Consider the following 529842-nt stretch of genomic DNA (forward strand, 5'->3'; position numbering starts at 1 on the left):
AATCTTTGCTTAAGCCAAAGTCATGAAGATATTCTCTTATTCTCTTTTGTTTTCTCCTGGAAGCAGTAGGGTTCTAACTTTACATTGAGTTTTATTTATCTCAGTTTTTTTGTGTATGTAATGAGGTAAAGAACAAAGTTATTTTTTTCCCATATGGATATCCAGTTGTTACAACACCTTGGGTTAAAAAGATTAGCCTTGGGCAGCTGGCAAGATGGCCAAATAAGAACAGCTCCAGTCTGCAGCTCCCAGTGAGATCAACGCAACAGGAGGGTGATTTCTGCATTTCTAAATGAGGTACCCGGCTCATCTCATTGTGACTGGTTAGACAGTGGGTGCAGCCCATGGAGGGTGAGCAGAAGCAGGGTGGGGCGTCGCCTCTCCTGGAAAGCACGAAGGGTCAGGGAACTCCCTCCCGTAGCCAAGGGAAGCCGTGAGGGACTGTGCCTTGAGGGATGGTGCTATTCAGCCCAGATACTACTTTTTTCCCACAGTCTTTGCAACCTACAGACAGGAGATACCCTTGGGTGCCTATACCACCAGGGCTCTGGGTTTCAAGCACAAAACTGGGCAGCCATTTGGGCAGACACTGAGCTAGCTGCAGGAGTGTTTTTTCATACTCCAGTGGCACCTGGAATGCCAGCGAGACAGAACCGTTCACTCCCCTTGAAAGGGAGCTGAAGCCAGGGAGCCAAGTGGTCTGTCTCAGCGGAGCCCACCCCATGGAACCCAGCAAGCTAAGATCCACTGGCTTGAAATTCTCACTGCCAGCACAACAGTCTGAAGTTGACCTGAAATGCTCCAGCTTAGTGAGGGGAGGGGCATCTGCCATTACTGAGGCTGGAGGAGGAGTTTTCCCCATGCAGTGTAAGTTCAAACTGGGCAGAACCCATCCAGCTTGGCAAAGCCTCTGTAGCCAGACTGCTCTCTAGATCCCCACTCTGTGGGCAGGGCGTCTCTGAAAAAAAAGGCAGCAGCCCCAGTCAGGAGCTTATAGATAAAACTCCCATCTCCCTGGGACAGAGCACCTGGAAAAAGGGGTGGCTGTAGGCGCAGCTTCAGCAGACTTTAATGTTCCTGCCTGCCGGCTCTGAAGAGAGCAGCAAATCTCCCAGCACAGCAATCAAGCTCTGCTAAGGGACAGACTGCCTCCTCAAGTGGGTCCCTGACTCCCCTGCCTCCTGACTGGGAGACACCTCCCAACAGGGGTTGACAGACACCTCATACAGGAGAGCTCCGACTGGCATCTGGCAGGTGCCCGTCTGGGACAAAGCTTCCAGAGGAAGGAGCAGGCAGCAATCTTTGCTGTTCTGCAACCTCTGCTGGTGATACCCAGACAAACAGGGTCTGGAGTGGACCTCCAGCAAACTCCAGCAGACCTGCAGCAGAGGGGTCTGACTGTTAGAAGGAAAGCTAACAAACAGGAATAGCATCAACATCAACAAAAAGGATGGCTATACAAAAACCCCATCCAAAGGTCACCAACATCAAAGATCAAAGGTAGATAAATCCACAAAGATGAGGAAAAACCAGTGCAAAAATGCTGAAAATTCCAAAATCAGAATACCTCTTCTCCTCCAAATGATCACAACTCCTCGCCAGCAAGGGAACAAAACTGGATGGAGAATGAGTTTGATGAATTGACAGAAGCAGGCTTCAGAAGGTGGGTAATAACAAATTCCTCTGAGCTAAAGGACTATGTTCTAACTCAATGCAAGGAAGCTAAGGACCTTGATAAAAGGATATAGGAACTGCTAATGAGAATAACCACTTTAGAGAAAACCATAAATGACCTGATGGAGCTGAAAAACACAGCACGAGAACTTTGTGAAGTATACACAAGTATCAATAGCCACATCAATCAAGTGGAAAAAGGATATCAGAGGTTGAAGATCAACTTAATGAAATAAAGCATGAAGACAAGATTAGAAAAAAAGAATGAAAAGGAATGAACAAAGCCTCCAAGAAATATGGGACTATGTGAAAAGACCAAACCTATGTTTGATTGGTGTGCCTGAAAGTGACGGGGAGAATGGAACCAAGTTGGAAAACACACTTCAGGATATTATCCAGGAGATCTACCCCAACCGAGCAAGACAGGCCAACATTCAAATTCAGGAAATACAGAGAACACCACAAAGATATTCCTCAAGAAGAGCAACTCAAAGATACATAATCATTGGATTCACCAGGTTGAAATGACAGGAAAAATTTTATGGGCAGCCAGAGAGAAAGGTCAGGTTACCAGCAAAGGGAAGCCTATCAGACTAATAGCAGATCTCTCTGCAGAAACCCTACAAGCCAGAAGAGAGTGGAAACCAATATTTGACATTCTTTTTTTTTTTAATTTTATTATTATTATACTTTAAGTTTTAGGGAACATGTGCACAACATGCAGGCTTGTTACATATGTATACATGTGCCGTGTTGGTGTGCTGCACCCATTACCTCGTCATTTAACATTAGGTATATCTCCAAATGCTACCCCTCCCCTCTCCCCCCACCCCACAACAGTCCCCAGTGTGTGATGTTCCCCTTCCTGTGTCCATGTGTTCTCATTGTTCAATTCCCACCTATGAGTGAGAACATGCGGTGTTTGGTTTTTTGCCCTTGCGATAGTTTGCTGAGAATGATGGTTTCCAGTTTCATCCATGTCCCTACAAAGGACATGAACTCATCATTTTTTATGGCTGCATAGTATCCATGGTGTATATGTGCCACATTTTCTTAATCCAGTCTATCGTTGTTGGACATTTAAGTTGGTTCCAAGTCTTTGCTATTGTGAATAGTGCCACAATAAATATACATGTGCATGTGTCTTTATAGCAGCATGATTTATAATCCTTTGGGTATATACCCAGTAACGGGATGGCTGGGTCAAATGGTATTTCTAGTTCTAGATCGCTGAGAAATCGCCACACTGACTTCCACAATGGTTGAACTAGTTTACAGTCCCACCAACAGTGTAAAGGTGTTCCTATTTCTCCACATCCTCTCCAGCACCTGTTGCTTCCTGACTTTTTAATGATTGCCATTCTAACTGGTGTGAGATGGTATCTCACTGTGGTTTCGATTTTCATTTCTCTGATGGCCAGTGATGGTGAGCATTTTTTCATGTGTTTTTTGGCTGCATAAATGTCTTCTTTTGAGAAGTGTCTGTTCATATCCTTTGCCCACTTTTTGATGGGGTTGTTTTTTTTCTTGTAAATTTGTTTGAGTTCATTGTAGATTCTGGATATTAGCCCTTTGTCAGATGAGTAGGTTGCAAAAATTTTCTCCCATTCTGTAGGTTGCCTGTTCACTCCGTTGGTAGTTTCTTTTCCTGTGCAGAAGCTCTTTAGTTTAATTAGATCCCATTTGTCTATTTTGGCTTTTGTTGCCATTGCTTTTGGTGTTTTAGACATGAAGTCCTTGCCCATGCCCAAGTCCTGAATGGTATTGCCTAGGTTTTCTTCTAGGGTTTTTATGGTTTTAGGTCTAACATGTAAGTCTTTAATCCATCTTGAATTATTTTTTGTATAAGGTGTAAGGAAGGGATCCAGTTTCAGCTTTCTACATATGGCTAGCCAGTTTTCCCAGCACCATTTATTAAATAGGGAATCCTTTCCCCATTGCTTGTTTTTGTCTGGTTTGTCAAAGATCAGATAGTTGTAGATATGCGGCATTATTTCTGAGGGCTCTGTTCTGTTCCATTGCTCTATATCTCTGTTTTGGTACCAATACCATGCTGTTTTGGTTACTGTAGCCTTGTAGCATAGTTTGAAGTCAGGTAGCGTGATGCCTCCAGCTTTGTTCTTTTGGCTTAGGATTGACTTGGCGATGCAGGCTCTTTTTTGGTTCCATATGAACTTTCAAGTAGTTTTTTCCAATTCTGTGAAGAAAGTCATTGGTAGCTTGATGGGGATGGCATTGAATCTGTAAATTACCTTGGGCAGTATGGCCATTTTCATGATATGGATTCTTCCTACCCATGAGCATGGAATGTTCTTCCATTTGTTTGTATCCTCTTTTATTTCATTGAGCAGTGGTTTGTAGCTCTCCTTGAAGACGTCCTTCACATCCCTTGTAAGTTGGATTCCTAGCTATTTTATTCTCTTTGAAGCTATTGTGAATGGGAGTTCACTCATGATTTGGCTCTCTGTTTGTCTGTTATTGGTGTATAAGAATGCTTGTGATTTTTGTACATTGATTTTGTATCCTGAGACTTTGCTGAAGTTGCTTATCAGCTTGAGGAGATTTTGGGCTGAGACAATGGGGTTTTCTAGATATACAATCATGTCATCTGAAAACAGGGACAATTTGACTTCTTCTTTTCCTAATTCAATACACTTTATTTCTTTCTCCTGCCGGATTGCCCTGGCCAGAACTTCCAACACTATGTTGAATAGGAGTGGTGAGAGAGGGCATCCCTGTCTTGTGCCAGTTTTCAAAGGGAATGCTTCCAGTTTTTGTCCATTCAGTATGTTATTGGCTGTGGGTTTGTCATAGATAGGTCTTATTATTTTGAGATATGTCCCATCAATACCTAATTTATTGAGAGTTTTTAGCATGAAGGTTGTTGAATTTTGTCAAAGGCCTTTTCTGCATCTATAGAGACAATCATGTGGTTTTTGTCTTTGGTTCTGTTTATATGACAGATTACATTTATTGATTTGCATATGTTGAACCAGCCTTGCATCCCAGGGATGAAGCCCACTTGATCATCTTGCATAAGCTTTTTGATGTGCTGCTGGATTTGGTTTGCCAGTATTTTATTGAGGATTTTTGCATCAATGTTCATCAAGGATATTGGTCTAAAATTCTCTTTTTTGGTTGTGTCTCTGCCTGGCTTTGGTATCAGGATGATGCTGGCCTCATAAAATGAGTTAGGGGGGATTCCCTCTTTTTCTATTGATTGGAATAGTTTCAGAAAGAATGGTACCAGCTCCTCTTTGTTCCTCTGGTAGAATTCGGCTGTGAATCCATCTGGTCCTGGACCTTTTTTGGTTGGTAGGTCATTGATTATTGCCTCAATTTCAGAGCCTGTTATTGGTCTTTTCAGAGATTCAACTTCTTCCTGGTTTAGTCTTGGGAGGGTGTATGTGTCGAGGAATTTATCCATTTCCTCTAGATTTTCTAGTTTATTTGCGTAGAAGTGTTTATAGTATTCTCTGATGGTAGTTTGTATTTCTGTGGGATTGGTGGTGATATCCCCTTTATCATTTTTTATTGCATTTATTTGATTCTTCTCTCTTTTCTTCTTTATTAGTTTTGCTAGCAGTCTATCAATTTTGTTGATCTTTTCAAAAAAACCAGCTCCTGGATTCATTAATTTTTTGAAGGATTTTTTGTGTCTCTATTTCCTTCAGTTCTGCTCTGATCTTAGTTATTTCTTGCCTTCTGCTAGCTTTTGAATGTGTTTGCTCTTCCTTTTCTAGTTCTTTTAATTGTGATGTTTGGGTGTCAATTTTAGATCTTTCCTGCTTTCTTTTGTGGGCATTTAGTGCTATAAATTTCCCTCTACACACTACTTTGAATGTGTCCCAGAGATTCTGGTATGTTGTGTCTTTGTTCTCATTGGTTTCAAAGAACATCTTTATTTCTGCCTTCATTTCATTATTTACCCAGTAGTCATTCAGGAGCAGGTTGTTCAGTTTCCATGTAGTTGAGCGGTTTTGAGTGAGTTTCTTAATCCTGAGTTCTAGTTTGATTGCACTGTGGTCTGAGAGACAGTTTGTTATAATTTCCGTTCTTTTACATCTGCTGAGGAGTGCTTTACTTCCAAGTATGTGGTCAATTTTGGAGTAGGTGTGGTGTGGTGCTGAAAAGAATGTACATTCTGTTGATTTGGGGTGGAGAGTTCTGTAGATGTCTATTAGGTCTGCTTGGTGCAGAGCTGAGTTCAATTCCTGGGTATCCTTGTTAACTTTCTGTCTCATTGATCTTTCTAATGTTGACAGTGGGGTGTTAAAGTCTCCCATTATTATTGTGTGGGAGTCTAAGTCTCTTTTTAGGTCACTAAGGAGTTGCTTTATGAATTTGGGTGCTCCTGTATTGGGTGCATATATATTTAGCATAGTTAGCTCTTCTTGTTGAATTGATCCCTTTACCATTATGTAATGGCCTTCTTTGTCTCTTTTGGTCTTTGTTGGTTTAAAGTCTGTTTTATCAGAGACTAGGATTGCAACCCCTGCCTTTTTTTGTTTTCCATTTGCTTGGTAGATCTTCCTCCATCCCTCTATTTTGAGCCTATGTGTGTCTCCGCACGTGAGATGGGTTTCCTGAATACAGCACACTGATGGGTCTTGACTCTTTATCCAATTTGCCAGTCTGTGTCTTTTAATTGGAGCATTTAGCCCATTTACATTTAAAATTAATATTGTTATGTGTGAATTTGATCCTGTCATTATGATGTTAGCTGGTGATTTTGCTCGTTAGTTGATGCAGTTTCTTCTTAGCCTTGATGGTCTTTACAGTTTGGCATGTTTTTGCAGTGGGTGGTACCGGTTGTTCCTTTCCATATTTAGTGCTTCCTTCAGGAGCTCTTTTAAGGCAGGCCTGGTGGTGACAAAATCTCTCAGCATTTGCTTGTCTGTAAAGTATTTTATTTCTCCTTCACTCATGAAGCTTAGTTTGGCTGGATATGAAATTCTGGGTTGAAAATTCTTTTCTTTAAGAATGTTGAATATTGGTACCCACTCTCTTCTGGCTTGTAGAGTTTCTGCTGAGAGATCAGCTGTTAGTCTGATGGGCTTCCCTCTGTGGGTAACCCAACCTTTCTCTGTGGCTGCCCTTAACATTTTTTCATTCATTTCACCTTTGGTGAATCTGACAATGATGTGTCTTGGAGTTGCTCTTCTCGAGAAGTATCTTTGTGGCGTTCTCTGTATTTCCTGAATTTGAATGTTGGCCTGCCTTGCTAGATTGGGGAAGTTCTCCTAGATAATATCCTGCAGAGTATTTTCCAACTTGGTTCCATTCTCCCCGTCACTTTCAGGTACACCAATCAGACGTAGATTTGGTCTTTTCACATAGTCCCATATTTCTTGGAGGCTTTCTTCGTTTCTTTTTATTCTTTTTTCTCTAAACTTCTCTTCTCGCTTCATTTCATTCATTTCATCTTCCATCACTGATACCCTTTCTTCCAATTGATTGCATCAGCTACTGAGGCTTCTGCCTTCATCACATAGCTCTCGTGCCTTGTTTTTCAGCTCCATCAGGTCCTTTAAGGACTTCTCTGCATTGGTTATTCTAGTTATCCATTCATCTAATTTTTTTCAAAGTTTTTAACTTCTTTGCCATTGGTTCGAATTTCCTCCGATAACTCAGAGTAGTTTGATTGTCTGAAGCCTTCTTCTCTCAACTCGTCAAAGTCATTCTCCATCCAGTTTTGTTCCATTGCTGGTGAGGAGCTGCGTTCCTTTGGAGGAGGAGAGGTGCTCTGATTTTTAGAGTTTCCAGTTTTTCTGCTCTGTTTTTTTCCCATCTTTGTGGTTTTATCTACCTTTGGTCTTTGATGATGGTGATGTACAGATGGGTTTTTGGTGTGGATGTCCTTTCTGTTTATTAGTTTTCCTTCTAACAGACAGGACCCTCAGCTGCAGGTCTGTTGGAGTTTGCTAGAGGTTCACTCCAGACCCTGTTTGCCTGGGTATCAGCAGCGGTGGCTGCAGAACACGGATATTGGTGAACCGTAAATGCTGCTGCCTGATCATTCCTCTGGAAGTTTTGTCTCAGAGGAGTACCTGGCCATGTGAGGTGTCAGTCCGCCCCTACTGGGGGGTGCCTCCCAGTTAGGCTACTTGGGAGTCAGGGACCCACTTGAGGAGGCAGTCTGCCCATTCTCAGATCTCCAGCTGCGTGCTGGGAGAACCACTATTCTCTTCAAAGCTGTCAGAGAGGGACATTTAAATCTGCAGAGGTTACTGCTGCCTTTTTGTTTGTCTGTGCCCTGCCCCCATAGGTGGAGCCTACAGAGGCAGGCAGGCTTCCTTGAGCTGTGGTGGGCTCCACCGAGTTCGAGCTTCCCAGCCAGTTTGTTTACCTAATCAAACAACTAACTCAGCAATGGCGGGCGCCCTTCCCCCAGCCTTGCTGCCACCTTGCAGTTTGATCTCAAACTGCTGTGCTAGCAATGGGTGAGACTCTGTGGGCGTATGATCCTCTGATCCAGGTGCAGGATGTAATCTCCTGGTGTGCCGTTTTTTAAGCCGTTGGAAAAGCGCAGTATTAGGGTGGGAGTGACCTGATTTTCCAGGTGCCGTCTGTCACCACTTTCTTTGACTAGGAAAGGGAATTCCCTGACCCCTTGTGCTTCCTGGGTGAGGCAATGCCTCGCCCTGCTTCGGCTCGCACACGGTGCGCTGCACCCACTGTCCTTCACCTACTGTCTGGCACTCCCCAGTGATATGAACCCAGTACCTCAGTTGAAAATGCAGAAATCACCCATCTTCTCTGTTGCTCACGCTGGGAGCTGTAGATCAGAGCTATTCCTATTCGGCCATCTTGGCTCTTCTTCGACATTCTTAAAGAAAAGAATTTTCAACCCAGAATTTCATATCCAGCCAAACTAACCTTCATAAGCAAAGGAGAAATAAAATCCTTTACAGACAAGCAAAGCTGAGGGATTTTGTGGTGGTAACCAGGCCTGCCTTACAAGAGCCCCTGAAGGAAGCATTAAATATGGAAAGGAAAAACCAGTACCAGCCACTGCAAAAACATAGCAAAATGTAAAGACCATTGACACGACGAAGAAACTGCATTAACTAATGTGCAAAATAACCAGCTAGCATCATAATGACAGGATCAAATTCACACATAACAATATTAACCCTAAATGTAAAAGGGATATATGCCCCAATTAAGACACTGACTGGCAAATTGGATAAAGGGTAAAGACCCATTGGTGTGCTGTATTCAGGAGATCCATATGAGTGCAAAGACACACATAGGCTCAAAATAAAGGGATGGAGCAATATTTACCAAGCAAATGGAAAGAAAAAAAAAAAGCAGGGGGTGCAATCCTAGTCTCTGAAAAAAAAAACAGACTTTAAACCAACAAAGATCAAAAAAGACAAAGAAGGACATTACATAATGGTAAAGGGATTAGTGCAAAAAGAAGAGCTAACTATCCTAAATATATATGCACCCATTACAGGAGCACCCAGATTCATAAAGCAAGTTCTTAAAGACCTACAGATAGACTTAGACTCCCACACAATAACAGTGGGAGACTTTAACACCCCACTATCAATATTAGACAGATCAATGAGACAGAAAATTATCAAGGATATTCAGGACTTGAACTCAGCTCTGGACCAAGCAGACCTAATGACATCTACAGAACTCTCCACCTCAAATCAACAGAAGATACATTCTTCTTAACACCACATTGCACTTATTCTAAAATTAACCACATAATTGGAAGTAAAACACTCCTCAGCAAATGCAAAAGAATGGAACTCATAACAAACAGTCTCTCAGACTGAGGTGCAATCAAATTAGAACTCAGGATTAAGAAACTCACTCAAAACCACACACCTATATGGAATCTGAACAACCTGCTCCTGAATGACTACTGGGTAAATAACAAAATTAAGGCAGAAATAAATAAGTTCTTTGAAACCAATGAGAACAAAGACACAATGTACCAGAGTCTCTGGGACACAGCTAAAGCAGTGTTTAGAGGGAAATTTATAGTGCTAAGTGCCCACAGGAGAAAGTGGAAAAGGTCTAAAACCAACACCCTAACATCACAGTTAAAAGAACTAGAGAAGCAAGAGCAAACAAATTCAAAGGCTAGCAGAAGACAAGAAATAACTAAGATCAGAAAAGAACTGAAGGAGATAGAGACAGGAAAAACACTCCAAAAAATTAATGAATCCAGGAGCTGGTTTTTTGAAAAGATTAACAAAATATTAAACATTAAAATAGATAGACCACTAGCCAGACTAATAAAGAAGAAAAGAGAGAAGAATCAAATAGACACAACAAAAAATGTTAAAGGGGATATCACCACTGATCCCACAGAAATACAAACTACCATCAGTGAATACTATAAACACTTCTACACAAATAAACTACAAAATCTAGAAGAAATGGATAAATTCCTGGACACATACACCCTCCCAAGACTAAATCAGGAAGAAGTTGAATCCCTGAATAGACCAACAACAAGTTCTAAAATTGAGGCAGTAATTAATAGCCTACCAACCAAAAAAAGCCCAGGACCAGACAGATTCACAGCTGAATTCTACCAGAGATACAAAGAGAAGGTGGTACCATTACTTCTGAAACTATTCCAAACAATAGAAAAAGAGGGACTCCTCCCTAACTCATTGTATAAGGCCAGCATCATCCTGATACCAAAAGCTGGCAGAGACACAACAAAAAAAGAAAATTTCAGGTCAATATCCCTGATGAAGATCGATGTGAAAATCCTCAGTAAAATACTGTCAAACCGAATCCATCAGCACATCAGAAATCTTATCCACCACGATCAAGTTGGCTTCATCCCTGGGATGCAAGGCAGGTTCAACATACACAAATCAATAAACGTAATTCATCACATAAACAGAAACAATGACAAAAATCACATGATTATCTCAATAGATGCAGAAAGGCCTCCGATAAAATTCAACAGCCTTCATGCTAAAAACTCTCAATAAACTAGGTATTGATGGAGTGTATCTCAAAATAATAAGAGCTATTTATGACAAACCCACAGCCAATATCATACTGAATGGGCAAAAGCTGGAAGCATTCCCTTTGAAAACCAGCACGAGACAAGGATGCCCTCTCTCACCACTCATATTCAACATAGTATTGGAAGTTCTGGCCAGGGCAATCAGGCAAGATAAAGAAATAAAGAGTATTCAAATAGGAAGGGAAGAAGCCAAACTTTCTCTGTTTGCAGATGACAAGATTGTATATTTTGAAAACCCCATCTTCTCATCCCAAAAACTCCTTAAGCTGATAAGCAACTTCAGCAAAGTCACAGGATAGAAAATTAATGTGCAAAACATCACAAGCATTTCTATACACCAATGATAGACAAACAGAGAGCCAAATCATGAGTAAATTGCCATTCACAATTGCTACAAAGAGAATAAAATACCTAGGAATACAGCTTACAAGGGACATGAAGGACCTCTTCAAGGAGAACTACAAACCACTGCTCAAGGAAATAAGAGAAGACATAAATAAAAGGAAAAACATTCCGTGCTCATGGATAGGAAGAATCAATATCATGAAAATGGCCATACTGCCCAAAGTAATTTATAGATTCAATGCTATTCCCATCAAGTTACCATTGACTTTCTCTACAGAATTAGAAAAAACTACTTTAAATTTCTTATGCAACCAAAAAAGAGCTAGTATAGCCAAGACAATCCTAAGCAAAAAGAACAAAGCTGGAGGCATCACACTGCCTGACTTCAAACTATGCTACAAGGCTACAGTAACCAAAACAGCATGATACTGGTACCAAAACAGATATATAGACCAGTGGAACAGAACAGAGGCCTCAGAAATAATGCCACACATGTACAACTATCTGATCTTTGACAAACCTGACAAATACAAGCAATGGGGAAAGGAGCCCCTATTTAATAAATGGAGTTGGGAAAACTGGCTGGCCATATGCAGAAAACTGAAACTGGACCCCTTCCTTACACCTTATGCAAAAATTAACTCAAGATGGATTAAAGACTTAAATGTAAGACCTAAAAACCATAAAACCCAGAAGAAAACCTAGGCAATACCATTCAGGGCATAGGCATGGGCAAAGACTTCATGACTACAACACTAAAAGCAATTGCAACAAAAGCCAAAATTCACAAATGGAATCTGATTAAACTAAAGAGCTTCTGCACAGCAAAAAAACTATTATCAGAGTGAACTGAAAACCTACAGAATGGGAGAAAACTTTTGCAATCTATCCATCTGACAAAGGGCTAATATCCAGAATCAAGAAAGAACTTAAACAAATTTACAAGAAAAAAACAAACAACCCCATCAAAAAGTGGGCAAAGTATATGAACAGACACTTCTCAAAAGAAGGCATTTATGCAGCCAACAAACATATTTAAAAAAGCTCATCATCACTGGTCATTAGAGAAATGCAAATCAAAACCACAATGAGATACCATCTCACGCCAGTTAGAATGGCGATCATTAAAAAGTCAGGAAACAACAGATGCTGGAGAGGATGTAGAGAAATAGGAATGCTTTTACACTGTTGGTGGGAGTGTAAATTAGTTCAACCATTGTGGAAGACAGTGTGGTGATTCCTCAAGGATCTAGAACCAGAAATACCATTTGACCCAGCTATCCCATTACTGGGTATATACCCAAAGGATTATAAATTATTCTACTATAAAGACACATGTACATGTATGTTTATTGCAGCACTGTTCACAATAGCAAAGACCTGGAACAACCCAAATGCCCATCAATGATAGAGTAGATAGAGAAAATGTGGCACATAGACACCATGGAATACTATGCAGCCATAAAAAAAAGTTGAGTTTACGTCCTTTGCAGGGACATGGATGAAGCTGGAAACCATCATTCTCAGCAAACTAACAGAGGAACAGAAAACCAAACACCGCATGTTCTCACTCATAAGTGGGAGTTGAACAATGAGAACACATGGACACAGGGAGCGGAACATCACACACCGGCACCTGTTGGGGGGTTGGGGGCTAGGGGAAAGGATAGCATTAGGAGAAATGCCTAATGTAGAAGACAGGTTGATGGGTGCAGCAAACCACCATGGCACATGTATACCTATGTAACAAACTTGCATTTTCTGCACATATATCCCAGAACTTAAAGTATTAAAAAAAAAATTAGCCTTTCCTCATTTAATTGACTTAATGCCTCCACTTACTTTAAAAACAATTACGCATGTTTCCTGATGGATGACAGCTGTCAGAGTTAATTATTGATAAAATATAATTAGACTATATTGTGGATGTCAGTCTCATCTCATATCATCTGCATTAGGAAAAAATGTGAATGTGTGTTCTTTAGTTTAAAACATCACGTGGTAGAAAATGATTATGAAAGCGGAGATGTGGCTCAGTCAAGGAAAGCATTAAACAAGATGAGGGAAGATTGAAGGAGTAGTTTTCTAGACAGAGAAGAGAGAAAGGCCACGCTAGGTATAAAGATTAACCACCATGGCACAGGCACTGAATGACATAAAACCAAAGCTAGCTCAACATTTGGAAGTGCATCCTAGCAAAGAGAAGAAGAATGTGATTTCTTTATGGCAGTTCAAAGTTGAGTCCTAGTTAATCATTATACAAGCAGCGAAGCAGTAGTCAGCCAATGCTGTCTGCAGTAACTGAGGTGGGTTATGCACAGGCAATGCAATCACAGCTAACATAAGCCCAAGTAGAGTGGGCATTATTTTGTTTTGTCTCCTTTCTCCTTCAACATTCTTTTTTTTCTTTTCTTTTTTTATTTTTTAAACAGAATCTCACTCTGTGGCCCAGGCTGGAGTGCAGTGGCACAATCTCAGCTCACTGCAACCTCTGCCTCCTGGGTTCAAGTGATTCTCCTGCCTTAGCCTCCCAAGTAGCTGGGATTACAGGCATGCACCACCACTCCCAGCTAATTTTTGTATTTTTAGTATAGACAGAGTTTCACCATGTTGGCCGGGCTGTTCTTGAACTCCTGACCTCAAGTGATCCGCCTTCCTCGGCCTCCCAAAGTGCTGGGATTACAGCTGTGGGCCACCGGGCCCGGCCATCAACCTACGTTTTACCTTGTCTTTCTTTCTTACTGCCCTCCTCCAACTGTCAACCTTTTACATGGTTCTCTAATATAATGTCTATATTGTTGAATGAAGGACTAACTCACTCTCCTTCAAGTAGGGCTCTCAGAGAACTGAGACTGCTAAAACTTATTCTACATATTATTTCTTCTTTCCTGGTTCTTCTCCTTTTAGCTAATCACAAAGTCTGACCCTTCTAGTATTGGAGTATGGGGAGGACAGAAAGATGGAGAGAGGAGGCAGAAAAGTTCTTACTAGAGTAGTGTCAGTTGTATACTGGAACCAGCTCCTACTAGCTGATAAGAACTAATTGCTAAACTTTCAGGAATTTGCAATTCAATTATTACATATAGCCATTAATGTATATAAAATTATAATTAAATAACTTGTATTTAAAATAAATGCAATAAATACTAAAAACTCATCACTTCCTAATTATTTTGCTACATTTTACTCTGGGGTCAGAAGAGGAGGAGAGCCAGGAAAGAAACAAATAATACTGTAAGGAAAGAATTTTAGAATATTTACACCACAAAAATCTTACAAATCAGGGTTTTCCTCCTAACAAAGATTCTTTGCTTAGCCAAAGTTTAGTCAGGCTCCTGAGCTTTCCCCTAGGTCCATCTTAGAGAGACATCGTAAAATCCAGTTTTAGCAAAGAGCCCTGCTAAGTCAGTTTAGCAAGAACTTTTCAGTCTTAATATCTGATCACCCTTGATATCTGATGAGGTTCCTCATCCTCCACTATCCCCCAGGTGAGGTATGATCACACTGGCCTGTCTTTAGCAAAAATATTGTTAGGTTGGCTTGGCCAGAATCTTACCCTTGATGTTTTACCTCTTAGCAATTTTCAATCCACTGACCCCACCCTGCTCCTTGGCTATAAATGCCCACTTGCCTATGCTGTGTTCTGGGGTTGAGCCCAATCTCTGCCCCCACTACGAGACCTTATTGCAGTGGTCCTGAACAAAGTCTTCCTTACTGTGCTATAACACGTGTCACCGAATAATTTTTTTGTTTAACAACTTCCCCTGGTTGTTAAACATTTACCAGCACACAGCTGAGTAGTATTGTTCTAAGGCAGTTTTGCACCCTCTGAGTCTGGCATTGGTTTAAAGCTGACTCTATCATAAGGAATTCTGTAATGCCTTTAGAGACCTGATCCACCACTGGTAGGTAATCCTTCACATTCAGTTCACCTGATGTGGGAGAATGTAAATTCATCTTTTTTTTCCTTTGAGACATAGTTTCACTCTTGTTGCCCAGGCTGGAGTGAAATGGCACAATCTCAGCTCACCACAACCTCCGCCTCCTGGATTCATGTGAATCTCCTGCCTCAGCCTCCCGAGTAGCTGGGATTACAGGCACGAGCCACCACGCCCGGCTAATTTTTGTATTTTTAGTAGAGACGGGGTTTCACCATGTTGGCCAGGCTGGTCTCGAACTCCTGGCCTCAAGCGATCCGCCCACCTCACCCTCCCAAAGTGCTGGGATTACAGGCATGAGCCGCCTTGCCCGGCCTCAAAGATTCTTTATTTCATCCTTGGAATACAGAACACAAAGTCCATCTCCATCTTCCCTACTGAGAGCTATTCACCCTTTAAACTGCCCTATGAACAGGATTTAACCAGGCTGGTTCTCACTTGAGCATATCTCCTATGTAACTTGTAAGGAATACTTGTTGACTGAATAAATTCTGGTAGTGCACACTGATCATTCTCTTTGCTCTACCATCCTGCCATTTATGATCAGAGCCAGGCGGGATGGCTCATGCCTGTAATCCCAGCACTTTGTGAGGCCAAGGCAGGTGGACTGCTTGCGCCCAGGAGTTCCAGACCAGCCTGAGCAACACAGTAAGATCCCGTCTCTACAAAAATTACAAAAAATTAGCTGGGGATAGTGGTGCATACCTGTAGTCCCAGCTATTTGGGAGGCTAAGGTGGGAGGATCGCATGAGCCAGGAAGGTTGAGGCTGCAGTGAGCCATGATTTTGCCACTACACTCCAGCTTGAGTGAGAGTGAGACGCTGCCTAAAAAAAAAAAAAAAAAAGAATATCTGTACATCAACATCAGTAAGAAAAAGATGAACAACCCAGTAAAAATTGGGCAAAAGCCTTAAATAGGCATTTCAAAGAAAAAAAGACACATATGACTAATACCATATTAAAAGGTGAAATCGGCTGGGTGCAGTGGCTCACACCTATAATCCCAGCACTTTGGGAGGCTGAGGCAGATGGATCACCTGAGGTCGGGGGTTCGGGACCAGCCTGGTCAACATAGCAAAACCCCATCTCTACTAAAAATACAAAAATTAGCCAGGCATAGTGGTGCATGCCTGTAATCCCACCTACTCGGGAGGCTGAGGCACAACAATCGCTTGAACTCAGGAGGCGGAGGATGCGATGAGCAGAGATTGTGCCACTGCACTCCAACCTGGGCGACAGAGTGAGACTCCATCTCAAAAATAAACAAATAAAAGATGAAATCATAGAAATGCAAATTAACACCATAATAAGATGCAATTTCATAATTAGCAGATTGACAATAATTTAAAAGTCCAAGAACACAAAGTGCTGGTTGGGTCACAGAGCAACAGGAACTCTTACATACCACTAGCAGGAATATAAAGAGATACGAGCACTGTGGAAGCAGTTAGGCAGCATTTCCTAAATTGAACATGCATCCTACAACCTAGTAATTCCACTCCTAGAAAAATCCCTACAGGACACCAGGACACATGCCTAACATTTTTTATAATAGCCAAGAAGTAGACACAGCCCAATTGTCATTACATGGAGGGAATAGATCTAAATATTCATCAAGAAGAGAATGGACAGATAAATTGCAGTACTTTACATGACAGGGTATCTTATGACTGAGAAAATGAGTGAAGATATCAACATGAATGAATTTTAGAAACCATTCTTACAAAGTTTAAAAATGAAAAACTAAATAATATGTTATTTAGGACCCAATTATTTGTAGTAAAACTTGAAATAAAAGGAATAAATTATAAACAAAATTTAGAGTAGCAATTACTTCTTGGGAGAGGCAGATAAATGGTATGGGGAAGAAGTCTCAGGGGACTCAAAAACATTAGTAATGCCCCCTGTCTTGAGTTGTTTTGTGCATCACAGATGGATTTTTTTGTTATTATTCTTCATTGCTTCCACAGGATGAAGATATACATATAATATATAATTAATATGTTATTATGTATGTCAATTGTAAAGTATATAACTGTATGTAATATATGACATAATTAATACTAATACACAATATGTTAATTTATATAGTATACACTAATTATATACAGTATATTAGTATTAATTATGTAGTATATTATATAGTCACCCTGAGTGGTGGGGTTCTACATTGTAATTTTCTACATTTCCCATGAGCCGGGCATGGTGGCTCACACTTGTAATCCTAGCACTTTGGGAGGCTGAAGTGGCCAGATCACTTGAGGTCAGGAGTTTGAGACCAGCATGGCCAACATGGCAAAACCCCAACTCTACTAAAAATACAAAAAATTAGCTGGGCATGGTGATGCACACCTGTAATCCCAGCTACTCAGGAGGCCGAAGCAGCAGAATTGCTTGAACCTGGGAGGCAAAGTTGCAGTGAGCCGAGATCGAGCCACTGCACTCCAGCCTGCATGACAGAGCACAACTCTGTCTCAAAATAATAATAATAATAAAATTATTACCTACGTTTCCCTAATTGCTTTAATATTAATGCAGTACTTTCATGATCAAAAGATGGTGATTTTTTATAATGTCTAGAATGTTTGCACAGTTTTTTGAAATTTGATCTGAACCTTCTGTCTAGTTTCGTGCTGTGGGAGGGCTAATCTCTAAAGATATGACATTGCTATCTAGTTGACAAGTAGGTGTCAAAACGCTAATGCACAAATTTCAACTATGCCAACATTGCTTTTATTTATTTATTTATTTAATTTCTTTAGTCAGAGTCTCGCTCTGTGGCCCAGGCTGGAGTGCAGCGGCACAATCTCAGCTCACCGCAACCTCCACCTCCTGTGTTCAAGCGATTCCCCCTGCCTCAGCCTCCCGAATAGCTGGGATTACAGGCATGTGCCACCATGCCCGGCTAATTTTTGTATTTTTGGTAGAGACAGGGTTTCACCATGTTGTCCTGGCTGCTCCCGAACTCCTGACCTCATGTGATCCACCTGCTTCGGCCTCCCAAAGTGCTGGGATTACAGGCATGAGCTACCATGCCCAGCCACTAACATTGCCTTTAAACATTCAGTATTCCTTAGTCAGTATTACTTCCTTCCTATCTTTTGAAGATATACTTCCCATGTTTATCCTTAACATTTCCCACGTCTCTAAGGGTCCCTTGAACTCTGAAATTCAGTAACTCAGAAGTCTTGAATGAAAACTAAGATTCTTTTTTCCCCCCAGCCCTTTAGCAACATCTAGTGGGTATTTAGAGACAGGACAAGACAAACTTTTTCCTACATAAGGATCAACCATATAGATGGCAAATTTGACTTAGCAAAAAAAAAGCCATAAGTCTTCAAACAAAATCTCTCCTGTGATTAATTTGTTACATGCATGGGTGTGTATGTAGACACTTAAGATAAAGTACAGCCAGCATTTCCTCATTTAGCCTGCTATAAACATAGACAAGAGTTGTTACTACATTACATAATGGGCATTATCACGAAGAACCTCAGGAAAGATCTGAAGCAAGAGTACCAGCACAGTGTGAAAACCTCCAAAAGCAAAAAGGAAGAATTTGCGTAGAATGGCATCTTTCAGAAACAGAAGTCTCTAGGCATAGAAGCAGAGAGTAACAGAGGAGAGAGAGCAGGAGTGGTGGGCTAGGGAGGGAGCAAAAGAAGAAAAGAATAAAGCAAAATCATTGGGACAGATAGATTTATAGAATCCAGAGTTCTTATCCTAAGATAACTGCAGCTCAGTCATTGCTCGCCTAACCAAAAGTAGGTTTCCCTTCATCATTCAAGCCTGCTCCCCCAAAGATCTTTGCCATCTTTCCCTTTGACTTGCTGCATTACCTATCTCATCTCACTTTCACTGGAGGTTCTGATCCTAGGTAGATGATGGCTGATAGCTGATGACTGAGAGAAAGAAGCTCCTAACTTCTGTCTGTAGAAGTAGATAAAGAAACTATGACTGCAACCTCTCTTATTCCCACCAAAACTTGAGTCCTAACAAAAGCAGCCCTTTTCCTAGAAAGCTGGTAACACATTCCTAAAATTAGTTAGCATTCTGACCTTTACAACATAGGTGGAGACTCTCTCAACATTATCCAGTTATAAGAAGGGGATGGCCTGAGAGTCAGGCATCCTGGGCTCTTTAGCCTCATTACTTTTTAACCCTATTAGCATAGACACTTTAATCTCTCTGTGCCTCAATTTCTCTATCTACAAATTAGATATGATTAATCATTTCCTTGCAATTTTCATGGGCAGTTCTCCATGATCAATTAACATTTATGAAAATGTTTTCCCCATAGAAGAAAATCCAGGAAACCTAGGTAATAGTATTAGCATTCCCATGCACACCTATGAAACAAATACCTGTTTATGGCTATCAACATGTGGTGCTGGGCTGAGATCCACACAAGTTAGGTAAACCCAGTCTTGCAATCTAGGACTATGTTGTTCCAATTTGGCTTATGACAGGAGAACATAGAACATTACTGAGGAATTTTTGAGGCAGTATGTTGGGGAGTCAGCAAATGTGAGTTAGGGGAAGGGAGGACTTGTCCTATCAGATATTAAAATATATTTTAAAGCTCTGTTGGTTAAAATATCATGATATACTGGATCAGTGGTAGACAGATAGCTCACTGAAAGGTAATGGGGACCCCGTAAACAGATCTATGCATGTATGAAAATGCTTGGCAATGTAGATCAATAGGGAAAGTAGGAAATATTTAAGACACAATGTTGGAACCATTAGTTATTTGTGTATGAAAAATTGATTCTGGATCCATACCTCAAACTGACACAAACTCAATTCCAGATGGGTCAATGAAAAAGCCAAATTTTTAAAAATTTGGAAGAAAATACAAAATATCTTTATATAATCGCAAGATAGAGAAGGTTCATAAACAAGACACAAAAAACAAAATTCATGAAGAAATGATTGATAAACTTTGCTCCATAGAAATTAAGAATTGTGTTATTTGTTATTGTTGTTGTTGTTTGAGATGGAGTCTCTCTCTGTCACCTAGGCTGGAGTGCAATGGCATGATCTCACTGCAGCCTGTGTCCACTGAGTTCCAGCAATTCTCGTGCCTCAGCCTCCCAAGTAGCTGGGATTACAGGCGTGTGCCACCACACCCAGCTAATTTTTGTATTTTTAGTAGAGACAGGGTTTTGCCATGTTGACCAGGCTGGTTTCAAACTCCTGACCTCAAGTGATCCGCCCACCTCCGTCTCCCAAATTTCTGGGATTACAGGAGTGAGCCACCACGCCCAGCAAGAATTGTGTTCTTTGAAAAGGCAAGGAGAGAGTAAAAAGGGCAATGCATAAACCGGCAGAAAATATTGCAGGACATATGACCAGGAAATTAATATTTAGGTTATATAAAGAACTCTTCTAAATCAGTAAGAAATCAAACAATCCAATAAAAAAATGGGCAAAGATTATGAACAGGCATTTCTCACAAGAGGAAGTATGAATAGTGGGTAAATACACGAGAGGGTGTTCAACTTTATTTTCAATGAGTAAAATGTAAATTGAAATTAAAAGTAACATCATTCCACATTTACATATACCTAGATATATTCCCTTGGAAGCTTTTACACAGGCACATTAGGAGACAAGTTCAGTATATTCACCAGAGCCTTTTTTATTAAAAAAAAAGTGGAAAAAAGTGTATTAACAGAAGAATAAATAATAAATTGTGATATGTTAATATAATACAACAGCTAAAATAAATGAACTACAGTTGTATCAATATAAGTGACTTGAAAACATAAAGTTCAGCCAAAAGGAAGGTATGGAAGAACATACCCATTTATATAACCTTCAGAAAAAAAAAAGACAGAGCTACTCAAAATATATTGCCTAGGCTGGGAGCCACCGGTGGCTCACACCTATAATCCCAGCACTTTGGGAGGCCAAGGCAGGCAGATCACCTGAGGTCAGGAGTTCGAGACCAGCCTGGCCAACATAGTGAAACCCCATCTCTACTAAAAATACAAAAATTAGCCAGGCACAGTGGTGCACACCTGTAATCCCAGCTACTTGGGAGACTGAGGCATGAGAACACTTGAACCCGGGAGGCAGAGGTTGTAGTGAGCCAAGATTGCACTGGTGCACCCCAGCCCAGGCGACAGAGTGAGATCTTGTCTCAAAAAAAAAAAAAATTATACACATATATAGGCTAAAAAATACATAGATTGTGGTAATATAATAGAGAAAAACAAGGTGATAGCAGTGACAGTAGCACAGTTTTTCAGTCTCTACATAAAAACAGAGAAAGTAGATGTTAAAACCAAAAACTCATTGGCAACATTTGCAACACAGCCAGGTGACAAGGTCTCTCTACAAACCTCAAAACACAAGTTGGTGAAGATAGGCACAACCACAGACCTGTCTGGTCTCAGGGTGTATGTAGGGGGAAAAAGAGGAAAACAATGGAATTTCTAGTAGCCCTGAGAACAGGAAAGCTATAAAATAGCCAAGAAATATTCACTGGACAGAATGGTGGGCCAATTTCAGAACAGCTGCTAAACTAAGATGAGTATTGTCCAATTCAATAAAAGTTAAATATAAAGGTCCTTGGTAAAGTCTGATAAAAGCTCAAGTAGTCTGGGTCACATGAACTTGTAAAGACATCAAGCAAAACTGCCTTACAAGACAAAGTTCCATATGGTGGAGCAACTGCTGAAAATAGAAAAGAATAGAAATGGCCCTCTCCCTCTCCCTCTCCCCAAGGTCTCCCTCTCCCCACGGTCTCCGTCTCCGTCTCCGTCTCCCTCTCCGTCTCCCTCTCCCTCTCCCTCTCCCTCTCCCCACGGTCTCCCTCTCCCCCTCCCCACGGTCTCCCTCTCCCCACGGTCTCCCTCTCCCCACGGTCTCCCTCTCCCCCTCCCCACGGTCTCCCTCTCCCCACGGTCTCCCTCTCCCCACGGTCTCCCTCTCCCTCTCCCTCTCTTTCCACGGTCTCCCTCTGATGCCAAGCCGAAGCTGGACTGTACTGCTGCCATCTCCGCTCACTGCAACCTCCCTGCCTGAATCTCCTGCCTCAGCCTGCCGAGTGCCTGCGATTGCAGGCGCGTGCCGCCACGCCTGACTGGTTTTCGTATTTTTTTGGTGGAGACGGGGTTTCACCGTGTTGGCCGGGCTGGTCCCCAGCTCCTAACCGCGAGCGATCCACCAGCCTCGGCCTTCCGAGGTGCCGGGATTGCAGACGGTGTCTGGTTCACTCAGTGCTCAATGGTGCCCAGGTTGGAGTGCAGTGGCGTGATCTCGGCTGGCTACAACCTCCACCTCCCAGCCGCCTGCCTTGGCCTCCCAAAGTGCCCAGAGTGCAGCCTCTGCCCGGCCGCCACCCCGTCTAGGAAGTGAGGAGCGTCTCTGCCTGGCCGCCCATCGTCTGGGATGTGAGGAGCCCCTCTGCCTGGCTGCCCAGTCTGGAAAGTGAGGAGAGTCTCTGCCCAGCCACCATCCCATCTAGGAAGTGAGGAGCGCCTCTTCCCGGCCGCCATCCCATCTAGGAAGTGAGGAGCATCTCTGCCCGGCCGCCCATCGTCTGAGATGTGGGGAGCGCCTTTGCCCCGCCGCCCCGTCTGGGATGTGAGGAGCGCCTCTGCCCGGCCGTGACCTCGTCTGGGAGGTGAGGAGCGTCTCTGCCCAGCCGCCCCATCTGAGAAGGGAGGAGACCCTCTGCCCGGCAACCGCCCCGTCTGAGAAGTGAGGAGCCCCTCCGCCCGGCAGCTGCCCCGTCTGAGAAGTGAGGAGCCCCTCCGCCCGGCAGCCACCCCGTCTGGGAAGTGAGGACCGTCTCCGCCCGGCAGCCGCCCCGTCCGGAAGGGAGGTGGGGGTCAGCCCCCGCCAGGCCAGCCGCCCCGTCCGGGAGGGAGGTGGGGGGGTCAGCCCCCCGCCCGGCCAGCCGCCTCGTCCGGGAGGGAGGTGGGGGGGTCAGCCCCCCGCCCGGCCAGCCGCCTCGTCCGGGAGGGAGGTGGGGGGTCAGCCCCCCGCCCGGCCAGCCGCCCCGTCCGGGAGGGAGGTGGGGGGTCAGCCCTCCGCCCGGCCAGCCGCCCCATCCGGGAGGTGAGGGGCGCCTCTGCCCGGCCGCCCCTACTGGGAAGTGAGGAGCCCCTCTGCCTGGCCAGCCGCCCCATCTGGGAGGGAGGTGGGGGGGTCAGCCCCCCGCCCGGCCAGCATCCCCGTCCGGGAGAGAGGTTGGGGGGTCAGCCCCCTGCCCGGCCAGCCGCCTCGTCTGGGAGGTGAGGGGCGCCTCTGCCCGGCCGCCCCTACTGGGAAGTGAGGAGCCCCTCTGCCCGGCCAGCCGCCCCGTCTGGGAGGGAGGTGGTGGGGTCAGCCCCCCGCCCGGCCAGCCGCCTCGTCCGGGAGGGAGGTGGGGGGGTCAGCCCCCCGCCTGGCCAGCCGCCTCGTCCGGGAGGTGAGGGGCGCCTCTGCCTGGCCGCCCCTGCCTGGCCGCCCCTACTGGGAAGTGAGGAGCCCCTCTGCCCGGCCAGCCGCCCCGTCCGGGAGGGAGGTAGGGGGGGCCAGCCCCCCGCCCGGCCAGCCGCCCGTCCGGGAGGTGAGGGGCGCCTCTGCCCGGCCGCCCCTACTGGGAAGTGAGGAGCCCCTCTGCCCGGCCAGCCGCCCCATCCGGGAGGGAGGTGGGGGGTCAGCCCCCCGCCCAGCCAGCCGCCCCGTCCGGGAGGGAGGTGGGGGGGTCAGCCCCCCGCCCGGCCAGCCGCCCCGTCCGGGAGGTGAGGGGCGCCTCTGCCCGGCCGCCCCTACTGGGAAGTGAGGAGCCCCTCTGCCCGGCCAGCCACCCTGTCCGGGAGGGAGGTGGGGTGGTCAGCCCCCCACCCGGCCAGCCGCCCCATCCGGGAGGGAGGTGGGGGGGTCAGCCCCCCGCCCGGCCAGCCGCCCCGTCCTGGAGGGAGGTGGGGGGGTCAGCCCCTCGCCCGGCCAGCCGCCCCGTCCCGGAGGTGAGGGGCGCCTCTGCCCGGCCGCCCCTACTGGGAAGTGAGGAGCCCCTCTGCCCGGCCACCACCCCGTCTGGGAGGTGTGCCCAACAGCTCACTGAGAACGGGCCATGATGACAATGGTGGTTTTGTGGAATAGAAAGCGGGGAAAGGTGGGGAAAAGATTGAGAAATCGGATGGTTGCCGTGTCTGTGTGGAAAGAAGTAGACATGGGAGACTTTTCATTTTGTTCTGTACTAAGAAAAATTCTTCTGCCTTGGGATCCTGTTGATCTGTGACCTTACCCCCCAACCCTGTGCTCTGTGAAACATGTGCTGTGTCCACTCAGGGTTAAATGGATTAAGGGCGGTGCAAGATGTGCTTTGTTAAACAGATGCTTGAAGGCAGCATGCTCGTTAAGAGTCATCACCACTCCCTAATCTCAAGTACCCAGGGACACAAACACTGCGGTAGGCCGCAGGGTCCTCTGCCTAGGAAAACCAGAGACCTTTGTTCACTTGTTTATCTGCTGACCTTCCCTCCACTATTGTCCTATGACCCTACCAAATCCCCCTCTGTGAGAAACACCCAAGAATGATCAATAAAAATAAAAATGAAAATTAAAAAAAGAAAAAGGAAAGAATAGAAATGCAGAATGCATCTAATAATATAAAAATGCTGTTTGAGAAAGCTTATTGCTTCAGTTTTTATGTGTGTGTATTACTAAAATATAAAGTATACTTTCTTACAGTTGGTCGTGAGCAAAAGTTTGAAACCATACTGCAATGGCTTTCCAAAGTCATCATCTTCTTCATCTTGTTTTTTTGAGACAGGGTCTTGCTCTTTTGCCCAGGCTGGGGTGCAATGGTGTGAACATGGCTCACTGCAGCCTCAACCTCCTGGGCTCAAGTGATCCTCCTGCCCCAGCCTCCCATGTAGTTGAGACCACAGGCACTCACCACCACACTGGCTGACTTTTTCATTTTTTGTAGAGATGGGATCTAACTCTGTTGCCTTGATCTCTCTTTGTTGCCTTGGCTGGTCTCAAACTCCTGGACTCAAGCAATCCTCCTGTCTCAGCCTCCCAAAGTGTTGGGCTTACAGGTATGAGCCATGGTGCCAGGCCCCAAAGTCTTCTTTTTTGTTGTTGTTGTTTTTTGTTTGTTTGTTTTTTGAGACAGAATCTTGCTCTGTCCCCCAAGTTGGAGTGCAGTGGCACGATCTCAGCCCACCTGCACCCTCCACTTCCCAGGTTTAAGTGATTCTCTTGCCTCAGCCTCCCGAGTAGCTGGGACTACAGGCACCTGCCACCACGCCTGACTAATTTTTATATTTTTAGTAGAGGCGGGGTTTCACCATGTTGGCCAGGCTGGTCTCGAACCCCTGACCTCAAATGATCCACCTACCTCAGACTCCTAAAATGTTGGGATTACAGGTATGAGCCACACCAGCCCCAAAGTCTTCTCAATTCCAATCTTTCTCACTCTGCATTCAGAATTATGTTCCTAAAACTCTCATGTGGTCTTTTGCTTATCTCCTGTCATGGTCTGAGTGTGTCCCCAGAGTGTTCATGCATTGGAAACTTAATTCTTCAATGTGGCAGTGTTGGAAGTTGTAGCCTCATGGGAGGTGTTTGAGGGTTCCGCTCTCATAAAGGGATTCATGAAGTTCTCACAGGACAGGGTTAGGTCTTAAGAGTGAGTTTTCATAAAGCAGGTCACATTGCCTGCTTTGACTCTCCTCTTTCCCATATGCTTGCCTGCTCTTCTGCTTTTCTACCATGTTATGATGCAGTATGAAAGCCCTTGCCAGAAGCTGCTGCCATGCCCTTGGACTTCTCAGCCTCCAGAATTGCAAACCAAATTAACTTCTCTTCTTTATAAATTACCTGGTCTCAGCCATTCTGTTATAAAGACAGAAAATGAACTAAGCCATCTACCTACAGATTTGCATGCCACTATTTCTCTAAGTGAGATCCTACGCACAAAAATCACTGGGGACGCTCTGTTACAAATTCAAATAACTCAGGCCTCTTCCTAGACCTACTAAATCAACATCTGGGGTGTGATGCAGGAATCTACATATTAAACAATTCTCCCCACATATTCTTGGGCACAACTAAAGTTAGAGAACATTTAAGTCCTGTTAACTTAAGCATGACCCAAATAGGCCCCTACCTCTACTCACCAGGGATACAGACACCATTAGATACAGGACAAAGATTTTTCTGTAGGAGATGGTAGGGTAAAGATAGGAAGAATTGGGGTTTATTTGTTGGTCTTCTCAACCAAGTTTTGGGTACCACTGCTTTAAAATGGATCTTGGTCAAATTAAATACATCAGGAACTTTTTGGTTTGAGCAATAGATCCTGATGATAATGCAGATTCAGTTTCTATTTGTTCTGGCTTAAATCTACTCATAGACACCATAATATATATCCCTCTATTTAAGGAGAGGTGCTGTGACAATCAAGTGTCCGGAGTTTGAAAGAAATGGGAATTTAAGGAACCAATGCAGAAATGCCAAGTAGCTTTTTGATACATTAGCCAAGAAAAGATGTAGAAAATAGTGAACAATCCTGTCGTGAGACAAAGAAGGGTGAGAGACATTCCCTCTCCCCATCTTTCCATGTTAAGATTTCACACAAGTGAAGGTAATTTTGAGTCTTTGAGAGAGGGAGGTAGAGAGAAATGGTATTTTTCTTGAGTCCTTTCAGTGGGTTCCTGGTGCCTTCTATCAGTGCAGCTTGCATGACCCACCCCAGTTAAGGCACCAACTTTCGTATTTTGGTAAAGCACTTAAAAATGTATAATTAGTTCTGATATGTCAACTAACAAGAACTAATCACTCAGGAGAAATGCTCAACAATTTGAATTTTTAGCAAGCATTCCATAATGATTTTACCATCATGGAAAAATCATCATTTTATTAATTTTTATCATCAATTTAGGAGACTGTGGCCTAAAAATGGAAAAGCTGATTAAGAGAATAAGCAATGTATATTTTTTAATTTCAACATTTTCCAGATCAAAATGAAGGCAGGTGTCCAAGTTGCCATTGCACCATAGATTTGTACAGTTTGTGTGAAGTTCACAGGTCAGATTTATTGCATGATAAAGGAAGTGGCAGTGATGTGCTTATTTGTACTTGTATGTTTATCTGGTGCCTGCTAATGGTGGAACTCACCTTCTCCAAGTCACACCAGCTAGGAGCACAGCCAAGCAGGAGTCTTCCACTTAGCTCCTTCTGGCAAATTGTGTGAACGATACCCCCTCACCATCAGTTAAAATCCCTTTGAAATAATAAAGGAAGTCATTGGTATCCTTTGACACAGTGCCACAGACGGTGGCTTAACAACAGACATTTACTCTCCCCGAGTTCTGGAGGCACCAGAAGTCCAGAATCAGGGGTTGTGAGGACAATGCAGGCTCTGGGACTCTGGGCAGGACCTTCCTGGCATCTTCACACTTCTGGCGGCCGGCAATCCTTGCAAACCTCACTGTTCTCTTTATCTGTCTCTGCTGTTGGCTGAAGGATCCTAGGCCACTGTTTGACGTTGCCTGTCACTGCGTGGGCTCCACGCTAGATTTCTGAGGCCTTCTCAGGCTCTTGGTGTTGACTGCATAGATCTCCCCCAACCACAGTTTGGCATATCCTCTGTCTTTGACAACCCCCAACTGTCACTTCACCCTTGTTATATTTCATAGATTTGAGAGTGGTATTGAAGGTAAAGTAGCACACTTTTTTTTTCTTCACCAGTTTTCTGCAAATGCTTAGAAAAAGTAAGGTCAGCACATTTCCTGCTGATGTGGAAATTGCTGATCAATCCAGCAGGCTCAATCTTTTCAGACGAAGCTCAGGTGCCCTAATCCCTTAGGTTGAAGATGAGTTATTTTCCAAGAACTTCAATTTCTCAAGGTCCTCTGCCCCACCACAGTAGGATTTGCTTGAACCTGCAAGATAAACACAGCTTATACTCACACTCTGGGGCTCCCACTGTGTGGAAAGTCTTGAAGAAGTTGAAGCAGAGGAGAGGTGTCATTTGTTGAAAGCTGTCAAACAGCCAGATTATATAAAATTATGAAGATATTTAGCAGGAATATTCTAAGATACTGCTACAAACAACACTATTTATTGACCACAAATATGCCAGTTGCTTTACATATACTCAACCTTACAATAATCCTGCTAGGTAAATCATCTGATTTTACAGATGAGGAAAGAGGTTCAGAGAAGTTAAGCAGCTTGCCCCAAGTCATAGAAATAGAATTCCAAATACAGAATTCAAGAATTAAAAGAACTTTCCAGTCAGCACTGGAATACTGTAGCGCCCTTCCCCCTCAACCCCTCCACATTTACCCCACCCTCCAATCAACATATGAATGGAGGAAAAGGGAAGGGCAGAATTTATGCTTCTAATGGACAGCTTCCTTTCAAGAGGCAGAGGGTGTTGCTGAGCTGATCATGGCCAGTTTTTGCTTCCCAATCCTGCCAATCTATTAGGTCATCCCTTCTTTTGTGGAAAAGAGCAAAGGAGGGACAGAAAGAGTCGGGAGCATTATACTAGCAAAGCCATCTACACGGGGAAGGACATATCAGGAATAAAGAAAAGTACTTATCTCACCTCCCCAACAGATCTATTTCATCTAATATATATGCACACAAGTTACATTCATATGCAAAAGCTTTTAAAATAATACTGTAAATATGTTAGAAGAAAATATAGAAAAAATTTTTATAAACTAATCATGGGAGAGGTTTCCTAGAGCATAAATAAAAACAGAAGCCATAGAAGACTAATCCAAATTTCTGATTTTCTCCTTATAAGGAAATGGAAATCAGAATTTTACTGGGTATACCTTCTGGGATAATAATTATCCAATTATTTATTTATTTGGATAGGCTGTTGGACATTGTGAAGAACTACAGTGAGAGAGAACTTTTTGAATGTTAAAAGAAATGTGGCTTTATGTTATACAGCAAATTAGATAAGCAGAGCCTTACAATTCTAGAAACGGTCTCATTATTGACATCCACAGATATGGTGGCAATAAAATAACACCTATAATGAAAGTATTTGTCACATCTAAATTATAATTACACTCATTTTTAGGCATCTTCATAATTAGGCATCAATGGGAGTAATTCACATAAGTTCTAGGGATCAATATTATTTTTGTGAGATGCAACCTGATATTTAGATTTCCTTTTCTTACTCCATCAGTTCATTATTATCTATAATCAGTAAAAATTTCTATCAGTTACCACTGACACATGACAAAAAGCATCATTAACAACTGCAATTCCCTGGGCTCCTCCCTACTCATTAATGGCCTCTTCTTTGTGCTCTTCCTCCACACCCACTGTGGCAGGCAGACTTTTAAGATGACCCTCAACAGCCAGACATGGTGACTCATGCCTGTAATCCCAGCACTTTGGGAGGCCGAGGCAGGAGGGTTGCTTGAGCCCAGGAGTTTGAGAACAGTCCTAGCGATATAGTGAGAACTTCTCTCTACAAAAAATTAAAATAGTAGCTAGGCATGGTGGCACATGCCTGTAGTCGGAGCTATTTGGGAGGCTGAGGTGGGAGAATCACTTGAGCCTGGGGGGTTCAGGCTGCAGTGAGCTGTGATCATGCCACTACACTCCAGCCTGAGCAACAGAGCAAGACCTTGTCTCAAAAAAAAAAAAGATGACCCTCAATAATCCCCAACTCCTGGTACTCATAAATGTCCTCCCTTTGAGTATGGGCTGAACCTCCTTGAGTGTGACTTGTTTCTATGGATAAGATATGGCAAAAGCAAAGGTATGTCATTTTCATGATTAGACTTCTATCCTGCCAGCACTATCTCTTGCTCTCTTGGTTGGCTCACTTTGATAACATCAGTGTCACATTGTGAAATGCTCTATGGAGACGCCCATATGACAAGGAATTGAGGGAAGCCTCCTGCCAACAGTTCTGGGAAACTGAGGCCTCAAACCAACAGTTGGAGATAACTCAAATCTCACCAACAACCACAAGTGTGCTTGGAAGTAGCTGCTCCCAGCCAAGCGTCGGAATGACTAAACCCAGCTGACACCTTGACTGCAGCATTGAGAAAGAACCTGAAGCAGAGGTCACAATATAATTGTAGTGGCGTCATCAGAGTAGCTACCAGCTGCCCTGCCTGCCTCACCTAAGACATTGTTTGCAAAGCCATTTTGCTAATTTCCAAAGAGCTGTAATTCATATGAGAAGTGACAGTCTGTAGTTATAACAGGTGAATGTGCAATAATCTGTCTTGGAAAATTACAGGCAGGAATACAAATAGTCTAAGTAAGTGAAAACCCAGCTTAGAGTTAACACACCTGTGAATGAAGGAAAATTGTGCAACTCTAAAAATATCCAGGGGCCCATATCATCTAGTATAAACCCAGAGTCACACATTTAAAAAGCCACTTAAGTACCCAAACATAATTAATAAGAGATTCCATTATTTGCTCCAGATGCTTGAAGAAAATTATAGGACCCAATGCATAATGCATATTGACTGTTAACTCTCTCCTCTCTGGAATTTCTTGCCTCGTGAGAAAGTTCAGAACTTCCCACACACTTAATATCCAAACACTTTCTTCACGCTTAGCTCTGAATACATTTTATTTTCCCTCTTTCCATGGCACTACTGCTTTCTTTCCTTTATTATTTAGATAGCATTAGCTTTTTTACCAACAAACAAGAATCCTTTTTTGTTTGTTTTGTTGAGAAAGAAGGTAAATAAGAGGAAGAAAACTAAAGAATAGTAGGTTCTCCTGAGCTGCATGTTAACAATAAAAATGTCAAAAAATTTTGTCTTTTGGAAGCAACATGGACACTGTCCTGCTTCCATCATGGAAAAGTGTGGACAGAATGTTTTACATTCAGGGAAAGAGTTTGCACCCTAGGATAAACCAAAACAAACAACAACAAAAAAAAAATAGGAATACCCTGTCTGGTTCTTGAAACCTTGAGCCATTCTGGTAAGTTACTGACTCACTACTAAAACCTTATTGGCCTGGGCACTGTGGATCACACGAGAGGATCGCTTGAGTCTAGGAGTTCGAGACCAGCTTGAACAACATAGCAAGATCCCATCTCTACAAAAAAATGTAAAAATTAGTCCAGCATGGTTGTGCATGCCTGTAGTCCTAGCTACTTAGGAGGCTGTGGTGGGAGGATCGCTTGAGCCCAGAAGGTCAAGGCTGCAGTAAGCTATGATAAACCACTGCACTCTAGTCTGGGGAACAAAGCAAGATCCTGTCTCTTAAAAAGTTAAGTAAAATAAAAATAACTTTATTCTTGGCTTTTTCAGTTCTGATATATGAAATTATACAACTATTATTAATCCACAGCCTCTCAGCTTGCTGTCCTTTGAGTAGACGTTCATTTCCTTGCTTGAATAACCTGTAATAATAATTCTATCTGAAGCAGTTGCCTGGCAAGAGATGTCCATTCTCCTCAAGATCTGCTCCCACTACTTGTTGCCACAAGACCCACCCTGGCGTTAGATTTCAGATTGTATCGGGAAGACAAATTGAAAGCTTGACACAAGAAGAAACAGCTCACTCTCCAAAGTAATTGCAAAATTTTACTGTTTTATGTTGGCAGAAACCCAGTGAATATGTATGTGAATGAGTTCTAAGAGCATTTGACAAGAACAAAATGTAACACTGGGTAAGGCTAACTATATTGATATTGGTGTACTGACCATTGATTCTGGATTTAATAAATTAGCTCATACTACTACAAGTTGCTTTAACAGTTCACTGGATTTGTTGACTAAAATTTCAACTCAAGTCTGGCCTACATTTAATGAGGTTGAGATGCTGGAACTTCCCTGAGATAATGTAAGTGAAAGCATTCAAAGGATTGGAGAAATTTGTTGAAGTAAATTATCATGTGCAAAATTAATCCCTGCCTTTTCCCTCTTCATCCACTGAGAGGACCCAGAGGATATGCAATTTAATAAGGCACTGAGAAGTAGATTAGTGAAGGGAGCACAAGCATCACAGAAAAGGAGGTGTTATCCTTTGTAGGTCAGTTAGAAAGATAGAAGATGGTACTGTTGAGATTGGTTTCTTGATTCAATGAGGATAATGGATCCCAGAGTAGCACAGGTCACGTGGCAGCACTTAATAGTCACACACAGGTGTTCACTATCTGTGCATCAGGGAGGAAGTGGTATCAAAATGTTCTGACCTACAAGAACCTTTGATGATGGTTAGTTGATCCCAGTAGGTAGGAACAAAATAACCTATGAACATAGTCCTTATTCCATGTAACATGAAAAACTTCAGGTCTGGTGACTGGAGACCTGATCTGAGAGGGAAGTAAAGCACTAGGAACAGACAGAGGATAAACTATGAACGGCAGAATTCTGAGATGATCCCAATGTTTCTGCCCTCTAACATACATGATTTGTATAAAGCTTTAAGTGCAAGAAGAATCTGTGAATATTATGGGATACTCCATGACAATGTGATCATAATATGTCACAATTAATTTTTCCAATGTAATTAAGATTCCTAAGCAGTTGACTTTGAGTTCATCAAGATGGAAATCACCTTGCATGAATCTGAGTAGATCAGACAAGACCTTTTTGAAAGAAGGTCCAACAGAGCTGGAAGAAAGCAGAGAGATCTTAAGCTGCAGCAAACACCCCTGCTAGTCTTAAAGAAGCAAAGTCCATGTTATATAAAGAGCCACATGGCAGGGAATGGCAGGCAGGCCTTAGAAGCTGAGAATGGCCTCAGTTGACAGCCAGAAGGAAAGCCAGAACCCCATTCCTACAACCCCAAGGGATTGAATTCTTCCACATTGAACGAGCTTGGAATAGTACTATACACTACAGATAAGAGTACGACCATGGTTAATTGTTTGATTTTAGACTTGTGAGACCCCAAAGGGAGAATGCAGTTGAGCCTAATGCAGACTTCTGACCTATAGAATGTGAGATGATAAATAAGCTTCAAAGCTTAGTGGCAGCTCAGCTTTGGGTCTATTAAAAAAAAATCAGTTATTATAGAAAATATTACTTAGAAAGTGAGAGCCTCTCATAATTCAATTCAATCACAGACAAATGCCGATAACAGTTGTGTATACATAAATTAGATACATACCATTTTTAAATTTAGAAATGGGAGCATACTATATTATACTGTTCTGAAACTTAGCCAGGCATGATAGCACATGCCTATAGTCCTAGCTACTCGGGAGGCAGGGGCAAGAGGATCACTTGAACCTGGGAGTTCAAGACCAGCTTGGGCAACATAGCGCAACCCATCTCTACTAAAAATAATTTTTACAAAATAGCCAGGTGCAGTGGTGTACACCTGTAATCCCAGCTACTCAGGAGGCTGAGATGGGAGGATTTCTTGAGCCCAGGAGTTAAAAGTTACAGTGAGATCTGATTGTGCCACTGTACTCCAGCCTGGGCAACAGAGTGAGACCTTGTCCCAACCCCGCAAAAAAAAAAAGAGTTGGCCAGACGCGGTGGCTCACACCTGTAATCCCAGCACTTTGGGAGGCCGAAGCAGGCAGATCACCTGAAGTCAGGAGTTCGAGACCAGCCTGGCCAACATGGTGAAACCCTGTCTCTATTAAAAATACAAAAATTAGCTGGGTGCGGTGGTGGACACCTGTAGTCCCAGCTACTCAAGAGGCTGAGGCACAGAATTTCTTGAACTGGGGAGATGGAGGCTGCAGTGAGCCGAGATTGTGCCACTGCACTCCAGCCTGGGCAACAGAGTGAGACTCTGACTCAAAAAAAAAAAAGAGTATACCACATTAGAAAAGCAAATGAAGCCCTTTCATGAGCTTTGTCTATGAAAGGGAGGAAGGAGGGTAGTGTAGGAAAGAAATGTAGGGTTAAGGAAGGATATTATATCCACATACGTAAATTTTAGAATGGTATCATGCTATATATATGTTTTATATGTTTGCATATGTATATCTATATAAAAAATTGTCTTCCTCTCACCACCCCCCAATATGCCCAGTTCCCCACAAAAATGAATTATAACAGCTAATGATTTATGTATCTTTCCAAAGTTTCTTCATGCATATACAAGGTAATATGTATTATATATCTCCCTATTTTACACAATATATACTATATAAATTTTCTGGATTTTTTTCAAATAATATATCTTGGAGCTTTTTTTATACCAGCCCATAGAGGACTTGCCCACCTTTTAAAGTTGCACAGTATTCCACTGCATGGATGGACCACATCTATTTAACTAGTCACCTATTGATGACCACCTTTTGCTATTGTGAATGACACTGTGATGTATCATTTTGCCCACATGAAAGCAAGGCCACTGCTAGTCCCTCAGTGCTGTGTTGAGTAATCCTTCACTCCACTTCCTGCCCTGCAGACACTGAAACAAGGACTTAAGTACAGTTAGTTTATTGAGAGGTGATTCCAGGAAACAGGAGTGAAGGAGTAGGGACAGTGAGAAAGCAAGGAAGGAGAAGCCAAGAAGAAGGTGGGTTTTAGAAGTTGTCTGGAACCCCCAAGAACTATATACAACACCCCAAAATTGTTCAGCGAAGGACAAAAGACTGAAGCATTTATCCAGGTTGCTCCTAGATGCATTAGTTCTCCCACACTTCCACACTGAATTTCACCCTAGGGAAAGCTCAAGAAAGACTACTGTCAGCTGATGTGAGCCTGAGCAACCGTGAAACTGTCCACCGCAATGTGGCTGAGATCCAAGGTGGGCTGAAATATGTGATAGGGTGACCAGTCTTTGTGAAAATTGGAGAAAGGTGCCCGATCTGAGCAGAAGTAATCTTGTATTCTCACAGTTTGGTGGGTAGATAGCATCTTTGTGTGAATTTTAGAAAGGTTACTTTCTCTAAGCTCTTTACATCCCTGCCTCAGGGACAGGATATGCAGCTAGAAAAGAGAGCCCAGACTGGATTTCAGCTCCTTGGCCAAAGGCACTCAAGCGATGAGCACAACCATACTGTGTGCCCCTGGATGCACATGCATCAGAGGACACATTTCTAAAATGATCATGATTCTTTCCTCTACTCAGGACTTCCTCACATGTTTGCACTGATCAGGACTCAGTTAAACTTGGGAATCCGCTGCAAATCTCTAGGCTGTCTCTCTCTCTACTTCCTTCTCTCTGGTACCTGGCCTGCAAATTCTACCTACTTTTGCCTCCACAAATTCCAACATTCCTCAACTCAAGGAGACCACTGGGCTCTGTCTGGGTTTCTCCTTCCTGTGTCAAGCACGTACTCTGTTTTCATGCAGTGAGCTGGGACACTCAAAGGATTTACCTTTCTTGTTTCCTGTGTCTTCCAGATCACTGTTCTTTGCTGCCTGATGGTCAGTGCCTTGAAAATTATTGTTTTATATATTTGATTCAGATTTATAGCTAAGATGTGAAGGTAAATAGAGTACCAGATATTCCTTCTTGACCTGAAGTAGAAATCTTTACATGTGCATTTTTTTTATTTTAATAAGTACTCCCCAGAAAACTTTGCACACAGGCTATACCAATTTTCACTTCAGTTAGCAATGTGTAAGTGCTCACGTCTTCACATGCCAGGCACAAGGCAAAATGTCATCAAAATTTGTTCATACCCTGGGCCAGAAGGGAACCCTCTGCCTTGAAGGGAAGGACCCAGTTCTGCAGGATTCATCACCTGCTGATTAAAGTGGGCCTTGAATAAACATCAGCGGTAACCAGGCAGTACCTGCCTCCGGCCTTGGGTAAGACTGTGCCATGCCGACTTCAGGTGTGACCCATCACCTCTCCAGCTGTGGTGGCCACCGGGAGAAACTCCTTCTGCTTGAGGAAAGGGGAGGGAAGAGTAAAGGGGGCTTTGTTTTGCTGCTTGGGTACCAGCTTGGTCACAGTGAGGTGGAGAACCAAGCAGGTTCCTGGGGTTCTCGATTTCTGGATGGCATTTCCACACCCACCCTATGCCAGAGGGTAGTCCACAGCCCTGAAGGGAGAGACCCAGGCCTGGTAGCATTTACCACAAGCTGATTGAAGAGCTCTTGAGCCTTTTGTGCAGCCAGGCAGTGCTTGCCACAGCTTGGCATGGTGGTGGCCATGAAGAGAGACTCCTCTGCTTGAAGAAAGGAGAGGGAAGAGTGGGAAGGACTTTCTCCTGTGGCTTTGGTGCCAGCTCAGCTGCAGGAGAATAGATAGAGCAGCAAGGAGATTCCTAAGGATCCTGACTGCAGGCCCTGGCCCCTGGACAGCATTTCTGGACCCACCCCGGGCCAAGGGAGTGCTCACCACCCTGAAGGGAAGGACATAAGCCTGGCCGGATTTGCCACCTGATGAATGAACTTTGAGTGAACATTGGCAGTAGCTAGGCAGTGTTTATTGCGGACCTTGGGCAAGACCCAGTGCTGTGCTGACACTGGGTCTGACCAAGCACAGTCCCAGTGGTGGTGGCCACAGGAGTGCTTGTGTCACCCCTCCCCCAGCTACGGGCAACTCAGCATGGAGCGAGGGATCCATTTGTTTGGGGGAAAGTAAAGGATAAGAATAAGAGTCTCTGACTACTAATCCAGGGAATTCTTTTGAATCTTACCTAAGACCAGCAAGGTGGTACTTCTATGAGTCTGCAAGAACCACAGTGTTACTAGGTTTGGGGTGCCCCCTAATGCAGATATTGCTGCAGTGACCAGACAATTAGATCACAATACTTAATTTCCTTTGAACACTTGGAAAGCCTTCCCAAGAAAGACAGGTACAAACAAACCCAGACTGCAAAGACTACAATAAATACCAAAGTCTTCAATGCCCAGATATTGAAAAACATCCACAGAATCAAGACCATCCAGGAAAACATGGTCTCACCAAACCAACTAAATTAGGCACCCATGACCAATCCTGGAGAGACAGAGACATGTGACCTTTCAGGCAGAATTTAATATAGCTGTTTTGAGAAAGCTCAGTGACATTCAAGATAGCATAGAGAAGGAATTCAGAATCATATTATATAAATTTAACAAAGAGATTGAAATAATTTAAAAATTCAAGCAGAAATTCTGGAGCTGAAAAGGTCAGTTGTAATGCTGAAGAATGCATCGGTCTCTCAACAGCAGAACTGATCAAGCAGAAGAAAGAATTAGCAAGCTTAGAGACAGACTATTTGAAAATACACAGTCAGAGGAGACAAAAAAAAAATTATAAAAATTTGAAGCACACATACAAGATCTAGAAAACAGCCTCCAAAGGGCAAATCTACGACTCACTGGCCTTAAAGAGGAGACAGATCAGGGTAAAAAGTTTATTCAAAGGGTTAATAACAGAGAGCTTAATTACTTACAAACCTACAAAAATATATCAATATTCAAGTATAAGAAGGTTATAGAACACAAAGCAGATTTAAACCAAATAAGACTAACTCAAGACACATAATAATCAAATTCTCAAAGTCCAAGGGTAAAGAAAGGATCCCAAAAGCAGGAAGACAAAAGAAACAACATGCAAAGGAGCTCCAATACACGTGGCTGCAAACTTCTTAGTTGAAACCTTACAGGCCAGGAGAGAGTGGTATGACATATTTAAAGTGCTGAAGGAAAAAAAAACTTTTACCCTAGAATAGTATGTCTGGTGAAAATATCTTTCAAACATGAAGGAAATGTGAAAGAAAAATATCTTGTGCCCCTACAATCACTAAGCTAAAGTGAAAAGTCAAGCTGGGAAACGCTTAGGGCAAACCTGCCTCCCATTCTATTCAAAGTCACCCCTCTACTTACTGAGATAAATGCATATCTGGGCAGGGGGCGGTGGCTCACGCCTGTAATCCCAGCACTTTGGGAGGCCGAGGCAGGCAGATCACAAGGTCAGGAGATCGAGACTATCCTGGCTAACACGGTGAAACCCCGTCTCTACTAAAAATATAAAAAATTAGCCAGGCGTAGTGGCGGCCACCTGTAATCCCAGCTACTCGGGAGGCTGAGGGAGGAGAATGGCATGAACCCAGGAGGTGGAGCTTGCAGTGAGCCAAGATCGCTCCACTGCACCCAGCCTCCAGACTCCGTCTCAAAAAAAAAAGCATATCTGATTGCCTCCTTTGGAGAGGCTAATTAGAAACTCAAAAGAATGCAAACATTTGTCTCTTATCTACCTATGACCTGGTAGCCCCCTTCCAGCTTTCAGTTGTCCTGCCTTTCCAGACCGAACCAATGTTCATCTCATATATGTTGATTGATGTCTCATGTGTCCCTAAAATGTATAAAACCAGACTATGCTCTGACCAGTTTGGGCGCATGTTGTCAGGACCTCCTGAGGCTGTGTCATGGGCACGTCATCAACCTCGGCAAAATTAACTTTCTAAATTAACTGAGACTTGTCTTGACTTTTTAGAGTTTGCATTTTGGTAACCATGAAGGGATTCTGAGTGGAGGTTCCCCTGACTATTGACAAATCCCCTACTGGTGCTTGGTACCAACATGAGCTAACTTTATGGCTCAAACCAATAGGATAATTTGCTGAGGTCTGAGAGCACCTGCTCCAGAGAATTCCTGATCTCCCAAAATTTGGTTGAAATCTAAAGTTTATTTTGCTGTACAATTCTTTTTTTTTTTTCTCTTCCATGGTCATGGAAGGCAGGTAACTCCTTTATGAAGTTTGAGCTCACTTCCAAAGGGGAGATGAGGTTTTCTTTTGGTTTTTTTGTTTGTTTGTTTGTTTGTTTTTCCTGCTTCTAGGATGGTAGAGAGAGTCTTCAGCCTGAAATCCATCCCTCGGTAAGTAACCGAATTGAGGTTTGTCTTGGATAAAGCTAAGATTAACAACCAGCTGGTCTTAATTTCTCCTTACCATTAGAACACTCAGTAATCATGTAAGTTGTGCAATCATTTGTTTTGCTTAACATTTTTTCTTATTGTTGTTTGTTTCTGTTTCTGTTGTTGTTTCGGTCTTTTTCCCATTGGGTTTGATCAACTCTATCCAACCAGATCAAACCCAAAGGAAGTTCCAAATTATGAGGAAAGAGGCCTCTGAGGTGGCTAAATTCCCAAACACACACAAAAAAGGATAGTGTGGTGGGAGTAGAAAAATGGCCAGCAAAAGGATAAAAAGAGAGGAAAAAAATTTTTATTTTGACTGCTAAGGGGCTTTATTTACATAACAAGGCCATCTGTTTGCTAGCCAGGCCAAACTGAAGAGCAATGGCTGTACATCTGACATAGCAGCAATTTGTTCTAGCTGAAATATGGTAATGAGATTAAAAAACATCTTTTCGAAGGAGCTCAATGGTTAAAAGCTTAATTAAAAGCAAACATCCAAGGTGTGTGTGTGTGTGTGTGCACATATTTGTGTGTTTGTATTTAAAAGGCCTTCATGTTTTGTTTTTGTTTTTCTCCTAGGACCTCATCTTTTTTTTTTTTTTTTTTTTTTTTTTTTTTTTTTTAAGCAAAAGTTTTTCTTTCTCAGTTGACTGGACTTTTTTTGTTGTTGTTGTTGAGACAGAGTCTCTCTCTTGTTGCCTAGGTTGTAGTGCAATGGCGCGATCTCAGCTCACTGCAATCTCCATCTCCCGGGTTCAAGTGATTCTCCTGCCTCAGCCTCCCAAGTGGCTGGAACTACAGGTGCATGCCACCACACCCAGCTAATTTTTGGTATTTTTAGTAGAGACGGGGTTTCATTTTGTTAGCTAGGATGGTCTTGAGCTCCTGACCTGGTGATCCGCCGTCCTGACCTGGAGATCCACCCTGACCTGGTGATCCACCTGCCTGACCTGGAGCGCCTGACCTGGTGATCCGCTTTTGCTGTGCAGAAGCTCTTTACTTTAATCAGATTCCATTTGTCAATTTTGGCTTTTGTTGCAATTGCTTTTGGTGTTGTAGTCATGAAGTCTTTGCCCATGCCTGTGTCCTGAATGGTATTGCCTAGGTTTTCTTCTAGGGTTTTTATGGTTTTTAGGTCTTACATTTAAGTCTTTAATCCATCTTGAGTTAATTTTTGTATAAGGTGTAAGGAAGGGGTCCAGTTTCAGTTTTCTGCATATGGCTAGCCAGTTTTCCCAACACCACTTATTAAACAGGGAATCCTTTCCCCATTGCTTGTTTTTCTCAGGTTTGTCAAAGATCAGATGGTTGTACATGTGTGGCATTATTTCTGAGGCCTCTGTTCTGTTCCATTGGTCTATATATCTGTTTTGGTACCAGTACCATGCTGTTTTGGTTACTGTAGCCTTGTAGTATAGTTTGAAGTCAGGCAGCGTGATGCCTCCAGCTTTGTTCTTTTGGCTTAGGATTGTCTTGGCTATGCGTGCTCTTTTTTGGTTCCATATGAAATTTAAAGTAGTTTTTTCTAATTCTTTTTTTTTTTTTGAGACAGAGTCTCACACTGTCACCCGGGCTGGAGTGAGCTGGCATGATCTCAGCTCACTGCAACCTCCACCTCCCAGGTTCATGAGATTCTCTTGCCTCAGCCTCCCAAGTAGCTGGCATTACAGGTGCACACCACCATATCCGGCTAATTTTTTTGTATTTTTAGTAGAGACACAGTTTCACTATGTTGGCCAGACTGATCTTGAACCCCTGACCTCATAATCTGCCCGCCTTGGCCTCCCAAAGTGCTGGGATTACAGGGGTGAGCCACCGCACCCAGCCGTTTTTTGTAAATCTGTGAAGAAAGTCAATGGTAGTTTGATGGGGATAGCATTGAATCTATACATTACTTTGGGCAGTATGGCCACTTTCATGATATTGATTCTTCCTATCCATGAGCATGGAATGTTTTTCCATTTGTTTATATCCTCTCTTATTTCCTTGAGCAGTGATTTGTAGTTCTCCTTTAAGAGGTCCTTTACAACCATGGTAAGTTGTATTCCTAGGTATTTTATTCTCTTTGTAGCAATTGTGAATGGAAATTTACTCATGATTCGGCTCTCTATTATTGGTGTATAGGAATGCTTGTAATTTTTGCACATGGATTTTGTATCCTGAGACTTTGCCAAACTTGCTTACAGCTTAATAAGTTTTCGGGCTGAGACAATGGGGTTTTCTAAATATACAATTATGTCAGCTGCAAACAGAGATAATTTGACTTCCTCTCTTCCTACTTGAAAACTCTTTATTTCTTTCTCTTGCCTGATTGCCCTGGCCAGAACTCCCAATATTATGTTGAATATGAGTGGCAAGAGAGGGCATCTTTATCTTGTGCTGGTTTTCAAAGGGAATGCTTCCAGCTTTTGCCCATTCAGTATGATATTGGCTGTGGGTTTGTCAAATAGCTCTTATTATTTTGAGATATGTTCCATCAATACCTAGTTTATTGAGAGTTTTTATCATAAAGGGGAGTTGAATTTTATCAAAGGCCTTTTCTGCATCTATTGAGACAATCATGTGGTTTTTGTCATTGGTTCTGTTTATGTGATGGATTATGTTTATTGATTTGCATATGTTGAACCAGCCTTGCATCCCAGGGATGAAGCTGATTTGGTCATGGTAGATAAGCTTTTTCAAGTGCTGCTGGAATCAATTTGCCAGTATTTTATTGAGGATTTTTGCATTGATGTTCATCAGGGATATTGACCTGAAATTTTCTTTTTTTGTTGTGTCTCTGCCAAGTTTTTGTATCAGGATGATGCTGGCCTCATAAAATGAGTTATGAGGAATCCCTCTTTTTCCATTGTTTGGAATAGTTTCAGAAGGAATGGTACCAGCTCCTCTATGTACCTCTGGTAGAATTCGGCTGTGAATCCACCTGGCCCTGGGCTTTTTTGGTTGGTAGGATATTAATTACTTCCTCAATTTCAGAACTTGTTATTTGTCCATTCAGGGATTCAATTTATTCCTGGTTTAGTCTTGGGAGGGTGTATGTGTCCAGGAATTTATCCATTTCTTCTAGATTTTCTACTTTATTTGCATAGAAGTGTTTATATTATTCTTTAATGGTAGTTTGTATTTCTGTGGGATCAGTGGTGATATCCCCTTTAACATTTTTTATTGTGTCTGTTTGATTCTTCTCTCTTTCCTTCTTTATTAGTCTGGCTAGTGGTCTATCAATTTTGTTGATCTTTTCAAAAACCAGCTCCTGGATTCATTGATTTTTTGAAGCGTTTTTTGTGTCTCTATCTTCTTCAGTTCTGCTCTGCTCTTAGTTATTTCTTGTCTTCTGCTAGCTTTTGAATTTGTTTGCTCTTGCTTCTCTAGTTCTTTTAATTGTGATGTTAGGGTGTCAATTTTAGATCTTTCCCACTTTCTGATGTGGGCATTTAGTGGTATAAATTTCCCTCTAAACACTGCTTTAGCTGTGTCCCAGAGATTCTGTATGTAGTGTCTTTGTTCTCATTGGTTTCAAAGAATTAATTTTTTCTGCCTTAATTTTGTTATTTACCCAGTAGTCATTCAGCAGCAGGTTGTTCAGTTTCCATGTAATTGTGCAGTTTTGAGTGAGTTTCTTAATCCTGAGTTCTAATTTGATTGCACTGTTGTCTGAGAGGCTGTTTGTTATAATTTCCATTCTTTTGCATTTGCTGAGGAGTGTTTTGCTTCCAATTATGTGGTCAATCTTAGAATAAGTGCCATGTGGTTCTGAGAAGAATGTATATTCTGTTGATTTGGGGTGGAGAGTTCTGTAGAAGTCTATTAGGTCTGCTTGGTCCAGAGCTGAGTTCAAGTCCTGAATATCCTTGTTAATTTTCTGTCTCATTGATCTGTCTAATATTGGTAGTAGGGTGTTAAAGTCTCCCATTATTATTGTGTGAGAGTCTAAGTCTCTTTGTAGGTCTCTAAGAACTTGCTTTATGAATCTGGGTGCTCCTGTATCGGGTGCATATATATTTAGAACGGTTAGCTCTTCTTGTTGAATTGATCCCTTTACCATGATGTAATGGCCTTTGTCTTTTTTGATCTTTGTTGGTTTAAATTCTGTTTTATCAATGACTAGTATTGTAACCTCTGCTTTTTTTTTTTTTTTTTTTTTGCTTTCCATTTGCTTGGTAAATATTGTTCCATCCCTTTATTTTTAGCCTAAGTGTGTCTTTGTACGTGAGATGCATCTCCTGAATGCAGCATACCAATGGATCTTGACTCTTTTTCCAATTTGCCAGTCTGTGCCTTTTAATTGGGGCATATATCCCTTTTACATTTAAGGTTAATATTGTTATGTGTGAATTTGATCCTGTCACTATGCTAGCTGGTTATTTTGCCCATTAGTTGATGCAGTTTCTTCATAGTTTTGATGGTCTTTACATTTTGCTATGTTTTTGCAGTGGCTGGTACTGGTTTTTCCTTTCCATATTTGGTGCTTCCTTCAGGAGCTCTTGTAAGGCAGGCCTGGTGGTAACAAAATCCCTCAGCATTTGCTTGTCTGTAAAGGATTTCATTTCTCCTTCACTTATGAAGCTTAGTTTGGCTGGATATGAAATTCTGGGTTGAAAATTCTTTTCTTTAAGAATGTTGAATATTGGTCCCCACTTTCTTCTGGCTAGTAGGGTTTCTGCAAAGAAATTTGCTACTAGTCTGATGGGCTTCCCTTTTATGGGTAACCTGACCTTTCTCTCTGGCTGCCCTTAACATTTTTTCCATCATTTCAACCTTGGTGAATTTGATGATTATGTGTCTTTGGGTTGCTCTTCTTGAGAATTATTTTTGTGGTGTTCTCTATGTTTCCTGAATTTGAATGTTGGCCTGTCTTGCAATCCTGAAGATTGTTTTCCAACTTGGTTCCATTCTCCCCGTCACTTTCAGGTACACCAAACAAATGTAGGTTTGGTTTTCTTCACATAGTCCCATATTTCTTGGAGGCTTTGTTCATTCTTTTTCATTTTTTTTCTCTAATCTTGTCTTCATGCTATATTTCATTAAGTTGATCTTCAATCTCTGATATCTTTTCCTCCACTTGATCAATGTGGCTACTGATACTTGTGTATGCTTCACAAAGTTCTCATGCTGTGTTTTTCAGCTCTATTTGGTCATTTCTGTTTTTCTCTAAACTGGTTATTATCATTAGTGTTGGGGTGATCAGACCCAACACCAGGCCGTGGGGGCTACAAAATCCAGCAGAGTCAAGGGAATAAGACAAGACAAGTTAAGAGTACATAAAGTGTGTTCAGGGGGCCAATGCTAGTATGGAGGCTGCAAAGGCCCCGAGCTCTGGAAGCCCACACTATTTATTGGTGACCAAATAAAGAAGCAGGTGGTAAGTACGTGCAGATGTGGGGGTAAACAGGTGAGAATGTGAGGACTTGGGGGTAGAAAGGTAGCAGTGCATCAAGTGTAGCTGTTATGGTTTAGCATTTTCATTGATGCATATGTAATATGCTCTGCTACCTGAGATAATGGAGAACATGTTTACAAGCCTGGGGGAGCAAGAAGCAAGGAACCAACAAGTCTTTGCACATTCCAGAGGCCACAAGGGGTTTTATGCCCTGAGCCTTGGATTCCATCCACGCCACAAGGGGTTGTATTCCCTGTGCTTAGATTGTGGTGCAGCAGGGCAGCCTTCCACCCTTTGGCACAGAGCTTGGTGTTCCAAAGGCCACGAGGGGGTTTAGACCCTGGACCCAGGACATGTTCCAAGACTCTTTTACATAATGACAGACAAGCCCGTCTTGCATCAGCTCTTCTACCAACAGTTAGCAATTCCTCTAACCTTTTTTAAGGTTCTTAGCTTCCTTGCATTGGGTTAGAACATGCTCCTTTAGCTTGGAGGAGTCTGTTATTACCCATCTTCTGAAGCCTACTTCTGTCAATTCATCAAATCCATTCTCTGTCCAGTTTTGTTGCCTTGCTGGTAAGGAGTTGTGATCCTTTGGAGGAGAAGAGGCATTCTGGTTTTTGGAACTTTCAGCATTTTTGCGCTGGTTTTTCCTCATCTTCATGGATTTATCTACCTTTGGTCTTCGATGTGGTTTCTGAGTGGACGTCCCTTTTTGTTGATGTTGATGCTATTCCTTTCTGTTTGTTAGTTTTCCTTCTAACAGTCATGCCCCTCTGCTGTAGGTCTGCTGGCACTTGCTGGAGGTCCACTCCAGACCCTGTTTGCTTGGGTATCACCAGCAGAGGCTGCAGAACGGCAATGATTGCTGCCTATTCCTTCCTCTGGAAGCTTCATCCCAGACGGGCACCTGCCCAATGCCAGCTGGAACTCTCCTGTATGAGGTGTCTGTCGACCCCTGCTAGGAGGAGTCTCCCAGTCAGGAGGCAGGGGGGTCAGGGGCCCACTTGAGGTGGCAGTCTGTCCCTTAGCAGAGCTTGAGCTCTGTGCTGGGAGATCCGTTGCTCTCTTCAGAGCTGGCAGGCAAGAATGGTTGAGTCTGCTGAAGCTGTGCCCACAGCCACCCCTTCCACCAGGTGCTCTGTCCTAGGGAGATGGCAGTTTTATCTATAAGCCCCTGACTGTGGCTGCTGCCTTTCTTTCACAGATGCCCTTCCCAGAACAGAGGAATCTAGAGAGGCAGACTGGCTACAGCAGCTTTGCCAAGCTGCAGTGGGCTCCAAGTAGTTTGAACTTCCCAGCGGCTTTCTTTACACTGTGAGGTAAAAACCACCTACTCAAGCCTTAGTAATGGCGGACACCCCTCTCTCCACCAAGCTCAAGTGTCCAAGGTCGACTTCAGACTGCTGTGCTGGCAGTGAGAATTTCAAGCCGATGGATCTTAGCTTGCTGGACTCCGTAGTGGTGGGATCTGCTGAGCTAGACTACTTGGCTCCCTGGTTTCAGCCCTCTTTCCAGGGGATGAACAGTTCTGTCTTGCTGGCATTTCAGGTGCCACTGTGGCATGAAAAAAAAAAAAAACTTCTACAGCTAGCTTGGTGTCTGCCCAAACAGCCACCCAGTTTTGTGCTTGAAACCCAGGGCCCTGGTGGCGTAGGTCCCCAAAGGAATTTCCTGGTCTGCAGGCTGTGAAGACTATGGGAAAAGTGTAGTGTCTGGGCCAGAGTGCACCATTCCTCAAGGCCCAGTCCCTCACAGCTTCCCTTGGCTAGGGGAGGGAGTTCCCTGACCCCTTGTGCTTCCCGGGTGAGGTGACGCCCCACTCTTCTTCAGCTCGCCCTCTGTGGGCTGCACACACTGTCTAACCAGTCCCATTGAGATGAGCTGGGTACCTCAGTTGGAAATCCAGAAATCACCCACCTTCTGCATTGATTTCACTGGGAGCTACAGACTGGAGGTGTTTCTATTTGGTCATCTTGCCCGCAAACCCCTGCTTACTTTTGTATTGTGTTACTTACTTTTTTGTTTGTTCTTGCTAAAATAGTTATTGCAACAGGGGTTACTCTTGGATTTTTAAGAAAAGGTGTAGTTTATAGTTTAGACACTTAGAAATGACTTCGTTTTTAAAAAAACTTTTTTAAGTGCACTGTAAAAGCATCGTGTGGTCTAACCTCAAAATTATTCTCCCTTTTTGGTGACCCAGGATTCAGTGTGGGCTCTGCCCAGAGCTCAGAGACACAGTTAAAATATAAGTAGTCCCTATCTAAATAAAATTGGTCTTTTTATACAATCCTATGATAGATTTGTATATTTTATATTTGATTTGGCATCCATCTTTAATCCCTCTCTAGCACCACTAGACTTTTTCTCCTTATGATGTAAATGTTACCATTTGATTTTCACTTGAGTTGTTTCCTTTAATATGGAAATTTAAGGCTATTTAGCTGACAACTGCCTAGGATTGGGAAACAGCTTATCAAGAATCTGAAATATAGGGAAAAAAAGAATTTTATAAATGTATAGGATGTAGTTCTATTGGCATGCCAAATACATCTATGTATTTATGCATTGTGTACACAATGTTTTACTACTGAAAATGTGTAAAAGAGCTCTAATTAATTGGCTTAAAATAAAAGCACTTGAATGAAATGCTTTATCGGGAAAAAAGACTAATCAAATGCTTTTTCACATTTACGTAACTTAAGTAAAATTTGTAATAAATAAGCTTAGGAAAATAAAAGCACTTGAATCAAATGCTTTATCAGAAAAGAAAAAGACTAGTCAAATGCTTTTACACATTTACGTAACTTAAGTAAAATTTGTAATAAATAATCTAGCTTTAAAATTATTGGTGGCAGGACACGGTGGCTCACACCTGTAATCCTAGCACTTTGAGAGGCTGAGGTGGGTGGATCACCTGAGGTTGGGAGTTCGAGACCAGCCTGACCAACATGGAGGAACCCCATCTCTACTAAAAATACAAAAGTAGACGGGCATGGTGGTGCATGCCTGTAATCCCAGCTACTTGGGAGGCTGATGCAGGAGAATCGTTTGAACTCAGGAGGCAGAGGTTGTGGTGAGCCGAGATTACACCATTGCACTCCAGCCTGGGAAACAAGAGTGAAACTCTGCCTCAAAAAAAAAAAATTATTGGTAAAGGAATATTGGAAACATCTTAAGAATGGCCAGCATACATTTTTGTTTGCATTTATTAATCAAGCAATTTCATACTTATTCCTGCCAATTACTATAAGGTGTCAAAATTTGGCATAGGGGTTACAAAACTATAAACCCAGCCCAAGACAGAATGATCTTTGCTTGTGTAATCTTTAATAAATAAGACATTGATATCAGTTTAATAAAAACAGCTACATCTGGAATTTAGTAAGATTACCATAACTTCTAATCCTGTGGCTTTAGGTGGTCTAGTCCATCAGCAGTAAGGGTTGTTTTGGGAAAGGACTGTTATCATCTTTGTTTCAAAGCTAAATTATAAACTAAGTTCCTGCCATAGTTAGTTTGGCCTATGCCCAGGAATGAACAAGGACAGCTTGGAGGTTAGAAGCAAGATGGAGTCAGTTAGGTCAAATCTTTTTCACTGTCTCATTTATAATTTTTGCAATGGTGGTTCGATAATTTTAAATAATGACAATCACAGTTTTTATAAACAATCTAGGTAAATGATTAAAATAAAATAATTAGGTAAAGGTAATAAAATAAATACTTGTAGACAAACTCATCATAATTTAGACTCTGAAAATTATATTAAATTAAATAATAGATAGTTCCTTATATGGGTATTTTCCAATACAAATATATTTGTAGGAAAACATTCTTTCTAAAAAAAAAAAAAAAGGTGTGTCCTATTAAAAAAGGTAAACAATTTTTTTCTAATTCAAAGCTTATTTAAAGGTCATATATAAAACAAGGTAAAAGGAACCAGGTAATAAAAGAGATGTAAAGAAAGTTATAAAAATTAAGAGGTTTTTTTTTGGTAAGAGAGCTTAAAGAGAAATAATTTCACATGAGAAAGAATATTATATGGTAAATTTAGTCCTAGCATAAAATAACTAGTTGTTTTAGAATGAGGGATGGTCAGGACAAACCAGAATGTCCTATCATGTTGTGAATAGTCTGTGTAAGTCACAATAAGAGGATTAATTTTTAAAAACCAAAAACTTTCACATGATCAAGTTGTCTATGATTAAAGGGAAATTATAATGGTCTTTCTAGAGATTGGGTTTGATGTAAAGAAAAACACTAAGGAATTGGTTAGAACAATGACATTTTCTTAAGGGGTTGATTTACTGTTAATGAATTATAAGAGATTCTAATTTTTTTTATTTTAACCCAAAGTTCAACTTTTATTGCATCTCACCAGTTTTGGTTTTCTCTCCCCTTTTGAAAGGTGTGAAATAGTAACTCTCCCCTTCAACTTATTTTCAGCTTAGATAAGTTTTTTTTCCTCCTTGGGTTCTGTTTTTGTGGCCTGATGCTAACAATGCTTTCTTAAAGGTCTAAAGCAATGTTTTCTTCCAACATAATATTCTGTGCACTGCAGAAAGTCTTTTCTTTTGCCTGTTTGTAACTGGTCAAACAGATTTTATGTTTTATCAAAATAATTTCTATGCCATTATTACTAAGGTTGGTTTGCTCAGGAAAAACTGAGATTATTATTATTATATTTTTGGGCTGGGCATGGGGTTCATGCCTCTAATCCCAGCACTTTGGGAGGCTGAGGTGGGCAGATCACTTGAGGTCAGGATATCGAGACCAGCCTGGCAAACATGGTGAAGCACTGTCTCTATAAAAATACAAAAATTAGCCTGGCATGATAGCAGTTGCCTGCAATCCCAGCTACTTGGCAGGTTGAGACAGGAGAATCGCTTGACCCAGGAGGCGGAGGTTACAGTGAGCCATGCCATTGCCATGCATGCCATTGCACTCCAGCCTGGGTGACAGAGTGAGATACTGTCTCAAATAAATTAATTAATTAATTAAATTTTAAAATTAAGGCTGTATCTTCCTGTATGTGATTTTAAAGTGCTTGTGACATTGAGTTACAGGGCTTTGACCCCTGGGTTTAAAAAGAACACCAAGTCCTGCTAAATTTTAAACATTGACAATTAAAGCCTCAACTTCAGGCCCAGTAGAAGATGTCAATCAAGATAAACTGCATTCCTGAGACATAGGGCCAGAAACTAAAGCTATTCGACTCCTCAAGGCCCAGGGACTATTGTGGAAGAGGTGGGCATATGAGATTGTAAGGGTCAATTTTGAGAGATAAAGTTCAGTTTCTCTATAAATTAGTAATTAATGTCAAAGGCACACTGATGCAAGACCAGCATATGGGACCCTGTGTCAGATTAACAAGGTTTTCTTGAAGCATTAACCAACTCCTTAATAAAGGTTATAAGGACTTATAAAACTTATAATCAAGAGGAAAATTTTACAGATTGTTTATAAAATTTTGGAAAACAAATTTAATTGGCTTCATGCTGTTTCTATTAGGCCTTATTGTTTGGAAAATTAAGTCTCCTCTCTCAATGAATGAAGGTTTTTGCTTTTTTTAAAAAAAAAAAAATCCTTATCATTTTGGTTAAATGAATGACTTATTTTACAATGACCTGTGATCCTATTTTGTAATATCAAGTGTCTAAACCTTTCATATTTGACAAACTTTTCAAAATCAACTTATAAATTATGTCTTTTTCTAACCTATTTAATCCTTTAAGATATTATTAATAGGTTTCCTAAAGTCAAAAAATGACATATTTGGCTACTTTGCTATAAAAATTATACAGGAAGCATTGTCAAATATAAAATGATGTTTAGTTTTCTTTGGGCTATATTTGTATAAATATGTTACTGGTATATGTTCCAAAATTATGGGAAACTCGTATAATTCTGATATGACAATGTATGTTATCAGTAATAATTATAATTGTTATGTAAAATTATTGTGTGCCACAGAGGTAACAAATTTCCTTGTCAATTGTGTCTTTGACTATAGCTGTCATAAAACTTTTGTCATCCACGAGCAATTGTTGTCTCGTTTTGGTCCTTTTTAGAAGGTAGTTTTATAATCTGCTACAAAACTCTAACAGGTTTCCTAATGTAGGTTTCTGATAACTTTGGAAACTGTCACATCAGAATAGAGAAAAAACTCTCAGGACTCATGGAGAGCTGAAATGTTCATGACTTATCAAGCAGAATAGGAAGTAACTGTATGGACTAAACTAATAGAAGTCTGAAGTAATCTTTTTAACTTTTTGCTTAAAATGTTACTGATCCTCTGTTTTGTTTTTCAGAGTCAAGAAAATTTTTCTTTTAAGCTATTTATAGCTTTGAACAATTGAGTAAATTACACTCCTATGAACAAAATTTGGAACATTTTTGTTTCTCTCTACCTGACTTCCCCAGAATTTGGAAACTAGTTGTAAGTATTCTTAACTTATGACAATACAGTTATTTGCATAAGTGTAATAAAAATCTGTTTTCATTTATAACAGGACACAATTAGAGAAACTGGTTATTTTACTAAGGCTTTAACTGGAATGCTTTTCTTTAAGCAATCAAACTTAACTTACGGAGCCAAGAAAAGCCCCTTGGAAAAAATGGCTTCATACCTTTGTCTACACAGTCCCTGTACAGGGTTCCTGATCTGTGGCAAGTAAAAATGTCAGTTTCTGGCAGGTCCAGGAGCCCCAAGTTTATCTTGGAATCTCAAGGGGAGAGGATCACCCAACTCATAGGTATTTGATGACACAAATCCATAGCTGGGCTCAGCTCTTAAAAGTCTTATCTGGGATACAAATAATTAGGCCAAGCATAATAAAACAAACCAGTCCTACCAGAATTTGTCTTTAGTAAAAATGGGGAATTGGGGAGAGAAAAACTATCTTTCAAAAATTATAGTACACCTATTGTTAGATTCTAGTCTTGCCTAATGTTTTTCAATTTTTATTATTTTCCACAATTTGGACCAAATTCTAATTTTTCTTGGCTACAAGTCTTCAAAATAATGTTTTCCATTTTTTCTTCTTTTTTTCCTCATTTTTCCTAATTTGGAGTCACTGAAAACTAAGCTGTGCTTTCATAAAGCCCTGCAAACTGAAGCTAGACAACTTAAACCTCAGAAGAAAATAACAGCAACCTATTTACATACATAAGCCACTTTCATACCTACCTAATGATGTATGTACTTCAGAATAATGTGGCCTAATAGATTTTCTAGGGTTGTTCTTTGTTTGTTGTTGTTTTTCTCCCTTCCTCACCCTATTTTCTCTTCACAGGACATGAAACTTCACAAACTTCTAAAAATGAGCTTTCCTAATAACTCAGAACTGACCTGTCTATGAATAAGCCATCCTAGCTATGAGAGATCAGAGAAAACTTGAGGCCAGAGACTCAATTTCTTCTCAAATGCTTTCTCCAAAAGAGTTTAAAAAAGAAAAGGGGGAGAAATGTGAAAGGAAAATACATTGGGCCCCAAAATCAATAAGCTAAAGTGAAAAGTCAAGCTGGGAATTGCTTAGGGCAAACCTGCCTCCCATTCTATTCAAAGTCACCCCTCTGCTCATTGAGATAAATGCATAACTGATTGCCTCCTTTGGAGAGGCTAATCAGAAACTCAAAAGAATGAAACCATTTGTATCTTATCTACCTATGACCTGGAAGCCCCCTCCCACTTCAAGTTGTCTCACCTTTCCAGAATGAACCAATGTTCATCTTACATATATTGATTGATGTCTCATGTGTCCCTAAAATGTTTAAAACCAAACTATGCTCTGACCACCTTGGGCACATGTCATTGGGACCTCCTCAGACTGTCATGGGTGCATGTCCTCAACCTTGCCAAAATAAACTTTCTAAATTAACTGGGACCTGTCTCTGATTTTCAGGGTTCACAGCGAAATAAAGACTTTCCAAGACAAAAGCTGAGAGATATTATCCATGCTAGACCTGGCCTACAAGAAATGCTAAAGGGAGTTCTTCAACCTGAAAGAAAAGGTGTCAACTAGGAATAAGAAACCATCCAAAGTTATAAAACTCACTGGTAATAGTATATGCACAGAGAATATTATAACACTGTCATTGTAATGTGTAAACGGCTCGTATCTTGAATAGAAAGGCTAAAAGGAAAAACTACTAAAAGTGATAACTACAACAACTTTACATGACAAAAATAGAAAACTATTATGTAAATAGAAACAGTTAAAAAGAAGTTAAAGTGTAGAGTTATTAGTTTTCTCTTTGCTTGTTTCATAGTGTGGTTGTTTTTGAAATCAATGTTAAGTCATCATCAGTTTAAAATAATGGGTTATAAGATGTTATTTGCAAGTCTCATGATAACCTCAAAAAGCCTACAATGGACACAGAAAAAAAAAGCAAGAAAGTAAAACACTGCCAGAGAAAATCATCTTCACAAAAAGGAAGACAGGAAGGAAGGAAGGCAGAGAAGACCACAAAACAACTAGAAAACAAATAACAAAATGGCAGGAGTAAGTTCTTACTTATCTATAATAACATTGAATATAAATGGACTAAATTCTCCAATCAAAAGACAAAATGGCTGAATGGATGAAAAACAAAAACCAAGACCTAACAACATGTTGGCTACAAGAAACACATTTCACTCTTCATACTATCAAAAGTCCTATCATTTTCAATGCTTTGTCCTATTTAAGTATACTTTTTAGCTAGCTAAGGTTGTAACTATTATTAGAGGCAAAAAGAAAATTAAAATAGTGAGTATATTATGCCTCAGAAATGTCTAATAGAAAAGCTTTAGCAGCTGAACAAAGTCTCTCTGAAAGTTTTTTTTATTGACCTGTGTTAGAATAATAGCATCAATATTCATTTTTCTGGGTGTAGTATAGAGTGATAGTTAAGAGCAGGGTTTTTGGAATCAGACAACACTTTATTATAATATTGAAAAAATTATTTAAACTGTCTAATAAACTTTCAGAATCTCAAATTCCTTCTTTGAAAAATGCACAATTATAGATTTTTAATGAGGATTAAATGAGGCAACATATGTAAAGCACATAACAGTATTCCACACATAATAAATAATAAATGAGAGTAAGTTTTTTTTTAATAAATTCTATGGCCTAATACACTGAGAATTTTTTTCGTGGATTTGGATCTATGAATTTTTAAAAATGTGCCTTCCTTTCATCACTTTGGTTGGCCAACGCTATGTGGACTCCTTGCTCTTACTTGCCCACTGGAACTAATAAAGAAAATGGTGTTACTTTGAATAGACAGGGACGAAAATTGCCTTTGCCAGCCTGATAAGTGAAAATTGTATCTTATAGTAGTTTTAATTTGTATTTGTACTCTGAGTGATATTGAGATTGTTTTAAGACATTAAGAACCATTTGCATTTTCTTTCTTGTGAACTTTTTATTTATATCTTTTGTCCATTTTTGCTGGGTTGTTAGCATTTTCCTTAATGATTTGTAGGAATATTTATATATTGACCTCCATTATTTCCAAGGTCACATTACAAGTTTAAGTTCATGTCAAGTCAGAGGACAATGCTGACATTGTGGTGCATTCCACAATTGGTGTTATATTTATGACATATATGACATAAACATTTTAGGCTTTATCTTAGTATTTCTCAAGCAAAATATGAAACTACAAAAAACCTTCCTGATAGCCGTAGTAATGATCTCAATACATGAGAACACACATGTTTGAAACACATTTTCAAATAGGTACTTCAAATACAGGCCAGGCACAGTGGCTCATGACTGCAATCCCAGCACTTTGAGAGGCTGAAGTGGGCAGATCACTTGAGGCAAAGAATTCAAGACCAGCCTGGCCAACATGGTGAAACCCCATCTCTACTAAAAATACAAAAAATTAGCCAGGTGTGGTGGCACACACCTGCAATCCCAGCTACTCAGGAGACTGAGGCAGGAGAATCGCTTGAACCTGGGAGGTGGAGGTTGCAGTGAGCCAAGATGGCGCCACTGCACTCCATCCTGGGCAAAAGAGAAAGACTGTTAAAAAAACAAAACAAAACAAAAAGCAAGTATAAATACATGTATTACTATCTGTAAGCACCTTGAGAGTAGGGACTAGATCTTATTTTTATAGTGGTAGTTCCTTGAATTTTTTAGGATCTCAATATATGTATTTATAAATATAAACTAAATGTATGCTTTCTTTTAAGAGAGTTTTCTCCGCTATGTCACTCTGTAACTGAAATCCCAGGTTGTTCTTTTATTTTTATAACTTTGTCTTCTGTTCTTTGTTTTATTTCTTATTTATTTATTAAATTTCATCTTTTATTTTCAATTCGGGGGTACATGTGGAGGTTTGATACATGGTGTACAGTGTGATGCTGAGGTTTGGGGTATGATTGAACCCATCACCCAGGTAGTGAGCAATGTTCAATTTGATGGATGCTCATAGTTGCATCTGTGATCTCAATATGGACCCATAAAGGCCAGAGGGTGAGCAGGTTTAACTTCCTTGCTTGGAAGGGAGGAAGGCCCTCTCCTATCCTTTCTGGCAAAAAAGTCCCCAGTCCTTCTCTGTGTTGCAACTGGCACACAAGTTTGGGGAACCCAGACCTCCTCTTTCTCACTCTAATTTCTCCTGTAAAGACAGCCAGACCTCCTTCTCCAGATGTTCCCAAATCAGGTGATTTCAAGTGGCCTCACAACAGTGAGTCTTCCCTTACCCACCTGCTCTCCTAGGCTGGCACCAGGCTGAGTTCTTTCTTTACCCTTTTTCCTCATACCTGGGCTGATCACTCAGTGTAACTGCTTACATGGACTGGCCATTCAGCATACGGCCCCAGAATCAAGAGGTCTTTTCTTTTTCTTTTTCTTTTTCTTTTTTTTCTTTTTTGTTTTTTTGAGACGGAGTCTCGCTCTGTCACCCAGTTTGGAGTGCAGTGGCGCCCCAGAATCAAGAGGTCTTTTCTTTTTCTTTTTTTTTCTTTTTTGTTTTTTTGAGACGGAGTCTCGCTCTGTCACCCAGTTTGGAGTGCAGTGGCGCGATCTCGGCTCACTGCAAGCTCTGCCTCCTGGGTTCACACCATTCTCCTGCCTCAGCTTCCCGAGTAGCTAGGACTACAGGCGCCCGCCACTGCGCCTGGCTAATTTTTTGTATTTTTAGTAGAGACGGGGTTTCACCGTGTTAGCCAGGATGGTCTCGATCTCCTGACCTCGTGATCCGCCCGCCTCGGCCTCCCAAAGTGCTGGGATTACAGGCATGAGCCACCGCACCCGGCCCAAGAGGTCTTTTCTAATGAGAACCATGGGACGCCCCTTTAGAAAGTGCACTCAAGTGCCTCAGTGAACATGAATGGAACCTTCTTCCTTAGCACTATGCCCCGAGAGAAAATGTGGTTTGTGTCCCCAGTGGAAATTAGTCCCCAGCAGCTCATCATTTTCCAGTCCTACCATGAGACAAACCCTGTCTATTCCTTCAGATTCACCTCTGGGTTGCATTTGAAAGCATTGGGATAAATTCTCAGGCTCTCGAAAGGAAACATAATTTTCTTGTAAAATATAGCACGACCCCTATGCAGAAAAATCCTCAAATTAGCCTCCTCAGTCTTTTATAACTAAGAGCAGAATAAAGAGGACAGGGCTAAGGAGAAAGAAAAACACAAGGACGAGAGGCAGGCTCTAACACTGGCTGCTTCACAAGCCCTCAGTCCCCTCCAGATTGCTCTAAGGACACTCCTCCAGGTAACTGCTACTGGTGCAGAAGGCCAGGCCACTGAAAGGTAAACTGCCTTAATGAAATAAATGGGAAAAAGCCCCACACGGTATCCCCCCGACTCTGCCACAAGCTTGGCCACTGGAAACGGGACTGCCCTGAGGGCTAAAGGGTCTCTGGGACAGAATCCCAACCCCTGATGGTCTTGAGCTGAAGAGGCTCTCTGCTCCAGCTGGCTTTCAAATCAGACACTGTCATCAACAGGACAAAGCCAAAGGCACTCTGGAGAGGACAAATGAAATTATAAATTTCCGTTTTGAGTTCAAACAATGCCTACTCTGTACCAATCTTCCCTGAGCAACTCTCCTCCAAATCCTGTTGGGTAATGAAGGCAAATGGCATCACCTCCCTCCAAAAGAAAAAATTCACATCCCTTTATATTACTTAAGGGACCAATGACCATTCTCCCACCAGTTTCTGATAACTAAATACCTCAAACCCTGCTAGGGCAAAAATATGCTTTCCAAGATAGGTGCCTGCTTAATATTTACCCAACCTCTGAATTCATCTCTCCCTCTAATAGCCCTGTTTCTCCTGGGAAAACTACCTAAATTTTTAACGAATAATTTCAACCTAAACAGCCCTACTTCAAGGGTTTAAAATAGCCCACACTTATTCAGACAAGCCCTAGTAAAAATCTAACTGAATAATCTCTTGTGGGAGAATAACTTCTACAGTATGCAGAAAACCTCCTCATTTGCTTCCCCTTCACAGAACTCGCTCAGCAACATGCAGTACAAATCTTAACTTCCTAACAAAAGGAAAATAGTTTTTGTCTAATTCAAAGGTTATTTAAAGGTTATATATAAAACAAGGTAAAAGGAACCAGGAAATAAGGGAGACATAAATAAGGTTATAAAGGCAAAGAGGTATTTTTCGTAAGGAAGGTTATAAAGAAAAGAAATTTTATATGAGAAAATATATCGTGTGGCAAATTCTTGTCCAAAAATAAAATAACTTTTTTTTTTAAGAAAGAGGGGGCAACCCCCTTTGGGTCTCCTCCCATTTTATGGGAGTTCTGTTTTCACTTTATTAAATCTTGCAACTGCACACTCTTCTGGTCCGTGTTTGTTACGGCTCGAGCTGAGCTTTTGCTTGCCATCCACCACTGCTGTTTGCCGCCATCGCAGACCCTGACTTCCACCCCTCTGGATCTGGCAGGGTGTCCGCTGCACTCCTGATCCAGCGAGGCACCCATTGCTGCCCCCTATTGGGCTAAAGGCTCGCCATTGTTCCTGCATGGCTAAGTGCCTGGGTTCATCCTAATCGAGCTGAACACTAGTCGCTGGGTTCCACGGTTCTCTTCCATGACCCATGGCTTCTAAGAGAGCTATAACACTCACCACATGGCCCAAGATTCCATTCCTTGGAATCTGTGAGGCCAAGAACCCCAGGTCAGAGAACAAGAGGCTTGCTGCCATATTGAGAGCAGCACCACCATCTTGGGAGCTCTAAGAACAAGGACCCCCACACCCCGTAACATTTTGGCGACCACAAAGGGACTTCCAAAGCAGTGAATAATATTGGACCACTTTTGCTTGCTATCCTGTCCTATCCTTCCTTAGAATTGGAGGAAAATACCAGGCACCTGTCTGCCAGTTAAAAATGATTAGCGTGGCTGCTGGACTTAAGACTCAGGTGTGAGGCTGTCTGGGAGAGGGCTTTCTAACAACCCCCAACCCTTCTGGGTTGGAAGCCTGATCTGCCTAGAACCAGCTTCCACTTTCAATTTTCTTGGGGAAGCTAAGGGCCGATTAGAAGCAGAAAGCTGTTGTCCTGAACTCCCGGCATTAGCCAGTTGAGATTATGGCGCAGCCAGAAGTCTCTACTCAACAGTTGCCCATGCGTGCACCCCTACCTTTCCTTCTGACCCATACCTCCTGGGTCCTGACCATGAATTTCTTGAAAGTGTAGCCTCAAAATTCTCCTTACCTCTGAATCTATTTCCTCTGATCCCTGCCTCCTAGATACTAATGCTTCAGGCTTTCACTTCCTCTCCCAAGTATTAGAGCAGGTTACATCTCCAAAGGGATATAAGGAAGCTCTACACTGCGTCCTTAGGCCCTTAAACTATGAACCCAGGGAGTCCTGTCCCTGGTGTCCCTCCCAATTTAAGCATAGAGCTCTCGACATGGGCAGTTATGTGGGACCTGTTCCCCAGCACCCTTGCCAGGGCCTTAGAACTGATAACCCAGTACTTTAACAACTGGAACTGGGTCTACAACAACATAATAAATCAGGATGAAAGCAAATAGAGTAAATAAAAGGGAGGCACATATTCCTGTAGTGGCAAATGGGGGCAACGAGTGAACGTCCTTCCACTGTGTTTCCAAAAATCCATCTACAAAGACAGAAAGGAGAAAGTAAGAGAGAAAGAGAAAGATAGAAGGAGTAAAGAAAAACAGTGTAACCTATTTCTTTAAAAGCCAGGGTAAATTTAAACCTATAATTGATAACTGAAGGTTTTCTCCCTGGCCCTATAACACTCCAATACCACTTTGTTGTCAGTGTAAATAAGGGCGTAGCCCGAAAGCTCTGAGGCCACTGACAACCAGTAGCCTTCGTATCAAAAATCCTTAACCCAGGAACCTGCAGTTGGCCCAAATGCATTCAATCTGTAGTGGCAACTGCTTTGCTAACAGAAGAAAGTAGAAAATTAGCCTTTAGAGGAAACCTCATTGTGAGCAAACCTCACCAGTTCAGAACTATCCTAAGTCAAAAAAGCAAAAAGGTAGCTTACTAACTCAAAAATCTTAAAGTATGGGGCTATTCTGTTAGAGAAAGGTAATTTAACATTAACCACTGAAAATTCCATTAACCCAGCAGATTTCCCAACAAGGGATTTCAATCTTAATTACCATACAAAGATCCAACCAGACCTAGGAGGAACTCCCTTCAGGACAGGACAATAGATGGTTCCTCCCAGGTGATTGAGAAAAAAACACAATGGGTATTCTCTAAAAAATATGCCTTTCTTTACCTACAACTGCCTTGGTAAATCCCTTTACTGCCCATGAAGCAGGCCCTCAGCCAGTTGCACCCATGACAGTCCCCTCCACTGTAGCAAGAAAAGCAATAATCTTGATGAATGTTTATAAAATACTAAATAAATAAATAAATAAAACTTATACTATCAGCCCACCATGGAAAAAATATGCAACACCAAAAATTCCCATATTTTTCTTTTAAAACTGGCAAATGAGGAAATAGCTGGGTGGAGTTTAGAATTACATAAGAAGATATGATGGTATTCTATATGGAACAAAGGAGAAATAGACCATTTAGCTGAAAGCTCCATCTTGCTTTGGAGCATTATTGTTTCTCTTCATTTTACCATTTTACCTTTTTTAAAATCCAAAATAAATTGGTGTGTGTGTCTCCTTAATGATTTGGTTTTGCAATTGTTATTATTCAGACTTATACTTCTGTAAGGTCATCTACCCAGCAACTGCCTGTCCAACCTTGGACTGATGCCACTCTTATTACTGCTCCTTGTAGCCAAGGATAATTGTATCAAAACAATTGTGTAATCCTCCTCATTTTTTTCTTTAAAAACTTTTGTCTTCCTTTGACAACCACCCTCCTGAATACACTCACTATATTTCCATTGCAACGCTTACTCCCAAATAAATATCATTTTCTTTCAGAGAACCTCTTTCTGTGTCTGTTATTTAGGTTCACAACAGACAGATAGATGGATGGCATCAAAGTCTTAAATGATTGCTTTTTTCAATACCTAACCCTAGATCCCCAATCATTTATTTAATAATTTATTTTTTTCCTGTTGAGTTATAGTGTATATTAAATCATTGTTGTATCTTATAATAATTATTTATGCAAAGGTCTATTTGGCGGTTTTTTTCTGTTCCATTAATTTTTATATTCTTGCATTATCTATAAACCTTTTATTATTGTGGTTTATTTTGATACGTGGGAGTCCTAGTCTTCCTAGCTATTCTTTGTAAAATTTTCCTTGCCATTCTTACAACTTTTTCCATATTAATTTTAGGATAATTTTGTTAAGCACTGTCCTCTCCAAACAATTCCTGTTGGGAATTTAATAGGGGTCACATTAAATCCACATACTACTTTGGGCTGAATTTGACATGTTTATATCCCTAAGTCTCCTCATCCAAGGATATCAATAGGATTTGTTTACAAGAAATGAAGATCTCCTCGCATTATCTTGGAAAATTAGGCCTATCATACTCATAGTTCCTACTCACTCATGGCTCTGTACACTGTCTCTTGACTTTCTTTTGGATTCTGCTCCTGCCAACTGCTTGACTCTTTCCTCAGATCTACAGTTTAAGTTTCCTAGAAAGAGAATTGGCCTAGTCAAACATTGTCCTTATTGGAATAGAGTTTTCTTTTTACTGTCATAAGAAGTAACAAAGACATTTATTTGAATTCTGCGTGTATTTCTAAAGTTTGCTGTTTTCTTCATATTCTTGTTGACACATTTCTGTTTTTCTTTCCTTCTTTTTTTTTTTTTTTTTCTTTTTGAGACAAGACCTTGCTCTGTTGCCCATACTGGAGTGCAGTGGTTTGATCTCAGCTCACTGCAACCTCTGTCTCCCAGGCTCAAGCAATCCTCCCACCTCAGCCTCCCAAGTAGCTGGGACTATAGGCACATGCCACTGCACCTGGCTACCTTTTTTATTTTTTGTAGAGACGGGGATTTGCCATATTGGCCATGCTGGCCTTGAACTCCTGAGCTCAAGCGATCCACCACTGCGCCTGACCACATTTCTCTTTTAAAAATAATCGCCGGGCACGATGGCTCACGCCTATAATCCCAGCACTTTGGGAGGCTGAGGCAGGCGGATCACGAGGTCAGGAGTTCAAGATCATCCTGGCTAACATGGTGAAACCCCATCTCTACTAAAAATATTTTTTAAAAAAATCAGCTGGGCATGGTGGCGGGCACCTGTAGTCTCAGCTACTCGGGAGGCTGAGGTGGGAGAATCAGGTTACAGTGAGCCAAGATTGTGTCACTGCACTCCAGCTGGGGTGACGGAGTAAGACTTTGTCTCAAAAAAAATAAAGATAAAGTTACATATGATATTTCAGATATGTTGGCTGCTCATGAATAGGATTATGTTTCCTTTATGGTTTCTATAAAGAAAAGCTATTTTTTAAAAAGATGTTTTATTATATTCAACCACTTTACAATGTGCTATTATTTCTAAGTTTTTCCATTGATTCTCTTAAGGTTTCTATGTAAAAAAGAAATATTTTTTTCAAATAATGCCTATGTCAAATCCTTTCATAAATTTACTTTTTAAAATTGCAGGATAGATAATAAGAGTTGAAAGGAGAGGGTGTATTGAAGAGAAATTCCAAAAGGTAGAATGTGCAGGACTCCACGATGGGGGGCAAGGGACTGGGAGGAATAAAGGACGACTTCCAAGCTTCAGCTTTGCATGACTATGTAGAGAGATAATTCATTAAGCAATTTTCGTGGAAGACAATAGTCATCAGATTACAACTAAGAGATTAGCAGACTATTGTATTCACAAGTAAAAATAAGGACACCAGCATTGCTGGGCTATAAGAGTAAGCATAGCTTAGAGACTTAAATCAGCTAAGGCTCCAAAGCATAAACCAACTGTCCTTGTTTTTGTGGCAGCTCCATGGGCCCTTGTGTTTATGGTGACAGCATCTCTCTGTCCCCATCTCATTACCACCCATCAACCACTTCACCCTTTTCCTCAAGTCTATCATACGAATAGTTTCTGCTCACTCATGGCTCTGTACGCTGTCTTCTGAGTGTCTTTTGGATTCTGCTCCTGCCAACTGCTTGACTCTTTCCTCAGACCTACAGTTCAAATTTCCTAGGAAGAGAGTTGGCCTAACCAAATGCTGTCCCTATTGGAATAGAGTTTTCTTATCAGGGCACTTAGCCAGCAGCGGGTCGGTTTCTGGAATGGCTGTCTTTAGGCAGGTGTTCACTCTGTATCCAGTTGTGTGGGACAACCAACAGATTAGGGTAACACCTAGTGCCTCTGCAGTCAGCACAGTCTTTAGGGGAGGGGACTCACTGTCACAATTTAGAAGCCTACGGACATAGCCACAAGCTGTGCTTGTTCTGGCTGGTACTACAAGAAGAAGGAAGGGCAGGTTGTGGGAGTGGGAGGCAAGGGGATGCAAGTTAAGTTTTGGTCATGTTTCGTTAGAGTTGCTTGTAGTATGTCCCCAAAGATATGTCCTGCAGGTGGTGGGAAATTCTGGCCCAAGTTTGGGAGCCTCCGTAGCATTTTTCAGCTCCCTCTTGTAGTACCTACTCTATTATAATCTAAATTTACTTGTTTCAAAACACCAGATCATTAGCTCCTTGAAGCCAAGGCTTTGGTCCAATTCACCTTTGTGTCCTCAGTGCCTGACACACAGTAAATGCTTAGTAAATATCTGCTGAATGAATGAATGGATGAATGACTGTGGTTTGTAGACAGTTAAATTGGTAGAGATAATAATAAGCTATTTTCTCCATTTCGTACTTGAAAAGTATGCATCCAGTAGCTGTCACTTCATTAAGGAGTCTATTTCCTGAACCAGTCATAGTATTCGCAGGTCCTGAGTCCTCAGAGTGAACCTCTCAGGTTAGAGAAAGAATGCCTGAAGCCGGGATCTGCTCTGAGTTTAGAAGATCTTGTTATGTGATTGCTTGTACTTATTTTATTATTTTATTTTATTTTATCTTTTAGAGACAAGGTCTTGCTCTGTCACCCTGGCTAGACTGCAGTGGTGTGATCATAGCTCACTGTAACTTCGAACTCCTGGCCTCAAGTGATCCTCCTTCCTTGGCCTCCTGAAGTGCTGGGATTACAGACATGAGCCACTACACCTGGCCTGCTTTCTTACAAATGTGGTTTGGCAGAATTTGTTTTATGATTTCCCTTTATCGTAACCTTGCTTACCACCTGGAAACAAGATTGTGAGGGAGAGGCACATAGACACTCCGCCTAACCTTAATTGCCAGGTTACTGACTTTTACCTGACAATTATAGAACAAATTGGCTTATGTTGGTTCAAAATAAACTGCTTGCAAATGTTTCCTGTCATAAACAGTTGACTAAAATGAGATTTTTTTTGAGACAGGCTCTCACTCAGGCTGGAGTGCAGTAACACAGTCACAGCTCACTGAAGCCTCAACCTCCCAGGCTCAAGCCATCCTCCTACCTCGGCCTCCTAAGTAGGTGGGACTCCAGGCGTGCACTACCATGCTCAGCTAATTTTTTTATTGTTTGAAGAGACAGGTTTTACCATGTTTCCCAGGATGATCTCAAACGCCTGGGCTCAAATGATCCTACTGCCTCAGCCTCTAAAAGTGCTGGGATTACAGGAGTGAGCCACCACCCTTGGCCTCAAATGACATTTTTTGGTAGGAAAGCACAATACTGAGATTAAAGCACAATACTGAGATTAAAGTACAATCTATACCTATAAGTAAACTGAGGTCTCTAAAGTTAAGTGATTTGTTCAAGACTTACACAACTTGTTAGGGCAGGGCTGAGACTAAACCACAGAGTCTCATAGCCTGAAACAGTGAAAACACATATCTCCTTCCATCTTTCCAGGGTCAGCCACGTTTTTTCAACAATGGGCTATGTGGTGATTCTGAAGGCTACATGAAGGTTTAGTTGGTTAAAATCTGTGTCAAGAAGTTCCAAAGTTGGCATATGAGGGTCTGAGTTATCTGAAGTCTATGTGTATAATTTGGAGGTTTTATAAATGCTTATTTTTCTTCTCAAGTTAATTAACCTGCATAATTTCAATTTCATGGTCTAATTTTAACACTAAATTAGAACAGGATAAAGTCATATAATTATGTTCAACTTCAATTATCATTACTAATCAGTCCAGACTGCTACCATGATTACTGGCTGTAATCAGTTACACAGCAGTTAATGCCCCCAGTGACCTAAACTATTCATATGAGTTACTTTACTGGACAGTTCTGAAGGTCTAAAATACTTCAGATAAGCCACACATTAGATACCCAGACACTATACAATGCTCATTTTTATAGTATGTCCACTAACTACATCCCAGCTGAATCCTTGCATGAGACGTGTTTTTAGTTTGGCTCCTGTCATTAATCTGGCTGACCTTGTTTGAGTCATTTAACCTCTCCGGATCTTCTATTGAGAGAATGCAGGTAAACAATCTCTAAGAGCAATTCTGGCTTCAAAACTGCCCTTCACTTTTCACAACTTGGGAACCCTTACATTCACATTTACTTCCAAAAGGGTGCTCTAAATCCCTGCCTTCTTTCCAACTTGGCTTGAGTCTTCTGGAAGGAAACCTGAACATCTCCCTCACCGTTTCCTTTGATTCTAGCGTCAGCCCTCAAAAGCCCCAAACTCTTTAAAGCCAAAGGCACAACTAAGGAAAAGAAAACCCTCCCCTTTCCCATCCAATGTCTAAACCACTACTCTAGTCAAGTTACTTCTTCCCTCCAGTTTCTCTGGGATTGTAATTTTTTTTTACACTTCTGAAACAAAACACATTTCTCTGTAAATGTTTTCTACTTCTAAGAAAAGCAGAAATCAGCTACCATCTCTGCCCCAAAGGGCAGGTGTATTCCAAACTTTAACCAATTTTTACATCTTTCTTACCAGTTTGCACTCTTTCATTCCTGTTCTATTTAATTAAATTTATTTTATTTTGTCTCATTATAAAAATAATCAACAATCATGATAGAAAATATAAAAATTATGGAATACTACAAAGAAGGAGATTTTTTTAAAAAGTGATAATCTAACTACCCAGAGGCAACTGCTGGCAACGTTTTGACACATTTCCTTTAGTCTCTTTTGCTTCTCTGCATTGACTTTTCCACCTTGTCTCCTCACTTGTTCTTCCCTGCATGCCTTCAATGTCTGAGAACTTTCCAACTACCTAAGTAAGTAGATTAAAAGATTCAAGAACTTGGAGAGAAACTGTGTTCTGGAATATGCAGAACAATTCCTTCTTTTTCAGACCATGCTTCCTCCCCAGTTTTTTTATTATAGACATTTCTGAACACACAAAAAAGTTGAAATGGTGATAAAATGAACATCTGGGCCAGGCGCGGTGGCTCATGCCTGCAATCGCAGCACTTTGGGAGGCCGAGGCGGGCGGATCACCTGAGGTCAGGAGTTCAAGACCAGCCTGGCCTACATGGCAAAACCCCATTTCTACTAAAAATACAAAAAATTAGCCAGGTGTGGTGGCATGTGCCTGTAATTCCAGCTACTCTGGAGACTGAGGTAGAGAGAATCCCTTGAACCCAGGAGGCGGAGGTTGCAGTGAGCCTAGATCATGCCATTGCACTCCAGCCTGGGCGACAGAGCGAGACTCTGTCTCAAAAAAAAAAAAAAAATCATAAGGACTCCCACTATGATTATGAATTTATCTGTTTCTCCACTTAGTTCTTTCCAGTGTTTCTTCCTGTATCCGGTTGGAGCTATATTATGGCATGCACAAAGATTTAGGGTTCTGTTATCATCCTATTTGTATTGACTACTCTATCCTTATGAGATGCCCCTCTTTTATCTGGCAATCCTTAATTTGTTAATGTAATGCATTGTATCTAGTAATGCTTCTGGAAGCGTAAAACATTATATTTAGTAACGCTTTTGTTCTGATATAACTATAGTCGTATCTACGTGCTTTTGAAAAGCGTTTACTTGATACAACTTCTTTCATTCTTTTACTTACTTTTAACCTTTTTTGTCCTTATATTTAAAGTAGGTCTATTATAAACAGCATATACTTGGGCTTTTAAATCCAGTCCGACATTCCCAGTCTTTTACTTGCATTTCTATGTAATATAGCTAGTGATATGATTTAATTTATATCTTCCATCTCACTATTTTTGTTTTTAATCAACCCATTTTATGTTCCTTTTTAATTCTCTTTTGCCTTCTTCTGAATGAATCAATTAGTTTTATTATTCCATTTTCCCTCTACAAACTATTTATTTATTTATTTTTTGAGACAAGGTCTTGCTCTGTCATCCAGGCTGGAGTGCAGTAGCATGATCGCAGCTCACTGCAGCCTCCATCTCCCTGGTTCAAGTGATTCTCATGACTCAGATTACAGGCGCTCACCACTGCCACTGGCTAACTTTTGTATTTTTAGTAGAGATGGGGTTCCACCATGTTGCCCGGGCTGGTCTTGAACTCCCAGCTTCAAGTGATCTGCCCGCCTTGGCCTCTCAAAGTGCTGGGATTACAGATGTGAACCACCATGCCTGGTCACCTCTATTAACTTTTCAGTTATACACTTTTTTTTTGAGACGGCGTTTTGCTCTTATTGCCCAGGCTGGAGTGCAGTGGTGCGATCTCGGCTCACTGCAACCTCCGCCTCCTGGGTTCAAGTGATTCTTCTGCCTCAGCCTCCCGACTAGCTGGGATTACAGGCAAGCGCTACCATGCCCAGCTTATTTTGTATTTTCAGTAGAGACAGGGTTTCACCCTGTTGGTCAGGCTGGTCTTGAACTCCTGACCTCAAATGATCCATCCACCTCAGCCTCCCAAAGTGCCGGGAACATAGGTGTGAGCCACTGCGCTGGGCCCAGTTATACACTCGTTTATTACAGATTACCACATGCCTCTTTGACTTATTATGGTCTAACACAAATTATTACTTTTAGTTCTTAGTTGATAATGCAGAACCCTAGAACATATTAACTCTGTTTACATCCTCCTGCTTTTTGCCTTATTGATGTCAGGCATTTTCATTTTACATATATTTTAAATTCCACACACACTACTACTATTATTTTGTACACTCAATTTTAATTTATATTAGCCACATACTTACCATTTCTGTTGCTCTTCATGCTTTCCCACAGCTCCATGCATACATCTGGGATTACTTTCCTTATGCCTATAGAACTTTTTTTGGTATTTATTCTGATGCAGCCCTGCTGATGATGAAGTTTTTCAGCCTTCAATTTGTATATGTCTCAAAACATCCTTATTTGGCCAGGCACAGTGGCTCATGCCTTTAATCCCAGCACTTTGGGAGGCTGAGGCGAGTGGATCACCTGAGGTCAGGAGTTTGAGAACAGCCAGGCCAACATGGCAAAACCCCATTTCTACTAAAAATACAAATATTAGCTGGGCATGGTGGTGGGTGCCTGTAATCCCAGCTACTCAGGAGGCTGAGGCAGGAGAATCTCTTGAACTCCGGAGGCGGAGGTTTCAGTGAGCCGGGATTGCGCCACTGCACTCCAGCCTGGATGACCAGAGTGAAACTCTGTCTCAAAAAAAAAAAAAAAAAAAAAATCCTTATTCAATCTTCAGTTTTGAAGAATATTGTGCTTGGCATAGAAATCTAAATTGGTAGTTGTTTTCTTTCAGCCATTTGATTATGTCATTTCATTTTTTTCTGTCTTCTATCATTTTTGTTGAAAAGTCAACTGTCAGGCACATATAGTCAAACAGGTGAAAACCAAAGACAAAATAAAATCCTAAAAGGACCCAGAATACAAATGACTGAATTCCTCCAAAGGAGCAACTGTAAGGCTAAGTCTGTTTTTCTGATTATTTATCTTTATTGGTAGTAAGTGTTCTTGGGGCTCACTGCTGGGGTTCACTGAGCTTCTAAATCTGTGGATTGGTGGTGTTTGTTTGTCTGTTTTGAGACAAAGTCTCACTCTGTCGCCAGGCTGGAGTTCAGTGGCGTGATCTCAGCTCACTGCAACCTCTGCCTCCTGGGTTCAAGCGATTCTTCTGCCTCAGCCTCCCGAGTAGCTGGACTACAGGCGTGTGTCACCACACCCTGTTAATTTTTGTATTTTTAGTAGAGACGAGGTCTTATCATGTTGGCCAGGATGGTCTCGATCTCTTGACCTCATGATCCGCCCACCTTGGCCTCCCAAAGTGCTGGGATTACAGGTGTGAGCCACTAAGCCCAGCCTGGTGTTTTTTTTTTTGTTGTTTTTTTTTTTTTAATCAGGATTGAAAATTCTTGACCAAAAGATTTTCAAATATTATTTCAAACTCATTCTCTTTTTTTACTTCTGAGTCTCTAATTTGCATGTATGTTAGACCTTTAGACTGTATCTGAATTTATCTTAATGTATTTTTTTCCATGTGATTTAGTGTGGAATATTTCTATAGATTCATCTTCCAGTTCAGTAAACCTGTCTTCAGCTATAATCAAAACACTGTTAACACATCTATCGAGTTCTTAATTTCAGATAGTATATTTTTCATCTGTAGAATGCTCATTTGATTTTTAATAGGTTCCTTTAATTATCCATTTTTTATTAAAATTGTTTTCATTTATTTTCTTGACTATATTAATCATAGATACTTTAGAGCCTTTATCTGCTGACTCTAAGGGTGATATGGATCACCTATGTGTCTATTTATTGCTACTTTTTCTCTTGGTTATCTGTCACATGATTTTCAAATGAGTAATGATTTGTATTGAATTCTGGACATGTACATAAAAATTGTAGTGGCTTCTAAAGATGCCATTTACCAACAAAGAATTCCACCTTTTCCTTTACTAGACAGAGTAGGGGCCAATTCCATTAATCTAATAATGAATGAGCTGTATTAAGCTAGTGTCACATTTTTAGTAAGACTTAATTTACCATGAATTTTCTCTTATTCCTGGGATGTGACTCCTGAAGGCCTTCAATGGAAGCCCCGGAGGGTTTCATATCTCACCATGGAGAGACAGTGGAAAATTTCACTCTACTTTTCAGAGGATTTTGCCTTAGTTCCCAGATAGTAAACCATGACCAACTCTCATTTTGTTGGATGTATATTCTTAATAAATTATTTTATAATGAGAAAGAGATGGGGAAGAATTTTCTTCTTTGAGTTATATTTTTCTTTTAGAGTAGATTTATTATCATCTCTAGTTTGCCAGCTTCCTTTCTTTAATTCCTTTATTTTCTGAATGTAGTACTTTTATCAAGTTGCCATACTGTTTATTTCTTTGTACCTCATAGAAGCAGTGGGCTGTTGTGTCTAGATTCTAGAACAGTGGTTCTCAACTTAGGGTAATTTTGTCCCTAGACAACATTTGGTAATGTCTGAAGACATTTTTGGTGTCTCAACTGTGGTGGTGGGGGTGTTGCTACTGGCATCTAGTAGGTACAGATTAGGGATACTACTAAATATTCTACAAGTCATAGGACACCCCCTTCCTTCCCCACATAAATATACACTCAAAAGAATTATCTGGCCCCAAATGTCAAGTGCTCAATTTGAGAAACCCTGTTCTAGGGCCTTCTGTTTATATGATGTATTACATGGAGAAATTGTTCTTATTACTATTCCCATATTAGACACCTATTTGCCTTCCTCTAAGAACAAACACTTTAAAGCTGAATGCTGAGTTCTATTCAATATTGAGGACACTGAAATGGAGAGTTCTTTTGTCACTACATTCACCTGTTACCAAGTCATCTGGGCTTTGCTCTATTTTCTGAGATTTCTTATACCCAGGAAGCCTCCACCTGATTGAAGCAGGCTTCAGATCACCTCCATAATTCAGGTCACTTCCCTAATTCAGCATGGACATAGAAAATGGTGACCCCTGGCAGTTCTTTCTGCCTTTGCTGACATACTGTGGGTGCTGTTGGCCTCTCTCCTGGGTTTCTTTGACTTTTCCCTGGGCTGTCTACTGGCTACCTCAGTTTATTTCTCTCCTAAGTGGGAGTTATTAAGGAATACTGGATCAAATTCCCTAATTTCTCTGTCTTGCTTAATGGGAAAAGGCAGGGGTAGGTTTAAGAGGTTAGAGGTAAAGTCTCCTGTTAGGTTCCTTGAGCAATGCTTTTTTTTCTTTTTTTTTGAGACGGAGTCTCGCTCTGTTGCCCAGGCTGGAGTGCAGTGGCGCGATCTCGGCTCACTGCAAGCTCCGCCTCCCGGGCTCACGCCATTCTCCTGCCTCAGCCTCCGGAGTAGCTGGGACTACAGGCGCCCACCACCACGCCCGGAGAATTTTTTTTGTTTTTTTAGTGGAGACGGGGTTTCACCGTGTTAGCCAGGATGGTCTCGATCTCCTGACCTCGTGATCCACCCGCCTCGGCCTCCCAAAGTGCTGGGATTACAGGCGTGAGCCACTGCGCCCGGCCGAGCAATGCTTTTTAAGGCTTATGACACAACGTTGTACTTCTTCCCTTGCTTTGTGGCTACAAGTGAAATTTTTGCCTCTTTCTCACTGTCTTTTGAAGATTTTGTCAGATAGTGAGGAAAGGAAACTTTTGTGTCCAGCCTGTCATTTTTATCCCAAATATTTTTACCATAGTAGTAGGTATTAAAATATTCCAGACCCAGCATTTTATTACACTAATATTACCTTATTGTTGATCTTAGATGGCTCTAAAATTAGGCCGACCAGGAAGCACTAGGTCTGGGAATTTACCCATGGATAACAGTGACAGGAGGCTATAAGCAAGGAACCATGATCACGTGGAAAGTTTATGTTTGTTTATTTGAGACAGGGTCTCACTCTGTCACCCAATCTGAAGTGCAGTGGCACAATCATAGCTTACTGCAGGTTTGAATTCCTGGGTTCAAGTGATCTTCCCACCTTAGCCTCTCAAGTAGCTAGGACTACAGACGCGCACCACGATGCCTGGTTGTTTGTTTGTTTGTTTCTTTCTTTCTTTCTTTCTTTCTTTCCTTCCTTCCTTCCTTCCTTCCTTCCTTCCTTCCTTCCTTCCTTCTTTCTTTCTTTCTTTCTTTCTTTCTTTCTTTCTTTCTTTCTTTCCTTCTTTCCTTCTTTCCTTCTTTTCTTTCTTTCTTTTGAGACGTGGTCTCACTATGTTGCCCAGGCTGGTCTTGAACCCCTGGGCTCAAGTGATCCTCCTGCCTCAGCCTCCAAAATTATTGGGATTACAGGCATGAACCACCGTGCCTGGCCTAATATTTTTTTTACTTTTTGTGGAGGTGAGAACTCACTATGTTGCTGTGGAGGAAAAGTTAAATATTAAATTTGAATTCAATTGAACATGGACACAAACAATGGTCACCAAGTCCCAGAATAGGTTGTGTGAGCCCCTTGAGGCATTCATCCAGCACTGTTTCGGAGAAATCTCTACTTCAATCTATTCCGATACATTAGTTATTGAAAAACAATAGACAATCACAAAAACAGGTTGACCTTTTTGTGTTCCTTGAGCCCAGTCATGAAGAACCCTCGTGACGGGGCCTCATGCCAACAACTTGTTACAAAAAGAGTTAGGGTCCCAGACTGCGCCGAAGCTTCATGAGACCTCTCATCATCTGTACATGGACGAGTGGCCGACTTTGGAGCCCAGGCTATTGCTTCCCAGTCTGGTGGTGAATCCTCCATAGTCTGGTGAATGTAAATATCTTTTCCCTTCTCCTCTTCCTATTGCGATTTGCTAATTATATCAATCTGCTTATTATATCATTTGCTTATTATATCTGCATTGCCATTTACATGGGATAAAGGTTGTTTACCCTTAAAGGTATTGTGCGTGTGTCTTTTCTTCTCCCCTTGCGCGTTTCCTACACAGAACAGTTGCCTAGGCTGAACTTGAACTTCTGGCCTCAAGCAGTCTTCCTGCCTTGGCCTCTTAAAGTGCTGGGATTACAAATGCGAGCCACCATGCCTGGCTGGAAGTTTTTTAGAAGAGGCTTGTAAATACCACCTAACTAGGAAGAAATGGGAGAACTCAACCTAGAAATAGACAAGTCAGATGGGATTCTGCCCAATAAGTCAGGCAAATCAGGGCGAGAAATAGGGTCTTGAGGGTTTGACCCTCAGATCATAGTTGCTCGGGAGATTGCTCTCCTCACATACCTGTAATCAGTTTTCCTTCCTTTGGAGCACATGACACCTCTTCCTCTAATCCAGTTTACTTCCTCTTTTTTTTTTTTTTTTTTTTTGAGATGGAGTCTTGCTCTGTCACCCAGGCTGGAGTGCAGTGGTGCAATCTCTGCTCACTGCAACTTCTGTCACCGAGGTTCAAGTGATTCTCCTGCCTCAGCCTCCCCAGTAAGCTGGGATTACAGGTGCCTGCCACCACACCCGGCTAATTTTTGTATTTTTAGTAGAGACTATGTTTCACCATGTTGGCCAGGTTGGTTTCGAACTCATGGCCTCAAGTGATCCACCTGCCTCAGCCTCCCAAAGTGCTGGGATTACAGGTGTAAGCCACCACGCCCAGCCCTAGTTTACTTCTCAGCCCATTCCAGTCTAATTCTACCTAGCTTTCTTAGCTATTTATAGAACAAGAACACTGGCTTAGAGGAAGGGGAGAGATGTCTAAGTTTTCTTGCAAGTCCAGCTTTCCTACTCTGCTCCTAATTAGGTTTTCTGTTTCTATGGCTGTGACTTCTCTATCTCCAGCTTGCTGTGTTTACTTCTCCCAAGCAACAGCTCGGTATACTTACTTCTCAAATATAGGTTTCAAAACACATGGAGGAATCCACAAACCTCTGTGCATCAGAGTCCAATTTTCCTGCCCTCAGAAAGGCACACAGCTGTATACACAGCATGTTTTGATCACTGGCAAGAGCTTTCTACCTGCCAAACACTTAAATTCATTAACAGTCATTTACTGAGAAGGGCAGGATGTACAGCACCGTTTGTCAATAGCCACAGTCTTCCCATCTTCTCACCACCCTAGGAAAGAAGCCTGAGGAGGGAGATTTCTCACACAGACGACCCCTGTCAAGAGCCAAAATACCTTGGCAAGAAGAAGCCAAAAAAACACTCCACTCCCTATAAGTTCTGCATTTGGAGCTTCTCTGCAGTTTGCTAGACTGAGTAAATAGAGCTAGCAGCCAAAAATAAATATCTATTTTTCACAGCCAGAAGAGGGACAACTCCACAAGTGTTCATCTGTATCTGCCTTTGGCTCACTGGTTTTATTCCATAGCTTTGGTTCATGAGCGAACATCGCGCTGGCCTAATGCAGGTGGAAACACTTCTGGAGGTGCGGGCCTAGGGAGGAGAGGTGAAGAGCAGGAAACGCATCAGCACTTTTTCTTCTAAGCGCTCATGTCCCCAGAAGGCTCTGAAAATTTCAAGAAATTCTGTGAATTTCTCAATCTGTGGTCATCGCTATATAAGCGGCCACAAATTAAAGGGGAAGTAATTTTGCAATTAGATGTTTCTTGAAGTTCAAGTGACTAACCCACTTAAGGTAGGCTGAGGAGATTTGGCCATATCAGATGGTCAGACCCAAAATATCCACGATCTGGTTTCTAAAATTAGGAAACTGACCCTGACACTCCCGCAGATTTGTTTAAGGTGTTTGAATGTTTTTCAGCAAATTGGTCAATTTGGCAAACTGGCTTTTGAAGAAATTACTTTCAGAGATATGACAGAGCCCACTTTTCTCCTTGACACTGGATCCTTATTACCTACTCGGACCCTTAGTATGACCCCATCCTGGGGTCTGACTCAGCCAAACCACACCAACTCTTAGTCTACTTCTCAGGCGTCTGACCTCAGCCGTACAGCTGGCCAAAGACACCTACCTTAGAGCCATTTATTAACTTGCTTGCCATGCCTTAAGCCCTTGTAACTCTTTATCCATAGCTGTCATTCTTGGTCTCTCTGAAGCATGCTCTCTTTCTTAAAGCTCACCGTTGTTCTGAATTCCATTACCACTTTCTCTGACTCACTCTTCCAAATCAAGGCTCCTATCCTCTGGCTGAGTAAGCTGGGAGGAGGCCTCTGCTGTCGCAGTGGGAGGCCTCCAGGGTCATCCTGACTCATCCTCTCCTTATTTTGCTTTGTTGGTATCTATCTCTGTGCTGCTTTCACTCACAAAACTTATGACATCAAATGCGTGCTATCTTTTCCAACATCACTTCACCAAATTTCCAACACCAGCTGGGTATTCTACAATTCAATTCAATTCTAATACTATTTACCTGGAATTAGCTTCAGATCCCAAAAGTTAATGAAGTGTAACCAAATGCAGTTTCGGCCACTTGCCGCTTGCAAAGTCAAATAACAAGGGCAAGGAGTGGTGGAAGGAAAGTGACTTTATTCCAGAGCTAGCAGTGGGAAAATGGCCAAGCTTTGTGCCTTAAAGAAACCATTTCAGGTAGGGCTTAGTGACTCACGCCTGTAATCCCAGCACTTTGGAAGGCCAAGGCAGGCGGATTGCTTTAGCCCAGGAGTTTGAGACAAGCCTGGGCAACATGGTGAAATTCCATCTCTACAAAAAATACAAAAATTAGCCAGGTGTGGTGGCATGAGCCTGTAGGCCCAGCTACTTGGGAGGCTGAGGGAGAAAGATCGCTTGAACCTGGGAGGTTGAGGCTTCATCAGAGAGAGGCCCTATCTCAAAAAAAGAAAAAAATCAAATTTTGAACAGAATGCAACGGGTTAAAAAGCGAAGCTTGCTATGGGTGGAGTGGGGGGCGGGGGACAGGCATGCTGAAGGGGCTAGAAGGTATGAGTCTGGTATTTTTTAGTCTTTTTTTTTTTTTTTTTTGAGACGGAGTCTCGCTCTGTTGCCCAGGCTGGAGTGCAATGGCTTGATCCCAGCTCACCACAACCTCCACCTCCCGGGTTCAAGCGATTCTCTAGCCTCAGCCTCCCCGGTAGCTGGGATTACAGGCACCCACCACCATGCCCGGCTAATTTTTCTATTTTTAGTAAAGATAGGGTTTCACCATGTTGGCCAAGCTGGTTTCGAACTCCTGACCTCAAGTGATCTGCCTGCCTCAGCCTCCCAAAGTGCTAAGATTACAGGCGTGAACCACCATACCCGGCCGGCCGAAAGTGTGAGTCTGTTACAGGACTTGCTCTGATGACTTATCTTGGATTATTGCCCCCTATTGTGGTGGAATGGGCTTGTGCCATTTCCACCACAATAGGGTTGTAAATTCACTGCAACCTTGAGGTAATCTCCTGGTGGGGGAGAATTCAGTAGGTGACTGGATTGTTTTAAGATTCAGTTCCTGGAATTTATAAGCAAGCATATCATTTGATAAGGGGGACACTGTGCTTGGTGGAAAGAAAGAGGGCAAAGGTTACCATTTTATTCTTAAGAAATTAAACACTGGCCGGGTGCAGTGGCTCATGCCTATAATCCCAGCACTTTGGGAGGCCAAGGGGGCGTGGATCACTTGAGGTTGGGAGTTTGAGACCAGCCTGGCCAACGTGGTGAAACCCTGTCTCTACTAAAAATACAAAAATTAGCCCGGCGTGATGGCACGCATTTGTAATCTCAGCTACTTGGGAGGCTAAGGCAGGAGAATAGCTTGAACCCGGGAGGTGGGGGTTGCAGTGAGCCGAGATCGTGCCACTGCACTCCAGCCTGGGTGACAGGGCAAGGCTCTGTCTCAAAAAAAAAAAAAAAAAAAGTTAAACATACAGTAAGCAAGGAGGGAAATGGAAATAAAAAGAGAGAAAGAAAAAAAATTTAAATAGGATAATTTGGTGGCAGGATCAGTCCAACAAGACTACTACCACTTCAGATGCCAGCCACAAATTCCAGATTGTCACTGGTACTTCTCTCCATCTGGCTACAAATTTGTGGGTTTCCACAGCCTCCTCCTGAGCTTTGATAATCTGCTAGAACAACTCACAGAACTCAGGAAAGTGCTTTACTTGCCATTACTTATTTATTATGAGGGATACAACAAGTAAACAGAGGAGATGCAGAGGACAAGGTAGGGATTTGGAGCTTCCATGCGCTCTAGGCACACCATTCTCCCAGCACCTCATGGTATTCACCAACCCAGAACTTTTCTAAACCCTAATGTTTAGTGGTTTTAATGAAGGTTTCATTAAGTAGGCACAATGGATTAAATAATTGGTCATTAGTGACTAACCCAGTCTCCACCTTCTCCTTCCTGCCTGGAGGTTGGAGTGCTGGCCTAAAAATTCCAACCATCTAACATGCCTAATCATGGTCTTTCTGGTGACCAGCTCCCACCCTAACACTATCTAGGTGCCCCCAGTTGCCAGTCATCTCATTAGCACATAAAATATGCTAGTAGGCTGGGGGCAGTGGCTCATGCCTATAATCTTAGCACAGGGGGAGGCCAAGGTGGGAGGATTGCTTGAGCCTGGAAGATCAAGACCAGCCTCCTCAACATAGTGAGAACCTCACCTCTAAAATCTTTTTTTTTTTAGACAGAGTCTTGCTCTGTCATCCAGGCTGGAGTACAGTGGCATGATCTCGGCTCACTACAACCTCTGCCTCCTGGGTTCAAGCGATTCTCTTGCCTCACCCTCCCAAGTAGCTGGGACTACAGGTGCGTACCACCACACCTGGCTAATTTTTGTATCTTTTTTTTTTTTAGTAGAGAACAGGTTTCACTGTGTTTGCCAGGATGGTCTCAATCTCCTGACCTCAAGTGATCCACCTGCCTTGGCCTCCCAAAGAGCTGGGATTACAGGCATGAGCCACCACGCCTGGCCATTTTTTTTTTTTTAATTAGCTGAGCGTGGTGGTGCGCACCTATAGTCCCAGCTACTTGGGCGGCTGAGGTGGGAGAATTGCTTGAGCCTGTAAGGTTGAGGCTGCAGTGAGCTCTGGTTGTGCTACTGTACTCCAGCATGGGCAACAGAGCAAGACCCTGTTTCAAAAAAAAAAAAAAAGCTAGTATCATTCCAAGGGATTCCAAAGGTTTTAGTTTAGGAGCTGTGTACCAGGAACAAAGACTAAATTTTCTTTTTAGTATATCATAGTATCCTGCAAAAACTAACAAACTCATCACCTGCTAAATTTCTGAAACTGGGGATATATACACAACACTCTATTTAAAAGGGCAGTTGTCTTCTCTGGGTTTCTGGATCTGATAACATACAACCAGTTATCGCATATCAACATACCAAATTGCTTAAAATTGTATGTTATTTAGTTTTACATAAACTAAAATGTGCCATCCCTTTGCTCCAGCATCTCCAGGGATAATCCCTATGCCACCCTCAGGCTGGCACTCCATGACCTGATCCCTCCTGTGCCCTGACTAGGAGTGGGCAGCTAACCCACACTGACCCACTTGACCTCTCACACATGCATTTGAATTGAGGGACACAGAGACCAGGAACTGGAAGCTGCATGCTATTAACAGCAGAGCTCTAACGAGAAGATCCCCAAACTCATGCATCAAGGTCCCTTTCCTCCCTGAATCCTGCTTATTTAACTTTTGCTTAGACTTCATAAGATCTGGTGCTCCATTTCAGACTTGTACTACTCTAGGCGTTGTTTGCAGCAAACATAAAAGAGATATGTACTTCAATGTGGCAGATTCATTGGTTATCTCTTCCTTGCTGTTTTTCCCAACAGAGGTTAGAAAACATCAATATTCTATTTCTCTGCTTCTCTTGCCTTTAAGGGTGCCAGAGTTCTGGTCAAGGACACATACATAGAAGTCTTTGGAAGAAGTTTAGGGAAAGGATTTTTATGATAAATGAGTCAGGTGCAGCTGGTATGCCTTTTCACCTTATTCTTGATTTGAACTAAGATGTAATAGTAGGAGCCTCAGCACCCACCTTGAAGCTATGTGGGAAAGGCCAGCAGAATGGTAGAGGTGCTGTCCCTGACACTGTGGAGCTGCTGAACCAATGCCAGTAACCACCCACCTCCAGATTTCTTGATATGAGAGGGAAAAAATGTTTGAGCCACTGTGAGTTAGGTTCTCCATTCTCCATTGCCTGCTGCTGAAATGAAGAGTTCAAAAGCAATTCCTCCATTAAGACTGATTGCCCTCGTGCAAAGAAATACTTCCTGCTATGTAAGCAGTAACTCAAAAAGTAAAATTCACTAATTCTATGCTGCCTGCAATTATTTCTTAATCACTCCACATGCACTTCCACAAATTGAACTTCTTAATCATGGGAACTAAATCATCTACCTTATTTAAAATTTCCACAATCCCTGAGCAGGCTGGACAATTGGAAAAATGCTTTTAAAATTCTTTCCATAGCCACTAGGGCTCCAAATAAAGTACATCCCCAGAGTCAGTAAACAGTTTTAGAAAGTAGTACCTTTGGAACTAAACAAACCAAAAAAAAACCCCTGTGATTCACTACAGGCAGAAGAGTTTCACGCTGAGAGAGACCTTATAAATGTGTGGTTGCAGATAATAGTGTTTCATGTATAAAAGCAAGGATAAAGCCACTTGGCAAAAGATAAAATTGTATTTACACCTCATACCACAAGAATAGACTACAAAGGGATCAGAAATGTTAATGTAAAGAATGAAATCAAACAAGAACTAAAAGAAAACACAGATAAATTTTGTATAACTTAGGTGTGGTGAAAGGCTAAGTATAACTCAAAATGTAGATGCAATAAAGGAAATACTGCATTTTTTTTTTTTTGAGACGAAATCTGTCTCTGTCACCCAGGCTGGAGTGCAGTGGCACGATCTTGGCTCACCACAAGGTCCACCTCCTGGGTTCACACCATTCTCCTGCCTCAGCCTCCCGAGTAGCTGGGACTACAGGCGCCCGCCACCACGGCTGGCTAATTTTTTGTATTTTTAGTAGAGACAGGGTTTCACCGTGTTACCCAAGATGGTCTCGATCTCCTGACCTTGTGATCCGCCCGCCTCAGCCTACTAAAGTGCTGGGATTACAGGCGTGAGCCACCACGCCTGGCCAAGGAAATACTACATTTTTTTAAAACCACAAGTTTTTGCATGGCAAACACCACCATAAATAAGCAAAGTCAAAAAACAACTGACAAACTGGAAGAAATATTTGCAAAATACATCACAACAACAAGCAAATCTCAAATGTAATAGCATATAGCAAGTAACAGTGACACAGATTAGAGCAACTCTGTAGGCAAGTAAGAATGTATATTAACACTTACCCAGCTCTCATTCATTTTAGTATTTATTTTATTTATTTTAATTTTAATTTTAATTTTAATTTTTTGAGATGGAGTCTTGCTCTGTGCTCACTGCAACTTCCGCTTTCCTGGTTCAAGTAATTCTTGTGCCTCAGCCTCCTGAGTGGCTAGGATTACAGGCACCCGCCACCATACGTGGCTAATTTTTATATTTTTAGTAGAGATGGAGGTTTCACCACGTTGGCCAGGCTGGTCTTGAACTCCTGACCTCAAGTGATCTGCCCGGTTTGACCTCCCAAAGTACTGGGATTACAGGTATGAGCCACCATGCCTGGCCACCACTTTAGGATTTAATAGTGAAATATTAAAGGCAGAAATATTGGAATACTTAACTATTTACGATAGACTCCTTCCAATAGTCAGGGAGTTTCCAACTTAGTGTGTATAAGAATTTTTGTCAAAGCTGTAAAAACAAAATTTGCATACTGTATTTTAAGAAATATAAAGGGATTTCAATGGTATTTTTGACTCTGACATTTTTCCTCCTCATTTTTTTTTAAAGACCTTGAGATCCTATTGGAGTTAATTTTTCTTTTTGCACTGATTTTAGAATGAACCTAACTCTCACAAATAATATGCCTCCTCTGTCTGACAAAATAAGATATTAGATATTGGAAACATAGTAACCACCTATCTGTCAAAACTTCAAAAATTCCTACTTAACTACCCATTAACTCTCTTGTTCTTTCTTTGAAATACTTACTGAAAGAAATATTTGTTGGTTTCACTTGGCTAGAGAAATTCCTGCTTAATAGTATTTATAGAAAGAGTCAGAATTTCACTAATGTTAGGACCATCAACAAACATACATATTGGTCACTTTCCATGCATTATAATCCAGGCTTACTTGCAAGCCTAAAAATGTTGAAGGCTACCAGGTATGGAGACCAGGCCTATTCAGAGGCCAAGGACAACCAGAGTGAGAAGAGAGGCCTTTAGAATGTGGTCTGTGAATGAAATACTATTGTCCAAGCTTTAGGAAGGAATTACAAAAATCTCAGGGGGAACAGGTCTTCTAAAACAACTTAGGGCTTGCCATCAAAAGAGGCCAAATGGGAAAGTAAAAGGAATGAAAGTCTGGTATAGCAGCCCATAATGCATTCCTTATAGCAGACACAGTACTCTGCTACGTTTCCTGGCCATACCTCCTCTTCAGCTGCAGGTGTGGTAGAGTCTACCAGGTAGACAGTTCCTGGCAAGCTGAAGGCTTCCCTGCTCAAGTGCCCATCATCGTGTCTTTCACCTTTCCTGCCTCAAGGCTTTTCTAAAGCCTAAGTATTTCAGCCCTTGCACACACAAAGCTGGCAATGTTTCTTAGAGGGCATTTCTCAGCCAAAGAGGGTCTGGAGTTGATGGATAAATGTCTCACCTCACCTCCACCCCCATCCTTCAGGGGTGCATTCTGCAGTTTTTTTTAGAGGGTCCCCAGCAGTATTAAGCCCAGTTGCCCACAATGGTAACTAGCTAAATAATACTTCCGATGATGGCCTTTCCTTCTTCCCTGTTAACCTTTCTTTTTATCCTTATTCTGACTTCCTGGGATCATTCCCCAAAGATACTATTATACTCCAGTTTTTTACTCAGTCTTTGTTCTGGGGTTCCCAAACCAAGACAGTCCTACTCATGGTAGAGGAGGAATAACATCGACTGAAAAGGCTGGGCACAGTGGCTCATGCTTGTAATCCCAGCACTTTGGGAGGCCGAGGCGGGCGGATCATGAGGTCAGCAATTCGAGACCAGCCAGGCCAACATAGTGAAACTCCGTCTCTACTAAAAATACAAAAATTACCTGGCGTGGTGGTGCACGCCTGTAATCCCAGCTACTCGGGAGGTTGAGGCAGAAGAATTGCTTGAACCTGGGAGGTGGAGTTTGCAGTGAGCCAAGATAGTGCCACTGCACTCCAGCCTGGGTGACAGAGTGAGACTGTCTCAAAAAAAAAAAAAGATCAACTGAAGAAACAGGGTGAAGTTTCAGACTCAGTTTGCCCTTCTTGAAAAGAAGAATGAAACCAAGAGAAGTAGGTGTATCTACCTATGCAGAGAAGGAGTGGAAAGGAGTGATTCTGCTACATTTAAGGCCTGCCTTAAGGCAGGATGCCTTCCTTCTCTGTGCCAAACTATATTTCTTTTTCTTTTTATTTCTAGAGGCAGAGATCAGTCAAACTCTTTCACTGTTTCTTCATGCCGTATTAAATACACTGTTAAGCAATGGACAGATATTGCCATCTGTGCTTTGAGCTCTTTACCAAAATTGGGATTATCTGGTGATCTAAGCAGTCTTAGATTCCAAAAGTTAGTTGGTTTCCTTGGTAAGGGCTAGGGTAGAGACAGAAGATTTTGTTCATAGCCTATGGCCAAGTTCCTGTAGGATTTCCAAAGCAACTGTTTAAATAAATGGCTGGGCAAGAAGAGAGGCTGTCCTGGCTGCTTTCATTATCTTCTTTGGGGCAAAAATTATTGGCCCTTCGTGACATCACTTATAAATTTTTAAGTTTCCGTGGTGTACATGGGTCAATTCCTTCCTAAATTATTTATAGTGATATATATATGTGCATGTGTGTATATATCAGTATCTATATATCTATATCTCAAAAGAACAAGCAAGCAAGAGTTCTCAACAGACAAGCATTGAGCAGAGTCTTTGCAGACATTTGGTGTTCTTTTCCTTTGGGGAAGACATGAAGCCTATCTTTCTGGAAGAAGCACAGAGACCTTGGTAATATCTTGCTTGAGAAAGGTGGATAGTTTGTTAATCCGTTTCCTTTCTATGAGAAGGGAAAAACTAGCTTCAGGAGTGCTGAGACCTAACTAGGGAGATTTTACCAAGAATGTCTCATAACATGCTGTCATTGAAGTAGCACGAGTTACCCAAAGTCTGGAAAGTACAAAGTAAGGGGGAAAAGTAAGATTTTAGGGATAAATCCAGCCAGAAAACTCATCAGGGCTCATTGTGCCCCCAAATCCATGGGCTTTGGAAGCACAAATAACTGCAGCTTCGGTTCAGTGCAGCTGGGACAAATATGGAAAGAACTGGAAGCCTTCTCTGGGAGGCAGGTCTCACAGGCCTAAGAAATTTCAGAGTGGGAGGCAGCCTGTGGTACAGGGTCAAAGCAGCACTGAGAACTTGCTGGGTATTAAAAACATGCAAAAGAAAAAGCAAGGAATCTGGATCAGAGGGAAATCAAGATCACAAATTGCTTGGAAAGTTGCTGTAATTCATTCATTCATTGACTGTTAATAGGTACTGGAGGTATAGCAACGAATAAGACCAGTGATGCCTTTTTTTTTTTCTATTTTAAGATACAGAATACTTTGTTAGTTCCCTAGATTATTTCTTAATGGTGGACCATTTGTAACATTATACCTTGAAACACTTAGCTAAAAGTCAAGTCTAGGTGTTATTAAGAATTCCATTGACATTTCAAGCTAATGTTTATAAAATAATACATCTTTGATATTAGACTTATGTCCTTTCCTATTCCCCCAAAATCTTGATAGTAAAATTGTTTCCTGTTTTTGAGTTAGGTGATCAACAAATGTATCGTGTACTTATTATGTGCTCACCCAGTATGTGGATAGCATGGAAGATGCTTTTTTCAGTTTTGAGCTGGGCATATTGTTGTGAAAAATAAAGATTACATTTCCAGCTTCCTTGTACTTAGGTATGACCTTGTAGTTCTGGCCACTGAGATATAAAATGTGAGATATAAAAAAACAGCTAACAAGGGCTGGGTTTTTTTGTTTGTTTGTTAGTTTGTTTGTTTGTTTTTGCCCTTTTGTCTTGAACCTGTTCCTTCCAGAGGGACCGAAATGCAGATATGAAGGTTGGCACTCCAGTTGCCATCTTGGACCACAAGTGACACTGGGGATGGAAGCTGCATGCTGAGCATGGTGGAGCAGGGAGACAGGAGGGTCCCGGAAAGCATCATGGGCTGCCATGCTAGTCCTGGATTATCTATTTCCAGTTTCCTTTACCCAAGAAATAAATAAATGCTTATCTTTTTAAGCTTCTTTTGAGTTATCTGTTACTTGTAGCCAAATTTGTTGCAATTTGCAGCAGATATAGTTAGAGTTCTGTAGCTTATTTGGGCCATTTTTACTTATAAGTGACAGTAACTTTGCATTAAAAGATTGCCTAGCTAGGTATTGCCTTGAGCAATTGCTGTTAGGCTTCTCTTTCAATGGGGTTGCTCAGAAAAGCTGAGGCAGGTCCCCTTAGACCATTATCCTTCCGTCTTTTTTTCACACTTGCCTGGTAGGATCTTATCCAGCTCTTTTCCGAGCTCTTCCTTATCTCCTCCCTCCATTTTCATTTCCTTCTGGTCTCTGTCAACTGATTTTGCTATCTGGGAGCTTATATAAAGCTAGGAATGAGCCGGGCGTGGTGGCTCACATCTGTAATCCCAGCACTTTGGGAGGCCAAGGCGGGTGGATCACCTGAGGTCAAGAGTTCGAGAGCCTGGCCAACATGGCGAAACCCCATCTCTACTAAAAAAAATACAAAAATTAGCTGGGCTTGGTGGTGGGCTCCTGTAATCCCAGCTACACGGGAGGCTGAGGCAGGAGAATTGCTTGAACCTGGGAGGCAGAGGTTGTAATCCTCCTGCCTCAGACTCCCATAGTGCTGGGATTACAGGCATGAGCCACTGTGCCTGGCCCAGAGTTTGCTCTTGAGGGAGAAGTGGTGCTCATACTTGGGTCACAATTAGTTCTAATTTGTTCCACTCCTTTTTTTTTTTTTTTTTTTTTTTTGAGAGAGTCTCGCTCTGTGGCCCAGGCTAGAGTACAGTGGCACGATCTCAGCTCACTACAACCTCTGCCTCCCAGGCTCCAGGGATTCTCCTGCCTCAGCCTACCTAGTAGCTGGGACTACAGGTGTGCACCACCACACCCAACTAATGTTTGTATTTTTAGTAGACATGGGGTTTCTCTATGTTGGCCAGGCTGGTCTTGAACTCCTGGCCTCAGGTGATCCACCCACCTTGGCCTACCAAAGTGTTGGGATTACAGACAGGCGTGAGCCACCACACCCTGTCTGTTTCATTCTTTCTTGATCTTTCATTGACTTCTGTGTGAACCAAATCCCTAAGAATCTCAGACATGGACACTTACGCATCATCATAGTTATACTGTTTCTACATTATGCAGGTTTCCCAGAAGAAAATAAATTCCTTTAAAAGAAAAAAAAATTATTCTAATACAATTTGTTACTACTACCCAACTTATTCTACAAAGCTAGGGCAAGGTCTAAAGAGAGGAATGGAGAAAACAAACAAGACCAGTTAAACAGTGAAAGCAGGCTCAGTGAACAGCAGAAATCTTTGTGTGTACTCAGTCTTGTAGAGACGTTTCTTCCTAAGGTCAAGAGAGGCTTCATCTATTCATTTCCTTTTGGGAAGTTTTAGGAACAAAGAAGCAGTATCTTTAGTTTTGTTATTGAGGAGCAGCAGCTGAGACTTTCGTGCATGTAAAATGTCACCACTAGGGACTTTGAGATCTTCTGCCAAGCTGCTCATGACTTCCTACCTTTTAAATGTCTTGTATTCTATAGTACTTTAAGATTTCTAACCAATTAAATTTTCTTCTATATCTGCATCACCTCCATTCTCATGCTCACAATACTAGCCTTTGTGCCTAGAATAGACTTCAGACCATTTGCTCCTCTTGTTCAAAACACAACCCAAACTTTTCTCACTGGACCCTGTGTATACCTCACTCAGAACACTGACCATGTTATCTAGGAAGGGTTTGTTTGTATATATTTTCCTATTTAACTCTCTGCCTTGAGGGCCTAACCCTTTGCCTATCATAGAGTAAGGCCCTCAGTGGATATCTACTGACCTTTGGCAGGAGTGATAGTCAGTCATCATATCTGCCAACAGCTATGTGTGGTCAATTATCATTTGCAATAAGCTAGTCTAAAAAAATTATCCTGAAATTTAAAATTACATAACAAAACAAAAAAACACTGTGCAGGACAAAGAGAAAGAAAACTGCCCAAGGCTGGAAAATACAAATTTGAACACAGCTGGGAGCTGTAAAGGGAAACAAGTACAACTCTTCACTGATATTATGAAAAGTCTTTTGTAATGAAGCATCAGAAAATTAAACAATCATACGATATGTACTAATACAAAATAGTGCACATTATGCTAATACAAAAGATAAGACAGTGGAGTGGTTTAGGGCATATGCTTGGGAGCCACATTTCAAAGTTTATATTCTGGCTCTGCTACTTCCAAGCTATGTGGAATTAGGCAAATTACCTAACATCTCTGTTTCTGTAGCTTCATCCTTTGTAAAATGCAGATTCTACTATTGTTCTCCTCAGTGGACTTTTAATAAAAGGAGTTAATATATCAAAAGCACTTAGACAAGTGGCTGACATATAGAAGCAGCAATATAAATATTTTAGTATTATTGTTTTTGTTATAATTCCCCATCTTTAAGCATGACTCATGACAACAAAAACCAGAAATGTTAAGGTTGGAAGCCTAACACATTTATATATGTAAATAGTAAAGAGGATGGATTAAGATGGCAATGTGGGTCATTCATTACTTTTAAAGGGGGTCTTAACATTATACTTTTAGGCGGGTGCGGTAGTTCACGCTTGTAATCCCAGCACTTTGGGAAGCTGAGGCGGGCGGGTTGCTTGAGGTCAGGAGCTCGAGACCAGCCTGGCCAATATGGCGAAACCCCGTCTCTATTAAAAATACAAAAATTGGGCCAGGCGCGGTGGCTCACGCCTGTAATCCCAGCACTTTGGGGGGCCGAGGCGGGCGGATCACGAGGTCAGGAGATTGAGACCATCCTGGCTAACACGGTGAAACCCCGTCTCTACTAAAAATACAAAAAAATTAGCCGGGCGTGGTGGCTGACACCTGCAGTCCCAGCTACTTGGGAAGCTAGCTGAGTCAGGAGAATGGCGTGAACCCAGGAGGCGGAGCTTGCAGTGAGCCAAGATCGCCCCACTGCACTCCAGTATGGGCGACCGAACGAGACTCCGTCTCAAAAAGAAAAACAAAGTGTATGTATACATATACACACACACACACACACACACACACACACACACACACACACACAAATTAGCCGGGCATGGTGGTGCACCCCTGTAATCCCAGCTACCCAGGAGACTGAGGCAAGAGAATCGCTGAACCCAGAAGGCAGAGGTTTCAGTGAGCTAAGATCGTGTTACTGAGAGGTGACAGCGTGCTGGCAGTCCTCAGAGCCCTCGCTTGCTCTTGGCACCTCCTCTGCCTGGGCTCCCACTTTGGCAGCATTTGAGGAGCCCTTCAGCCCCCCCCTCCACTGCACTGTGGGAGCCCTTTTCTGGGCTGGCCAAGGCTGGAGCCCACTCCCTCAGCTTGCAGGGAGGTGTGGAGGGAGAGGCGTGAGCGGGAACCGGGGCTGCGTGCGGCGCTTGCGGGCCAGCTGGAGTTCCGGGTGGGCGTGGGCTTGGCGGGCCCCACACTCGGAGCAGCCAGCCAGCCCTGCTGGCCCCGGGCAATGAGGGACTTAGCACCCAGGCCAGTGGCTGCGGAGGATGTACTGGGTCCCCTAGCAGTGCCAGCCCACCGGCGCTGCGCTCGATTTCTCACGGAGCCTTAGCTGCCTTCCCGCAGGGCAGGGTTCGGGACCTGCCGCCCGCCATGCCTGAGCCTCCCACCCACTCCGTGGGTTCCTGTGCAGCCCCAGCCTCTCCGACGAGCACCACCCCCTGCTCCACGGCGCCCAGTCCCATCGACCACCCAAGGGCTGAGGAGTGTGAGCGCACGGCGCGGGACTGGCAGGCAGCTCCACCTGCAGCCCTGGTGCAGGATCCACTGGGTGAAGCCATCTGGGCTCCTGAGTCTGGTGGGGACGTGGAGAGTCTTTATATCTAGCTCAGGGATTGTAAATACACCATTCAGCACCCTGTGTTTAGCTCAAGGTTTGTGAGTGCACCAATCGACACTCTGTATCTAGCTGCTCTGGTGGGGCCTTGGAGAACCTTTATGTCTAGCTCAGGGATTGTAAACACACCAATCAGCACCCTGTGTTTAGCTCAAGGTTTGTGAGTGCACCAATCGACACTCTGTATCTAGATGCTCTGGTGGGGCCTTGGAGAACCTGTGTGTGGAAACTGTATCTAACTAATCTGATGGGGACGTGGAGAACCTTTGTATCTAGCTCAGGGATTGTAAACGCACCAATCAGTGCCCTGACAAAACAGGCCACTCGGCTCTACCAATCAGCAGGATGTGGGTGGGGCCAGATAAGAGAATAAAAGCAGGCTGCCTGAGCCAGCATTGGCAACCAGCTCGGGTTCCCTTCCACACTGTGGAAGCTTGGTTTTTTTGCTCTTTGCAATAAATCTTGCTACTGCTCACTCTTTGGGTCCACGCTGCTTTTATGAGCTGTAACACTCACCACGAAGGTCTGCAGCTTCACTCCTGAGCCCAGCAAGACTAAGAGCCCACTGGGAGGAACGAAAAACTCCGGACGCGCTGCCTTAAGAGCTATAACACTCACCGCGAAGGTCTGCAGCTTCACTCCTGAGCCAGCGAGACCACGAACCCACCAGAAGAAAGAAACTCCGAACACATCTGAACATCACAAGGGACAGACTCCAGACGCGCCACCTTAAGAGCTGTTAACACTCACCGCGAGAGTCCACGGCTTCATTCTTGAAGTCAGTGAGACCAAGAACCCTCCAATTCCGGACCCATTACTGCACGCCCGCCTGGGCTCTGTCTCTAAAAATAAAAAAATTATACTTTTATAAACTCTTTCCTTGAAGGGTTAAATGCATATGAGGAAGCGGCACATGGACTTCCTTGGCGCTTCCCCCACCCTCCCTTTCTACCTTGTGTCCATACCAAATTTTGTGATTTATCACTAAGTACAAATTATTAGTTAAGTGCTATAAAGATTCTTTTGAAATACCTTTTGGGAAGGATATAGAATTTATTTTAAGAGCATAAAACTAGACAACTGGTGTTTCTTTATTGCTTGCTTTGGAACTCATATTCCTATTGGAGTTCCCAATTAGGCAGTTTGCGAATGAAAATTTCTAAATCTTGGGCTAAAGCCTGTTTTGGTAACAACTTTAGTCCTTATTTGAATTACATTAGTAGGCATGTGTACAACCTGTAACTTCTGAGATATTTGGTCCTTGAGACTTCTAGCGGCATTAAAAATATGACAGGTTCTAGGCTCTCGGTACTTACACACTTTTCTCTCTTTTTTTTTTTTTTTTTTGACAAGGCTGCTAAGAGAACACTGCAATCTTTGGGTAGTTCACCCGTTTTCTTTACTGTGCAAGGTTCATAAAGGCAGGCACTATGTCTGTCATGTTTGTCACTATATCTCCCATGCCAACCACAGTGTGTACTTCACATAATGAGCATTTCAAAGGCAACATTTGGTAAAGAGATATGAATGAAGGTCTTACACTGAAGCAGTGGGGAACAGTAGAACCAGCCTAAGCATTAGATCTGGGTTCAAATTCCAGTTTTGCTCATTATCTATGTGATCTACAGCAAGTTGCTTGACAAACTTTAATTTTTACTTTTTTGTAAAATGGGAATAATACCTATTATATAAGGATTATAAGAATCTATAATCATTTATTAAAACTAAGGAGTGTTTAGTGTTTTCTTCGTAATGTGTTTCAAAATATGGGCTTTAAAAATTGAGTGAAATACAATTCCTGTCCTTAATAAATTTCCACATACGATAGTAAGACAAATAAAAAAATACTACGGAAATTTTATGGGTTTTCAAGGTCGGGAGTGATGATGTGTTTGAGGGAATTAGGAAAGGAGGTGGCATATGAAAAAGTCCTTAAGGGATATTTAGGATCTCAGCAGTTAAAATGGGTAGGCATATCCAAGGTAAACAAAGAGAACATAAGCAGGGAGGTAAAAAGGTACTGAGTGTGACTGAAGAAGGGCCAGTTACTCCTGGCTGAACTGTAAGGTTCGCACAGGAAAGTAGAGATACGTCAGAAATGTGTGGTGGGGCCATATTAGTGGTGACAGGTTCTTTCTTTAATCCAGTAGACAATGAGAAACGCTGATTTGGGTCTATGGCATAATAGGAAGTAGTATGCCACATACTGCATGTGGGAGTTCTGCAGGACAGATTGGGAAGTGCATGCGTGTAAGACTGGGAAGACCAGTTAGGAGAGGCTATTGCACTGTTTTAAGTAAGACATAATAAAGCCCTGCACCAGGCGGAGAGCAGAAGGAACGCACAGAAGACGCAGGAGAGGCACATTTCAGAGAGAATCCAGTATGCAATGGATGTCGCACACAAGAGAGAGAGACGCAGGTGACCGGAGCCATTTACACTAATGGGTAAATCTCGGGAAAGCGCTGGTTTCGGCTACCGGCCAGTTACAGGTTTGAGGTGCCCGTCGCCGCCACCTTCCCTTTTTTTATATTCCTCTTTTTCTCATGGCCGCCTCCGCTTCCCTCCATCTCTCCCGCGCTAGTAACTGAGCTTTCAGTCATCGACCTGACCCTGCGTTTTCCCTCACGCTCCGATTCTGCTTCCTATCACTGCCTCCTACTGTACTATCACAGCCAGGACGAGCACGGGTCAGGCACTGAGGCTGTGGGACACTCCACCCGCCTGGTCCCCTATCGCCTCCGCCTAGGCAGCTGCCATGCGTGCGCCCCCACAGCTCTAGGACCAATAGGCAGGCCCTAGTGCTGGGACTCGAACGGCTATTGGTTGGCCGAGCCGTGGTGAGAGATGGTGCGGTGCCTGTTCTTGGCCCTGCAGAGAGCTGTGGGCGGTTGTTAAGGCGACCGTTCGTGACGTAGCGCCGTCAGGCCGAGCAGCCCCCAGGCGATTGGCTAGACAATCGAACGATCCTCTCTTATTGGTCGAAGGCTCGTCCAGCTCCGAGCGTGCGTAAGGTGAGGGCTCCTTCCGCTCCGCGACTGCGTTAACTGGAGCCAGGCTGAGCGTCGGCGCCGGGGTTCGGTGGCCTCTAGTGAGATCTGGAGGTGAGGCGGGCGGTGACCGAGAAGAGGGGCAGGGGCGGCGGGGAGCGGGGCGGAGATGGGTGGGAGCGGGGTTTGGGCTGTGTTGGTGGCAATTCTGGAGCTTCCCTCGGCCCTGGGAAGTGGCTACCGGCAGCTCCTGCGGACCTGGAGGGGGCTGCGGTTGCGCTTTGTCGGTGTGGCAGCTCGGACCCGCGGGGACTGCAAGGAATGTCCTTGAGGCCCGGCAGGCCGAGCGGCGGCCGGCATCAGTGCCGGAGTAACCCGGGGTCCCGGGGTGGGCTTGAGAGGCGGGCGGCGGTCTGGCCTCTTCGTGACTGCGGTCATCATCGGTGGACCCGCGGGGCGTAGCTGCGTTCATCGTCCCTGTTCAGTCAGAGTAGGCAGTGCTGGCTGCACGGTCACGAAAATCGGGGCGGAAAGGGTGTCAGGCAGGGTGACCTCGGAGGCCCCTGGATTCGAGAAATGCTAGGGGTCTATGGGGCTGTCGGGCCGGCAGCTCGCAGGGCAGACGGGAGAAGCGCCTGCATCCCGGGATCCGGGCATTCACGCCCAGGAACTGCTGTTCGTTAGCACCTTTCTTTTAGGTGACGGGAAAGATCTCTGTAAATACTGCTGACTAACTTAGAACCATGAAAGAACCGTGGATTGGTGTAGATGTGTCTGGTTATTTACAGGAGAACGGCTTGAGAGGATGCGGAGCCCAACGTGGGGATTCGCACAATGACTCAAAAGATTCTTCTCCCTCTTTTTTTTTTTTTTTTTTTGGTAAGGGGTGTAGTCTCCTTGGTGCTGATATTCTTTTAGGAAAAATGTACCTTGGAGATACAAATATAGAACAGTTAATTTCTGCAGTAGGAGGAGGTCGATGTACTCCATTCTTAAGTAGTCGTTTGAAATATTTCAGGATTTGAGGATATTCCTTCTTAGACATGGTCCTGCAGAGTCGTAGGAAGCATTTGTTTCTGGGCTATACTAAATGTGCATGATTTCGGCGTCCCACAAGGTAGAGAATGTACTTTTTGTTTACTTATGAATTTATTTTCCTCTCCATGCAGTGAAAGGCATTTTGCAATTTAGAGATAATCTAGCAAAGACCTGGACAGTACTTTGGGGATAGGCTGGATTTTGCAGGCCTGCTTTGTTGTAGTGTTCTTCCAGAACTTATGATAAACTTGGTGGCCAAAACAAATGGGAATTAGTAACATGAAGGTTAAACAAAATTGCACATAGGTTACAGCATTAACATGAAAATTGTCGGGTATGTGGGATAACCATTTCAAGATAAGAGTGTGAGTATGCGTGCATGCACACACTCTTTGTATTCCTTTATGGTCTAGTTTCTAGACTATAGATAGCCACATTATGGAATTACATGGTCTACTTAGGTTGACCCATGTGAAATTGCCAGTATTTAAAATTCAACTAACCTACAAAAATAGCAGTTTCATATGATTCCATTTAACACTTATCTTTGTCAGAGAACTTTGGAGCTCTAGCTTCATAAGTGAATGAAGAGAATAGATATGACTTAAAAAACAACATGTAATAGAATGTGAGCTAATTGGGTATAGAATCCAGATTTCCTGATTGCCAGTGCAAGATTCGTTTTTTTTTTTTTTTTTTTCCTTCTTTCTGGAATACCAGCTTGAGCAGCAGAATGCTAGATCTTGTTGGGATTGAAAATGACTGCCATATAAGACGCAGTTCTTGGCTTCAAAGAGACAAAATGTACACATTTATTAATTTGAGAACACTGTGAGATAGTATATAATCAAATACTGGAATGTGTAATGCAGGCGGAGTGCTGAGTAGGAGGAAGTAAGATGCCAAAACATCCTTTTCTGCAGTTGGCCATGGTAGGTGGCTTCTGTAGCAGATTGGATTGACATTTAAGAATTATCCATTCTTTTAAAGAATCTGTAAAAGTTTGCAGCATACTTTTTAGTCTGAATAAGTAAGGCATACCTTGCCTATTTGTTTCTTTAAGTAAAATTAATTTTTGGCCGGGCGCGGTGGCTCACGCCTGTAATCCCAGCACTTTGGGAGGCCGAGGCGGGCGGATCACGAGGTCAGGAGATCGAGACCATCCCGGCTAAAACGGTGAAACCCCGTCTCTACTAAAAATACAAAAAATTAGCCGGGCGTAGTGGCGGGCGCCTGTAGTCCCAGCTACTTGGGAGGCTGAGGCAGGAGAATGGCGTGAACCCGGGAGGCGGAGCTTGCAGTGAGCCGAGATCCCGCCACTGCACTCCAGCCTGGGCGACAGAGCGAGACTCCGTCTCAAAAAAAAAAAAAAAAAAAAATTAATTTTTATTGCAGCATTGCATAAATACTGTCAACTTAATTTGCAGGAGCTATCCTGTAGCCTGCTTGTGACATTTGCAACTGCTGATGAAGGTGGACGATTGAATTCTATGGCATGTAAATGCTTTGCGTAATCACAGGGCAACGGGGAGGATGTTCCTGAGAAATGAGATTGTTTATAATTATGGTTACTTTTGACACACCCTCATAAGATTGCTCAGTTTGTTTCCAAATAGGTGGAGTTCTCTGTGTTTAGGGGCGGCTGACAGAATCATGTGTAATTTTTTTCCTTGAATATTGCAAAGATGACTTTACACCTAGGAAAAAAAGTCCCAGAATTACAATGCCACCATAAAATCTTTTGAGGGAAAACATAATGTGTCTAATGTATAATTATGGGTTTATGATGTTAAACCAATTTGTTCACAAGTTAGTGTTCCTTCTGGGTTGCAGCTAAGATTTTAACTCAAATGAATTAACTTTTTAAAACAATGAATCTGATTGACATAATGAGGAATAATCTGAGCTGAAGAGTTTTTTTTTCAGGGAAAGAGGGTTAGAAATAATTTTGACCTAATTTTGAAACATGTAGTTAATTTACTTTCTGGAACTTTGATGCTAATTGATCCTTTAGAACAGTTGGTAGAGTTGTGTTTTAAATGTAGGAAAGAAATTATGTGATAGAATACCATGATGAAAATCTAGCCTTTTAGTGAGTGAGTCTTTTGTTTATAATTAAGTAGAGTTCAAATCTAAGATTTGATTAAAGATTTCCAATACTTAAAAGTCCAAGTACCTGCTAATTTAATAGAAAGTATTTTGTTGCTGTTGTTCATTTTCCAGGATAGTTCCAAGTTGACTGTCTCTAATCTGAAGATCTGAAATCCGAAATGCTCCAAAATCTGAAATTTCTTGAGCACCAACCTGACACTCAAAGAAAATGCTCATTGCAGCATTTGGAGTTTGGATTTTGGATTAGGGATGCTAAGCTAATAAATGTAATGCAGATATTACAAAATTCAAAAACATCCAAAATCTGAAACGCTTCTGGTCCCAAGCATTTTGGATAAAGGATACTCAGCCTGTATGTAAAATGTTTCTCCTTCCCGTACCCCATTAATAAGTTCCCTGAATGCTCTGCATTTAGCCTTAAACTAGAGGGCATGGGTTACATCCATATCTAGGTGCCTTAAAAAAAAGTCGTCTTTAGGTCTGTTTCAAGATGTGTCATAAAATACATGCTACTATAGCTTAAGAATTTAAGCCAGCATTTGTTGAGCAATGCTGTATATGAGTGCAAGGTGCTGGAGGGTAAATTGATGAATAAGACTCAGGGTGGAAGGTTGAAAAAGCATGAGTAAACACAGGCAGGTACATGCCACATTTATATTCCTTTAGGTACTGCCAGCTTTTTAAAACTGTGACCCACAGTAGGAAATACACGTTAATTTAAAAGCCAGACACACACTTATATAGGTATAGTTTCTTGAAACATAGTTTTAAGAAATAATACCTACCCATACTACCTGGCTTACCCAACAGCTATTTTTTATAATATTGTTTTCTATTTTATTTTATTTAAAAATGTTTGTTCTTAACGACAAAATTGATGTCATGATGTAATTGATGCAGTTGTTGTGGATCAACAGTTTGAAAACTGTTTAGCTAGTGGTGTGGTATGTCTGAAATGTAGAGAACATGGAGTGATGCAGTGAGAGATGACACTTGGTATTTGCTTTGGTTCCTTAAAGCTGCTCTTTTTTTTTTTTTTTGGTCTTTCCCCTAACCCTTTATAAATAGATTAATGCTTTCTTTCACTTACTTGATTGCCTTTTTATAGTCTGTCTTCAACAGATGAATCACTTTTATTTATTACTAAATGTGAGATTCATTTGAATTCTTGCTAGAGTGGCAGTTAATGAGCTTTTTAAATCTTTTTGGTTGATTTTTGCAGGTTACTAATATGCCTTATCACAGGCATTGATTTTAGTGAAAGAAGTAAGACTTGCAGGTTTATTTGTGGAGACCAATGGTAATAGAAGATTTGTTTTCAAAATCAGAATGTCATAATTATTATTTAGCAAACAGGAAATTTAGTCATGGTAGTCAGTAAATCAAAATCTTCTATATGTTCTTTTGGGAATTTTTTTGAATGCTATATACAGATACTTCAGCCAGTCATCCTCTTCTAGTACTGTTCCAGCTTTTGATTAGTTGTGAAAGTTTGGAGCTTTTCACATCTAATGCTTTTCCATTGGTCTTCTAGCACTATTGTTGATGAATCTGCTAGAAGAAAAGCAGCCACCACAGCAAAATTCTTAACCCTGTTTTATTAATGTAGAAACATCTATCAGAAAAGACTTTTTTTCTGTTGACAGCAATGTTAGGAAGGTTTATTAAACATCCTTTTGCTAGTGACATTATGCCATATGTTCTATGGAATGAAAAAGTACAAGAGGTCCCTGCCCTTGAGGATCTTATCAACTAACATGATTTATAGCAGGACACTCAATAAGTGGATTCTTGGGTGTTTACCTTTTGTGTAATCAGAATGTAGATGATGAAGAAGATACTTAACATGCATTTTATATCTAGGTAATTAGAAAATGTGAATAGCTGTTTCTCACTTGTGTTTTCTGCTTGATTGCTCTTCTACTTGCAAGGCTTAGGTAATAAGGTCGAGATACTTATCTGGTTTGATCTTAAATGTTTGAATTCATATAATTTTTAAGAAATGGCTGCTTTAAAGTTGGTTGCCAGTAAGTAATAAAGGATTTATTGTTTGAGTGAAGAAGAAATAACATAGTTCTCTTAATTTTATAATTATTTTCCAGAATTATAAGGAACAGTATCAAATAGTCATATGTATGGGACACTGTGCATACAAAGCAGGGTTTATAGCACACTTTTCCTTAAAATCTTTTCCTAAAAATACAATGAGCTGTATACTAAGTGTTCACCCTTGATATTCCTTCCAGGATCCAAGGATTCTGTAGCTACAATGTTGTCAAGACTTTTTCGAATGCATGGCCTCTTTGTGGCCTCCCATCCCTGGGAAGTCATAGTGGGGACAGTGACACTGACCATCTGCATGATGTCCATGAACATGTTTACTGGTAACAATAAGATCTGTGGTTGGAATTATGAATGTCCAAAGTTTGAAGAGGTTAGTGAAGTTAATTTGATACTGACTAAAGTAAATTACATTTTCAATTTTTGAAGAGCCCTTAAGCCCCTATAGGGAGCACATAATTTTTAAAAGTTAGAGTAAAATATTTATTTTAGTATTTTGGAACTTACCTCAAATTTCTGCTTACATGGAATGCACTGGAAATGCTCTTATTTTGCTTTGTCTTTACAAATGAATGTAATTGACTTTATTTGAGAAATACATCTTTTATAAGTGACTAATAGTCAAAAATGATTGTGGGCCGGGTATAGTGACTCATGCCTGTAATCCCAGCACTTTGGGAGGCCAAAGCAGGAGAATTGTTTGAGCCTAGGAGTTCAAGACCAGCCTGGGCAACCTGGACAACATAGTAAGACCCAGTCTTTAAAAAAAAATTAAAGGCCGGGCACGGTGGCTCATGTCTGTAATCCCAGCACTTTGGGAGGCCAAGGCGGGTGGATCACGAGGTCGGGAGATCGAGACCATCCTGGCTAACATGGTGAAACCCGTGTCTCTACTAAAAAATACAAAAAAATTAGCCAGGCATGGTGGCGGGCTCCTGTAGTCCCAGCTACTCGGAAGGCTGAGGCAGGAGAATGGCGTGAACCCAGGAGGCAGAGCTTGCAGCGAGCCGAGATCGCGCCACTGCACTCCAGCCTGTGTGACAGAGCGAGATTCCATCTCAAAAAAAATTAAAAAATTAGCTGGGTGTGGTAGCATGTACCTGTAGTCCTGCTACTCGGGAGGCCATGGCAGGAGGATCCCTTGAACCTGGAGGTTGAGGCTGCAGTGAACTGTGATTGCACCACTGTACTCTAGCCTGGGTAACAGCATGTTACCCTGTCTCAAAAAAAAAAAAATTGTGGTGATGTATTGGCTTACCACAGTGGTTTGATTAAAAGTTGGATTTAATTTTTGATTTGTAGGTTTGATATTTTTATTGGACTTGTATTGTGCTTACATTTATGTTCTCATGACTATATAAATGAATTACACATGCAAAATAAAAATTCTTAGTTTTGATTACTTATTTTAAAAGTCAAAGCTAATGGAATTTCCTTTTCTTTCTCTCCTATTAGGATGTTTTGAGCAGTGACATTATAATTCTGACAATAACACGATGCATAGCCATCCTGTATATTTACTTCCAGTTCCAGAATTTACGTCAACTTGGATCAAAATATATTTTGGGTAATAGTTTTACATATTTAACTTCTGGTGTCATCAGATTTTTGATTTGCTGTGGAAATAAACCTGTTCATTCAAATCATGTATTTGGAAATATGTGTATTGCTGAAAGTGTGCTGCATGCATTGAATAGTTTCCTTATTATTGGCAATTAGACATTCTGAAATTTGAGACCTTAATAATTTGGAGTAAACTAGTATTATCTCAGAATGCTGTGTGACACTGTTATTATTTGTGTAGTAAAGGATAAAGTTTTTTTAGTATTGAACTTTTGTCATTTTAGGTATTGCTGGCCTTTTCACAATTTTCTCAAGTTTTGTATTCAGTACAGTTGTCATTCACTTCTTAGACAAAGAATTGACAGGCTTGAAGTAAGTATTTAAAACCTAAATATACTTTCTGTCAAAATACATTTTAAAAAACTTTTCTTCCCCATGCTGTAAAGGTACATTTTCAAAAGTTAAGAAAATAAGGGGAAATTTTTTTGTATAATTTTACTATTAGCTAATTTTAATAACTATTAACATTTTGGCATATATCCTTTTCTACTGTTTTTATACTTAAAGAAAATATCTGATATCATATATATTGTTTTATAATTTCTTTATGCTTAATAATAGTTTATCAACATCTTTCCATGTCCCTTTTTTTTTTTTTTGAGATGGAGTTTCGCTCTTGTCACCCAGGCTGGAGTGTAATGGCACGATCCTGGCTCACTGCAACCTCCACTTCCCGGGTTCAAGCAGTTCTCCTGCCTCAGCCTCCTGAGTAGCTGGGATTACAGGCACCTGCCACCATGCCCATTTAATTTGTGTATTTTTGGTAGAGACTGTGTTTCGCCATGTTGGTCAGGCTGGTGTCAAACTCCTGACCTCAAGTGATCCGCCTGCCTTGGCCTCCCAAAGTGCTGGGATTATAGGCGTGAGCCACTGTGCCCGGCCTCCATGTCCTTAATGTTAAACTAAATTGTTTGTAATGGCTATATGTATTCTCTTCTGTCTAAACGTCTTGTAGTTTATTAATCATCTAATGTTGGACTGTTAGGTTATGTAATTTTTTTTATTAATAACAACACTGTGATGAATGTCTTTGTAACGAAATTTTTGTTCATATTTGTAATCATTTTCTTAAGATACATTCCTAGAAGTGAGACAGTGGTTTTGCTTTTTTTAGAGCTTTGCTTTTTTTTTTTTAAGAGCTTTTTAGTGCTATTATTGCCAATTTAGTTTACAGAAAGTTTGTTTAGTTTATCCTTCCACAGGTAGTGATCAATGAAAATTTTTATATATTCCACTTTTTTTCCCTAATGGTAATCCAAGGAGATATTTTTTACTAAGGATGATACTTTGATACAAAATTATCAAAAGGTGTTTAAATGTAAATATACTTACATTTTAACATTAAAAATATTTTTAACAAATATTTTGAGCAACTACTATGTTTAGCTTTGAGGATGCCAAAGAAATATAGGGTATACTTTTTTGTCTGCAGAAAGGTACACATACTACAGGATCATACAGTATGGAGGGGGAAAGGTTTTGTTCTAAAAAGAATTTTTTTAAAATCATACTTTTTCCCGTTAAATTTATCTGATCATTTTGTTCTTTTCCAGTGAAGCTTTGCCCTTTTTCCTACTTTTGATTGACCTTTCCAGAGCAAGCACATTAGCAAAGTTTGCCCTCAGTTCCAACTCACAGGTAAGTATTATTTATAAGATAGGAATGTGAATAGTATTCCTTTTTTCAGTTTACATTAATAGGAAGGATTAATAGCGTTTCTTCATAGCACAAGATTTAAGAATTGCCCAAAGTTTTAAGTTTAATTCTCAAGTCCCAAGACTGGTCTCCATAAGTGCCCCAGGAACAGTCCCCTGTATCTAACAACTCAATTATGATTCTGTAGCTACTGGAATTTGGAATTGCCCCCATTTTTCTTTTTGAAAGTTTTCAGAACTTATGGTAATAATAATTTTTGGGTAAATAAGAGTATTTTCCTAGTGAAACACATCAGAGAGCAGAACAAGATCTAATGGAAGAGAAACCCAGGGTAGATTGATTGATTGATTGATTTGAGATGTAGTCTCACTCTGTCACCCAGGCTGGAGTGCAGTGGCGAGATCTTGGCTCACCACAACCTTCGCCTCCTGGTTTCGAGGGATTCTTCTGCCTCAGCCACCTGAGTAGCTGGGATTACACATGTGCACCACCATCCCCGGCTAATTTTTGTGTTTTCAGTAGAGACGGAGTTTTGCCATGTTGGCCAGACTGGTCTTTAATTTCTGACCTCAAGTGATCCACCCGCCTCAGCCTCCCAAAGTGGTGGGATTATAGGTGTGAGCCACTGCACCTGGCCAGATTTATTTTTAAACCCCTTAAATTAACACTGGCATTATTTCCTATTTTAAGTTTCATCTTAATGTTCATTAGTCACTTTGAAGAACCTAACCATTTTAACAATATTATATCAGAGTATCTTGAGTATAAAATAGCACACAATTCTGCCCTGATTATTTGTTGATGAAAGTGTGTGATCATTTGAACATATTAACAAGGAAATAAGTTTGGTTTTATTAATACTAATATGATCTCATAAAATTTGCAACTAAGCTTCTGTCATGGTAGGTAAAAATATAGAATGTTGTAGGATTTAATTATGTGTGATTTAAATGACAGAGTTAATGCACTACCTCAAAGGAATATTCCTAACAAATATCTTATTCAGTGGAAAGGGAATCAGGGCACTATATGTTCTTTTTTAAAAATTTGGCTGGGCGCAGTGGCTCACACCTGTAATTCCAGCACTTCGGGAGGCCGAGGTGGGCAGATCACCTGAGGTCAGGAGCTCCAGACCAGCCTGGCCAACCTGGTGAAACCCAGTCTCTACTAAAAATACAAAAATTAGCTGGGCATGGTGGCGGGTGCCTGTAATCCCAGCTACTCGGGAGGCTGAGGCAGGAGAATTGCTTGAACCCAGGAGGCAGAGGTTGCAGTGAACCAAGATCACACCATTGCACATTGCACTCCAGCCTGGGAAACAAAGTGAGACTACATCTCAAAAAAAAATTTTTTAAAATCCTTTATATTACAATCATACTTTGTATCTTGAATACCTGTTAGTTTTATCATATTGTATATTTTACTCTTTGAATAGTAATTTGATATTAATATAAGCCATAGGATGCTCTAACATTTAAAAAAGTTGTTCTGTCCCTTGCCTTCATTGATATGTTTGATCTGTTTTAGGATGAAGTAAGGGAAAATATTGCTCGTGGAATGGCAATTTTAGGTCCTACGTTTACCCTCGATGCTCTTGTTGAATGTCTTGTGATTGGAGTTGGTACCATGTCAGGTTTGTAAGCAATTTTTGCCATATTTTAAAATAGGTATGTCGCTAAAGAGGAAAAAGAACATCTTGGATTTGTATTATTTATTGTTAAATTCTGACTTTTAAATTACTCTTAAAATTTTTTATTATATTAGTGTGTGGGTATATCTGGCCTGTTTGCTTTGGTGGAAACTTAGCAGCAGGTTACTGATTTATTTTTCACTCCTGCCATCCTCTCTTTGTGTTCCACTTTGTGATATTTTTATTCATTTGATTTCTTTTGTTTGTTTTTTTAACCAACATTGCATTCCAAGGTTGGTCTGGAAAACACTTTCCAGCCCCTGCTGTTACTTAGACTCAATTGGTGACTTGGTTCTTTGTGTTTTAATTATCATGTAGGGAGAAAAGAGTCAGGAATTGGACAGATCTGAGTAAGATTCACCTAATAAGGTGATTGGAAATATTTAATCCGATAGTAAGCAGTACATCTCAGCAAGTACCCAGCATTAGCTTCAACACATGTTTCTTCATTCTTAATTGGATAGTAGAGAATTAGATATTAATATCAAACATAGGACTTCATTATGTAGAATAAAAATTACAGACTGGCATGGAAATTTGCCAGAAGGAATATATTACGCTGTGTGAAGGTCTCCTAATCATTAGGATTATATTTTATGGCTTTCTTATAAAGACCATACTTGGTTAACTACTGTGTATTTCCTGGTACCTTAGAGCCCTCAATGAGATGCCTCATTCTTTCAGAAGTAAATTATCTAACTTTTAAGGGGGTAAATTATTGTCATTAGTTTAGGCCTCTTCAGTAGATAGTATATTAAAAATGTAATATTGCTTCTAACTTTCTGAGAGCAAATTATTATTTATTTATTTTATTCAACAAAGATTTTATTTAGCAAATAAAATATTTTTTAATTTTAAAAATTTACTTACTTTAAAATTTACTTTTGGGAGTACAATTTTATGAGTTTTGACAATGACATAGTCTTGTAACCACCACTACACTCAAGAAAAAATGTTGATCAGGTGAAAATGTACTTGTTTGATTTTATTCAAGCAAAAGAATATATGAGAAGGGGATTCGCCAGGAAGTAATAGTTGGGCCATGAAACCATGGGATTATTCATTGAAATAATAATGATGTGGAAAGCAGCTGGGCGATGAGTTTTGTCATGATATGGTCAGAGAAGTAGACAAAGGAAGTGATTAGATTTGTGGTTGGAGAAGACAGTGAGACATTTACAGCTATACAGAAATGGTATAATTAGAGATTTGGGTTACGGTAAAAAAGGACAGATTTAACACATATTAACTTGGAAGTAACCCTTTGAAAAAGCCAGTACAAAAAGAAGAAAGTCTTAGCTTCTTGGATGTCTGTGGATTGGTGCTGTTTCTTTGTGTGTAGAGAGACTTATCTGGGGACACAGTAAGGAAGAATGCCTGGAGAGCATATGGCAACAACATGAGTGAATATTGTGCAGAGAGAAATAGTAGATAGTCAAGTCATGAAAGCATTGGTCAAGTATGGTTTTAATGGCCTCAAGTTTGAAAAGATTATATTCAGCTACTATTTAAAATGTAGTTTGATTTATAATGCTTTTGTTATTGTGATTTTGTAGTCTCTTGAATTTCCACATTTGAGGGTAATCGTGGAATTAAAAAAATACAATATATGCTTGTTCTAGTCAGTCAAATGATATCTTAAAATTTAGGTAATAAAATACAACTTTGAGTTTTTGTGAGCAGTTTTTATAGGACAATTTAAATTTATGTTTCAAAGCATTGGGAATTAAAAAAATACAATATATGCTTGTTCTAGTCAGTCAAATTATATCTTAAAATGTAGGTAATAAAATAAAACTTTGAGTTTTTGTGAGCAGTTTTTATAGGACAATTCAAATTTGTGTTTCAAAGCATTGTTATGTTTGAGCGACATCAGAAATATGTTTTATATTATACTCAAGTTTATTTGTAAAGTGAGGGAGAAGGATTTGGTGGTCATCTAAGGTCTCTTCTAGCCTCTATAATTCTGTTTTCTATTTGAGATCACCAAATGATACCTTAAACAGTTGTAGTACAATATGTTTGTTAATTTTTAGTCTTAAGTTGGCATTTTGTATTATATCATTTTCCAAACAGATCAATGAAATAACCAAAATTATAAGAACTTCAGTAGGCATCATAGAGGTTATATTGAAATTAGAGTTTGTTGGTACACAAAAAATATTATTTTGACCTTATATCAGGACTGGCATAACTGGCAGGATATTCTACTTATATAAAAAATCCTTGGTTAATTGGCAAATTGCTTTTCTCCTAACAAGTGGGATTAGATCAATAGTGTCACTGGGGTTTTGCTCTGTTAGAGTAGCCTGTCCTCTCCTTATTTAATAATAAGGCACTACTGCTTGACAAAAAGGAATTGGAAACACATATGTTTTATCAATTGTGTATTAAACACTACCATTCTGCCTGGCATTGTGATATGGGGACATGAGAGAAGGCAAGAGCTTTGCTCTTGAGGGACTTAGAGTTCTGTTGTTATTCCTGCTGTTTCCTAAGGCTTGGCATCACCTCTAAGTTGCTAATTCTATTTCCAGTAAGTGGCAAGGAGCTTAATGTACTAATATTTTCATGTTTTGTCCACCTGCAGGAAGACAAATATATCCTTGTGATATATGCAGCATAAAAAATAACGTAGACTTTACTAGTTGTATCTTTAATTTTTCTCTAACCAGGGGTACGTCAGCTTGAAATTATGTGCTGCTTTGGCTGCATGTCAGTTCTTGCCAACTACTTCGTGTTCATGACTTTCTTCCCAGCTTGTGTGTCCTTGGTATTAGAGGTAAGACCAATTCTTACATATGGCACTAGTAGAAGAGTAAGATTTCTGCTTACACAGTTTACCTAAACAGAATCAATACCTTCTAATGTCACACTGACTTAATTTGTAGCTTTCTCGGGAAAGCCGCGAGGGTCGTCCAATTTGGCAGCTCAGCCATTTTGCCCGAGTTTTAGAAGAAGAAGAAAATAAGCCGAATCCTGTAACTCAGAGGGTCAAGATGATTATGGTAATGACATGGTTTTCTTCTTCTTTTAGTATCCTCAGTTCCAATCTCATTATTTTTAAGATTTCTTTTTTTCTACAATTTTGGCCCATTCAATGATATTGCACCCCCTTCTTCCTTTTTTTCTTAATGTGTTCATTTCTTTGAGGCTCCTGGTCTTTATTAGCCCCTCTCTCCTAAACAGACTTTTTAAGTTCCCCCACCTTATCTCTCGTTGAAAGCCTGTTCTTTGGGGTGTTTTCAGTAGTTCAGTGGGGTCACTACTTTAGTTAGTTGCATAGCAAGCTTGGGGCTTTTTTTTTTTCATGGTAAGGGGAAGCTATGAGAGATAATGTCTGGCTGTCCAGTTGCTAGGGATAAGAAATTTAAGTTCTATTGATATGCAGAGGATACATTACTTTAAAAATTTTATTTCAGTCTCTAGGCTTGGTTCTTGTTCATGCTCACAGTCGCTGGATAGCTGATCCTTCTCCTCAAAACAGTACAGCAGATACTTCTAAGGTTTCATTAGGACTGGATGAAAATGTGTCCAAGAGAATTGAACCAAGTGTTTCCCTCTGGCAGTTTTATCTCTCTAAGTAAGTTAATTGAAATCTACTTTGTGATATATTAATCATAACACTCTATGCTAATGTAAGTTTAGATTGTGTCCTTTACATTTCTGAATAAGATTTTAATTTGCTTTCTTTTATTTAGAATGATCAGCATGGATATTGAACAAGTTATTACCCTAAGTTTAGCTCTCCTTCTGGCTGTCAAGTACATCTTCTTTGAACAAACAGAGACAGAATCTACACTCTCATTAAAAAACCCTATCACATCTCCTGTAGTGACACAAAAGAAAGTCCCAGACAATTGTTGTAGACGTGAACCTATGCTGGTCAGAAATAACCAGAAATGTGATTCAGTAGAGGAAGAGACAGGGATAAACCGAGAAAGAAAAGGTAACTTGTTATTCTCTTCGCTTTCAATCCTTCATTGCTTTGTCAAAAAGTAGTCTGTTTTCAAAATTATGTGCCGTGTTGTGAGATTTCTTTTGATTTCTTGAACAGTTGAGGTTATAAAACCCTTAGTGGCTGAAACAGATACCCCAAACAGAGCTACATTTGTGGTTGGTAACTCCTCCTTACTCGATACTTCATCAGTACTGGTGACACAGGAACCTGAAATTGAACTTCCCAGGGAACCTCGGCCTAATGAAGAATGTCTACAGATACTTGGGAATGCAGAGGTGAGGATGATAACATAAACTCCAATGTGGCATTTTTCATTACAAAGGAGCTTTTTCAAGGAAGAAAAATCTAGTATCTGCTGAACACTACAGCTAAGTTCTGGGCACGGTGTAACATGACTAACAGATACTATCTTCTTTCTTTATTTCACACAACCTTGAGAGGTAGGTACAATTATCTATTTTTCAGATGAGAACATTGAGGCTCCAATATGTTTAATTTCCCAAAGTAGTACCTCTAGGAAATGATAAAGCTGATAGCAGGGTCCAAGATTTTCTGACTCCAGAGTCAAAACTCTTTCTAGTTTATTACTGTTTATCATAGAGATGAGTGACTACTGTATTCTCATAGGTGTGTTGAGGCCTAGAAAGAGTTTAACACAGAGACAAGTTTCAAAGATAGAAGAAAGTTTGTTTTTGTTTTGTTTTGTAAGCTTGATACCCATGAGGAAGTTTGCTTTTCTTTCTGACATTTGAACAGGACCTTCTGCCTACATGACCATATGAATCTACTCATGCTTTCATGCAAATAATCATGTTCCATCCATGTCTGCTTAATATGGTTCTTTCTTTTAAATATATGTTAATACGTTTATTGGTAAAATGCAATTTTTTGCCAGCTTTATTGAGGTATACTTGACAAAATTTTATTTTATTATTATTATTATTATTATTATTATTATTGTTTTGGAGACAGAGTGTCACTCTGTCACCCAGGCTGGAGTACAGTGGCACCATCTTGGCTCACAGCAACCTCCACCTCCCAGGTTCAAGCGATTCTTGTGTATCAGCCTCCCGAGTAGCTGGGATTACAGGCATGCGCCACCATGTCTGGCTAATTTTTGTGTTTTTAGCAGAGATGGGATTTCACTATGTTGGCCAGGCTGGTCTCAAACTCCTGGCCTCAAGTGGTCTGCCTGCCTTGGCCTCCCAAAGTGCTGGGATTACAGGTATGAGCCACTGCATGCCCGGCCTGCATTCTTCAATCATATGCTTTTTAGCTAAACTTAGTCATTGTTCTTTAAATACAGTTCCCAACTCTGGGTTCCTATTCTTGTCATCTGACATGTCTCCCCCTCTCCAGGTGTTCACACCTTTAGGGCAAATGCTAGCATCTCTATGAAACCTACCTCAATTCCGCCAAACAGAAGTAACCTTTCTTTTCTGAAGCATCCATTATATAGAGACTGTGCATTTTTAATGGCAGTCGTACCTTGTTGCTTATATCACATTTACATGAATATCTCCATTATTAGACATCGGGCTCTTAGATGGCTAAGTCCATGTCTTGAGAGGGCCTTGGATTTCATAGGTGCTCAGTAAACTTACTAAGAGAATGAATGAATTTGCATTGATAATACATAAACCAGCTAATGTTTATCTTACTATTCTTTTGAAAAATTAGGCTAATATTAGTGTTTGCAAAGAAGATCCTTGAATAAACCCACAAAATGGAATTACTGGTACCAGTTTTGTGGAGGGTGGTGATTGTGAGTGTGTGTGTGTGTATGTGTATGTATGTATATCACCACCACAAGCAGAGTCAAGAGACAGCTAATAAACCAAGAGAAAATATTGGCAATTTATATTTAAGGCTAAAGGGCTAATCTCTAATATATAAAGAGCTCCTACAAATTGATGAGACTAAATTTTTATCTAATTTTTAAAAAGAGCAGATAATCAGTCTATTGTCAGGAAAAAAGTACATATGGCTCTTAAAAATGTGAAAAGGTGATTAACTTCATCCTAAGAGAAATGCAAATTAAAATTGTACTTGAGATATTTTCACTCATCAGATTGGCAATAATCCCAAAGTTTAATAACATACTCTATTGAGGTTGTAGGGAAAGGTCTTTTCTTGTTTTTTTGGGTTTTTTTTTGGTTTGGTTTTTTTTTTTTTGAGAAGGAGTTTTGCTATTGTTGCCCAGGCTGGAGTGCAATGGCATGATCTTGGCTCACCGCAACCTCTGCCTCCTGGGTTCAATTGATTCTCCTGCCTCAGCCTCCCAAGTAGCTGGGATTACAGGCATGCGCCACCATTCCTGGCTAATTTTGTATTTTTAGTAGAGACGGGGTTTCTCCATGTTTGTCAGGCTGGTCTCAAACTCCGGACCTCAGGTGATCCGCCCGCCTTGGCCTCCCAAAGTGCTGGGATTATAGGCGTGAGCCACTGCCCCCAGGCTGGAAAGGTCTTTTCTTACATTGGTGGTGAGAAGGCAATTGGACCGTGTTTATTCAAATTAATAAATTTGTAAAAATTATAAAAATTTATAAGATTGTAAATGTTCATACCCTTTGGCCCAACACTTGTGTGAATATATACCCATATGTGTGCGTGTATATATATATATATGCATATTTATAATCATGCCTAAAAACATCTCTGGATGGATACACAGTGAAACAGTGGTACCTATTTATGTGTAGGTAGCAAAGAACTGGGCAGATGGTAGACAGGGATGGGATGAAGACTTTTTGTTATATCTCTTTTAATATTTAGTTTTTAAACCATGTGAATATATTGCCTGTTCAGGATATCAAAAATAGCAAGTTTACTAGAGTTTAAACAATAGCTGTTATATCTGACACACACTTGAAACCTTGCTAAATTCACATTTATTTTTCTTTTTATGGTGTATTAGTGCAAGCCTGTCTTTGTATTGTAAAATCTAATGATACGGTATTTATATTATTTTTGTTTGGCATTTTTTGCATTAAATGAATTATTTTGCAGAGGTATCTTTTAATTAAAAACTACAGTGATTTAATTTAAAAATTACATTATTTTAGCTTAGCATTGTTTGTATTAAATGGTTTATAACATGAAATACAGTCCTTCAAGTCTTCTGTTTCATCTCTCTCTCTGACCACAATTTCATTTTTTTTCTCCATTTCTTTAGAAAGGTGCAAAATTCCTTAGTGATGCTGAGATCATCCAGTTAGTCAATGCTAAGCATATCCCAGCCTACAAGTTGGAAACTCTGATGGAAACTCATGAGCGTGGTGTATCTATTCGCCGACAGTTACTTTCCAAGAAGCTTTCAGAACCTTCTTCTCTCCAGTACCTACCTTACAGGGATTATAATTACTCCTTGGTATGTTATTTTCTCGATTAAGAGAGATTTGCTTTGTATGTTTTTAATCTTTTTTCTTGATTAGTTTCATATATGTACATAGTTTTATAAAACATTTTCCTTTTAAATCATTTTATCCTAATTTTTTATTCTGCTTATGATGTAGGTCATAGAAATTAAAAATATATTTCCTGCTTTTATAGTCATTACTCAAAGATTTTAGTATTTTAAACACTTTTTAAAGGTGAATTAAACATTTTGTTTAAAAAGAATACATACTAAAGGATTAAGTTTGAAGATAGTTATACTGACAAGCTGAGATAAAATTTTGTGCATTTACTATATAGATTTTCATTTGGTGCCTGACTTTACCTTTTAGGTGATGGGAGCTTGTTGTGAGAATGTTATTGGATATATGCCCATCCCTGTTGGAGTGGCAGGACCCCTTTGCTTAGATGAAAAAGAATTTCAGGTTCCAATGGCAACAACAGAAGGTTGTCTTGTGGCCAGCACCAATAGAGGCTGCAGAGCAATAGGTGTAAGTTGGCATTTATATATTTGCCAGTTTAAAAATACATCATAAGTAAGGCAATGAGAAGAGTTTTAAGGACAATTAGTGATACCTTTTGGGTCAAGCATGAGCATTTTTGGGTAACATGTGCTTGCTTCTCTAACATATACTGTGTAGCTTGGTGGAGGTGCCAGCAGCCGAGTCCTTGCAGATGGGATGACTCGTGGCCCAGTTGTGCGTCTTCCACGTGCTTGTGACTCTGCAGAAGTGAAAGCCTGGCTCGAAACATCTGAAGGGTTCGCAGTGATAAAGGAGGCATTTGACAGCACTAGCAGGTGTGTGAGTGGATTTGTATGTACAGTTATATCTATTTGTTTATTTTAGAACCAGTGTCATTTTCTGTGATTACCAAACATAATTGTTAACATATTACCTGCTAAAGAGCACATAACAGAATATCAACTTTAAAGCCATTCATTTAAAATGAGTAATATTTATGCTTGGTTGGGGGGAAAAAAAGAATGTTGATTCAAATGAATAGCTCCACAGAGGTAAATTAGTAAGAAAAAAAAAAAAGTGTGAGCTAGTAATTTTGATTAGATGTTACTTTGCCTAGGAGAGAACTGTCTTAGAAAAAAAGATTTTTCAAATAGGAGAGAAATATTAGTATAATAAGACTTACTTCAAATAAAGAAAATTAATAAAGTAGCATAATCAACACAAATGATAACCATAGTATAGTTCAAGCTAACACATTTGTTTTTATGTGAACTGTGTAAGTTTATTAAGAAATAATTGTGACTGGGCGCAGTGGCTCACGCCTGTAATCCCAACACTTTGGGGAGGCCAACGCGGGCAGATCACTTGAGGCCAGGAGTTCGAGACCAGCCTGGCCAGCATGGCGAAACCCTGTCTCTACTCAAAATACAAAAATTGGCTGGGCATGGTGGCCCGCGCCTGTAATCCCAGCTACTCGGGAGGCTGAGGCTGGAGAATTTCTTGAACCCGGGAGGTGGATGTTGCAGTGAGCCAAGATCAAGCCACTGCACTCCAGCCTGGGCCACAGAGTGAGACTCCGTCTCAAAAAAAAACAAAAAACAAAGAAATAATAATAATAAAAGAATAAAACACAGTCTTTGCATCTTTTATTTATAGATTTGCACGTCTACAGAAACTTCATACAAGTATAGCTGGACGCAACCTTTATATCCGTTTCCAGTCCAGGTCAGGGGATGCCATGGGGATGAACATGATTTCAAAGGTAAGTGTAGGCAGAGTATCTGAAAGTACTTTTATTAAAATGAAAGTACTTTTATAAAAAACAAATCAGGCATTTGTTGATTGGTATTCCTTACATTTGATAGATTTAATTTAGACTTGGCATTACACATATCCTGAGTTTACTTAGGACTGGGAACAATCTTAGTATTGACATTTCAAAACTTTATCCAGTCAAGAGACCACCTTTGAAGCTGACCTCTTCAAGATTTGTCTTTAAGAACACCAATATAATTTCAGTACTTTGGGAGGCCAAGGCAAGAAGATTGCTTGGGGTCTGGAGTTTAAGACCAGCCTGGGCAACACAGTGAGATGCTATCTCTACAAACAATAAAAAAAAATAGTTGTGCATAGTGGCACACACCTGTGGTCCTCGCTACACGGTAGGCTGGGGCAGGAAGTTAGCTTGAGCCTAGGAGCTTGAGGCCAGCTTCGGCAATGTAGCAAGACCCTGACTCCATTCATCCATCCGTCTGTCCGTCCGTCCGTCTGTCTGTTTTCAATTTAGGATATTTTCTGCTTATGTGGGGTTTACAGCCTAATAAACCTATCAAAAGTCAAGGAGCATCTGTATAAGCTTTAAAATTGCCAATAAACAGTATGGCAGTTCAACAACTTAAACATGAAATTACCATATGATCCAGCAGTTGCACTTCCGGGCATATACCCAAAAGAACTGAAAGCAGTTCTCAGAGAGATATTTGTACAGCTATGTTTGTAGCAGCATTTTTCATAATAGCCATGAATTGGAATCAACCTTAGTGTTCGTTGTTGGATGAATGGACAACAAATTAGATGTATTTGTATGTGTGTGTATGTATATGTCTATATAAAATGGAATATTATTCAGCATTAAAAAGGAAGGAAATTATAGCACATGATACAGCATGGATAAACATTGATGACATTATGCTAAATGAAATAAACCAGTCACAAAAAGACAAATACTGTATCATTCCACTTGAATGAGGTGTCTAGAATAGTCAAATTCATAGAGACAGAAAGTAGAATGGTGGTTATCATGGGTTTGGGGAAGGGGAAAATGGGTGGTTGTTATTTAGTAAGTACAGAGTTTTTGTTTTGTGAGATGAAAAGAGTTCTGGGAGCAAAGACATGGAACCAACCCAAATGCCCATCAATGATAGACCGGATAAAGAAAATGTGGCACATATACAGCATGCAATACTGTGCAGCCATAAAAAAGGAATGAGATCATGTCCTTTGTAGGGACATGGATGAGCCTGGAAATATCATTCTCAGCAAACTAACACAGGAACAGAAAACCAAACACCACACCTTTTCACTTGTAAGTGGGAATTGAACAATGAGAACACATGGACACAGGGAGGGGAACAACACACACCGAGGCATGTCGGGGGGTTGGGGGCAAGGGGAAGAGCATTAGGGCAAATACCTAATGCATGTGGAGCTTAAAACCTAGATGACAGGTTGATAGGTGCAGCAGACCACCATGGCACATGTATACCTATGTAACAAACCTGCATGTTCTGTACATATATCCCAGAACTTAAAAAAGAGTTCTGGGGATTTGTTGCATGGCAGTGTGAATATACTTACCACTGTACACCTAAAAATGGGTAGGATGGTAAATTTTATGTGTTTCACCACAATAAAATTATGTTTTTAATTGCCAATAAATATGTTTTGGATTATTGAGGTATGAGTTGTTAATTGAATTAATGCCATTTAATTGGAAGTCATTGGGAAGCTTATTTGTATTTTATGTAATATAAAGCTCAACGACATAAGAGTCGAATCACAAGATCAACTCTTATGACCCACTTCTCTTTACAGACTTCATTACTTGGGGTTTTAGGTAACAGCTGAATAACTAGAAGATGGAATTTATTACTCATTCCCCAGTGACATATAAATATGAGTATTTTTATTGAATATTTTTAACATTATCATCTTTTATCTACATCTTTTTCAACAATGACTACAAAGAACTTGGTTTTCATACCGAGAAAGAAACACATTAGGAATTTATACCTGACCAAGAAAGTAATTGTGATGGTTAACAAAACAGCTGTTACTTTTGTGCTCAGTTTCTTTGAAGTATAGTTATTATACTTAGAAATATATCATAGATACAAATTCTTCTCATAAGGATGAAGGATGAATATTTCATGCAGTTTAATATGTGTGTGTTTTGGGTTCTTGTTAACAGGGTACAGAGAAAGCACTTTCAAAACTTCACGAGTATTTCCCTGAAATGCAGATTCTAGCCGTTAGTGGTAACTATTGTACTGACAAGAAACCTGCTGCTATAAATTGGATAGAGGGAAGAGGAAAATCTGTTGTTTGTGAAGCTGTCATTCCAGCCAAGGTTGTCAGAGAAGTGAGTGACTGGATGGATAATTTATCTTTTTTATTTTGTAATCTTTAATTGTATTTAAAAATGGGGGAAAGGAGTATTAACATTTTAAATAAAGTTAAATATATGGGACAGTGTTTTCCATCAAAGATGACTGTTGTACCTTGCCCATCTGTCTGTGTGTATCATCCATAGGAACAAACTTTACTGATTTTTTTTAATTTTTTTTATTTTTTAATGGAGGACAGGGCTTAAATGGGGCCACATCTAAACTTTGTTTTCTGGAGGTTCAGAAAGATAGATTTGGGTAACATTCCCCTGAACCTTCTGGAGGAACATCTAAATGTACACAGCTCTGTTTTGTAGGTATTAAAGACTACCACAGAGGCTATGATTGAGGTCAACATTAACAAGAATTTAGTGGGCTCTGCCATGGCTGGGAGCATAGGAGGCTACAACGCCCATGCAGCAAACATTGTCACCGCCATCTACATTGCCTGTGGACAGGTGAGCTCTCCAGCCTCCACTTCTCTTGTGTTACGTCTTTCTAAGTGAAAGAAGTATATTGTATATTTTTTCTTTTCTTGTTTCCAGGATGCAGCACAGAATGTTGGTAGTTCAAACTGTATTACTTTAATGGAAGCAAGTGGTCCCACAAATGAAGATTTATATATCAGCTGCACCATGCCATCTATAGAGATAGGAACGGTGGGTGGTGGGACCAACCTACTACCTCAGCAAGCCTGTTTGCAGGTATGATGTATCAGGCATAGAGTCCACAAGCCTAGTTCTGACTCTCTGGGTTTCTCTTTCTATCTGAGACTATGTATCACTCACCTCTATTTTAATTGGTCTTTTCCAAACTCTTTTGTCATATCAGCCTAATCCATTGTGTCCAAATAAGCATGTTTAAGCTTATGCTTAGATAAGAAAGTAGATGAAGAGAGCAAATGAATGTTCATCTACTGAGTTAAGGGTACTGCCAGTCAGGCTGTGAATATTATGTTAGCTATGGTATTATGCACTGTCAGGTGTGGCTGTCAAGTCTTGGAAAGTTAGTGCTTCCAGTGGAGTCTAGTTCTATTCTGATGCCATTACAGTTGCCCTGTTTTTAGTTGATTTAGTAAGAAATTGGTCATGATTTTAAGGGTGAATCTTGTTGTGTCTCTCCCTGGCTACAGATGCTAGGTGTTCAAGGAGCATGCAAAGATAATCCTGGGGAAAATGCCCGGCAGCTTGCCCGAATTGTGTGTGGGACCGTAATGGCTGGGGAATTGTCACTTATGGCAGCATTGGCAGCAGGACATCTTGTCAAAAGTCACATGATTCACAACAGGTAAGACTCAAAGATATATTTAACATGTTCCCCCTATACTTCAAAAAATATGCAGTGTAAAAACTTACTATTCATCTACTGTAGTTCCAAGTTAAAATTCTACACTCCTGATATTTATATATTGCTACTTTGTCATTTTCTACCATAGGTCGAAGATCAATTTACAAGACCTCCAAGGAGCTTGCACCAAGAAGACAGCCTGAATAGCCCGACAGTTCTGAACTGGAACATGGGCATTGGGTTCTAAAGGACTAACATAAAATCTGTGAATTAAAAAAGCTCAATGCATTGTCTTGTGGAGGATGAATAGATGTGATCACTGAGACAGCCACTTGGTTTTTGGCTCTTTCAGAGAGGTCTCAGGTTCTTTCCATGCAGACTCCTCAGATCTGAACACAGTTTAGTGCTTTACATGCTGTGCTCTTTGAAGAGATTTCAACAAGAATATTGTATGTTAAAGCATCAGAGATGGTAATCTACAGCTCACCTCTGAAGGCAAATATAAGCTGGGAAAAAAGTTTTGATGAAATTCTTGAAGTTCATGGTGATCAGTGCAATTGACCTTCTCCCTCACTCCTGCCAGTTGAAAATGGATTTTTAAATTATACTGTAGCTGATGAAACTCCTGATTTTGTAGTTAATTTATTAAGTCTGGGATGTAGAACTTCAAGAAGTAAGAGCTAAGTTCTAAGTTCATGTTTGTAAATTAATACTTCATTTGGTGCTGGTCTATTTTGATTTTGGGGGGTAATCAGCATTATTCTTCAGAAGGGGACCTGTTTTCTTCAAGGGAAGAAACACTCTTATTCCCAAACTACAGAATAATGTGTTAAACATGCTAAATAGTTCTATCAGGAAAACAAATCACTGTATTTATCTCCGCAGGCTATTTGTTCAGAGAGGCCTTTTGTTTAAATATAAATGTTTAAATATAAATGTTTGTCTGGATTGGCTATAACATGTCTTTCAGCATTAGGCTTTTAAGAAACACAGGGTTTTGTATTCTTTACTAAAGATATCAGAGCTCTTAATGTTGCTTAGATGAGGGTGACTGTCAAGTACAAGCAAGACTGGGACCTTAGAAATCATTGTAGAAACACAGTTTTGAAAGAAAAATACCATGTCTCTAAGCCAACTTTAATTGCTTAAAAGACATTTTTATTTAGTTGAAAAATCTAGTTTTTTTTGTAAACTGTATCAAATCTGTATATGTTGTAATAAAACTTATGCTAGTTTATTGGAAGTGTTCAAGAAATAAAAATCAACTTGTGTACTGATAAAATACTCTAGCCTGGGCCAGAGAAGATAATGTTCTTTAATGTTGTCCAGGAAACCCTGGCTTGCTTGCCGAGCCTAATGAAAGGGAAAGTCAGCTTTCAGAGCCAGTGAAGGAGCCACGTGAATGGCCCTAGAACTGTGCCTAGTTCCTGTGGCCAGGAGGTTGGTGACTGAAACATTCACACAGGGCTCTTTGATGGACCCACGAACGCTCTTAGCTTTCTCAGGGGGTCAGCAGAGTTATTGAATCTTAATTTTTTTTAATGTACAAGTTTTGTATAAATAATAAAGAACTCCTTATTTTGTATTACATCTAATGCTTCAAGTGTTGCTCTTGGAAAGCTGATGATGTCTCTTGTAGAAGATGGACTCTGAAAAACATTCCAGGAAACCATGGCAGCATGGAGAGCCTCTTAGTGATTGTGTCTGCATTGTTATTGTGGAAGATTTACCTTTTCTGTTGTACGTAAAGCTTAAATTGCTTTTGTTGTGACTTTTTAGCCAGTGACTTTTTCTGAGCTTTTCATGGAAGTGGCAGTGAAAAATATGTTGAGTGTTCATTTTAGTGACTGTAATTAATATCTTGCTGGATTAATGTTTTGTACAATTACTAAATTGTATACATTTTGTTATAGAATACTTTTTTCTAGTTTCAGTAAATAATGAAAAGGAAGTTAATACCAATAAGTGTAAGCAGTAACCTTTTTTCTTTGGATTAACCCTAGCCCTGAGGTCTGGAAGCTTGTAAAGTCTGGTCATAGTAGTAACCTGTAATTCATGCTAGGACTCACATGACCATTTATTCTCAAATTCTACAACATTGATTGATAGCAGTATTCTATTACATTAAAATGAGCTCTCTTAGAGGGTTTGATTAGTTCAGATTTATCATCTCAACTAGACATCTTTTGGATAGTGAGAGTGGGAGGGCTAGTTAAGGAGAAGAGGGGCAGCCACAACCAAACAGCCATTGCAAGCATTTAAGCTGTGTGAGCTGAATTGGAGAGGGGAATTTGTACAGCTTGGTATAGCTGAGGATGGCCTCTTTAGAAATTACTGTGAGTCAGTAATTTACAGAAAATTATTGACTACACTTTTGCTGTAATTAGAGGTAAAAAGGTATGTGTGAGCACTAAGAAAGAACCAAGGCCCAGATACTAGAGAATCAGTTTGAGTTTTTCTCTGAAATGACCTGTGGTCACCTGTATGCTCAGCCCTCTCCAGGGTGGAACAGGCTGGACAGAAGAGAGTGAAGGATCTTTAAGCCTGCTCTCTGCCTGGGTGATCTGCTGAGCAATGAGATGCATGTGGCAGGACAGGATGTTTGATTTCAGGAGACGATACAGGATTAAATCTAAGGGGCACATCTCACACTGAAGAGCAAAACACATCAATACCAATCTCCTGAGCATTATGTTCATTGTGGAGATTTTTTCATGACCAGTGTTTCTCGAAGTATGCTCCTACGCTAGGTAAGTCTTGAATTTATTAATTACTTTGCCAGTTAGCAAAAATAATGGGTAACCTCTACACTGGAAGCCGAGAGAAGATGGCAGATGATTTAGTTTACAATTATATATTTAAAGCTTAACGGATTGCTTTTTTCATTTTGGTGTGCTTGGAACACAGCCCTCCTACCCCTATCCCTGCCGCTTGTTTTCCATCCTGAGCAAGTTTGAGAGCTGCAGAGGGAGGTATGGGCACTCTTGCATCAGGATGTGAGTTTTCTAACAGCTGCTCCCTAAGGCCAAAAGAAGAGCCTCACACTAACAGCTGGAGTTAGGAGGCTGAATGCAAAAGATGGCTTTAATACTGCGGCTCTCAAATGAGTGTGCATTTACCCAGAGGACCTGCTTAAACAGACTGCTGGGCCCTGCCCCAGCGATTTCTGATTCTCTTGTTCTGGGGTGGGGCCGGAACGTGGCAGTTAACAGTTGCTGCTGCTGCTGCACTAATAGGTTGGAATTTCAGTATGAGGTGCCTGGTGGGGCTTGAATGAATGGTTTTACAAAACTGTTTATTCAGTAGCACAAGGTTGGGAAACACCTGGGGAGAGACCGAGTGTTGGCTAATAAAAATTTAATTGGAATTAACCCGAGAGATGTAATAACTAACTAGAAAATGTTATTTGAATTTGGTGCTCCTCACACGCCCCCCTCCTGTCCCAGAACAACACTGAAGGTCTTCTCCATCTCTTCAACCTGTGGAGTGACTGCCCCAGAGAGAGGCATTTGCCATCACCTATTCCGTTTACCCTCCTGTTTGTTCCCTGCACTCTGCTGCAAAGGGCCAAATAGGGGGAAAAATTGAGCTCCTGTTAAGGGTATGTATCACTGTCCACTCCCCATCCTCACCCCACCTGCCCTATGAAGTTTGACTCCTTTGAACTTTAATGTCCCAGGATTGTAGTGCTGGAGCAGGATTAGACCCAGGCAACAGCATTCCAGTTGGCTAATTCTGAAGCCAGTTGGCAGGGAGCATAAAAGTAGGAGGGCCTTGTGCCAGCTGCTAAGCATACAAGGTGTGTATGTGTGTGCGCGCCAGCTAACTAAGCATACGGGGTGTGTGTGTGTGTGTGTGTGTGTGTGTCTGTGTGTGTGTGTGTTGGAAGGAAAGCATCGGGAAGTAATCCAAACTAGAAGGGCTATGGTCATCTACCCTGTGTTGATTATGGAAGTCCTTTGCTTTCATGTCACTTGCAAATTTGAAGTGGGCTGGAGTGGAGGTGGGGGGGTTGCAGTTGGGGCAATTCTGTCTCCACTCTAAAATCAGCTGGGATTGTACTCAGTAGAATCCTTGGACACAATAAAGCAAATAGAGTATTAGCCCTGCGTGATGTGTGATGTTCTCCTGTAGCCCTGAAGCTCACGAAGGAATTAACAGAGGAGCCTCTACCTTCCTGCCCATTTCACTGTCTAGACTTGGGCTATAACCTCAAAGGGCTCTTACAATGAAATCAAGCTTTGGTGCACTTCCTCAGTCCTTTCTGATCTAAGACATAACCTGTGAGCTCTCGTTCTTAAAACTCCATCCTCTAATAACAAAAGGTACTCAGATCTGTATGGAGAGCTCGCCTACCTCAGGCCAATCCTCTTTCAACACACCTGGATGCTTTTACCCAGTGGTCCCAAACCTTTTTTTGGCACTAGTGATCGGTTTCATGGAAGACAATTTTTCTACAGATGGGGTGGGGTTGGGAGGATGATTTTGGGATGAAACAGTTCCACCTCAGGTCAGGCATTAGATTCTCATGAGTGCAACTAAATCCCTCACATGCGCAGTTCACAATATGGTTCTTGCTCCTATGAGAATTTAATGCTGCTGCTGATCTGACAGGAGGCAGAGCTCAGCCTAATGCTCGCTCTCCTGCTGCTCACCTCCTGCTGTGCAGCCTGCTTCCTAACAGGACATGGACCAGTACCTTATTCAACTGTACAACAGTTAAATAACTGAAGCTTGCTGGTATAGCCAAGAGAATGGTAATTTTAAATGGAAAGTTATTGGGGGAAAAGCCATCTTTAACTTGCTCAGGACAGCATTTAACTATGCCAGTAGAACTCAAACCTTGAACACCCCATCAGAAAAAGTTCTGGACACGCACCTCCAATAATTTTGTTTTTTGAGACAGTCTCACTCTGTTGCCCAGGCTGGAGTGCAGTGACGCAATCTTAGCTCACTGCAACCTCCGTCTCCCAGGTTCAAGTGATTCTCCTACCTCAAGCCTCCCAAGTAGCTGGGATTACAGACATGCACCACCGTGCATGGCTAATTTTTATATTTTTAGTAGAGACAGGGTCTCACCATGTTGGCCAGGCTGTTAATATTTCTTGATAAATTATATTGAATTATATACATTATCAAACAAAAAATTAAATGATAAAAAATATATAAAAATAAAAGCCAAAGATTTTTTATTCTGTACTGCAGAGATAAATCTTGCCCCCATTTTTTCCAGACTGAGGTCTCTGGAAGGCAGGGACTATGTCTTTTCTTGTTACCTTAAACAAGTGCCTTACATTAAAGGTCTAAGTTTGTTGAATGGCCGAGGCAATAAATTAATATACTCCACACTTATGCCAAACAGAAAACAGTCACAACAGAGGAAGGCAGTGTTGAGGGAGCTGGAAATCCAGAGACTTCCATTCCAGTCCTTGCTATGGCACTGACTAGCTGTGAGACCTTACGCTATTCACTTCCTATCTCGTCTTCAGTTTCCTTGTGAAATGACAGTTGGATTCGCTGGCTTCTAAGGAGGTATCTAGCTCTACGTAGTCTATGAAATGCTGTATTTATTGTGTCCTCATATAAACACAGAATCAGTTTATCATCCAAAGATGGAAACATGTATATTTTTGTAGTGGATGATATGAATCTCATGTGTATTGATACTTTAGAGAACAGCCTAGTACCTTCCACAGAGCACCACAGGGATTGTCAGCAGAGGTGACTCAGTCAATCTTTGTTTTCATCGTCTCTCCTCAGCAGTTGCAGCTAACTAGCCATAACCCTTTGCAGCCCAGACCTACTGTGGGCTGCCCTGCATTTCTTTTGACCCCTTGCTTATCTGCCACTATCTCTGGCTGGGAGAGCTGGCATCTCTTTATAAAGCTTAAGTCCTAGGGGAAAAGAAGATAATGGTGTTCCTTTTCCTGGATCTCATCCTTGCACCTTCTCATTGAAGTTAAAAACTCTTCTGCCCCTCCAGGTTCATTTACTGCTATTCACAACCTATCCATATTTTTTTTTTCACTTTTTTGCCACCTTAAACATACACTCCATTGAAACTGCTCTCTGACTTTAGGTGGGGCCTTGTGTTCTACTGGTCAGTTGAGCTGATAAGCTACAGCCTAGCTTATTAGTAGAGCTTCTAGACTAATACAACAAGCAATATCATAGTAGTTATATAATCCAAATACAAAGGAAAAGGACATATTATAGAACTGAATAACAGTTGAGGGGGTGCAGTGGCTCACGCCTGTAATCCCAGCACTTTGGAAGGCCGAGGTGGGCAGATCATCTGAGGTTGGGAGTTCGAGATGAGCCTGACCAACATGGTGAAACCCCATCTCTACTAAAAATACAAAATTAGACAGGCGCGGTGGCACATGCCTGTAATCCCAGCTACTCGGGAGGCTAAGGCAGGAGAATCGCTTGAACCCAGGAGGCAGACGTTGCAGTGAGCCGAGATTGCGCCATTGCACTCCAGCCTGGACAAGAGCAGAACTCCATCTCAAAACAAAAAAAAACCCAACAAAACACCACCACCACCACCATCAGGCTTATGGCGTAATCCCAGGATTTTGGGAGGCTGAGGTGGGCAGATCACTTGAGGCCAGGAGTTCAAGACCAGCCTGGTCAACATGGAGAAACCCCCATCTCTACTAAAAACATAAAAATTAGTCTGGCGTGGTGGTGCATGCCTTTAATCCCAGCTACTCGGGAGGCTGAGGCATGAGAACCACTTGAACCCGGGAGGCGGAGGTTGCAGTGAGCTATCGCACCACTGCACTCCAGCCTGGATGACACAGCGAGACTCTGTATCAAAAAACAAAACCAAAACCATTTGACTTATTCCCTATTCAAACGAAACCAGGTGGCAAGACCCACAGATATTTCTAAAACGTGTACAATAATAATGCTCCAAAAAGTCCCTCGGTGTCTCCCATTGCTGGCAGAACAAAGATCAAACTTTACACACTTCAAGGTTTTCTACCAACTGCCTGTGCCTCTCCCCCTAGTCTTCTCCCTTACTGGTTATGTCCTGGAGGTAGACTAAACCCCAGACAAGCCAAGTAACTTACAGTTCTGCTCAAAGCCTCCAAATGTTTGCAACTTGTCATTATTCCTGTCTCTTGCTCATCTTCCTATCTCTACCATTCAAAACCCAGCACCTAGCACATATTTGTAGTTGCCTTAGTATTCCTTAGTATTTGCATAGTACTTTAAAGTTTTTAAAGCACTAAAATACATTATCTTGCTCTTCCCCAAACCACCCTGTGATGTAGCCATAGTAGGTGGCTTTGTATAATTTTATAGATTAAAATAGACTTAGACACATTAAAATGATTTGCCCAAGATAAAAGCTGTTCAAGTGAGAGAGCAAGAGAACCTCTGGTCTTCTGACTTCTAAGTCTCATTCTTTCTCAGTATGTTTAACACATGGTAACCAGGAACTTGGAAATTTACTTAGAAATAACAACAACAAAAACCTACTGGATGCTGGGAATGAAAAGTGAGTCACAGACTATAAATTGTAGTTTTAAATTAAAATGAATACCATTAATGTGGTGCTATCAATGTACAGAGGTTGGTAAACTTAAAACACAGCAACAACCTATTTCCTATCTATCTTTTGAGAACTGAGAACCAAGAATTAAAAACACTTTTGTACATCTCAAATGTGGCTAAATCTATTGTTCAATGTACCTTATTCAAATGCTTCTGATCTCAAATCCTTTTTTTTTTTTTTTTTTTTTTTAAGATGGAGTCTTGCCCTGTCGCCCAGGCTGGAGTACAATGGTGCAATCTTGGCTCATTGTAACCTCTGCCTCCCGGGTTCAAATGATTCTCCTGCCTCAGCCTCCCGAGTAGCTGGGATTACAGGTGCCCGCCACCACACCCAGCTAATTTTTGTATTTTTAGTAGAGACGGGGTTTCACAATGTTGGCCAGGCTGGTCTCGAACTCCTGACCTCGTGATCCACCTGCCTCGGCCTACCAAAGTGCTGGGATTACAGGTGTGAGCCACCGCGCCCGGGCCAGCCTATTTCCTTTAACTTTGGATACATTTCTTAAAAGCCTGGTTATGACAACAATGAAGGCTATATGCTGGTTATCGTTTATCTCCAATCCTTCATGGCATGTAGTAGGAGCTCAATAAATACTTGCTCTGGGAACTGTTTTAGGGTGCTGGGGAATTACTGATATCCAATTTGCTAAAGTGTTTTGGACATTGACTAAACCTTGATTTAGCTGCTGCACGCAGATTCCCTGCTGCTGGACCCAGTTACCACTTAAACCTCCCAATCCTAACAACGGTAATACAGAAAAGAACCACAGTAAACCAAGCTGCAGTGAATCCAAAGCTCGCTTTATTTCCTCAGTGGTCATTCTGTGGCAGGCAGCCAACAAAACAGTGATAGTTATATTGCAGCTCATCCTTGGGTTGAAAATCTGGGATAAAATCCTTGGGCTTGTTTGTAGTAGTGTTTTATGACTCAGTTTCCTGTTTCATCCTCTGAGCTGGAGGACAGGAAGAAAGTTTAAGCACCTAATTGTGATCAAATTTCATCTTTACTGCCCTCCTTTCTGTATCTGGTGGGATTTTGTAAGACACATCGTTATAAAAGCCCCTTGACTTATGATGGGGCTACATACTGATAAGCCCCACTGTAAGTTGAAAATAAAACAATAATGTACTTTTGACAGAAGCACCTCCATTTATGATGTGGCTATGTGCTGATAAGCCCACTGCAAGTTGAAAATAACGTAAGTTGAAAACTTTTTTTTTTTTGGAGACAGAGTCTTGCTGTATCACCCAGGCTGGAGTGCAGTGGTGTAATCTCAGCTCACTGCAACTTCCACCTCCCGGGATCAAGCAATTCTCCTGACTCAGCCTCCTGAGTAGCTGGGGATTACAGGTGCATGCCACCACACCCAGCTAACTTTTTTATTTTTAGTAGAGACAAGGGGTTTCACCATGTTAGACAGGCTGGTCTTCAACTCCTGACCTCAGGCAATCCACCCGCCTCAGTCTTCCAAAGTGCTGGGATTACAGGTGTGAGCCGCTGCCCCCGGCTGAAAATGTACTTTTGACTTACGGTATTTTCCATATATGACTGGTTTATCGGAACGCAGCCCCATGGTAAGTTGGAGTGTACTGTATTTGTAGTGCTTTGCATAAAGTCGAACAATCATAAATCGAACCATTGTTAAGGAACCATGTGTATTTGGAATTTTGTGAAGCCAATATTGAAGTGTGGGACTAAGACCCATACACCAAAATTGCTAGTCTTCAAGCATGTTAGCTCTTTCTAGTCCATCAAACACTATATTCTAGATATTACACATAGGCATTAAAAAGTAGAGTCTAATGGGAAAAAAAAAAACTTAAGAGTCAGGGAATCAGTAGGTTTGTAACCCCAACCTGTTCCCTCATCTGTAAAACAGGGGTGGTACCACCAATCACCGCTACCACCTCCACAGGACTGTTGAGTGGGGAGGAGTCAGAAAAGGCATAGTGCCGGTACAGACACGGCGGAGATACCCTCACACACCACCTCATCAACCACAGAGCCTGGGTGACAGGAAAATCCTGGTTTGGCATCTTCTAATAACTTCAGAGATCTTAAAGATTTGTTCTAGTACTAACCTCACAGAATTCTATAGGAAGAGAGAATGAAGAGGCCAAATAAAGTAGCTTCACTTATGGTATTTGTGCAAGGCTATTCAAAGTATACAGATGTGGAACGTTCACAGAAAATGTGTCTTAAAAGGTAGACAATATAAATGATAGTATGAACTCTGTTGTAACCAAGTTCGAATAATGGCAAGAAAATCTGGAAGATCCTATAAAAGCAACCTCATTTGAAACTGCTAGTTAGAACTACACCTTATTTGCAGGTTATATGCCAAAGTCAAGTCTAAAGAAAAACTGCACAGTTAAAAGTGCCCTAGAAAATCCCTCTAGGAATGAGGACCACATAATATTTCTCTGTCATCAAATTCAACACAAGTCAGATTTTCCCTCCAGCATCCCACCAGATTAAGTAGTTGGCTTTTGTTTACAGATCACATTGTTTGGATGGCATGTATCTTTGAACACTAGGAGAGAAATATGCTCAGTGCCTTTCAATATGAATCCACTGACTGAGTGAAATGGAAGTCCACACTTCCCATTTCATGGTTGTTCTAGGGCATAAATTACCTGAGTGCAACAAGTGGAGCTGAGATTAAACGAGATTTAAATAAATGAGATTATTTATTTATGATTAAATGCATACAGCTCAATTACAAAATAAGTGTGTATCATTCACCAGCACTGTGCTTCCATTTTAGAAACACCCAAGTGAATATGGCTTCTCTACCAATCTTTTAAAACTTCTGGATGTGATCCACAGTAAGAAATTCATTGTAAACTGTAACCCATTACACACGTATGTGTAATACATATGACAAAAGATACACAAAATATTTATTACATGTCATGTACTTGATATATTCCTCCTGTTATATTTTGTTAAAAAAAAAACTGAGCTGGGCGCGATGGCTGAGGCCTGTAATCCCAGCACTTTGGGAGGCCCAGGTGGGTGGATCATCTGAGGTCAGGAGTTTGAGACCAACCTGGCCAACATGGCGAAACCCTGTCTCTACTAAAAATACAAAAATTAGCCGGGCATAGTGCCTCATGCCTGTAATCCCAGCCACTCAGGAGGCTGAGGCACAAGAATCACTTGAACCTGGGAAGTGGAGGTTGCAGTGAGCCAAGATCCCACCACTGCACTCCAGCCTGGGTGACAAAGCAAGACTCTGTCTCCAAAAAAAAAAAAAAAAAAAAAAATTTAGGCTGCAACTCAGTAGTTTTCTTGATCCCTAACTGGGTTACGGGAAGAACACTGAATTTCAAGCTCTTAACTATTCAGAGTAGGGCAATATCTCAGGGTTAAGGAAAACAAATCAAGCCAGCATATTTGTCCATAATATTTTAATACTTTTCCACTTTAAATACTGGTTTTAATTCTGTGATTGTAACATGGAAGATCCAACTTTATTGTGTTTAAAAAACATCATCAGGATCATAAAGCTATTATAGAAGTTACTCTACACACTCCCAAGGTACTTTAAAATGATTATGTTTTGAGTCTGTAGATGAACCATGACAAAATCCAAATACATCGTCTGTACAACTCGGACTAAATACTGGTGAAAAGTGTTTAATTGGACAAATAACTGATAAGCTTAAAGATAACCAGCACAATTTCACAAGAGAACCAGCTCAGCCCAACTAAAAATTTCTTAATAGCAATTGACACTGAAGTTGTATTAAGTGTATAAATTAGTTGATGAAACTGAACAAATAGAAAACCCATTCCTCCTTTTCCTTATTTTGCCTTCTTACACCTCCCTTGCAGATATAACCCTCCTTTGGTTTAGCTACCCCTGTGGCAATTCCAAACCAAGTACTGCAGTGATCATCCTCTACCTCAAAACCAGGAGTCCTGAATTCCAACTGAAACACTGTACTCTCTTGTCCTGTACAGTGGGCAGTCAGGGACAAAATCCCCACATCACCAATATATTTCAAGTTTCTAACATAGCACAAAAGAGTAACTGAGTAGAAAAGAGAGTAAAGGGTAGTTTTTTTTCTTTTAGTTTGGGGGAAGACAAATATCTGTAGATGAGAAAACATGAATATTCAGGATGTAGGAATCAGCTTAATGAAAATAATTGTAGAGGGTCTAAATGTTGTCCAGAAGGCCAGTACCTCTCCAAATTCTGACCTCTTTTGGACTCTTTCCACATTCCCCAATTTATTTCTCAATCTGATTGGGTGGGATTAACTCTAGTGAGGTACAAGTGCAGTTATCTAAAGGTAAAATGTTATCTTTTCTTCTTTTAATACAAATATTTTAGTGTAATCCTTTTATTTACAGAATCAATTGCAAAAGTATATCATCACATTTAGTCCAAATGCAACTAATGATAATTAGATTTAGATATTGCTTTGTAAACTTGCCATACTTCTGTAAAATAAAGCTATCCAATTCAGTTATGAAAGAGTTAACTGTCTGTGTTCATGATAGTTACCAGAAATGGCAAACAGAGAAACATTTATAGTGCGCATATAGAATTTTTTTGAAGATTCTTATCAGCGGCTATGGTGAATAAACCTGCCCTCCCCAACCCCCCCATTCTCCCATCCCAACCCCATACCCCACAGCTGATTGTAAAATAAAATACACATTTGAGGTATAAATTTTTCTTTTTTAAACATCACAATATAAAATGTTAACTGGTGATGTAGTAAACCAACATGATAATTTGTCTTATTTGCCTTACTAGCATTACCACCATATAGGCACTTTTCCACGTAGTCAAATTATGAACAGCATTTTTCTATAAGGCATATTCCATGCACATCATTTACAGAAAGGTAAATTAAAAAATAGAAAAGATTATGGAGCATGAAATCCGCGTGCATGTAATGTAAGCATATGTTTTATATGTATTTTTCTCTCTGTACAGAATAATAAATATCACTATATCTGATGCAAGTAATTCACTTCCAGGATTGTGCATATTAAGCGATCAGACTAATCCCATCATTAAATTATTATCTTGCACTTATCATTAAGACTCCATTACCATGTATGTGATATATACAGGACATGTTCCATGTAACATGATTTTCCGCTTTACAAAATGGGTCTGATTTCTGTGTTTTTACAGAGCTGAACAAGTCAGCAAAGCATCTACAAAATGCCTCTGATTTGTATAAATACACTGGTGTGTAAACACAATGAAGATTTTGAAGTGGGCAGTCATTTCAACTTCAGTGAGTACTATTCCTTGCCTCATCTCCATGCTTCAATGTTGTTTACAGGACTTAAACTGAAAAAGGTATTTTACATTTTAAGTTCTTACAGCAACAAAGAAAAGCATTTCAGTTTAAATCATGTGGAATCCTTACCGCTCTGCTGAAGTTTCTGATCAAAAGGCAAAGAGAGGCATTGCTCACATTTTCTATGTATACTTTGCAACATATCTTTTAAACTGACCCAAACTGGAAGAACAAACATATATACCCGTTACTGAATACCAGAAATATTGAATTAAATGTCAAACTCAGTCTGATTTGCTTTAAACAAGTGATACCATATACTATCTTAGAAATTTCAAGAAAACATGAACTTATCTTGACCATTTTCCAGAAAGTAGTCTATACCAACAAGATTTGTACAGATGTTTCTGTTTGGAGACAGGCAGAACCAATTTAGGGCTTACCAAATTGTGTTCATAACAAACTGAAAAAAATCTCTAGTACACAGTACACAACTAAAAAATATAATAGAAATATAAAGATATCTAGGGGAAGAAATAAAGCTTTTCACTTTCTCCATCAGAACCAAGGTTCTTCATGGGAGTAAGACTATAGAAAAGGCAAAATCACAGGTTACTGACAGCCCTCAGTTATTAAGAGACACATGACAACATGAATCATTATAGAAATCAGCAGCAATGAATTCTATGATTATACAAAGCAAAAAAGTCAAAAAATTCTGGACACAGATTTGACTGTAGGCCTGAAAAAAGAACCTCATCCAGATATTTGGTGCACAGAAAGCACATGCCCCATGTGCATTCAACTTTTGTGCTTTTCTTTTGTGCACAAAACCTGATACAACAGAGGATCTTAGGCCGGACCATAGTAAATTAAAAATTCTGAAAAAGTATCCAAAAATTAAAGCATCAATTCCTAGTTGTGATTCAAAGTTGATTTTTTTTTCTCTTCTAGGAGCAAGCAAATAAAAATATAGCCATATACATGTAATTTTACATGTATTTATAGTTATATGCTGAGCAAGGAGATCTAGCAAGAGATAGCTAGTGTTAGATGTTCAGCTTTGCTATTGCAATATTTTGTCATTTTTGTACACAAGGCCAAGGTCTTGGGCCACAGACAAGGCTATAGATCCTACGTTCCAGCTTAGAGCATTCAGCTTTTTTTTTTCTTTTTTTCTCCAACATGGAATGTCACACAGCCTTGCTTCAGTCACTGAAGGAAAAAAAAAAAAAAAAAAGACAAGTAAAAAACTCAGCAGTATGTTTGCTACGAACAGCTGCAAGACTACCAGAACAGAGTTCTCCCACCCTCCATATTCATGGAATGCATGGAATCTCTATTAAAATTTATCATTATGAATGCAAAATTATTAACCTTACAAATTTGAACTTATTCCATCAGCAAGGAATCAAAGGTATATGGAATTTTTCAAAAGTTAGAAAAAAAAACGGGAACAGTCCTCTCTACAGTCCAGGCCTCCAAGATGACAAAGAAAAGAAGGAACAATGGTTGTGCCAAAAAGGGCCACAGCCACGTGCAGCCTGTTTGCTGCACGAACCGTGCCTGATGCGTGCCCAAGGACAAGGCCATTAAGAAATTCGTCATTTGAAACACAGTGAAGGTCGCAGCAGTCAGGGACATTTCCGAAGCGAGTGTCTTTGATGTCTATGTGCTTCCCAAGCTGTTATGTGAAGCTATATTACTGTGTGAGTTGTGCAACTCACAACAAAGTAGTCAGGAATCGATCTCATGAAGGAGAAGGATCGAACACCTCCACCCCAATTTAGACCTGCGGGTGCTGCCCCATGACCCCCACCAAAGCCCATGTAAGGAGCTGAGTCCTTAAAGACTGAAGATGGACTATTCTCTGGAGAAAAATAAAATGGAAATTGTACTTAATATTGCATGCTGAGTGTATCTGTGCCACCTAGGGTGAGAATTTTGTGTGTGTGTTAGACCAAGTGTGAAGTGACACAGTGTATTTTCATGGAGAAGAAAGCTTATTCATGTAAATCAAATCTTAATTGTTTGCAGTCACATCCTTGGCCTCACAATTTGCATAGTTGTGTAAAATAAAGGGGGCACAGGCACCTGAAAAAAAAAGGGCAATATAGGTGAGCAGAGGTAATCAGTGAAAGGTCTCTGGATTTTTACTCCACAACATGGCATTTCTTTCCTCTTAGCCTGCAATAAAAATTATGACATACAATACTACTTACCAAGAATTTAAAAAATGTATTCAAGCTATGAGAGAGAGGCCTGCCTTATTTAATCAACAAACATGCTCAGACCTCTTTGTCAAATGAGTTTAAAAGTTTTTACTGGCGGGGCTAGGTGGCTCGCACCTGTAATCCCAGCACTTTGGGAGGTTGAGGCAGGCGGATTGCTTGAACTCAGGAGTTTGAGACCAGCTTGGGAAACATGGTGAAACCCCAACTCTACTAAAAGTATAAAAAATTAGCCGGGCATGGTGGTGTGTGCCTATAGTCCCAGCTACCCAGGGAGGTAGGAGGAACACCTGAGCTTGAGAAGTTGAGGCTGCAGTGAGCTGAGATCGCTCCAGTGTACTCCAACCTGGGCGACAGGAGTGAGATGCTGTCTCAAAATAAATAAATAAATAAATAAATAAATAAATAAATAAATAAATAAATAAAATAAATAAAAATATATATTATATATAATATATATATAAAGTTTTTACTGTTAAACAACTTTGGATCTTATTAACTCTTTACAGAACTTTCTCTAAAGATGATACACACATTATTGAATGTTACTATTTTTTTCCATCACCAAAATTAAGAATGTTCGCTTTCCTAGGGTTTCAATGCTGGGTTCGACTTCATACATTTATCTTCCATAATTATTGTAAAAAAAAAAAAAAAGTTACGTTACAGTAACAAAGATTTTACCATGTTAAGGTTTGAATTTGGATCTTTGTTAGAAAGAAGCTCAATCTGGACTCAAAAAGCCAAATCTGAGTTTGGGCCAATGAATCTTTTCAGCTGTATCTTTGCACACATATACATGTACCCACAAACAATAGACCTCTCTTCCCCAGAGATGAATTTTTTCAGATTCCAAGCTCCTCCCTCCCAGGTCCACAAATGAAAAATCTGTGAACATACACATGCACACACACAGAGAGTCAATGAAACACCGCTCTAAATCCAAGTCTAGAAGCAAATGCTGCTAATATCCTACCATTTATCTTTCAACTGTTTAAAAAATTATTCTTCTCAAATATAATTGAGAGCATGTTTTACACACAACTGCATTCAGATTTCTCTTGCTTTAATACAAAGTTGTATTTCTGCCTTGCTTGGTTGAATATCTGAGAACCTTTGGTAAGGAAGTCATCATAAAGCATCAAGAGGGAGGCCGTTTCAGTGAGGTCATAGTGAAGAAGAGAGAAGGCAGATATAGTTAGAGTGAAACAAAATCTGGTCTTGGATAGAGTGAAACAGCACCACTTTAAAAACCCTAGAGGCCATGGCAAAGAGACACACAGCGAAGCAGGGTGATAAGCCTGTTGCTGTCACGTGCCATCAGTTTTCTGGTTTATTTGATAAATATGGCACAGACTCAGAATCGATAAGAAGTAATGTGTCCAGATCTAGCTATAACAATTCTAAAGTACAAGATATAAAAATTGTCAGCACACTGAATGCAGTGCACTTGTGCTTGAAGAGAGAATCCCTAAAGGGTAAGGCTATATTCCAAAACACCAATCATTCAGGTAACTAAGACTGGAACCTATTTAATATTTTCAAATACCCTTTTTCCTGGGATAAAGCTAAACAACTGAGACATCAATGCAATATCCCTTATGTTAGTATGGGATATTAGTTAGTATCGGACAATAAATTTAGCTTTTGCATTTTTTAAAAGAAAGACATACTATAAACATCATTAGAAATCAGACTTGTTTAAAATTATTTCATTATATAATTGACTATTATTTTTAGCTAAAGAAAAGGACTCAAGAATATACATTTCTCAGTCAATTATTTAACATCCAGTGTAGGTGAGAATGAGAGAATATTCATGTTATTGCTTACCATTTGTGTATCACAATTGGCAATATCTACTAATATTTTAAATGTTATTACAAAATAGAATTTATAGAAATAGTACTATACAAAAGATTCTCAATGGACTAAAGCAGGCTTAAACTCAGTCATAAGAAGAGGAATACAATTAAAACTACACTGAGAGAGTATTTTTCACCTAATGAGTTGGGAAAGTTATAAAGTTTTGTTTTACACGTTGTATGAAAAACTGTGGGACACAGGGACTCCAATTCATTATTGCTGTTGAGATGGTCAATTACTATAACCTCTATGAAAAGTAGTATCTAAATTATGCACAAACCCCTAGCAGGGCCAGTAGTACCACATCTATTAATTTTCCCACATATAAACTTGCAAGTACAAAATGACATATGGATACAATTATGACACTGCTCTGGCAGAAATTGGAAACTGTAATATTCGCCAATGCAGAACTGATTAAATAAATTATGTACATCTATACAATGGGATACTGTATAACCATCAAAATGAGGAAGCTCCTTACAAATATGTGAGACCTTCAAGATAAAATAAATGCAAATATAAGATGTTGAACAGTGTTTATAGTATGCTGCTGCTTCTTTAACAACAAAAAAAGTGTATCTGTGTAGAAAATACACTTGTATTTGTTCATTCAAGCATTAAAAACTTTCTAGAAGAAACTAGTAATAGCATATGTTAATACTATATGGTGAATGCAAGACAGGGTAAATTTTACTGTATAACTTTTTCATACTTTTGACTTTATTTATTTATTTTTTGACAGACATTACCTGTCCAGGCTGGAGTGCAGTCGTGTAATCACAGCTCACTGCAGCCTCAAACTCCCAGACAAAGCGATCTTCCTGCTTCAGCCTCCCAAGTACCTAGGACTATACATGTATACCACCACGCCTAATTGTTTTTTGTCAAGATGGAATCTTGCTATGTTATCCAGGCTAGACTTGAACTCCTGGCCTCAAGCCATTCTCCCACCTCAGTCTCCCAAAAAGTGTTGGGATTACAGGTGTGACCCACTGCACCTGGCCACTTTTGGCTTTTAATCATGTTAACGTATCACTTACTTTAAAAAGTTAAAGATTTTGGGCTGAGTGCAGTGGCTCACGCCTGTAAACCCAGCATTTTGGGAGGCCCAGGAGAGCAGGTCACCTGAGGTAAGGAGTTCGAGACCAGCCTGGCCAACATGGTGAAACCCTGCCTCTACTAAAAATACAAAAATAGGCTGGGCGTGGTGATGGACGCCTGTAATCCCAGCTACTCGGGAGGCTGAGGCAGGAGAATCGCTTGAACCTGGGAGGCAGAGGTTGCAGTGAGCCAAGATTGCACCACTGCACTCCAGCCTGGGCAGCAAGAGAGAAACTTTGTCTCAACAACACCAAAATAAAGTTAAAGATTCTACCTCTTTGCATAAAGGTGTTCAGTGCTGTACTGGTTGACAGTAAAAATATGGAACCAACTCAGACATTAACATGGGACTAGTTAATAAATTCTGCAACATGCATGTAACAGATGTTAAAAGAATGAGATGTTTTACACATCTCATGTCTTATAAAGAAAGATAGTCAAGATACATTGTTAAGTGAAAAAAAGGTTATAAAACAAGAATTTTGTATAATAGTAAGTATAAACATTTTAACATTCAAAAATATGTCAGTACATACACAGAAAAATCTGGAGGAATATACAACAAAAATAACAGTTTCTGGGAAAGGAAAGAATACAGGAAGTTTGCACTTCTACAATTCTACAGTTCTATAATATCAAAATTTCTTTACATAAGCATTAGAAGAAAAAGGAAACAATAAAAGAATTAAGTTTTAAAGGCTATAAACTACAATTTTCAAGGCCAGGCACGGTGGCTCATGTCTGTAATCCCAGCACTTTGGGAGGCTGAGGCAGGAGGATTGTCTGAGGCCAGGAGTTCAAGACCAGCTTGGGTAACATAGCAAGACCCCTATCTCTACAAAAAATAAAAAATTAGCTGAGCATGGTGGCACATGCCTGTGGGGACTCCCAGCTACTGGGAAGGCTGAGATGAGAGGATTGTTTGAGGCCAGAGGTTGAGGTTGCAGTGAGCCGTGATGGTGTCATTGCACTTCAGCTTAGGAAACAGAGCAAGACCCTGTTTAAAACAACAACAACGACAACAACAAAAACCAACGAAACAATACTCTATAGGGGAACATCAAAAAACATAGTAAATACTTTCAACAACTAAATTTTAGTATTGACAGTCATATTAGTCAAATAAAGTTAAAAAAAGATAAAACATATCTTCTAGTACCTGTTAATACTAGAACAAAATAGGCTTTCCTGCAGTTTTTTCTTGGACGTAAGAAGTAAAACGTTTTAGAAATTTAGGATACTCTCGCTTTGCCACTGCCCTTAACACTGAGGCTGGTGCCCATCCTCCAGGGTTCACTGCAAGATAAAGGAAAATTAAAATGTATTAAGATACAATTCTCCAAACATATGTGAAGCACTTAATTTGTTCCCTTGTTTTTAAAATATTCCTCACATTGGACCAATTAGCATCTTTTTTTTTTCTTTTTGAGACGGAGTCTTGCTCTGTTGCCAGGGTGCAGTGCAGTGGCGCGATCTTGGCTCACTGCAACTTCCGCCTCCGGGGTTCAAGTGATTCTCCTGCCTCAGCCTCCGGAGTAGCTGGGATTACAGGTGCACGCCACCATGCCCAGCTAATTTTGTATTTTTAGTAGAGATGGGTTTTCACCATGTTGGCTAGGATGGTCTCGAACTCTTGACCTCATGATCCGCCCGCCTCAGCCTCCCAAGGTGCTGGGATTACAGGCTGAGTCACTGTACCCAGCTGGACCAATTATGATCTTTTAAGTCCCAACCCTTCATTCCTTAACACTATCCATCAGACATAATCAGACAGCAAATAAGAAAGCATCTATAACCTTTCTACAATGTTCTTAGTTCCCGAAATTACCTGCAAAAATTAGTATAGCACCACTTAAGGTTATTTAGGGCAGATTATTCACAAATCTGTACTATAATGAAATAGTAACTTACTCAGGTACAACTGTTTCTTTGAACATACTAGCAGTTATGGCCCTGTATAAAGAAGGTATGACTTTTGATGAGAGAGGTTGCAATGATTACTCCAGGTGCAAAGCAGGTGAAGTAAGGACCCAAAGCAAGCAATGAAAAGACCTATCCAAAGTGAAACAAATATATGTAACTAGCAACTAATAAGGACTAGGGAAACGCTGACTCAGAAAACAAAAAGCCTGACAATGAATGTCAAAGAGAAATAAATATGTAACTAGCAACTAATAAGGACTAGGGGAACATTGATTCAGAAAGCTAAAAAGGCTGACAATGAGTAAAAGAACTCTTAATTTCCTTCCCCACTGTTGCTTATATTCCTAATAATAAATCTGTTCTATGAGGCAAATATCTAAGAAAATGGTGCTTAATATGAAGGCTAGGTCGAGCGCAGTGGCTCACGCCTGTAATCCCAGCACTTTGGGAGGCCGAGGTGGGTGGATCACGAGGTCAGGAGTTCAAGACCAGCCTGGCCAAGATGGTGAAACCCCGTCTCTACTAAAAATACAAAAAACTAGCCAGGCGTGGTTGTGGGCACCTGTAATCCCAGCTACAGAGGCAGAGAATCGCTTGAACCCAGGAGGCGGAGGCTGCAGTGAGCTGAGACTGCACCACTGCACTCCAGCCTGGGCAACAGAACGAGACTCCATCTCAAAAAAAAAAAAAAAAAAAAAAGAAGGGTATATACAGTGACCTAGGGATAAAGTTTTAAAATTTTCCTATCCAGCTCTAGCTTCAGAAATACTCATATAGTAGTAGTTCCAGGGTGAAATTCAGACATCTGTACTTTCAAAGATTCTCTAGTAATTCTGATATACCTTTCTCCAAATTAAAAATTAGTAATCTAATGGATAAGAACTAAAAAGGCATTTGTCCAAATTGTTGTCATATAGGTCATGATCAAGAACAGCCACATTATCAAAGAGCAAAAACAATAAAATACATACCATTAGCTACATATGTAATCTTGCATAGAATGTTGTCCCTGCTAATTTCCTGGTTTCCCTCTGGTGGGCTTACCAAGGTTTGACAAATCATAGCAACATTTATTTTGGCACGGACACATCGGTTGTTTAGCTGCCAAAACAAAAAACAAAGCATCAGTAGATACCCAGTATTTTGTAAACTCTGCTGGTCTAATATTATATTAGGTTAACCAAAATCGTAACTCTTAAAAGTATCTCCAGTGAAATCTTATAAGCACCAAGCTGATATGACACCAGGATTCCTCCCCACCCACTTTTTCTGGGGACAAGGTCTTGCTCTGTTGCCCACTCTGGAGTGCAGTGGTGCCATCATAGTTCACTGCAGCTTCAAACTCCTGGGCTCAAAGCAATCCTCCCGCCTCAACCTCCAGAGTAGCTGGGACCACAGGTGCACATCACCAGGCCTGGCTAATTAAAAAAAAAAAAAAAATTTTTTTTAATAGAGATGGGGTCTAACCATGTTGCCCAGGATCCCTTCCTCTTAAGTAGTAAATGGAGCTAAATTGTGGTAAACCACAGAGGTTTGGCTGGCAGTTGATAACGGCTTAAGAGATAACTGTGGGAAGTAGCCTACTGCCCAGTGTATGTACTGCCCTTTTGGCTGTTTCACGAAACATTAGAAGGAAAGGTAAACGGCCCTGGTGGAATGTTCATAGGCATGACTGTTGCCCTCAGACAACACATGGGCTATACTGTTCCTAGCAGTCAATCCAACATAAAATCTAAGAACCATTATCAAATCAAGTATAGTGTATGGGCTGTGTTTATCATTTTTGTCCCGCATTGTGTATTTAGCTTTATATTGTTTAATTATACACATTTATATACATGTACTTACAGGAGCACTGTCATGATCCACAGAAAAATTACAAACTATCCAAGTTTCAGGGTCATTTTCAGTCAAGGCTGGTATCTTTCGAATGACAGAAAGATATAATACGTCTCGCTGAGAAGCAGGCCACACCCTCTGTGGAGAAGTAAAAATCTTTTGAAAAACAGATCTAACATGGAACTAACAAGAGAAACGTAATGCCAATAAATGTCTTAATTGAAGGTAAAATCTCTCAAATTTTAAATGGAAAGCATCTGAGGATATCTACCAAATGATTAATTATGAACAGAGTTAATAGCTTTGCAGAACAATATAATAAAAGGAATAATGTTCTATTTTTTTAATTGCAGTAAAATATATACACGTATAATTTGTCATTTTAACTAACTTTTAGGGTACAATTCAGGGACATTAATTACATTCACAGTGTTATGTAACCATATTGCTATCTCTGAAATTTATCATCATCCCAAACAGAAACTCTGTACCCAGTAAGCAACAACTTTCCATTCCTCTCTCCTCATACTCCATGATTATGTTCTACTTAGATTCAAAGATTTAATGAAAAAAGACTTATTTGAATCAAATCACATTAGAAAGAATTCTAAGTCACTTAGATTAAATATTTCAATATTAAGGTATGCAAGGGGAAACATATACTATGGGAATGACATGGAGCCTAGGTCTTCAATAAATGGGACTACCTACTTTAAATGAGAAAAAAAACCTTTTATCCTATTTAAGTTACTTTTATTTTGGTTATCTCGTATATGTATCTGGACTAGTCCTTGTTATGCAGCGTCATTCCTGATTACTGAGAGTAATAAATAGCATACAATACAAATCATTTGCAAGATGAAATGATTCATTTTTTAAAGATACAAAATTTCATGTAGTTGATAAATATAGTGTTGGGTAAATTGTGTGGAGACAGTAAGTAATACATGAAGATTTGGCAAATTTAGACCTAATGAATACAAATCCACAGGATGATAAGATAGAAATTTAAAGAATGAGAATGACTTAAATATCAAGAGACCAGTAGCCCTCTTTTAAGACCATACTGCAAAAGATGTCAAATTTAAAGGGAAAAATATTGTAGTGTAAATAACACTATAGACTTTGAGTCTAAGCAGAACATTATTATGGAATGGGAGGAGAGGGAATGGGGAGTTGTTGCTTAATGAGTACGGAGTTTCTGTTTGGGGTGATGATAAATTTCAGATATAGTGTGAGTGGTATAGTTACATACACTGCGAATGTAATGTGATTTTCTTGAAAAAATGATTCCAGGACAATTTGTTTATTCCAAGAATTGGCAAATAATTATAACTGTAACAAATTTTGTTACATATAAGATTATTTTAATAATTTTTAGTTTTATTTTTCAATCCTGATACAACTTATATGACCCTCCCTCCATCTACTATTTATCTAGCAGAATACCTTCAGCAGATTGTTTTCCATGATGGATTATTTTCAGATAATAAGGTTCTTTTGGTTCTAAATTATTGGTCATTTATCTTCATTCCAAATTATAGGGTGATTAATTAATATTCTGACATTTACTAAATTTTAGATTTCAAATTAGACTTCAAAATTTGTATGCTGAAACAGAATCTTAATTGTTATGCATTTCTGAGCAGCTACCGTGTAAAATTAAGTATGGCTCCTAATTATTAGATATAAGATGTCTCAGATGACAAGACTGAGTTTAAGAAATACATAACAGACTTATAATGTTTTCATATACTGCACTCAAAAACCATTTAAAAAGAAAAATGAAGCACTCACTGAATTGGAAAAACAAAGTACCTATTAAATCATTACATTTCTTTTATAATGTTTAATACTGTTTTTGGTGGATCTCTCCAAAATTTTAATTCCTTTTATTATGCTATACACATTATGTTATTGGGCAGTTTTCAGAAGAGAAAGAGCAGAATAAGGCAAGAGAACTATTGATTCTATAATTTTAAATATCAAGAATAGCAGAAGAAATAAGGTGAAAGGGAGCTAACTTAAATTATGTTTCTGTATGCTCTGGTGTATGACTAACCTCTCAAGTCACGCTCTGTGATTTTTCTTTGCTTTCAGATAATCCATTTACTTTTATATCTATTAGTCTTAACATAGGCTAATACCATGCTAGCCATTACCCTTATTGTTGTTGTCACAGGAAGCTATAATTCACTTTCATATTTGGTAACTATCATTTACCTCTTATAGAAACTAGATACTAGAAAGGTATTTAAATGGATTTCAGTATTTCAGAAGGCTCTTTTCTAGACTTAAACTGTGTATAAAGAAAGCTAAGAGTGTGGCATACACCAGTAGTTCCAATTACTTGAGAGGCTGAGGCAGGAGGATCACTTGAGCTCAGGAGTTTGAGACTAGCCTGGGAAATACAGCAAGACCCTGTCTCTTTAAAAATAAAAAGTGCACAAAGGGAACTAACCGTTGATCTTTATCAAGCACTCTATTTCTAGATTGTATCTCTCAGATTCTTGCCTGCACATATTTCTGTTCTGAACAAGTTGATATACCTTTTAAATACATGACATTCATGAATCATTATTTAATAAAGTCTTTGGATTTTTGTGGCTTTTAATAACCTCCCCAATTTTACTTTAGAGAATCTATATGTCTGAGTTTGAACTACATTGAAATCCTTTTAGGATGAATGAAGAGATCTTTACCTTGTGTGTTTGATAAATGATGATTGCATTATCAGCTAATGTTTCCACCACATGAAAGTTTTCTATAGTTGCTGAAATGAAGAGAATAATAAAAAGATATATTATCTTTTCCTAGAATGTGATCAATTCACTTATGTTGAAAGTCAAGTACGAATGGACAGTATGGTAAATTGAACAGGATCCTGCCCTATCTAGGTTACATCCAAATGGAAGGTAGCTAATACTTAGTATTATGGTTACAGATTAGGGATGTGAGGTCTGATCACCAGGAAGCCTCATTTTCTTTGGCCCAATTATCTATCTTCCACAGCAAGAAAGCAATTCTAATCACCACTGCATCACTCAGGCACAAATAATTCCCTAACACTAAAACCCTTCCCTTTTCCCCAATTTATTGATGTTAAATAAATTGTTATATCTAATCTTAGGTGGCTATTTCTGTGAAAAAGAGATGTCAAACTGCCAATGATAAACATCTGATGATGTTGAGAAGTATCTATACTTAGGAAATTTTGTGTCTAAGGGGAATACACACTAAGAATAACTCTAGGCTGGGTGCAGTGGCTCACATCTGTAATCCCAGCACTTTGGGAGGCCAAGGCAGGTGGAACACCTGAGGTCAGGAGTTCGAGACCAGCCTGACCAACACGGCAAAACCCCGTCTCTACTAAAAATACAAAAATTAGCTGGGCGTGATGGTGTGCGCCTGTAATCCCAGTTACTTGGGAGGCTGAGGCAGAAGAATCACTTGAACTGGGGAGGTAAAGGTTGCAGCGAGCTGAGATCATACCACTGCACTCCAGCCTGTGTGACAAGAGCGAAACTCTGTCTAAAAAAATAAAATAATTCTAAAGTAATCACAAAAGGATTCACCTAGGATTTACCACGGAAACAGTTTAGGAAAGAGTAGATGATGAAACAGAAATCTTCAATTTCAGTCTTGGCTTCTCCACCATATAGCTCTTGTTGCCTTTGACAAGTCACTTTGCCTATCTGAATTTTACTTTATTTGTATGTAAAATAAGCAATAATACCTACCTATCACTGTAGGATTACTGAGGTTATTGGATCAAATTACATACTAGGAAGCATTTCATACACTGAAAAGCTCTACATAAATGTATTGCTAGTCCTCTATATGATTTTCCAAATACTTTCTACGTTGACTTTGTAAACTATGTAGGAGATGCAGAAAACTAGGTTGGATTTGATATTAAATTCAAAATAATAGATTAAAATATATTAATAATGACAGCTTACTTTCCCAGTCATTGCGAACGTCAACATTCCAGAAATAATTGCAGACTTCATGTCCTGTGACGCCTTTAACTGCATGGGTAGCTTTTAAAGGATCCAGAACAATCCCATTTTCTTCTACTTCTCTTCTGTATACCTAAAGAGAACATAATTCCAAAACTGTTTGAAAATTAAAAATCAAGCCCATAAAAGCAGGAAAGCATGCTTTTAATACAGCTGCTCTTTAGATTTTTATGAAAGTCTATTTATAGAACATATTCTGCTAAAAGAAAATTAAAAATTTCAAATTAACAGACAAAAAAGTACTTAAAATTATAAATCCAAGGTAAACCTCAGATAAAAACATGCATATGTGATAAATGACTTATTGTGAGTTGTTTAAAAATAAATGTATCAATTTGAATTAGGCATTATTTACCATTCTCAAAAGACTGTTTAACATGGCTAAGAAAACCAAATAAACCTGGCTAGAATATATTCTCCTTAAAGATACTAAATTAAGTCTGCTTTGTTCAATGCTGTATCCCCAACAGCTAGAATAGTATATGAAACACAATAGGCACTCAGTTATTTGTTAAATCAATGGCTGAAAGCTAAGATGGCAAAAACGTAAATACAGATCTATCTTGCTTTAAATACTGAGGTTACATACCTTAAATGCTAAGTAAAATTAATTATTTTAAAATTATAGAGTTTGCTACTTTAGATAATTATGTGATAAATACTCTTGAGAAATGAAACATGTCATCATGGGGGAGAACCAAGTGCCAATTTATGAAGGACCTATGGGGCTGGACACTGTTAGGCATTTCACATAGATTTTCTTAGAGTATCTCTCAACAGACTACCTTCCCCTACCTATTTATTACTCATATTATTGGGACCACCGTTTTCCCAGCTACCCAAACTAGAAACTCTAGACTTTTGATTCCTCCCTTTACAGTTCACACAGCTAGTAAGCTCTTTACTATTCTTTTTTGTTTTTTGAGACAGAGTTTCGCTATTGTTGCCCAGGCTGGAGTGCAATGGCGCCGTCTCGGCTCACTGCAACCTCCGCCTCCCAGGTTCAAGCGATTCTCCTGTCTCGGCTTCCTGAGTAGCTGGGATTACAGGCGCCTGCCACTACGCCCAGCTAATTTTTGGTATTTTTAGTAGAGACAGGGTTTCACCATGTTGGCCAAGCTGGTCTCAAACTTCTGACCTCAGATGATCTGCCCGCCTTGGCCTCCCAAAGTGCTGGGATTACAGGTATGAGCCACTGCCACCAGTCAAAAACTGTTCTTAATAAAGCATAGAAGAGATGATTAGGGGTGAGGCAGGAATCTATTGACACCATGGCACTGGCAGTTCCTAGATGTGGTGCCAAAGGTGCAGAGCAGGGAGGCCTCTAGCTCACATTATTATTTTTTGTCTAAAATGTCTTCGCTAAGACATCCAACAGTTTGACTTTTCTACTGTTCTAGGTAGGCTTTCATCACTTTGTGCCTGACTCTTTTAAGTAGTCTGCTTGTTCTCCAGTTTCTTCCCTATCAGCTTGATCTTCTTAAAATTACACTTTTCAGGCCAGGCGCAGTGGCTCACACCTGTTATCCCAGCACTTTGGGAGGCCGAGGCGGGCGGATCACCTGAGGTCAGGAGTTCAAGACCAGCCTAGCCAACAAGGTGAAACCCCATTTCTACTAAAAATACAAAAATTAACCCAGCGTAGTGGCGGGTGCCTGTAATCCCAGCTACCTGGGAGGCTGAGGCAGGAGAATCACTTGAACCCAGGAGGCGGAGGCTGCGATAAGCCAAGATCATGCCATTGCACTCCAGCCTGGGTGACAAGAGCAAAACTCTGTCTCAAAAAAAAGAAAAAAAAAAAAAGATACTTTTCATACAGTGGCTAGTCTACTGTTGTAGACAATTGTTATAGACAACGATTGTTCTCTTTAGAGAGTAACTTTATGCTTCCCATTATCTAGGCCCAATTTCTCTCTAACACTGTGGGCTGTAGGAGTAGTTATTTTCTATTCCTCATTCCAGGTAGAGGGACGTCATCCAGACCATCACTCCTGGCTTCTCTTTAGTACTTCACTTCCTCCTCCCCAGAGGGAGGTGACTCTACGGTGACTGAACGATGACTACAGAAGAAGAAATAAGGCAGGTCTGGCTCAACCCTTTCTTCCGCGAAGAGCATACATCCTGGCCTGCTTCTGTAGTGAAGGTTTGTGATTATCCAGCAATGCCAGGAACATGCTTAATTCTGGAGTAACAAGACCCTGTAGCAGCTGATCTCAAACTATTTTCTACAATCACCTTATCAGAATTATAGCTAACATTCTGGTATCTCATTTATCTGTCTGTTTTATCTTATGTCTTACTTTGTTCCTTATTCAAGGGGAGAGGAAATCCCAGCATCTAATATTATATCTTATTTGCTAGAATAATTCTGGTCAACATAGATTATGCAAAAAATCCTGACTAAAAAGTTTGCTTTCAAGTTTTTGCTCACATTATAATTTTTTTCCTAAAATGCCCTCACCTCACCCTTGTCACAACTTTCTTTTTAATTCCAGATGTAGTTCAAATGCTTCTCTGCATTGTAAAACAATCTAATTGTTTCAAATCACAGAGATCTTTCTTTTCTGATTTTCTCCACCACTCATCTGTACTCTTCACTCAGTACATTATCAGATGGAGCCAAGTATAGCATGCATGCATATATATATATATATATATATATATATATATATATATATATCTCACACAGGGTCTCACTTTGTGACCCAGGCTAGAGTGCAGTGGCACAAACGCGGCTCATTGCAGCCTTGACCTCCCTGGCTCAAGGAATCTTTTGCCTCAGCCTCCTGGGTAGCTGGGACTACAAGTGTGTGGTACTGCACCCAGCTAATTTTTGTATTTTTGGTAGAGACGGGGTTTCACCGTGTTGCCCAGGTTTGACTTGAACTCCTGAGCTCAAGTAATCCGCCTGCCATGTCCTCCTAAAAGTGCTGGGATTACAGGCATAGCCACTGTGCCTGGCCAATAGTATCTTTTAAATGTCAATATTCTTTTTCCTTAACTAAAGCTTTAGCTTGGAGAGTGTCTTATTATCTTTGTATCTTTATTTAGCATAGTTCCTTAGGAATGAGAAAATCCAAAATTCAATGTTGCTTTTGCTTTTCAATCCATCTCTGTATCTCTCAGTCCCTGCTCTTATTTTCTGTCCTTGTGTTTAGGGATGTAAACAAGATTAACTGACCAATGTCCAAATATCAAATAAAGGTGCAGTAAGAGAAGGGAAAAGAAGGAGGGTATAGACCAAAAAGGGAGAGAAACAAAGTGTCATCTAGGCACAACATTCAGTATGTTAAAAAAACAAAACAAAAGGAAATATCCAAATACAGGACCATCAGCTAATTGTGACCTGGTCATATCTAATTCTCTAAATTTTATTTTCTTCATGGCCTAGTCAAAACAGAAAGGTTTAATCATATATTTATATTATAATCATAAAAACCTTTAGTAAAGGCAAAGCCAGAAAAGCAAAAAGACATTTTATTGCTCAATATATGGTACTGCTTTGATCACATGTAATAATTTGTTTTAAAGGTAAGTTGAAAGTGCTATCCTTATTCATATCAATAGTAATGATAATATGACTGAAACAGAGACGCCTTTGGCAATCTATAACATTTCAGGGGGAATTACCTTCATTTCTCCTTCTTCTACAACCAACTGCCAATTGGCATCTCCGCCTACATCCTGTAATGAGTAAGTCATGTGGTTCTGCACCATCTCTTCAACCTTGAGAAGGGAGGAAAAAGGCATGAGAATCCAAAAGGTATGTCATAATCTCTAAAACAGAATGGTCTTCAGTTAACTTCAGTTCAGAAATGGTGCTCTTAGTAGCTGAGCAACCAAATGCACAAAGGTTAGTAGGTTTTACATAGTGTTTGAAGAGTTTAGTCCACATTCCAGATATCCAGGTTAATGACAGGAGACAGAAATGAAAAGAAGGAAGATGGGTCACTCAAGTAACACATATTGGCCTAATGTGTATCAAGTGACCAAAATAAGCATTTTCAGGAAAAAAGAAATATTCCATTCTATATCATAAAACAGAGATGATGTGTTAAAGTATAAAATAATGGAAGAGTAGAGATAAAGGGGGCACAGAGATCATCCAGTCTAATGTTCCTATATTTAAGATTATGTGGAGATATCAGGAAGGTCTGGTATGAACAAAGACATAGAGAGAGAGAGCATATCTTTGCCTATATCTTTGCTCTCATACGAGCAAAGATACACAAAGATGAGCAAAGATATATATGTATATGTCAAAGATTTCAATACAAAAAAGGTGAAAAACCTTTCTTATGCCACTGATAAACCTCTCTTTTATCATGGAATATAAGCCAATTTAAAAATAATCAAACCTTTATTTATTTGATTCCAATTTCTTTGTTCTAAATTATTTTGGGGACAATGCTAATATTCATATATGCAAGCATTTACATATAATCACCTTTTAGTTCATTCTTTTAAAATTTCTAATAATTTCCTTTTAAAATTTTTTAATTTAAATTTATAACTTTTTCCTGATATTTAAATGTAACTCTTAATTATCACAAATTGTCCTTATACATTTTATGTAAATAAGCAAAGAAAGCTGAATATTTCACACTACCAGAATTCTCAGATTTATTGGAGAACTGAAGTGATACAAAGATTGCGGAAACAAAGTAATTTCATTTTCTGTAATAAATACATTAGAAGACAGAAGAGCTGGAAGATATATATATTATACTTCCATTAAAATTTTATCCTTAAGTTTAACTATTTGTTTTATATAAAGTCTATTCTGTTCATTAGGAATATAGAACAGGAATCAGTTTTGAACATATTTCAAAGTAAATAATCAACTTCCCCCCTACCCGCCAGAGACAGGGTTATTTTGTCACCCAGGTTGGAGTGCAGCGGCACAATCATAACTCACTGTAATCTTGAACTTCTGGGCTCAAGTGATCCTCCTGCCTCAGCCTCCTAAGTAGCTAAAACTATATGCCTGTGCCACCATGCCTAACATTTTTTTTTTTTTAAGAGACACGGTCTCACTTCGTGGCCCAGACTGCAGTACAGTAGTATGATCATAGCTCACTGCCACTACAATTTCCTGGGCTCAAGGGATCCTCCTGCCTCAGCCTCTGAGTAGGTGGGACTACAGGAGTGCACCACCACATCCAGTTAATTTTTTGTAGAGACAGGGTCTCGCCATCTGGCCCAGGCTGGTCTTGAACTCCTGGTCCCAAGTGATCTTCCCACCTTGGCCTCATTAATGGTTTTAAAAAAGAAACTCACTCTGGGAATATAATTTTCTATACCAAAGGATATGTTATATGTGATAGTGATGTTCTGCTACCTCAAGTTTCTGGATCTTAAATGCATTTTTGATTACTGAAAGCAGGTATGGCCTTAAGTGTCTCCTGATCTGTCAATCATCAAAAAGAAATTTTTTGACAAAAATGCTGAGATTCTATAATCTACTTTTGTACTAAATAAACACTAACAATATTTTATTCCTTTATTCATAATTCTCAAAACAGTGTGAGTTACTGATTTGACAGAAATTTAACAGGACATTCTACAATTTTACAAAGCCTTGGAAAATATAACTTTTGGTGTTGCATGGAGAACCTGTGCACCTTTATAATTTCAGAATCTGCTTTGGGAGGGCGAGGATAACCAATGCAGGATTCCAAATTACTAATACATACAAAATGTATCTGATTTCCAAAAAGAAAAGTTCCAGTTAGTATGCATAAATAAAAGTAGCATTGGCTTGATTCATTTGTCTCTGTCACATTGTGATTAGGAGAAATGTTTACTCTTCAGATCCCAAAATCTTAAACATCTTTAGATTTGAGTATATCTTTGAGGTAGGAAACTAGTAGTTAAGCACACCTGTATTTATTATGAGATAAGAGACAGAAAGAAATGCTTCCCCCAAATAAACCCTACTTTCAATAGGTTACCTATGAAAGAAGAATGTGAAGAACAGAAGAATTTTATTCTGTTAAAAAACAGAATTGGGTTTAAAATAATTTTCTAATGCTACTTAGCTCTTTTGTCAAAAAGAATGCAGGTAGTTGTGTTTCTGTTTGGGAGATTATTCTGAATTAGGGATTTCAAATGCCTAAGAAATGAGGTGTTTTTGATTTGTGGTTTTGTCCAAAAGAAAACAGATTCCACAAATATAAACGCGTAGTAGGTAGCACAAGTTAAAAAATATATAGATAGCACATTTAACATTGTCTTTCTAGATAGGCAAAAAATGCTGTTCCTTCAATGGTAGGCCACGAGGGAGGCCCAGGTTCAATTTTCAGCCATGCTGTATAAAAACGTTTTAAAAATGATATTCCTGTAACAGCTACACTGCATCAATGGAAAACCGGTTTTCAAAAGGTCCAACAAAGAAACAAACATTCAGTACTGTGCTCCTAAAAAACTAAAGATTCTAATGAAGTACTAAATTACTGCAATAAACTCTGCAAAACTTTCATCATGGAATCTTCATTCATGATAATATCTTCCTTGAGGTAATAACATTAAAGTTAAGAGAGGTATACAGGTAAAAATCTCACTATAACAAATTTTATGTTTGCTGTAGGAAAATACAAAGTAACCAATATTACCATAGGGGCAGTAACTTGGGCACTGGTGACCAGACTGACACTTCAGATTTAACCTGATAATCTGCTCACTTTACTGTTCAGTTATGACACGACATATTAAAAAGAAGTGGGAGGCCAGGTGCGGTGGCTCACGCCTGTAATCCCAGCACTTTGGGAGGCTGAGGCGGGCAGATCACAAGGTCAGGAGTTCGAGACCATCCTGCCTAACATGGTAAAACCCCGTCTCTACTAAAAATACAAAAAAATTGGCCGGGCGTGGTGGTGGGTGCCTGTAGTCCCAGCTACTCAGGAGGCTGTGAAAGGAGAATAGCGTGAACCTGCGAGGCGGAGGTGGCAGTGAGCCAAGATCACGCCATTGCACTCCAGCCTGGATGACAGAGAGAGACTCCGTCTCAAAAAAAAAAAAAAAAAAAAAAAAAAAAGAAGTGGGAAACAAGGAAATACTAAGTTTCATTAAAAAAAAAACAAAAACAAAAAACAACAAATATAGCCAAATTTACCATGCTATTAGGCTCAAAATTTGACATTCTAGGAAATAATGTTATAGTAACACCTCCTGTCACTTATAAATGAAAAAGACTCAGTCAAAAACATTGAAGAAGGTGAACAGTGTTTCTAAGTTTTAATTAGGCTAAGTGTAATTTCAGAAATCATGCCCTTGATTTTTCTGGACCTAGAGTTGAAAATGATTAGGTGACATTCAAAGCATCTTCAAACTAATAAACTATGAAACAAAATGGAGATAAAATACATTTGAGATAAGAGGGGACGTTCACTCCAATTCTAACCTTTTCTTCCATCTCACATTTGAATCACTCAGTATGATGCCATTTCTGGATGTTACCAAGTAGGATTTTTCTAACACTATTACCCAGAAATTTGAAAAGAAAATTGCCTTTTGATAGTACAATAAAAGTCTAAGTTGGGCATGGTGGTTCATGCCTGTAGTCCCAGCAGCTTGGGAGGATTGCTTGGGCCTAGGAGTTTGAGGTTAAGTCTCGGCAACATAGCAAGACCTCATCTACTTAAAAAAAAAAAAAAAAAAAAAGAAAGTCTAGAAGGGCTCAAAAACAGCTCAGATCTCTTTTATGCATGTAAAAGAAATGTTGGCCAGGCAGGGTGGCTCATGCCTGTAATCACAGCATTTTGGGAGGCTGAGGCACGCGGACCACGAGGTCAAGAGATAGAGACCATCCCGGCTAACACGGTGAACTCCCCTCTCTACTAAAAATATAAAAAATTAGCTGGGCGTGGTGGTGCATGCCTGTAGTCCCAGATACTCAGGAGTCTGAGGCAGGAGAATCACTTGAACCCGGGAGGCGGAGGGTGCAGTGAGCCGAGATCGCGCCACTGCACTCCAGCCTGGGCAACATAGCAAGACTCCACCTCAAAAAAGGAAATACAACTATGCTTACTACAAAGCCACAAAACCATAGAGGGGGCTTGTTAGATAGAATAATTATTAATAACAAAATAGTGCACTGTTAACCCAAAAGAGAGATGGCTAAGAACATAGCACTTTTAGCCTACCGTATTGACAAAAGTTAACTGAATTATAATATTCAGTGCTACTATATCAATAGAAAACTGGCCTGGGAATGTAAGCTGGTTCAACTTTTCTAATGAAGAGTTTGGCAGTAAAAATTTTTAAAACTTGGCTGAGGCCTGTGGCCTGTAATCCTAGCACTTTGGGAGGCTGAGGTGGGAAGATCACTTTAGGCTAGGGGTTCAAGACCAGCCTAGGCAACACAGTGAGACCCCCATATCTACAAAAAATAAAAAATTGAAAAAAAAATTAGCTGAGAGTGGTGGCCCATGCCTGTAGTCCCAGCTACTCAGGCTGAGGCAAAGATCGCTTGAGGTTGCAGTGAGCTATGATTGTGCCACTGCATTCTAGCCTGGAAGACAGAATGAGACCCTATCTCTTAAAAAATAAATAAAATAGCAGCCTGGGCAACACAGTGAGACCTCGTCTCTGCTACAAATAAAAAAATTAGCTGGGCATGATGGCATGTGCCTGTAGTCCTTAGCCCCCGCTACTGAGGAGACTGAGGCAGGTGGATCGCTTGAGTCCAGGAGGTCAAGGTGCAGTGAGTGGTGATCTCACCACTGCACTCCAGTCTGGGGAACAAAGCAAAACCCTGTATCAAAATTAATAAAAATAAAATAAAATAATAAAATAAACACTTGAAAATGTTCATGGCCTTTGTTCCCACAATTATGCTTCTAGGAATATATTCTAAGGAAATAATTAGATAAGGGTGCAAAGATGCATATACAAGGATTTTAAAAAATCAGGCACATATGGATAAGTACATACACCTTAATATTTATCTCATATATATGAGAGAAGATAAATGGAATATTAGTAAACTATTATTTTAATTTTATTCTACTTTCAAGTTCTGTTAAAATTAGCATGTATCACTTGTACACTGAAAAAGGGAGAGGGGTGAAATAATTACTACAACAATAATGTGCTCCTATGGACAAAGGGTGGGAAAGAGCCTCACACAGAACCATTTTTTGCAATGATGCTCCCCATAGATTAAGCTGCAAATTCACTGTACATCCTTTGATTTCTTTCTTTTTCAATAGAGGATGATGTTCTTCCCCTTTGATTTCTAAGGTGACACCTTTAAATGTGAACTGTGTTATGCAAATAACTGTGAACAAAATGATCAATTTATGAATCTAAATTCTTTCTATTCTCTGTACACCTGAAAATTATTTTCTAGTTTGTGGCCACAGCCATTATTTCAAGAACTTGCCAGCCTGGGCAACATAGCAAGGCCCTGTCTCTACAAAAAATAAAAACAATTAGTTGGGTGTGGTGGAATGCCTGTAGTCCCAGCTACTTGGGAGGCTGAGAGACAGGAGGATCACTTGTGTCCAGGAAGTCAGAGGTCAGAGGTCAGGTTACAGAGCTATGATCATGCCACTGCACTTGGCCTGGACAAGTGAAACCTTGTCTCTTTACAAAAAAAAAAAAAAAAAAAAAAAATGCTGGGCATGGTGTCTCAGGCCTGTAATCCCAGCACTTTGGGAGGCCGAGACGGGCAGATCACTTGAGGTCAGGAGTTCGAGACCAGCCTGGCTAACATGGTGAAACCCTGTCTCTACTAAAAATACAAAAATTAGCTGGGTGTGATAGCGTGTGCCTGTAATCCCAGCTGAGACAGGAGAATCGCTTGAACCTGGGAGACGGAGGTTGCAGTGAGTTGAGATCGTGCCACTGCACTACAGCCTGGGTGACAGAATGAGACTCTGTCTCAAAAAAACCCAAAAAACAAAAATGAAAAAACAAACAACAACAACAACAACAACAACAACAAAAACACAGAACTTGCAGTCCTTTACAACTTTAATTTCTCAGATCTGGAGTGACTTCATTCCTAATATCTGCCCATCAGACAGATTCATGTGTTGGTACTAATTTCCTAGTAGATGTACATATTTTATTTTAAGCTGTTTTCAGGGCATCTCTCAATTGTACACTTGATTATTTCAGCCAATTCAAGGCTATAAAACATCATTTCAAGAAGAACAAGGTAGTCATGAGCCAACACTTATATAAACAGCAAAGTGAAATTACCAGAGATTTAGAAGGCTTCTGTATGGGAGCTGATATAAATGATCAAGAAACTAGATATGGTATCTGTATCTGGACTTTTAAAATTTGTTGGAGTAAGTAAGAATTGATTATATTATGCTTATATAATATTTTGGCAAATTATTAAAGGTGATTAAAAATGTCGACTTAGTTTTTTAATTAATTATGAAGATATTATAAAACAAAGAATTTGGTTACCTCCCATATCAAGCGCTGTGGAGTAACTGATGTATATTTGTGTATTAAGAACGATGTAGGCCAGGTGTGGCGGCTCATGCCTGTAATCCCAGCACTTTGGGAGGCCGAGGCGGGCAGATCACCTGAGGTCAGGAGTTCGAGACCAGCCTGGCCAACATGGTGAAACCCCATCTCTACTAAAAATGAAAAAAAATTAGCTGGGTGTGGTGGCAGGTGCCTGTAATCCCAGCTACTCAGGTGGCTGAGGCAAGAGAATCGCTTGAATCCAGGGGGCAGAGGGTGCAGTGAGCCAAGATCGTACCATTGCACTCCAGCCTGGGCAACAAAAGCGAAACTCCGTCTCAAAAAAAAAAAAAAAACAAAAAACAGAAAAGACCGATGCAATGTAATATAACATAAGTGTTTCTAATGTTAATGAATAACCTTTGAGCCTCTTATTTTGCTTAATACAAAAGTCTCTATAGGGTGTGAGAACTGTAAAATGTAACACTACTGTATAGTCACTACTATAATTTTACACTGTGTTGAACTGGAAGAGTTTTCCAGATAACACAATGTTTCTCAACTAATATTAACTCCAGATCTACATCCAATGCTATATTCTCAAGTGTGACTATACAGAATCAACTTGCTAGATCCTTTGATAATGGCTGATAAGGCAGTGTAACATCCTCTGAAACAAAAAATCTTATCAATTGGGAATTAGTCATCTATTATAAAGGAACTGCTGAACATAAGGCACACAATTTAATTACAACAGTGAATTGCTAGAGTCCACGTCTGCTAATGACAACTAATGCTTTAGCAAGGACAACAAATACTTGAAGACCTTAATGTTATTTTCTTCATTTTTACCTCTTCTGGCATATAAAACAGTACATAATCAAAGGCTAAAACAGGATCTGATCAATCATGAGCACCATATATTAGAGAAAAAAATCCAGCAAGATTTCTCTCAAGTTACATACATGAGTTTTACAAAAGGTTATTAATATTACGAAGAAGTAAGCTGTCAGCAAAATTTTGTAAAAATATAGGCACCTGCTTCTCAGTGATATAGTTACCTGGACTTAAAAGCAATTCAGCTGTTCTACAGCACTACAGTGAGGGCCCTGGTTTGGGTTCTGAACCCCTAATTCTTAGGCATTCTTTATTACTGGCTTACATTCTTTCTTTGCTGTCATTATATTTTCTTTCATTTATAGCCTATGTATTCCTGCATTTTTGATTAGTCTGTGATATGATTTTAATGCAATGTGGAGCTTAGCACAATAAACCAAAGTCTCCCAGTATTATGTAGTTTTGTCACAGATTCATTATGAATATGAGTCTCTTTTTAAAAACATACGCAGGGCCGGGCATGGTGGCTCACACCTGTAATCCCAGCACTTTGGGAGGCCGAGGTGGGCAGATCACGAGGTCAGGAGTGCTAGACCAGCCTGGCCAACATGGTGAAAACCCGTCTTTACTAAGAATACAAAAATTAGCTGGGCATAGTGGTGCGTGCCTGTAATCCCAGCTACTTGGGAGGCTGAGGCAGGAGAATTGCTTGAACCTGGGAGATGGAGGTTGCAGTGAGCCCAGATCGTGCCACTGCACTCCAGCCTGGGCAACAGAGCAAGACCCTGTCTCGAAAATAAATAAGTAAAATTAAAAAAAAATGCATAAATGGACAAGCAAAAGGTAAAATATACTGTGGTATATTTGGTTATGGATGATTTCTGATCCAGAATTGCTAAATCTTTTTCTTAAGAGTATTCAAGGAGAAAAACGCTGTACAAGTCAGAAAAATTAAAGTCTTAATATTCTTCTCTATTGCAGGTTAAAAACTAATGTAAACTTTATTTATAAACATAAAAATAATAGAAATCTCTTTAAACTATGACTTTTAAAAACTTTTATAGCAATACTCTCACAGAGGAAAAAATAATGATGTAGATAACTTTTATTAGCTCAAAGAAATTATGTTATAATAGCAATACAAGGTAACATTTATTGAGCACTTATTATGTGTCAGGTTCTAGCTAAATCATAAAAATGAAGCACAAAAAAGTTAGAAAACTTACTGGGATCATACACCTAACCAGGGTTTAAACTGAGTCATTCTGACCAGAGTGCTCAGGTCTTTAATATAAGATTAACATAATATAATCTAGTCCAATAAAATGCAATCACCAGAAAGATAAAAAGTTGAATGGCAAAGATGTGAAGATTAAGAAAATTAAAAAAAGAACTAACGCTGACACTAAAAAAAACTTCTTCCAATGGTAATCTGATTTTATTTTGAGGGTACAGACTTTAGAGACCGCAAGCATCCAGCTTCCTGTCTTAAATTCCTAAACCCTTACCAATGCTAAAAATTAAAACAAATTTCCATAGATTTAGCATATGAACAGAAATATTCATTTATAATATCCAAAGGTAATTTGCATAAGGAAAACACAATCTGCTCAATAGAGCTTAGTATTATAATGGAAATGAAACATATTATTAAAAAGTGATTTCCTTGTTGAATATAATTTGGAGATACTTTAGCTTAAAAGTGAGACTGTTAAAATCTGCTTTTCTGCTATAACATATCATATAGACCACGTCCATCAAAACTGCTAAATCCTGACTGAAGAAACAGATATTACATGATATACAAAACCCAGTATCTTCTATTTGTTTCAATTCAGTTTGAAAATCTTTCTGGAGTACCTCCTATATGACAAAATTCCAAGCTGTGAATAGTAAAGGACACATGCAAACCTGACAGAGGAACTATTTAGTAGACAAGGAAGACCTTTTTAATGCTTAATGTTACTATTTAAAATTCAAAACTAAAATCAGTGGCCTAACCAAAAGATTTCTAGGAACTGGGAAAGCAGGCTGAAATATAGCACAGAAAGACTCAAGTCCACTCTATACATTCATACAGTACCTGGGAGCTGAATCTGTGAACATCATCAGAGGCACTGACTAGATCAATGGAAGACATGGAGGAAGAGCGACTATAGGGCTACCAGAGACAGACAAAGAAAAAACCAAGTAATCAGAACAAAGGCACAACAGAGCATTCAGTACCAACTTCCAAACACAAGATAAAGGGAAGAGAAAACAAAGCACTATATGAAACAAGCACAGCAGCAACTGCTGACTTCATGCACCTATTATGTATTATGTTCCAAAATCATTCCAAAAAAGAATGTAGTGCTTCCAATAATACAAAGTAATACCATTTAACCCCAAAGAAGAGAGAGATTTAGTATAACTGGATATACTTCTGGTTAACTATTTTGGACTAGCCACTCCTTATTTGCCCACCCCCAACTTTCCCCTTAAATAAAAATGAAAGAACTTTATTTTCAGAACAAAATTTCTAACTGTTTTGGAGGATGTATATGGAATACAATATATAAAACCAAAAACAGTCTCATTACTTAAATTAATGAAAAGGGGAGAAAACTTATATACTACAAGATATTTCCGGCTGGGCATGGTGGCTCACGCCTGTAATCCCAGCACTCTGGGAGGCTGAGGTGGGTGGATCACAAGGTCAGGAGATCAAGACCATCCTGGCCATGGTGAAACTGTCTCCATTAAAAATACAAAAATTAGCTGGGTGTGGTGGTACATGCCTGTAATCCCAGCTACCAGGGAGGCTGAGGCACGAGAATCTCTTGAACCCGGGAGGTGGAGACTGTAGTGAGCCGAGATCGCGCCACTGCACTCCACTCTGGTGACAGAGTGAGACTCCGTCTCAAATAAAAGATATTTCCACCAACAATGAAGAACAATACAAGGTGTACTTTTAGTAAACTCTGACATTAGCTTACCTTTTGGACAAATCTATGTGTCCCCACAGAAGAAAAGGCATCTCCAGAGGGCAAGGATGTAGGCCAATGTAATCTCACCTTTTCACTCTGTGACTAAAAAAACATATAATATTAAGATGGGAAGGTTTTAAAGTGTATTTTGTAACTCAAGAATGGATAATATAACCTGGAACTACCAACATTCACTTAGTGAACGCCTTAGTGCTTATAACCATTAGAATTATGAAACTACTCCGCAGACATGGCAAATCCTGATACTTGCCTCAGATATCCCAATTTAACCTCTTCTTTCTGACTCCACAGATACTATGTTAGGCAAGGGATAAGTTCGTTGATTTTGCTCCTAGTCAGACTCCCTGCTACCTGCATAGCATTATTTATCATGGGTCAATCTTAACGCTGCTGCCAATTCTCTCCTATCCAAACCCTGGCCAAATCATTCCAATGATTCTACCTTAGCAGGCCGCCCCTGGAAGGCTGACTCACAGGTTTATATATAATTAGAAATAATATCATTGTTTGCTTCAGTTATGTTCCTAAGAACATATCATGTATATCTCTTTGCCTCCTCTCCATGAAGGTATTCTGCCCTTCATCTCATCATCTTACTCCTGTTAAGCTGCCACTTGCCCTTCTTCCTCTTTAGTTTGCCTCAGTTGTTCTCATTTATTTCAACCAACTGCTAAGATCTCATTTCTCATGCACCAGTTTATCCCATGTATCTTTCTTTCCCTATGTTTGCAAGTAACGTAAACTCAAACATGTGTGATGTAAGTGTCACTTGGAGAATATCTATTTAATGGCTGTGTTGTTGAGAGATCTGTGCAATATACACTGAATATGAAGAGGGAAATGATCTAAATCTATGGAACTGATTTTATGGATTACTGAAGCTCTCACTACTCTATAGAGTATTACCACACTGTATCTCTGTCATATCAACATGCCTGGCTCTTAGGCAAGAAAAACAATGCTCTGTTCAATGACTATTTTGCAGAGCATCTAGTACAGTGTCAAGAATAGAATGAAGTTGATTGGATGGCCCCATGAATATTTCTTTTTCTAAAGCTTACGGAAGGGTTCATCAATTCTCTCAAACCCAACTCAATCACCATACTGATATTCAGTAGAGTAGCATTTTAGAGAGAAGAGATGTTTTGAATCATCTTGTCTCCTTTGTTTCACAGATTAGAAAACCAAGGCCCAGAGAATTCAGTGATAAGTTCATAGCTACAAAGTTAGTTAGAGGTAAAACTAAGAGTAAGACTGAGGTGTCTTGACTCATTCACTACTTTTTCCCAAAACAGCACATCCTAGACAAAAAACTAAGGGAAACAAATAAATAATGCTACTTCAGGTAGTACTTTAGGTTTCCAAAAGTAGAGCCCATTTAGGAACTAAAAGTTCCCACTCTTCTTGAGTGGTACATAGCATCTTTTGGGTATAAAAAAAATGAGCAATAAGCTTTACAAATTAATGTGACATGAACTTTTTATCAGTAATTTTTAAAAAAATAACGAAAGATACACATGAGAAGCAGTTACTACTGCAGGTGATTTACCCTTAGGTAGACCAATAAGAGCATAATAGCCATGACTGTCTTAGCAATGATAAGAAACGAACAAGCCAACTTTTCTATGCAAATTCATTTGTAGTATAAAACTGACACATACATGATTATTTGGCAAGATACTCTGTAGCCACAGTTTATTAATACTTGCCCCCCAAAAAGGTTAAGCTTCCACCATAACTAGCATAGCTTAAACAAGGGGAGGAAATAACAAAATTCATCCTTAAGTACCATCTAGTTGTAACGTATGGTAACTGTACTGTTGCCAAATTAAAGAAGACAAAGTATCAAATTAATCTTGAAGCTAGTTAATGGGTTTAAGAAATACTTTTCTTCAATTTCCACAGCAGCTGGGTGTAACTGCTATACACTCAATAATGATGACAAAACACTGAACAAAGCAAAAGTGAGAAAGAAACTGAAGGTGAAGTAGTGAAGGTAATAAAGGGGTTAATAAAAACAATACTAATATAGATGAAAAACCTTAAGTTTTTGGTCATCTTCCTTTTCATATCATACTTGGTGAAGAAAAATTCAAAGAAGCTTTTTACTTAGACTAAATATATGCTTTATATTAAAAGAATGTTTTAAGCTGGACACTTAAAGGGAAATAAGCAAAAAGAGCATTTCTATTTAAGTTCATGTTAATTACGCATGGTTCCTTTTAACAATTATTGGTTTTCTTTCTATTGCTTGGAAATTCACATATAAAGGAACTGACTTATAAAGATTATTTTACGGCCAGTACCATGGCTCATGCCTGTAATCAATCCCAGCACTTTGGGAGGCTGAGGCGGGTGGATCATGAGCTCTGGAGTTCGAGACCAGCCTGGCCAATATGGTAAAACCCCGTCTCTACTAAAAACACAAAAAAATTTAGTCAGGCACGGTGGCGCGCACCTGTAGTCCCAGCTACTCGGGAGGCTGAGGCAGAAGAATCGCTTGAACCCAGGAGGTGGAAGTTGCAGTAAGCCGAGATCGCGCCACTGCATTCTAGCCTGGGCAACAGAGCGAGACTCTGTCTCAAAAAAAAAAAAAAAGATTATTTTACATTTGTGACTCAATGTATTCACAGTTAAGCTTCTAGGTTATTAAGTTCACAATGTTCAAATTCTATTTACATGAAATAATATACACCAAGGAATGCCTATAGTGTTAAAATAAATTTCAGCTTAGAATTTTCAATAATAGATATACCTGTTCTTCTATTTTATCTTGTCTGTCAAGAGCAGCTTCAACAGCATCAAAGAACTCTTCTTCATTAATCAGACTGTTAGGGCCTTCCTATTCCAACACACAGTGGAGAAAAAAGCAGTTTATTTAAAGAAACAGAAAACTCTGATAACTCTGGTATTAACTTGAGTTTGAAAATTGACCTAATAAACATTTATTGAACACATATTTACAAAGCAGTCAGTATACTAGATCATATGCATGCTCTGTGTAAAATCACGAGTGTTACAATTAATTCACTCAGTACTCATATATTTACTTACTGTATATTGACCAATATTGTGTTGGGATAATAGTCTAGAGCAGAGATTGGCAAAAACTATGGCCCAAGGGCCAAATCCAGTCTGCTGCCTACTTTTGTACAGCCTGTGAGCTAAGAATTTCATTTTTAAATGGCTGGAAAAAATAAAAGTAATAATATGACATGTGTGAATTACTTGAAATTAAAAGTTTGGTGTCCATAAAGTTTTACTGGAAAACAGTGATGCTCATTCAGCTATATATTATCTAGGGCTTCTTTAGTAGCAGAGTTGAGACTTATGACAGAGACAACAGAGATATAAAATTGCAATGAGGTAAGTAAAAATTTGCACAAGAACTATAGCTAATAAGTACGGCTAGGCATTCAGAGGCGGATCTTCCTAAGCACAGGTAATTGTTTCATGGGGAAATAAAAGTTGAGTTGATGCTTGATAGTCTGGCTAGATGGCAGAATAATGGCCATCAATCACTTGGGGAATTGTGTGGGAGACTTCTTACAATGAAAATTCCCAGGCCTCCATGGCCAAAAATTATTTCTTAGTAGGTCTTCAGTGGAACCTTGGAATATACATGTTTAATAATTCCCTCAAGTGATTCCCATGCAAGTGGAACCTCAGCTGCATCAGAAGATAAACATACAAAGAACAATAACAAAATGTAAACAATCAACATATGTTCCTGCTGTGATGAACCAAGTAAGTGGAACAACAGCTTTGTATTATGATAAAAGTAGAGACTAAAAGGTAGGCTTGGGTTTAGCATTTCTTAAATGTTAAAATATATAAAATAAGACACATGAACAATTGGTGAAATCTTCCCAGTTAAACTCATAACCCCAAGTCATCATTAGTCCATTAAAAAGTATCTAGCAACATCGTCCTATCCCCACCATAACCTGGAACTACACTGGAAGGGTGGGAGGTATGGGGTCACGTTCTTGTCATTTGGCATATAAGAAATGTTGACTTAATGGAGTTCTTCTTTTAGGGTTATGAGGACTCAGTCCCCTACAACCTACTTCATAAAAAAAAAAAAAAAAAAAAAAACAACTTTCTATTCAGATACAACAAACATACAGAACAGTGCATATCTTAGTGAAGCATCACAAAGTGAATATACCATCTAATGACCATCTGGGACAAGAGGGTCATGAAAAAATAGTAACAACACCCTAGAGGCCTTCCTCCTGCAGGATTCTCTTTACAAAATCAAAACATTTCAAAGACAGTAAAATGACAGCAGGACAACTTTGCTCTCTGTTGATCAGAGAAAACACAAAATATCCAAACTCAAGCATATTTTCTAATGATTTTAAATACTATTTAACCACATCTACATTTAAAAAATATTAATATTCATTCAATCTACAGTGATTTAGTACATGTGGATTTCTAGTCCTTAAGCAATCATGTCAGAGCCTCAGGAGTCTAATTGAAAACTACAGCATTTAAAAATTCTGGCCAAGTATGGTGGCTCATGCCTATAAACCCAGCACTCTGGGAGACCAAGGAGGGGAGATCACATGAGGCCAGGAGCTCTGGACTAGCCAGGCCAACATGACGAAAACCTGTCTCTATCAAAAATACAAAAATCAGTGGGTGTGGTGGAGCACGTCTATAAACCTAGTACTCAGGAGGAGGAGGCACAATAATTGCTTGAACCTGGGAGGCGGAAGTTGCAGAGGTTGCAGTGAGCCAAGATCGCACCACTGCACTCCAGCCTGGGTGGTAGAGCAAGACTCAGTCTCAAACAACAACAACAACAACAACAACAAAAATTCTATTTTGCCAAATGAAATGGTTTTTCCTTTAATGGTAAACCTTTGGGAGAGGAACTAAAGGAATTGGCATAAAATTTTCTTTATTAAAAGGGACTTTAAAAAAAACCCTTTTATCTCATCATGCTTACTAAGGGCAGGAGCTACTTATCTGCCCCCTTAGAATAGCATTTCTTATGTTAACAACTCTCCTTGAAGAGTTCTCTACCCTTAGATTCCTAAATTCCCCTCTCCCTCTCTAAGCACTCTTATGGGGCTCCTTTGTAGGTTTCCCCTTCTCTGCCTATCCTTTAAATGTTGGTGTTCCTCAGGGTTCCATACTTGCTCTACCCACAGCATTCTTACTTATATCCAACGCTTCAGTCATCCTTTGATGACTCCTAAATTCACAGCCAGACCATCTCTCTTCTAAGGGTCAGATCTTTGTATCTAATATAGAAGACTTCCTCATATGACTCACCTCAATTGCAACGTGTCTGAAACCTCCTCTTCTATCTCCACACGTATCTGCAGAAACCTGGGCCTAATCTTGGATTCCTTCCTTTTCCCTCATTCAATCATCACACCCTTCAATTCTACTTTCCAAATACAATAGTCTCCCCCATCTGTGGTTTTGATTTATGTGGTTTATATACAATAAGATATTTTGAGAGAGAAAGAGACTACATTCATATAACTTTTTACTATAATACAGTACTATAATTGTTCTATTTTATTATTGTTAAAATAAAAATTAAACTTTATCACAGGTACATACATATAGGAAAAAACATAGCACATATAGGAAAAAACAGTGTATATAGGGTTCAGTACTATCTGCAGTTACTGGGGGGGGGGGGGGTCTTGTAATGTATCCCCCCCAACCACTGATACAATGGGATTACTGTATCTAATTTGTCAGTGCCTCTCTATTCCTCCTGCTTTGACTCTAATTTAGGCCACCTTCAACTCTCATCTATATTATACAAAAAGTGTCCAAGTGCCCAGTCACAATTGTTACTTTCAATCCATTCTTCCTACTGCAGGGAGAATGACTTTTCTGAACTGCAAATGTGAAAATGTCATTTTCTTGATTAAAACCTATTGTCTCAGGATCTGAACTAATTCTTGTTGATCTTTCCAGTCAGTCTCTTAACCATTCTTTCCTCTCAATTTGTGGAGGCTCTACCTTCCAAAGAGAATTACTTTCAGTTCCCCTGAGGAAAAATATTATTTTGCTTCTGACTACTGGAAAACACTCTTTACTCAATTTACTCATTCTTAAGGTTTCTGCTAAGAGGTTCTTTCCTCCTAAGAGGTTCTTTCCCTCCGGGAAGACATCTCTGATTCAACACCTTCCCTGCATTAAAAGTGTTTCATGACATACATTATGATAACTGTCTATTAGCCTTTGTTCCCATTATGCATTCAGGTAGGGCCCTTAGGCAGGATCCTTATAAGCCTTGTTTCTTGTTGTATTCTCCAAGCCTAGTGTAGTGCCCTACATTATGGTAAGTCTTTTTTTTTTTTTTTTGAGATGGAGTCTCAGTTGGTTGCCCAGGCTGGAGTGCAGTAGCGAGGTCTTGGCTCACTGCAGCTTCCGCCTGCCGGTTCAAGCAATTCTCCTGCCTCAGACTCCCGAGTAGATGGGACTACAGGTGCACACCACCATGCCTAATACAGCTAATTTTTGTATTTTTAGTAGAGAGGGCGTTTCACCATGTTGGCCAGGCTGCTCTTGAACTCCTGACCTCAGGTGATCTGCCCGCCTCGGCCTCCCAAAGTGTTGGTATTACAGATGTGAGCCACCACACCCAGCCACATTATGGTAAGTCTTAAGGAATAAATTTAAGATTATAAAGTAATTTCTGAGGCTACAGAAGTCAGAAACACTTAGAACTTTTTTATAATTAGAACATCATGAATGTCTGATTATAACCAAAAAGAGTCATAGTTTGAATTAAGTGTCTAAAACCCATACGACTATAATATTGTTACAAGAAAAGATAGATGGTTCAAAACTCCAAAAGAAGGGGAAGTGTAAAAACAGTTCCCAGTTTATCTAAAGAATTGTATATTTAATTTAACTTAGTGAGAAAAAAAATAATTAGAGTACCCTTAACCAGTTTCTTCACTAAGAAAGAGTAAAGTGCATTTCAAATAGGTGAATAAAGGATGTTTATTCAACAAATGCTAGTGGAATAAAATAGGTTTCTATATTGTATCATTATTTTAAAAACTCCAGATGTATTAATATATTTAGAAGAGACCATTGGAAAATAAAAAATTAGAAAATATGATTATTTAAAATAGAAAATGCCCTTCTAAGCATGATACCAAATGTGGAGAAAAGTGGATCAAAGGACTGAGGAGTTAATTACACGAAGGTTTAAAACTTTTATATGTCAAAATCTACCAAACTTTTTTAAGGTACGAAGGAAAAAAATTAAAAAAAAAAAAAGGCAAATTCTATACATCTTCTAAATCAATAGGGAAAAAAAACCCAAACAAACAAACAAACAAAAAAAACGAATAAGAAAACAACCAAAGGACATGGCCAAGTTAATCGTAAAAAAGAAACGTGGCAGCCATAAAAAAGAATGAAATCATATTCTTTGCAGCAACATGGATGGAGCTGGAGGCCATTATCCAAAGTGAACTTGTCACAGGCCAGGTCTCACTAAACAACCATTTCAGTACTGACTGAATGTTTAAGTTAAATATTAAAAGCCAGTGCCCTTATACAAAGGCTGGGATGTAACAAAAGCCCATCAAGAGTTTTGCCTAGGCCTTTCCTGGGCCTTAAAGCGTGATAAAATAATGAAGGAATTCTTTTTTTTTTTTTTTTGGCACAATTGTTTTTTTTTTATTATGGTAAAAAAAAAAAACATAAAATTGACCATCTTAACAATTTTTAAGTGTATAGTACAATAGTGTTAATTACTGTATATGCACATTGCAATGTAAAAGATCTCTAGAACTTTTTCATCTTACAAAACTGAAACTCTGTTCCCATTGAACAACTCCTTGTTTCTTCAATAATGAAGGAATTCTTAATAGGAGCCATTTAGGATTAAACAAGTTTTACTGGGGGTCTGAAGAAACTCCCCAGTCCTCCACAAACAAGTGTATTAGGGGTCTGAAGGAACTCCTCAAACCTATGTGATATAGTAGGAGACACGATAAGGGTAATCACTCTAGCACTTTACTGAGGCTCCAAAGGAAGGTCTTCAGGACTCAGACCTTAGTTATAGATTAAAAGAAGTTAGTAACTTATGTCTTTAGGTGAATGCACACTTACAGGTAGACATATAGCTTAGAAGGTATATAAGCTCTGGAAAACTTTGTAATTTGGAGTTGGTCTGGTGATGATGTTCAGACCTTCTCCCTGTAACCAGTTACAGAAATAACTCTCTTCCTCCCCAGTTCATCTGCATCTCGTTATTGGGCCGTGAGAAATAGCAGCCCGAACCTCAGTTTGGTCCCAGAACAAATTAACTCACAAACAGAAAGTCAAATACTGCATGTTCTCATTTATGAGTGGGAGCTAAATAATAGGTACACACAGACATAAAGATGGAAATGTAGGGACTCTAAAAGGAGGAAGGTTGGGAGGGAGGGGTGAGAGTTAAAAAATTAGCTATTTGGTATAATGTTCACTATTTGGGTAAGGGGCACACTAGAAGCCCAATCTCTGCCAGTACACAATATACTCATGTAACAAACATGCATGTGTACTTCCAATGTAAAATAAAATAAAAAAAAAAGAAACATGAATATCTGATAAACATAATTTTTAAAATGCTCAATTACATACATAAAGCAATTTTTTGGCTTTGAAACTAGTAAATGCATGTACCTAGCACAAGGCCCCTCTTCCCTCCACCCCTGTCCTCTACCCCTAGGAAAAAAAAAACAAAACCTGTGTTGATGGAAGCAGAGATAAATATGTACACAAATTATACTTACATACTGCTGGTAGATGATAAACTGTACCATATATTGTTAAATTTAAAACATGGGCTTTATTGGCTTATTTGAATTTTTGTACAATCTTCCTATAATGAATATACATTTTATTTATAATATTAAAAAATAAGGTACTTTAAAAAGTTGGTATTTCTTCCAAAATAATAATTCTAAAATAGCAAAATAATTTGTTTAGTTTCAAAACAAAAATCATCATTATAATACCTCATATTAAAACCTCAGAGGATAGCTAATTATGTAATTTTAATACATTTTAGAAGGGATAAATTGAGAATAATTTAAAAATATTACAATTTAAGTCTCATCAGAATGCACTCTCACAGTTGGAAATTGATTCCAATGCAAAAAAATTCAGCAACAGCAGAGCAGCTGTTTAGTTTTCCTTTCTAGAGCAAAAGTAGCAAGAAAAAATTCTTCTGTTTTCATAAATATAACTACAACTATTTTATTCTTCTGTTCCACCTCAGTGGTACTCCTTGATACCCCATTTTTAAACTGCTCATTTCAGAAATATCAACACTTTTTTTTTTGAGACGGAGTCTCGCTCTGTTGCCCAGGCTGGAGCGCAGTGGCACGATCTCAGCTCACTGCAACCTCTGCCTCCCGGGTTCAAGTGATTCTCCTGCCTCAGCCTCCCGAGTAGCTGGGACAACAGGCACTCACAACCACGCCCGGCTAATTTTTGCATTTTTTTAGTAGAGACGGGGTTTCACCATATTGGCCAGGCTGGTCTCGAGCTCTTGACCTTGTGATCCCCCCGCCTCAGCCTCCCAAAGTGCTGAGATTACAGGTGTGAACCACCGTGCTGGCCAACACGTTTTTTTTTTTTTTTTAAAGAGACAAAGTCTCGCTCTGTCACCCAGCCTGGAGTGGAGTGGTGCAATCGTAGCTCACTGCAGTCTTGGGCTCCTCAGTAGCTGGGACTACAGGCATGTGCCACTATACCCAGATAATTTTTGTTATTTTATTTTATAGAGATGAAGTCTTGCTATGCTGTCCAGGTTGGTCTTGAACTCCTGGCCTCAAGCAATCCTCCTGCCTTGGCCTCTCAAAGTGCTGGGATTACAGATGTGAGCCAGTGCGCTAGCCTCAACATTGTTTAATGGCAATTACCAAATATATTTCTTACACATTTTTTTCTCTTAATATAGAAAGCTTATAAGATTTTAATGTATGTGTGTATATACATGTGAAGGAGATTTTATTACCTGCTTAACAAATAAACACAAGGAGAAAAAAGCTGGTTTCAGACATTTTCAAACAAAGACAATTAGAACAGTTTTATGTTCAGCTATGGATAAGATCTCACAGTAGGCCGGGCGGGGTGGCTCACGCCTGTAATGCCAGCACTTTGGGAGGCTGAGGCGGGCGGATCACGAGGTCAGGAGATCGAGACCATCCTGGCTAACATGGTGAAACCCCGTCTCTACTAAAAATACAAAAAAATTAGCCAGGCGTGGTGGCGGGTGCCTGTAGTCCCAGCTACTAGGGCAGCTGAGGCAGGAGAATGGCGTGAACCCGGGAGGCGGAGCTTGCAGTGAGCCGAGATCGCGCCACTGCACTCCAGCCTGGGTGACACAGCGAGACTCGGTCTCAAAAAAAAAAAAAAGATCTCACAGTATAGTACAGACTAAAATCTTTTTGTCTGCAAAGTACTCAGATTTTTCCTTTATAGTTTGCTTTTATGTTAAAAAAAAAAAAAAAGTAGATAACATTAAAAATGATCATCTTTACAGGGGAGATAAAAATTTGTCCTATCAAGTGAACAGGCCTAATACTAAGCCTTTTGAAGCCTAAACTTTGTAGGCAATAAGAAATATATATTTGAGCATGCCTGGCATTTATATATCATGAAATATACACTGAATTAACATAAACACTGAGGAAAAAATTATATATTTAGAATATTTAAAGGTTACAAGAGTATTATTAAAAAATCACTTTTGTGATAGACATGATCTATGTGTTTCTCTAAGATCAAAATATAAATTCATACTTCATAATCTGGTCCTCCAAAGTGGGATTTTTTCTTAAGTTCTGTCATTGCATTTTTATATGCTTCCTCTGTTCTTCTTTTCTTCTCAGTTTCCTATTAAAAAGAAGTGAAAAATCTGTAATTTGAGGCAGGCATTTTAATTACAATGAAGTCTTTTAGGTGGAATTCCTCTACATTTCACTGAAATTTTACAATTTGACACAAAAAAATTCCACTCCTGTGAAAAATAAGAGTATTATTCTGCCCAAGAAAACACTTTTCTCTAGGCTATAAATTACTTACAACCTACTATTTATGTATGTATGTATGTATGTATTTTTTGAGACGGAGTCTTGCTCTGTCACCCAGGCTGGAGTGCAATGGCATGGTCTCGGCTCACTGCAACCTCCGCCTCCTGGGTTCAAGCAATTCTCCTGCCTCAGCCTCCCAAGTAGCTGGGATTACAGGCTTGTGCCATCACACCCAGCTAATTTTGGTATTTTTAGTAGAGATGGGGTTTCACTATGTTTGTCAGGCTTTTCTCGAACTCCTCACCTCGTGATCCACCCTCCTCAGCCTCCCAAAGTGCTGGGATTACAGGTGTGAGCCACTGCACCCGGCCACAACCTACGATTTAAATCACCACTAAAATCACCTTAAAAGTAGGTTATGTGTTTAAATGGTTAAGTAACTGCATGTATACTTAAAAAGAAAAGAAAAGAAAAAAACCCAGGTAAATTAGCACCTGAAAAATACCTACTATACATTCTTATACTTCCCCTTCCCACCAACCCCAGTTAAGAGATACATTTATTTTGGTATGAAGAAAAACAGCAAGTAATACCAGAAAAGAACTCAGTAGGTGGGATCAATGAATGCTAAAAAGATATTCTAAGAAAGAAAACCTTCTTATACTTTCTCACTGCTGCTTAAGACTGTATTTTAGCGTTGAAAAAGACTTTAGTTATGTATTTTAACACTCTCCTTTTAATGATAGGGCCTATAGCTCTAAAAGGTTAAAAGACCCAGGGTCAACACTTAAAATAACAAAGGTTGGTCCCATATAAAACTTATTTCCACAACAATGGGGTTCACTGGGTCAAAACTGATACTGGAGTCCAGTATGTTTGTAAATAATCTAATGCTTTTATTTCCTCATTTCAAATAGTCATACATGGCTTTTTTCTTTTCTTTCTTTTTTTTACCTTGTCCAAATTCCATTTTCTAAAAGACTGATTTGCTTGGTCCCCCTATTGGGTAATGTAAGCACCACACTTTTGAAAGCGAAAGGGAATGTTAGTAATAATCTTGCTGAATTAAGAACTGCCTTGGTCAAACCAGGATTCATGGTCACTCTGGCTACAGGAAATGTAAACAGCTCTTCCTATTTCCCCTTATTCCCAAAAAAACACTACTCTGAAGAGCGTGATCATCAAAAATCATAAGAGAACAGATTATGCTTGTGATCTAAAGAAGGCTAGTGAAAGCCACATGTATTTACTGTCACATGTTAGTTCACCATGGGGATACAGTCTGAGAAATGTGTCACTGACGACTTAATTCTTGTATAAACATCATAGAGTGTACTTATATAAACCTAGATGGTATAGCCTACTACACATCTAGGCTATAAACATTTACAACATATGACTGCACTGAATACTGAAGGCAATTTTAACATGATGGTTAAGTATTTGTGAATCTAAACATAGAAAAGGGACAGGAAAAATATGATATAAAAGATAAAAAACAGTATACTTGCACAGGGCACTTATGAATGGAGCTTGCAGGATTTGAAGTTCCTCAGGGTGAGTGAGTGAGTGAGTAGTCAATGAATGTGAAGGCGTAGGACATTACTGCACACCACTGTAAACTTTTAACACTGCATACTTAGGCTACACTACATTTATTTAAAAATGTTCTTCCTTCAATAACAACCTTAGCTTACTGTAACTTTTACTTTATAAACTTTTTAATTTTTTAAACTTTTTGAGTCTTTTGTAATAAGATATCTTAAAACATAAACATTGTACAGCAGCACAAAAATATTTTCTTTATACTGTATTCTACAAACATTTTTCTATTTTTTAAAAAATTTATTTTTTTTAACTTTTTAAACTTTTTTGTTATAAACTAAGAGACAACACACACATTAGCCTAGGCCTACACAGGGTCAGGATCATCAAGATGTCACTAGGCAAAAGGAATTATTCAGCTCCATTATCATGTTATGGGACCACAGTTGTATATGTGGTCCATCACTGACGGAAATGTCGTTATGCAGTGTATCACTGAACTTAATGGCTAAAGTCTAAACTGAACTCACACAAAGCAAACTACTTCTAAATACCACATCAGCGTTAAAGACAGTGGAAATCAATGAATCAATGGGTTCATTAGACCCAAAGATTTCATTAATTGATTTTTGTGTACTAAAGAGAAAATGGGACTACAGATCCACCAGAATGACTAAGCCAGGTGCAGTGGCATGTGCCTGTAGTCCTGGTCATTCAGGAGGCTGAGGCAGGAGGATCACCCGAGCCCTGGAGTTCAAGGCTGTAGTATACTAATGGCTGTGTCTGTGAATAGTCATTGCACTTCAGCCTGGACAACACAGTGAGACCCTGTCTCTCAAAAAAAGAAAGACTGTCCCCAAAATCAAACAACACCAACACCTATACACACACACACACACAGACGCACACACACACAATACCAAGTACAGTCAAGAGTGAACAACATCAACAACACCCACACACCCACACATCCCTAACAATACCAAAATGCTGTCAAGAATTAAAAATAATTGGAATCCTCACCCATTGCTGGTAGAAATAATCACTTTGGAAAATCATCAGTATCCACTAAAGTTAAGCATATACCCCTATGAATCAAGAAGTCTACTCCAAGGTATGAGAAATATACCTAAAGATATGCCCCAAGAACTCTCATAGCAGTTTCATTCATGATAGCCAAAAAATGAAAAAAATCTAAATGTCCACCAACAGGAAAATAGATAAGCAAATTGAAGTCATACAATAAAAAGTTATACAATAAAATAGTGTATAGCAATAAAAAAGAATAAACTACTATTAAATATAACAACATGAATGAATCTCACAGTCAAATGTTGAAGGAAAGAGAAGGCCTGACTCAAAAGTATACTGTATGATTCCATTTGTATGTTGTTCCAGAACAGGCAAAACTAATCTATAATGACATAGGTTAAAACCATATGATCACCTCTTGGGGTGGTGGTATGATATGGAATAGGAAGGAGCATGAAGGAACCTTCTAGGGTGCTAGAAAAGTTATATATCTTGATCTGTCTATGGTTAAGGGGTGTATACAAACGTTAAAAAAAATCAGGTAGTATACTTAAGATTGGTACACTTCATTGTATGTATGTTATGTATTAATTTTAAATGAATAAAACAAAAATGCACAGCACAGCAATAATATTAAAGACTTACAGGAAAGTGAAAATGTATGTAAAAGTACACACCTGTGAATCTAATAATGTAAGAAAATGTATCTTCAATGAACAGGTTATCTCTTATTAACACTGTTAACCATAATTGCCTAATTTTAGAATTTTTGGTTTTCCTGGACATGACTGGCTAACAATTAAGTACACTTCTTCTACAGTGGAAAGGATCATTATTATTATAGGTAACCAATAAAAATCATCACTACAAAATAGTATTTTCAATTAGCTGAAAGAATCCTGGAACTGACATTATAAATCTACATAAAAGTATAATATAGACAATTCTATTATTAAATAGCTGTTATTATCACCTATTTAATTGCTCTCATTAGATTTTAAGCCCCTTGAGAGACTATTTCCTGCTCATCACTGTTTTCCCATTCCTAGCTTAGAGTCAAGCACACAGCAGGCACACACCTGAATGAAACAATTTCAGTGAAACCATATTGTTATCATTGTACTTTCTTTCTCAATTCTAAGAATTACCTGAAAGACGTATTTGTTGATAAACAACTTTCTCTATTTAAGAACTTTCTAGTCTTTAGTGTGTATATATACACACACACACACACACACACTCTACATACAAAAGATTAGAAAGTTCTTGAATAGAGTTGCTTACCAATAAATACACACATACCCTGCATATATTATGTATATATATATGAACACACACATACTGTGTGTACACACATGTGCAAATACACACACACTTACATTCCATGTAAAATGTAACTGGGATCCAGTTATTTCAACCTTGAGAAAAAATTACAGTGGAAAAGGTTAATAAAATTTGACATCAGATAGATCTGTAAGAAGACTATAAAACACAGTAGTGTCCAGATTTTAACCAATACTGCCTGCCATCTTTTCTGGCTGTTCTTTGGTGGAGAGTGTTGCATGGAGAAGCAACAAAAGTGGTTTTTTTCCCGCAGATCTTTGGTTTGCTCTGCTCATTGCTACCCAATAAAGAAAGAGAACTGGTAAGATTAACAATGCTGAAAGCAATCAAAAATCTATCTCCCCTTTTCAACATGGCAAATAAACTTGAATGCTAAAATAATCAGGAAGTGGTATATAATGTGCAAAGGTTTAAAAAAAATTATTTTAGGCAATGTGGTTAGAGTATATGACCAAAGAATATGATCCCTTAGTGAAGGAAAAAGAGACTAAAGAGAGAGAAAGTTGCCAAAAAGTTGGAAATAAGCTAGTCTGGACTAGCTGAATGATAATCTTGAACCATTAGTCTAATGTATTTAGGGAGTTGTCCTGTTTTTCAATACATTGTTTTTTTTTTGTGAACAGGGACTCTTCTAATAATTCAATTTGATCCACACTGAGTATAGAGTTGAAATCTTTGAAGATAATAATAGTTTGGCTCCAGAATGATAATAAATTTTCTATACCTTAAAAGGATGTTTTCATTACCTATTTTAAAAGAAGACATATTCCTAATCAAAATGGCTTACTCTCACCTGCACTTGTGCATTCTGAACAGCTCTCTTTTCTTCTAAAACATGGGAACCTTCCTAAACACATAGTGCTATCATTGCTTTCCTTAGTGTCCCGCTCAAATTCAAAGGCCTTCAAACTCTGCAAGCAATATAACTCAGAATGAATATGATTCTGGCTGATGTCTAATCTGGCATCCAGAGCTGATATATAAAAGAATAGAGAAAAATGCCTCTAACTCTATTACTTTTCACCTTTTGACAAGCCTCTGGGCCTCAATTCCTTCTTCTATAAAATGATGGCATTGGACTAGAACTTTAAGGTATGTTTCAACTCTAACATTTTACTATTATTCTAAAGCTGAATTATAAATAGAAGTTTTCCTACTTAACAAATCCACTGAGCCATGCTTCACACTAGAAACTAAAGAGTCATACTATAATATTATCAGTGCTGCAGTTTAAACAAAGGTGGGAAAATGTGAACATAGGGCAAATGCTCAAACAACATAATGTATGTTAAATGGTATCACTGACCATGGAAAAAATACATGAGTATTACTATAATAAGTAAATGTTTAACTTTGTAAATTGGCATATAAGTTAGTTCATATGCCTTAAATGCAGTTTCATACATCATGCACCTAAAGGTGTGTAATGTTAAATGGCTCAACACTTCTATTCCAAAGCATTACTAACATCATCACAAAAACTTTTATATTAAATCTTTCAAGAAAGCATACTGTATAGTAACTAAACAAGTAATTGGTGAATCTTGTTAGGCAAATGAGTTTAGGATGCCCATAAAGCTTCAGAGTAGTAGTATCATCTGCTATTTCTATCAACCCAAGATTCTTCCCTAAGAAGTTAGCTTGTTTTAAATATTCAAACAATACGTAAAACTTAAATGTGATTATTTTTAAAAGGAAAAAAACCTAGTCTTACCTTATCCAGTCTCTTCTGCCAGCTGTCCTCACGTTTAACCATTAGTTCAATACAATGAGAAAGTGTTGCAAGGATTCCAGCAGTAGTTGCTTTAAAAGTTATCGCTTCCCCTTTAAAGTCTATACCATTAATTCCTTTTGGTGTCACATGTGGAAATACTGAAAATGAAAATTATTCACTGAAAATATCTCTAATGAGGAAATAATTCATCACAATTTAAGATTAGAAAATGTTTAGAAAATTAGCAAGTCAGAGCAGGTTTTGGGATTTTAATTTTCCTCCTGTAGGCCAACATTTAAAAATCTCCTATCCAAGCTCTATAAGCAAAGAAGCTTCGTGGCAGCATATGTACTTTCAAGTCCTTTTTTTCTAGATTCTGTTTCCTGAAATTTATTTGCTGTGCTGCACCCAATTAATCAAATGGTAGGAGGAGCAATACTTTAACAATAACATTCTGACAGCTTAGAGTAGGACCTAATTATGGCAAGAACTACCTTATTATTTTGAAAAGCCTAGAATTAAAAAAAATCTGAAGATAAACTAAAGAATCTAATAAAATAATATACAATTTAAAAATAAACATACAAATTTAAATCCAGGACCAATGCACTTAAACTCAATGCCTTTTACGTTTCAATTTTATCATTTTAATTCATGGTTAGCTTTTGAATTAAACAAAAAATCTTAAAACTCAAAGATGCAAACAAGAAATCATAATATTCTATAGTTAAGAAATCATTCTAGTAGAATAATTATAAATGAAATAATGTCAATTTTGACTTTAAAAACGATTAGAGATATGACAGTAAAGGTATAATCCATCAAAGAACAAATTGTGAAACTTAAATCAAAATGTAAAATTTCTGCTCTTGAAAACACTGTTAAGAGGATAAAGAGATAAGCCACAAACTGGGAGAAAATCTTGTGTGGCATATATTTAATAAAGACTTCTATCCAGAATATATGAAGTAACCTCAAAGCTCATTAATAATAAACACTGGCTGGGCGCGGTGGCTCACGCCTGTAATCCCAGCACTTTGGGAGGCCAAGGCGGGCGGATCACCTGAAGCTGGGAGTTCGAGACCAGCCTGACAAACATGGAGAAACCCCGTCTCCACTAAAAATACAAAATTAGCTGGGTGTGGTGGCGCATGCCTGTAATCCCAGCTACTCAGGAGGCTGAAGCAGGACAATCACTTGAAACCGGGAGGTGGAGGTTGCGGTGAGCTGAGATCACCACACTGCACTCCAGCCTGGGTAACAAGAGGGAAACTCTGTCTCAAAATAATAATAATAATAATCACCAAGCCCAACATGAGTAAAAAATGTGAACACACACTTCACCAAAGAGCAGATATAAATGGCAAATAAAAACATGAAAAGGTGCTTAATATCACTAGTTAATATGGAAATGCAAATTAAAACCACAATGACATATCCCTACACACCTATTAGAATGACTGAAATTTGAAGACTGACCATATTAAGTGTTGGTGGGGATATGGAGGAACTGGGACTCTCATATGTGGCTGGTAAAAAACAGTTTGGCAGTTTCTTTAAAAATTAAACACACCCACACCCGCCATATGATTAGAACATTCTACTCCTAGGTATTTACCCAAAATAAATACAATAAATTTCCATGAATAGAATTGTATATGAATGCTCATAGCAGTTTTATTTGTAATAGTCAAAACTGTAACCGACCCAAATGTCCACCAATGAATGACTAGATACACAAACTATGGTATATCTATACAATAAAATACTACTGAGCTATGAGAAGAACTGAACTACTGATATATGCAACAATAATGATGAATCTCAAACTAAGAAAAAAGCCAGGCAAAAAAAGAATACATACTGTATGACTCCATTTATATTAGATTATAGAAAATGCAAACTAATCTATAGTGTCAGAAAATAGATCAGTGGCTATTCAGGAATGGGGGAGAGAGGAATGACAAAGGGGATGGAGAAAACTTTTGAAGGTGATATAAATGTTAACTATCTTGATTGTGTTGATAGTTTCACGAAAATATCCAAATTTATCAAATTATACACTTTAAATGGTATGTCAATTGTATCTCAATAAAGCTTTTTTAAAGCTTATATTTTCTTAATAAGAATACGCACGTACATCAACTCAACAGAACTGAGAATCCAGAAATAAACCCTCGCATTTACAGTCTATCAGATTTTCACGAAGGTGCCAAGACAAGGGAAAAAAATTGTCTTTTCAGCAAATGATGCTGGGACAGCTGGACATCCTTATGTAAAAGTTACCATTATTACATAATGTCAGAATGTGATTTTTACCTGCATGCCTTGGAAGATATTTTCACTTGGATTCCACCAGTTCTACTGCTTTTTAAAAAATTAATCAGGTAATTATTTCTTGTGAGTTGTTACATAACTTCTGAAAGTATATTTTATCCAGCTGAGGGGAAAAATGTATTACTTACACTTTTCTTTATTGCCGTTGGTACTATGCAAGAAGTCACCATCAGAACGCGTTGTAGGAAAGTCATCTTCATCATCTTCTACCACTAAATAAAATATATTTAAGGAAATTAGGATGAAAAGAAATAGAAATTAATGTCTATTCTTATGTTCAACTGAGTCATTTTACTCTGGATTCTGATTCTGAGTATGAAGTCTTACTCATCTTTGTATTTTCACTGGTAATCAAGGTATGCTCAATAAATATCTACCTATCAAGGAACTTTTAAAGAACAAAATCTTAATCTCTCTCTCTCCCCTCAACCCCTGAATATTCTCATTTAGTGAGACTATGGAGAAGGGTATGATACAATTATTTCTTTTTAAAGCTCCCCGAGATGATTACAGTATCAGCCATCTATTTATTTTTGCCACCCAAATATGTGGAATGTCTTTAGATACATTATTTTTAAACCATATTCACTCTCATTTGTGTAAGGGAAGGTTACTGAGTTATGAATTATTTCACCCTGTAGTCTTCCTATCTCTTGCTCCCTTCCGTGGGGCCATTTCCACTCTGTAAGAGGACCAGAAGGGCTGAACAGGACTATAAGGGTGCCTTCTATGCAGAAGACACCTTAGCTTGCCTCTAAGAGTTGTTCTTTTTTTTTTTTTTGTAGATGGAGTCTCACTCTGTCACCCAGGCTGGAGTGCAATGGCATGGTCTCGGCTCACTGCAACCTCTGCCTCCTAGGTTCAAGCAATTCTTCCACCTCAGCCTCCCAAGTAGCTGGGACTACAGGTGCGTGCCACCACAGCCAGCTAATATTTTTGTATTTTTAGTAGAGAAGGGGTTTCACTATGTTGGCCAGGCTGGTTTCGAAACTCCTGGCCTCATGATCCGCCCACCTCGGCCTCCCAATGTGCTGGGATTACAGGTGTGAGTGACCACACCCAGGCGAGAGTTCTTATATATACTATTTCTGATGTGCAAGGAAAATATAATGACTTGCAGATATGATATCGACTGTTTTTTTTTTTTTTGAGGCGGAGTCTTGCTCTGTCGCCCAGGCTGGAGTGCAGTGGCGCGATCTCGGCTCACTGCAAGCTCCACCTCCCGGGTTCACACCATTCTCCTGCCTCAGCCTCCCGAGTAGCTGGGACTACAGGCGCCTGCCACCATGCCTGGCTAATTTTTTGTATTTTTAGTAGAGACGGGGTTTGACCATGTTAGCCAGGAATCCGGTCTCAATCTCCTGACCATGATATCAATTTTCATTCATCCCAGGCTGTATCTGTATCCAGGCATCCCTTTTCTCTAATTCCAGACAAAAACAGAATCTCTCTTGTTCTACTTTAACATACCTCTTTCTTCTATGTGCTATCCCTTTTTCTACTACGCCACATGCTTTAATTCTCTGTACTACGCATTCCACTCATAATGCAAATTCCTGCATCTTAGTTCCCAACATTATTTGCTGCTTTTATCAAGCTTTTTGTGGCTTCTTCTTCTTCTTGTTTGTGAGACAGGGTCTGGCTCTGTTGCCCAGCCTGGAGTGCAGTGGCACAATCTCAGCTCACTGCAACCTCCACCTCCCAGGCTCAAGCAATCCTACTCAGCCCCTTGAGCAGCTGGGAACACAGGTGCACACCACCAGCCCAGCTAATTTTTGTAGAGATGAGGTTTTGCCATGTTGCCCAGGCCGGTTTCAAACTCCTGAGCTCAAGCAATCTGCCCACCTCTGCCTCTCAAAATGCTGGGATTACAGGTGTAAGCCACTGCACCCAGCCTACATGGCTCCTTTATCTTTTCAGGAACTCCCTTTATAAAGAAGGAATCTACATTTTAAACTAATGTCTTACTTACTGCATGTATCTTTTTACATCAGGAGCACCGTGGCTCTATAAGGAACATCTCATCTATCTTAGCTGTCTTTTTTATGGATGCAGAGCCCAATTCGATACCTTATTTCCCTTCTTTGATTAAATGGTAGGAATCACCATGGAAAATCTTCTGTACTGCCATTTTCTAATTACTGGACTATTTCATTTTTTTATAACCACTTGAAAATGTTGTCAATCATCTATAACAACTCTTACAAATCATAAACTATTATCTATTAATACCCTGTATTCATTTCTACCTGGCTGTGATCTCAATATTCAATTCTTTTTCTTTTCCACTTCCATCATTCCTACAGACTTCAATATGAGCATATCTTGATTACCAGTGAAAATACAAAGATGAGTAAGATCTCATATGCTCAATAAATATGCTGTGCAATGTCTTTAGATACATTATTTTTAAACCATACTCAGATAAAAAATCATGCTGACCATCAGTTGAAGTTATAATACGACTATTCCTAAATTAGTCCCCTGGCATAATCCCATAAAGATGACCTTCAAGTACCTTTTGAGATCCTTACTTCCCGGGGCCTTTTCAAATTTCCCTACTTTTTTGCATCATATCAATGAAAAGTTAAAACAGTTTGTTACTCACTCTTCAACTCTACCTTCATGCATTCTTTTCTACAGAAGCAGGAGATATTTCATTTGCTCTAGATTTGACCTATTCTCACAATTTAAAGGAGTTGTTTTCTTGGAAAACTCAAAAGCCTTCTGTACAATATTTGTTTTCCCCTTTCTGCTGTGCTTTCCTTCTGCCTTCAGAAGGCTTGTTTATAATGCTAGCTCATACTTCTACTAGAGAGGGTATCCACATATCAAGGAACTTTTGATTATCTACCTATCAAGGAACTTTTAAAGAACAAAACGTTAATCTCTCTCTCTCCCCTCAACCCCTGAATATTCTGGTTTAGTGAGACTATGGTGAAGGGTATGATACAATTATTTCTTTTTTAAAGCTCCCCGAGATGATTACAGTATCAGCCAGACATCTATTTATTTTTGCCACCCAAATATTTCTCAGCCACCAGCACATTAAATCTTCCTCTCAAACTACCCCTTTACCATAACCTTCCACCTCCAAAACAGACACAAAATAGCTTTTTCAGGCTGGGCGTGGTGGCTTATGCCTGTAATCCCAGCACTTTGGGAGGCAGAGGCAAGCAGACTGCTTGAGCTCAGGAGTTTGAGACAAGCCTGGGCAACATGGCAAAACCCTGTCTCTACAAAAAATACAACAATTAGCTGGGCATGGTGGTGCACATCTGTAGTCCCAACTACTTGGGAAGGCTGAGGTGGGAGGACTGCTTGGGCCTGGGGGGCGGAGGTTGCAGTGAGCCAAGATTGTGCCACTGCACTCCAGCCTGGGTGACAGAGGGAGACCCAGTATCAAATAAAAATCAAAGGATCAATCAATCAGTCAGTATCTCACAAATAACATTTGTAGGGAAATCAGTTGTTATGGGCTGAATTGTGTCTCAGAAATTCATATGTTGAAGTCCTTAATCTCCAGTACCTTAGAATATGGCTGTTATTTGGAGACAAGGTTTGTAAAGCAGTAATTAAGTTAACATGGGGTCATTAGGATGGGCACTAATCCACTATGACTGTACAATATGCAGAAGAAATTTGGACACAGACACATACAAAGGGAAAGATGATGATGTGAAGATATAGGGAGGCTACCTATAAGCCAAGGAGAGAGGCGTGGAACAGGTTTTTCCTTCATGGCCTTCAGAAGAAACCAACCCTGCCAATACCTTTATCTCAGAACTGTGAGAAAATAAATCTGTTGTTTAAGCCACCCAGTCTGTGGTACTTTGATATGGCAGCCCTAGCAAACTAATACATCAGTCTTCAATTTGCTATTTATTTAAACATGTAGCAGAAAAGATTCCGTGTAATGTCTATTATTATTTTTCAAATCATCTACACAACCTGGTTATCACTGCATTCCAACTTCCACTTTTTCCACCATCACTTTTGTCCTTCTAATACTATACGCTATTGGTATGGACCATTAAGATAAACAAGGCATCATATTCTATATGTATCCTGTTTTTGTTTAAAGCTAATCTGTAACATTTAAATTGATTAAAAGGTATACTTTTTTAATGAAGGAGAAACAGAAGTTCAGGTGTTTTCTATTTTTAGAGGGGAAAAAAAAAAAATCACACATTAACGAACCAAAACCTTTAATAAAAGTTTTTATATTAACAAATAGAACTTCAAGGCCAGGCACAATGGCTCAAGCCTGTAATTCTAGTACTTTGGGCAGTTGAGGTGGGAGAATCCCTTGAGGCCAGGAGTTTAAAGACCAGCCTGGGCCACATAGCGAGACCTCATCTCTACAAAAAATTTAAAAATTAACCAGATATGACGGTGTATGCCTGTAGTCCTAGCCAGTTCGGAAGTTGAGGCAGGAGGATCACTTGAGCCCAGGAGTTTAAGGTCACAGGGAGCTATGAACATTCTACTACATTATTGGAAGGTTCTGATACTACACATAAAGTGGTATATTACTTGAAGGCAGACTGTGGTAAGTTAAATATGCAAACTATAAACCTTAAAGTAGCCACTAAAATAACAAAACCACGAGTTATACCTAAGAAGCTAACAAAGGAGATAAAGTGGAATTATATATATATGAAAAAAATTTCATCCAAAGAAGGCAGAAAAAGGGAATATAGAATAGACAAAAAGAACTTGGATCCAGATCAAACACATTTAATAAAAAAGAGAAATGAAACCATGTCAAGCCACCTAGTTATATTGGGGATGAACTTAGTCCTGTTTGGTAATAATGGTAGAGTAGTTAATTTTTGCCATCACAATAAATTAAGTGAAAAAGCTGAAGAACAATGTTGACATCAGCAGTATTTTTGGGACTAACAAAGGAAAGTTAAACTATAAACCTAACACTAAAAGTTAATTGAAGATATCTTGTTTCTTTTAAATAAGAACTCAATAAAATTATTTTTAAATGTACATACAATTATTACTTCCATTTCTATTACTGATTCTTCTTCTATGAGAAAAAGGGTAGAGAAAGGGAGAGACTGAGAGAGAGAGGGGGCCGAGCGCGGTGGCTCAGGCCTGTAATCCCAGCACTTTGGAAGGCCGAGGCGGGCAGATCATGAGGTCAGGAGATTAAGACCATCCTGGCCAAAACCCCGTCTCTACTAAAAATACAAAAATTAGCTGGGCATGGTGGCACGTGCCTGTAATCCCAGCTACTTGGGAGGCTGAGGCAGGACAATCACTTGAACCAGGGAGCCGGAGGTTGCAGCGAGCCGAGATCACGCGACTGCACTCCAGCCTGGTGACAGAGCGAGACTCTGTCTCAAAAAAAAAAAGAAAGAAAAAGAGAGAGAGAGGAAAAGGCAAAAAGAAAAGAGAAGGGGAGAAAAAGAGAAATGAGAGGGAGAAAGAGAAAGAGATCAACTGGTTGATTTCAGATCTGAAGGATTTAACATATACTTATCTCCTCTAAGACTCATCATGGGCTAAATTTATCAGACATAATAATAATGTGAAATGATCCATAATACCAAGATAATAGATATCATTTTTTAATGGAATAAAGAGTATCATTTGAAAGTCTTTGCCTGGTGTGGTGGCTCACACCTATAATCTCAACACTTTGGTAGGCCGAAGTGGGAAGATTGCTTGAGGCCAGGAGTTCAAGACCAACCTGACCAACATAGTGAGACCCCCGTCTCTATAAAAAATAGAAAAATAAATTAGCTGGGTGTGGTGATGCACACCTGTAGTCCTAGCAACCTGGGTGGCTGAGATGGGAGAATTGCTTGAGGCCAGAAGTTTGAGGCTGCAGTGAGCTATGATCGCGCCACTGCACTCCAGCCTGGGCGATAGAATGAAACCATGTCTCAACAAAAAAGTAAATAAATAAAATAAAGGTCTTCAATGGCATCTGGTATGGATGATCAAAATGAATTAGTATGTGTAACTGAAGTACCCAAGTTACAAGGACACTGAAATCTGTTTCACTGGGGGTTTGCAGCAAAAAATGACTATAAACACCTTTATCACTTAAAGACATTACCCTTTGAGATCAAGAGGCTTTTAATCCATTCATTCTCCAAGTAAAAATAGTGGTAATAGCCTAATTAACCTTTATCCCTTTGAAGTTCATCCTTAGAGACAGCATCAGCACAGGCATCAAAGTACTTCTGTAGCGTGTCAACTTGTCTACATAAGATGTCTCTAAATGTTTCCATTTCAGCCAACTTCTCACGTAAACTGTGGCCTTTCTGCAAAACATAAAATAGGGGGATGTAATTCAAGTAAAACAAAACTGGATTTCATGTGGTCCTATGGTATTTCATCAACTTTTAAGGTCTGCACCTTATAACTGAGGGCATGGGATAAGGAGAGCTGTCTAGTTCAATATAATACTTCTAGGAATAGGCTTGAAACTGATGAATCTATTGGCTTGATAGCGATAAGCCACTTATGAATGATGATAACCTCGTGATATCACTTATAAATAAGCCCTATTTTTTATAGAAAACAAGAAAGCAGTAATACCTGACAGTTTGCAAATATAACATTTGGTATTTTCAAATTAAACAAAATTGTGTGGAACAACTGTGAAAGACTTTGAAATGGGAAAAAATATTACTTGTGTCCTTTCAAAGTAATGGTGAGCTGTCATTTATGGTACCCTTGGGAGAGTACTATTTGATCATATAGACACTTTTGCCTTTCACTGCATTTGAGCTATTTTACAACTCTTTTAGTAAAAAACTGAGTAGTATAAATAATTCTTGTTCATAGAGATGCAAATGAATTTTGTCTGGTGCAGAAGCACTGATTATTAATCTGTGGATACTGACCAGTTTTTCCCATATTCACAAATCATTTCAGTATTCTTCAGATTTTCCTTTGAACCAGTTTTTTTATATTTTACCTCATTAATGAATGAATGAAATAAAATCAGTGACATGTGTTCATCTATATGAGTTATTATTTTATACCTTAAAAAGTACTTCTCTAATAACTTCAAATAAATTATACTATAAAAAAGTTTGTTCAAAAAATTATCACATATGTTCTGTTCACAACATCCAATACTAAACTCAATTTATGTTGTTTAACTTAAGGCATCCATTAACTACACACCTTGAATGAAGAGGTGGATGTTGCAGAGTAGCCACTTGCTCCAGACACCAGGGACACCATTGAGCCATGTCGACGCAAGCTGGATTCAGATCCATATCCAGATTCAGTCTAAAAAAAAAAGTAAACTATGTGAAAAGAATTTAAATAAAAAATACTTGAGAAAACAAAAGGTTTCCTATGAATTAACAAGGTTATTATAACAATTGGCAGTCTGGGTGCACATAAGATATATAGTCAATCCACTGACATAAGCAATGCCTTTCAATTCCTAAATGCCATTTAATTTAGAAATTTATTGAATACCTACTATGTGCTGGGCTAGTGGTCACAAAGACTGTTTAATAATAGGAAAACTAAAGTAGTCAAATTCATAGACAGAAAGCAGAATAGTTGTTACCAGGGGCAGGGAAAAGAAGAATGGGTAGTTATTATTTAATGGACACAGAGTTTCAGCTGGGGAAGATAAAAAAGCTCTGAAGATGGATGATGGTGACGGTTGAACAATAGTGTGAATGTACTTAATACCACAGAACTGTACACTTAACAGTGGTCAAAATGGTAATTTTATGTATTCTCACCCATTCTTAACACATCACAATTACAGCATTTACCATTCACAATAGTTTGTGTTTTGTTATTACTACTGGACTTGGATCTTTCTGGAAGCAGCTTGTATCTTTTAAATTTTTGTAACCACCTCGACAGTTCATGGCACGAAGTTTCCAATTTTGCTAGTCTGTTAAGTCAGCATCCCATGGAAGATAACTGATGGGGATGATACTCTTCAGAGCATAAATTTTATATCTTACCTTCTCTAATACAAATGCAATATAACAATATAGACAAAGAAATTAAAACATTTGAACTTCCAAGTAACTAAAACCAGGTATTTTGGATCTCTGATTATTTTCTACTGTTACTTTTTAAAAGTACGGTGAATTAGGCCAGGCGCGGTGGCTCAGGCATGCCTGTAATCCCAGAACTTTGGGAGGCCAAGGTGGGTGGATCACTTGAGGTAAGGAGTCTGAGACCAGCCTGGCCAATATGGTGAAACCCTGTCTCTACTAAAAATACAAAAATTAGCCGGGCATGGTGGCGGGCACCTGTAATCCCGGCTACTCAGAAGGCTGAGGCAGGAGAATCGCCTGAACCTGGGAAGCAGAGGTTGCAGTGAGCCGAGATTACGCCACTGCACTCACTCCAGCCTGGGTGACACAGTAAAACTCAAGTCTCAAAAAAGTACAGTGAATTAATATGCTTGTGTGGAAAAACCAAGGCATCTGTATTATATCCTTTGACAATATATCATATCTATCATGGTTTGACTGATTTCAATCCTGCTCCTCTGTACTATTATGGTTCTAGGTAAGTATTTATATTGAACAGCTTTTCTTCATTTGAATGGTGAAAACAAACCTGTAGGTTTAGTAAACATCAATTTTTTTTTAATACTTAGAGATCAACAGTGAAAACAAAGGAACAAAAAGCTACATTGTATTTAATTTTAATTCTACTCAATAAACAAGTGGTAAAATAATATCTAATTATTTTTAGTATCAAACCTATGGTTACAATGAAAAATTATTTAAAGTTACAAACATTTCAAGATTAATATTAGGAAACAAAATTATATACAATGTGTTATAGAAAATATATCCATTGACATTTTATAGCCTCTGTGGTCTAATTCCTGAAAATCTATTACATTTCTATATAGCTATTGGTTTACCCATGATATTATTCTAATTGGAAAATATTCTTTTTAGCTATAAGAATACTAAGCTTCTATGGTTTAATTAATAAATAAAAGTTTTATGTTTATTTTTATGTAAATGATATTAGCACTAGTTTAAAACATTTTCCAGTTAGTATCACTTCATTTACCTTAACTTTAATATTCTAGGATCTCGGAGCTCCTGGAATGGTGGCACCCAATCAAAAAAAACGTGCAATTTGCAATAAAATGGAAGCAAATTTACAAAGAAAAGAGGAGACTCTGAACACACATTAATTTTAAAAAATAGTTGGCCGGGTGCGGTGGCTCACGCCTGTAATCCCAGCACTTTGGTAGGCCAAGGCGGGCGGATCATGAGGTCAAAAGATTGAGACCATCCTGGCTAACACGGTGAAACCCTGTCTCTACTAAAAATACACAAAATTAGCAGGGCGCAGTGGCGGGCGCCTGTAGTCCCAGCTACTCGGGAGGCTGAGGCAGGAGAATGGCATGAACCTGGGAGGCGGAGCTTGCAGTGAGCTGAGATTGCGCCACTGCAGTCTGACATGGGTGAAAGAGCGAGACTCTGTCTCAAAAAAAAAAAAAAAATATTTACAAGAGGCAAAGATTATAATCAACACAAAGAAAGAAACAAGCTGTCATTAACCTAGATTGGGTTTTAAAACCAAACTGTTAATTCATTAACCTTAAATTCATTTAAAGTTGCAAAAGAACTGATGGTACCTAAACTTAAAGAACAAAGCACATTCCAAAAATCTTCCCTTGTGTCCTATTATCTCTTCAAGGTAGATTGGCTTTACATTTGTATGATAATTACATTTTGTTTCTTATCAAATAATCCCCCATCTTTATTATCTTTATCCATAAATGTTTCTAAATCCTACTTTACACTAAGTGACAGAAATTCAATGTTTTAGCCATCTAGGATCTTATAGTAATCTCTGGATTTTCCGCTTCTCAGATTAATGGTCTTTTTGTCAAAAAACATCCCTACCCCTACTTCCACCTCCAGCCTACAGTACATAAAATTCAGGTTATCTGGGATTTTGAAAACCTCTAAATAGAAACTGAATAATAATAATAATAATAATAATTATTATTATTATTATTTTGAGACAGAGTCTCACTGTCTCTTGCCCAGGCTGGAGTGCAGTGGCACAATCTCGGCTCACTGCCACCTCTGTCTCCTGGGTTCAAATGATTCTCCTGCCTCAGCCTCCCTGGTAGCTGGGATCACAGGCGTGTGCCACCATGTCCAGATAATTTTTGTATTTTTAGTAGAGACGGGGTTTCATTATGTTGGCCAGGCTAGTCTTCAAACTCCTAACGTCAGGTGATCCACCTGCCTCGGCTTCCCAAAGTGCTGGGCTTATAGGCGTGAGCCACCCTGCCTGCCCAAAATATCCTGGAATTCTTTAAACCTCCTGCCCTGGACCAGTGTGGTGGCTTGTGCCTCTAGTCCCAGCTACTTGAGAGACTGAGGCAGAAGAATCACTTGAGGCGAGGAGTTTATGGCTGCAGTAAGCTCTAAACGCACCCCTATACTGAAGCCTAGGTGACAGAGCAAGAAGACCCTGTCTCTTAAACAAGCAAGTAAATCAAAAATAGCCTGCCGTCCTCTATATTACCTTGAAACAGTTAAGAGCCCATGGTCACCATAAAGTTTGGTTCCTGGCAGTGTTAAGTGCTGAAAAGCTATCAGAAACTAGATAAGTTCATCCAAATATAAGAAAAAATGAAAAAAAAAAAAAAAGCAAGGGTAAAAAGAATAGTAGAGATTAGAAGTGGTAGTAACAATGGCAAGGAACAGCAACAAAGAGGGACAATTCTCTGAAGGTACAACAGTAACAATCTCAAAGGAGGAGGAAACTTGTCCCCACCCCCAACATCAATAATCAGATGATGGATCTGGTCAAAATGGAAAAAAAAAAGAAAGAGGATGACGAGAGGAGGAAAGGAATCTGTAACCAAAGTAACAGTTCATGAAAAAAGAAATGGACATTTTCAGGCAGACACTAGGAATTTATCCATATGAAAACAAGTAGCCTCTTAAATTTCAAACTTCTAACACCTACCAGTTGCCAAAGTAAAATGGTCACACTTTTTAATAATGCTTGCTTATAAAACATTCTATCTATAAAAAGTACTTCAATATGTTCTCAACTCTTAATTGGCTAACAAATTACACATAATTTTAAGACAAGGTGGAATCAAAGCTCTTCTCCGAGACTTACATGAATCCACATCTCAAAGCAATGTCTTAGTGATGAAGGAATATAAACATTCTGGAGCCAGGAAAATGATTAATGAAAAGGTAATCAAAAGCATGTACTTCATGGTATGCAAATTATGCCTCAAGAAAACTGATTTTTAAAAAAGACAAAACTAATCTATGACAAACAAGAGCAGGCCAGAGTACAATGGGGGCACTGAATACAAAGAGGTAGAAGAAAATGTGGGAAGTGTAGACTACATCTGTCAAAACTGAAACTGTACAATTAAAATGGGTACTTTTTAAGAATGTAAATGTAAATTGTACCCCAATAAAGTTGATAAAGAAAAAAATGTAAGCTTGTTTCAACATAACAGAATCACAGCAAAATGGAATTCTAATTACAGCAATCAGTTCACAAAAAAAAAAAGAGTTCTTGATTAGGTGCAGTGGCTCACACCTGTAATCCCAGCACTCTGGAGGCCAAGGCAGGAGAACTGCTTAATCCCAGGAGTTCAAGACCAGCCTGAGCAATAAAGCGAGACACCATCTCTACAAAAAAAGTTTTTAAAAGTTAGTGGGGCATTGTGGTGTGCTCCTGTAGTCTCAGTTACTTGGAAGGCCGAGGCAGGAGGATCCCTTGCATCCAGAAGTTCGAGATAGCACTGAGCTAGGATTGTGCCACTGTACTCCAGTCTGGGTGACACAGACAGACTATCTCAAACAAACAAAAGACTTACTGTTTTTCAATTTTAATTTTAGGTTCAGGCAATACATGTGGAGGTTTATTACATGGGTAAATTGCATGCTGCTGGAGTTTGGTATAAAATAATTTCATCACCTAGGACGTGAGCTTAGTGCCTGACAGGTATTTTTTTGTCCCTAGCCCTCCTCCCATCCTCCACCCTCAAGTAGGGCCCAGTGTCTATTGTTTCCCTCTTTGTGTCCATATGTACTGAATGTTTACCTCCCACTTTTAAGTAAGAACATGTGGTATTTGGTTTTCTGTTCCTGTGTTAATTCACTTAGGATAATGGCCTCTAACTGCATCCATTTCATGAAGAAGGGAATTAGCACCCATTCCAGACTTACTACACTGAAGAGGTGGTCCAGCAGGCAGAGGGAGCTCAGGAAACACTTTGGATGAACAATGCTTCTGTGGCCCTGCTATGTGAGCTCTGTCATGGCAGGAACTGTTGGCATCACCCACCTGATCCCTTCTCTGTGTTATGGGGTTGGAAATGAACTAATTAGAGCTAATGTTGGACATAAATTATTAGATAAGCTCCATGATTTGGCCCATGTGTTCTCATTATTTCGCTCTCACTTATAAATGAAAACATGCAGTATTTGTTTTTCTGATCCTGCATTAGTTTACTAAGGATAATGGCCACCAGTTCCATCCATGTGGCTGCAAAGGACATGATCTCACTCCTTTTTATGGCTGTGTAGTATTCCATGGGGTATATATGCCACATTTTATTTATCCAGTCTACTGTTGATGGGCATTTAGGTTCATTCCATGTTTTTGCTATTGTGAAAAATGTTGTGATGAACATACACATGCATGTGGTCTTTATGGAGGAATGATTTATATTCCTATGGGTATATACACAGTAATGAGATTGCTGGTCAAATGGTAGTTCTGTTTTAAGTTGTTTGAGAAATCACCAAACTACATTCCACAGTGGCTGAACTAATTTACGTTCCCACCAGCAGTGTATAAACATTCCCCCCCCCTTTTTTTTTTTTGAGATGAAGACTTGCTCTGTCACCCAGGCTGCAATGCAGTGGCGCGATCTCAACTCACTGCAAGCTCCACCTCCAGGGTTCATGCCATTCTCTCGCCTCAGCCTCCTGAATAGCTGGGACTACAGGCGCTAGCCACCACACCCGGCTAATTTTGTTTTTGTATTTTTAGTAGAGACAGGGTTTTGCCATGTTAGCCAGGATGGTCTCGATCTCTGACGTCGTAATCCGCCTGCCTTGGCCTCCCAAAGTACTGGGATTACAGGCATGAGCCACCACGCCCGGCCAAGCATTCCCTTTTCTCTGCAACCTCACCAACATCTGTTATTTTCTGAATTTGTTGTAACAGACATTCTGATTGGTGAGATGGTTCTGATTTACATTTATCTAACAAACAGTGATGTTGAACACTTTTTCACATGCTTGATGGCAGCATGGATGTCTTTTGAGAAGTGTCTGTTCATGTCCTTTGCCCATCGTTTAATGGGGTTGTTTAGGTTTTGCTTGATTTAAGTTCCTTATATTCTGGATATCAGACCTTTGTTGTATGCATAGTTGGCAAATACTTTCTCTCTTTCTGTATGTTGTCTGTTTACTCTGTTGATAGTTTCTCTTGCTTTGCAAAAGCTCTATAATTAGGTTTCACTTGTCAATTTTTGTTTTTGTTGCAATTGCTTTTGGAGACTTCTTCATGAAATCTTCACCAAGGCCTATGCCTAGACCAGTATGTCCTAGATTTCCTACTTGGGTTTTTATAGTTTTAGAACTTACATTTATGTCTTTAATCCATCTTGAGTTAATTTTTGTACAAGGTGAGAGGAAGGCATCCAGTTTCAATCTTCTGCATATGGCTAGCCTGGTATACTAGCACCATGTATTAAATAGGGAGCCTTTTCCCTATTGCTTATTTTTGTCAACTTTTTCGAAGAACAGATGGTTGTGGTTGTGAGGCTTTATTTCTGGGTTATCTAACCTATTCCACTGGTCATGTGTCTGTTTTTGTACCAGTACTATGCTGTTTTGTTACTGTAGCATTGTAATACAGTTTAAAATTAGGTAGTGTGATACCTCCAGCTTTGTTCTTTTTGCTGAGGATTGTTCTATTTGGGACCTTTATTGGTACCATATGAATTTTAAAATAGTTTTTTCTAATTCTGTGAAAAAAGACATTAGTAGTTTGATAGAAATGGCAATGAATCTGTAAACTGCTTTGGGCATTACAGCAGTTTTAACAATATTGATTCTTCCTATCCATAAGCACGGAATGTTTTTCCATTTGTTTGTGTCATCTCCAATTTCCTTCAGCAGTGTTTTATAATTCTCATTGTAGAGATCTTTAACACTTACCTGGTTAGCTGTATTCCTAGGTATTTAATTCCTTTTGTGGTTACTGTGAATGGGACTGCATTCCTGATCTGACTCTCAGCTTGGATGTTATTGGTGTATAGAAATGGTACTGATTTTGTTTTATCGAGATAGGGTCTCGTGCTGTCACCCAGGCTGGAGTGCAGTGGTGTGATCATGGCTCACTGAAGCCTCAACCTCCTAGGCTCCAGTGGTCCTCCTGCCTCAGCCTCCAAAGTAGCTGGGACTACAAGTGCATGCCACTACACCCAGGTAATTTTTTGATTTGTTGTAGAGATGGGGTCTCACTCTTTTTGCCCAGTCTAGTCTCCAACTCCTGGTCTCAAGTGATCCTTCTGCTTCAGCTTCCCAAGGGGCTGGGATTACAGGCATGAGCCATGGTGCTTGGCTTGTGGTACTGATTTTTGTACATTGATATTATACCCTGAATTTGTTTATTGGTTCTAGGAGCCTTTGGGCAGAGACTATGGGGTTTTCTAGGAATAGAATAATATTTATTATCTGTGAAGATAGTCTGACTTCCTCTTTTCCAATCCAGATGCCTTTTATTTCCTTCTCTTGACTTATCGTTCTGGCTAAGAGCTTCCAGCATTATGTTCAATAGGAGTGGTGAGAGTGGACATCCTTGTCTTTTCCTGGTTATCACAGGGGGTACTTCCAGCTTTTGCCTGTTCAGTATTACATCGGCTGTGAGTTTGTCAAAGATGGCTTATATTGTTTTGAGGTATGTTCCTTCAATGCCTAGTTTGTTGAGGTTTTTTTTTTTTTTTTTTTATCATGAAGGGATGTTTAATCTAAGGCCTTTCCTGTTATCCACTGAGATGATCATGTGTTTTTCATTTCTAGTTCTGTTTATCTGATGAATCACATTTATTGATTTGCATATGGTGAAACAACCTTACATTCCAGGAATAAAGCCTACTTGATTGTGGTGGTGTTTTGACGTGCTGCTGTATTCAATTTGCTAATATTTTGCTGAGGATTTTTGCATCTCAGTTTATCAGGGATATTGGCTTGAAGTTTTTTGTTGTGTCTCTGCCAGGTTTTGGTATAAGAATGATGCTGGCCTCAGAATGAGTTAGGGAGGAATATGTACTCCTTAATTTTTTCCGGAATAATTTCAGTAGCATTGGTACCAATTCTTCTTTATACATCTGGTAGAATAGAGCTATGAATCCATGTGGTCCACGGCTTTTTCTGATTGGTAGGTTTTTTTTTTTTTAATTACTGATTCCATTTCTGAACTTGTTATTGGTCTGTTCAGGATTTCATTTACTTCCTGGTCAAACCTTGGAAGGTTTTATGTTTCCAGGAATTCACCTATTTCTAGGTTTTGTAGTTTTTGTGCACAGAGGTTTTTAATCTCTGAGGGTTTTTTGTATTTCTGTGGGATGAGTGGTAATGTCACCTTTGTCATTTCTAAGTGTGTTTATTTGGATCTTCTTTTTTTCATTAGTAGTCTAGCTAGAAGTCTATCAATCTTATTTTTCCAAAGAACCAAGTTTTCATTTTGTTGATTTTCTGCACAGATTACATGTCTCAGTTTCATTCAGATCAGCTCTCATTTTATTTGATTTATCCTGCTGGCTTTGGGGTTGGTCTTGTTTTTCTAGTTCATCATGGTGATGTTAGGTTGTAAATTTGTGATCATTCTAAGTTCTTGATGTAGGCATATTTTTTGGAGGTTTTGTTCATTATTTAAAATTCTATCTCTTTTATTTCTGTCTGTCTGCACTGATTCAAAGGAGTGGTCTTCAAGCTATGAGATTCTTTCTTCAGCTTGGTCTTTTCTGCTATTAATACTTCCACTGTGTTCTGAAATTCCTGTGGTGAATTTTTCATTTCCAGAAGTTCTGTTTGGTTCTTTCCTAAAATGGCTATGTCATCTTTCAACCCTTGGACTGTTTAACTGTGTTCCTTGGACTGCATTTCAACCTTCTCTTGTTTGTCAAGGAGCTGCCTTGCCATCCAGATTCTGAATTCTGTAGCTATCATTTTAGCCATTTCAGTCTGCTTCAGAGCCATTGCTGGGGAGCTAGGTGGTAATTTGGAGGTTAGCAGACACTGACTTTTAGAGTTGCTAGACTTCTTGTGCTAATTCTTTCTCAACTCTGTGGGCTGGTGTTCCTTTAATCTTTGAAGCTGCTGTCTTTTGGATAGGGCTTTCTTTTTTTATATTGTTTGAGGCTCTTAAGGAATTGACTGTGGTGTAAGTTGGGTTTAGTTGATTGGTTTCGTTTCTGGACACTTTAAGGGGGCCAAGGCTTAGTTCAGCACTCCTTAGCGATGTGTTCTAATCCTGGGGGGCTGAGACCAGGATTACTGTCTGGCCCCTAGAGGTTAAGCACCTGCTGTACTGGAGGGATAAGGCATTCCCAGTCTGCTGGTAAAAACACTCTGATGGGGACTGCTGGCAAAAGCACTCTGGTAGGGTGGTGGTGGCTCCCTCACCCTGCACATATGCACAGGTGGGGCAGTGGGGGTCCTTGCTCATGTGCACACCAGCAGGGTACCTGCAGGTGTCCTCATATATTTGTGTACCTATAGGGGTCTGTGCATGCATGCATGCCAGCTGGGGCAGCGGCAGGTCCCTGTGTGAAAAATTATTTTATTTTTTTTGAGACGGAGGATCGCTCTGTCACACAGGCTGGAGTGCAGCGGTGCGATCTTGGCGCACTGCAAGCTCCACCTCCCGGGTTCACGCCATTCTTCTGCCTCGGCCTCCCGAGTAGCTGGGACTACAGACGTCCGCTACCATGCCTGGCTAATTTTTTTGTATTTTTAGTAGAGACAGAGTTTCACCGTGTTAGCCAGGATGGTCTCGATCTCCTGACCTCATGATCTGCCCGCCTCGGCCTCCCTAAGTGCTGGGATTACAGGCGTGAGCCACTGCACTCGGCCACCTGTGTGGAAAATTCTTATGAAAGAATGAGGTGTATTAAAATCCTAGAGCAAAGGTATCATGTTAGGTCCTTTACCTAAAATGGCTCTAGTTTCTTCTTTTCTGAGACACAATGCTAGCTTTGTAAGTGTAGTACTCTATTTCTTATACTGGTTTTGGTAAAGGTTTCCTTTTCCTTCCCTTTCCCTTTCCTTTCTTTCTTTTGCTAGATTTAAATATGGGAGACTGCAATTAAAAATAAGAATCTCTCTGTAACAGATGAAAATATAAGGTATTTCAGAAGTTACTTAGATACCTATGTGTGATTCATTTCTAAGCAAAATTGGAATGTCTTTTGAAATATAATAATACCCCCTACAACTTATAATCCATATTTTATAATATTAAACACATTTTGGACATTTATTTGAAAATATTCAAAACTCAACAGTTTGAATATATATGTTTTTTCTTTTGAGACAGGGTATCGCTCTGTTACCCAGGCTGGAGTGCAGTGGCAGTCATGGCTTGCAGGAGCCTCGATCTCACAGGCTCAGACAATCCTCCCATCTCAGCCTCCCAAGTATGCTGCATGCTGGGACTAATGGCATGCAGCAAAGATGCCCCACTAATTTATTTTTATTTTTTACTTTTTTAAAGACGGGGTCTTATTACGTTGTCTAGGCTGGTCTCAAACTGTTGGGGTCAAGCGATTCTCCTACCTTGGCCTCTCAAAGTCCTGGGATTACAGGCAGGAGCCACTGTAACTGGCCCAGTATGAAGTTTAAATCCAAATGAATCCACCCTATTCATGTCCAGTATTAATGAGTCTTAAACAGAGCAAGTCAAAACTACTGATTTTTTAAAATGATCTTAAAACAAAATATAAACATTAAACACTTTACTAACGGTGTCTTCACTATATGTCTTGTGCCCTTATGTATTTCTTCAAGTTCCACTATTTCAAAACAAGTAACATCATCTTACAACAAAGACATGATAAAACAAGACTCCATTTCAGCAAAATCGATGCAACACATTTTAAGTGATGGGTAACAGATAAATGTGGAGGCTACGAGTTTAGTACACTTGTACTTCTAAGTCTAATAAAATTTCATTTAAATAAGTTTCATTATATACTGTATAAATAATTCCAATGAAAAAGAAAACAGGCCAGGCATGATGGCTCACGCCTGTAATCCCAGCACTTTGGGAGGCCAAGGCAGGTGGATTACTTGAGGTCAGGAGTTTGAGACCAGCCTGGCCAATATGGCAAAACCCAGTCTCTACTAAAAATATGAAAATTAGCTGGGTGTGGTGGTGCACGCCTATTGTCCCAGCTACTTGGGAGGCTGAGGCAGGAGACTCGCTTGAACCCGGGAGGCAGAGGTTGCAGTAAGCTGGGATTGTACCACTGCACTCCAGCCTGGGCAACAGAGTGAGACTCTGTCTCATTAAAAAAAAAAAAAAAAAAGAAAAAAGAAAAGATAGTATACTCATGAATCCTACTTCCATTGTTATTCAATTTAATAATGAGGGTTCATTATGCCAGTAACTACAATAACTACAAATATAAAAATTTTGAGTTTTTAACAAATACAAATATACACACAAATACACCTTCATTGTTTAAAAATTAGTCATTCTGGTAATGTCTACAATTGTGCTAATGATGCTGTCATTGTGTGAAATTTCCTGAATGTTCCTATCATAACCATATTGAGAGCAATTTATTACACAAAATAGAGCTATTTCAAATCATTTTGGTGATTTTAGAATAAAAATTAAAGAAAAGACTCATTATATTAAAGGAAGAGCTTAAATTCTTAAATTGATTTTATTTATATGACATGGCTCTCAATTAGTTTTTAATTTCTCTCAAAAATCGTATCTATCATCAAAGATATCAGTACCTTTAAAAAGTACTATAGGGACCAAAAGTAGTTCTAAAAGAAAAGTTATCAAACTGTTCTAAAAAACTGATAAAAATTTGTTAACACATCTCTTTGGCTTCTCAAGATATCCACTTTGAAAACCCACAGTTTTTATTTGCATTTATAATGTCTGCTTTTTGAGGGTGAAGCAGGGTTAAGGAAGTAAGGATGAAAATGAGAAGAAATTACTCAGTGGTCATAACTGATACAGTGTTAAATGTTCTTAAAATTTGTAACATGCTTTCAAAATCCCAGTGGCACCAGTTTTGGGGACAGTACTTTAAAGGCATACTGGCTTTTTCTTAATTCCACTTACTCTTCCACAAGAAAAAAGAAGGTGAACTCATTTACAACCTCTAATCACCAATCCATTATTTTGAAAACATAAATTCTACCAAAATTAATAATCTGGAATTCAAATATAGTTACTATAGGAGTATTTTTCCATTTCAACATATTTGCTTTAAGATCCCTCATACAAATTTTTTGCAAAAAAACTGCTTCCCAAATTTGTTAGTATTTGTAAGCAGTATTCCTAAGCATGTTCTACATAAATAAAAAATAACATCTTGGGTCAATGAAGCACTTACTGAAACACCTCCTACCCAGATCAAGGTTTACTACTTCTGAATACTACAGTAATGAGACCATACCTTTGTTATATTAGGACATATCTTTTTTTTTTTCTTTTAAGAGCAATACCAGCCTGAACATGTTTTTAAATTAACAATCTTTTGGCCACTAGAGGAGGTCAGTAATATTTTTCGATGTGAAAGCTGATACGAAGGTTACTACTGGTCAAAAAAAAATAGTAACCTTTAGACTAAATCCAATATATATATACCTTTATGCTTTAGACTTTGATGCTTTGAGAACATTTAAAAGCATTTCAAATTAAATAATATAGTTCAAAGTTATCGATTAAATAAAATACCAGAAATGTCTAAAAACTGAATTGAACAAAAAAAAAAAGCCAAAAAACCTCTCTTAAAGTTGCAGCTAAATTTGGTAGCTTGGTTTAATTATGTGGAAGATAAACTCGTACATTATCATTCTGAACAGTTTGTTCATCAGTCTATCTACCCTCCAAAGAAAGTGGTATAAAACATAGTAAAAAGGTTGGCTTTAAAAAAAAAATAGCACTTGCCTTTTGAAAACCTTCTTCTTTTTCCTAATAACACTCTGTAGCAAGAAGCACAGCAAAGAAATTGAGAGAGAAATTAAGTAACTTCCTCATGGTGTCAAAAATTACCTAGCTGTTAATGTCACAGTTCCTCACTCCCACTCCCTCCACCTAAACTACATTGTCTCTCTCCATTTTAATTATGGAAAATGAGAAAATACAAGATTAAATGTTAACATAAGCACAATAAAGGATTTTTCTGAAAATAAAATTCTGAAACCCGTAATAAAATCAAACAAGCTGACTGTGTTGTGAGCATCCATACATTTAACTTCAATATTACTATTTTAAAACAAACCACATGAGGAGCCAGATACAATACCTAAGACAGCAATTTAATCAATAAAATTGTAATTTAAAATACGCAATGGGAACAATTTTAGCTTGTCCAGGTCAATATAAATATATTATCTGAGGTAAAATTTAGCATGACAATTTCATGCTCATTAATATTAAAATTTATTTAGGCTTTCAAATACTTATGGGTCCCCCACTAGAGAAGTTATAGTCTGTAGCAAAAACCCCACAAGAACATGAGTGAGAAAATGTGCTTTTGAATCACTGTAACAGACAATTAGACACATTACTTATTGCCTTCCCTGGGCTTCATTTTATCTGTAAAACGATATGGTTAGTCCAGAAGTGTAATTCTCTATACTAAACCTAAATACCAAGACTCAGACTGAAAATGTACATATACAGTAGAAACCAAATAAGACAGTCCCTTGCTGAACCAGATGGAGAGATATGAAAGAAAACTAACTTTATAAGAAAAGGCTCAACTGACAATAATTTCCAGGAACTGAACCAATCATGAATCAAATAAATTTTAAAACATTTATTTTCTAATAGTATTAAACAGGATTTTTATCATATTTCAATGGTCTAAAACCTAGGTACAGTACAATTAACTTCACTGAATACCCTATTTGCTTACCCTCAAGATACTTTTCTCAAATCACGCTGAAAATCAGAACATTTGCAAAAATTTGCCCACAAACCACCACGGGAGAGCTTTTTCAAATCCTAGTCATTCCTGTATCATAATTTAAAAACTAATATCAAATATAGCAACTCATTTGAAGGTCATTTATGGGAGCTGGTTATTCATTTGGCATTTTCTTCTACTAAACTAGAACATGCGATAAACTTTCCTTTACAGAAATATCTGAATAGGCAAAATGCTAAAGTGACATGAAGCTGGAAAAATTAACCAGGGCCTATCATACACCCTAGTTCCTGTGTCTTAAGCAATGACTTACCTAACTCAGGGCTAAAAAGCTGAGTGTTACAAGTATACTAGAGAGGAAGAAGAGAGTAAGACATTGCTTATGACCATCCAAAGTAAAAAAAAATGCCCAAATATAACATGGTACCATAGAAGTAGAGGGCCATAACAGCTGCCCCCATTCTCTGCTTGGTTTCAACCTTCTTTTCTTACACTTGTAATTCAGGGCTTTTGATTACATAATATCATATACCTGTATCTATGGCTCCCTGTTTCTCTTAGGATCAAGTCCATGCATTGCTAATAAGGTCTTGGTAGAGGTAGAAATACAATTACACTCAACTATCAGCCTCTATATTCATTTAGTATCCAATATTTAAAATGTGTCACAACAGTATTGGTATAAAAGTGTTTTGTTCTAGTATGTACAGTCATGCACTGCATAATGTTTTTGTCAATGACAGACCACATATATGATGGTGGTTCCATAGGATTATAATACCATATTTTTATTGTACCTTTTCTATGTTTTGACATACAAATAATTACTATTGTGTCACAACTGCCTACAATATTCAGTACAATAGCATGTTATACAGGTTTGTAACCTAGAAGCAATATGCTCTATCATATAGCCTAAGTGTGTAATAGACTATACCATCTATACATAAGTTCACTCTATGATGTTTGCACAACAAAATCGACAAACTATGCATTTCTCAGAATGCATCTCTATTGTTAAGAACGTGGGTATTTGTTATAAGGATACACTACATGTTTTGAAACAGTGAAACTATCTTAACCATTAAGAGTACAGTTCAGTAGTGGTAAGTATATCCACTTTATTATACAATTAATCTCCAAAACTTTTTCAGCTTACAAAACTGAAACTCTATACCCATTAAACAGCAACATCCCATTTTTCCCTCCCCCTATCCCTGGCAATCACCATTCTACTTTCTGTCTCTATGAATTTGACTACTCTATGCACCCAATATGAGTGGAATCATACAGTATTTATCTTTTGGTGACTGGCTTCACTTAGCATAGTGTCCTCACGCTTCAGTAGCATGTGGCAGAATTTCCTTCTTTTTAAAGGTTGAGTGATATTCCATTGAATGGATATACCACATTTTGCTTATATATTTGTCCATCTATGTACACATAGGTTGCTTCCATGTTTTTGTGATTGTGAATCATACCAGGAACACGGGTATACAACTCTCTTCAAGATCCCTCTTTCATTTCTTTTGGGTAAATACCCAGAAGTGGTAGATCATATGTTAATTCCATTTTTCATTTTTTGAGGAATTGCCATACTATTTTTCACACTGGCTGTACTATTTTACATTCCTATCAACAGGGCACAAGGGTTCCAATTTCTTCACATCTTTGCCAACACTTGTTATTTATTTGATAATAGCCACCCTAATGGGTTTAAGGTGGTATCTCATTATACTATTAATTTGACTCTGTCACTCAGGCTGGAGAGCAATTTTTATAATTGCTCATGCATTGACTTTTACTAAGATTTTTATTTCTTCATACAACTTAGAGATATTGTCCAGTATGCTTACATTTCACTTCAGAGGACTCCCTTAAGCATTTCTTGCAGTGCAGGTCTAGTAATCTCAGCTCATTGCAACCTCTGCCTCCCAGGCTCAAGCAATACTCACAGCTCAGCTCTCAAGCAGCTGGGACTACAGGTGCACACCACCACGTCCAGCTAATTTTTGTATTTTTTGTAGACATGGGGTCTCATTATGTTGCCCAGTCTGGTCTTAAAGTCCTGGGTTCAAGCAATCCACCTGCCACTGCCTCCCAAAGTGCTGGGATTACAGGCAAGAGCCACTGTGCCCAGCCTTTCTGATTTAGTCTTGGTCAGTGTTGTGTTTCTAGGAATTTGTCCATTTCATCTAGGTTACCCGATTTTAGGGCATAAAATTTTTCATAATGTCTTACACTTCTTTTTATTTTCTATAGTCAGTAGTACAGTAATCCCCTCTTTTCCCTGGTTTCATGTGCATAGATTCAGTTACTTGTGGAAATTCTGATCCAAAAATAGGTGAGTATAGCACAGTAACACATTTTGAAAGGAGAGAGGGAGGGGGAAATAGGGGGAGAGAACGGAAAAGAGAGAAAGAGCCAGAGTGAGCACGCACATGTGCTCACATTCATGTAACTTTTACTATAGTATACGTTATAATTATTCTATTTTATTATTTGTCATTGGTGGTAATCTCTTACTGTGCCAAATTTCTAAAATAAACTTTATCGTAAGTATGTATGCATAGGAAAAAAATTTATATATATACATATAGAGCTCAGTACCATCTGTGGTGTTTCAGGCATCCACTTGGGGTCTTGGAACATATACCCTTGTGAATAAGGTAGGACTGCTATAACATCCCTACGTTAATTCCTGATGTTGGTAATTTGAATGTTCTTTTTTCCTTAGTCCATCTAGCTAAAGGTTTGTCAAATTTCTTGATCTTTTTAAATAATCAAGTTTTAGTTCCAATGATTTTCTCTATTGTTTTTCTATTCTCGTTTTGTTGATTTCAGCTCACATCTTTATTATTTCCTTCCTTTTGCTAGCTTTGGATTTACATTATTTTCCTTTTTAATTTGTAAAGCTATGTTGTTGATTTGAGGTCTTGTTTACTAATATAAGTGTTTATGGCTATATTTCTCCCTTAGCACTGCTTTCACTGTATCCTCAAAGTTTTGGTATGTTTTTATTCAACTCTAAGCATTTTCTAATTTCCCTTGTAATTTTTTCTTTGATCCACTAGTTGTTTAACTTCCATGATTCTGTAAATTTTCCAGTTTTACTTGTTACTAATTTCTCAAGTCACCCAGCTGTGGTCAGAGAGGACACTTTATATGGTATTTATTTCAAAATGGAATAAGATTTAATCTGTGTCCTAATACATGATCTAACCTAGAAAATGTCCCATGTGTACTTGAGAAAAATGTATATATTATAGTTTGGTACAGTGTTCTGTATATGTCTTTTAGACCTAGTTGGTATATTGTGTTAAGTTCTCTGTTTCTTTACTTAATTCTGTCTGGTCTATTACTGAAAAAGGGCATTGAATTATTATTGTAGAACTGTCTATTTCTCCTTTCAATTCTGTTTTTGTTTCATATTATTTTGATGGTCTGTCATTAGATATGTTTATAATTGTTATAGTCTTCTTGCTGCAGTGAACCTTTTATTAATACACAATGTCCTTATTTGTCTCTTAAAACCTTCTCTAACTTAAAGTCTATTTTCTCTGATATTACTATAGCTAACCCTGCTCTCTTTTGGTTGCTATTTGCATGAATATTTTCTTCCATTCTTTCACTTTCAATCTGTTTGTTGTCTTTGGATCTCAAGTGTCATATAGACAGCATATAGTTGATCATTTTTTTTGTTTGTTTTTGCTGTCACCCAGGCAGGAGTGCAGTGGCGTGATCTTGGCTCACTGCAACCCCTGCCGCCCAGGTTCAAGCAAGTCTCCTGCCTCAGCCTCCCGAGTAGCTGGGATTACAGGCACCCGCCACTGCGCTCAGCTAATTTTTATAGTTTTAGTAGAGATGAAGTTTTACCATCTTGGCCAGGCTGGTCTTGAACTCCTGACCTTGTGATCCACCCACCTCAGCCTCCCAAAGTGCTGGAATTACAAATGTGAGCCACTGCGCCTGGCCTGATCATGTATTTTTAATTCATTCTGTCAGTCTTTCAATTGAAGAGTTGGATCCATTTACATTTAAAGTAATTACTGATAAGGAAGAACTTACTTATTTTTGCTATTTTCTATGTGCCTTATTAGTATTTTTGTCCCTCATTTCCTGCATCACTGTCTAGTTTATCACTGTTTAGTTGATTTTGCTTTTCTTTTCTTTTTTTTTTTTTTTTTTGAGACAGAGTCTCATTCTGTCACCAGGCTGAGTGCAGTGGTGCAATCTCGGCTCACTGCAACCTCCACCTCCTGGGTTCAAGAGATTCTCCTATCTCAGCCTCCCAAGTAGCTGGGACTACAGGCCCACGTGACCATGCCCAGCCAATTTTTGTATTTTTAGTAGAGACTGGGTTTCACCATGTTGGCCAGGGTGGTCTTGATCTCTTGACCTCGTGATCTGCCCGCCTCGGCCTCCTAAAGTGCTGGGATTACAGGCATGAGCCACTGCACCCAGCCTAGTTGATTTTTCATAGTGAAATATTTGAATTTTTTTCGTATTTCCTTTTGTGTATTTCTATACCTATTTTTTTTGTGGTTATCATCGGGATGATATTTAACATCCTGAAATTATAACACTGTAATGTGAACTTAAACTAGCTTAACTTCAGTAACATACAAAAACTCTACTCCTTTGAAGCTCTGTCTTCACCCCTTTCAGTTGTTGATGTCACAAAATTACATCTTTATATTCTGTGTGACTAAAAAAATAAGCAAATATTCTTTTAAATCCATTAGTCTACTGAAAACAAAATCTGCAATTACAAACCAGTTACAATACTATTAGCTTTTAGACTAATTGTGTTCTTAAACATGTATCATTTTCTTAAATCATGTAGAAAACAAAAAGCAGAATTACAAACTGTTATTACAATAATTCTAATTTTTATACTTGCTCATGCACTTTTACTAAGATTTTTATTTCTTCATACAGCTCAGAGGTATTGTCCAGTATGCTTACATTTCACTTCAGAGGACTCCCTTAAGCATTTCTTGCAGTGCAGGTCTAGTGGCAAATAGCAAAGCTAATTCCCTTAGCTTTTGTTTATTTGGGCGTGTTTAAATTTCTCCCTCACTTTATTCCCTCATTTTACTGCTGAAAAACTAATTTTTTCTTTCTTTAAGAGACAAGGACTTGCTATTTTGCCAGGCTAAACTTAAACTCCTGGGCTCAAGTGACTCTCCTGCCTCAGCCTTCCAAGTAGCTAGGACTACAGGCACACACCACCACACCTGCTATCTCCTTCTCCTTTGAAGGACACTTTTGTCAGACATAGGATTGGGTTTTTACTGAGATGAGGTCTTGCGATGTTGCTAAAGCTGGTCTCAAACTCCTGGTGTTAAATGATCCACCTGCCTCTACCTCCTGAGTAGCTGAGATTACAGGTGCAATGCCACCATGCCTGGCTCCACAAATATAGGCATCTTGGTTGACAGTTCTTTCCTTTTAGCACTTTGAATACATTGGCCCATACCTTCTGGCTTCTAAAGTTTCTGACAAGAAATCTGTTAATTATATTGAGGATTCCTTTTATATGATGAGCTGCTTCTGATTGCTTTCAGGATACTCTGTATGTCTTTTGAAAGTTGATTTTATCTGTGAATCTCATTGATTTTATCTTATTTGGAGTTCATTAAACTTCTCACATGTTTATATTCATGTCTTTCATCAAATTTGGGAAGTTTTCGGCCATTATCTCTTTGAATATTCTTTCTGCTCCTTTCTCTTTTCTCCTGGCACTCTCAAAATGTATAGGGAGGTCTGTCAGATGTGTCCCATAGTTCTCTTAGGCTCTGTTCACTTCAATCTTTTCTTTTTGTTCTTCAAACTAAATCATATCCGTTGTCCTATATTTAAGTTCACTGATTGTTCTGTTTGTGCAAATCTGCCTTTGAATACCTCTAGTGAATTTTTCATTTCAGTTACTAGAGTTTCTAGCTCCATAATTTCTTTTTGATTTCTTTTCAGGTTTTCTATTTCTTCATTGATATTTCTATTTTGTTCATTTATCTTTTTCTTAACTTTCCCCACATCTTCCTTTAGTTATTTGAGTATCATTAAGGTAGCTGCTTTAAAGTCTTTTGTCTAGTAGATCAGCCATCAAGTCTTTTTCAGGGACAGTTCCTGTTGATCTACATTTTTCCCTTGAAAAAGCCACATTTTCCTGTTTTCTTCTATGCCTTGTGTTTTTTTGTTGAAAACTGGAACTTTGAATTTACTAGTGTGGTAACTCTGGAAATCAGGTTCTTTTTTTTCCTCAGGGTTTGTTATTTGTTATTGTTATTTTTTACTGTCGTAGGCTATTTCTGTGCCAAGGATCCAGCCTGAGGTGGAAAGGTAAGGTCTTCTTCGGATTTTTTCTAGCCCTGCACCTTTCCCTGAGCATGCACAATCATCACTTTCTAATTTTTTGTGTATATGCAGTTGTTTATGAATGTCCTAGTCTTTAATGTCTCGCTCCCAAAAGGAAAAGGAGAAAAGTTAAGGAGAAAGAGGGCATTGGCCCTTCAAGTCTCCTAGAAATCACTACAGCCAGAGGGGGAGGGACCTGCAACAATAATGGTCACCCACCTCTTTTTCTGCACCTCTGTGATAAGAAGCCATAACTTGCAGTCAGAGCATAGATCCCTAGTATTTAGAGGACAGAATCTTTTGTGCTCACTCTGGCTCCCACAAGTGTATGGATTGCTCTAGGAACACATGCACAGCTGCCTGCCACGGGGCTGGGATGGGTGGAGGTACAGGAAGCTACTACTGTGTTAAGAGCTGAAATTAACCGAAATTAACAGCAATTTACCACTCAAGCCTTCCCTGGAACTTGCAAGCCTTTAGCAGACTCCAGAGTTTCAAAACAGTTATATCAGACATATCTGGCTAGGGTAATTGTTGTCTAGGTGGGGAGACAGATTCTGGGTGCTTCCTGCTCTGCCATCTTCCCCAAATCCTATCTCCATCCATAATGTTTTTGAAGGAAAAGGTACACAGAAGAGAAAAATATACCGTTGTCTGGGTTATAAGACTGAAGGTAGTTTCTATATTTTCTTCCTTTTTTAAAAAAAATTTATTTATTTATTTATTTATTTATTTATTTTTTATTTTTTTGAGACGGAGTTTCGCTCTGTTGCCCAGGGTAGAGTGCAGTGGCGCGATCTTGGCTCACTGCAAGCTCTGCCTCCCAGGTTCATGCCATTCTCCCGCCTCAGCCTCCCGAGTAGCTGGGACTACAGGTGCCCACCACCACGCCCAGCTAATCTTTTTTTTGTACTTTTAGTAGAGACAGGGTTTCACCATGTTCGCCAGGATGGTCTCGATCTCCTGACCTCGTGATCCACCCACCTCAGCCTCCCAGAGTGCTGGGATAACAGGTGTGAGCCACCACACCCGGCCTCCTTTTTTTTTTTGTTAAAGAGACAGGGTCTCATTGTGTTACCCAGGCTAACGTGCAATAATGTGATCATAGCTCACTGTAGCCTCAAACTCCAGGCTCAAACAATCCTCCTGACTCAGCCTCCCCAGTAGATGGGACTACAGGCATGTGCCATCATGCCCGGCTTGTATTTTCTTACTTTATAATTAACAAATATTACTTTAAAAAACCATGGTTGAGGAGTCAATAACATTTATGTAATACAACAATTTGCAGGAATAGTTTTAAGACTTGTAAACATTGTTAGAGCTAACTGTATGAGTATTTTAGGTTGCTGTTCTTGAAAAAATAATGTTACTACTTACCAATCAATAATCAATATTCTCATAATCCATTCAATTTCATTTTTATGTAAAATGGGGCTTCTGTGAGAATTAAATAACACATTAAAGTGCTGAATTATTCCTTCTATCCCTCTATATATCAGAGGAGTACTACTAAAAAGAACAAGGGGCTAAGAACTGAACAGCAATATAAGCATTCCTATCTTAATCATTATTTGCCTATGAAGTACATGGACTTCCTGTGTGACTGAAAAATGATAGAACTGTTTTCAGTTACGGTAATATTTTAACCTGCGGGATACTAATTTACTTTGCTACCTATTTTTATTATTCCTACCCCAATGTTGTTTTTCATTCTCAGTATCAGACAAGCTGAGAATATGTACCAAGCAATAACGATAATATAAGTACAATACTTTTAAGTGATTAAAAAGATTTGATGAAAAAGTGCAGTTCTGTGTTGACTTTAGGAAACATTTTCTCCCAGCTAATGTCCTAATACTCAGCAAGCAAAATTGGAAAACAGTTTATATTGCTGTCAATATGTATAAGCCATGTCTCCCACCATTACTTTTCCATATTAAATATAGAAAAAAGCAGAATCCCATGTGTCCCAGTGACTGTCAGAAATCTTCCCTCTTCATTAAATAAAAATTTAAATACCACATTAGGGCATTGTACAGAAATAACTTTTGCAGTATGTAATCTCATTTTCTTTAATATCTTCTGTAAGAATTATATGGAACAGTTATTTAACTCTAGATTAACCTTTTTTTATAACTTGTTATCTAAATAGTTTACAAATTACAGACGAAAAAAGGATAGAGAAATAAGCTGAAAATCTAGTAACAGTAACCTAAATTGTTAGTGGCAAACACATAGTAAACATTATAAAAACTTGAAAATCTGGTAAACTCTATGCAAAATCATAAAATGCATTTTCAGAACATTATACTTGTATAACTGCCAATCCTACCCCTTCCTTTAAACTTTCTTTAAAAACAAATAATTAACAAATTCATAGTAATGTGCTGTGAAATGGCAATTAGACTTTTTTCTTTTACTTTGGGACATACTAAGAGATTAAGGCAGTTAGGGGTTGAAATCAAAAGACAGAAAAATGACAAACCAAGGAAACAGAAACTAAGAATAGGATAGGAGAGCAAAAGTTATGAATAAACAGGAATTACAAAAAAGAGAAAAGAAATAATAGGATGAAACAGATATATTAATTGTAGCTGAGGGCAGGTGATTGGAGTTTTGTTAACAATAAAAGCACTTGAGTTAAGTATACAATTCCAACTTGCCTTGCAGGTAGCGTATTCTAAATTTTCTTGGTTGCTGGGAATTTTCCCATTTCTCAAGGGAATATAGGTTGGCCTCTAGTCCCCATAATCTAAACAGCTTAATTAAAATGAATGGACCTATGACATCAATACTTGTGAGAGCTTCAAATTTTCAATATGCATCTGAGCAGAGGGGACCTCTAGGCTCAGCTTTAGTAGATATTGAAAAATTTTTTTCCAAGTGTGTGCACAATTTATAACTTACATCAGCAATGTATGAGATTACTTGTTGCTCCACGTCCTCACCAACACTTGGTGGTGGTGTTTTTTTTTTTAAAGCCATTCTGATGGGTATATGGTGTTATCTCACTGAGGTTTACATTTGCATTTTTCTGATGATTAATAGCATGGAGTACCTTTATTTATGTTTACTACCCATTTCAGCATCCTATTATGAAGCAGCAGTCAAATCTTCTGGCTTTTCCCCCCTTAAATGAACTTCCTAAACTTTTTGTATTGATTTTTAACAATCTCCCTGTCTTTTTGACATAATATCTTGTTAAGTTACATCTCTTCATTGGTTGCATTAGTTAATATGACTAGCTATCTAAATATCTTCTTTCTTCACTACTCAGTGTACAATCTTCCCAATCCTTTTACTATCTTGGTAAAAGCTAAGCACCTTCCCAGACAGAAGAACCCACCTGAAAAATCACTGACCTTTCTTCTCTCTTTAAGATTTACTTTTTGAAGTATTTGGGTGTAAACCAAAAATAAAATTCTAGGTGCCCCACCAACTAGCTGAATGTACCCTCCTCCTGGCCAAGAGGACCCAACTAAACCTGAAAAACTAGTTCAGACCATGACTGGAAGGGAGGTGGGTCAGGCATGCCTCATTATACTCTCCTTCCTTGGGAGTTCAGGCACGGGGCTGACCAGCATTAACATTAAAACAGAGATTCTAAGACTAACAGAACAGACTCTATAGCTTCCAACCTGACTCTAGTATAACAGCACATGGCAGAGAGTAGGGCCCTGAAAGAAACCAAAGTATTTTCCACCAAAATGTATTTCTTTGACATATTTTGAAATGGCCCCGCAAAACTGTCTCATAGGGGAAACTTACTTCCTATAGAGAATAGAGAACCTTTCCCGATCCAGGTCTTTTTCTGATCCCGAAGAGACTGAGTCTAGAGCCTTTTAAGGATCTGTATAGAAAACATTTGCCTTCTACTGTTTCTGGTGAGGCAGCCACCCATGAGACTTCATCTATGTAAGAAATAACCTTGGTCTCCACAATCCCTTATCTTAACCCAGCCACTTCTTTCTATGATTCTAAGCCTTTAGATAATAACTCAACAAACTGCCAATCAGAAAATATTTGAATCCACCAATGACCTTGTAAGCTTCCCACCCCTTCCAAGTTTTCTGGCTTTTCTGGACTGAACCAATGTATGCCTCACATGTATTGTTGATGTTTTATGTTTCCTAAAACATAACCCAAGCTGTAACCCAACAACCTTGGGCACATGCTCTCAGGACCTCCTAGGGCTGTGTCATGGGTCATGATCCATAACCTTGACAAAATAAACTTCTAATGTCTCAGATGCCAGTTTTCAAATACTGCAGGCAGGAAAAACTGACAAATATGAAGTTACTTTATAAACCCTCGACAACTGAATTGTTTTTATTCCAGAAGACTATAAAAACTAAAGGGGGTTGGTACCTTGTTTTCCTCTTTGATTTCACCAACCTCAAAAATGCTGGTAGTTTGATACTATCTACATTGTGGTGTTTTAAAAAAATTTACTAACCGTGTATGGATTACCGCATGCAATTTGGCAGTTAACTCCCATTATTAGGAACCAAATTCTTGATTTTAATGACTGAAACATCCAGAGACAACATGAAGTTTCTCTGCTGCTTAATAAAGGTCAGTTGTGATTCTATGTACTGATTTTTCTACAGCTTGAGAAAATGGCAGAGCCCCGACTACTGTAAGAACTATTTATGCGTCCTTCCCTCAAAATTTAAAACTCCTGAATGTAAAGAGGAAGTAAAATTTGATCCTCTGTCATCATCATATGATGCAAATAGGTAAATGGAGACTTGGTTCTAACACACTCATGAAATTACTTATATGAAGTAAACACTCAAAATAATGTTATATTTGCATTCTTAAACACTTCCCAGTTAAACCACATTCAAATGCAAAGCTAAGTTTTATATAATTTATAAGGCAGATAAGTATAGAGAGGGTATCTGTTAAAATCCAATATTGATTTTAAATGGCACAAACCAACAGTATGACTTTATATGACCTTGATATTTAAAAACTACTAAGAGTTAATAATTCTGCCATCTAGTTATTTTAGAAGTTTCCTAAGATTATGTCAAATTTAAGACAAAAAAATGAAAGTGTCAACTAAGTAGAAATTGCTCCTAAAATTAGAAAAAACACAGCAAATCAAACTGACTCTGACAGAGCATGGGGGAAATATTTCATTATGGCAAAAGGAACAAAATTTTTAAAAGATCTCTAAATGGGTCTTGAGCTTCACTTAGATGGCTCAACAATGGGGTTCTCTCAGTAAAAAACTTTTTTCACACTTCATTTTATTTCAAGTAAAATATATGTTCCTTTCAAAAAGTGTTTTCCACATAATTTCCTCAAACAGAAATCTCTAACCTTCTCAGGTTGAGAATAAACCTTTCTTTCAAAGTTCATTGATGCTTCACACATGAATTTGGCCTTCACAAAGGGTAAGAACAATTCCACAAATATTAAATGACAAGACAATTGCCTCTAGATTCCCACTACAGAAAATCAACATCTGTAAAAATTACCATTTGGATTCTTCCTCCCTAATTTTATATTTTCATATGAATCTTTGTGTCATGGATAATTTCCACAACGTGGGGAAAGTCTGTGTGGCCCATAGGCACCAACACTTTAGGACCTACTAAGGTTGCTCCTTTATGGAAATGAGAATGTTATACGATTACCATAAACTCTGTCAGAGGCTTTCAAGAAACTTAACTTTTTCAAAATGATTTTTAAATCTCTTAGCGTCAGGAAAGCCTTCGTGCTAGTTTTAGGGATTTGAAGGGTTGAAGTGGGGGAGTACATTTTTTTCATAGTAAGCAGAAACTTTGTTTAATCAAAATCACATGTATTCTAATTGTAGAAGATTCTGAAAATAATCCTATAATTTAAAAAAATAATAGCATCAAAAGTGGTTTATTATATATCTTTGACAAATTATACAGAAAATGCTCACAGAGCCCTTTGACAACAGGCACCTCTTTACTAGAAAAATGTTAGCTTAACTTTACACAATCTTAACTTTAATTCATACAGCTTTCAGTTTTTTCTTAAAGAACTTTTACAAACACTATCTCATTTGACCTCAAGACAGCATGAAAGATGGCTAAGATATTTAAAACAAAACCCTATCTTTAAAAATAATTTAGCATTGTCTCAAAATCATAAGGAGAAATGCAGAATATTAATGGACTCCACAGATTAAAGCCAGCACAATATTTCTAAATAAAATTACTGGTCTGGTATACATATGTCCTTTTCTATGTTATAAATTGAAATATAATTTTTGAATTTAAGAATGACCTCGGGAATAACTTTTTTCTGCAGGGGCTGCTGTATAATGTCACATTGAATTATGTGATTTCTAATACATTGAGAATATTTAAATCATACAGTCATTTCGTTAAAACTTTTCTTGTAGTGAGCAACCATTCTAGAATGGATGCCAAGGAGGGCAAAAACAGTAAAGCTAGACAGAAAGTATTCTGTCAGTAATCACTGTAATACAAACCATGAGGATTTTAAGGGGGAAAAGCCTTCAAATATCACAAATTTCTCCCATAAAATCTGTTTTACAATACTGTAAATTATTTCAAATAAAAAATTTGCGTGCCCAATGCTTTGCTGATTCCTACAAAGAAGTTTAATAAGAATATGTCTGAGTCTTTAAGAAGTTATGGTCTAAATAATATAGATATGAGGAACAAACAGAAAATACAAGAATACTGTGATTCAAGAAGCCCATGATTTATGTCAACAAAACATAATTCACAGAAATACATACTTACAGCACAGAATTGCTTCCTGGCCAAAAGCCCTGGTTCTTGGGTCAGAAAGACCTAGGTCTGAATGCTGACTTCTTCACTAACTAGTTGATTGACCTTGGACAAATTATTTCACCTCTCTATGCCCCAATTTCCTAATCTGTAAAAACAGGATAATAATGCTAATCTCATGAAAGTGAGGAAAAAAATGAGATAATATATATAAATTGTTTATCATGTTAGGCATACATAAATCCTCAAAAATGTTAGCTATCTTCATCACTATCACCATTATTATTGTTTAGAAGTCCTGTAAAATAAAACTCATTTTGTTTGCACGCGTGTATGTATGTGAGAGAGAGAGAGAGAGAGCACGAGTGGAGGGTGCGTGAATGTGCATGTGTGAAACAGATCAATACAAAGAATTTATAATCAGCATAAGGGTCTTCTGGGAAGGATGGAAAAGAAACCCCCGACCTCTTCCTCCAGATGTTGAAAATAACTAAAACCTTCCAGGTAAGCCCTAACAAAAGCCCATCCAATGGCATCAGAACAGAAAAATACAGGTCTACTAATGGCAAGTGGTGCACTGATGAAGTAACTGTGAAATGAACTGAATAAGCTGGAATTATGGGTGCCCAGGCTAACCGCAAAGTATAATACTATTGTTTTATCATGGATAGGTTATTTTGTTGCTTATTTTTGTTAAGGTGTGGGGGTGCTGAGGGTATGGTAACACATACCGTAAACTATCATTATTTTCCTCCTTTCAATAACTTACCAAGGCCACTTAGCTAGTATTAGTTGGTGCTAATGCAGTTTTTGCATTGTTGAAATTTGCCGTTTGATATTGGATTACATTCTTAAATAAATGTGGTTATATTATACATTATTTTAATGTGCATTTCTTGCTTTGTTTTTTGCTAATGACTTATTACTTGCTGTTTATATCTATTTTAGACTACAAAAATGATGTCAGACAAAAAGCAAATAAAGCAAATTCAAAAGATTTTCTTATTTGAGTGCAAAATGGGTCATAAAGCAGCAGAGACAACCTGCAACATCAACAATGCATTTGGCCCAGGAACTGCTAACGAACATACAGTGCGGTGGTGTTTCAAGAAGTTTGCAAAGGAGATGAGAGCCTTCAAGATGAGAAGAGTAGTGGCTGGCCATCTGAAGTTGACAACGACCAACTAAGACCAATCATGGAAGCTGATCCTCTTACAACTACACAAGAAGTTGCCGAAGAACTCAATGTCGACCATTCTACAGTTGTTTGGGATTTGAAGCAAATTGGAAAGGTGAAAAAACTCAATTAAGTGGATGCCTCATGAGCTGAGTGAAAATTTTAAAAATCGCAAGTTTTGAAGTGTCATCTTCTCTTATTCTACACAACAATAAAGAACCATTTCTTGATCGGATTGTGACATGTGACGAAAAGTGGATTTTATACAGCAACTGGTGACGACCAGCTCAGTGGCTGGACCAAGAAGAAGTTCCAAAGCACTTCCCAAAGCCAAACTTGCACCAAAAAAAGGTCATGGTCACTGTTTGGTGGTCTGCTGCCGGTCTGAACCACTACAGCTTTCTGAATCCCGGTGAAACCATTACATCTGAAAAGTATGTTCAGCAAATAGATGCGATGCAATGCCTACAGCCAGCACTGGTCAACAGAAAGGGCCCAATTCTTCTTCACAATGTCTTGACTGCACATTGCACAACCAATGTTTCAAAAGTTGAACAAACTGGGCTACAAAGTTTTGCCTCATCCGCCATATTCACCTGACCTCTTGCCAACTGACTACCACTTCTTCAAGCATCTTGACAACTTTTTGCAGGGAAAATGCTTCCACAACCAGCAGGATGCAGAAAATGCTTTCCAAGAGTTTGTAGAATCCCGAAGCACAGATTTTTATGCTACAGGAATAAACAAACTTATTTCTTATTGGTAAAAATGTGTTGATTGTAATGGTTCCTATTTTGATTAATAAAGATGTGTTTGAGCCTAGTTAAAATGATTTAAAAAATCATGGTCCAAAATCACAGTTACTTTTGCACTAGTCTAATACATAGTAGTGCCAGGATTCAAATCCACATTTGCCAGACTCTGGAGTCTGAAATCCGCTACTGAAACAGTTACCAATATAATATACTGTCCTGTTTGACAATCCACGGGCGAAAAGAAAAATGAGTTCATATTTATCTTGCATAGGTATAGTAGGAGAACTCAGATTATACACCACAATTTGCAGGAGGTTAGCTCATGGGAATTGTTCATAAACAGTCCGTTTACTAATGGTAACAGACAGACAAGAGAATTAACACAAAATTGAATACTCAGAAATCACAAACTAAAAGACAGTACAGTCTCAGGCAAATTACTTAATTTTAATCTAAACCTGTTTCCTCTTCTGCAAAATACTACTTTATTTTTCAGGATAGTAGGGAGAAAATAAAACACATAAAGCACTTAATACAATGATTAGTACTTGGTGATCCTCAATAAGTGTTAGCTCCTATCATTATCATCATTATGCCTGTACAGTTTTATATAGAGGATCAAGACGATAATGCATACTTAAATAGTAAAATTACTAAACTTAGCTTCCACAATCAATATTCCTTAATGATACTGAAGAATGAATCAAGAAACATCTCACTAGCCCTGGTCTATGGGAGGAAAAAAAACAATGACAACATTTGAAATTTCTCCTTCTTACATGTTAAATAACTCAACAATTTACTTTTAGAATTCATATTCTAAATATGAATTCACTTAAATATTCACTGATAGGCTGCTCAGTTGGCATACATCACATATTTTACTTTAGTACATTAAATAATATTAACAACAATTAACAATGATTTCTCCTAGTCTACAAATAAACTATCTTTAAAAATAAGAAAGGGTGGCTGGCTGCAGAGGCTGACACCTGTAATCCCAGCATTTTGGGAAGCTGGCATGGGCAGATCACTTGAGTTCAGGGGTTCAAGATCAGCCTGGGCAACATGGCGAAACCGTGTCTCTACCAAAAATACAAAAAATTAATTAGCCAGGCACGGTGGTGCATGCCTGTAGTCCCAGCTACTTGGGAGGCTAAGGTGAGAGGATCGTTTGAACCGAGGAGGCAGAGGCTGAAGTGAGCCGAGATCACACTCCATGCTGGGTGACAAAGTGACCTCATCTCAAAAAAAAAAAAAAAAAAAAAAAGAAAGGGCAAACTTGTACAATGCATCACAACCCTGCAGTTGAGTATTTTTTTCAGGAACTAAAAATCACTCAAAATTTGTTATCTCAGCTTAAGTCCCACTGCTCTGAGAGAGACCCAAAGATTAAATCTATCCATTGTTCAAAGATGTAAAGAAATCAACACTAAAGGAGAAATATATACTTCGTGCATTAATCTTCACTAAAGGAAGAAAACACAAAACGGGAACCTTGCAAAGGAACTGTCATTGGACTTAACAGAGAAAAGTGAGCAAAATAAAATATGTTTAATTAAAACAGAAAAAAACTTGCCCTGTAATAAAAATCAACTGATTAAGCCCTTAAAGGTCATCTCCATTAAAAATATAGAAATTAATTCTACTTAATAACATCTTTAATCACTAGTGAGACGGCTGGCCCTGATTAAATAACATGAAACAGGCTGTTCTCCTTATATGCACATTTAGCTTCTCTCACCTAACGTAAAACTCTTCATCCAGAAACAAGATGGTATAATTTAGTGAATTTAGTTGAGACTCCAAGTCTCTTGCTTTTCCTATATGCCATAAATGGGGAAATACATCAGTCATTCTGGTAAGTAACTTTGCATATTATCTCATTTATGTCTTACTACTACTTTGAGCAGAAGTACCAACATGGCAGCTGAGAATAAACACTAAGAAGAGGTTAATTAACACAGCCAAGCTCACATATGTCATACATGGCAGAGGCTGCATGCATGGCCTGGCTCCAGAGCATTGAGATTTTTTGAATAGTAGCTCATTTCTCTTTTAAATAATAGAAAAACAATAATTTTTTTCCATATTTAGACTTTTCTGAAGTAACATTACCAAGATAACTAAGACTTAGAAAATGTTTTAAAAACTTAACACTAAAGTTTAAATATATAGTCCTAAAGCTAAAACAAAGAAAAAAAAGAAAGGTAACATAGTCAATTTTATTTAGGCTGGGAGAAATCTTAAATCAATAAACCAAGAAAGAAAAGCTAATACGATTGATAAAGAAGTATGCAATTGTGAAATCTCAGGTGAGACTGGTTTTTCTTGGGTGTGTGGGTGTAGGGGTGTGTGTGTGTGTTTTGTGCTTGTTAAAAATACCCAAAACAGTGCCTGAGATTTCACAATCGCATACTTCTTTATCAATCGTGTTAGCTTTTCTTTCTCAAGCCAGACTGGTTTTTCTTGGGTGTATGGGTATAGGCGCGCGTGTGTGTGTGTGTGTGGTGTGTGTGTGTGTGTTTTGTGCCTGTTAAAAATGTGTGTGTGTGTGTGTGTGTGGTATGTGTGTGTGTGTTTTGTGCCTGTTAGAAATAACCAAAACAGGTGTTTCAACTACAACTTTGTGAAACTCAAACGAACAAGTATAGGCAAGTACGTAAACAAGCAAAACTTCTCTTAAGTCATACTCAAGAATGACATGGTGGATTTAGAACGTTCTCTGTTTTATCATGGTATTACTGAATTAGCTAATAATACAGATTTATTAATGTATTTCTTTAGTCTACTTAATATTTATTAACAGAAGTCAAAGACTAGCTTAAATTATATGAATGTACCTTATATATTTATATAAAAAAGACTTTCTATAGGTTTATCATTAGATAGCCTCACATTTACAAAGAATAACTGATTTACAAATGTTCGTACTAAGAATTTACCCAAAAAGTTATAACAAAAATCAACATTGAAACTTTTATAAGTTGGGGTTTTATAATCCAATGTTATTTCAAAAATCCTTTTATTTAGATCATTAAAAAGGTATTTATTATGAAGCAAAACCTAAATAAAAAATCGAAATGTGTTTTATGAAAAAGGGTATATTTTTGATGTAGTTAACAATGAAAAATATTTATCTTTTTTTTTTTTGAGATGGAGTCTTGCTCTGTTGCCCAGGCTGGAGTGCAGTAGCCCAATCTTGGCTTACCGCAACCTCTGCCTCCCGGATTCAAGCGGTTCTACTGCCTCAGCCTCCTGAGTAGGTGGGATTACAGGTGCTCACCACTAAGCACGGCTAATTTTTGTATTTTTAGTAGAAAAGGGATTTCACCATGCTGGCCAGGCTGGTATTGCTCCTGACCTCAGCTGATCCACCTGCCTCGGCCTCCCAAAGTGCTGGGAATACAGGCGTGAGCCACCATGCCCAGCCGAGTAATATTTATCATAGCAAATACCCTTAGTACAACTAAAGTGTTAAAAATAAAAATTATTTCAAAAATTTACATATGAACTGCTTTAATCTTTATCATCCAAATAATGTTCAATGTTTCAGTAACTAATGTCACATGTCAACTTTTTTTTTAAGGTATTGTCAACAATCTCTTACCTAGTCCTCCATGGACAGGTAAACATTAGGGATCTTACCTTGTGCTGTTCAATGGCATCTATCCATTGCTGTCTATGATCTGGATCCTGAGCACGAAGATACCAAACACTATCATTTACACTAATATCAAATCGACATTCATCAAAATCGTGAGGCTGTGGAGAAAAAGTAGAAAATGAAAAGCAAAGCTAATTATATCCTTAGAAGTGTTACACCCCAAAGCCAAAACATGAACATACTCATTCTGTGCTGGTGGGAGACTTGTTACTTTTTATTTTTCTGCTCAAATAACTTGTCTGAAGATAAGAATGTACAAAGGCACAGTTACCAAAAGCCAAATTTCACTCACTACTCTTACAAATGAGTTGTCACATATGCTACAAACATCTATTTCTAAAACAGAGCTGATATTTTTCATCAAATGCTTTGAGTTAACTAGTGAGAACACCACCAAAAGGATAACTTTTATTTTTATTTATTTTTGAGGTGAGGGTCTTGCTCTATTGCCCAGGTTGGAGTGCAATGGCATGAACACAGCCTCACTCCAGCCTTGAACTCCTGGGTTCAGGTGATCCTCATGCCTCCCAACTGGGACTACTGGCACATACCACCATGCCCTGCTAATTTTTAAAATTTTTTAAAAATGTAGGCTTGCTGGCTGGGCACGGTGGCTCATGCATGTAATCCCAGCACTTTGGAAGGCCAAGGCAGGTGGGTCACGAGGTCAGGAGTTCAAGACCAGCCTGGCCAAGATGGTGAAATCCTGTCTCTACTAAAAATACAAAAATCAGCTGGGCGTGGTGGTGGGCACCTGTAATCCCAGCTACTTGGGAGGCTGAGGCAGAGAATTGCTTAAACCCGGGAGGCCGAGGTTTCAGTGAGCCGAGATTGCGCCACTGCTCTCCAGCCTGGGTGACAGAGTGAGTCCTCCGTCTCAAAAAAAAAAAAAAAAAAAAAAAAAAAGATGGAGCCTTGCTATGTTGCCCAGGCTGGTCTCGAACTCCTGGCCTTAAACAATCCTCCCACCTTGGCCTCTCATGTTGCTGGGGTTACAGGCACAAGCTATTGTGCCGAGCTAAAAGCATATATATTTTTTAAGGCCAAAATAAGTTTTAGAGTAGACATTTACTACTTTTTTCTTACTCCATTATTCAAAAGTAAATGCCCATTAATAATTTTATTTCATTAAATATTCTTGATATCTCATTTATCAAATCTTATGAAATTTAACAAAGCAAGATAAAAATGTTAACATTTCCCTTTAAGTATCTAAAATTAACTTCTAGGCTTTTACATGTCTTTGATAGTAACAACCAGGAGCACTTCCAGCTAAAGGAAAAAAATAAAATGAATATTACATAAGATCTACATGAGCTATCTAGAGAAAACTCCGCATTAAGGTGTAAACATTTAGTGAAAATGTCAACTTTTTGATTCAGTGCTCTTGACTCAAGAATATAAAAAATGAATGTTTTACATCCTTGTTTTTAATCTCAATAAATGAATTAAAATATGACAGGAATACATCACATTTACCACCTCTTTTTCCACCAGATACAGTAGAGAGAGTCAATCAATATCCTCTCCTAAAAAGATTCTTAACCTTGGAGGGAAAAGAATCCGCTCTGGGCAACACGACAGTGAACTTATTTGCTTAACACAATTTACATCCTGTACTCCTCCCAGGGTTTATTGTTTATTCTCTCCCTCCCTTAACAACATCCACCTTTTATCTCATCAGTTTATTTAGCAAACACAATATAAACTAACTCTACCATTTTCTTTAGGCTATGAAACAACTTAAGATAAGAAATCATGGTTCTGACTGATTAAAGGATTCAAGTTAAATTTCCTGAATCAGTATGTGCTGGACAATAATAAACCTACAAATGAGAAGTAGAGTGTGCTAGAAAGAAGCAAAAGGGAAAAACAATGCATATCCTGCTTCAGTAATTATAAATACAGAAAGACATAAGCGATAACGTCCAACATTCATAAATAATGATCATAAATTTAACTGAATTATAAATATCCAGGCATGTTAAGAATCAAGTCTAATTACTGAGAATAGCTTCTTGGAGGAAATGAAACATATGCTATGTAAAGCAGGAGTCCCCAGACTCTAGGTCACAAACCCGTGCCAGTCCATGGGCTGTTAGTAACTGGGCCGCACAGCAGGCAGTAAGCAGCAGGCAAGCAAGCATTACCACCTGAGCTCTGCCTCCTGTCAGATCAGCAGCGGCATTAGATCCTCATAGGAGCACAAACCCTACAACGAACTGTGTATACAAAGGATCTAGGTTGTTCGCTCCTTATGAGAATCTAATGGTTGATGATCTGAGGTGGAAGAGTTTCATCCCAAAGCCATCCCCCGTCACCCACTACATGGAAAAATTGTCTTTCATGAAACTGGTCCCTGGTGCCAAAAAGATTGGGAAATGCTAATCTAAAGAACCAAATAAAGTAAAGCAGATGATCAGTCTATTGCTGTAAGTAGCCCAGGAGTTTTAAACTTTTACTCCATGATAATTCCCATTATATTTCCAGCCAGTATTTCTTAAAATGTTTTACATTTTGTAATGTGTTAAATATACTTATTAAAGTTTTAGAAAAATAAAAGAACATATAGCTCATAATTCACCATTTTCTCTGGCAAACACCTTCTTATGCAGACAAGGGAGCCATTTCTACCATCTATGATCTGGAGCATAGGTGGCACAGAAGAGAAAAGCATGAATTGTAAGTGGTATAGAAAGTCTGTGAATAACACAAAAGTTTTACATCTCAACAAAGTGAAAAAAAAAAAAAAAACGAGAGAAGATGAGTCTACAGGGCAAAGGAAATGACAGATTTGGTTAAGAGGATGTATTATGCAATAAAGCTCACATCACTATATTACACACACATATGTGCCCCAAACTTCTAACAGATTGTTTCATTCAGTAACAATCAATCCTGTCTTTATTAAAAATTTTGATATTTTGCTCATTATACAGTAATTTAGTCCTTTTAAAAAATATTGCAATAAAATATTTATCTTGATTATTGAGTTTTTTCTTGCTTCCTTAAATTTTGTGATTGAGGTAAGTTCCTCACTGGTCTCATTTTCCTTGTTTTGGTGCTGAGAAGTAATTATTAGAAAGAAACAAATGTAGGATAGAGGCCAAAATTAGATGGAAAACATTGAGAGGTGATAAATATAAGATATGATCTAAGGCAGCAGTCCACAAACTTTTTGGGACCAGGGATCGGTTTCATGGAAGACAGTTTTTCCAAAGACAGGTTGCGGGGAATGGTTCTGGGATGAAACTGTTCCACCTTGATCATCAGGCATTAGATTCTCATAAGGAGCGTGCAACCTAGATCCCTCGCATAAATAGTTCACGATAGGGTTTGCACTCCTATGAGAATCTAATGCTGCTGCTGATCTGACAGGAGGCAGAGCTCAGGAGGTAATGTCGGCTTGCCTGACACTCACCTCCTGGTGTGCGGCCTGGTTCCTAACAGGCCATGGACTGGTACTGGTCTGTGGCCCAGGGTTTGAGGACCCCCGATCTAAAGGAAAAAAAGACTAAAAAGTTTAAAGAAGAATTAAGGTGACAAGTGATGAAAAGAGGGCTGACAGAGTTAAAAAAACAAAAAACAGAGTTAAAAACGTGGGAAACAACAACAAAAAGCCAGGTTTAAAAAGTCATGGATGGCCCACGCCTGTAATCCCAGCACTTTGGGAGGCGAGGTGGGTGGATCACGGGGTCAGGAGATCGAGACCATCTTGTCCAACATGGTGAAACCCCATCTCTACTAAAAATACAAAAATTAGCTGGGTGTGGTGGCGCGCGCCTGTAGTCCCAGCTACTCAGGAGGCTGAGGCAGGAGAATCACTTGAACCCGGGAGGTAGAAGTTGCAGTGAACCAAGATGGCGCTACTGTACTCCAGCCCGGCGACAGAGCAAGACTCCGTCTCAAAAAAAAAAAAAAAAAAAAAAGTCATGGACATGTTAAACAGATTTGAGAAAAGCACAAAATGAAAGAAATATAATAATGTAGAGTATCAAAGGAGATAAAGCAAATACTTTAGCTGGTGTTTTCAAACATGAAAATATAACATACATAACAGAAAGACACACTATGCCCAGGAAAAACAGACACAGAAAGATTAACACGAATATATATTCTGTAAAGTTAATTAATTTCAAGAATAAAGGAAATGCTATAGGACACTGTTTCTCAAGGTTTTTGCATTACCAAACCCTCTACCCCACAATTAAATACTAAGGATAAGATTTTTGTCCATTAGAATTTTTTGGGGCCATAAACCATTGTTTTATCTATGATTTCAACCCTCCCGAAGAACCAAGTATCACCACCACTAAGAATGCATGCTACAGGAAAAAGACATCTATAAAAAAGTGGGTTCCATATTTTCTCATGTCAACACTCACTGTTAAGGACAAAAAAATTTCAAAAGGTGAATAAATCCATGGCACTTATACCTACTCCCTACCAAAATAACCTTATAGGAACAAAAGAGACATAAATGTCCAAAAGAAAAAGAAAAAACTTATCACCAAAATTCACAGTTGGAATGTGGTAAATGACTTAACAGGTGTTACCAAAACACCAGGGGTTTGGTCTAGGTCCTGCTGCTCACAGCACAGCAAGCCAATCACTGAGACAATGATTATTGCCAGGGAAGAAGGCTTTATAGGGTGCTAAAGTTGAGACGGGAGGTCAGTCTCAAATCTATCTCCCCGATTAACTAAAATCAGGGGTCTATAGAGGAGGGAAGAAATATAACCATGTGTGGAAACATAAGACTTAGGGAGGGGTAAGGAAAAGGAGTTGCTCAACAGGAAGCAGGTGGTTGGTTAGGCACTTATGCCAGGTAAGAGTTCTGGCATCTCATTGTCCAGATGCAGTGATCTGGTAAGTTTTCAGTTCTTTGATACTACCTGGGAGGCCTGATGGTTGGCTTCCTGAGAAAGGAATTCAGATAAGACAAATGTAACTTTCTCAAGTTTCAAGACTGGGAGGGTCAAGTGCTAGGTTTATGCAAAAGAAACCATAAACATCAGTTCTATGGGAAAACTGGACCAGTTTCACAGGCTTGAGAAAACTGAAAATTAAAAATCTACCAGGGAAAAGAAGACAAAAGAATCAAGCCAATTTGCACACAACATTGGAGAAGTAAAGGAACTGGAGGCAGCAGGTAGCACTAGAGGTTAAGGCATGGATGGAGCTGAGACCAGAATTGACTGAGTCATTAAAAGGTGCAACTAGACCCCTGAAACCCCACATGCCCATCCCAAGCATTGGTGACTACTCACCTACCGCATAGTAACATTAGAGGCCCTACTCTCCACCCTCTGGACAGACTAAATCAGACATTCTTACAGAGAATAGGGTACAGGGTGCTATGGGGGATGCGGGTGAAGGCAAGCAGATAAAGAAAAGTCTTCATATTTAAGGCCTCTTTCCCCTTCTTGGCACCCAGAAGGCTAGGGCCCAAACTTGCATTGTTGCCCAGGGTGGTCTGGTAAAGACTTGAGCAGTGTTTTTTGTTTGTTTTTTGGACACAGCGTCTCACTTTGTGACCTAGGCTGGAGTGGTGCAATCTTGGCTCACTGCAACCTCTGCCTCCTGGGCTCACATGATCCTCCCACCTCAGCCTCTGGAGTAGCTGAGACCACAGATGCATGCCACTACACCTGGATAATTTTTGTATTTTTTGTAGAAACAAGGTCTTGCCATGTTGCCCAGGCCCTGGTCTCGAGCTCCTGGACTCACACAACCCATCTGCCTTGATCTCCCAAAGTGCTGGGACTAGAGGCATGAGCCACCGCAAGTGGCCCGGAGTTTTATACTCAGAATTTTAGGTTCTCTTTCTCTGGCGCTGTAATTTAGGATTATCTCCTTACTATCTAGGTTCTTTTGCCTGGTTCCTACAGCTAAAATGATGGCAGGTTTTCTTTAATGGAGTTTTAGCTCTCTCACATCTCTGCCATGACGGACATGGTTCAGACTGCTCTCAGTCAGGTGCACACATGCATGGTTCAGGAGTCAACCAGAGACTTGAAGAGTTTATATATACAATTCTGAGATCCCTTCCTCTAGCTCTCTCCTTTTTCAAGTTTTCAACTTGCTTTCTAATAGCCCTGGTTAAAGCAAGTAACTTTCCCAGGTTCTACCAGTCAGAAAAATGGTTGGCTGATTTTTCTGTTAGAGTTACAGACACTTAGCACCACCATCACAATGGAGATTTGACCCTATTCTACCCTGACAGTAGGATATCTGATAATTTCCAAATATCCTGCCAAACACTTGTGAGGCTGAAGACTTAAAATTGTCTAAGTCTAGCATCTCTTTTCTGTTTTTACAAATAAACACAAAATATTAGAATTTCTTTACTCAACAAGACAGCTAAATGAATCCTATTAGGTACAAACAAGATGAATCAATCAGTGCTCTATATTGTAAGCCACAGAAATTGATTCTTGCTCACTTAAGAAGAAAAGGAATTCATTTAGAAGGTATTAGGCAGTTCATATTGCTAAGAAATACAAAGAACTGAGATCAGAAAATGGAAAGGAGCCAGGGTAGACTAGGCAACAAAAACCCCTGCTGGGATTGCACCACAGGTGCCATTTGTATGGACAGGACTGCTTCCACTTCTGGACCCTGTAAAGCCACTACTGGCACTGCTTCTACTGGAAACTGCATTCTCCTGCTGCCAGCACTATCAGAAGAAAAACTTCCTGTCTCTTGATTCTCTGTATTGGTCCTGTTATAGAATCAAAGTAAGGCTGGAGAGGAAAACAAGGAAAAGGGGGGGTAGAGAAGGACAGCGCAACATTCTGATAGTTTAGGCCTAATTCATATGCCCATATGCTAACTAAGGGGAGTTAACAAGATAGGAGATTGTAGGATAGAGGAAGCAATTAAGTATCTGGTCTTTACAGATCATTTGAAGGAGACCTTCCACTCACATAGTGGGGAATTCCTCAAAAGCAAAAAGGATTTTGATGATAAGAATGCCACTTAACAACCTATTATCTCTCTTAAATCCACCCTTCTATATACTGTTTTGTGCTACTGGAACTGGGATGCTGCAAACTATATTTCTCCTCTGCCAGCCCCCTTTTATTGGGTTCTGTCAATGTGGGACATTAGATAAGGATTAGAAGCCAGGAACAAGATAGAAGGAACTTGCACCTTGCTGTCTGCACACTGTTTCCATCAGCATCTGCCCAGCAAAAGTCCTTAGCCCTGGCAGTGGCAGTCAGTTCCACTCAAAAGGTTCTTTTAAAACTCCCTGGACCAGCTTCATCTAGATACCTCAGAGATGCCAGTACCAGCTACGCATGCGCCACTTCTTAGTTGTATGAGGTGTCGCTCCACAACATTTCCTTTACAGATTAGTGGGATATTCGAGTATAAGATACACGAGCTATAATCCCCCTTCTAGATGTCTGAGACCCAGCTGCACAAAGCACTTCCTTTAAGCTTCTGAGATAACAAGAGCAGATAAAGAGCAACCCTCTCCAGCTGAGCCTCAACTCTTCAGAGATCCTTTCTCTGAGTTCCGGAAGTACTCATTAGCTAGGTGGCCCTTTCAGCTCAGAGGTTTATTAAGCCTCATTCCAGGAGGGTCCTAAGGTAATGGTACAAACACCAGCAGGCAGCAACTTTTCTTCTGAGTCCCACCTCTGCAGGACTATCCCTCCATACTTACAGGTTCTGATAACCCAAACCACTTCTCTTTGTTGCTGTAGTCTAAGAATTAGAAGCTGGTCCTTGCAATTATCACTTCTGTATTACCTCAATGTTTTTCTTTTATTCTTTCACTTCTCCCACAACTGTTTGAACAATTTCCTATATTAAACACTTTCTGCTAAAATATCTAATGTGGTTTCTGGTTCCAGGTGATCCTCTTTATTGAATGCTGAACATAAAATTCAGAAAACTAATGTCCACACAAAAACATACAGAAAAATATTCATAAAAGCTTTATTTGTAACAGCCCCAAACTGGAAATAACCCAAATGTCCTTCAATTGGTGAATGCCTAAACTGTGGTACAGAGATGGAATACTACCCAGCAATAAAAAGGAACCAATTATTGATGCATTCAGCAACTTAGTGGATTCTCAAGGAAATTATGCTGAGTGAAATAAGCCAATCTCAAAAAGCTATATACTGTATGATTCCACTTTTATAAAATCCTCAAGATAATAAAATTATGGGACTGCAGAACAGCTTAGTGGTTTCCAGCGGTTAGGGATTAGAGAGTAGAATGAAGGGAGAAAGTTGTAACTATAAAGAGGTAGCATATGAAGCCGGACGTGGTAGCTCACGCCTGTAATCCTAGCACTTTGGGAGGCTGAGGTGGGCAGATAGCTTGAGCTCAGGGTTCAAGACTAGCCTGGTCAACATGGCGAAACCCCATCTCTACCAAAAATACAAAAATTAGCTGGGCATGGTGGTGCATGCCTGTAGTCCCAGCTACTTGGGAGGCTGAGTCCAGAGGATCGCTTGAACCAGAGAGGCAGAGGCTGCAGTGAGCCAAGATTGTGCCATAGCACTCCAGCCTGGGCAACAGAGTGAGACTCTGTCTCCAAAAAAAAGAAAAAAAAAAAAAAAAAGTAGCATAAGAAATCTATGGGGCAATAAAACAGTTCTGTAATTTGACTGTGATGATTGTTACAAGAATCTAAGTGATAAATTTGCATAGAACTACACAGATGCACAGATGAGTATATGTAAAACTGGTAAAATATAAATTAAGGTGAGTTGTACCAATGTTAATTTCCTGTTTTTGATATTTTACTATAGCTATGTAAAATCAGACCATAGATGGAAACTGGATGAATAAATGGAACCCATTTACTCTATTTTTACAAGATTTTAAGAATGTACAATTACTTCTAAATTTTACAAGTTTTTGTAAGTGAAAAACTTAAACATTCAACAAAATGCAAAAAGTGGTTGGCCCTTAGTGTTAGAATTACAAGTGGTTTTCTTCTTTAGAAATTTTTGTATTTGGTAAGAGTTTGATAATGGATAGACATTACTTTTGTAATGAAACAAATTAATGTTATAAGAAGGCAGAGCCAGATGGAGAAAGAGGACTCTCCAGTGATCATCCCCCTGTGGAAACATCATTTTGAATAACTATCCATGCATTAACACATCTTCAAAAGAGCTGAGAAAACCAAGTGAAAGTTCACAATACCTGTTTATGGCATACTAATAAGAAAATACCCATTGAAGAGGGTAGAAAGGATAATTTTACAGTATCTGTGTCAACCCTCCCACAATCCTACTCAGCAGAATGCAGAGATATCTCCTCTGCTTGAGGAAAAAAAGAGAAGTGTAGGACTTTCCCTTGGTTCCTAATACTGGGCCTGCCACAGTAAAAATCCAGTGCCAGGCAGACCCCTCATGGTAACTGAATCCAGGTTGGTATCTGTGAACTGAATCTCCTCACCTATCCCAGTGACAGGTGGTAAACTATAGCCCTCACAAAATGGACTCAATCTCTGGCTCCCATCACTGCTGGATGATGACAGCAGCCTTAGGTTTCAGTCAAACCTCAGTAACAGGTAGGCCTCATGATTTTCAGATGCACCCCAGAGCTGTGCCAGCCGTGGTAACAACAGATTCTAGTCTATTGTTATACTGACCATGGTAATTCTGGGTACAGAAAGCCTAATGCTGTAACAGTTGCAACAGTCATGGGCTTAGAGATCACACCAGATGACCTGCCCAGGATCTAACAACATGCTTACTGATAAAGAGCCAGATAAAGCCAGACTGCAAACATTCCAATAAGTACCTATTTCTTCAACATGCGGATATAGATGCACAACAGGAAGGATCCAGAACAACCAGGGAAACATGACCTTATCAAACAGACAAAATAAACTTCCAATGACAAACCCAAAAGAGATGGAGATGTCTCAAAAGTCTGACAAAGAATTCAAACAGCTATTTTAAGGAAGCTCAATGAACTTCAAGAAAATACACAGAAACATTGAACAAAATGAGGAAAATAGCAAATGACAAGATGAGAAAATTAATGGATTGAAATAATAATTAAAAGAAAATCAAACAGAAATACTGGAGCTGAAAAATACAATGAATAAAATGAAAAATGCAATAAAGAACATCAATAGCAAAATCAAAGAAGCAAAAGATCTGTGAACTTGAAGGCAGGTTATTTGAAAATATATGGTCAGGAAAAAAAGAAGTAAGATTGAAAAGGAATAAAAGAAAGCTTACGGAATTTATGAGATAGCATTAAAAGCAAATTTTTGAGTCATTAGAGTTCAAGAGGGAGTAGAGAAAGGCAAACAGGTAGAAAGGTTATTCAAAGAATAAGAACAGAAAACTTTGCAAACCTGGATTCAAAATTTGGTAAAGAATATGCAATAATGATGTAAATTGTAACATCAAAAATTCAAAACACTGAGGGACAGTGTAGTAAAAAGAGTTTATTTTTAGGTTGTTATCAGTTTAAAATAACTATTTTTTTTTGTAAACCTTATGGTAATCACAAAGCAAAAAACCTGCAATAAATACAAAAAATAAATATAAAGCAAGGAATCAAATGTACTATTAGAGATAATCACTTAGCCACAATGACAGTAAGAATAGAAAACAATTAGGAAACAAGTGGCAGCAGTTAAGCCCTTATCTATCAATACATAAATGCCTTAAATATAAATGGATTAAATTCTCCAATCAAAAGACACAGAGTGACTGGTTGGATTTTTAAAAAGACCCATCTATATATTGCCTATAAGGGACTCATTTCAACATATACATACTGAAAGTAAAGAGATTTAAAAAGATATTCTATGCAACTAGAAACCAAAAGACAGTAGGAATAGCTATACTTCTATCAGATGAAATAGACTTTAAGTCAAAAACTAAAAAAGAGACAAAGGTTATTATATATTGATAATTCAGCAAGAGGATATCACAATTATAAATATAATATGCATCCAACACTGGAACACCTAAATATATAAAGCATATATTAACAGATCTGGAGAGAAAGACTACACACAATAATAGTAGGGAAATTCAACACCTCACTTTCAGCAATGGACAGATCATCTAGAGAGAAAATTAACAAGAAAACATCAGAATTAAACTATACTCTGGACCAAATGGGCCTAACACATATACACAGAACATTTCAGTTGCAGAATATATTATTCTTCTTAACTACACATGGGACGTTCCTCACAATAGATATGTTAGACCACAAAACAAATCTTAACAAATTTAAGAAAACTGAAATCATATAGAGTATCTTTTCTGACCACAATGGTATAAAACTAGAAGTCAATAAAAGGAGGAGCTTTGGAAAATTCACACATACATGGAAATTAAACATCATGATCAAGTGATGCAATGATCCAACAATGGTTCAACACAAACAAATCAATAAATGTGGTACATCACATTAACAGAATTGATGGACAAAAACCCTATGATCAATAGATGCAGAAAAAGCACTGGACAAAATTCAACATCCTTTCATAAAAACACTCAACAAATTAGTTATAGAAGAAATGTACCTCAACACACTAAAGGCCATATGCAACAACTCACAGCTAATACACTGAACAGGGAAAAGTTGAGCTTTTTCTCCAAGATCCTGAACAAGACAAGAATACCGACTCTTGCAACTTCTATTCAGCATAGTACTAGAAGTCCTAGCCAGAACAATTAGGCAAGACAAAAGAAATAAATTAAATTGTCCCTGTCTGCAGATTACATGACCCTTATATATAGAAAACCCTAAAGACTCCACCAAAATACCGTCAGAACTAATAAATGAATTCAGTAAGCTTGCAGGGAACAAAATCAACATAAAAAAATCACTAGTGTTTTTATACACTAACAATGAACTATCTGGGGAAAAAAAAGAAGAAAATAATCCCATTTAGAATAGCTACAAAAAGAAAATAAAATACTTAGGAATAAATTCAACCAAGGAAGTGAAAGATCTCTACACTGAAAACTATAAAACATTCAAGAAAGAAATAGAAGACAAAAATAAATGGAATGAGATCCCATGTTCATGAATTAGAAGAATTTATACAGTCTTGTGTCACTTAGCAATGGGGATGTGTTCTGAGAAATATGCTTTTTGGTGATTTCGTCAGCTATACATATCTAGATGGTATAGCCTACTACTCCTACTACTCACCTAAGCTATACAGTACAGCTTATTGCTTCCAAGCTACAAACCTGGACAGCATGTTACTCTACTGAATACTTTAGACAATTATTATACAAGGGTAACTATTTGTGTATCTAAAAATAGAAATGGTTATGCATTAAGCTGTGGTCTTATGATGGCTACAACATCATTAGGTGATAGATAATCTTCAGCCCCATTATGACCTTATGGGACTACTGGCTTAGAAGTGGTATGCTGGGCAGACGTGGTGGCTCATGCCTGTAATCCCAGCATTTTGGGAGGCTGAGGCAGGCAGATCATGAGGTCAAGAGATTGAGACCATCCTGGCCAACATGGTGAAACCCCATCTCTACTGAAAATAAAAATATTAGCTGGGCATGGTGGCGCATGCCTGTAGTCCCAGCTACTCGGGAGGCTGAGGTAGAATTGCTTGAACCTGGGAGGCAGAGGTTGCAGTGAGCCAAGATTGCGCCACTGCACTCCAGCCTTGTGACAGAGTGAGACTTCATCTCAAAAAAAAAAAAAAAAAAAAAGAAAAGGTGGTAGGCTGATGACTGAAACATCACTGTGTGACACATGACTGTATTGTTAAAATGTCTACACTACCCAAAGCAATCTACAGATTCAATGCAATCCTTCTTAAGATACCAATGACATTTTTCATAAAAACAGAAAAGGTAATCCTAAAACTCATGTGGAACCAGAAAAGACCCCAAAGAGCCAAAGGAATCTTAAGCAAGAAGAACAATGCTGGAGAGGATCACACTACCTGACTTCAAAATATACTACACAAAACTATAGGAATCAAATCAACAGGTAACTAGCATAAAAATAGACACACAGACCATTGTAATAGAATAGAGTCCAGAAATAAATCCATGCATTTACAACCAACTAATTTTTGACAGAGATGTGAAAAACACACAATGGGGAAAGGACAGTCTCTTTAACAAATAGTGTTAGGAAAACTGGATATCCACATGCAGAAGAATGAAATTAAATGCTTACTTCTCACTATTATGCAAAATTCAACTGAAAGTGAATTAAAATCTGAAATATAAGACCTAAAACTATGAAACTAGTAGAAGAAAGCACAGGAGCAATGCTCCATGACATTGGTCTGGCAAGAATTTTTTGAATGAAACCTCAAAAGCATAGGCAACAAAATAAAAAATAGATGAGATTTCAACAAACTAAAAAGCTTCTGCACAGCAAAAGAAGCAATCAACAAAGTGAAGAGAAAACCCACAGAATGGGAGAAAATATCTGCAAACTATATCTCTGATAAGGGATTAATATCCGAAAAATATCAGGAACTCAACTCAATAACAAGAAAATAACCCAATTAAAAAAATGCACAAACACCTGAACAAACATTTCTCAGAAGAAAACATATAAATTGTCAACAGGTATATGAAAAAATGCTCAATGTCATAAATCATCAGGCAAATACAAATGAAAACCATAATGAGATATTATCTCCTGTTGAAATGGCTATTAGCAAAAAGACAAAATAGAGTTAAGTGTTGGCAAGAGTGTGGAGAAAAGGGAATCCTCCTACACTTGTTGGTAATGTGAATTAGTAGAGCCACTAAAGAAAACACCATGGAGGTTCCTCGAAAAATTAAAAAAAAACTACCATATAATTCAGTAATGCCACTCCTTGGTATATATCTAAAGTAAATAAAATCAGTATGTTGAAGAGACATCTGTACTTCCTACTTTTATTATAGCTATTCACAACAGCCAAGATATGGAATCAACCTCAGTGTCCATTAACAGATGAATGGATAAAGAAAATATAGTATATGAACACAATGGAATACTACGCAGCCATTTTTTTGTTGTTTTTTTAAGACACAGGGTCTTGCTCTGTTGCCCAGGCTGGAGAGCAGTGGCATGATCATAGCTCACTGCAACCTTGGACTCTTGGGGTGAAGTGATCCTCCTGCCCCACCCTCCTCAGTAGCTAGGACTGCAGGCACATTCTACCATGCCTAGCTCATTTTTTAAATTTTTTGTAGGGACAGGGTCTTGCTATGCTATGCTGCTCAAGCTGTCTTGAAGTCCTGGCTTCAAGTGATCCTCCAGTCTGGACCTCCCAAAGTGCTGGAATTACAGGCATGAGCCACCAAATCTGACTGATTCAGGAATTTAAAAGAAGAAAATGCTGTCATTTTTGACAATATGAATGAATCTGGAGGGCATTAAATGAAACAAGCCTGGCACAGACAGACAAATAACGCATTATTTCCCTCATATGTAGAATCTTAAAAAAGTTGATCTCATGGAAATAGAGAGTAGAATGGTAGTTACCAGAGTCTGGAGTGTTTAGCAGGTGAGGAGGGTTAGGGAGATGTTGGTTAAAGGACACATACTTATGGTTAGATAGGAGGATTAAGTTTAAGAGATAAATTGTACAACGTGGTGACTATAGTTAATGATTACATACTATGTTCTTGAAAAATGCTGAGAGTGGATGCTCAGTATTCTCACTGCAAAAATGATAACTATGTGAGGTAATATATTTGTTAGCTAGACTTAACCATTTCACAATGTATATATACTTCAAAAAAGCATGTTGTGTACAATAAATACATGTTACATGTCAACTTTTAAAATTAATTTTTTTAAAATGTAAAAAAAAGTTACTTTAAAATAAAAGGGCTGGCTGTCAATCTTAATCATTGTTATGAAGGAAGAGAAAGACCCTCTCATATTATTTTATACTCAGTACCTGTTCTAAGAAAAAACAACAGGGAAGTAAAACCAAAGACAGGCAGCCCGGCACCAGGCCCAAAACTGGACATGGGCCTGCCTGGCCTAAACCCAGTAGTTAAAAATCAACTCATAACTTAAAAACCGATGTTATTCATAGATTCCAGACATTGTATAGAAGAACGCTGTGAAACTCCCTGCCCTGTTCTGTTTCTCTCTGACCACCAGTGCATGCAGCCCCTGTCACGTACCCCCTGCTTGCTCAAATCAATCACGACCCTTTCATGTGAAATCTTTAGTGTTGTGAGCCCTTAAAAGGGACAGAAATTGTGCACTTGAGGAGCTCGGATTTTGAGGCAGTAGCTTGCCAATGCTCCCAGCTGAATAAAGCCCTTCCTTCTACAACTCGGTGTCTGAGAGGTTTTGTCTGCGGCTCGTCCTGCTACAGTTACAGTTTGGTGAAATAAAGTTGTAATGAAAATACCTGACAGTAGAACCCACAGCTTAATCAAGTAGAAGATCTGTTCTCTTAGTATATCACGGAAGTCAGTTAAAAATAAATGATTTTAGGCACTAATCCAATCTGAAGAATAATGAATTTAGCCTTACTAATAATGAATTTAGCCTGCCCAGTGGATGATAGTCTCATGTAGTCTATTAGACTCCCTCTACTAGAGAGACAGTCTCTTTAACAAATCGTGTTAGGAAAACTGGATATCCACATGCAGAACAATGAAATTAAATGCTTACTTCTCACCATATGCAAAATTCAATTGTAAGTGAATTAAAATCTGAAATAAAATATCTAAAACTATGAAACTAGTAGAAGAAAGCTCCTATGCCTTCTTCTACTAGAGGGAGTCTAATAATCTCATGTAGTCTATTAGACTATATGAGTCTAATAATCTCATGTAGTCTATTAGACTATATGAGTCTAATAATCTCATGTAGTCTATTTGAGGGAGTCTAATAGACTACATGAGATTATCATCCACTGGGCAGGCTAATGACACAATGAGGACTGAGGTGTTAAAGGAGGCCAACTAGCTATATCTAGTACCTAACATACATGGTATGATACTGGGAAAATACCCACAGTCCAAGGCATGTAAACAAAGTTCTGCAAATCTAGAAACTACATCTTGTCAGTGCCCCAGACATAGAGAGACTCTCAAGTCTAACCTACGATGCTTCTAAGAGATTTAGGAATGTATCAATGAACATACCATACTGACAATTTAATGATTTATAGCAAGGAACAAATGCCATGATAGCCAGACATTTCAATTTTCTGGTAAATGTGCTCCTTGTAAGAATCCTATTCAGAAAAATCAAATATAAAAGTTTCAGCATGGGATCAAAATAAAGAGAGTGAAAAGACTTTTAGTGACCAGTAGCACCAAATTTAGTGTAATGTTTTCCCAATTTTCGTTTTAAGTGATAGAACCCTGTCTGCTGCTGCCCCACCTTCCCAAATCTTAACTTTAATACCTACATATTTTTAAAATGTATGGGAATGGGGAAGGAAAGAAGAGCCCTACCATTTTCTTTTCCCCTCAAGATCATTGTCACTCTCACCAAATGGCTCCTGAGGCATTTTCGCAAAACACGGTGAATACCACGATTAACATATCCTTTGAAAATTACACTGTTCCTGGGGTCCCTTTTCTTAAAACTTGCCAAAGGTCTGTTCTTTCAGATACTTGTTTTCCTGCTTGGGGGCTTAATATTAGCCTTTTTTTTTTCTTTTTCCAACAATTACCAATTTAGCTTTCCTTGGAATCAGTATATTCATATACAGAACTTGCTTATGTTACTTTCCAGCCTATCAGAGGTCACAGATGGTATATAAACTTTTGTAACCTTAGGCAATTTAAACTCTCTGAAGTTCCAATTCCTTATCTATGAATGTGGGGGTAATAATAAAACTTATTTCACTGGATTTTTGAGAGGACAGAATGTGATAATCCACATTTTGCATGTGCAAATAGTGAAAACATTTTGAGCAATGTTTGGAATAGTAAAAGCACTCAAATGTCAGTTATATGCTTTAAAAAACCTATTTTTTATTCAATAAAAAATCAAGTTTTAAAAAACACTAATTTAGTTTTGAAACAATACAAGCTTCTCTAAAACATCTGTCTCTATCAATTCATAGGGATTATTTATTTAACATAAAAACACAAACAAAGGTGGACAAAAGAAACAAGCTTTAGATAATCTGGCAGCATAAAACATTTTAAGTTGTAGATGAATTAAATGGTAAGTTAAAGAGGTTGTTTTCTTGATTCCAATTTGTAACACTGGGCTTCAGATAACTGTATCCCAACTCTGTTAAGATATAAGAAAAGCATGGAAATTGTGATTTTTTTTTTTGCACCTATCACTATCTATTACCATGTATTTAGTATATATAACGGAATGATTAAAAGGAAAACCAAATCATGTCACTCCTCTGTTCAAAGTCCTTCAGTGCTCTCCACGACAAATTCTATACCCCTGAATTAACCTCAGAGCCGCTCTTTCCTCTTCCTAGAATACTCTCCTCCAAATATATTCATTGTTTAGCTGTTACTTCCTTAAGGTTTTGACTCAAGTGAATCCCTTCCTTTGCCACCTTATCTAAAATTTTAACCTCTAACTCCCACCTATTCACACATGCTTCTCATTCTATTTAAAGGCTTGAAAATAAGAAACTAGAGCAAAGGTAGTTAGGTAATCAAAATGATAACTTGTTGGATATATCAAAACCATCAGAACTGGATAGTAAAATACTTCTGCTGCTATCCTAAACAACACTGGAGACAGTGAAAAATACTTCGGTTTTTCTTTTCCATGCATAATGCCCTTCCTTGGAGGCAAAACTGATGCCTTGTTCTGCGTAACTATGGAAAAGCCTGCACATCACATTCAAAAGTCAAGGGGAAAAGACACTTTGTACTCCGAGATGGGGGAAAAAAAAATCCAGTCATCTCACTTAGTTTTAAAGTCCCCCAAATTCCCAAATTAACAAAACCTTGAGCTGTTCCTTTAACTACTGACTCCCTATGTCCTTGACTTCTGCAAAGGTGTTATCTGAAGATACATGATAACCTTTGCAGATATGATAATCATATGCAAAGTATGAAAAACGGTTGTTTTTCCTACTATGTAGAGACTAGATGGAAACTTTGGAATCTTATTTTCCCCCCTTTAAAACTGACAGCATTTTTATTTGGAGAGTTGGTTCTTCTGAAGTCTGTATTCTCTTGTAAACCATCTTTGTAAGTAAATTTCTAAATGTCTTGGCCTCATTTTGATACTGCTTATTGGCTCTCCCCTTACTTGGCTTTCTCTGATCCATAACATCAAGGGTACAGCTGGGCTGAAGACAGGGCAGGTTGAAAGTCTGTATGTAACACAGTAATAGTCTTTTTTTTTAAGATAAAATACGGTAAAATTGGTTAGGTTTTCTACTCTCTGTTGTGTTTCCATGAAACTACATCCCAGCTCATGAAAGACATGAACTATGATACTACCAAAATCTCCTCTGGCACAGTCTTTAAAACCTCTTAGTGTGATTTCTAAAAATTTCTGGGGTTTTGTAACTGCCTTATTGCTTACCCTCATGTCCCGACCATAATGATATATAGCATATATAAGTTCATAGAAGGTCACTTCAATGAGAGTAAAGGTCTAATAAGTTGTAAAAAAAAAAAAAAAAAAAAAACAACCAAACAACAACAACAAAAAGCCTAATATGATACCTACTCTATAGAATATTATCCAGCTATTTTAATAAGCAAGTTTGTATATATAAAAAAAATCACATCAAGGATTAACAGTAACTACCTCTAAACTATATGAGTAGAGCTAATTGTTTTCATTTACTAATTGTTTTCATTTGCTTACCTGTATTTTCCATAAATGATACATAATACTTTTGTTAAAGGAAAAAAAGTTCATTTAAAAATACATAAGACCTGTGGGTAAATATGGTGGCAGATTGATACATTCATCTTGACTTAACAAACCCCACTTAAAAGATAAAAAAAGGCATTAAACTAGAAATAAGAAGATTAGAAGGAAGAGGCCGGGCACAGTGACTCACGCCTGTAATCCCAGCACTTTGGGAGGCTGAGGCGGGCAGATCACCTGAAGTCAGGAGTTCGAGACTAGCCTGACCAACATGGCAAAACCCAGTCTCTACTAAAAACAGAAAAATTAGCCAGGTGTGGTGGCGCAGCACCTGTAATCCCAGCTACTTGGGAGGCTGAGACAGGAGAATTGCTTGAACCCTTAGGGCGGAGGGTGCAGTGAGCCAAGATCCTGCTGCTGCATTCCAGCCTGGGTGACAGAGCAAGACTCTGCCTCTAAAAAAAAAATAAAAAAAAGAAAAGAAAAGAGGAAAAAACACAACAAAAAAAGAGAATTCAATCAAATTTTAGATATCTGAAAGCAAACGAGCAAATTAAGATGTCACAGGTGACTAGGGAAATCTAAGTGTGCAGTGACGGAGGACAAGATAAGATGCAATCTTATTTGTGTCAAAGAACCACAGAAAGAATAAAAAGAATGAGAATCAGCAACTTCAAACACTAGATTCCTCTGAAGCTATAAACAGAAGAACTGATTAAAAGTAAGAAGCAATTAGTCTGCTTAGACACCATCCCTAAAAATAACCAAATTACCCTTCTAGCAGAAGACTAGAGGTTTTCTATTTGGATATGTTGAATTGAAAGAACCCCTAAAGTAAGCACTATCAAAGAAAGCTGAGGAAAAGGGTTCAAAACAGAAAGATCAAGGCAAAGCCTATATTGAGTAGTGAAACTCTCACCCTCTACCCCCTATCTGATACTATTTCTCCATCCAAAGCAAGCAAGGCTCCTCAGAGAAATGGTCCAGGACTGGGGCAAGGGAGGTGTAAGATAAGATGAATCCGGAAAATCTTGAGCTTGAAAGTAAGTACTAAAAAAAAAAAAAAAAAAAAAAAAAAAAAAGCCACACGCGTTTGTCAAAAGGACCAAGAAATCAGCTCGAAGGTGCTTCTATTAGCCATATCTAGGACAATTTTGATCATCAAAATATATAAGTACAGTAATGGATTATAACACATTCAATATTAAGCAGAAACAGGTAAGTCCCCTATGATATTAAATGGGACAAAAAAAAAGACTGTGTTTTGTTGAGTTTTTAATAATAATATGCTAGCTGATAAACTCTGCAATGCTTGCAGCATTAAAAAACTCACTACTTTGCAAACATTATTAAACTAAGATTCAGTGGGTGAGGCATCATAAATAATTGCTAAATTAGAGAAAAGGATGATGATGGAATAAGATTTTTACAGTCTTTTTTTTTAACTTTTATTTTAGGTTTGGGGGTACATGTGAAGGTTTGTTACATAGGTGAACTCTTACCACAGGGGTTTGCTGTACAGATTGTTTCATCACCCAGGTATTAAACCCAGTACCCAATAGTTATCTATTCTGCTCCTCTTCTTCTTCTCACCCTCTACCCTCAAGTAGACCCCAGAGTCCATTGTTCCCTTCTCTGTGTTAATGAGTTCCCACCATTTAGTTCCCACTTATAAATGAGAACATGTGGTACTCTTCCTGCATTACTATGCTAAGGATAATAGTCTCCAGCTCCATCCACGTTCCTGCAAAAGACGTGATCTCACTCTTTTTTATGTCTGCATAGTATTCCATGGTGTCTATGTACCACATTTTCTTTATCTAATCTGTCACTGATGGACATTTAGGTTGACTCCATGTCTTTTTTTTATTGTGAATAGTGCTGCAATGAACATTCGAGTGCATGTGTCTTTATGGCAGAAGGATTTATATTCCTCTAGGTATATATTCAGTAATGGAATTGCTGGGTTGAATGGTAGTTTTGCTTTTAGCTCTGTGAGGAATCGCCATACTGCTTTCCACAATGGTTGAACTAATTTATGCTCCCACCAACAGTATGTAAGTGTTACCTTTTCTCTGCAACCTTGCCAGCATCTGTTGTTTTTTGACTTTTTAATAATAGCCATTCTGACAGGTGTGAGATGGTATCTTATTGTTTACACAGTCTTAACATATATTCCATGGACCTTACCTTCTAGTTTCAAGGAGATACAGAAACTACAAAGAAGAAAAACTAGACAACCCCTTGGCCCTTTGCTGGATTCTTGAAATTACTGTCAAATGAGGGACCACTATCTATGTCTCTAATGTGATACCCTGAGAAAAACACTACATCATTTACATAATATTCTGAACCTAGGTACTTACAGGAGTTACCTACATTATTCTTGCAACTTTTCTATGTGAAATGATTTCAAAATAAGTTAAAAAACAAAAACGATACTTAAAAATACACCATCGGTCAACTCTATTCTTCCTTCCCTCATGAAAGTCCTTTGTAGAAGCTGGTTGCTTAATCTCTCCTTATATCTCATTGTTAAGGAGAGCCAAAGCTCATCAGACATTTGAAGAAAACCTCTAATAATAAAATCACAGACTAAACACAAGGGGGAAAAATGGAATTCTGAAGCAATCGTCAATGCTGCAAGAATCAAACGATAAACTCACACGCATACATGCCCTACGTAATATACGCATACGTGTGCATGCATACACATAACTCCAACTGGGCCCTCTTCCCTGGTCTCCAGACTTTTTTACTCAGTTGCTCTCTCTATTATCTTCTGATAATGCCTAACAGCCTTCTCAACATAATCCAAAATTGATCATCTGATTTGCCTTCCTCAAGAAGGCTTCCACATTTCTGTAAATGGTAACAATACAGTTGCTTCGACCTGAATAATCTGATTTCTCATTTCTCTCACACTCCATAGGAATTCATTAGCAAATCTGCAAATCTTGTCAGCTTTGCCTTCAAAAGAAATCCAGAATCCAAGTGCTTTTCGTAATCTCCACCACTGTTAACTCTGGTCCCAGCCACCAGCATCTCTCATCTGGATTACCTGCAACAGCCTTTAAAGGCTGCCTGATTCTATTTTCCTGCTTCCATCCCTGCCTCCTACAATCTATTCTTAACACAGCAGCCCAAGTGATCCTGTTGCACGGATCAAATCACTCCTCTGCTCAAACCTCCAGCAACTTCCCATCTCGCTCAGCATTAAAGTCAAAGTCCTTATGGATGATCCACAAGGCTCTCCACAACCAGGCCTCACTACCACTTTGCTTTCCCCGTGTCTACTCTGCTCCAGTCGTATTGGCCTTCTTTAACTAGCTTTGGTTGTCCTTTACAACTGCTGTTCCTTCTCACCTGGTCACCACTTCTTCTAAATGGCATGACTCATTCCTTTCCCACCTTCAGACTGCTTCTCAAATTCCCCATTTCACTCATTATAAAAACTGCCCCAATACACACACAGTTTTACATCCCTGAAATAAGGATATATCCTACAAATGATATAAATTTGAATAGTTACTATAGTATATAATTATACGGTGCACCTTAAATTTAGTGGCATCAAACTAATTAAAATACGGTAATATTTAGCCAGAGAAACCTTCCCAGCCCACCCTACAATAAAAGATGTTAAAATAACAAAAGCTACTTAATAAAAATGTGCTTAACAGCCTAAGAGGAACAGACTCCCAAAGTCAGTCTGAATAACTATATCATCCCCAAATGTAAAATATCTTAAACAATTTGTTTTCTGTTTGTAAATCTTAACTGCAAATTTTTCAGGAAAATATATAGGAAAGCTAATTATAACTATTAATTATTCATTTCCAGTTCTTTCATATAACATATTGACTTGATGTATCTGCTTGATTAGTTTAACTCTTCAATTCTGAGAATCTCTAAATAAAACAAAACCCCGTCTTTAATTTTTGCTCTCGAAGGCACGGACACTGACAATATTACTGTGATTTTTGGCTACAATGATAATAAAAGAAAATGCTAATTTTGTGGTTATATATGATCTCTCCTCTCATATGAATCACAATCTAGTAGGATTAGCATACAAAATAATGGGATGTCAGAGATCCCAAAATATATTTTTACAATGTTACCGGAATGTTACAGGACCTTACCAGAACTTATTTGATTATAATTACTTGATAAAAATATATTTTAATGACCTTAACTTAGCTTCTAAAACTACTTCTTTCCTGGGATAGAGCACCAGATGGGCTCTTGGGGTCCCAAATTCCAGGCCTTGGCTCCTGGATGCCATTTCTAGACCAGCCCTGGGCCAGAAGGGAGCTCGCTACCCTAAAAGGAGAGACCCAGGCCTTGCAGGATTCACCACAAGATGACTAAAGAGCCCTTGGACCTTGAGTGAACATTGGCAGTATCCAGGCAGTACTCATTACAGGCCTGGGGTGGTGGTTAACACACGAAGGCACTCTATCATGAGGAAAGGTAAGAGAAGAGTGGAAGGACTTGTGGCTTGGGTGCTAGTTCAGCCCCAGTAAAATAGAGCACCAAGTAGACACCTAAGGATTCTGACTCCAGGCCCCGGCCCAGGGGGTAGCTTGCCACCCTAAAGGGAAGGACATAGCCTGGCTAAATTTGTCACCTACTGACTGACACCTACTGGAGAGCCTTTAGGCCTTGAGTAAATACCAGCAGTAGTCAGACAGTAGTCACTGTGGGCCTTGGGCAAGACCCAGTGCTGTGGTGGCTGTGGGTCTGACCCAGGATAGTCCCAGTGGTAGTGGCCACAGTGGTGCTTGTGTCACCTTTACCCCAGCTCCAGGCAGCTCAACGCAAAGAAACTCCATTTAGGGGAAAGGGTAGAGGACAAGAGTTTCCGCCTGGTAATCCAGAGAATTCTCTTGGATTATACCCAAGATCAGCAAGGCAGTACTATTTGTGAGTCTGCAAGAGTCACAGCATTACTAGGCTTGGGGTGCCACCTAATGCAGATACCGCTATAGCAACTAGGGACTGATCACAACAGTCAGTTCCCATTGAACACTTGGAAAACCTTCCTAAGAAGAATGGGTACAAAGAAGCCCACACTGCGAAGACTGTAATAAATACCTAACTTTTCAATGACCAGAAATCAATGAACATCCATAGCATTAAGAACATCCAGGAAAACATGACCTCACCAAACAAACTAAGTAAGGCACCAGTGATAAATCCCAGAATGACAGAGAAATGTGCCCTTTAAGATACGGTATTCAAAATAGCTATTTTGAGTTAGCTCAATGAAGCTGAAGATAAACAGAGAAGAAATTCAGACTCCTATCTGAATTTAACAAACTGTACAAATTTAATGAAATCAAGTGGAAATTCTAGAGCTGAAAAATCCAATTGATAAAATGAAATATACATCAGTGTCTCTCAACAGCATAATTAATTATGCAGAAGATACAATGAGTGAGCTTGAAGACAGGCTATTTGAAAATATAGTCAGAGGAGATAAAAAAAGAATAAAGAATGTAGCAAGCCTACAAGATCTACAAAATACCCCCAAAAGGGCAACTCTAAGAGTCACTGGCCTTAAAGTATAAATAGAGAGTGAGGTGAAGGTAGAAAGTTTGATTCAAAGCGATAACAACAGAGAAATTAACAAACACAGAGATCAATATGAACATATAAGAAGGTTATAGAACATCAAGAAGATTTAATCCAAATAAGTCTACATCAAGGCATTAAGATTAAGCATAAAGATCCTAAAAGTAGCAAGAGAAAAGAAACAATATACAATGGAGCTCCAATACATCTAGCAGAAGACTTCTCAGTAGAAACATTATAGAACATGAAATAAAGTGCTGAAAAAAACTTTTATCTTAGAATAGTATATCCAGCAAAAATATCCTTCAAACATGATGGAAAAATAAAGACTTTCACAGAAAAACAAAAGCTGAGGGACTTCAACACTAGACCTGTCTTGTAAGAGCTGCTAAAGGAAGTTCTTCAGTCTGGGGAAAAAAAAAAAGACATTAACGAGCAATAAGAAATCATCTGAAGTTACAAAAATCACTAATAGTATGTACACAATCACAGAATATATAACACCTTAATTGTGGTGTGTAAACTACTCATATCTTGAGTAGTAAGACTAAAAGATGAACCTACAAAAAATGATAACTACATCAACTTTTGAAGACACAGACAGTATAACATATAAAGAGAAACAATAAAAAGTTTAAAAGTGGGGGGTGATAAAATTATAGAGTTTTTATGAATTCTCTCTGTTTCTTAGTTTGTTTCTTTTTGTAACCAGTGCTAAGTTATCATGAGTCTAAAATAATGGCTTGTTATTTGAAAGCCTCATGGTAACATCGAATCTACAACAGACAACAGACAAAACCTGCAACAGACAAAAAGCAAAAAATTAAAACATACCACCAGAGAGAATCACCGGCACACGAACATAAAAAGAAAAAAAAAACAGGAAAGAAAGAAAAAAAAGAAGACCACAAAATAACCAGAAAACAAATAACAAAATGGCAGGAGTAAATCCTTGCTTATTAATAACAGTATGAATGTATATGGACTAAACTCTCCAATCAAAAGACAGAGTGACTGAATGGATTAAAAAAAAAAAAAGCAAGACCCAATGATCTGTTGCCTACAAGAAATACACGTCATCTATAAAGACACAGACTGAAAATAAAAGAATGGAAAAAGATATTCCATGCCAATGGAAAGCAAAAAATAGCAGGCTTAGCTATTCTTAGACAACATTTCAAGACAAAACCAACAAGAAATAAGAAGGTCGTTACATAATGACAAAGGGGTTAATTCAGAAGGATATAATAATAGTAAATATATATGCAACACTAGACCACCCAGATATATAAAGCAAATATTAACAGAACTAAAGAGAGAGACCATTATACAATAGCTGGAGACTTCAACACCCCACTTTCAGCACTGGACAGATCATTTCAGACAGAAAATCAAGAAACATCAGACTTAATCTATACTATAGACCAAATGGACCTAAAAGATATTTACAGATCATGTTATACAACAGTTGTAGAGGACACATTCTCCTCAGCACATGGATCACTCTCAAGGCCAGACCATATGTTAGGCCACAAAATAAATCAAAAAATTCAAAATAACTGAAATCATTATCAAGTACCTTCTCTGACCACAATGCAATAATACTACAATTCAATAACAAGAGAAACTTGGAACTAAACAACACGCTCCAGAATGACCAGTTTGGGCCAATGAAAAAAGAAGAAAATTAAACAATTTTTTTGAAACAAATGAAAGTGGAAATAAAACACACAAAAACATACATGGGAGGTTGGGAGTGGTGTTTCACACCAGTAATCCTAACATTTTGGGAGACCAATGCAGGAGGACTGCTTGAAGGCAAGAGTTCAAGATGAGCCTGAGCAATAAACCAAGACACTGTCTACACAAAAATACAAAAAAAAAAAAAAAAAAAAAAAAAGAACAAAAAGAAAGGAAAGAGAGCCTATGGTATACAGTGAAAGTAGTACTAAGAGGGACATTTATATTAATAAGCACTTAGATAAAAAATGTAGAAAACCTTCAAATAGACAACCTAATGATGCATCTTAAAGAAAGAAAAGAGCAAACCAAACCCCAAATTAGCAGAATAAATAATAAACATCAGAGACAAATGAAATTGAAACAAAAAAATACAAAAGATCAATGAAATGAAAAGTTGGTTTTTTGAAAAGATAAACAAAATTGACAAACCTTTGATCAACAACCTAAGAAAAAGAGAGAAGACCCAAATAGATAAAATCAGAGATGAAAAGGGAGACATTATAACTGATACTGCAGAAATTCAAAAGATTATTAGAGGCTACTATAAGCAACTATATGCCAAGAATTGGAAAACCTAGAAGAAATGAATACATTCCTAGACAGATACAACCTACCAATATTGAACCAGGAAGAAATTTAAAACCTTAAGAGACCAATAACAAGTTGTAAGGTCAAAGCTGTAATAAAAAGTCTCAGCAAAGAAAAGCCTGAGACCCAGTGGCTTCACTGTTGAACGTTACTGAACACCGAAGGAAGAACTAAACCAATCCTACTCAAACTATTCCGAAAAACAGAGCAGGAGATACTTCCAAACTCATTCTATGAGGCTAGTATTACCCAGATACCAAAAACAGACAAAGACACATCAAACAAAGAAAATTGCCGGCCAATATCCCTGGCGAACATTGATACAAAAATCCTCAACAAAATACTATCAAACTGAATTCAACAACACATTAAAAAGATTATTCATCATGACCACATGGAATTTATCCCAGGGATGCAAGGATGGTTCAACATACGCAAATCTACGTGGTACATTATATCCACAGAATGAAGGACAAAAACCATAAAGTCATTTAAATTGATGCTGAGAAAACTGATAAAATTCAACATCCTCTCATGATAAAAACCCTCACAAAACTGGGCATAGAAAAAACATACATCAACATAATAAAAGTCATACACAACAGACCCATGGCCTGTATCATAATAAATGGAACAAAAGTGAAAGCCTTTCCTGTAAGATCTGAAAGACAAAGATGTTCACCTTCACCATTGCTATTCAACATAGGACTGAAAGTCCCAGCTAGAGCAATTGAAAAAGAGAAAGAAATGAAGGGTATATGAATTGGAAAGAAAGAAATCAAATTATGCTTATCTGGAAATGATAATGACCTTATATTTGAAACAACCTAAAAACTCCACCAAAACTATTAGAACTGATACATTCAGTAAAGTTGCAGGATACAAAAATACATACACAAAAATCAACAGCATGTCTATATGCCAATAAAAACCTGAAAAAGAAATCAAGTAATTCCATTTATAATAGCTAGAAATAAAATAAGATACCTAGGAATAAACTTAACCAAAGAAGTGAAAGATCTCTACAATGAAAACTATAAAACAGCGATTCAAGAAACTGAAGAGGACACAAAACAACGGAAAGATATCACATATTCATGGACTGGAAGAATCAATATTGTTAAAATGTCCATACTACCCAAAACAATCTACAGATTTGATGCAATCCCTATCAAAATAACAATGACATCGTTCACCAAACCACAAGAAACAATCCTAAAATGTATACAGAACCACAAAAGACCCAGAATAGCCAAAGATATCCTAAGCAAAAAGAACACAACTGTAGGAATCCCACTACCTGACTTCAAATTATACTACAGAGCTATAGTAACCAAAACAGTTTGGTACTGGCATATAAACAGATATACAGACCAGTGAAACAGAACAGAGCTCAGAAACAAATCCACACACCTACAGTGAACTTATTTTTGAGAAAAGTGCCAAGAACATACATTGGGGAAAGGACAGTCGCTTCAATAAATAGTGCTAGGAAAACTGGATATTCATAAGCAGAAGAATGAAACTAGACCCCTACCTCTTGCTATACATTAAAATCATATCAAATGGATTAAATATTTAAATCTAAGGCCTCAAACTCTGAAATTACTAAAAGAAAACACTGGGGAAACTCCAGAACATTGTACTGGTCAAAGATTTCTTGAGAAATACCACGTATGCACAGGCAACCAGAGCAAAAATGGACAAATGAGATCACATCAAGTTAAAAGGCGTCTCTACAGATAAAGAAATAATCAACAAAGAGACAACCTACAGAATGGGAGAAAATATTTGAAAGCTACCCATCTGACAAGGGATTAATAACCAGAATATACAAGGAGATGAGAGAAGTCTATAAGAAGAAATCTAGTAATCCACTTAAAAAATGGTTGAAAGATCTGAATAGACATTACTCAAAAGACAACATACACTGGGCAAGCACATATGAGAAAAGGTATTCAACAACACTAATGACAGAAATGCAACTGAAAACCACAATGAGATATTATCTCATCCCATTTATAATGGCCATTATAAGTGTCCGACAACAGATGAACGAATAAAGAAAATGTGGTAGATATACACAATGGACTACTATTGAGCCATTAAAAAGGATGCGATCCTGTCATTTCAAATAACATGGATGGAACTGGAGGACATTATGTCAAGTGAAATAAGCCAGGCACAGAAAGACAAACTTTGCATGTTCTTACTAATTTGTGTGAGGTAAAAATAAAAAGAATTGAACTCATGAAAACAGAAAGTACAATGATGGTTACCAGAGGCTGGGAAGATTAGAGGGAGGGAGTGTGGAGGGTTAATAAGTACAAAAATATAGTTAGATAGAATTAATAAGAATCTAGTATTTGATAGCATAACACAGTGACTAGAGTGAACAAAAATTTACTGTACATTTAAAAATAGCTAAAAATAGAATGTTTGTAACACAAAGAAATGATAAAAGCTTGTGGTGGATGCTGCATTTACCACGATGTGATTATTACACACTGTATGCCTGTATCAAAATATCTCATCTACCCCATTAATACCTACTATGTACTCATAATATTTTTTTTAAAAAAATGAATTCTTGCCAATTCAAGTCTTCTAAACAACAAAAATAGTAACTTGAAAATGTTGTTTCTTCCAAAAAAGATTTACTTTTATATAGAACTTGCAAATTTATCACTAAAAAGTGTGAATTTAAAAACTAATAAATTATTTGCAAATATACTTCATATAGTATTGCTAAACTGTAAATTTTAAGTTTTAATTTTTATCAAAGTTGTACATAGCTTATTTTAAAATCACTTTTCAAAAGACTTGATATTTAAAGGACTACTTGGTTGGACATAAAATCCTTGATCCACATTTTTTTTCTAAGTTTAAAAACGCTGCTCCCTGTTGCCTTCTTTCTTAATTTTGTAAAGTGTGGTGCTAATCCAATTATTTTTGCTTTTATGATTTGTTCCTTTTCCTTGAAGAATTTTATATTTGATCTAACAGTTTTACTGTTCACAGTTTATCATTCTGGGTTAATTTTCCCAAGTACCCAGTATCCTTTTCAATGGGTACCTCCAGCCTCTTTCTCTATTCTGAGACATTTTTCCTTGATTATGGTTTTAAATAAAGCCTCATTAAAGAAAATTTTTTTCAGAGCCCATATAGCCAAGACAATCCTAAGCAAAAAGAACAAAGCTGGAGGCATCATGCTACCTGACTTCAAACTATACTACAAGGCTACAGTAACCAAAACAGCATGGTACTGGTACCAAAACAGATATATAGACCAGAACAGAATAGAGGCCTCAGAAATAACACCCACACATCTACAAACATCTGATCTCTGACAAACCTGACAAAAACAAGCAATGAAGAAAGGATTCCATATTTAATAAATGGTGTTGGGAAAACTGGCTAGCCATATGCAGAAAACTGAAACTGGACCCCTCCCTTACACCTTATACAAAAATTAACTTAAGATGGATTCAAGATTTAAATGTAAGACCCAAAACCATAAAAACCCTAGAAGAAAACCTAGGCAATATCATTGAGGACATAGGCATTGGCAAAGGCTTCATGACTAAAACACCAAAAGCAATGGCAACAAAAGCCAAAATTGACAAATGGGATCTAATTAAACTAAAGAGCTTCTGCACAGCAAAAGAAACTATCATCAGAGTGAACAGGCAACCTACAGAATGGGAGAACATTTTTGCAGTCTATCCATTTGACAAATGGCCAATATGCAGAATCTACAAGGAACTTAAACAGATTTATAAGAAAAAAAATCAAAAAATGGACGATGGATATGAACAGACACTTTTCAAGAGAAGACATTTATGTGGCCAACAAACATGAAAAAAAGCTCATTATCACTGGTCATTAGAGAAATGCAAATCAAAACCACAATGAGATACCATCTGACGCCAGTTAGAATGGAGATCATTAAAAAGTCAGGAAACAATAGATGCTGGAGAGGATGTGGAGAAATAGGAACGCTTTTACTCTGTTGGTGGGAGTGTAAATTAGTTCAACCATTGTGGAAGATAGTGTGGCAATTCCTCAAGGATCTAGAAAGCAATGCCATTACTGGGTATATACCCAAAGGATTACAAATCACTCTTCTATAAAGACACATGCATACGTATGTTTACTGCAGCACTATTCACAACAGCAATTGCCCATCAATGTTAGACTGGATAAAGAAAATGTGGCACATATACACCATGGAATACTATGCAGCCATAAAAAAGAATGAGTTCATGTCCTTTGTAGGGACATGGATGAACGTGGAAACCATCATTCTCAGCAAACTAACACAGGAACAGAAAACCAAACACCGTATGTTCTCACTTAGAAGTGGGAGGTAAACAATGAGAACATATGAGCACAGGGATGGGAACATCACACGCCGGGGCCTGTCGGGAGGTTGGGGACAAGGGGAGGCATAGCATTAGCAGAAATACCTAGTGTAGATGACAGGTTGGCAGTTGCAACAAACCACCATGGCACATGTATACCTATGTAACAAACCTGCACATTCTGCACATGTATCCCAGAGCTTAAAGTATAATAAAAAACCTTTTTTTCTTCTTCAGAGACTCTAGTAATATGAAAATTAGTCCTTGTCTGTTTTCCATTTTCAGTAATTTTTCTGATCCTTTTTATCTTACTTTCATTCTCTTCATTGTTGTCTACTCTTTCTTCAACACCTGTACGAAATTTTTATTTATTTATTTTTTTTTGAGACAGAGTCTCGCTGTGTCGCCCAGGCTGGAGTGCAGTGGCGCGATCTCGGCTCACTGCAAGCTCCGCCTCCTGGGTTCATGCCCTTCTCCTGCCTCAGCCTCCCGAGTAGCTGGGACTACAGGCGCCCACCACCACGCCTGGCTAATTTTTTATATCTTTAGTAGAGATGGGATTTCACCATGTTAGCCAGGATGGTCTCGATCTCCTGACCTCATGATCCGCCCACCTCGGCCTCCCAAAGTGCTGGGATTACAGGCGTGAGCCACTGTGCCCAGCCTAAATTTTCATTTGACTCTATTTTCAGTATCTGGTAACTTTTTTTCTTCATTTAAGATAATCTATTGTCATTTTCTTTCATCTCTTTGAGTACAATTCTTTTTGCATTTTTCCCCTGGTTTTCACCCATTTTTGTTCTTGATTTTGAATTTGTGACTCAAGGTGGTTCTTCTTATCTTCAAACCCAAGTGTTGTATATTTTGAGTTCTATTTGGAGTGTATACTAATAGTTTTCTTTTGCTTCTTAAGTAGTTTTACGGGATTAGAGGAATTTTCCTTAGTTGATTTGTATGAATTTTTCCCTAATTTTATAAACTAAAGGAAAGGATTTCACTTTCCTTCTGTTTATTTTTGTGATTTGGGGGCATTTTTTCAATATCCTTCGTTTAATGGCATCTTTTTCTTTCTGTCGTTTGCCAAAGTCTAGATACCTCAGTGGAGTTTTGCTTTAATAGTAGAGAAGAGGGTTGTAGGCCTTCTCATTTTTTGGTTCCTTTTTTTCTTGCAGGTCTTTAAAAATTTTTTCCTTGACCATCCAATTTCCAAAGAACTCTTTTGTTTTCCTTTTCTGTCTTCCAGAAGTTAGACATTCAGAAGTGTGTCTCTTTAAATCACATTTAAATGGCTGTCTAGCCCTTTAAAGTACTTATACTTTGAAATCCTTTTCCTGTAATCCTGCTCTGATCTGTCTGGTTAGTTTTTTGCACTGAAAATACAAAAAAAAAGGGTGGATTTAATCTTTCCGGTGGTTCTTCCAGCTCTCCCTCACTAGTGCTCCTTCTGTCTTCTCAAGGAACATATCTTGGTCTAATTTTCCTTGCCACAGGGTCCCCTTGCGGCAATGGGGTAAAAGCATGTAGGACCACTGCACTTGAGTGTGTTACCTTTTTCTTACATGATTATTTTGCAGTTTTGCCATTATCTATCTACAAGTAATGTTCAAGGTGTTGTTTCATGTCAAAATGATATAGATGTGAAGTTATTTTGTATCTTTTAGGGAGATAACATTTTGGGATGCGGCTTACCACAAGCCTACCACCTACCACTGTCTTCAGCTACTCAGAAGCCCACACAGTTTAAAGAGTTAAATCATTCTGAACTCTTTGAGTCAAGGTTTGATATGAAAAACAGTTGTAGCTCTTCTTACCTTTATTTCTCTCTCCCTAATCATTTTCACCTTTTTCCTGATAATACATAAAATAGCCAGCACAACACATGTCATAGTTGCTCAGTCCTTATTTATATTTTAAAAAATCTGATAGTAATGGCCAGGTGCAGTGTCTCACACTGTAATCCCAGCTGTTCGAGAGGCCAAGGCTGGAGGACTGCTTGAGCTCAGGAGTTTGAAACCAGTCTGGGCAACATAGCGAGACTCAGTCTCTACCAAAAAACAAACAAACAAACAAAAAAACTCCCCAAAAATAGCCAGGTGTGGTGGTGCACCTGTAGTCCCAGCTACTACGGAGGCTGAGGCAGGAGGATCATGAGCCCAGGAGGTCAAGGTGGCAGCAAGCCATGATTGCATCACTGCATTCCAGCCTGGACGGCAGCATTAGGCCCTGTTTAAAATAAATAAATAAAATTTTAAAAATCTGATGGTAGAGACAGAAAGATGAGAATGAGATCTAAAGTGGTTCATTGAAAAGCTGTGGTTTAGTTGAGCCCAGGAGGAAAGACAGGCTTTTGATACCAGAGGAGGAAAAGGCATTCCAGATTAATAAAAATTTCAATTGACAAAGTCAGCAAACAATGTCAAGGTGCCAGTTAGACAAGCAGCCAGGTTGGTATAAGGCATGTTCATATGTTCCCCTCATACCTCTTCCCATTTCTGATACAATCACTATACTCAAGAGTTTCCTTAAATTTGAACTTTTACATCGATTGTTGAGATTGTTAGAACAAATAGCACAATACAGTATTTTTTATGTATAACAACTCAATTGATTTACATGTCAGAGCAACTATCAACGTCCAGAGAGCAAGCAGTTAAGAAAATGAGATGATACAAAACACCAGTCATGTCCATTCTTTACTTGAGCAAAGCTATTTTTCCTGCTTTAGGAAAGTGGTTCTCAAACTTTAGGACGCATCAGAATCATTTGAAGGGTTTGTTAAAGAAAGAATGCTGGACTCCATATCCAGGGTTTCTGATCCATTAGGTCTGGGGCAGGCCTGAGAATCTGCATTTCTAACAAGTTCACAGTTTATACTGATGTTACTGCTCTGGAGATCACACTTTGAGTACAATAACCTCTATCGCATTTTCCTCTTATTTAATTCTTCCTTGTTTTGATGGGGCATATCTTTCAGCAGAAGACAGACGTCTGTGTCTGTGGATGTATTTTACTTTTTATTATGAAAAATTTCACATATATGCAAAAAAACAGAATAATGAACCCTCTTACCATCATTTGCCTTCAACAATTATTAACTCATGGTTATTCTTTTTTAAAATCTACATCCTCATCAATTCATACCCTTCCAAAGGCATTATTCTGAAGCAAATTCTAAACATATCATTTCATCTGTAGACATGTAAGTATGCATCTCTAAAATATTTTTTAAAACAACAAGAGGTAAATTTGTTGAGACCATATTTTAAAATGCTTTTAGTCTGTCCTTATACTCGCTTGGTGATTTGGATGCATATATAATTCATTGTCGAAAATAATTATTCTTCAGAAGAATGTAGGCATCAGCCATTGCATCTTAGTTTCCAGCACTGCTTTTGAGAAGTCCACAGTCATTTTGAATCCTTAACCTTTGTTGTTATGTTTTTTCTCTCTGGAAGCATCCAAGATCTTCTTCCCAGTGGTCTGGCTCAGCACAATGTGTCTTTAACATGAGTCTTTTTAAAAATCTATTATACTGGACCTTGCTTGATGATTTCAATGTAAAACTCTTGTCCTTTATTTCTGTGAATTTTTCTTTTATTATTTCATTGATAATCCCTTTCTGCTCTGTTCTCTCTGCCTGGAGCTCCTACTGTTCAGATGTTAGAACTCCTGGATTATTTCCTTAATTTTACCTATGTCCTATTTACTACCTTTAAAAAAACAAAAATCTTTTTCTTTACTTTCTAGAAATGTCTATAATTCTACCTTCTAACTCTTCTAATTTCTTTCCTCACTGCTACCATATTTATAATTTCCAAGAGCTCTTTTTTAACCTCTTCCTTTTTTATAGTATACTTACTTTTTCATGATTTCAAAAACTCTTCTCTCTTTAAAAATACTGACAAATTTCCTTCTTTTTGTTGGACATCTGAATAATGTGTTTCCTAGTGTTGCACTGATTCTCTTGATCTCTTTCATATTGGAAACTTTCTTCATATGACTGATAGTCCTTTGCTGTCTGCTCATTTTTAACAGTAGGGAATCTTCTGACTCGAAACCCAAAGGCTGTACTTTGAGTTTACCAAAAATGGGCTTCACCACAGGATAATCTAGTTGGGCTACTTTGCTAGGGAAGCTATATTGTTATCTTTAGGTCAAAACTTTTACGCTGGTCAGATTCTTAGAAAAGACCCCAGCAACCTCCTGTCCTGAGGATTAAAGTTTGTTGGCCAGAGTTTGGAAGTTGGGGAATAGTGGTGGGATAGGGTCATGTGAGGCTCAGTAGCTAGTTTGCTTGCTTCCCTAATCCCTCCTCTGTATTCAGTGTGATACTTTGATTTCAATTGTATCTGGTGACTACTCCTCTACCCTCCAAGACCAGACACCCACGATTTTTTTCTCTATAGAGGTCCAGTGTGGGGAGGAAATAGAGAGATTTGATTGTTTCTTAAATTGACATATAACTCATCTTCCTTATACACTCTCCACCCCCAACTCTCCATTCCAGGAGGTATCCAGAACTGCTACAATGTTATATAATTATGATGTAGATCTAGTTTTGAGCTTCCCTAACTGATAGTTTAGGATCTGGGTTTCTCAGATTTACTAACTCACTTAGCACTTGACCATTTGTTTTCCAGTTTCTACAATGCTGTCTTCTGTAGTTTCCTCTCTTGTCCACCCTGTCTTTTGGGATTTCGACAGTTTTTAGCCCCATTTCTTTTCTTCATAAGAAGATAAAGTAGATGTACCTTTACCTGGATGAAATTCCTACCTTGTAAAAAGCCAAGTGAAACTATTTGAAGTCTTTCACAACAGGAGACAACCTTACTTTATGAAACTGGGTTTATATGTAAGTTTTCAGGAATCATTACCCTTTCCTATCTCCCACCCTTGAGACATTATCACTTTACAGACTGCCTTAAAATCTAGATAAGATTCAACTGGTCATGGCTTCTCAGTCTTTTGGTTCCGTATAATTAATTTATAAGTAATCTTTTTCAAGTGATGAATCCTCATTAGAGGGAAAGTATATTTTTAAAATACGTAATTGTTGGATAATATATATTCTCTAAATTGGAAACCAAGAGAATAGCTCAGCTTTCTTTATCAGCCATAATTTTCTTCCTTCAATAAAGACATGACCAGGTGCAGTGGCTCATGCCTGTAATCCCAGAACTTTGGGAGGCTGAGGCAGGCAAATTGCTTGAGTCTAGAAGTTCAAGACTAGCCTGAGCAACATGGTCAAACCCCATCTCTACAAAAACACACAAAAATTAGCCAGGCATGGTGGCGCATGCCTGTAGTCTCAGCTACTCGGGGGGCTGAGGCAGAAGAATTACTTCAGCCCAGGAGGTAGAGGCTTCAGTGTGCCGAGATCACGCCACTGCACTCCAGCCTGGGCAACAGACTGAGACCCTATCTCACTTACAAAAAAAAAAAGACAGAGGCCAAGCCTACACAGCACTCACTCAAAGGAAGCTCAACAGGAATACCAGCTTCCCTGGTGAATGCACTACTTAACGAGTTGTCAGCAAGTTTTAAATTTAAGGCTTTGTCACTTTAAACAACAGAGTGCCACTGCAGATCCAATATAAAAAATAAAAATGTAAAAACAGTGAGAAATGTTGCCTCTATACACAAAACATAGAAAAAAGTAAATAATAATGCTGTTCAGAACTCATGCTAAATGACGAGTTAATGGGTGCAGCACACCAGCATGGCACATGCATACATATGTAACTAACCTGCACATTGTGCACATGTACCCTAAAACTTAAAGTATAATAAAAAAATTAGCTGAAAAAAAAATAAATAAATAAAAAAAAGAACTTAGAGCAAAGTCATCAAAATACACATTCAAATAGGTCTTAACTGTAGATAAATTTTTAGTGTTAGTGATAAAAATCAGTCTCTCAGATTGGGAGAAAATATTTGCCAAACATGTACCTGACAAACGTTACGGTATCCAGAATATATATAAAGAATTCTCATAACTCAACATTAAGACAACAAACACAAGATATTTAAACAAACATCACAAGAGATACAGATAAGCAAATGAAAAGATGTGCAACATCATTAGTCATTAGGGAAATGCAAATGGAAACCACAATGAGCTATCACTACATACCTACCAGAATGGTTAAGATTAAAAAAAAAAAAAAAACCCAAAAAATGTGACAATACCAAATGCTGACAAAAATGCCAAGCAAATGGAATTTTCACATAATGCTGGTGAGATGGTAAACTGGTACCGCCACTTTGGAAAACAGTTTCACAGTTTCTTATAAAGTTAAACATATACTTACCTTACAACCTAGCAATCCCATTCATAGGTATCTACCCAGGAGAAATGAAAATATGCTTATGCAAAGACCTGCATGCAAATGTTTAGAGCAGCCTTATTTATTGTATCTCAAAACTGGAAACAAATATATATCCGTCAACTGGTGAATGCATAAGCAAAATATGGTATATCCCTATAGTGAAACAGTATTCAGCAATAAAAAGCAACAAGTTAAGAATACATGTAACAACATGATGAGTAGTAAAAGCATTATGGTAAGTTAAAAGCCAGACACAAAGAGATGCATACTGCATGATTCCATGTATATAATATGCTGCAACAGTGGTTACCAGAGGTTGGGGACACAGAGGGTAACTGACTACAATGGGGCAGAAGAGAACTATCTGGGAGGATGGAAATATTTTATATACTCATGTGGTAATGACTATATGACTGTATGCATTTGTGAAAACTATAACTGTATACTTTAAAAGGGTGAATTTGACCGTGTGTAAATTATATCTCAATGTGATTTTTTAAAAGGCACAACATATCTTTTTTTTAAAAAAAGACATAGAATAAGGAAAACCAAAAAAAGGTAGGAAACAATAAATAGATCAAAGAAAAAAAGACTATCAAGAATACACAGAAAACATATAAAGAGTTAACTATTTTTTTAGGTTGGTAAATAGAACTATTTGGTGGAAGAAAATTTCTGAACAGAGTTGCATGAGAATCTGTTCAAACATGACACGCTACGTATCCCGGCTCTAGTGAGTCAACTGCATCTTTGTCCCCCTTTGATAAAAGGGTCTGACAACTTCTGTTCTTTAATTTTTTAACTGTAGGCTTTACTCCCAACATAAACATTTCACAAAATAAATTTGAGAGACTACTACTATGTGCCAAGAATTGTACCAAGTACTTTTATATGTTATTTCTTTTAATTACATAATCATTCCATACTTAGACATTATCCCCCTTGTTTAATCAGTTAAGGAAGCTGAAAGCTCAGAGAAATTTAGTAATCTGCCAAAGGTACCTTTGGCTGTAAGCAGTGATATGGTTTGGCTGCATCCCCATCCAAATCTCATTTTGAATTGGAGTTCCCATAATCCCCATGTGCTGTGGAAAGGACCTGGTGGGAGGTAATTGAATCATGGGGGCGATGGTTTTATAAGGGCTTTCCCACCCTTTGCTTGGCTCTCATTCTTTTTCCTGCCGCCCTGTTAAGAGGTGACTTCCGCCATGATTTTAAGTTTCCTGAACCTCCCCAGCCAAGCAGAACTGTGAGTCAATTAAAACTCTTTTCTTTATAAAAAGAAATACCCAGTCTCGGGTATTTCTTCATAGGAGCATGAGAACAGACTAATACAGTAAAGTGGTACCGTAGAGAGTGGGGTGCTGCTATAAGGATACCCGAAAATGTGGAAGCAACTCTGGAATTGGGTAACAGGCAGAGGCTGGAACAGTTTGGAGGTTCAGAAGAAGACAGGAAAATGTGGGAAAGTTTGGAACTTCCTAGAGACTTGTTGAATAGCTTTGACCAAAATGCTGATAATGATATGGACAATGAAGTCCAGGGTGAGGTGGCCTCAGATGGAGATGCAGAACTTGTTGGGAACTGGAGCAAAGGTGACTCTTGTTATGCTTTAGCAAAGAGACTGGCGGCATTTTGCCCCTGCCCTAGAGATCTATGGAACTTTGAACTTGAAAGACATGATTTAAGGTCTTAAATTTCTAGGAAGAAATTTCTAGGTGGCAAAGCATTCAAGATGAAGCAGAGCATAAAAGTTTGGAAAATCTGCAGCCTGTTGATGTGACAGAAAAGAAGAACGTATTTTCTGGGGAGAAATTCAAGCCTACTGCAAAAATTTGCATAAGTAACAAGGAGCTAAATGTTATCACCAAGACAATGGGGAAAATGTCTCCAGGGCATGTCCGAGACCTTCATGGCAGCCCCTCCCATCAAACACCTGGAGGCCTAGGAGGGAAAAATGGGTTTCCTGGGCTGGGCCCAGGGCCTTGCTGCTTTGTGCAGTCTTGGGACCTGGCGCCCTGTGTCTCAGCTGCTTCAGCTCCAGCTGTGGCTAAAAGGGGTCAAGGCCACTCTGAGGACAGTTCAGGCCATTGCTTCAGAGGGTGTCAGCCCCAAGCCTTGGCGGCTTTCCCACGGTGTTGGGCCAGTGGGTGCAAAGAAGTCAAGAACTGAGGTTTGGGAAACTCCGCCTACATTTCAGAGGATGTATGGAAACACCTGGATGTCCAGGCATTAGTTTGCGGCAGGAGGGGAGCCCTCATGGAGAACCTCTGCTAGGGCAGTACAGAAGGGAAATGTGGGGTTGAAGCCCCCCCACCCCCACAATCCTCACTGGGCAGTACCTAGTAGAGCTGTGAGAAGAGGGCCACTGTCCTCCAGATCCCAGAATAGTAGATCCACTCACAGCTTGCACTGTGCACCTGGAAAAGCTGTAGACACTCAATGCTAGCCTGTGAAAGCAGCCAGGAGGGGGGCTTGTACTCTGCAAAGCCACAGGGACGGAGCTGCCCAAGGTGGTGGGAGCCCACCTCTTGCATAAGAGTGACCTGAATGTGAGACATGGAGTCAAAGGAGATCATTTTGGACCTTTAAGATTTGGCTGCCTGCCAATTTCTCCCATTTGGAATAGGTGTATTTACCCACTGCCCATACCCTCAATGTATCTAAGAAGGAACTAACTTGCTTTTGATTTCACAGGTTCACAGGTGGAGGGGACTTGCCTTGTCTCAGATGAGACTTTGGATTTGGACTTTTGGGTTAATACTGGAATGAGCTAAGACTTTGGGGGACTGTTGAAAAGGCATGACTGTGTTTTGAAATGTGAGGACATGAGATTTGGGAGGGGCCAGGGGCAGAATGATACAGTTTGGCTGTGTCCCCACCCAAATCTCATCTTGAATTGTAGTTCCCATAATCCCCATGTGTTGTGGGAGGGACCTGTTATGAGGTAATTGAATCATGGGAGTGATGGTTTTATAAAGAGCTTGTCCCCCTTTGCCTGGTTTGCATTCTCTCTCCTGCCGCCCTGGGAAGAAGTGCCTTCTGCCATGATTGTAAGTTTCCTGAGGCCTCCCCAGCCATGCAGAACTGTGAGTCAATTAAATCTCTTTTCTTTATAAATTACCCAGTCTCAGGTATTTCTTCACAGCAGTATGAGAATGGACTAATACACACAGTTAAGGTCTGAACCCAGATTTGACTTCACGGCCCATGCACAACGTTTTAAGCACTTCGGAATTAAGAGTTGCTTTATAAATATTTAACAGTCATGTTCCTACAACCCCTACACAAAATAAAATGCACCACATATACAATTTTCTTAAGCCCAGTGACGTCATAAAATAACAGATGGCAATCAGACTGGGGCTCTTGGCTTAACAGATACTTTGTGTTACGGGTTGAACTGTGCCCCCCTCAAAATCATATTATATGTTCAAGGCTTATCTCCCAGTACCTCTGAATGTTACCTTGTTTGAAAACAGCAGCATTGTGGATTTAATTAGTTAGAATGAGATAACAGTGGAGTAGGTTGGACCCCTAATCCAGTATGACTGGTGTCCTGATAAATAGGGGAAATCTGGAAAAAGACAAATACATAAAAAGAATGCCATGTGTACATGCAGACAGAGATTGGAGTGATGCATCCACAAGCCATGGAGTACCAAAGATTGCCAGCAAACACCAGATGTAAGGGGAAACTCATGAAACAGCTTCTCCCTCACCGCCAACAGAAGGAACCAACCCTGCCCACACCTTGATCCTATTTCCAGCCTCTGGAACTGTGAAACAATACATTTCTGTTGTTTAAGTCACCCAGTTTGTGGTACTTTCTTATGGCAACCCTAGCAAATGAATACATTGTATAATTATATAATTAAAATTATATAATTTTCTGTAAGTTATTTCCACATTCTGAAACCCAGATTTCAACAGGTGCCCTTTTTCATGTTTTTCTTCTTCCAAGGCCTCTTACCAAATATTTTAAGTACTTTCTACTTCACGCTATTTGAGTTACATTATCTGAATCATGTTATTGAAAGATGGAATATATTCTTTTCTAATGAACTGCTAAACAGATAAATTATGAGTTTCTCAAAGCATAAATCTTAGCAGATCGAAGAGTCTCATTTCTTTAAAAATTCACTGACAAATGCTCCTCCAATGAGAATTAACAACTAGTTTCTTATCTAGTGCTTTTATTTGCTGCATACCTTCCTCTCTTTCCTTTAGTTCTCACTAATACTGTTCAACATAGAAAAACTGCACACTTGAGAAAAGGCCTTCTTCTTGGATTTCTCGCTAATTTGGAGTTCTTATAATGACTATTTATGGCACTAATCATCTTTGATGATACCCAATTTGCTGAAGTTCATTTCCATAATGTAATTTCTCATTTTACAATTCCACATTCAAAAATTTTTTACATCTGACTACTATTTGGCACTTTCAAAATTTATGTTTATTTTTGTGGTTCTCTTCAATTTTGAACACTTCCTTCCCTTGCTTTTATATCTCCATTGTCTGTTTTTTTTGTTTTTTTTTTTTGAGACAGGGTCTCACTCTGTCTCCCAGCCTGGAGGGCAATGGCATCACCTTGGCTCCACCTGCGAGGCTGAAGCAGGTGATCCTCCCACCTCAGCCTCCAAAGAAGCTGAGACTACAGATGTGTACCACCACGCCAAGCTGATTTGTGTATTTTTTTGATGTAGAGATGGGGTTCTATGAAGTTTCTTTAATTTTTCCAAGATCTTTCAACTTCCGCTCTTGCAGCAACCCCCTACCTCACCAACTTGCCTAATCACTATTTGGACTTAATTTGTTTTTTAATCCAACAGTAACATTTTCATTACCTTTCAGTTTTCCTTCCAAAAATATTAAAACATAAAACTGGCAAATTTCCCTAAAACCAACCTATGATAAGAATAATAGGAATTCTACTCATCTGGTGATTTTAAAAGTTCAACAAGATATGAGGTATACAAAGGCAGATGCCTAAGGTGAGACATGAAACTACAGAACTTAGGAAAACTAATTCTATCTGAAGATATTATACCAAAAATCTCTACCTGTTTTAACTTTAGTAACTGCAAATAAATTACTTCTATCTTCACCAATGAATCATTAGCAGTTTAAGGAACTGGTTGATGAAATACCCACAATATAATTTTAAACAGAGGATAAGAAGGACAAGCCAAATGCCCAGAAGAGAGTCCAGAAACAACCTTAAATAAATATGGGACCGTAATATATGATGAAAGTGGTGTTTGAAACCACTTGGAAAAAGGTTAGTTATTTAATTAATGCTACCAGGATACATAATTAGTCATGTGGAAAAAAAACTAAAAACATCAATATCACTCCTTAAACTAAAATAACTTCCACAGGAATCAAAATTCAAGTGTAAATTTTAGATGAAAATATATCTACATTCATATAGAGAGATAGTCTTTGAGAGAGAAACACCTATCTAAACAAGTAAATACAGAAGCCGTAATAAAAGATGTCAATAAGAGTATGTAAAAATCTAAGATTTCTCTAGGGCCTAATATAGACTATAAAACAAGCAAAGAAGAAACAGACAAGTGACAATGTGGGGGAAAATATTTGCAACAAATGTGCCAAATGGTTAATTACCATATGAAGAGTTTCTACAAGCCAAAAAGGAAAGAAAAACCAAAAAAAAAGTGCATAAGCAATTGGAAAAGGAAAAAGAAATAAAAATGGGCTATAAATTATTAAGTTACTCAACCTCATGGATAAAAAGTGCAATTTAAAATAATAAGATACCATTTTAATGTAGCAGTTTGACAAATACTTTAACATTTGCCAAACCCAACTTCCTCAATACTTGCGGGTAAGGAGAAACAGAGGCACTCATTCACTACTGGTAGGAGTGAGGAGTGGTACTCTTGAAGGAGTATTTGACAATAACTAAAAACAAATTTTAAAGTACATATTTGTTTCAATAATGATTGTAATAAAAATTAGGCATGATTTAAATGTGCAAAAACAGGGTCCAGGCAAATAAATATAATATATCCACACGATTCAACAGAATATAACAGTTAATGTGTAAGTTGTATTAAAACAAGGTGCAGAACAATAGGCTTAATATGATACCATTTGTGTAAATATTTATGAAAGATATAAACAAATCCTTGTATAGTCCTACATATTTTCTGAAAGGATGACCAGAAATTTAAGTTTGGTTGTCCCTCAAGTGCAAGACTAAAAAGCAGCATGTACTTCTTAAACTTTTTAATGCCACAAATTATATTTTTTATCATGTGCACTTTATTTTAAAAATAGAATATAAAAAGTAAACAGTGTAAATATTCCATAAACATTTGCTTTTAATTGAAACAATTACAACTAACATATTCAGAATATCTACTATGCGGCAAATTTTGTAGCAGGGGCTGGGTCTTCTAAGTATCAAGCTATAATAACTGAAGAATTCAACTGTCTTTCTACAAACACTTATTCTACATACAAATAGCTCTTTTTACACAAAGTAAGGGAATACTATTTTTCCTCTCACCTACTTACTGTCAATCCTTTCACATTAAGGAATAAATTCTCTCAAGACATACTTTCTTCCTTGAAATTATTTCACCCACTTTATTATCACACAGATAAAGAATATTGTTTTTATAAATTAAGAGTGATTTAATCATTAAACTAAGAATGAACTTAAAATGGATTAGGCTCTATCAAGAAATGTGGGTTCAGATGCTAGGTCCACCAACAAATAATATAGTAATGAATGGTTACAGTAAAGTCACATCAACTCTTCAAGCCCAGATTTCTTTGTACGTGAATATTATCAATTTCATAAGAGTGCCATATAAAGAAATTAAACATTTACATTCTTTGTATTCTGACATGAAGTGACAATAGGCATAGCCCATATTTAAGGAAAAAAAATACCAAGAGATGCCTATTAAAATTTAATGAGGAATATTACTATTACATTTATTTATTTAACTAAAGTACATACTCTAATTTGTAAACTCATCCTGAGTTCACTGAATTCAGTTATATTTTTAATTTCCTTTAAATATGTAACATGGAGTCTGTGAACCCAAAGGGCAAGGAAAGTTCAAGTTCAATAATATAAATGCTTGTGTTTTTTCCTATCATCCATTTCATTGTATCTAAGACTACCACACAGATTTTGTTGCCTAATTCATCTTTTTACTTCTACTTTTATCTCTCCTTCAAAGAATTCAAATTGTTTCTTGTTCCTACGCATGTCTTTTACTATGTACCACAATGAAAGTTATGCATGTACATATAGCTATAACAAAAATCAATTACAATAAAGTAACACTGTTTTCTTCCTGAGAAGATGGATATAAATGTTAAAATTTAAATTTTTTGTTTAATTTAAATTAAACATTTAAATTTTTTGTTTAATTTAAATTAAACATTTAAATTAAATGTTTAATTTAAAATTTTCTTTTCTCCAAATAAGCCAGGCAACATTATTATAGTCCATAATTCAAGACAGAATAACTATATTTAAATCCACAGAAACTAGCATGGTACTCTAGGAATACTACTACTTAGAGAATAATAAAGATAAAATTTAATTCCTCCCCATTTTTACATCAATCATTATACTATTTTCAAAGAGTTAAGCATTGCAACTAATAAACATCCAATAATAATACGCAAAAGAAGGGGAGTGGAGGATCAAGGAAAAACACTTCAAGATCGCAAGGTACATTTCAATCCACTATTCTGTCCATTGATATGAATAATGATCTATCTCGGAAGAAAAACACCCAAAATATTAAACTAGATACAATTTCTAAACACATTACAATGTACCACATACCAGTCAAAATAAATACTGAGCCTTTATGTTAAAGCTATTTCCTAAAAATTGTCTCTAAGAATAGAGAGCGTAGTTTCATTATCAACACTTCCAAATATTTCTTCTGTGTTTCTCTAACTTGATATTCAATTCTAAACTTTTGTTTTCAAACTTTGAATATACAAGGGGGGAAATAATGTATAAAAAATAATGTAAAAATACTGTAAGATTTTCCCTAAATGCATAACAAACATACGCTAAGTAAGGATTAGATATTAACGGAAATCTGAAGTATTATATATATATCTTTCACTTTTATAAGCCAAATAAATTCTATCACAAAATGTGACTTCTCTTTGAGTGAGTTAGTAAACTCTGTATTTTTGTTTTAACGTACCCATTTTCAGATTTTAACTACAACAGCTCCCTTAACTGACCTCTATTTAACTGTCTGGCCTTAGCCAACACTTTTTTTTTTTTTTTTTTGGCCCATGGCATGCTGACCATTCTTAACCAGTATGCTATTTTTTGTATTATCAGGTACTTCTGTTCTCACTAGTTGGGTTACATGCTTAACAAGTCAGTTGGTTGTTCCCAAACCTGTTTATGCCAGTTTACTTGTTATAGTTCTTACATATCTTAAACATTATTCATGTCTAATGACTACGAGTGCAAAAAGGAACAGTTGTTTCTATATACTAAGTTAAATGTAAACTAAGTAGGCCAGGCGCGGTGGCTCATGCCTGTAATCCCAGCACTTTGGGAGGCTGAGGTGGGTGGATCACTTGAGGTCAGGAGTTTGAGACCAGCCTGGCCAACACAGTGAAACCCCATTTCTACTAAAAATACAAAAATTAGCCGGGCGTGATGGCACGTGGCTATAGTCCCAGCTACTTGGGAGGCTGAAGCAGAAGAATTGCTTGAACCTGGGAGGTCGAGGTTGCAGTGAGCTGAGACCACAGAACTGCACTCCAGCCTGGGTGACAGAGCAAGACTGTCTCAAAAACAAAACAAAACAAAACAAAAAAACAAAAAAAGAACAACAAAATGTAAACTAAGTAGAATGACTCAACGAAGGTGAGTTATTCTTTTAAAGGGTGTTGAATTGGAGAAAAGTGATGTAACTGCAAAATATAAGGGGAAATCATAAAAAGTTAGAAGGAGCCTATACTTAGAGTTTTTCAAAAGTTATCTTCAGGCTTTTATTCCACATTAGAGAAATCAAAACTGTAAATAGCAAATCATGTGTGAGGAACATGAGAACAGCTTCTCCCAACTCCACAAAGAGATGGCATTAGCTCAATGTTAAAAAGTTTAAAAATGAATTTACATTTATATTTTTAAGTTAAAATTTTAGAATGTTACTTACAAGATGTATTATTTTTAAATATTCAGTAACCTACAAAGTAACTGTCCCAGCCTCAACAAATAAAAAGGCTTCAAACATTTTTTTTTCCTGAAGCCCTTAAACTGGTTTGATATACCCACCAGATAAAAACTACATGTCTATGCAAAATAACAATATGTAGTAAAAACCACAGTAAAATCACTTTATGGAAAAAAGTATTAGAATGTATATTCTACAAGGACAAGGATCTTTATCTTATCCACGGATGTATCCTGAACACGTAGAACAGTTCCTGGTATGTAGCTGACACTCAATAAATATTTGTTGAATGAAGAAGAAAAGGAACTTACTGTGATGACAGCCTTGCTAAGACAGATGGATCCTCTGCAGCCATACTCTGTTTCATCTTCAGATTTGTAGTAACTCAGAGCATTATTTTTCAAAACTACCCAACGATCCTGCCACCCATGAATGTAGTTTGTCCACTGGGAGTGGGAAGGGGAAGGGAAGAGAGAAGAAAACAAAAAATAGAAGTATTTTAGAAATCCAAACTTTGTGAAACAGCAATCTAATTTTAAAACCAAAACGTGAAAAGTCCAACTTAATTCTAAGCATAAACAGTAAAATGATTACAAAAAGTGAAAAGTTGAGATTTTCTAGATTGCATAATGATTTTCAGTAATTTTTACAATATTATAAATAAATCTGTAAGAAATAAAATATAACATTTTCTTCTAACATTTGAAGAATAAAACGAAAGCCAGATTTTGGTTAAAATTATTGTTTATTCTTCGTATGCTTTCATCCTCTCCTAAGTACCTTCATGATATTTGTTTTGGTCCTTGTCATAATTAACATATTCAACAGAGAAGTATGTTCAGTTATGTATGTAGTCTCTCATTCTGACACCAAAGACTGCATGAAGCCTTCTAAATCAACGGAAGTATAAAGTCAATTATTGCTAAACTCTACTTTTGTTGTTATTCCTATATGAAAATTTATAACAGCTGTAACTATATCAAAATAAAAATAATAATCTTTAGTAAGCTGGCATCAACTTTAACTTTTCCTCTACAGAACTGAATAATATTAAAAATGGCCAATACATTTTCCAAGTTCCTCTGAACATGCATTTTTCAAACTCAAGAGTAATAAAACAAAAATAAAATTGCTTTTCAAAAACATATTGGATTGTCTTCAATACCTTAAGAGTTTCTGTGTTGCTAAAGTCTTGCTGCAAAGTGAAGATCACAATAAACTGGAAAAGGCAGAAATGTAACCTTTACAGGAATACTTATTTTTGCATGTTTTTATCTATGCTCTGGGGTGTTAAGTATAGAAAAATCTCAAAAACTATCTGCCAATTCCAAAAACTAATTAAAAATGGATTGCCAAAATATACTGCATTGGCTCAGGCTCTATATCCACTGAGAAATCTTTTATTTTTCTGTTCTCTAATTAAGCATTTTTGAGATTGATTCACTTCTTAAATTTTCTTTTATTTAGTATTTTCTTGAGACAGGGTCTCGCTCTGTCACCCAGGATGGAGTGCAGTGGCACCATCTCAGTTTACCGCAATCTCCTGGGCTCAATCCTCCCACCTCAGCCTCCCAAGTGATTGAGACTACAGGTGTGCACCCCCACATCTGGCTAATTTTTTGTAGAAATGAGGTTTCGCTATGGTGCCAAGGCTCGTCTCAAACTCCTGGGCTCAAGCGATCTGTCTTCCTTGGTCTCCCAAAGTGCTGGGACTACAGGTGAGCCACCATCCCTAGCCAGTTCTTAATTTTTCTAAGCCCCATCATTACAACCACTCTCTGAGAACTCACCCAAGCCAACATTTAACTCATTCTAGTGGCTCCCAATCACCATTTCCTTATTTCTAACTGCTTGAGATGTACCACCACTTAGACACGGGCTTGAAATAAATGATAGTTACCAATAAAACTGAATTCACCTTCCTATAAAGTATACTTCCTTCCTATTTTCCTACTTCCTTGGGGAGACTGCTACTTCTGCTCAGAGTTAGTGTATTAGATATACAAACAGATTAGTGGATATAGGATAAAATAGGCTCAACTATTTTATAACTCATGTGAAGAGAGTTTTGACAAGTTACTTTTGTAAACTTCAGTTTCTTTGCCTGTTGACTGACGGCCGAATAAAATAATGAAAATGCCTAGCATAGTCACAGAAGATACTCAATACCTAAGTGTTCCTTCTCAATATTTATAGCCCATTACCAAAAGCTGCTCATCTTTCCTTCATAGTAAACCCTTAAATTTGCCTCCTCTTCTCATTTTCAACTATTCCAATCAAATTATCCAGTTCCTGTATTCCTTAGGAGACTTAATAATTTTTTCTCTAGTATCTTCTGTTTTTTTCATAATTTACACAAGCTTATTTACTTACTAAGCATATTTGCCTACTTTTCTTACATTGATCGTATTGAGTCTCTAGCTCCAAAACTTACATGGACAACTTCCCACTGACTGTCATACAAATTGTTTAGGGCATTCAAGACCCTTCATGGATTAATCCTACCTCATTTACAATTACCACACTTCATAAGGCTAAACTTTGTGACAGTGGTCAAGTTACTTATTCTCTTTGTGTTCTTTTTTTCTTTGTCAAATTCTCTTAGAGTTAAGTTTAAACAAGAATAGACTTAGAACAGTGCCTGGACATAGTATTTTCTGAATCTGAGGAAGAGTTATACATAGCTAATGAAGCTTAACCTTCAGCATTTCTCACTAGAATAGAACTCTTTCAATGTTAGAGGAGAAGCCCCAGCAATTATGTATCCATAACTTAATATTAGTTCTTATAAGAGACTGAACAAACTGTATCAGCTTCAGGACCCTTTACTCAGTAAGTATTAGCTGTATCATGACACCTGGAAGACAAGTTTTTTGTCTTTTCTCTGCTCTCATAATGTTCCCTCACTCTTCCCCATTTAACAAATACAGATAAGGCAATATGCTAGACACTGCAGGGGAATCAAATATTACTGTGGCCAACAGGCCAGCAGACACAAACTCAAGAGAAAAAAATATATATTTAGAATAAGAGTCAGAAGCAAGCTACAAACAAAATGCTATGGGAATTCAAGTGAAGGAGGTCTTGAATGATGGCAAAATAAGAAAAGGCTTTATGGAAAGGACAGTATTTGGCTTGGACTCTTAAGGATGGACAGAATTTCAAACAGTTTGGTGTGTGGAAAAACAGAAGGTAAACCATGAAGGATGGAGGAAATTCAGAAATTGAATGAGATTATTTTATCCAGGCTTAGGTGCTCTCAAGTCCTACTAAGGCATGCATCTTTTCCCCACCATGATCCATCACGATACTTGCTATAACTAGATAGAATTATTGTCTATCTAGTATTTTTGGAATCTATACACTTAAGTGATTTATAAGAAATATGCTTCATAGGTATTTCCATGTATTTCAGATTACCATATGGAAAATACCCTTTGAACTGGTATATTTCTAATATAAATTTACCCAAGCCCATTCCAAATCCACCCCATTTTGGGGGAGAAACAAAATGAATTGTACCGGGACTTATTTACATTACTCAATGGAAGGAAAAGAACAAAATCCGAGTTCTGACCTTTGTTTAAATTACCAGGTGAATACAAAGAATTCAAACTATATAATTTACATTTAAAAACATCTACCATACTCAGTATGAGTATATATACTCAATTTAGAATACCCTTGATTAAAAAGCTTCCAGAAAACTGTATATAACCATAAATTGGTAAATCTCAGGAAAATTTCCTTCATAGCTTTGAGCAAGAATACCAAAAGCTTTATTCCTATTCATTCTACATATGCAGCAACAGTCAAAATTTAAGCTATTCACCTTCCATAGAGGTGATCAAATACATTTGTATGCATTTAAATATCGAGATTGGTCTTCCATTTTTTTATCTATAGTATACCTACTCCAGAGCACTGGTTACTTTTTCCCCCGGTCACTCCACTCCCCCAACCCCCAAAAAAGTAATTATCAGTAGGTCAAAAGTACAATTTGTTTCGTAAAATACTTAACACATCACAATACTAATATGGCAGTCAGCTTCCCATCTTATGAGCAGTGATGAAACTACCAAAATCACTGAGAAGCAAGTAACCCACTTCCTATTACCAACTGAAAATGTATACCTACTACACAATGTGTTCAATAGAGATTCCTAAATTACAGGATACATTTAATCTAAAGAAATCCTGAGGAGCTTCTCGTTACTGAAAACCTTGCACTGAAATTTCAAGAATGATCACAGCATCAATATACAACATAATTTTGCTGCTATACAAATAAAAGTCAACACTTGCAATCCTTAGTTCTGACTACTCATGCCTTTCCTGGCCCCCTTCTCATTAGCTTTCTAGACATTATAAAAGCCTAATATGAAACAATTCCACAAATAATGTCCAAGTGATTTGCCAAATATGAATACTGGAAACAGGGTGATTTCTTAATAGCCACTGGCTGCACATGACATAGTATCTTATGACCAGCTTGTTGAGGGACTGGCCCAGCTCCCCCTCTCCAAGTTAACTGCTAGCTCCAGCCATGTCTAAAAAAGTTTAACAGGAAGGGAGAGAGAAGTCAAAAAGGCTACGTGAATCTTCTTACAGCAAAAACTTAAAAAAAAAATCCCCACAACTATGTAATATCAAGAGATCATCCACCTGCAGTCCTATAATGACTGCTTTGCTAAAATTTTGATACAGGGATTTTAAAAAATATATAAAAGATAAAACATCTTTTCCTTACCCTCGACCCCTTACCGCAAAAATATTTTATTATTAAGTAATGCTCTTCCTGGACTAAAGATCAGTCTCCATTCTCACATGTTCCAAGTTACTATGAATATTTCCTGTACCCATCATGTGCCGATTCAATATCTCTATTCTGAACTAAGGTACAGGGTGAGGGAGAAAGTCCTCCACATTCATCTGTCTCACTACATCTAACCTAGCAGAATTCAACACCTCAAATTTCAACACCAAGCTGAGTCGCTCCAGCTTCTGTCGAAAGAGTTGCGTCCGCAGTGCCCCCCAACCTACTCGGCTTGGCATCCTCAGAGAGACCAACCTCTTTTAAGAGGTCCGACTTGAACCGCTCCCATGCCCAGTCGTTCGGACACCGCTGAAGCCCAACCCGGATTCCTTACACCCGGGACAGCTGCCGCCCTAAGTCCCAAGTCACGGCGCGCATCTGGCCTCCCAAACTGGATCTCAGGTTTATACACCCTTTCCCTGGTCCTCGGCTGCCCCCGACGAGCCCCCGGGCAACAAGGACAGTGCCCCTATATCCCCGCCTCATCCCTAGTCGCTGCAGCAACACTCAGCCTCGCACCCCGGCACGTTCCGCGCCTCCCGCCAGCCCCACCCCACCGCCTCAGCGGATTGCCTCGCTGCAGGTGAGTCTGGCCAGGGGTCCCTTGGCACCAGGGGTTGCTCACCTTACTGAGGACCCCGCAGCGCTCCACAGGCGGCCCAGACTCCGTCTCTGGATCCTCCTCCGAGCCCGACGAGTTCCAGCTCTGATTATCCGACATGGAGGCTCGACAACCGAGCAGGAGACCGGCCCCCGCTCCCTCAGCTGCGCCGGAGGAGGCGCCCAGTCCTCGGGGTGAAGGGTCGGGGGATGGCGAAGCGAAGAGTGCCCGCTCCGGTGTGGGGGGGAGCAGGAGGAGGGACGAAGTCCGCCCGCCGCGCCGCCGCCGCGCCTGACACCGAGCGGAGCGAGGAAGGAGGACGAGCGGTGAAGGAAGCCTACCCTTCCAGCCGTCAGCCGCCGCCGCCGTCGCCGTGACCCCTGCGTTGCGCCCGGCGCTGCCACCCGAACTTAGCCCCCTCGATGCCAATTTCAAATAGGGAAGGAAAAGGGAAAAGAAGGGAAGAGAAAATCCGGCCGCTGAGTCCCGCGTCCACTCACACCTCCGCTACCGCCGCCATCTTCCTGCCTGGCCCACTATTTACCCTCCCCTCCCCTGTCCTTTCCCCTCCCCTTCGTCCTCCCATTCTCCCCCACTACTCCCCGCCCCGTCCCCCTCCCGGCGTCTGACGCGACACGCCGAGCCTTCGGGATCCTCCTCCCGAACCCTACCTCCGGCTCTCCCGGGTGACGACGGGTAGAAAAGCAGGAGGAGCGGAGAAAGGAGAGGGCGGGGTAGGGATGCAGCTGTGCTGCATTCTGGGAAGGGCGTTGGTCCGTCGCTCGCGCAGCCTCCTGGGAGTTGTAGTCGCGATCCTGAGGTAACGGGTGAGTATCCCGCGCGGGGATCGCTTGTCCCCTTGGGGCCTTGTCAGTCGGTGGGTGGGCTTCGTTTGACAGTTGCGTGACCAGCCCCTCGGCCTCGCTTCTATCCTTGCCTTGTGTGTTTATGACGAACCCTCCGGGCTTGCGGGCCCAGACGTGAGAGAGCTTTCCGCTGAAGATGACGGGCCTGCTTTCCAGGGCGGCTTGTCGAAAGCCCGGGAGCATCTGGCCGCTTCCGCCTCAACCATGGGCTGGGGTTTTGTGAGCTACTAGTGCCAAGGGTTTTCTTTCCACCAGACCACCGCTGTAAATCTCGAGGGTCTTACTCATTAGAAGTTAGAATTCACATTTGACGTTTAAAGGAAGAATTTCCTTAGTACCTTCTCACAAGCACGCACTTCGCATTTTTAGATTTCTAGAGTTTGCTTTGTAGAAAGTAATTTTGAGGTTGTCAGAGAATAAATGACGTTAGAAAGGTTTTTAAAGTAAAACAAGAATGTGAGATGATAGCCTGGGATTTTCTCTTGGTTGTAAATGAATATCTTACTGAGAACCACGTTAACCATGCCTGCCCCTCAAAGATAGGAAAGGTTGGATATATAGAAACTTTCTCGTATTAGAAATACCGAAGTGCAGTGGTTTTGTGTGTACAAGGGATTAGGCAATAGGAGGCTATTTTTGTTTTAAGACTAGGGTTGAATTAGCAGAAAGACCAATAGAAGATCTAACAACTCTTGTCAGTTGTCAAGGATAACTTTGATTATGAGACTTTGACTTTGTAGCTTCAGTAATTTCCTCTCGTTAGCTATTTTAATATAGTCGATTTCCTTGTAATTGCCAAGAGTAAAATTTGTTATTAAACCTTAGAAAGAGTACTTTCTTACTACAAGGATGGGACGATAGGAGCGAAATTTCGAGTCTAAGGGAAAACGCTGGCCGAGTGTGGTGGCTCACGCCTGTAATCCCAGCACTTCGGGAGGCCGAGGTGGGTGGATCACCTGAGGCCGGGAGTTTGAGACCAGCCTGGGCAACAAGGTAAAACCCCGTCTCTACTAAAAATACAAAGATTAGCCGAGCATGGTGGTAGGTGCCTGTAACTCCAGCTCTTTATATCCTGGTTTCAAATCTAGGCTTGATGACCTTCTCCCATATCCCAGTATCATATTTTTTTCTTCCTGCATGGGGGATTAATTACGATTCTGAATGGTTGGTAGCATGAAGCTAGGTTATCCCTATCGTGGCAATGGATATTTAAGTAGGCATTGCCAATATTTATCTTGCTTTCTTTTACTTTCTTCTTTTTCTGACCATCCACACTCCATTTATATTGATGAGTTCTTTTACTAATATCAATTATTATTATATTATGCTCATACTGCCATGTCTTATTCTGCAGCTTTGATCCTTAAGGTGACTTTGCATATCTGTCTAGGACTCCTTTATCTGTTGATTTTTACCATTTAAGTCTCCAAAGACAGCTGTATTTTTGGAAAAGTGGGAGGGAAGAGGTAGATGGGGATACTCATTGATACCTTAATGCACTTCACAGCTGCTTGAGAATATGTCAGATCTCATAAAAAGTTCTAACATTCGAGAATAAGACAGTGATTTCAGAAATGGAATTTCAAAGGGTGTGTAGGCCACCCTTTTTATCCTGTTTCCTATTGTAGAAATGAGAGCCAGGCTAGGAATGTTTCAAGCAGAAATATTCTTACTATTCAATGAAATTGAAAATGTATTCCCATATCTTTTACTCCTATCTGTTTGGTTTATGGGATAAAAACTTGTTAGAGTAGTTGGTATTTCATAGGCTTCACTATAACATTGGAAAATCTTTTAGTCTAAAAAGCACACAGTACGGTACACCAATGAACAGTATTAGTGCCCACTCTTGGCATGTACACATGTTCTTTCTGTCGTTTTTATTTTGCTTAGCTTTTGAGTCTCTTCCTGTTACTGTGAGAAATTCTTTTATTAATATTTTAAAGGCATACTATATAAAGCAGTGTGGTGGTATATTAGGTATCAGTAGAATCCTCTTGATAGTTATTTAGTAAACGTGTTTTGCTTCCTGTTTTTTTCTAACCTTTTTATTGTTTCACTTCTACTATAATTTCACATCCTTTTCTTCTTAGTCAAATAAGTTGAAAAAATATATTTTTATAGAACATGTTGCTATGGTGATAGTTTATGAAAATATACTTTATCCCTGTTTAAGATCTTTATTAAGATCTTGCTATATGATAATCTGACTGGGGTGCTATAAAAGTAAGATATAAACCACTTCTTCTGTAGATTCATTGTTTTCTAGCATTTTTCTGTCTAGGTATTCTGACAATAATTATGTGTAGAGAGTGAATAAATATTTAAAATTGTGTGTGACATAGGAGGTTTTCAGTAAATAATAACTGATGAATGAAATAAGTTTAACTTGGTTGATGATTGAAGAGAAGTTGTGGGAACTGCAATTAACAAGGCCCAAGAAAAAAATCACTAACATGATTAAAATTGGTCAGACACCAAAGAACCAAATAACATCATAGCCTTTTGTAAGTAGCAATTATCATTTGCCAAAGGCCTACAAAATGTCAAACATTGTTTTAGGTTCATTTGATTTATTCGCTCTTCACAAAAATCCTGCAAGGTAGACATTATTCTTACTTTACATATGAGGAAATTAACATTCAAAGAAGTTAATTGCCCAGATCATCGCTAGTGAATAGTCTAGTCCAGACTTTGGACCTTAGGCGCTTGCAATACATAACTTTTAATACATATAGAATTGATTTTAGATTTTAGAAAAGTCACTCAGGCATAATGGCACATATCTGTAGTCCTAGCTGCTCAGGGTGCTGAGGTGGCAGGCTAGCTTGACCCCAGAGGTTTGAGGCTGTAGTGAGCTGTGATCATGCCAGTGCACTCCAGTGTAGGTGACAAAGTGAGACCCTGTCTCAAAAAAAAAAAAATTCCAAAAAACTATTATCCCAAATTTTTTAAATGATTAAACATTTGAGAATCTGTCAGAGCCAGATAGATTACATTCTAGGTGTGTTACATAGTTTTTCTTTAGTTTAACAGTTTTCTTAAAAGAAAATTCATCCACATGCATTTTTAAGGTGCAGTAACATATAGCCAGTTTACAGCTCTTTTCTTGCTAGTGTACACTAGCAAATATATGTTCCAATTACGCATAAATAATTTAAATGATCTCTGGAGCCTCTTGCAACTATCCCCTTGTCTTGTGTTGCTACTAAAAGGAAAAACGTATTGATTTAACCTTTGGTATTATCAGGAAAAATAGTCATTGTCATTTACTATCATTTTATTTTTTGTATTTTTGGTCATTTTATGAATAGTCCTGAGAAGCAGCAATAAAGGGATAGTGGAAAAACAACTTTATTAGAAATTATAATAAAAATAAAAACATAGCAAACCCAAATTTTTATTCCATATATTCTTGAAATAGGGAGGCCTCAAGCAATCCTCCTGCCTTGGCCTCCCAAAGTGTTGAGATTTGATGTGAGCCAACATGCCAGGCCCAATATTCTTTTTTTATGGCTAAATTCCATTGTGTATATAGACCACATCTTCTTTATCCATTCATCCATTGATGGTTGATTCCATATTTTAGCTATTGTGAATAGTGCTGTAATAAACGTGTGAGTGCAGATATCTCTTCAATGTATTGATTTCCCTTTTGGATATATACGTAGTAGTAGAATTGCTAGATCATACAGTAGTTGTATTTTAAGTTTTCTGAGGAACCTCCATACTGTATTCCATAGTGACTGTACTAATTTACATTCCCACCAACAGTGTAGCAGGGTTCCCCTTTCTCCACATCCTTGCCACCATCCATTATTCTCTATCTTTTTAATAAAAGCCATTTTAGGCCGCCCATGGTGACTGAGGTGAGAGGATCACTTGAGCTGCTCAGGAGTTTAAAACTAGCGTGGGCAACGTAGTGAGACCTCGTCTCTAGTATAATAAAAAAAATTTTTTTTAAGCCATTTTGACTGGGGTAAGATGATAGCTCATTGTGGTTTTGATTTGCATTTCTATGATGATTAGTGATGTTGAACATTTTTTTAATTTACCTGTTGGCCATTAGTATGCCTTATTTTGAGAAATGTCTATTCTTTTGCCCATTTTTAAATAAGATTATTTTTCTTTTATTGAGTTGTTTGAGCTCCTTATATATTCTGGTTACTAATCCCTTGTCAGATGGATAGTTTGCAGACATTTTCTCCTGTTCTGTGGGTTGTCCCTTCACTTTGTTGATTGTTCACTCAGCTGTGAAGAAGCTTTTTAGCTTGATATAATCTAATTTGTCTACGTTTGCTTTGGTTGTCAGTGCTTTTGTGGTCTTACACAGAAAAGTTTTTGGCCAGGCCAAGAGTTGTGCCTCATGCCTATAATCCCAGCACTTTGGGAGGCTGAGGCAGAGGATTGCTTGACCCCAGGAGTTTCAGACCAGTCTGGGCAACATAGGGAGACCCTACTTTTGCAAAAAGAATTTTAAAAGTTTAAAAATTAAAATAAAATTAAAGAAAAAAGTTTAAAACATTAAAAGTTTAAAAATAAAGTTAAATGAATAAATAAAATTAGCTGGATGTGGTAGCACACACCTGTGATCCCAGCTACTCAGGAGCCTGAGGTGGGAGGATTGCTTGAGCTCAGGAGGTCAAGGGTATAGAAAGCTGTGATTACACCACTGCATTCAAAGCCAGGTAACAGAGTGAGACCCTGTCTCCAAAAACAAAAAAACAAAATAAAACAACTTTTGGCCAGGCCAATGTCCTGGAGTATTTCCCAAATACATTTTTCTAGTAGTTTCATAATTTCAGATCTTACATTTAAGTTTCTAATCCATTTTGATTTGATTTTTGTATCAAAAATCAAAGAGATAAGGAAGAAATATCTGAGAGATAGTCTTATTCTTCTGCATGTGGTTATCCAGTTTTCCCAGCACCATTTATTGAAGAGACTATCCTTTTACCATGATGTGTTCTTGATTGCTTTGTCAAAAATTACTTGGTTGTAAATGTGTGGATTTATATCTGGGTTCTCTATTCTGTTCCATTTGTCCATGTGTCTATTTTCTTGCCAGTATTATGGTCATTTGGTTACTATAGCTTTGTAGTATATTTTGAAGTCAGATAGTGTGATGCCCCAAGCTTTGTTCTTTTCCCCTAGGACTGCTTTGGCTATTCAGAGTCTTTTTGTGGTTCTATATACGTTTTAGGATTCTTTTTCTATTTCTGTGAAGAATGTCACTGGTATTTTGATAGAGATTGCATTGAATCTGAAAATTGTTTTGGGTAGTATTGTCGTTTTAACAATATTCTTCTAATTCCACAAGCTTAGAATATCTTTCCTTTTATTTGTGTCTTCAATTTTCTTCATCAGTGTTTTATAGTTTTCTTTTACAGATCTTTCACTTAAGATAATTGCTTCGTATTTTATATTATTTGTAACTATTGTAAATGTTATGCTCTAACAGCAAACAACATGAAAAATAAATCAAGAAAGCAATCTAAATAAAAAAAAGTCTGTACTGACTTTTGTATGTTAATTTTGTATCCTGACACTTTACTGAATTTGTTTATCAGTTCTTAACAGCTTTTGGTGGAGTCTTTAGGGGTTTTGTAAATATAAGATTATGTTGCCTACAAAGATAACTTGACTCCTTCCTTTGCAATTTAGATGCCCTTTATTTCTTTCTCTTGTCTGATTGCTGTGACCAGGGCTTTCAGTATTATATTAGATAACAGTGGTGAAGGTGGGCATCCTTGTCTTGTTCCAGATCTTAGAGGAAAGGCTTTCAATATTTCACCATTCAGTGTGATGTTAGCTGTGGTTTTATCACATGTGGCCTTTATTATTTGGGAACATGTTCCTGCTGTATCCAGTTTGCTGAGGGTTTTTATCATAAAGAGATGTTGAATTTGTCAAATACTTTTTCAGCATCTATTGAAATGGTCATATGTTTTTGGTTCTTGATTCTGTTAATGTGATGTATCATGTTTATTGATTTGAATATGTTGAACTATCCTTGCGTCCCTTGGATGAATCCCACTTGATCATGATGAAGGATCTTATTAATGTGATTTGCTAGTATTTTGTTGAGAATTTTTGCATCTGTATTCATCAGTAATATTGGCCTGTAGTTTTCTTTTTTGTTGTGTCCTTATTTGGTTTTGATATCAAGGTAATGCTGGCCTTGTAGAATGAGTTTGGAAGTATTCCCTCTTTAATTTTTTGTTTTGTTTTGTTTTGGAAGAGTTTGAGTAGAAGTGAGAATTAGTTATTCTTGAAATGTTGGGTAGAATTCAGCAGTGAAGCCATCAGGTTCCAGGCTTTTCTTTGATGAAAGACTTTTTATTGCAGCTTCCATCTTATTACTTACTGGTCTGTTCAGGTTTTCAGTTTATTCATGTTTCAATCTTGGTAGGTTGTAAGTGTCCAGGAATTTATTAATTTCTTCTAGCTATTCCAATTTGTTGGCGTATAGTTGCTCATAATAGTATATAATGATTCTTTGTATTTCTGTGGTCTCAGTTGGTATGTCTACTTTTTCATTTCTGTTTTTATTTATTTGAATTTTCTTTCTTTTATTTGTCTAAAGTTTTGTCAATTTCATCTATCTTTTTGAAAAAACAACTTTTGTTGACCTGTATTTTTTTAGTCTCAATTTTATTTACTGCTGTTCTTATCTTCATTATTTATTTTCTTCTACTAATGTTGGGTTTGGATTGTTCCTGCTTTTCTAGTTTTTGAGATGCATTGTTAGGTTATTTATTTGAAATCTTTCTCCTTTTTTGATGTAGACAATTATTATTGTAAACTTCTCTCTTGGTACTGCTACTTTTGCTTTATCCCATAGATTTTGGTATTTTGTGTTTCCATTGTCATTTGATTCAGAATATTTTTAAATTCCCTTCTTAAATAGAGACAGCGTCTCACTTTGTCACCTAGGTTGGAGTGCAGTGGTGTGATCATGACCCACTGCATCCTCAATCTCCTTGGTTCAGGTGATGCTCCTGCCTCAGCCTCCTGAGTAGCTAGGACAATAGGCATAACACCACCAAGCCCAGCCAGCCCAGGTATTGTTGTGCTGCCCAGGCTGGCCTCAAACTCTTGGCTTCAAACAGTCCTTCCACCTTGACCTCTCAAAGTGCTGGGATGATAGGCATGAGCCACCATGCCCTGCCAGGAACAAGTCATTTGATTTGAACTTACTCCAAATTAAATCAAACAATTAATTAATTTTTTGTATTGTTTCCCAGGTTCCTCTTGTTAATGATTTCAAGTTTTATTCCATTGTGGTTACAAAAGATATGTGATATGATTTCTACTTAATTGACTTTTTGAGACTTGTTTTGTGGCCTAAGATGTGGTCTGTTCTGGAGAATGTTTCATATGCTGATGAAAAGATTGTCTGTTCTGCAGCAGTTGGGTGAAATATTCTATAATGTCAATTAGGCCTATTTGGTCTAGTTTAACTCCCCTGTTTCTTTGTTGATTTTCTGTCTGTATGATTTGTCCTTTCCTGAGAGTAGGGTGTTGAAGTCTCCTACTATTATTATATTGCACTCTATCTCTCCCTTTATGTCTATCAATATTTGCTTTATAGACTTGGGTATTCTGGTATTGGATGCTTAGATATTAATTGTTATATCCTTTTGCTGAATTGACCTGTTTATCATAATATAGTGACCTTCTTGCTCACTTTTTGGAGTCTTTGACTTATAGTCGTATTTTATCTGATATGTTAGCTACTCCTGCTCTTTTCTGGTTTCCCCTTGCATGGAATACCTTTTTCCAGCCCTTCACTTAGAGTGTTATGTGTGTCTGTGTAGGTGAAGTGGATTTCTTGTGGGAATTGTATGGTTTGGTCTTGTTTCTTTATCCAGTCATCTACTCTGTGTCTTCTAATTGGAGACTTGAGTTCATTTACATTCAGTGTTATTATTGGTAAGTAAGAACTTATTATTGCCATTTTATTGCATGTTTTGTGGTTGTTTTGTACTCCTCTCTTTTCCTTTCTGTGTTCTTTTGTGGTTAAGTGATTTTCTCTGATAGTATGTTTTAATTAATTGCTGTTTATTTTTAGTGTATCTATTATAGGTTTTTGCACTGTGGTTACCGTGAGGTTTATTAAAAAGTTTTAGAGCTATGACAAGTTATTTTAAAACAATGACAACTTATCTTAGATAGCAAAGAAAAAAATAGAAACTAACAAAGAAATTTAAAAACTTCTACACTTTAACTCTATCACCCCTAAAATTTTGACTTTTTATTGTCTCAACTTACATATTTTTATATTGCCTGTCTCTTAACAGGTTGCTGTAGCTACGATTGTTTTTAACAAGTTTGTCTTTTAGACTTCATACTAGAATTATGGGAGGACCAAAAACAATTATAGTATTAGAGCATCCTGGGTTTATCTATGTACTTACCTTTACCAGAGGATTTTATTTATTTTATTTTTGTTTTCAGAGACAGGGTCTTGCCTTGTCACCGAGGTTGGAGTGCAGTGGCATAATCATAGCTCACTGTAGTCTCGAACTCCTGGGCTCAAATGATTCTCCCACCTTAGCCTCCCAAGTATCTGGGACTACAGGCATTTGCCACCATGCTCAGGTAATTAGAAAAAAAATTTTTTTTAGAGATAAGGTCTTATGATGTTGCCCAGGATAGTCTTAAACTCCTGGCCTCAGGCAGTCCTCCTGACTTAGCTTTCCAAGTAGCTAGTATTACAGGCATGAACCACAGTGCCTGTAATAGACTAGCAATGAGTTTTATACCTTTAAATGTTTTCTTTTTGCACATTTTTTTTCTCTGAGATTGAAGAACTCCCTTTAGTGTTTCTTGTAAAATGAGTCTGGTGATGGTGAATTTTCTCAGTGCTTGTTTGTCTGGGAAAGACTTTATCTTTCCTTTTTTGTAGTTGAAGGATGGGTTTGCTGAATATAATATTCTTCAATGGCAGTTGTTTCTTTCAGCACTTTGAAAATGTCATCCCACTCTCTCCTGGCTTATTTGGTTCCCATTGTGGAGTCTGTTGCCAAACAAATTGAAGCTCCTTTATATGTTATTTGCTTTTTTTTAACTTGCTACTGTTAAGAGCCTCTCTTTGTCCTTGACATTTGAGAGTTTGATTATTATATGCCTTGGGGTAGTTTTATTTAGGTCAAATCTGTTCGTGTTCTCTGGCCTGAATATTGATATTTTTCTTAGATTTTGGGAAGCTTTATTTTTTTGAATAAACTTTCTACTCCTGCTCTTGCTCAGCTCCTTGAATACCAGTAATTCTTAGATTTAGTCTTTTGAGGTGATTTTCTATATCTTCTAGGCAATCTTCATTCCTTTTTATTATTTTTTTTCCTCATCTATGTGTTTTAAAATAGCCTGCCTTCTAGCTTACTGATTGTTTTTTTCTGCTTGATCCACTATGTTGTTGAGAGCCTCTAATGAATTTTTTAGTTCAGCAAACGTATTTCTCAGTTCCACCAAGATTTGTTTGATTTTTTATTGTTTCAAACTCTGTTAATTTTCTCTGATACATTTCTAGATTGATTTTTTGTGTTATTTGGGATGTCACTGAGTTTCCATAAAATCACTATTTTGTATTCATGGTCCAAGAGCTCACATATCACTCTCTCGTTAGGGTTAGTCACTGGTTCCTTGCTTTGTCCATTTGAGGAGATAATGGTTTGCTGTTGTTTCTTTTGGATGTACATCTATGTCTTTGCATTGAAACATTATTTATTTATTTTAGTCTTCTCTGACTAGTTTGGTTTTTATTGGACATGTTTGCTTAGAGATTCTTTGTAACTTACCTGTTGAATTTCTTTTTTTTTTTCTGCTAGGTCACTCTGCCTCTTTTTTGGCACTAGATGGAGGCTTAATTCCAGCTTTGCCTCTGCCCTAGTAAAGGATCAGAGTGTTGCCTGTTAGGAATTGGGGAGGTCCCAAAGGTGATATCTCAGCAGTGTAGAAAGGCTGGCTAGGGGTTTGTGCCCAGGGGACCTGTGGAACGTACCTCCTACCTAGTGGTCCTGCCGAACAAGTACTCTGATTTGGTGTCTCCTTTGACTAAGTTAAAGAGCAGAGTTTCCAAGACTGGGAATGGTAGTCCTGCCTTCCCCATCTGTCTCTGAGTGTCCTCAGGGCTGTTTCTCCCTTTGTGTACTCATGATGCTTCCCATGGATTGGGTCAGGGACAGGTCTTCTGTCAGGACCCCAAGATGGTGGGGGAAACTGGTTGTCTACTTCAGTCTCACTTTTTCCAGTTTAGACACTGTGAGTCAGGGAAATTTTCCACATACTTGGTGTCAGGCAGGTTGTGGGGAGGGGTGTCATAGATATTGAATTCTGATTCTTTTTCTGTCTGCTTGGAGTCTTTTTCACTTTTTTGTGTCCCTTGGAACCATTTGATCTACATATTTGAGTTCTGGGCTATTACTAGCAATAATCTCAGCACCATATATTTGTTTTTGGTTTTCTCTAGTGAGGGAATGAAGCCAGCTTACTTCTACTTACTATTTTGGAACCCAAAACCGGTTTCAGAACTCTTAATGGTGTTAATAAAAGCCACTAAAAAGAAGACTGCAAAAATGAGGTTTCTATGCTTTTCTGCTTTCAAAGATGTTATACTGCGGAAAACATTTTGAAAGCTGAAGTATGATATAAAAATGATTTCTTTTCCTACTGGATCATCTTTTTAGGTGATTCCATTTTATTTTTAAATTATTTTATTTTTAGCATATCTCCTAAGAAATAATTCATGAGTAATGATTAAATAAACCCTAGGATGATGCAATACTAAAATACAGAGCATAGGAAAAACAGGATCCCTAAGATTCTATTATGCATCTTAAATTTATAAAGAGGATGAATACATTCATATAGTAATTGTAGGATAGAATCAGTTTTATTCTGTTAAAAAAAAAGAATCCTTTTTTCTTTGGAAGACTTCTAAGAAAATAAGATATAAAATATTAATGTTTACAAATAAATTTGCTCAAAGAAGAAACTCAAAGATAAAAGACACTGGTGGTATATAATGACTAATGTAACTACGTTCTTCAATTTTATTTTACAACCAAAGCTGAGCTGATTTATATTTCCTTCCCCTGTCTCAGGGTTAGCTGTTGTAATTCATTACAAAATAAGAATAATTTGCCTAAATAAGATACTCTTTATCTTAAAGGTCAAAGCACATCATAATATACTGCTAGTTGATTTATCTTTGTCCAATCTAGTAAAATTTTTTGCATTTAAAAATAGAAAATATTATATATGATGTATTTAGTAAACACCTATCCATTGGGATATCTGAATGTCATTTTAGTTAGAAATACCTAAAGTATTAAAATCATTTTTCAGGTTTCCACATAAGAAAGGTATGTCTGTCATGTAGATCGCACTGTAGAAATCAGTTCATAGTAGAACCATACTGTGTAAATTGCAATCTAAGAGAATTATCAAGGACCAAAGTAAAGTCAAGGGGATCAATGACTAATATGCAGTAATATTTACCTTAGCCCTCAGGCAGATATGTGAAAAGATGTGTAAAGTTAAGAAATACCTGTAAACTCCAGATACAAAGGCTTTCTGCAAACAAAGACCTTTGCTTCTTTCTAGGAATTTTTGCTGGTTTTACTGTGGAATGAGAACCCAAACTGTTTTGTGATTAAGTTAAACAGGTACATGATTCAAGCAGTAGGTTTTGTAGGTTATATTCTTGAAAGAAGGCCTGGGAATTTTTGAAGCCTTGGAAAGCCTTGGGTTTTTTTGTTGGTTTGTTTTTCACTTGAGAGTGTTTTTAAACTAGAAAACAATTTAAATATATGCGTGATGAGGATTCTGGGGAGGTGAGGAAGGCATCTTTGTTGCATGTCAGAGACAGATAAAACTTTCACATTGTAGGCTGGGCACCATGGCTTACACCTGTAATCCCAGCACTTTGCGGGGCCGAGGCAGGCAGATCACCTGAGGTCAGGAGTTCAAGACCAGCCTGGCCAACATGGTGAAACCTCGTCTCTACTAAAAATGCAAAAATTAGCCAGATGTGCTGGCGGGCACCTGTAATCCCAGCTACTCAGGAGGCTGAGGCAGGAGAATCACTTGAAACCGGGAGGCAGAGGTTGCAGTGAGCTGAGATTGCGCCACTGCACTCCAGCCTGGGTGACGAGTGAGACTCCGTCTCAAAAAAAAAAAACAACAAAAAAAAACTTTCAGATTGTAAAAAGGGCAGATAAGAGGAAGCAGGAGTAGGAGGATGTGCTCATAGAGAATATGAGAACCTGTTTCATCTCTGTACTTTGAAGGTAGGGGTGGACAGTTCACAGAATAGGTTTAAATCTAGGAACTGAGTCAGTCCCAGGTGCCTTCCTTAAATACTTGTGGGTTGAATGACTGTCTTAACCCATCTGAAACCAATCTAGGATTAAAATTTTAGAAGACAGTGGAGTTTAATTGGCTGCTCTCCTCTCTTAGGCTCTTGGAGAAGTCAGTGCTGTCAGCAAACATCTGTTTAAACATGTGGAATAGCTGTACTTTGGAGAGCAAAAGTTATTTTAGTACTTTAGGAATATGAAGTAAATTACGTATAAGTTTATTTGCTTTTAAATTTTTGAGAAACTTCTACTTCCAGTATGGAGAAGTAAGCTCTTGCACATGACTGAAAACCTAGAAAAAAAAAACAAAAAAATCAATTACTTGTGGGGTCTGGAACAAAAAACAGATAGATTTTGGAGGGTATCAAACTTTGACAAAGCAACCCTTACAGAGTGAGATTCTCATTCTTTGCAGCTTTGCCTTGAGGGCAGGCACAGTAAGGCATAACTAATGTTCCAGTACAAAACCCCCCATTATTCTGTCCAAAAGAACCAGGGGAAGGGGGCCAGTGCTACCAAAGAGTAGGGAAGGCACCCAAGAAAAGAGAGAGCCAGATAATGGAAATTCTAAATGCTGTATAATAGCTTCACCTGACTCTCTGACTTGCATAGTCTACATGCATGCCCACGGCAAATTGAGAGCAATCTGAACTGAGATCTGAGTCTCTCTCCTTACCAGACATAGAGAGTTTTCAGTTAGAATTTATTTGCCTGCTAAAACAAAAATATTAACACTCTTCAGAAAGATAAAACAGAATCTAGAGTTCTTACAACATAGCATTTACAGTATCGAGGATATAATCTAAAATTACTTGATATATGAGCCAGGGAAATGTGAACTATTTTCAAAGAAAAGACAAGTCAACAGATGGTAACCCCAAGATGATCCAGATGTTGAACTATCTGACAAAGACTTTAACACAACTATTAAAACTGTGCTTAACGAAGTAAAGAAATATGTTTGTATCATTATAAAGAAAGGAAATCTCAGCAAAAAAGGAAAATATAAAAAATCAAATGGAAACTGTAGAACTAAGAAATACAATATCTGAAATCAAAATGATGTTACTAGATGGACTTAATAGCAAAATGGAAATGACAGAGGAATTGGTCTGTCAGTTCGAAGATAGAGCAATACAAAATAACCAATATGAAGAAGAGTAAGGGAAAAAATTAAAAACAACAACAACAACAGAAAAGGAAAGTCAGGTACCTGTGGAACAACAGCAAAGGAGTAATAACAGGAGTAACAGGTAATTGAACCTCCAAAGGGAGATGAGAGAGATTATAGGAAGAGGAAGAAACAATAGTAATAGCCACAACTTTCTCAAAATAGGAAAACATACATAGAGGAACAACAATTTGAGTGATCATGGCCTTAGCAGAAATAATGGAGTCTAGAAAACAATGGAGCAACATCTTTAAAGTACTGAAAGAAAAAAGCTGTCAATTCAATTCTATATCTGATGAAGATATCTTTTGAGAATGAAGATAAAATAAAACTGGCATCTTAGGTGTAGTTGTGTATTTGGCATACTGATTAAGAATGCGGGCTCCGGAGACAGAATCTAGATTTGAGTTTCAGCCTGAGTACCTCTTGTGATCATGGGTGAATTATATAAATTCTCTAACCTCAATTTCCTTATGTGTTAAAGACACTTAAATGAAATATCTAAACTAATGAGTAGCAATGAGAGGATGCTTCTTAAGCACTTAGTATCTGCTTGGCATATGGTAAATTGTTGGAAAACATTAGTTACCATTTATATATGCATGTTTTTAGCTTTCATAGTAAATATAACCAACCTTTATAGAATTTCGTATTTTATATTTTTATCTGTTTCATTTTTGTTCAACTGTAGAGAGGTTGGCTGTATCTTGAAAAGGGAAGAGTGAGACTCCGTCTCTTAAAAAAAAGAAAAAAGAAAAGGGAAGAAACCACTGACAGTATTGTAAAAGAGAAATCACTTTTACTACTGCTTTGACTTCAGCAAAAACAAGATTTAGGAAGCTCTTATTTTCAGAAAAGGAAATGAGAGGGGAAATTTTTCTCTCTTAGAAAATAAAAAACCTCAGCACCTAATTAATAAGATTTTTACTATGTAAATTAAACTTTATCCAATCATTCTTTGTCCCATTTGGTACCCTTTTGTTTGTTTTGTTTGTCTCCTTATTTCTTTTTCAATATTTTTCATGGTATTTTAAGAGGATGATTTAAACAGAGATAAACTTCTGATTTAATGGGTTTTTTTTTTGTTTTTTTTTTTTTCTTTTTTTTTTGGAGACAGAGTCTCGCTCCGTCGCCCAGGCTGGAGTGCAGTGGCTCAATCTTGGCTCACTGCAACCTCCACCTACCAGGTTCAATTGATTCTCGTGCCTTAGCCTCCTGAGTAGCTGGGATTACAGACGTGCACCACCACAACCGGCTAATTTTTGTATTTTTAGTAGAGACGTATTTTGCCATGTTGGCCAGGCTGGTCTCGAACTCCTGGCCTCAAGTAATCCACCTGCCTCAGCCTACCAAAGTGTTGGGGATATGGGCATGAGCCACTGCACCTGGCCTAATGTGAATATTTTAAAACCTAAAACCATTTATTTTCTTTTGAAGTAAAAGGTAGAGGTATCTAAAGTAGATAAAGAGAGTCAGCTAGGTATGTGGAGTTTATCTCTCAGTCTGATTTGAGTTTTAATGTTCATAAGCATAAACCATAAGATACCCCTTTTGACTTTGTTTCTGCATTTGATATGAATGGTAGTGAAAGATATTGTGTATTAAATTTGGCTTTTTATATATAAGTCATTACATAAAAAAGTCTCCAAGGAGAATATGCTTTGTTCTATTCTCCTCTAAAAAGAATTATATAATCAAACTTTTTTTTTATTCTAGTTGTTGGAAATCTTAAGATGTAGTTTTGGCAAGGTGCAGTGGTTCACACCCCTAATCTCAGCACTGTGGGAGGCCAAGGCAGGAGGATTGCTTCAGCCCAGGAGTTCTAGAGCAGCCTGGGCAACATAGACCCTGTCTCTGCAAAAATAAATAAATAAAACAAAATTAGCTGGTTTTGGTGGTGCACGCCTGTGGTCCCAGCTACTTGAGAGGCTGCAGTGGAAGGATTGAATGACTGTACTCCAGCCTGGGTGACAGAGTGAGACCCTGTCTCAAAAAAAAAAAAAATTTATATATACACACACACACACACACACACACACACACACACACACAAGTACGTGTGTGTATATATGTATATATACATGTGTATGTGTGTGTGTATATATATAGTTTTATTCTTAGATCAACTGTTTGGACTTTACTGTTGACATACCTGCTTTTCTTCTCCGAACCTGGTAGTTTTGCTTTCACTTAAATTTTTAATTCTTTTTATAAGGTATCTCAAAATCTTTTTGGAAAGAAATAGATAACCAGGCAGGCTGATAGGTAAGAAGGTAAGAAGACCACTTGTTAAAGAATTCCATGTGTTGCTTTTAAAATGTCTGTCTTATTAAGACCAGTGCCTAAAAATTTATAGGCATAGATATTCATCACAGCATTTTTTATAATAGAGAAAATTTAGAAACAACCTAACTGCTGTCACTAGGGAGCTGTTATATGAAATATCGTTCAACCATACAGTGTAACACTGCACAGCCATTAAAAATGATATTAGAATATTGGTACTCTCAGACAAAGATTTTGAAGCAAGAAGTTAAAAGTTCAGCCATCCCCAAGTGGCCGAACTAAATTCAGATGCCCAGACACATCATGATGGCATGGAAAATTTCCCTTCATACAGTTTTAAATAAAGAAAACAGACTAGAAAACAATATGTAGGATGAAATCTACTATGTCTAAAATATATAGATGATACATTTATACTCCATGTAAGTAAAAAAATACGGAAGAAAAAATGATTATATAGTTCCATAATTATTTAAATAAAAATAATTCCATGATTAAGAGGGGAAGAAAAGGTTACAAAGCAGTATGAATAGTGTGATGTCATTTTTGTATAAAATATATGAAGAAATAGACATAGAAGAAAGTAATGAAGTATCCCAAAATATTATATTAATGATCATTCTCTCTGGATTTGTTGCATGATATATTTATTATCTTTGTTTCCCTTTTATGCATTCTGATATAAAATTTTTTGTAGCAAGCATGAACTTTTATCATTGGAATAAACATTGATGCTATATTAAAATTAGAGTGTGGTGGAGCATGGTGGCTCATGTCTATAATTCCAGCGCTTTGAAAGGCCTAGGCAGGAGGACCACATGAGGCCAGGAGTTTGAGACCAGTTTGGGCAACATAGCAAGAACTCCACTCTACCAAAAAAAAAAAAAAATTTGGGCAAGGTGGCACATACGTGTAGTCCTACCTGCTCTGGAGGCTGAGTCAGAAGGATCACTTAAGCCTAGAAGTTCGAGGTTACAGTGAGCTATGATTGTGCTGCCGCACTCCAACCTGGGTGACAAAGCAAGATCCTGTCTCTTAAACAAAAATAGAGAGAATTTAATGAAATAGATGTTATAAAATGTAAAGTTTTGTATTTTCATGACATTAAGTGAATACAATTATCCCTTGGTATCCATGGGGGATTGGCTCCCAGACCTCCCACAGACACCAAAATCCACGATTGCTCAAGTCCCTGATATAAAATGGCATAGCATTTACATATAACCTTTATATAGTATTCCATAGACTTTAAATCATCTGTAGATTCCTTAGAATACCTAATTGTGTTAGTCCATTTGCATTGCTTTAAAGGAATATCTGAGACTGGGTAATTTATAAAGAAAAGAGATTTATTTTGACTCATGGTTCTGCAGGCTATATAGGAAGCATGGTGCCAGCATCTGCTCCTGGTGAGGGCCTCAGGAAGCTTCCAATCATGGTAGAAGGCAAAGGGGAGGCAAGCACATTACATGGAGAGAGCAGGAGCAAAAGAGAGAGGGGGGAGGTGCCACACTCTTTTTAACAACCAGATCTCTTGTGAACTCAGAGCAAGAACTCACATATTACCACAAGGAGGGCACTAAGCCATTCATGAGGGTCATAGGTCATGACCTACCCCCATGACCCAAACACCTCCCACTAGGCCCCACTCCAACATTGGGGATCACATTTCAACATGAGATTTGGAGAGGAACACACACATAAAAACCATGGATGCATGGTTTGGATGCTGTATAAGTAATTGTTATACTGTTACATAGTATATGCTATACAAATAGTTGTAAATGCTGTATAAATAGTTGTTATACTATTGTTTAGAGAATAATGAGAAGGAAAATTGTCTGTACATGTTCAGTACAGATTTTTTAAAAAAATTTTTTATATAGAGTGTGTTGAATACACAGATGTGGAACCCATGGATATGAAAGGCCAAGTACACAGATTATAATCTTGTAATATATATATAAACATATCAAAATGTATACTGGAGTATATAGAGATCTTTTAGATTGAAATAGTATAAAAAATACTTAATACATTTCACTTGTATAAGTACATACATATAATTGAATATAAACATGTACATATAGATGAAATTGTACCCTTCATATCCAGTCTTACATTCCAGGAGATACAATAGAACTATCAGCACAAATTTTGCAGTAAATCTTAGTTGACTCAAATTCACATGAAATGGCTAACAACAACAAAAACTTTCCTTTTTTGAATAATGCTTTCCCTTTACTTTCCCTTTTCCTTTAAGTAGAAATATAGGGCCCTTTTTACTTGATAGTTGATTTTTCAGTTTTTAGGTTAGGTAATGTCTGGTGAAAAGCTGTTTTAGATGCTATGATTATTGAAGGAATTACCCTTTGGATTACTGGGAAGATCTCCAGTTGATCCAAAATGTATTTTTCTTTATGTTTCTCACATTTCAGGGTATTCAAAAAGCTGAATCTATTTGTATTTCTTTTTTTTTTTTTTTTTTTTTTGAGATGGAATCTTGCTTTGTCACCCAGGCTGGAGTGCATTGGCACGATCTAGGCTCACTGCAACCTCCACCTCCCAGGTTCAAGCAATTCTCCTGCCTCAGCCTCTTTGTATTTTTTTTTCCCTTTTTCTTTTTTTTTTTTTTTTTTTTTTTTTTGAGTTGGAATCTCACTTTGTCATCCAGGCTGGAGTGCATTGGCATGATCTAGGCTCACTGTAACCTCCACCTCCCAGGTTCAAGCGACTCTGTCAGCCTCAGCCTTGGATAATTGTATTACCTTATCCAAGGTACCTACTAAATACATACCTCAGTTTCCTCATCTCTGATGAATATTATATCATGCATGTAAAATACTATAAGAGCCAAATGTTAACTTTTACAATTATTGTGTTTGTAAAAACTTAACTGATATATTGTTATTAATTTTATTTTTATCTGTATATTAGTCTGTTCATTCATTAAACACACATTTAATAATTAACAGGTCTAATGGCCTAGCACTGTAGCAGTTTTTGCCCTCTTGAAATTTTTTTCTTTTCTTTTCTTTTTTTTTTTTTTTGAGTTGGAGTCTCGCTCTGTTGCCCATGCTGGAGTGCCGTGGCGCGATGTCCGCTTGCTGCAAGCTGCCTCCCAGGTTCATGCCGTTCTCCTGCCTTAGCCTTGCGAGTAGCTGGGACTACAGGTGCCTGCCACCATGCCCGGCTAATTTTTTGTATTTTTTTAGTAGAGACGGAGTTTCACCGTGTTAGCCAGGATGGTCTCGATCTCCTGACCTCGTGATCCTCCTGCCTCGGCCTCCCAAAGTGCTGGGATTACAGGCGTGAGCCACTGCACCCAAACCCCTCTTGAAATTTATATTTTAGTTGAAATATAACTAAAATGAAAATGTTTTTTTTCCTCGAACAGGTTCTACGGGAAAAAGTTTTTTGGCATCAATTATTCTGTTGATCAGTTCATTACTGTGCTTTAAATTCTTACCATCATTCAAATGAAAACAATATATATAGTATATTGTTTATATACTATGTATAAACAATATACTATATATATTTAGTATATAGTATATAGCTATTTACACCAGTATATAGTATATAGCTATATAGTATATAGCTACCAGTATATAGCTATTTACACCAGTATATAATATATAGCTATTTACACCAGTATATAGCTATTTACACCAGTGCTACCCAAAATGTGGGCTGTGGACCAGTGCTTATCCATATGAGATAATTATAAAACTTGAGGCTGGGTGTGGTGGCTCACGCCTGTAATCCCAGAAGTTTGGGAGTCCAAGGCAGGTGGATCACGAGGTCAGGAGTTCAAGACCAGCCTGGCCAAGATGGTGAAACCCCGTCTCTACTAAAAATACAAAAATTAGCCAGGCGTGGTGGTGGGCACCTGTAATCCCAGCTACTTGGGAGGCCGAGGCAAAGAATAGCTTGAACCTGGGAGGTGGAGGTTGTAGTGAGCTGAGACTGTGTCACTACACTCCAGCCTGGGTGACAGAGCAAGACTCTGTCTCAAAAAAAAAAATAAGAAAGTAAGCTGTAAACTTATCTCATACTTTCTGAGGGTCAAGGATATGAGCACAGCGTAGTTAAATGTCTCTGGCTCATGAAGGTCCAGTCAAGTTATTATCTAGGGCAGTATTCTTATTTGAAGATTTGACTAGAGGAGGATCCACTTCTATGGTCACTCACATGACCTCCTCACAGGGCTGTCTCACATGGCACCTGGCTTCCCCAGAGTTAGTAATCCAAGAGAGAATAAGAACATCTAAGATGGAAGTCCCATTCCATTATAAACCATTTTTGATTTTTTGTTTTTTAACTTTTATTTTAGGTTCAGGGGTACATGTACACATTTATTATATAGGTAAATTGCATGCCATGGGGTATGGTGTACAGATTGTCACCCAGGTAATAAGCATAGTACCTGATATGTAGTTTTTCAATCCTCTCCCTCCTCCCACCCTCCACCCTCAAGTAGGCTCCAGTGTCTGTTGTTCCCTTCTTTGTGTACTCAAAGTTTAACTGCCACTTATAAATGAGAACATGCAGTGTTTGGTTTTCTGTTTCTATGTTAGTTTGCTTAGTATGATGACCTCCAGCTCCATCCATTTTGCCTCAAAGGAGATGATCTCATCCTTTATTATGGCTATATAGTATTCCTTTGTGTATATGTACCACTTTTTTTTTTTTAAATCCAGTCTACCATTAATGGACATTTAGGTTGATTCCATGCCTTTGCTATTGTGAATAGCGCTGCAATGAACAAGCACATGCATGTGTCTTTTATGGTAGAACGATGTATATTCCTTTGGATATATACCTAGTAATGGCATTGCCAGGTTGAATGGTAATTCTGTTTTAAGTTCTTTGAGAAATTGCCAAACTGCTTTCCACAATGCCTGAACTAATTTACATTCCCACCAGTAGTGTATGAGTGTTTCCTTTTCACTACAACTTTGCCAGCATCTGTTATTTTTTGATTTTTTAAAAATCACAATTCTGACTGGTGGGAGGTGATATCATTGTGATTTTGATTTGCAGTTCTCTAATGATAAGTAATGTTGAGCATTTTTTCATATGTTTGTTAGCCACGTGTATGTCTTCTTTTGAAAAGTATTTGTTCATGTTTTTGCCCACTTTATAATGGGGTTATTCTTTTTTTGCTTTAAAATTTTGTTTCAGTTCCTTACAGATGCTGGATATTAGACCTTTCTTGGATCCGTAGTTTGCAGAAATTTTCTCCCGTTCTGTAGGTTCTTTTTATTCTGTTGACAGTTTCTTTTGCTGTGCAGAACCTCTTTAGTTTAATTAGGTCCCACTTGTCAGTTTTTGTTTTTGTTGTAATTGCTTTTGGCATATTCATCATGAAATCTTAGCCAAAGCCTATGTCCAGAATGTTATTTCCTAGGTTATCTTCCAGGGTTTTTATGGTTTTAGGTTTTACATTTAAGTCTTGAATCCATCTTGAGTTGATTTTTGTGTATAATGTAATAAAAGGATCTAGTTTCAGTCTTATGGATGTGGCTAACCAGTTATCTCAGCACCATTTATTGAATAGGGAGTTCTTTCTCCATTGCGTGTTTTTGTTGATTTTGTCAAATATCAAATGATTGTAGGCATGTGGTTGTACTTCTCAGTTCTCTATTCTGTTCCATTTGTCTGTGTGTCTGTTTTGTACTGCTACCGTGCTGTTTTGGTTACCATATCCTTGTAATATAGTTTGAAGTCTGGTAATGTGATGCCTCCAGCTTTGTTCTTTTTGCTTAGGGTTACCTTGGCTATTCGAGCTCTTTTTTGGTTTCATAGGAAATTTAAAATAGTTTTTTCTAGTTCTAGGTTTGTGAAGAGTGTCCTTTGTAGTTTGATGGAAATAGCGCTGAATCTGTAATTTGCTTTGGGAGCATGACTATTTTAACAATGTTGATTCATTCTATCCATGAGCATGGAATATTTTTCCATTTGTTTGTGTTATCTCTGATTTCTTTGAGCAGTGTTTTTTAATTCTCATTGTAGAGCTATTTCACCTCCCTTTCAATACCTAGTTAGATATTTTATTCTTTTTGTGGCTATTGGGAATGGGATTGCATTCCTGATTTGGCTGTCAGCTTGGAGGTTGCTGGTGTACAGGAATGCTACAGATTTTTGTACAATGATTTTGTATCCTGAAGCTTTGCTGAGGTTTATCACATCAAGGAGCTTTTGGAGCTGGGCGTGGTGGCTCATGCCTATAATCCCAGCACTTTGGGAGGCCAAGGCAGATGGATCACTTGAGGTCAGGAATTCAAGACCAGCCTTGCCAACATGATGAAACCCCATCTCTACTAAAAATACAAAAATTAGCTGGGCATGGTGGTGCATGCCTGTAGTCCCAGCTACTCAGGAGGCTGAGGCAGGAGAATCACTTGAACCTAGAAGGCAGAGGTTGCAGTGAGCTGAGATTGTGTCACTGCATTGCAGCTTGGATGACAGAGCGAGACCCTGTCTTAAAAAAAAAAAAAAAAAGCTTTTGGGCTGAGACCATGAGGTTTTCTAGGTACAGAATTATATTGTCTGCAAACAGGGATAGACTGACTTGGATTGGGTTTCGACTGTCTCCTGTATGTCGATGATCTTTGTTCCTATCCATATTCAGGGATGATGAGTTTGGTTCTTTCATATAATGGCATTTGGTCTATTACCTCCTGTACTGTTTTATTGTAATCCTTAGATTTCTTGGATTGGGTTCTGTCCAAATATGTTTGTTAGTTTGTTGCCTCAATGATATGTCTAATATTATCAGTGGGGTGTTACAATCTCCCACCATTATTGTGTGGTTATCTAAGTTTCTTCATAGGTCTCTAAGAACTTGATTTATGAATCTTGATTTATGCACTCCTATGTTGAGTGCATATATATTTAGAAAAGTTAGGTCCTTTTGTTGAATTGAGCCCTTAACCATTATGTAATGTCCCTCTTTGTCTTTTTTGATCTTTGTTTATTTAAAGTCTGTTTTGTCTGAAATTACAATAGCAATCCATGCTTTTTTCTGTATTCTGTTTGCTTTGTAGATTTTTCTTCATCCCTTTACTTTGAGTCTGTGGATGTCATTGCATGTGATATGGGTCTCCTGAAGACAGCATACCATTGGATTTTGCTTCTTTATCCAAGTTATCATTCTGTCTTTTAATTGGGGTGTGCATTCAAGGTTAGTATTGATGTGTGCGGATTTGATGCTGTCATGTTGTTAGTCGGTTATTATGAAGACTTGTTTGTGTTGCTGTTTTGTAGTGTCACTGGTCTGTGTAGTTAAATGTGCTTTTGTAGTGGCCAGTAACAGTCTTTCCTTTCCATAGCTAGCACTTCCTTCAGGACCTCAGTAAGGCAGGTATAGTGGTAACTAATTCAATTACCACTTACTTGTCTGAAAAGGATCTTATTTCTCCTTCATTTGTGAAGCTTGGTTTGGCTGGATATGGAATTCTTGGTTGAAAATTTTTTTTTAAAGAATGCTGAATATAGGTCCCCAATCTCTTCTGGCTAATAAGGTTTCTGCTGACAAGTCTGCTTGTTAGCCTAATGGGGCTCCCTTTGTAGGTGCCCTCCCTCTTCTTTCTAGCTGCCTTTACATTTTTTCTTTCAGACCGTGGAGACTCTGATGACTATGTGCCTTTGGGATGATCTTGTGCAGTATTTCACAGGGGTTCTCTGCATTTCCTGAATTTGAATGTTGGCCTCTCTAGCAAAGTTCATGACAATTTCATGGACAATATCCTGAAATATGTTTTCCAAGTTGCTTACTTTCTCTCTCTCTCTTTTAGGGATGCAAATGAGTCATAGATTTGGTCTCTTTACATAATCACATTATTTCTTGGAGGTTTTGTTCAGTCTTCTTTATTGTTTTTTCTTTATTTTTGTGTGACTGGGTTATTTCAGAGAGCTACTCTTCAAGCTCTGAGATTCTTTCCTTACCTTGGTGGATTCTGCTGTTAATACTTGGGATTGCATTTTGAAACTCTTCTGATGTGTTTTTCATCTCTATCAGATGAGTTTGGTTCTTTCATATAATGGCCATTTGGTCTATTACCTCCTGTACTGTTTTATTGTAATCCTTAGATTTCTTGAATTGGGTTTTGACTGTCTCCTATATGTCAGTGATCTTTGTTCCTATCCATATTCTGGATTCTGTCTCTGACATTTCAGCCTAGTTAAGAACCATTGCCTGGGAACTAGTGTGGTCGTTTGGAGGTAAGAGGACACTCTGGCTTTTTGAGTTGCTAGAGTTCTTGTGCTGGTTCTTTCTCATTTGTGTGGGCTCATATTCCTTCAGTTTTTGATGTTGCTGTCCTTTGGATGGATTTTTTTGCTTTTCTCTTCTTTGATGCCCTTGGGGATTTGATTATGGTATAAGGTGGATTCAGTTGATGAACTTTGATTCTAGTCTGTTCCTGGGTCTTGGAGGAGCGCTCTCTGATTACTTTCTCTGTGCCTACATTTTTTGGGGGGTGTTCTGGTCCACAGGGCTTCCTCAGTCAGGTTCCTCAGTTGGCAGAGAGGCTGCATTCTTGCAACATCAGCCCTAATCTGCTATCTGTGTGCTTCCTGGGGAAACATGAGGTTGTGCCTGCCTGCAGAGTTCAGGTGGAAGTGGGAACCCTGGATTGGAAGTTCTCGTAGATGTGGCCCATCTGGCTACAAGAGGCAGGGTGGGTTGAATTGCCTGCTCTGCCATCTGGGTGTTTCCATGGCAACAGGAGGCTGTACCCCCGGCAAATTCAGGCAGAAGCAGGACCACTGGGCCAGAAGCTCTAGCAGGCATGGCTCACCTGGCTACCAGTGGTGGGGGTGGGTGGAGGCACCCACCCTGCCCCCTGGGTGTTTGCTGGGACAATAGTAGGCTGTGCCTACCAGCTGAGTTGCCATAGAAGCAGGACCCCTGGGCCGGAAGCTCTAGCATGTGTTGCCCCCCAGCTACCAGAGGCAGGGATGGGCAGGGTGACATGCTGTCTTGTCTGGGTGTTTACTGGGACAACAGGAAGCTGAGCCCTCCTGCTGAGTTCACACAGATGTGGAGCTGCTGGGCTGGAAGCTCTCACAAGCATTGCTTGCCTGGCTACCAGTGACGGGGGCGGGTAGGGTCATGTAGTTTGCTGTCCCAGCATTTCTTGGGATGACAGAAAGCTGCATCCTTCAGCTGAGTTCACACAGAAGCAGGACTGCTGGGCTAGAAGCTCTAGCAAGCATTGTCTGCCTGGCTACCTGTGGCAAGGGTAGATGGAGTGGCCAGCCAAATTCTGGCTGAAGCAGGACCACTGGGCTGGAGGCTGTTGCTGAGCCCCATCCAGCAAGGAGTAGTGGAGAAATCTTACTGCTTTCAGGCACTGCAGTGGCGGCCTCTATTGAGGCTATAACACTGGTGCTGATCTGCTCCGGGGCGCAAAGCTTGTAGAGGTGCCCTTGGGCTTCAGAATTGCCTCCACCAAACATCTCAGTGGCTCTGCCTCAGTCTAGAAGCATGGGGGTGGGGGGCACAGGGTGGTCAGGGGGAATCTCCCATTCCCAGTCTTGCACAGGTTTCTGTGGAAAGTGTGAATCCCCCTGGGGGCTCTCACTCACCGTTTGCGGTGTTGGTTAGGTTCTCCTGGCTCTGTGCTCAGCCCAGACAAGCTGGTGCCCACCTTCATTCCTCCGTGCTCTCTGTGTTTCCCTGCTGCCTTGATAGATCTCAACGTTGTTTCTCAGATGATCAGCTTGCAGGGTCAGTGTTCAGTAGCCCTTTTGCTTATTCTCTGTGAGAGCAATGCGCATGAGCTGCTTCTAGTCTGCCATCTTGGCCCCCCTAACCTAACCCATTTTTAGATGTTACATTCCATCACTTCTACTTCTGCTATAATCTATTTGTTAGAAGCAGGTCACTTAATTACACATTATGGCATTAGTTTGTTGTGCCTTTTGTGCTTTTCCTAGCATCTGTGAAGTATTATTGAAAGTATTTTAGTAGTGTTAGGAAATGTGTATTTTATAATAATTATTTTAGTAGTGTTAGAAAATGTATATTTTATTTGCAGTTCAAATTTTGTTTTTTTTATTTTTTTATTTTTATTTATTTATTTTTTTTGAGACGGAGTCTTGCTCTGTCGCCCAGGTTGGAGTGCACTGGCGCAATCTCGGCTCACTGCAAGCTCTGCCTCCCGGGTTCATGCCATTCTCCTGCCTCAGCCGCCCGAGTAGCTGGGACTACAGGCACCTGCCACCACACCTGGCTAATTTTTTGTAGTTTTAGTAGAGACGGGGTTTCACCATGTTAGCCAGGATGGTCTCGATCTCCTGACCTTGTGATCCACCCGCCTCGGCCTCCCAAAGTGCTGAGATTACAGGCTTGAGCCACCAGGCCCAGCCTCAAATTTTATTTTTTAGTGTACTTTGTAGTATAGAAATAAGTACTTCATATGCTGGAGGTAGCTGTTAACATTTTATGAATTTTCATAATGCTATACCATGTGCACATTTTTTAAAGTCTTCTTAAAATAAACAGCATATTTGGATCTCATTAATTTAAAAAAGTTACCAGTAAGTCTGGACTGCTTTTTCTTTTATGAAAAAAATTAAGCTAACTTAAACCACATATTAAGCTAACATAAACCACATATTGTGATAGTTTGATGAACTAATCTAGCTCGGTGTTTTGCAATGTTTTTTAACTCATGCTTTCTTTCATAAACCTTCCATTAGTGTTTTTTGAAACTTCAAAAAAAATAAATGTTACTAAATACAAACCAAGTTATAGTATCTCAGAGGAGAGAGAGATATCATCTCATCAATTTTTTTTGGCAGGGGTGGTGGGAGCTTTCTGGTGAAGACCGGAAAACCTGTTAGACAAATTCTGAAAAACTGTAACATTCATCTCATCAATTGAGAATAATTATTTTTACTAATTTAGTGTAAATCCTAGATGCCGTTGTTTATTATCAGATGCTTTTTATATAATATGTGTTTAAGTGGTTTTATTTTTTTTTTATTTATTTATTTTTGAGATGGAGTTTTGCTCTTGTTGCCTAGGCTGGAATGTAGCGGCGCGACATCAGCTCACTGCAACCTCCACTTTCCAAGTTCAAGCAATTCTCCTGCCTCAGCCTCCTGAGTAGCTGGGATTACAGGCATGTGCCACCATGCCCAGCCAATTTTTTGTATTTTTAGTAGAGATGAGATTTCATCATGTTGGCCAGGCTGGTCTCAAACTTCTGACCTCAGGTGATCCACCCGCCTCAGCTTCCCAAAGTGCAGGGATTACAGGCATGAGCCACCGTGCCCGGCCGTTTAAGTGTATTTTTATAGCACAGGGTTAATAATAGTTTCCAAATGGACTGTCAGTATTTTAAAAGTAAGGCTCTTTTTAACATTGTGCTCTTAAAAGAATAAAAGATTATTAAGGAAGGTATGTGATTATGTTTCTAAATCATTTTGGCTTAATCACTCCAAGACCACAACTTCTTGCTGCTTTTTTTTTTTTATCATGTTTTGGCAAGTCCCGAAGCAGTATTTTTGGGATGTTTAATTTTTTTGTTTCTGGTATTTAGGCATGTATGATATGACTAGGAAGAAAATAGAATAATGATTTTCAGAGCTGATTTGCTATGGAAACCATCTTTTAAAATTCATCAATATTAAACAACTGTTATTGCGGTCTTTGAGTTGGTAACAATCGCAATGTATGTTAGTGTTCACACAAATATTTCTTTTTCTTTCTTTTCTTTTTTTTGAAACAGGGTGTCTCTGTCACCCAGACTGGAATGCAGTGGCACTATCATGGTTTACTGCAGCCTAGACCTACTAGGCTTCAGAGATACTCCCACTTCAGCCTCCCACGTTTAATTTTTTTTTTATAGAGACAGGCGTCTTACTCTCTTGCCCAGGCTGGTCTCAAACCCCTGGGCTCAAGCAATCCTCCTGCCTTGGCTCCCCAAAGGGCTGGGATTATAGGCATAAGCCACCACACCCTACTTGCATAAATATTTCTAAGGAATTTGGAGAGTCAAATAAATGAAGTTTACTATGAGCTTTCCCCTTTTTGTAGGTTACCCATTTATTCTTTTAAATTAGTGATAGAATACATATGAAGAAATTATAGAAGAGCTGTAAAGTAGCATCAGTAGAACAGAGATCTAAGGAAATATTTGAGATTTTTATCTAAAATTTCATTTGAACAGGGTTATGTTGCTAAGGAGTTTTAAACCCCTGCCATACACTATTAGAGCTGTAAGAAAACTAAAAAGTCAGGAGCAGTGGATCAAGAAACAATATCAAGGTTAGAACTCAGAAGAAACTTAGGAGCAGTTTGGCAAAGGGGACAATTGAAAGGATCATTTTTCCAGGACAGGAAAATAATAATAGCTTATACAACTCTTTTTGATTTTATTAGATATTTTGCTTCCAATAGTGTGGAGCGTAGTGTGAAGATAAATAGCACAGTATCTCAATTTCTTATTTGTAGTGTAGCCCTATCCTATTATCCTGGCTTCTGTTGTAATTTTTTTTTTTTTTTAAAGACACAGGCTTCATCACCCTGTCTCTTAAAAACTCTTCTCTGTTGTCCAGGCTGGAGTGCAGTGGCATAACCGTGGCTGACTGCGGCTTCGAACTCCTGGGCTTAAGCAATCCTCCTGCCTCAGCCTCCCGAGTAGCTGGGACTACAGGCACATGTCAACACACCTGGCTATTTTTTTGTGTAGACAGGGTCTCACTATGTTGCCCAGGCTGGTCTTGAGTTCCTAACCTGAAATGATCCTTCCATCTTGGCCTCCCAAAGTGCTGTAATCACAACCCTGAGCCACTGCCCCTGGCCTAATTTTATATTAAAATTGTAATATTCTAGATTGTAGAGCTTAAAAAATACAGTACCAAAAAAGGTACTACAGGAGAAATGTTTTCTCGTTTTCTAAGGACATTAGTATGAACTGTCCCTTAAGACCTGTGCATTTTACTGAAACAAAATTAGTCTGTTTAGCATCACTTTTATATAGATAGGTATTTTTGCCGACATCTAGTGCCCAAAGAAACTCCCAGCCTATCTCCTTCATGTTGATTCAGCATTCCAAGAAACAATCAACTCCTATAAGATAAAAACTTAGATTTTCACACTTTTGAGTATGTTTATTTCTGAGTTAAAGTTTTCATTGTTAAAGAACCTGGAAGGCTTTTTATAAAATATGCAACTCATCATCCAAATAGAAACTTAAAAACTTGGAGGCTCGGCGCAGTGGCTCATGCCTATAATCCCAGCACTTTAGGAGACAGAGGCGGGCAGATTACCTGAGGTCAGGAGTTTGAGATCAGCCTGAACAACATGGAGAAACCCCGTCTCTACAAAAAATACAAAATTAGCCAGGCGTGGTGGTGCATGCCTGTAATCCCAGCTGCCCAGCTACTCGGGAGGCTGAGGCAGGAGAATCGCTTGAACCTGGGAGGCGGAGGTTGCCGTGAGCCGATATCGCACCATTGCACTCCAGCCTGGGCAACAAGACTGAAACTCTGTCTTCTGTCTCAAAAAAAAACCAAAAAACAAAAACAAAAACTTGGGGCTTGGGGAATTGACCTTTGAATTGACACTGTAGGTAATATGTTTATATCAGAATATTATTCATCCTGTCGAAAGAAGATAATTTCCACTTATTGTTCTATAAGAATGAATTTAATGTCTTTAGGATGAAGTAGAGTATAGATTTTTAAATTTCCCTCTGTCCCATTCTTCTTCACTAGAACCAATTAAATGAATAAAAAAAGGAGAAAGGCAGTAGAAGAGAATACATGCATGGTTCTCACAAGGCAGGCCTTCTGTCTCTGGTAAAAAACTTGAGTTTTAGTGTATATACTCTTGGTTTAGGATCTGTGGAATTTCATTATTTCTGTTCTTTCTCTCAGTGACACATGTAAATGAGAAAATCATTCAAATCCAGTCTAAAATAATTTTTAAAGTTTTTTCCTCTTGTTTTGCAAAAATATTAAAAGCTAAAGCTAAAAATTCAAAGTTGCACCTATACTTTCATTTTTGTCATACAAAAATTGTGGCCATATGGTTTCAGTGTATGTTTTCATGTATCTGTATGTAAAATAATTGAAGAACATGGAAAAATAATCTGTTAAAGTCTTGAATTGTGATTTTTTATTTTCTTGAAATTTCAAAAAGTATTTTTGCAATAAATGAAAATGAAAAAGGAAATTTTAAAGTAGATCATATAAGATGTATTGGTTTGAAAATTACTACTTTAAATGTAGAGTAATATCCCTAATTCAATTCATTGTATTTAAATTTATAGAGAATAACGAGCATTTAATCACATTCTGAAATTTTGTGCTGGGTGCTAAATCTGTTCAAAGTATTAAATATTTGAATATTTGGGAGATTCAAAATAGTATTTGTCCTTAAAGTATATAAAGGTTTTCTGAGGAAATTATTGCATTTGGTTATTTATAGTATATTAGAAATAGGAAACAAGCTCCACCTAGGAACTTACTGTAGTTTAGCCTTTCGTATTCATACTTCTCTCTCTCTTCCCGCCACCTCTCTCTCCCTCACTCTCCCTTTCCCCCATCCCCTGTCTCCTCCCCTTCTCTCTTATTACTTTTGGTATATTTTGCATATTTTCTGGTAGATTAATTCCAGGTGACTTTGATCACAGTGTGGTTTTTTATATAGCTTTGTTTACCTCTTATAGGTGGGAGGAGGCCTACCACACTAAAACTTTTTCCTTAGAATTCTTTCTTAAAAATTCTAAGTTTCCATCTTTATTACCACCAAAAACAAAAGTTTGCCTTATATGTGTGGGTATATATATGTGTGTGTGTGTATATACACATATACACATATATATACACATATATACACATATACATATATACACATATATATATACACATATATACATATATATACATATATGTATATATATGTATTTTTTTTTTGAGGCGGAGTCTTACTCTGTCGCCCAGGCTGCAGTGCAGTGGCGTGATCTCGGCTCACTGCAACCTGGCTCACTGCAACCGCCACCTCCCAGTTTCAAGCAATTCTCCTGCCTCAGCCTCCTGAGTAGCTGGGATTACAGGCATCTGCCACCGCGCCCAGCTAATTTTTATATTTTTAGTAGAGATGGGGTTTCACCATATTGGCCAGGCTGGTCTCGAACCCCTGACCTCGTGATCCACCCACCTCGGCCTCCCAAAGTGCTGGGATTACAGGTGTGAGCCACCGCGCCCAGCCTTATTTATTTATTTATTTATTTATTTATTTATTTATTTATTTATTTTTGAGACGGAGTCCCATTCTGTCTGGCCCAGGCTGGAGTGCAGTGGTGTAGTCTTGGCCCACTGAAGCCTCTGCCTCCCAGGTTCAAGCGTTTCTCCTGTCTCAGCCTCCTGAGTAGCTGGGACTATAGGCATGTGCCACCACACCCAGCTAATTTTGTATTTTAAGTAGAGAGGGTTTCACCATTTTGGCCAGGTTGGTCTCAAACTCCTGATTTCAGGTGATCCACCCACCTCGGCCTCCCAAAGTGCTGGGATTGTAGGCATGAGTCACTGCTCCCAGCTGTGCCTTATATTTTTAACTAGTAACCTGAATAAATTCGGGGTGATTTTGAAAGCAGAGCTCACAGGATTTCCTGATAGTTTGGATGTGGGTGTATGAGAAAGAGAGGGGTCAACGATGACTCCTGGGTTATTTGCATGAGCAACTGGAATAGATTAGAGTTGCCCTCAATGGATACCAGGAAGGCCGTAAATGGAGCTGGTTGGAGGGGATGGAGGCAGATGAAAAGATTACTTTTGGACATGTTAAACTTGAAATGGCAAACAGGTATTTTGACTGGTGCTATAAACCTGTAAGTCATTGGCATGTAGATGATAGTCAACATATGCCTATGAAACTGGACAAAAGTTTCATGGTAATTAGGTATCAATAAGCAGGAAGGTAGCAAAAAACTAACTTTACCTATCTCACAATTTTGCCTTGTCCCAGGATTGCCCATAGCCCAATTCTTTTGATTCAAGCACCAAAACCAACTCTTAGAGTTTTTTGTTTGTTTGTTTGGTTTGGTTTTTTTGAGACAGGTTCTTGCTCTCTTGCCCAGGCTGGAGTGCAGTGGCATGACCATGGCCTACTGTAGCCTTGACCTCCCAGGCTCAAGTGAAACTCCCAACTCAGACTTCCAAGTAGCTTGGACTACAGGTGCGCATCACTACACCTGGCTAATTTTTTACTTTTATTTTTGTAGACATGAGTCTCACTGTGTTACCAGGGCTGGTGTTGAACTCCTGGGCTTAACCAATCCTCCTGCCTTGGCCTCACAAAGTGCTAAGATTACAGCCATGAGATGCTGCACCCGGCCTCTTCTCAAGAGTTTTTTGGCTAAGCAATTAATATATGTGAAGAGTAGGCATTCAATAATATGTCTTTTCCTTTTATACATTTCATCTTTTAAAGGGCAAGGCAGCCAGGAGTTGTGGCATGTGCCTTCAGTCTCAGCTATTTCGGAGGCTGAGGTGGGAGGATCACTCGAGCCCAGGAATTCAAGTCCAGCCTGGGCAACCCACCCCTGTCTCTAAAAAACAACAAGAGCCAGGTGTGGTGGCTCAGGCCTGTAATCTCAGCTCTTTGGGAGGCTGGGACAGATGGATCACTTGAGTAGTTTGAGACCAGCCTGGCTAACATGACGAAACCCCATCTTTACTAAAAATACAAAAATTAACCAGGCATGGTGGTGTGCACCTGTAGTTCAAGCTACTTGGGAGGCTGAGGCAGGAGAATCGCTTGAACCCAGGAGGCGGAGGTAGCAGTAAGCCGAGATCACACCACTGCACTCCAGCCTGGGTGACAGAGTGAGACTTTGTCTCTGAATGAATGAATGAATGAATGAATGAATATGAATAACAACAATGACAAACCCAGAAATATATGGGCAAGACAGCTTAAATGTAGGATGTTTGCATTTAGCCACTTCACTCTTTAGTAGTGAAGGTATGGTGAAATTATGACTGAATTACATTCACCTGCTTTACTAGACAATGACAGGTAATTGGATTAATGAAGCGTAAGGCAAAATATAGAGTAATTTTAGCTCAGTGTGATAGTCGAAGGGAAAAAAATTCAAATGATAACAAAAAACCAACCTATATTCCCCTGGGCACTACGAAATAACATCTATACCAGTGGTTCTTGTACTTTGGGACACATTGGAATTACCTGGGCATCTCTTTAAAATACTCCTATCTGGCTTCTACTCCCAGACCTTCTGATTTATTTGGTATGGGAGGAGCTTTGGCGTCACAGCTCTCCAGGTGGGCCTAATGTGCAGCAAAGTTTGAGAACTACCATGATGTATACTTTTTTTCCTAGTGAAACTACCACTAATAGTCACAGTATTCAGAGTCCCTTCCAAAATTCTTTTTATTCTTTGCTGGTGCCAAAAACAGAAGCAACATTGTTAAGGGAAGATCCTCAAGGCAGAGTGGAGTAAATGAGTGCCCTCTCTAAATCATACAAATAAGTCACAATCGTAATTTATTTTAGATTCATGACAGCTGTTCATCTGGCCACTTATTTATAGCATACATGATCCCCAAATTGGAGGCAACCGTAATGTCATGGAGTGCATCAGAGTTGAAGTAAAAAGGCTTGCATTCAAATCCCAATTCTTCCACTTACTAACAGTTATGATGGGCAATTCATTCAATCTTGCTGAAGTTCTCATTTTTTTCTCCCTAATATGAAAATAACCAGATCTGTTTTGCATGGTTGTAAATATCTTTAAAAGCTAATGTATGTGAAGATAAACTATAAAGTATATAAAGATATTAAATAATTATTATCTGAAAGGATTTTTCTTAACCTTAGAGATGACGTAACTTTCTAGGTTTTTTTTTCTGTATTTTTTCATTGCCTTAAGAAGGAGATCTGCATACAGTAGATAATAAATGCATTTGAACTTAACGTGTATAGTAGAGGAAGTATTATTTTGTATTTCTATACCATGTTTTAATCTGGGTAGAAACGTAAGTTTTCTACTCATGCCTGGGTTCCAACACATGTGTTGCCACTTGTTAGCAAATTTGTGTCAGTAGACATGTTCTAAGAGTCAGGTTTGTTATCTTTTTGTATGGCGAATAATATCTATCTTTCAGGGCTGTTATGGCCCTCACATGTAGTGCCGTAAGCATAGTAGCTAGAATGGAGCATGCAGAAAATGCTAATTCCTTTCTTCTCTCCAAGAATATCATAATCTTGTGATAGTACAGATGACCTTTGAACACCACAGGGGCTAGGGACCCTGCCCACACACAATCAAAAATTCACATATAATTTTTGACTCCTGAAGAACGTAACTACTAATAGCCTATTGTAAACTGGAAGCCTTACTAATAAGGTATACAGTTGATTAATATGTATTTTGTATGTTATATTTGTTCTGTACTGTATTTTTACAATAAAGAAAGCCAGAGAAAGGAAAATGTTATTAAGAAAATCATAAAGGAGACAAAATATATTTATTATTCATTAAGTGGAAGTAGATCATAAAGATCTTCATCTTGTCTTCATGTTGAATAAACTAAGGAGGAGAAAGCAGTGGGGTTGGTCTTTCTGTCTTGAGGGTGGCAGAAACGGAAGAAATTCAAATATAAGTGGATCCTCTCAGTTCAAACCCGTGTTGTCTAAGAGTCACCTGTAATTTTTAAAATCTGAGTAATAATTTTTAGTAGCTAAAAATTCTTAACTGTCATTTAAAAATTTTGTTTTGCTGATTTCTATATCATTTAACGTTTTAAAACTTTTTTATTGATGCATAACGGATGTACATGGTCCTCCTGCCCCACCCCACCCCCCACCCCCACAACATGTTTTTTGGAGTTTTTTCTGGTTTTTGTTTGTTTGTGTTTTGGAGACAAAGTCTCGCTCTGTCCCCCAGGCTGGAGTGCGGTAGCGCAATCTCGGCTCACTGCAACCTCTGCCTCCCGGGTTCAAGCAATTCTCCTGCCTCAGCCTCCCTAGTAGCTGGGACTACAGGCGCATGCCGTCATGCCTGGCTAATTTTTTTGTATTTTAGTAGAGACAGGGTTTCACCATGTTGCCCAGGCTGGTGTCGAACCCCTGAGCTCAGTCAATCTGCCCGCCTCGGCCTCCCAAAGTGCTAGGATTACGGGCATGAGCCACCACGCCTGGCCACAGATGGTTTTAAAAGCAGTGTTTATCTTTATGCTTTTTCAGATAAGTTTATACCATGGATAGCACAAAGGAGAAGTGTGACAGTTACAAAGATGATCTTCTGCTTAGGATGGGACTTAATGATAATAAAGCAGGAATGGAAGGATTAGATAAAGAGAAAATTAACAAAATTATAATGGAAGCCACGAAGGTATGTTTCTTGTTTCTTTTGATGTGTGTAATTTAATGACCTTTTAACTTTCTGTTTCAAAGAAAATCATTTGAATATCATTTGTATTTAATATTTCAATATTTTAATATATATTATTTTTAAACTACAAAAGGGTATGGAATAATCTCCCTTCTATTCTGTTGCTCCTACCATCCAGGTTTCTATTTCACATGCATATAATAGGCATTTAAAACCAAAATAATGTATATGTTCCTGTTCACCTTTTTTTTTAACCCCAGTGGGAGAAATTGTTTAGGTATTTGGATTTTTTTTTTTCAGTTAATATAACTTGGAGCTCTTTCTGTATAGGTAAATAAAGATCTTCATTCTTTGTATGCCTGTGTGTGTGGATATAATGTAATTTATTGAACCATCCAAAAAGTTTATGGATAAATATATGTCATTTGTAGTCTTTTATTTTTACAAACATTACTAGTGAAGTAGGGAATAACGTATTTTATAACTTTCTATATGTGCAAGTATAACTGTGGAAGAGATTCCTACAATGGAATTGTTTCACCAACTACACATAGCACAAAAGAATATATGCATGTGTGATTTTTATGAATTGCCAAATTACCCTCCATGGTGTTTCTATCAATTCACACTTCCACTACAAATATCTGAGAGTATGTATTACCATACTGAAACTGTGCCAACACAGTGTATTACTAAACTTTTGTATTTGGCAATCTGAGGTAATATAGTATAGCATTAATTTGTATTCCACTTATGAAAAATTAGTTTCATATCTTTTCTTTTTTTTGAGACAAGGTCTCACTCTGTCACCCAGGCCGGAGTCCAGTAGCACAATAATAGCTCGTTACAGCCTCACCCTGGTCTCAAGTGTTCCTCCCACCTCAGACTTTGAAGAGCTAGGACAATAGGCACATGCCACCAAGCCTGGCTAACTTTTTATTTTTTGTAGAGAGGCGGTCTCACTGTGTTGCCCAGGCTAGTCTTGATCTGCTGGCCTCAAGCAATCCCTCTACCTTAGCCTCCCAAAGTGCTGGGATTATAGGCATGAGCTACTGTGCCTGGAGCTCTTTTGATATTTTAAAAATTATTTGTATTTCATTTTTTATGAACTTTGATTATATATTCTGTATACATATGCACATTCAATAATTAGTTATCTTTTGACTTTGCTTATGGTAGTTTCTCCTGTTCAGAAATTTTTTGTTTGCTCCATTTTATGTAGTTGAATGTCAACTACATATGGCTTTCTTCAAGGTTATAAAAGAATTCTTTAATTTTTTTACCACTTTTTTGTTTCATTTATATATTATAGAATATATATGTATTAATGTGTTATGTGTATTAATGTATATCAATATTAATATACATTATATATACATGATATATAATGTATATTAGTATGTTGTATTATATGTTATGTATATTAATAAACACAATACATGTATTAATATACATGTAGAAAGATGTAAACTTTAAGAGAATATCCTTGTTCTTAGGAAATGCGTGGTGATGTCCACAGCAACTTACTTTAAAATGGTTTAGCCAAAAGGAGGGGAAAGTGTGTGTGTGTGTATGTATGTGTGTGTGTATACACTCATACTTCCCCAACATATATACATAGAAGTTGGGGAAGAAATCAAATGTAGCAGGATATTAATTGATGAATCTAGGTAAGGGTATATAGGTGTTCGTTGTACTATTTTTTCAGCTTTTGCAGATTTGAAAATTCCACGATAAAAAGTTAAGGAATTATTGTTAATTTCATTAGCTATGAAAATGTTACTGTGATGAAGTGGGAAAATGGCCTTATTTTTAAATGCATACCGAAATCTTCTGTGGAATGGCTAAATATCTTGATATTTATAATTTAAAATGTTTCACTTGTAATGAAGCATATACAGTAAAATGTTAACAGCTGTTAAATCTGAGTGATAGTTTTATATGTGTTTATTGTATTCATGTTTTTCCTGCGTTTTCCTGAGACTTTTTTGATATTTTCATCATAAAAATGTTCAAAAAGAATAAAACAAATAAAACCTATGAATCTAGTTCTTAGGTTAAGAAATAGAATATGTAGGTTACCCTAGATGTCCCTATCTATCTGATCCTCCCTCTCTATTCTCTGTGACCCAGTACAATTTATTAAATAGTCCATTCTTTTCCTACTGATCTGGTGTGCTTTCTCTTCTGTTCCACTGGATCATTTGCCTGTTTGTATGTAAACAACATGTTTTTTTATTATCATACTTTATAATAAGCCTTGATATCTGCTAGCACAATTTCTTTTTTTTTACACTTTGTTCTTTTTCAAGAATATCTTGAGTATTCTTGAAGCTTTGCTTTCATATAAATTTTATGTGATATATATCAAAAATATATAGGTGCATATATAATTGGCACATATCACATGATTGGTATATAAAAATACATAGAATAATATATATTCCTCTAGTGCATGAGGTGAGTTTATCATAAATGGTACCTTGTTTAAATTGGAATTTTCTAATTGTTACTATTCCATAGCAATACAATTTACTTTTTACTTTTTTAAAACTCTTATCAGAAAATTTAAAATATATAGAAAATTACAGAGAATAGTAAAGTAAATCCCCATATAATCATCACCCAGCATCAACAATTACCAACATTTTTGCAAATATAGTTATCTATCTTACCCTTCCCCTACTGATTTTTGGAGGGAGGAGTATTTTAAAACAAATTCCAATAAATTGGACACATTTCTAGAAGTTTACAATTTTTCAAAATGGACTCAAGAAGATACAGAGAATCTAAATAGACCTATATAATAAGGAAATAAATTAGTAATTAAAAATCTCCCCATCAAAGAAAAAAGACCAGGCCATTTGGCTTCTCTGGTGAGTTTTATCAAATATTTAAAGAAGAAATGATACCAATATTCCACAAGCTCTTCTAGAAAATAGAGAAGGATGGAACACTTCCCAACTCCTATGAGGCCAGTATCACCCTGATACCAAAGCCAAACACAAGGTTATACATCATTATGAATGCAAAAGTCCTCAACAAAATATTAGAGGACTGATTTAAACAATATAGCAAAGAGATTATGCACCATAACCAAATGGGATTTATCTTAGGAAAGCAAGGTTGGTTTAAGATCTAAAAATCGGCCAAGCTCATGCCTATGACCCCAGCACTTTGGGAGGCTGAGGTGGGTGGATCACCGGAGGTCAGGAGTTCAAGACCAGCCTGACCAATATGGTGAAACCCCGTCTCTACTAAAAATACAAAAATAAGCCAGGCGTGGTGGCATATGCCTGTAGTCCCAGCTACTCAGGAGGCTGAGACAGGAGAATTGCTTGAATCCTGGAGGTGGAGGTTGCAGTGAGCCAAGATTGCACCACTGCACTCCAGTCTGGGCAACAGAGCAAGACTCCTTCTCAGAAAAAGATAAAAAAAAGAGAGAGATCTGAAAATCAATTAATGTAATACATCATATTAAAATAAAGGGCAAAAAAACCACACGATCATCTTAGTAGACTCAGAAAAAGCATATTTGATAAAATCCCACCACTATTCATGCTAAAAGCTCTTAACAGACTTGAAATAGAAGGGTACTTCCTCAATCTAGTAAAGGGCATCTATAAAAAAGCCTACAGTGTACATCATACTTTATGGTGGAAGGCTGAACACTTTCTACCTAAAATGAGGAACAAGGCAAGAATGTCCACTCTCACCTTTTCTACTCAACATAGTCCTAACAGTTCTAACCAGTGCAGTCAGGCAATAAAAATAAATAAAAGGGCCAGGTACAGTGGCTCACACCTGTAATCCCAGCACTTTGGTAGGCTGAGATAGGAGGATCACTTGAGCCCAGGAGTTTGAGACCAGCCTGGGCAACATAGTGAGACCCTGTCTCTTAAAAACAAAACAAAACCCTTACGCCGTACACAAAATTAACTCAAAATAGACTTAAAGAGCCAAAACAATACAACTTTTAGAAGAAAATTTGAGAAAGCCTCTGAGACCTTCTGTTAGGCAGAAATTTCTTAGATGTGATACTAGAAGAACAATCAATAAAAGAAAGTTGATTAATTGGTCCTCATCAAAATTTAAAATGTTTACACTTCAGAAGACAGCAATAAAAATAAAAAGATAGGTCAGGTGAGCTGGCTCACACCTGTGATCCTAACACTTTGGAAGGCTGAGGTAGGAGGATCAGGAGTTTGAGACCAGCCTGGGCAACATAATGAGACCCCACCCCCCAACCTCTTAAAAAAAAAAGAAAAAGATAGCAATGTGCCTTGGGTAAAATATTTGTAAAACACATATGTGATAAAAGACTTATATCCAGAATATACAGAAAATGTCTACAACTCAATAAGACAAGCAACCGAATCAAAAAATGGTCAAAAGATGTGAATAGACATTTCAGTAAAGAAGATATACAAATGACTCTAGGCACATGAAAAGATGCTCAATATTATTAGTCATCAGGGAAATAAAAATTTAAAAACCACAAAGAGATGCCATTCATGCTACTATTGCTTAGAATAGCTATAATAAATAAGACACAGTAACAAATGTTGGCAAGAACGTGGAGAAATTGGAACCCTCCTACGTTGCTGATGGGATTTAAAATGGTTCAACCACTTTGGAAAACAGACTGGCATTTCCTCAAAAGGTTGAGTATAGAGGTACCATATGTCAAAGAAACCCTACTCCTAGTTACCTACCTGAGAGAAATGACAACATATGTCCACATGAAAACTTGTCCACAAATGTTTATGATAGCATTCTTCACTGTAGCCAAAAAGTGAAAATAAGCTAAATGTCTATCAACCAGATAAATGGATAGACACTATGTTCAGTGATGAAATGATGGGCAGTTTTTTGAATTATTTTCTACATTTTCTTTAATGACTTAACATTAAATATTTGAAAATACCTTGTAAGGAGTATTTTTTTAATGCAATAGATAACTGATGATCCAACCCACTAAGGCCTTTGATACCCACTGTGGATCCTACCTAGGACATACTGTTCTTTTCTGAATGCAAACCTGTATTCATCTCAGAGAGCTTGTGCTGTGCTAAGTACTGCTCACAACAATCCTGTGATTTAGTTAACTACTAATAAATTCATCTTACAAATAAAGAAACTGAGATGTAGAAAGATTAAATAATTTTAGGGTCACCTAGCTAGTAAGTAGTAGAGCTAAGTTTTAAATTTAATCTTCTGTTTCCTGAGTATGTGCTCTTAGCCACCAGGTTATACTACAGTGATGCTTTCCTTCAGACATTTTTCTTATGCTTTGTTTTGTTTTCCTCCATAGGGGTCCAGATTTTATGGAAATGAGCTCAAGAAAGAAAAGCAAGTCAACCAACGAATTGAAAATATGATGCAACAAAAAGCTCAAATCACCAGCCAACAGCTAAGAAAAGCACAATTACAGGTATTAATTAAATTGTTAAATAAAGTGGAAGCTGGTAGAATAGTAATTGACAGTTAAAATGTATTGTCAAGTCATAACTGAAAACAAGATGAAATGTAAATGTTCATTATATTGTAAAGCATACATATTCAGCAAATGAACATACTTTACTTTGCTAAGTGTTGCTCTGCTCATTTACATAAAGACTCCACACATAGACATTGTCACCTCTATTATACAGAAGAGTAAATGAAGTCTTAATTAAGTTGAGTAACTTGCCCAGCTTGATAGGACAGGTAGTTAGCAGAACTAGGATTTAATCCAAAGCCTATGTTCTTTTTATTGTATACATCGCAGCTAGAAAAGGCCACGGGATAAATGTGGAATGTTTTCTGCAATGCTGATTTTGCAAAAAAAATTTGAGGAATATGTTAACTAATTAAATTGGAGAGTAACTTAAAACATAATCATGTTATAGTAAAATAAAAAGTCACACTATAGATTAGAATGCCAAATGTACATGAACTTTTAAGACAAAACACAAGACTTCTAAAACCTTGGAAGGTTTTTGCCTTCTCCAGGATCTTTGGGAAGTAAATACTCCAAGTTTCCTCTTCTATTAAAAGTTATTTCAGGAGAAAAGTTTGGAAATATCCAAGTTGCAGGGCACTGTGTGGTAGACTGACAACTCAAAGCAGTCAAATTTCTGATAGTAAAACAAGTCATGGCAAGAGGAATTTGCTCTTTATCAAAATCTGATCCAATGTTAACAGAGCTCTATAGTCTATAAGGTAACAATAAAATTAGATTAATCTAATATGCTACAAAATCCTTCTCTTGTGACAGAGTTCAAAGATCATAAATTTTATGTTTTCTTTATCAAACTATACAATGTGTGATTTTTTGATACATATGCCTTCTCAGAGCACAAGATAATTTTTAAGTGGTCTTCTATTATGATGAAAGATGATTTATTTGTCATATCATCATTTTTAATGCTTCACAGCATTCCACTGTGTGGAGGTACCATAATTTATTTACCATATCCCACCTTGGTTTCAGTTTTTTATTTCATACGCAACCCTGTGATTATCATTCTTATCTTTGTACTCTAGTGCTGTTATTTTGACCAAAGATGGTATCATTTTACATTTTCAACATGAAAGTATTGATTTTCTCACATAGTTGTAAACCATTAATATTTCCTTATTATGAGAATTTCCTCTTTTATTCTGTTTGCGAGTATATACACTAAGTTGCTAGCACAAGAGACCAAAAATGTAATATTTTAAATAAGAGCTGCTTTCTTTCTCACATAATAAGTGAGTAGTTCTAGCTGGTGAGTGGCTGATTATCATTTAGAGACCCAGGTTCTTTAAATCATATTGTTCCATCATCCCCTGGTGTTATCCTTACCTGAATTAACAAAAGTGAATTATTTTCCATCCATATTCCATCTCCTGGTTAAGGAAGAAAGGGAAAATATTGAAGGCAAGTACAGTAATTTGCTATTAAACAAGTGAAAAAGAAGTTGCACACATTACTTCAGCTGACATTCTTTGGCAAGAATTTAAGTTACATGGCCACACCTAACTGCAGGAGAAGCTATAACTTTAGCTGGGTGCCATGTGCCCAGCTGAAAATCCATTACCATGGAAGGAAGGAAGAATAGATTTTGGGGTTCAAGCAGCAGCCTAAAGCAATGTTTTTTGCCCACATGTCTGGGGGAGTTTATATCTATTTATCTTGATTTATAAGGTCTTAATATATTAGAGATTTTTTCTTGCCATTTGTTATGAATACTTTTCCAATATATTGTCTTTTAATTTTGTAGTTTTTCCCATATAATTTTTAATGTTTATGTAATCAAATCCAGTGACTTTTTTAAAAAAAGATTATATATATATATATCTTCCTTTCCCTTCAAAATTTATTTTTTTTAACTTTTAAGTTCAGGGGTACATGTGTAGGTTTGTTATATAAATAAACTGGTGTCGTGGGGGTTTGTTGTACAGATTATTTTGTCACCCAGGCATTAAGCGTAGTACCACTCATTAGTTATTCTTCCTGATCCTCTCCCTCCTCCCATCCTCCACCCTCCAGTAGGCCCCAGTGTATGTTGTTCCCTTGTATGTGTCCATGTGGTTTCATGATTTAGCTCCCACTTATAAGTGAGAACATGCGGTATGTGGTTTCTGTTCCTTTGTTAGTTACTAGGGATAATGGCCTCCATCTCCATCCATGTCCCTGCAAAAGACATGATCTCATTCTTTTTTATTGCCACACAGTATTCCATGGTGTATATGTACACAATTTTCTTTATCCAGTCTATCATTGGTGAGCATATAGATTGATTCCATGTCTTTGCTGTTGTGAATAGTGCTGCAGTGAACAAACACAAGCCTGTATAAAAAGACCTTATTTTTCAAAGCAGTTTTAGGTTCACAGCAAAATTGAATAAAAGGTACAAAGATTTTCCATATACTCCTGTCTCCCCACAGGCATAGCCTCCCCTGCTATCACATCCCCCACCAGAGGGGTACATTTGTTACAGTTTATGAATCTACGTTGACACAACATTATCATCCAAAGTTGATAGTTTATATTAGGGTTCAATATTGGTGGTGTACATTCTGTGGGTTTAGACAAATGTACAGTGAGGTGCATCCACCATTATAGTATCAGACAGAGTAGTTTCCCTGCCCTAAAAAAATACTCTGTGCTCCATCTATTCATCCCTCCCTCCCCCACTAACCCCTGGCAATCACTGACCTTTTTACTATCTCCATAGTTTTCCCTTTTCCAGAATGTCATATATTAGAATCATACAGGATGTAGCCTTTTCAGACTGATTGTTTTTACTTATGCAGTGTAATGTAAATGTATGCATTTACATTTCCTTCATGTCTTTTCATGGCTTAATAGTTCATTTATTTTATGTACTGAATATTATTCAATTGTCTGGGTGTACCACAGACAATTTTTTTTTTTTTTGAGATGGAGTCTCTCTCACTTCGTTGCCCAGGCTGGAGTGCAGTGGTGCAATTTTGGCTCACTGCAACCTCCACCTCCCGGGTTCAAGCTATTCTCCCTCGGCCTCCCGAGTAGCTGGGATAACCAGTGCCCACCACCATGCCCAGCTAATTTTTGCATTTTTTAGTAGAGACGGGGTTTCACCATGTTGGCCAATCTGGTCTGAAACTCCTGGCCTCATGTCATCCGCCTGCCTCAGCCTTCCAAAGTTCTGGGATTACAGGCGTGAGCCATACCACAGACAATTGAATAATATTCAGCACATAAAATAATTGAGCTATCAAGCTATTTGTCCATTTACCTACTAAAGTTTACTTTGGTTGCTTCTAAGTTTTGGGAATTATGAATAAAGCTGCTGTAAATATCCATGGCCAGGCTTATGTGTAGACATAAGTTTTCAACTCCTTTAGGTAAATACTAAGGAGCGCAATTGCTGGATAATATGGTAAAATAAAAATATGTTTAGCTTTATAAGAAACTGCCAAACTGTCTTCCAAAGCGACCATACCATTTTGTCTTCCCACCAACAATGAATGAGGATTCCTGTTGCTAAATATCATTGCCCTCATTTGGTGTTGTCAGTATTGTGAATTTTGGCTATTCTAATATGTGTATAGTGGTATCTCATTGTTGTTTTAATTTGCATTTCCCTGATGACATATGATGTGGAGCATCTTTTCATGTGCTTATTTGCCATCTGTATATGTTCTTTGTTGAGGTGTCTGTTAAGGTCCTTGACCATTTATAATCAAGCTGTTTGCTTTCTTATTTTTGGTTTTTAAGAGTTCTTCGTGTATTTTGGGCAACAGACCTGTATCAGATATGTCTTTTGCAAATATTGTTTCCCAACCTGTGGCTTTTCTTTTTATTCTATTGACAGTATCTTTCACAGAGCAGAAATTTTTAATTTTAATGAAGTCTAGTTTATCAATTCTTTCTTTCATGGATTGTGCCTTTGGTATTGTATCTAAATAGTCATCATCAAATCCAAGTCCATCTAGATTTTCTCTTATGTTATCTTCTAGGAATTTTATAGTTTTGCATTTTACAGTTAGGTCTGTGATTCATTTGAGTTCATTTTTGTGGAGGAAATAACTTCATCTTTTTTTCTTTTTTTTTTTTTTAACATGAGGATATCCAATTGTTCCAGCACAATTTGTTAAAAAACTCTTTTCTTGCTAGGTGTGGCGGCTCACGCCTGTAATCCCAGCACTTTGGGAGACCAAGGTGGGAAGATCGCTTGAGCCCAGGGGTTCAGGACCAGCCTAGGCAACATAGCGAGACCCTGCTTCTACAAAAAATAGAAAAAATTAACTCGGGGTGGTGGCACAGGCCCATGGTCCTAGCTATTTGGGAGGCTGAGGTGGGAAGATTGTTTGGGCCTGGGAGGTGGAGGTGGCAGTGAGCTGTGATTGCACCACTGCACTCCAGCCTGGGCAACAGAATGAGACTCTGTCTCAAGAAAAGAAAAAAAAGAAAGAAACTCTTCTCCATTTTATTGAGTCATTGCTCCTTTGTCAAAGACCAATTGTCTGTATTTATGTGAGTCTATTTCTGGGCTCTGTATTCTGTTTCATTGATCTATTTGTCTATTCTTTTGCCAATACCACACTCTCTTAATTACTGTAACTTTATAGTAAGTCTTGAAGTCAAGTAGTTTCAGTCCTTCAGTTTTGTTCTTCTTCTACAATATTTTGTTGGCTAATTGGATCTTTTGCCTCTCCATATAAATTTTAGACTCAGTTTGTTGACATCCACAAAATAGCTTGCTGGGATTTTGACTAGGATTGCATTGAGTGTATAGATGAAGTTGGGAAGAACTGGCATTTGATAATAGAGTCTTCCTGTTCATGAACATGGAATATCTCTCCATTTAAAGATGCTCCTTGGTTTACAATGGAGTTACATTTGGATAAACCCATTATACAGTTGAAAAATTGTAAGTCAAACCATCATAAGTCCAGATATTCCCTGACTTAATGGTGGGATTATGTCCAGATAAACCCCTCATAAAGTTGAAAAATCTTAAGTTGAACCATCATAGGCCAGAGACCGTATTTAGTTCTTCTTTGCTTTCTTTCTTCAGACTTTGTAGTTTTCCTCATGTTGATCTTGTACATATTTTGTTACACTTGTTCCTAAGTATTTCATTTTTGGAGGTTTTAATATAAATTGTAATGTGTTTTATGTTTTGTTTTGTTTTTGAGACAGAGTCTCCCTCTGTCACCCAGGCTGCTGCGTAGTGGGATGACCTCAGCTCACTGCATCTTCCTCTTCCTGGGTTCAAGCAATTCTCCTGCCTCCACTTCCTGGTAGCTGGGATTAGAGATGCTCACTGCCATGCCTGGCTAGTTTTTGTATTTTTAGTTGAGACAGGGTTTCACCATGTTGGCCAGGCTGGTCTTGAACTCCTGAGCTCAAGTGATCCACCTGCCTCGGCCTCCAAAAGTGCTGGGATTACAGATGTGAGCCAACATGTTGGGCCTGTAATGTGTTTTAAATTTTAAATTTTACTTGTTCATTGATGGCATACAGGAAAGTGATTGACTTTTGTATATTAACCTTATATCTTGTAACTGATTATTATCACTTACTAGTTCCAGGAACAATATTCTTATAATTTTTGTTGTTGTTTTTTTTTTTTGGTCTGGGTATTGTACTTGGAAAATTATTCCTCATAACCATGCCTATGTCTTCTTTTAGTATTTTTATAGCTCTTGGCATACTCATATCTTTAGTCAATTTGGAATTTGTTTTGATGTAAAGTGTGAAGTATGTTTTTCTTAAATGGTGTTATGTTTTCCCTGCATAGTATTATTTTCCCTAAGTGGTGATTCACTTGTCCCAACTCCATTTATTGAATCATGAATCCTTTCTTCACTGAGTTGAAATGAAGTACTTCCAAATTAAAAAATTCTCAATTGTTCTTTGATTTATTTCTGGACTCTCTCTTCTAATCAATTCAGTCTTTTCCTGTATCAGTACCATACAGTTTTAGTTATTGAACGGTAGGAATATAGTTTAATATTCTCGCTTGTAACTCTTCTTTAAAATTTTTTTTGTATTTCTCATGCATGTTTCTTTCAAATAAACTTAGGCATCATTTTATCAAGGTTTTAAAAAAATCAGTTCTATCCACAGTAATATTATTTTAAAATTGATATTAATCCTTAAGCAACGTACTTTCTGGACATTTTCATTTTATTGATCTATAATCTACAAATATATTTAACAGTTTTAATGATACAGTATATAAGTGATGCTAACAACTGTTAGCTATTCATACTATTTTTAAAGCTCATATCCTTAAATATACTAATAATCTGAAGGAATAGAAAGTATCTTTCATTGTATAGCAGAATTTAAGATTTTGTTCCAGTTTTGGTTGACTATTTCATCAGAGGCTCTCTGGCATCTTTTGCAACAGGAATGGCAGGAAACGTGTTTTATGTTGATTGTTCAATTGTTTCATTTGTTGAGCTTCCTCCAAAAGAATTTGTATAAATGGGAGGAGATTGAGGAAGTTTAAGGAGTCAAGAAGGCCTGAGAGAACAGAGTTGTTTTCGTAGGAAATGTGTTTCTATTTTAGAGTCTTAAAATTTCCAAGTACTCGATTTTATTATGTGTGATATGATAGTATGAACTATTGCTAGTCGAGCTGAGGTAAGCAACTTTTACAGGCATGAACCTCTAGGGTGTTCAGAACCTCTCTAAGTATACTCCACCCTTTCCCAATCTCAGTGGACTTCTTAAAGCACAGTCATTTTTGTAACTGACAAATTGTTGTATAAGAACATGGGTTCATAAATCAAGTAGACAGATGTTTATGTTACATTGCATGACAGCTATACAGCAAATCAGTGCATTTTGACCATTTTGGCAATTTATTGATTTGGGGTTTGTTTTTTTGTTTTGTTTTGTTTTTTTTTTTTTTTTTTTTTTTTTTTAGAGACAGGGTCTCTCTCTGTCACCCAGGCTGGAGTGCAGTGGTGGTACCATCATGGCTCACTACAACCTCCAACTACTGGGCTCAAACAGTCCTCCCGCCTCAGCCTCCCAAGTAGTGGGGGGACTATAGGTGTACACTTTCACACTCAGTTAATTTTTAAAATTTTTCGTAGAGACAGGATCTCACTATATTGCCCAGGCCAGTCTCAAACTCCTGGCCTCAAGCTACCCTTCCACTTAAGCCTCCCAAAGGGGTTAAAGGCATGAGCCACTAGGGCTGGCCAACAATTGATTTTATTAACTCAAATTTATTCAACAGTCTTGGGGAAATACTAATTTAAGAAAACAAAACCAAAAAAACACATTATTTCTGAAATAGTCTCCTCAATGTAATAGAAATGGGATATTTATAAAGAAAATAAGACATAATATGGATGGAAAATATACCATTACAGTTTGATTTGAGTGTATTTCAACATTACAGACTTTAAAAAATCTATTATAGGGAAGCATCATAACATAATCAAAAACAGACTTCAGAGTAACCTGGTTTCAGTGTTTAGTGCTAACATTTACTAGCTCTATGACTTAGGGCAAATTACTTACTCTTACTGAGCTTTAGTTTCATCTATAAAATGGGAACAATAATTATGATCTCAGAATTATGACCAGTAAATGAGTTAACATAGGAAGCACTTAGCATATTATATGACACATATACCCAATAAATGTAACTTCTACTTTATAATTATAGATAATTAAGCCCTTATTGTATCCCTAGATAGGTGCATTACATGGGTGTCTCTTTTAATTCTTTCAATAACCTATTGAGGTTGGTTTAGTACCACTTTACAAATAAGGAAAGTAAGCATGAAAGGGGTTAAATTGCTCCCTGTCCTGTAACTAATGAGTTGCAGTGCTAGGACCCGAACCAAAGCCGTTATTCTATTTTTTGTTTCTTTAAAAAAATTTGTTTTTTTATTATACTTTAAGTTCTGGGATACATGTGCAGAATGTGCAGGTTTGTTACATAGGTATACATGTGCCACGGTGGTCTGCTGCACCTATCAACCCATCATCTACATTAGGTATTTCTACTAATGCTATCCCTTCCCTTGCCCACCACCCCTCAACAGGCCCCAGTGTGTGATATTCCCCTCCCTGTGCCCATATGGTCTCATTGTTCAACTCCCATTTATGAGTGAGAACATGCAGTGTTTGGTTTTCTGTTTCTGTGTTAGTTTGCTGAGAATGATGGTTTCCAGCTTCATCCATGTCCCTGCAAAGGACATGAATTCATTTTTTATGGCTGCGTAGTATTCCATGATGTATATGTGCCACATTTTCTTTATCCAGTCTATCATTGATGGGCATTTGGGTTGGTTCCAAGTCTGATATTGTGAATAGTGCTGCAGTAAACATACATGTACATGTGTCTTTATAGTAGAATGATTTATAATCTTTTGGGTATATAACTGGTAATGGGATTGCTGGGTCAAATGGTATTTCTGGTTCTAGATCCTTGAGGAATCGCCACACTGTCTTCCACAATGGTTGAACTAATTTACACTCCCACCAACAGTGTAAAAGCATTCCTATTTCTCCACATCCTCTCCAGCATCTGTTGTTTCCTGACTTTTTAATGATTGCCATTCTAACTGGTGTGAGATGGTATCTCATTGTGGTTTTGATTTGCGTTTCTCTAATGACCATTGATGATGTGCTTTTTTGTTTGTTGGCTGCATAAAGGTCTTCTTTTGAAGTGTCTCTTCATATCCTTTGCCTGCTTTTTGATGGGGTTGTTTGGTTTTTTCTTGTAGATTTGTGTAAGTTCCTTGTAGATTCTGGATATTAGCTGTTTGTCAGATGGATAGATAGCAAAAATTCTCTCCCATTCAGTAGGTTGCCTGTTCACTCTGCTGATAGTTTATTCTGCTGTGCAGAAGCTCTTTAGTTTAATTAGATCCCATTTGTCAATTTTGGCTTTTGTTGCAATTGCTTTCAGTGTTTTAGTCATGAAGTCTTTGCCCATGCCTGTGTCCTGAATGGTATTGCCTAGGTTTTCCTCTAGGGTTTTTATGGTTTTAGGTCTTATATTTAAGTCTTTAATCCATCTTGAGTTAATTGTTGTATAAGGTGTAAGGAAGGGGTCCAGTTTCAGTTTTCTGAATATGGCTAGCAAGTTTTCCCAACACCATTTATTAAATAGGGAATCCTTTCCCCATTGCTTGTTTTTGTCAGGTTTGTCAAAGATCAGATGGTTGTAGATATGTGGTGTTATTTCTGAGGCCTCTGTTCTATTCTATTGGTCTATATATCTGCTTTGTTACCAGTACCATGCTGTTTTGGCTACTATAGCCTTGTGGTATAGTTTGAAGCCAGGTAGCATGATGCCTCCAGCTTTGTTCTTTTTGCTTAGGATTGTCTTGGCTATACAAGCTCTTTTTTTGGTTCTATATGAAATTTAAAGTAGTTTTTTCTAATTCTGTAAAGAAAGTCAGTGGTACCTTGATGGGAATAGCATTGAATCTATAAATTACTTTGGGCAGTATGGCCATTTTTACCATATTGATTCTTCCCATCCATGAGTATGGAATGTTTTTCCATTTGTTTGTGTCCTCCTTTATTTGCATGAGCAGTGGTTTGTAGCTCTCCTTGAAGAGGTCCTTCACATCCCTTGTAATTTGTATTCCTAGGTATTTTATTTATTCTCTTTGTAGCAATTGTGAGTGAGAGTTCACTCATGATTTGGCTCTCTGTTTGTCTATTGGTGTATAGGAAAGTTTGTGATTTTTGCATATTGATTTGGTATCCTGAGACATTGCTGAAGTTGCTTATCAGCTTAAGGAGTTTTTGGGCTGAGACAATGGGGTTTTCTAAATATACAATCATGTCACCTGCAAACAGAGGTAATTTGACTCCCTCTCTTCCTAATTGAATACCCTTTATTTCTTTCTCTTGCCTGATTGCCCTGACCAGAACTTCCAATACTATGTTGAATAGGAGTGGTGAGAGAGGACATCCTTGTCTAGTGCTGGTTTTCAAAGGGAATGCTTCCAGCTTTTGTCCATTCAGTATGATATTGGCTGTGGGTTTGTAATAAATAGCTCTTATTATTTTGAGATACGTTCCATCAATACCTAGTTTATTGAGAGTTTTTAGCATGAAGGGGTGTTGAATTTTATCCAAGGTCTTTTCTGCATCCATTGAGATAATCATGTAGTTTTTGTCATTGGTTCTGTTTATGTGATGGATTACGTTTATTGAATTGCATATGTTGAACCAGCCTTACATCCCAGGGATGAAGCTGACTTGATTGCGTTGGATAAGCTTTTTAATGTACTGCTGGATTTGGTTTGCCAGTATTTTATTGAGGATTTTCGCATTGATGTTCATCAGGGATATTGGCCTGAAATTTTTTTGTTGTTGTTGTGTCTCTCTCAGGTTTTGGTATCAGGATGATGCTGGCCTCATAAAATGAGTTAGCGGGGAGTCCCTCTTTTTCTGTTGTTTGGAATAGTTTTAGAAGGAATGGTACCAGCTCCTCTTTGTACCTCTGGTAGAATTCAGCTGTGAATTGTTGTGTTTTTAGTAGAGGTGGGGTTTCTCCATGTTGGTCAGGCTGGTCTTGAACTCCCAACCGCAGGTGATCTGCCCGCTTCAGCCTCCCAAAGTGCTGGGATTACAGACGTGAGCCACTGTATCTGGCTGTGAATCTGTCTGGTCCTGGACTTTTTTTTGGTTGGTAGTCTGGCTAGCAGTCTGCTTATTTTGTTAATCTTTTCAAAAAAACCAGCTCCTGAACTCATTGATTTTTTTAAGGGATTTTCGTGTCTCTATCTCCTTCAGTTTTGCTCTGATCTCAGTTATTTCTTGTCTTCTGCTAGCTGTTGAATTTGTTTGCTCTTGCTTTTCTAATTATTTTAATTGTGATGTTAGGGTGTTGATTTTAGATCGTTCCTGCTTTCTCCTATGGGCATTTAGTGCTATAAATTTACCTCTAAACACTGCTTTAGCTGTGTCCCAGAGATTCTGGTACATTGTGTCTTTGTTCTCTTATTGATTTCAAAGAACTTACTTATTTCTGCCTTAATTTCATATTTATCCAGGAGTCATTCATGAGCAGGTTGTTCAGTTTCCACGTAGTTGTGCAATTTTGAGTGAGTTTCTTAATCCTGAGTTCTAATTTGATTGCGCTGTGGTCTGAGAGACTGTTATGATTTCTGTTCTTTTGCATTTGCTGAGGAGTGTTTTACTTCCAATTATGTGGTCAATTTTAGAATAATTGCGATGTGTTGCTGAGAAGAATGTATATCCTGTTGATTTGGGGTGGAAAGTTCTGTAGATGTCTATTAGGTCTGCTTGGTCCAGAGCTGAGTTCAAGTCCTGAATATCCATGTTAATTTTCTGTCTCGTTGATCTGTCTAATGTTGACAGTGGGGTGTTAAAGTCTCCCACTGTTATTGTGTGGGAGTCTAAGTCTCTTTGTAGGTCTCTAAGAACTTGCTTTATGAATCTGGGTGCTACTGCATTGGGTGCATATATGTTTAGGATAGTTAGCTCTTCTTGTTACATTGATCCCTTTACCATTATGTAATGCCCTTCTTTGTCTCTTTTCATCTTTGTTGGTTTAAAATCTGTTTTATCGGAGACTGGGATTGCAACCCCTGCTTTTTTTTCTTCTTTCTTTCTTTCTTTCTTTTCTTTCTTTCCTTTCTTTTTTGTTTGGTAAATCTTCCTCCATGTCTTTATTTTGAGCCGTTGTGTGTCTTTGCACATGGGATGGGTCTCCTGAATAGAGCACACTGATGGGTCTTGACTCTTTATCCAATTTGCCAGTCTGTGTCTTTTAATTGGGGCATTTATTTTGATCCTGTCATAATGATGCTAGCTGGTTATTTTGCCCATTAGTTGATACAGGTTCTTCAAGTGTCAGTGGTCTTTACATTTTGGTATGCTTTTGCAGTGCCTGGTACCGGTTTTTCCTTTCCATATTCAGTGCTTCCTTCAGGAGCTCTTGTAAGGCAGGCCTGGTGGTGACAGAATTCCTCAGCATTTGCTTGTCTGTAAAGGATTTTATTTCTCCTTCACTTATGAAGCTTAATTTAGCTGGATATGAAATTCTGGGTTGAAAATTCTTTAAGAATGTTGAATGTTGGCCCCCACTCTGTTCTGGCTTGTAGGGTTTCTGCAGAGAGATCTGCCGTTATTCTGATGGACTTCCCTTTGTAACCTGACCTTTCTCTCTGGCTGCCCTTAACATTTTTTCCTTCATTTCAACCTTGGTGAATCTGATGATTATGTGTCTTGGGGTTGCTCTTCTCGAGGAGTATCTTGTGTTTTTCTTTGTATTTCCTGAATTTGAGTGTTGGCGTTTCTTGCTAGGTTGGGGAAGTTCTCCTGGATAATATCCTGAAGAGTGTTTTCCAACTTGGTTCCATTCTTCTTGTCAGTTTTAGTTTCACCAATCAAATGTAGGTTTGGTCTTTTCACATAGTCCCATATTTCTAAGAGGCTTTGTTTGTTCCTTTTATTCTTTTTTCTCTAACCTTGTCTTCATGTTTTATTTCATTAAGTTGATCTTCAGTCTCTGATATCCTTTCTTCCGCTTGATCAATTCAGCTATTGATACTTGTGTATGCTTCCCGAAGTTCTTGTGCTGTGTTTTTCAGCTCCATCAGGTCATTTATGTTCTTCTCTAAACTGGTTATTCTAGTTAGCAGTTCCTGTAACCTTTTATCAAGGTTCTTAGCTTCCTTGTGTTGGGTTAGAATATGCTCCTTTAGCTCGGAGGACTTTGTTATTACCCACCTTCTGAAGCCTACTTCTGTCAATTTGTCAAACTCATTCTCCATCCAGTTTTGTTCCCTTGCTGGCATGAAGTTGGGATTCTTTGGAGGAACAGAGGTGTTCTGTTATTTGGAATTTTCAGCCTTTTTGCACTGTTTTTTCCTCATCTTTGTGGATTTATCTACCTTTAGTGTTTGATTTTGGTAACCTTTGAATGGCGTTTTTGCGTGGTTATCCTCTTTGTTGATGTTGATGCTGTTGCTTTCTGTTTGTTATTTTTCCTTCTAGCAGGACCCTCTTCTGAAGTTCTGCTGGAGTTTGCTGGAGGTCTACTCCAGACCCTGTTTGCCTGGGTATCACCAGTGGAGGCTGCAGAACAGCAAAGATTGCTGCCTGTTCCTTCCTCTGGAAGCTTCATCCCAGAGGGGCACCATCAGATGCCAGCTGGAGCTCTCCTGTATGAGGTGTCTGTCAACCCCTGCCATCAGGAGGCATTGGGGTCAGGCACCCACTTGAGGAGGCAGTCTGTTCCTTAGCAGAGCTTGAGCGCTGTGCTGGGCGATCCGCTGCTCTCTTCAGAGCCAGCAGGCAGGAATGTTTAAGTCTGCTGAAGCTGTGCCCACAACTGCCCCTTTCCCCTGGTGCTCTGTCCTAGGGAGATGGGAGTTTTATCAATAAGCCCCTGACTGGGGTTGTGGCCTTTCTTTCAGAGATGCCCTGCCCAGAGAGGAGGAATCTAGGAAGGCAGTCTGGCTACAGTGGCCTTGCCAAGCTGTGGTGGGTTCCACCCAGTTCGAACTTCCCACTGGGTTTGTTTACACTGTGAGGGGAAAACCACCTACTCAGGCCTCAGTAATGGATGACGCACCTCCCTTCACCAAGCTGGAGTGTCCCAGGTCAACTTCAGACTGCTCTGCCAGCAGCGAGAATTTCAAGCCAGTGGATCTTAGCTTGCTGGGCTCCGTGGGCGTGGGATCCGCTGAGCCAGACCACTCAGCTCCCTGGCTTCAGCCCCGTTTCCCAGGGAATGAACGGTTCTGTCTCTCTGGCGTTCAGGCACCACTGGGGTATGAAAAAAAACTCCTGCAGCTAGCTCAGTGTCTGCCCAAATGGCCGCCCAGTTTTGTGCTTGAAACCCAGGGCCCTGGTTGTGTAGGCACCCCGTGAAATCTCCTGGTCTCCAGGTTGTGAAGACAGTGGGAAAAGCGTAATATCTAGGCTGGATAGCACCATCCCTCACCAACGGCACAGTCCCTCACGGCTTCCCTTGGCTAGGGGAGGGAGTTCCCAGACCCCTTGTGCTTCCCAGGTGAGGTGACACCCCACCCTGCTTCTCCTAGCCTTTCGTGGCCTGCACCCACTTTCTAATCAGTCCCAGTGAGGTGAGCCGGGTACCTCAGTTGGAAATGCAGAAATCACCTGCCTTCTGCCTTGGTCTCACTGGGAGCTGCAGCCATCTTACCCGGGAATCCCCGAAGCCGTTATTCTTAACGAGTGTGACACACACCAGTTTTGAGCAGTAGCAAAAGGAACAACGTGCATGTTGGAGACTCAGATCAGAACTTGAAAGTCATTGGAAAATGGAAGAAAGGACAATATGAATGGGGATTTCAGTTGAAGAAACTTTTAAAAGCAGTAGTGGCATGCATCTGGTTGATGTAGAAAGAAAAGAGTTCAGACAAGGGTGACTAATGAGAGATAGTAAAGGAAAGTGGAATGTATGAGTCATGCAGTGGAGAGGTTTCCTTTTGGCAACTACACTTGCTTTAAGCACAAAAAAAGAGAATAGCTTGCTGAAGACATTATTATAGCATTAATATATGAGTCTGAGGAGAATTTTTTCCCATTTGACTTGCTTTCTATTTATTATCTTTTTCTTTTCTAGATGATTCCATGTCCAAGTATTTCAGATGCCACTTTCTTATTCTCATTTGACTGTTATTTCTTAGGTATATTTTCTGGATTAAAATAGAGTAGTTTTTAGTTTACATTTGTTTTTGTTAATCTCCATAATTTGTTTATATGTGGTCATGGTGCTATTCTCTGGTTCAGAATTGAGGTACTAAAAGAAGTAGGTTTTAATTAGCATGTTAAATTTTGGTAATATTGAAAGGTTCCATTTATTAGGTATGGGATTTTACTGTAAGAAGTTAGCCTTCTTCAAGATTTTTCTACTAGTACTCCTTTCACTTTTTAAACCAACTTTAATATACTGCTATAAATTCATTATTTTTCTCCTTCTAGTCTCCCCTCCCCGTCTCTCTTGTGAGAAAATAATTTGAAATCAGATAAGGTCTTTCTCCTGAAGGAACTGACAATTTAGTATCTAATACAGTAAGTGCCATGCAAGAGCAGGAAAGCAAGGAACATTAAATTCTGTGGCACAGAGGACAGACATTCCATTAAGATACGAAGAGATATTTCAGCTGATCCTTGAAGGCTTGTGACAGAGCTTGGAAAGGCACTCTAGACAGAGGAACAGCCTGAGGAAGGCATAGAGCAACCCAGGTCATTCAGTGAGCTGTAGCCTAAACAAGGGGAAGCCTCCTACAGATTTCACTGTACCTCCTGTAGACAAACATGAGTCAGGGTGATTGCTTCTAAAAGAGGAGTTATAGTTTTAACCTGCGACTAGTGGGCAGCTAGTGTCACAGTAAGACTAAGAAGGAAGGACATAAAAAAAATTCTGCAGAGTGGAGGCAAAGCTGGAGTACAACATGAGGGAAAAAGCCACATATACACCTATAGCTCTCCACCTTTGAGAAAACTTGCTAGAGGGAACTCCACGTTCCATAGATGACCCCACTTGCTCATTGCTGGCTGTTTTTCTCTCAGTTTTTAATGTTTTATTATGCAGCTATCCATTGATCCTTTTAGTAATAGATGTATTTATTGAACTTGTGCCATGTACCAGGTACTGTTCTATGTTCTGTATATTTTCCAGCTTATTTAATAGCTTTCTTATGATTTTTACTTTAATGGTCTTGGTAACTTCCCTATGTTGCATAGATCACAACTATTACACAGCCACCTCCAGCTGCAGGGTAAGCTGGGAAAGTGAGTATTTAGCCTTTCTTGCCTTGATAGTGGAGGCCGGCCACAAAAATGGAAGTTAGAAATGAGTATGTCTGCTGCAAAATCACTTTTCTTACTTGCTTCCTTTGTTTATTTCTACCCCCTTTCATTTCTTTCTCGTTGTAAAACTAAGTTGTTAGTTTTCTCTGAAGAAACTAAAATTCTTTAAAGATTAAGAATCTTCACTATTGTATTTGACATATATATTAAAGTTCATGAAGAATAAATTACAGCTTGGGTTTTAAATTTTACTTGTATAGATTAACATCAAATTTTAACATTATAAAAGCAATTCTACAGAGGAACATTTACATTATGCTACAGTATCTTCAGTTGTACCTTCCTGTTCAGCATAAACATCATATGCCAAAGAGGTACTATATTTTGTTGTATATTTCCTTTGTTGCTTTTTTAAGACATTATTATTATGAATCAAATGTCAGTTGTTTATTTTACTTACATTGAAGCTTTTAGTTATAGTGAGTTGGACTCCAAATTTATAAAGCAGTAGAATCATTTGATAAAAGCAGTTGGATTAGATCATTCATTCATTAAATATTAAGTTCCTGTTATGTGCCTAAGGGTATGGAGAGATGAAAGGGTTAGTAGGGAATTATATTTGAGGATAGGCTGTCTCTATGAAAATAAAAGCAATTACCAATTTTAATTTAAAAAACAATACAATATACATAGATAAACACTTATAAACAATAATAAAATATAAACCCATAAACACCCATGAACAACAAAATACACACCCATAAGTAAGTGGATGGGTGGATGGATGAATGGATGGATGGATGGATGAATGGGTGTGTGGACAGAGACTGATAGACACTTAATAAATTAAGATTAATGTTGTGGTTAATGGTGTTTCAATATTATGTTGTCTAAAAGTATGTTAACTTTTTTAAAAAATTAAGGTTGACAGATTTGCAATGGAATTAGAACAAAGCCGAAATTTGAGCAATACCATAGTGCACATTGACATGGATGCTTTCTATGCAGCTGTAGAAATGAGGGACAATCCAGAATTGAAGGATAAACCCATTGCTGTAGGATCAATGAGTATGCTGGTAAGTAAAGATCAAATACAAAAAGGAAATTTTATAACGTACTCAAGTAAGCTTTACTGTTTCATGAAGGGGGAATTCTTTATTGAGGTCTACCAGTTTGCTGAGTATTTTTCTGGGTGCCTTATATATGACTCAATTACTGAATCCTTTCAACATACTTTAAGGCAGGGGACCCCAACCCCCAGTTCACAGATTGGTATTGGTCCATGGTCTGTTAGGAACTGGGCCTCACAACAGGAGGTGAGCGTCAGGCAAGCAAACGAAGCTTCGTCTGTATTTACAACCACTTCCCATCACTTGCAGTATGCCCGAGCTCTGTCAGATCAGTTGTGGCATTAGATTCTCATAGGAGTGCAAACTCTATTGTGAACTGCACATGTGAGGGATCCAGGTTACATACTCATTATGAGAATCAAATGCCTGATGATCTATCACTGTCTCCCATCACCCCCAGATGGGATTCTCTAATTGCAGGAAAACAAGCTTAGGGCTCCCATTGATTCTACATTATGGTGAGTTGTGTAATTATTTCATTATATATTACAATGTAATTATAATAGGAATAAAGTGCACAATAAATGTGACGTGCTTGAATCATCTCAAAACTATCACCCCACCAGTCCGTGGAAAAATTGTCTTCCACGAAACCAGTCTCTGGTGCCAAAAAGGTTAGGAACTGCTGCTTTAAGGTACTAGTTTTTATTTCCATTTGGCAAAAAAGAAAACTCAGAGAGATGTTTAATAACTTGCCCAAAGTTACAAACCTAATAATTTCCATGGCAAATTAAATTTTTCCATAAGTAACCGTTCTAGTTAAAGAGAGTTGAAGAAGAAAGAAAAGGAAATGTTATTCTAAAGTATTAATAGAGATTTTCAAACTGATCTGCAGGCCAAATCCAGCTTTTTATTGGAACAAAGTCACACCCATTTATTTATTACTATTGTTGCACTAAAAGAGCAGAGTTCAATAATTAAGTGATCTGCAAAGCCTAAAATGATTACTATCTGGACTTCCACAGAAAAGAAAAGGTTTGCCAACCCTAGTTCTGGAATAACATACTTCGTTAATAGAGTACATTTAGAATGCAGTTAAATTGTTTTTCCCATGACTTAGAACTTTTGCTTTTCTGATTACTGAGTTGCTCTTCCTTTTTACCACTCTAACCTTAGAAGAACCAGGATAGCTATGTGTGGCTGAAAGTGTGTTGGAAATTAAAAGTAGCAACTAAAATAGATGAGATAATATTTAAAAAGTATTAGAAAAACAAGAAGAGTTCTTCCCTGTTCCTAACTCCTTCCCATGCCTTAGATAGCTACAAAACTAATTCTTACTGAGTGATTATTTTATTATAAAACTATAATCTGTTTGTTTTTTTATCTCTGCCTCTGTGAGTATGCAGGCAGCTGATAAGTCTGATTCCAAAACACTGTTTTTTGAAAGGAAACTCCCCTTTCCTACAAATCATCAATAAATATTTCAAAAAATATATTTAATTTTATTAAGATATAACACCATAAATTTATGTATGTTTATGTATGTGTATACATACAAACTTGCTGTAGCCATGTTAAAGCTAAACCAACTGCTTTTGAAATCTACAAAATATTTTCTTTCCTACAATTTCTGTCCTCCTAAAAATCAGTTATTGTTTCTAAATTCAAAATTATTGTTATATTTAAACAAAGATTACCCCTTTTGTATGTTGAACAAATAGTTTTCCCTTCTACTAAGCATAACTTTTTGTCCTATTAAACATATGAAAGTATATCTACAAATTAATGGGAGTGATTGTTTGATTATTCCCACTGATAAAATTCTTTTTTGGCGAATTTGATGGATTTTTGAAATGTTCTAACTTGGCACTGAGAGTTGCAACTGAGATCCTACAGCAGTTACCTATTGCTGCATAACAGCCTCCCCCAGTATTTAGTGGACAGCCAAAATTTATTTGCTCATGATTCTGTAATTTGAGCAGAGTGCGATGGCGATGGCTCAACCTTGCTCTACCTGGAGTTGGCTAGGGCAATTTAACTGAGGCTAAAAAATCCAAGGTGGCTTCATTCATAGGTCTGGCACTTCGACTGAGGAGATTGGAATGGATTCCAGCTTCAGAACTTTCTCCTCTCCATTGTTGCTTCAACATTTAGTAATCTACCCCAAAATATTTACAATGGTTGCTGGATTACAAAAAGCAAAAGCCTAGGTTTCAGAACTCAGTGTCACTTCCTTCACATTATTTTTATCAAGGCAAGTCACGTGGCATGAGGAACTAGAACCCACTTTTGATAAGAGTAACTTGTAAAGTATTGTGGCTGTGATCTACAATATACCACAAATCTAAAAGTTAGAGAAATTCTTATTTAAAAGTTTGTTTGTCCTCTGCTATAGATCTAGCTTTTATGTCAATTATATTAAACTTATTTACTAAACCATTGGTTTTGTTTCTAGTGCTATCCACATTTTCTGTTCCAGAACACTGACCAAGGATTAGTATAGTTCTGAGTACTATCAAGATGTTTTAAGTGCCATTTGAAAATCATTAGACGAAAATTCATATTATTCTGAAATAATCCCTTCATTTGTTTCTGTTTTGCATTTCTTTGAAATTTCACTTGAGATTCTAAATAAGGATTTAATTTGTGATAAAATTTGTTTTATAAATAGTACTGTGGTCTACCACGTTCACATAGACTTTCATCAGATATCATCACCAACAGGATTTAATAAGCAATATTCTCCTTTTTACTCTCATACTTTTGTAGTTCCATCTCCTAGTCAAAATGTTTTCAGCAAAAAAGATAATTAAGCCTTAAGAAAAACCTTAATTTCTAAACTTATTTTAAGCTTTAATCACTTCATTTTGGAGACTTAATTTGGCTGACCACATAGACCTTTTATTTTTGTTCTAGATGAAAAGTTTCCAAAATCCCAAATAGACCAAATTCGAAAAGTTTACTATTATACTATACTATTACTTTATATAATGTAACATCTATACTAATTGTACTATACTATTATTTTATGACTATTCTATACAACTTACCATACTATTACTTTCATGTAACATAACTCACTATCATCCAAATTTTGATATTCATTCTATAATAAGTATGCCTTAAAACCAATGAAGTTTAGTTGGTAGAAATATAAGAAAATCTTTTTATTAGCACAGTCTTGCTTATACCTGGTATCACATTATAAATATAGGGATAGTAATGGGAGAGGGTCATGGTATCAAAATACCGTGACAGAATAAGTCAAAACTTGGATTAAAACAGTGGCCTATAATCAGAGAAATGCAAATCAAAACCACAATGAGATACCATCTCACACCAGTTAGAATGGCGATCATTAAAAAGTCAGGAAACAACAGGTGCTGGAGAGGATGTGGAGAAATAGGAACACTTTTACACTGTTGGTAGGACTGTAAACTAGTTCAACCATTGTGGAAGTTAGTGTGGCGATTCCTCAGGGATCTAGAACTAGAAACACCATTTGACCCAGCCATCCCATTACTGGGTATATACCCAAAGGATTATAAATCATGCTGCTGTAAAGACACATGCACACATATGTTTATTGCGGCACTATTCACAATAGCAAAGACTTGGAACCAACCCAAATGTCCAACAATGATAGACTGGATTAAGAAAATGTGGCACATATACACCATGGAATACTATGCAGCCATAAAAAATGATGAGTTCATGTCCTTTTTAGGGACATGGATGAAGCTGGAAACCATCGTTCTCAGCAAACTATTGCAAGGACAAAAAACCAAACACCACATGTTCTCACTCATAGATGAGAATTGAACAACGAGAACACGTGGACACAGGAAGGGGAATATCACACTCTGGGGATTGTTGTGTGGTGGGGGGAAGGGGGAGGGATAGCATTAGGAGATATACCTAATATTAAATGACGAGTTAATGGGTGCAGCACACCAACATGGCACATGTATACATATGTAACTAACTTGCACGTTGTGCACATGTACCTTAAAACTTAAAGTATAATTAAAAAAATATATGATAGAATGATGACCTTGAGTCATTAATAAAAAACAATGCTTAATACATTCTATTTTTGGAAAACAACAAAAACAAAAACAAAAAACTGGCCTATAAATGAAATGTCCTTGAATTGAAAATGCACATATTAATGTGTTTCTTATGAATGCATTGATCAATATGTCCATTTAGGTTTGTGTATTTTTTTCCATGTGGTCAATTTTCTTTCAGTCTACTTCAAATTACCATGCAAGGAGATTTGGTGTTCGTGCAGCCATGCCAGGATTTATTGCTAAGAGGCTGTGCCCACAACTTATAATAGTGCCCCCCAACTTTGACAAATACCGAGCTGTGAGTAAAGAGGTAAGTTAATGTCTCACCCCTACTTTAGGCTTTCACTGAGTTCCTGTCACCTACAGAATCTCAAGTCCAAGTGCCTTAGCACGTAGGATTTGGTCTTAGCTTATCCTTTCAGTTGAGCCTCCTATCACTTCTTCAGCTTGTATATTGAATACTGAGCTGCATATAGCATCCAGAATACATCATTCTTTTTCCCAATTCTTTGCCTTTCCATGCAGTTTTCATTTGCTTAGAAAACTTCCCATTTCCTCAAACTTTGAACTGCCTTAATGATAATATAAAATTAAATTTAGCTATTTTTTCTTAATGTACAATATACATTTTTTCTAGAACCACATTTTATTTATAACTTACAGAATCTACTCATCATTAATTTCAACCTATTGTCTGAATAATTACTTATTAATGTTGTTAAACAGTGACAAAATTCATGTATTTTGATTAGCCTACTTTACTTGCCCCATAATCATTTGCTGTCTAAGAGACTGATAATTGAAAAGGGAGTAATCCATTGCTTCAAAAAGGATCTTTGAAGTAGATTTGATTATTTACTAAAATTGCCAAACTGTCATATGTGAAAACCGCCATTTTTTCTATTTTTTATGACAACTGGTCTATCATGCAGTGCTGGAATTTAATTTTTGAATTAAAATTTTAGACTACTACATCAAATACTTTTAGACTGCTATAGTAAAATGTGTTTAAGACTGCTGCCTGAATGGAAACACTTAAAAAAACTGTGACCTAATACTTATTACTCTTTAGTTATACCAGGGGTCTTTAAATTCACCCCTCTTATTTGTATTCCACCTCATTTTCCCTAGAAGTGACACTATTCCAAGTTTAAACACAGGTTTGTTTGTTTTTTTTCTGTCCAAGGCAGTCTGTGACAGCAAGTGCTTTTTGCATACCTCTGAAAAGGTGGTGGAGGAGAGGGGAGCACACTTACATTTGGTTACTGCTTATCTCTTTCATTGTATTCCTAATTAAAAAGAGATAAAATACTAATCATAAATATAGCCTTTTAAGAAGTTTTAAAAATCCTACAAAAGTTTAGTAAGAAAAGGTATTTTTTAAAGTCGTACTTTAACTCAGCAAAACTTCTGGCAGTATGCCAGTGAAAACCAAAGTGTTTTTAGTTATTTTAGTCTGGTTATTTATGTAAGTCAGAGAACTCTTCAAATTTGAGCCGGATCTAGCTAGTTTATATGCAGATAACAAATGAGTTCTTCTGTGTAAATGAACTGTAGAACAAATTCATCACTGCCTATGGATACATAAATATTCATGACTTGGTTAGAAAATTTAAGAAAAAGCCCTCCCGTTTTTTTTGACACAGGGTCTCACCCCATAGCCCAGGCTGGAGTGCCGTGACTCGATCATACCTCACTATAACCTTAAACTCTTGAGTTAAGCAATCCTCTGGCCTCAGCCTCCTGAGTAGCTAGATTGACAGGCATGCATCACCACACCCACCTAATTTTAAAATTTTTTTGCAGAGATAGGGTTTTCCTATGTTGCTCAGGCTAGGCTTAAACTCCTGGCCTCAAAAAATTATCCTGCCCAGGCCTCCCAAAGTGCTGGGATTACAGGCATGAGCCATCATGCCCAGTTAGCCATTTTTGTTTTATCCAAAATATTGGAGCTTTAAGTGCTTGATTTTTACTGGAACGTCTCTTTTAATTCTTACAGCAATATCCTATGTAAAGGAAGTTAATAAATACTCAACAGTGTCTCTAGGGAGTACTTCTCATTCAGAATCTTAGTTGGCTGCCAGTTACAGACTTCACAGAGTTTCATTTTCATTGGAAAGATTCTATTTGAGCACATTATAACAAGAACAAAGCTAATTAAGGCACTCTCTGAGTAAAACTTGGCCAAGTTTATATCACCATTTTCTAAAATTCCCTTTGACTCAGCTGTTCATAATTATATTAAGCTAAAAACCTTTGTTTTTATAAAAGAAGAAACAGTTTTCTCATGATACAGTAGACAGTTTTAAAAGCTAAATGGAAGCTTAACGTAATTCAGCAAATATGTTTTCTAATATAAATTTTTTTTGAGGCAGGGTCTCACTCTGTCACCCAAGCTGGAAAATATGCATATTATTTTGACAACCATTGCCTCTAATTATAGCTAATACTTAAGTGGTTAGAAAAAAAAGTCATAGTTTTATGTAGTAACACTATGTTATATAAAAGGCATTTCTGAATTAAAAGCCACTATAATTCTAATCTTTATATGTATTTCTTTTATCCTAAGATGTTACTCCAGACTTTTCCCCATCATTTAAGGTAATCATGGAGTACACTATAGATTGTCATTTTTTTCCATTCCAGATCTTAATAAGTAATAGGAAATAGAAAACATTCCTTTTCCTGTATGGATTAATGCATTAATTAATGTTAAGTGGACTTTTATGTGCATGTTATAATTAATTGGAATATTTTCTAAAGCAACATAGTACCTTTATATAAGATTATTCCTTTTTAAAATGAACCAAAAACAATAAATCACAAAAGGCAGGAGGGAATAGAATCCTATCATTCCCACTTCAGCTTCTGACGAGCTACCTAAAACCTTAACCATTTTTTTGTATGGGCCTACCAGATAATGTTTTCTGAGATTTATTTGAATTGCTTATTATAACTAGATATAGGTAGCTAAATAGAGATTGTATCAAATGAAGCTATTTTATGGTCTTCTGCCTTCATGGTCTATTTTAATACAAAAGGAAATTTTGAAAATATTCCCTGGTAGTGGATTATTTATTCCTTAAATCCATGAACTATTGACTGCAGGATTGTTACTGTAGTTGCAAACTAAGAATATTAACATTTCTTATCAGCTACATATGACAGAAGAAGTTTGCTATCACAGCAAAATTTAAACTTTTTTTTGTTTCCTTTGAAGGTTAAGGAAATACTTGCTGATTATGATCCCAATTTTATGGCCATGAGTCTTGATGAAGCCTACTTGAATATAACAAAGCACTTAGAAGAAAGACAAAATTGGCCTGAGGATAAAAGAAGGTATTTCATCAAAATGGGAAGCTCTGTAGAAAATGGTAAGCAACTTATTAAGACTATCAAACCAAGAAGCAGTGAAAAAAAAAAACCCACAACTCTTTGAATTAATCCAATTAATTTATTAGCCTGCATAGGTAGAAGGGATAGATATGTACCTTTATAAAAATGTAAAATCAGAAAATTTTAAAAATACCAGTGGGTTTTCTGAGTTAAACATGTGGAATATCACATATAAACAAAATGTGATTGTTAAATCTCTGAGCTTAAGAGTCTGCAGAGTCCCTGAACAAAGTAATTTTATAGCAGTTATTTTCCTAAGGTCTAACTAACAAAGAGTTTGGATGGCATTGAAGCTGAGGAAGTTGTCTGTTTAAAGCGGCCTTTTCTTGTTGTTAGAAAAGACTAGCCTCAAACATATCAAAACATTGGATGATTCTATTTTTCTTCATTTTCCTAATTTTCTATAATCTAATTATTATAGCAATTATGACTGTTTTTAGCTCTGCCAAAATTAATGACTTCCCACTCCCTTCTTTGCCTTAGACTTTATAATTTCAAGACTCCAGGGTTTTTTTAAAAAAATAATCCCTTTATGACCTATCCAAAAGCAATGCCAAGAAACATGCAGATATTACACATACTGCTTTCAACATTTTGTCAAAGGTATGATTATGTCTGAGATGTCCTGGACCCCTGAACAAAGTTCACCTGGATGAAAAAGTGACACAGAAGGGTTTGCTCACAACCCACAGGAACATTTCATGTGCACCACTCATTGCTTCAGACGGGCCAGGCAGTGCTGGGGAGACCTGTTTGTAACTTTCCCTGAAGCAAAAATGGTAGATCCACAATGACATTAATCTAACTCTCTCACATTATTTGTGACTCACATCATTTGATGCAAGTTTAATATGGGCATCAAATACAACTTCATTACCTTATTTAAAGTGCTAAGGGATAGCTCTCTCTTTTTTTTTATAGGAGCATTAAACAATAATCATCATTTCTCGACACAGGCACAGAGCAAAAGGTTTTCCTTATTTGGTGTAACTTTATTGTTTGAGGATGTGGAACATAAAGCCTGATGTCACTTTGTATAAAATCTTACTTTATTAATTCCTTACTTTCACAAGAGAATGGGGGAAAATCATTAAATAATTATGTCAAAGCATCCCCTGAGGGCCTCCCATAACAATTACTTGCATGATGTGTTTTAAAAGCTTTACATTGGGATTAAAGTAAATGTTTTCATTTTCTACTAATTTTTTTCTTTTTTTTGAGATAGGGTCTCACTGTGTTGCCCAGGCTGGAGTGCAGTGGTGCAGTCTCAGCTCACTGCAACCTCCGCCTCCTGGGTTCAAGCAGTTCTCCTGCCTTAGACTCCCAAGTATCTGGGATTAGAGGCGCGTGCCACCACACCCGACTAATTTTTTGTATTTTTAGTAGAGGTGGGGTTTCACCATGTTGGCCAGGCTGGTCTCAAACTCCTGACCTCAGGTGATCTGCCCGCCTCGGCCTTCCAAAGTGCTGGGATTACAGGCATGAGCCACCACGCCCAGCCTACTAATGTTCTTTTCATTTATTATAATGTCCAAACTCACTATGAATATGTGAATTTTTAATATCTATTGCTTTTAACATATTTACTTGTATATTGCCCTCTTCGTGTATTTTCATATTCTTAAACAATTGGAATAGTTAAACTTTTCTTCTCATGTGTAAATACCTGTGGGCTGGACTTTCAGGCGTGTCTCACCTCACATCATGCCATGGGAAATTGTCAATAGTGCATTGGAACTGTGGAAGGCAATTGATATATCTTCCTCTAAAGTCCAAGACATTGTTTTGCTGTTTCCCCATTTTCTAAAAGGTGTTTGTCTTTGGAAATATATTGCTAACTACCATCTCTACATACAAATAAAATAATAATTTTTTAAATGTTTACTCTCCCATGTAAATCTGGATGGTGAGTGCCAGATAATATAAGAAACTGAAATACCATACACTTTTTAGCACTTGTCTTCCAAATGAAATGCTTTAATCCTAGTGTTACATTCTGATTACCTTAGTTATGGGGATTATAAAGATGTTTCTGTCACAAAGCAAATAAGAAACTACTTCAGCTCTTAGTTACACAGCCAGGCCTCACAAAAAAGTAGAAAGTAGTTCAGATTGAAAAGGTACCTGAACATTCTGCAGCAGCTCTGATAATGTGTGAGAAGGCAGCATTCTTCACTTCCTGCTGTATAGTTCTGCTCTCACAGTGGCTCACCTGAGGGCAGGGTGGTAGAGGCATGAGGTACAAAACATGGCATAAAAAACTCTGCAGAACGGGTTTATGAATGTGGCAGATAACTTACTTGGTTTGCAGTTTTTCTGTAGCTTTCTTTACCGTGACTTCTACCCATCCAGATGGGGAAAAGGGCTCCAGGTAGATACCATTTCAATTGTTTCACAGTCTTTATTTTTTTTTTATTTTTTTTTATTTTTTTGAGATGGAGTCTCACTCTGTCACCAAGGCTGGAGTACAGTGGCACAATCTCAGCTCACTGCAACCTCTGCCTCCTGGGTTGAAGTAATTCTCCTGCCCCAGCCTCCGGAGTAGCTGTGCGCCACCATTCCTGGCTCATTTTTGTATTTTTAGTAGAGATGGGGTTTCACCATGTTAGCCAGGCTGGTCTCGAACTCCTGACCTCAGGTGATCCTCCCACCTCAGCTTCCCAAAGTGCTGGGATTACAGACGTGAGCCACCTTGCCTGGCCTGTTTCCCCTCTGAATTGTTCTACATTTTAAAACCAGCATATTAAAAAATGACAGGAACTGAAGCACATAAATATCAGCTAATGTAAGTTTGAAAATAAGGCTTATTGGCGAGGCAAGGTGGTTCACATTTATAATCCTAGCACTTTAGGAGGCTGAGGTGGGAGGATCAGTTGAGGCCAGGAGTTTGAGACCACCCTGGGCAAGATTGTGAAACCCTATATTTACCAAAAAATTATAAAATTAGCTAAGCGTGATGGCTCGCGCCTGTAGTCCTAGCTATACTCCAGCCTGGGCAAGAGGGAGACCCTGTCTTAAAAAAAAAAAAAAAAAAAGAGAGAAAGAAAATAAGCTTATTGTGTATGTGCCCTGGGAATTCAGATTTGGAAAACATCTGACTGAATTAACATCTATGACTTACTTCACACTACATATTTTAAATTTTTAAATTAATCAGATGTCTGTCATATTTATTTTATATTATCTTTAAAATTTTTTCCTAAACAGCCAAATACATTTTTCAAGTAATATACATTCGTATGCATCTTAAAACTAGAAATTTAATTTTTTCTTCTGTATTGACCTTAATTTGGAAAATATTTATATGTAATAAAATTACGAGATGGGATCAGAAAGCTTTGTTGCTAACCTTGGTTGTTATAAATACATTTAAATTGTATTTCTTCTACATTAAGCCAAGAAAACAGGCTTTAATAGATTTGTTCATGGAGACATTTTTAGTATCAGTATAGATTTAAGAATATTTTACAGTCCATTTATGAAAAATATAAATATAAAGAGGCAATAACCAGACTGGTATTTTTACTTTACTTTGTAATAATAGTTTATAGCCTATTAATAATAACGTCTCTTTTTCTTAAACTTGGATTATCCAATCAGACCTTCAGAATTTGTATATTCAAAGAAGCATAACTTTCACAGGTAATTTCTATTTATTACAAATGTGCCCTTAGTCAAAGTGATACTTTATAAACAAGCAAATCAAAATTAAAATCAGCATTTGAAAGAAGAAAATTCAGATTATTTTAACATCTAAAAGGTTTCTTCCATAAATGAAGAAAAGTTAAGTGTTTTTCCTTCTAAAAACAAAACTTATTTTCAGTATAATTATTATATATTGTTTATTATATTCTAAATTCTAATTTTCGAAGATTCTTTTTCTTCCTAAAGAAGAATAAAGAAAAGATTTCCTTTTTTTTTTTTTAAGAAAAAGGTAATGTGAACTGAAACCTAATTCTGAATTTCAATTAATTTAGGTACGAACATTAGTGAGTTTTACATAAGATATTTCCTTTTAATATTTATACTGTGGAAATGGATAATAGTCTTTTTAAGAAAAATTCATAATCAGTGTTCTCTTTAATGGTTATAAAACATTAAATGATAAATGATGGCATTTCTGATCTTGGATCCTAGAAACTAAACTAAACTAGATTTTTGTTTTTGTCTTCAGAAATAATGTAGGGAAACCTAACTTATGAAGTATATACTTCTTAAAATAAAGGTGAGTTATTTTCCTGTTTATGACTTAGATAATCCAGGAAAGGAAGTTAATAAACTGAGTGAGCATGAACGATCCATCTCTCCACTACTTTTTGAAGAGAGTCCTTCTGATGTGCAGCCCCCAGGAGATCCTTTCCAAGTGAACTTTGAAGAACAAAACAATCCTCAAATACTCCAAAACTCAGTTGTTTTTGGAACATCAGCCCAGGAAGTGGTAAAGGAAATTCGTTTCAGAATTGAGCAGAAAACAACACTGACAGCCAGTGCAGGTATTTAAAAGAGTATTGATGGCCACTGTAGTTATAATTTTCAGACTGGCTAATTTAAGTGTAATATTAGTAGTTTCTCATTATAAAGTATATAGTAACATTTTACTTACTTAGTCTTTCATTCAACTTCTAACAACTTTACCTATTCAGAATAGCTGTGAACCTAGTAAGTAAATTGGAATTAAGCAGACTATGAGCCTGAAGGAAAAAAAAGATTATACGTTTCTTTCTTTTTTTTTTTTTTTGAGATGGAGTCTTGCTCTGTTGCCCAGGTTGGAGTGCAGTGGGGCGATCTCATTCAGCTTACTGCAACCTCTGCCTCCTGGGTTCAAGCGATTCTCCTGCCTCAGCCTCCCAAGTAGGTGGGACTACAGGCGCATGCCACCATGCCCAGCTAATTTTTTGTATTTTCAGTAGTGACGGTGTTTCACCATGTTAGCCAGGATGGTCTCCATATCCTGACCTCATGATCCGCCCACCTTGGCCTCCCAAAGTGCTGGGATTACAGGCCTGAGCCACCGCGCCCGACTCATAAATTTCATATAGCTATCTTTTTCTAGCACAAAATATATTTTTATTGGTTTTGCATGTAATAACTTGAGTATTAGTTTTTCCTTGGGAGACTTCAATCCTGTCCAAGATTACATTGCAGGAGAGAACCCAGACGGCCACAAGGTAAGAGACAAAAGAAATACTAACTAGCAACATAGCAATCCAGAACAATCTGGTAAAAGGAAAAACAAATTTACATATGTTGATAACCCATGAGGCCATCACTGTCTCTTAACATAATAACTGTTATTCATCATGAGGACCCTGAACTATCTTGTAAAAGCCATATTGTGATTAGGTAAATCTTTTCTTTCTACACCAAAGCATGAGAATGAATAATGCATTTTAGGAAGATCTATATAACAATTAAAATGAACTGTTTAATGAATATATTTGAATATAGCTATTTCAAATTATCTTAATTAGGACTCCTAGAAATTGTGAAACATCTTTTTGAAAAATAGTAATTTGTTTTGTGAATAACATAAAAAGGATACACCATCTAATTATCATTATTTTAAATATACTGTAACCAGAATCTTTGATTTTTTGCTTTATGTGGATAATCTACGCAAAAGACATTTTCAAAGAGTAAACATCCACCCTAAATTATATTCTGTATCTTTTCTTAGAGATAGATATAGAACCACTATAAAAACAATCTGGGCTGGGCATGATGGCTCACGCCTGTAATCCCAGCACTTTGGGAGGCCGAAGCTCGTGGACTACCTGAGGTCAGGAGTTCGAGACCAGCCTGACCAATATGGTGAAACCCCCATCTCTACTAAAAATACAAAAATTAGCCAGGCATGGTGTTGCGTGCCTCTAATCCCAGCTACTCGGGAGGCTGAGACAGGAGAATCGCTTGAACCCAGGAGGCGGAGGTTGCAGTGAGCCAAGATCACGCCATTGCACTCCAGCCTGGGCGACAGAGCAAGACTCCATCTGAAAAAAAAAAAAAAAAATCTGTATTCCTACTAAAGGTAGTAAGTAAGCTAATAGTAACACTTAATATTGCTTAGCTCAGAAATTACTCTTACATTTTAAAATGTCATGGAGAATTAAATATTTCTCATTTTTGCTGCCACAATGACTGTAACTAGTACAATTTATTTTCCTAAAACCATAGCAAACCCTGGGGAGATAGATGGTAATCAAATGTTATTTTTAAAGTAGCATTATATATCATTTGAGATTTTTTGCAATTAACTTTTTTTTTCTGTTTTGTTATTGCATATTTAAAAGTCATACATATCAACTTCTTTGAGTCATCAGAGTATTCTTCTTTTAAGGCATTGCCCCAAATACAATGTTAGCAAAAGTATGCAGTGATAAGAATAAACCAAATGGACAATACCAAATTCTTCCCAATAGACAAGCTGTGATGGACTTCATCAAGGATTTACCCATTAGAAAGGTAAGATTTTTACATAAAGTTTATTTATATATGTACTCTGAATTCTGAAGAGATACTGTGTAGGCCAATAGTTAATCATTCTTTGCTTAAAAGTTTTAAAATAATAGATAAAAGCAAGAACTATAATGGATGATTGAATTTGGACTTGAAGAAACCTTTCTATGAAACCATAAAAGTGAGATTTAGCTTATTTGCTATAAACTTTTAAGAAAGTAATAATCAGATTTTTAAGTGAACTACTGCCAAGGAGAAGGGAAATTAAAAGAATATTTCTAACAGTCCTTTCATCTGTAACTTAGTGCTATCTTAGTTCTAAAGTCCAGATTGCTACTAGATTAATGGGCATGATGCTTCAAAGAGATTTAGAATTTTAATTGTTTTTGACAGAGAATAAACCAAAATATTTTGCCATTTTTAAAATGGTAAAATTATCCCTCAGGGGTTCCAGAAAGTGTATACTTTATTATTTTTTAGAGCTTCTAGATTTTTCTGCATATATACACTATTTTTTCAGTAATTGCACTATGCACTACTGTATATGATGTTCTAGGACTTGCTTTTCTCATTCAACATAATGTACATGAATGAATTTAAATATTTTTCAATGCTCAGTATGTAATATGTAATGATTACTGACTAGTATATGTGAGGAGTAGCTGCAAAGCAGTGTTTTCCAATATGTTTTTCAAGTATGGATAGATATTCCCTTTAAAAAGGTTCTGGGGTCAGATACCTTTGGAATGTACCATTGATGTGTCACTATGCATATTAATATATTAAAAATTCATAAATCTTGGAATAAAAAGTTTCACTTAAATTTGTCAATCCCACCATTCCCCAAGTTTATATGACAACAGCACTCCTTTTTTAATGCCTTTTGAAATTCCATGAAACGCTAGTTTAGTAAATGTGGTCAAAAAGTAATTAAAGCAGTTTTCTTGCATGACTTGTGAAGATAGTCACATTATTCATACCTTTTATCGATGATAAAAGATATAATGAGCACTTTGGGAGGCCAGGGTGGGCGGATCACCTAAGGTCAGGAGTTCAAGACCAGCCTGACCAATAAGAAGAAACCCCATCTCTACTAAAAATACAAAATTAGCCGGGTATGGTGGCGCATGTCTGTAATCCCAGCTGCTCAGGAGGCTAAGGCAGGAGAATCGCTTGAACAACCCAGGAGGTGGAGGTTGTGGGGAGCCAACTTGGCACCACTGTACTCCAGCTTGGGCAACAAGAGCGAGACTCCATCTCAAAAAAAAAAAAAGTGTAATGAGGTTGTAATCTCAATTTTTAGCTTCACTTTAAAATCTATTAATAATAAATATTGATTCTTTTCTAGGTTTCTGGAATAGGAAAAGTTACAGAGAAAATGTTAAAGGCCCTTGGAATTATTACATGTACAGAACTTTACCAACAGAGGGCATTGCTTTCTCTCCTTTTCTCTGAAACATCTTGGCATTATTTCCTTCATATCTCCTTGGGTCTAGGTTCAACACACCTGACGAGGTATCTATATGTATTGTCATTCTGCTTTTTCTTCAGCATTTGCTGCAATATCAGTTTTAACCATTGAGATGAGGCTATATGGATAACATGTTTTAAAATTCTTTCAGGCTAGTTTAATTCAAAATATAATGTTTGAATTAGAGTCAACAGATTGGATGTAGGAGGAAAGAAAAGAAGAATAAAGAATCACTCCTAGGTTGTGGTGTCAGCAGTTGTGTAGAGAGACAAGAGGAATGATAGTTTCTTTTTTATCCCTACCTTGTTCTTTGTTCAGAACCTAAGAGAAATGCCAGTAGTCAGGTTGTTGTGGAAAGAAAGATGGCCGTATTCCATAATTCACCCTTTAAGGAAGGAGATGTAATGATTCTTCGAAAGCCTTAAACTACATTTCTTTTCTTTTCCGGATTCATTCATTCAGTACTGACTACTTTACTTTGTGTTAGGCACTATTCTAGGCACTGTAGATAACAGCAGCGAATAGGACAAATTCCTGCCCTCATGGAGTTTACAGACTAGTGTGAGAGATAGAAAATAACCAAATAAACAAATGAAGAAAGTAAAGCAGAGTGAGGGTATAGAAAATGACTGGGGGGTAAGTGTGAGGGTTAGCAACCATCATCCAAAGGCGGAGAGACCTGAGGGAGCCAGCCATGCAAAGGCTGGAAGAGGGAACAGGTGGAGGAAATACCCTGGGTTTTCTTCCCTGCCACTCTTTCATCTAGGTCTTAAAAAGAGGAACCCTAGAGGTAGAAGGTAAATTGTTGTGGGATAGTAGGTGAAAAGAAGGAAATTTTAAAAGACTGGGAATCGTGGAAGTCAACTCTGGGCACTATTTTTACAATTTTGTCATCACCTTGTCAGCCTGTCCTCAAAATGACTCCTTTATATTCTTGTATTTAAACTAAAGGACAACAATAGAAATCAATGAGGATGCATATAAAATTGATGGACTAATTAAGCCTACTAAATTTTACAGAGATTGCAAGGCTTGTTGTGTTGCTTTTCTCATCTCTTCCTGCTCTTCAATCTTTTGAGTCCACAGTTAGCTGACTTTGATCTTCAGTGGGCATAATGAAAGATGAAGATATCACAGCACTATAAATAATTATATTTGAAGATAGCAGGAAATAAAACTTTATTTTTAATCCAAAAATTTTTTTATTTCCATAGTGCTTGAAAACAATATAGTTCTGATGTAACATAACATATATTAACTTGTGGTATTTAGAGATCCAGGTAAGGCTTTTACATGCAATTCATAGGTAATTTATAATAACAAATACCAAACCTGCCTTTCCCTCTGTCCATATTCTCTATTCCCCTATTCTGCTTTGCTTTTTAATCTGAGTACTTCTCCCATTCTAATCCATTCCATATTTACTACTATATTTGTTATCTGTCTTTCTCCAATATATAAGTTTTCTGAGGGCAAGTACTTGGTCTATTTCCTTCATTACTATATCCTCAAGTTCTAGAACAGTGCTTGAATCATAATAGGTTCACTAAATATTTGGAAAATGAGTACTCTACATGTCATTTCAACTTTTTGGTTTTAACTAATCCTGTCAGAGCAGCTAGAATACAGCCAAACTAGGTGATTCAGATTCCCAATCTTCATCCTATAGCTGTGTACCAAATTCTGACTGAGGTTCTATTATAGAGTGGTATAAATGAATAATGAATAGGCTATGGGAGAAAGAAGTTAATATACTAAACCAAAAACTAGATAACTGATTTTAAATTATTTAACATTTAATTATATTTTGTAACTGGAAGATATTACGCTATCACTTCCTATTTGTTTTTATAAGTTGTGGTTTTTGATAGTCAGGTTTTTAATAGAAGCAATTTCTAATATCTACCTATTTTCAAGTTTGTTCTCTTCAATAGATATAGACTTGATTCATAATCATATTAGCATCTTACCTACCTATGTTCTTTGGTGATTTGTTTTTAGATAAAAAACTGTTTTTCATGATGTATAAATTTTAATAAAAAATTTGAGAGCTCTAAAAGGTAATTGATAATGTTAAATCCTCTTGGTTAACTAAAAAAAACTCAGTCTTTGAAAAATAAAGACCTTTTTTTTTCATTTCAAGGGATGGAGAGAGGAAAAGTATGAGCGTTGAGAGGTAATGTTTTATTATTTATTGTTAATTGTGCATAATTCATGTTATTTTAAACTAATATTGAATTAATTTTTAGTAAATATCACTGAAATAAGAAATCTATTTGCAAATTACTATAACAGTTTTTAGTAGTTTACACTCCCTGCAATAAATGCCTTAGTATAAGACTATTATTTTCAGTTGCTATAATCTCAAAAATTAACTTCAGCTATTTTTTAATGTTGGTTTTAATCCTACCTAGTGAAAACCAAGCATTTTAGAATTTCATATCTTAATTTCTAGCTTGTTTATAAGGACAATTGAGTATTTACTTCGGAAATTTAAGAAGTAACAATGGGAATTCTTCCTAAAATTCTTTCAACATTGGTGATTAAGCAGAAGCTTAATCAAACAGTAAAATATTACTGATAAAAGAGAGCTTAAAGATGATCTAGTTTAGTGGTTTACAATCCTGTTTGAAAACCAAATGAAATAATGATGGAAACTTACCGTTTGGGGAAATAAGTCATTGTTTGAAACATCCCTCAATTATCTCCTCAAAGCAGCAAGTTTCCACTGAGACATTTAAGAAACACTGACCTAGGGCCCGGCAAGGTGGCTCACCCCTGTAATCCCAGCATTTTGGGAGGCTGAGGTGGGCAGATCACTTGAGGCCAGGAGTTCGAGACCAGCCTGGCCAACATGGCAAAACCCTGACTCTACTAAAAATACAAAAATCAGCCCGGTGTGGTCGCTTAAACTTTAATCCCAGCTACTTGGGTGGCTGAGGCACAAGAATTGAACCCAGGAGGTGGAGTTTGCAGTAAGCTGAGATGGCACCACTCACTCCACTCCAGCCTAGGTGACAGAGTGAGACTCTGTCTCAAAATCAAAACAAGACAAAACAAAACACTGACCTAGTACAAGATTGTGTTCATATTTCACATATATTATTTGTGGTCAGAAAAGCTGATTAACTTTTACAATACAACATAATAAATGGCTTTGATAAAAATTGCTATTTTAGGTTTTGGTCCATATGAAAGCAATCAAAGAGAGAGAGAAAAAAAAAATCCAAAAGCAAAATAGTATTGCCATATTTGATAAATTTCTCTGCCATTTTCTCTGCTATTGGGAAAACTATTTTATGTACAGGAATGTGTTCTCCACTTTTTTTTTCTGGAAACTTTCTCCCCTTGGCTTTCTAAAATGGGCAATATAACATCAAATTTGGTATGAAGTTGGGGGAAAGGAGGTTGCAATTTATATCACAAACTAACTAACTTCTCTAATATAGAAAGAACTCATAATCAATAAAAAGGAACAGTAAGCCAACAGAAGAAATGAACAAAGTTCTAAATAATTAACAGAAAAGGAAATACAAATGGCTCTTAAAACAAGTGAAATTACTACCATTTTCATTTATAATTAAAGAAATACAGATTGAAAGTTCTCTCAGATACCTTTCTTTCACTAGTCAGGTTGGCAAAGATTCTAACATACTCTATTGGCAAGACTGTAGGAGTGAAAAATGTGTAAACTTTAGAGGGAGTACATTAGGTTTTTTTATTGCTATTAAAACAAATTTCTACAAATTTAGTGGCTCAAAACAAAACAAATTTATTCTCTATCATTCTGAAAGTCAGCGGTTCTAAAGTTAATGTGTTGGTAGAGTTCCATTTCTTCTAGAAGCTCTGGGAGAGAGTCCATTTCTTTATGAAAAGCTTCTAGAGGCCACAGAATCTTTGGCTCATAGCCTCAGCAACTTCTTTCTCTGACTCTAACCCTCCTGCCTCCTTCTTATAAGGACCCTTGGGATTACGTTGGGCACAGCTGGACATTCCAGAGTAATCTCTGTCCGTCAGAATTTAATCACCTCTGCTAAATCCCTTTTGTCATGTAAGATACTAGGTTCACAGATTCCAGGGATTAGGATGTGGACATCTTTAGGGACCATTATCTAGCCTACCACAGGGGGTAAGAAATTTCATAATATGTATCAAAATCACAGATACACATGTACTTTGATGCCATAATTCTTTTACTAAGAATTAATTCCACAGATTTAGTCACATGTCATTTTACATATATACAGGGTTACTCACTGCATTTTTTATGATAGAAAAAAACTGTAATATCCATGAATAGAGAATTGGTTAAATTACCTTACATCATTAAATTAGAATATTATGCTGCTGTATAAAAATGAGGAAATCATTTACTCATGGGGAACTCTCACCATGATAAATTGAGAAAAGCAGGGTACTAAACAATGTATCTAAAATTCTACTGTTTATATAAAAAATGAGAGGAAAATGTCTTCTTGTTTGCTTATTTTATATATATACACACATACACACACACACACACACACACACACACACACACACACACACACACACACGTGGAATATTTCTTTTTTTTGTTTGTTTTTGAGAGGGAGTCTCGCTCTGTCGCCCAGGCTGGAGTGCAGTGGTGCGATCTCGGTTCACTGCAAGCTCCGCCTCCTGGGTTCTCGCCATTCTCCTGCCTCAGCTTCCCGAGTAGCTGGGACTACAGGCGCCCGTATACGTGGAATATTTCTAAGGAATTCATAAGAATAAGAAGCTGACACATTGGTTGCCACTAGGGAAGAGAACTGAGTAGCTGAGGATAAGGTTAGAAGTAGAAAGGGGACTCTTTACTGAAGAGTCACTTGCTCAGGGTCCATACTCATCATTCTGGTCTCTTTGTATTATCCTCTTTTAAGTTAATATCACTTGTCAACTTCTTTCAACACTTTTTTGCAGATGAATTCAAAATACCTACATTTAATCTTATCAGCCTTCTATTTTCAGCTGTCTATTAAACAACTCTGCGTAGGTTCCATGAGCCAACCCCTTAAATCTACTTAAAGATGTTTCTCATCCATAAAATCCATGTGCAGTAATTGGAATGATGTTCTCATTTGGACTTTCTTAAGATAATCTTCTGTAATAAAGTCTATATATACATATACCCTAATCTGTTTTAAGTTCTGGAGGCATTACCATTATCTGTTGGTAATTTTAATTATCTTTTTTGTGATATAATAGAGCAAGAGCATAAAATTGTTTCTTTGCTAATCAAGCTTTCCTGTTTAGGTGGGTTTCCATTATTTATATAGATCTTAGATGTTTTTACTTAATTAAATTTTAGTTCATCTGAAAACTTTATTTTGTAATACAGAAAAATATAACTTAATGCTAGCCATATAAACATGCATACCATTTCCAAATTATCCTGGATTATAGTTTACTTTGTGCGCCAAAATTATTCTTGTCTTTCTAGGACATTCAGTGAGATAAATAAAGCGGAAGAGCAATACAGCCTATGTCAAGAACTTTGCAGTGAGCTTGCTCAGGATCTACAGAAAGAAAGACTTAAGGTGCTTTATTTTGATATGGTGTCCTTAGTTTTTAAGTTTTTTAATAGTAAAATGCTACCTTAAAAGCTAGAGTTAGATTACACATTTCTTAAAGATGAATACAAATTAATAAACGTCAGAATAGTGTATTCCTATCCCCAACAGTCAGATACAAATCCAATTCTGACCCATATCTGGAGTCTGTGATGAGGTGATTCTATGAAGAAGCACCTTATGAGAATAGAGTGGTTCAGTATAATTCAGAGGACTTTACTTCTGTACCTCAGGAGTACATTTGAATAAGTTAAAACCAAAGTTACACTGGCATTAGAGAATAAGGCAAAAGAAAGGATTTCCAGAGAATTGTATTCACATATTACAAATGTCTTTCCAATCATCCTTTAATGTTTTTCTTACTTAGACAATGACCTTCTAAAATAGGCATTTTGTTTCAAGGTTGTAGTCCAGGTTGCTTAACACAGGACAACAAAACCTATAAGGCTTTGAACTTGCTATTTTATAATCTTCACTCACAACAATTTATATTTAGTGTATTCCCAACACTCTCAAACCAGAGGTAGAGTCAGTACAAAGCGTAATAAAAAGGTATTTTAAAATTGCTACACAGGTACAAATATCTGGTTTGATAGAAGAAATAAGACCTAGTGTTCAATAGATCAGTAAGGTGACTATAGTGTACAGTAATCTGTGTTACATACCAGAATAGCTAGAAGAGAATAATTTGAATGTTTCTCGCATAAAGAAAATACAAATATTTAAGGTGATAGATATCCGAAGTACACTTATTTGATCTTTACAAAGATCAAAACTATGAGGTACATGTGATAATTTACTATGTTCATATAATGCATCAGTAAAACTATTATGCTAATCAGTAAAAAATTTGTTTTAAAAAAATTACTACAAAGAGTGGAATATCTGATGAGTATCTTTCTCTATCATACCTTGAATTTAAAGAATTTTCTTTTTAAAAAATATTTAAATAAACATTTAATTTTATGATCATTTTAGATTTCCAGAAAAGTCACAAAAATAATAGAATTTCAGCATACTCCTCACCTGGTTTCCTCCATTATTAACATATTACCAGAGTACATTTGTCAAAAATAAGAAACTGACATTTAATACATTGTCAATTATTAACCCCAGACTTTATTTGGAGTTTACTTATTTTTCCATTAATGTCGTCTCTGCCTTCCAGAATTCAGTCCAGGGGACTACATTGCATTTAGCTGTCATGTCTCTCCAGTTTCCTGGTCTGTGATAGTTTCTTAGTTTTTCCTTCTTTTTCATGACCTTGACAGTGTTGGGTAGTACTATACAGGTATTCTGCAGAATGTCGCCCAATTTGGGTTTGTCTGATGATTTTCTCATGATTAGATCAGGGTTATGGATTTTTAGAAAGAGTATCACAAAGAGGAAGTGTCCTTCTCATAACATCCTATCATGGGGTGTATAATAGCCACATGATGTCATGGTTGATATTAACCTTCATCACTTGGTTAGTGTTTGCTAGGCTTCTCCACTGTGAAGTTAGTGTTTTTCCCTTTGGAAGTAAGTCAGTAAATCTAACTACCCTCAGATGAGAGAGAGCAGGAATTAACTTCCTCCTCCAGGGGATACTAAAATATACATAACATAAAATTTACATTTTAACCATTTTTAAGTGTACAGTTCATATTGTTTTATAACCATCACCACCACCCATCTCTAGAACTGTTTCATTGTCTCCACTGAAACCCTGCACTCATAAAACACTAAGTGTAAAGGGAATTCTTACATTAAATTGTTTGGCATAGCATCTGGCAATGCAGAAGGCACACAATAAGTGTGAACTATTCATAAGTCGTTTTCAGTGAGACACTTTTAGAAAGATTTTTTTCCTTCCTTTGTAGGTAATTAATCAACCTCCAAAAGAGATTCAGTAAAAATAAAAGTGATCATTTAACCTTTCCCTCTTGTAATGGTCTTTTATAAAAATTCAGTTGGGGGGCCAGGCACGGTGGCTCATTCCTGTAATCCCAGCTCTTTGGGAGGCCAAGGCAGGGGGATCACCTGAGGTCAGGAGTTTGAGACCAGCCTGGCCAACATGGTGAAACCCCATCACTACTAAAAATGGTGGCGGGCACCTGTAATCCCAGCTACTCTGGAGGCTGAGGCTGGAGAATCACTTGAACCTGGGAGGCAGAGGCTGCAGTGAGCCAAGATCCCGCCACTGCACTCCAGCCTGGGCATCAGAGTGAGACTCTGTCTAAAACAACAAAAAAAAAAACAAACAAAAAAATTCAGTTGGGAAGGGGAATAAAAATTACTGGCTAAAATGGGATTTTAGGTCAGGCATAGTGGCTCATGCCTGTAATCCCAGCACATTGGGAAGCTGAGGCCAGAGGATTGCTTGAGCCCAGGAGTTCAAGACCAGCCTGGACAACATAGCAAAATCACGTCTCTACAAAGAAAATGTAAAAATTAGCTGGGCATGGTGGCACGAGTGTGTAGTCCCAGCTACTTGGGAGGCTGAGGTAGGAGGATAGCATGAGCCTGGGAGGTCAAAGCTGCAGTGAGCCACGATCATGCCACTGTACTCCAGCCTGGGCAATAGAATGGGACCCCCATCTCAAAAACAAAATAAAATGGGATTTTAGCTTATGTTTGGAAAGGGAAGTAAACGTTTTTGGCTAAAATGGTATTTTAATTATTCTTTTTTTTTCTGAGACAGAGTCTTGCCCTGTCACACAGGCTGGAGTGCAATGGTGTGATCTCGGCTCAATGCAACCTCCATCTCCTGGCTTCAATCTATTCTCCTGCCTCAGCCTCCCCAGCCGCTGGGATTACAGGTGCCTGCCATCACGCTCAGCTAATTTTTGTATTTTTATTAGAGACAGGGTTTCACCATGTTGGCCAGGCTGGTCTTGAACTCCTGACCTCGTGATCCGCCCGCCCAAAATGCTGGGATTACAGGCGTGAGCCACTGCAGCCGGCCTCTTATTCTTTATGATATGTTTATCACCATGTTTTATAAATAATTGGTTATAATTCCATATTCTTATGTCCGTAAACCTTTCTGAATTTTTCTAACATGTAAATGACTTTTTTCTAGAAGTTAGGAAGTCATACAGAATAATGTATTCTGGTTGGGTGCAGTAGCTCATGCCTATAATCCCAACACTTTGGGAGGCCAGGATCGCTTGTGGCCAGGAATTTGAGACTAGCCTGGGTAACATAGTGAGACTCTGATTCTACAAAAAAATAAAAAATTAGCTGGTGTACTGGCACGCACTTGTAATCTTAGCTACTCAGGAGGCTGAGGCAAGAGGATTGCTTGAACCCAGAAGTTGAAGGCTGCAGTGAGCTACAGCTGTGCCAGCGCACTCCAGCATGGACAACAGAGAGAGACCCTGTCTCATAAATAAATAAATAACATATTGTATATGTTATAGGGTAGAACTGTTACCATTAAGTTGAAGAATGTGAATTTTGAAGTAAAAACTCGTGCATCTACAGTTTCATCTGTTGTTTCTACTGCAGAAGAAATATTTGCCATTGCTAAGGAATTGCTAAAAACAGAAATTGATGCTGATTTTCCACATCCCTTGAGATTAAGGCTTATGGGTATGACTTTTTCATTTTTTTGTTTTTCCTTAAATCTGCTAGATTTTCCCAAATAATCAACTTTGGGAATACAGGGGGCCCCCAACTTAACAATGGTTCAACTTAATGATTTTTCAACTTTGCGACAGTGGGAAAGCTGTATGCTTTCAGTACACTCTTGACTTACAAGGTGGTTACATCCCGATAAACCCATCATAAATTGAAAGTATTGTAAATTGACTTATTATGTTTTCAATTTACAGCGGGTTTATCTGGATACAATCCTACTGTAACTCAATGAGCACCTGTATTCTCGCCTTCATTTTATTTCTTAAACCTGTTTACGAAGTTCTTCCTTTGCTGCTGCCATTTGTCTTAGTTATTAGACCCTGATGTGTGAAGCCATGATCATTAGTTTAATTCCAGTAAGGGTCAATTAAAGTTGTTATTTTCCTTATAACTTAATGAAATTCTTGTGGCCAGGTGTGTTTCAAAATTCAAAACTTTTCAGATTTTAGAAAGCAAATTCAGTGCATGTAGAGTATATTACGTTGTAATACTTCTTTGTGGATCTGGGGCAACACCCCCTGTTCAAACACATTAATATTTCTGTAGCAAAACAAAATATTCAGAGACTGTAAAGACTGATGACATTAATTTAGTCATCAGGTATCACTTGTTGCTTACAATTTTCAGAACTTTTTGGATTTTGGAATTACAGATAAAGGATTGTGACATTGTGAAATCACATCTCCAGCCACTACATGGTAAAAAGTAACAAGCCATGTTTCCAAAGTGTACTGGTTGAAAGTATATATGTGGATCACCACTCCAAATGCACATTTTACTAGTAAGGAGTGGGTCACTAGCCATAATTTTATTTATGAAAGATATAGCACACACTGAAATCAACTGAATAAAGTGTTAATTGAAAGAGCCAGGCTGGGCGCGGTGGCTCACGCCTGTAATCTCAACACTTTGGGAGGCCAAGGCAGGTGGATTGCCTGAGGTCAGGAGTTCAAGACCAGCCTGGCCAACATAGTGAAACTGCATCTCTACAAAAACTACAAAAAATTAGCTGGACATGGTGGCGGGCACCTGTAATCCCAGCTACTTGAGAGGCTGAGGCAGGAGAATCGCTTGAACCCGGGAAGTTGCAGTGAGCTGAGATCACGCTGTTGCACTCCAGCCTGGGCAACAAGAGTGAAACTCCACCTCAGAAAAAAAAAAAAAAAAAAAAAAAAAGCCCAAGAGCAGATATCTATAGAAGCTTAATTCATAATTGCCAAAACTTTGAAGCAAGCACGATGTCCTTCGGTACGTGAATGGATAAATAAACTGTGGTACATACAGACAGTGGAATAATATTCAGCACAGAAAATAAATGAATTATCAATTCATGAAAAGACACGAATGAAACTTAACTGCATAATGTTAAGTAAAAGAAGCCAGTCTGAAAAAGCTAAATACTGTGTGATTCCAACCATATGAGATTCTGGAAAAGGCAAATATGAGTACCATAAAAAATAATTGATTGTCAGGAGTTAAGAGGGGCAGGAGGTATAAATAGGCAAAACACAGGAATTTTAGGGCAATGAAATGATTCCGTATGATTCTATAATGACACGTCATTATAAATTTGTCCAGCGCCCAGGATGTATTCCAAGGGTGAACCCTATGTAAGCTATGGACTTTGAGTGACAATGTTGTGGCAGTGTAGGTTTATAGATTGTAACAAATGTACCACTCTAGTGCCACATGTTGATAGTTGGGGTGGTGGAGGGGTGTGCATGTGTAGGGAAAGGGGATCTTTGGGAACTCATTGTACCTTCTGCTCAATTTTGCTGTGAACCTAAAATTCCTCTAAAAAATAAAGTCTATTAGAAAAAAAAGAGCTAAAGAGTCTGTATAGTTGACTCCAGTTAGTTACTGGTATTAATTTAATGGTATTATGTGTCACATATGAATTAAAATCCTACATCATTATACTAACTCCAAATAGTTAATATTTAATGATATTCTTTTATAAAGGAAGGTAAATCTGTACTTATAATACCAGCTTTGAAATGTTACTTATAGTTTCTCTCTAGCCAACCTTTTGTATATGTCATAGCACTAGACAAAATGTTTTTATGCATTGTGAGTGAATTGGCTTTGTTCAATTTGAAATTGATTGTGATTGGTTTAATTTAGGTGTTCGGATATCTAGTTTTCCCAATGAAGAGGACAGGAAACACCAACAAAGGAGCATTATTGGCTTTTTACAGGCTGGAAACCAAGCCCTGTCAGCCACTGAGTGTACATTAGAGAAAACTGACAAAGATAAGTTTGTAAAACCTCTAGAAATGTCTCATAAGAAGAGTTTCTTTGATAAAAAACGATCAGAAAGGAAATGGAGTCACCAAGATACATTTAAATGTGAAGCCGTGAATAAACAAAGTTTCCAGACATCACAACCATTCCAAGTTTTAAAGAAGAAGATGAATGAGAATTTGGAAATATCAGAGAATTCAGATGACTGTCAGATACTTACCTGTCCTGTTTGCTTTAGGGCTCAAGGGTGCATCAGTCTGGAAGCCTTGAATAAACATGTAGATGAATGTCTTGATGGACCTTCAATCAGTGAAAACTTTAAAATGTTCTCGTGTTCACATGTTTCTGCTACCAAAGTTAACAAGAAAGAAAATGTTCCTGCTTCTTCACTTTGTGAGAAGCAAGATTATGAAGCCCATCCAAAAATTAAAGAAATATCTTCAGTAGATTGTATAGCTTTAGTAGATACTATAGATAACTCATCTAAAGCAGAAAGCATAGATGCTTTAAGTAATAAGCATAGCAAGGAAGAATGTTCTAGTCTCCCAAGCAAGTCTTTTAATATTGAACACTGTCATCAGAATTCTTCTTCTACTGTTTCATTGGAAAACGAAGATGTTGGATCATTTAGACAAGAATACCGCCAGCCTTACTTATGTGAAGTGAAAACAGGCCAAGCTCTAGTTTGTCCTGTTTGTAACGTAGAACAAAAGACTTCAGATCTAACCCTGTTCAATGTGCATGTGGATGTTTGCTTAAATAAAAGTTTTATCCAAGAATTAAGAAAGGATAAATTTAACCCAGTTAATCAACCCAAAGAAAGCTCCAGAAGTACTGGTAAGTGTGTAATTGTTTTAAACTGCATGATTTTCTAGGAATATGTATTATTAAAATTAATGAGATTGTTGTTAAATCTGAAACATATACTATTAAATGGGTAGTTTGTGTATGCCGCCATTTAGGGAAATGTTGGTTACATTGCCATAGGTTAGAATTAACTCAAGCCTGTAGATTGTGAATTTGGGGAAAACTTTGGTTTGATCTTGATTTAGCACAGAATGAACTCAAAGGTTTAAGGAGCTGAGTGATCTAATCAAACAAATTCCTTCAGAGAACATCTGTGAAGGCACAGTGGTAAATTAACTATAACTGCATAACTAGAAAGCCTCTTTAACTTATTTTTTGGTAGTGCTGACTCTACCCAAATTTCACCAATAAAATTAAGTGTAATGCTAATAAAATTAGTAAATTACAAAGAAATTATAGTTTTTGGTGTGTTTACATATGAACTATATAGTACTAAGGAAGTTTAATCAATAAGTTTTAACTTTTTAAATTTGTATACAACTTTTTAATTATTTCATATTATTCATTATGGAATTTCTTGACTTTCTTTCCTCTAAAGGTAGCTCAAGTGGAGTACAGAAGGCTGTAACAAGAACAAAAAGGTATGGCTAATTTGAGCTTTAATAAAGCTGGCTACAATATGAAAATTCAATTATTTTATAAATTATTAAGTAATCAATATTAAAAATGAATTATTTTCTAGAATCTCTTCCTGCATTTTAATTGTGTGTTCCTTTTCATTCTAGGCCAGGATTGATGACAAAGTACTCAACATCAAAGAAAATAAAACCAAACAATCCCAAACATACCCTTGATATATTTTTTAAGTAAACATTGAACATTTTATCATTAATTTTTAATTGAAACTAGTTATTTTATAATCAATGAATTTGTTCTTTCTGATTTTAAGTTTGCAGATTTATTTAGTGAAGGCAAGTGCAATAATCCTTCCTCAGATGATGTTTGCTTTTCTAAGATACATATACTGATTCTGTGTATCTTTTTTATAACCATGAGAATTTTACTTCCATTATACATCAATTGGAAATCAATCCTGTTAAGAGATAATTCTTAAAAGGGAAATTAGGAATGGGATAAGAAGGTGATTTTTTTATTATTTTTATACTGAATATAAAAACATTTGTAAGGGCTCTCAAAGATTCACACATGCCTATATTATCATAAGAATTTTTCAGCACTTAACTACTTTGTTGGCATTGATCCTAGTGTCTTTAAATACTTCATGAGCATTCATAATTAAAATTTATCTTAAGTTCTATGAAGAGTATTAATGTAACTAGCATAAGTGGTTTTCTTCAGGAAAATAAATATCACAGTATTATCTGTGTTAAAATGGTTTTTGCCTAAAATATAATTTTTAATTTGGCTTTTCTTATTTAAAATTCCATTATCTTATGAATAAGCACTTGAATCAGTTTTTAAAATATTTAGTCTAAGATGATTCAAAGTAGTTTTATTTTAATACAGGACTTTTAAATGGCAGTATTTCATTTCTTGTCAATTATGTTGGTACTTTCCACAAATCTATAAAGAAGGATAAATTGTACCATCATTTTATTATAATCCTCAAGAGAAAATGTGTAATTCAAAAGATTAATGTGTATTAAAACACATTATGTATCTTAGTTACATTTCTATCAGTACTTTTATTAATATTTGTGAAAGAAGACAGCTTAATAGTAGTTAGCTTAAGTAGTTTCTCCAAGTACTTTTGTGCTATCAATGAGTTCTTCTCAAAAAATAATTAGTTAGGCCAGGCACAATGGCTCACACCTGTAATGCCAGCCCTTTGGGAGGCCGAATGGGCAGATCACTTGAGGTCAGGAGTTTGAGACCAGCCTCGCCAACATGGTGAGACCCTGTCTCTACTAAAACGATAAAAAAAAAAAAAAAATTAGCCAGGCTTGGTGGCACACGCCTGTAATCCCAGCTACTCAGATGGCTGAGGCAGGAGAACTACTTGAACCTGGGAGGTCAAAGCTGCAGTCAGCCAAGATCTTGCCACTGTACTCCAGCCTGAAGAGCGAGACTCTGTCTCAATAATATAATAATAGTTATTATTTAATTGCAACATGAAGTTGGAAGCCATTTTCTGTTACTTCTTTAAGGAGCTAAATCTTTTATATTTTTGTTTTCTCTCCCCTTGCGTTTCATATTTTAGCTTATGATCTAAATATATATTTTGTATATTATAATATTTTAGGAATAGCTTAATTAAGAACTCACAGACTTTGACAAAGTGGTAACTAGACTTTTAATTACTAGATTCTTCAAATTAGGCTTAATGCCTGCTAGCATGCCAATCCAATCCCATGACTGATGTTATTATACACTATGGCAAATACAAAGTTGTAGTATTATGGTTCTTGATGGTGTGATTTACTTATGTAAATTATGTACAAATTTAAGTTCAATGAAACACTGATTTAATGTACTGAAAGGTAAATAGTACCATAGTGAATTATTTTCTGTCTTGCCTTAGGTTTATTTTTATTATCTTCAATATTAGAATAAATGCTAAATTATTTTCATTTAAGGATTTATGTAGTTGAATATTATCATTTAGTAATATTTAATCATTTGAAATAAAATTTAAAGCTTTAATTGATCTAATAGAGATGGTTTTCTACTTTTCCACTCTTCCTCCCTCTTATGCCTTCACTTTTGTTTTCTGTGCCCAGAATTTTCTTCACATTCTTTACTACCTGTTTTGTCTATTATATCCAACCCATTTTCTTTTTATTATAATTTTGATTTGGGGCATTTGAAGAAAATACAGCAAAACTACAAGAACTGGTAATAAGCATGCATAATCTCACCTACTTAGTGAACCTAATATAAACCTAATATAAAGAACCACCGTATTTGCAATATATATAACTGGTGAAAAACTAGTGTCCAGAATATATAAATGATCCCTATGAATCAGTAAGAAAAAGACAGTCAATAGAAATTTGGACAAAAGACTTTATATGGCATTTCAAGTGAAAGGAAATCCAGATGACCAAGAAACATGAAAATATTCCCAGCCATATTAATATTTGAGAAGTAAAAAATAAAACTACAAGGAGGTATTACATCTTTACCTTATTTGCAAAAATGAAATGATCTAATGATACTAAGTTTTGGTGATGATGTCAGCTCTTACATTGAAAACAATCACTGTGGAAAAATTTGTCCCTCAGTAAATTTAAAGATAAACATGCTCAAAACCTAGCAATTGCACTCTGAAGTATACATCTTTGCAGGTTATCTTTCATTACAGTTATTTTTTTCCCTGTCAGGACCCTAACTAATACAATGCCTTGGGAAAACTAATGAACATGTATCCTAGGAAGCATGTACAAGAAAGTTCTTCCCAGTCAGGAAGGTGGCCAAGAAAAAAATTTTTTAATGTTCATAGCAGCACTGCAATATCCAAAAGTTAGAAATGAACCAAATATTCAGCAATGGTAGAATGGTTAAATTGTACCATGGCATTTATATTGAAACAGTAGAATTCTACACAGTGGTGAAAATGAAGGAAATAGCTAACCACAACATAGATGAATATCACAGACATAGCATAGAGCAAAAGAAGCAAATCACAGAAGGATGCCATCAACATGATTCCATTTGTATAAAGTTTAAAACAGTATAAACTGAACAACTATATTGTTTTAAGGGTATATAGTTATATATATGAGATACAACTGTAAAGAAAAGCAAGTGTTTTGCTGTCCCCAGAACCAGAATAATGATTTCCTCTGTGGAGAAGTACAGCAGTGTGATTGGGGAGTGGCACCTGGTGCTTCTGGGATGCTGGCAATGTTCTATTTCTTGTCTTGGGTGGTGATTGCATGGATGTTCACTTTTAAAATACTCTTTATACATATATATTTTATATATTCTTGTTCATATATAACCTTTATAATAAAGAGAAAAAAATGGCAAAAACTGCTTTCGTTAACAAGATGATATTTTCCTCCAACTCTGCAGGCTAGCTAATTTCAATCGAGAAAAAAATACATTTTTTTCTTCTAGAACCTTGCTGAACACAGCAAGAAAGAGCCATCCCATGCAAAATTTTTAGTTTTTCTCCTAGCATTTCCCCTAAGGCTACAGCCTCAATCAGTATTTGGTCTTCTTTCCAAAGACAGCTGTTGACAGTTAGACCAAATATTTTTTTGCCGTTTGTGATGGTTAATATTGAGTGTCAACTTGATTGGATTAAATGATGCAAAATATTGTTCCTGGGTGTGTCTGTGAGGGTATTGCCAAAGAAGATTAACATTTGAGTCAGTGGGCTCAAGAAGCAGATCCACCCTCAATCTGGTTGTGCACCATCTAATCAACTGCCAGCATAGCTAGGATAAAAGCAGGCAGAGGAAGGTGGAAGGACTACACTGGCTAAGTCTTCTGGCCTCCGTCTTTCTCCTGTGCTGCATGTCTTCTGCCCTTGAACATCAGACTCCAAGTTCTTCAGCTTTTGGACTCTTGGACTTCCACCAGTGATTTGCCAGGGACTATCAGGCCTTCAGCCACAGACTGAAGGGCTGCACCATCTGCTTGTCTGCTTTTGAGGTTTTGGGACTCAGACTGGCTTCCTGGCTTCTCAGCTTGCAGACTGTGGGACTTCACCTTGTGATTGTGTGAGTCAATTTTCCTAAGAAACTCCCCTTCATATATACATCTATTAGTTCTGTCCCTCTAGAGGACCCTAATACACCACCAAACAAGTCACCAGTTTTCCAGTCTGTGGTATTTGTGTCCCCACTCCCTAAATTCTTCTCTCCAACCCTAAGTCAATTTGTTATATTAGGCTTTGTTATTTGCAGTACCCTATTTCTGTATCAGTTCAGTCACAAGCTTCCTGGTGCCTCTTCCTTGTTGAGTCACATGGGGACATGCTTAATTCTCCCAGAAATGTGTGACAGCATGTGCAAAATATTGCCAACCAAGGAAGCTCAACCAATCCTTGGTGTCCAAGGTGTTTACTGGAAGTCAGTCACATAGGCATGCATCACCCATGTGACTGACCTTACCCGTTGAGTCTCAAGACCCCAGGGGTGTAGTGATACCTCATGGCCCAGGGCTTCAGCCATTCAAAAACAGACATTCGCCATGATTCATACTGTTAGCATAAACTATCTCGTCAAACTAACAAAATGCAGCCCAAGGCCTCAGGCATACTAGAACACTATTATCAAACTGGAAATTCCACGAGCTCAGGTCATTTCCCAGGAGCTAGTCAAGGAAGGGCCAGTACGTGAAGACACCTCTCTTTGAAAAGTGCAGGGCTGGAGTAACCTGAGGCTGCTAGGTTAACCCTTTACTGCATTAATGTCAAATTATTAGAATTGTATTCAAATAAAATATAAAAAAGAAAGATCACTTAGAGTAACTTTTTCCTGCCTCACTTGAATAATGCAGAGACACTTCAAATTCGTAACATGTTTAGGGGGTCTCAAGGAGGATGGGCTATGCGTTTTGAATATATGCATATAAAACAACAAATGACATAGGCCTAATAATTTCTTTGCATGTGTATAATCCTCTCTTCAATGTAATTCAAAGGTCTCTTTTTTAATATCAGTCTTTACATTGTCCCTGTAATATAGAGCTATACACCTTTCCTCAATCTTTTGTGATAGTAGGAAAAGTAGCATTATAAGAAGTATTTATAAATTTAATTCACTCCACCAGAAATGTTTTATTTTAAAGTTAGCATGGGACTTGTGGTATCCGCAAGGTCAGTGTCCCCACTGAAGAAGTGGCCTTCTAGAGTAAGAAGTTTCAGCATCAACATGGGTAATGGAAGCCATATAACAGAACTTAAGAAGGAACTTTGTGCTAAGAAAATGTAGACAGTGGTTATAGGCATATATGTAAGAAGGCTGTAAGTTAAAGGCAAGAGAGATGTAGCAATTAATAGGAGATATTTTTTCTGCCATCATTAACAAATGTATTTGTTTACTACTCCTTACTTTTTAACTCATCCACCTTGTATCCACTGCTACCTCTGCCAACCCTGTATCTGTTACTGAATTCTGTCTACTCTTGTAGGGCCTCTTGAAAATGAAAATATCCATTTGTTTCCATCTCTTTTGTCAAGCCCTTATCAGTTGTCTAAACTCTTGACTTTCCAACTGATTTGTCAGTTTTCCCTGCTCTAAACCATCTTATGCATTTTTTACAGATTAGCTATAAACAGCATTCCCATAATAGCACTCTCATGTCAAAAAAAAAAAAAAAGCAGTTTTCAAAAGCTCTCAACTGTCTCCAAGATTTAGCAGTGGAATGAGTAGGAAAAGGGAGTGATTTTTAGTGTATGATTATTTATGTGGTGTAAATGCTCCCACCATGACAGATTTCAAGTTATGTGATGTCAGCCAGTTCACAAAATTCCTGAAACTTTAACAGCTCTTGCAAGCCAATACAAGCTAGCTCCTATATATCACTGTCCATGATGCACTCTAAACACTGGCTTGGCATTCAGGGTTTCCTGAACAGACCAAGCTGTTTCTCCTTTCTGGCATCTGTGCTCCATTGTTCCCTCTGCCCAGAATATGCTTCCTGAATGCCCCTTTTCTCTCTCCCACCTACATAATTACTCATCTTTCAACTCAGCTCAAGGGCCACCTTCAGAAAAGTGTTCCTTGCCCTCTGGAAAAATTGATCAGTCACTATTTTTTGCTCCTGTTTCCCTACAAAGACCCTGAAACATTCTTTGCATGGCCCCCGATGTTGGTTTCTCCCTACCAGATTGTAGGCCCCAAGAGATCCTGGGCTATCTTTCACTTATCTCTGAATTCCAAGTATGAAGTGTATGGCCTGGCACACAGTAGATACGGAGAGTCATTTGTTGACATGTAAATGAATAAATAGTATGTGTCCAAAAGTGTTTACTACTATCTTATTGTTTTTATCTGGGAAGACAGAATGGTGGCTAAGGGCTGCTGTCACACTGGGTCCTAAAGAGTGGACATTCCAGAAAGAGACAATTGCATTTATTTCCCTTTATTAGATAATGGCTTGCTTTATACATGTTTTATTATTATACTGTGTCGTTTTGGAGTGGCTTGGGAGTATTTGGAAGAAGGCTTAAAATATGACTATTAACCTGGGGCTAAAAAAAACTGTTTTTGAGGAAATATTTCATTTAAAAAAATCATACCTGGTGTACCTGGTGCTGAACTGTTGTTTTTAGAGACAAGGTCTCACCGTCACCCAGGCTGAAATACATTGTCATGATCATAACTCACTGCAGCCTGGAACTCTTGGGATCAAGATCCTCTCATCGCAGCTTCCCAAGTAGCTGGGACTACAGGCTGGTGCCATGATGCCCAGCTAAGTTTTTGTATTTTTTTGTTGAGATAGGATCTTGCTATGTGGCCTAGATTGGTCTTGAACTCCTGGCTTCAAGCATTCCTCCTTCCTCAGTCTCCCAAAGCTCTGGGATTAACAGGCATCAGCCACCATGCCTGGCCCTGGTACTGAATTTTCTTTGAAGTAAGGTTCCATTTTGAAAAGCAGTGATATATTTGAACACACTTTGTGTTGGTAGGATTTTAGTAAACCTCACAGAGAGGTGATGCTTATTTCCCTGGAGAAAAAACTGTTCTTTAATTGTATAATTAAGGACTAATCGCTTTTGCTTTGTAATACATAACTGAATTAAGTTGTTCAAGAAAAACTCAAATGACATCATGGTGACTATTGGCAACATGATTCCATTTATTAAGCAAACCATAATATTGAACTGTTCCCCTTACCAGTACGAGGTAATTGTGATAGTCTTACTTTGTAACTGCTGCTGTCTACAGAATGCTCAGGGAGATTAAAGATAATTCAGAGGCAAATGGTACTAACCCTTCTAACCTCAGCCTGTAAAGTGTAGTATGATTTCAAACTCTTTCCTGTATACACATACACACACACACACACACACACACACACACACACACACACTACCTCTGCCAACCACATACCTATCATTGAGTTCTGTCTACTCTTGTAGGGCCTCTTGAAAACACTTCTTTCCATTTCTTTTATCAGGTTCTTATCAGTTGTCTAATATCTGGCCTTCTAACTCATTGCTTAGCTTTCACCAGTTTCTTTCCCTGCTTTAGATCATCTTGTGCATTTTTGTAGACAATACTTTCCTAATATCACTCATGGTCTTGGGTGTCTATGGAGAGAGTGAGAGAGAGAGAGATTCCCTAAATTGGAGACAAAAAGGAAAAAAAAGTTGGGTCACTTCTAGGATCAAATCTAGTTCTCTTTTATGAAGGCTCAAAAGTTTTTTCCCTCTCAGAATATGCTAAACTTCAAATGTGATCTCTGAAACCATCCGCAAGTCTGAGATACGCCATGGTTTTTTGGGTTTTGCTAGCAATTCTGGGCAGAGATCCTGGTTGTCCTTCAACATTCTACTTTTCTGCCATATTATTAGAATTTTAGCTTGGCACATGATCACCCAGAATAGACTAATGTATTTCATCAATTCTTTATAAACCACTAAGAAATAATACCTAAGATAGGGAGTCTAACAGGTTACCACTGCATAAATATGGGACACCAAGGTTTATACCTTCAGAGCAAGGATAAAGGAGAAATCTTCCATGAAGAAAGAGGGAGCAAAGTGTAGGGGTGGGTTGCCCCTACACACCTGTGGGTGTTTCTCGTAAGGTGGGACGAGAGATTTGGAAAAGAAAAAGACACAGAGACAAAGTATAGAGAAAGAAATAAGGGGAACCGGGGAACCAGCGTTCAGCATATGGAGGATCCCGCCAGCCTCTGAGTTCCCTTAGTATTTATTGATCATCTGTGGGTGTTTCTCAAAGAGGGGGATGTGTCAGGGTCACAAGACAATTGTGGGGAGAGGGTCAGCAGACAAACACGTGAACAAAGGTCTTGGCATCATAGACAATGTAAAGGATTAAGTGCTGTGCTTTTAGATATGCATACACATAAACATCTCAGTGCTTTACAAAGCAGTATTGCTGCCCGCAGGTCCCACCTCCAGCCCTAAGGCGGTTTTTCCCTATCTCAGTAGATGGAGCATACAATCGGGTTTTATACCGAGACATTCCATTGCCCAGGGACAGGCAGGAGACAGATGCCTTCCTCTTGTCTCAACTGCAAGAGGCATTCCTTCCTCTTTTACTAATCCTCCTCAGCACAGACCCTTTACGGGTGTCGGGCTGGGGGACGGTCAGGTCTTTCCCTTCCCACGAGGCCATATTTCAGACTATCACATGGGGAGAAACCTTGGACAATACCTGGCTTTCCTAGGCAGAGGTCCCTGCGGCCTTCCGCAGTTTTTGTGTCCCTGGGTACTTGAGATTAGGGAGTGGTGATGACTCTTAAGGAGCATGCTGCCTTCAAGCATCTGTTTAACAAAGCACATCCTGCACCGCCCTTAATCCATTCAACTCTGAGTTGACACAGCACATGTTTCAGAGAGCACGGGGTTGGGGGTAAGGTCACAGAATCTCAAGGCAGAAGAATTTTTCTTAGTACATAACAAAATGGAGTCTCCTATGTCTACTTCTTTCTACACAGACACAGTAACAATCTGATCTCTCTTGCTTTTCCCCACAGCAAAGCAATTTGCATGCTCAGCCTTGGCACTGGTTGGAAGGAGGGACTGCCAGTGAGAATTTGAACCATAAACCAGTACACATGTAGGCTTGTAATCTGAATTCACACAAATGGTATCATCCTAAAGAGCTCAAGCAGAAAATGTAATTAAAGTGAGGTTAGTATTGCCCCTAGTGACTGGCAGAAGCATATGCAAATCCTCTATGGAAGAACTCAACTTCAATTCAGGCAGACAACTTAGTATCTCAATTAAAAAGATGTGATAATGTGAAAAATAGGTGTTACAGAATTGATGACTACAATGTATCTCCCATCCTTGAAGCTCACACCCTCCCAGCTAGGGGTAGCCATGTGACTGAGTTTTGACTAATGGGATATAAAAGGAAGTACTGGCCGGGTGCGGTGTCTCACGCCTGTAATCTCAGCACTTTGGGAGGCCAAGGCGGGTGGATCACCTGAGGTCAGGAGTTCGAGACCAGCCTGGCCAAGATGGTGAAACCCCGTCTCTACTCAAAATACAAAAAAGTAGCTGGGCGTGGTGGCACACACTTGTGATCCCAGCTACTCAGGAGGCTGAGGCAAGAGAATCGCTTGAACCCGGGAGACGGAGGTTGCAGTGAGCTGAGATTGCACCACTGCACTCCAACCTGGGTGACAAAGCGAGACCTTGTCTCAAAAAAAAAAAAAAAAAAAGGAAGTACTGTGTGTGGTTGCTTCTGGGAACCTTCCTTTCTTGCAGCTGTAGCATTCTGTTTGCCTCTTCTTTCTATTTCTCTGTTCCATCCTGCTGCCTGGAAGCAGATGCTGCCGTTTACACCTGAACATAAGGGTTGCACAGGGGGATGGTAGAGTAGTGGGCTGCAGGGGCTGATTCTTGGGGCTTTGTAAAACAGAGACATATCAGCACTGGCCTGCACACTTTGAGACTTTCACAAGAAACAAATTAAAAAATTGTTTAAGCCATAGTTACTTGGGTTTTCCTATTAATTATAGCTGAATCCTAGCTGATAAAGGACATAAAGATTATTAAGACATGTTTGTCCTCAAAAAATGGAGAGCCACCCCAGGGACAGTTTCTATTCAATGTAGGGAGGGCTATAATAGATGAATATACAAAGTGGGAGTCTAGGGAGAAATCGTCTGGTAGAGGAGGGCAAAGAGAAATCTAGGAAGATGTTTTTAAAAATATGGAATCCTTGAACAGGACCTGGTTTTAAAGGTTTACTTCAGAATTGAACATATTTTTTTAGTCTAGACCTTTAGGGGAAAAACTTAAAGCTTTCAGGACTCAAAGACAAGTTACTGTTCCCATGGCTAAATTGCATTCCATATTTATTTGACAAATACTTATTGCAGGTCGGGTACTGTTTTAGCCACTGGAGATGCAGTAAGAAACTTAATTAATTTTTTTTTTTTTTGAGACAGAGTCTTGCTCTGTCACCCAGGTTGGAATGCAGTGACATGATAACAGCTTGCTGCAGCCTTGACCTCCGTGGCTCAGGCCATACTCCCATCTCAGCTTCCCAAGTAGCTAAGACTACAGGTCTGCCCCACCACCACCAGCTAATTTTTAAATTTTTTGTGGAGACTGGAGTCTCACTAAGTTGCCCAGGTTGGCCTCAAACTCCTGGCCTCAAGCCATCCTCCCACTTCGGCCTCTCAAATTGCTGGGATTATAGGCATGAGACACCACGCCTGGCCCAACAAAGTTTTAAAAATCACTGTATTTATGAAGTTTACATTCTAGTTGTGGAAACCGACACTAAACAAATAGACATTTCAGTGGTAAGTGTTACAAAGGAAAGAGACAACAGCATAAGGGAATGGAACATGAAGGTAGGGGACACTTTTAGAATAAGATGATCCGAGAAGGCTCCTCTGAGGAAGTGACATTTAACCTGAAACCTTAATGATACGAAGGATCAAAACTATTTTAAAAATTCGGAAGTGGAGGTGGGGGAGAGAAGTTCTAGGCAAAGGGAGGAAATAGAAGCTGATGGCTCTCCACCAGGAAACAGTGGATGAAGAATGGAGAAGAATTGTAGGGCCCAAGATCAGAGAGATGAGTAGGGCCAGATCATGTGGGCAAGCTTTTATGTATTAGCACGCTTAGAATTAATATTCTGCTTGAGAACTAACCTGATATTTGAAACAGAGTGAAAAAGAAAATACCTCCCACAGTATACTTCATAGCTTCTTATTTAGCCCAAGCTGTCAGGGAAATAAAGTCCAGCTATGGCTAAGTTTCACATAATGCACTGCTTTGGAGTTTTTGTCTCATCTGTTAGAGTAAGATAAGTACCACATACTATTATAAGGCTATATAGCATAAAATGATGATGCATTTTCTCCTGTCATTGATAAGAGGATTTTTTTAAAAGTAAATTTCTTGGTTTAGAATTTGAAAGCAGTTTCAAACTTGGATAACACAATTCAGATCTTTTTTTAAAATTATTTTTTATTTATATTAAAAAAAAATTTTTTTTTTGAGATAGGGTCTGGCTCTATCACGCAGACTGGCACACAGTGGCACAATCTTGGCTCATTGCAACCTCTGCCTCCCAGGCTGAAGCCATCCTCCCACCTCAGCCTCCCAAGTAGCTGGGACTACAGGCATGCACCACCATGCCTGGCTAATTTTTGTAGAGAGGGGGTCTCACTTTGTTACCCAGACTGGGAGATTTTTCTGTACTTGGCTGTATGCTTTCCATTGATCTGCTGCTGTTTTCACTATTATTCCTTCTTTTGTGTGGGTATTTTCTTTTGATTTTTAGAATTTTACTTGTAAACATGCTACATATACATATAATTTGGTGCCCTGTTTTTCCATTTACATATTATACTTTCCATATTAGTACATTGTCTGATATTTCTGCATAATACTCAATTCAACTTACCTGCTATTGTTTTTATCATATCTCTATTACAAACATTAGGCCCATTTCCCTTTTTTAAAAGAGGAAAGTTTGAGGTTATGGGCGGTGTTCTGATAAAATAAATAATATTTTGTCATGTTTGTTTTTTCATTGATTAGGAAACATTGTTTTGAATTTAATGCCTCAAATTTGGTGCACAATAATTTGAAGGGAAAAACTGACAAGTTTGAAATGAACATTGATATTACATAATTTACATTAAAATGATACATCTTTTGTAAATTTGTAAGAAGAATAAATAAATGAAAACCTGATTACCTTTCTTATTTGAAGTTTATTTGGGGGGTCAGAATTTGACTTGCTTCTGTATTATTTCACTTTTCAAAAGAATCCGCCAGGAAAGATTAAAATTCATGGTCTTCAAATGAGAAATCAAGTCTTACTTTATTCAAAAGAAAATGTTGGAAGCCCATTTAGAAATGATTTAATATTGAAGTTCCTATAGTGTTAGTTATAAATTCAACCTTGACATTTCTCAAAATTATACAAAGAAGTGGTAGAGTAGAGCTGGGAGTTCATTGGGGCTTGTAGATTTTGCAGGAATTTTTTTTTTTAATGTGTTAAAACAAATTTTATTTACAATAACAGGCAGCAGCGGGATTTGGCCTGGGGATGGAGCAAAGTGACCCCCTGCTGTAGAGCAAGGTGAGTGAGTCACGCCCTTGACAACACATTCTTAGAAGTCATGCTCGTTAGGGGCAAGTTCTGTTTCTTCCACCAACGTCTTCAAGCCTCAGAATCCTTTTCTATCAAACGGGGCTAATAATAGAATACACCATACCTCAGAATTAAGTGAGGCTGTGCAAAAGGTGCTTAATTCTGTGCCTGAAATGTAGCAACAGACAATAAATCCATCTAACAACAAATTCTTATGAAGAAGGTATTACAATAAATTCTTATGAAGAAGTTATTACAATAAATTCAGTGACAAGCAATGATGGCAATGGAAATAAAAATGGAGAAGCAGATGTAATTAAGAGATTTGAGAAGTAAAATTGGCAGTTCCTGGTGACTAAAGCATGTGTTAATGATAGTGATAGTGATATCCTTGGACCATTAGTTGTTCAGCTTTGAATACCCTCCCCAATTTCTCTGCTTATTCTTTTTTTTTTTTTTTTTAGTATTTATTGATCATTCTTGGGTGTTTCTCGGAGAGGGGGATGTGGCAGGGTCATAGGATAATAGTGGAGAGAAGATCAGCAGATAAACACGTGAACAAAGGTCTCTGGTTTTCCTAGGCAGAGGTCCCTGCGGCCTTCCGCAGTGTTTGTGTCCCTGGGTACTTGAGATTAGGGAGTGGTGATGACTTAACGAGCATGCTGCCTTCAAGCATCTGTTTAACAAAGCACATCTTGCAGCGCCCTTAATCCACTTAACCCTGAGTTGACACAGCACATGTTGCAGAGAGAACGGGGTTGGGGGTAAGGTTATAGATTAACAGCATCCCAAGGCGGAAGAATTTTTCTTAGTACAGAACAATATGGAGTCTCCTATTTCTACTTCTTTCTACACAGACACGGTAACAATCTGATCTCTCTCTCTTTTCCCCACATTTCCCCCTTTTCTATTCGACAAAACCGCCATTGTCATCATGGCCCGTTCTCGATGGTCGCTGGATGTTTTATTTTCCAGAGAACCAAACCTTAGCACTGTGCACGCCACACCTGAGGGCGGATTATCCCAGGCCAGCCCAAGTCAGGGCAGGGCTGGAAACTAGGGGCTTGTTGCCCAGCGAACCGCCACAACAGAGAGCGGACTCGATCCTGCGCTCCGGCCGGGCTGACCTGCCTGCGTCCAGCCCCCGCGCCCTGGGCCTGCCTGGGTCTGGATCTGTGTCCGAGTCTGGGTCTGGATCTGGGTCCGAGTCTGGGTCTGGCCCTGCGCTCAGGGCCCGCGGAGGAGACTATGGACCCCGCCGGGCGCGCCCGGGGCCAAGGGGCCACGGCAGGGGGGCTGCTGCTCCGGGCTGCTGCGGCCGCCAAGGGTCTCAGGGAAGACCTGTGGGGCGCGGCCGCCCTGCCTTGGAGGAGCCTGTCCCGGATCCCGAAGCGGGAGGGTCTTGGAGAGGAGGACACAGCAGTTGCCGGACACGAGCTCCGTGAGTCCCGGGACGAGGTCTCAGAAAATCAGGCTGCGGGGCGGGCTGGGTCGAAGGGACTTGAGAAGGTACCCAGAGCAGCACCTCCGGACGCTGCAGGAGGGAAACTGGCGAGGCGACTCAGCCCTGGGACCCCGAGTCCCAGCCTGCACCGCTGCACTCCCTGTTGGCTGGTTTTCAGCTTTGGAATCCACCCCCACCATGTACTGTGGGTGGAAGGACAGTATTATTCTTCCGAATTAAGGAGGAGGCTTTTAAAAATAATGATTAAGTCCTTTTGCAAATAAGAGTTTCATGTGCTCTTATCTCCTATATCGTGACTCATGCTCCGATTTATTGTCTGACTTTAAATAAGTCAGTCACTTAATCTTTCTGCACTTAAGTTTTTAAAGCATGGAGTGGATCATCTATGCCTTGGGAATAATGTGTAGCATAAACTGAGGCAGCTGTTAAGCAGTTCGAAAGCTGAAAGCGATTTAAGTCTGCCCCCGCCCCCCCCCGCCCTCCGCCCCGCCCCCGCCCTCCGCCCCGCGTGTAGGGTCTTGTTGCTCTGTTGCACAGGCTGGAAGGCAGTAGTGCAATCACAGACCTCCTCAGGCTCAGGTGATCCTCCCACCTCAGCCTTCCCAGTACTCAAGCCTCTTAACGGGGCACACCATCCAAGCCTACTGGCTGGGACGGCCTTATTTCCTAAACCAGGCTTGGAAGCTATACACCAATTCATCAATATAGTGTTCATTCAGTCATTCTAGAACTATTTTCAAGGGCTTAACTATTTGCTAGGCATGTTCTAGATGTAGGGTTGGAGAGAACAAGACAACCCCTGTTCTGGTGGAACATTCTGTTGTGGTGGAGGGGTGATAGACAATAAAATAAGTACGCAAATAAATGAATAAGATAATTTAAGGTAAGTGCAGTGAAGGCCATGAGACAGGGTAATGTGGTTGGAGTCAGGCTGCCTGGGACAATTCTATAACTTACAAAGCATGAGCAAGTGGTATAACTTTTGAAGATCTCAGTTTCCTCATCTGTAAAATGGAGGAATCATGCCTACATCAACAGATTATTTGTTTTATATAAACCCTAGGGCATTCTAATAGTTGGAGATCAAGCAAAGGAAAAAGAGCCAGTAGAAAAGACTAGAAAGCGAAAGTTGGTTTACCAGACCTCTAGAGAAGAACATGTTACATGGAGTGTGTGTTCCTCTGTGTCAAAGTTGCCAAGAGCTCAATGCACATGACGGAGGTATGATGACTGGGTTTTGGCAAGGCGGAGTGACCTCAACAAGAGCAGTTTCAGTAGAGGGGTGGGAAAGATGTCTGATTAGCATGGGTTGAGACAAGACTGTGAGATGAAGAAATGGAGACAGCAATTATAGAATACTTAAGTTTGGGGTAATGGAAAGTTGAAAAATGCAGCAGCAGTTGGAAAGGAAGCTGGGGTCAAGGGAGGGTTTTTTATGCATAGGGTATTATGGCATCTCAGTATTTTTTGAGGGGAGTGATCCACTGGAGAGAGATTAAGTGATCTAGAGGAAAGAAGAGATAATTTCCAGGAGATTGACATATGAAACACTTGAAAAGATAAAAGGGGATGGGATCCAGAGCCCAAGTGTAGAGGTTGGCCTTTCCTAGGTACAGGGATGCTTCATCCTGCATATATAAATGAAGGTAGGTTGGTAGACTCACCTAGGTGGGAAGATGTGGGAATTCGTGTCCTATTACTTCTGTTTTCACTATGAGGCAACGGTATTAACTGAGAATTAGGTGATGGTAGTGGGAGGAAGTAAATTACGTAGATTAGTAAATTCAGATATTTGAGGAGAAAGGAAAGGATATGACATGTTGAAGAAGGGAAGACTAGGGAAATGTAGAGGCTAGCTAGTCGTGCTGAGATTAGTGGGGAAGAATTTAAGAGACCTGTTAGCATGTGTATCAGTCAGGACAAAGTAAGCTTTTCCTGCAGCAATAAATGACTCCTACATCTGAGTGACTGGACTTAAAAACGATCTATTTCTGACTGGGTGTGGTGGCTCACACCTATAATCCCAGCATTTTGGGAGGCCAGGTGAGAGGATCACTTGAGACCAGGAATTCAAGACCAGCCTGGACCACGTAACGAGACCCTGTCTTTACATTTAAAAGAAAGATATATTTCTTGTTCGTGTAGCATGTCCAAAATAAGTTGGCGAGGGTCTCTCATCTTCTTAGTCTCTCAGGAACCCAGGTGTCAAGGATCATAAAGGGGTTGAGATTTTACCCTACTTGTAATCTCACAAGTTAGCTTGCTAGGTGATAGAGATGCTGGCAGAAGACACTTCTGGATCAGAGTTGATGAATTTCATTACTCATAGCAGTAGCAGTAGCCAGAGTGTTAGCATTTGTGTCAGTTCTCCAAGCCCCAATTCCCACAGGGAGATATAAAGATGCCAAATGACACCTGCACACACAGTGGGTTGTGTTACAGAAAAATCCTGCGCTTAGGGAACCCAAATCTTTTGTAATAGTCAGTAAGCATGCCTTACCATTGCTTTCTTCCAAGGCTGCAAGCAAACCTGCCCTTTGCTCCAGAGGAAGATATTATCTCTGTCTGTCAAGGCTTTTCACTATACAAACATCCTTGAAAAGGTAGTAAAGAGCAAAGCCAGTCAGTGCTTTTGCTTGTAAGATGTGCAGAAATGTGAGAGACCCAGGGAGAATTGTGTCCCAATACCAAGTTGATGGAGGTACCACCATCTTGTAACCCCTTCATTTAAACACATGGCTTCCAGTGTTGATAAGGCAGGGAAAAGAGACCTAGAGGGTGACACAGGCTTTTCACTGACTCAGCCCCAAAGTGACATGCCATCACTTGTGCTTTCAGTCCATTGGATACACCTCAACTATCCAGGCTGGGTTATGGGCTTACACATGTGACCAGGTAGAAGAGAAGAAGCAGATATTGATGAACACTAGCAATGTCTACTACAGTATGGCTGTGTGTTTTTCTCCAGTACCATTTAGCTGTTCAGGTACAGAAACAAAGCAAGTAGCAGTTGGATTTAATCTCAGAATTAGGATTCTGACCAACTAGTCTAATGGAGGAAAAGAATGGTGAGGGAGGTAAGTGTTTGCATAGAAGTGATTTCATAGGTGGACCATGTGCTATGGTCTGAATGTGCAAAATAAATTTCTGTTTTTTTAAAATTACTTAGTGTCAGGTATTTTGTTATGGCAGCAAAAACAGACTGGCACCATGGAATCTAAACATGGTAAGGAGGGAAGTAAGGACATAGAGATGAAGAATATGAAAAAGGGCTAGAACTGTGGACTGGAGGACTTCATAAGGTTGCAGAATTTCTGGACTTGGAGAACTAGAGCAGCTGAGCTGAATGGATGAGAAGTTGTGGTCAAAGAATAGGATTCTGGAAGTCAAGATTTCAGAGGTAGTGCAGTTTGAGGGATGATTAGTTCAGGAATGTGTCTCTGAAATTTGATGGCTAAGGTCAGATCTGGGGAAGATTATTAGAGGTGACAGAGTCAGGGAACTAAGAGGCCAAGGTGTTGGATTAATCATCTGTGAGGAGGTTGAAGTCACCTAGAATGGTGACAAGAGTAGGGGTAGGAACGAAGAGAAGGATCCAGGTAATAGAAAGAATGAACATGTGAATCTGCATGAGTCTACTCAGGCTGCCACGACAAAGTACAGCAGACTGGATGGCTCAAACCACAGACAATTATTTTCTCACAGTTCTGGAGGCTACAAGTCCAACATCAAGATGTTGGAAAAGTTCAATTCTTCTTAGGCCTCTCTCCTTGGCTTATAGATGGCCACCTTCTCCCTGCCTTCACCTGGTCTTCCCTGTGTGTGTGTGTGTGTGTGTGTGTGTGTGTGTGTCCTAATCTCTCTTCTTATAGGGACACCAATCATTATCAGATTGGAGCCCATTTATATGACCTCATTTTACCTTAATTACCTCTTTAAAGGCCCTATCTCCAAATATAGTCAACATTCTGAGGTACTTGGGGTTAGGACTTCAACATAGGAATTTTGGAGGGACACAATTCAGCCCATAACAATATTTCCCAAGAAGATACTCCTTGGTTGGTCCTTGATTGGACTTGGCAGTATCCTGAAAGGTCTTTGCTTCGGCAAAAACTTGGGGAACATTGAATGTTATGATGGTACCATTTAAAAAACAAGGAAACCCTTAGGAAACTAATCCACAACACATCTACAGAAACCTCTCTTACGGTCCTTTCTGTTTGGAGATGGTATGTTATTGACTCCTACTTAACCTCAATTCTGGTCTTACCCCTTATGTTGGGCTGTCCTCTGAGAGCCCTCTACTCCCCTACATAACAAAAAACTCAATAAACCCTGGAATCTTCTCTGTGATAGTTAATAAAGCCTACCATATGAATGTGTATATGTGTGTGAAATGTGATGTTTATAGTAGATGTCAATCTACTTCTATGTGTTTTTATATAAATGAGAATAAAACATTTTAATCCCCTTTAACTTTGTGTCTGTATGTATGATGGGCTGCATTTTGAAATCTTCATGCAGGCCTGGCCTCGGTATAGAGTTCTGAAGACAACAGTTTTATCTCTGTAAGCTGTAGGAGCATTTGGACTCCTCCCTGCCTAATCTTGTACAAGGTTTTTTACAAACAATGCCCCCTGGGAAGTCTATGGCCGCCTTCTGACCTTCTAAGCCAGATACCAGGTTACTGACTTCAGGGTGGTCCTCATGAATAATGTTTTGTTTGGGGCCAGGAACATTTTTAAGGATGTGAAAGCGCTTGCAGCATGAGGAGAAAATGAAATCTTGATACTACAGTTTTGTAAGATATTGAAGCGAAGTTCCCATGTCTTAAATAAAACAGCAAAATGTGAAAGACTCAAAGCTGTTGTTACAAGGTTTGCCCTATGAAATATGCTTTCTCTTTGGCCTCCTTAAATTCCCTCAGTCATGCTTGCTTTGCTTTCTTTCAGTACTCCCAAATGAGAGAAGCTTTCAGAATGCTGCTAAAAGCAATAATTTGGATCTTATGGAGAAGCTGTTTGAAAAGAAGGTTAACATTAATGTTGTGAACAATGTGAGTAGAAGTCATAAATATGACAAGTGACTTCTCCAGTAATGGCTTGGATTTACACAGGACATCTGAAATAATAATAAAAATAAAAATCATGGTGCTGGCTGAGATAAGGGAGAGCTGCTTTGTTGGTAATCCCGGGGTGTTTAAGCTAAAAGGTGGAGTCAAACAGTGGAAGAGGCTCTGGGTGTTTTAATTCCTCTTCCAAGAAGGGGAGTGCACAGAATCTTCATGCCTATCTGTTCAAAGTCTGTGGGTGGGCAGTAAAGCCAGCTGTCAGGGTTGCAGGCCCGGACTTGGTCCTGGATTGTCGCCTGTGGATCAGTTTGGCCTCACACATTCTGGAAAGGCAGAACATTTTTTTGCTATACAATCTGGGTTGTTTTCTTGCCAATGATGTCCTTTGTGGTTCTGTTTTTCCAAATTTAAAAATCTAAAGAGGCGTGTGGATTTTCATTATACTGGTTTTGAAATGTAGTGCGTCTCCCTCTTGGGCAATGAGGCCTTATCTAAAACCTGGCTCTTACTTGTTCTTTAAGTGCCGGGTTTTAGCGGAGGGAAAGTCCACTGCCATAAATTTGGATTCTTTACTGCTTGCTTTTGTGAGGATTTCCTGATAGTCCTTTGAGGCCAGGTTTATCAAAGTGAAGGTTGGAGGCTGTGTCAATTGCTTAGGACAATTTGTGGAGTGGTTCAAGGTGGGTGTGGCAGAGGTGGATTTAATGGTATACGAAGCATAAGCTTCAGGGCCCTTGCTTGTACAGGCCCCTTGTAAGGCACTGAGAGGGCTCTAGTAATATGTTCCTATGACTATATGATTTTGTAAAATCTGAAAAAATGTAAGGCATTTTAACTGCAATTATTTAAGCTTTCTGACTCTGGCTTTAAGGAAGACTCCCTAAATAGTCTAAACTCAGGTTTCACAAAACCTGTGTCTGTCGCAGGCAGTAAGGTCCTAGAAACTGAAGCTGCAGAATCTGAAATCATGTCCCACGTGCAGTGGAAGAATGTTGTGCATGTGGCGGCAGTAGGGGGGTGGTGTGGCTTTGTGCTTATGTGTGGGGATGAGTGTGGGGATTGGTATGTCTGTGTATAATGTGTGTGTGTGATGTGTTATGGGTGTATATATAGTGCTCATGTTCCATAGATATCCTAGAATAGGAAAGCAGCAACATTTTGTAGCGTAACAATTTTAGGGACAAAAAGAAAAAAAAAGAAAGGAATCAAGAAAGGAAGGAAAGGCAGAAAGGAGAAAGGATGGAAAAGAGGAAAAAGAAAAGAAATAAGCAAGTCTCTTTGAAGGGAATATTTGTATAGTTTCAAAAATATTTGTGGATAGATATCTTTGAAGATTATTATGACCGTGGAAGGTTAACTGTGGGAGTAAGTGAAGCAATAATCACTTTTCCAAGTAGCAGGAAATAGATTCTCTAGTATACTATTCAAAACATTTAACATTTTTCCATATACAACTTTCTGTTATTTTAAACTTTTTCTTAATATTAAAGTACTTGGGAGAGATACTACAATCTGATATACTTTAACTTGCAGTGTGGCAAGTTATTATAAACTCCTAATGAATTGTATTATACTTTCTAATGACATCTGTTTACTGTTTACAGCAAATTGTTGACATGGTTACTTGTAGAGTTCCTTAAAACCAGTGATGATGGAGATTTTAAAAATATAAGTAATTTTATTGAATTATCTTGGGTGCAATTTTGGCTTACATCCTTATTCACAAGTAAAATTAATAGTGGAGCTTATAAGCCCATATTTGACATAGTAGAGCAAAGCTCCAGATTTCAGACAAAGTCATAATAACTGATGGGTTTTTTTGTTTTGTTTTGTTTTGTTTTGAGATGGAGTCTTGTGCTGTCACCGAGGCTGGAGTGCAGTGGTGCAATCTCAGCTCACTGCAACCTCCACCTCCTGGGTTCAAGCAATTCTCCTGCCTCAGCCTCCCTAGTAGCTGGGATTACAGACGCACGCCACCACACCCGGCTAATTTTTGTATTTTTAGTAGTTACAGGGTTTCACCATGTTGGCCAGGCTGGTCTCAAACTCCTGACCTCAGGTGATCCACCCGCCTTGGCCTCCCAAAGTGCTGGGACTACAGGCATGAGCCACCATGCCCAGCCATAACTCATGTTTTGTTGAACTTATTTTATCACTGGTTTAGCTATTGTGAAAGTTTTCAGAATCAAAATGGAGTCACCGATATTAAGAAAACCTTGACAAATAGAGCTGGGGAAGGCCATGAATACAGGGTTCTCATGCTTGTATACCTGATAACAAAAACTACCACAAAAGACTGCAAAACCCACAACCTTGCACAAACGCCATCACAACCTTACACAGAAAATATTCTGCAAGGACATCTGTGCAGCAACTGCCTAAGACTGGCGTCAGCTTGTTGTTGAACTTTGTAGCAAAGGATAATTATTTCAAAACAATTATATAATCCTCATTTTTTCCTTTAAAAACCTTTGTCTTCTTTTACTTCCCTAAATACACACATAGTTTTACTATGACATGCATATTCCCGTTGCAATGCTTTATTCCCAAATAAATATATTTTCTTTTGAGAGTATCTCTTATTATTTAGGTTGATGCTACCAAGAAAATCAAATATTTAAATGGTTCTCATTTTTTTATTATTTATGTATAACAAAGAATAGTAAAGCCATGCCCAGACATCTTATTTGGGAGCAAAAGCAGTGTCTAGAATATGGGGAATATGACACATATCACTTCCGAGCATAACTTCCATTATCTGAAATGTATTAGACTGTCTCTGGGTATCCCAGGAGCATCATGTTGACTTTCCTTTGGAGCAAGATAGTCATAGCTTTCTTTCTCTGCCTTCTGTCTTTCTTTCCTTCCTCCTTTCTTCACTCCTTTTATCCCTTCCTCCCTTCCTTCTTCCTTTCAGAAGGAATTTATTTGCTTCAGTAAAATTTACAGTCCAAAAACTTAGAGAAGAACGAACACGAGTGGATTGAATATCTAGGAAAATTTCCGCTATGCATTATTAGTATATTCTAAGCAGAAAAATTTACCATTATTAATGATTGCATAAGGGGGGAATCCAACTTTTACTTTCTAAACAAAACCCATTATATTGCTACAACATAATGCTACAATACAGTACAATATAAGCTGAAACAAGAATTTCATCTTGCGGCGTGTCCTTCAGTGGACTGCCAAATTCTCTGATGTTATCTCATAATGAAGGCAGAATTCGGCTGGACACAATTCTCATAACTTTCAAAGGTAAAGGCAAAGAGTGGAGCCAAACAATCAAAATAGAAACACTTGATAGAAAAGTGTGGCCATTCAAGAAACAGGAAACCTAAAATCACTGAATAATGATCAGATGACTAAAAACATAAATTATGCTTCCTCAGATGAACCGCACAGCCCTGCATTTTGCAGTGGGGAGAAATCATTTATCTGCAGTGGATTTCTTGCTTAAACACAAGGCCAGGGTGGATGTTGCTGATAAGGTAAGCTCATCTTGAGTAGAACAAGTTGGAGCATAACCAATGTACAGGGAGAATCTGATCATTCCAGTTAGACATCTTTTCTTCACATACACACAAAATATTTTAATTGGCAGTGTTCGTTTTGGAAAGGTCTCTTCATAGAGAATATACATATATGTGCTCTTTGAATTTGGGGACTAAATTGTTTCCCCTTTACCTATGGGACCTGGGTTTTTGCTTATTTTCTCATATTGACTTTATGGCCAATAGCATGCATTTGTAAAAGCAAGATCATTGTCCAGAGTATAATCTGGAATGTGGAAGACAGAAGCTAACTGGCCCCAGAGACATCAAATATTGACTTTGCTCTATGAACTCTGATAATAAATAGGTGTATTAAACAGCTCAGGGGTAAGCCCAGGAGCACACACACAACTTTATGCCATCACTTTCTCAGGCTCCATCGTCTCCATGATCAGCTCCCCTACATTTTCTAGCTCCTCACCCTCTTTTCCTGGTCCTCTGTCTGGAAAGCCAAGGCTGTGGTCTCCCCGCTCTGCTGTGTACTTCCCACAAATAGGTCTGCCTCCAGGACCAAGTAGGGGAGGGTAACAAGAGAACATTTGGATTCTCCCTCCACGCTGCTTTATGACCGCAGTTCCTCTGGTCAGAGAGAAAGATTCCCCTATGTCAGAGTTTAGGGTGCTTGCCCAGCCACTGCTGCTACCCCTACCACTGTCAAGTTGTAGCTTTGGGAGTGGGGCTTGGCTTGGGGGAGGGGGCAGGGCCAGTAGAGAAAAATGAAGCAGAGAATTTCCCCTACCTTCTCTGTTCTATAGGAGCTCCCTTCTCCTCTTTAGACCAGAATGAGAGAGCTTCTCTTGGAAATCTTTCTGACTGTGCCCAGGGCACAGTTCCATGATTTGCACTGCCTTGAGTCCAAGTTGGAAGGTATGGAAGGAAAAGAAAAATCAGGAAAGTCACTGCAGGATTGTCCTTACTTTGAGTTCTGATTTTTTCCCCAATCCACCTGATACCATTTACAGAGTCCTCAGCTGTTCCATGCATTCTTTTTTTTTTTAATTTTAATTTAAAATTTGTGTGGGTATATAGTAAGTGTACGTTCCATGCATTCTTTCCAGAGATTTTATTTGTTTTGGTGGCAGAGACAGAGTGGACTGTGCTTACTTCGTTTTAACAAAAACCATAACCCCAAATCTCTAACATACCAAAGTAGCGGGAATCATACAGCAAACACCTATGTATCCATTGCCCATATTAGATTGCATCTTTTCTTTTAAACAGAATATCTGAGGATTGCCATGTTTCTAATATGTTAAATACAGGACTGGTTTGTGTCAGAGTGCAAATCAATTATTCCTGAAATGATGGAGAGATATTTCACCAACTTGTTCTCCTTGAGGTTTTTCTAAACATCTATTTGTATTACCTTGTCTCTGAAGCATGACTATTTCTCTTAACTTTGCCTGAAGATTGAAATAATGTCAGGTGGGAAATATAGTAATTCCTGGTGTGTCTCTTTTTCCTGCTTTGAAGGTTTCACTAAGTTAAATATATTTATAACTAATTAAATCATCTACAGTGGCATTACTCTGTAACTAGTAAAATGTTTTTCATAATTCAACCAAGGTCATGTTTGACCCAATCTGGCAGCTTCTTTATCTGAATGGTGAGCCTTGAGTTTGACTTCTTCTAAGTTCTAACACCATTTGCAAAGAGCCAACAGTTGATCCCCTTCACCATCAATATTTATTCAGTGGCTGTTGTGCATATGTCTCAGTGTCAACTACTGAGGATTCAATTAGACAGAAGTCATTGCTATTTAAAGTGTAGTCCCAGGACTTGAAGCATGCACATCACCTGCAAGCTTGTTAGAAATGCAGGATCTCAGGCCCCACCCCAGGCCTTAATCAGAATCTGCATTTTTAAAAAATTCCTAGGTGATTGTTTTTGGGAAGCACTGGTATGAAATAGAGTCATGGCTTTGCAGGGCCTACAGTCTATCTGGGGAGCAAGGACAGAGACTGTACCAGCTGAGTACCATTCAAGGCACTGCATGCTAGGGACCAAAGTGAGCAGCAACCCCGAGTCCTGGGAAGAGGCAGACTGGATAAATGGAGGCTCTTACTCCAGACAGGTGTAAAGAATCCCAGGTGGGTGCAAGTGGTGCTCAGAGGATAAAAACATCTGCTGACAAAGCTTCTTACCTCTGGGAAGCTCCTAACATGGAAGTGTTCCCCAGAGGAAATTATTGGCCTCACCTATGACGAGACTGGCAATGAGGACAGGTTATCAGTGACTATTGAGCAATGTACACTTTACAGAGCTTCGTGAGCCAACTGTGAGTGTAATTTGTGACACATGGTCTTAAGTAGTCTCAGGCATGCCAGTTTTATATCAGAAGAATTTCTTTTATGGAGGTTCTTCTCGGGGAGTTTACACCTGTGAGCGGTGATTCATTGCCTCTGAGGAACAATGGCTCCACTCTGAGTTTGTGGTTTTAGAGACTCAAGTTGATTGCAGCTTGAATTCCCAGCTTTTAGATTTTATGATCGGAGCTTCGAATTTTAAAATGTAGGCTGCTTTGAAATTAGGAATTACCTTTTAGGGAAAAATAGATCTCCTATCAAAGAGTGATTTGTCACCTGTCTCAAATATTTCTGGTGGTTTTTTTTTCTTTTTGAGGTGGAGTTTCACTCTTGTTGCTCAGGCTAGAGTACAACGGCGCAATCTTGGCTTGCCGCAACCTCCTCTTCCCAGGTTCAAGCGATCCTTCCAAGTAGCTGGGATTACAGGCATGCGCCACCATGCCTGGCTAATTTTGTATTTTTAGTAGAGATAGGGTTTCTCCATGTTGGTCAGGTTGGTCTCGAACTCCTGACCACAGGTGATCCGCCCACCTTGGCCTCCCAAAGTGCTGGGATTACAGGCAGGAGCCACCGTGCCTGGCCTTCTGGTCTCTATTTGAAAGCAGATTTAGTATTACTAAATATAGAGCGCTGACTTGTAGGGAACTCCAAATTAAGAGGTGGAATTGTGTTTAGGGAACATGTTTTGAAGAACCTCAAGTAGTCAGTCATTGTTCATCATTTCTCTTTGGAACAAAGAGTCCAGAAATGAAGAGTCTTCTTCATGCTGGAATTGTAAACCTACAAATGGACTAACTCACCGTCTAGAGTGATAGCTGAAATATAAATTTGATAGGATATGCACATTAAGAGTGGGGTTTCTCAACAGTGGTGCTATTGACATTTTGGGCCTGATAATTCTTTGTCGTTGGGGCTGCCCTGTGTATTGTAGGATGTTTAGCAGTGTCCCTGGCCTCTATCCACTAGGTGCCAATATTAACCTCCCCCCACCCACGGCATGACAGTAAAAAATATCTCCATACATTTTTCCAAATGTTTCCTGGGGGCAAAATCACCCCCAGTTGAGAATCACCAGTTTAGAGTTATGCCTCAATAATTTGGGACTTGCTGTTTTACTCTCCCAACATGAATTCTACTGAGAATAAGAGAATACATTAATGCAACTTGGGGGCAGCCAAAATAAATGCCAAAAGGCTTATGTACTTTACAAATAGAAGTGTACTGCAGGCCCTCATTCCTTAGTCATTTACTCATACTGTGTACATCTAACAAACAGTTTCCAGATCACAAACACAACTGATTAGAAAAGGCAAATAAAATGTAGTGTGAGAGCTTCCTTTGGGTAGGCACTTGTACTGAGGAAATGGATTACTTTTTCATGGAGCTAAAGGAAACAGAAAAACAGACACTTGAGTTTGCAGATAAGGAAGCTGAAGCTGAGAGTTAGAACTAAGTTCACCAAGATCCCCGTACTTGAAAGTGATAGAAAGTGACCAGAATTTGAGATTAGTTCTGCTTGATCCTGAAGATCAGGCTCATAGTGTCTGCCCTATCCTGCTTCTGTAACTTAGGGCCCGGGGTGCAGATGCATTTTTTTGCTTATTTCCCTCGAATCTCACCTCCCTAAAATAACCAGTGTTAACTGCTGGCTATGCTTCCTTCCACACTTTTCTCCTTATTTGGTAGACAAGTCAGCATACAACTGCCCACAGCATCCCTACAGGTCACTAAGTCCTGGTCTCTTTCAGTCTCACAACTTTATGCACATGTGTTTGCACACAGACAAATCTAAATAATTTTGTGTAAATAAAATATTTTAAGTAGCATCTATATAAATGAGATCCTCTTTATAACTTGTGTTTTTTTCACCTGTGTGTACCCTCTCCTCCTCTGGTAACCATACTTAACAATCTGAGATATGTGTGTTTATTTCTGTACTTTTCTCCTGCTCACATAGTCATATCTATATTGATCAATCGACCTACCTACCCACCAACCCACCTATAGATAGATATAGATATATACATATACATGTATGGGGTTTTGTTAATCACTCCTTTTTAACAAATGGGATTATATCATATTTATTGTCTATCTTATTTTCCATATTTAGCAAAGCTCATGGAAATGTTTCCAAGTCAATTGTTGTAGCACCAATTCATTATTTTTAATGCTTGCATTATATAGTCTGACTATTCCATAACTTATTTAGCATTCCTATGTTGATAGGCTTTTATCTTGCACTCAGTTTTTAGTGTTACAATTACTATCCTTATATATATAGAATTAGGTACTGACATTTTTATTTTCATGGGATAGATTCCCAGGAGTGGGATTGCTGGTTGTATTTTTAATTCTGATAGATATTGCCAGATACTTAAACAATAATCATTTCCATTTCCTTTCTTTGTCCATTTTTCTGAGTTTGTCTTTTTCTCCTCCATATGTAAGTGTGCTTCATGCATTAGAGAATAACCATTTATCTTTATTAAAGATACATTTTTAAAAATCTGTCATTTTTAATTGACTTTATTATCTATCTGTTCTAACTCTGGATTAAGAGACTATACATTATAGTCTGGATTTTATTCTAATATATTTATTGTTTGTGTGCTATTTTGTGAGTATGGTATGATATAGCTTTTCATTTTATTTTCTTCCAGATGGAGAACCACTTGCCTGTACCACTTATTAAGTATAACCATTTTTCCCCATAGGACCGAAATATCACTTTTGCTGCATATTAAATTCTCTATTTCTTAGTTTTCAACAATCTAGTATTAATTTGGCCTTTGTTGATGAGGCAGTATATGGCTGCAGCTTGTCAGAGTGATAGATTCTCTTTTTCTGTCTTCTTGGGGAAGCACGGCTTGACAGTAATTCACCTTGCAGCCTGGTCTGGGAGCCTTGAGGTCATGCTCATGCTGGTTAAAGCTGGAGCAGACCAGAGAGCCAAGAATCAGGTAGGTATGTGGGTCACACCTGGACAAAAGCTCTTACCTCACCATTGCAGGAGAGAGGAAGTTCTGAGGTCACTGTCTATCTCCCCCACCCCTGGTTCTCTTCAGGATGGAATGAGCGCCCTCCACTTTGCCACTCAGAGCAATCATGTGCGCATCGTGGAGTATCTTATTCAAGATCTGCACCTCAAGGACCTGAACCAGCCTGATGAGGTGTGTTCACTTTGGTTGTGTAGGTCTTGCATACACCCCTATCAAATTTCACTTTCTTCCTGCCTCTGGTACAGCTGTGAAAGCAGCCAGCACAGACAGACCCGGCCCTGTAGCCGGCTCCTCCATCACCATGGCAGACCACAGAACCAAAGAGGAGTGTTGGTATTAGTGGTGGTCCTGGCCCCTGCTTGTAGGGAGAACAGGAAATGTTGAGGAAGCAGCCAGATTCCTTCTTCCCATTCTACTCCCTCATCCTGGCCAGAGTGTGGATAGTATCCTATCCCCTCTAGTAATCAGAATGTGTACCTAAATTTTATTTTATTATACTTGGCCTTTTGGGAATATATTTGACCCAAAGCTATACAGTAATGAGCCTTGAAATACAATGCAGTTTTACTGCATTTGTCAATATTCCTTTTCTTTACATAAGGAGATATATAACAATACCAGCTACTACTTAACGAGTATCTATTAATGTAGGTACAGAGGAAAGCTATTTACATACATTATTTCAGTAAGAGGTCTTGGGCCTGGCACCTACCAATGCTCAACAAATCATTGCTGAATGAATGAATGATCTCATTAACCCCTACAATAATCCTATAAGGTAGAAAATATTTTGCTCATTTGTAGAGGAGAGGAAGTTGAGATTCAGAGACCAAACACCTGATCAAAAGTCTCACAACTAAAAAGTGAGAGCCAGGACTTGAAGCCAGGTCTGGCTGAATCCAGCCTTCATGCTGTGCTGTCTCCCTTCTCAGACTAACAGTGGGTATTGGTCATGTCAGGGACTGTCCTTCCCCCGGAATATCTCCCTCTAGGCCTTGTTTTTTTTTTTTGTTTGTTTGTTTTGTTTTCTTCATACAGGAGTAGCTTTTGTGCACTTGGCATTTTGATTTCTCAGCAGTAGAATATACTTCATGAATGGGATTTCCTTTTCTCTGTGCCACCAGAATACTACACCATAAAAGTTTCTTTAGAAGCTGGTCAGTAATAGTCACTTCATTTCACCTGTTTTTAAAAATTTTGACATTTGTTTTCTGACCTTAATCTTAAAAACAACAATATTAATGATAAGAAGTATTTCTTCAAATTAGGTCTATAAACTTCTTTGACTTCCTCTACATATGATTAAACAACTATACATTTACAGCTTAGAGGAAGACAGACTTGGGCTGTGGTCTGGTTAGTACCACCATGCACTAGCTGTGTGGTTTTAAGCAAGCTCTTCAATTTCTGAAACCCCCAGTTTCTCCATCTATACAATGGAAACAATAAAATCTACTTTATGGTAACAACAAGGGTTGATAGGAGAAGTCTTGTCCCACATATAATTTTTTTTTAAATCAGCAAACCTCCATTCTTTGATATATAATGATTGACATTTCCTCAATCTTATGTAAAAGTACCTATGCAAATGCGCTTCGTGGTAAGCCATTCCATAACCCCCTTTCGTTTATGCCATTCCTATGTAGCAATATTGTAATAGCCACTGCTGAGATGCTTAAATGAGCTAATGACTATAAAGCACTTAGCAACAGGCCAGGCACATTGTAAGTGTTCACTGTTGTAACAATTGTTATAGGATAAAATATCCTATCTGATTTTCTCAAAGTGACAATCATAGTCAAATGCTATTTAGTATCAGAATAAGGAAGTTGAATCTTCCTAATTTTATCCATGCCAAATAGAGGTGTGGCCAATGAATGAATTCCATTCAGTTCAGTTCAGCAGATATTTGTTGACGGCCTGTTATGCATAAGACACACAGTTATTTTCCCCTTCAATGTGCCCTGATTGCTTCCATGAAAGATGGTAGTGTGTGGGAAGGATCAGGCAGGCTGATGGGGTTCAGAAACCAAAGCAGGTTTGCGGGGAGCCTTCCCCACTTCTTGAGTTTCTGCTGGCCAGCAGCCTTCCTGTCCAAAACTCTTTTCAACTGATTCTGGGCATGTCCTCTTCTCTCACCTTCTTCCTCCTCTATCTGTTGGGAAAAAGGGTTGGCAGCAAACTGCAGAGAGTAATGTCCAGCTGCAAGATCTTAAACTGAGTTCAGAGACATACAAGGAATGAGCAAATAATGAGTCCACTGGGTCATCTAGGGAAAGAAGACTCTTTGAGTCTGAGCCCAACTTTAGTCTCTTAAGAAAACTAAATTGATGAATAGAAAACACAGAAAAAATCTACTTTTTTTCTAAGATCTGTGAGTGGGTCATACCTGTTGACAAAAGTCAGTTGGAATGGTAGTTGCCAGGAGCTAGGAGGAAGGGAAAGTGGGAATTATTGTTTAATGAGGACAGAATTCCAGTTTTGCAAGATGAAAAGCGTTATGGAGATGGATGGTAGTGATGGCTAGACAACCATGAGTATACTTAATGCCACTGAGCTATACACTTAATAATGGTTAAGATGATAAATTTAGTTATGTGTACTTTACCATAATAAAAAAAATTGTGGGGGGAAATGCCAGTTGCAACTGGGATCAGAAGCTCAGGGTCTATTGATTTACTGCTGGGTTTCCCATTTGCATCTGCTTAAAGGTATTGTGGAGTTTGTGAAATATATTTGATATTTAAGGCATCTTCACCTTCACAGTGTTACTCTCTTGCCTAGTTTCTTATCAACAGAAAGTGATTGAGAGCTTGTGTACCTGCCAGGTTTGGTAAAATCCATCTCTTTGGCCTGGAGGGAACTCCAAAAGCTAACAAGGAAAGCTTTCCTGGAAGGAGGCCCTTAAAACAAAATGGATTTAACTAGGCCAGGGGGAATTTGGGTGGGGAGAGATGGAGGTTGCTGGGAAACCTTCTGAGATTTCCCCCAACTCCACAGCCATAAAAATCATTGAGGCCTTTCCAGGGGAGAGAGATTAGAGCAGCCAGGAGTTATGAATAAAGTATAGATATTTTGAATCTACATGTAAATGTCCATCTGGTGATCAAAAATAAATACTCAGACTAACATGTTTGGGGAGGGAGAGAAATAGAAAGGCCTCACACGCCATTCATATATTTGTTGAATATTTACAAGAATTTGGTGGTACAATGTTGGGTTGGTTTCAGCTACGAATATGGTAGACTTCCATTGGTTTAAAGTCTCTGGAAGTCAAAATACAAAGAAGCTTCTTTTTCTGGGAGGGAAGGGGATAGTGAGTAGAAGGGGACTTGAGAAGACACCTGTTTTCTTATATAGACCCAAGGCAACATTTAACAACTTTAGATTTCATCAAATCTATTGTTTCCCATCTGTGAGGGGAGAACTAACCCAGTGTCTCCCACCCCACCAGTGCCACTTTTTCATATTTAACACACTGCTTTTTTTTTTTAACCTCATGACACATATTTTTTTACCTCTGAAATTTCTAGTTATTCAGGGTTTCCCCTGCCTCAAGTGCCTGATCCCGGGGTGATGGGAAATGTTGTAGGCAGGAACATGCACTGGAGGCCCACCAGCGCCTCTCCTCAGGGGCTCCTAAGAGCGACACATCTCAGGGATCCCTGTGGTAAAGGAAGGTCAGGTTGAACTTTGGATACCCACTTAATGGCTATTTATGAAATTTTTGCTGAATTTGATAACATCAAATTTGATTACTTCATCTTCTCAATAAACTTAAAAATAATTTATAATAAACAATCCCAATCCCTCAGACTTAACATGCAAAAAAAAAAATTAAATGCATTGAGTTAAAACATATCAGGTTAGCCAGGCACAGTGGCTCACACCTGTAATCCCAGCACTTTGGGAGACAGAGGTGGGAGGATCTCTTGAGCTCAGGAGTTTGAGAACTAGCCTGGGAAGCATGGTGAAAACCTGCCTTTACAAAAAATACAAAACATTAGCTGGCGTATGGTGGTGCGCACCTGTGGCCCCAGCTACTCGGGAGGCTGAGGTGGGAGGATCACTGGATCCCAGGAGGTGGAAGCTGCAGTGAGCTGAGATCATGCCACTGCATTTCAGCCTGGGTGACAGAGTAAGACCCTGTTATAATTAGGTTAAATAGACATCGAGTTAATAGAGGAAAAAAAGAACAGGAATCCTGGACCCTTCTTCTTTTAGTACTTAAACGGGCAGGATCCTGAGCCAGGGAGTCTTTGCGATTTGCCCAAGGCCTGGAGCCCAGGGCTCTGACACCAAGCTCCACCATCCTCCTGGCTGGAAAAGCTTCCTGCCTTCCAAGTAAGGGAGGTCCTATGAGACTGCCCTGGATAGAGGCCTATTTGAATGTGATGAAAAAGGATTGGGTAGTTAAAAAAAATAAAGGACATGATAAGAAACTATATTGTTTAAAAACCACATATATCTTTGAAATTCCTGTTATTTTGTCTAATAATATGTACTCAATGAGAGAAAAGATTTATATCTCATTATGCTATAATCTCATCTTTATGCTACCTTTTCATATATTTATTACAGATTATTTTAAATGTCTTTACTTTGTGTAATTTTGCTTTTACATCTTTTTCCTGGACGATAACTGTTTTAAAGGGCTTCCAAAGTTCAAACTAATAGTGTTTCCATGGAAAGGAAAGATGTTTCATCTGTGGTAACTGTAGTCTTTTCTCAGAACCTCCCATCTCTTAGCAGGTGAAGCTTTCTTTCACTCTGTTATCTATGCAGTAATGCAAAGCTTTGTAGCAACCACGGGTAAAAGAAAAGTGCCATTTTAAAGTTGAACAGATTAGTATTGTTACCAAACTGATAAATATGTATTAGTTAGAATTCTTTCTGTTGTAAAGACAAAAATCCATCTTGATCGAGATTAAGCAAAGAAGGTAATTTATTAACTTCGAACTAAAGAGTTTGAGGGTGTATCTTGCCAGCTTCAGGCATGGCTGGACCCAGCTCTTTCTTTCTTCATTTCTTAGCTGTCTGCCTGTCAGCATTATTCATAGGTATACTTTTCATATAGTAGGAAAGATAGCTGTTAGCAGCCTCAGGTTTAATATCCTTATGGATTTCAATCCATAAGAAATAAAAATAATCTGTCATTAAATGTTTATATATAAATCTCAGGAACAACTCTGGCCCTACCTGAATCATATGCCCAATCTCGAACCAATCACTGTGACGACAGGGTTATGTAATCACTTCATGTGGCAGAAGGCAGGCAGGTAAGGCCTGGAAATGGACAGCACAAAATGGGCTAAATGACAGGGTGTGTGTATGTATGTGTGGTTGTTCTGCAAAGTAAAATGAAAGTGCTGTTACTAGAAGAAAGGTAAATATAAAGGCAAAGCAACAAATGCCACACTAGGGCACAAGACCTTCATGTATTATTTGTGGTCTCTGTGCATAAAGAGCTAACAAAAGCACTTACCTTCTGCATGATAATTTAAATTTTGATTAACTTTTTGCCTCTGTGTCCTTGCAAACTAAATAAAGATAGATTATTAACTATGTTACTAAGCAGCATAGATTGTGATAAAATTACCTCTAATTGGTAAATTCCATCTAGACTGGGAAGAACTACAGATGAATTATAAATTCCAGAAGGGGAAACCATCTTTTGGGCTTCTCTGAGTGCAGTGACTCTTGGAACTAGGCATCTCTCTCATGGGGACCCTGAAAGCTGTGCCTAAGGAGTTATTCAGGAGATATTTATTCTTGTGGGGCATGAGCCTTCTAAGCCAGGATGGCTCCGACCCATCCAATGTGGATCTTGTCACTTTGCAACTAAGCGCTCATCTGGGGGTCCAAAGACAATACCTCCTGGACAGCTATGTGGACCGTGTCATGAAGAGAAAACAGCTGATAGATACTGACAAGCTGTAATTTGTGCCCACATCTTCTGAGAAGACTGGTGCCAGATGTTGCCTGTGATAACTTTATGAGTCTGAAATGTTTAGTTGAACCTTAAAAGACTCACTGGTGGGCTAGGCGCGGTGGCTCACACCTGTAATCCCAGTACTTTGGGAGGCCGAGGCAGGTGGATAACTTGAGGTCTGGAGTTTGAGACTAGCTTGGCCAACATAGTGAAATCCCGTCTCTACTAAAAATACAAAAAATTAGCTGGGCATTGTGGTGCGCGCCTGTAATCCCAGTTACTTAGGAGGCTGACGCAGGAGACTTCCTTGAACCCAGAAGGCAGAGGTTGCAATGAGCCAAGATTGTATCACTGCACTGCAGCCTGGGCAACAGAGCAAAACTCTGTCTCAAAAAAAAAAAAAAAAAGAAGAAAAAGAAAAAAAGACTCATTGGTGGACATTGAAGTTGCTCATAATTCTCTGACATAGGCAGTTGATTTAAGGAAGCCATCTAGTCAAAGGTGACAGAAACTCAACCCAAACCATACTAAGGAAAGGAATTTATTGGCTCATTCAATTAAAAATCTAGCCATGGATTCAGGTATGTCTGAATGCAGGAGATCAAATGATGTCAGCAGGGCTCTTTATCTCTTCCTAGTTTTCAACTCTGCTTTTCACTGTGCTGACTTCATTCTTAGGCAGGGTCTTCTTATCAGGTGGCAAAGAGGACTACTAACAGCTAGCTGATGGCTCTAGAATAAAAATAGGATAAGCCAAAAAAATATCTCATGGTTGGCTCTCATAGGCCTAGCATGTGACCATCCCTGAACCAAGCACTGTGGCCAAGGGATAGGTGGTAGAAGAGGCAGGAGCCTATAATTAACAGCTCCACAAAATGAGCCAGGGGTCATTCTCCAGTGTAAAAGATAGCAGGCAGGAATCAGGTAACAAGTGCTCTTTTCTTCTGTTCCAGTGCATTACCAACCTTTAAAGGCCTTCTTCCACCATTTCTCACCACCCGCCTTTCCAGCCACAAACACACTCATGCTGAGTTATGTACCCCCATATATAAGCAGCACTCGGTTACTACATTACATTATAATTACTTGCTTATGTGTCCATCTCTCCTTTTGGACTCTGAGCTTGAGGATGGGCAATATATTTCTCATCTTGGTCACTCTATTGCTTAGCACATTATCTGGCATATTCATAGGCGCTCAACAATTGTTGAACAAATGAATGAATTATTTATGAGGATATGTGACCAGATGTTTTCATCTGGTATATAATCACTGTCTCTTGTTCCCTCTTTTTGATTTGTTTACATGAAACTTTACCTGTAGTCACTATTTGCAGATATTGATATATCAAACACAATGATTTTTGGTCTGTCATTTCCAAAGAGTTGCTCATGACTCAAGATTAAATTTTACCCTTCAATTAGTGCCTACCTTGAAAGCAGAAAACTGTGGTTCCAAGCAGTCTCTGTTTCTTTCCTTTGCCATTTCTTAGTGATTTCCTGAGAATGAAATCACTAAACCCTTTGAAGGGCTGGGGATGTAGATCTCATTGGTGACATATGTGGCCCAAGAATGATGAATTAGGTGAACTTTTTGGTGCAAATTTGTTTCTCCAGCTTCCATACATGCATAAATACAGACCTCTGTAGGACTGATCTTTATAGATTTGTTTTTGTCTTCGCTTTTTGCCATTTATTATTTCAGCATTTTTTCTTCCTTTTTTTCTCCAGTTATTGGGGGCTCCTATGTTGTTATCTCAGGTTAACAGTGGCCGTGATCTTTTCATTACCCTATTTTATCAAGTGTTAGATGAGGCTCATATCTATTTTTTAACATTAAGACACCTTGCTAAGCTTTCAGTTAGTAACACACTAAGCCAATCTGTGAGTGTTTTCTTCTCTTTAATTGAAGAAAATACTTCTGCTACCGTATTGCCACCACAACTTCCTTTTCCTTATTTTAATTATCTCAAGTTACAACATTACATTTTCTGTGGATCTGTTATAGTTTGGCTATGCTTTGTCCTCACCAGAATGCATGTTGAAATTGGATCCCCAATCTGGTGGTGGTAGGAGGTGGGACCTATTGGGAGATGTTTGTGTCATGAGGGTGGATCTTTCATGAATGGCTTGGTGACATTCTTCAGGTACTGAGTTCTCACTCTGGTGGGACTAGATTCATTCTCATAGGAATAAATTAGTTCCCACAAAGGTGGGAGCTAGGATGCTCTTGGGTTTTGTCCCTTCACACATGCTTGCATCCCTTTGACTTTCTCTGTCATGTTATGACACAGTGTGAAAGCCCTCACCAGAAGCCAAGACCATGCCCTTGAACTTCCAGCCTGCAGAACTGTGAGCTAAATAAACCTCTTTTCTTTATAAATTACCCAGCCTGAGGTATTCTGTTATAGCAACACAAAGCAGACTAAGACAGGTCTTTCACTTTTCTTGATGACATTTTGGCTATGGAAAATATAGTCTCCATTGGCAACATGAAAAGTAGGAGGAATTCCATAATCAGAAAATTCTATATTTGAGCTTATCTTCTAAAAAAATCAAACCTAAACATTTCTCTTCATCTGTATTCTCTGGGTAATGCCTCATTTCTTGATTCCATTTTGTATTGACCTATTCTCAAGAGTTTTCCTATTGATTCTTAGTAGATGTTGTAGATAAATCTATGAAGAAGAAAGGAAGGCCTAAGGAGAAGCAGTTAATCAAATGTCATGTCTGAATGAGCCACATAAATAATAAGCCCCAGAGTAAGGGAAGGCTTAGTATAATGTGCAGGTGCCTGAGACAGGGTCTGACACATAGTAGCTTCTCAGTAAATGGTGAAATAACTATGGAATAAATAAAGTTCATAATATTGCTATATTTAAAAGGGAATCTTGTCATCTGACTGTGATGTTGCACCTCTCCTGATGCTTGAGAGGACCTTTTCTGAACAGTATTTGTGTGCCACCATGAAACAGATTTCATGCTGATGTGGAGTCTCCCACAGTTTTGAGTGAAAACCCAGAACCTGATCTGATTTGGAGTCAGAGATAGCATCATCTTCCTCCCTGAAGAAGGGCCATCTTGGACTCCCCATCATCCTTGAAATGTCGCTAGCTTTGTCCATTGTCTTGCTTGTTCACTAAGACTGTAATAAATGCTTGAGGTTTGTGATTGATTTTTAGAAAGGAAGAAAACCATTTCTTTTGGCAGCTGAGAGGGGCCATGTTGAAATGATAGAAAAACTTACCTTCCTAAACCTGCATACTTCAGAAAAGGACAAGGTGAGTTGGACTTTTATTTCTTTGCTGAGAACAAGAGAAAGGGGAGTAACAATTGATGTAGAGGGGTAACAATTGGCATGTAGATTTGGTGAGGGCGTTTTAGTCAGCAGGAGAGTTAAATTGCTACTGTACTCAGAGAGAATCATGAACTATCCAGGCAAAATCCTTCCACTGTTGCTCTGGGTTGTCCAGATTGGCAGTTTTTGCTTCATAAATGTTTGTGAAGTCGATAGACCACATGGATTTTTCCATGATCAACTCCACCCCTCTTCTCTCCTCCCATGAGGTCTCCTGGAGGCTCAGCCTTATATGAAAGGGGAGGGGAAAACCCTGGGGTAGACGTCCATATCTATATGTACACCTTTGATGACTTTCTTAGGAGAAATTCCTAGATATGGAATTGTGGGTCAAAGGCTTCTGCACATTTTAAAATCTTTGAGTATACAATATTGCTAAAATGATCTCCCAGAAATCTTTCACCATTTTACCCTCACAGAGGTCAAATGGAATTGCTTTTGTTGCTCCATGTTTTGCTAGCAATTGGTAGCAAAGTTAGAACAAGGAGCATGGATGATTTTTTTCCTACTGGTTCAAAAAACTATACCTTTTTATTTAAAACTTAAAAATGTATAAATTTCACTTAAAACTGCAGATACAGTGGTCCACACTCTGGACCGCAGCTTTAACCAAAATGAAAACTTCCAGAAACTCCATTGCAGCCCTTACTATTGAAGGAGCATGCTCTCCTGGCACAGGGGTTTCTACGTCGAGTGTGTCTCTGTTGCAGGGGGGAAACACTGCCTTGCACCTCGCTGCGAAGCATGGTCACAGTCCTGCAGTGCAGGTGCTGCTAGCCCAGTGGCAAGACATAAATGAGATGAATGAGGTATGTGGAAGTGCTCGTTATTGCCATAGGACTTAAATGTGGAAGGGTTGGAGGAATGGCTTTCAAGAAAAGAGTGGGAGGAAAACAAAGGTGTTAGTGCCATGGAGTGTAAAATGTGATGCTGAAAGATTCTTACTTTATTCTTCAAAGTATCCCACAGCACTTCATTTGTTAATCCATTCATTTATTCGTGCATTCATTCAAATAACGTTGTTTAATATGTACTGTATGCCAGATGAAGTATGTATTCTTATTCTAGAAGCCTACAGGGCAAGAAAGGCATGCAAAACAAATAATGTATTGGGCTACATGCAATAATAGAAGTCTACAGAGAATGCCATGAGAACACAGAGAAAGATGTTTTTCAGAAATTACAGTTTTCACAGAAGAGGTGATATATTATCTGGGTCTTGACATTGTAATGAACGTTGGCAGGAGGGATTTTGAGGATGGCATGAGTATAAAGTATTTCAGAGGGAAAAGTCCAAGTAAAAGAACCAAGGCAAGAGTATGGTGTGTTCCGGGCTGACAAGCTCAGGGTGGCAGAAATTGAGGATAGGAGTGCTGGGAAAGCTGGAAGCTTAGTGGGCCAAGGCAGACAGACGATGAAAGGCCATGCTTTACAAGAGGGAGGGTTTGGCTTTGCTGTGGTTGCCAGCAGATACCTTGAAGGGTTTTAAGCAGTGAAAAGGGATGGGATTCATCTTAGGTGTGGGCAGGTAACTGTCACAGCTGTTTGAAAGGTAGACTGGTGCCAGGAGAGCCCAGAAGTGGGGAGGACCAGTCAGGTGACTGCCAAAATGGGGGAAACAAGACCTATGGAAGGCTTCTCACTGAGACACTCATGAGCAACAAACAGGATGAAGTGGTAGGAGGAGGTAGAGTCCACAGGACTTGTGACCAGGACTTGGGGAGAGGGAGGACTTTCTGCCCCCAGCTGTCTGGCTTGGGCTGTTGTTGGGGAGTACAGTGGGGGAGCAGGTGAGTGAGGTAGGTAATGAGGGCTTGAATGGGTTTGTTTGAGGCACTTGGGAGGTGGGTACATTCAGGTGGAGTGTTAGCGAGCTGGAAACTGGTTCTGGAGCCGGGTGCGCTGGCTCACACCTATAATGCCAGCAGTTTGGGCGGCCGAGGTAGGCGGATCATCTGAGGTCAGGAGTTTGAGACCAGCCTGGCCAACATGTGAAACTCCGTCTCTACTAAAAATACAAAATTAGCCGGGTGTACTGACGGGTGCCTGTGATCCCTGCTACTCGGGAGGCTGAGGCAGGAGAGTCGCTTGAACCCGGGAGGCAGAGGTTGCAGTGAGCCCAGATCGTACCACTGCACCTGAGCCTGGGCGACAGAGACTCTGTCTCAAAAAAAAAAAAAAAAAAAAAAAAAAAAAAAAAGAAAGAAAAAAGAAACTGGTTCTGGATTTGGTGCAGGGGATGTGGCTGTGGCTATGCAGGCGGGTTTGTGAGTCATTTGCCCTGGATGGTCACTTCTCAACCTATGGTCCAGTAACTTTTTGTCTGGCTGTTTGGAAACTCAGGTCAGTGGGGTCCTCTTGGATTTCACAGTTTAATGTTCTGATCATTTCTAAACTTGATGCCTCTCCTGAGAGCTACGGAAAGAACTAGTATCATAATCATTTACCTTAAGATACCATTGATTGTAAGGCACACCATTATTTTATGTAACACTCAGAAAAAATAATGCTGCCATTTAACTATGACAAAAAACTTTATTATCACTTAAAATATTTATTTTATGCTGCCTATTTGAAGATGTGTTTAGACTTTTAGTTTTTTACATGCATATATAAAGGAAAAAATAAGCAAGATAACTCAGTTAATTGTTTCTAAATTTCATGCTGAATTAGATTCTTCTAAATCACTTTCTTATTCAGTCTTGACAATTTCTTTCTTTCTTTTTCTTACTTTCTTTTTTTTCTTATAGCGTCAGGGTCTTGCTTTGTCACCCAGGCTGGAGTACAGCGGCATGGGAGATGCAGCATTTCTTAAAGAATGCCCCACTGTTGTTTCTAAGATTTTCTTCTAAGCCACTGATACCCATTCCAATGTAATGCATGTGCTCAAACAACGACAATTATACCCACCTGGTTGACTGAGCTAGCACTCATGACCTAATCACCTTGTAAAGGCCACCTCTTAATCTTATTGCATTGGGGATTTAAGTTTCAACATGAATTTTTGGAGGGACACAAATATTCAAACCAGAACAGAGATCAAGTCCTGTAGTCACAGGATTTATAGTCTTAGTTATTTATAGTCTTAGCTATGCTTTCCCTGTTCTATTAAAACATGTTTAAACCACTGGAATATGTGCATGCATGTGGATTTCATCTTCCTTTTAGCAACTTTGGAGTCAGGGCACATTGGGGAAAACTCATAAAGCCCAGGAAACTTTAATTTCAGATTATAATAGGTTTCATTTGCACAAAATTAAGGGCACAGTGATAATAATATTATCTTTTTGGATATCATTCATAATGTTTGTCCATTTGTGGGCTGCCTCTGTTTCCTGATACAAGCTGTTGCCAGATCAGTTAGAGTGACCCATGTGAATGCTCTAGAGCCGTGGCTTCTAGACATTCTTGGTAGCAAACCCATATCAGTAAAGAAAGTTTGATCATGTGGCTATCACATATACATTTATAATTCAATTAATTCATTATAAAGCATATGCTAGAAATATAAATTTTTAAAATTCAAGATAAAAAATAAATAGCAGTTTTGTATTTTCTCTAAACTCAAAGAATTATTATTATTTATTATTATTAGAAATAGGGTCTCATTATGTTGGTCAGGCTGGTCTCAAACTCCTGGCTTCAAGTGATCTTCCCATCTCAGCCTCCCATGCAACTGAGATTACAGGTGTGAGCTACCATGCACAGCTCAAAGGATGATCTTAGACACATCTGATGGATTTTACTACCAGTTTCCTTTTTGTTCCTCTGCATATATGTACAATATATTTTTCATAGCTGCCCCAAATTCACTTAACTATTCTGTAGCTCTTGGATATTTAGTTTCAATTTTTGTTTATTATAGGTAGTGCTGTCACAGACCTCTTTGTATATAAACCTTAGTCTGAATTCCTCACAATTGCCTTTGGGTATATCCTTAGAAGTAGATTGTAGGGTCCAAGATATGAAACCTTATCAGGCTCTGGGTATATTAAAGACATGAATTGTTTCCTTTACACTTTATTTTAATAAATGTTTTTCCCACTGGGACTTGTCTTTTTGCATCTATTTTCCTGGAAAAATGAGAAGAAAGATTATGGGGAGAAATGCCTTTTCTGTTTGTTTGTTTGTTGGTTTTTTGAGACGAAGCTTCACTCTTGTTGCCCAGGCGGGAGTACAATGGTGTGATCTCGGCTCACTGCAAACTCTGCCTCCCAGGTTCAAGTGACTTTCCTGCCTCAGCCTCCTGAGTAGCTGGGATTACAGGCGCATGCCACCACGCCAGGCTAATTTTTGTATATTTGGTAGAGACAGGGTTTCACCATGTTGACTAGGCTGGTCTTGAACTTCTGACCTGAGGTGATCCACCCACCTCGGTCTCCCAAAGTGCTGGGATTACAGGCATGAGCCACTGCACCCGGCGGAGAAATGCCTTTATAAGCAGATGGCTGTCCCAGGCACCCAGGTAAAGCAGCCTGGAATATAATTTTCCCACCTTGTTGGAATGGGAACACTGGTTTCTACACTCTTGTGTTCCTGTTAACATGATTGTTTATACCTAATTAGCTATGAGTAAAGCCTTCTGAATTTATCTAAGGCAGTTGTTAAGCAGAATAATGTCCAAGGAGGGAAATCATTAGGGAATGGGGAAGGAATTCTGCATTTCTTCCAAATATTTTTAGGAAATTCTACATGAGGAAAGGGAAATAGCCAAGTAGCTATTGTGTGGGACCAGCTCCTTCTTTTTCCTCTATGTTTTGGCCTGAATTAAACTCTTACTTTGTCCTTCTAGTATTTGTCTTGAGTTTCAGGAAACTGAAGTACTGAGATTTTTTTAATTAATGTTATTTTTTAAAATGTCATGTAACATTTAATCAGTTGTAAAGATTAAAGTTATACTTGGTACAAACGTACTTCTAATTTTGTATGTTTCATACTGTACTATAATTCCTTATTTCTGAGATTATCTTTCTTTTTTTTTTTGTTTTGAGATGAGGTCTCACTCTGTTGTCTAGGCTGGAGTGTGGTGATGCAATCCTATCTCACTGTAGCCACAACATCCTGGGCTCAGGTGATCCTCTCACCTCAGCCTCCTGAGTAGCTGGGACTATAGGCATCCACCACCATACTCGGTTAATTTTTTAAACTTTTTGTAGAGATGGGGCTTTGCCACGTTGCCCAGGCTGGTCTTGAACTCCTGAGCTCAAGTATTCTGCCTGCCTCAGCCTCCCAAAGTGCTGGGATTACAGGCCGAGCCACTGAACCCAGCCACTTTGACACTTTTCAGCTGAGGTTTAGTTTTCTTATCTGTAACATGTGGATAATATTAACCCTGCCCTTATAGCATTGTGTGATTTAACTGTGCCAAAGCATATAGTCTTGGCAGTACAAGTTGACACATAGTTGTTCAATAAATGCCATCCATTATTAAGAGTAATGCACAAAAGGCATAGAGAAAGCATGTTGTTTGTCAAGTAATTTCATTCCATGACAAAGGGCAATTAAATTTAACTTATTTTTCCTTTTGTTGGAATGGAGAAACACCATTCTTTCTGAGTGTTGAAGGAGGTCATGAAGAGTGCAGCAAAGTGCTGCTGACAGCAGGAAGTGACACCAACATTCCAAATAAAGTATGTGTTCCAGACCATGTTCACTCATGCAGTGGGAAGGAGACTTAAAATGTTCTTTGGAAACACTGGTCCTACATTGATCCACTCACTGGTACTTTAGAATTAATATTTATAATATGCTTTGTTTTTGGTAAGAATTAATGATTTACCTCTAATATTCCCCAGTTACTGTGTCCTCAAAAGCAATGCCATTCTTTCTATTCTTTTGGGGAAGGAATAATTGAAAATGGGGCAAAATGAGCAAGTACTTGTCACTTCTTAGAAACAGACACTCTATTCTACTTTGTTTTTTCATAGCAACTAGTGCACGCTTGGCTTATACAGAGAAGACGCTGAAAAAAAAGTTTATTGTGTGAAAGCTCAAGTGGTCAGCCTGGTGCAGGAAGAAGGAAGGATGGTGCCTTCCTCTAAATGCAGAATACTTTTGTATGTAGTCATTGTGCTAAGAACCTTTGAAACTTTTGAGACTGTGTTATTATTTTTATTTTTTTAGATCACAAAAATAGAATTTGGAAAAGTTAAGGAAATCATTCAGAATCATACAACTAGTCAATAGCAGTGCAAGGATTCAAACTAATGTCTGACACCAGTGCCTCAGCTTTTAACCCCTGCAATGGCTTTGTCTTCAGATGGTTTAGTTTCTTTTTCTGTTTTTCTAATTAATTGTAATGAAAACTCATGACAAAAAATTTGAATAGCACCAAAGGGTATATGATAAAAAAGTGTCTTACTCCAACCCCACATCGCAATTTTACTCCCCAGAACTAACATCCTTAATAGTTTATTTAGTCTTCCAGGAATTTTCCATGAATCCACATGGAAAATGTAATTAAATCCATACACATATATATACCAACACTGTATAAACAGTAGCACAGTATATAATATATGCTGCTCTGCACCTTGGTTTCTTTTGATTGCCAATATATTTTAGAGATCTTTATATCCACACAATATATAAACAATTTCTTTTCAACAAGTACAAATTTAAACACGCAAGAATAAATTCCCAATCAAGAATAAAGTCCCAAACTGGCATGTTTGATACCCTGTATTCTGCTGGTGGGAGTCTATATTTGTATAATCTTTCGAAAAGCAATTTGTCACTTTCCTTTTAACCACACATGGAAAATTATGTTAAGGAAATAATTTAAAAGGCAGAAAGCTAGCTGCATGCATTCAGATAGATGATAAAGTTAGCTCCAATAGCCAAGAACTAGATACAACATATACGTGGAATGAAAGGTAGGAGAAGGCTGAAAGAAGGTTTGGTGCATCTACTTGGAAAATTATGTAGCTGTTAAAAATTATAGTGATAAATACTAAAAATATGTTGCAATATTGAACATGTTAATCATAGAACACTAATTGAAAAAATATAGTATAGTAAATATTAATATAATATTGGATTTATATATACATGCACAGGGATTGTGAGAGAGGAAAATCAAAGTAGTGTGAGTTGATTCCCACTGAAGTTGCAAGGTTATTGATGCAATAAATAAACACAAAGTTAAGAATTCATGGGAGGTGGGAGGAGCCAAGATGGCCGAATAGGAACAGCTCCGGTCTACAGCTCCCAGCGTGAGCGACGCAGAAGACAGGTGATTTCTGCATTTCCATCTGAGGTACCGGGTTCATCTCACTAGGGAGTGCCAGACAGTGGGCGCAGGCCAGTGTGTGCGCGCACCGTGCGCGAGCCGAAGCAGGGCGAGGCATTGCCTCACCTGGGAAGCGCAAGGGGTCAGGGAGTTCCCTTTCCGAGTCAAAGAAAGGGGTGACGGACGCACCTGGAAAATCGGGTCACTCCCACCCGAATATTGCGCTTTTCAGACCGGCTTAAAAAACGGCGCACCACGAGACTATATCCCACACCTGGCTCAGAGGGTCCTACACCCACGGAATCTCGCTGATTGCTAGCACAGCAGTCTGAGATCAAACTGCAAGGCGGCAGCGAGGCTGGGGGAGGGGCGCCCGCCATTGCCCAGGCTTGCTTAGGTAAACAAAGCAGCCGGGAAGCTCGAACTGGGTGGAGCCCACCATAGCTCAAGGAGGCCTGCCTGCCTCTGTAGGCTCCACCTCTGGGGGCAGGGCACAGACAAACAAAAAGACAGCAGTAACCTCTGCAGACTTAAGTGTCCCTGTCTGACAGCTTTGAAGAGAGCAGTGGTTCTCCCAGCACGCAGCTGGAGATCTGAGAACGGGCAGACTGCCTCCTCAAGTGGGTCCCTGACCCCTGACCCCCGAGCAGCCTAACTGGGAGGCACCCCCCAGCAGGGGCACACTGACACCTCACACGGCAGGGTATTCCAACAGACCTGCAGCTGAGGGTCCTGTCTGTTAGAAGGAAAACTAACAACCAGAAAGGACATCTACACCGAAAACCCATCTGTACATCACCATCATCAAAGACCAAAAGTAGATAAAACCACAAAGATGGGGAAAAAACAGAACAGAAAAACTGGAAACTCTAAAACGCAGAGCGCCTCTCCTCCTCCAAAGGAATGCAGTTCCTCACCAGCAACGGAACAAAGCTGGATGGAGAATGATTTTGACGAGCTGAGAGAAGAAGGCTTCAGACGATCAAATTACTCTGAGCTACGGGAGGACATTCAAACCAAAGGCAAAGAAGTTGAAAACTTTGAAAAAAATTTAGAAGAATGTATAACTAGAATAACCAATACAGAGAAGTGCTTAAAGGAGCTGATGGAGCTGAAAACCAAGGCTCAAGAACTATGTGAAGAATGCAGAAGCCTCAGGAGCTGATGCGATCAACTGGAAGAAAGGGTATCAGCAATGGAAGATGAAATGAATGAAATGAAGCGAGAAGGGAAGTTTAGAGAAAAAAGAATAAAAAGAAATGAGCAAAGCCTCCAAGAAATATGGGACTATGTGAAAAGACCAAATCTACGTCGGATTGGTGTACCTGAAAGTGATGTGGAGAATGGAACCAAGTTGGAAAACACTCTGCAGGATATTATCCAGGAGAACTTCCCCAATCTAGCAAGGCAGGCCAACGTTCAGATTCAGGAAATACAGATAACACCACAAAGATACTCCTCGAGAAGAGCAACTCCAAGACACATAATTGTCAGATTCACCAAAGTTGAAATGAAGGAAAAAATGTTAAGGGCAGCCAGAGAGAAAGGTCGGGTTACCCTCAAAGGAAAGCCCATCAGACTAACAGCGGATCTCTCGGCAGAAACCCTACAAGCCAGAAGAGAGTGGGGGCCAATATTCAACATTCTTAAAGAAAAGAATTTTCAACCCAGAATTTCATATCCAGCCAAACTAAGCTTCATAAGTGAAGGAGAAATAAAATACTGTATAGACAAGCAAATGCTGAGAGATTTTGTCACCACCAGGCCTGCCCTAAAAGAGCTCCTGAAGGAAGCGCTAAACATGGAAAGGAACAACTGGTACCAGCCGCTGCAAAATCATGCCAAAATGTAAAGACCATCGAGACTAGGAAGAAACTGCATCAACTAACGAGCAAAATCACCAGCTAACATCATAATGACAGGATCAAATTCACACATAACAATATTAACTTTAAATATAAATGGACTAAATTCTGCAATTAAAAGACACAGACTGGCAAGTTGGATAAAGAGTCAAGACCCATCAGTGTGCTGTATTCAGGAAACCCATCTCATGTGCAGAGACACACATAGGCTCAAAATATAAGGATGGAGGAAGATCTACCAAGCCAATGGAAAACAAAAAAAGGCAGGGGTTGCAATCCTAGTCTCTGATAAAACAGACTTTAAACCAACAAAGATCAAAAGAGACAAAGAAGGCCATTACATAATGGTAAAGGGATCAATTCAACAAGAGGAGCTAACTATCCTAAATATTTATGCACCCAATACAGGAGCACCCAGATTCATAAAGCAAGTCCTGAGTGACCTACAAAGAGACTTAGACTCCCACACATTAATAATGGGAGACTTTAACACCCCACTGTCAACATTAGACAGATCAACGAGACAGAAAGTCAACAAGGATACCCAGGAATTGAACTCAGCTCTGCACCAAGCGGACCTAATAGACATCTACAGAACTCTCCACCCCAAATCAACAGAATATACATTTTTTTCAGCACCACACCACAGCTATTCCAAAATTGACCACATAGTTGGAAGTAAAGCTCTCCTCAGCAAATGTAAAAGAACAGAAATTATAACAAACTATCTCTCAGACCACAGTGCAATCAAACTAGAACTCAGGATTAAGAATCTCACTCAAAGCCGCTCAACTACATGGAAACTGAACAACCTGCTCCTGAATGACTATTGGGTACATAATGAAATGAAGGCAGAAATAAAGATGTTCTTTGAAACCAACAAGAACAAAGACACCACATACCAGAATCTCTGGGACGCATTCAAAGCAGTGTGTAGAGGGAAATTTATAGCACTAAATGCCTACAAGAGAAAGCAGGAAAGATCCAAAATTGACACCCTAACATCACAATTAAAAGAACTAGAAAAGCAAGAGCAAACACATTCAAAAGCTAGCAGAAGGCAAGAAATAACTAAAATCAGAGCAGAACTGAAGGAAATAGAGACACAGAAAACCCTTCAAAAAATCAATGAATCCAGGAGCTGGTTTTTTGAAAGGATCAACAAAATTGATAGACCGCTAGCAAGACTAATAAAGAAAAAAAGAGAGAAGAATCAAATAGACACAATAAAAAATGATAAAGGGGATATCACCACCAATCCCACAGAAATACAAACTACCATCAGAGAATACTACAAACACCTCTATGCAAATAAACTAGAAAATCTAGAAGAAATGGATACATTCCTCGACACATACACTCTCCCAAGACTAAACCAGGAAGAAGTTGAATCTCTGAATAGACCAATAACAGGCTCTGAAATTGTGGCAATAATCAATAGTTTACCAACCAAAAAGAGTCCAGGACCAGATGGATTCACAGCCGAATTCTACCAGAGGTACAATGAGGAACTGGTACCATTCCTTCTGAAACTATTCCAATCAATAGAAAAAGAGGGAATCCTCCCTAACTCATTTTATGAGGCCAGCATAATTCTGATACCAAAGCCGGGCAGAGACACAACCAAAAAAGAGAATTTTAGACCAATATCCTTGATGAACATTGATGCAAAAATCCTCAATAAAATACTGGCAAACCGAATCCAGCAGCACATCAAAAAGCTTATCCACCATGATCAAGTGGGCTTCATCCCTGGGATGCAAGGCTGGTTCAATATACGCAAATCAATAAATGTAATCCAGCATATAAACAGAGCCAAAGACAAAAACCACATGATTATCTCAATAGATGCAGAAAAAGCCTTTGACAAAATTCAACAACCCTTCATGCTAAAAACTCTCAATAAATTAGGTATTGATGGGACGTATTTCAAAATAATAAGAGCTATCTATGACAAACCCACAGCCAATATCATACTGAATGGGCAAAAACTGGAAGCATTCCCTTTGAAAACTGGCACAAGACAGGGATGCCCTCTCTCACCGCTCCTATTCAACATAGTGTTGGAAGTTCTGGCCAGGGCAATCAGGCAGGAGAAGGAAATAAAGGGTATTCAATTAGGAAAAGAGGAAGTCAAATTGTCCCTGTTTGCAGACGACATGATTGTTTATCTAGAAAACCCCATCGTCTCAGCCCAAAATCTCCTTAAGCTGATAAGCAACTTCAGCAAAGTCTCAGGATACAAAATCAATGTACAAAAATCACAAGCATTCTTATACACCAACAACAGACAAACAGAGAGCCAAATCATGAGTGAACTCCCATTCACAATTGCTTCAAAGAGAATAAAATACCTAAGAATCCAACTTACAAGGGATGTGAAGGACCTCTTCAAGGAGAACTACAAACCACTGCTCAAGGAAATAAAAGAGGACACAAACAAATGGAAGAACATTCCATGCTCATGGGTAGGAAGAATCAATATCGTGAAAATGGCCATACTGCCCAAGGTAATTTACAGATTCAATGCCATCCCCATCAAGCTACCAATGACTTTCTTCACAGAATTGGAAAAAACTACTTTAAAGTTCATATGGAACCAAAAAACAGTCCGCATCGCCAAGTCAATCCTAAGCCAAAAGAACAAAGCTGGAGGCATCACACTACCTGACTTCAAACTATACTGCAAGGCTACAGTAACCAAAACAGCATGGTACTGGTACCAAAACAGAGATATAGATCAATGGAACAGAACAGAGCCCTCAAAAATAATGCCGCATATCTACAACTATCTGATCTTTGACAAACCTGAGAAAAACAAGCAATGGGGAAAGGATTCCCTATTTAATAAATGGTGCTGGGAAAACTGGCTAGCCATATGTAGAAAGCTGAAACTGGATCCCTTCCTTACACCTTATACAAAAATCAATTCAAGATGGATTAAAGATTTAAACGTTAGACCTAAAACCATAAAAACCCTAGAAGAAAACCTAGGCATTACCATTCAGGACATAGGCGTGGGCAAGGACTTCATGTCCAAAACACCAAAAGCAATGGCAGCAAAAGCCAAAATTGACAAATGGGATCTAATTAAACTAAAGAGCTTCTGCACAGCAAAAGAAACTACCATCAGAGTGAACAGGCAACCTACAACATGGGAGAAAATTTTCACAACCTACTCATCTGACAAAGGGCTAATATCCAGAATCTACAATGAATTCAAACAAATTTACAAGAAAAAAACAAACAACCCCATCAAAAAGTGGGCAAAGGACATGAACAGACACTTCTCAAAAGAAGACATTTATGCAGCCAAAAAACACATGAAAAAATGCTCATCATCACTGGCCATCAGAGAAATGCAAATCAAAACCACAATGAGATACCATCTCACACCAGTTAGAATGGCAATCATTAAAAAGTCAGGAAACAACAGGTGCTGGAGAGGATGTGGAGAAATAGGAACACTTTTACACTGTTGGTGGGACTGTAAACTAGTTCAACCATTGTGGAAGTCAGTGTGGCGATTCCTCAGGGATCTAGAACTAGAAATACCATTTGACCCAGCCATCCCAATACTGGGTATATACCCAAATGACTATAAATCATGCTGGTATAAAGACACATGCACACGTATGTTTATTGCGGCATTATTCACAATAGCAAAGACTTGGAACCAACCCAAATGTCCAACAATGATAGACTGGATTAAGAAAATGTGGCACATGTACACCATGGAATACTATGCAGCCATAAAAAATGATGAGTTCATGTCCTTTGTAGGGACATGGATGAAATTGGAAACCATCATTCTCAGTAAACTATCACAAGAACAAAAAACCAAACACCGCATATTCTCACTCATAGGTGGGAATTGAACAATGAAATCACATGGACACAGGAAGGGGAATATCACACTCTGGGGACTGTGGTGGGGTGGGGGGAGGGGGGAGGGATAGCATTGGGAGATATACCTAATGCTAGATGACATGTTAGTGGGTGCGGCGCACCAGCATGGCACATGTATACATATGTAACTAACCTGCACAATGTGCACATGTACCCTAAAACTTAAAGTATAATTAAAAAAAAAAAATTAAAAAAAAAAAAAAAAGAATTCATGGGAGCCATGAAATATTCAGAATGTGGAGAATGTGGAGAGCTGTGCCTCTACAGTCATTACACAGGTGCCTCCTTGTCCCCAGTCGGTATCCCCCTTCAAGTTCCTGGGAAGGCTTCCCAGGTTAGCAAGACTCTGTCAGGCTTACTCCATTATTTTGTACACTGCCTTACCCTTGTCCTTAATTATTTTGCCCTTAAGTATTTTGCTTTGTAGTGATTTTCATATGCACACGTTCTCCCCATCCGACTGAGACTTCAGGCTCCATATTGCCCCTGTCCTTACAGCCAGTGGTCTCAGCTGCTCTAGGCAGCCTGGAAATGATCGTGAATCCATTTTTTAGCTTTTACTTTTAGAATTTTTCCCGAGTTCATCAGCACACTTCTCAATCAACAACCTCAGCCCCCACTAGCTATCCACACCTATCTGTCCAACCCAGTGAAAACCCTGGGGAGAAAAGCAGTGTGAAGCAAGAAGCCAACAGCAAGAACACACACGAGCCCGGGATGGGTTGGACTTTGGTTTGCTTTCACATTTGTAGGTGATTGCTGTGTTTGATCTTGGACACACTTCACCTGCTGACACTGAGTCTTGGTTTCCAGGAGATTGCTTTTGTGCTCCCTCCCACCTCCCCATCATCAAGGGGAGTGGGTAAAGGGTTGAGTCATTTCTAAGGAGGATGTTGGAGTGAGATTATGAATGTAGTTGACACCTGGCTTCCTCCATTTGTGTTGGGTGGAGGGGCTGCCCAGAATTAGGGCAACAGGCTCTCTTTAGGGCCCTATTAACTGCCCTGGGTCCAATAAAGGCTTTTGTAGGTCCTAAAAACTCATTCCTGGAGGTCCTACCTCACATTTTATCATACATATTTAAGTGCTCCCACATTCCTCTTTACTTTTTTTTTTTTTTTTTGCTGGTAATTGCTCTAAAAGGCTTTTTTGTTTTTGCTTTTTGCAATTATTTGGCTATGACAGACTCACCTAATTTATGATTGACTCTGATTTCTTAGAACTCTGTGTGCATAATTGGGAATTTGAGGGAGGTGAAAAAATGCAACCTACAAATTGTTTATAAATATGAATATTTTATGAATATTACATTTAACAATCAATGAAGTATGAATGTCAATTAAATATTTATTCACTTCAATTTTGTGGTTTTCTTTTGGTATCGTGGAACCAATAATTTTTTTATGTTTTACATTTTAACGGTTTCTTTGGCACATAAAAAGTCTGTAGGCCCTACACACGGAGCCCATGATGCCTAGAGGTAAATGCTGTGGACTCCTACTACAGGGTTCCTGCTTTGAGTTTCTTGTAAATTTGTTTCTGCTTTAGGTGGCTTCTGATCTTCCCAGGGAGGGCACTTCTGACCATTCTGATCTCAGTTTAAATGTCACCTTATCCAAGAAGGCTTTGTTGATCAGCCATTAGAAAGTAGCCAACAAGTCATGCTATTTTATGTCTTGCTGTAGAACTTACAACTAGCTGATGTTATTCTTCTAACAACATCTAGAATCTAAAAAGCAGATTTAATTTAAGTCCACTGATCTGCTGATCTACAAGTCTACCAATCTATGGATCAATTGATTGTCCACCACCACTGAAATGTAATGTCTGAGATCTCGTCAGTGTTGTTTACCAACATATCCCTCCACTATCTAAAATAGTGCCTGGCACAAAATAAGTGCTCAATATATTTTTTGTGGAATGGATAAAATAATAGTTACGGTTACCATACACATTTACTGGCTCACGTATCCTCCCAGTAGTATTGTGATTTCAGAGAAAGAAGGGGGTGATGTGGTAGGCAGGGTCAGGTTCCCCACCCCAGAGATGTTCACATCGCAATTCCCGGAACCTGTGAATATGTTATGTTACATGGCAAAGGAGAATTTAAATTGCAGATGGAATTAAGGTTGCTAATTGGCTGATCTTAAAATGAGATTCTCCTGGATTACCAGGTGGGCCCAATGTAATCATAAGGATCCTTTAAAGAGGAAGAGGGAGGCAGACGAAGATGTCAGTGATGCAATGTGAGAAGGCCTCAGCTAACTGTTGCTGGTTTTGACAATGGAGCAAGGGGGTGTGAGCCAAAGAACATAGGAGGCTTCTAAGACCTGTAAGAGACAAGGAAGTGGATTCTCCTGAGAGCCTCCAGAAGGGAACATAGGTCTGCGAACTTCTTTTTTTAGCCCAGTGGGATCCATTTCGGACTTCTGACCTCCAGAACTATAAAATAAAACATTTTTATTAAGCCACTAATTTTATGGCAATGTCTTATAACAACAATAGAAAACTAATATAGGGGCCATTTTTACAGGCAAAGACAAAGAGGCCCGTACTTGACAGGCCACATATCCAAGGTCATATAGGCATTTAGCATCATGCAAGCTAGATTTCAGTTGGTCAGAGATATACAGGTCATTGCTGTTGGCATCTGTTCCATTATCTATTGCTTCCTAACAATCCAACCCAAAGCTCAGTGGCTTAAAACAACAATGTATTATTATTTTCATGGCTCTGTGGGTTGACTGGGCTCAGCTGAGAGGATTCTTAGTTTGAGTTTATTATGTGATTACAGTTGGAAGTCAGCCAGGATTTTGAAGGCTTACCTGAGCCCAATACCCAAGAGAGTACACTCACATGCCTGGCAGTTAATGCTGGCTGTCAGGTGGGAGCTCACCTGGGCCTCACCATGTGCCTCAGCCTACAGCCTGGGAACTGGCCTCTAAGAGGAACGATTACAAGAGCAGGCATTACAAAAGGCAGAGAGCAGCAGCTGCCAGGCTAGTTAGGGGCCATGCCTGGAACTGGCACGCTGGAATTTCTGCCATATTCTATTGGTCAAAGCAGTTACAGGGTCGACCCAGATTCAAGGAGGTGGAGAAATAAACCCCACCTCTTGATGAAGGGAGTGGCAAAGACATATTGCAGAGGAGCCTGTGGGACAGGAGATACTGATGCAGCCATTTTGGGAAAGCAATCTCCAACAGCATCCTTATTTGGAAGATGTGAAAATACTTTGTAGCAATCTTACAATTAATCAGTCAACAACCAATTCATTGACTTTGTATTATTGCAAGGCACCATGCTGGGCCATTTGGAGGATGGCAGGAGTGCCAGGAGCAGACCATCCCCTCAAGCAGTGTGCCCGACTCCTTGGGCACTAAGCAAAGACAGCTGAGCACAGGGAAGGAGAGGCGCTGAAAGGGCCGAGTAGGAAGATGATGAGGGAAGCTGCAAGTAGAAATTATGCTGAGCATTGAATGTCTGCCTAGCACAGGGGAGACTGGCAGTAAACAGGGCTGCAGGAAACAGTCCTTTCTTGGGGCTAATACCAAGTCACCTATTTGGTTCAAAGAGGGGTTTTGCTGAGGTGTATGGAGAGAAGACCTGGTTCTAGTCCACTTCCTACTTCCTGGGAGAAGGGAAATGAGGCTTTAACTCATATTTGCCCTAGGCATAGTGTCTTAGTCAGCTCAGGCTGCTATAAAAAATACCATAAAATTGGGTGACTTAACAAACATTTATTTCTCATAGTTGTGGAGGTTGGAAGTCTGAGATCAGGGTGCTAGCAGATCAGGTTCTGATGAGGCCCTCTTCCTGGTTTACGGACAACTGTCTTGCTGTATCCTCACATGGCAGAAAGAGAACTAGCCAGCTCTCTGGCCTCTTTTTGCAAGGGCATGGGTCTCATTCATAAGGGTTCCACCCAGGGTTCATCTGGATTCAAAGGAGTGAAGAAAATAACCCTGCCTCTTGATGAGGGGAGTGGCAAGGTTATACTGCAGAGACTGTGGGAAAGGAGATACTGATGCAGCAATTGCGGGAAAGCAATTTCCAGCAGCATCCTTAATTGAAAGACCTGCAAATACTTTGTAGCAGTCTTACAATTAATCAGTCAACAACGAATTACCTAATAACCTCCGAAAGTCCCCACCTCCTATCATCATCACATTGACATTAGAGTTTCAACATATGAATTTTGGGAGGGACGCAAACATTCAGTCTGTTGCACACGTGTTCCCTAGGGCTCTGACACTTTTATGGGAGACACTTAGAAAAAAACAATTAGGAAAAAACCACAATTGCTTTTGTACCATCCTAATAATAGCTCCCCTTCACCCCGGTAATTAAAAACACAATGGATTTTCTATTTATTTATTTAGAAACTGGGTCTCACTCTGTTGCCCAGGCTGGAGTGCAGTGGCATGATCTCGGCTCACTGCAATCTTTGCCTCCCAGGCTCAAACCATCCTCCCACCTCAGTCTCAGCCTCCCAAGTACCTGGGACCACAGGGACACACCACCAAGCCCAGCTAATTTTTGTAGAGACAAGGTTTCACCATGTTGCCAGGGCTGATCTCAAACTCCTGGGCTCAAGTGATCTACTGGCCTTGGCCTTCCAAAGTGCTAGAATTGCAGGCATGAGCCACTGTGCCCAGCCAGATTTTCTTTTTTAAATACAGCCATGCATCTCTGAATGACAGGGATATGTTATGAGGAATGCCTGATTTCATTGTGTGAACATAAATAGAGTGTACTTACCCAAACCTAGATGGTACAGCCTACAACACACTATATGGTATATCTATTGCTCCTAGGCTACAAACCTGTACAGCATAGTAACATAGTAACATAGTTAAGTACTTGTGCCATAGGAATTTTTCAGTTCCATTGTAATCTTATGGGACCACTTCAAGTCTGTCATTGACCAAATCACTGTTAAGTGATGCACGACTGTAGTTGTACTATTTCATTGTATTAACTGATTACCATGTCATAAACACCAGAAAACATGCTGAATTATAATGAGAGTTCCTCCTTGCCCTCTCTATTGTCTCTTGCAGCTCAATATCAGTAGTTTGCAGATAGCAACCAGGAACGGCCATGCATCCCTTGTCAACTTTCTTCTCAGTGAGAACGTTGATCTGCACCAGAAAGTGGAAGTGAGTTTATTCCAATGACACGGGCTTTGGTCCTGGCGCCGTGAGGTTGGCTGTGTCAGGGAGATGCCCCTTGCAGATACGTGTAGGAGATGAGATGTTTCACAAGGGAGGAATTCTTTCTGGGAAGGCTGGCTGACTTCTTTTGGAGGCTGAGTCTTAATCTTGAGAAATAAAATCCGAGGGATGAATTTTAGAAAGTCATTGAAGTTCCTGAACAAAATGAAATCTTTGTGTTTTAAATATTTGTATTTGCCGCAAAAAAGCTTTCTCATACGTCTAGAGATGCCATTACTCTTGTATTAATTTTATTAGTCTGGGAAAATAATGAAGCAGCTGTACATATCAAGAAGAGTGATAATTTTTCTCCCTTCACTGAATGTTCTTGTTTTTCTTTTGAAAGTCAATTCTTCATACTGATTTAGGTTTTCTGACGTTTGAATTGGCTTTGGCAGAATTAACAAAGGTCCTCTGTGCTGGAATTAAACAAGAAACATGCCTCTATTTTTCCACTCTATTTTCATTTCTCCGTTGAGAATATGATTTCCTCTGATCTTGCTGAGCCATTACTATTTATTGTATTAACTCAAGAGGAGGGATGTGGTTTAAATCATGTCAGATAGTTTTTGGAGCATGGTGTTGGGGGAATTGACTCTGAACTTACCTGGTTCAGTCCAAGGACACTTCCTGTTTCTCAGGAGGAGCTGGGCCCCTGCAAGGTGGGTGGCCCCGGCAAGAAGGCCAATGCCCACTTCTTTGCAATGTGGGATGCTTTCTCGTTTTTCATGCTTAGTGCTTCAAGGAGGTTATTCCTGAGCAGAAGAGACCTACACAGAAATTCTTCCTTTCATGCTGCTCCCATAGCCCTGCTCACATCATCTGTCTGCTCTGACCCTTGCTGGCCTCCGACAGTCTCTGACTTACTCAGCTGTGGTCTTCTACCTGTCCCCTCGTCTCCCCTCCCTCCATCTGCTGGTGACACTCTTGCCAACTCACTGTGGTCTCTCTTCCATCCATCTACCCCCATCTCCTGAGACAGAGCCTGGTGCAGATGGTAGAGTCAGAAAGGTCTGGGTTCAAGTCCTGTCTCTGCCACTTCCTTGCTGCATGGCCTTGTGGAAGTTACTGATCCTCTTTGTGTCTCATGTATGAAGTGGGGAATATGAGATCAAATGTCTAGGGTTATTGACGTGATTTTTGAAAAACTGTCAGCCTGGTGTTTAAAACAGAGTATAAACTGTTAGGGCAGCCTGGGCAACATGGCAAGACCCCATCTCTACAAAAATTTAAAAATTAGCCAAGCACAGTGGTGCATGCCTGTAGCCTCAGCTACTTGGGAGGCTGAGGTGGGAGGTTCGCTTGAACCCAGGAGTTTCAGGTTACAGTGAATGACGATGACTCCATTGCCCTCTAGCCTGGGCAACAGAGTGAAACCCCATCTCTGAAAAAAATAAATAAAAGAAACAGTTGGGGAAGTGAATGTGTAATAAGCACCACGATGAGAATGTGCTGAGTGTGTCTGATGCGTATCATTAATATCAGCTATTCCACTTGAGCGACGCTGCCCTTGTCCTAATCACTCACCCTCGTAGGCGCCTGTTCCCTCTCGCCACTCGCTTCACACTCAGCTCGGCTCCGGATCTGCACAGTGTCACTGGATCTTCAGCCCTTGCTGTCACACCCCTGTCCACCTTCCCCTGGTGCCCCGCCTCCCTCCCTTATCATGCTGGATGCCCCTCACCTCCCTCTCTCTCATGCCTTAATCGCTTCTGCCCTCACTTCCCTTCGTTGTTTCTTCCCTCCCTTTTCGCCCCGCTCAGCTGCCGTCTCTACTCCTGGAGGCATGTCTCCTCTCATGTCTCCACAGGCCAGTGGCAGCTGGGTGGGACTGTAGCAGCACAGGAGCCTGGAGGCAAAGTGTCGGGGGTAGATACAGGCCCTGTGGCCTAGCAGGGCTGGGTAAGAAGCCAGTGGTTGGGATAAGTGAGAGGGGCCGGGGGCTCCATGAAGGGCTGTGGCTGGGAAGACAGGTGGTTTAGCCACAAAGGAGAACGGGAGAGCAGGCTGCAGAGGGCTTGGTGACCACCTTGTGGCTAGACTCCGTGCGGGGAGAGCTGAGCATGAGGATGGTGCCCCTGAGTAAGGGGGACACGAGTCCTACAGGGCACACTGAGGAGTCGGGGCTCCAGAGCAAATCAATTCAGGAAATTCCAAATGTGCAATGATTTTGCCCTTGTGGCTACTCTTATTGCCCTTTAGCTTTTTGAAGTCTCTGAGAAGTCCTGTGGTTCAGCCTATTTAACACTTACTTATCCTTCATATTTGAGTTTAAATGTCAGTTCTTCAGAATAGTCTTTTCTGACCTCCTGAAAGGTCAGCCTTCCCCCTATCCCCACACTGGCTCTTCTACTTCCAAAGCACTTAATTGTATACTGTATTTGTGTGACTTAAAAAAATTAATATTTGCTTACCTGACTAGATTGGAAGATTCCTGAGAATGAGTTTGTTCACACTAAATCCCTAGCAACCTGAAAAGAGCTTGGCCCATAGTAGGTGCTTAGTATGTTGTTCCAGAAAGAACAAAGGGGGTGGGCCGATTGCTGGGGAACGAGTTTGTTTCAAAGCCTTGGGATGACAATAAATGCTGAACACTTACTAAGGGTCACCACTGGGATGGGCAGTTTCGGTACTTGGGAGATCATCAGGAAATAGCTGCTGAAATGAGTTGCTTTTTGATTTGAATGTTGAAGCCAGAACCTTCTGGATTTGAAATTTTTATTTCTCTCTGCAGCCTAAGGAGTCCCCTCTTCATTTAGTTGTTATCAACAACCACATCACGGTTGTAAACAGTTTATTAAGTGCACAGCATGATATTGACATCTTAAATCAGGTAAGCCAGGCAAATCAGAGCCTGGAGGGTCTCTTTTCTTAGTTTCAACACAGTGTGTGTTTATGGGGAGTTTTGATTAAGTTCAAGGTACCTAAAAATTCCTGGGAGGAACATGAGCATCCTTTTTATCCTTTTCCTTCTGTAACTCTCACTCCATCTCCATGACCACACACATACTTTCGTCTTTCTCAGCCACACAACTGGAGTTCAGCCATTGCGTGATTAAATCCTTCATGTTTAACAGGCCCAGCATTTTTGATAGAAAAACAGTAGCTCAGAGCTAAATGGCCAGAGGCTCTTTAAATCAAAAGCCACTCCCCCAGAGTGAAATATTGTAATTGGCAGGGAGCCTTTCCCCCACAAGAAGGAAGCTTTGTTTCTATATTAAAGACAGTAAATGTATCTTCTCTTTACCTAAAGGCAAAAGAGGCCTCTTGGAATAAAAGAAAAATCACTCCAATTTCAGTCAACTGGAGCAGAATCAAATGACTCGTTAAAGTAATCCATCACTGGCTGGAAATGGGAATGCCGCAACGGAATGATGAAGGGAATGGGGGTGGGCACTGAATGAGCCTGCTCTCTGGGGCTCTTCTGGGGCTGGCCTGCCCTCTTCCAGGATATGTAGGGGAGTGGGAAGAGGAGCCTTTCCAGGGTCCCGAGGCCAGATGAGACCTTCTGGCTGCCTCTTCCCAGAGAAGGCTCTGCGGTGCCCTTCCGGCTAGGGAGGAGCCATGGTGCAGTGGGCATGCCTGCCTGTCCTAATACACTGTGAAACCAGAGCGTTGACTCAGATCTCTGCAGTCTCCTCCAATTCCCACCTATGAGCTCAATTTTGCTCTGAGCTGAATGAAGATTTACCTGTACTTCGGTCCCTTCTCTCCTCCAGGGAACCTAGCCTCCTCCCCTGCCTTTACCTATCCCAAAAGTTTTTCTGGGGAAAAAAACCAATCTCCTTTTGTTATTAAATATACTTATGTATTCAACTACGTTAATATCTAAAATCTTTCCCAATGGGCAAAATCTTTGCTGAACACAGAGGCAGAGCTTCGTGCTCACATGTGATATTGGTTTTGACAGAACTGGCTAGATGTACTCTAGGGAAGGAGTGTTTGTTAGGTTTGCTATCCTTTTTCAGAACCAGACTTCATCACTTTAATTTTTTTATTAGACCAAGAATACACATAAAAAATAGGAAATTTTATATTTTAAATATAAAATATGTATGTAAAATTAAAAATATAAGCTAAAAAAACTTAATGTGTTTGAAGTCCCCAGCAAAGAAAGATAACTCTTCTTAATGTTTTAGTGCATTTCCTGCCTTCTAGACTTGTAGCAGTATTGTTAAAATGGGTTTTGTTGCATTTGATACATTCCATTTTCATCTGTTCCATGTTGGTACAGATCTTTGATAGGTTTGTCAGTATAAGTGTAATGTCTTGAATGACAAACACCTAGACACACTGCCATTTGAAGGTGAGTCTTTAAGAAATGCTTTTTGGGGCCGGGCGTGGTGGCTCATGCCTGTAATCCCAACACTTTGGGAGGCTGAGGCGGGCGGATCATGAGGTCAGGAGTTTGAGACAAGCCTGGCCAATATAGTGAAACCCTGTCTCTACTAAAAATGCAAAAAATTAGCTGGGCGCCTGTAATCCCAGCTACTTGGGAGACTGAGGCAGAAGAATTGCTTGAACCCAGGAGGTGGAGGTTGTAGTGAGCTGAGATCGCCACCACTGCACTCCAGCCTGGGCAACAGAGTGAGACTCCATCTCAAGAAAAAAAAAAAAAAAGAAATACTTTTTGGAAGCCAGGTGTTTTGGGTCACACCTGTAATCCCAACACTTTGGGTGGCCAAGATAGGAGGATTGCCTGAGGCCAGGAGTTTGAAACCAGCCTGGGCAACATAGTGAGGCCTCATCGCTAAAAAAAAAAAAAAATTAGTAGAGCCTGTAGTCTCAGCTACTCAGGAAACTGAGAAGGGAGGATTGCTTGAGCCCAGGAGTTCGAGGTTACAGTGAGCTACTATCATGCTACTGCATTCCAGTCTGAGTGACAGAGTAAGAAACTGTCTCTAAGAAAAAAATTAAAATATAAATAAATATATAAATGTTTTTTGGTAATATCCCCAGCATATTGGCCCTGTGCTCTGGTAGGAAGAGTAGTGGGCCACATGCCATTGCCCAGCTCTGTGAGTCTGGGGTAGTTGCTTCCCTTTCTGGTTAAGGAGTTGGGCTAGATCACATCAAAGGATCCTCTCTGCCCTAATATTTTAGAAATCTCTTCACATCTGCATTCCTTTTGGTGAGAGGTTAAGACGGGTGATTTTCTTGTGATTTCAGATATTTCTTTTGAAACTCTTATCCTCTTGATAGGAAAATGATTACTCCAGAAGGAAATTTGAAGTCTTGGACTCCTTTATACATTATAACGTAGAAAATTTAGAGAACAGAAATGCATTGAGAAGGCAATAAAAATAAACTCTAATCCCTTCATCTAGACCTTATCATTAGCATTTTTCTGTACTGTATTTTTGTCTCTTTCTCTATGTGTATTTTTCATTAAATCAAGCTCAACTAGATAGTATCATTTCCTAAAGTTTCAAATGTTATATCAAAAGCGTCTTTTATTTTTAAAAAATCTTCGAAATAATTTTTATTGTAGTAAAATACACATAAAATCCACCATTTTAACCATCTTAAGTGTACAGTTCAGCAGCATTAATTACATTCATTTGGTATAATATCACCACCATCCATCTTCAGAACATTTTTCATCTTCCCAAACTGAAATTTTATATCTATTAAACGGTAACTTCCCATTCCCTCCTCCAGCTCCTGGGAACCACCATTCTACTTTCTGTCTCTATATATTTGACTACTTTAGGTACCTAATATTGAAATCATTTTTAAAAAAATAATTTTTAATGGTTGCCTGTTATTCCAATATATAGATTATCATAATTTATCTAGTGAGTCTCCTTGTTAAACATGTAATTTCCTTTCAGTTTTTCACTATTGCAAATAATAATGCAATGAATGCCCCAGTATCCATTAAAAAATATATGACCTGTGTTTTCCCTTGAACCTAAATAGGATGGCTATACTTTCCATTTGTCTTTTCACCGTCCAAGTTTGTTCCCCTCCTTAATTTCATGGCAGAAGCAGCAAACCCCTCTGCATGTAGCTGCTGATCGTGGAAATGTGGAACTGGTGGAAACCCTGCTGAAGGCAGGCTGTGACTTGAAGGCTGTTGACAAGGTAAGTGCATGGACTTTACTCCATTCAGCTGAGATGGTTGCTAAGACCTTCCTGTTGGATGTCAGCCTTGAGCAGCGTTATTGGAATATCCTTTGTGAAATGGGCACAAACTGGAGAAACCATGCATCTTCATAGTCAGTAAAATACCCCAATTTTGGTTGAGCTATGTCAGTAAAAATTTTTACTCTGAAGAAAAAATATGTGTTTTTAAATTCAAATTCTGAAAAGATTATAGATTCGTATGGTCCAGAAATAAAAGAATATAATTAGTAAGGGTTTAACAGTAAAAATTTCCCACCCACCCCTGTTCCTACTTGTCTGGTTACCATACTACCCCGCTTATATATATCCATTATTATAAATTATTTCTGTTCCTTCCAGAGTTTTTTATGCATATGCAAGCAAACATAAACACATTTTACTCTTATTCCCTTCCTCCTTCCTTTTTAGACACTGATGGCATACCTATAACTAGTATACTGTTCTGCATTTAGCTTTTTTAGCATTATTAAGTGGAGATATTACTACATGGAGAGTTTCTTCATTCTTTTTTTTTTTAGAGCTGCATAGTATAGCGTGGCACAGACATATCACAACTTGTTCAGCTAGTCCTCACTTGATTGACATTTAAGTTGTTCCTAAGGTTTTGCTCTTATAAACATAGCTGCAATGAATGACTTTACATATGTCTAAACTTGTTTTTTTAAATTAAAAAATTTGTGGTAAAATACACACACATAAACACTGTCTTAACCATTTTTATGTATATAGTTCAGTATGGTTAAGCATATTCACATTGTTATGCAATTGGTCTCCAAAACTTTCATCTTGCAAAAGTGAAACTTTACACTTATTCAATAACTTGCCATTTCTTCCTTCTCCCAGCCCCTGGGAACCACCATTCTACTTTCTGTTTCTATGAATTTGACCACTCTAAGTACCTCATATAAGTGGAATCACATAGTATTTGCCTTTTTGTGACTGGCTTAGTTCACTTAGCGTAACGTCTTCAAGGTTTATCTATGTTGTAGCATGTGTCAGAATTTCATTTCTTTTCAAAGCTAAATAACATTTCATTGTATGTCTATACCACATTTTGTTCATTCATTCATCCATCGATGGACATTTGGGTTGCGTCCACCTTTTGGCTATTGTGTAAACCTGTTTTTAAAGAAGGACAATTTTGTTTCTTTCAAGTGGTGCAGTAATGCAGGCTAAGCCTCCGGAGGGTTGTCAGAGAGCTGTGTTAGGTTCCAGCTTTACTGAATGTTATATAGGAGGTCCCTGGGTACAGTCCTGTCAGGTGCTCACGCAGGCCATATTACTTCAATCCTCACATTTCAGTGAGGTGGACAAAATCACTCCAGTTTTCAAGAGCAGATTGGAGAGATTCTGATGACATTGGGTCACACGCATAGTAAGAGGCAGAGCTGGCTTCAAATCCAAGTAGTGGCTGCTTTGTCATCTGGTGCTTTGCTACAACTGTCAGCAAAGATGACTGCTTCCGAAACTTGCAGTTTTCCCTTCCTTATTTTTACCCAACAGTTCAATAGCCAGCACTTCCCTAAGTCACAGTGCAAGCCTGAGTCCACCCTACTCTAGTTCAGAATCATCCATTTTACATGTGTAGGATCTAAAGTAGTTATATGTTATTTTACTTTTCTCTGTGTGTCAGTTTCTAAAATTAGGTTTTTTTGTTTTTTTTTTTCTGATCATAAAAAAAGTAACACAGACTGGCTGGGCGCGGTGGCTCACACCTGTAATCTCAGCACTTTGGGAGGCTGAGGCAGGCAGATCATGAGGTCAGGAGTTTGAGACCGGCCTGACCAACATGGTGAAACCCTGTCTCTACTAAAAATACACAAATCAGCCGGGCATGGTGATGCGCAACTGTAATCCCAGCTACAGCGGGGGCTGAGGCAGAAGAATCACTTGAAACCGGAAGGCGGAGGTTGCAGTGAGCCGAGACCGTGCCAGTGCACTCCAGTCTGGGTGAAAGAGCGAAACTCCGTCTGAAAAAAAAAAAAAAAAAAAAAAAAAAAAAGTAACACAGGCCCACTGTGGACGATTTAGAACACAGAAAAGCTTAAGGAGGAAAACACAACACAGAATGTTATCACTTGTGTGGAATTCCACCACTTTCACCAGTTGTGCCTGGTTAATTTGGTTTAACATTTAGCCTTAGTATTTTTTAATGCTGTTGTTTTGTATTTTATTCTACTTTTTCATGAATACTTAATACCCCCAAAGCCATTCTGTGGGTACGAAATCTATAGCATTGGGCAGGGATTTATGTTGGGGTCCCTGCTGCTTAGTGGACTAGATATTCCAGTAAATACAGTCAATGCTACCATTTGACTTTGTTTTCAAAACAAGAGCTCACAGTTTACTGGGCCTCATGATTTGACTTTCCCAGATTTCCCTTCTTCTCCTTTCTTTTCAAGGTCTGGCACATAGTTGGCACCCAATACATAGTTAATAAATGAATAAAAAATATCTTTTCTATTGGCTCCCACAATTTTTTTTTTTTTTTTTTTTTTTTTGCCAAAGAAAAGTGTTTCTAGGACCATGTTAGGGTCTGGTTAGGAAATAAGGAATCAAAGTTTGGTATAAATTTGACTTTCCCAGCAGCTTGTTCTCTGCTTGTCCTCTTGGCCTGAGGTGTCAAAAAGCTCTCAGAGAACCTTCTATCCACGCTACCTCCCAACCCCTAAGGGTAGAAGTGTTTGGATTTTCACTCCAGCATATATTCCTTAGGAAGATTTTCCTTTGAACTTGGAAACTCTGGCTCTCAGAATGCTGCCTTCTCAAAGCAGGCTAATTATAGTGATTCAAATGGCTCTGCAAGACAGAATGTAGACAGCATACAATTAGAGGCTTGCTAAATGCCTGCAAAATGCAGTTCTTCCTAATTTCATTACTGTCTCTTTTGATTACAGGCTGATTACTTTCAGCCCTAATTTTCCTGCTCCCCTGGGTCTTAGTGCCTAGACTAAGAACCAAATCATTTATATTGGTGGGAATCGCACTTGTTGCAAATATCTAACCATGTAAGATAATACTTGGGATATATTTCTGGATCCATAAGGGTTCCTAAGATTGGAACTCTTCTTCTTGGGTCATTTCTGACCATTAATTTTAATTGTTTTCTGAGCAAATTCTTCATGGGTCATTTGAAAAGCAAATGAGAACCACCATCCTTTGCTCAGGGAAAAATATTTAGATGTTGAAGTGGTGCACTCTATGAAATCCAGAGGATTCTGCTTGCAAAGCTCTATGCCCTGGCTTTGAGCTCTGTCCATCTTGAGAAAAGTGTACCTTTTTGTAATTCGTCTAAGTTACCATGTGGGCTCCAGGCAGTTCATTCCCAAAATTATGTCCAGAACAGCCCTTGTTGATCATTCCATTTGTTTAAGATTAAAACCTCTCACCCTTGGTGAGAGGCAGTATGGTATAATAGAAAAAATTTCTAGTTAGGGGTCCAGTGACCTATGAATTACCAGGGTTGCCATTATTGATATTATTCTTAATAAGATCCAGCCCTTTTCTGTCTTATTACTCAGTGCTCCTCAAAACATGGCTTCTACTTCCTGGTCTAAAGTGGCTGTTCAGGCTCCTGCCATCATGTCAGCATTCCACTCAGGAGGGAGAAGAAAAGAAGGAAAATGCCATTCATCTCTCTTCTGTTTAAAGATACTTCCCAGAAGTTGCATGTCCCACTTCTATTTACAGACCATTGGCCAGAACTTAGGTCACATAACTAACTGCAAAAGAGGCTAGGAAATATTCAGGGTGGCACAGGTTCTAAAGGCTTTATATGCATTATCACATTTACCCCTGACCACTCCACTATGGGGTAGTTATAAAGACCCAAAGAAGCAAAGGACTGGCCTAAGTTTACCCAGCATGGGCTGGTAGAATCAAGATTTGAACCGAGGCCCCCTTGTTCCAAAACTAGAGCTCCTAATCACTAGGCCATATCACCTGAATTTTTTTTCTTTTTTAATTTTAGCAAGGAAAGACTGCCCTGGCTGTGGCCTCCAGGAGCAACCATAGCCTTGTCGTGGGCATGCTCATTAAAGCAGAGAGATACTACGCCTGGAGAGAGGTAAGGAAGGACGATCCCAGCACAGCAGGGGCTTTCCTGGCAACACCCATCTTCTTGCAGGGGCAATGGGGGGGTCTGTGCCATTCTTTGCTCTAATGAGCAGAGCTCTGGTCAGTACAATTATAACTGTCCCTTCTGTCTTGTGCTGCCCCCATTCGTGGAATGAACAGCTGCCTCTTCCTTTGTGGACATCAGACGTCAGAACTGAGAGCGCGTAGAGTTCACTAGGGCCAAGCGGCATTGACCAGGCCAGCTATAATGGGCCTAGCGTGTGAGCCCCTGATGGGTGACGCCTGGTTGTTCCCTCTGTCCACAGTCTGGCCATGAGCTATTCCCAGTAGCACGAATGAGTGGTTAAAAAACTCCTTTGTGTGGCTCGGCAGTTTTCAACACACCGCTGTGCAGGCTTTCAGGCACTCAAGTATTCTGTGAGAGTCACGAAAACCTTATTCATCTAAGAACACAAAAAAACTTGTCTGTAAGTCATTCTTTTTGCTGTTCTTTTATTTTTATTTCCTCTGATATCTGCTACCCATGCAGCTTCTCAATAGACTGCCCTCCCCTGCAAGATTCAACTCCATGCCCTCAGGCAAGAATGGCACTGCCAGGCACCATTCTTGATTTATAGTGATGTGTTGTTTCCATTCTAGGCTGCGTGGCTACCCCTGGCCCAATGTGTTAGCTCCAGAATTCAGGCCCTAATCACTTGGAGCCCACCCTGAGTTTCTACAAACCTGGATTGCTGTCCACCTGGCCAGTCTTGGGAAATTTCCCTTAAATCCTTAAAGCAAAAAGCATTTACTCATCTCCTTCTCTCTCACAATCCTGTTTAATTAGCTTGGTAGTCTTGATATATATGGATTCTTTTAAAGGTCACACCATCCTCCTTGCAACTTTTCTTGCCTGTAAAACAAAACAAAAAAAGTGCTTTGCTTGTAAAACTTTTTATTTTAACAATTGGAACTCTGTTTCTTCTCTCCCATTCCTCATATTTCTATGTTCTTCCATCTCCTCCCTTTACCTCTTCCTCTTTTCCTATCCTCAGGCTCAATTTCTTAAATTATCATTGTATTTTATTGAAGACAACTTTGCCAAGTTCCATCTTTTCTCTTTCTCTTTAACTTGCTTTCACATTTTCTTTGGAAATAGAAATATTCATTGGTTCTATTTTTAATTCCTGATAGCTCTTTAAAAATTATTTTGGGTAGATAAGAATAAATTACTTTCCCACCAAATGAATATGCCCTCTTTCCTAATGAATCTTTAAGACATAAGAGTTAGGTATACTTTGAAAACCATATATAAAACATGAATATAGCTAAAGGAGACCCCCAGAAATGGTAAGAGTTGTTAACTCCGGTGACAATTGGGGTCCTGGGGTCTGGAGTGGGAGAAATACTTGTTTTTTAAGATACATCTTTAAATATTTTTTTAACCAAATGCATTTATTATTTTAAATTCTCTTTGTTCATTGAACAAGTTTATATCCTCGCCTAATATAAAATGGTTCCTAGTAAAAGGATTAAAGATATGATTTAAATTTCCTCTCTCATATCCATTTATCCATTAACCTAACCACCCAATCATCCATTATTAAATTCAGTGGTTCAGAGGCAAATGGGAGCTTCCTAAAACCTGGCTTATGTTATTTTAATTTCCACCAGTTCTGGCTCATGTTATTCCTGCAAATAGTTCAGTGTTTTGGCAGGCAAGCTATTTAATGCTTCACTGGCTGCTGAAAAAGACCTAGGCTTTCCAAATCTCCTGCCCTTTTCAATGGAAGCCTAAGGGACCACCCAATCCAATCCTGAAAGGCACAAACCATGTAAGTTTCTTGAAGAGCTAAAAATGTTATCGCACAAAGATAGATGCAGAAGCATTTTGTGTTCTTCCCTTTCCCTTGTGACATTTAGGCTCTTGATCTTGTTGGATTCATCATTGTTTCAGGAGATGGAATGAGGAGAGAAGGACAAAGTGAAGTGGCCCACAGCTCCCAAGTTTGCTGGAGCTCCCCATCCTCAATCTTACTTCTTTTAGAATTCCTGGGAGCTAGGCACTGTGGAAGTAAAGCTGAGGCTGGGTTGGAGAAGACCCTGCTTTTTACAGTCTCTAAAACAATTATGGGTAATTCACACCTCCCATTCCTATTTCAACTTCTGTACACAAAGTTCAGATACTAGAGGAAGGTTTTGCCCTTCTTGGCCAAGCTTCCCGGGAGGAGCTTATTGCATTTCCCTTGTCGAGCTTCCTGGAGGAGGTTTCTGATGCTGTGAAGGATCCATGGTGGGGGCCCATCAAGTTCTTCTCATCAGTTTTTAAACCCAGGGTCCTAGACAGTTTTGGTTCATTTCCTGCCCCAGCCTGGATTCCCATCTTGTTGTCAAGAATATTTTCATTAAGATACACCTCTATTTAAGTGAAAGACAAAAATAGAAGTCACTATACATGAGAAAGGAAGTCCCAGACTTCTTGGTGGGCCACTTGTCCTGCATGTCCTTAACTGATCTGCAAACTTCTGCAGGAGGATTACCTGGAGGCCTAGTGGCATAAGCACAGCATGCAGTTCTAGGAAGCAGTGATGCCTGCTTTCACTCAGTGATTTTCTCCGGTGTTTGTGGTTTGATTCTGCAGGACTCTGGTGGATTCTGCAGAAGGGACAAAAGGAACCTTTCAACAGTCAGAAAACAAGATGCCAATCTAGGCATAGTGCTGTTGGTCTGAGCCTGGCTATAGTGACTTTAAATGATGTCCACTCCTGTCCTCTCCACTCCCTTAGTCACCTCTTCCCCAAGCCCCAGCCTGAGCTAGGCTCCTAGTTTACTCTCCTTATGCTCACCAGAGAGCAGGATGAATGAGGGACCAGCTGTGGGGTCTTATTAAGGATACAGCCAATCTGGGCTCACCGAAGCTTCAATATGAGAACATCAAATACCCAAAAGAAGAAATGGGGGTATGGGTTCAAACAAAGGCCATTAAAGATGGTTTTGTTGTTGTGACACATCCTTTGCCAAGACAGCCTCTCTGTTCTCATTCTCTGTTCTAAGCAGCATGGGACACAATAGGCAAAATCCCTCACATTTCCTGTGTCAGACAGACGGTACCCAAGCTTTTAATTTCAAGCATTTATTTCCATTTTGGATGGCAAAAAAAAAAAATATATATATGATCCAGTGACAGGAGGCATTGAAAACATAGTCTCGGTTACCACCTTACTAGTTATGTTTGAAAAACATATATACTCTGAAATAAGGTAATAAGTAGAACATGTCTGAAATCTTCTGATACAATTATTTTCACTTTAGGAGCATCATGAGAGCATCAGGGACCCGTCAACAGGCTTTACTCTGACATTCAAGCAAGATCACAGTCTGGAGACCAGACACATTCGCACGCTTCTCTGGGACCTGGCTTACCATCAGCTGAAGGCCAATGAGTGGCAGAGGCTGGCCCGTTCGTGGAACTTTACAGATGACCAGATTAGAGCCATTGAGGAGCAGTGGTCGGGTGAGTACAGACTAGATGATGTGGGCAGGAGGAATTCACTGTTAGGAACAGCAGTGCCTCCTGGTGTGAGGTCTTCCAAGGAAGTGTGTGGCACTCACAATAAGCTGCAGTCTTCAAGGGGCCCAGGAATAGGGGCAGTTAGCTTAGGTCCACACCAGTGATTTGGGCATTAAGATTTGCAGAAAGTGAACACTCATGGTCTGCAGTAAACCGAAGTTTGTAAAGGATGATTATGTGTATTGACCCATATCAGACATGTGCATTTAGCCTAGAGAGACAGTAAGATTCCCAACTGGACGGTCACTAAGGAAGCAAGCAAGGATTTAACAGTTGGTGTGTCAGTGGGAAGCCAATCTGATTTCTATGTTCCTTGAGACTGTCCTGGGGTGAATGGGTTCATTCTGTAATCAATAGGCTCGCTGTTTAAGTCTGCGCTCCAGAAAGAGGAATTCCTTAAAGCAGGTGGGTGTAGGAGAAAGGGTTGTTGTAGGACACTGCCTTAGGGGAGACTTGGCTGTGCCATGAGCGACACGGCAAATACAGACTCAGAGGGCTTTCTTGGCTAGATGATTCCAAGCAATGGAATCATTTCAGCTGGACTCAAACTGTCATAATTAGTGAAGTCAGGTCAGCTAGATTCCTTAATTTTGTTTTTTGTGGTTAGACGAAAACCTAGGAAACATAGAAAGTTTACTTGGCATTAATCAACTAATTAGCTTTGAAAACAATGAAGCAAACATGTTTCTTGGCAAAGTTTTCTATTCAGAGCACTGCCCTCTCATGGACATCCTAAGACGAGAAGGTGTCCTTGCTCAGGGGTCTATTTGTATTAGGGATTGCTGGGAACTGGGGATGGCAGAAGCACAGTCCATGAGCACACACTATTTATACCACATACAAGTAAATTATGAGACTTTGTATTGCACATTCTTAGGATACATTTTCATGTGAAAAATAGAAGATAATGTATTGAAAACATTGAATACTAACTAGTTTCTAACTAGAAAAATTTTTTTATTGTTAAGATTTCTTTTTTGTCATTAATTAGGCTTATAGTGTTCTGTGAAGTCTTTAGGAAAATTGAGTTGCCTCCTGGAACTCTAACTTGACCTAAAGAGATGACTTGAAAATATAGTGTATCTTCAGAGTACTTGCCAGCAGGATAAGGGGGATTTTAAAGTGTTTCGATGGAACCTTTATGGAGGGCCTGGAGTGTTTATTTCTGCTGGATGAGGGATAGATACATCAGCTCTCTAAGCCATGCATGTTTGATGGAGTTTATAATCTAGTTGGCACAATAACAATGACACTTGCAATTCAATTATATTGTGATCCAGGGTAAGGTTACTGGCACTGGGGAGTTTGTGGGCTTTTGATCAAAGGAGTGACAGACTCATGATGGTATTTAAGAAAAATTAGTTTGTCAAGAGCAAGATTAGGAAAGGAACAGAGGACTTGTCCAGGAGTACATTCTGTAAGTATGCAGTTCCCTCTCCCTGAAATGCCCGCTTCTCCATATCAGTCTGTCCAGTGAACTTCTCCCTCACCCCTGCAGAGCTCAGGCCCTTCCCTTGCACAGCATGTCTGCTCCTGCACACTCTCTCTCAGAGCAAGGAGCCTGTAGTGAAGTCCTGTTGGGAACCACAGAGGCTTTGTGGCTCCCTATCCCGGTACTTCCCCCAACACCTCTCTAGGCTGAGATATGCAGTGAGTATTTATCAAATGAATAATCCTGGCCCAGGGATGCAAACTTCCCTCAGAGTAGCTTCCTTGAGACTGGAGTGGCAGAATGAATGGTGCATGCTTGCTGCTCAGAGTGGGGAATATGGAGCAGCAGTGGCAGCAGCACCCGGGAGTTTGTTAGATGCATGGATTCTTACCCCAGACCTACTGAATCCAAACTTGCATTTTAGTAAGATACCCAGGTGAAATAAGCACTGTGAGTTTGAAGAGCACTGGTCTATGAGAAGTTGCATATTTCATTAAAATTGTTCCCCCTGGGCAGGCACCACAGCTGTCCTCTCTCTTGTACACTCCTTTGGGTGTGTGCCAAGCATAGCAGGTGCATAGCACAGGCTGGAGGGAAAGCAAATGCTGGTCATCATAAAGCAGCACAGCGAGGGCAACTGGAAGGGCTTTTTTCGAAGAGGAACAGGCAAGCAAACAGTCATTCAGAAAGTTTAGTTGGAACTGAGATCACAATGGAAAGAGATAGCAGCTCGTGGTGTTTTACCTCGGACCTCTTGTGCTTGGCACAGGAAATGAAAGCTTCCGTGAACATGGCCACAGGGCTCTGCTTATCTGGCTACACGGGACCCTGATGACTCAGGGTGACCCGGCCAAGCAACTGTATGAAGAGCTGGTACACGCAGGTTTCCCAAAACTAGCTGGTAAGTGACAGTTTCAACAACAGAAATTCTTTCTCCCTTAAAATTTCAGGAAGCAGTCTACAGAAATATCATCCTGACCAGCTACAGCCCCAGCGTGGTGTTAGCTGTGGCTCACACGGAGTATGGAACTATGGAAGGGGCTTGTAAGCTGTCAGCAGCTTCTCCTTTGGGGAATGACCCAGTCAATACTGGTTACTCATTAGCCTGGCAGTTCTGTGTCATCCCCCTACTCAGCATTTGAAAAAGTGTGGGAGTGTTTTTGTTTATGTGTATGTGTGGTGGGGGCAGGTGGGGTGGGGCAGAAGTGCTAAACTATCCCATACAGTTATAGGATTGTTCTCCACGACTAAGAGTTGTCTTGCTCAAAATGCCATTTTACCCCTGTTGATAAACTGCAGGTTAGTGTATTTGAAAATGTTATCTCTAGGTAGAACAAAAAGAGCAGACAGGCTATTACTTTGCCACCTGAGGTTATTGCTAAAAATCAGTCTGCCAAAATCACTGACCATATTGTCAGGAAAGATCCTTTAAAAACTTATCAATAAATTAGGCGGTGTTGTAGCTCTCATGTAATAACAAGCATTCAAGCAAAATACAGGAACATCTGCCATTATTTTCACTGAAGCAGTTTTACCTGGAGCAAGAAGATAAATGAGTGAACACCGACTGATCCAATAGTTTCCAGCAGTAGTAGGTACAAGGAACAATGTGTGGATACTTACCTTCCATCACATGATCTCATAATATTGGAGTTTTTCCCTCAACTTTTACCCTGTTCCCATTGGCCCCGAGAATACTCACCAGTGGTGCTTGCAGCATTTACCCTGAAAAAACTTTGCCATGAATTATCTTGTTTTTATTATTATTTTTGGATCACTCTAGTATATTGACTTTGGAAACAAAAGATATCATTCTACTTATAGCATTCTGGTTTTACTAGTGGTATTTCCATTTACAAAATATGGAAATTCTTGATCATTGAAAATGTCAAGTCCTAGAAAATGTAGCATTCCTATATGTGATGTTAACATCGTTCTCAAACAATTGTTGGCCAAAGATTCATTCCATGAATCCAATTTTTCAGAAATTGATGATTCGGATGATTCAGACTATTCTGATGTTAGTTCTGTTTAGAAATAACTCCAAGAAGTTTGTATATTTGTTTTTCACAATGAAAATCAGATTTGCTTCAGCCTCAAAGAGCGTATTTATGTAAAATTGAAGAAGTGCTGGCAGTGAGCTGCACTTTTTTTTCTAAATGGGAAAAGGGTTAAATGTATTCTTCCTATGAAAGAGGTTCCATAAGAACTCTTAGAGAAGATGAAGATGCAGTCCACTGAACTGGCTAAGGGTATGTGTTCTGACGCAAGGCTGTGTGAGCTCACTCTTGAACTCCAAAGCTGACTGACTGGTTGTAAACCTCGAGCAAGTTCTATGACCTTCCTGTGACAACCTTCTCATTTATTAACTAGGAAAGAAAATAAAAATGTTTACTTCAAAGGGCTGTTGTGGGATTTAATGAATAATAGTGCCTGGTAGACAATCAGTGCTTTAAAAATTTTAGGTATTCATAAATGTTATCTTATTTTTTCCAGAAAAGACTCGTCATTTCAAAAGCAAAACTGACTCAAACTCCAAGAAATGTGTAGTTTCATAAATGCCTAAAGAAATTGTATTTACATGATTTTCCACTCAGCATTCAGTTCTTTTAATGCCATAAATTTCTTCTAGCAGTAGCACTGATTTTCAACTATGATGATGGTGGTGACAGGGAACTCTAACAGATGAAAGAAGAGTAATACCATGATACTTTTCAACCACTAAAAAGTCAAATATAGTTTTTTTTGCTGAGGGCAAGTTGTATGTGATTTTCCCATTTCTATCAATCATTTGATGTAATCCATGTAATAAGATAATCTAGGACGGTTTTGTATGTCATGTTTTTTTAAAAAACTCATGGGAGCAGCATCATGGTACAGTAAAAAAACAAGGGTTTTTATAATAGACAAATATGGTTTTGAACTTGGTTTTGCCACTTATTAGATGTGAACCTTTGGGCATGTTAATGTTGTTTACGTTCTTAGATCTTCAGTTTCCTTCTCTATAAACTGGGAGAGATGTCTATTTAATCCATAGGGTTGGAATGAAGATGAAGGGAAAATGCCTGTGTAGCCTCACGCCCATAGTACGGAAATCAACTGCTATTTCTCTTTCAGTAAGAGAAACTGGGTTTGGAATTTATAGTCATTGTTGACTTTAAATCACACATTTTGTGTAATATATTACTTAGGAAAGACCAGAAGTATGTACACCATTTTTTTTTTTTTTTAAATCTCTTGGTGATGTAATTACAGATGATTATTTTCTTTGTACTTTTGGGTACATTCCATTCTTTTTTTCACAAAGAACATGCATTATTTTTGTAATCTAAGAGTTATGAAATAAATGTAAAATTGAGTGTCAGTTTATGTGCACCTATTCATTGGAATTTAAGACTCTCCATTCTCAGATTCTGACTCTAAATTTACAAGGCACATACTAAAACCATAAGCAATTTCAATCCAGTTATTCTATCATGAATTTATAGTTTTATGTCTTTGTCTCATACTGATTATAAATGGCCCACTTAATCTTATGAATGTTTAAAACAGGTAATAGATTCACATGATTCCAAAACGTTTTTCAAAAACATATTGAGAAGAAGTATTGTCCCATCTGTTCTTCAGTATGGCCAGTTTCCACTGACCTCTCTTTCTCTATTACTGCTCCCCACCAGATTGGGGTAACCTCTTTATGCAAAAATAAACAAATATGAATATATACTATAACTGTGTCAAGTGTTAAACTGTTGAATTTACATTAACTTAGGCCAACACTAATTGCTTGGTGCTTTAGACAACATACATTTCTAGAGCTTAAAGCTTAAAAATATGTTTATAATATTCTTAATCACAACATTCATAATATTCACTTCAGTTTGTCCATATTGTTTTGGCTTGGATACTGAAAACCATTCCTAGTTGTAGTCTAGATTCCTCAAAAAGTAGAGCTTGTCTAAGACCGAAGTTTGTGTGCAACAACTTTTTCAGAAGTGTACATCCGGGGAAGGAGCGGAGGAGAAAGGGGAGTTGTCTAGGGAGGAGGGAGAGCAAGAACAAAGCGAATTACCTAAGTGGCCATCACTTGGTACAAGCATAACTGATTATTTAATCTTGGGCTACTCTATTCTGAGAGACATGATATACTAATGCATCTCAGGACAATTCATACAGGGAGAAGGAAGGAAGAATTGGTCTGTTTACCATAATGCCAAGTATTAATTCTGGGTTGCATGAGTGGGCTCCCCAGTGGAGCCTGCACTATCCTGACTCAACTGGGAGTGAACGGGGAAGCCCGGGAAGAGCACACACATGGAAAGGGCACGAGATGAGGTGCTTGTGGTTTGTGTTCATGAAAAGCTTGCTGAAGACCATGAGGGGTGGAGCTGTTTGTTTACCACAATGGTAGCTGGGCCAGAATCCAGAACAAGTGTTGTGTAAATATCTAATACCCTTTAAGAAACAGCCTAGTAATTCAGAAAGGCCTTAGGATTCTATTTGCCTATATCACATTTATTCTCTGATGTCCTGTGAACAATGTGAGGCAGCAAGAAAACCTATTTCCTATAATAAAAATTAGTGCAGAGAACTTATATTCAAATTAGAAGAGGCTTCAGATGATTAACTCCATCCACTCTGTTAAAAGAGATGGAAATTGAGGTCCTGGACAAACTCTTTAGAACCTGTTCATTTTTATGTATAAGTACTGTGAAATAGTAGGTAGATTTTATTCTTATTTCACAGATGAGGATCCAGAGATTCATTTAATTGTCTGGCCCACACAATCAGTCAGCAATGAAACCATTAGAAGCCAAGTCTTGTTCACCTAAATCAGTTCTGCCCAGATGGTTTCTTTGTATTGGCCAGCCATTGAAAAATTTCTGCCCAGGCCTAGGTTTGCTGAGTTGCTCAGGGCTACGCCACCACAGAACAGTGTTTAGATGTTCGGGGAGAACAAGGTAGGTTCAGTGCTGCAGAGTTTCAAATAATAAGGCGAGAAAGAACACCAGAAACAGGCTCATTCTAACAGGAAATTTCTGATACTTCTGTAACTCTAGTGCTAGTATTACAAATGTTTTCCCTTTTGGCATTAAAAAATGATTCATAGGTGTTGCCGTTTCCGTCTATTTTCAACTGTTGTTAGAGTCCTGGAAAAATGAAGACTAACATGTTAAAGCCACAAAAAACGGGGCCGCGCGTGGTGGCTCATGCCTGTAATCCCAGCACTTTGGGAGGCTCAGGCGGGCGGATCACTTGAGGTCAGGAATTCGGGACCAGCCTGGCCAACATGATGAAACCTTGTCTCTACTAAAAAAAGATACAAAAATTAGCCGGGCATGGTGGCTGGCACTTGTAATCCCAGATACTCGGGAGGCTGGGGCAGGAGAATTGCTTGAACATGGGAGGAGGAGGCAGTGAGCCGAGGTCACACCATTGCATTCCAACCTGGGTGACAGAGCGAGACTCTGTCTCAAAAAAAAAAAAAAAAAAAATCATTATTACACTTGGTCTTTTTTAAATTAAAAATAAAAATATCCTAGTTTCCACTAGTTCTAATACTTTGTTTTTAGTAAGGTTCCCTCTCAACACTTTGAGTGAATTACAGCTGTGTAATATTGGAAATGATTTAGTGTTTTATAAATAGTGAAAATAAATTTATATATTTTGATGCTGTAATCAGCAACAGGCTAAACATATTAAAGAAATAAAGTCCAGTTTCTTTTTTAATTTAAAAAAGTTTTACTTAATTGCTTAAATAAAAAATAACATTAAAATAATTTCTACATATAGTTACAAAGCATGGTAGAGCTTGAAAAAGCCTCTTGTAATTTTGAACAGATGAACATGATGTCTCCATGATGTTCTAACAATATGGAAAAGTTAAAACCAAAAGACTTCTAACCCTTGGTAAGACCAGAGGGATTAAAAGACCCCACTATGGACATATTCACTTTAGTCAACCACTTTTATGGAATGAACACTTGTGAGAGACTGGGTGTGAGCTGATCTGGTTCCAAGTGATCTGGAAGCTGAGGTACTACTTTCAGGATGAATGGTCCGGGGATATTTTGCTGCAGTTGCTTGAGGAATGGTTTGCTGAAAAGACAAAATTCTGCTTTAATAATATCCCAAGATTATGTATACTATGTATCATTTCATCATCTATCATCTATAATTTAACCCAATAAACATTTGTTAAGATCCAGTAGAAAGAAGCAATGAGTGGAGTGAAGCAGCTGTTAATTAGATGAGGCCTTTGTCTGTAAGGAACCCCTACCCAGTCTGACTGACATGTTCAACACCCACAGTGTAATATCAGAGCTATATCCACAAGGCTCATTAAGAAAGCCACGGCAGCCATTCCTCCAACAGGGCCAAGTGGAATCTTGTAATGTGTACAGAGGCTTTGTATACAGAGAGAAACTCTGTGGTGTCTGGAAGAGGGGTCAGCCCTGAGTCCTCCCCTCATTCCATCCAACTTCCTTCTCTCTACTTGACTGTTAGTATGTGGATGTGATTATCTCACAATCCCAGGGGCACACGGAAGCCCTCAGGATGCAGTCTGGTCCTTGCTTTAAACCAGAGCCCTCATATTTAACCTGGTTCACCTGGGAGCAGACTAAAACTTTTATGCACATCACCTCAGAGCTCAAAGGAACACCTCAGACATGAGCACTGAGTCATTAAAGTCAGGACACACGTGACTTACTTGACACACATAATATGCATGTAATGCATGTAAGTACACACTATGTATACAAGTACACATTTACATGTAAACATGAACAATATGTATCAGTACAAGGCTTTTCCCTATTAAACCCGATAAAGCTTCTTAGTAGCCAGCAGTGGGATTTGTTATCAAGTTCTCAGTCCATATCACTGACTAGGACATGTCAATTTCTATTAGGGTCTTCCACTTAGAAAAGTCATTGTTAAAATAGTTTAAGTAAAATTACATGTATTTGGTCAAAACATTCACTATGTATTTAAAAAACTCCAAGCTGTAGTTTTTGCTTAAAAAAAGAATGAAACTTCTTAAAAACAAAAGATCCTGTCAGATTCCATTTTAAAAAGAACAGAACTCCTTTTTAAAGAAAAATAACTTCTTTTCTTAAAGTATCTTATAAAAACGTTTATTTGTACATAAACAACTGGATAACCATTATAAATAGGAGATACTCTTGCAACAGATAAGAAATTTTAGTTGCCAGTCACCTAATTAGTTGCCAGCCACTAACCTGAGCCTGCCAAAAAGGCTTTCTCCTTGAGGAGGATGGGCAAGAGGAACTGTAGAAATAAAGTAGCCACTGAAATTATGATACACAAAATATGACAGAGAATGAAGTGGCCCTAGAAGCATGCAGTTACCCAGCAGATGAGGCTACAGTGTCACAAATCGCATCCTTGGTTTTTTAGTAATAACTATTTCTGGTAGATTTAGATCTTGATTCCCAGGGTGAAAAGAAATACAGTACAAATGACTGCCACTGTGTCTGTCACATAATCCAGGCAGCTGATGGCTATCTGGTTCATACACAGTTAGTGGGTAAGAAATGCACATACTGAATAAAGGGAGGGCAGCATGGGAGATAAGTATCAGAAACAAGGGTTCTAAATGTTTAGTACTTTGATTTTTCTTCTGTAAAATATGAATTCCCATCATTACTACAAAACAAAAGCTTGTCTAATAAAAAATAAACACACATGTGCTCTCTTTACACCTTCTTTACCTCACAAATGGACAGTCTCTCACCATCTCTATACATTTTCTACATCTGAAAAAACAGAAGTGGGTTTATTTCTTCTCATTTTTGATAACTTGTCTTCCATATTCAAAAATATATAGAAAAGTCTTCTACGAACTTTCAGAGTCTGTCCAACTTATGAAACATGAAACCTAAGATAATTCTAAAATAAATCCTCTGTCATCTCCATGTCTCTATCTGGACTTGGTGCTTCTATCTCCAGCCTTCCACCTCGCTAAGGTCCCACTTCACCTGAAGTTCAGTTCAAATCAATCCAGCTTGTCTTCATTTAATCATCTAGTGCCCAGCTAGTACTCGGGAAAAAAGGATTTAAAATCATTCCATATACTTTTTTTTTGCTAATACTTAGAAAGTACACAGGAACGTTGTCCGATGCTGAGAATTTATAGAGGGCATTCTCTTTTAAAATCAGTCCCTGAAATCAGCTGGGGGTGGTGGCGGGTGCCTGTAATCCCAGCTACTCGGGAGGCTGAGGCAGGAGAATTGTTTGAACCCAGGGGGCGGAGATTGCAGTGCGCCAACATTGCGCCATTGCACTCTATCTAGCCTGGGAGACAAGAGAGAAACTCTGTCTCAAAAAAAAAAATAAATAAAAAATAAATAAATAAATAAATAAATAAATCCTTGTTTTTCTTTAGGGATGTTCTTATCACTCTTATTATACTTTTTGAGATAATTGTTGATTCGTACACATTTGTAGGAAATAATTCAGAGATATCTCATGTATCTTTTTCTAGTAACTTTCAGTAAGTTAAATTTGCTTATGGTTTTATAGTTTATAAAATGCCTTAATACATCTCGTTTAATTTTCACATTATCTCATTTAATCTTGAATCCTAACAATAACCCAAGGAGCTAACTATTTTTATTAACCCCATTTTACAGAAGAGAAAGTGGAGGCTCAAATATTTTACTTGATTTGTATATATCACAAAGCCAACAAGTAGCAAAGCTGAAGCACTAACTCGGGTTTTAAAATTTTTGCTTCAAATTCAATGCACCTTCTTTATATCACATGCATTTACTGCAAGTTGAATTTTGTTAAACTAAAAACATGCTGACAATTGTACTGAAAAAAGGGGAAGACTTTTTTTAAAAAAGGACCAAAAATTAAAAACTATAAATGTAGGGGAGTTTTCTTGTAATCAAATATCTGCTACATGAGCAGCTAGTGAGTGAACAATTTTTGTCTCTTTTTAAACTGATAATAAAGCATTTACATATTTTACTCTTTTGACCACAAACACACTGGATTACTTTTAGTATTTTATAATTTTTACAGTTTGGAAGAAACGATGTTTCTGAAATTAATTTCCCAACAGCAGAAACGTAGATTTATAGCAGGTTTGAGAAAAACAAGTATATATATTAAAAAAAAAAAAAAAACTGTAACAGGAAAAGGCAGAACAAGTACCAGTCATCATAAATTTTTATCTTCTCAACATGTTATGTAAGTGTTTACTAGTCTATGAACTCTCAGGAAAAAGACTTTTTGACAAAAGGTCATCAAATGTGGACTCACCACTGTGACTGGATGATGTTTTTCCACAACAACTGAGCTCATGGGAGGAGAAACTCCCATTATAGCTAAACTGCTGCTAATTCTATTTTTTGAAGCAAAATCACATCTTCCTGTGATCCGGGCTGTAATAGTTCTTCCTGCTTTCTGTTGTGCAGAGGTTACAACTCTTGGCACATACTAAGAAGAAAAAAAAATAAAAGAAGTAACAAGGTGGCAGAAAATCCACAGCAAAATCTATTGATTCCATAAATTATGAAGAATACACAGGCACTTAAAATAACTGTATGTTCAACCAACTTTAACATGGAAAAAACAAAATCACAAGACGAAAAGCAAAACAAAACTGAACACCCCAAAATATCCCTTTAACCTGAGTATGCCAACGATTTTATAAGATTTTAGAAACTTAAAAAACCAACTTTTTTTTTTTAAATGATAGATTTATAGAAAGACACAGAGATCATATTGAAAAGTACTGTGTGCTCTTCACCCAGTTTCCTGCCATGGTTACATCTGACATAATTAGAATATAACAAAGTCAAAACCAGGAAGCTCACCATGAGATAATGCCTGTGTATAGATCTCTGTCATTTTATCACCTAAGTTCCTGTTAACTATCACTCAATCAAGATACAGAATACTCATCACCACGAAGATCTCCCTCGTGCCACCCTTGACAGTCATATCCATCTCTCTGTTCCTTCCCCAACCATCCTTAACCTCTGGAAACCATTAATCTGTTTTATGGACTCTTTGATCCTTAAGCATAATTAATATTATCATTACACATATGCTTCTGTGTTCTGCCTTTTTTCCTTCTCATTTTATTAATATACTTTTTTTTACGAGGTAATACAGAGACCTGCTATAGTTCTTAATGAGATGGTTTTTATACCAACATACTACTTTGTCTTTCTTTTTCTATTACATTTAGCACATTTTGCAAAAGAAAAATCCTCTTTTGAGAGTTACTTCTGTATAATAAAAATATATTGCAAACAATGGAACGATCATATCAAAAAGTATTATCAGCTTTTATAGCTTTTGCTGCTTATCGCTGGATAATACTCCAGAAAAATATTTACAGCAGGAATAACACGTAAGTGGACTATTTTTCCACTGTCAATCAATTACACAGCCGCCTGTTTAAGTCTGAGGTGAAATCTACTATTCAAGTTGTGGTTCTTTATTAATGTTTCATATTTGTATTCCATTTTGTCAACTATTCATCTTATTTGCTAAGAATTGAAAGGATATTAATATTTAAATTTAATAGTTCCTGACGAGTACTAAACTCATTTAATAATTATAGATACTTATCTCAGAGTGTAAACGATTTCCCCATTTCATGTATTTGTCTTAATTTTCAATGCACATCCATTTTTTTAAGTTGTGGTTAATCCTGTCATTAATTTCCTCTTGCTTCCATGATGAAACCAAAACCAGCTTTGGACAGCTGAGGTAGTTATATTCTTATAACATTTACTTATTTTGGCTTAGCTTATTAAAACATTTGAAATTCCAGTGTGAAGTATTAATCTAAATTCATTTTTTCTCTAAACAGTTTTTCCAAAGGCATTTATTAAGTATCAATCTTTTCCCGATTATTATAGTTCATCTGTGATTCTCCATATAGCTGCATCTAGCTACACACAGTCACAGCTGTATACTGAAATGGGAAGAGAGTGGGCTTCAGGAGAGATGTCTCTGGGAAAATTAAAATGACAGAGTATTGATGTTTTTGGAAGACCCTATGGAAAACAGCATTCAGTGGGGTTTTGTAATCCTTGGAGAGTTTGGAAATAATTCACTATAGTTGGATAGAAAACCGAAGATAAAAATGAAGCAATTAATTCTAAGAACAAAACATTATACCAGAAAGGAAATGTAGTCATAGTACACATTCATGGCTTAGCTATATTAGTAATCATAAATGATTTAATCTGAAATGGGAATATCTATAACATACAGGGAGGATAAGGAAAGTGAAGAGAGAGAGAAGGAATAAGGTGGCATCAGGAGGCCAAGTCCTCTTATCTGTAATAAGTTAACAGATAATGTTTGAAATTAATAAATGTAGAAATAATGATATAAACATACTATTTAGGAAAAAATGGAAACAGAAGAAACAGCTAACAGAGTTAGGGAGAGGAATTTAGAAGACTGTTTCTCACTATAGTCCTTGTAAAAATGATTTGGCTTTTTAAACCATAAACTTCTATGGATCTTATGAAATTGAAAAACTAAATCTCAGATTTAAAAATATTTACAAATATGTTTTTGTGGACTAAATTCATGCTTCTGGCCTGAGGGAAACTTTGTCCTATTACTTATTACAATAAGGGACAAAAAAGATTTTACAAACTCCTGAAGATGCTTAAATGCTATTTCAAAATAGAAAACTAATTGCTGGCAGGAATATTCTTTGCCAAAATGTGGAAATAAGTACAATTGAGTTTGTAACTTTCCTCCTGCCCAATCACGCTTGAGGGGTGTCCTCTCAGTAGCCATGATTCTCACCTGGAGCTTCAGGTGTGAATGAAAAACTAGAGAAGTCTGGACTGAAGAAAATTAGAGTAGCAGGAAAAATGCTCATAGATGATAAGCTTCATTCAACCCAGCTCAGAATTGCTTTAGAATGCCTTCAATAATTTGAAAATATATACTCCTGTAAATAAAATGACTTCTAAAAGACTTCTAAAAGAAATCTCTATACGCTCATTGAATTAAATAGAAGTTGTCTTAAATGGCTCGCATGTTTACTGTCGGCTGCTTGTTTTCAGATGGTTTGTCACTTGTACTTGTTAATGTTTATTTAATGTATTAAAAATTGTATAAATTGATGAAAAAGTTGAAAATGCATAAGGACAATTTAGAAATAATTCATAAAGATAAATTATTAGAAAAAAGTTGCTACTAATCAGGGGGAGGAAAGAAAAACCTAGAAGGATTCTCTAATCAGATTGTTTGGAAAGTTTTGTTAGGTTCATGCTTTACAGAAACTGAAATTGGAGATCATAGAAAATATATTGGGTGTGGTTTATATTAAAAAGATGACAATTACAATCTTTGACCCCACATTCAGTTTGGCTCCACATTTAAAACCAGCAAATTAATACATATTTATGTTTTAGGATAAAATAATGCATTAGGTATGTATCATTCTCTGCAAATTAAATGACCACTTACTGGTACCAATCATGTTGGAGTTCATTAAATTTATCAGCTTAGCTGACTTTAAAAAATGCTATAAAAATAAAAATTCTAGCATTTTAAGCCACATCAACATAAGCAACAAAATTGAAAGGAGTAAGAAAAAAAATGAAATGACATTAAAAACAGTATTTGTAGCTTAATATTTGACAGAGAGACAGTACAGATCATTGGTTAAGAGTAAGAGGTCTAAATCAGATTTTCAAAGTCTGAATTCCAAATCAGTTACTAATCGTGTCCTTAGGCAAGTTGCATACTCTCTAAGCCTCAATTTCTTCATTTATAAAATGGAGAACGCAGTACCAACTCCCTAATGATACCCTTTCACTTTCTATTCAAATGAAGAGGAAAATTAGAAGAGAAACTTTACTAAAGGTCTTTACCAAATAGCTTTAAAATTCAGTGAAAAATATTTCCCCTCAATTATTCCAATTGAAGTTAGAAAAAGAATAAAATGCCATCTACTGTTCAACTTTATGAACTGCAATATGCTTGCTTGTATAACTGTCCAGCCTTTTTTGAAAAATGGTTTCCACCATGAAATTCTGATATTGTCTTTAACATACTGAGGATGTCTGCATTAAAGAAAATCATTTTAATATTATTATTTTTTAAATAATTTTATTTAAATTTAAATAATTTTTTAAAATAATAATATTTTAAAATAAGATATTATTTTATTAGCATGGTAATCTTCCATTCTCCAGTTATTTGTTTGCTAATTCTCTGTACTTTCTGGACCTATCTCCTTTTAGCTACTGGAAATACCAAGAAAAACTGAAAAAAATTTTTGAATGTTCATAGGAAGCCTCTGTGATTAAAATGACAAGAAAGATAACCAAGCCAGGATTGCAAATCTCTCTCTTCTTTTCCTATTCCCAACAATGATGGTTTCACAGTAAGTTAGCCAACTACTGGATTTATTCCTACTTTTGTTATCAAGTTTCTTTTAAAAACAAAAACACATATTTGAGGTAAATCTGAGTATTTCAACTATATAAGGAAGGAAGAAAACTAAGATTATACTTAGAGATAGATTTAATTGTGATTCTCTTTTCTCCCTGGCCCTAAAGGCCACTTACTTATGTGACTGAAATGGAGTGTGTATCTGTTTTTGAAGAAGTGGATATAGTGGGATAGGGCAGACAGGGAAGGGCTGTCTACAGAATATTATGGTTTTCAGGTTTCAAAGACTTCAACACTATCTCCGATGACCAGATTATTCAAAAAGTTAGCAATAAAAAGGGTGCTAAGCAAACTCATTCATTCAGTTCTTCCCATACATATTCAGGTTTACATATAAATGCAGATGTACCCATGAAGTTACATTTTAGGAAGAGAATTTTGAAAAATCTAGCTCCGCGTGTGTTAACTGCATATGCAAGATGAATGAGAAACCAGAACATAAACACAGTGAGTGAATGTTTAAATGAGGTCATCTGTGCAGGATCACACTTCAAAATGTGTAATCATGGAAAACAAACACAGCTGAAAATATGTCAGAGTTGAATTTTAGTGTTTTATTTCTTTCTTTTTTTTTTTTTTTTGAGACAGAGTCTCACTCTGTCACCCAGGCTGCAGTGCAATGGCATGATCTTGGCTCACCGCAATCTCTGCCTCCCGGGTTCAAGTGATTCTTCCACCTCGGCCTCCTGAGTAGCTGGGATTACAGGCGCATGCCACCACGCCCGGCTAATTTTTTTGTATTTTTGTAGAGACAGGGTTTCACCACATTGGCCAGCGTGGTCTCAATCTCCTGACCTTGTGATCCACCTGCCTCGGCCTCCCAGAGTGCTGGGATTACAGGCGTGAGCCACTGTGCTCGGCCAATGTCTTATTTCTAAGTCACAGCTCCCCCACATAAATTTCTCTTAGCCATGTGCTAGATATTTTTCAAACTCTTTGTGTCAATAATTGGTAAATAACTGATCTCAATGTATTTTCTCCCAAAGTTAGTAGCTCTCGAAAGGTAAAAATTCAAACCTGTTAGAATACTAAAGGTGACCACTTGTCTGTCTCAATACCTCCTTTAGCTACAGACAGCCGTCCAGAGCAATGGCACCTTCTGATGGCCTGCCAAGGGAATTTTAAGACCTAAAACTTATTCTGCCTCTTCTTTCCTCTTATGTAAGTGGTTAGGAGTTGGGGAGAAGAGGAAGACAAGCAAATCAGAATCATCTCAGGAGCTTTATAAAACTATACATGCCTTTATACCAGATCCACACCACAGCAGGAAAGAAGTTAACAGTGTTGTTTTTTTTTTTTTTTGAGACAGTCTCGCTGTGTCGCCCAGGCTGAAGTGCAGTGGCGTGATCTCAGCTCACTGCAACCTCTGCCTCCCTGGTTCAAGCAATTCTATGCCTCAGCCTCCCAAGTAGCTGGGATTACAGGTGCCCACCACCATGCCCGGCTAATTTTTTATATTTTTAGTAGAGACAGGATTTCACCATCTTGGCCAGGCTGGTCTTGAACTCCTGACCTCGTGATCCACCCTCCTCAGCCTCCCAAAGTGTTGGGATTACAGGCATGAGCCGCCGCGCATGGCTTTTTTTAAACTGACTAACTAATCACTGCTAGCTCTGCACAGGTGAGTCTGATAAGCTTGGCTTGCATCTGTACTCCACCCTTACTTGAGAAACATGGTTTGCAGAATACAAGTTTAACAACAGGAGGCTAAGGAGTTAGAGCCACGATGTGCTTCATCTGAAACTCTAGTTAAAAAAAAAAAAAAAATTAGAGACAGGGTCTTGCTCGTTGCCCAGGCTGGAGTGCAGTGGTGCAGTCATAACTCATAGTAACCTTGAACTCTTGGGCTCAAGCGATCCTCCTGCCTCAGCCTCCTGAGTAGCTGGGAGTACAAGTGCACAGCACCATGCCTGACTAATTTTCTACTTTTTTGTAAAGATGAGGTCTCGCTATATTGCCCAGCCTGGTCTCAAACTTCTGGCCTCAAGCAAACCTTTCACCTCAGCCTCTCAAAGTACTGGGATTACAGGTGTGAGCCAATATGCCCGGCCTCTTACCATATTAACAGCTTGATCAATTTCATTTCAGGCAAGTTCTCACACAAACCTTCCATCCCCATTTAACACTATCCTCTTGGCACTTCTCTAATAGCAGCTCACTGATTCTAGGAAAAACTATTCCTCTCCATTCCAATTACAAATTACAAATTAAAACTCGATCAAGATGGAGTTACTACAGAGCAGTGTTAGTGATATATCTGCATTTAGGAAAAAGGAAAGGTGTTAGCTGAATAGAAAATATAAAATTAAATATACATTAACCTCCCACACCTTTGAAAACACCCAATAGTGTTCTTCAAACATAGTCTGTCCTTCACTCTTTCTCAAATTAAATCTACTTTTCCTACATAATTTTTTTTTTTTTTTTTTTGCGACGGAGTTTCACTCTTGTTGCCCAGGCTGGAGTGCAATGGCATCATCTTGGCTCACTGCAACTTCGCCTCCGGGGTTCAAGCAATTCTCCTGCCTCAGCCTCCCGAGTAGATGGGATTACAGGCACACACCACCACGCTCGGCTAATTTTTTGTATTTTTAGTAGAGGCGGGGTTTCACCATGGCCAGGCTGGTCTTGAACTTCTGACCTCAGGTGATCCGCCCACCTCGGCCTCCCAGAGTGCTGGGATTACAGGCGTGAGCCACCGCGCCCGGCTCCTACATAATTTTTGAAAAATATAAAAAAGTTCTTTGTCTTAATTATCACTACTATGACAGCACTTTCAGGTATTTTCATTACAATTTAATGCTCTAGTCACTTTGTGTATTAAATATTTTCAGTGACTTTGCCTAAATACCACAGATTTTTTTTTTCTCCATAGGAAAATATTTTATGAGTTCAAAATATTAAATTTACAAACAAGCTTTTTTTTTTTTTTTGAGATGGAGTCTCGCTCTGTTGCCCAGGCTGGAGTGCAGTGGCGCGATCTCGGCTCACTGCAAGCTCTGTCTACAGGGTTCACGCCATTCTCCTGCCTTGGCCTCCTGAGTAGCTGGGACTACAGGCGGCTGCCACCACACCCGGCTAATTTTTCGTATTTTTAGTAGAGACGGGGTTTCACCGTGTTAGCCAGGATGGTCTCGATCTCCTGACCTCGTGATCCACCTGCCTCGGCCTCCCAAAGTGCTGGGATTACAGGTGTGAGCCACTGGGCCTGGCCGCCCTTTTCATAAGGTGGGACCTGTATAAACTGTACTAACCATTTCTTCTGATGCAGCAGTAGCTGCAGATCCTGCACCAAGAGCAGAAACAGGAACGTGAACAGAAGATGCGGAAGCAGCCCTGGTAGAAGTCATCGAAGCAGCTGAGGGAACGGCAGTCGCGCTGGCTCCTCCGACGGCGGCTGGTGGGGATGGCAGCAGTGGTGATGTAACTGGTAAGGGCATCGGAGGAGCTGAAGGATCCAAATGAGCAGAATGTTCTTTTCCTTGAACACCAGGACCATACTCTTCCTTTTTATTATTTGTGGAGTCTATCCCTATAAATCACAAATTAATTCCATTCAAATTCTTCCAGGTTAGGACTACTATTATCTTCCAAACAATGAAAACACATACTGGCTAAAGTTTGGTCCTAACAAAAATTTAGATGTTTACAGTATATTAGATACAATGTTCAGTTAATACAGTTTGTCAGTATTAACTGGTTAATGTCAGCATTAACCACTAAAAACTTCAGACTACTTCCTTCCACATGTGAAAGCTAATGGATCATTTGTTCTTAAATAAAAGATGAAAATAAATTATGTACTCAGCTGGGACCTTAGCTAAGTAGAGTATATTGCCATCACAACTGTCACAAAAAATATGATCACAGTGAGCCTGGAGATCTAGGTTCCTTTGTATTAGTTCATACAAATATCCTGATAGATGGCCAAAATGACCTGCAATCAATCTTTAGAACCACTTTCTGATATCACTATACTCCCTCATTTTCATGTATTGCGCCTATCCTAACAATTTATTTTTGTTCTTGAGTCGTCAGAAAACAAAAATAAATCAATAAAACTAAAATCTTCACTTTTTACACTGTAAAAGAAATGGGTTCTTGCAGATAAATTATATAAATCATAAGAGCATATTTGTGCACCTAACTGATTTGTAGTGACACCCCAATCACTAACCTTCCCTCAAAACTGAACCTTAATCTTGATCTAAGGAGCCAATAATGTCAAATTCCAGGGCTAGTACAAAGGGTTTCTTCCAATTTTAGATGTTTTCGCTCCAGTATTATAATTTGGTTAGTTTCTGCTTAAGACTGTATCTGTGTGGTATCAAACAGTGTGGTGAGGGTTTAGAAATTCAGTCAATGAGCTGTTTCAGAACATCTGAACAGAGGGCATTATGTAAGTTGTATGTTTAAATGGTTTTCTATGTAGTTCTCTTTCCCTCCAGAAATTTGGGCCTCTGCATAAGTCCTTTCCTTAGACTATCTGTATAGAAAATTTGCAGAGTATTAGTTAGTTAGCTTATTTAAGAAGTTTAACAATGATTACAGTGCCTACCTAGATCCTTTGAACTCCTCTGATGAAAGGGACTAATTCAATATAAAATACTTTTAATTTGAAAACAAAACACACACTGAGTTTTAACTTGTTTTGGTAGAGATTCTGAGTGTCTATCTTTAGATGGTGGCAGACATTAGGAGATGTAGAAACAGTATGAAGGTCAGGGAAGAGAGGCAGGTGATCAACTCTTGCTAATATAGGCTGATATCAGATAACTCTTAAGTTTAATAATTAATCTCATTTTAGCTGGAATAAATTTTTCACTTGTCAAGTATTTTTTTTTACTGTGCCTAATTGGCACAGTAAAATTGGCAGATATAATTTTAAGGACTTTTTGTCATGTTCTAACTTCTTCATAAAAACCTCTAATTTGTAAGATTTAAGATACTGCACAACATGAGAGGTACTGCAAATTACAGACAGCAAAGAATCGGTACAAATAAAAAACCAAATATTTATTTTGCTCTAACAAGACAGATGCATTAGGAACTTTACATTATTAAAAACTGCATTATAAAAAACAATTTTTTTTTTTGTGAGATAGTCTCGCTCTGTCGCCCAGGCTGAAGTGCAGTGGCATGATCTCAGCTCACTGCAACCTCTGCCTCCTGGGTTCACGCCATTCTTCTGCCTCAGCCTCCTGAGTAGCTGGGACTACAGGTGCCTGCCACCACGCCCGGCTAATTTTTTGTATTTTTAGTAGAGACGGGATTTCACCATGTTAGCCAGGATCGTCTCGATCTCCTGACCTCGTGATCCACTCACCTCGGCCTCCCAAAGTGCTGGGATTACAGGTGTGAGCGACCGCGCCTGGCCTATAAAAAACAGTTGTTTTAATAGAAGGGGGCCAAAAGTAATTTTTTTTTCTTATGAGAACTAAAAAAAATAGGTGTCATTAAAATGTCATAAAACCTAAATATCACAAAGCAGATCCACTGAATTATACTGAACTTTTTTGCCTTTGGTAGCTCTACCAACATTATTGCTAATGCATGCTTTACCATTCTTGTCATCTTTCTCATCGATTGTTTCAAAAGTAACAGGAGCAAAAGAAATCATGTTGTGTAATTAGCAGAAGACATTTTCTTCAAATCCTCTTATGGATATTGGCCTTTAGGAGACACAGTTGCATTTCAATTTACATTTTAAGATGGTAAATGTATTAAGGTGGGAAATACTCCTAAGTCAATTCAAAATCTTTTTAAGTAGGTTATAAGAAACAGGTTTCTTGTAATTTAATGTAAGAAGTTCTAATAGGAATTTGTCACTTTACTTGTGAAACTCATATTTCTCCCAAGTAAACAATTAAATTTCTCAATTTGTGACACACAACTTGCTGATACTTAGAACTGAAACAGACTATTCTATCATTGAAGGTGGTGAGTTTGTTTTCAACCCTGATACTCAAATAAAAGACCATTTATTGGAAAAATCAAGTACTCACCTAGGTATTACCAAAATAAACTATTCAGCCTTGAGATTCCATGATTCTCAGTTTCTAAATTAAATATGGCCCACAAACCACAACCACTTCAGATAGAAAGCAATTTGCCTAAACTTACTCCTATCCACAATATGCATGCTTTAAATAATAAATGTTTGTTGATGTTTTAAAATAAGGGCATCACAAGCACAGAGAAGTTATTCATTGGATTGAAATCATGTTAATCATTTACAAAATCTTGAGACGTTGACTTGAATTAAAACTATTAATAATTACATCATGACTATCATCTTACACGTTAAAGTGCATTTTGTCTTTTAAAGTGTTTTCAGATATGTTTTACTGCATCCCACAAGAAGCCCCTAGGAAGCAGGTAAGGAAGGTTTATATTATCTCCTTCGCTCAGAGAAGAAATCTAAGGCCGAATGAGGAAAACAGGCCCCTGGGTAAATTGGTGGCAAAGGATTCTAGTTATGGGCTTTTCTACGCCATGCTGACAAAACTACTACACAAACCACTCTTATGTCAGACAATATGTGGATTTTTAAAAAAAATAAAATTACTTCTATAGATAGGTCTATATTTATGTTTGCTGCAATGAGCTTAGTTGAGGCCTTTCATAAACAGGAAGATTAGGAATTTCTAAAATGAGAAACCATGACTAGATAACAAATACTTACCAAAATAGTCCAAAATATTTGGCTACTTAAGAAAAGACAAAATTAGAAGTTTTGTACTTAAAAAGGCATTAAAATTCTTAGTTAAAAGAGATTTAAAATAATGCTATACATTAAAATATTATTTTCAACATTTAGCTTAAATACTTAGGAGTGACAGTGTACTTGATCAGATCTAAGATACCATAAGTAACCATGACTGAGCTCATTTTCATGGCAGATTTAAGTCTGGATATGACACCATAGAATTAAGAATAGCAGCACCTGGATGAAACATACCTACTGCAGATTATTTGTACTGTAGACCATACCAATCACCAAAATCTCCTCAAATCTTTTTTTGAAATTAGGCAGAGAAACTTTAATGAAATACTAACCTGCATCATTTCTGTTTTGAAATATAGTCATGGCTTCAAGATTTAATGCACATACACCCCTCATGAAAGCTTTTTTCATGGAATCTTCAAAGTGCTCTTTTTCATGTTGCATTCTTTGAATCTCAGCTTTTGCATTTTCCAAAGCTCCAGATAACTAAAATAAGAATGTTTAAAAAGCAAAACAATTTGAGATACAAAGAAGAATACTGTCAAAAAAATAGATATATACTTTGAGATTATTCTCATGTGAAATATTAAAAAGTTTGTCACTTACCTCTTCTGCTATGTGCAATTTATTTTAAAAGGTACCTCTTACCTCTATTATCTCCATCAACAAAATGCTTTCATTCCTAACCTTAAAATCAAGGTTCAAACAAGGGGAATTTTATCCAGTCCCATTGAATATTGCTGATGTATTTTCATTTCACAAAAAGATACACCATTTTTTACTGTAAAACTTTTATGTAGGATGTTAAACAAAATACATTAAGAGCCACAGACAGCCCTTTCAGAAAAAAATAAAATAAACTACATGCCTGCAATATTAACAGAATTTTTATAATGTAAATGTTACCTTCAGTATTTGAAGTGCAGAGTGACCCTAGGTACAACACACTTTCCCATAGGCCAAACCTCAGGGGACTGCATTTTTTGCATGTCGTAGTGAACTGCAGAAAATTATTTGTATTATGGATTTATTTTTAATCTTAACAATTTAATGCTGTAATGAGTTATTTTTTCATTTTAATATTTAACTTCAAGAGGCCTATTGCATTCTTTAGAATGGATTTTATTTCATTTCAATTCCAAATGTTTTCCCATGAAAACAATGTTAATTTTATTATTAAAAGTCAATGGGAAAAAATAATTTCAATTTCTTTTTTTCTTTTTTGAGATGGATTTCTGCTCTTGTTGCCTAGGTTGGAGTGCAACAGTGTGATATAGCTCACTGCAACTTCTGCCTCCCAGGTTCAAAAGATTATCCTGCCTCAGCCTCCCGAGTAGCGGGTATTATAGGCATGTGCCACCATACCCAGCTAATTTTTTTAGTAGAGACGGGGTTTCACCATGTTGACCAGGCTGGTCTCAAACTCCTGACTCAGGTGATCTGCCCGCCTCGGCCTCCCAAAGTGCTGGGTCTACAGGAGTGAGGCACCGCGCCCAACTAATAATTTCAATTTCTATACAACTCCTTATATCAACCATGTAAGAATATACAATAAACATTAAATTAACACAAGAATAAACGTTTTCATTTTTTTGTCTGCATTCTTGATTAAAGACCAAAAGAAGAAGTCTATTAATTAATAGTGAGTCTATCTATCTTTTTATTGTATTAGAAGAAAGTGAAAACCAGAAAAAGATGCTTACCATAGCAACTTTGGCTTCATAATCATTGGAAATCTGGATACAAACTTCTTCAGCTCTTGCTTGACAAGCTCTTTCTACCACATCTTTCCACTGCTTTTGCACTACGGAACGCCAGACTTTCCAGACTTTCTTCAGTAAAGTTCTCTGGTAGTACTGGTCAGCTAGTTTACCTTCATAAACCTAAATAAAAGTAAAATATAACTTCAAAAACACAGTTGATTGATAAATATATTGGTAGTAATAATAAACATAACATGGTGGTAAGTGTACATATACACATTATTTAATTCTATGTAATCATATTATTCTCATCTTGCATATAGGAGAACAGGCTTAGAGAGGTTAAGCAAGCTACGTAGTTCACATAAGTAGATGAGTAAAGCCAGACTTGCCTGACTCCAGAGACTGAGCTCTTATCCATTACATCATTGCTTTATGCAACTAATCAAGTTAGAGAAAAAGAATACAACCAAATGAAAGAAAATGAGCAAATCACCACTTGCCATCTTAGTTATGAATTTAGCAGGACCAGGAGAATAACAGAGTGGCTAGAAGGCAGGAAATGGTGGTGGCTGTGGCTTCAGATGACACTGCTTTCTCTTCAGTTTGATGGCCACCACAAGCAAGATTTAATTTATAAACCCTGCCATCATATATGGTGCCAATCCAAATAAAAACTTATGCTATTTTTCTTTTATCAATGAATTTAAATTCTTTTGAAGAAGTAGTTCCAATTCTCAATTTCTTCAGTTTGAAAAACTATCCAAAAGTGACAGTAGCCTCAACTATTCTGGCTAACATTTAAAAATAAATATGTATTCTCATTATTTCACTTGACAAGTTTCAAAGTAGAGTATAAATATTCATTTTAACCAGCTTACTTAATGTGGATTTAATCTACTGGGATTAATTAAAAAAATGAAAAATCCAGAAAGTATTCTTAAAGGAGAAATCTTATTCCAGGATAAAGTAGGTTGAGCATCTCTAATCCAAAAATCTGAAACTTTTTGAGTGTCAGCATGACACCACAAGTGAAAAATTCCACACAGAAGTACTTAACACAAACTTTGTTTCATGCATAAAATTATTAAAAATATTGTATACAATTACCTTAGGCTATATGTATAAGGTGAAATATGAAACATAAATGAATTTTGTGCATAAGGTGTGATATGAAACATAATCTAAAATCCAAAATTCTCCTGGTGCCAAACATTTTGGATAAGGGATACTCAACCTGTACTAGCTTTTTCCTTAAATACTAATCTCTTGGAAACTAAATACACAGAGATTATTCCATAGCTCACATGAATATACATGGAAAGCATATATATATATATTCATCTCCTATATTCATGTGTCTCTAAACTATGTCTTGTTGTGGGATATACTCATACTTTTCCACTTTTGATACAACAATTTAGTATTCTCTTTCAGTTCACTATTTACTGATATACCAACTCAGCTCTTACTTAAAATAAAAGATGTTCAAGTTTAAATGATATACTACAAGCTAAGGATAACTTTTAAAAAGCTGTACAGGTATGGCTTTCTCTGACTCTCACTCTAAGGCAAGTCTACATAACAAACATTTATACTGTGATTTAATGTATAAATATAGTAAAGCCTCTTTATGAATAAGTTGTATTCAGGCATTTTAAAAGTAGAAACAATATAGGAAGCATTTGATATGTTAAACATAACTTCTTTCTCCAATAACCACATCTGAGGGGGTTCTATTACCAGGGCCTTTACAATTTAGGAACAATCCTTATTAACCTACTATGAAGCAGGAAATGATGTATCTATTGTAATATATATATATTATATGTCAATAAGATCTAAACTGTATTTTTTCCAAACTACATCAAAATCAAATTCCTTTGAAATAAGAGGAACATTAAATCACAAATTCATTTTGACTTATTAGAAAACAACTATAATAAGTGATCCTGAGCACTTCTGAATTCAGAAGTCTAACATCCATCAGCTGTCTTCTGCTTTGACACTTACATCCTGTCTGGCTCTGACATGGCCGATTCGCCAGTGGAAGAATGTTCTCATCAACTCTATCTTTTCCTTTTGCTTGCCTATGGCATGAGACAAGCTAGAAATCACCTGTAAACAGCAATTAACCCAATTATTGTGATATTAAAATAACAGCAATTGGTAAAGTGATTTTCTCATATATCAAAAAATGCTAGAGAGGATAGGTATGGATCACTACTATATTCATTCAGTTAACCTCATTATTATCTTTAAAAAGATGGTAAAACTTTCTCACATGAATATACTAGATATCAACTAATGAAAGGGAACAAAAGAAGAAGGAAGTCTTCATTATGTGTATATGGTAATCACCAATAAAAAGTTTATGTATATGCAAATTAGCTACTGACATTCAATTCAGGTAAAACAATTATACATTTGAAAGTTCTCCTATATACACCATGTCTTTATTCACTAGATTTGAGGGCAGGGGCCAGAATATTTAGATATTTAAATATCTTTCTGGTCCCTACTACTATCTTGGATATAGAAGTTCCTCAACGACTGTCCAATGATTTTCTGGATTAAACAAACCTATAAAAGCAAATAATAGTTATATATGTAACTATTAATATGTTATAGTTATATATATAACTATATATTATATATGTTATATATACCTATTAATAACATGTTATACATATAACTATTAATAACATATATAACATATGTCATACATAAAATGTTATATATATAAGTAAATATATATAATTAATGTTATACATATAACATATTAATAACATTATATATAACTAATGTTATTAATGTTATATGTTGATGTACTTCTTCAGTGATATTATTACTCTTGTTCTTAAAAAAAAATTCAGAAGGCTTTAAAATCCTAAGATAATATTCTCTCTTATAAAAGAACTGAATAACTGAAATAAATTTCTAAAAATAGTCACATTAGAAAGAGATTTTGTAAATTGGGCACATTTACCAAGAGATATTTATAACTGCTCTTTAAATAATTTCCAGAGAGGAAAAGGGCATACATTCTAAGCTACTGGAAATATTCTATGTGTTAAGCTGAATCGTAGTACCTGTCTATCCACTTTACTCATTCTCATAAACTGAACATATGATATCTATATTCTTTGTGATACTTCAAAATAAAAAAATTAAACTTAAAAACCATGGGACAGAATTTTGAGTATAACAAAGAAAATGACTGACATTAAAATCCATTGTTTCAAAAAAAATTCTATAAAATGTTCAATTTTATACGAAATCAAGGTATGTTTAAAAAAATTATAATCTTTAATTCATGAAAACACTTAAGTGCTACTTCTGCAGACAAGCAGCTGAGGTGTCTGCCCAAGTCCTCCTCTTCTGAACAACACCACTCTCCTATCCATAAGTGGATGCCCCTCCGGACATCCATTTATAGCCGGGCACAGATTTGTTGCCCATCTGCTTTGCTCCAGGTACTGTGTCAGGAGGCAAAAAATTAGCACAGACTTGAATCTTACCCTCGAATTCTTAAGAAGCTAAAGGAAAGTGAAATAAAAGATGTTTTCTGTGTTTATCAATAAAATGAAGAAAGCCTTCATTAATGAAAACACATCCATCACAGATAGAATTTGAGATGCTTAAACCCAAGCATGGTGGTATGCACTTGCAGTCCCTGGCAGGGGCTGAGGCAGGAGGTTCACTTGAGCCCCGGAGTTTGAGATTGTAGTGAGCTATGATTATGCCTATGAATAGCCACTGCTCTCCACTCTGGGCAACATAGCAAGACCCTGTTTCAAAAAGAGAGAGATTAAAAAAAGAATGTGAGATCCTTAAAATGACCCCTAAAAGGATGGTTTAAAATGTAGATAATGCTCGTTCCTTCACGTTCGCTTAAGGTTAGGAAGAAAGGATTAGAAAGAAAAAAACTAGTGTACTTACATTTAGCACATACTCTTTTTAAAAAAAAATTTTTTTTAAATTGACAAATCATAATAGTTTTATACATTTATGGGTTACAAGGTGATGTTTTAATGTAGTTTACAAAGCAAACACTCTTAAAACATCAAGAACACAGAAGTCAATGGTGAGGGTAAAATGACATTATGCTGATATGTTTAATAGGAAGAATAAATCCAATGGCTATGAATTTTTCTGTCAGTTTCTGATAGAACCTGTATCTTGTATGAGGTAAATAATCATTTCTTAGAATTTATTATCTAGCAAGACATTTACTGAATCTCAGTTAAAAAGAAATATAAAAAAGAAGACCTCATCTTTTCTCCCAATGGAGATTTCAAAGGTTTTTTGCAGCTCCTTCAATTCATTGATCTGATTACACAGTTGTTTTAAATGTGCTGCATGTTTTTCTTTCTCTTTTCTCATTTCCATTCGGTGCCAGTCAATAAAATTAAGTCTCCATTTACTTAGTTCAGATATGATGTTTGTCTGAAAAATTAATATAGTGACAATTAAGTAGTTTGTTCGTTAATATCACTTCTTAAAACTACACTGAAATAAAGAAACATTAAAAAAATCAGAACAAGCATCAACACAAAAGTCATTAAAACAATTGGAACACATTAATGAAAAACATATGTAAGTTCAACAGTCACAGGTCTGTGCAGTTCACATTCATCATACTAGGGAAGCTAATTTTTTCCTATTTTAACTAATTTTGTATGAAATCTTGTTGTCACTTAAAAAAATTTCAGGTCTCATTCACTATGTTCCTTTGTTTATTCAAGGATTAAATGTCCATATGAAGATGGATCAGGAATAAAGGGAAACACATAACTATGGCATAGGCTAAGCCATACTGACTGGGAAGTTATTTAGAAATGGGTGATAGTGGAAAGAAACCATGAGAGTTGATACTTGTTTTCCCAAGCCATTTATCACAGATTATTATCTGTTATAATGGACTGCTATGTTCTGTCACCCTACTGACTGGCACAAATAAAAAGACCAAATAATAATTTGTTATTAAAAAAAAACTGGACAACATATTAACTAAACACAATTTAAATGGTTGGTGGTATAACACTCCAATTGACTTACACTATTCTAAGTATGAAACCTGTTCCAAGGGGGGAAAATGGTAAAACCATGCTGAAGAATTATTTCTAGAATTTAAGGTTCCAAATGAGGGAAAAATATAAATGCCACAGAACTCACATGGGCCATAATTTCTCTATATATGTGAATATGCAACTTAGTTTTCTCAAATTATATGTTTCAGAAAAACTGTCATTTTCTCCAGTTTTTTAATAATAGCAAAAAAAACAAAAAACAAAAAAACAAACAAAAAAAAGTGGGGGAGGAGCCAAGATGGCCGAATAGGAACAGCTCCAGTCTACAGCTCCCAGCGTGAGCAATGCAGAAGACGGGTGATTTCTGCATTTCCATCTGAGGTACCGGGTTCATCTCACTAGGGAGTGCCAGACAGTGGGCGCAGGACAGTGGGTGCATGCACCGTGCGCGAGGTGAAGCAGGGCGAGGCATTGCCTTACTCAGGAAGTGCAAGGGGTCAGGGAGTACCCTTTCCTAGTCAAAGAAAGGGGTGACAGATGGCACCTGGAAAATCGGGTCACTCCCACCCGAATACTGCGCTTTTCCGAGGGGCTTAAAAAACGGCGCAACAGAAGATTATATCCCTCACCTGGCTCAGAGGGTCCTACGCCCACGAAGTCTCACTGATTACTAGCACAGTAGTCTGAGATCAAACTGCAAGGCGGCAGCGAGGCTGGGGGAGGGGCACCCGCCATTGCCCAGGCTTGCTTAGGTAAACAAAGCAGCCCGGAAGCTCGAACTGGGTGGAGCCCACCACAGCTGAAGGAGACCTGCCTGCCTCTGTAGGCTCCACCTCTGGGGGCAGGGCACAGACAAACAAAAAGACAGCAGTAACCTCTGCAGACTTAAATGTCCCTGTCTGACAGCTTTGAAGAGAGCAGTGGTTCTCCCAGCACGCAGCTGGAGATCTGAGAACGGGCAGCCTGCCTCAAGTGGGTCCCTGACCCCTGACCTCCGAGCAGCCTAACTGGGAGGCACCCCCCAGCAGAGGCAGACTGACACCTCACACGGCCGGGTACTCCAACAGACCTGCAGCTGAGGGTCCTGTCTGTTAGAAGGAAAACTAACAAACAGAAAGGACATCCACACCAAAAACCCATCTGTACATCACCATCATCAAAGACCAAAAGTAGATAAAACCACAAAGATGGGGAAAAAACAGAGCAGAAAAACTGGAAACTCTAAAAAGCAGAGCGACTCTCCTCCTCCAAAGGATCGCAGTTCCTCACCAGCAACGGAACAAAGCTGGATGGAGAATGACTTTGACGAGCTGAGAAGGCTTCAGACGATCAAATTACTCCGAGCTACGGGAGGACATTCAAACCAAAGGCAAAGAAGTTGAAAACTTTGAAAAAAATTTAGAAGAATGTATAACTAGAATAACCAATACAGAGAAGTGCTTAAAGGAGCTGATGGAGCTGAAAACCAAGGCTCGAGAACTACGTGAAGAATGCAGAAGCCTCAGGAGCTGATGCGATCAACTGGAAGAAAGGGTATCAGCAATGGAAGATGAAATGAATGAAATGAAGCAAGAAGGGAAGTTTAGAGAAAAAAGAATAAAAAGAAACGAGCAAAGCCTCCAAGAAATATGGGACTACGTGAAAAGACCAAATCTACGTCTCATTGGTGTACCTGAAAGTGATGGGGAGAATGGAACCAAGTTGGAAAACACTCTGCAGGATATTAATCCAGGAGAACTTCCCTAATCTAGCAAGGCAGGCCAACGCTCAGATTCAGGAAATACAGAGAACGCCACAAAGATACTCCTCGAGAAGAGCAACACCAAGACACATAATTGTCAGATTCGCCAAAGTTGAAATGAAGGAAAAAATGTTAAGGGCAGCCAGAGAGAAAGGTCGGGTTACCCTCAAAGGGAAGCCCATCAGACTAACAGCTGATCTCTCAGCAGAAACTCTACAAGCCAGAAGAGAGTGGGGGCCAATATTCAACATTCTTAAAGAAAAGAATTTTCAACCCAGAATTTCATATCCAGCCAAACTAAGCTTCATAAGTGAAGGAGAAATAAAATACTTTACAGACAAGCAAAGCTGAGAGATTTTGTCACCACCAGGCCTGCCCTAAAAGAGCTCCTGAAGGAAGTGCTAAACATGGAAAGGAACAACCGGTAACACCCACTGCAAAAACATGCCAAAATGTAAAGACCATCGAGACTAGGAAGAAACTGCATCAACTAACGAGCAAAATAATCAGCTAACATCATAATGTCATTGATCCTGTCAGGATCAAATTCACACATAACAATATTAACTTTAAATGTAAATGGGCTAAATGCTCCAATTAAAAGACACAGACTGGCAAATTGGATAAAGAGTCAAGATCCATCAGTGTGCTGTATTCAGGAAACCCATCTCACGGGCAGAGACACACATAGGCTCAAAATAAAAGGATGGAGGAAGATCTACCAAGCCAATGGAAAACAAAAAAAGGCAGGGGTTGCAATCCTAGTCTCTGATAAAACAGACTTTAAACCAACAAAGATCAAAAGAGACAAAGAAGGCCATTACATAATGGTAAAGGGATCAATTCAACAAGAAGAGCTAACTATCCTAAATATATATGCACCCAATACAAGAGCACCCAGATTCATAAAGCAAGTCCTGAGTGACCTACAAAGAGACTTAGACTCCCACATATTAATAATGGGAGACTTTAACACCCCACTGTCAACATTAGACAGATCAACGAGACAGAAAGTCAACAAGGATACCCAGGAATTGAACTCAGCTCTGCACCAAGCAGACCTAATAGATATCTACAGAACTCTCCACCCCAAATCAACAGAATATACATTTTTTTCAGCACCACACCACACCTATTCCAAAATTGACCACATACTTGGAAGTAAAGCTCTCCTCAGCAAATGTAAAAGAACAGAAATTATAACAAACTATCTCTCAGACCACATGCAATCAAAATAGAACTCAGGATTAAGAATCTCACTCAAAACCGCTCAACTGCATGGAAACTGAACAACCTGCTCCTGAATGACTACTGGGTACATAATGAAATGAAGGCAGAAATAAAGATGTTCTTTGAAACCACCGAGAACAAAGACACATCATACCAGGATCTCTGGGACACATTCAATGCAGTGTGTAGAGGGAAATTTATAGCACTAAATGCCCACAAGAGAAAGGAGGAAAGATCCAAAATTGACACCCTAACTTCACAATTAAAAGAACTAGAAAAGCAAGAGCAAACACATTCAAAAGCTAGCAGAAGGCAAGAAATAACTAAAATCAGAGCAGAACTGAAGGAAATAGAGACACAAAAAACCCTTCAAAAAATTAATGAATCCAGGAGCTGGTTTTTTGAAAGGATGAACAAAATTGATAGACTGCTAGCAAGACTAATAAAGAAGAAAAGCGAGAAGAATCAAATAGATGCAATAAAAAATGATAAAGGGGATATCACCACCAATCCCACAGAAATACAAAGTACCATCAGAGAATACTACAAACACCTCTATGCAAATAAACTAGAAAATCTAGAAGAAATGGATAAATTCCTCGACACATACACTCTCCCAAGACTAAACCAGGAAGAAGTTGAATCTCTGAATAGACCAATAACAGGAGCTGATATTGTGGCAATAATCAATAGCTTACCAATGAAAAAGAGTCCAGGACCAGATGGATTCACAGCTGAATTCTACCAGAGGTACAAGGAAGAACTGGTACCATTCCTTCTGAAACTATTCCAATCAATAGAAAAAGAGGGAATCCTCCCTAACTCATTTTATGAGGCCAACATCATCCTGATACCAAAGCCGGGCAGAGACACAACCAAAAAAGAGAATTTTAGACCAATATCCTTGATGAACATTGATGCAAAAATCCTCAACAAAATACTGGCAAACCGAATCCAGCAGCACATCAAAAAGCTTATCCACCATGATCAAGTGGGCTTCATCCCTGGGATGCAAGGCTGGTTCAATATACACAAATCAATAATGTAATCCAGCATATAAACAGAACCAAAGACAAAAACCACATGATTATCTCAATAGATGCAGAAAAGGCCTTTGACAAAATTCAACAACCCTTCATGCTAAAATCTCTCAATAAATTAGGTATTGATGGGATGTATCTCAAAATAATAAGAGCTATCTATGACAAACCCACAGCCAATATCATACTGAATGGGCAAAAACTGGAAGCATTCCCTTTGAAAACTGGTACAAGACAGGGATGCCCTCTCTCACCACTCCTATTCAACATAGTGTTGGAAGTTCTGGCCAGGGCAATCAGGCAGGAGAAGGAAATAAAGGGTATTCAATTAGGAAAAGAGGAAGTCAAATTCTCCCTGTTTGCAGACGACATGATTGTATATCTAGAAAACCCCATTGTCTCAGCCCAAAATCTCCTTAAGCTGATAAGCAACTTCAGCAAAGTCTCAGGATACAAAATCAATGTACAAAAATCACAAGCATTCTTATACATCAACAACAGACAAACAGAGAGCCAAATCATGAGTGAACTCCCATTCATAATTGCTTCAAAGAGAATAAAATACCTAGGAATCCAACTTACAAGGGATGGGAAGGACCTCTTCAAGGAGAACTACAGACCACTGCTCAAGGAAATAAAAGAGGATACAAACAAATGGAAGAACATTCCATGCTCATGGGTAGGAAGAGTCAGTATCGTGAAAATGGCCATACTGCCCAAGGTAATTTACAGATTCAATGCCATCCCCATCAAGCTACCAATGACTTTCTTCACAGAATTGGAAAAAACTACTTTAAAGTTCATATGGAACCAAAAAAGAGCCCGCATCACCAAGTCAATCCTGAGCCAAAAGAACAAAGCTGGAGGCATCACACTACCTGACTTCAAACTATACTACAAGGCTACAGTAACCAAAACAGCATGGTACTGGTACCAAAACAGAGATATAGATCAATGGAACAGAACAGAGCCCTCAGAAATAATGCCGCTTATCTACAACTATCTGATCTTTGACAAACCTGAGAAAAACAAGCAATGAGGAAAGGATTCCCTATTTAATAAATGGTGCTGGGAAAACTGGCTAGCCATATGTAGAAAGCTGAAACTGGATCCCTTCCTTACACCTTATACAAAAATCAATTCAAGATGGATTAAAGACTTAAATGTTAGACCTAAAACCATAAAAACCCTAGAAGAAAACCTAGGCATTACCATTCAGGACACAGGCATGGGCAAGGACTTCATGTCTAAAACACCAAAAGCAATGGCAACAAAAGCCAAAATTGACAAATGGGATCTAATTAAACTAAAGAGCTTCTGCACAGCAAAACAAACTACCATCAGAGTGAACAGGCAACCTACAAAACGGGAGAAAATTTTCACAACCTACTTATCTGACAAAGGGCTAATATCCAGAATCTACAATGAACTCAAACAAATTTACAAGAAAAAAGCAAACAACCCCATCAAAAAGTGGGCAAAGGACATGAACAGACACTTCTCAAAAGAAGACATTTATGCAGCCAAAAAACACATGAAAAAATGCTCACCATCACTGGCCATCAGAGAAATGCAAATCAAAACCACAATGAGATACCATCTCACACCAGTTAGAATGGCAATCATTAAAAAGTCAGGAAACAACAGGTGCTGGAGAGGATGTGGAGAAATAGGAACACTTTTACACTGTTGGTGGGACTGTAAACTAGTTCAACCATTGTGGAAGTCAGTGTGGCGATTCCTCAGGGATCTAGAACTACAAATACCATTTGACCCAGCCATCCCATTACGGGGTATATACCCAAAGGACTATAAATCATGCGGCTATAAAGACACATGCACACGTATGTTTATTGCGGCATTATTCACAATAGCAAAGACTTGGAACCAACCCAAATGTCCAACAATGATAGACTGGATTAAGAAAATGTGGCACATATACACCATGGAATACTATGCAGCCATAAAAAATGATGAGTTCATGTCCTTTGTAGGGACATGGATGAAACTGGAAATCATCATTCTCAGTAAACTATCGCAAGAACAAAAAACCCAACACCGCATATTCTCACTGATAGGTGGGAATTGAACAAGGAGAACACATGGACACAGGAAGGGGAACATCACACTCTGGGGACTGTTGTTGGGTGGGGGGAGGGGGGAGGGATAGCATTGGGAGATATACCTAATGCTAGATGATGAGTTAGTGGGTGCAGCGCACCAGCATGGCACATGTATACATATGTAACTAACCTGCACATTGTGTACATGTACCCTAAAACTTAAAGTATAATAATAATAAAAATAAATAAATAAATAAATAAATAAAACCCACTTACTATTTCTGCAATACTTTGTTTTACTTAAAGGCCAGTAGTATCAAAATAAAAATCAACTTTTATAGTTTTATCACTTACACATCATAGTTGCTATAGGAGTGGCTATAAAATGAATATCCATTGCTAAAATTGGATCTTTCGTTATTGCATAAAAGGAGACATTTCTATTAGTCACAACTACGATATGGTAAAGGCACAGTATGTCTCAGTTACACACAGGCTGAGCCATTCAAAGTATCTGTGAAATTCAATGGAGCATGTAGAACCGTTCCAGCAACCACTTAAAACCTGGCAACTCAAAGTACAGTTTCTGAACCAGTAGCAACACCTGGGAGCTTGACAGAAATGAGAACACATGGACACATGGAGGGGAACATCACACACCGGGGCCTGTCAGGGGGTGGAGGGTAAGGGGAGGGAGAGCATTAGGACACATACCTAATGCATGTGGGGCTTGAAACCTAGATGACAGGTTGATAGGTGCAGCAAACCACCATGGCACATGTATACCTATGTAACAAACCTGCATGTTCACCACATGTATCCCAGAACTTAAAGTAAAATCAAACAAACAAACAAGAGTCAAAAAAAGAAAAAAAGAAGCACGATCTTAGGCCCTGCTGAAGACCTACTGCATATGAAGCTGTAGTTTAACAGGCTCCCGCTATGATTCGTAAGTACATTAAAGATTGAGAAGCAAGACTTAAGACACTAAACTGATCTCAGGAAACAAAAGATTTTTAGAAAGTTTAACTCAAAAAAACAAAACAGTATAAATGAGAGTAAAACTATTACATTACATACTAAACAACTGTAATTGAAGAACTGCTGTACCGTACCTTAAGACCTGAACTCCAAAGATCAAGCACATTTTCCATCTTCTGAAGGTTTTCATCAGAAACAAGAAAATCGCTCACAAGTATTTCATGGGCATCTGTATGACTAGAATTTGTTGCTGGTGAGGAAGAGTCAGCTAAAAGATGTGAACTGAAAAAATCCATGACTGGGTGAGAAGGCTTCCTTGGCGATAACACTGGTGATGACTCTGAATAAAAGAAAAGTTGTAGCTGTCAAGCCAAATTGAAAATAACTCAAGTTGGTAAGGAACCATACTGGAAGGCTAAAAGACGTCTGCTACTTATGGAGGCTGAGAAAAAATGCAGAGAAACTACCTTTCAGGTGTACCTTAATCTATTTTTAATTTCAGTATTGTCAGTGATTTAGCACAGACTGGCATGAGATACCTCCTATACTCCCAATCCCTTCTCTCCCAGCAAATGACCTCTATCCCAGATAAGGATCCTTCATATATCCAGGTCCAGCCTGAGGTGAAACTATCATCATCTGTATCATATCACCATTAATGAAGTGCTTTCTGTTTCTGTAATAAAAACATTATAAAGATTAGTTCTCATAACACATGCTACCCTAAAAAATAGGTATTATTATCTCCATTTTACTGATGAGAAACTGAGGTTCAGAAAAAGTTAAGTAATTGACCAAGGTCAGTGTGGTTGTATATAGGTCAATATTACTCTGTAAGTTTAACACTGGGATTGGTTTTAATACTATTAAAATTCGGCCGGGCGCGGTGGCTCATGCCTGTAATCCTAGCACTTTGGGAGGCCGAGGCGGGTGAATCATGAGGTCCAGAGATTGAGACCATCCTGGCCAACAAGGTGAAACCCCATCTCTACTAAAAATACAAAAATTAGCTGGGTGTGGTGGCACGCACCTATAGTCCCAGCTACTCGGGAAGCTGAGGCAGGAGAATTGCTTGAACCAGGGAGGCAGAGGTTGCAGTGAGCCGAGATCGTGCCACTGCACTCCAGCCTGTGACAGAATGAGACTCTGTCTCCAAAAACAAAAACAAACAAAAAACCTATTAAAATTAAACAATTTAAGTAGAAAGAGACTCATAATTTAGTTTTGCAGATACTCTGTTGTTAAGTACACTGTTAGGCTTCAATGTAGAGGTGAGAAATGTACACATCTCTATATGTATGTGCATATATATAAAACGCTCATCCCCTGCCCATATCCAGGGAGGTGGGGGAGAGTCAGGGCCCTAAAGAGAACAGGTATCTATTTCTAAAAAAGCACTGAAAGGCTGGGCACGGTGGCTCATGCCTGTAATCCCCGCACTTTGGGAGGCTGAAGTGGGCGAATCATGAGGTCAGGAGTTCAAGACCAGCCTGGCCAACATGGTAAAACCCTATCTCTACTAAAAATACAAAAAATTAGCCAGGCATGGTGGCACGTGCCTATAGTCCCAGCTACTTGGGAGGCTGAGGCAGGAGAATTGCTTGAACCCGGGAAGCAGAGGTTTCAGTGAGCCGAGATCGTGCCACCCACTCTAGCCTGGGTGATAGAGCGAGACTCTGTCTCAAAAAAAAAAAAAAAAAGCACTGAGAAAGAAAAGTTAATATTTTCTCACATATTTATGCTGGAATTAGAGACTATCTGTCATCACTTGTCACATATCTCACATTTGCTACGAGCATCCTAATAACAAAGATGGAAGAGCTTTCTTCCTACTGAAGGAAAGATGAATCTATGATAGAGAACTTGTTACTTAAATCTTTCAAGAATTCTTTTTTAAAATTTGTAAGATTTTAGTTTTTTTGCAAACATATTCTGCTTATGTAAAGACTTCTTTGCAAAAGGGAAAATAATTCCCTAACATGTGTGTTTGGTATAAAAAACATAACACAAGGTCTGGGCTAGTCATACTATGAAATGCTATCTGCATGTTCTGAGGATGGTTAAGAAACCCAAAGAACAGGTGGAATGACAATGTACATGAATATTCTCTTTTACTTGATTTTGCCAACTAGATCTGTACTCACAAAGAAAGCGATAGACTCTGCTTTTCAATTTAAAAAATATCTCAACACTTACCTTTTAAGAAATCAAATCATGTAACTTCAGAACTTGTAAGGGCTGTCAGAGATTATGATGCCTAAGACTTCTACTTACAAGTGAGGAAACTAAGGGTTAGAGGCATTACTTACGTGGTGACAAAAATGGTTACCACATTAAATAACATTAAATAGAAAAATATTCCACAATATTACATTTTAATTAATTATTCTGACTAGTCAAGAAAAAAGTCTCAGTCCAGTTCTAGTATGCTTTTAAAAGTTCTTTAAAGCCAGGCATGGTGGCTCATGCCTGTAATCCCAGCACTTTGGGAGGCCAGGGCAAGTGGATCACTTGATCTTAGGAGTTTGAGACCAGCCTGGGCAACATAGTGAGATCCCACCTCTACAGAAAAGTTAAAAATTAGCTAGGTGTGGTGGCATGTGCCTGTAGTCCCAGCTACTGGGGGAGGGGGCGCTGAGGCAGGAGGATCACTTGAGCCAAGGAGGTTGAGGCTGCAGGGAGCCCTGCACTCTAGCCTGGGTGACAGAGTGAGATCCTGTCTCAAAAACCAAACAAAATTAAAAAAATACAAAAAACAATCCCCCCAAAAAGCCTCTTTAAGATTTGCTAATCTTCCCTTTTAACAAAGACAAAGCAGACTTTTAAAGAAAAACACTAAATGATGGCGTAACAGGTGGCATAAAGATAGGATGAAAATCCTTACACTGGTACGCAAATGCCTGAAAGTTGGGAAACAGTGCATTGGTTTACATAAAAACTTGAATTGGCCAAACTATCTAATATCCCATTAAATCTTTTAAAAGACTTGCCCTCTAACTTAGCAATTTTAAGAAAGGATACTACACACTATAATGCATTGACCTGTCTTAATTGTACTATTTTGGTATCTTATCAAATTATTTTAAATATTATCACTTAAATTAGCAATAATAGCATTTTAAAATCCTGCTAATAAATAATATGCTGAAATTATTCCTCTTACTACATAGATAATATTCATCAAACCACAAAATGTTGTATATTAATACAAATAAGCTAAAGAAAAATCATACCATCTGTCTTTGAATGACTTGAAATATGGAAATCACATCCTTTTCCAACTTCTATTGCAGTTTCTCTTACTTCAGAGTTATTTCCTGCCAAAAAGAAAGCTTTTTAAAATTAAACTGAACCACTCTTAAATAAAATGTCTAATCACACATAATTTAAGAAGGTAGCAGTACATAATATTTTAGAACAAACAAAATACAACATGCTGGGGATATAGGAACACTAAAACAAAGGACAAGAACAGATAAAAATCTGAGACTAGAAAAAGACTTACTATATCATTGATAAGCTCCAACTTATGCACCAAATATAGATGAGAGATAATGTAGTCTACTATAGCATTCAATTCACACTAAGAGAATAAGTGGGTGAATGACATTAGAACTTAGAAAAGGATCTGCTCTCTTATGACACTGGGTATTTCCAGAGGCCCGCTGCTTTTCACTAGCCACAATCAAACTCAAGTGGCACTGGCTCCCCCAAAACATTTGCTTCCACTTCAGGAACCTGTAGTCAACAGATGGCAAAAAGGAAACTGGGAAAAACCTCTCAAGAATGACTGTTAGAGGCTTACACATACTTTGCCAATTTCCACATACCATGCCTTCTATCAAGCAACTGAGATACCAAGAATAAAGAGAATGTGGGATGATGAATTTACATAGAAGACTTTAACAAAGTCTACTTGTGAATCAAGATGACTAAAGGATATCTAAACTTACTATATAACGTATGTTTTAATCTCAAATCCTTTTTGGAAATGGCAGAGAATAAATAAATGCTATCTTACATAAGAGAAAAGAACAATGGTCTTAAATCCCAGATGATTACCTTGAACTGTTGACTACAGCATCTCGAAAGTTTTTTCTTTTTTTTTTTTTAAACAGAGTCTTGCTCTGTTGCCTAGGCTGAAGTGCAGTGGCATAATCATGGCACACTGCAGCCTTGAACTCCTGAGCTCATGCAATCCTCCCACCCCAGCCTCCCAAGGTGCTGGGACTATAGGCTGCTCTGCCCGGCTAATTTTTTTGTAGAGCTAGGGTTTTGCTATGTTGCCTAGGCTTGTCTCAACCTCCTGGGCTCAAGCAATCCTCCTGCCTCAGCCTCTGAAAGTACTGGCATTACAAGCATGAGCCACTGCCTGGCCTGTATTTTAAGGCTCTCATCCTGTGGTCCTGTTTGTTGTTCCACTGCAACAGGCCAAAGACAGAGGAACAGTGAAAAATCCACGTCTACAGAGAATGAGAGACAACAGACACTAGAGCTATGACTTAGCAGAAGCCCAGGAGCCTTTGGCCTCTGAGTAGGCTATGTCATGCGCCTTCAAGGACAGGGATCCTTGGAGTTACGCCTATAGTGTGATAACTGGTCCTTATCAGGACTGTTTTAGGAAGGCTTTCTGTGCCCTTTGAAAGAACATTTATTTAGAGTTTGGGATGTTGTCTTCACCTGAATAAGGAATGGAGGTAAAAGGAGCTTTATCCTCTTTTCTCCACTTTTCACTCATCTATCAACACACATCCTGGTTTATAGTAGCTTTCAGTTCTGTTGCTGACATGGTCCACAGATGGGTTCACCTTGTGATAATTATTCAAACAGTCCTCCATGCCCATATAAATACTGCTGATAAAGCACTAGCATGAGGTTTGTAAAGTAATTTAAGAGACTCTCAGGGTTACCATCTTTAATTTTAGTCTTGGGCATTTAGTTTTCAGGTTAATCCTGGCATAAAACTGTTGGAACAAGTACTGAGATACAACATACCAAAAAGCCATGCAGTTGCCATAGCATTGCTTCAACTTTATTATTCTTCATAAAAGTAAGAGTCAAATGAAGTTCAAAGAAAAATCAAGCTGTCACACGAGAGTCAGGAATAATATATTAAAATGTAAAAAGCTCCCCTAGATGATACTAATACACATAAATGGTTGAGAAGAATCACTGATCTGGACAGGCATTTTCACAATCCTGTCAGTATCATTAATAAACTCAGTAATATTTTAAATTAAGAGATATCTTGAAAAATATATATAACCTTGACTATGAAGAATATCATGAATTGTAGAAATTCTGACATCTGGCACCAATTCTCCCTTAGGATGAGATGACTGTGAAGCACAGGGTTCAATATTTGGAGTCACTATAGCATAATGAAGCAGTTCTTCATATTCTTCCTAAGAGAGGCCAATAATCAATAATGTAGTGTAACAGTTACAATGTTATAATATATTCAACTGAATTTGTTTTAAAGAAATTTAATTACCATAATAGAGTCCCATGCTTATTATATTACAAAGTTTTACCACTTATTCCAAGCTTGAGTTCCTCGAGTGCTTCTTGTGTGATTTTTATATTTATGATTAACAGTTTGAAGAGGGCTGGGTGCAGTGACTCATGCCTGTAAACTCAGCACTTTGAGAGGCTGAGGCAGGAGGATGGCTTGAAGCCTGAGCAACAAAGTGAGACCTCATCTCTACAATAAATTTTTTACAAAAATTTGCTAGGTGTGGTGGTGTGTGCCTGTAGTTGTAGCTACTCAGGAGGCTGAGGCAGGAGGACCACTTAAGCCTAGGAACTGGAAGCTGCAGTAAGACAAGATGGCACCACTGCACCCCAGCCTGGGTGACAGAGCAAGATCCTGTCTCTGGGGAAACAACAACAAAGTATGAAGAGGTGATAAGGTTCTGTGAGTGACTCAACACTGAATCAAAAATTTTCTATCACTTAATTTTATATGTCAGATTGGTTTAATTGAAGATGAGACATGCTATTAAAAAGATACCATTTTTGGAACTGAAAAAAAATTATGTAACCTAAACAAAATATAGAAGCAAACTGGATACTTAAGTTTATAAAACTGCAATGGCCTTCTATTACCCCCCAATTTCAAATGTACATTTATCAAGGCAGCTTAACTGTTTTTATTAACTGATTGCATTTGAATTTACAAAATAAATCTATACTACTGTAGTTTTGTTTTCATCTGCTTTTTTATATCGGAATTTTAAGTAAAATTGTTTTTTAAAAAAGCTTATGCTTTTATATATTTGAAAACTGCTAGCTTTTATGGCAATTACATGTACAAGAGTGACCTGGTTTGCGCTTCAACCTTGATTTCTTGATTTACAATTTTTTTCTTCTTTTTTTTTGAGATGGAGTCTTGCTCTGTAGCCCAGGCTGGAGTGCAGTGGCATGGTCTTGGCTCACCGCAACCTCTGCCTCCCAGGTTCAAGCGATTCTCCTGCCTCAGCCTCCTGAGTATCTGGAATTACAGGTTTGTACCACCACGCCCACCTAATTTTTGTACTTTTAGTAGAGATGGGGTTTCACCATGTTGGTCAGGCTGGTCTTGAACTCCTGACCTCTTGATCCACAGCCCTGGACCCCCAAAGTGCTAGGATTACAGGCGTGAGCCACTGCACCCGGCCTGATTCACATATTTAACATAGATACTTACACGCAGTAAACATTAGGTATAGCAAATACTGATTTTTATATATTTTAAGGCTAACGACAGAAGAGGAAGAGAGAGATATTTCAAAGAGAAAATCTTTAGAAAATTCAACCAGAATCTCCTTCATATTGCTATAATCAACCATTTTTGTTAGTGATGTCACCTTCATGAGAATAAACATCTGTCTGAGTTTTAAACTTACATTTCCTAGTAGCAAATAAAAATCAGTATTTTACATAATGGTTATCACTGAGACAGAAGGCTCTTATTAGGAAACAAATCATTTAGGATATCACAATACAACTTTTTTTATATTATAAAACTTAAAAAAATTATTAAAAAATTATAGAACATTTCACAAATTTGCATGTCCTCCTTGCACAGGGTCCATGCTAATTTTCTGTGTGGCTCCAGTTTTAGTATATGTGCTGCTGAAGCGAGCACCAACATTTAATTTTTACATTGACAAAAGTAACTATGATTATTTAAATAGATTTAAATATCCTTAGGTTAAAAAAAATACACTTCCCAAAGCATATTGGTTTTCTAATTATCAAAAAGAAATTCCCAAAGAGCTTAATAAATTGGGGCCATGCACAAGATATTTACTAGTTCCTATAAACCTGAATGTGTGTGTTGGTCCTAATAAACTAATACATAAAATTTCAAGTGCATAGAGACTGTAACTAATCCAGCAGCATCCATTTCTTTTTAATTTCTTTAACTTAATAAAGCCCCAGGGTTTGATTTGGGCAAATGGCCACCCAGCTACATTTCCCAGCCTCCTCTGCAGCTAGGTGTGGCCAAGAGACCTGGTCTATGGGATTCAACTGGAAATGATGTGTACAACTTTAGGTGAAGTCCTTAAAAACGAAGCTGCTTCCTGCTGGTCCCCTCTTCCCATGGGCTAGTGGTAGTACACTGTCAGTGCACCAGTACCTGACAATGCAAACACGGTCAACAGCTCATGGTACAGCAAAAAGAGAGAAGGGATTGGGTCCTCAGATGATCTCAGGACTACGTATCAGCTCAGAATTTATGAGAGACAGAATGAAACTGTAAGGAACCCACTTAAACCACCCTTACTTGGTTTCTGTTAAAGCACTATTATACTTCCCAAACACCCAAAATATACTTTTGATTTTGGCTAAGAATATATAAAAGTGTGGCTGTTATGGAGTTACGGAGTCTGAATGTTTGTGTCCCCTCAAAATTCATATGCTGAAGCCCTAACACCCAGTGTGGCTGTATTTGGAGATGAGGCCTTCAAGAAAGTAATTAAGGTTAAATAAGGTCATTGGTTGGGGCCCTGAGAGCATTAATGTACTCATCAGAAGAGACACCAGGAACCTTGTGCATGCTCTCCTCCCACCTGCACATACTGTACTGAGGAAAGGCCATGCAAAGATACAGCAAGAAGGCACCTGTCTGCAATCCACAAAGAGAGCCCTCACCAGAAACTGACCCTTTTGGGCTGTGATCTGGGACTTCTAGCCTCCAGAACTGTGAGAAGATAAATGTCTGTTGTTTAAGCCTATGAATTTATGGTACTTTGTTATGGTAGCCTGAGCAGATTAATATGATGGTGATCTTATATTGTGAGGTTCATAAACTTTTTATAGTGTTCCTGCTGTGGTGTCAGTTGCAACTAGATTTAGCCAAGTCAGCTCTACTCAGAGTTAGCCTATCACCACCTCTAGCATGTAGGAACGGAGGGAGAAGTGGAAGTCAGTGGCTTTCACTTGTGGCTTCCCTAGTCTGACTTCTGCTCTGGATAAGAGAAGGAAAAAAAAGATCCAAACACATATTTCAAATCATATACTTCATACATATTCATATATTTCATATATTTTACCACAATTGCTATGGCTTAAAGGGGAAATAAATAAGTATATGTCAATAGTATTCCATGACCATATATTCCAACTTATTTCAAGAAAACATTTAGAAAAAATCAGTTATTTAAATGACTATTTTAGAGTTTCATATATGTAGACACAAGCCAAATAAGTTATTTAAAAATAAAATTTAAAATTAAGAATCAAAATAAACAATATTGGCTTTCTTAATTGCCAAACATAACCTCTGTTAACATTCAAAACTTGTAATTTTGCCCCCCTCCCCAACCCCCAAGAGCTGAATTGATATGACCCTGAAATATAGCTCCACCCATGCCTCAACCATTAGAGTCAGAGCAACTTGGCTGATAGGAGCTGTGGTTAGAGGAAATTTTCAGTGTATAAGCACTATGGATGCTGCCCATCCCTCAGCATTTACCACCTTCTGGCTTATGAAGCATTCGCATAAAAAGAGAGTAACAAAAAAGTTCCTTAAGAGGAATATTTATTTATGAGGGGCTTTTGTATTAAATGTTTGGATTTACATATTTACTACATATGTAAAAATGTGTATTTTATGTTATTTTTAAGATTTTTTTTTGTATTTATATTTTGAAGTGCTTCCAGTAGTGAAACCCAAAGTAATAACACTGTATGTACAGGGAATATGGAGAGGCTTTCAACTTCAGTCCAAGAACCAGTAGGAACATTAGTTGACAGTAATAGACTCTCAGTTGAGCTTACATTATAGGTGGGTAAACAATAACACAAAATAATTTCTGGCAGGTTCTTCTTCCGTCTCTCTAAAATTCCACTCTAGAGAGTTATTCTTTTGATTTAAAGCTTTATCTCTTCACGAAATGAAATTTGAGAGCTCACAAGGTGTTTACATTTTAGTATAAATGAGTTAATCAGTTCTATCTTCAAGTTTCAATCAGACAGCGATGAAGGGTGGAGGAAGTACTGTCACCTGAAGAGAGGACTACATGGGACAGGTACCATCAAAAGGGAAGGCTAGGGTGCAAAAGCTCTGCCACAACTCCAGACTAGTTTTATCCTGTAAATATTCAGATATTTTCCCAATACCTTCCCCATTTTGAAATCCATAATTTCGATTAAAGGAACAAATTTGTTTCATAAAATATTTTCCTAAAGCTTTTCTCATATCGTACAGAATCAATAACAATTTCATATGCTTAGGCATAAACAGCCTTTCCCCTTGAGTAATACAACTGTAAAATTTAAGATATACCATGTCATTATTCTCATATTTAAAATCTACTCCAGAAATCTAAATCCATATTTTTGATGATGAAATATTTAGAAATAAGAGAAATTTAAAACATTTCATGTAAATACCACACCCTCTGTAGTTAACTGACCCACTTCATTTTATCTGTCAATGTCCAGGTCCTGGGCAGCAGATTGTACTGAATGTTGTGACAACAGAGACCAAACCTCAGCAAGTAGAACACAAGGGAATCTTGAGCTCTAGAACTTTGGATGGTTTGATATTGTATTAATTTGCATTAAAAGTGAAAGTAGCATTCATGAGAGGTAGCTAAAATGAAAAAAATTTAAACAAAAAAATGTTTCTTGAACATTTGTTTCACCTCTTACTGTGTTGGTTGAAGCCTTTGTACAGAGTGTATGAAGAGTTCATCAATATTTTCTGAAAAGTTAAAACAATGTAAAGTCACTCCTAAAATGTGTACAGTAATTCCTGAAGTTTGATATTATTATAAATTGAAAAACTCCCTTGTAAATGGATGAAAAAATTATTAAAAAATCCTAGTTTTCCCTTACATTCATTTGTTTAAAATAAAAAAAGTCATGGTAAATTTAGAAATTTTTTCCTACCTGAAGATTCGAAGAGACAGAACTGCCTCGACTGGAGTCATTTTGCACAACTGGAAGTGAGTATTTCTCCTCATCTGATGACATTCTGCACAAATGCTCTAAAACAGTAGAAGCTAACTTTAGCTTTTTTCCTTGATATTTAAGATAAAATCCTTTCCAGATATATATAAGTGCAACAGTATCCAAATCTGCAATCTTCCTGTGATATGCTAAAATCATTCATTCAACATATTGAGTACCTACAGGCAAAAAATCACTGGGCAAAAAACAGTTGAAGACCCAGTCCCAATATTAGTGAGTTTATAACGTAGTCAGGTCTTCAGAAAAATCCCCAGCGGGGCCTGTTGAGCATAATAGATTGTGATCACTGTTCTTGAGCAATGTGTGACAACCTGGGTGCTGTGTACTTTCCTCTAAGACACAGAACCAAGAGAGAACAAACAATTTGTGCAAATTCCCTTCTTGGGAAACTTACCTTTGGAAATATTATTTTAAGAAAAGTGAGCTTATACAGAACAACAGAATCAAATATATGCATAGAGAATTTGTTGAAAGTCCTAATCAAAAAATCATTAAAAGTACTTTTAGTAACAAGTAACCGAATTATTCAAAGAACAAATAGTGACTATTCGAACTATCTGAATACCAGTAATATGTAAGACATTGGTGAGGAATGTAAAATGAAGTCCTCATTCTTAAGGAGTTTACAATCTGTAGAGAGGGCCAGGCATGTATATTATATAAGTGACCGACTGATGAATAAACTGCTGATAGGCCCTAAAATAACAGATACAAAGTAGAGAGATAGGAGTAGCTATTTTTCATGGGGTAAGATTGCATGACTGTAAATAAGCAGGAAAGGAGGCACAGAAAGTTTTTAGAGAAGATGACCCAGGTGTTGAGATCTGAAAGATGAGTAGGTCTCATCCTGAAAGATGGATAAAAGGTATAAACACAGGTGTAGATATTCTAGGCAGTAGAGCAATATAAGCAAAGACAGAGCCATGGACATGTATGCCACGAACAGCAAGCAGTTTGGTAAGGACAAAGCAATGGGTGCAAAGGATTGGCTAAGGATGAAACAAAAAGTAAGGAGCAGCCAGATCATGGAAGGTCAAAACTTGTCATATTAAAAATCTGGGTGTTTATTCTAGACAAGTTATTGAAATATTTTTTAAAAGTTACATGATCAGAAAGATCATTCCAGCAGCGTTGAGGATGAATTTGGATATTAAGAGAGATCAGGCTGGGTGCAGTGAATCATGCCTGTAATCCTAGCACTTTGGGAGGCTGAGGTAGGTGGATCACCTGAGGTCAGGAGTTTGAGACCAGCCTGGCCAACATGGCGAAACCCTGTCTCTATTAAAAATACAAAACAATTAGCCGAGCCTGGTGGCAGGTGCCTGTAATCCCAGCTACTTGGGAGGCTGAGGCAGGAGAATAGCTAGAACCCTGGGGGTGGAGGCTGCAGTGAGCCAAGATCGCACCACTGCACTCCAGCCTGGGTGACAGAGACTCCGTCTCAAAAAAAAAAGAGAGAGAGATCAATTGAGAGCTGACTGCAGTAGTCTAAGAGATAAATGTTCTCTTTGATAGTAATTAAGAAGATAAATGATGACCTAAGTCTAGGAAGTAGCAATGGGAAGGGGATGGAGGGTATGACTACAAGACAGTTGTGTTATGGTGATGGAAAGAGAAAATGATCAATAATAGATCAAGGGGTTAAAAAGAACTGTTGGTGGCTTCCAGATCTCCGGTTTGGGTAACTAGATGGATAGTGCCACTCACCAAGGCAAGGAAGGTAGGAAGATGAGCAGGTTGGGAGGAAGGACAATGAGTGCCATATCAGATGAGCTGGGTGTGAGGATGCCTCTGAGGCACTAGGGTAAAGCTGCAAGTATGCAGTCTGTGGTCACACTGGCTACGTAGTGCGCTACTCCAAGAACTGCCATTCACAATGGCTACACTGTGAATGGTGTTTCCTGGAGTTAAGCATTGTGGGAGCGCCGCACTGGAGGTATAAGTTGGAGATCCAGTTTGAGGAATCACTGGCATAATGGGAACTGCTGAAAAAAGGGAATGGATGAGACCACCTATAAAAAAGGAATGTGAGAAAAAGTTCTTATCCTGAGGTCCTGTATTAGTACGTTTTTCAAACTGCTATAAAGAACTGCCCAGGCCGGGCACGGTGGCTCATGCCTGCAATCCCAGCACTTTGGGAGGCTGAGGTGGGAGGATTACGAGGTCAGGAGATCAAGACCATACTAGCTAACACGGTGAAACCCCGTCTCCACTAAATACAAAAAATTAGCCTGGCGTGGTGGTGGGCGCCTGTAGTCCCAGCTACTTGGGAGGCTGAGGCAGGAGAATGGCGTGAACCCGGGAGGCGGAGCTCATAGTGAGCCAAGATCGCGCCGCTGCACTCCAGCCTGGGCGACAGAGTGAGACTCCGTCTCAAAAAAAAAAAAAAAAAAAAAGAACTGCCCAAAACTGGGTAATTTATAAATAAAAGAATTTTTATTGACTCACAGTTCCGCATGTCTGGGGAGGCCTCAGGAAACTTAAAATCATGGTAGAAGGGGAAGCAGGCACATCTTAGATGGCGGCAGGTGAGACAGTATGTGAGAGAGTGCAGGAAAAACTACCATTTATAAAACCATCAGATCTCGTGAGAATTCACTATCATGAGAACAGCACGGGGGAAATCGCCCTTATAATCCAATCACTTCCCTTCCCCTACATGTGGAGATTACAATTGAAGATGGGATTTGAGTGGGGACACAAGACCTAACCATATCAGGTCCCTATACCCGACTCGTATGCAATATTTTTATCATAAATGTGAATGTGTATTTTTCTAGAAAGAAGATCTTTCGCTTTAAATATGCGTTCAGAGGGGACCATAGCCCTAATAGAGTTAAGGACTACGACTGTGAATGAGAAGAGGGTTAAAGCCAGAACCACTAACATCTAAAGGGCAAGAGAAGAACAGTCAGCAAAGAAGAGGAGTCAGCAAAGGAAGTCAGAACATTAGAACTATGGAAGCAATATCACAACTTTGAGAAGAAAATAGAATTAGATGCCAAAGAACCATGAGGATTGGATAGAATTTGGAGATTAGGAGGTTGCTGAGACGTTTGCTTGAACAATTTCACTGGAAAGTAAAACAATTACAGGTCTTAGTCACAGTGGGCTGAAAAATAAATGAGAGATGAGGAAATTGAAATAGAAAAGGAAGATACAGGGAAAAGTGCAAAAATAGAATGGAAACACAGGCTGGAACTAAATTGTGGAAAGGAAAGTTCAACTTTTTCCAGTGAGTATCACTGTGCATACACATGTTAAGTAAACTAAATCTCAGCATGACTGTCTTTAGTTAAGCCAATTAGGGAGGATAAAATAAGTGCATGTATCTGCAGCAAGGAATGGCTGCTTCACTGACTTCAAATCTACCACTGTGATAACTTGGTCCATTTATATTTTTATTCACTTCTTCCTTCAGGATTTGAGACCAGGCAGGTAACAGGGGTGGGGGGGGGGGGGTGCTGATTATTTAAAAATGAGCTAGTAAGTATGGTCAGATCTCAAAAATTGTTTCTTAATATGGACACACTGCAGACACAAAAAAACCCACCGCACTCTTGGAAAATATGCTATCTTCCATCTGCCCTGCTTTATGTCAACAAGGTATGAGTTATTTGAAACTCTAGAACAGTAGCATTTTCCTTACTGTTTCTAGGTTCAGAAACAAAGGAGAAAAATGAAAACTGCTTTAATGGGTGGCGGACGCACATTAGTTCACTACATTTTCAGTAGTCTCTAATCCAAGGTATCAGAAAACAAGATCAAAACTTTTGTGTGCTTCTCTGTTGCCAGAAACATAAAATAACATCTTGGTAATTATCTGGCTGACAGCAAAACAGGGGTCTGGGAATTCAAATGGAACCCCCAAGAGGCAAAGGAAGAGCGAATTAACATGCAAACTAGCAGCAGGGTGATGTCGCCTGTGCCTTTCACCAGGCCTAGCTGCACTCAAGGAAAGGGGCGCGCCAGCCCCTCCCCAAAGCAGGGACTAGAAGCAGAGGAGAAAAGCCATTGCAGTAAGCAAAAGGCCATAAGTTTTCTTCCATCACCTTCCGACCCAGCCTGTTTTAAGAAAAATCTTACTTAAGCACAACAGAGCTTTATACATGGTTATTTTTTCTCAACGTTTTAAGTGACCGGAACCTCTGATGACAGTAATCGCTCAGCATCCCTCACTCCTGCTCACTTCCTCTTCCTGCACGCCTCGGAGGGGAAACTTTGGGACCTTCCGGCACAACAGCTGAATCACTCGCGGTCTGGGGAAGAGCCCAGGGGGAGGAAACACGCGCCAAGGAACTTTAAATCTCCCTCCACTACTTTCGCCAGGGATGCAGGGACGCAGGATCTGCCCGGAGCGCTGCTACCCACCGTCGCCGCTCGCGACCAAATCCCGACTCCTCGCTCTGCGCCTCTTAGCCGCGTCGCAGCTGCAGTGTCAGCAAGTGCAGCCTCAGCAAGCACAACCGCTACCTAGACGGCAACCTGACAGTTTCAAACTGCAGGGAGGAATTAAGGACCGCCCTGGGCATTGGTCCTTTGTTTCAGCAATCTGCCGTTTGATTGGTCCGAGAGCTGGGGGCGGGGATTTGGGCCGCTGCCGGGAGAAGCCGGAATTACTTTGGAGAGCCCCGCCCCCTGGCTCCGCAGGTTGGTAGGGGGCGGGGTCCTAGGGAGCCCCACCCAGCGCCCGTGGGGATTAAATATTGCGCGTGCTCAGTTCTGTTCAGCGGCTGCAGGCTGCTAAGCGGCTCCGGGAGCTGATTTGGATAGAGGCTGTTGAGCAGGGCTGAAGTTGGCTAATGCCGTGTGCTGTTGGCTTTCAACAATTCCGGTAACCTAGATATGAGTCCTAATGCTTTCGTCTGCATAAGAACAATCCGAAATTCTGGGCCAGGTGTGGTGGTTCATGCCAGTAATCCCGGCACTTTGGGAGGCCGAAGTGGGAGGATCGCTTGAGCCCGGGAGTTCGAGACTAGTCTGGGGAACATAGGGAGACCCTTTCTCTATAAAAAATTAAAAACAAAAAAAAAATCTGCATCATCCACAGATCCCCTGCAACAGAATCACTTGGAGGTGCTTTTTTTTTTTTTGAGATGGAGTCTTGCTCTGCCGTCCAGGCTGGTGTGCAGTGGCACTATCTCGGCTCACTGCAACCTCCGCCTCCCAGGTTCAAGGGATTCTCCTGCCTCAGCCTCCCGAGTAGCTGGGATTACAGACGACCGCCACCACGCCTGGCTAATTTTTGTATTTTTAGTAGAGATGGAGTTTCACCATGTTGGCCAGGCTGGTCTCGAACTCCTGACCTCAGGTGTTCCGCCCACCTCGGCCTCCCAAAGTGCTGGGATTACAGGCGTGAGCCACCACGCCCGGCCGAAGGTGTTGATTCCTTCGGTCATGGACACCGTCAGGAAATCTGAATTTTTAACACACACTGCCAGTGATTCTGATGCAGGAGTCTGCAGACCACCCTTTGAGAAATTGCTAGTCTAGGCTGGGCGCGTTGGCTCACGCCTGTAATCCCAACACTTTGGGAGGACGAGGCAGGCGGATCACCTGCGGTCAGGAGTTCGAGACCAGGCTGGCCAACATGGTGAAACCCCATCTCTACTAAAAATACAAAAATTAGCCGGGTGTGGTGGCTTACGCCTGTAGTCCCAGCTACTCCGAAGGCTGAGGCAGGAGAATCCCTTAAACCCAGGAGGCAGAGGTTGCAGTGAGCCAAGATATCGCCACTGCACTCCTGCCTGGGTGATAGTGAGACTCTGTCTCAAAAAACAAAGAAAAAACCAAAATTGGTAGTCTAGTTTTAACTAATCTCAAACGTGTCAGACTTCAAGATAGAGCCTTCTGGTGAAGTATTGGCCTTAGAATCAGATCATAATTATAATCTAGCTTTACCATCTACTCGCTGTCACCTTGGATAATACTACTCACATACTAAGGTGGTAGGAGATTAAAGGAATTAATATATCTAAAACACCGAACACACAAACATATAGTCTTTCAACTTACATTGGCAACAGATAGGCTAGAGGTATGAGGACCCAGATGGCAAAGGTACCTAAGTAGCCCAGACTGGGGTTCTGCAATCTGAAGAACAGATACTGAGATCTGGGTGAGTTTTCAGGCTCCCTTCTGTTACCTCCAGTATAAGGTTTCTTTTTCTGTAGATAGAAATGACATAACCTGGGTCTCACTTACTTTTATGTTGGCAGAACCAGACTTCTACTTACACAAACAAGTAAGAAGAGCACCAGAAGTTTCTTTGGCATAAATTATGTTTGTTCTCCCCCTTTTTTTTCATGCTTATTATAGAGGACAAGTTCCTATTAATAGCTGCAAATTCATACTTGGTTCTAGTATTTGTTTTTTAATTGAATTGCCTTTTGGTGACCCCATACACTATAATTGATACTGAATCACTCTTCTGGTGCCCTCCTGCCACTAGGCTCCAAGTTTCTCTTTTCTGTCTTCCTTTTTGGGGAGGAGAGATTTTTATCGCAAACCATTTAGTAAACAATCCCATTCTCCTGTAAAACTATAGAGAGAAAGAGACAGAACCTTGTCTGGATGTTATGAATTTAGAACTGATATCTTTTCCCAAGGTTCCTAGAGAGGGAGGGAAAGAGAGAGAGAGAGAATTTAAAGCCCCCACAAACCCATAATAACTTGGTTGCCAGCTTGAACCCTTCATAATTATTTATTCATTCAACACAAATATTTAACATCTGTCACAGGCAAAGCAAATTTTTGTTGGTGCTGGGGATAGAGTGGTGAGCAAAACACAGTTTGCCCTCATGGAACTAAGAGTCTAATGGGAAAAACCGATATCAAACCAACAAATCCACCACACATATGAATACATAACAGCTGTGTGAACCTGGGCAAGCTGCATAACCTCTCTGTACTTCGGTTTCTGTATCTGAAAAATGAGGGTAGGAATTCGCTCACTGAGAATTAAATTAACGTAGGTGCTATTCTTATCCTCATTTTTCAGATAGAGAAACTGAAGCACAGAGAGGTTATGCAGCTTTCCCAGGTTCATGTAGCTGGTAAGAACAGAGTCCATGTTCTTATCACTCAAGATGTTCTGTTGGGGACGGCATGCCATGGTCTTAAGGTAAGAAAGGGCTAAGTGAGTGAAGAGAAAGTGGCACAGGATGAGGCTGCAGATAGAGATGGAGGCCCAACTATGCAGGACTTGTTAAGGATTTGAGATTTTAAGTTCAATGGGATGTATTTTAGATATTCAGGAGAGAGATGAGGACAACTTGAACTAGACGAGTGGCAAAGGAGATGGAGAGAAGACAGAAATGAGATACAGTCATCACTTGCTATTCCTAGGGATTGGTTCCAGGACCACTCCTGATGTCTTCCCCTCCCCCTCCGCCAAAGTAAATACCAAAATTGAGGATGCTCAATTCGCTTATATAAAATGGTATAGTATTTGCATATAACCTACAGACATCCTCCCATGTACTTTAAATAATCTCTAGATTACTTATAATACCTAACATAATGTAAATATATGTATGTAAATGGTTGTTATATTTTATTGTTTTTTATTTGTATTATTTTTTACTTTTAAAATTTACTTTTTTGAATATTTTTGATCCACGGTTGGCTAAATCTGCTGATGTGGGACCTGAGGATATAGGGGGCCAACTGTATGTTTTGGAGGTATAATTGGTGGGACTTGATGATAGGATTTGGACTGTATCTGAGGTGAAGGAGAGAAAAGTGTGAAGGACTCCAGGTTTCAGGTTTCTCGCTTGAGCAACTGAGTGGATGACAGCATCAGATATTGAGGAGAACACTGGAAGAGGAGCAGGTTTTGAAAGTGGAAGATCAAAATTGAATTTTAAACATTCTTTAAACATGAAATATCTGGAGATACCCAAATGGAGTATCCATCAGACCACTGAACTTACATGTCTAGGGCTCAGAAAAGAGGTCACTGCCTAGATATATAAACTGGGTGGCTTTTGCATATAGATTTTGTGGAGGATTGCAAAAATGGCTCCAATTCTACATCTCTCCAGGTATTGATGTCCTGTGCCATGCAATTTCACTTGGAGTGCTTCTCTACTAATGACCAACGGAATGTTAACAAATATGATGCAAGCGGAAGTTTCAAAATACTTACGTGCTTGGCTTAGCTTGCTCTTGCCCTCTGTTACAACGATGAAATACGCCTGGGCTAGCCTGCTGGAAGATGAAAGACACATGTAGTAGAGCCAAGTTGCCCCAGTCATCCTAGCCAAGGCCATCCTAGGTCAGCCTATAGCCATTTGACTCCCCAACAGGTGTGTGAATCTAAGAACCACCCAGACAACCTACAGAGTCATGAACTCAATTATTATTGACTGTTTAAAGTCACTGTGTTTAGGGTGGTTTGTTATGTAAGCTTATTATGACAATAGATAACTGATACAGATGCACTTTAAAGCCAAAGAACTAGATGAGACAATCTAGTGGGGGAGAGCAAAATGAGTAGAGAAGAGGATTTGGAACTGAACCCTGATGTCCTCTAATGTTTAGAGGTTGGGTAGCAATGGAGGAGCCAGCAAAGGAGACTGAGAAGGAGGTGCTGGAGAAGTGGGAGGAAAACCAGCAGAGGCTTCAGTAAAATGCTAGTGAAGTGACTATTGTGTTTGACAATATGGAGTTCCCCCATGTCTTGGCCCTTCCATGGGCCCCAAGTTCTGAACCTCCTCTAGTACCTGTCTTCTTTCCATCTCTCATGTTTTTGGTTAAGCCACTGCTGAATTTGGCTTGGACTGTTTCTTGATTGTATGCCTTCATTTCTTCTTTCTACAATTCACTCTTCACACTGCTGATAAACTATCTTCTTAGAATATCACTGGATTGCATCACCTATCCAAAAGCCTTCCACGGTATTGCATGGCATCCAAAGCTCTCCTAAACCAAGCCCCACAAAACACCAAAAGGACTATGCTGGAGTCCCCAAATGTACCACTTATCAGGTAGGAAACTTTGGGGCAGGTGTACATTCTTTATATGCTTGAGTTTCATCTCTTTAAAATTGAGAAAGTATTAGAACATATAAAATCTAACTCTACATCTAAACCAGGACCTGAACGTAAATCTATTGTCTCTCTCTCTCTCTTTTTCTGTCTCTCAATATCAGTTCCCTCCTGCTCTAGTAAACTAATTGAAGCTGAGCATATAGCTGCATAGCAGGACTACCTTTTCCACCTACCTATCAATTAAGTGAGGCCAGAAGCCATAGAATGTGAGTGGAAATGCAGTGTATCACTTCCTGTGAACTGGGATTTAAGACATTAGGTGTCTTTCTCCAAGTCTTCTTCTCTTTTCCCACTATGGTGGGCTGCATGACCATGTGGAATATAACTCTCCTGCTAGTTCTGTAGTATGAGAAAACATCTTTTTAAAAAAGTTTTTATATTTGAGGGTCAATTTTTCATGGCTTTTAACTAACACCACATCTACACCTCTACAGATGGGTATATAAAGTTGTTGAGAAGTAATGTATATGAAAGCACTTTGCAAAATTTTAAAGTAAGGCAGCCAAGTGAGGTAGAAAGAACATAGAATTTGGATTCTTAAGATCTGGGATCCAGCCTTTCCTAAGATATAGGCCTAAAGTTAAGATGACTTTAGGCACCTGTTGGAAAGCATCTATTAATTTCCACTAATATGATTATTAGTTGAAATTATTATTATAATATTAATAATATTAGTGGAGAGAGTTGATACCTATGTTATTTTTGCTGGACATTGTGTTAGGGCACTGATTTGAAACCTGTTTCTTTTTAAGGTCATCCATGACTCACTTAAAAATCCTTCACCCTATTATCTCTTCACCCTATTATTTGTTTAGCTGGGACTTTAAGAGAACATTCCTCATTCTAGGGATCTTTAACACTGATGACTCTTGTCCAGGGTAGCAACCACAGTCTAGTCTATTACTTTCATTTTATGAAGGAGGAATTTAGACCAAGAGGGATCTATGTTTGCTATCTTTGAGCTGGAAATCTAGTGAGAGAGAGAGAGAGAGATCGGAAGTGGGAGTGGAGATGGGTGCAGATTTTAGGAACAGGGCTGTTACTAGTGCCTACATCTAGGTAGAGGCTGCCATGATGTTCCTTAAAAATTTGATTTAAAAAAATATAATTTCAACTTTAATTTTAGATTCAGGAGGTACATGTGCAGGTTTGTTACATGAGTATATTGCATGATGCTGGGGTTTGGGATATGAATGATCCCATAATGCAAGTAGTGAGCATAGTACCCAATGGTCTTTCAGCCCTTTCTCCCCACCCTGCCAGTAGTCCACCAGTGTCTATTGTTGCATCTTTACACCCATTAACACCCAATGTTTAGCTCCCACTTATAAGTAAGAACACACAGTATTTGGTTTTCTGTTCCTCTGTTAATTTGCTTAGGATAATGGCTTCCAACTCCATCCATGTTGCTGCAAAGGACAAGTTTTAATTTTTTTTTTTTTAAGAGGTGGAGTCTTGTTATGTTGGCCAGCCTGGTCTTGAACTCCTGGCCTCAAGTGATACTCCCATCTCGGCCTCCCAAAATCCTGGGATTACAGGCATGAGCCCACCATGCTGACATGGTTTTATTCTTTTTTATGGCTGTGTAGTATTCCATGGTGTAGATGTACCACATTTTCTTTATCCAACCCAACATTGAAGGACACCTAGATTGATTCCATATTTTTGCTATTGGGAATAGTGCTTTGACAAACATATGAGTACAGGTGTCTTTTTGGAAGAACAATTTATTTTCTTTTGGATATATACCCAGCTATATATCCAAAAGAAAAAATCTATATATCAAGTAGGAAGGTGTGCAAAGATCATGGTAAATTAATTTTGACCAAGTGGCTCACAATACAGGTCCCAAGTAGAACTCCTGTAGTTAGACTACACAGTCTTTTTACAACCTCTTCACACTCTGAGAGCCATTTAACTGAGGCGGAGCAGAAGGAAAAAGACCCTATCAATAAGGCAAAAACGCAGAGTAAATGATGGTTATTATGGACACAGTGGTCTACATATGAGGCAGTTCACCACTTTTCTGTGGATTAAGGGCTTATTCAGAGTATTTTGATTCTCTGGATTCTACAGGCCTGGCTCTGTTATTGCAGAAGGGAGTTCATTTCTTGGCCCTCATCACCAACCTTCTGCTTTTCCTAATTATAAACACTCATTCTTGAACCTCTCTAATAGCATCTTCTAGCCATATAAAAACTTCCTTACCCTTAGCATTCTTTCTCCTGATAAAACAATCTAGCATGAGGTGTGAGAGGCAGGATTAATTAGCTTTTCAGAGAACAATATTACTGAGTTTGAGTACTATACAGATGCTGTATTCTTGGATCTTTAGGGCTTCTGAGGGTGAGTTTGTAGATCAGGGTCATTCAGCTCAGTAATAAGAATTTACGCATTCTAAATTATGACCCTTCTTTCCTTTCTCCATTCTTCCCTTTCATTTTTTTTTTTTAATGGAGGGAAGGGAAGAGAGGCTAGATCTAGTATTTTAAAGCAGATTTGAAATGTTGTGGAAGAATTTGTTTCCTGTCTTTGAAAGCACCATTCTAATTGCTTTTTTGTAGTTGCCTTTTGTGTGTGAGGGGTCATGCCAATCAATCCACCTCACATCTATAAACATGTCCCAAAGCTTAATTGCAGATCTATTGTTTGTAACTTGAAATGCATTTTCCTACAGAAAAATGAAAGTATTATAATTCCAAGGTCAGCTCAATTATGAGTCCATAATAGGGCTGAAACATTGTTTGCAAGCATTGTTTGCAGTATGGTAGAAAACTATACTGTTGCAAGGCTAGCAGATTTAATGAACAGGAGGAAGAATGCTAAATGAGAAAAAAGCTTACTGTATTTTTATCTTGAATGCCGATGAAAAAGAAAAATGGCAATATGGTAGGAGTGGTGATATGCTTATTTACTTAGAGGAGGCTACAAAAAGTGTATTGAATTTAGGGAATTGATGGGGAGGTGGCAGGAGAGGAGTAGACATGATGAGCTTAGTAGGAAACAGAAAGTGTTTTCTGCTCTGAGACGTATCCTGTGTCTACCACGCTCCCAGCCCCTTTGGAGCATCTGTACCTCCCAATCTCACACAAGTTACTGTGTGAGTTAAAATATTAGTCTCCCTATACACAGCCTGCATGTGTCTTAATGTGTCTCTCATTTCACAGTCTGTGGGAGGATAGGTAAAAGGAGATTGGGGATCCCAGGTCATAGTCTCCATCTTGTAGCTCACCAGTTGGGGTCTATTTTAAGTCTGATTAATGGAGATACTAATCTTCATTAGCAAGGTCTTCAAGTGACTTGTCTTAGTGGAATAAGTGTGGCAATAAGAAACAGAAAACTCAATTTAAATGGCCCTGAATCCGTCCATTAGCACTCAATATAAGAAACTGGTAAAAGGATGAATTAGTATCGCCAAAGTAAATGACCATCTTTGCCCAGTGCATTTGGCAAGTCAGTATGCTGAGACACTGGGTTGCAGAAGAGAAAGAGATTTGATTGTAGGGCAGACAAATGAGGAGATGGGAGGAAATCTCAAATCCATCTGCCCAGGAGTTTGGGGCTAGGGTTTTTAAAGGTCTTGGAGTGGGCCAAAGTGTGGAGATCGTTGATTGCTTGAAGAGTGCAAGGTGAAGTCATGGGATAGGGAGATGAAGAAACTGTATTCTCATGCTGATTCCTCTGTGAGGGTCTTTGAACTGTTTCCCTGGAACTCAGGATCTGAAAAACTTCTTAAGCAATCCTTAAACAGAAGCTTTATGATTCTAATGTCAGCAATTCTATCAATAGGAACAGTGGGGATACAAATGGTCAGTATCTAGTGACTTTCAGTTACAAGGAAGTGGGCCAAAGTGCAGCCTGATTAATATAATTATATTTCTGTCTAGAATTCTTGTTAACCCTGTGGGAGGATGGCTTATTGACTTTTCTTTAAAAATTTTTTTTAAAATTTTTAATTTTTATGGGTACATAGTAGGTATATATATTTATGGGGTGCTTGAGATGTTTTGATACAGGCATGCAATGTGAAATAATCACATCATGGAGAATAGGGTATCCATCCCATTAAGCATTTATCTTTTGTGTTACAAACAATCCAATTACACTCTAGTTATTTTTAAATGTACAATTAAGTTATTGTTGACCACAGTCACCCTGTTATGCTATCAAATAGTAGGTCTTATTCATTCTTTCTATTTTTTTGTACCCATTAACTGTCCCCATCTCCCTTGCCAGCTCCTCAATACCCTTCCCAGCCTCTGCTAATCATCCTTCTATTCTCTATGCCCATGAGTTCAATTGTTTTGATTTTTAGATCCCACAGATAATTGAGAACATGCAATGTTTGTCTTTCTGTGCCTGGCTTATTTCACTTAGCATAATGATCTCCAGTTCCATCCATTTTGTTCAAATGATAGGATCTCATTCCTTTTCATGGCTGAATAGTACTTCATTGTGTATATGTACCACATTTCCCTTATCCATTCATCTGTTGATGGACATTTAGATTGCTTCCAAATCTCAGCTATTGTAAGCAGTGCTGCAACAAACATGGGAGTGCAGATATATCTTTGATATACTGATTTCCTTTATTTGGGGTATATACCCAGCAGTGGGATTGCTGGATCATATGGTAGCTCTAGTTTTAGTTTTTTTGAAGAACTTCCAAACTCTTCTCCATAGTAGTTGTACTAATATACATTCCCACTAATAGTGTACAAGGCTTCCTTTTCTCCACATCCTCACCAGCATTTGTTATTGTCTATCTTCTGGATATAAGCCATTTTAACTGGAGTGAGATGATATCTTTGTGGTTTTGATTTGCATTTCTCTGATGATGAGTGATGTTGAGCACCTTTTCATATACCCGTTTGCTATCTGCATGTCTTCTTTTGAGAGATGTCTATTAAAATATTTTGCCTATTTTTGATTAGATTATTAGATTTTTTTCCCATAGAGTTGTTTGAGCTCCTTATATATTCTGGTTATTAATCCCTTGTCAGAGGGGTAATTTGCAAATATTTCCTACCATTCTGTGGGTTGTCTCTTCACTTTGTTGATTATTTCCTTTGCTGTGCAGAAGCTTTTTAACTTGATGTGATCCATTTGTCCATTTTTATTTGTAAACCTTTATGGTGAACTCTGATGAAGAAATGTGCTATTTTATATAAATGTTTATGTTTAACTTTGATGAAGAAATGTACTATTTTATGTTGCAGAAGCACAGCCTTCTGTTGAATGATCTTTTAGAAGGAAGTCCCTTTCCTGTCTTGAGTCTTCATAGAATTAGCTTGCTTTCTTCTAAAAATATCTGCCCATCACTCTTATTTAGAATTCTTCGTTTTCTGAGACTGTTCATATATTAGGATGTTCTTTCCCCAGACTCCCTGTTTTTTCGTTTGCTCCTAATAAAGAATAGACTGTCTCTTCATTGAAAGATTTTTTAAAAAACATAAATAAATTATGATAAATAGATTGGAGTATAAAAACCAATCCGTTTGTATAAGTTACAAAAGTTCCTGAAGTGTCAAAAACCCTCATAGTAATTATTAATCATTTTCAATTTCCTGAGTTCTCTTCTGAGGTGGTAGATACTGACTCCAGTTTTTAGTTTGCGAATCAGCTTATATGTCTGGTGTATGTGCCAAACTAGTCTTACTGTAGCCTGGAGTTGATACAAGTTAGTTTTATGGATAGGTCTGAGAGATGGTCCCTTTGAGAATGTCCTTTCAGTTTCTACCTTGCAGGAATGGGTTATTCTTACCCCCATATGTTTCATTCCATTTTCCTCCCCTATGTAAACTTCCCCTCACCCAACATTGCTTGGGTCTCCTGTGTTCCCTAGTGTGCATCAAACTAACCTGTGTTGACCTAAAAGGAAGAAGCTTAAGCAAAATTAATATAAGTAGAGAGTTAATTTGGGCCAAGTTTGAGGATTGCAACCTGGAAGCATAGATTCAAGTTGTCCTGAATATACATTCCAGATAATAGCAGTTACAAGTAGATTTTTAAAGGCAGAAAGAGGGGGCAGGGAGTGGGCTGATACAAAGTCATCTGTCAGGAATTCTCATTGGTTTACAGAAATAACATTGACTGGTGATTGGCTAGACGTTGTTAAACTATAGGGTGTTGTTTATAGTGTCCGGTGTGGCATTAGGTTAATTTATAGCAACTTGTGGCAGTAGCAAGCAGTTTCAAGAGTTGAATACATAGCTCAAAGAAGGGAGTAGGGTGTGATTGCTGTCTCATTTCAATGCCTCTCTGGGCCTAATAATTTGAAAAGGCTTACATTCCTCAGATCAACCTTTTTTTTTCTTTCCTCACCTTGACAGTTTACTAGGACATGGGTTGCTGGGCTTCACTTTGGGAGTTTCTGATTAAGCAGGTTTGAAGTTGGGCCCAAGAATGTGCATTTCAAACAAGTTCCCGTGTGATATTGATGCTTCTGGCCACAGGGCCGCTTTGCCCTAGGTCAATTAGGGTCCTAGCTTCTAGCAAGAGCAGTATTCTCTGTGGCTCTAAGCTTCAGCATTGTTCACCCTATCACAATCAGGCCTCTCTGTAACTTTGCTCTAGACACTCCAAGCTTCATAGCTGGTTCCCTGGAGGTTGAAGTCAATTTCCTACTTAAACCCCAAAGACACTTTTCCAGACTTCTGATTGTAGAGTCCAGTTCTGACAGCTGTGCACGTTGGAAGTCTCCAGGGTTCTGGGCTTTTCAAGTCTCAACCTCTCTTCATTCCGGTTCCCTCTATTCGTTTCAGTTGCCAGCAAATACACCCCACTGAAGCTTAGCTTTTCACCTCCTCTTCTAAGTAGCACCTAATCCTAATTCATTCATGATGGGTGTGTGATCCTGAGAGCCATTTAGTATTTCATCTTTTCCCTCCATAGCTTAGCTTAGTCCATTTTGTGTCGCTGCAACAGAATACCACAGCCTGGATATTTTATAAAGAAAGTGATTTTATTTATTACAGTTCTGGAGGCTGGGAAGTCCAAGATTGAGGGGCGGGCATTTGGTGAAAGCCTTGCTGCATTAGCCCATGGTGGAAAGTGAAAGGGCAAGAGAGTGAAGGAGAGTAAGAGGGGGCCAAACTCGCCTTTATAACAAGGCTACTCTCTTGATAACTAACCTACACCAGCAATAACAACATCAATCCATTCCTGAGAGCAAATCCCTCATGACCTAATCACTTCCTATTAGGCCCCACCTGCAACACTGCTGCGTCGGGGGGATTAAGTTTTCAACACTTGAACTTCAGGGACACATTCAAACCAGAGCATAGCTTTTAGCAGATATTCATTGCCTGCCTCAAAGCTGCTGTAATTGAAGGTGGGGACTGGGTTCCAGGGCTTACTGTGGCTCCTAGATCTGTAAGTTAAGGTACGTCCCATGTGCTATTCCATTACTCAAGACATTGATCTTTCTCCCAGGGAAATGGTTTTGCGGAAATGCAGTTTCAGGCTGATAGCAGCTTTGGAGTAAAGCCAAGGTCTCAGTAATATTTCTTTTATTTGTTTCCCAACAGTCTGACAACAAAGCCTTTGTTCTCTAGAGAAACAGATTTTGTGTGTGTGTGTGTGTGTGTGCGTGTGTGTTTATTATAAGGAATTGGCTCATTGGCTCATGCAATTATGGAGGCTGAGAAACTTTACAGTCTGCCATCTGCAAGCTGGAGACCCAAGAGATCCTGTGGTGTCCAGTCCAAGTGCAGGAGAAGACTGATGTTCCAGCTTGAAAACAGTCAGGCAGAGAGAATGAATTCTCCCTTTTGTTCTATTCAGGTCTCTAAAGGATCAGATGAGGCCCACCCACATTGGGAAGGGCAAGCTGAGACTAAGTCAGCTGACTCAAATGTTAACTCTTCCAGAAACCCTCAGAAACTCACCCAGAATAATGTTTAACCAAATATCTGGGCACTCCATGTCCCAGTCAAGTTGATACATAAAATGAATGATCACAGCCTTACTCCTAACTAATTCCTGTTAATCATAGGGGTTCATATAAATGAATAGTCACACAGAGCATCTTCTCAGGTACCATGATAAGCTTGCCATATTTTCCCTTTCCTTCAGGATCGCCCCCTTCTCAGATGATCTGCTGCTCACCTCAGATACCTACAGAGACTCTGCTGGTGCCTGTCAAAGGTGCTGTCACCTCCCACTCCCACAAAAAGTGCCGCTGCTCTCTCTCATCTGCTGAAGGTAGCACTGCTGGAAGTCTTGTATGGAAGTGGAAGATCTGATGTCTTTGCTGAATGTATTAGCACCTCTGGTTGGCAAGGTTGCTAGTGTTCCACTCTGCTGATGCAGGCACTGGTGGTGGCATTGATGTGATAAAGACTTCAAAGCACCAATAGGTTCTCTACTGAAGTGGAAAGGATCTTTTTATGTCTTTTGTCTTATATTTCTACCTGGGCTCCAAAGTCATGCTTCCTGGTGTTGCCAGTGAGCAGGGAGAATTTAGTGAAGAAGCTTTTTGCAGAGATGACTAGCTGTCTGCTAAAATTCCATTATGTAGAATAAGTGCCAAGAAGTAGCCACACACACATTAAAAAAAAATTCTGAGCCCCTGTACCCCACCTTTGCATTTAGTGGAGTCATAGGACTAGCTCACACCCATGTGAACAGAGCTGATGTGTCTCATTTCTGGGCCAAGGAGTTTAAGAAGTGGGGTTTGTCTCCTTTACATTCTCTTTTTCCTCTTCTGCCAGCTCTAATACCTCAAGGAATGTCAGAATATGGGACAGAAGGAGCCAGGACATCCACCTTGCACTGTTCTGGGAGGAAGAAATACATTTTCTGGCCTGCGCAGGGTGGCTCACGCCTGTAATCCCAGGACTTTGGGAGGCTGAGGTGGGCAGATTGCCTGAGCTCAGGAGTTTGTGACCAGCCTTGGCAACACAAGGAAACCCCATCTCTACTAAAATACAAAAAATTAGCCAAGTGTGGCAGCGCGAGCCTGTAATCCCAGCTACTTGGGAGGCTGAGGCAGGAGAATTGCTTGAACCCAGGAGGCAGAGGTTGCAGTGAGCTGAGATCATGCCACTGCACTTCAGCCTGGGCGACAGAGTAAGAATCTGTCTCAAAAAAAAAAAAAGAAGAAATACATTTTCTGTATACTTAAAAATAATTAAAATGAGGAGATCGAGACCATCCCGGCTAAAACGGTGAAACCCCGTCTCTACTAAAAATACAAAAAATTAGCCGGGCGTAGTGGCGGGCGCCTGTAGTCCCAGCTACTTGGGAGGCTGAGGCAGGAGAATGGCGTGAACCCGGGAGGCGGAGCTTGCAGTGAGCCGAGATCCCGCCACTGCACTCCAGCCTGGGCGACAGAGCGAGACTCCGTCTCAAAAATAAAAAAAAAAAAAAAATAATTAAAATGATAAATTGTATCATTGTATTATGTGTATATTACCACAATTTTAAAAATTACATTTCTACTGTGACAAGTTGCTGAATATTTGAGGTCTGTTTGTTATAGCAGCTAACTAATGTTACCTTAACCGATTCTCAGTTGCTTACATTTGTTCTCATTTAGGGATTCATTTATGGAATCTTGGCACAAGCCACACACAGAGTGCACTAAGAGCAATACTCAAAATTTCCTTTCTTTTTTCATGTTGGCCCTTTGCCCTTGATAAGTCTTTTAGTGCCTGCACTGCCTTAACACTCCTTTAAATATCTTTCTAGAAAAAGACTCTTGAGTCTTGAGATATGTAGAGGTCATGTACCTGCTAGAGTGCACATAACTGCTTCACAACTTTTTTTTTTGAGACGGAGTTTCGCTCTGTCATCCAGGCTGGAGTGCAGTGGCAGGATCTCGGCTCACTGCAACCTCCACCTCCCAGGTTCAAGCAATTCTGCCTCAGCCTCCCAGGTAGCTGGGATTGCAGGCACCCATCACCACGCCTAGCTAATTTTTGTATTTTTAGTAGAGATGGATTTGTCCATATTGGCCAGGCTGGTTACAAACTGCTGACCTCAGGTGATCTGCCCGCCTTGGCCTCCCAAAGTGCTGGGATTACAGGCGTGAGTCTCCCTCTGTCGCCCAGGCTGGAGCACAATGGCTCAATCTTGGCTCACTGCAACCTCTGCAAGTGATTCTCCTGCCTCAGCCTCCTGAGTAGCTGGAATTACAGGCGAGTACCACCACGCCCAGATAATTTTTTTGTATTTTTAGTAGAGACGGAGTTTCGCCATGTTGGCCAGGCTGGTCTCCATCTCCTGACCTCAAGTGATCCGCCCACCTCGGCCTCCCAAAGCACTGGGATTATAGGTGTGAGCCACCACACCCAGCCTGCTTCACAAGTTTTAACTCTGTTACTGTTGATGATGTACCTCACAGACCCGCCAGTCATGCCACATGTGAATCTTGAGTGAGCAATTTAAGTTTGAGTTTCTTCCTAGAAAATAATAAAATGCTATAGGAAAAACAGATGTAATTTCCAGAGAAAGGGCAGAGGACTTTCTTACATTTTTTTGGGTACTCAGTCCAAAAAGTACTTGGGTGGTTGCTATCCATCAAGCAATGTGCTAGCCCATTTCACATATATTTTGCTACTATAATAGTTGATACAAAGTTCTGCATAGTTAAACCATAGGACCAGAAGGTTATACTAATAATAAAAATTTGGTTTGAAAATACTTGGAGAGGCCGGGTGTGGTGGCTCACACCTGTAATCCCAGCACTTTGGGAGGCCGAGGCGGGCAGATCACAAGGTCAGGAGATTGAGACCATCCTGGCTAACACAGTGAAACCCCATCTCTGCTAAAAATACAAAAATTAGCCAGGCGTGGCTGCGTGTGCCTGTAGTCACAGCTGCTAGGGAGGCTGAGGCAGGAGAATGGCGTGAACCCAGGAGGCGGAGCTTGCAGTGAGCCGAGATTGCGCCACTGCACTCCAGCCTGGGCGACAGAGTGAGACTCTGTCTCAAAAAAAAAAAAAAGAAAATACTTGGAGATCTGTGATGCAATATTAACTGTTATTTTATATTACAATACTATATTGTGCATGTATCTCTAAATTATAAGTATTACTTTATACAGTGTTGTTTGCCCTTTAGAATTTTTACTAATAAGAAAAAAAACAAATACATAAAACCAGATCAAATAAAGGTTATTCATATTCTAGAAATGCACCAAAAGAGAAATGACATTTAAAAATGAGATTTTGCATTCCTCCTCATGTCATTTTTATTCATCAGGATACAAAGATAAAGAATCTTAACACTTGTGTAAAACAAGCTCGATCATGTCCGTTTAACAATTAAATAGATTTTGTTAATATAAAAAAAGAAAACATTTTTTAAAGTTATGGGTTGAGTGGGGTGCAGTGGCTCCACCTGTAATTCCAGCACTTTGGGAAGCCAGGGTGGACAGATAGCTTGAGCCAAGGAGTTTGAGACCAGCCTGGGCAACACGGTGAAACCCCATCTCTACAAAAAAAAAAAAAAAAAAAAAAAAAAATACAAAAAGTAACCGGGCCTTGTGATGCATGCCTGTAGTCCCTGTTACTTGGGTAGCTGAGGCAGGAGGATCCCTTGAGCCTGTGAGGTTGAGGCTGTAGTGAGCCGTGATGGCATCACTGCACTCCAGCCTGGGTGACAGAGTGAGACCTGTCTCAAAAATAAATAAATAAATAAAGTTATGGGTTGATAGAGTTTTATATTTAAAAAGCATTTTGCATAGGTAATTATTCAACTTACATAAATCATTATTTTTGCAAGATGAATGTGTATGTGTTTTAGTCCATTCAGGCTGCTATAACCAAATATAAACTGAATGGCTTATAAACAACAGAAATTTTTTACTCCTAGTTCTGGAGGCTGGGAAGTCCAAGGCACTGCTGGATTCAGTGTCTTGTAAGGGCTTTCTGGTTCACAGATTGTGCCTTTCAGCTGTGTCTTCACATGGTGAAAAGAGCAGCCAAGCTCCCTCAGGTCTTTTTGATAGGGCACTAATCCCATTCTTGAGGGCTCCATCCTTATGACCTTATCACCTTCCAAAGACCCCAACCTGCTAATACCATCACCTTGGGTGTTAAGATTTCAAAATATGTATTTTGGGGAGACATTCAGACCACAGCAGTATATATTCAAAGACTATTCTAATAAAAATTCAAAGGTTATTGCTTTATTTCTTGTTACATTGAACATTTATAAAATTTACGTATATACCCTGAATCCGAAGAAAAACATGCCAGTAACATATTTGATAAAGGCAAAATTTAAATTCAAGGGTGCATGATAGCCCTGTCTAGACTAAAATTCAAATAATTGAAATCACCATTGAAGATGTTGATAAAAAAAGTACAATATCAAAGCATTAATTTTACCGTAAGAATAAAAAAGAGGATGATGTTGATTTGCTGAATTTCTAAGAATCAGCGGTCACATAGATTATCTGAACATCTTTTTAAAAAAGCTTGAAAAGTGAACAACTATTCTTTTATGTCTGGTGAATATGTAATATATATTTATGTAATATGTGTTATGTGATAATGATAATATGAATATTTAATAGAACTTATTTAAAGTTATACATCATCCTATCTTAATAAAATTTTGGAAAATTTATTTGGGTGAGTTTTTTGTCTTTTGTTTTTTTGAGGCAAAAATGATTTGAAGAAAACTTAGTAGCAGAAATGCTACCAAACTTTATCATTCATGATTCACTTTTTAAGGAAAGAAAAATGTAATTGTTTTAGTATTGCAAATTAAATATATTTCACCTTTCTAATAATCAAATCCTAATCACAAATGACTGTGAAAATTATAAGTTTTCTCTTGTATATTTTGCTGATAAAATAAGAGAAAAGTAAAATAAGACTCATTTTTAAACTAGAGGCTTTAATTTATTATTATTGGTATATATTTTTCCCCATCCTCCTCAATTCCCTTATCTCTGCCTGCAAAGTTCCAAACTTCTTTTAAGGTTATCCCAAATGCCACTCCCACTAAGAGGTCTATTTTTGGGTTTTGTTTGTTTGTTTGCTTTTATGTTATTTTTCGTGATCTCTTCCCCTCTAAAGCATATTGCATGCTTACCTCGTGTTATATTCTGCCTTTAATTACTGGATACTCTAGGGCAGGGATTGTCCCGTCCTCATTCTTGTGTCACTGATGGCACAAAGTACAGACCTTAAGTTCGGTGAGCCCTAAGTAAACATTTGCTGAATTAAAATGCTAAAGACTTATGATTTCCCCTTCCTCTATAAAATAATTTGTGTTTGCTGTTGATCCAAACCTCTCTCCTCATTTTATGTAGATCCACAGATTCTTCAAGAACAAAAGTCAGCCTGTGGCATGACAGTAATGCCGGGTCAGTGTGTCGACTCTGCTCTGGTAGCTTCCAGAGAGCTGAAGAAAGTTTGTCCCAGCCACACCAGGTGGCAGTGTGAACCATGTCTGCATGGCCACCAAAGCTGGAGTATGAGCAAAACAATGCAGACATTCTACCAAAAAAGGCATTTAAAAACAGTTTAACACAAAAGGGATAAATAAAGTCAATTTTCTATATTTTAGTGGGAGATTCAAAGACTCACATGATTTATACAACTGCTGTTGACACAGAAAAGTGAAGAAAATAAGTTTTATTATTTGCACTGTCAACAGGTACAGACAGAAATAGGTATGTATCCTAGCAGACAACAGTAAATCTTGGCATTTATATAAAGGAATGGAAGTGATCATATTGAAAGTTAATATTATTATGCTATTTTGTAAATATGAGAATAGCTATAAAAGCCACAATTATTCCTTGAAACTCAAGTGATCAGACTGTTTCACTTATTAAAAGGTCAAGAGATTAATCTAATTTTAAGATATAACTGATTTTGGCATTATGGTTGAATTTTGGTACAGGTAAATGATTTGTGCAAAATGTTTTTCATGTATATGAGTACCTTTATTGTCTTAAAGTTGGGATTCCAGGTTAGGTCCTACTGAATTTGGGATATGGAGAAATAAGAAACAACTGCATTATTCTGGTATCAGTAACATATTCCTCCATGAAGTGGCACACTCTGCAGTGCTTGATAGGTATCAGCACTTCCACCTTTCAGTTGATCTTCTGAGTATTTTTTGCAACTATAAGATAGGGGAAGCACTAACAGAGAGAAATCTCTCCTTTAAGGGCTTATTGTGGACACTTGTTATTGTGGATATTCTTGATTGCCCAGCACCCCTTGAATGCTCTTTTAATGCTTGGAAAATTTCCTATCGTAGGAGTCCCACTTCCCCAGGTTGCAGCAGGAATCTCTCTTTCCCAGCTTCCCTTGGGGTCATAGGTGTGTATCCTGGATTCTACCAATCCGATGCACTTGCATGTGGGTTTCATTCAGAAGTGAACAAAAGGAGAAAGGAGGCATGTAGAATTTGTCCTTCGGCAAGGTTGGCAACAAAGATGTTGGGGCTCTTCAGAATCATCGGTGCCGGAGTTTCTGGCATCCGATCCTGAGAATTCCCACGTGAGCTGAGCAGCATTTGTGCAAGTCATGGTACGGATGCTGACCATGCAGCAGGGGTGTTTTGGTTGTAGTGGCTCCTGCAGAGTAATTGGACATTGTTCCTGACTGCCCAGCATCCAAGCCTTGTTCTCAAGCTCTCTCAGAGCGTCTGTGAGCTACCTGCCAGCCTTTAATTCCTTTTTCATTTAAGCCACTTAAAACCCTGACTGAAACAGGAAGAAGAGGATATACTCTTTTTTTCTAGACACAGCTTTTGGGATAACTTGTAAGATTTTTGTTTGTTATAAAGCTAGGGAAATTTTCATATGGAATTCCTGGCCTCAAGAAAGGAAGAAAGAATGAATACAATATAATGGCTATAATCTGGAATTGATTAAAGATCCAGTAAATGTGTTAAAGCAATCTCAGCTGAGTAAAGGTAAAGTCATTTCGATATTTATAAGTAGATGCTTTCTATAAAAAAGGGAGAAATAATTTTAATGTTTAAAACTAGAGCAATACTAAGAAACACCTAAATTTGATATCAAAGAATAATTTAGCAAAGTAACACTTTAAAAACAAGCAGAGTAGAAGACTATTGCTTTTGTCTAGCTAGTACACTATTTCCCTTCTATTTTTGGAATCCTTCTTTATCATGGGGAACCCTTAGCATGGGACTAGCACCAGGTTCTTCCACTCTGTTTCCCCATTGCCCCAAGGAAGGCAGGTGACCCAGCCCTGGGCAATCAGAATACTCCCCTTCCTGTCCCGCGTTCACATATGGGCACGTGATCCAAGCAGGGCACATCAGAGTCTTTGCTGGGATTTGATATGTGGACTCTGAGAGATTCTCTAGTCCACAGGGATTGCAAGCTCTAAGGACAATGTAACTATTCTCCCTAGCTATTTGGAAGAAGTTGCTTATTGTAGGAGGAAAGGAGGCAACAAACAAAGAGAATGGGCACAGAGGAGAGATGGAGGGCCTAAGACCCTTAATAACATTTTTTGAGCCTCTAGTCCAGCTGTGCCTGGGCGATTTCAATTAAGCTTATTTGACTGGGTTTCTGACACTTGGTAATCCAGAGTCCTGGTTATATGATGAAATCTGTTATTCTCTATTTCTTTTTAATTTCTTTTTTATCTTTTCTTTTTTTGTAGAGATGGGCTCTTACTATGTTGACTAGGATGGTTTTGAACTCCTGGCCTCAAGCGATTCTCCCACCTTGACCTCCCAAAGTGCTGAGATCACAGGTGTGAGCCACCGCACCTGGACTTATTCTTTATTTTTTTATTTGCTCTTTTCTTACCATTATGCATAGTGGGAACAAAACTAAAGAGAAAAAATGCTTCTAGCAGTTTTTTTTCTGATTATAAAAGTAATAAATGCCTTTTATAGAGAAACTGAAAGACATTAAGAAGTGCATGGGCATAAACACTCAGAGAAAAGCTAAACAAGTCAACCCATAAGCCCACTGCCCAGAGAAAAAGCACTTTTATTTATGTCATCCCACGTATCTATGTATATGAGCCACTGGGAGCATACTGTACTTTTGTAATCTGCTCTTTTCATTTAATAATACATTGTGAACATTTTCTTGCATCATTAACTTTTTTCTCCTGCAAAATTAAATTGCAAAATCATTCTGTAGAGCCATGGTAAAAACTGTCACCTGACAAGCACCAGGATAGTGAGTGTGGGGTAGACAAGTTTTCCAGCACGATGTGAGAATAGACTTATTAAATCTGTCTCCCATCACCCATCAGTCTTGTCCTAAAAACTCTCACTCATTAAACACATTTTAGGGCTTCAGAGAGTAGAGCAGACATGTTGTTGAGCCTCCCACTGACCTGACTACAGGGCATTAAACAGACAAGATGGCCTCCTGTGGCAGAATGGAGATGATGGAATGGGGTTTGGGGAGAGAGAGGAGCCTGTGGAAAGACAGTTTAAGTGCTAGTGGGCCTACTAGTGGGGCTTCTGTGTTGCCTTAATGAGAAGACAATAAGCCTTCCATGTAATGTTCCAGTACTAGCTCAGAAGGCATAGAGGCTGCACTGACTAAGGAGGATTTGATTGCATTTCCTACTTAGGACCTATCCAAGGTAAGGCTGGATGCCCCATTCACTGGTGTCGGTAAGTACCAGAGAAGCTATCAAAAATAAATTTAAGGAATATAAATGTGTATGTGTGTGCATGCATAGTGTTTGTGTGTATGTGTATGTTTATACAGTCATGTGTGACTTAATGATTGGGATGCATCCTGTGAAATGTGTCATTAGGTGATTTTGTTGTTGCGTGATCATCATACAGTGTACTAGATAGTACTAGACTATACTACATAGTATAGTCTAGTATAGTCTACACACCTAGGTTATATGGTAAACCATTGCTCCTAGGCCACAAACACATGTACAGCACATGATTGTGCTGAGTACTGCAGACAATTGTAACATAATGGTAAAACATATCTGAACATAGAAAAAGTACAGTAAAAATATGGTATTACAATCTTACAGGACAACTATCATATATGCTGTCCATCATTGGCCAATATAGTATAATACAGTGCATGACTGTATGTATATGTATGAGTGTGTATATCTATATATGAGATTCTTGCAGGTATAGAAGGTATAGACTGATGATAACCTCCTCACACTAGATCTTGTTAGTACTAAGTTGGATGCTCTAGGGTAGCTCTGGTTTGCTACAATGGTAGACCATAATTTCAGGGCTTGTTATTAGTAGGGGTTGCACAGCAGAGATGCAGATGCTCTGATCTATTCAAGCACTCCCCAAGTCACTGAAAACATAAGCGCAGAGGCTTTGGAAAAAGGGTTATATTCCCTGAAGGGCAGGATATAGTTCATAGACCTTGATTCTCCCAGTGGCTATGGTGAGTAGAGTCATTAATCCAGAGGAGGATAGAGGATTGGTTTGATTTAGACTTCATGGGAAGATTTCCCTTGCCATTGTGGGAAGGGGAAAAAAAATTTTTCCCTGCGGGAATGGTGCAAAGTTTCTCCAAAGATATGTGAGTTCTGATCAAGAATTGGAAAAATTTCACTCAAATTCAACAAATATTTATCGAGTAGCTGTTATGAGCCAAGTACTGTCTTGGTGACAGGAATTTCAGCTGCGAATAAAACTAAGTCCCTGCTCTTACGCAGTTTACATTTTAGTTAGTGGAGACAGACAATACACTAACCATCACATAAACATTTTATTTGTGGCTAGTGGAAAGTGATACAAAGGATAAAGCAAAGAAAGGGGATGGTGATGGAGGCAGACTGCTATTTTCTATGGGGTGATAAGGTGGTGCCTGAGCATAAACCTGAAGGAAGTGAGAGAGCACATCACATGGGCCCCGTGAAGGGAAGAGCATTCCAGGCAGAAGACTCTGCAGATGCAAAGGCTCTGAGGTTAAAGAGTCTTGGAATGTTTGAAAAACAGCAAGAAAGTGAATGTGGCTTAAGTAGATTGGGCAAGAGGGGATTAGCAGAAGATGAATTCACAAAGGTAACAGGAGCAACAGATCATTCAGGTCCTTTTAAAACAATGTAAGGGGCCAGATGCGGTGGCTCATGCCTGTAATCCCAGCACTTTGGGAGGCCGAGGTGGGTGGATAACCTGAGATCAGGGGTTCAAGACCAGCCTGGTCAACATGGGGAAATCCTGTCTGTACTAAAAATACAAAAATCAGCTGGGTGCTGCGGTGTGTACCTGTGATCCCAGCGACTGGGGAGGCTGAGGCAGGAGAATCGCTTGAACCCAGGAGGTGGAGGTTGCATTGAGCTGAGATTGTGCCACTGCACTCCAGCCTGGGCAACAGAGCAAGACTCTGTCTCGGAAAAAAAAAAAAAAAAAAAGAAAAAAAAGTGGGAACTTTGGCTTTTACTCTGACTGGGATGGGAAGCCATAGGAGCATTTTGGGCCAAGGAGTGACATAATAGAATTAGATATTATTTTGATTGCTTTGTTAAGAATAAATAGTGGGTGAAAAACAATGAAGCAGGGAGACCAGTTAGGAGGTGAAAATGCAGTAGTAATCCAGGTGAGAGTTTATGGTAGCTCAGACCAGGATGTGGTGGTGAGGACGATTGAATGATGGGTGTATTTTGAAGGTAGAGTCTAGATTATTAACCGATAGGATGCGAGGTACCCGGGAAAAAGAGGAGCTAAAGATAATATGGCAGATACTTCTAGATGCGTCTTCTTTTTTCCCCTTACTGGTAGAATCCTGAATTTGTTGGGGGTGGCAAGTTAAAAATTACATCTCCCAACTGAATATGGAAGCCATGTTGTAACCATGAGGAGAAAGCCAAAATAATTACACAGTCTTTAGTCTTAATGTTCTTGAGCCACTAAAAAAGATTCCAGGAACTGTCTACTTACAGACTGCTTGAGAAAAGCAATATGATTGTTCAAGTGATTTGGGTTTTCTGATCTCAACTGAAATCAATTCCTACCTGAGATAACATCAAGGTTTCTGGCTTGAGAAGCTGGTATAATGGAATCATCCTTTCCTAATATGGGGAAAACTGGGAGAGAGGTGAGTTTGGGTGGGAACTTAAAGTTCTGATTGTAGACATGTTAGCTTGTGCGGATGTCCATTAGGCAGTTGACTCTACAGTCTGGTGTTCAGGGGCTGGAGAGAAACATGAAAGTAAACAGTGTCCACATGGAATAGAAAGCCATGGGGTGGGAGGGGATCTTCCAGTGAATTAATAAAGAGAAAATAGGTCCCATGGTTGAGCCCAGGAACACTCCCAAGTTTAGAAGTTGAGAAATTTTTAAAAGAGTAGAAAAGGAAACTGGAAAAGAGTGGCTATAGAAGTAGGAGAAGAGCCGAGAGAGAGATTCAGGCGGCCAAAGAAAGAAAGTGATCAGTTGTGACTTTGAAGTTGAGAAAAAGCCATAGAGTTGGCTACGTGGAGGGCACTGTGACCTTGACAAGAGCAATTTTAGTGTACTGATGAAAAAGAGCCCTCACTGGTGTGGGTCAAGAGAGAAAAGGAGGTGAGAAATTAGACATGGCAATTACAGAAAATTTTTTTGAGGAGTATTTCTTTTTTTTTTGAGACAGGGTCTCGCTGTGTCGCCCAGGCTGGAGTGCAGTGGCGCAATCTCGGCTCACTGCAAGCTCCGCCTCCCGGGTTCACGCCATTCTCCTGCCTCAGCCTCCCGAGTAGCTGGGACTACAGGCGCCCGCCACCACGCCGTGCTAATTTTTTTTTTTTTGTATTTTTAGTAGAGACGGGTTTCACCGTGGTCTCGATCTCCTGACCTCATGATCTGCCCGCCTCGGCCTCCCAAAGTGGATGAGTATTTCTTTTTTTGTTTGTTTGTTTTTGAGATGGAGTCTCGCTCTGTTGCCCAGGCTGGAGTGCAGTGGTGCGATCTCGTCTCCTTCCGCCTCCCGGGTTCAAGTGATTCTCCTGCCTCAGTCTCCCAAGTAGCTGGGACTACAGGTACATGCCACCATGCCCAGCTAATTTTGGTATTTTTAGTAGAGCCAGAGTTTCACCATGTTGGCCAGGATGGTCTAGATCTCTTGAACTCATGATCCGCCTGCCTTGGCCTCCCAAAGTGCTGGGATTACAAGCGTGAGCCACCGTGCTGGGCCCAGGAGTGTTTCTATGAAGGGGAACCGGGAAATGCAATGGGATCTGAAGTCAAGGGAAGGTGTTTTTCTTAATGATGGAAGATATTGAAGTGTGTTTATATGCAATTGGAGATATTTAGAAGAGGTGAAAAGTCTGATGTTGAAGGATAGAGGACAATTGCTGGAGTGATGTCTTTGGCAGGTCCACAAGCAAAGGGGTGGGCATTAAGTAGGTGCACAATCAGTTGCGTGTAGCAAGTGTATGAAGGCAGAGATGCAGGTAGAGATTTCATGTTGGGTGTGTGCTTAGAAGTTCTCCTCTGATCTCTTCTATTTTCTTAAGCAAAAAGTAGGAAACTTTCGTTCAAAGTGAAGAAGTAGAAAGAGATTTGAGTTTTGGATATCCAAAAAGAGATGACGTTGTTGAGAAAAGCAGGGCAGAGCGTTAAATGTAGCAACGTCGGCAGCAGTGGGGACCTCCCAGGGTTGGTGATCGTGCATTTAGAATGTGTCCTTTCAGCCTGGTTGTGTGGTTTTCTTCAACCACATTCAGCTGATCAGCTTCAGGTGGAGTAGGTAGAGTGATTTAATCTGGGAAGTGGTCTATCCAATTGAAGTGCAGAGCAAGGACGGTGAGGGATGCAAAGGAGTGATTTACAGACCATGAAATTTAAGTGGGATAAGGGATAAAAGGAGGTAGGTCAGGGAGAGTGAAAAGCTGGAGAGCTCACTGGGGACAAAGAGTTGTTGCACTGGTAATGTAAGGAGTGAGTAGGAAAGAAGGAAGGTGGTGGTCAGAGAGTGGAATCATGGAAATTGAAACAAAAAACCTTTCTGTAAAAAGATATTGCCTATTCATCCCTTTTCAATAATATTCTTTCTTTAAATAAGCTTCTTAAGGCATAATCTATGGTAAAATTCTCATATTTGAAGTATATAGGTTATGACTTTTGACAAAACTATACGCCAATGTCATTGCCGTAAAAATTAAGATATAGAAGAGTGCCCTCTCTCCAAAATTCACTTTTGCCACTTTGCAGTCTCCCTCACCCCACACATCACTGAAACACTGTTTTTCTGTTTTTTTTTTTTTTTTTTTTTTTTTTTGAGACGGAGTTTTGCTCTGTCGTCCAGGATGGAGTGCAGTGGCGTGATCTCCACTCACTGCAACCTCTGCCTCCCAGGTTCATGGGATCCTTCTTCCTCAGCCTCCTAAGTAGCTGGGACTACAGGGGTATGCCACCACACCTGGTTAATTTTTGTATTTTTGCAGAGACAGGGTTTCGCCATGTTGGCCAGGCTGGTCTCAAACTCCCGACCTAGGGTGATCTGCCCGCCTCGGCCTCCCAAAGTGCTGGGATTATAGGTGTGAGCCACTGTGCCTGGCCAACACTGGTTTAGAAAAAAAAAATCACCATAGATGTGTTTTAACTATTCTAGAATTTCACATAAGTGGAATCATACAGTATGCACTTTTTTAATGCCAGGCCACTTTTGCCCAGAAAAATGTCTGTGAAATTTATCCATGTTTATTTTGTGTATCTGTACTTTGTTCCTTCTTATTGCTGAGTGGTATTCCATTGTATAAATGATACAACTTCAGTATCCATTTGCCTGTGGATAGACATTTGGGCTGTTTCCACTTTGGGCTGTTATAATATTAATATTAATGTTCATATAAAAGTCTTTTTATGAGCATATGTTTTCATTCTCTTAGGTAGAGACCTAAGACTATAATTGCTGCTGTGTATTATCTGTTTTTGCATATTTTTGGATTTGACTCGCTAACATTTTGTTTAGGATTTTCAGGTCTATATTCATAGAACTGAGAAGTCACCACAACAATTAGTCGAAGAGGGAAACATTTAGTCCTTTGTTCGGAGATGGAGGCAAAACTAACCCTTTGGCTCTTCCTTTACTTGTGTTGGAGTCATCATAGCAACAGTCTCTTGATCCTATAAATAATGGTAAACTGAACCAGAATGCATGTAAACCAGATGAATTCATCTGCCACAAAACAAAAGGCATAAAAATGCATGATAGGGTCATGGCAATGAGGGATCATCAGAATTTCAGAAGCCACAACAGCCCATCCTTGTAACTAGGTAACTTTGTCCTATACTCTTTCCAATCTCTGTTTTTTGGGGGTCTCTTTAGGTATGTTCTTAGACAACCAGTCCTTAAGTTTATCACCTTCTGATGGAAACATAGTCAGAGAATCCCCACGGGGACACTGTGTTTTAGGGGAACTGATGGTATAATTTTAAATGTTGTTATGTGGCAGATCGTTTTCAGCTGTGTTGCAGCACTGTGACTTCTAAACCACCACACCTAAAGGTATGTCCAGAGAGAAGCACAGGTGTCCTGGATCCTTGGCGTTATAGCTATTGACACTTGGATGAAATATCCTCTTCCTTAAGTGTGAAGTGTCTCTGGAGTATCACAGCTTTGAAGACTGTCAAGTTCCCAAAAAATAAAAATTACTTATTTCATAGTAAATAATTCAATTTGCAGGTTAAGATTTACAACGAATTTACTAGAACTACACTTTCCTACATACTCCGTAAATACCCCACAGAACCTCTGGCAGGTATTGAAGCAATCAGTAGATTTTTAAGAAAGAAATATTCCAAAATGTCTCATCACAAAATTAGAAATTATGTAAAGATAATTGAAGTAAAAGAAAAATAACACATTGTTCTCTTGACTCATTTCGGTTCTTCCCTGACAATGAATTTTCATGAGCTGCTTGGACTGTTAAGGTAAATTGATATTTTAAAGTCTGTGATTATGTGTGACAGGAGTACAATATTTGTAAGCTTTTATTTGTATATTTATATTTATACCAAATATCTATGAGCAATTGTGAGTAAAATACCTTCTGTCTTTAAATTGCTCACTTAGTAGCATACTTGCCAAACATCATGTAAATGAATACTTCTTATATGTGAAACACAAGGGCTTTATAACTTGCTTTTAGAATATATAGTTAAGAAATGGAAGGGTGGGCTGGGCACGATGGCTCACACCTATAATCTCAGCACTTTGGGAGGCCGAGGCAGGCGGATTACCTTAGGTTGCGAGTTTGAAACCAGCCCGGCCAACATGGTGAAATCGTGTCTCTACTGAAAACACAAAAATCAGCTGGGTTTGATGGCGCACACCTGTAATTCCAGCTACTCTGGAGGCTGAGGCAGGAGAATTGTTTAAACCCAGGAGGTGGAGGTTGCAGTGAGCCAAGATTGTGCAACTGCCCTCCAGCCTGGGCAGCAGAGTGAGACTCTGAAAAAAAAAAAAAAAAAAAGAAATGGAAAGGAAAGTATCTTAGAGCACAATATTTTATATGCCAATAGGTTATATGACTCTGGGGGAAGGATCTGTTAGAATAAGTTTTCTGAACACCTAGAGCTTACACTTTCAAAAGTTTTTTTTCTTTTAACCAGTTAAGTAACATTTTTTTAAAAAAAGTATTGTTGGGATTCCTGCCATCTCAATCAGACCATATAGAATATAATCTATGAATTCTGTAGGTGATGATTATGTGTGTCAGCTCCCCAAGGGTGCACACCTTGAGGTTGATTAAAGTGCATAGACACAAAGGAGGAAATCGGGAAACGAAGCAGTGTAGTAGTTTGAGGCCACGTATTAAATGTGTCTGCCTCCTCTCTCCTTCCATTCCCCTCCCTCCCACACTCATTTGCTTCCAATCATCTACTCATTTAAACTCAGAAAGATGGAGGGTGGACACAAGAGGTCAGTCGACCTTGGTTATTCCATCACTAACTTCATTTTATGTTGTTTTACATTTTGGTTTTGGAGGCAGTCCCAAGGCTGACTAAATACATCCATGTGGGACTCAAGTGCATATGTTCACAGGCCCTTTTCTCTCATTTTTGTGCACCTAGGTCCTCTAGTTTCTTAAAGTTAGCAAAAGAATGATTTCTGGTTACATGGGACCTTGCTGGAATAAGCTCTGTACTTCAAAGTGCAGGAAAAGCATGAATGGCTTGCTCAATACACGCCTTTTCAATTCTTTTTTCTCTCTTGTCTTAAAAGCAGATCCTGAGATAAAGATTCAAATAAAAGCAGGTTGTTTGGCAGGTGAAGGAAACACCAACAGGTGAGTGAGATGTGAGAGAAGATGAAGGCAGCTGGTAAAGAGTCTGTTACAAGCCAGCCTCCACCATGGGCAGCTGGAGCTGAAGCCTACTCCGGAAAACAGTGTTCCACTCACCCCCCAGAGTCACCACGACCAACTCCTGTAAGTCAATAGTTGAACATTGATGAGCTGTTAATATTTTCACACTTTTGGCCTGACTGCATGGGTGGACAAAGTGTGCTTAGGTGGCTGAAGAAAGTGGAAGTCAGGCACCATGAGCTGACATGGTAATGGTGAGGAGATATGAGCGGGGCACCTACAGTGCAGCTGGAGTTGGTGACGTGAGAATGGCCCCCATTCTCAGCCCATTGATTTGGAGACTTGCATTTCGAGAATGAATTAAGAGACAGCTATGACTCTCCTTTAGCTATACTAATCTAGAAATGCTGGTTTCCAATGTTATTGGAAGAAAAATATAATTGCTACTAAGTAGGACCACATTCTACCTATCTATGCAGCGTTTTCTTGTTTATATCCTGAATACATTATCCCATGAATTGCCTAACTCAACCTTATTTTACTTTTATAATAATTTGACTACTGACAATTTGAATTTCTTTCTTCTCTCTTGAATAGTCAGATAGGGGTTCGTAAGAGGTGATTTCCTAGCGTCAGTTTACTCCACTCGCTCAACCCAGACATTTCTTGAAATTATAGAGTAGTGATTTTGAAAAATATAAGTCAAGCATTGCTTATTTCTAAAAACTTTCTGTTATCCTTATAAGTTTCTTAGCTGTGGGAGTAGGGTGTACAAATATACAGGGATTCTGTCTCATGTTGTAGTGGTACGTTGTTTTTTTCTGCCAGCATCTTTTTCTTGTGGATCCGTTTTTCCTCAAATCCATTTGGCTGTGTGTATATGTGTGTGTGTGTGTATGCATAATGGGTCTCATAAATATACATCCCACTTCCAGGGTTGGCATGGGACTGGACCCATCTTACTGTAGCATTGGCTGGACACACAGAGGTGGAAACATGATCCAATCATGGCCAGAGTATACAGTGTGTGTAAGAGAGAGAAAGAGAGAGGAACTGGGGGGACTGAAGCTCTCCTTTTTCCTTGTTTGCTCATCCGGGATAACATAAAGCTGGGGATGACTGTGGTCACTTTCGTGACTCCTCTAGGTGGAGAGGCATAGATAGCATGCCGAGTGTAGCCAAGTGGAGACAAATAATAGAGACGAAAAGTCCTGGAGGTTTAGGCCCTGGATCTGGCTTGATTGAGCTTGACCTCAGGGCCTTCTGAACCAGTTTTTCTGTGAGCTAATAATTCTTCTTCTTCTTGTTTTTTTTGTTTTTTTTTGCTTAAGCTAATTTAAATTAGGGTTTTGCACCTGCAATAGAAAGGCTTCTGACTAAAACATATACTCAGAGCTGGCAAGAAACTGAAGGTGAAAAAGAAAATGTGTCAGAAAAAAGTTTAGAGATACCTAGCTTAATAATGAAAAATCTTAGACACAATAAAATGCATTCAATATCAACTAATGAGATTTTATATGAAATAGAGTATGTATAAAATTATGACACAATGGCTGGGCACGGTGGCTCATGTCTGTAATCTCAGCACTTTGGGAGACCGAGGTGGACGGATCCCTTGAGGCCAGGAGTTCAAGACCAGCCTGGCCAACATGGCAAAACCCTGTCTCTTCTAAAAATACAAAAATTAGCTGGGCATGGTGGTGCACCCCTGTAATCCCAGCTACTCACAAGACTGAGGCAGGAGAATCGCTTGAACCCGGGAGGTGGAGGCTGCAGTGAGCCGAGATCACACCATTGCACTCCAGCCTTTGTGACAATACAGAAACTCTATCTCAAAAAAAAAAAAAATTATGACACAACTGGCAACAAACACTGTCTGTTATTTTCCTTCAAGTGACTGGAATACAAAGTGAAATGTCCACCAGTACCCATATCTGGATAACCATACTTTGCCAGTCAGTGTTTTTTCAAGAAAATATGGTATTGCATGAAAAAAGTGTCTAATTCAGTGTGCAACTCCAATACTCACACAAATTGTTTTCCTCAAGTCAATCAGTACTTTAGCATGCAACAAAAGTGCTTTACGAGGACTCTCCATTTTATAACACTGTATTAAAAAACAGTACACTCAAAGGTTGACAACTAACATTTTTTAGTGCTTTATCAAGGACATTCCTAAGTGAAACTCTTTTTCCTTAAACTTTTTTTTCTATAACCTCATATTAGAAATCATCTTCTTTTCCTTTTAAGTCATGAGTGCCATGGCAGTGAAGAATATGACTATTTGGCTGGGTACGGTGGCTCATGCCTGTAATCTCAGCACTTTGGGAAGCCGAGGTGCGTGGATCACTTGAGGTCAGGAGTTCGAGACCATCCTGGCCAACATGGTGAAACTCCGTCTGTACTACAAACACAAAAATTAGACCGGTGTGGTGGCATGCGCCTGTAGTCCCAGCTACTAAGGAGGCTAAAGCAGGAGAATCACTTGAACCCGGGAGGCAGAGGTTACAGTGAGCCAAGATTGCACCACTGCACTTCAGCCTGGGCAACAGAGTGAGAATCCATCTGAAAAAGAAAAAAAAAAAAAGAATATGATTATTACAATAGTTTGGTGCCACTGCCTTGATGGGTGTGAGGATTCCAGCAGTTTTACCCACTGGTGCTTTTGCACCTTCAATGAAAATGTCAACCCAGAGAGTGATATAGTTTGGATATTTGTCCTCACCCAAATCTCATGTTGAAACGTAATCCCCAGTGCTGGAGGTGGGGCCTGGTGGGAGGTGTTTGGGTCATCAGGGTGGATCCCTCATGGCTTGGTGCTGTCTTTGCACTAATGAGTGACTTCTTGTGAGATCTGGTTGTTGTAAAGTATGGCACCTTCCCCCCATTCTCTCTCTTGCTCCTGCTTTGGCCACATGATGTGCCTGCTCCTGCTTCAACTTCTGCCACTAGTAAAAGTTTCCTGAGGCCTGCCCAGAAGAAGATGCTGATGCCATGCTTCCTGTACAGCTTACAGAACCGTGAGCCAATTAAACCTCTTATCAATTACCCAGTCTTAGATATTTCTTTATAGCAATGCAAGAAATGCCTAATACAGAGAGCAAGACATATCCATCTCAATATTATTATGAAAATAGTTTTGATCTGGCAGATTCCTTGAAAGAATTTGGGGAACCCACAGGAGTGGGTGGGCCATACTTTGCAAATCACTAATTTAAAATGTGCTATTATTCTATCATTGAAAAAAAGACTTATCGCGTCCTTGTGATTGCCAGGCACTTTTGAGAGCAAGGGATATGTCAGTGAACAAAACAAGGAATTCTGCCTTCATGGGGGCCATTTTCTAGCAGGGTAGCAATAGACAATAAGAGCAAATATAATATGTAGGCAAATTAGGAAATGCATTAGGAGATGATAAGTGCTATGGACAAAATAAAAAGCAGAGCAAGGTAAGAGTGACTGGGAGTGCTGGTGGGTGACAGGTAGCAGGTTGAAAGTTTAGAGTGGTCAGGATAGGCCTCATTGCAAAGGTGATAATTTTGAGCAAAGTCTTAAAAAAGATGAAGGAGTTAGCCATGTGGCTTTCTGGTGGAAGAGCATTTCAGTTAAAGAAACTGCCAGTGCAAAAGCTACAAAGTTAGGGGTATGCCTGGTATGGTTAAAAAACACGGGGACACCAGTGGGGAGGGAGTGGAGAGATTGAATGTAAAGTACTAGAAAATGTGGTCAGAGAAGTAAGGGAGGGAGCACATCATGTAGAGAAATGGGAGACACTGGAGGGCAGAAGAGTGACCCAATTTCTCTTATGCCTTAAAAATGGTCAATTTTGGCCCAGCATGGTGGCACATGCCTGTAATCCCAGCATTTCGGGAGGCTGAGGCAGGAAGATCGCTTGAGCCCAGGAGTCTGAGGCTGCAGTGAGCAATGGTCACAGCACCGCACTCCAGCCTGGGTGACAGAGTAAGACTTTGTCTCTGAAAAGAAGGAAGGAAGGGAGGGAGGAAGGAAGAAAGGAAGGAAAGAAAGTCAGTCAGTCAGTTTTGTAGCGGTGTTGAGGATAGAGAACAAGGATAGAAAATGGATGAGTGATAATAATGGGCCAGGCCAGAGTGGTAGATGTGGAGCTGGTGAGAAGGTAGACTCAGTAGAAATTCCTAATGGTTTTGATGTGGGGTATAAGAGTAAGAGAGAATTCAAAGATAACTTCAAAGCTATTGACCTGAGTAACTGAGAAGATGGTGAATCTCTTATACAAAAATAATTCAAAATTTGCCATAAATCAAAGTAAAGTGTAAAATTATAAAACTTTAAAAAGAAAATACTGAAGATCTTCATGACCTATAGATAAGCAAAGAATTCTTAAACATGACACCAAAAGCATGATCCATAAAAGAAAACAAACAATGTGTTGGACTCATCAAAATTAAACATTTTTGCTCTGTTTAAATATTCTGTTAAGAAAATAAAAATAAAGTCATAGCCTCGGAAAAATTATTTGCAAATCACATATCCCACAAAGGCTTTGTATCCAGTATCTATCTGTCTGTCTATCTATCTATCCATCCATCTATCTATCTATCTATCTACACACACATACTATTTAAACTCAACAACAAGAAAATAAACAATCCCATTTGAAAATGGGAAAAAAGATCTGAACAAATACATATCCAAAGGATAGCAGAGAAGCACATGAAAAGATGTTTAACATTATTAACCCTTGGGGAAATGCAATTAAAGTCACCATGATATACTCCAGCATACCTATCAGAGTGCCTAAAGTAAAAAATACAATACCAAGTGCTGACAAGGATGAGGAACAACTGGGTCTCAGATATTGTTGGCAGAAATGTAAAGTGGTATGGCTAGTCAGGAATACAATTTGGAATTTCTTATAAAGTTAAACATATACTTCCCATATGATCCAGCAATGCTACTCCTGGATATTTATCCTAGAGAAGCGAAAACTTATGTTAAACAAAACCCAGTACACAAATTATTCATAGCAGCTTTATTTCTAATAGGCAAAAAGTAGAAACAACACAAACGTCCTTCAACAAGTGAATGAATAAACAAACAAACTGTGGTATATCTATATACGCAAATACTGCTCAGACAAAAAATAAAAAGAATGCATGTAACAACTTGAATGGATGTCAAAGGTATCAGGCTGAGAGAAAAAAAAAGTCAATTTCAAAAAGCTACCTACCATATGATTCAATTTATATGACATTCTCAATATGACACAATTATAGAGATGTGGAATGGATCAGTGGTTGCCAGGGGTTGGGGTTGGAGGGGAGAGGGCATGAGGGAGCTTGTTTGGGGTAAAGGAATAATTCTATATACTGATTGTATCTACTGCTGGTTACAAATATCTCAACATGTAACAACATTTCTTAAAACATTTCATACATCAAGAAAAAAAGTGCATATAAAAACTGGTGAAATCGAAAAAGGTCCATAGTTTAGTCAACAGTATTGTACCAATGCCAATTTCCTGATTTTTATACTCGTACTGTAGTTATGTAAGATGTTATTTTGGGGGGAATCAGGGTGAAGGATTCTGTACTATTTTTGCAACTTATCCATGAGCCTAAAATTAACTCAAAATAAAAGGAAAAAGCTAGGGTTTCCATTAACCAGGATTAAAAAGACTGCACATAGAGTAAGTTTTACAGGAGGAGATGAGGGGTTCAATTTTTGATGTTCTAAATTTCAGATGTCCAGTACAAATGCTTATGTACAAGCCTGGCATTTGGGAAGGGAATCTGAATGAAATATGCATTTGGGAGATTATATTTAAAACCATGAGACTGGATAAGCTCATCCAGGACAGGAATGTAGATCAAAAAGAAAAGAGGAGCAAGGACTGGCCTTGGGGTGTTCCACTACCAGACAACAGGAGAGAACAGAGTGAACTCTTGGGAGGTAATAGTTCCACGTTTACGATTTTCCTTTTTGTGAAAACTTTTTAGGGTGAGTGTGACACTGTGTGTGTGTGTGTGTGTGTGTGTGTGTGTGTTGACAGAGCTCTGTTCCAATCTATCAGATTTACTGGTAGATTTGAACCTCTTTCAGTTACTGTGGATTTCTTTCTCTTTCTTTGTATCTTAGATATTTTTATTTGTTCATATTTGTTACTTATCAGGAATGACTGAAATAAAAAATGTAATTGAGTCCCATAATCATAATCATCATTACCACCATCATCATGATGGAAATGGCTTTAAGTGAGAACTGGTCATACGAATATTATTGCTCCTGATTTTCAACAGTAAATAGTTGCCATTAATGAATGCACAACCCAGAGTCTACCAACAAGGCTCAAGATATTTTAAATAATATAACATGCCTGTTCACAGGGGAAAAAACCCAGGAAATAACTTATGTGTACTTCTTTATTTTATCATATAAGAAAAGCATAGAAACACCACCCATGCCTCTGAGAATGCTGGATCATGCACCTTTGAGAAAAGCTTTGTCTCCTTCATCATGAGCAATTTTCCTCCAGCAGTCAGGGATGCCTGTGTGCAGAATATCAGTTCCTTTGAACCCTGACCCTGTCATCTTGTGGTGGCAAACAGTATCAAATGGATAGGAATGACTTTTTATCCCAGCAATGCCAGTGACAGATTGTGCGATCATCAGCTGATGAAGATGTTAGCATTCTTGGGATCTGGAAAAATGCCTTTTGCAGTGTCACGGATACCAAAGTAGGGAGCTTGGTAGATGATAATACCCCACACTGACACGTTAAAGCCTTGGTTCAGTCTCTTAATTCCATCGGATTTGTAGATCTTAACCAGGCAGTTACTGAGGCTTCTAGATTCCCTTTCAGCTCTAGCTTTACCCACATTAGCTGCTAGACAGGTACAAAGTCAAGTAGCTGCGAAAATCAAGAGGGTACACCATACACAAGGATGTGGCCCAGTGGCATCACTGGGGGCCAGATTGCCTGCAATGTAGCACCACAACTGGGGCCTCTCGTCCACCCCACCTCAGAAGATCTGCTTCTGTTTACCTTGGGCAAAGTTGACAGCCTAGGTGGGTAAGTATCTGATGACACTGGCCAGGTTACCGTGGCAGAAGGACAGGACTCCCTGCTCCTTGGGGGTATGAACCACAGAGTCTGTCTAGTCCTTGCATAGCTTATCTGCGGTGATCTGCTTGCTGGCATGCTGCACTTGCAGCAGCAGCTTGACCCACTTGATGGGCACTGCTGTGTTCTTGGATATGGCCGCAGCCACGCCACCTGCCAGAAAGTCCTTGGAGAAGGTCACAGTGGCATCTGTCATATTGAAAGGAAAGAGGAGGCTGGCAACTGTGAGATGGGACTGGGCTGGGAACCAGCTTTGATTCTGGGACTCAGGGCAGAATTCTTTCTCTTTTCCTCTGTATTTCATCAATTCTGATAAAAATTTACAGGATATCAGTAGGAATGCCCCTCACTTCCCCTCATCTATTGAACTCGGCTCAATGATTTTACAAACTGTTATTTTTTTCAATCCCCGCTACCTCTAGGGATCATGTGTGGTAATATCAATGCTTTGGGAAAAATGAACATTGGTTCCATTAAAGAGGATGGAACATCCGTTGTGAGACTACTTTCCCTAAGGGAAAGATAAACACAAAATCTGATTCACATTTAGGAAAAATTTTTTTACTTTCCTGAAATCATTGTTCATTTATGATCAGTATCTACTCTTACCATTTTATTTTTAAACAAAAGTTCTATCTCCTTTGCCACCATTTTCCCATTATCATTGCTGTTAAAAAATTAATCCACCTAATTAACTAACTTTCACTTAATGAGTAGGCAAATCACGATAATTGCTTTATAGGTTTAGGAATGCAGCCTTGCTCAGAGGGAAGCTTATAATAACTAATGCATATGTTAAGAAACAAGAAGGGGTAAAAATCAATGATCTTAGCATCCATCTCAAGAAGTTAGAAAAAGAACAGCAAATTAAAACCAAACAAAGGGGGAGAAAAGGAATAATAAAAATGAAAGCAGAAAATAATGAGATATAGAGCAAACACATAATACATAGAAAAGTTTAACCCAAACAAAAGTTATCTCTGTGCAAGAAAGTTTGACAAAGACAAAAAAGAAAAGCTATAATTGCCAACATCAGGAATTAAGAATGGAACATCACTTTAGATCCTATAAGTATTAAATTATGTATGAGGATACTATAAAAATTTATTCCAGTGAATTTAAAAAATGACACAACTTAATTACTAGTAAAAAACAATTTACCAAACTGACACCTATTTCTGACATGAGTAGAAATAGAACATATGAGCAATCATTTTGTAAGTTGACTATTCATATTCTCAGTCCATATTCAACTGGGATGTTTGTTTTTTAAAAAATTGATTCATGGAACTTCTTTATATATTAATATATTAACTCTTCGTCATATACCTTGTAAATGTTTCCCTCAGTGTTTTTACCTTAACATTTTATTCATAGGATATAGAAATTTGAAATTTTATTATATAGTTAAGTTTGTTGAACTTTTCCTTTCTAAATTTTTTTGCTATTATTCTCAGTCTATCCTTATATGTTTTCTTCCAGTTTATGATGATGACGATGATGATATGTTTTTAAAATTAATTCTTTAAAACTTCTGGAACTTAATTTGATGTGTGATATGAAGCAAAGGATCAGTTGTTTCCCCCCAGCCCCCATAGCCAATTTTCTCAACATCATTTAAAATATAATCAATATTTTTTTCCATTGGTTTCTGATGCTCCCTTGATCAAATACTTAAAGTTTGTGTATACTAGTGTCTGTTTCTCTTTTTACTTCTTTGTTAATTCTTCTGTAAAATTGCTCTTTAAACTTTTTTTCGTGCCTTTCACACCTTTTAGAAGAACATTAATTTTACCGTGTTAAAAAAAAATCCCATGGAAGTTATTCAGTTGTTTTTTTAAAACTATATGGTTTGGAGGTGAAAATCCAGACATTTTAACAAAGTTAATGTGTCAAACTTAATAAAAGATCAGAGTTTGTGCTCTGACATGCATTATCTGTAAAATGTCAATAGTAATATTTGATAGATTTGTTGGAAAGATACAATAAAATGTAAAATATATAAAATACCTTGAACAATCCTTGGTATAGCTGGGTAATAATAACTCCCAATATTCATTGCCTTCAGTGAATGCTGACTATTGGCTCACACTTCCATTGATAAAATAAAAAATAAAATAAAATTTGCCTTTTATTAGTATTAGAGGTATTTGATCTTTACATCCTTTTATGCAGCATCTCTCTTCTTTTATATAAGTATTTTATTCCCTTAGCAAAATTCAATTGTTTTCTTCATATTAATCATACACTTTTTGGTTAGGTTTATTCACAAATATTTTATGCTTTATATTGTTGTTTTGTATAAACTTGGTTTTCTCTCATTGTCTCTTTGGTCATTAATGCTATTAGGCAAGACTGAAGATGTATCTTTATCTTGTATCAGATTACTTTGCTGAAGTCTAAAAAATTAATCTGAGACATTTTCAATTCTCATATAGGCTATGTAAGATGATCTTGTGTCCTTATTTCTAATAAAGTGTTTATTTTTTGTTTCTATTCCTTAATTTTTGAAATTGAATTCAAAAGGAGAATAAGATGATGTATTCTCTTGTTTTGATCCTTAATTTTAATAGAAGCGCCTCTATCCTTTTACTCTAAGTTACTGTGTTGGCTTTTGGTTTAAAGTAGGTATTTGTTACCATGTCGACAAAGTGCCAGCTATGACTCTCAGGCTGCACAGTCAGGTGTGCAAGGAAAGTGACTGAAGCAAATTTGTATTTTGAGCCTTATTCTGCCAGATGGTAAGACCTTAATCTCAGTTAATTAAGGGTTTTCCCTCTCTTTTTTCCAGGGAACTTACATTGTTCCAGGGCATGGGGAGAGAGTGGGGAACTGATTCTGTGCAATCTCCTCCTCCTTTCACATATCCCTGTATCTCTCTCCTCCCAGTTCTTGCTAAATCAGTCAGCAAAGGTGGGAGAGGCTGGGTAGGGAGGAGCAGCAGAGGTTGGGGTATTCTTTCTTGTCTCTTTCTCTCACAGATTGCATTGGGGTATGGTAGAAAGGAACATTCAGAGAAGTTTTCCTTGCCCTGATTCCTCTTCTCTTTCCTTGACAGCTCGTCCTATGCTATAAATTTCACAACTCACTGGCTGTGGGGTGAAGTCAAAGGTGGAGCATGGAATGTGGAATGGTGGAAACGAGAAGGTTGGGGAGGATCTGGGCAACTGTGGGAGGAGAGGGGAGGATAGAAGAAAGGACAATTCCAGTAGCAAGTAGAAAGAGGGAGTAGGTCTAGGTCAGCATAGCCTGGCTGCTCTTCTGTTGATAAAATTAGAAAAATAAAATAAATTTTGTCCTTTATTAGCATTTCACATAAGGAAGTTTGCTGGCTATTCCTAGTGAGAGACATCTTTGATTTCAATCACAAATTATAAAAAAGGAAAAAGTAGGTGTAACTTAAATAACTTTCCCTTTTTAATATTTCATATATATGTAAATATAGATCCCATATACATATAAATACATATATATGTTAATGTAGATTTCATGAATTTTATATATATGTTCTGTAAATATTCTGAAAAAATATATAAATTTGTATTTTGAGCCCTTATTCTGTATGAGCCTTCATATATATGTGTGAAATTTTCACATAAAGGGCAGCTTTGACATATGCCATTGATTTTGATACAACATGTTGCTTGGAAGAACAGAGGTAAATTATTTATTTTGTGAAAATGTGTTTAAACAACAGAGTGTTTTGATTTCCTTTGGAAGAAAAGCCTGCTTTCCATTCTACTTGTCCCTTGGAGAATGCAGCAGTCAGGATGGCTGCACTGGGGGACCACACTCAGCAATGCAGTCTCCTTTCTCCAGATAGCACATTGTCATTTATTTTTGAAGCTGCAGTTTTGTGCTGTTATTTTTTCTTCTCCATCTGATTCATTCTGAGTCATGGGAAGCACATTCTCATTGCTATGGGGTACACTGCAGAGAGGGCTCACTTGCTTGTTCTGCACCATTAAATTCTTGCTTGTGTCTTTCTATCAGAAATGGTTTGAGGAGTCACAGCACAGAAAAAAAAGGGAATATGAGCATTGTGCTTGGGAAGATTCAGACTAGGAGAAATAAGATTAATAAAGTGTTCTTTTTTTTTTGTGAACTAATGTGCTTGATGGACAACTAAATCTCTCTGTCTTTCATTGTTCTCAAGCAAACAAGGAACCACTCAACAATGGCATTCTCTCCTGATAAAGGATTTCATTTGAGCATGCCAGTTTCCCAGGCAAGGGGTGAGGGGTGTGTGGGATCACCTTAGTGTCAGAACAGCATTATCAAATGTCAGATGTCCTTGGTCATCATCTTCCCCAAATGTATTAGCTTATAATCTGTCAGCAAGGAATTGAAAGCTATTATTCCAGTCATACTGACGGGACATGATTTTCCAAAATATAGGAGGTTTCTGTTCATTAAGAATCCACTGGTGCTGAGCATAGTTTGAAAATTTTAATTTGAACAAAAGTGGTCCTGTACTCTATGAGAGTTACTGCCAAGGTGATAGAACAAGGGCAATATACTTTGAAGATATTAAAAGCTGGACTAGAATGAAAGTATGGTGCAGTTCTCTCCTTTTCTCCTTTTATTCTGTGCTTAATACAATTATTTTAAACATAAATATGGTGCATTTTAGAACATGGAGACAATGAATCAAAAACTCATTCTTTGACCTCTCTTTTGCCTCAAAACATTTAAATCTAATTGATTTGCTATAGTAGTAATAATTCCATTCACAAGAGACAAAAGCCATAACATCAATAAAATGATAAATGCAATTTGTTATATTAGTGGCAAGCAATTGGAACAAAATATATTAGTAATTTAGAAACCATTCTGTATTTATGTGCATGCTTCCTATTAAAAAGAAATGCACAGAATGGACGGACATAGGGGATAACATATTTTCCCATTGAGATGAGTCGTTTTATTTGAGATTTATTCTATTGTAAGTTATAAAAAAGCGTATTTGCCCCTGTAACTGCAGCTTGCAGTAGAATCCATTTTCAGCACTTTTGAATTCAGCTCACATAGCCTTCTTGTAGGCTACAAGGAGGTTCAAGCTGTTCTAAAATAGTCATCACGATCCATTACACTCTGTTCCCTGTAGCTTTTGTTCCCAGTTGCGTGTGATACTGTAATTGTGAAAGAAAATTTAAAATACATGCTGACTTTACACATGGAAGGGTTATAGTTTCATTTGTTCAAAGCATTCTTGCATATATTATCCAAAATCTTGTATGAATAATCCAGGACAAAGGTAACATTTCAAAACAGGACATATCAAATTAATATTTCTTTATGTTAAAAGAAACACCTTAGGAGAAAAATGCCAAGTTTACATGTGGCATTTTGACTTGGTTTACATGTGGGAAATAGAAAATTCAAGCCAATAATTTAAACCCTAAAGATTTACTACAAATATCTGTATCACCAAAGTAAAAGCATTTTGCCTAAGAACACATTAAAAATTTCTTTAAAAATTGTATTCTTGGCCAGGCGCGGTGGCTCAAGCCTGTAATCCCAGCACTTTGGGAGGCTGAAGCTGGCGGGTCACTTGAGGTCAGGAGTTAGAGACTAGCCTGGCCAGCATGGTGAAACTCCGTCTCTACTAAAAACACAAAAAGTAGGTGGGCATGCTGGCATGTCCCTGTAATCCCAGCTACTCTGGAGCCTGAGGCAGGAGAATCGCTTGAACCTGGAAGGCGGAGGTTACAGTGAGCTGAGATCACGCCATTGCACTCCAGCCTGGGTGACAGAGCGAGACTTCGTCTCAAAAAAATAAAAAAAAAAACAAACAAAACAAAAAATAATAATAATTGTATTCTGGGAGATTGTATTTATTCCATTTCTAAATAATAATGAAAGACATGATATTTTAGATTATGTTTGCAATAATCTAAACATAGATTATTTTTGGATGTTGTAGCTTATAGTGAAAGACTTTGAGAGTATTAGAAAAACAACGAAGAGAAAACACTTCCATTCTAGTTCCTGACTTCACACACATTTTAGGGAAAGCTCAACCTTTTCTCCCAGGAACTGTCTCCTATTCCTTATGCTCATTTTTGCTTCATGTCTTCCAGTCATCCAATCTTCCTTGATATCCTTCACATTTCCCTTCTCTATCCAATCAGTTATCAAGTCCTATTGCATCTTCTCTTGCAAAACTGCTCTCCTTTAGAGAATCTCAGAATTTTATGCCTTTGAAGGAGACTCCTACAGTCCAGTTTTTCTCAAAACTTTTTAAGTAGCAGAAACTTTTCTCCAAATGTTACACAGAAGTCCCCAAATTGATAGTAACGATAAAAATAAAACAGATAAAAGAAAATTTGGTTTGGTTGAAGCAAGACTTGGGGGGCACAGACTCTTACCTATTTGGTCCATTCATGCTGCCTTGCTATTGTCTCCAAAGATGCTTTCCCTAACCCCAAGGGATCCTTGGAATGGAGAAAATGAAGGTCCAAAGAGATTAAGTGACTTGTCCAGGATCATGAAGCCAGTTAGCAGAGCTGGTCCCAGAAGTCAAGCTAAAGTTTAGTGCTCTTTTGGCTACATCAGGCAAACTCACTATCAACACCACCCACCACCTGACAGAGCTTACTGTAGTCTCTAGTCTCTCCTGTTAAACTTCTCCGTTTACAAAACATAAGGTATTTTCCATCCTTTGTATCTGTCCCCTGTGCAATAGGCTCCCAGGGCTCTCCACTGCCTCTGAGATCAAGTGCAAGTCTTTACGGGTTCATTTCAGGCTCTTTATAATTTGCACATTTTCTTTCTTTTTTAAAAATTATTATTATACTTTAAGTTCTAGGGTACATGTGTACAACATGCAGGTTTGTTACATAGGTATACATGTGCCATGTTGGTTTGCTGCACCATCCACTCGTCATTTACATTAGGTATTTCTCCTAATGCTATCCCTCCCCTAGCCCCCCATCCCTCGACAGGCCCCGGTGTGGGATGTTCCCTGCCCTGTGTCCAAGCGTTCTCATTGTTCAATTCCCACCTATTAGTGAGAATATGCGGTGTTTGGTTTTCTGTCCTTGTGATAGTTTGCTGAGAATGATGCTTTCCAGCTTCATCCATGTCCCTGCAAAGGACAGGAACTCATCCTTTTTTAGGGCTGCATAGTATTCCATAGTGTATATGTGCCACATTTTCTTAATCCAGTCTATCACTGATGGACATTTGGGTTGTTTCCACGTCTTTACTATTGTGAATAGTGCTGCAATAAACATACGTGTGCATGTGTCTTTATAGTAGCATGATTTATAATCCTTTGGGTATATACCCAGTAATGGGATGGCTGGGTCAAATGGTATTTCTAGTTCTAGATGCTTGAGGAATTGCCATACTGTCTTCCACAGTGGTTGAACTAATTTACACTCCCATCAACAATGTAAAAGTATTCCTATTTCTCCACATCCTCTCTAGCATCTGTTGTTTCCTGACTTTTTAATGATCGTCATTCTAACTGGCATAAGATGGTATCTCATTGTGGTTTTGATTTGCATTTCTCTAATGACCAGTGATGATGAGCATTTTTTCACCTGTCTGTTGGCTGCATAAATGTCTTCTTTTGAGAAGTGTCTGTTCATATCCTTTGCCTAATTTTTGATGGGCTGTTTGTTTTTTTCTTGTAAATTTGTTTAAGTTCTTTGTAGATTCTGGATATTAGCCCTTTGTCAGATGGGTAGATTGCAAAAATTTTCCCCCATTCTATAGGTTGCCTGTTCACTCTGATGGTAGTTTCTTTCGCCGAATTTGCACATTTTCTTACATTGCTCTCCAATTCAAAGCCACTGTGCCAGCGTGGTTGATTTCTTCACTGACACTGGAAGCACTTCTAAGGCTTTCTTACACTGTTCTCTCTGGCTGCAATGCTATCTTTCTGTCTAAGGTGCCCTTCAAGGCTCCGATCAAGATTTTTGGAGCCTGTTCTGAGTATACCAGTTAAGTTACCCCTTTTGTCTTTGGACAAACTAATTCTGTACCTTTTTTTGCTTTTAAATTTCCCATAGGTAAGAATATGTAAAAACATAAGTTCTTCCAGGACTGTGGCTTATTTTGTACATACTGCTGGCATGCTGCTTTGTGAATACCAGCTGTGTTTTGTGGGTTAATTACAGTGGACTGCGTGATGAAAAATGATACCTTTTTCTTGGTCACCGCACAAGAATCCACTGCAGTCTTTTTCATGTAGCTGATAGTTACTGGAGTTTACTATTGTCCATTTTTCTTTCCCACCATAGAAAATAGGGTCTAAACAGGCTTTCTATTTGATCTTACTCTGTAACTATACCATCAGCCTAATTATTAAATAATTCTAATTGAATATTAATAAATGTCACTAATAATAATTTAAGTGTTCTATGCAATTACCTATTTCTATAAGTTTTCAATAAATATTTAAAGTTTTACAGTAGAGTGATTATAATTGCTTTTCAGGATATAAAGATCACACCAAAAGCCATATTTGTTCCTGAATCAGAGGCTATTCATAATTCATTCTTATCTAGATGACAAACTCAGGCAGGACTCCATTCCCTATTACCTCTGTAACTACAGTTAGAACTAGACTGGAGTTGCTGTCACAGAGTTAATTGAAATAAAAAATGAAGTCAGAATTCTGATTGGTTATTTAGTTTGACAATGATGAATAGCTTTACTAATTAGATTTCTATAATGGGTATTTTTAATATACATTAATACATTTAATAAAACTTCAAGCTACAGATTTAACTAAATTTATTACAAGCATGTTAATAATATTCAATATACTTAACAATATTTTAGTTTTCCCAACCTTTTCTGAGTATATTAGGTTAAACAGGATGTCTCTCAATGAGAGACTGAGAGGTGTAATTAATAGTCTTTTGATCCATCTTGGAAGAGTCTTTTTGATATATTTCCCAGAAATTGTGAAATTGATGTCTCTAAAGATGGGTAACAAATCTCTTCACAATTCAGGATGATTTCCATTTCTTTGCTTTCAACAAAATTGAGGAAGACCTAATTGAGTTGTCAGCTGATGGATCACAAAAATAATATTTGAAGATGTGCCACTGTGTAGTTTTGGCATGTAAAGTGGAAGACGTTCAAAGAGTTGAATGACATTTCTATAGAAAATTTTGCCCCAATTACATCTATTTTTAATTGTGAACAAAGATTCTCAGAGCTTACAAAAAAACACATTAGAACTGATACTAAACCCAGTCTCATTATAGCAATAAATAATATTCATCCACCAAAACATAAGTGAAATTAAAAATCTTCACCTGTCCCATGAAGACAAATAATTTCTAATTTTTTCTTTTTATGTTTAAAATTTAAAATACATTTATATTGTAGCTATATGTAATAATAAGTATCATAATAATACTGAATAATTTTTTTTTAAATTTTATTTTATTTTAAGTTCTGGGACAATGTGCAGGACATGCAGGTTTGTTAACACGTAAACATGTGCCACGGTGATTTGCTGCACCTGTCAACCCATAACCTAGGTATTAAGTCCTGCATGCATTAGCTATTTATCCTGATGATTTCCCTCCTCCTGCCCCACTGACAGGCCCCAGTGTGTGTTGTTCCCCTCCCTGTGTCCATGTGCTCTCATTGTTCAGCTTGTTTTTTTTTTTTTTTTTTTTTTTTTTTGCTTTTAAATTTCACATGGGTAAGAATATGTAAAAACATAAGTGGGAACATGTAGTGTTTGGTTTTCTGTTCCTGTGTTAGTTTGCTGAGGATAATGGCTTCCAGCTCCATCTATGCCCCTGCAAAGGACATGATCTCATTCCTTTTTATGGCTGCATAGTGTTCCATGGTGTATATGTACCACACTTTCTTTATCCAGTCTATCATCGATGGACATTTGGGTTGATTCCATGTCTTTGCTATTGTGAATAGTGCTGCAATGAACATACACATGCATGCGTCTTTATAATAGAATAATTTATATTCTTTTGGGTATATAGCCAGTAATGGGATTGCTGAGTCAAATGGTATTTCTAGTTCTCGGTCTTTGAGGAATCACCACACTGTCTTCCACAATGATTGAACAAATTTATATTCTCACCAATAGTGTAAAAGCGTTCCTATTTCTCCAAAGCCTCACCAGCATCTGTTGTTTCTTGACTTTTTAATAATCGCCATTCTGACTGGTGTGAGATGGTATCTCATTGTGGTTTTGATTTGCATTTCTCTAATGATCAGTGATGTTGAGCTTTTTTTTCATATGTTTGTTGGCCCCATAAATGTCTTTTGAGAAGTGTCTGTTCATGTCCTTTGCCCACTTTAAATTTGTTTGAGTTTCTTGTAGATTCTGGATATTAGATCTTTGTCAGATGGATGGATTGCAAAAGTTTTCTCTGATAGCTTCTTTTGCTGTGCAGAAGCTCTTTAGTTTAATCAGATCCCATTTGTCAATTTTTGCTGTTGTTGCAATTGCTGTTGATGTTTCTGTCATGAAATCTTTGCCTGTGCCTACGTCTTGAATGGTATTGCCTATATTGTCTTCTAGGGTTTCTATAGTTTTGGGTTTTACATTTAAGTCTTTAATCCATCTTTAGTTAATTTTTGTGCAATGTATAAGGAAGGGGTCCAGTTTCAATTTTCTGCATATGGCTAGCTAGTTTTCCCAGCACATTTATTAAATAGAAAATTATTTCCCCATTGCTTGTTTTTGTCAGGTTTGTCAAAGATCAGATGTTTGTAGATGTATGATCTTATTTCTGAGATCTCTATTCTGTTCCATTGGTTTATGTGTTTATTTTTATACCAGCACCATGCTGTTTTGGTTACTGTAGCCTCGTAGTATAGTTTGAAGTTAGATAGCATGATGCCTCTCAAGGAAAAATTTTCGCCCTCAAAAGCCTTACAAGTTATTTAATTTACATATTAATACATATATTTGGTTGCAGAGGAAGATGAAAGGTGATCAATAAAGTATTTTCAAGTATGAGATATTTTACATGAAGATATTCTGTGGGGAAAGTGGAATAAAATACAAATTCAAGGAAAAAATGATGTAAAATTTATGAGCATTAAAGAAGAGCTTTTTATAATATACTTTTTCTTTAATATTTTATTATTTTTATTATTACTATTATTTTTATTTGAATAGGTTTTTGGGGAACAGGTGGTGTTTGGTTACATGATTAAGTTCTTTAGGGGTAATTTCTGAGATTTTGTTGCTCCCATCACCTGAGCAGTGTTGTGTACCCAATGTGTAGTCCTTTATCCCTCACCCCCCACCCCACCCTTTCCCCTGAGTCCCAAAAGTCCATTGTATCATTCTCATGCATTTTTGTCCTCATAGCTTAGCTCTCACTTACAAGTGAGAACATATAATGTTTGTTTTTTCAGTCCTGACTTACTTCACTTAGAATAATGGTCTCCACCTCCATCCAGGTGGCTGCAAATGCCACTGTTTTTTTTATGGCTGAGTAGTATTCCATGGTATATACATACCACATTTTCTTTATCCACTTCTTCATTGATGGGCATTTGAGCTGGTTCCATATTTTTGCAATTGTGAATTGTGCTGCTATAAACATGCATTTGCAAGTATCTTTTTTGTATAATGACTTCTTTTCCTATGGGTAGATACCCTGTCTTGGGACTACTGGATCAAATGGTAGCTCTACTTTTAGTTCTTTAAGGAAACTCCACACTGTTTGCCATAATGGTTGTACTAGTTTACATTCCCACCAGCAGTGTAAAAGTGTTCCCCTTTCACCACATCCATGCTAACATCTATTATTTTTTTATTAAGCCTATTCTCGTAGAGTAAGGTGATATCTCATTGTGGTTTTGATTTGAATTTCCGTGATAATTAGTGATGTTGAGCATTTTTTCATGTTTGTTGGCCATTTGTATATCTGCTTTTGAGAATTGTCTCTTCATGTCATTAGCCCACTTTTTGATGGCACTGTTTGTTTTTTTTTCTTGCTAATTTGTTTGATATTTTCAAACTATGCAAATTCACTTCTATCCAACAAAGGACATAGTTTAATATTTTCAAACTATGCAAATTCAATGCATAGTTTGAAAATATTAAACTATGTCCTTTGTTGGATAGATACTTTGCAAATATTTTCTCCCATTCTGTGGGTTGTCTGTTTACTCTGCTGACTATTTCTTTTGCTGTTCCAAAGCTCTTTAGTTTAATTAATTCCTATCTATTTATCCTTGTTTTTATTGCGTTTGCTTTTGGGTTCTTGGTCATAAAGTCTTTGCCTAAGCCAATGTCTAGAAGGGTTTTTCTGGTGTTATCTTCTAGAATTTTTATGGTTTCATGTCTTAGATTTAAGTCTTTGATCCATCTTGAGTTGATTTTTGTGTAAGGTGAGAGATGAGAATCCAGTTTCATTCTTCTATATTGGCTTGCCAATTATACCAGCACATTTTGTTGAATAGGGTGTCCTTTCCACACTTTACGTTTTCATTTGTTTTGTCAAAAAACAGTTGGCTGTAAGTATTTGGCTTTATTTCTGGGTTCTTTATTCTTTTTCCTTGCTCTATGTACCAATTTTTATATCAGCATCATGCTGTTTTGGTGCCTATAGCCTTAATAGTATACTTTGAAGTCCAGTAATATGATGCCTCCAGATTTGTTCTTTTGCTTAGTGTTGCTTTGGCTATATGAGCTCTTTTTGGTTCCATGTGAATTTTAGGATTTTTTTTCTAGTTCTCTGAAGAATGATGGTGGTATTTTGATATGGTTTGGCTGTGTCCCCACCCAAACCTCATCTTGAATTATATCTCCCATAATTTCCAGTGTTGTGGGAGGGACCTGGTGGGAGATAATGGAATTATGGTAGTGGTTTCCCGTACTCTTCTCATGGTAGTGAATGAGTCTCATGAGATCTGACGGTTTTATACGGGGAAACCCCTTTCACTTGGCTTTCATTCTCTCTCTTGCCTGCCACCATGTAAGACATGTCTTTCACTTTCCCACCATGATTGTTCTGCCTCCCCAGCCACATGAAACTGTGGGTCCATTAAACCTTTTTTTCTTTATAAATTACCCAATCTCAGGTATGTCCTTATCAGCAGCATGAAAATGGACTAATACATATTTTAATGGGAATTGCATTGAATTTTTAGATTGCTTTTGGCAGTATGGTCATTTTCATAATATTGATTCTACCCATCCATGAGCATAGGATATGTTTCCATTTGTCTATGTCATCTGTGATTTCTTTCAGCAGTGTTTTGTAGTTTTCCTTGTAGAAATCTTTCACCTCCTTGGTTAGGTATATTCCTAAGTATTTTATTTCATTTTTTTTTTGGCTCTTGTAAAAGGGCTTGAGCTCTTGATTTGATTCTCAGCCTTGTTGCTGTTGGTGTACAGCAGTGCTACTGCTTTCTGTACATTAATTTTGTATCCTGAAACTTTACTGAATTCACTTATCAGTTCCAGGAGCTTTTTGGATGAGTCTTTAGGGTTTTATAGGTATACAGTCATATCATCTGTGAACAGCAACAGTTCAGTTTTACTTCCTCTTTACTGATTTGGATGCCCTTGATTTTTTTCTCTTGTCTGATTGCTCTGGCTAGGAATTTCAGTACTAGTACTATGTTGAATAAAAGTGGTGAAAGTGGGCACTCTTTTCTTGTTCCAGTTTTCTAAAGGAATGTTTTCAACTTTTCCCCATTCAGTATTATGTTGGCTGTGGGTTTGTCATAGATGGCTTTTTATTACCTTAAGGTATGTCCCTTCTATGCTGATTTTGATGAGAGTTTTAATAATAAAGGAATGCTAGATTTTGTCAAATGCTTTTTCTGCTTCTATTGAGATGATCATGCAATTTTTGTTTTTAATTCTGTTTATGTGGTGTATCACAGTTATTGACTTGCTTATGTTAAACCATCCCTGCATTCCTGGTATAAAACTCGCTTGATCATGGTGGATTATCTTTTCAATATGCTATTGTATTTGGTTAGGTAGTATTTTATTAAGTATTTTAGCATCTATGTTCATCAGGGATATTAGTCTGTGGTTTTTTTTTTTTTTTGGTTATATTCTTTCCTGGTTTTTGTATTAGGGTGATATTGGCTTCATAGAATGATTTAGAAAGGAGTCCCTCTTTCTCTGTCTTGTGGAATAGGGTCAGTAGGATTGATACCAATTCTTCTTTGAATATCTCACAGAATTCAGTTGTGAATCAATCTGGTCCTGGGCTTTTTTGTTGGCAATTTTAAAAATTCCATTTCAATCTCACTGCTTGTTATTTGTTCAGAGTTTCTGTTTCTCCCTGGTTTAATCTAAGAGGGTTGTATCTTTCCAGGAATTTATCCCTCTCCTCCACGTTTTCTAGTTTGTGTGCAAAACGGTGTTCATGATAGCCTGGAATGATCTTTTGTATTTCTGTGGTACCAGTTGTAATATCTCCTGTTTCATTTCTAATTGAAGTTGTTTGGATCGTCTCTCTTCTTTTCTTGGCTAATCTCACTAATGGTGTATCAATTTTGTTTATCTTTTCAAATAGCCACCTTTTTGTTTCATTTACCCTTTTTTTTGTTTCAGTTTCCTTTAATTCTGCTCTGATCTTGGTTTTTTTTTGTTTTTTTTTTTTCCTGCGGAGTTTGGGTTTGGTTTGTTCTTATTTCTCTAGCTCCTTGAGGTGTGACCTCAGATTGTCTATTAGTGTTCTTTCAGACTTTCTGATGTAGGCGTTTAATGCTACATACTTCCCTCTTAGCACGACTTATGCCATATCTCAGAGATTTTGATAGGTTGTGTCACTATTATTGTTCAGTTCAAAAAAATTTTAATTTTCATCTTGTTTCTATTGTCCAAATGATCATTCAGGAGCAGGTTGTTTAATTTCCATATATTCGCGTGGTTTTGAAGGTTCCTTTTGGAGTTGATTTCCAGTTTTATTCCACTATGGTCTGAGAGAGTACTTGATACAATTTCGATTTTCTTAAATTTATTGAGACTTGTTTTGTGGCCTATCATATGGTCTATCTTGGAGAACGTTTCATGTGCTGATGAGTAAAATGTATATTCTGCACTTGTTGGGTAAAATGTATTGTAAGTATCTGTTAAGTTCATTTGTTCTAGGGTGTGGTTTAAGTCCATTGTTTCTTTGTTGACTTTCTCTCTTGATGACCTGTATAATGTTGTCAGTGGAGTATTGAATTCCCCCATTATTATTATGTTGCTGTCTATCTCATTTACTAGGTCTAAAGTAGTAATTGTTTTATAAATTTGGGACCTCCAGGTTAGGTGCATATATATTTAGAAATGTGATGTTTCCTTGTTGGACTAGTCATTTTATCATTATAAAATGTCCTTCTTTGTCTTTTTTAACTGTTGTTGCTTTAAAATCTGTTTTGTCTGATGTAAGAACAGCTACTCCTGTTCACTTTTGGTGTCCATTTGCATGGAATATCTTTTTTGACCCCTTTACCTTAAGTTTACATGAGTCCTTATGTGTTAGATGAATCTCTTGAAGACAGCAGATACTTGGTTGGTGAATTCTTATTCATTCTGCCATTCTGTGTCTTTTCAGTGGAGCATTTAGGCCATTTACATTCACGTTAGTATTGAGATATGAGGTACTATTCTATTCGTTGTGCTAGTTGTTGCCTGAATGCCTTGTTTTTTTATTCATTGTGGTATTGTATACTAGTCCTATGAGATTTATGCTTTAAGGAGGTTCTATTTTGGTGTATTTTGAGGATTTGTTTCAAGACTTAGAGCTCCTTTTAGCAGTTCTTATAGTACTGTTTTGGTAGTGATGAATTCTCTCTGTATTTGTTTGTCTGTAAAAGACTGTATCTTTCTTTCATTTATGAAGCCTAGTTTTGCTGGATACAAAATTCTTGGTAATTGTTTTTTTTAAGGAGGCTAAAAACAGGCCCCCAATCTCTTCTAGCTTTTAGGGTTTCTGCTGAGAAATCTGCTGTTAATCTGATAGGTTTTCCTTTATAGGTTAGCTGATGTTTTTGCTTCACAGCTCTTAAGATTTTTTCCTTCATCTTGACTTTAGATAACCTGATGACAAGGTGCCTAGGCAATGATCTTTTTGCAATAAATTTCCTGGATGTTCTTTGAGCTTCTTGTATTTGGGTGTCTCGATCTCTAGCAAGGCTGGGGAAGTTTTGCTTGATTATTCCCTCAAATATGTTTTCCAAACTTTTAGATTTCTCTTCTTCCTCAGGGACACCAATTATTCTTAGGTTTGGTCATTTAACATAATCCCAAACTTTTTGGAGGCTTTGTTCTTTTTTATTTATTTATTTATTTATTTATTTATTTATTTATTATTATTTTACTTTAAGTTTTAGGGTACATGTGCACAATGTGCAAGTTAGTTACATATGTATACATGTGCCATGCTGGTGCGCTGCACCCACTAACTCGTCATCTAGCATTAGGTATATCTCCCAATGCTATCCCTCCCCCCTCCCCCCACCCCACAACAGTCCCCAGAGTCTGATGTTCCCCTTCCTGTGTCCATGTGTTCTCATTGTTCAGTTCCCACCTATGAGTGAGAATATGCAGTGTTTGTTTTTTTGTTCTTGCAATAGTTTACTGAGAATGATGATTTCCAATTTCATCCATGTCCCTACAAAGGACATGAACTCATCCTTTTTTATGGCTGCATAGTATTCCATGGTGTATATGTGCCACATTTTCTTAATCCAGTCTATCGTTGCTGGACATTTGGGTTGGTTCCAAGTCTTTGCTATTGTGAATAATGCCGCAATAAACATATGTGTGCATGTGTCTTTATAGCAGCATGATTTATAGTCCTTTGGGTGTATACCCAGTAATGGGATGGCTGGGTCAAATGGTGTTTCTAGTTCTAGATCCCTGAAAATCGCCACACTGACTTCCACAATGGTTGAACTAGTTTACAGTCCCACCAACAGTGTAAAAGTGCTCCTATTTCTCCACATCCTCTCCAGCACCTGTTGTTTCCTGACTTTTTAATGATTGCCATTCTAACTGGTGTGAGATGGTATCTCATTGTGGTTTTGATTTGCATTTCTCTGATGGCCAGTGATGGTGAGCATTTTTTCATGTGTTTTTTGGCTGCATAAATGTTTTCTTTTGAGAAGTGTCTGTTCATGTCCTTTGTCCACTTTTTGATGGGGTTGTTTTTTTCTTGTAAATTTGTTTGAGTTCATTGTAGATTCTGGATATTAGCCCCTTGTCAGACGAGTAGGTTGCAAAAATTTTCTCCCATTTTGTAGGTTGCCTGTTCACTCTGATGGTAGTTTCTTTTGCTGTGCAGAAGCTCTTTAGTTTAATGAGATCCCATTTGTCAATTTTGTCTTTTGTTGCCATTGCTTCTGGTGTTTTAGACATGAAGTCCTTGCCCATGCCTATGTCCTGAATGGTAATGCCTAGGTTTTCTTCTAGGGTTTTTATGGTTTTAGGTCTAACGTTTAAGTCTTTAATCCATCTTGAATTGATTTTTGTATAAGATGTAAGGAAGGGATCCAGTTTCAGCTTTCTACATATGGCTAGCCAGTTTTCCCAGCACCATTTATTAAATAGGGAATCCTTTCCCCATTGCTTGTTTTTGTCAGGTTTGTCAAAGATCAGATAGTTGTAGATATGCAGCATTATTTCTGAGGGCTCTGTTCTGTTCCATTGATCTATATCTCTGTTTTGGTGCCAGTACCATGCTGTTTTGGTTACTGTAGCCTTGTAGTATAGTTTGAAGTCAGGTAGCATGATGCCTCCAGCTTTGTTCTTTTGGCTTAGGATTGACTTGGCGATGCGGACTGTTTTTTGGTTCCATATGAACTTTCAAGTAGTTTTTTCCAATTCTGTGAAGAAAGTCATTGGTAGCTTGATGGGGATGGCATTGAATCTGTAAATTACCTTGGGCAGTATGGCCATTTTCATGATATGGGTTCTTCCTACCCATGAGCATGGAATGTTCTTCCATTTGTTTGTATCCTCTTTTATTTCCTTGAGCAGTGGTTTGTAGTTCTCCTTGAAGAGGTCCTTCACATCCCTTGTAAGTTGGATTCCTAGGTATGTTATTCTCTTTGAAGCAATTGTGAATGGGAGTTCACTCATGATTTGGCTCTCTGTTTGTCTGTTGTTGGTGTATAAGAATGCTTGTGATTTTTGTACATTGATTTTGTATCCTGAGACTTTGCTGAAGTTGCTTATCAGCTTAAGAAAATCTTAGGCTGAGACAATGGGGTTTTCTAGATATACAATCATGTTGTCTGCAAACAGGGAGAATTTGACTCCCTCTTTTCCCAATTGAATACCCTTTATTTCCTTCTCCTGCCTAATTGCCCTGGCCAGAACTTCCAACACTATGTTGAATAGCAGTGGTGAGAGAGGGCATCCCTGTCTTGTGCCAGTTTTCAAAGGGAATGCTTCCAGTTTTTGCCCATTCAGTAAGATATTGGCTGTGAGTTTGTCATAGACAGCTCTTATTATTTTGAAATACGTCCCATCGATATCTAATTTATTGAGAGTTTTTAGCATGAAGGGTTGTTGAATTTTATCAAAGGCCTTTTCTGCATCTATTGAGATAATCATGTGGTTTTTGTCTTTGGTTCTGTTCATATGCTGGATTACATTTATTGATTTGCGTATATTGAACCAGCCTTGCTTCCCAGGGATGAAGCCCACTTGATCATGGTGGATAAGCTTTTTGATGTGCTGCTGAATTCGGTTTGCCAGTATTTTATTGAGGATTTTTGCATCAATGTTCATCAAGGATATTGGTCTAAAATTCTCTTTTTTGGTTGTGTCTCTGCCTGGCTTTGGTATCAGGATGATGCTGGCCTCATCAAATGAGTTAGGGAGGATTCCCTCTTTTTCTATTGATTGGAATAGTTTCAGAAGGAATGGTACCAGTTCCTCCTTGTACCTCTGGTAGAATTCGGCTGTGAATCCATCTGGTCCTGGACTCTTTTTGGTTGGTAAGCTATTGATTATTGCCACAATTTCAGCTCCTGTTATTGGTCAATTCAGAGATTCAAGTTCTTCCTGGTTTAGTCTTGGGAGAGTGTATGTGTTGAGGAATTTATCCATTTCTTCTAGATTTTCTAGTTGATTTGCGTAGAGGTGTTTGTAGTATTCTCTGATGGTAGTTTGTATTTCTGTGGGATTGGTGGTGATATCCCCTTTATCATTTTTTATTGCATCTATTTGATTCTTCTCTGTTTTTTTCTTTATTAGTCTTGCTAGCGGTCTATCAATTTTGTTGATCCTTTCAAAAAACCAGCTCCTGGATTCGTTAATTTTTTGAAGGGTTTTTAATGTCTCTATTTCCTTCAGTTCTGCTCTGATTTTAGTTATTTCTTGCCTTCTGCTAGCTTTTGAATGTGTTTGCTCTTGCTTTTCTAGTTCTTTTAATTGTGATGTTAGGGTGTCAATTTTGGATCTTTCCTCCTTTCTCTTGTGGGCATTTAGTGCTATAAATTTCCCTCTACACACTGCTTTGAATGTGTCCCAGAGATTCTGGTATGTTGTGTCTTTGTTCTCATTGGTTTCAAAGAACATCTTTATGTCTGCCTTCATTTCGTTATGTACCCAGTAGTCAGTCAGGAGCAGGTTGTTCAGTTTCCATGTAGTTGAGCGGTTTTGAGTGAGATTCTTAATCCTGAGTTCTAGTTTGATTGCACTGTGGTCTGAGAGATAGTTTGTTATAATTTCTGTTCTTTTACGTTTCCTAAGGAGAGCTTTACTTCCAAGTATGTGGTCAATTTTGGAATAGGTGTGGTGTGTTGCTGAAAAAAAATGTATATTCTGTTGATTTGGGGTGGAGAGTTCTATAGATGTCTATTAGGTCTGCTTGGTGCAGAGCTGAGTTCAATTCCTGGGTATCCTTTTTGAGTTTCTGTCTCGTTGATCTGTCTAATGTTGACAGTGGGATGTTAAAGTCTCCCATTATTAATGTGTGGGAGACTAAGTCTCTTTGTAGGTCATTCAGGACTTGCTTTATGAATCTGGGTGCTCTTGTATTGGGTGCATATATATTTAGGATAGTTAGCTCTTCTTGTTGAGTTGATCCCTTTACCATTAAGTAATGGCCTTCTTTTTCTCTTTTGATCTTTGTTGGTTTAAAGTCTGTTTTATCAGAGACTAGGATTGCAATCCCTGCCTTTTTTTGTTTTCCATTTTCTTGGTAGATCTTCCTCCATCCTTTTATTTTGAGCCTATGTGTGTCTCTGCATGTGAGATGGGTTTCCTAAATACAGCACACCGATGGGTCTTGCCTCTTTATCCAGTTTACCAGTCTGTGTCTTTTAATTGGAGCATTAACCCATTTACATTTAAAGTTAATATTGTTATGTGTGAATTTGATCCTGTCATTATGATGTTAGCTGGTTATTTTGCTCATTAGTTGATGCAGTTTCTTCCTAGTCTCGATGGTCTTTACATTTTGGCATGATTTTGCAGTGGCTGGTACCAGTTGTTCCTTTCCATGTTTAGCGCTTCCTTCAGGAGCTCTTTTAGGGCAGGCCTGGTGGTAACAAAATCTCTCAGCATTTGCTTGTCTGTAAAGGATTTTATTTCTCCTTCACTTATGAAGCTTAGTTTGGCTGGATATGAAATTCTGGGTTGAAAATTCTTTTCTTTAAGAATGTTGAATATTGGCCCCCACTGTCTTCTGGCTTGTAGAGTTTCTGCCGAGAGATCAGCTGTTAGTCTGCTGGGCTTCCCTTTGAGGGTAACCTGACCTTTCTCTCTGGCTGTCCTTAACATTTTTTCCTTCATTTCAACTTTGTTGAATCTGACAGTGATGTGTCTTGGAGTTGCTCTTCTTGAGGAGTATCTTTGTGGCATTCTCTGTATTTCCTGAATCTGAATGTTGGCCTGCTTTGCTAGATTGGGGAAGTTCTCCTGGATAATATCCTGCAGAGTGTTTTCCAACTTGGTTCCATTCTCCCCATCACTTTCAGGTACACCAATCAGATGTAGATTTGGTCTTTTCACATAGTCCCATATTTCTTGGAGGCTTTGTTCATTTCTTTTTATTCTTTTTTCTCTAAACTTCCCTTCTCGCTTCATTTCATTCATTTCATCTTCCTTCGCTGATACCCTTTCTTCCAGTTGATTGCATCGGCTCCTGAGGCTTCTGCATTCTTCACATAGTTCTTGAGCCTTGGTTTTCAGCTCCATCAGCTCCTTTAAGCACTTCTCTATATTGGTTATTCTGGTTATACATTCTTCTAAATTTTTTTCAAAGTTTTCAACTTCTTTGCCTTTGGTTTGAATTTCCTCCCATAGCTCGGAGTAATTTGATCGTCTGAAACCTTCTTCTCTCAACTCGTCAAAGTCATTCTCCATCCAGCTTTGTTCCATTGCTGGTGAGGAACTGCGTTCCTTTGGAGGAGGTGAGGCGCTCTGCTTTTTAGAGTTTGCAGTTTTTCTGCTCTGTTTTTTCCCCATCTTTGTGGTTTTATCTGCTTTTGGTCTGTGATGATGGTGATGTACAGATGGGTTTTTGGTGTGGATGTCCTTTCTGTTTGTTAGTTTTCCTTCTAACAGACAGGACCCTCAGCTGCATGTCTGTTGGAGTTTGCTGGAGGTCCACTCCAGACCATGTTTGCCTGGGTATCAGCAGCGGTGGCGGCAGAACAGTGGATATTGGTGTGAGGTGTCAGTCTGCCCCTGCTGGGGGGTGCCTCCCAATTAGGCTGCTTGGGGGTCAGGGGTCAGGGACCCACTTGTGGAGGCAGTCTGCACGCTCTCAGATCTCCAGCTGCGTGTGAGGAGAACCACTGCTCTCTTCAAAGCTGTCAGACAGGGACATTTAAGTCTGCAGAGGTTACTGCTGTCTTTTTGTTTGTCTGTGCCCTTCCCCCAGAGGTGGAGCCTACAGAGGCAGGCAGGCCTCCTTGAGCTGTGGTGGGCTCCACCCAGTTCGAGCTTCCAGGCTGCTTTGTGTACCTAAGCAAGCCTGGGCAATGGCGGGCGCCCCTCCCCCAGACTCGCTGCCAACTTGCAGTTTGATCTCAGACTGCTGTGCTAGCAATCAGCGAGACTCCGTGGGTGTAGGACTCTCCGAGCCAGGCGTGGGATATAATCTCCTGGTGCGCCATTTTTTAAGCCTGTCAGAAAAGTATTGATATTATTTTAAAATATCAATACTTATTTGTTACTTATTTGTAATATAAACCATTATTTGATGGTTTATATTAACATCAACTTCACTAAGAGTCTGTTTCCTTTTTTTTTTTAAATTAGGAAGAAGTGATGAGTTTTATAAAAAGTTTACTTTCCTCTTTAAATTTTTCTGGAATATAATTCTGTTCCTTCTTTTAGGAAAATCTTCAGGATTTATTAGTAGTAGTTTTCAGAAAGTGGTAGTTCCTTTATTTTTTGTCCTCTGCTTTGTGACATCAGACCACATGTTGGCTGTTCTTTGTTTGTCCCTCTTATTTATTATTGTCATAAGGTCGCTTTTGTCTCTGTCTTTTATGTCCTCCCTTGTGTGATTTTTCCCAAAGCTGTCTTATAAATCACTGACTTGGATTTCTGTCATGTTGATTATGTTCCTTTATGCATTTAGCTTATTGCTTGGTCCTTAATCATGTTGTTTTTACTTTTGATATTTTTTCCCCTTAATTCTGCAATCTCACTTAAAAAAAAATTAAATTCTACCATCTATCATCTGATTGTGATCTTTAAAACACAGATTTAATGTTTTCTTAAATGTGGAGAATTTAAGGGCAGGAAAGATTTGTGTTCCTGAATTTTGTTCTGTTTCTTGGAGTATGTCTTCTCCCTGAGTGTATTGTATGCCTATTTTTTTTATGCTATGTTCAATTCCATCCTCCGTTCTCTCTTCTACTCCCCTGCCTTGTTTTATTAATTGCTTCATGTACTTTCTTTTCAGCTCACTGAAATTTGTTGGGGGCAGCCATCATTAGGCCTTCATTTCACCGAACTAACATATGGGTGAATTCTTTTTAATTCACTTCCCACTTATGGTAGAGAATATGTTGTTCCTCAATATCCATTTCTCCTTCTCCCTCAGTAATAGAAACCCTGAATTTGAGTTGAACATGTGGGTGACTTCTTTCTAGAATGACTGACAAATAGAATGCCTGCTCCCTTTAGGGGGAAGCCCAAACTACATAAATGTGGCCAGATTCCATGACCCTATAAAGCATTGTTTCTCATGGGGGTGTTACAATGTAACTTAGGCACAACTTTATTAGTCTTATTGCAAGAGGAATACATGTTCACTCAGCTAACATCTATTCCTGTGAAATTTTAAATAATATAAAGAAATCTATTAAAGTCATCATAGTCTCACCATTCATTAAAGTCATCATAATCTTACCACTCGTAATCTCAGCATTCACTCACTCATCATAATCTCACCATTCACTCACTCATCATAATCTCACCACTCATAATCTCACGACTCATGGATAACCCCTGTTAATATCTTATTGGATATGATTTCAGTATTCTTGCTAAATATACATATGGCTTTTCCAAGATAAAAATGCGATAATACCATTTTACAGCTTCATTTTTTTATTTAATAATACAAGTAAATTTGTTTTTCATGTATTAAAACTTCTATAAAATTATTTTAAATAACAATAGCTGATATTTATTGAACACTTACCTGATGCCGTGTACTGCTCTAGGTATTTACAAATAGTAGCTCATTTAATCCTTACAATAACCTCATAAGGTAGTACTATCAATATCTCCACTTAATTAACCAGGACTGAGGTACTGAGAAGTTAAGTAACTTCATTTCCAAAAACTTTGAACAGCGCCTGGCACACAGTGTGTGCTCAATTTGAATTAGTTGAATGAAAAAGTAAACTGAATCAGGGTAGCACAGCTTGGATTCTAATCTAGTTAGTCTGGCTCCAGACCCACCAGTCTTTACTATTAGCTTTACTGTAGCTCCTTATCCATCTTCACCTTTCCTCCTCTCCCCCTTTTCTTCCCTCCTTCTCTCTAAATATCGTAGCTTATCTTAGCTTTTTAAATTTACTTATTTATTTATTTGAGATGGAGTCTCACTCTGCCACCCAAGCTGGAGTGCAGTGGCATGATCTTGGCTCACTGCAACCTCCGCCTCCGGGGTTCAAGCAATTCTCCTGCCTCAGCCTCCTGAGTAGCTGGGATTACAGGTGCCCACCACCACATCCAGCTAATTTTTGTATTTTCAGTAGAGATGGGGTTTCACCATGTTGGCCAGGCGGGTGTCAAACTCCTGACCTCAAGTGATCC

At 38.7% G+C, this 529842-nt stretch overlaps 5 protein-coding genes, 2 long non-coding RNA genes and 4 pseudogenes across 64 annotated transcripts, besides 26 other annotated features; 5 read left to right on the top strand and 6 right to left on the bottom strand.

Annotated features, from left to right (window-relative positions):
• Positions 1 to 26890: 26890 nt before the first annotated feature.
• LOC124901007 (uncharacterized) lies at positions 26891 to 73488 on the bottom strand. Of its 2 annotated transcripts, none has more exons than XR_007058824.1 (2): positions 73308 to 73488; positions 26891 to 27863 (listed from the first exon to the last, which is right to left on the bottom strand). It is a non-coding gene; the product is annotated as an uncharacterized LOC124901007 (long non-coding RNA). The 2 variants fall into 2 exon arrangements; XR_007058825.1 differs by lacking the exon at positions 26891 to 27863 and adding an exon at positions 72662 to 72841.
• Positions 82438 to 82595: a silencer, noted in NCBI's record as "fragment chr5:74625905-74626062 (GRCh37/hg19 assembly coordinates)". NCBI's record gives its function as "represses an EF-1alpha promoter that drives an FKBP-Casp9 reporter gene in an ReSE screen in HepG2 liver carcinoma cells and phorbol 12-myristate 13-acetate-treated (for megakaryocytic differentiation) K562 erythroleukemia cells {active_cell/tissue: HepG2 | K562(+PMA)}" and the evidence as "EXISTENCE:reporter gene assay evidence [ECO:0000049][PMID:32094911]".
• HMGCR (3-hydroxy-3-methylglutaryl-CoA reductase) lies at positions 88887 to 114474 on the top strand. Of its 6 annotated transcripts, XM_011543358.2 has the most exons (21): positions 89578 to 90242; positions 90563 to 90661; positions 94941 to 95128; positions 96211 to 96322; positions 96603 to 96690; positions 97932 to 98016; positions 99562 to 99667; positions 102400 to 102506; positions 102616 to 102732; positions 103147 to 103307; positions 103426 to 103673; positions 103782 to 103960; positions 106861 to 107055; positions 107414 to 107572; positions 107723 to 107880; positions 108701 to 108806; positions 111015 to 111185; positions 111528 to 111668; positions 111756 to 111914; positions 112343 to 112497; positions 112646 to 114474. In XM_011543358.2, exons 3-21 carry the CDS (start codon positions 94964 to 94966, stop codon positions 112698 to 112700), a joined length of 2667 nt encoding a protein of 888 aa, XP_011541660.1. In that variant the 5' UTR covers positions 89578 to 90242; positions 90563 to 90661; positions 94941 to 94963; the 3' UTR covers positions 112701 to 114474. The 6 variants fall into 6 exon arrangements, with proteins under 6 accessions (XP_011541659.1, XP_011541661.1, NP_001351116.1 ...); XM_011543357.2 differs by lacking the exons at positions 89578 to 90242; positions 90563 to 90661 and adding an exon at positions 88887 to 88975; NM_001364187.1 differs by lacking the exons at positions 89578 to 90242; positions 90563 to 90661 and adding an exon at positions 89526 to 89568.
• Positions 89489 to 90049: an enhancer, noted in NCBI's record as "H3K27ac hESC enhancer chr5:74632956-74633516 (GRCh37/hg19 assembly coordinates)". NCBI's record gives its function as "activates a minimal SCP1, AML or CMV promoter by ChIP-STARR-seq in primed H9 embryonic stem cells {active_cell/tissue: H9 hESC(primed)}" and the evidence as "EXISTENCE:reporter gene assay evidence [ECO:0000049][PMID:30033119]".
• Positions 89690 to 89809: a silencer, noted in NCBI's record as "silent region_16102". NCBI's record gives its function as "represses an Ori minimal core promoter by ATAC-STARR-seq in GM12878 lymphoblastoid cells {active_cell/tissue: GM12878}" and the evidence as "EXISTENCE:reporter gene assay evidence [ECO:0000049][PMID:35858748]".
• Positions 90050 to 90608: an enhancer, noted in NCBI's record as "H3K27ac hESC enhancer chr5:74633517-74634075 (GRCh37/hg19 assembly coordinates)". NCBI's record gives its function as "activates a minimal SCP1, AML or CMV promoter by ChIP-STARR-seq in primed H9 embryonic stem cells {active_cell/tissue: H9 hESC(primed)}" and the evidence as "EXISTENCE:reporter gene assay evidence [ECO:0000049][PMID:30033119]".
• Positions 119241 to 119550: an enhancer, noted in NCBI's record as "active region_22679". NCBI's record gives its function as "activates an Ori minimal core promoter by ATAC-STARR-seq in GM12878 lymphoblastoid cells {active_cell/tissue: GM12878}" and the evidence as "EXISTENCE:reporter gene assay evidence [ECO:0000049][PMID:35858748]".
• CERT1 (ceramide transporter 1) lies at positions 120844 to 264339 on the bottom strand. Of its 9 annotated transcripts, NM_001130105.1 has the most exons (19): positions 264117 to 264339; positions 263470 to 263863; positions 258340 to 258474; positions 211423 to 211539; positions 178729 to 178836; positions 177719 to 177857; positions 171699 to 171782; positions 169234 to 169391; positions 163369 to 163461; positions 155330 to 155416; positions 152563 to 152655; positions 151668 to 151745; positions 141950 to 142045; positions 138260 to 138392; positions 137000 to 137070; positions 134307 to 134435; positions 133430 to 133559; positions 131695 to 131831; positions 123461 to 126549 (listed from the first exon to the last, which is right to left on the bottom strand). In NM_001130105.1, the coding sequence occupies exons 1-18, from the start codon at positions 264200 to 264202 to the stop codon at positions 131704 to 131706; spliced, it is 2259 nt and encodes a 752-aa protein (NP_001123577.1). In that variant the 5' UTR covers positions 264203 to 264339; the 3' UTR covers positions 123461 to 126549; positions 131695 to 131703. The 9 variants fall into 9 exon arrangements, 8 of the variants coding, with proteins under 8 accessions (NP_001365931.1, NP_005704.1, NP_001365932.1 ...); XR_007058566.1 differs by lacking the exons at positions 131695 to 131831; positions 264117 to 264339 and adding an exon at positions 120844 to 121016 and having other exon boundaries at positions 121595 to 126549; positions 263470 to 263987; NM_001379002.1 differs by lacking the exons at positions 123461 to 126549; positions 264117 to 264339 and adding an exon at positions 120844 to 121016 and having other exon boundaries at positions 263470 to 263987.
• On the top strand, positions 126795 to 127367 carry RPS26P26 (ribosomal protein S26 pseudogene 26; annotated as a pseudogene).
• Positions 132028 to 132198: a silencer, noted in NCBI's record as "fragment chr5:74675495-74675665 (GRCh37/hg19 assembly coordinates)". NCBI's record gives its function as "represses an EF-1alpha promoter that drives an FKBP-Casp9 reporter gene in an ReSE screen in K562 erythroleukemia cells {active_cell/tissue: K562}" and the evidence as "EXISTENCE:reporter gene assay evidence [ECO:0000049][PMID:32094911]".
• Positions 139604 to 140803: an enhancer, noted in NCBI's record as "MED14-independent group 3 enhancer chr5:74683071-74684270 (GRCh37/hg19 assembly coordinates)". NCBI's record gives its function as "activates an origin of replication core promoter dependent on BRD2, BRD4, P300/CBP and CDK7 cofactors, and independent of MED14, by STARR-seq in HCT116 cells {active_cell/tissue: HCT116}" and the evidence as "EXISTENCE:reporter gene assay evidence [ECO:0000049][PMID:35650434]".
• Positions 157769 to 157969: a silencer, noted in NCBI's record as "peak5292 fragment used in MPRA reporter construct". NCBI's record gives its function as "represses an SCP1 promoter by STARR-seq MPRAs in K562 erythroleukemia cells {active_cell/tissue: K562}" and the evidence as "EXISTENCE:reporter gene assay evidence [ECO:0000049][PMID:32103011]".
• Positions 180427 to 180927: an enhancer, noted in NCBI's record as "H3K4me1 hESC enhancer chr5:74723894-74724394 (GRCh37/hg19 assembly coordinates)". NCBI's record gives its function as "activates a minimal SCP1, AML or CMV promoter by ChIP-STARR-seq in primed H9 embryonic stem cells {active_cell/tissue: H9 hESC(primed)}" and the evidence as "EXISTENCE:reporter gene assay evidence [ECO:0000049][PMID:30033119]".
• Positions 180928 to 181428: an enhancer, noted in NCBI's record as "H3K4me1 hESC enhancer chr5:74724395-74724895 (GRCh37/hg19 assembly coordinates)". NCBI's record gives its function as "activates a minimal SCP1, AML or CMV promoter by ChIP-STARR-seq in naive H9 embryonic stem cells {active_cell/tissue: H9 hESC(naive)}" and the evidence as "EXISTENCE:reporter gene assay evidence [ECO:0000049][PMID:30033119]".
• Positions 218189 to 218389: a silencer, noted in NCBI's record as "peak5293 fragment used in MPRA reporter construct". NCBI's record gives its function as "represses an SCP1 promoter by STARR-seq MPRAs in K562 erythroleukemia cells {active_cell/tissue: K562}" and the evidence as "EXISTENCE:reporter gene assay evidence [ECO:0000049][PMID:32103011]".
• Positions 221319 to 221519: a silencer, noted in NCBI's record as "peak5294 fragment used in MPRA reporter construct". NCBI's record gives its function as "represses an SCP1 promoter by STARR-seq MPRAs in K562 erythroleukemia cells {active_cell/tissue: K562}" and the evidence as "EXISTENCE:reporter gene assay evidence [ECO:0000049][PMID:32103011]".
• On the top strand, positions 263132 to 362349 carry POLK (DNA polymerase kappa). Of its 29 annotated transcripts, none has more exons than NM_001395893.1 (17): positions 264249 to 264272; positions 287186 to 287322; positions 299368 to 299515; positions 304830 to 304949; positions 321035 to 321148; positions 321698 to 321850; positions 326096 to 326227; positions 329138 to 329291; positions 333567 to 333806; positions 335651 to 335775; positions 337118 to 337284; positions 339384 to 339416; positions 342702 to 342798; positions 346236 to 346407; positions 348580 to 349536; positions 350105 to 350147; positions 350292 to 362349. In NM_001395893.1, exons 6-17 carry the CDS (start codon positions 321713 to 321715, stop codon positions 350374 to 350376), a joined length of 2343 nt encoding a protein of 780 aa, NP_001382822.1. In that variant the 5' UTR covers positions 264249 to 264272; positions 287186 to 287322; positions 299368 to 299515; positions 304830 to 304949; positions 321035 to 321148; positions 321698 to 321712; the 3' UTR covers positions 350377 to 362349. The 29 variants fall into 29 exon arrangements, 24 of the variants coding, with proteins under 24 accessions (XP_054184386.1, XP_054184392.1, NP_001382822.1 ...); NM_001395894.1 differs by lacking the exon at positions 321035 to 321148 and adding an exon at positions 332914 to 332955; XM_054328411.1 differs by lacking the exons at positions 264249 to 264272; positions 287186 to 287322; positions 321035 to 321148 and adding exons at positions 263132 to 263427; positions 332914 to 332955.
• Positions 263344 to 263413: an enhancer, noted in NCBI's record as "active region_22680". NCBI's record gives its function as "activates an Ori minimal core promoter by ATAC-STARR-seq in GM12878 lymphoblastoid cells {active_cell/tissue: GM12878}" and the evidence as "EXISTENCE:reporter gene assay evidence [ECO:0000049][PMID:35858748]".
• Positions 264164 to 264543: an enhancer, noted in NCBI's record as "active region_22681". NCBI's record gives its function as "activates an Ori minimal core promoter by ATAC-STARR-seq in GM12878 lymphoblastoid cells {active_cell/tissue: GM12878}" and the evidence as "EXISTENCE:reporter gene assay evidence [ECO:0000049][PMID:35858748]".
• Positions 288590 to 288788: a silencer, noted in NCBI's record as "fragment chr5:74832057-74832255 (GRCh37/hg19 assembly coordinates)". NCBI's record gives its function as "represses an EF-1alpha promoter that drives an FKBP-Casp9 reporter gene in an ReSE screen in K562 erythroleukemia cells {active_cell/tissue: K562}" and the evidence as "EXISTENCE:reporter gene assay evidence [ECO:0000049][PMID:32094911]".
• RNU7-175P (RNA, U7 small nuclear 175 pseudogene) lies at positions 290956 to 291016 on the bottom strand (annotated as a pseudogene).
• Positions 317938 to 319137: an enhancer, noted in NCBI's record as "MED14-independent group 3 enhancer chr5:74861405-74862604 (GRCh37/hg19 assembly coordinates)". NCBI's record gives its function as "activates an origin of replication core promoter dependent on BRD2, BRD4, P300/CBP and CDK7 cofactors, and independent of MED14, by STARR-seq in HCT116 cells {active_cell/tissue: HCT116}" and the evidence as "EXISTENCE:reporter gene assay evidence [ECO:0000049][PMID:35650434]".
• Positions 319092 to 319311: an enhancer, noted in NCBI's record as "active region_22682". NCBI's record gives its function as "activates an Ori minimal core promoter by ATAC-STARR-seq in GM12878 lymphoblastoid cells {active_cell/tissue: GM12878}" and the evidence as "EXISTENCE:reporter gene assay evidence [ECO:0000049][PMID:35858748]".
• Positions 319332 to 319411: an enhancer, noted in NCBI's record as "active region_22683". NCBI's record gives its function as "activates an Ori minimal core promoter by ATAC-STARR-seq in GM12878 lymphoblastoid cells {active_cell/tissue: GM12878}" and the evidence as "EXISTENCE:reporter gene assay evidence [ECO:0000049][PMID:35858748]".
• Positions 340989 to 341573: an enhancer, noted in NCBI's record as "OCT4-NANOG hESC enhancer chr5:74884456-74885040 (GRCh37/hg19 assembly coordinates)". NCBI's record gives its function as "activates a minimal SCP1, AML or CMV promoter by ChIP-STARR-seq in naive H9 embryonic stem cells {active_cell/tissue: H9 hESC(naive)}" and the evidence as "EXISTENCE:reporter gene assay evidence [ECO:0000049][PMID:30033119]".
• Positions 362497 to 363304: an enhancer, noted in NCBI's record as "OCT4-NANOG-H3K27ac-H3K4me1 hESC enhancer chr5:74905964-74906771 (GRCh37/hg19 assembly coordinates)". NCBI's record gives its function as "activates a minimal SCP1, AML or CMV promoter by ChIP-STARR-seq in primed H9 embryonic stem cells {active_cell/tissue: H9 hESC(primed)}" and the evidence as "EXISTENCE:reporter gene assay evidence [ECO:0000049][PMID:30033119]".
• Positions 363305 to 364111: an enhancer, noted in NCBI's record as "OCT4-NANOG-H3K27ac-H3K4me1 hESC enhancer chr5:74906772-74907578 (GRCh37/hg19 assembly coordinates)". NCBI's record gives its function as "activates a minimal SCP1, AML or CMV promoter by ChIP-STARR-seq in primed H9 embryonic stem cells {active_cell/tissue: H9 hESC(primed)}" and the evidence as "EXISTENCE:reporter gene assay evidence [ECO:0000049][PMID:30033119]".
• On the top strand, positions 363811 to 424204 carry ANKDD1B (ankyrin repeat and death domain containing 1B). 7 transcript variants are annotated; one of them, NM_001276713.2, is made up of 14 exons: positions 363811 to 364185; positions 369162 to 369265; positions 372673 to 372771; positions 378005 to 378103; positions 378209 to 378313; positions 387256 to 387354; positions 388142 to 388240; positions 405500 to 405598; positions 408387 to 408485; positions 411641 to 411739; positions 415752 to 415847; positions 419150 to 419351; positions 421610 to 421741; positions 423337 to 424204. In NM_001276713.2, the coding sequence occupies exons 1-14, from the start codon at positions 363993 to 363995 to the stop codon at positions 423396 to 423398; spliced, it is 1587 nt and encodes a 528-aa protein (NP_001263642.1). In that variant the 5' UTR covers positions 363811 to 363992; the 3' UTR covers positions 423399 to 424204. The 7 variants fall into 7 exon arrangements, with proteins under 7 accessions (NP_001263642.1, XP_016865303.1, XP_011541920.1 ...); XM_017009814.2 differs by having other exon boundaries at positions 378005 to 378313; XM_011543618.3 differs by lacking the exon at positions 421610 to 421741.
• Positions 364112 to 364918: an enhancer, noted in NCBI's record as "H3K27ac-H3K4me1 hESC enhancer chr5:74907579-74908385 (GRCh37/hg19 assembly coordinates)". NCBI's record gives its function as "activates a minimal SCP1, AML or CMV promoter by ChIP-STARR-seq in naive H9 embryonic stem cells {active_cell/tissue: H9 hESC(naive)}" and the evidence as "EXISTENCE:reporter gene assay evidence [ECO:0000049][PMID:30033119]".
• Positions 415727 to 416926: an enhancer, noted in NCBI's record as "BRD4-independent group 4 enhancer chr5:74959194-74960393 (GRCh37/hg19 assembly coordinates)". NCBI's record gives its function as "activates an origin of replication core promoter dependent on BRD2, P300/CBP, MED14 and CDK7 cofactors, and independent of BRD4, by STARR-seq in HCT116 cells {active_cell/tissue: HCT116}" and the evidence as "EXISTENCE:reporter gene assay evidence [ECO:0000049][PMID:35650434]".
• Positions 419337 to 419838: an enhancer, noted in NCBI's record as "NANOG hESC enhancer chr5:74962804-74963305 (GRCh37/hg19 assembly coordinates)". NCBI's record gives its function as "activates a minimal SCP1, AML or CMV promoter by ChIP-STARR-seq in naive H9 embryonic stem cells {active_cell/tissue: H9 hESC(naive)}" and the evidence as "EXISTENCE:reporter gene assay evidence [ECO:0000049][PMID:30033119]".
• Positions 424205 to 426481: 2277 nt separating the features above from the next.
• POC5 (POC5 centriolar protein) lies at positions 426482 to 469795 on the bottom strand. Of its 10 annotated transcripts, none has more exons than XM_005248436.2 (12): positions 469664 to 469795; positions 465212 to 465309; positions 460095 to 460233; positions 458062 to 458145; positions 454963 to 455168; positions 447013 to 447189; positions 444754 to 444858; positions 442741 to 442920; positions 441370 to 441523; positions 437565 to 437758; positions 430132 to 430308; positions 426482 to 426936 (listed from the first exon to the last, which is right to left on the bottom strand). In XM_005248436.2, exons 2-12 carry the CDS (start codon positions 465293 to 465295, stop codon positions 426793 to 426795), a joined length of 1644 nt encoding a protein of 547 aa, XP_005248493.1. In that variant the 5' UTR covers positions 465296 to 465309; positions 469664 to 469795; the 3' UTR covers positions 426482 to 426792. The 10 variants fall into 10 exon arrangements, with proteins under 10 accessions (XP_005248493.1, NP_001092741.1, XP_011541462.1 ...); NM_001099271.2 differs by having other exon boundaries at positions 437565 to 437842; XM_011543160.2 differs by lacking the exon at positions 465212 to 465309 and having other exon boundaries at positions 437565 to 437842.
• Positions 448404 to 448942: an enhancer, noted in NCBI's record as "NANOG-H3K27ac-H3K4me1 hESC enhancer chr5:74991871-74992409 (GRCh37/hg19 assembly coordinates)". NCBI's record gives its function as "activates a minimal SCP1, AML or CMV promoter by ChIP-STARR-seq in naive and primed H9 embryonic stem cells {active_cell/tissue: H9 hESC(naive and primed)}" and the evidence as "EXISTENCE:reporter gene assay evidence [ECO:0000049][PMID:30033119]".
• RNU6-680P (RNA, U6 small nuclear 680, pseudogene) lies at positions 461853 to 461957 on the bottom strand (annotated as a pseudogene).
• Positions 469191 to 469500: an enhancer, noted in NCBI's record as "active region_22684". NCBI's record gives its function as "activates an Ori minimal core promoter by ATAC-STARR-seq in GM12878 lymphoblastoid cells {active_cell/tissue: GM12878}" and the evidence as "EXISTENCE:reporter gene assay evidence [ECO:0000049][PMID:35858748]".
• LOC441087 (uncharacterized) lies at positions 469790 to 483328 on the top strand. Its single transcript, NR_149046.1, has 3 exons — positions 469790 to 469942; positions 472293 to 472415; positions 482422 to 483328. It is a non-coding gene; the product is annotated as an uncharacterized LOC441087 (long non-coding RNA).
• On the bottom strand, positions 504648 to 505897 carry SLC25A5P9 (solute carrier family 25 member 5 pseudogene 9; annotated as a pseudogene).

The sequence above is a fragment of the Homo sapiens genome, chromosome 5 (genome assembly GCF_000001405.40).
Source record: "Homo sapiens chromosome 5, GRCh38.p14 Primary Assembly".
Lineage (NCBI taxonomy): Eukaryota > Metazoa > Chordata > Mammalia > Primates > Hominidae > Homo > Homo sapiens.

Bases quoted from the DNA above. Each gene is read 5' to 3' on its own strand.
- ANKDD1B (XM_017009814.2), top strand. From the start codon at position 363,993: ATGGACCCCGCCGGGCGCGCCCGGGGCCAAGGGGCCACGGCAGGGGGG. The intron at 387,355-388,141 runs GTGAGTTGGACT...TCTCTGTTGCAG, and splicing joins ATACTTCAGAAAAGGACAAG to GGGGGAAACACTGCCTTGCA. The intron at 411,740-415,751 runs GTAAGTGCATGG...TTTTAATTTTAG, and splicing joins ACTTGAAGGCTGTTGACAAG to CAAGGAAAGACTGCCCTGGC.
- CERT1 (NM_001130105.1), bottom strand. From the start codon at position 264,202: ATGCAGCACAGCTGCATCCCTACCCCGCCCTCTCCTTTCTCCGCTCCT. The intron at 258,475-263,469 runs GTGAGCAACCCC...TCCCACTCCCAG, and splicing joins GCTGCGGGGTCCTCAGTAAG to TGGACAAACTACATTCATGG. The intron at 134,436-136,999 runs GTAAAGATCTCT...ACTTCTCCACAG, and splicing joins TCATTTATCAAACACACAAG to AGGGTGTGGCCTGCTTCTCA.
- POLK (XM_054328411.1), top strand. From the start codon at position 299,381: ATGGATAGCACAAAGGAGAAGTGTGACAGTTACAAAGATGATCTTCTG. The intron at 321,851-326,095 runs GTAAGTAAAGAT...ATTTTCTTTCAG, and splicing joins TAGGATCAATGAGTATGCTG to TCTACTTCAAATTACCATGC. The intron at 349,537-350,104 runs GTAAGTGTGTAA...TTTCCTCTAAAG, and splicing joins AGAAAGCTCCAGAAGTACTG to GTAGCTCAAGTGGAGTACAG.
- POC5 (NM_001099271.2), bottom strand. From the start codon at position 465,295: ATGTCATCAGATGAGGAGAAATACTCACTTCCAGTTGTGCAAAATGAC. The intron at 458,146-460,094 runs GTTATATATATT...TCTTTTTGGCAG, and splicing joins TGATATTCTTCATAGTCAAG to GAAATAACTCTGAAGTAAGA. The intron at 455,169-458,061 runs GTATGATTTTTC...TCTTTTATTCAG, and splicing joins AAGTCATTCAAAGACAGATG to AGTCATCACCAGTGTTATCG.
- HMGCR (XM_011543357.2), top strand. From the start codon at position 88,939: ATGCAATGGATGTCGCACACAAGAGAGAGAGACGCAG. The intron at 96,691-97,931 runs GTAAGTATTTAA...GTTCTTTTCCAG, and splicing joins AAAGAATTGACAGGCTTGAA to TGAAGCTTTGCCCTTTTTCC. The intron at 111,915-112,342 runs GTATGATGTATC...CCCTGGCTACAG, and splicing joins CTCAGCAAGCCTGTTTGCAG to ATGCTAGGTGTTCAAGGAGC.